Raw genomic sequence first — 576,716 nt, 5'->3', positions numbered from 1 at the left:
CATCTTTGGGTTCTGCTTTCATCTCTGTTTGGCTTCATTCTTCATTGAGCCCTTTGGACTAGCTGGCTGTTTTCTGGAGCAAGCAGAACCAAGCTCTGAAAGAACGTAGATTGAGATGTGGGAGGCCTCGATGAGAGCTCTCATCGGACAGGGCAAAATTGATTCGGGCACCAGAGTCTATGTAGGGTCATCATAGTCCATGTCCCAGCAGGTGTGATCTTCATGGCCAAAATAACAATACAAAACATTTCATCCTCACGAAAGACTCATGGAATAGACAGGTCCAAGGATATTTGACAGATACGGAAACTAAGTTTCTGTATTAGTTTCCTATTGCTGCTGTAACAAATTACCACAAAATTAGTGGCATAAAAACAACACAAATTTATGATCTTACAGTTTTGGAAATCAGAAGCTCAAAATGGTTCTCATTGGGCTAAAGTCAAGGCACCAGCGGGGTTGCATTCCTTCTGGAGTCTCCAGCGAATCTGTTTCTTGTCTTTTCCAGCTTCTAGAGGCAGCCACAGTCATTGACTTACGGCTTCCTTCCTCTATCTTCAAAGCCAGCAGCATAGCATCTTCAAATTGCTTTCAGACTCTGACCCTCCTGCCTCCCTTTTTCCCTTATAATAACCCTTGTGATTACATGGATCCACTCAGTTATTCCAGGAAAATCTCCCCCATCTCAAGATCCTTAAGTTAAACACAACTGCCAAGTTCCTCTTGCTATTTAAGCTGATGTACTCACAGATACAAGGAATTTGGACCTGGGCATCTTTAGGGGCCACTGTTCTGTCTACATCAGGCTGATAAAGGGAGAAACCCCTTGGTCATCCCTGAAGTTAATAGCAGAGCCAGGCCTAGAAATGATGCTAATTATTCCAAATTAAGACAGTTCTGAGTAAGAACCCAGCAACCTGAAGAGTAGCTGAGTGATCTCAGGCCTTCTGGGCCTCAGTTTCTTCATTTGTAAAATCAGTATATGGCACAAGGATTAAATGAGAGCCTGTTTTAAAGTGTCTGACATAAAACAGAAAATTAGTGAATGCTAGGCATTCTTGTTATTATGTACAGCCTTGAACGTGCAGGCCCTCTTGAACACTTGGCTCGGGGAAAACTGGGGAAGAGCCAGTGGCACATTGGGGTTGAAAGAGCACTGGAATTTTGGTAAGCCCTATGACTACAAACAACTTGAACTTCTCTGAATTTCAGTTTCTTTGTTCATAAATGAGGACAATAAATAGGTCCTTCCTCATAGGATTAAATGGAAAAAATGTCCACTTGGTGCTTGCAAACCTCAATAAATATAAATCCCTTCTTTCACTATCTCCCTTGTATCATCCTTCCCAATTTATTTCTTATATTTTTTCCTTTTCTCCCACTTATCCTTTTTCTCTTTCTTCCTCCCTTCTTCCCTTCCTCCCTCCTGTCCTCCTTTCCTTCCTTCCTCCCCCCTCCATTCCTTCTTCTCTCCTTTCTTTCCCTTCTTTCTTCCTTCTTCCTCCATCCCTAATTTCCTCTCTCCCTCCCCTCCATTGCCAGAATTGGAAACTCCCCCCTTTTAAGAGTAATCAGTCAATTTCAAGGCCTTCTGGTGTCTGCTCTTGATCTCACAGAAACCAGTACTTTCCACTCATCAGTTTCTTAGCTGTGCAATCTAAATGCTAATGATCCCTGCCTAACCTGCCCCCTTATCATCTTCTACTGATACAAATGAACATACCCTAGGATAACTGTACAGATGCAAGCAGAATCTACCCTCCCAATTCCTACCCCTTATCTGGGGGTGGGCTTAGACTGTGTGGTCTTTGGACACCTCTAATTGGGCCAGAAGGGAGGGGGTCCTTTGCAAAGACCCCCCTTCCCTGACAACCCCCTCCCACCCCCAGAGCTCTTTCTCCTTTGCAGGGCCCTATCTATCCAGCTGGCTGAAGCCCATGCTGATGCCCTCATTCCCTTTCATGCACTGGTGGTTTTCAGTCTGATATTGAAAGTGCAATATGCTTGCCAGTAATGATGTCTTATTGGAGTGTAAAGATTTTCCCATTTCACTCCTTTATCCTGAATTTAAAGTATTTTAAAATTTACTTACATCAGAGCAGACTGGAGACCCAATGTTCACTGTAAATAAACTGGTGCTTTCTAAGGTGGTGTCTATGAAATGGGAGATGGGATAGGCTACCTCTCTCGTGCCTCATGCACTTGCTAGGTGGAATCAGTTGCAGCGTTTTTCCATCGTGAGGACTGGGTGGACTTTTCTTTCAAGCACTAGTCCTTGGCATGAGGAATCTCTGACTTTGTCTTTTGAATCTGTTTAATTGAGGTTTGCTCAAGGTGTTGAGTTGGAAAATCATTTAGCTCTTGAGACTCTGCTTGGAAAATCTTAAAACCTAAAAGCTATTGCAGAGACTAACTATAGAGGGGAGTTGAAAAGAAGGTGGATAGTTATCATCCTCATCATCATTATTATCATTAGTATTATTACCATCATTATTAAGACCATAAATTGAGTGGCTACTATGCACTGAGTGCTCTGCTAATGCTTTGCATGAGTTATTTTAATTAAGCCTCTTAACAACCCTATGAGATTGTTAGGAGGCTGCCCAATCTCACTGTCTGGGCATATCTTATATTCCTGGGAAACTTCTTGCCATCTAGCATCAAGGCCATTCCCACAGATGTGAATAATAAACCAGGGAAATGTACCAGGTAGGTTGAATTAGATGCTTAGATTTACTGAAGTATTACAGTGGCCTATTTGTGGCCAGAGTGGCATAGAGAATGCCCGAGAATCGTCAGACCCAACAGCGGTGTTCTATATGGTACAAAGAGGTTAACATCGCTTACACGGGGGTACCCATTGCCTGGTAGTGGATCCTGCCTCAGCTGCTTTTCAGCTGTGAGACCATGGACCAGTCGTTTTATATCTCTGGGCCTTAGTTCCCTCATCTGTAAAATATGGATAATAATGCTACCCAATCTATAGGGTTGTTTTGAGGATTGAGTAAGTTACTCAATGTGAAGCACTTAGAACAGTGTCTGGCACTTGGTAAGTGCTATTTAAGTATTTATTAACTAAAACTTTTAAAAACCACTCTGGCTTCTCTTGTCCTGGTTTTCCTGGGACTTTCCAGGTATTAACACTGAAAGTCCCATGTTCTGGGGACCCCCTCAGTTCCAGGTAAACCAGGAAGTAGTAAGGTATGCTGGCATTTAGATTTTGTGATTGGAGACTATGGGTTTTAAGTCAAGGGCTTTCAGTCCATTCCTTCCTTCATCTGATAATTAAGGCAACTGAAAGTTCTCTCTGGAAGGACACGACATTGTTTCTCTGTCACTTCCCTGGTGGTGGCATTTATAGCAGTGATCTCTAATTTGAGGACATAGACAAGTACAAATTGGTGCCAGGTCAAAGTTTTATAATAAGTTCAAATTAAGTGGCTGTAGTCTTTCTAAAGCATAAAGGACACCTCCTTTCACTTCTATGCAGCTCACAACCCTACAATAGCTGCCCTCCAGAGCTGCAACCAGAGCAACTTCTCGATTCCTCAAGGCTGTGTGCCATCTAGCCTGTCAGCTCTCTGACCTGTCTCCACCCACTTGACTTGCCGCTCTTTCACTCTGCCCAGTTGAACTGTTTTTCTCTTCTCATCTTGAAAATGCTAAGCCATTTCCCTTTCAGGGAGCATCTGCATTTGTTATTCATATTGCTTAGAACCCTCTTCATTATTTGAGACTATCTAAAAGCCACCTCCTGCGGAGAGGCTTTCCCTCAATATCCTTACCGCACTTCATCTTCTAACTTTTTTAGAGTGTTGGTGACGATTAGGTGGGTCAACCTGTAGGTTAACACTTTGTTGTTGGGCTCTGGGATTTGCATTATTTCTCTGCAAATATCCTGAGTGCACCAGGCACTAGGGATTGAATGATAAATAAGAGAGATCTCTTCTTCCTGAAAGAACTTGTATTTGCAGAGGGAAGGTAGGTAACAAACGTATAAACATCTAAATAAAATATTTTTGCTCTATCAGACTGCTTTGTAGAAGTAGCCATGTAAAACTATTGGCCCTTCTGGAAAATTGCTGGACTATCCTGTATGTCCTAAAAATACATTTCTAAAATCCACTTGAGTGCATGGCTAGGATGTTTCTCCAGGGTTGGTTTTATACTGGGAGAGTTGAGCAGAACACTTTCTTTCCTTCCAGAAGTCTCAAGCTACCTTTCATTTAGAAGTGGCCTTGACCTGTCGGTTCATTTCTTTGTCTAATATTCAAGCACAGTGTTATTTGGGGTGGGGTTGGGAGTGAGAGAAGTATAGCCTATTAAGTCTCTCTCTCCTTAGTTTTCCTGGATTGAAAGATAAGAACAGATGTAGAATAGCCACCAAAAGGAGGTCTTGTCTCAGAAAAGGAAAAAGATAACAAAGGAAGAAAATATTTTGTGTGGAGAAATAGAGTGAATTCCAGGGCCCAGCAAAAGGGGAATATGTTTATATTCATGATGACTTGTATCTAACATTGGTAGCAAGCTCTCAGATTTGCATAAATTTTTTCCTGTTGTGCCTCTGACTCTGGTTCATTGCTTACGTGTTTCTTTTGAGCTTGTGTAGTTATATATTATACTGATCTTGAGAAACATGAAGGCAGAAGAGTTTGTGTGTGCATATGCATGCAAAACTAAAAGTTTTGATAAAAGTCTGCTCATCCTGACTCTAACAATGAGGATGGATCCCTCTACATATGAAGGAAATTTTGATAGCAGCTGGGAAAGTGCTCCTCTCCAAAGGACTCCTGTTTCTTAGCTGGATATAAGTTCAAGTCAGCAAACATTACTGAGCATCTTTAATACATCATGTGAAATTTGAAGCCCTGGGGACAAGAAGAAAAATAAAATTTCATCTATGCATTCTAGGAACTCATAGTTTAGTGGAAGAGATTTAAAATTACAACACAATATCACAACTACAGAAGATTCTCTCAAGTAATCTCAACTTAACCTTTTCCTAGGGATTTCTGACACTCTCTATTCCTTCTGTTAAAATGATTATCAATGTCCAATCACAATGAGCAATTTTAGTTGGTAGACCATCACCGATATGTTCCACATACTTCTCTCCACTAGTTTGGAGAAATGCTTAGTAAGAGGCATTGTGCTTGTTTCCCAAACGTAATTAAGCCAGTTGTAGTTGTTTGTTTTGAAATTAAATTGTTTCATTAAATATTATGTAAACCAACATATATAAATGCAAATAAAAGATGAGTTATTGTATCTTGGAACCAACTTGAATGCTCAGATAAAGATGAGTGACAATTTCCTTTTGGATTATGGGTAGTAAGACAAACATTAAACAGTGAAATTGAAAATATATTCCAGTTCTATAAGATTTTTTTAAGATAGTAAACTTTATATTTAGTTTTAGGTTTATAGTAATACTGTACAGAAAAAAAACAGAGTTCCTATGGTTCTATTAGATTTTGCTTTTAGATCATTCTTCCCATCTTTAGGCTCCCACTCCACTTTTTTTTTTTACATCACAACTTTTGTTTATGTGAATTTTTAGTTTAAACAAAAAATACAGAAATGCAATATATGAATACAGTTAAATGCAGATAATCATTTTTTATTTATTTATTTTTTTTTGCAAGAGACCATGAATTCCATTTCTAGTAAAATAAAGAGACTGCATATAAGAAGAAAGAGGTTGGTCGTTACTTCATAATTTTGCCTAAAAATGATCTATAAGTGCATTTCCCCCCCTGCTGCTTGCCATAAGTGTAAAAAGGGAGTTAAGGGAAAGTTTCCTTGTTGGTTCCTACAATATGAAAGACGTTATACTCTATTTTAACAGGGCCCAATATATGGAAAATATCTAAATTAAATTTTATTACAAAAATGAAGCAGTAATGAGATTCTGGCTAGAGAGAGCACTAAATGAGAATAGTATATATTTAAAGAATCAAAACAAACAAACAAAAAGATTGTTATAAAAAAGCTCTAGGTGTAGTGTAAGCATATAGATTCTTTCCATGTGTATTTTCAAACAATGGAACTGTCAAAAAATAGGGTCAACTGCTTTAGACTAAATTGCATTACTGTATATGCTGCATTGAATGGAACTTCTGTATTATAATTGTCCCAGAGAAGTATAGTTTGCATTGTTTTATGGCAATTTATCCTCAACGGAAACTTTCCGGAGTCTTTTTATTTTGGAATATCCAGAATAAACCACCAGAACATGCTTGTACAACAGTAAAATATTCTCTTGCATTAAATTGAGGATGTCTCTAAAAAAAAAAAAGAAAAAACTGTAGGAAAGGTACTTAGAGTTGTTACTTTCTAAGTACACAACAACCCTAGACAATTCAAGTCATTTTAATCTCCATCAACAGCAACAACAACAAAATAATAAATTTGTCATGCTGTTAAATCCATCATTGTGGATAAAACTGCTGCAAATTAGTCAAACGGATCCAACAAACACTGAAGTCCAAGCTGGCATAGTGGCCAGTTGCACTTAACTGGTGGTCAATAGAACTCTTGAAGAGCTTCCCAGTTTGCTTTCTCATCGTCAAACTGATGATGTTCTTCCTCTAATTCTTTTTGCTGTGCTTCCAAATTCTTATTCATTTGCTCATGGAGCTGTTGAAGCTCAGCTTCAGAATCCTTCTTTCTGAACTTTTTCTTTGACCTTCACCTCAAATACCTGCTCCATCTCCAGCTCCATCTTCTTCATCTTGGCTACATGCTCCTTTTTTTCTTCCTCCATCTGTGCCAAAGGGCTGTTAGTAAGCTGTCCTTTATTCTTGTTGCTATCAACTCCATTATAAGTCACAGGTACCAGTTTTCTGCTTGCACAGTTCTCTTAGCGTACACTATTAGTGACATCTTTCAAGTCCTGCAAGTGCGTTCTTATCAACATGTTTCTTAGAATTGTAAAATCACAATGTTCACCATTTTCAACTTCAGCAGCACCCCGAGGATACTGCCTTCCTCTGACCCTTTTGCCATTAACTTCAATGATAATATTACTACCCACCAAAGCAAGAGGTAAATGGTCCTTTATCTTTTTAACAAGCTTATTTTCTTCTTCATCATCTGTTTTTGGAAAGTCACATATTTTAATTTTATGTTCTTGGATTTCTTTCATTATCTGTTTTTTAAACTATCGGCACTCCTCTGGTGTGAGTGTATCTGTTTTGGCAAAAAGTGGGATGATATTTACTTTTTTATCTAAGTGCTTCATAAACTTAATATCCAATGGTTTAAGTCCATGTCCTGAAGGAGCAATGAAATATAAACAGCACTGCACCATGTTGTCAGGCATCCGTCTTCCATTCACTCGAGAGTCTGCATTTAGTTAGTCCAAATTTACCATCAATGTAGTCGATGACAGTCTGCCAACAATTACTATTAACCACCACATCTCCAAATCCTGGGGTGTCAACTATTGCAAGTAGCAAGTGAAGAACACCACCTTCTTTGATTAAGCCTTTGGATTGTTCCACCTGTACAGTCTTTTTTATTCTATGGGAAGGACCTGGATACTCAGAGAATACAAATCTGTGAAGAATAATGAGTTGATCAATGCTGGCTTTCCCAATCCAGACTCACCTACTACCGTAAGTGTGAATTCAAACCCTCTCTCGTGGATTTTCTGTATGCTTATTTGGGAGATTTGCAAATCCCACACAGCCTTCAAGTTTCTTCTGTTGAGCTACTTAATATGAACAGAATCCTATTTGTCCCCTTAGTAATCATGGTGCTGCTGCTGAGATGCCTCTCTTCAGCAGGAGGGGATCTCACACTGACCGACGTCCCCACCCCACTGGAGACCAGCCTAGGCCCCCTCTCCACTTTAAAGTAACCCAAACTGGAAATCATAGAAGATGCCATCAGAAGACTTATTTCAGAAGATCTACATCAGAAGATGGAAGTTCCCATCCGTGGTTCCACACACAAAGAAAAGTCCTTTGAGCCTACATCAAACTACCGGTGATCGAATATATATTTTCTGGTTAAGTTAAAATGAAATGGTAAGACAAGCATGTATGGGATTTGTCTTTTTATGATTTTTAGTTACTTTTTTCCAATTAATCTATCTACTATTGGTCCCAATTGTGTCAGATAGGAGGGTCCCTACAGTAATAATGATTATAATCTTTGTAAAAATAACAAGTAAATAATAATGAATACTTATTGTGCCAGGCATAATTCTAAGTATATTTTATGTTTTCACTCATTTAATCCTCATAGCAACCCTATGAGGTGGGTAGGATAATATCCCATGTTTTACTGTACAACAATAGGATACTAGAACAGGAGTGGACCCAACTGGGATTTGAAGAATACAGGAGGCTGTGGTACCCGGAAGCCTGCTCCCTGGGGTTTATGGGCTGAGGGGCTCCTTCATGTGACCCTGGAGCAAACCAGAGAGGGGCCTGAATGAACAGGTCCCTGTGCTCCTGACAATCTGGGGGGAAATAAAACACTTACCGATTACTGTCATTTGCAGCACTTGCTTTAGTAAAGATTAGCACAAATTCAAGGCTGAATAAAGATAAACTTGTCACCAGTTCTACCAACTCTGTTAAGAGGCCTAAATTCCATGAATCTGGTAGCAGTGTGCATGCTATTGAGCTATGAGATTCACTTGCTCAAGGCGTGGGGAGAGCATTGCTTGTAGAGCTTAGTACCTGTGTTTAAATTCTGAATTCTGGCTCCACCATTTTGTGACGTTGGTCAAATTACTGTAATTTTTTGGGCACTGCAGTTTCCTAAAATGGAGAAATTAATAGTACGTATATCCTAGGTTATTGGAAAGATTAAATGACTTTATAAATAAATAAATATATATACACACATACACACACACACACATACATATACACACATTATTAGAACAGTGCCAGGCACATAAGTGCTATGCAAGTATTAATACTCATTTATTCACATTCATTCATTCATTCTACAATGATTTACTGAACATCACTTTATGACCAGCACTGTGCATGTATCTCAACTTCAGAGACTTTATTTTAGATATCTTACTGTATATCACCTCGTAATTGAACTACATTCCAAAATCCTCCAAAGGTGCTGTAGTGAATTAAAATAAAATAAGGACTTTGCACACTGCATCTCTGATCCTGACATTAGTAATGCAATGTTGTCATAATGCCTGAGCATCTTAGTTCCCACAGTGACCACTGCTGAAACATGTAAACACAAGATAAACAGCTTCTCCTTTTCCTCCTAGCATCCTACTTGGATTTGCATGCCCACAAAAATCAAATACAAACTCCCCAATCCCCACTCTTGCTTGACCAACCACTACAGCCCCTCCCTATAAAACTATAAAGGCACAGACCCCAGGTCCACTATAACCTTTTGTCCCCTGCTTACTTGGTTGAAGCTATGCTCCTAATTTGTTTCTCCGTGCAACCCTGCAAGGCATGCCACTCCTCTCTGTTCTAGTACGTGTGAATGCTAATAAACTTTCCTTTTTTACTTCTCTGGTGTCACTCATCCTTGCCTCACTGACTATCCTATGTGCTTATTGTCTGAAGTAAATTTTTGACATTCATGATGGCCCAAGATCTCAAAAGGAATAGAAACATTAAACGTTTGTATGTGCTCTTCTTCACAATATTGAAAAAATAGAAAACTCCTGGAAAGCAGGAAAGAGAATAAAAAATCATGCATAGTTTTACCATTCATGCATAGCCACTGTTTACATTTTAATGTATTTTCTTCAGGGCTTTTTTATTGCATTGTTTTGTTTTGTTTTGTTTACAAAATTAAATCCAGTCTCTATATGCAATTTTATGTTTTTTTCCAGTTACTATTATATCATAAGCATTTTCCATATTATACACAGCCTTTGTGAACATTATATTTTATGACTCCATAATGGTCCGTGCAAGGATTATGGCATGGATTATTTAACCAAACATTCAAATTTAAAAATTTTTTATCTCACTATTACTTATACTGTTGTAATGTTGATCTTGTTGCATAAATTCATGTCCTTTCTGACCCCCAGCCCACCTCCAATGTTTTGGGTTATTTCATTGAGCTATACATTCCAATGTGAAACTAGTGGGCCAAAGGGTGTGACCACATTGAAGGCACATTTACAAATTACTCTCTTAAAAGGCCGTGCCAATTTACATTCTGCAATGTAAGAAAATACCCACTCCCCTCCACATTTGTTAATATGCTTATTACCATTTTAAAAGTCTGGCTAATTTGAAAAGCATGAAATGTTGTTTTTCTTTGCATGGGTTTGATTAGTAATGATATCGAACATTTTTTCCATGTTTATTAAACAGTAGCATTTCCTCTTTGGGGAAATATCTGTTTGTGTCATTTCTCTGCTCATCTACTGGCTTCTTTGTTTTTCTTAAGGATTTGTATTAATGCAGATATTTAAATACAACATCCTTTTTTTATATTTGCCTCAAATGTGTCCCCTTGTTTGTTGTTTTCCTTTTGAGTTTGATTATGTTTTTTATGTGCAGAAGATTTAAATTGTATGTAATCACATCTGTCCATCTTTTTCTTTGTGATATTTTAGTCTTCTCTGTATCTAAACAGTCCTCTCTCCAGAAGCTGGATAAATATTCATTCTTATTTTCTTACAGTTGTTTTTATGCTTGATTAAAAAGTCAACTCTTTGATCTATCTGGAATTTTGTTGGTGCATAGCATGAAGGATGTTTCCACAGGGCTAACCAATTATTCCCATATAATTTATTCAATAGACTTATTTTTACTTTCCTTGTCGTACATTAAAATTTCAGATGTGATGGCATATAATCTGAGCTACCTGTTGAACCAGTGTGCCACACTCTATATATCACTGTATTTTCAAAGTCTGTTTTAATATCTGTTCGTTCTGGTCCCTGGGTGGTTCAAGTTTAAGTAGAGACAAGTCTTGGGAATGAGCTACCTTTACTCTTTGTACTTGCTGCACAGTAGAAAACCAGTTCAAACCCAAGCAGTATTGACAATGAGATCAGCAAGAATGCAGTATAAACATCAATGCCAGTCAGCTTCACATCCTTCCAAACTGATCTGATTCTTGAAGATGATTTTCTCCGCAGTCTACCCCAACTTCTACTCTTATTAACCCAAGTTGGGAATGAGAGCTTAGTAAACCATGACCTTTCTAGAAGTGAGTTTCATTCTCACCCTACTATATGCAGCATTGTAGGTCCCTTGGGCAACCAAAAGTTGCCCCTTCACTAATTTTTCTTACATATACATTTACCTGAATTTCTTCCTGTTATCTCCAGCCCAACCAACACTTAACCATAGAGGGTACTCACTGATCTTTTCTTTCTAGGAATATTTCATTTCTCCCTGATGTGAGGCAGTTGCCCCCTCCCTTTCTCCTGACAAAACCTTGTAATTCAATCCTTAGAACACATTCTTATCTAATTCCTTCCATACCTGATTATTTTTGGCTTTTTTTTTTTTTACTTGTAATCGTTCTCATGCAATCTCAGGTCCTTTGCTACACACAGAGCGGGTGGGAAGAGGCTGATTTGGGGGATATAGGATCCCTGATGGAGAGTAGTACCAAGGAGCTATTACATAAGGAAAAACCTCAGGCTGGCTGGAGTGCAACTCCACGTGTCCCAGAAACTAAAGGAGCAATGTTCAATATGTGTGCTTTCCATAACATTTAGGCAGGAACTTCTGCTGACAGAGTGAATAGAGCACAGGAAATTAATACTCCATCTTCAGGCCAGTTCAGACATGTCACCCTCTCTTCTTGGTATAGAAGCTGATGTTTTCTGCTTATTGTTTTGAAAATTTGGATTTCAGATTCTAAAAGAGCATGCTTTTCAAAATTCATTAGAACAAAATTCAGGAAAAATCTGAGCAGAGCATATCACTACAGGTCAAGTGTGAATAAAGTTTCCAAGTGTAATAAAAATGTCCTGTGCAGGACTCATTCTCATACTCACTCATTCATTTTTTCATTCATTTGACAAATACTTATCAAGTTCCTACTCTATGACAGGCATCATTCTCATTCTAGGAACTTGGGATCCAGTAGTGAAACCAACACCATCTAGTGAAGGAGACATTCTAGCCAAATCAAATGGAGCAGACAGGTATTATACTACTGCATTTCTCCTTTTATCTTTTATTTTTCAACCATCTGCATTCAAGTCTATAAATGAAATGTAGAAATCAATTCCAGTTGTGGTCCATTGATAATCAGTAGAAATACCTTCCACACAGGTAACACTGCTGGAAGCAATGTGGTGAATATGTATTGTGGTTCTTTTGTAAATATGTTTCTACTCACCTATGGCTTCTTGAGAAGATATTGCTTTACACCCACTGGGAATCTATATCTGAGGTATTTTGCTAATACAGCAACCAAATGACAGGTAACTGTCAAATAGTTTTCCCCACATGGGATCAGAGAAACTGGAGACTTTCAAGAGGATAGCCCAATCTTTGCTTGTAGATCCTCCCAATATGTCAGCTTGTTTGAAAGCAAAGAAAATATCCTTTCCTTTCTCTAAGGGACCTAAAGAAAGAAAAAAGTGTTTGAGCTTTAAATAAGGTTTCAAGGTTAGTTATGATGTTTTATATAGGCTAAATAAACAGAAATTCTTAATCATAAGTTACAATCTCTTCTCTATTTCATTTGACAAATCTTTGTTTAACTCTAGTCTATTGTTGGTTTTGCACAGTGTTTGGCACATTATAGGCTGTAAAAAGAAAAGGCTTTTTTTTTTAATGAATAAATATTCCAAGCACCATGACATGTTCTAGAGAGACAAGATGCTGTCATTAGCCTTAAGGAGTTCATAATTTAGGATGGGAGACAGTTATACAAACAGTTAACTCTAAAATGCAATAATAGCTGATGTTTATTGAGCTTGTACTATATTCCACACATCTTATTTTTTGTTGTTGTTGTTTTTTAATTCAATTTTATTGAGATATATTCACAAACCATGCAGTCATACAAAGCATACATTCATTTGTTCACAGTACCATTATACAGTTGTGTGTTCATCACCAAAATTAATTTTTGAACATTTTCATTGCCACACAAAAAAAAATAATAAGAATAAAAATTAAAATGAAGAAGAACAATTAAAGTAAAAAAGAATATTGGGTGCTCTTTCTTTTTGCCCCCATTTTTCTACTCATCCATCCATACACTGGACAAAGGAGAGTGTGGTCCATAGGGCTTTCCCAAGCACATTGTCACCCCTCATAAGCTACATTTTTATACAATTGTCTTCAAGATTCAAGGGTTCTGGGTTGTAGTTTGATAGTTTCAGGTATTTACTGCTAACTATTCCAATTCATTAGAACCTAAAAATGTTTGTCCATATTGTGCATAAGAGTGCCCACCAGAGTGACCTCTCGGCTCCTTTTGGAATCTCTCTGCCACTGAAGCTTATTTCATTTCCTTTCACATCCCCCTTTTGGTCAAGAAGATGTTCTCCATCCCATGATGCTGGGTCTAGATTCTTCCCTGGGAGTCATATTTCATGTTGCCAGGGAGATTCACTCCCCTGGGTGTCAGATCCCACATAGGGGGAAGGGCAGTGATTTCACCTGCCAAGTTGGCTTAGCTAGAGAGAGAGGGTCACATCTGAGCAACAAAGAGGCATTCAGGAGGAGGCTCTTAGGCACAATTATAGGCAGGCTTAGCCTCTCCTTTGCAGCAACAGTCTTGCCAAGGGCAAGTCCGGTGGTAGAGGGCTCGGCCCATCAAACCACCAGTCACCTATGTCTGTCCACACATCTTATTAAGTGCTTTATGCATATTATCTCATTTAATTATCACAATCAATGATGTAGATGAGTGCTATTGTCTTCTCTGCTTCAAAGATGAGGACACAGGTGCTGAGAAAGTTTCACAAAGCTGCGGCAGAGCTATGATTTGAACCCAGATCTTTGTGATTCAAATGGTCACATACTTGAGTACTCAGTTGTATTTTCTCTTTTGATGTAACTGCTACCTCCCAGGTAGGAATGATATATTTAGAGAGTATGACAGAGGGAGTAGTTTGTTCTCCTGGCTGAAGGGTTTGGAAAGCTTTCATAGGGAAAATGTTATTTCACTGGGTGCCTTGAAGGTTCCAGAGTGGGCAAGCTAGGTGAGTCATCATGCTATCATTTAGATTAAAAATATGGAAAACTGGACACAATATCGAATCATATTTACTTCTAGTCTGGTTTTGACCTGGTAACTCTGTCCTGGTAACAGCAAGCCCATCCATTTTGTTGGGTTCCTTTGGTCTCTAGGGTGGAAAATAGTGCCTCCCTCTTGCCAGCTCCTCATTGGTGGCTGAGGTTGTCCGGTAACCTGGAGTTGGAGTGCTCTCTGCTACAGCCCTCCCTATCTCTGTTTCTATTGTTACATCTTGCCGGGCAATGCTGACTTTGGGTAGAACTATCACTTCTGTTACTGCCACAGATACTGGGAAAGATATCTAGCTGACTAGGCTTTCTCTCAGGATCTGAAACCAACCCTCACCTCCCAATCCCACCAGCTCAGTGGCTCCAGCAAATCCCAGCTAATGGCCCTTTCACTTCCCTCCTAACCATGGAGATTAGTCTGCTTCTGACATTAAGAAAATGCATACAGTACTGCCCCTGGTTCTGTGCATAAGGAACCCCATCTTTAAAGGGCCCCCACTCTTGTCCTCCTCTAGCTGTGTGCCACTCCTACTACCCCCAACCCCACAGGATGAACAGTTGTGATACAAAGGGACCTATATACATGGATAATGTAATCCCCTTCAAGACCATAATTTGCTCACCAATATCCCACAATTCTTTGTCCAAATCGCCCCATGCCCACTATCAGGACTCTTTCTTTCAGAGGATGGCCTATGTTGGCATGAGCTTTCTTAGACCTGAGGGTTGGTCAAGAGGCAGCTGCTGTTTGAGAGAGAGTGTGAACAAAGAATCTGCAGGCTGGAGTACCCACATGCCTCTACACATACATACACATATGGCATGGGATGGAGCTAGAAGTGGGTCAAGACTAAGAAAGTTTCCCCATGCATGGACTTCTAGTGAGTCTGAGAATTCTACAGTTAGCCTGGCCTTCTAGGTTGTTGTGAATGTATATAATCAAGAAAGGAGGCTAGAACTTATTTTATGTAACAGTTAATAAGCTTGATTTTCATTTTGTAACTGTTTAGAAGCATGGTATGTGGGCCTCCACTTTACTCTTGCCTTAGGACTTGCAAATGTTAGAGGTGGGCTCGATGACATCATCCTTATCTTTTGTGAAAGGAATTAAATCTGGTCAATTTTATTTTCTACTAGGTAAAGGTGTTTCATGGTATATATCTTGCCAACATGAGGATGCTAGGGCTGGGCATAGCCACAAAATGACAGATGGTCCTAAGGCACCAATTGCTAAATATTGGTGAATTATACCATTTAAAGACTAGAAAGTCATTGATGTTTTTGATGTGGGCTTTTGTCAGCTCATGGGACAGAGAAAATATTTACTACCTTGTTTAAACAGAAAGATCACACATAAGTGAGTAGGGAAATCTACTCTCAAACAAACCTCTTTGCTCCCATTATATCACAAATCCCTAATATATACAGAATTATACTAAGCACCTTAATACATAAATCATATGTATCATGTTTTAAGGAATATCATTCGGTAGCATGTCACTCTTTTTTCCTTATTCAACCTAGCTGACACATAGTTCAATTACTCTTACCACGTTTCTGTTGAGATGTTGTGTTAGATATATACTGCTGCTTAACAAATTGTCCCAAATCTTAATAGCTTTAAACAATAGCATTTAGTATTGAAGAAGGGGCACTTCCCAAATGTGGGTTCGTTGCTCCACACGGCTAACAGAAGTCACACAGAAACCAGCTGAAGAGGAAAAGATGGTTTAATTTACATCGGTGAAAAGCAGGGGAAGTTATCCCAAATCTGCTTCCCATCTGCGATTCTCCAATTGGGTTTTATTCCCAGGTTCAGAGACAAAGGGAAATAATAATTTAATTAATATGCAACAAGAGTGATAGACAAAGGGCCCATCTATCTGGGAGTTTTGAGGCAATCTCCCAATGATTCTTTAGCTGGCTAAACCCATTTGAGACAAAGGGAGTCAATTTAGTTATTTCCCATTTTCCTGTTTTCTTCAGAAGCCAGGAGACATCTGCGAAAGGGACAAACCTTACATTTACGTATGTTTGTAGACTTTACATTTACAAATAGCTCCTTTGTGAGAATAGGAGCTTCCACCATAACTTCCAGCTTTGAAGTTTACATTACAATTTCCTCCTTGCTCACAGTTTCAAAATTACATTTAAAAAGTCACTGTTACATTATCTAATGTTTCTGTGGGTCAGGAATCTGGGTGAAACTTAAGTAGTTCTCTGCTTATGGGTCTTTCACAAGCAGCAATTAAAGTGACAACTGGAGCTACAGCTACCTTAAGTCTCTACTGGAGAAGGATCTGCTTCCAAGCTCACTCATGTATTTGTAGGCAGAATTCAGCTCCGGGTGGGTTATTGGACTGAGAGCCTCGGCCCCTCACCGGCTGTTGGTCAGATGCCACTATTAGTTCCGTACCACATGGGTCTCTCCAAAGGACTATTCATAATATGGCAGCTTGCTTCATTAGAACAAGCAAATGAGAAGAGACAGAGAGAGAAAAAGTATGAGCAAGATGGAAGTCACAGTCTTTTATACAATAATCTCGGAAGTAACGATAGTAAGTAGAATTATATGTTCCCCTGCTGCACATGCCCTGTATAAATCTGGGTTTGTGAATATGATGGGATATCATTCCCGTGATTATATTACACTATACGTTGAAAAGGACTTTTCAAAACAACAACAAAAAACAAAGAACCCAATTTAAAAATGGACAAAAGGCTTGCATAAACATTTCGTCAAAGAAGATATACAAATGGTCAATAAGCACATCAAAAGATGCTCAACTTCATTGATTTCAATTTTGGGATACTTTGAGCAGAGGACCCAGCTACCCCTTACCCAGGCTCCTGTCCTCTGGAAACTGTGGTATAATAAATTTGTCTTATTTTAAGCTGCTACATTGTGGCAATTTGTTACGCAGCAATAGATAACTGATAGAGAGATATGCCATCACTTATGCTCTATTGTGTTTGCTAGAAGTGAATCACTAGGTCCAGCTCACACTCTACGGGAGGGATTACAGAACACTGAATTCCAGGAGATGGAGATCATTGGGGGGCATCTTAGAAGTCTGCCTGCCACAGGTACATTTAACAATAATATCATCTAGCACATATGCCAAACGTTAAGGAGGTGAATTGTTTATGGACACTGAGAATTTTGGAGATGTGAACCATATCCCTATGTGCAGTCATAGCATTCTTCTGTTCCCCAAGCAATCATGGAAAATCTTGGGGCAACTTGCTTCTTTGTTCAGCTGGGAGGCAATGTGGCACAGTGGTGCTGGGCATAGGGTTGGTTCAAATCTCAACTCTGCCTGTTATGAGATGTGTTCGCTTGAGTAAATTAATTAACTATTCTGAGTCTTTGTTTTCTCATATGTAAAATGGGCATAATAAGAATACTTTACCCACAGAGTCATTAAGAAGATTAAATGAGTTCATGCATGCAAAAATCTGAGCAGCATGCCCAGCAAAGGAAATACATGATAGTTACTATTATTACTATTAGGTCTGTCTCCTGGAATATTTAGAATGCCACAGACATCACAGCCCACCCAATGTGATAGGTATTTATTATTGCCCATTTACAAAACAAAATTAAACCCTAGGCAGGCCAAGGGATATGTAAAAGATCATATAGTGAGTGAACAACAAAGTCAGGATTCAAACCCAGGTCCCCTGACTCCAAATCCTGTTGTTTTCCACTCCACTGAACTGCCTTTTCTGATGTCATGGTTTGATGTGGCCCAGAACTTCAGCATCACCACCTGATAACCTGGTTACATAAAAGAGCTCATTTTCTTCGCTTTTGGCCCATGAAAAATTTTCCCCACATCCAGGATTCCCAGGACAACAGGACAAATGAAATAATTTACATTTGAACTATTTCTCTTTTTTCCTTTTTAAATTTTAACACTACATACTGAAAAAGCCAGACCTACCTAAGTGTCTGTGAGAGCTTGGAGGATGGGTTTGAACCCGCATTCTCTGGGTCCCATCCCGTGTTTCATCCCCTACAGCTCTGGGACTGTTTGCCTGAGCTGAATCATGGGGCTGGAGTGGGCAGGGTGCAGCTTCCCCCGGCTCCCAATAGTGACTCTGGGCCTCTGGGAGCTCTGGAGAGACGTAGTCCATTAAGAAATTATCTCTGTGCTAATACTTTCCACTGAGAAGTGCTATTCTGCTGGTGCCTCTGGAGGGTAGTGGAAAGTGTTTATTTCTATTCATTCTATTCTCTGGATTCCTCTGTTTAATGAGGTCTTTACATTTGCCTTTAAAGAGTGCTGTCACCCCTGTGGAGTCTAGCTGTTAGCTGGAATTTGAATACTGAAGGGAGCTGGGAAAGAACAGGAGAAGGGGCCCAGGAGGTCAATCCCTCACACACTTTGAGGGAGCGGGTTATCGCTGGCTTCTCATCATTAGCCAGCCTCATCTCTGCCTTTCCTAACATCCAAATTTGGTGCCTCAGTGGCTTCCCACCTGCTAGTTGAGCTTGCTCCAGTTCCAGAGCAGACTTCCACAGAGGCAGGGTTTATTAATAGTCTCCACCCCCGGGACCACTGGGGACCGGAAAGTGAATGAATTCTCTTTTTATACAAGAGAGACAACACAATGGTTGGGCCTCTGGCTGCCTCCACCATCCCTGCTACTCCCCAGGTTCTATAGCAGAGCTATAATAAGCTCCAGGCAATCCTCGGATGCTCACATACTCTCAAAGGCAGTGCCAGGGGCTCCACCCAATGTTTATTCCATTCTAGAGACCAGAACTTTAGTCTGATTGGACATTCTGCTTATTATGCTAGACCACCTTTAGCCTCAAGCTTAACCCCAGCCTAATTATCTAGAGCCCTGTTATCTCTTACTGCTCTCCAGTTGTGATGGGAAGATTTCCCCAGTCTAGAACCACAACCTAAATATTCCACTGCTGACTGAACTTCTTGCTATCATACCACTCTTTATTCTGGCTGTACATTGGAAGCACCAATTTCTTTCGAAATTTAAGATACCTGACCTCCATACCTAGAGATTACGATTTAATTGGTCTAGAGGAGGGCCTAGCATTAGCATTTTTGCAAAACACCACAGATAATTCTGATGGGACAACTACTGGGAGAACTACTGGCCTAAAAAGAACAGGATCCAGGGTTGATGGAGGCAACTAGATTGAAGGCTCTAGCTCTGGCATGGAACTAGAATCAGAGGCAGGAAAAGAAAAGACAAGGCTAATTGATCATTGAGATTATGCCAACCCATAGATAACTTTGGAGATTTCTTCCAGACAACCATTTACAGTCTATGCCAGGTCTTCCTGTCACCACAAACTGATAAGCCTGAGGTTCCTAGGGGACCTCCAGAGAGGGCCCTGATGAATTTTGGTGAAGGGACTGGACTGAAACAAGTTTAGGAGTGGAGGGTCCCATTCACCACATCTTGGAGAACCAGGGGTTCACGTTTTGGTAACATTGCTGTTCCCAATAAAATTAGGTCCTTAATATGATTCATAGACATAAAAATCCTTTCAGAAGTCTCTTTTGACTTGTTATTGTAAGAGGAGGTTATAAATCTTGGATTCAGGAAAGATAAAATGAGCCATTTAAAAAGCCTTCCTTTTTGAGTGAAATGGGCCAAATGCATTCTTTTAACAAAGTTATCCAGGAAAGAAAATCATCTGAAAATCAATCCTGTAAATGATGATGATATGCAGAGAGGGGATTGAGCCTGGAATGTGGTATAGGAGGTAAGCAATGCTAGTGGCCAAATGATGATCAATTAACTTGCAGAGTTGAGCAACTATTGAGTTTGCTACCAACCACATCCAAGTGAGAGCTCTTCAGGGACACCCAATGGCTGTCAGTCCTCAGAATAAAATTGTGTGAGGCTTTTGATGCCTTTGGCAAGTTTCAAAGAACAGATGTCCACTAACAAAGCTCACTCTCATTTCCATACAAGGAACCCATAACCTCCCCCAGGCATCCCTAGAATTCTGCTTCCCCAGAATTCACAGAGCCTTTGGTTCCAGGTAAGGGTGGTGGAGACTGCTGGGGATTTTAGGAAGGGAATAAAAGACCACCTCATCCTATACTGTCCTCTCATTTCTAGCATGCTGTGTTTTGCCCACAGCAAGTTTAAAAAATCTTATATTCATGCATATAAAATATCTTTCAAGTGTGTATTTTGGTTCAAGGACTCTTTTAGGCACTGGGGATTCAGTGGTGAGCATAACAGTTGCATTCCTTGCTTTCAGAGTGCTTATAGTCTAGTATAGAGACTATAAGCAGGTACACCATAAATAAATAGGATTTCAGTTAAGGTTAAAACTTATGGAGAAAAGCAGTACAGATGGATGTGATGCCACAAAGAAGGCACCAAAAACAACAAAAGGAAAAGCAGATAAAATGGACTTGATGAAAATAAAAGCTTTTGTGTTGCAATAATCACCATCAGGAAAGTGAAAAGACAACACACCAAATGGGGGAAAATACTTACAAATCATATAGATGATAAGAAACCTGTATCTAGAACACATAAAGAACCTTTACAACTCAATAATAAAAAGCCAAATAATACAATTCCATAAAAGGGCAAAGGGTCTGAATAGATATTTCTCCAAAGAAGATATGCAATGAATATGCACATGAAAAGCTCCTCAACCTCATTCATTAGCTACCAGGGAAATTCAATCAAAATCACAATCACATACCACTTTGCACCGACTAGGATGATTGTAATCAAAAAGACTGACAATAAAAAATGAGGGTAAGTATGTAAAGAAATTGGAACCCTCATACAGTGCTGGTGAGAATGCAAAAGGATACAAGCACCTTAGAAAACAGTTTAGTAGTTTCCAAGAAATTAGATATAGAGTTACCATGTGACCCAGCAGATGGTCACCCTGAAGAGAAATGAAAATGAAAATATAAGTTTTTGTCTACACAAAAACACATACGTGTATGTTCATAGGAACGTTTTTAATAATAGCCAAAAAGTGGAACCTATTCAAATGTCCATCAACTGATGAATGGATAAATATAACATGGTATAGCCATACAATGGAATAGTATTCAGCCATAAAAATAAATACAGTATTTTTCTGCACCTTCTCCAACACTTGCTATTTTCTGTTCTGTTAATAGCAACCATTCTAGTGGGTGTGAAGTGGTATCTCATTGTGGTTTTTTTTCAATTTATTTTAATTAGAGAAGTTGTAGGGTTACAAAAGAATCATGCATGAAATAGACTTCCCAAATACCACACTATTATTAAAACCTTGAATTAGTGTGGTACATTTGTCACAATTCATGAAAGAACATTTTTACAGTTGTACTATTTATAGTCCCTTATTTGCAATAGGGTTCACTGTGTTGTACAGTCCTGTTTTAGTTTTTTTCTTTTTTAATAAAGCAGTTTTATTGAGAGATATTCACATACCATACAATCCATTAAAAATGTACAACCAATGGCTTCTACTGTAATTCACACAGTTGTGCGTTCATCACCACAATTGATTTTAGAACATTTTCATTACTCCAAAAAGAAAAACCTCATACCCCTTAGCAGTCACCTCTTAATCCTTCTATCCTTCCCCAGCCCTACACAACCACTAATCTAATTCTCTCTATAGATTTATTTATGTTTACATTTTATATAAACGCAATCATACAATATGTAGTACTTTGTGTCTGGTTTCTTTCACTTAGAATAATGTTTTTTAAAAATTATTGTTATTTATTTTATTAGAGAAGTTGTATGTTTCCAAAATTTCAGGTAAAAAATACAATGTTCCCATATAACCCCCTATTGTTGACACTATATATTATGTGGTACCTTTGTTACAATTGATGAAAGAATATTGAAATAGTACTGCTAAGTATAGTCCATAGTTTACATTGTGTACTTTTCCCATATATCATCTTATTATTAGCTCCTTTAGTAGTGTCATACATTTGATATAATTCAGGAAAGAACATTCTTATATTTGTACTATTAACCACAGTCCATCATCCATACACAGGGTTCACTGTGTTAAAGAGTCCCATGTTTTATCTTCTAACTTTCCTTCCAGTAACATACATGCCCCAAACTTCCCCTTTCAACCACATTTACATGTAAAATCCAGCACTGTTGATTATACTCACAATAATTCATACTAATCATTACCACAATCAATTTCCAAGGATTTACAATCAACCTAATTAGAAGTTCTGCACAAATCAAGCATCAGTTCCCCATTCCTTACCATCATTCTATCCTCTGGTAACCTATATTCTAGATTATAATTCTATGAGTTTACTTATTATATTTAGCTCTTATCAGTTAGATCTTAAAATATTTGTCTTTTTGTGTCTGGCATTTTTCACTCAACATGATGTCTTCAAGTTTCATCCATGCTGCCACATCCATCAGGACTTCGTTCCTTCTTACAGCTGGATAATATTCTATTATATGTATATACCACATTTTGTTTATTCATTCATCAGTTTATGGGCACTTAGGTTGCTTCCAGTATTTTTTTTTTTTTTTGATGTCATCATTTTTTTTCTTCAGCAGTTTTATTGAGATATATTCACATATCACACAACCCATCCAAAGTGTCCAAAGTGTCCAATCAGTGGTTCACAATATCATCACATGATTGTTCATTCTTTACCAAGCTGACCTTCCTCTTGGGCATCCTGGCAGCACAGCAGGTGCTTTCCGGGTGCTGTGGGCCATGGTGCACCAAGAGCCTTCATGAAACTGGGCCACTGGCCTCCACCACTCCTTCCTCCCTTTAAAAAGTTTTAAGCTTGGAAAGCGTGAGTCCTCCAATTTCATTTATCTTTTTCAAGATGACTTTAGGTATTTGTGTACCTTACCTTTCCATACAAATTTGATGATTGGCTTTTCCATTTCTGCAAAGAAGGTTGTTGGATTTTTGATTGGGATTGCAATGAATATATAAATTGCTTTGGGTAGGATTGACATCTTAACAATATTTGGTCTTTCAATCCATGAACATGGTATGTCCTTCTATTTATTTAGGTCTTCTTTAATTTCTTTTAGCAATGTTTTGTAGATTTCTGTGTACCAATCTGTTACATCCTTGGTTAGATTTATTCCTAGATATTTGATTTTTTAATTGCTATTGTGAGTGGAATATTCTCTTAATTTCTTCTTCTGGTAGTTCATTGCTTGTGTATAGAAACACTACAGATTGTTGGGTGTTAATCTTGCACCTCGCTACATTGCTGATTACATTTATTTGTCCTAGGAGCTCTGTTGTAGATTTTTCAGGATTTTATAAATATAGGATCATACCATCTGCAAATAGGGAAAGTTTTATTTCTTCCTTTCCAATTTGGATACGTTTTATTTGTTTTTATTGCCTGATTGCTCTGGCAAGAACTTCCAGGAAAATGTTGAAGAACAGTGGTGACAGTGGGCATCCTTGTCTTGTTCCTGATCTTGGAAAAATTTCAGTCTTTCAACATTAAGTAGGATGTTTGCTATGGGCTTTTCACAGATGCCCTTTATCATGCTGAGGACATTTCCTTCTATTTCTAATGTTCGAAATGTTTTTATCAAGAAATGGTGCTACTTTTTATCAAGTGTCTTTTCTGCATCAATTGAGATAATCATGTGGGTTTTTTTTTCCTTTATTCTGTTACTGTGTTTATTACATTAATTGATTTTCTTATTTTGAACAAACTTTGCATACAAGGGATAAATCCCACTTTATCATGGTATACAATTCTTTTAATAGGCCGTTGGATTCAGTTTGCCAGTATTTTGATGAGGATTTTTACATACATATTCATAAGAGATACCTGTCTATAGTTTTCTTTTTTGTAAGGTATCTTTATCCAGCTTTGGTATAAGGGTGATATTGGCCTCATAGAATGGATCACCCATCCATTGCTGGTGAAATGAAAAATGCTGCCTCCTCTATGGAAGACAGTTTGGTGGTTATTCAGAAAGTTAAGTATAGAACTGCCATATGACCTGGCAATCTCACTACCAGATATATACCTAAAAGAATTGAAAGCAGAGACTATAACAGATTTTTGCACATCAATATTCATAGTGATATTATTCACAATTGCCAAAAGATGGAAGCAACCCAATTGTCTATCAACCAATGAATGGATGAATAAAATGCAGTATATACATACAATGGAATATTACCCAGCCATAAAAAAGAATGAAATTCTGATACATACTACTACATAGATGAACTTTGAAGACATCACGTTGAATGAAATAAGCCAGGCACAGAAGGACAAATATTATATGATCTCACTGATTTGAAACTACTAGAATAAGCAAACTCATAGAGTCAGCCTCTGAAATATAGGTTACCAGGGGACAGGATAGGATATAGAATATGAAGTTAAGGCTTAAAATGTACAAGGTTCCTATTTGGAATGATGGAAATGTTTTAGTAATGGGTGGTGGTCAGGGTAGCTTAACATTGTGAATGCAGTTAACAGCAGTGCAATATATATCTGAAGATGATGAAAGGGGGAAATGTTAGTTTGTGTATATGGTAACTGACTAAAAATTTAATAAATAAATCCATGGGGCTACACTACACAGTGAACCCTCAGTTAAGCCATGACTTTAATTAATAGTACAATTATAAAAATATGCTATCATCAATTGTAACAAATTTTCTATACCAATGAAATTTATTATTGGTGGGGTGGTGTTTGGGAATCTTGTATTTTATGCATGATTGTCCTGTAAATGCACAACTTCTCTAATAAATAGAAAGCTTTTAAAATAAATAAATGAAATATTGACACATGATACAACATGGATGAACCTTGAAAATATTATGTTATGTGGAAGAAGCCAGTCACAAATGACTACATATTGTATAATTCCACTTATGTGACAGGTGGCAAAGAGAGATACCTATTCATACAGAAAGTAGATTAGTGGTTACTGTGGACTGGAGAAGGTAGGTAAGGGAGTGCCTGCTAGTGGTTATTGGATTTTTAGGGGGTGATGAAAATGTTCAAAATTTGAATCATGGTGATGGTTGCAACTTTGGGAATATACTAAAAATCATTGAGTTTTATACTTTTAATAAGTGAAATGTGCGTTATATAAATTATTCAATACAGCTGTTATTAGAAGGAACAGAAATAGCAGCAGCAGAAAAAGAACAACAAAAATAACAAACATCTGCCACTAGCTATGGAAAAATGATGGATTTGGGGGGAAGCATTCTGAGCAAAGAGAACAGATAATCTAAATGCTCCAGCTTTTCTGTTTCATATTATATGATATAATGAAAAGAACATAAGTTTGGGAGCCAGACTCATCAGAGTTTGCATACCAGACCCACCATTTACTACTTCTAGCTATCGTCCTTTTTTTTTTTTTAATTAAAGCTTCCATTTTTCGAGAATTTACTATCTACCAGACATTGTAATAATAGATTTACATGCAATGATGTAGTTTCACCCTTCTGAGAGAGGGGACTCTGAGGGAGTTGACATTATTCTCCTTACATAGGAAGTTGAAACTCAAAGAGCCTTAATCACCATACTATACTAAAGGAATATCCTGGGATAAGCATGTCACCTCTTTGATTCTCATGTTCCCCATTTATGAAATAGAGAAAATATCTCTACCTAATATCTCCACAATATCTCCTATGGATTAATTGAGAACCCATGTGTGCTCAGCACTGTGCTTAGAAGTACTTTAAAAAGTTTTTTTTTAATTTAACAGTATGATTTTTGCATATAATGTTTTATTTCCACATTAGATCATGAGCATTTCTTAAGTGGTAATAATTTACATGTCTTTTAAAATTTTGACTCCATGGTACACAAAACTGTGTTTGGTGCTTGAAGCAGGTTGAATGGCCCCACAAAATATATGTCCATGTCCTAATATCCAGAATCCATGAATGTTAGTTACCTTATTTGAGAAAAGGGCTTTTGCAAATGTAATTAAGTTAAGGATCTTTATATGATATAATCAATCCTGGATTACCAAAGGGGTTCCAAAATCCAATGACAAGTGTCTTTATTAAATACAGAAAAGGAAAATACATAGAGACAGAGGAAAAGGCTGTGGTGAAGACTGAGGGAGAGATTGGAGTTACATAGCCACAAACAAAGGAATGCCTGGATCCACCAGAAGTTGAAAGAGGCAAAGAAGTCTTCTTCCCAAGAGCCTTTGGAGGAACACAGTCCTGCTGACACCTTGATTTTGTACTTCTGTCTTCCAGAACTGTGAGAGAATAAATTTCTGTTATTTCAAGCAACCAAGGAGTGGTAATTTGCTACAGCAGCCACAAGAAGCTAATACAGTACTTCCTATATCATGTATAACTAAATATTGACTAATTGAGGATCTTAATCAAAGGAGAAAGGGAGGGTTGTAATAATTTTTGAGCTTCTACTGTGCACAAGGCACTGTCCTAGGTACTTTCACAACAATTAACTTGTTTGCAACATGGAATAAACTAGGATGGTTACTTACATGGACTTTGAAGCTAGAGCCAGGTTCAAGGGCTGCTTCTTTTACTCATTTTATTTGTGACATCAGGCAAGAAGCATAATCTGTACTAAGTTCCTCCTTCTCTTTCATAGGGTAGTTGGGAGGAGTGCTGAGAAGTATGTTGTGGAATCTGTTATATTCCTCCAAAGAATATAGAAGTTTTTAATCTTTGATTGACAAGACTAGGTGGATGGCAACTAAAATCTCAGTTTTAATATTCTATATTTATCTGGGCTTCTTGCAGTCTGTCCCATGCATGTGAGGTTCAGCCAGAGACTTGGGGGGGGGGGTTATACACAGAATTCGGGGTTCTCCTCTGTCTGTCTCCTTTCTGAGATTTTCCCTCCTCCACCCACTCTCCAGAAGTCATGGTTTCCCCAGGTTCCATACTGTTGCTCTTAAGATCATAAAGTCAGTGAGTGTTCTATAGTAGTTCTAGCTTCCCCACATTGTGACTGCAGACCCCCATCAGGACAAAGCTTCCCAAATTGGAAATTCATCTCATGATGATTGCTTCTTCCAAATAAATTTCTACCTGTTTTCTAAATCTCTCATTATTGTTCATACTACAGAGCTCTCAGGTGGTTGGCTTGTGGGTATTTTGTACAGTTTATACCTTTTATGTGCAGGAGGGTCAGTGTGTTGGAAGTATACTCCTCCATCCTGTAAATGGAACCTTGCATTTATCTATAGGTAGAAACTATATGAAACACTTTAGCTAAATGTCTGGCTCAACGTAGTTTTCAACAATAGTCACTATTAATATCCTCATCAAAACACTGTGTAAAGTAAGTATTGTCATTCCCATTGTGAGATAAATAAAATACATGCAGAGAAGTTAAGTGACTTACCCAACATCACACAACTAGTAATTTGAGCCTTATCAAATGGAGAGATTTTCATTTGGGAGCAGAGAAAGTGGCCCAAACAATTAATGCCTAAGTGGGAATGAGAGAAGTTCCGCTACTAGGCTACCAAGAGAACAATCACCTTCTCCCTTTATTATCTATGTGGCTTGAGCAGTAATTTTCTCTCTGAGTCTCAGTTTCTTCATCTGAAAATTGGAGACAACAATTCCTAATCATAAAACTGGAAGAGAATTCAATAAGAAAGCTGACTCTCGCATGCCTGAGTGCATTTCACAAATGTCAGGAACTAGATTTTAGTTGTCAGAGTTGGAATTGGAATCAGGGTCTCCAAGGGTAATCCAAAGAAAGAGGAGACATAATTAAGTGGCACAGAGGAGACCAACAGTTTCTCTTTGTATTTTCTCAGGCTACAATTTGGTAGCTGGGAAAGAGGCTTCTACCTGCCTGGGAGACCAGTCCCTAGACAGCAAGCCATTGTGTACTTTATCCTCCTCACTGTCACACACCACTGCTCTCTCCCTAGAGCAGCCTTGGGCTTTGGCAAATGATTAGGCAGCTGACAAGGCCGCACACATTTCCTGGGGAAGTGGCTTATTCTTATATTACTTGATGCTTTGTTTTTACTTTTAATTATCTTATCCTTTTTCCTGCCCCAGGGAAGGAAGGACCCTCTACACACTCTGGTACTAAAATTCTTGCAATGGAACAAGCCATAGAAAGCAGAATTTTTAATTCCCCAGTCTCTCTAGGAATGGGCTTGAATAAACATAACAATCTGTTGATAATCCATTAGATTTACATTTGAAAATCTAAGGTTTGTCACATAGGTTTTATTATCCCCACTCAACACATAAGGAAATTGAGGGTTAGAGATGTTGTGACTTGTGCAAAGTCCTATAGCTTCTCAGTGCAGAGCTGGTATTTGACAAGCATTAAGGTCCATGGAAAGGTGAGCTGCAGGTGGATGAATATCATTTCTTTAGCTCTGCCTTTGGCCTTTTACAATTTTTTATAATTTTGATGCTGAAATCCAGGTTATGGACTGGATCTTATGTTTTCCCAGAGATTTTGCCAAGGGCTTGCTGGTATAGGAACTTGGAAAATGAAGACCAACCCATGGATTATTTACGAATATGTTAAATGTGCCTATAGGACTAAATGGCAATAGACTTACACTAAACTAAATGTTTCAGGTGTGTTTATGCTTATCATTTTATCTCTGGTACCAGCTCTCTTTCTACAATATCACAGCTGCCTCCTATCCAGCATGTTTATTTCCTGTCTTCACTGGGCCCAGGAATCATATAGACAAGTAAAGACATAGAGAAACACACCGAGTCAGTGCCTTGTGAAAGTGTAAGTGAACCCCACACTGCCCTGGTGAAGAAACACTTGTCTGGGAAGGTCTCTGAGTCCATGTCTGTTTGGTGGCAGCTGTCTAAATGCAAGAGGTGTTATACATTTGGAAAATGAAGTTATCTGGCAGAATTGATAGTGTGTGACTATGACTGGCAGATGTCTGTTTGTCTCCTGGGCACTACACACTTGCTTCTCTTGGTTCCAAAGCAGACATGTTGGAGAGAGAGGACTTGGTGTTTCGAGTGTGATAAGTGTTGCCATTTGAATCTCTCCATCACTAAAGCTACTCTCCACCTTCTGCCATTCAGAAACCTTAGTGATTTTTCTCTATTACCTCTTCATCAGTGGTAGTCCAGAGAGCTAGTGGGAAGTAGCTCCCTTTGCAAGACATATCTTCTCTGGGCCTTTTATGGTGGGTCAGTCAAAGGTGGACTTTCCTTCAGGGTTGCAGTATCTGCTCCAGCTCTGACCTGATACAGGCAGAGTTGGGCATCTAATGGGTTCCTCTGGATGGCATTGTGAACACAGGGTATAGTGGACAATGGGAAATCAAATTCCACCTCAATCTTCTTCAACAGGGGTTGTGCCATACACCCAGAACAAATCTTTCCAACAAGCTGGGCTAGAGTATACAGCCACTATTGTTACTTAAGGAATATCTCTCTATCTCTCTCTCTTTCTCTCTCTCTCTCCCCCCGCTCTCTTTCCCTCTCCCTCTCCCTCTTCCTCTTTCTCTTCTAAAAAGCAAAAACTCATGTTTTCACTTACCATTTTCTAACCAAGAGATGAAGAAGTCCAAAAACACTCATGTGAGAGGAAAGAAAATGAAGTGTATGGGAGTTGACCAGAAATATCTATAGAGACCTTGCCTCTTTAGCCTCACAGAAGCATAAAGAAGAGAGAGTGCTAACTATATGTCTGACCTTAATCATGCTACCTTATTCATTTTAAAACATGATCCAGTTATCTTTGACTTTGACTACATATGAATAGCATTTCTCCCTTCTGAGAAAGTGTGAAATTGAGGATAGGAAAAGAGAGTATCTACCATTGCTTTCCTCCCTGAACAAGGATTTAAGCTTTACACTTATCCCCCTTTTCCCAGTTTATCATTGACATAATCAAAGGAATATAAAAGTCTACATTAGCAAAAGAACTATGTAAGAGTACCATCCATGGGGAAAGCATTTGAGGAATTTCTTCTAGAACGAGTAAAAAGGGGATCAAAATAAAAGGGGATATTAAGAGCTAATCCAGATCTCCCTCCTAAAATTACAGTAGAAACTCAATAGAAGGGACCTTGCTAGAACTCATCTATCATCCACTGATTTGGAAGGGCAAGGGCTGGAAGCTGGAGGACAACTGAAAAATACTGGACTCTCAGTACGTTTGCACAGTTATTGAATTTCACAGAGCTGGGAGAATCCAGAGAAATTCAGGAAAGAAGCCAGCTATTACCATATTGTATGTATGGGATGAAGACAGGTCAAATAGAAGATGTCAAATTCTAGATGATTGCTAAATTGGAAATATTAGAGAATATCCGTATGATAGATGGGTGATTGTACTACATAGCTCTTAGTATCCCTTCCTAACTTGAGAATAGTTTATTGTATGAATTGAACCCAAGTTAAATCATTCAATATTCTGTCACTCTGTAAAATCTGATCAGCTTTCCCAAGGGAATGGCATGGAATATATACCAGAGATATGCTTTCAGAGACAGTGAGAAATTAATGTCAACTATAAGCCAACAAATCACATATAAGTTTTGAATATTCACTATATTCTAGGTAATGGGACTCCAGAGATAAAGAATACATTATTATGCATTAGAGGGGATCAGAGTTAGGTGGAGAAGAAAGACCATAATCTGGAATATAGTGTGATTAAATGCTATAATACACCACTGCTTAAAGTGCTTGGCAACAGAGATGAAGAGTGATTAATCTGCATCAGGGAAAGCTACAGAGAAGCTGTGGTTTTTGGACTGGGCATGGAGTATTAACTCTTGGCATTAATTTATCAGATATTATGATAGAAGAGCAAATAATTTAGTGTGATCAAAACGTGAATGAGTAGAGGGAATGGTTGGTCATTAAAGTGGAAAGGTTGGATGCAGTCAAGTTTTTTGCCATACTACAGAATTTTTACTTTGTTCTGCAGGAACTGGGGAGTCATTAAATCAATTTCTTAGACACATCACTCTAATATCAGAATTAAAATGGATTGAAGACTTCTGGTCAAGGGTGGAGTAACTATATGCAAAGATCTCCGTTCTTCACTCCAAACACATAGAAATAAAAAATAAAATATTTAGAAAATATAAAGTCACATAGATGTAACACAAATATGCAAAAATAAATGACAAAAAGCCCTTTCTCCCTAATCCCCCTCCAAAATATTTCCATTGCCCAAAAAATCAATAGAAGGGAACTTGCAAGAACACAACCTTCATCCACTGATTTGGAAGGGAAATAGTGGGAAGCTGTAGGATGGCTGAAAATTACTGGACTCTGAACCCCTTCAGAGGAAGCCCACAGTGTTAGGTGGAGGCCACGCCACAGGCCAATGAAAGCACAGGGTACAATTTCCTATAAGGAATGGGACTGAATATGTATCCATGTGGAGGGATGTGGGGAGCCTCTCTCCCGCATGAAGCCAGGGTCTGGGATTTTGTACCCTGACTCCTGCAAAGCCTATATAACAGATAGGTGAATGCATGAATTTTGGGGCCAGTTTTCCTGGAATTACTAATTTTGTGACTTTGAACAAGTTACTTATCCTCTCTATGCCTCAGTTTCCTGGCCCTTAAAATAGGGATACTGATAGTATCAACTTTGTAGTTCTGTTATGGAGATTAAATAAGTTAGCATATATTAGGTGCTTGGAACATGGTAAGTGCTTAGTAAGTGTTGCCTATTATTATGAAAAATATGATAAAACTCTGTCAAGCTGTTCAGCATAATGTCAACAAATTTGCTTTTGGTGGAAGGAGGAGATGGAGAACCTATGGGTACAGGGAACTGAGTCTAGATTATATGCCGTTGGTGGTGGATCCACTCTGGTTCCCAGTGATCACCATCTGAGATTTGGAAGAGCTCAAAAGCCATTCAAACCTATAGAAATACTAATTACAACAATTCTCTAGTCCATGCAAATCTAAGGAAGATTAATGAGTTCTTCAACATTTCATGCTTCAAGATTCTTATAGCAAAAATATATGATTCTAAGGCAGACATTCTTAATCTTTTTTGCACCGTGGGCCTCGGGAGTTTGGTGAAACTAGTAAACTCCTTCTCAAAATAACATTTTTAAGTGCATAAAATAAAATATAGAAAGGAAACCAATTATATTGAAATACAGTTATCAAAATATAAAAAAAGAACCCACATTTGTAATATGGTAATATATGTGCTTTTAATTAATACATTAATTACAAGATCCAGCAGTGGGTCTGGATCCAGCAGTGGGTCTCTAGCTTCAGAATAGGGATGGATGCAAATGATATTTTTATATATTTTCAAAAACTGTAAGACAATATGGAAATATTTGTGATTTCTGTTGGTGATAAAGTCATTGCTACCACTGATACTACTGTGATTTGTTGCTTATATTCACATTTGAAGATATGCTAGATTTCAGTTAGAGGCTTGTGAAAATAAAAGTGTCAAATTTTGCTATCTATATTCATTGATACCCTGAATTTCATAAACAGACTATTTGGTGGTCTGTGGTAAACTGCTTCCAAGAGAAATTCAGAGAGAAGGACGTAACATGTCAGGAGTCATGTCACAAGTCGGAGTCATATCAGAATTCAAAGTTGTCTCTTGAACTTAAGAATCAAACTTCTACATAAGGCCTCTATGAAATCATCTCTGTGTTGAACCAATAGAGCCTATGCACCTGGTTGGAAGATAAGGGGATTGTTCAATGCTTATATGAATGCCTGGCACAAAAAGGTGTTTAAAAAATATTTATCAATAAGTGAATGAGTGAATGAATGAATGGAGCTAATCAAACTGAGAAAGAAGCAAAGGAAAGTTTTATTCTCTGCTGCACATGCGTTCCCTGTCTGTCCATCTTATTCCTTTTCATCCTCAACTCATGCATGTAGGCAGGCATTCACTACACTGATATTTATCAAGCAGCTACTACATAGAAGGCAATGTACTAGAACTTGTGAGTGATACCAAAATGACTGGAAGGATATGTTGGGAACCAAGAAAAACCTCACCGGCATTCAGCATGTGACCGTTTTGTATCAATTACCTATTTTTTTCCTTAAGAGTTCCTATAAAACCTGGGAAACTATAAAGGCAAATTTCAAAGTTGGCAATAATGAAATAGCAGCCAGTTTGCAGAATCTGAAAAGGAAACCTGTCACACACAGGTTTTGTTCGAACCACAGATCTGCAGAGCTGAATTCGGAAGAAGTAGGTCAGTTTGCAGAGTTAGCTGCCATAAGATTCTGCAAACAGCTGCCTTAGCTGGGGAAAATCACAGATGGGACCTCTTTAAAATATTCCACAGAGTGGTGCTTGCTACTGAATTTTTTAGAGATTATTTTATGAGATGTTTCTATACTGATATTGAGAAATAGGTCACTTTTCTCACAAAGTTTGGTAACATCTGATTGGACATGGAAACTTGCTTGTATCGATGTTCCATTTAGACTTTTGATAAAGCCTTCTCTGCCACTGGTAGAAGACTCTTGCATATATACATGTGTGGCGCTGGTTGGGTGTAGGGGAGACTGCTCCTCCCTCCACAGTGTTCTGCTGGACTTTAAAAGAGTATCAACACTGAACAGAAAATCATGCTTTGTTTTGGTTTGCTAAAGTTGATGAAATGCAATATACCAGGAATGCATTGGCTTTTACAATGGGGATTTATTAACACAATTTACAGTTTTTAGGCCATGAAATTATCCAACTCAAGGCATCAACATGACGATAGCTTGGACTCTGAGGACAGGCTGCTAGCATCTGGGACACCTCTGTCACATAGCCAGCATCCGTTTGTCCTTCTCTCCTGGGTTTGTTGCTATCAGCTTCTGGCTTCAGTGGTTTCCTCTCAGCTTCTCTGTGGGTCCTCTCTTAGTCTCTCTGGGACTTTTTTCTGTGAGCTTCTCTCAATTTCATCTCTTAGCTTCTGTACATGTTTTGGTCTCTTATAAAGGACTCCAGTTAGAGGATCAAGACCCACCTTGAATGAAGTGAGTCACTTCTCAATCAAAATAACCTAATCGAAAGGTCCCACCTACAATAGGTCTGTACCGACAGGAATGAATTAAAAGAACACGGCCTTTTCTGGGATACATAACAGCTTCAAACCACCACATTCCTATTGCCCACTTTCCTGGTGGAGAAGTCCATGATCTAAAGTACAGATCAGCAAACTGCAGCTTGTGGGCTGCCATCTGTTTTTGTAAATAAAGCTTAATTGGAACAAAGTTACACTCATTCATTTATGTACCATTTTTGCTTTCATGCTACAATAGCAGTGGAGTAGTTGCAACAGAGCTTGTAAGGCCCATGAAGCCTAAAATATTTACTATCTGTCCTTTTATAGAAAAAGCTTGTTGTCTTAGTTTCCCTGGGTGCTCAAGCAAATACCATGCAATAGGTTGGTTTAAACAGTGAGAACTTATTAGCTCACAGTTTTGAGGCTAAGAGAAAGTTCAAATCAAGGCATCATTAAAGCAATGCTTTCTTCTTAAAGACTGGCATGCTGGGGCTGGCCGCTGGCTGTCTTGGTCCTGGACTCCTCCGTCACAAGGCAATGCACATGGTGTCCTCTCCCAGCCTCTCGGTTCTCTTCCAGGTTCCACTGAATTTCAGCTTCTTGCTTCCTCTGGCTTTCTCTTTCTCTGTCTGAGTTTCATTCTGCTTATAAAGGACCCCAGTAATAGGATTAAGACCCATCCTGGGCCACACCTTAACGGCAGTAATGGATTAACTTTAAGAACTGTTAGAAGGCTAACAGTGTAGATGTGTCCTCTTGCACATGGGATGTCTAGGGTTTATGGAACATGCTTAAGGATGGTAGAAATCAACACTATGGTCCAACCTAACTCAAACTTGTCTCTCCTTTTTCATTCTTAAGGCCTATAAAGATGCTAGAGGGTATCAAAGTCTGCTCCATCTAAAAAAGAAGTATTTTTTGTCTCGTTGCAAGGCATGGGTGAAATAAGAAGGGTCCATAAATAACTATAATACAGAGAAGAAAGTTGTAAAAGGGATACAGAGAAAAGTACTTTGGGAACTTAATGTGGGAAAAATTACTTTAGATTTAGGAGAACAGAAAAAACTTTACAGAAAAAAAATAATGGTATTTATCCAGTCTTTGAAGCATGAGTAGAATCTGAACAAGAACCTTATTAAAGGGGTCAGAAGGCACATATGATCTGTGAGGCATTAGAAAAATCACCCCAAATCTTGGGTCTTCTCCATCCATCTACCTATTTATCCAACTGACATTTATTAATTTTCTACTAAGTCAGAGGTTGGCATTAGGTCTGGAATAACAATGCAGGGATGAATATAGTAGGATTATTAGTCAAATGTTTTGGGAGATGCCAAAACAATGGTCTACCTCCTCCTCCCCTTCCTCTCAGCTTTCACTATCTTGCCTAAAATGACCCAAGGAGTATACAAAGAGAAAACAAAATACTGCATATGCATGGGAAATTAGGGAAGATGGCAAACATATGCTATAAACTTCAAGATACTTCTCCTAGAATTAGAGAAGCTAGAATCAGATTAAATGAAGACAGTAAGGGCCACAACAAGAGAAGTGGAAAATTAGAAGAGCAGCAGAACTGCACTGCTTCTTAAACTTTGAGAGGTGATGGCTAGAAGGGAGGTAAGTCACAGAACATTTGGAAAGTACTACATGAATAAAGAAATAGCTGCCTCCATGATCAATGATGGTAACATCTAACAGGAAGCTGAAATGCAACAAGTCTCCCCAATGACATGGTAGAATTTTTTCTTGATACAGTGGTAGTATCGGTAGGAGTCATGGCATTTACTTGAAGCAAAGGCTCAGTTTCATGGAATATAAAATAAGGATAAATGGTGTTCATCTTGTTAGCTTCACCAAAAATAAAGAAAAACAAGGTAGAGACCTCCATGGCCCCTTGCTTATTACCCAATCCAATCCATATGGTCTTCTAGATCCCTTAATTGATAGTTAAAAAATCATATGCCATGCTCTAGAGGACTATGAAAACATCCTGGTGCACAGCAGAGAATTTGATGAGATCCTTCACACTATCTTTCACAAATATCAGGTAGAGATAAAAATCTTCAAGCAAAGCTAAGAAATAAGGGGAAAATTTTGATTCCCATAAAAAGATTATAACATAAAAAGGGAAAGAAAATATAGGATGCAAAAGAAGATATTTTAGAAAAACATATAAGTACATTTTAGGCAACATGCATTTTCTGCTTTCTATGAAGGGAAAGTGAGAATATAGGATGATATTATAACAGTCTATGATGAAAAGTTGTGGCCTGAGATAAAGGGAAAATATAAGGAAGCCGATAATGGCAGTGCAGGGTTTTAAATAGCATTAGAAAACTAACCCAGTGGTGTATGATTCATAAACTTGGTGTTGAGGATTGAATCATGTCCCCCCAAAACACATGTTCCAATCTTAATCCATGTTCCTGTGGGGATAAACATATTAATAAATGGGACCTTTGAATAAATTATTAGTTAAGGTATGGGCTCATTTGTGAATAGGATCTCTGAGGATACTATTTATATTAGGCCGAATTGAATGAGGGTGGGCCTTAATCCATATAACTGGAGTCTTCATAAGGCAGAGGAAATGTGGACACAGTCAGAGAAAGCCACAAGAAGAGATCAAGTTGGTAGAGGCAGAAATGCAAGACAAGGACCCCCAAGGAGTATGGCCAGCACCAGAATGCTACAGACCCTGGGGGAAAGCATGGCCTGTGGAAACACTGATTTTGGACTTCTAGCCTCCAAAACTGTAAAACATTAAATTCCTCTTCTTTAAGCCAATCCAGCATGTGGTATTTTTCATAGTAGACAGTGTCTTAGCATCTTAGATGTCACTAAAACATCTGGGGAGATCTAGAATACAGAGTACAAGAAAAAGCAGTGAAAACAATGAGGTAGAATATTGCAGCTTATGTCTAGAAGACAGAGAATGGAACTTTATGATATAGACAACTGCTTTTACAAAGAAAGAGAGTAAATGGTATACGATAGCCAAAGACAAAATTGAACAGAGCATGCCTGAACTGAAGAAGGAACCTATTGATGTACAGGGCTCAGCTAGTTGTGGGCAAATTTAACAGAAAGAAAACAATTCTGATCCATCTTTGTTTATTTTTAACTTCAAGGATTGAGAAAGAAATGTATGAGCATAAAGGCTGAGTGAAAATGGCTACTATGAAGGCAGTTCATTAGGTTGGCAGTATTTTTTAAGTGTTTCTCATATTCCTTTTTCCTACCCTATTTTTGAAAAAGAAGAAAGCTGTCCAGGCTCAGGGTTCATAATATACCAGTTTAAAAACTTTTTTATGTTGAATTTTATGGTGTCTAAACCCCATCCACCCACCTCCATTCATCCATCCAACAAATATTGAGTGTCTACTTTGTGCCAAGGACTGCTCTAGGCACTGCAGGTACATCAGTAAACAAAAGACCAAGTTCCTACTCTAATGGAATTTATAATCCAGTGGGTGGAAGCAAAGAATTAACCAGTAAATAGATTCTGTATTATGTATGATAAATGCTATGGAAGAAAAACAAAGCAGTGAAGGGATTGAGTGGGGGGAGGGGGCAAAGGGCTCTTCTCCAATAGGTGACATTTGCAAAGACACCCACATGAATTGAGGGAACACTTGTGGCAGATATCTTGGGGAAGAAGGAGCTGTAAGTGCCAATGGCCTGAATCAGAAGGGCACTTGTTTGGAGTGTTTGAAGAAGAGCAAGGAGACCTGTTTGGCTGAGGCAGTGTGTGAGGGGAGAGTGATAGGGTACAGCCCAGACACAGAGGAGGTAGAGCTAAACCCTTAGAGCCTCGAGGCAATGGTAAAGACTATTAATTTTATATATGAGTGTGATGGGAACCAATAGTAGGATTTTGGCCAGACAAGTGACATGATCTTACTTCCATTTTAAGGAGTGTCTGTGGCTGCTCCCTGTAAAATACACCATGGGAGACATGCAAGGGGAGAAGCAGAGAGACAATTTAGGAACCACTGCAAAGGTATATGGGGAAGATAATGGTGGGTTGCAGCTGATAAGATTTTCCCAGACATCTAACTAAAGGGCAGGGTACACAGTTCCTGTCAAATCCTTAGTTCCAATCTAGCACCTTTCCATGCTTCTGAGGTGGCATCTTCCTCCTACACCCACTGTCAGGTTATATATATTTCTTTTTAAAAATTTTTTTGTTAGAGAAATTGTAGGTTTACAGAAAAACCATGCATATAATGCAGAGTTCCCATATTCCCTATTACTCACATCTTGCATTAGTGTGGAACATTTGCTGCAACTGATAAAAGAACATTTTTATAATTGTGCTGTTAATATAGTCCATGGTTCACTTAGGGTTCACTGTGTTGTACCATCTTAATGGATTTTTTAAAATTTTATCCTAGCAATATATATTTACAACCCCAAATTTCCCTTTTTGCCACATTCAAATACGTATTTCAGTGCAGTTATTCACATTCACAATATTGCACTACCATTACCACCGTCTACTATGTTATTAAAACCTTTCCATCTTTCCAAATAGAAACTCTGTACAATTTAAGCATGAACTCCCCCATTCTGTACCTCCTCCCCAGTTCCTGGCCAAATATACTCTAGTTTCTGACTGTATGAATTTGCTTATTCTGATTACTAAATATCATTGACATCATACAATATTGTCTGGCTTATTTCATTCAATATGATGTCTTCAAGGTTCATCCATATTTCTATATATTTCTAAACTAAAATTCTGCATATGAAACAGAAATTGCTGTCAAGTGTTGCTACCAGGTTCTTACTGTCTTTATGCCTGCTGCTTTTCACATGGGGACACGACCTCCAGAGATTCGATCCACTTCAGTTGTCTTCTCAGATTTGCCCTCTCATCTGAATGTGGAAATGTGTTGGTCAGCCTTTGAAGGATGCTTGACCAGTCCTCTGACTGTTACGGGCTCCTATGTCCCTGAGCCAGGGAAAATTCTGGATTTATGTAAAGCTGTTTTACTCTTTTCAGGTATTCTTGCTTTCATGAATCAATGTAAATAGAATCCTGAGCAGGCCTTATTTTTTATTAATCCAGATCCATATACCCTATAACTGAATTCAATTCTTCCCAGATTTAGGCATTATAAATTTTATAAATTTTATTTTATTTTTTTGCTGTAAATATTAGTCTTCAGCATCTTCATAATTTTTAGAGAGGAGATGGGAGAACCTATACCTGAAGTTGTTAGCCATTTACCACGTTAAAACATAGTATGAAGACTGTGCTTAAAGGCACAAAGTAAAATGTTAGATGCTATCACGCTGCTGTCAGGGGCAAGACAAGAATGTCAGCAATTATCACTATTGCAGGCAGTTCCACAACAGAATGCGTTTTCAAAACAAGAATCAGATATTCATGACTAATTAATTAGGAAACACAATTTGTACCATGTGGTCCACTAGGGTTATAACAAGATCTCAATTTTCTACAAACTCACAAAGAAAAAGCTGCTTTGTAGACCAGAGACACATTCTCTCTTTGTTTTAGAGACTGGCTGTACTTTACATGTCACATTATTTTATTTATCTTTGGTTGTACTGCAATCAAAACTTCAAAATCAAGGTTGTAAATGGTAGGAGAGCCTGAGAAGTAGACTGAAGAACAAATGAGGAAATGTTTAGGTTTGTTTTTGTCCATTTTGATTTGGTGTTTTAGCTTATAACAAAAATATAATCGAAGTATTATTCTTTAAATCCCTGCAGGGAAAAAAGTCATTTTAAAACTATAACTCTCTAGCTCTATAATTATAATTACCAACAGAACTTATTTTTTCAATGCATTTTTTTAAAATTTCATGAGGTGTTTAAAACACACTATTAAGTTATAGGAAAATATATACTGTACATTGTTCTAGAGTTTCTTGCCAACATAATAAAACAAGAAAAGAGAAATTGTCAGTATAGATGTTGGAAAATCTAAGACAAAGCTTTCATTATATTTAGGTGATAAGAAAGTCTACTTGAAAAACCCATGAAAATCAACTTAAAAACTATTAGGATTAATCCGAAAATTCAATAATGTGGCCAAACACAAGAGAAATACCAAATATTAACAACTTTCATATATGCCAAAAAAACCAGTGAGAAAATTAAGTGGATTAAAAAGGTATTATTTGTATAGTGATATGAAAATAAAATGTCTAAGAATAAACTTAACAAATAAGGGCAGAATCCTTATGAATAAAAATATAAACTTTACTGGAGGACATGAAGGAAGACTCAAAAAATAAACAGACTGAAATAATAAAGAGACATATCAAGCTCATGGATAGAAAGATGGAATTTCAAAAAGATTTCCTTCTAATTTCCCTAAATTAATCTTTAAGTTTGGGGCAATTTTAATAGAAATATCAAAAGAGCTTTTAAGGGCTAGGAGGATGACAAAATAATTTTATAGCTCATTTGGAAGAAGAAATAGTATTTTGGCCAAGCATATTTCAATAAAGAAATACAATGTGGTATGCTATAGATATTAAAACATAATAGGAAGTTGTAAAATCTTGAAATTATGGGGTGCAAATAGAAAACAACAGATCTTTGGAACAGAATAGATTAAACAAGTTTTTATTGCACAAGGTTATTAGAATTTTAAATAAATACAAGCATATAGATAATTCAATAAATTATTCCAGGGCTAATGGTTAACTATTTGGGGAAAAAAATCATGAAGTTAAATTCCTATTTAATACCTTGCACTAAAATGAATTCCAGATAGATTAAGGAATTAAATGGTAAAATTCAAAACACAATGCCATGAGAAGAAAACATTGGTAAATATGTAATATAAAGTTTAGTAAAGGAAGACTTTCTGAGTATAGCACCATACTAATATATTATGCCTCCATGACAGCTATTAGATATTTTGAATATAACCCCTTATGGAGATTCACATACATATGAAGTTGTTGTTTACTTGGTTAGGTTAGGTTAGGTTCCAATAAATTATTTATGACAGGCTTTCAATCTATGGAAAATTGGGTCATATATGATGAATTTGACCCAGTATCTAACCACAGTGTTTGTAGCTAAGAATTGCTTGGGGATCCAGCATAGTGGCTACTATCCAATTTGTCCTATCTAACTCTGTGGACTAATTGGGTTGCAAGATCTGTACATAGAAACTGGAAGAGCTATTTCACCAAAAACTCACAAAATGATATGGTACTAGCAGCATCATTTTATTAACATTTATAAGAAAATGGAACATAAAGTGGTTATATGGGGGAGAGGGGTTGATAGAGATATTTTCAGTCAGAATAGGCCAGAGTTTGCTGCAATAACAAATGATCCCCAAATCTCAGTGACTTAGTAACAGCAACTGTTTATTTCCCACTCACATTTTACATCATGTCATTGCTCAGCAGCAGTTCTGGAACATGTACGTCTTCATCCAGGACTCAGGCTGTAAGAGCAGCCTCGACTGGGGTCATTATAGATCTCAGGGTAAAGGGAAAAGAAACATGGCAAGCCACAGACTGTCTCTTAAGGCTTTCACTTGGAAGTGACACTTCTGCTCACATTTCATTGGTCAAAGTACATCACATAACACAGCCTGATGTCAGTGGAATGGGGAAATAGAACCCTCCCATAGGGTGGGGTCTTATGATGGAACATTTGATCAATCAGTAATGCAATCTAATACGACCATTTTACTTTGTTACTGTGGAACCTGCAAAACTCTGGACACCCCAAGTCATTTGGGAAATTGTCCTGTGGTCTGAGACTCGGCAGGACACAGGGCTTTTGTAGAAGCCATCTGCTCGCTTTTCCTTTTTTAAGGTGAATGCTTAGCAAGCAGAGCAGATGTTGGCTGCCAAGATGGTGCCAGCCCCCACTTTGATGGACAGCTTCTCTGGTTTGTTTACTCTTCCAGGCAGGGTGATAAATCCTCCTTTTTATCAGGTTCAGTGTTTCTCATTCTCAGGTGCACCAACCTGCTAATGAATGATTCACTGAAGTTAGTAGCTAAGATGCAGCATGCTGCACCCTGCTCTGCCTTTGTTATGCCAAGTCATGCCCTCACTATCTCCCAAACACAAAATAGAGTTCCTGAGTATGGCATGGATAGATGATGGAGTGTACAACAAGCTTGGGTAATTTGTTCACAGTAATTCAGACCAGTATATTCTGTCAAGTCTGCAACTGCATATATTTGGTCTAACTTTCCGAGAGACAACGGTGCTTGGAGGCAGCCCTCTGAGTCGGATCACTGCGTGGACCTGCGAGTTCTCAAGCAGAGAGTCTGGAGACTTGACAGTCCTGGCTCTCAAAGCTGTAACACAGAGTCCAGAGGAAGTTTCAGTTGTTGAGGGAGTCCCTGGAACTAAATGTAAATCCCACTCCCTGATCCTCACCTATGCCATGGATTGAGAGGAATCGAATTGAACACAGAATGTAGATTTTCTTTTTCACTCTTGGCCATTTATTAAAAAAAAAAAAAAAAAAAAACAGACAAAAACGAGCTCAAGGACTCTCAAACTCTCTCAAACTGATGCTAATACTATAGCACTTTTCAATGAACATATGCTTGAAGCTGCTTTCCAAATAGGTGGGTATCAAAAATAGGGCAGGCTTGGGGACAAGGCATCCAAAGACTTTAGTCATGGGGACAGGGAAATGCACCTGGCTATGCAGCTGGTACTCTTAGGAGCAACACGGTAATCAAATGTTTTGACTATCTAAGGGTATGACGGTATTTGGAGGGAAAGTTTATACCACAGAAGATGAGAGAGCCCATCAGCGGAAGTACAGGGAGAAGATAAAGCTCAAAGTCAGTTGGGTGGAAGGGTTGCAGCTTCATGCAGTTGATCCTTTTACAGCCCTCCCACCCCAACACCCACACTGGCAACGCTGAGAATAAACAGGGGAAAGACTGGGACTTCATGAATGAAGTTACCCAGTCTGCACAACATACAAGACCTGTCCGTGGGATTCAATTGATCAGGGTTAGACTAGATCTGGCTGACATAATACCCTCTGAAGTTAACTAACTCATAATGGCAAGGCACCTGCGTTCAAGCAATGAAAGAATCAGCCCTGGGGGACAACAAAAGAATTTTGGCAAAGGTGTGTTTGTCTCTAAATAGCTTACTTCCCACCTAGACTATCTCGGTCAGAGATCGTTTTTTTAAACAGAGATTCACTTTAGCTACTTAAGTAAAATTAATGTTTATTTTAAGTGGAATGGATAGAAATCTTAGACTAAAAACTTGAAAATGCAGGAAATACCTTTCCATGTAGCTGAGATGTCCATCATATCTGCCCCATGGCCCTTTGGATTGAGGGGCTGTCTACTACTTTGTTTTCGTGCTCACAGCATAATTGCCTCTGGCTGTACCTGCTAGTCACACCATGGAGTCATTTCCTTTTTGGCGTCTTGCTGCTTCCTGCTGGGGCTACCTGGAGGTGGGGCATAGGTGCCTTCATTTTGTGTTCCAGACAGCACACTCAGGCACTCTAAATCTCTGCTCCGTCCTTCCTACACCCAGACTAGGGTAATATCTTGGAATAAATATCTCCTCTCCTTTGCCAATACCTGTGAATACCTGAGATACTGGTTTTTGAAAAGAAACTCTAGAATAGGAAAGGAGTTTGGCTGATAACTGGTTTTCCACCCAGATTCTTCCCTCCCTGAGCGAATGTACATGGAACCATTTTCTATGAATAAAAGGGAGAGAAAGAGGAAAATGGAGAAAAATATACATTTATAATCCTAAAATAATATGGACTAGGAATATAAGGAAACAGGACATCTCAGAGACCCCAAAGAACAGATGTATAGTTGTGTCTTATGGAAGACCAGACAGCAGCAAAGAATCAAGACAGCCACTCTGTTTCTCTCTTGTTAGGGCCACATAGCTTCTAATCTTTACTCTTCTGGGTGAGTCTGATTTAATCTCCTTTCTTTAAGAGTCTGGTTTCCTATTCATACTTATACATAGTCAGCAATGGCTGCCCCAACTCGGCACCCTCAGTTCCCTGAGATTACACAGCCTTCTGGTAGAGAATCCTGGTTAAGTTCTTAGAGTCTTCTAAGAGTCCCTGGCTCCAATTCCAAATTCCTGGGAGAGAGGATCTTACTGTTTCAGCTTGTGACAGGCCCAATTCATTGTAGCTTAAGGGTGGGGATATACATGACACAAATAGGATTCTGGGGGCCTGTTTTGGTTTCCTAGTTAATAAAACAAATACCATACAATGGGTTGGCTTTACAATAGGAATTTATTGAATCATGGCTTCACAGGCTAGAAGACTTGCTTCCTCCGGGGTCAGTATCTTCTGGCTGGCCAGAAATCTTTGGGTTTCCTTGGCTTTTCCATAACATAGTAATGCACACAGCAGTGTCTTCTCCTTTCTTTTCTGCGTTCATTGACTTCCAGCTTCTGGCTGATTTCTGTGGCTTCTCCTCCCATGTCCAATTTCCATTGCTTGTAAGAACTTCAGCCATATCGGATTAGGGCCCAACCGCCTTCAGTTTGGGCACACGTTACTAAGAACCTGTTCAAAGGTAATGTTTACAGATGGGTTCACGGGCACAGGACCAGGGTTGGGGCCTGAGCATGCCTTTGGTGGAACTCATGATTCAATCACAAACAGCGTTCATGCTTTTTGGTGAGCACAATTCTTAGACAGGGAGGCATGGATTGGACAGCACTCAAAAAGGCATCTACTTCAATTTCTCACCAAATAAACTTCAAATGGATGTTATTACCACAGACGTTGCTTCCTATAATAGTAGACATCAAGGTCTATCTCACTGGTAATGTGGGGTAGTAGGAAGATTATGATCTTTGGCATTAAATGACTTCATTTTGAACCTAGCTCCTTCACACAATAACTGAGCAACATTTTCTTAACTGCAGTCTGACCATCTTATGAAAATCAGAGTGAGATTAAACACCACACAGGGCTGTTATGGGAACAAATTTATTAAACCAAAAGGCATTTTGAAAGCACACAGAATTTAGAATCAGAGGACACTGGTGGGAGCCCTGCCTGCCACTTACTAGCTCTGTGATCTTAAAGAATTTACTAAAGTCTCTGGGTCTCAAATGCAAAATAGTGAGGAAATGGTGAAAATGATAGCAATGCCATTGCACACCACCGGGGCTAAAGAACATACTGTTGCATCAGAATGACCTGGGTGCAGGCCTGCCTCTTCCATTACATCTTAAAATGAGGGCAATGGCAGTCTCTATCTCACAGCATTTAAGGGAGATTTAAATGAAGAAATTACATATTTGTATATTCAGTGTGGTATCTAGCATATCCTAAGCATTCAAGAAATATCTATAATTGTCACAAGTCCTTTGTGAGGATTATCTGAATAACAGGGGGAAAATACTTTAGAGTCACTAAGGCATTAACTATTGGTGTTATTCTTCAATATTTTCAATTATTTAACTCACTCTGAAGTTGAAGAGGATGATGATTCTTATGTAATTCACTTTTCTTTCTGATTGAAGGATTTATCTCAACCCTGCTTCACTCTATTTTTTTCTCCTTGACTTCTCTTCCTTTCCCCAGTTGTTGTCAGCAGGGGCATAAACATAAGAATACCCTAGGAACTTTTAAAATTCCAAATACCCAGGTATCACCTCACATAAATAAGAATCTTTGGAGACAGAGGCCCAGGCACTGGTAGATTTAAAGCTAATTAGGTGATCTAATGTGCAGCCAAATTTGAGAACTACTATTTTAACCTATTCACTAGCTACAGTCTTGACTTAAATGAGCTTTCCCTGTCTAAATTGAATTAGTTCCACCCACCTGAAACCTCACTTTTCTAGGAAGCTTTCTTGGATCATTGCTCTTGGATGTGTACGTCATCATCATCTTTTGTTTTAATTGTTCTAGCAGGTTTCTGATTGGTCTTTCTCTAGGCACTCGGAGAATCATCTGACCCCACATATGAGTTAAAGATCTCAGAATTTCCCTCACTTGATTAGCCTTCCTATTTTAAGGCTGAAATCCATACTGTTTTAGGACGATGAAAAAGTTTCAATAATGGGCAGTGGTAATGGTAGCACACCATTTTAAATGTAATTAATACAATGAATTGTATACTTGAAAGTGTCTAAAATGGGAAATTTTGAGTTGTGTATATGCTACCACAGTAAAAAGTTCTTTAAAAATCCAAATTTCATCACCTTCATATAAGCACCTTCAAATCTGGCCCTTCCATCTTCTCTTCTCCCCTTCTTTCCTTTCCTTCTTTATTCATTCTTCCTATCTCTCTTCCATTCTTTTTTTATAGTTGCAGAATATCTAAACATATACTTAAAATAATATCCATATGCATGTGAGTGTATGTAATGCAGATATATATAAAATACTACGTGAAAATTCATCTTCACACTCTGCTACCCCCACACCCACTATTCCCTCCCAGAGGAGCCATGGTTATCAGTTTGGTGTGTGTACCTTTGTAATTATCCCTACACACTCTGTATATCTATCTATCTATATCTATAACTATATCTACATCTTACATCTAACTATATCTATCTATCTCTCCATCTATCTATTGATCTGTCAATCTATATCATCTATCAAATGGGTGTTTGTATATAATTTTAAAAATACAATTAGGTTTTGTGTTTGTGTGAGGTTTTTTTGTTTCCTTTTCTTTTAGCAAAAAATAGCATCATTCTGTATGTATTGTTTTGCAACTTATTTTTTTACTTAGCTATATGTGTTGAAGATATTTCCAGGAAAATATGTATAGATCTACTTCATTTGTTTAACAGCTGCAAGCATTCTGTTGCAGGGCTAGTCTATCATTTATTTAACCATCCTGCCATTGCTGGGTTATTTTTGTCATTTTCAATTATTTATACCACTTTGTGCCTGTGTATTTCTCTAGGAAAACTACCTGGGTTTCTCAGTAAAGATTTAGGTGTATTTCTTAAAAAAAAAAAAAAAAAAAAAGAAAGAAAACACAAGAACTTAAGATACTGTTGAATTGCCTTCTAGAAAATCTTCTCTATTTGATCTTCTACCAAATACGGAAATGTTTGATTCCCTACAGCCTGGTCAACATGAACTTCATATTGCCTAAACTTTATCATTTTATTGGGGGGAAAACACATATTTTCTGATTAATAGTAAGGTTAAATATCTTTTCATGTTTCTTATTTTTGTGCATTCCCAGTTTATATTATTTGTCCAATTTTCTTTTAGGTGTTAGAGTTCTTTCTATTGATTTTTGAGAAATCTTGATGTGTTTTGATATCAGTCCTTTGTTTTTTTATATATGTTGTAAATACTTTCTTCCAGTCTTATTTTTAAAACTTGCTTAGTATTTTTGTATTTTGGTCAAATTTATCAGTGTTCTGCCTATAGTTTCTGAGTTTTTTGTCTTGCTTTAGAAGAGACCATGCCAAAACTATTTTTTTAAATCATATTTTTTCTCTCCTCTTTAAAAATTTCATTTGTACCTTTAGCTCTTTAATTCCTTGGGAATTTACCATTTGAGTATAATGAAAGGTCAGCATCTAATTTTTATTTTCCAAATTGGCTAAATTCTTTTCCGCCGTTTTGAAATGATACTTCTTTAACATACTATTCCACTCATTGATCGGTTGGATACTTTTACACCAGAACCACATTGTGAGAGATTGCATCTTTTCAGGAGGTTTTCCTGGAGCTTTGAAGGAAGTGGAAGGGAATCACATCACATATAACCCAGAGATGACTTATGTCTAGTACAGATCTCCGCTCAGGAACTCTAATGAGCCACTTACCTGCTTCCTAAGGCAAAGGGCAGTTGTTCTCACCACTAGAAATTCTTTAGGCTGTTTCATAACACAATATTAGCCCTAAATTTACTAATAAGTGGAAGAAGTTTTTCCCTCTCACCTCAGTCTAGGCCTGCCTCTCAAATCCTCATGTCGTATCCTGGATTCATCTTTTTCGAGGATAACTGATGACAAACAGGAGGATCTGTTCACTTCTGGTTCAGCTCCACCTTAAGTGTGCAAGTGTGTAAGCTTGTGGCCTTTTTTCATGTCCCTACAAGACATTCACACAATGGCCCAGTATCAGTTATTTTGGAGTGTCTAGGTGTCTGGTATTAAATTATATCGTGTGTGTACTGTCACAGGCTGGTTAGTTTTTGAATGTGTCAAGCCATTCTAGTTACTATTCAATTCCTGGTCAAGAGTTGAAAAAAGCTAAACATGAATTCCAGTCTCATTCAGGAGAGACTGCTGTCCATTTATCACCTGCTCTTTATAGTACGGCTTTTTGTTTCTAAGGCTCTAGCTCTAAACTGTGTTCCTTTAAGGCAGGGACAGTACGTTATACATATTTGAATCTCTCCCTCCCCCATTCCAGGGCTTAGCAAAGAATCTGGCACAGAGTAAACTACCCTATTACAGTTGCATTTGTCTAAATGGATTAAATAATTAGCATTGTTGCACATTCAACCTAATATCAATCTAATTATATAAAGCTTTTAGCCCCATCACTCATCATTCCACAATTTCCACTTGCTCTTTGCTTTCTCATGATGCCATTGTGCAATTTCTTCATCCCAATATTTGCTCAATTGTGTGACCCCCATGTCTGTCTCCATTAGTGTCTTTTGCATTAAATCAGATATCTGTACCAGCACAAGAGGTGCTTTGCAGCTTGATCAGTGAGCAATGGATCAGGCAGCTGAACCGTTGATTTAATTGGCATGAAATAACTAAGGCATCTGTTCTGTGGGGTTGATCTTTTAAGTGTTACCCTCCTGTCTGCTCTGAAATTTCTTAGCCACTTGGAAAGGCCATGTATGTCAGATGGCAGGTCACAAAAATTGGCTTGTGTAAGACAGAGAGCAAGAGTTTAAGGGAAGTTGAAGAATTTTCTGGTACTCTTTTATTCTGCTTTGTCTTTCTTCATAGCACTTATTAGTATCTGTTATACTATATATTCACTTGTCTATCTGTCTCTCTCAAGAGAAGGTAAGCACCAAGAGGGCAGACACTTTGTTCTTTATGTCCCCTGTTGGATGCCAAGATCTAGAATAAATTACCTGCTTTGATTTGGGCACCAATGTAATCTGTCCAGCCTCTCTTTGGGTTTAATTTTACTATCACCTTGTGATGCAAAGGTCCACTGGGAATGCCAAGTGAATAGAAAGAGGGTACAGAGACCAACACAGGAAGAAGTCTAAATTCAAAATTATCAAGTTCAATGCCTGCAGCAAAATTAATTTTAATATAGGATGACCTTGTTGTTCAAGGGTCCAATCTAGGGACACAGGGAAGGCCAATGCAGCACTGGCAAGTTAGGGCAAATGGTAAGGTAGACCTCGGGAGTGTTATTTAGCTTTTCTGAGCCTACACATCCTTGTCTGTAGAACAAGTACAGTAATTACTACCTCCAATTTATGAAGATTAAATGAGGCAATGTACATGAAATAGTAGCCACTGTTTATAGCACTTATTACATGCCAGATAATATTCTAAGTGCTTTGTACATACTCTCATAGTAATCCTATGAGTTTGGAACTATTATTATCCTCAGCTTATCTAAATGGGGAAACTGAAGCAAAGAAGGCTTTTAAGTAGTGGAGGTTAGATTCAAGCCAAGGCCATTTCCAGAGTCCATGAATGCACTTAATACAGACTTCAGTCCAGTGAGAAATCAGAGTGGGAATCAGGGAAGAGTTGGGTGAACCAGGTGCCAAGAACAGGGAGTGTGCAGGGAGATGGTAGTTTGGGGTTCAAAAGCCTTCTAGGCCACTGAGCTTGGAAATAAGAACAGTTGCAGTCTCCTGGCTAGGAGCGTAAGGAGCCAAGCACACACTACCTGGCCAAGGTGACTTTGGTCCAGCCTGGCAAGCTTCAGCCTATAGGCCAATGTCACTGGTGGTCAGCGAGGCTGGAGGATGCAGCACTCCACCCCTCTCCCCGCACCTTGAGGTCATCCCTCCTGCCTTGCACTCTTCTTTAGGTCAAGCCTTTAGCCTCTGTATGGTTGGCACAATGGCCAAAACCTTCCCTTTGGGACAATGGAGTACAACAGCATGATTGATCTTGAGAGAGAAGGTGTTCCTTGAAAAAACAAGGGTTTTAGCTACAGCAGAGGGCAAGATACTTGCAGGGGAATGGGAAACTGAAAAATACTTTAGTTTTGTTTAAGAGACATTTATTCAGTATTTTTATTATGTGTCAGCCACTATTTGAAGCACATGGCACATATGAAATCATTCAATTCTCTCAACAACCCTGCAAGGTAGATTCCTTTATCCCCAGTTTTACAGGTAGATTCCTTTATTCTCCATGTTGTCTCTGAGACACAGAATCCAGTATAACACAATAGGTGAGGTCATTGTGGGAACTATTCAGCACTGTTAGAGCTTTCTTTTCTGATGTCTATGAAAGCATTATAGGCTCAGCTTCAAAAAAACTGCTTAATCTTACTTCTTCTTTGTTCTCTCTTCCTCCTCCTCTTTGTTCTTCTCCTCTTTCTACTTCCTTTAATTTCTTCCCTTCAGTCTTTGTTTTTCTTTTCTGTCACTTCCATAGCTCTAAAGATTTAGTCATCTGTCCAAGTACTGATTGAACTGCTGTCATATGGCCAGGCACTGTTCTAGGCACCAATGACCTCATCCTTTGGAATTTCACATTCTTGTGGGGGTGGGAAACAATTTAAAAATAAGCACTTGTATACCTCAGCTCATTTCAAATGACGAAAAGTGCTAGAAGGTGATAAAGCAGGGTGATATGAGAAGGTAATAGGACAACCTGGGAAGGCCTCTTGGAGGAGATTATATTTGGGCTGAGATTTTAGTAATGAGAGGGTACAGGCCAATTAAAGATCCAGGGAAGGAGAGTTACAGAAAAATGGGATAGCAGCTGCAAAAATCCTGAGGTAAGAATGAGTTGGCATCCAGGCAGAGAGAACAAGGTATGATTTTGTGGGTTGTCGGTTGGTATGAAATGGGGTTGGAAAGTGTCGGTTCGTGAAAGACCTTATTGAGAACATTAAAAGGTGTGACATTAAGTTTTGTCAAGGCCTCCTTCAAGGAAGGATGTGAACAAAGCCTCCTGAATTTTGGCTAGGTGGCTGTGAGACCCAATAGGTGGGCTGACTCCCAGATGTTGTGATTGTTGCTAATACTTGATTGATATTACATCTGAGAAACTTAAAAGTGATGAACATTACCAGTCCTATAGTGGTGATTTCCAGATGCCTCCCACCATTAGAATATACCTGCCCTTTGCCATTCCCAAATCCATCCAACCCCCCCACTGAGAATCAGATTCCCATGGGAACCCAAACCAGAATATGTGTTGAAGGAGCTCCTGGATCCAATTTAACCACTCTAGTAGACATGTAGAGAGAGCATAATAAGGAGACACCGGGCCCAATTTATCATTTTGTTCATGAATATTTGGATATAACCCTTTAAGGAGATGCTGTATCCACCTCAACAATTGCAATATATGAATATATAGAAAAAAAAACACTGATGATACCAAACACGCATCTATTCTCAAAACTCTTCCAAACCATTGTCCACACAGTAGCCTTGGTGATTCTTGAAAAACACAGTGGGCTATGCTCTATTGAGCAAAGAGCTCAGGTGAACATGAGGTTACTTCATGCTAGCTGTACCTCTTGGCAGAAGGATCAGAAGGTACATTGGCCCTGTGAACATTTGGGGATCAGATCTAAGAAATATGGATTTATTTCCCAGCTTAGGGCAGTACTTGGAAAGATCTGCACCCAGCACCTGGAAATCTTGAGAATTTCTGATCAGATGAAAATTTGAGTTTAAGTGAAACTTTTCTTAATGGGAGTGGCACAGTCTGAAGACAGGGTCCATGTCCACTCATCAGCCAATTCTGCTTGCTTAAAGCCTTTAAATGGCATCCCATTACTCTTGAATAAAACTCCAAGTGCCATTGCATACTAGGCTTGGAAAGAGCTGGTTCCTTCTCCTTGTTGCCTATGCTCTAGCCATACTAGCCTCATTTCCAATTCTTGAAAGCATCATTCTCCTTCCTGTCTCTAGACTGTTGCACATTCTGTTCCCTTTTCCAGAAGCACATCCACAGGTTGGGCTCAAGTGTCTCCTTTTCTCCCTTCAGATATCAACTAAAATGTCACTTCTCCAGGTAAATTTTTCCACACCCCCAAGCTTAAGAAACATTTTCTTTTAGTGCCATATAGAATTTCTATACCAAACTTAAATAACTTTTTTTTTGTATTTTTTGTTTGTCTGTCTACTATTGCCATTCCCCACTAGCATGTAAGCACCAAGAAGGCAGTAGCTGTATAGTCTGTTTTCTTTATTATTGTACCCATAGAGCTCAACACAGTACCTGGAATATAAAAAGTACTCAACAAATATTTGCAAAATGTATGAATGAACACTTAGAACATGCTTCAAGTTAAAATTATTCATCAGTGAAATCATCCGACTTCACTGATTGATTGCCTGACCAACAAATATTTGCTAACCAACTGACAGATAGGGAAGGAGGTAATGAGGGACAGTGTCCAAGTAGCTTATTTCCCTTTCCAGCTATCAGTTCAGCATCAGGCGTCCCTTAAACCTCTGCATTCATCTGCATCCTATGGTCCTCTGGGATGCTTTCCAAATTCTGCCTCCAGAACCCACTTGCTTTGTTTTGTTTCATCTCTACTATCAGCTTTAGTTCCCATTTTTTTCTTTGTATGCTTTGTGGCCCTAATGATTCTTTTGCTCTGTTCCTTTGCTCCACACTCTGCCATTGGAAACAAGCCCCTCCTCCTCTGGAATTCCGATATTGGTTCTTTTCTCTGTTCCCTGAAGCCTTGGACCAGTCTCACCCTCCCATGCTCAATGGGTTTTTAGAGACCACAACCCAGACCAGAGTCTTTGGACATCATTCAGGAGGGAAGTCAGATAATCATTCTCCACTGTGATTACTATTGCTTTTTAGGACACTTAACTGGACACCAGTTAGGTTACAAAACCAGAAAAACAGAGAATCCTGCATTATAACTACACAATTAAGAAAGGCTCTAAAGCCAGACCTCTTTGCCTGGCCAGACGGGCATTTGTGGATCAGTTACTTTGGCCATTGGCCACTCCAGGCATTGGCTGGTTATCATCTTCCACGTGGCCAAGTATGGTGGTAGTTTCACTCCCTGCAGGGTCTTAGTTGTGGGAAGAATTTTGAAGCATTTGGGAAAGTATGGGTATTGGCTTCTTGGGACCTGACTTGGTCAAGTCTCCAACTACATATAGCCTCCTAAGCATATGAGCTGCTACACAGGTACATTGGACTTTAGGTATATGCCATTTGTATTCCTAGGCTTACCTGAAATCATCTCTTTTTTTCTTCTACTCCAAATATGTATTCCTGTTTCTTCAATTTGGACAAAACACAGATAAGAATCCAATGTGAACTTCTAGGAAAGTGGTTCTCAACCTTGGCTGCATATTAGAACCATCTGGGGAGTTTAAAAATTCCTGGTGCCCAGTTCTACCCTAGACCAATTAAAAGAATCCCTGTGCATCAGCATTTTTAAAGCTTTCCAGATGGTTTCAATCTGTGTTAAACCGGCAAACAACTGACCTAAGGCATGGGTTCTCAAACTTCCATGTACATAGGAATCACCCATAAAACATTTTAAAATGCAGAGTTCCAAGTACCAGCCCCAGAAATTGAGGTTCAGTATTTCTAGGGAAGGCTTGAGAAATTGAAGTTCTAACAAGCTCCCAAGAGATGCTGAGGCTGACTGTCCACAGACCCTACATTGGGTAGCACCATTCTAGGGCTTTGCTAATCAGAGTGTAGTCCACGAACCAGCAGCCTAGACATCATCCAGGATCTTGTTAGAAATCAAAATCTCAAGGCCCACTCCAGACCTATTGGAACAGAATCTGCATTTTAACAAGGGCTGTGGGTAACTGATATGCACACCAAGGTTTGAGAAGTACCAGTACATAGAGGGAGCAAATTTGTAAGACCTAGCCCAAAGTTAGTTGACAGATATATGTTATCTGGATTACACAGTATTTTTTGAAATATAGAATTGACAACACTTAAAAACTGGGATTTGGGGATTCTCTTGAAATATTAGATGATCCAGCAATGTCAGGCCTCTATTCTAATCTAGTTACACTGGAGATTAGGTATACCTGCTCCAATTTGCTATAGATGGCTACTTCATTCAATAGTAATATCTGCATAGACACTGTAGGCATTTAAGTTTGCAGCTTCTAGTTCATACTCACCCCTTCACATCCTCCCCATTTGAGAATAACTGCTCCAAAATATTGTATCTTGAGTCAGCCCATTTTATCTCTTTATATCTCGCTCTATTCATCTATAAAATGAATTGATAATATCACCTATTCAGGGTTCCGGTAAACAGTAAGTGGACATAGAGATCATGCTCTAAGCTGTACAGCTATATTTTACACCAAAGTCATTCCTACAAATCAGAGTTTCTCAAAATATGGTCCATGGATGAGCATCATTAACATCATCTGGGAACTTTTCAGGAATGCAAGTTTTCTGGCCCTACCCTAGACCTAAATGCTTGATGAACTCCCAGGTGTTTCAGGGGAGTGTGGAACTCTGCATGGATTTCACCAGGATCAAAAGCTCCCATTATAAGAACCATAATTTATGTGGAGAAAGTTTCACTGACAGACACAGGTGGCTAAAGGTTTACAGGTGAGCAAGACCAAGAAGAACAGTTAACGTGTCGGATGCAGCTTTCACAACTCCTTTCCACTGCAGTCCCTGAAACTTCCCTCCGTGGGCTCAGCTGTGCTCCCATCCTGAGCCAAAGCTGGGAAGGACATTGTCTCATTTGCTGCCACCCCAGTTGGGCTGAAGCGTGGTGTCTGGGCAAACCTCTTTGAGCCTGGGCATACACAGACTGCTTCCACTCTCACAACACTGGCCCAAATCAGTGAACCTTCTGCTTCAGTTTACCTATCAGGCACTTTAATCCTGAATGGACAAATCCACAGCCAATGCCACTGTCATCTGTCTCTACTGACTTTGGGTCCTGCCTGCTTCCAGGGCTCCCCTGATATTGTCATACCCACTGGACTGGGGCCCAAACTACTGCCCCATTTTAGACATCGTACATTGGGTCTGGGCCAACTTTACAGTGGGGTCAGTTTTCTTGATGCCTGCCTCTCTCCTTGTCTACACTGATTGAATTCCTGGAGTTCCAGCATGACTTGGACCAGAGACTGCCTTAGTAATGCACAATACTTTTAAGACAAGAGAAGTTGATGTTTGTACACCAATGTGCATAGCTGCATTATTCACAGTAACCAAAAGGTAGAAGCAACCCAAGTGTCCATCAACAGATGAATGGATAAACAAAATGTGGTATATACATACAAAGGAATATTATTCAGTTGTAAAAAGGAGTGAAGTTCTGATACAGGCAACAACATGAATGAAAGGTGAAGACATCATGTTGAGTGAATTAAGCCAGATATAAAAAGACGTATGGTATCATCTCTCTTACAAAAATACCTAGAGTATGCAAATTCATAGAGACAGATTGTAGATTACAGGTTACTAGGGCTGGAGGGTGGGAAGGGTAAGATAAAGAGAAAGGAATGTTATTGCTTAATGGGTACACATTTTCTGTTTGAGGTGATGAAAAATTGGTTTAATGGACATTGTGAATGCAATTAATACTATTGAATTCTGCACTTGAAAGGTGTTGAAAGGGGAAATTTTGAATTGTATATATGTTATTACAATACAAAGTTAAAAATTTTAAAAAAAGATAAGTTGCTGTACAGAAATTTCACACAAGTACTTTATCTTGATTGAAAATAGTGCATGTAGGGAAACAGCAGTGAAAGGGAAAATTAGGAGATGAATAAAATATTTTCCTAAAGATGATGATGGATATGTATTGGGATGGATTACTGAAGGGTGACTTAGGAATTCTTTCTCCAACAGTTTTTAGAGTGACTCAGCAAGAATGACTCATCTATCTGGGATAAATGAGGTTCATTACTGACAAAAACAGCATTGGACTATGTGATTTTTCAGAATTGCTTCTAAGCTGAGGAATTAGTCAATAACAATGATAATAATCATAATGATAATAGCAGTTTTCATCTCTTGAGTGCCAGGCACTATTATAGGTAAACACTACTCATTATTCCAGGGGTCAGCAAAATTTTGCTATAAAAGGCCATATAGTAAATATTTAGGCTTTGTGGGTCATACAGTCTCTGTTGCAACAACACAAGTCTGCCCTTGTAGTAATATGTAAACAAATGGGTATAGCTGTGTTTCAATGAAATTTTATTTACAAAAACAGGTGGTAGGCCAGATTTGGCATTCGGACTATAGTTTGCCAAACTCCTGCACGTTTGCTTTTGACCCTCATAGCACTGTCAAGGAGATACTTTTATTATTCCCTATTTACAGGTAAGGAAACTGAATCTGGGAAAAATTAAGCAACTTGCATGAGATCCCAGAAAAGTAGGTGGCAGATTCACGATTCCAACTCCGGATTTTCTATGCTGTCCTGTCCATTGAATCCTTCCATGCCCAGACAAGTTTCCTCATTCTGGCTCCCTGTGTTACAGATTTAAGTCCTTAATTACTTAATAGTTGTTGAGGGCATCATGGTTCTAGGTCTTTTTACAACAGTCATCTCATTTATTGATCAGGGCAGCTGCATGAGATAGATACTATTATCCTCATTTGGCAACTGAGGTTCATAGAGGATGAAGTATTATCTCAAGATCTACCCTTGGTAAGAAGTTGAACTGGGAGCCAGACTCCATACTCTCTGACCCTAAGTTCAGTGATTATTTCTCCATATGATGATACCTCCAGGTTTTAAAAAGTTTTTAAAACTTTTTTGAAATTTTTCTTTCAAAAAAATTAAAAAAAAATTTCCAAAAAAAATTTGAACAATTTTTGAAGTATCAAAGCAATACCTGTTTATTGATGAGAAAATGGAAAAATCATCAAGTTAAAGACAACAACAAAGAATCACTCATGATCCCACCAGAAATAACCTCTGTTTCCAATCTGATGCTTTTTTGCCAATCTTGATGTATGCTTATTTCTCCTATTCAATTATACACTAGATGAAAAATTTTATTTACATTTTTATAAATATATGTATTTTTGCATGTTATAAAATTTTAATAAAAGCAACTTTTTAATGATTGCACATTATTCCATCATAGGATACAACATAATTTATTTAGCAGTATGGAGGCTTTTTCTTTGTTTCAATCATAAATGCTTTGATTCCATTCTTGTAAATCAATCTTTCACTGAATCCCCAATCGTTAACATAAGATAAATTCCTAGGAGGAGAATTATTACTCCCAGGGCCTATAATTGCTCTCAAAAATAAATTTTAAAAATATATTACTCCCACATTTTCATTTGCCTTTAAAAGGAAAATAAAACCTTTATTTACTTATCTTATTCATAACAAAACATACTCATATTAAACAAATTCAGCAGCAAGAGTAACAGTAACAAGTGCTCTGTGTCCTTACTCACAATTTCTACTCCTATGAGCACAGTTCATCAGTGGCTGGAAATCGCAGGCAGTGTGCTTTAGCAGCTCCTTCCAAATCTCAGTACAAGCTGCAGTCTTAATGGGCTGTGCTTTCGTACATGTAACTCCAAGGAATAAGTCAGCCCAAACAGGAAGCTGCCAAGACAAGGTTTTGAGCCTGAGCAAAGGGCTGCCTTTGTTCTACATACTGCCACCGAATACCTTACCTTTTCAGATAAGCACAAGGAGGTGAAAAACATTATAATAAAAACTTTATTTAGAAGACTATGAAATTGGAGACTAGCAGGAACTTCATTTTCATACTTCATGGTAAATTTAGAGAAAAGAAAAATGCTTTGAGAGCTGACATTTTTTCTCTCAATCCTCCAGCATGTTTCATTGTGAGCAAAAATAATCCTTCATGTCAGGTAAATTCCTTCTTTGAGGGCAATAATGTTTCTTTCTATGTATTTATATAAGCTAGGGCAGTATTTCTCAATCTTGGCATTAATAACATAATTCTTTGTGTTGAGGGGCTAGAGAATGGATTAATGAATGATTCGATAGTTACATTTAAATACTTGAAGAAAGGTGATATGCGGAATTCATCTCTTTTTTTTTTTTTTTTAATCAGGTTGACACATGGGGTTGAATTAATTACAGGGGCAAAAATATTGGTATCAATGTAAAAATCTTCATAATGGAAACTATGCACAGATGGAATGGTCCAGAATTAATGAGCTCCTGTTCCCTTGAGGCATTCAAGGAGAGACTGGATTGTTCTCAGGCAGTTGTACCAGAGATTCATATGCAAGATGGTTGATTCAAAATGAGTAACTCCTATCCCTGAAATTCTATAAATCTGTGTTTTTTGCCATCTTTCTATTTTAAAATTTCATATTCAGGTAGTATTTCTGCTTAAGGAATTTATTTCTTTTAATACAGAAGGTAAACCTTTCTAGAGTATTCAAAAATCATCACACATATTGCAAAAACTCACTTCTTGGAGGTGCCAGAGAGAAAACATGCTTTAAAGAAGTTGAATTAGGGATTTCCTGCAAAAACTAACACTATTTCCATTAGCCCAGAGCTGGAAGATTCTCCCGGTTTCTCTCAGATACCATATGATTTGGAACAGGGAATGGAGTCAATTCAACAGGGGGCACGCAGCCAATGGGAATCAGGTTGGGGAGTATAATGCACTACTAGGCAGTTTCTAGGTCAAAAGTGCTATATATCTTTGCTGAGATTCCTGTCCTAAACTGACTTGAAATCTACTTTTCTGGAGCCCTGAATTGCCTGAGGAGCTGGATCCATCTCTTCTTCCCACTAGAAGCCATGGGTGATCATACGTCATGGTTCAGCAGAGGACATGGGTTGACAGAAGACATAAGCCAGAGGGAGCCATGGGTTAGAAAAGGCCACGGGTCAGCAGGAATCATGAGTCAGCAGAAGGTATGAGTCAGGAGGAACCATGGATCAGCAGTGATTAAGAGTAGCTGTGGGTCAGAAGCTAATGATCATCAGGACCCAAAAATTGACATTAGTGATGGATCAGAAGTAGCCATGAGACAGGAGGAATCATGGGTCAACAGGACCATGGTTTTGTAGCAGCCGCAAAACAGAAGGAACCATGGATCAGCAGGAGCAATGAAACAACAGAAGCAGTAAGTCAGGAAGAGCTTCGGATCCATAGAAACCACCAGTCAGCATGACCCATGAGTCAGCAGAGGCTGAGGGTCAACCTTGGAGACATGCTCAGTAGAAGCTTTTCATCATCAGAATCCATGACTTGGCTGGGACCATGGAATTATTGGCTGGTAGGAGCTATTGTCAGCAGGCACCATGAGTCAGCCAGAGAGGCAGCAGTAAGCGATGGGGACAGGGTGTAAAAGACACCCAGAAAGATGAGAGGCACCAAACTTTAAGATGACTGATGTCGTAAGGCAGTGGAAGCCACAATTAAACAAAAGCTACAAAGTTGTGAGAAAAAAACTTAGTAACAATACTAGCAATAAAGTGTAAAGAATAAATAAATCACCACCATAATAGCATAGGGAACCATATGTTTCTTAAAGGGTGGTAATATAGCCCAGTGTCTAGTGGTACATTGAATCCTAAGTGATCCAGTTCCTAAACATTTTTGTCTATGTGAGCACTGGCAGTTTGGCAACTGAGGCTAATTTTCCCACCTAGTTCTCAGGTATATTTATCATAAACCTCTGCTACTAGTTATTTCTATAGGCTGGAATCCTACAAGGGAAATTCTTGAGACATATGATACAAACGTAATTTTTGGATTCTTATACATATTGCTAAACTACTTTTCGAAAACCTTGCGTAAATTTTCTCTCACCCACCCACTAATTAAAATATTTATTCAAATGTATCTTCAAAGATTTCAAGGGAGCCTGAAATCTACTAATATTGCTATCTAACAAGAGTGATTTCCACTATAAAATGTTCAGATAGATGCCTGATGTGTAGAGAGGGCAGAGGAGATTAATATTTGCCATCCTGACTGTGTGTCTCTGCAAGTTAGAAATCTTTTGTGTTACAATGGAAGAAATTCAATTCAAACTGGCTTAAGTAAATAAAATAGTTTATGAGGTCATATAACTTGAAAGACTAGAAAGTAGTGTTGTAGATTTCAGGTATGGCTGGATCCAGGAGCTTGATATCAATCGGGGCATACATATGTATTCTTTACCCCAATCTCACCTCTGGTGGTTGAAAGTTCTTATGGACCAAGCCAAGCCCAAATTACATGCCCATTGTTGGAGCCAGATGCATAGAGAAATACCCCTCCATATTCCAAGCTATGTGACTTGAGAAAGTTATGGGTTTAAAATGGAGATAGAATAGGTAAACCAAAACAGTTGACCACTGTTATGGATATGGGGTCTTCAAGACACCCTTCATCTGGGTAGATGCTGCTTTTGCAAATATTCAGAGCAGGTTGGACATTCCCATTTGTTATTTACTTTTCTTATATTTCCTGGAATCTAGATCATAATTTTCAATGTTGCAAAGTGCCAGACTGGAGAAGGAATAAGTAGACTGCTCTGTTGCATCAAGGATGGAGAGTCAGCAGAGAGAATGGTGTATGCTAGGAACAGCCATAAGAACAAAGCATGAAAACTTTTTTTGAACTTAACTTTTTAATAATAGCACAATATTCTGTTACTTTTGGGGAGTGTGACGGTTAACAACATGCCTACTATAGTGCAACATCCAGAAGCTTTCTGTCGAGAGCAGCCTGGGTCCACTTTGGCAGAGCCATCACCACTCCCTCCCTCTTCCCCTGTGGCATACTGGAGGAAAGGGGGACAGTTTTAATTTAATTCAGGTCTTTCTAATATCTCACTAAGCAAAAACAACTGTCCCCATGTGCTCAGGAAATTTCAAGTCATCCTTATTCCTGATATGTTCTTCTATTGCAAGAAACATTTCCAGAATATCACATACTCCTGAAAATGTACTTTCTTGTATGTGAAACCTGCTAACAGTTCCCCTGAGAAGTGTTTGAACATGTAATGAGTGCCCAGGCTCCCGGTGTCAGAGGTATGATGGAGAGGACTCTGTCCCCAAGGCAGCATTCTCTCCAAGAACTTCCACTAGGCATCCCTGGGGAACAGTGGTGTTAACTCCAGGCTGCTACAGGTAGAGAAATCACTTTCCTTAAGAACTCAGTCTTCTTTCCTCGTGGCCTGTACTGAAAAACTGGGTCTTCCACAGGCTGCTCAGAATCTACTACCCTTCACCTCAGAGAACCTATCTCCAAAGGGACTCAAAATCTACCCTCATGGGCTGTACCATTTAATGAGGGGCGCAAACAGATAATTAAACCATGATGATGCCATTTGTAAAGCACTAATTGTAAGAATAATCAAAATGCCAGAGAAACTTAGGGGAGGGAGAAAGAAAATTTCCCCAGGGAATTTAGAAAATTTAGAAAAAAGAGGAAGCATTTGAGTTCAGTAAGAGTTTGAAAGAATAAGAGCTTGCTAAATAGAGATTAGGGTGGATTATGATGATGATAATAATAATAGTAATAAAAGTTAACATTTGTAGAGCACTTACTGTGTGCCAACCACTGTTCTAGAAGCCTTAGATGAATTACATATTTTACTCAGACAATACTGCATATAACTCATTTAATCATCACTACAACCACATGAAGTAGGTATTAGTATTTTCCTCATTTTACAGATAGAGACAGTGAGATCCAGAGAGGTTAAGTTGCCTGCCTAAGGTCAGAGAGCCAGTGTGTATAGAGCTGGAATTCCAACCTGGGCATTTTGACTCCAGAGCCAGTTTTCGTAATCTCTTGAAAGGACAATAGGACCAATATAATCAATTGGAAGGAGGTGCTGTGGTGGCTTTAAAATACGTCCACAAAGTCGTTGATACTCCCGCCTTCAATAGGTGGAGTCTAATTTCCCTCTTCTTGATCTGAGCTGGACTTAGTGATGCACTTCCAATGAATAGAATAAAGTGGAAGTGATGGTTTGCGGCTTCAAAGTTTAGGTCCTAAAAAGCACTGTGGATTCCTCCTTGCTCATTCCCTCATGGTACTTGCTGTGGGGCAAGCCAGCTGACATAGTGTGAGGACATTCAAGAAGCCCTACGGAGCAGTCTGCTTGGAGAGGATACGAACAAAGAGTCAGCAAGGAACTGAGGCCTCTTACAAACAACCGTCCTAGTCAAGCCTTCCTTCAGATGTCTGCAGCCTGAGGTGATGTCATGAACCTGTGAGAGACCTTGAGTCGGAATCATTCAACAACAGCTGCTCAGAATCCCTGATCCACAGACACTGTGAAAAAAACAAATATGGGTTGAATTAAGCAGCTAAGTTTTGGAGTAATTGGTAACACAGCAACAGATAACTACTACTGGAATGAAATGTCTTGATGCTTCAATGTACTTAGGCAGTCAGTCTTTTGGGGCTGAAGCTCAGTGTTTATAGTGGAGGAGTGATAAGGAATGAAGTTTTTAGGATAAATTATAAAACACACTGCTGTTTTCTGCAAGCTCAAGCTCAAGCTCAAGCTCACAGGCCAATTACCAAAATCAACTCTCTCCTCCAATCCCTAACCCCCCACACCCAGCCAGAAAAGCCCTCTTTCAATAACTCCTTATTCATGCCATTTATTTTCCATGACATTATTCCTGGTTTTGCAATCATTTGTAGACATACCTTTCTTACCAACTGGACAGCAAGCTCCTGCAATGCTGGGCTCACATTTTATTCATTTTCCTCTGTGCACACAATCCTTTGGTCACTACAGGAGCCCTGTACATGTTTTATGGATGAATGCTGCCCACTCTGAAATCACATAGCTGATGGATTCTAGCCAACATACTGTGTTTTTTTTTGTCTTTGATCCGGAGAATAATATTCATGAGCAGGATGGATTGAGACCCAAGACACAAATTAGTTTAAAGTAACAACAGATATTCTAGACACTTTTATTGTAGAGGTGGGAAATGATTAACATCTATGTGGACTCAAGAATGATGTATAGTAAAACTTTAATAGTGGGCCAATAGACACAGGGCTATAAGCCAGGGATATTCTTGCACGTAAGGTAGGCTGGCCACAGAGGGTGATGCACATCAATATAAACTATAGTTTCTATGTAGCATTTGCATTAATTCTCTCTTTCTGCCTTGTTATGCAGTTTCCTCAGTTCTTGCACTTATAATTGATACTTATTTGTTGAATGAAAGAACACTGATGCAGAGTATAATTAATATTCATAACACCCAAGTTCTCTAGGCTGTCCCTACAGACTGGACATCATTTAAGAGGGTGTTTATGGATTAGAGAAGGACTCTATTCAGTTACAGGAAGCTAGAGGTAGGAAATACATCCTAGCATGAGCAGACAGGCAAAAGTTATCAGAGCCCCAGGCAACTGGGCAGGTGTTCAGGGAGATAAAATACAAATAAGAGAAGAACCCCAACCATATCAGCTTGTATGAGGACATCTGCTTTTTCTCCTTCTTGTTTTAATAATTGTCCTGAGCTCCACTGTAGAACCACCCTCTTGGTTATTCTTGGTCCATATGATATGAATCGAATTCACCTGGGAAAGAAATGAAGCCCAGATCTGGTCAATGGAAGCACTGTTCTTCTAGCAATTGTGATGAGTCCAGGAATGGGCATGTGACTCAATCAAAGCCAAGGAAAATCAGTGGGACTCTTGCTATGACTGCTGGAAGAGATACTTGGCCAATGTTTTGCTGCACTTGAGCCTGGGAGTTGGCTACAGAAATGCTGGCATACATCTTGCCACAGAGAGGTAGAACTTTAGATTGATGCTGTGGTAGGTTGAATTATGTATTCCAGAAAACAAAACAAAACAGGAAAACATGTGTTTAATCTTAATCCATTCCAGCAAGTGTGAACCCATTATAAATAGGACTTTTTGAAGAAGTTGTTTTTAGTTAAGTTATGGCCCAACTGAATGAGGCTGGGCTTTAATCTTACTAATGGAGGCTTTATGAAGAGAAAGCCACATGGAGGAGAAGATGCTGGAAGTCAATGGAACCTGGAAGAGAAAGGAGAGGACATTGTCAAGAGTGGGAATGCCAAGGATTCCAAAGATCACCAGGAGCAAGAATGCTACCAACGCCAGAAGAAAGCAAGCCTTCTAACCTCTGAAGCCATGAGCCAATAAATCCCTGTGTATAGCCAACCCACTGGATGGTATTTGTCTTAGAAGCCTGGAAAACAAGACAGATGCCAACAGAATAGAAGTCAGAGAAAGAACATAGTATGAAACGGTGTTCTGATGACACAATATCAGACTCTTCATCTTTTCTATTGTGCCTTTCATTCCCATAATTTCTGCCAATTGTTTTTCCAAACTTTTGAGTTCTTCCTTATGTTCACCCAGTGACTTCTTTATATCCTTCATCTCTTTTACTGTATCGTTCCTCAACTTGTTGATTTGATTTGTGAATTGATTTAGCATGTTTGTTTGAACATCTTGAATTAGTCCTTTCAACTGTTGTATCTCTTTTGGAGTGTTAGTTTGTTCCTTTGACTGGGCCATCTTCATTTTCCCTAGTGCGAATCAAATTTTTTTTTGGTTTCTAGGGTTCTAGTTTCCTTGATTAGTTTATTCTAGAGGTCATTTTCACTCTTTTGCATAGGTTTTCTTGTTGCTTGGCTTGGTTCTCTATCTGTTCTTTGGTGTTCAGCTTAACCTATTCAAGACCTGTAGCACAGCTTTTGTTTAACTGAACAGAAATTTTCAGTTCTTGTTATCCTGGTTCTTGCCTTGCCTATATGGAGACATTTTTTTGAGGAGGATCTACCCAGATATGATTGACCCCAATCAGATTTTCCCAGAGCAGACAGATCCAGGTCTCAGGAGGAGGGTGTAATCAGTAAAAAAGTTTCCCAGAGGATGAGACCCAGCAGATTGTCAGACTTTCCTGTGAAGCTCTAGACTCTGTGTTTTCCCTATCCTGCCCAGCAGGTGGTACTTGTTAGCCTGCAGCTCCCCACTGGTATAAAGAGGTGCAGTGCCTTTAATTCTCAGCAGACCCTGCCCATGTGTGGTTGAGACAGAGGAGGAAGTAGAAGGGAAGCTTAAGTTGTTTCTGAGTTTATTTTTTTTTCCAAGCCTCTGGGGTCTGAATTCTCTGAAGGAGTGCTTGCACTTGAGCTGGGCCCACCTCCCTTTTCTTGGGGAAGTTATGTCCTTTAGGGAATTATCTCCTTCACTTGACTCCTTACTTTGTCTCTCAGTCCTATCTAAACTCGACCCTTTCCTGGGTCAAGGCTGACAATTGAAAATGCCTGAGGCTTTCTCCAATGAGCTACTTAGAATAGTTTAAAAAAAGAAAAACAAAAAAAAACCCTTTTTGGAACCAGTACCCAGCCCCCAAAGTTCACCAGTCAAGAGCCAGAGTTAGTACCTGGCTCTATGTGCCTGTTGTCTTGGGGCACAGACATTTTCCAGCATTCTGAGCTCAGCTGACTCCAAAAGCCTCTGTTTTTATTCATTTATTTTATTTTATTTTATTTTTTCCATTAGCCCCACCTCCTTTCTGCCAGAAGAGACTTCAGGGTTCCTTTCCTGCTTGCTCTGGGTTTGTCTGTGTTTGTAGCTTATATTTTATTAGTCCAAATTTGCTAATTAAAACCGCACTTGGAGTTTGGTTGAGCTGCCTTCCCTTGCTCCTAGTAGAAATTGCTTCTTTTTCCCACATGGAAGTGTTCCAACTCAGCTTGTCATGCCAGTGGGGGAGAGGCACTCACCTGCAAAGTTTGGGGGCTTTATTTACAATTCTATGCTATGATCTCAGCCCTTCCACCCATTCTAGACTTGTGTACGATGTGTGTCCAGTCATGGTTGTCCCCCAAATGGTTGCTCCAGACAGTTCCTGGCTATTTTCTAGCTGTTCTAAAGGATTAACTAAATTCCATACCTCCCTATGCTGCCATCTTGCCCTGCCCATCCACAATATCAGCTTCTATTTCAAACCATATCCTAATACAGCTTTCATTTTTTAAAATTGCATATATTGAATTTTCTTTTAGTCTTAGGCTGGCTTGAGTTTAGTTTTCTGTCACTTGCAACTTTAAATGTCCTGAGCAAAAAAGGCACTGCTTTGGATGTCATACCAGTAGCCAGGAGCCTACCCAGGTGTGCCAGTTTGAAGCTGTTATGGACCCCAGAAGAGACATGATCTTTTAATCCAATCTCGTTGGGTGGAAACTTTTGATTGAAAGTCTCCATGGGGATATGACTCACCCAACTCTGGGTGAGATCTTTGATTAAATTATTTCCATGGAGATGTGACCCTGCCCATTCTGGGTGGGTCTTAATTAGATCACTGGAGTCCTTTAAGAGAGCTCACAGAATAAGGAGCTCAGATAAGCTGAGAGAGAAATTTTAGAGACAAGCTAAGAGCCAATACAGACACAGATGCTTGGAGATGCTGGGAGATACAGACAGAAGGACATTTGGAGATGCTAGGCTAAGAGATGAAGCCCAGAGTTTGCCCTGGAGAATTTAAGAGAGGACTTCCAGATGCTTAGAAAGAAATGCCCCTTTGTGTGTTGATAGAAGGAAATTTAGAAGATAAAACATAGGACTGTATAATAGTAAACCCTGTGGTGGACAATAGACTGTGGTTAATACTATAAAGACAAGAATGTTCTTTCATCAATTTTAACAAATGAACAACACTATTACAAGGTGTTAATAAAAAAGGTGATATATAAGTAAAATACACCTAATATAAGTTGTGGACTAAAGCAACAGTAATTTTTAATATTCTTTCAGCATCCTTTGTTACAAAGGCATCACACCAATGCAAAATGTCAATAACAGGGCTATATTGGAACATTGTATGTTTTACATGACTTTTCTGTAAATCTGCAATCTAATTTATAAAAAACAATAACAAAAAACCTTATGCTAAGTGAAAGAAACCAGATATAAATGTATGATTACATTTATATAAAATGTAAATCTAAATAAATTTATAGAGACAGAATTAGACTAGTGGTTATGTAGGGTTGGGAAAGGATGCAGAGATTGAGAGGTGAATGCTAAGGGGTATGGGGTTTTTGTTTTTGGAGTAATGAAAATGTTCTAAAATTGATAGTAGTGGTGAATGCACAACTCTGATTATACTAAAAGCCATTGACTGTAAACTTTGGATAGATTGTATGGCATGTGAATATATCTCAATAAAACTGCTTTTTTTAATAAAAAGAAAGAAATACCCCAGGAGAAACAAGCAGAGAGCTGAGTGAAGCTAAGAGATTCAGAAGACCAGAGACATTTTGGAGAAAGCCATTTTGAAACACAACCCAGGAGCAAAGGACCAGCAGACACTGGCCACAAGCCATCCCAGCTGACAGAGGTATTCCAGATGCCTTTGGCCTTCCCTCAGTGAAGGTATCCTCTTGTTGATGCCTTAATTTAGACACTTTTATGGCCTTAGAACTGTAAATTTGTAATCTAATAAATCCCCTTTATAAAAGCCAATCCATTTCTGGTATTTTGCGTAATAGCAAACCAGAGCTTCAGGGCACACAAAATATCAGGCTCAAGGTGGAAGACTGAGTCAGTTTCCATTGTTTGGTAGAGATCAGGAGTCTGATACCATGTTTATGTTGGGCATTGGACTGTGCTTTCTGGCTGAAGAACTTCAGCACTTGTAGATGAGCATGGTTGAAAAGGGTGGGGACTGCATTCACCATGATTGATGGATGCCCTCTCTTCTATCAAAGATGCTATTACTTGAATTGCCTGGAGAGGTGTCTGTGAGAATGGAAAGCTGAGATCTGAGGTCAAATCAGCTCAGAGTTCCTGTGAATGCATCAGCAGACATGTTAAAATAGCCATGAGGAGTTAGGTTGGGGTTCAGGCACAAGGTCTTAGTGACAGGATCCACCAGGGAAGGTAAGTAGCTGGGACCATGCAGGGTGGGAACCAAGAACAGAATAGAACACTCCTCAGACCATGCCAACATAGTGGGGTGTGAAGTGGTATCTCATTGTGGTTTTGATCTGCATTTCACTCATGGCTAATGATGCTGAGCATCTTTTCATGTGCTTATTGACCATTTGTATATCTTTTTTGGAGAAATGTCTACTCAAATCCTACATCAATTTTTTAACTCAGTTGTTTTCCTTTTTGATGCTGCACTATAAAAGTTCTTTATATATTCTGGATCTTAAGTCCTTATCTGATGTATGGTTTAAAACCATATTATCCCATTCTGTAGGTTGTCTTTTCACTTTCTTGATAATTTGCTTTGATGCCCAAAAATTTTAAATTTGGTGAAAAGTCAAATTTATCTGTTGGTTATTTTGTTACTCATGCTTTTGGTGTCATATCTAAGAATCCATTCCCAAATCCCAGGTCATGAAGATTTGCCCCAATATTATCTTCTAAGAGTTTTATAATTTTAATCCTTATATTTAGGTCCTGGGTAAATTTTGAGTTGATTTTTTTGTATATGGTGTGAGGAAGGGTCTAACATCATTTTTCTGCATGTGATGATCCAGTTTTCCCAAAACCATTTGTTGAAGAGACTATTTTTTCCCCACTGCATGCAATTCGAAACCTTGTCAAAAATCAGTTGGCCTTTATGAACTTTTAATTCACTGAGCTATTTGTCTATCTTTGTGCTGCTACCACACTGTTTTGATTACTTCCACTTTGCAGTTCATTTTGAAAATGGGATGTGTGAATCCTCCAATCTTGTTCTTCTCTTTCAATATTGTTTTGGATATTCAGGACCCTTTGCAGTTCCACATGAATTTGAAGGTTGGTTTCTTTCCACTTCTGTTAAAAAGGATGCTGGAATTTTCATAGGGATAATGCTTTGGGTAATACTATGGGATGTCTTGCCATTTATTCAGGTCTTCTTTAATTTCTTTCAGCAGTGTTTTGTAGTTTTCAGTATGTAAGTCCTTTTTTATCCTTAGCTAAATTTATTCCTGGGTACTTTATGTTTTAGATTCTATTGTAAATGGAATTTTTTTATTTTCCTCTTCAGATTGTTCATTGCTAGTGTATAGAAATACAATTGTTTTTGCATGTTGATCTTTTATCCTGCCACTTTGCTGAACTCACTTATTAGTTCTAATATTTTTCATGTGGATTCCTTTGGATTTTCTCTTAAAAAAGATCATGTCATCTGCAAATAGAGGTAGTGTTACTTCTTCTTTCCAATTTGGATACTTTTTATTTCTTTTTATTGCCTGATTTCTCTGGCAAGTACTTCTAGTACAAAATTGAATAACAGTGGTAAAAGCAGACATTCTTGACTTGTTCCTGTTCTTAGGCAGAAAGTTTTAAGTCTTTCACCATTGACTGCAATGTTAGCTCCTGGCTTTATCATAAATGGCCTTTATCATGTTGAGAAGATTCCCTTCTATTCCTACTATCGTGAGTTTTTTTTTTTTAATCAAGAAAGGTTGTTGGATTTTATTGAATATCTTTTCTTCATCTATTGAGATAATCATGCAGGTTTTTTCCTTCATTCTATTTATGTAGTGTATTATTTGATTGAGTTTCATATATTGAAGCACCTTTTCATTCCTGGGAGACATGCTACTAGGTTACAGTTTACAAATTTTTTTATATACTATTGGATTTAGTTTGCTAGTATTTTGTTAAAATTTTTTGCATCTATATTCAAATTTGGTCTGTAATATTCTTTTCCTGTAATATTTTTACCAGGCTTTGGTATCAGAGTAATGCTGACCTCACAGAATGAGTTAGGAAGTGTTTTCTCCTTTTGAATTCTTTGGAAGAGTTTGAGAAGGATTGATATTAATTCTTTTTAAATATTTGATAGAACTCACCATCTGGTCCTCAATTTTTCTTTGGTGGAAGTTTTTTTTATTATTATTAATTCAATCTCCTTAGTCATTATAGGTTTGTTGAGGTTTTCTATTTATGCTTGTTTAATTTTAGTAATTGATGTATTTCTAGTAACTTGTACATTCCTTCTAGATTATATAGTTTTTTGGTGTGCAAATATTCAGAATGTTCTCTTATAGTCCTTTTATTTCTGTAAGGTCAGTCATGATATCAAAATTTTCCATTCTGGTTTCAATTATTTGTGTATTTTCTCTTTTATTCTTTGTCAGTCTAACTAAAGGTTTGTGGATTTTATTGATTTTTTTCAAAGAACCAATTTTAATTTTGTTTATTCTCTCAACTGTTTCTCTATTCTCTATTTCATTTATCTCCACTTTAATCTTAATTATTTCCTTTCTTCTGCTAACTTTGGGTTTACTTTCCTCTTCTTTTTCTAGTTCCTCAAGATGTAAAGTTAGGTAATTAACTTGAGATTTTTTTCTTTTTAAATATACACATTTATAGCTATAAATGTCACTCTGAACCTTGCCTTCACTGCACGCCATGGTATGGTGTATCTTTGTTTTCATTCATCTGTAAGTATTTTCTAATTTCCTTTGTAATTTCTTCTTTAACCTATTGATTGTTTAAGAGTGTGCTGTTGAATTTCCATATATTTGTAATTTTTCCAGTTTTCTTTCTGTTATTGATTTCTAGATTCATTCCATTGTGGTCAAAGAAGTTACTTTTTAAGATTTCAATATTTTCAAATTTATTGAGACTTCTTTAAAAGGGTGCTATGGGGTATAATTTGAGTTAGTCAGAAAGGCAGCACACCAGATTCAGACACTGCATCAGGGAGGAACAGCTACTGCCATCATGAAGCATCATTGCTAAGGTGACATTTATAGCAACCACAGGTAGACATGAAGGAGAAAGCACCTTCTCTCTCTTCCAGCCTTACAGTTGCCCTCTAATGCTCTCTATTGCGAGAGTCTAATAGGAAGCCAGCTGGTCATGCAGAAATGTCATTTGCAGAGTACCAACCCCAGTTCCAGGTGGGTTTGACACTGAAAGACAATAGCTTAGTAATTGGCACAAACTTGCTCTCTATCCATCTATCCCCACCTGTCTTCACTTCCCTGTCTCTTCAGCTTGGGATGAATGATCCAGCATTACAGGTGCTTTCTGGCTGATATCCTAAACTTACTTGCTTCAAACAAGCAGATTGGTACCACTGGTTACCAGCCTAGCACTGCCCATACATTCTACTCTTGTTTGGGCAGCTCATTTCCTGCTACAGTCTGCAGAGATTGTTTTGAATCTTCTCCATTCTTTTCAGATTTCTACCTTTTTTTCCTTCTTGCTGGTTTCTCCTTCATAAGTGGAAACTCCCTCTCAACCCCTTGCACCCAGCCTTCTCAATGAAAAATGTGGTGATCCTCTTGTGAAAGCCTAGCCCCTCACCTGAGCTCTGGATCCTGTCCCTCTTTTATATCTAGTGATTTACTAATTTTCCTCTCCACGCTCCATTCTGTATTTTTTTATCTCTCTCTCTCTTTACTAGGTCCTTGTTTTTGACTTTTCATAAATTTAAATTTCATTTACTAATTTCTGGGAAAGTTACATTCAGCAAAATGGTACAGCCACTTTAGAAAAGGGTTTGATGGTGTATTATTATGTTAACCATATGTACTGACCATATGACACAGCAGTTGCACTCCTGGATAATCACCCAAGACAAAGGAAAACTTATGCACACACAAAAACCTACATGTGAATGTTTATTGCAGCTCTCTTCATAATCACTCAAAATTGGAAACAATAAAAATGCCCTTTAACTGGAAATAAAGATGCTATGATCCGTCTTCATAATAGAATACTAGGCAGCAACAAAAAGACTGAACTATTGATATGTATAATAGCAAAGATGAATCTGAAAAGCATTATCCCAAGTGAAATAAGCAGACCCAAAAAATGACACCATATGATTCCACTTATATTAAATTTTGGAAGAAGTGAACTTATAGGAACAGAAAACAGATCAGTGATTGCCATCTCATAAAAACAAAAAGCCCTTTTGGATCCCACCCTTCCCTTCAAACTATTGCCAATTTGCTCTCACTTTCACAGGGATTTTTATCAAAACAATTGCCTCCACTACCTCTCCTTCCATTCACTTCTCAACTAATTTCTCCCTTGCTTCCATGATATTAACCACCAGTTACCTGTGGATGTGACCTTCTAAGGAAATAGTGTCATTGCAGGTGTATCAAGTTAAGATTAGGTCATACTGGACTAGGGTGGGCCCTAAATCCAATGGCTGGTGTCTTCATAAGGAGAGAGAAATTTGGAGACACAGAGATATACTCACAGAGAAAAGGCCCTGTGAAGACACAGACAGAAAAAGGAGTGATGGGTCTACAAGCCAAGGAATGCCACCACCGGAAACTAGGAAGAAGTGTGGAAAGATTCTTCCCGAGAGCTTTCAGAGGAAGCAGGGCCCCACCAGCACCTTGATTTCAGACTTCTAGCTTGCGGGACTGTGAGACTATACATTTCTGTTGTTTCGAGCCACCCAGTATATGGTAATTTGTTATGGCAGCCACGGGAAACTAATACAAGTGGCACTATCCCAAGTTTTCACAATTCAGTGTCTTCTCTGCTTTGCTTCCTTATGATATTTCCTCATAAAGACCTTTCTACCATTTATCCCCAACCACTGAAGAACACGGCAAAAATGAATCAGTTGCACAAAAGCTAAAGAGTCCGTCGATTTATTTAATTTTTGCCCTTCTAAATATATTTCCCAGAATGACTTCTTTTATGAACCTTGAAAGAGATGCCTTTTTCTCTCTGGAACGAGTTCAGATTCTGGATTTATTGCATGTTCTGTGTATCCTCTTTGATTGATTGGTGCTGAACAGACGAGCAGCAACATTACTAATTATCCTCAGGATGTAACGCAGTTGAAGAGTCATTAAAGACTCTCTAAATTTGGAAAGCATCCACTGCCAAACAAAGGGACTCTCTTCTCACCTCAGTCAGGAGGAGAATGCACAGTCAGGTCCCCAGGGTCCTCTTTGACTCAACTTGGGCTTCATTTATGTTCTAGCAGCAGCTAAAGCAGGGCGTATCTTTAATTTTGCCCAGTGACAAAGACGATGCAGAATCCTGCTGAAGTGCCAATACTTTATTTTTATCTTTTCTTTAGCAACAATGTGGAAGGCTTTTCTTTCCTGTAGGACACAGGGCTGCGATTGGGTGAAGAGATATCATTGGCTTAATTTTGAGGCAGAGTTCCAAATATTTAAGGGACCAAAATACTACCCCCATCATCCTTTCTGTGATGCCGGGAATTCCACTATTTATAGAGCACCTTGTGAAATCAAGGAGTTGTGACATCAGAACTCAGAGAGAGGGATACATGCATTGAACCTGATGTTCTAACTGAGATCATATACCCAAACTACTCAGTGCAGTGTCTCGAGCACAAAATGTACTCAATAAATAGTAACCGATTTTTTCAATTACTAATAATTGCTGGAACATTCATTAAGCAAATCTTTGTTGAGCATCTACTTGTGTGAGGATACTGTTCTAGATATGAGGGATAGAGAAATGAATTGCCATGATCCTTGTTCTCAGACAGTTAATCATAATCAAGGCAATACAACACTTAAATAAATAATTCGAATTCAACATATTGTGTGCTCTCTATAATAGAGGTATTAAGTGTTATGGGAGAATGAAGGGGAGTAGCTAACTGTGTTTGTGAAAAGTAGGGGACATTACAAGAGAAATGGGTAAGGAAGACTGTTTAGGGCTTTGCTGGGGAAAAAAAAAAAAAAAATGAAGGAAAAAGCATTCTGGGTAGATGGTCCAGCATGGAAATGGTGAGGTGATATATAAAAAAAATAAAAATGGAATAATGGGAGAGTGAAAATTTCTTCATGGAGGGGTGTGGAAGTAAACGGGATTGGAAAAATATCCAAATGGATTGAATGACATGCCAAGGTGAATGGACTTAATCCTATAAGAAATTAGGAAACAAGTGCAGGTTTTGAAAAAGGGACACTGTAATAGTTACTATCTAGGAAGATTCATTGATAGTGAAGGACAGGGATCAAACAATGGCTTGGGGGCCAAAGCCAACACCCTTGATTTTTTGTTGGCTCCTAGGCTAAACCTTCATTCACACAGAGCAGGGCAGAGTAAACATTTTCTGTAAAGGGTCAGATGGTAAATATTTTAGACTTTGCAGGCCAAAATTCAACCACACAACTCTGTTGTTGTAGCTCAAAAGCTACCCTAGACAATGCATGAACAAATGGGCATGGTTGTGTTCCAATGAAACTTTATCTGCAAAATCAGACAGTGGGCCAGAACTAATCTGTGGGCTGTTTACCAATGTCTTCTAAATCATGTACTTCTCCACCAGCAAAGTGGGAAATAGGCATGATTTTCTGTTCACTTGGGAAAACTTTGGCAGGTCAACAGAACAGTGTGGGAGGAGGAGGGGTGTCTTCTACAACCAACCAAAAACTTTATTTGTGAAAACAAGCAGTGGGCTGGATTTAGTCCGTGAACCACAGTTTGACAACTTTGTTTTCATGTTTTAGGGCTGCTATAACAAAATACCACAAACTGGTTGGCCTAAACAGTAGGAATTTATCAGCTCACAATTTGGAGGCCAGAAGTCCAACATAAAGGTATTGGCAGGCCATGTTTTACCCAAATTGTTCTGGTGGTGGCTTTTCGAAAATCAGTCTGCGTCCATCTGTCCTCCATGGCAATCTCTCTTTCTGTCACCTCTTGTGGCTTGTACTTCCGTGTACAAATTTTCCTTGCTTGTAAGGAGTCCTGTCCTATCAGATTAAGGCCCACCTTGTTTCAGTGCCTCATCTTAATAGGATGTCTGAAGTTCCCACTTACAAATGAGTTGACAGGCACAGGACCAGGAGTTAGGACTTGTACATGCCTTTGTGGAAGGCAAGATTCAATCTACCACAGACCCTTATATAGAATAGTCCCAGATAATGGTCCCTTTAGTTAACACCTGTGTCCAAACCAGCTCCCAGCAAGAGTGATCATATTGCCAATTCCCCTTGGCCCAAAGTGTGGTTTCCACATCTGGCCCCTCAATCTTAAGAGATTCAGAGACGCCTGAGGTCATAACCGCTCGGTTCCTGCTGGGACATCCAGAAGGGCTCAGTAATTATGGACTTTGCACATTAGCTACCAGAGCCTAAGGTAGACTAACAAAATCTGAGCACCACTGACATTATAGTTCTTTAACTCCAAATGCAATAAGAAAGGAGATTTGGGAATAGCCTTAATTTGGTACCAAGATTTTTTGCACAATGCAAGGCATTTGGATTCACCGTTTTACTTATCTTTATGAAGCCCTTCTATGTATAGAATCACATTCTACTTTTCTCTTGCAGCCTAACACACCAGATAATTAATTTTATTTTTATTATGTTTTAATTTTAGACAAAGAATATACTTTGAAAGAAAGGAAGACCAGGAGATAATATAATTTGGATAAGAAACGGTCTAATTTAGTATTGTTAAAAGGAAAGGAACTTTGCAACACATTTCTCCTACTTGCTTACTCACCTCTTTCCAAGATAGTTAATTCAGGTAAAAGGGGAATACAATAAGATTCTGTGTGTGTGTGTGTGTGTGTGTGTGTGTGTGTGTGTGTGTGTGTGTGTGTGTTTGAATGTCTTATCGTGGTGAATGGATGGGTGGCTATTTGCCAACCAGATAAGGGGAGTGAGTTCTCCAGTGGAGCTTTGGGTTATTTTTCTGGGTATTCTTGAACAAGCTATATTTGATTATTTATAACCCTACTTATATGAGACAGGCTGTATGCTAGGCACTGGTGTATCAGAAGGGGAAGGCAACAGGGACCTTACTCCCAAAGAAATGGCACTGATGTTGGCATCATCCAAACTTTTAGCTTTAATTAAGTGCCTCCTGGGCACCAAATACTTATGCCTAACATAGTTAATGCTTAACATAGTTTATAAGGTAATCCTAATGACAACCTCATTTAATAGATGCTATCATCTTCATGCATTTGACAGATAAGAGCATTGAGAATCAGATAGGTCATATAATTTTCCCAAGGACAGACAGCTATTAAGTGGCGGAAGCAGGTTTTGAACACTGTTTACCTAATGCCTGAGCTTGTGTACTGCCTTGTACATAAGAACACCTGAACAGACAATTCAACCATCTTCTATATGCTACAGTATGGTATGAGCTGTATTGGAAGTTTGGGTGCAGAGAGTTGTGACTGTGGTGGGCGAATTTTTCCCAGAGCATTATACAACAAAGTGTTTCAGGAAGGCAAGTTATGGGTGGACCACAACAAAAGTCCAGATTCTGTTGTTTATCATTCAAATCCTCCCTTTAGATTGTAAAATCCATGAGAAGAGAGATTTTTGTCTGCTTTGTTAACTAACATATCCAAAATTTCTAAAAGTGTACCTCATAGAGAGTAGATGATCAATATGATTTTAGTAGTTCATCCTGGCCCTAGCAATCTGCTTTCATGTCCAAGAAAAACATCCTTCCATTTGGGATGCAGAGGTATTAGAAAGCAAGCTGTCACCTGTCTAGATACCTGACTTATGTCTCACTGGGATTGTGCTTTTGAACCTGGATTAAGCCTACATGTTCAATAAACTTTCATCTTAAGTCTGCTGTGCTCATCTTCATTCTAGTCCTCTGCTTTCCTGACATGGGCAGTTAAAGGAGAGAATTTATGGCACAAAGCAAATATTCCCCACGTCTCAGTGGCAGGCAGAACAAACTCTGTGATTTGAGTTGGAAATATTTTTTAAAAAATTCATGGGAGTGTCTTTCAGTTTGAATTAACATAATTATAAAATTTACAGGCATCCAGTGTGCTTTTTATAAGGCTTCTATAACAGATGTGTCAAATGCCTAGTTTTGAAAGGACTTCATAATTCAGTTACAATTTCCTCTGGGTTAAATATTGGAGTCTGAGAGTTGGGGTGGGGGGGAGCAAGAGTAATACATTTGTCGAAATGCCTTCTGAATGCAGGGTGAATGCAGTCTATAATAAAAGCTTCCTGTGTTTTCTTCTCTTATTATGTTGAGTCATACCCCTTATTTGGAAGAGGAAAACCCTCCTCTTTAAAAGTTGAAACTGACTTTAAAGTCCTTTCTTTCTTTCTTCCTTCTTTCCTTCCTTCCTTCCTTCCTTCCTTTCCTTTTGCACATTTGGGTTTCTATAAAGCCTGGTTTATGTTTTAACCCCAAAGAAGGTGAAGGTGGAGGGTACCAACAACTACTCATGAGTAACCAATGGTGATCAAATCTGGGGCTCTGAATTGGAAGCTGATTTCAAAGAAACAATTTTGTGTCTCTTGTTTGTCTAGTCACTCCTTTGTTATGCATATCCCCCCAGTTTCCCAAGCCAGAAAATTAGAAGATACTTCTTGTTTACTCACCCACCCTTACTCTCCTTCTATAGCCATCATTCATTCATCAAGTGCTATCAATTTAACCCTAAGTATTTTTTGAATCCATCCACTTTTCTCTGTCCTCACTAGCCCTGTCATAATTCTGGCTACCATGTTGTTCTGCTAAGGCCCCAAATCTTGAATGAGGCCTGTGAATGGGGTGACCAACTCATTCGAGTTTTAAAACTGAAATTCCCACATTCCAAAACCATGCTTCCTTTACCCCCCATCCACACCTCAGTCCTAGATCTAGGCAAACTGGAACTGTGGGTCAGCCTATCTTACAACTCTCTGCTTCCATTTTTCAATGACCTTCTTCCAGTTGTTTGAATTTGAGCACATCCTTTCTTTCCTGAGGATCTTCACACAAGCTGGTTTTCTACCTGGATTGCTTTTCCGATCACTCTCTACCTGACTACTTGCTCTCATTCACCAGGTATTAACTTAAATGTCACATCATATAAAAAGTCTTTCATGATCCTGCAACCAGCCCCATTTTAATTTCGGACTTGCTATAACCTCTGATTGTACTCTATACTTTTCCTTCATACTACTCTTATTTTGTAGCTACGTTTTACCTGTGGAATTATGTTTAAAGTAGGGACTTCCTTCTTAGAAATTCAGATCCTTGAAAGCTAAGGCCATATTTCTTTATACAGTGGTACCTCAGTACTTGTGGTTAATTGGTTCCAGGAGGCACGCTGAATACCAAAAACAAAAAGTACCAAACAAATTTTCCCATAGGGAATAATGTAAGTAAATTTAATGCATTCCCAAACGAAAGACAATGATATTTTTAAGGCAAAATGTAAAAAGATATGGTTGCATATCATTACTTTACCTGATAAATAAATCTATAAATTAATAGAAACTGAGATTAAATAAAATAAAAACCTCACTTTACCTGTACTGAGAAGAGTCCATGACCTAATGGGATGGCAGGAGGAGAGTGGTGAGGAGGAGAAGTACCGAGAATGACGGACTGAGGGGAAGACGAGTTCCCCGCCAGGAGAACATCAGGCACTTGCACTTCAGGTGTTCTTTCTTTTTTCTGCCTTTTTTCAACTTGAACCAAGGCTCTGATACACTCTTTGTCACTTTCACTAAAAACTTATCCAATGAGGACTGCTTCTGTCTTCTTTTCAGAATTCCTCAAAAATGCAAAATTATTTGGTCATTCAATAAATTCATATTCTGCTTGTCAGAGCTTTGTCCGGACGGTACTTCTCCACAAAGTTTTGAACTTCCGCCGTTTGCACACATTTCTTTTATAAAGGGACTGGGGACATCCTCCCTTATCTCCTCTTCACCTGAAGAAATCTCTTCAGCCACCTCTTGCTGCTGCTCCTCCTGTGGTTCCTGCAGCTCCTCAGTGCTGAGCTCTTCGTGACGTTCCTCCACTAAGTCCTCAACATCAGCCTTTTATTTTTTATCACTTCTTTTTTCTTAGTGATGATGGAGACCATTATTCTAGGCATACCATATTCCCTAGCAAGATCAATAATGCTAACACTGCTTTCATATTTGCCTATTGTTTCCTTTTTTTGCTCAATGGTAGAGCGAAGTAATTTTCTTTTCTGCTTAGTGCTATCACTGCTTATTTTCTTAGGACCTATGATGAGAAAAAAGTGCAAAAAATACACAAAATGACCACAGAAACTAAGATAAGACCACAAGGGGATGTGCACAGGGCAAGAGCTACTGCGTGATTAACACAAGACCCTTTGTTTTGGCTGGAAAGTGTAGCAAGTCACCAGGCAACCAATGCTTGCACATCAAGGACCAAACAAATGATGATTTTCTGCACAAAACTTTCATGTCAAAATATGCCTAGTACCAAATTCAAGGAGTTTCAAAGCAGTCGAGTACCAAGTTACCACAGTACAGCTGTTTTGCTCCCAACCCTGAGCCCAGGACCTAGAAAAGAATTAAGGACTCTATAAATATAAATCCAATAAATGTACTTTCTGTGTGTTTTACTTTTCCCCTTGATTACATTTGTGAGATCTTTATCTATCCTTCTTTCCACTCTTCCTCTTCCTGTCTTTCCTTCCTTCTTTCCTTCCTCCTTTCCTTCCTTCCCCCTTCCTTCCTTCTTTCCTTTGTTCCTCTTCCCTCTTTCCTTCTTTCTTTTCTGTCTTTCTTTCAAAGGAAAAAAAACACTCAGAATTATTTATCAATTCCACTGGTTTTTATAATTTCTTAACCAATAATTTCTGCTTTTATCAATGTTATTTCTTTCACTTCATTTTCCTTAGGTATGGTCTTCATTTTGTGAGCTCACAGGCCTATTTGCCACCACTCTCTTCCTCCCACCTGACTTAGCTATACAGAATCTGCACTTTTCCTCAAGAATCTGAGCTGTTTGGACTTCATGACTCTTTTTGCACATCTGTTTTCTCTGTGAGATATGCCCTTCATTCACTAATTTAGCCAATATTTAATAGACACCTTTCCACCTTGTCTACTGAACTATTAATGTTTACCGCCTGGCTCAGCTATACCTTATCTGCAATTCTTTCCTGCTTCCACATACAGAGAATTAATCCTTTTCTTTGCATCATAACCATACCTCAAGTATACATCCATTATAGCATTTACAGGGCATGTGGTTATTTTACCTTCCTCACTGAACTCTGCGCTCCACAATGACAGTGTCCGGCCTCTATGTCTATCAGGAGGTTTGGATTCTGGGGGAAAGGAGTGTAGATTAGCACAGTTCTTAGGTTTCATCCCCCTAAAAACTAAAGAGATCCTCTAAAAAAATAAGTAGAATAAGTCAATAGGAAAAAGGGCAAGAAGATGAATAGACAGAAAAAATGCTATGTCATGGACAATGCACATTTTCAACCTTACCAGATAATGCTAAGACTCATTCCTTTTCTTTGGACAAGAAGAGGAAAAAAAGAGAAGTGACAAAGACAAATATAAATTTGACATGGAGAAGAGAGCTTTTGAAAAAAATCACATTGAATGGGCTTGAACTCCACAAAATATGAAATTGGCAGTAGGGATGAGATACAAATCTTGATCAGAGTGGAAGAAGTTTGAATCTCTTCAAATATATGTGTTATGTGGCTAATTAGGGATCAAAGAAAATAGAGGCATCAAAGGGCCAAGTAGATAAAGAGCAATTAACTATAGCAGTGTCAGCTAACCTTGTGATTTTACTCAGCATTTACTACAATTCCAGATACAGAAGAGGGTATTGACAGAAGGGGGTAATGGATAGTGCAGTGGGGATTGGAGAAGCAGGAGTAATGAAAGTTCATGGAGGCGACGGCACAAGGATGTCCATGAGAACCAGCAAAGCGGCTGACCAGAGAGGTGTGGGAACAGAGGGGTGTGAGAATGGAGCTCCAGGGCATGACAGACAACAGGTTCTGGGGGTAAACAAAGATGAAGATGTAGAAAAGTGATTGTGACTGGTAAAGATGATTTCAGAATCCATACTAGGTTTAAAGTCAAAGTTGCAACCTTTTGCTGATGAAGACCATTCTTTCATTCCTTTTGATGGAAATGAAATAAAAATTATGGGATACTCAAGACTAAACTGGTCATAGAGTTTAGCGATCCCATTACTGTTCAGCACATCCAATGCCGAATACCATTCAAGTATTATAACCTGCACTGTTTCCATATTCTAGCTGAGATGGGATTCTCAAATAGTCAGCAGAGTCTCGGGCCCCAGAATTGCTGTGATTCATTTGGAGATGGAACAGATTTTGGAGTGATTGCCCTAGCTTGCAGCTGAACCTTTATTCAAGAGCAACAAGGAGAGAGGGTTCCCTCCACTTCTGTTGGTGCTATCCAAACACAGTGTTCTTTTCAATATACATTTCATAGGAATATAAAAGGCAAACAAGCATAATTTCTCAACACATGGGGCTCCAAGCTGCAGATTTGCAGATATATTTTCTTCTTCCTCGTTGCAAGTCTACATTTTTTCTGGGAGGAATCACACAGATCTTGGTATCACTTTCTTTATAATGAGAGAAAAGAGTCAAAACTTTAATCTCACCTGCTGCACATGATAAGGAAAAATCAGCACAAACTGGTGGAGGGGGAGATGTTGGTATCACAGCCAAAGTAGAGGATTTTTCCAGTGGGTCCCAATAATGATACTCTTGGAGGAGGAAAGATTCAGAATAATATAACAGTCTGGGGTGTGACTGTGATAGGGTTGATCTGACTGCATCCTGCTGCCTTTCCCTGTGACCCACAAATGAACCCTGTGCTAAGTTGTAGATATGTTAGCCTGGCTCCTAGTACGGGATGATATATGTGGACTGATTCCCCTTTGGGGAGTGCCTGGAGATAAAACACATCCCCTAGTGGCCTGCAGATGCTGGCACATTCCTTCCCCTTTTACCCTGAGCATATGTAAACATTCCCTGGAGACTTCTTGGCTAAGTGTGTCTGTTTTGTGGCATGTGGCCCACCCCTCCTGCTATGTCTGTTCTCAGCAGGGAGGGAGTGGTGTCCCTTACCTGCACACCAAAAGAGATGGTTGCTTGTAGATCCAACTCCCTGCATCCATTGTGGAGTGAGAGCCACTGGATATGGGCGACCAATGCCTATTGCTGAAGCTGAACTTGCTTTGTTTCTTTTCTATGTGAGTAAACATTGTTCCATCCAGCACCTATGTAAGTTGTGTCTTTTCTTAGTGACTCTGACACCTGTATGAAGTGGGTTGACGTCTCTTTGCTGTCCTTCATGCAGCAGGGCTCCTAATCTGGACGTGTGAATGGGTGTGTCTTTTCCCTCACAGTACTATGAGTAACAGGTCACATCAGATGAGGAGGTTAAGGAATCACACCTAAATACATTAGATGCGATGAGCCTGAGGATGGTGGCAGGGAAGGATAAAGCTATTAGGGCCAAGGGCAAAGGTATAAAACTTCAATGACTAGGATGGTGTTGGTGCCACAAACAGAAAAATGACTCAGAAGGAAAAGCACATGTGAATAAGGGATTGGGGGTTTGGGTAGAACTAGCTTGACTGAGCCTGCAGTTGGGAGAAGTTGAGGAAATCAGAGGTTGATGGTCATTTCAACCACCTTCAAATTCCGATTTAATAGAAATCTCAGCCCTATCTTCTTCCCTAAGTTACCACATTAGTACCTCTATTTCCTTAGTTGTGCCTTTGGAAAATCAATTTCTGAGTCAGCTATCATGATGAATTATAGGAATCCCTTGATATTTGTGTCCAGTGTTTTCTTACACTCCTGTACTTTGATTAGCAACATTAACAGTTAGAAAGAATTTAAATCCCTTCATGTGAGTTACTGTATGCATGACGAATATAGGCTGAGGGGTCAGTCTGCTCACTTATCATATACAAATTTCAAGTGTCCCAACTTTATAATATATGTGAGTTGAGTTCATGCCTCAACAAAATTTCACAACTGTTACACCCCAAAGTTACTTTCACATACATTAATTGTGACTTTTGAAAGTATAAGTGACAAGGTCTGTTGTTTTGAAATATTTGCATATGAACTAATTTCTAAACCATCCTGTGTATCCCAGGCCATTAGGTAATGTCCTTACAGGCTCTTGAAACATACGTTCATTATGTTTTATTACTTTGTGCTATTATTGTGGTTCCCAATGGGTCATATTTGGGAGAAAACATTGAATCATGGATCATGGCTTTGAATTTTGAACGTTTTACTAAATAAACCAAAAAAAAAAAAAAAAAAAAAAAACTCCCTTAAACAAATTAGTTTCACTTTAGGGGAAAAAACTATCCTGGGATTGATTTGTTGGTTCTTGAAGATTAACACGGAGCAGTATTTATATTGAGTTTTTAGATTAAATTATTATATTAAAGCCTCTAAAATGCACTCTTTTTTTAATCAGGTCAAACAAAAGCTTTGCTTCAGAAATGCCAGCCCAGCCTCCAAGGGGTATTGCTTATGTACAGTGTCTCTTTTTCTTCTCTGACTTTCCATTCCTACAGTAGAAGCTCTTCAGGGGCCCCAGACAGAGCCAGCTCCAGGTGGCCTATTCACATCTGAGTCTGACCATCTGAATCTCCATCTCAGCTGGAGATGCAGGGATTAGAGAGAAAAGTTGTTGTCAGTTACGTGAAATGAAAATATAAAAACTTCTTAAACAAAGCTTCCTTAGTGTTTTGGATCAGGTTTCCTTGAAGCAGGGTCTGAGATGGGGAGTGCTTTGAAAATGGTTTCTTGAAAGAGTGCCTTGTGGAGAAGGGGTGTGAGGAAAGTAGGAAAAGACAGGAGGAGAAACTAAGCAAGGGTGTGGTCTCAGCTGGCAACAAACTTCAGCTTGATGCCCCAGAAAATTCTGGTCCACCTTGAGGCTGGACAGCTGACCTCTTGTAACTCAGTCACTGGCCACGGACTGCCCCTGGTGATGGGGAGTGACCTCCCAGCAAGGCAACTCCACTTTCTCAGCCAATACCCTCAGCACCTGAAGGATGACTGTACCTCCAGTGATGGGGATCTGGGCAGGACACCAACAGCATCTACCACACTTGGGAGGGAGGGATGGGAAAATTAGAAAAGCAGGGAGGACCTCTGTGAGCAAGTGGCTTATGAACTGAATGCAGAAGGGAAAGGATGGGTCAGATTAAGCAAGGAGAAGCAGAGAGATTGGTGTCTCAGGCAAAAGAAACAGCACATGCAATGGCCCTGGTTTAGGGTAGAGAAAGGTGGCTTTCTTTTCTTTTTATTCACGATGGATTGGCTTTCTGATTCTGGATTGGAGGGAAAAAGTGCAGTGGCATTCTTATAAGGCAACATTGGCGCAGGCAGCATCTTATACATTTGGAATTCTATGAAGAACCCAACAGATTAGTGGAAGAAGTTAGTGTGAGTATGGACTGGGCTCTGAAGATTGCTGTTACCATCCTTCAAGTGTTCTAACCTCTTTACAAATGTATCTGTTTTAGGGTGATGAATGAAGGTGCTTATGCATGGCAACTTTCCAAGTGTAGAACAAGGTCAAACCCATGGTCCAGAAGAATGAAAGTTCTTCTATTCTCAATAGGGCAACATCCCTCATAAGTATGTCATGCTGTGTGCTGTGTGCCATCTCCTACTTGTTTATAGCATCCAAAATTCAGTGAGGGTAGATAGATAGATAGATGGATAGATAGATATGATGATGATGATGAGATAGATACCAGGGATTTATGACATATAAAAAGCAACATCTCTCCAGCAAATAATATGCCTTACCTACCATCCAGTGAAATTAAAGGCAATGGGAAGAATTAATCTTTGTATCTTTTCAGTTTCCCAGCATGAGATTTTCAAAAGCTATATTCAACTCAGATGAAACAGAGCAAGGCAGATGGCTACAAGAGCAACTAATAGGGGGACAGGGTCTCAAATTTCTTTGATCAATGAATATTTACTGGATAGTAAATAAATATCCTATTGATACCTCACTTCTTACCAGCCACTATAAAAACAAACTGTACAAGAAAAAGAGAAATAAAGAAAAGTACAGGATACCAAAAGGAAAATAGGTTAAGATGAGATTAGAGCTAAAAACTTAAAAATGAAATAGAATTTCAATTCAAGATGATGAATTACGGACAGACTTATACCAAGGTCCTTAAAATGTTAGAGAAACTGTATTCTTAAAATAATGAATCCATAATAATCCTAGAAAACTAGAAAGGCAGGCAGCTGGAGAAGAACATTTTGAAAAAATCCTAGTAGATAGAGGCAGATAGGATCTGACTGATGAAGAAAACAGATTATGGGAAGCTATATAACCCCAAATGCTGGAGGGAACAGGCATGCTTCCCAAAGGAATCCTATAGAAGCTCCGAGCTCCTAGTCTACAAATATGAAGGACAAGGATGGGATGTGGTACAAGTATCAAGATAATTAATAAATTAATTAACTATAAATTAATATGAGTCCTTCCACATTGTCTGTTTCTCTAACACTATATCTTTCTCTTCACTGTCCTCTTTGCTCACTATATTTCATCCTCATTGATCTTCTTTACATCCCTTTAACATGTGAAGTATGTTCCCACCGCATCATCTTGGTAATTGCTGTTCACTCTGTTAGGAAAAATCTCTCTCTTCACATGGTTGGCTCTTCCTTGTCATTCTGATCTTAGCTTGAATTTCACCTACTCAAAGAAGTCTTCTCTGACCAGCATATCTAAATTAGATGCCAACCCTAGCCAGTCACTCTTTATCACATTACCTTGCTTCTTTTTCTACATAGCATGTATTATTCTCTGAAATTGTCTTATTTATTTATTGTCTACTTTGTTTATCATTATGTCTACAATGCCTGGAACATTAATACAATTTGGTGCTTGTATAAGTTAGCTTTTGCTATATAACAAACTATCCCAAAATGTAGTACCCTAAAATAAACATCTTTATTTAGTCCAGGGTTTGAGTTAGGTTGGCAGTTCTTCTCTGGGTGAGCTCAGAAAATTTCTGCTGTGCTATTTCATGCAACCACGGCCAGCTTCTGGTTTGGCTGGTGGTTGGATAATCTTGGAATGTCGTTTTCACGTGTCTAGTGGCTAGCAGGCGGTAGATCAGGGTAACAGAGGTGAACAGTCCCTATGCCCCTCATTACCCAGCTTGAGCTTCTTCATAGGGTAGCAGGGTTTCTAGAGCAGCAAGAAAGAGCAAGACCCAATGTGCAAATGATTTTCAAGTCCCTGTTTCAAGTCACTCTTCAATAGCTCCATTTACCAAAGCAAGTCACACAGCCAAGCAGAGATCCAAGGAGGTGGGAAAACTGACTCTACCCCCTGCTATGAGAAACTTCAAGGTCGCACTGCAAAGGGGCATAGTTACTGTGATGGGCAGAATTTATGGCCATTTTTGCATTCTACCGTACTACTCAATAAATATATGTTGAATATATTTAACTGAAAGAACTGTATCTGCAATGGTGGAGCCAGTTGGGCCCCATCCTCCTTTTCTTGCTACATAGATACAGCAGAGAGCAGAAGCTTTCTCTTCTCATGTAAAAATCCAAGTTGTGTATTCTAAAGAAAATTAATTACCTAAATGGAGAATCTGTATCATTTGGAACAAGATCATGAATGAGAAGCAGAACATAGTTGAGGAGACTCTGGAATCCACAACAGACACAGAGGGGTTAAAAAAAGAAAAGCAAGACAGCTTTTAGCTCAAAAGGAAAAAGTTAATGTACTGTTAAATTCCTCCCTTTTTGGCCTTAGTGTCCACACCTGCCTATTCTTTATCCAAAGCTCTTAAATGAGTATTCCAAGCATCATGCCCTATCAACTAACATGGAGCTATCCCAAGGAGAATCTCTCATTAGTTAACAGCCTAGATCTTTATTCATAAACATGAACTAACAACCAAGGATCAACAAACAAGTGGGAAAAAAATGCATATATGAGAAGTATTAAGATTAAAAAACAAAATCACTGGTTTTTAAGATATAAAGATAATTCAAGCAACAGAGTAATTTTAAAACTTTAATGAATGACTCCAGCAAGATTAAAGAGATAATACATACATAAGTAAGAACAAGCTATTACTATAAAAAAGAACAATCAAGAACCAAAAAACAATTAAGAACATGATTGACAGGAGAAAAATCAGTGGATAGGCTAAATAAGAGAATGATTATGGTTAATGACCAAGTTGGTGATCTGGTGATAAAGTCAGTGGAATCCTATGACTAGAGCAAAAGGAATAATGGAAAGTGTGAGAGAAATTTAAGCATCATGGAAGTCTCTCATTTATTTTATCAGGGTTCTAGAGGCAGAAAATATAAGCAGTGAAAGGGAGGAAAATTTTAGTCATATAATAGAAGATAATTTCCCTCAATAAAAGGCCTAAGTATCTAGATTTAAAAGAGATTCACAAGAGAAACAGAACGTATTTAAGAAAAAAAGTCACATCTAGAGAAATTCCAAAACTGTAAGAAGAAAGACTATTAAAAGTGTCCAGATGGGGAAAAGTTTGCCTGCAATGCCAGAGGAGTCAAATGGATATTATACTCTCATCAGCAACCCTGGATACCAAAAGATGGTGAAACAAAGCCCTCAAATTATAAGGGTAAATGATTTTGAATGTATAATTCAATACTCAAACTCTAAAAGTATAATTTAAAGACATTTTCAGAAATTTAAGACTCAAAGTTTACCATTTAAGGGCTTCATTAAAAAATATTCAGAGAGATAACCTAGCAAAACCAAAAAAGGAATACAGGAAACTGGTATCTGAGTGTCACCCAGAAAAAAAAAAGAAAGTTGAAAAGACTTTAAAAGAGGGAACACTCGGGCCTTAGTATTTGGGAAATTCTTCCTTTGGCATAGGATTATAATGGCATTGAATGATATCTTCTCAACAGATCTATTTACCTAACAAGATACTTAATGAAAAATATTCACACACTCACAATCCTAAAATGCTATTTTTCATTAGTTTTCAATTTTTGGTATTAAGGTGTAGGCAAAGCACAAAACCTGTAATTATATTTATGGAAAATAGTATCTTTTCCAAGTGTCTCTAAAGAATAAGTATCATCGACATGGATAATAAAAACATAGTAAAACTAATAGTAATCTTGAGGTAGAGAGGAAGATGGTAATAAAATAAAGGAGGTAAATTCTTCATGTATCATAGCAGGAGATCAATGGAGTGGTATCTAAAATTGGTAAATCAAAAAAAAATAGAAATACAGTCATATCAGTTAAAGTAATAATTGTAATTACCAAGAAAATTAAACAACAAAATATTCAAATAATTGCCTTTTGGGAAGTATGGGTCTGATATAGGTTGAAGGTGGGTAGTAATATTTTTACTTTTCATTTTAGACTTTTCTTTATTAGTGGAATTATTTACTGTTAATGGTGTTTATCATTTTAACTATCTATGATATTACTCTGATTAAAAATCATTTAATATAAGAGAAAAAACAAATTGATAAAGCTAAAGAATAATAGAATTTAATAATACCTGGCGAGAAATACAATAGTTTAAAATTTTAAAATACTATAGATTAAAAACAAATAAATAAGAAATTTAAAACTAAATTAAGAAGTGGTGTGAAAAAATTTAAATACAATTTTTTAAATTGGGGAATTTTCAAAAAGATACAAATGAATGAATGTGACATATAAGGGAGAAAAGCTAAAACTTACCACCATCTTAAAAAGAAATATCAACTTAAAATTTAAGCCCATGAGGTAAAACTTAAAGAACATAAATTAAGTCCTAGTGTGGTAAGGTGAAAAGTATGAATGATAGCCATCAAAATTGTAAGATTTTTTTTCAAAAGAAAATGCAAAGGTTAGTAGTTAGATAGTGAAGGAAGGAAGAAATCTAAAAATTGATGCTCAAAATATTATTTTGAATAAATATTCCTGATATTTGTAATTTTCCATTTATTCATTTTGTTATTTTTAAAAAGACAAAAAGCCTTTATTGAACATTTTCTGTGATAGTTCCTGTGCAAATATGAAGATGAGTAAGACCCATTATATGTGATAAAATAGGTCATAATTGAGTAGGAAGGAGAAACACAAACATAAATCAGTAAAAGGTAAATAGTAAAAGGTTTATTTAAATTTGTATAACAAATTATCCAGAGCCAGGGAAAGGTGTAATTAATTTTGCTTGGAGAATCTGGGAATACTACAAAAAAGAAATGTCATCTCTGCTTCAATTTGAAAGATGAATGGAGATTTCTCACTGGGATGAGAAGAGCAGGGCATTTCAGGCAGAGGGAACAGTGTATGAGCAGAAATGGAGAAGTATGAAATTATCTGGCAGATTTGGAGAGAGAGAGTAATAATCTAGCATGATGAGAGTTTGAGATATATGGCAGGGAGTGAATAACTATGAAGTTGGAAAGATAAGTTGGTGCCAGATTGTTAAGAGGTCACATGCTATTCTGAGAGGTTTGGACCTTACACTATATATAGCTGGAAACCCTTGAAAAATTTTATGCAGTAAAGTGATATAATCAAGACCTACTTGATTCTGAGTTATGGTGATAGAAACTGGCATTTTTGATTAGCCTTTCCCAATCCTCACACAGATATAAAATCTCAAGAGGAGATGCAGAAATTCCACAGTCCTAGGAACTAGGAATATTATACAATATCCTGCTATAAAAGACAGAGAAATTCAGTTAGTTAAACCTCCAAGCCTACAGGTATAATCGTGGAACTATTAGTTGAAAAATATTTCGTGAAATCTTGCAAGCTTGGGCTTTCCTTCATTAGAGGAAACGGACATCAAGGAGAATGGATTTGAATGTGAAAACTTAATAAAGTTATTGAAGAAAGACAGGAAAACAATCAAATGGTTGAAACGGAAGGCAAGCAAAGAAGATTCAACATAGCAAAATTGGAGCTCTTGAATAAAGAAAAACAAAACACTGGAATGGAATTTACATTTAAAATTACAATCCAAGAAAAATTTCTGGAAATAAAGGTAAACTTAAAACTACATTTTTAAAGACGTATCCTTTAATACTCACCATATTCCTGGGAAATTGATCCAGAAAATCAACTCTGAGTCATATCCTCATAAAATGGATAAAATTTAAAGACAAAGAAAAATTCTTCTGGGCTTTCAGGCAGAAAAGAAAAATCAAATATATTTATAAGAAGAACATTTGTCTGGTGTTAGACTTTTTAAGAGCAGTGAACAATATAAGGCAATGAGAAAATTCAAGCACAGGAAGTGCTGGTCAAAGATGTATCTTCAGAAAGACATCCTTCAAGTATCTATGTAATAGAACAGCGGTTCTCAACTGGGGAAACTTCTTCCTTGGGGAATTTGCCAATATCTGGATACCTTTTCTGTTTTCACTTTGCTGCTGATGTCTAGTGGGTAGAGACCAGGGAAGAAGACATTGCCTTGACGTCAATATCATAAAGTTGAGAAAACCTGCTATAGAAGAAGAATTTTGAATGTGTAAGAATTCAATAAATAGTGTATACATGTGCCTTACCTGAGGAATTTACTTGAAGACAGACTTAATCCAATCAAGAGATAATTGGAAAAACCAGCAAAGGGCCTAACAGTGAGTTTTTAAAATATTTAATTTTAGTCCTAAGATGAAAACACGGGTGGCAGCATGTATGAAAGAATAGTATATAATTGTTATAATTCTGATTAAGTAGAAAATGAAATTAAGCATAATAATGTTCTACACATTCAGAAATAGAGTTCAACCAGAAAGTGGATGCAAATCCTAAAATTGAATGTAAACTGAAACAAATGAACTGATCATTTAGTAAATTTATGATATAGTCAACTACAGGGGGAAAACAATAATGTAAACAACTTTTGAATACAGTACTTTTTTTGTATACCATCAGTCTAGGTAACAAAAGAACTGCAAATTAATCTTGAACTTTTCTTTTTAAGTATGTTTACTATGGTAGTTGGACTAGAAATTCTGAAACTCTTTTCTGTGTTATATAGGATTCTTCAAATAAGTAAATGTGCTGATGTTTTGGGGAGTCAGAGTTCTCACTGGGGAATGGGTAAAAACAAGGAAGAACCTTTTGGGGTTGGATTGGAATCTGAGGAAGTTTCAGTATAAAATTATAATTTCTAGTATGCAAAAATAAGTATTTCCTAGTTCTGTCACTGAAAGGCATTAGTAGCAATGACACCTCAGTAACAGTGTACAAACCCAGTGTTAGGTCTTCTTAGTTTCTAAGTACCAATTCACACTAAAGAGAACCAGGACTTCTTGGAGAAATGACTAATTCCAGAGCCAGACAAAAAAACTTCAAGAACTTGGCATATCTTGTGCCAAAATGTAAGAAAGTATTTTTAAAAGATAAACTAATGGGGACATGCCATAAAGACACAGGAGCCTCCTTAAAGAAACTCCCACTGGCCAGATCTGAGACAAACTGAGTATCAATAAGTAAAGACAGTAATGTATTACAACCCATTGAATAAAATATTAATCCATGAATCTTCACTGAAAGTAAATAAATAATTATATAGCTAGATGGATGAATGCATGGATGCATGGGTAGATAGATGATAGATGGATAGATAGAGACAGGCAGATAGATAGATAGATAGATACAGGCAGATAGGTAGGTAGATAGGTAGATAGATAGATAGATAGATAGATAGATAGATAGATAGATAGATAGATAGACAGATAAGGACATTGAATTGTTCTCCCTTCAGTAAACTGCCAACTGATACCTGTAGAGGGACTACTAGGGTTGGAAAATCACCATTTAGAAATCATTATAGTAAAGATTTTTTAGACAATAATGTCAATGGATTGTGTATCTAGGGGATGAAATTTTGATGAGGAGCAGGATATTTACACAATATAAAGTTGTCTCCCTTCAGATAATTTATTAGTTACAAGTGGATAATGGTCTTTACCTAGTAAAAGAAATTGGGCAACACCATTATTGAGCAAAATTAAAATCACCACTGAGGGGCAGATGAACATTGTGTGTCTTCAGATATAATTTTATGAGAAAAGCAAAACATCATTTTGTAGTATTCCAGCCAAGAATGTATAACATAAATCTAATAATGACCACTCATCATACTACTCCAAACTGAGGTACACTCTACAAAATAATCTGATATGTTTTACAAAATATATCAATTAAAGACAACAAAAGACCAAGTACTGTTTCCAGATTAAAGGAGACTAGAGAGCTAGAACAATTAAATGCTTTGCATGATTGTGGACTTGATCCCATACTGGAGGGAAAAAAGACATTATTGGGACAATTGGCAAAATTGGAATATGAACTATAGATAAATGTGTTGTGTTAACATAAATTCCCTGAAGTTGATAATTGTACTGCAGTTACTTAAGAGAATATCTTTGCTCTTAGAAAATACACACTGAAATATTAGAGAATAAATTGCTATAATATATGAAACCTACTCTGATATCAGAGGGGAGGGAATGATAAAACCAATGTGGCATGGTTTATTAATTAATTTTAATTTATTAAAATTTAGTAAGCCTTGTTGAAAGATATTTGGGAGTTCTCTGTATTTATCTTGTAAATGTTTTGTAAGTTTAATATTTCTTTCCGAATTAAAAAAAAAACTAAAAATAACTGGCTGAAAGTATAAATTGGTACAGATTTTGAGCAGTTTTTCAAATTATTAAATGAAAATTGACACAGTAGTTCAACTGAATACACATATCCATATACGCATTCATATACATATACAGATATTGTATTTATTTCTGAGTTGGAAATAATCTAAATGCCCACCAGGGGAAAAACTGAATTGTTTAATATCTTACGGTAGGTCCATTCTATGCAATACTTTGTGGTGACTAAAGGGAATGGGGTAGATTTGTGTGTATTGATATGGAAAGGTCTTCTGAATCTTTGTGACAAAATGTATTTGGTAAGTAATATTATTGGTATGTGATCCAATTTGTATTTGTAACAGAAAAACAAGTCCAGAACCCATCAAACTTTTAACGTTTGTTACTTACGGTAAGCCTAAACTTTGGAACAGATTAGGTTCTGAACAGATATTTGTAAATAATGTTTTTAAGTTCGAAGTAACTAAGGCAAATATAAACTCCCATTGCATTTCTGCCTAACAGGAATCTGAATCAGTTTCTTTGAAGCTTGAAAAGCAGGCATATTCTTCTCCTTCTTACATTTACATTTTCTGGCAGATACATTTTCCCTAAATTTTGTCATCTTTGGGTCAGTTAAAGCAGGTATTTGTCTCCTCTTGCATAATTTTTGCTAATGTCATACATATTCCTTAGCAGTCTGAAGTCCACATGTGCTAGTTTGCAATTCACATTGATGGTGTGTTGATTCAACTAGGCCTTCAACACTGTTGGGGATAATCTGTGACACGAAAGACTTATCAGCAGCCTTTTTATAACTTCTTAGTTCTTAAATCCTCCAAATGTAGTCTTATCAACGATTAACCCTACGCTGGTGGACATCTGACTTTGATGTTGATCCTATTGCTACAGACTCAAAATTTTACCCCTAACTTATTCAAATAATATTTATCATTTCTTGATGACTATCATTGATTGCATAGGCATGGTTCTCTTCTCATCTTGCACAATTCATCAAAATCATTCACACACTCAAATAATTCCTGCAATGCATATGTCCCACATTCTTTGTTCTTTTGCCTCTTTCATTTCTATAAATGTTTTTATTTCCTTTATCAACCACATGTCCTTTCTTAGTAACTTTTTCATTACTCTTATTCTTTTTTTCCCTTATCAGATATTATAGGGTTGATAATATCTGTAAACTATCTGAAAACTAAGCACAAGCATGGCAAACATAGTGTAAACTGAGCAGAGACATGAAGACAGGGTCTAACACAATCATATCTGCTAGTGGAAGATTTGATGCACTTTTGCTTTGAAAAGTAGCTTTCATTATATATGAGAATTTGTAAATTCAATATTTGTTAATAGAAGAACTTCCAATTGCATCAGTATTCTTGGGTTTATTTTTGTTCAATTTACAAGTATGTATTCATATTTTATTTTGCAATTACAAAATCAGAAAATAAAAAAAGAAAGATATTTTGTAATTGTGGTATCTACTGGCAGGCAGAATTAATTTCTGCGCAGTTTCACTCCCTCATGGAAAATGTCTGTTTGCTTGCATGCGTCGATCTAATATGTTTGGATAGTCCTTTGTGTCAATAAAAACAACCTATTCTTGCCATTATGTAAAGCCCTCTACTTAATTGGATGCTGTCAAGTTCTAGCCCTAGTTAGAAGCACTATCCTTGTGCATTGCAGAAAGGATGGAGGAACCATACCTTGCACATTGATGGTTACCATGTTCAGGAAACTAATCAAGGCAATCTAAAGCTCTTCCTACAGCATAAACATATTATTATTCATAATTATCTCTTGCCTTCTAAGAAGAACAGATGATAGAACATCTGAAGGTCATATGTCCTGCACTGCATGTCTGGAGGAGTGCAGACCAAGCTGAATTTTTCTGCTTCAGAAATGGAAAGAGATGGTGAGAGCTAGAGAGAAGAACTTAGAGGGTGAGGCAGGCATTGCTGTTGACTTGATTTTGGACTTCCAGCCTTCTAAACCATAAGCCAATAAATGCCTGCTGTTTAAGCCAACCCATTGTCGAGTATTTGTCATATTATTATTATTACATGAAATTATTTATAAATCATTCCAAGAATATACATGTTCCTGCCATCATAACACAATCTTGTATTTTTATGCATTTTAAAAATTTACATAAATGGTATCATGCTGTACATATCCTTTGATTAACTTTAATACTCAATAGTTTTTTTTTAATAAATTTTATTTTGAAATAAATTCAAACTTACAGGAACAGTTGCAAAAATAGTACAAACCCCATACATAGAACTCCATCATACTCCGACTCCCCTCCCCTGATACCCCGATCCACCACCTTTAACATCCTGTCACACCACCATTTCTTTCTTTCCCTCCCTCTCTCCCTCCCTCCCTATCATCCATCATCTATTGCTCTGTCCTCTGAACATATGAGAGCAAGCTGCACATATCTTTGAACAAATATAATTCACGTATACCTCTCCCATAGACGAGAATATTCTTTTATGCAACCCCATTAAGCGCAGCTAAGAAGTTCAAGAAATTCAACATTGATACAAAGCTTACATTCTATATTTCCTTTTTTTTTTTTTCTTATGTCCCTTCTGTGTCCCTTTGAGCCTCCTCTCCTCCATCCTCAGATCCCATCCAGGATCATCCTTGGCATTTAATTGTCATCTATTTAGACTGTCTTTTTTTTTCAATTGTGGAAACATATATACAGCCTAAATCTTCCCATTCTGCATCCCCCCAGCATTCCATTAATGGGATTAATCACATTTAGAATGTTGTAATGCTATCACCTTCCCACCATCCATTTCTAGAAGTTTCCCTTCAACCCAAACAGAAACCCTACACTCATTTCTTAACTCCCCATTGCCTCTTCCCCCACTTCTCATAACCCATACTCCACTTTTTATCTCTTTGGTCATATTCTCTGATGCTTTGTGTTTACCGTGGCTTAAATTTAACATCTTAAATCTATAACAATCTTGTTTTTCTTTGATACTAACAACTTCAACATGACACATACACTATGTTCCTATACTCCTTCATTCCCCCACCTTTACGTAGTTCTTGTCAGAAATTACATATTTTACATTGAGTCCAAAACCACTGATTTATCATTACAGTTTATGTATTTTAGATCCTGTAGGAAGTAAATAGTGAAGTTACAAATCAAAAATGCAGTAGTATTGATATTTATATTTACCATGTGATCTTTACTGGAAATCTTTATTTCTTCATGTAGTTTCAGTCAATTGTTCAGTGTCCCTTCCTTTCAGCCTGCTCAGCTCCCTTTAGCATTTCTTTTGGGACCGATCTACTGGTGCTGAAGTCTCTCAGCTTTTGATTATCCGGGAGTGTTTTCATCTCTCCCTTGTTTTTACCCTCCAGGTGTTTGTGAATTCTCCAAGTCTCTGATGGTTATTGACTTCCATTTGTATTCCATGGTGGTCAGAGAATGTGCTTTGAACAAATTCTTTTTTTTTTTTTTTTTTTAATTTATTGAGGCTTGTTTTTATGCCCCAGCATACAGTCCATTCTGGAGAAATATCCGTGATCACTAGAGAAGAATGTGTGTCCTGGTGACCTGGGATGTAATATTCTGTATATGTCTGTTAAAATTCTCTATATCTCTCTCTCCTTTCTTTGTTTCTCTGTCGGTAGGGCTCTCTTTAGTATCTGAAATAGGGCAGGTTTTTTATTAGCAAAATCTCTCAGCATTTGTTTGTCTATGAAAAATTTAAGCTCTCCCTCAAATTTGAAGGAGAGTTTTGCTGGATAAAGCATTCTTGGTTGGAAATTTTTCTCTCTCAGAATTTTAAATATGTCATGCCACTGCCTTCTCACCTCCATGGTGGCTACTGAGTAGTCACTACTTAGTCTTGTGTTGTTTCCTTTGTATGTGGTGAATTGCTTTCCTCTTGCTGCTTTCAGAACTTGCTCTTTCTCTTCAGTATTTGACAGTCTGATCAGAATATGTCTCGGAGTGGGTTTATTTGGATTTATTCTATTTGGAGTTTGCTGGGCATTTATAATTTGTGTATTTATATTGTGTAGAAGGTTTGGGAAGTTTTCCTCAACAATTTCTTTGAATACTCTTTCTAGACCTTTACCCATCTCTTCCCCTTCTGGGACACCAATGAGTCTTAAATTTGGACGTTTTATTTTATCTATCATATCCCTGAGATCCCTTTCGATTTTTTTGATTTTTTCCCCATTCTTTCTTTTGTTCTTTCATCTTCTGTTCTGTGGTCCTCGAGGAGGCTGAATTGTTGCTTAGCTTACTCTAATCTTGTATTATGAGTATCCAGAGTCTTTTTAATTTGGCCTACAGTTTCTTTAATTTCCATAAGATCTTCTATTTTTTTATTTACTCTTGCAATTTCTTCTTTATGCTCTTCTAGGGTCTTCTTTATGTCCTTTGTATCCTGTGCCATGCTCTTCTTCATGCCCTTTATATCCTGTGCCATGCTTTTGTTGTAGTTCTTTGATTAATTGTGCCAAGTACTGTGTGTCTTCTGATCTTTTGATTTGGGTATTTTGGTTTGGGTTCTCCATATTGTCTGGTTTTACCATATGCTTTTAAGATTTTCTGTTGTTTTTGGCCGCTAGGCATTTGCTTTACTTGATATGGTTTTTTCTGGATATAAAAAAAATACCGATCTCTAAACTTTCTCTAACTAGGCAGCAGATGGCGTCCGCAAGTCACCTATTTCCCTCAAGTCAGTTCTCCCCGACTTTGTCTTTGTGGTGTGTGGGGATCTGACTCTTGTGGGGTCCAGTTGGTGCACTTAATTTGGGTGTGTTGTTAGCGCTGTCCGTCCTGAATGAGGGGTGTGTGTCCGAGCGATTAGGGAGGAAGGGCACCTTTAATAATCAAACCTCCCAGGTGTTCCTGGAGATTTAAGGCTGTTCTCTGCCGCTGACCCACAAGTCCTTGGTATTGGCGTAGTTTCACTGGGATTTCCGAGCGGCTTCCCCTTCCCTGTTGTGCTCTTCCAGGATCTCTGCTGAGGGAGGGCTGCACCATGTCACAAGTGTGTGCTGGCCTCCAGGGAAACCCTGGGCTGCCAGGCCATGCAGGGGTGTTCCCAGCCTGCTTCAAGGATGGTTGAATGGGACATGTTAACTTCCCTCTTTTCTCACAGCTCCAACCTCCCAGCTCCAGGACAGTCAGAGGTGGGTGTATTAAAGGCTAGTGTCCACAGCTGATATTGTGGTATGTGCACAGTGCTGCGGGAATGACTCCCTGTCACACTGGGTTTCCTGGCACGGCTCTGGGCTGTGGGTCTAGCCCCGGGCAGAAGCATCCCACCTCCGCTTAGGAGACTGCTTCAAGTCATGTGTTTTTTTCCCCTTTTGGCTCCCCTTTGCTCCCCTGGCCCCAAGACAACCAGTAGCAGGTGTGGGAAGGGGTATCCTCCATGCCAGACACCGAGGCGTTAGCCCAGCCTGCTACCGCTGTGCTTCACTGTGCAGCTGCTCCCGGGCTTTTTTTTTTTTTTTTTTTTTTTTTAAAGAACTAGTCCGTCTCCAAAAACCAACCTTCCATCTCCCCACACTGTAGTGTGGCCAAGGGACTTTCAGCCAACTCACTCACTCATTTCAGAATGCAGACTCCTGATTTCACCAAATGCATGGTCTCTGTGGTTGTAGCAGATCTTGTCTGGCTGGTGCATCACTGAAACTGGTGCTCTGGGTCACTTTCTGGTTTTTATCTAGTATTTTTCATGGAGGTGTCTTTTTGCCCTGTCTCACCTAGCTGCCATCTTATGTTCTCCTCCCTCTCAATAGCTTTTTAAAGCTGTATCCAAGCTTCTGTATGTGGAACTAGTTTATTCTCCTTAACCACAGCATAATATTCCCATGTATGAATAAGCCACAGTAATTCACTTCCCTACTGATGGAACATTTATGTTGTTTCCTCTCTTTAACTGTATCAAACACTATACATATCTTCTGTGTGCAGCAGTGAACATTTTCTAGTGGAGACATAAGGAAATGATACAGCATCTTATGGTGGCACATCTTTACTTTTACTAGACACCGACATTTTTTTTCTCCAATGTGGTTTTACCTATTTGCACTACCATAAGCAACATACAAGAATTCCTATTCCCCTACATCCTTGCTAAAATTTAGAGCTATTAGACATTCACTTTTGCCAATATGTGTGATACATAGAATATCACTTGTGTTTTAATTTTCACTCCTCTGATTAATACTGAAATTGAGTATCAACTTTTGATCATTGGTTATTAGATTTTCTCCTTTGTGAATTGCCTATTTATATTCTTTGTCATTTTTTTCTAGTGATTTTCAAATTATTTGTGGGAGTTTCTTATATATTGTTTAAATATTGAATCATTTCTCCAGGCTACTCCAGGTTACTTTGTCTTTTCTTTCTGGCATCTTCTGGGTAAAATAAGTTTAAAATGCAGGGAAATTTATCAGTCCTTTTCTTTAAGATATGTGAGTTTTCTTTAAGATATGTGAATTTATGAAAATCTTTCCCACCAAGATGCCTTAGAGATAATCTATATTTCTAATAAATTTAAAAAGTTTTTCTTCTCATACTTTGGTCTTTATCTGTCTAGACTTTGTTTTGAGTAGGTGGCAAGAAGGATGTTTTGTGTAGGTGGCAAGAAGGATCTGGTTTTCTCTTTTTTACATATGGAGAGACAGTTGTCCCATCAGGATTTCTTTCTCCCACTGATGTGTAGTGCATTCTTTGTCAAAGTCCAAGTTTCCACACACATGTGCTTCTGTTTCTGGGCTTTTTATGCTGTTTCTTTGATTTGTTTGTCAACCCCTGGGGCAATAAAACATTTTACTGTAAATTTATACCACATTTTTCTGTCTGATAGGATGAATAGCTGCTTTTAAATTTGTGCTTTTCAAAATTATCTTGGCTCTTTTCCATTGTGTAGAAGAATAAACAGTTTTCTATCATGTTTTATATTTAGAGGCTGTCAGAAAGATTTTAATATTTATCTTTACAGAAGGGAGGGCAACAAACTAAGCTGCTACTTAAACTCTTGATATAATATTGAGGACTTTGTAAGATATGTGGAATAAAAAATTCAGCATAAAGGAGAAAAAAAACAAAAAAAGAGTTACATAAGGGAATGGGCTAACAATTCTGAAATCACTTTATGTGTATAGGAGGGCTAAACAAATAAATAAATAAATTGTGTATAATCAGAGTCAAGTTTTAAACCATCAGAGAAAGAAATGGCAAATAAGCAAGAGGAAAGGCTAGAATAAATCCTTTGGTGCTGAATTAGAGTCAGAGATATCAATATGAACTCAGGTTTACTTTAATGTACATACAGATAGATATAGAAATAAATATGCGTGTATACCTACATGTATTTCCTAGGCCTGTTCACGGATAGTGTGACAACGCAGTGAAAGCCTAGTAATAATGAGCACATCCAGTGCCCAGTTCTTGGTTTCTAAATATATTTTGCCAATGAAAAGAACTAAGACTTCCTGGAGAAATGACTGGATATAGAGCCAGGGCAAGGAAAATACCAAATGAGCCTAGAGCATCTTACATTGCCAGAAAGTATTTTTTTAAAAAAAGGAAAAAAACAAAACAAAATGAATTGAGGGCAAGCCAAAAGAGTATAGGAGTCAACCTGAAAGAGCTCCCAAAGACCAAAGCCGAAACCATTTGAGCAACAAAATTAATAATAGTATTGGATTATAACACAGAGATAAAATAAATATCCACAAGTCCATATTGATATAAATAAGCAATTGAATAAAAAGACACAAGAAGGAAATGGGATAAATGTTCCTTACATAAGAATTCCAATTTTTAATAAATGTGGAAAATATGAGAGAATAGTAAACCACTATCAGAATGCCACAGTAATAACTGCTGCAGGCAAGATCTACTGATGAATGCTAAAATTAGTGGATGGAACTTTTAAGAAAAATAGGGTACTTACAAAACCTCAAAATATATCTCTGAATATTTATTAATTATTGTACTGGTTTTAACATATATTCATAAAATCTTTGACAGTACCCCCTCCAGGAGGTGGAATGCAATTGTACTTGTTTTGAGTATGACCTGTACTTGGTTACTCACATCTAATGACTAGAGGTTGGAGAGAGAAAAAAGTAACATTTTTGGAGAAAAAAAGTGGAGGAAGAAGTGGAGAAACCTGGCAGACACCACTTTAAACTTGTGATCAAAGTTAATATAACCAATACGTCATGTGATAACATGTATCTCTGATACGACATGATGGAAAGGGTACTTTATCTCTGTATTCTTTTCCCAAACCCATAACTCCAGTCTAATCATGAGAAAAACTTCAGATAAACTCAGAATTCAGGGACATTCTACAAAATATCTAACCAGTGTTCTTCAAATGTCAAGGACATGAAAGACAAGGAAAGATGGATAAACTGTTACAGACCAAGGAGATTAAAAGGACATGATGACTAAACATAATGTGTTATTCTTGGTTGGATATTGGAACAGGAAAAAGTGAAAAAAATGGACAAAATCCAAGTAAAATCTATAGTTTACTTAACAGTATTGTAACAACGTTAATTTCTCAATTTTGATAAATATACCATGATTATATAACATGTCAACAATAGGGAGAGCTGGATGAATAATATAAACTGACTCTGTTTTATTTATAGCAAAGCATAACTCTAAAATTATTTCAAAATAAAACATTTTTTAAAAAATACCCAGTGACCTCATTTCAAATGAGTTAATTGAAATGAATAACAATAAATATACTTAATGAATGATCACTGTTTCCTACATTAGCTATATTGTATGGCTACTAATTATTATGTAAAAATGTGTTTCATACATTTTGACCTCCATACATATATGAATATTTACACTTCATATGGGTAAAATGAAGTGTTTTATTTCATATGTTATAAAAATAACTTCAGAACAAGCAACTTCTTTCTTCCTTTTACATGGTATGGAGAAAAATAAAGTGGGTGAAACTTGTCACTTATGGAGAGCGGAGTATATAGTTACATTGTTCTTACTAGAGAGCTTCATCTTATTTTACTATCAACAAACCTTAGCTCCTGAGTTTGTGAGGTTGTTAATTTATCTTTCTTATCAGAACATGGAAAGGGTTTATATCACAGCACCTGAATAAACAACAAGTACTTTTGGGCCAAGAAATTACTTTAAAGTTTCCCTTTAATTAGAATGCCTTTCCCTTTATAAAGGGAGACTCATTTTCTGATTTCATGACCTTTTCTCAAAAGGGGTTAATCATACTTTGCTTCCACACTTTCACATGAAATTTAGAATGAACTTATCAAATTACGTGCAATCCATACCTACCCACAACTCTTTTGGGATTTGATTTTAAATTACTTGGAATTTATTGAGAATTTTATCTTTACAATATTGAGTCTTTAATGCATAAAGATGGTGCATGAATAAATGTGCTGGTTTTATTTTTATTTATTAATATATTTTTATACACTCCTAAAGAGTTTTATAATTTTACCTGTATTCTATGCCTGCCTTTTATTAAGTTCATGTCTAAGTACTTAACAGTTTTTAATGTAGTTCTGAAAAGGATCTTCTTTTAAAACTACATTTTCTAGTTGCATCCAGATTTTACCATATCCATGGTATTACTTTTGCATTTTGATTGTTATGCAGCAACCTTGACAAACTCTTCCATTTGTGGATTTTCTTATTTTCCTCTACTGAAAAACATATAGTTTGCAAATAATAATAATTTGCGTCTCTCTTACCAACTCTCATGACTTTTTAATTTTTTTCTTGTCTTACTGTATTGCCTAGCAAGTCTAGTTTAAGGCTAAATGAAACTGTCACGGGAGACATGCTTATCTTGTTCCTGTCTTTAAAGGGTTTGGTTCTAATATTTTGCCATTTTTCATTAAAATGTTTGCTGCAGGTTTTTGGCAGATACCCCTTTTCTCTTAGGGAAGTTACCTTCTATCTCCAATTTGTTAAGTTTATTTAACATGAATTGGTGAGATGTTGAACACACTAAAATTAATCTTCTCTTGGCTTAATCCAATTTTTCCCTATATACAGACTTTTTCTGTGTAGGCTTATCTCACACCCTTATGTTTGGTTAACTGCTCCACTAACCATAGTACTTCATATTTTCCCTTTAGTATTTGTCTCACTTTATTAAAGTTGCTTGTTTAATTGTTTATGCAAAAGAGAACTGGCTGTCTATCTCAAAACTTTATCTTTCACATCTAATCCAGGGTCTAGAACACATTAGTCATTTAAAAATGACAGGTGAAGGAATGAATAATGAATGAACAAAAAGAGAGAAAGAAACTTTGCAAAATTCAATAAAGCAAAAGTATACATTAAAACCTCCAGACAAAGATTTGTGCAGGAAAACCCAACAAGAAATATATAAAAAAAGATTCGAGTGAATGGAGATTTACTTCCATATTTCTGGATGGGAAAATCCAACATAGAGTGTTTATTATACACGCTGAAGTTTCAAACTGCGGGAAATGGCTAGTGCTAGGAAAATGAGGAAAAAATAAAATTAGATCCTTGTGTAAAACAATACATCAAAATGAATTTCAGATGATTGAAACATTTAAATATAGAAATAAGCCAAAAATATACTAGGAGAGGCGGGGCAAGATGGCAGACTGGTGAGCTGTATGTTTTAGTTACTCCTCCAGGAAAGTAGGTAAAAAGCCAGGAACTGCGTGGACTGGACACCACAGAGCAATCTGTCTTTGGGCATACTTCATACAACACTCATGAAAACGTGGAACTGCTGAGATCAGCGAAATCTGTAAGTTTTTGCGGCCAGGGGACCCGCGCCCCTCCCTGCCAGGCTCAGTCCCGGGGGAGGAGGGGCTGTCAGCTCCAGGAAGGAGAAGGGAGAATTGCAGTGGCTGCTCTTACCGGAAACTCATTCTACTGATTCAAACTCCAACCATAGATAGACTGAGGCCAGACACCAGAGACTCTGAGAGCAGCCAGCCCAGCAGAGAGGAGACAGGCATAGAAAAAAAACAACACGAAAAACTCCAAAATAAAAGCAGAGGATTTTTGGAGTTCTGGTGAACACAGAAAGGGGAAGGGCGGAGATCAGGCCTTGAGGCGCATATGCAAATCCCGAAGCAAGGCTGATCTCTCTGCCCTGGGCACCTTTCCTTAATGGCCCTGGTTGCTTTGTCTATTAGCATTTCAATAACCCATTAGATCTCTGAGGAGGGCCGTTTTTTTTTTTTTTTTTTTTAATCCTTTTTGCTTTTTCTAAAACAATTACTCTAAGAAGCTCAATACAGAAAGCTTCAAAGAATTGAAATTTGGGCACGTCAAGTCAAGAGCAGAACTAAGAGAGCTCTGAGACAAAAGGCAATAATCCAGTGGCTGAGAAAATTCACTAAACAACACAACTTCCCAAGAAAAGGGGGGTGTCCGCTCACAGCCACCATCCTGGTGGACAGGAAACACTCCTGCCCATCGCCAGCCCCATAGCCCAGAGCTGCCCCAGACAACCCAGTGTGACGGAAGTGCTTCAAATAACAGGCACACACCACAAAACTGGGCGTGGACATTAGCCTTCCCTGCAACCTCAGCTGAATGTCCCAGAGCTGGGAAGGGGGAGCAGTGTGAATTAACAGAGCCCCATTCAGCCATCATTTGAGCAGACTGGGAGCCTCCCAACACAGCCCAGCAGCCCAGAACTGCCCTGGGGGGACGGCACTCACCTGCGACATAGCACAGTCATCCCTCAACAGAGGACCCGGGGTGCACAGCCTGGAAGAGGGGCCCACTTGCAAGTCTCAGGAGCCATACGCCAATACCAAAGACTTGTGGGTCAGTGGCAGAGACAAACTGTGGCAGGACTGAACTGAAGGATTAGACTATTGCAGTAGCTTTAAAACTCTAGGATCATCAGGGAGATTTGATTGTTAGGGCCACCCCCCCTCCCCGACTGCCCAGAAACACGCCCCACATACAGGGCAGGCAACACCAACTACACACGCAAGCTTGGGACACCAATTGGGCCCCACAAGACTCACTCCCCCACTCACCAAAAAGGCTAAACAGGGGAGATCTGGCTTGTGGAGAACAGGTGGCTCGTGGACGCCACCTGCTGGTTAGTTAGAGAAAGTGTACTCCACGAAGCTGTAGATCTGATAAATTAGAGATAAGGACTTCAACTGGTCTACAAACCCTAAAAGAACCCTATCAAGGTCAGCAAATGCCACGAGGCCAAAAACAACAGAAAATTATAAAGCATATGAAAAAACCAGACGATATGGATAACCCAAGCCCAAGCACCCAAATCAAAAGACCAGAAGAGACACACCTAGAGCAGCTACTCAAAGAACTAAAGATGAACAATGAGACCCTAGTACGGGATATGAAGGAAATCAAGAAGACCCTAGAAGAGCATAAAGAAGACATTGCAAGACTAAATAAAAAAATGGATGATCTTATGGAAATTAAAGAAACTGTTGACCAAATTAAAAAGATTCTGGACACTCATAGTACAAGACTAGAGGAAGTTGAACAACGAATCAGTGACCTGGAAGATGACAGAATGGAAAATGAAAACATAAAAGAAAGAATGGGGAAAAAAATTGAAAAACTCGAAATGGACCTCAGGGATATGATAGATAATATGAAACGTCCGAATATAAGACTCATTGGTGTCCCAGAAGGGGAAGAAAAGGGTAAAGGTCTAGGAAGAGTATTCAAAGAAATTGTTGGGGAAAACTTCCCAAATCTTCTAAACAACATAAATACACAAATCATAAATGCTCAGCGAACTCCAAATAGAATAAATCCAAAAAAACCCACTCCGAGACATATACTGATCACACTGTCAAACATAGAAGAGAAGGAGCAAGTTCTGAAAGCAGCAAGAGAAAAGCAATTCACCACATACAAAGGAAACAGCATAAGACTAAGTAGTGACTACTCAGCAGCCACCATGGAGGCGAGAAGGCAGTGGCACGATATATTTAAAATTCTGAGTGAGAGGAATTTCCAGCCAAGAATACTTTATCCAGCAAAGCTCTCCTTCAAATTTGAGGGAGAGCTTAAATTTTTCACAGACAAAGAAATGCTGAGAGAATTTGCTAACAAGAGACCTGCCCTACTGGAGATACTACAGACAGAGAAACAAAGACAGGACAGAGAGACTTGGAGAAAGGTTCAGTACTAAAGAGATTCGGTATGGGTACAATAAAGGATATTAATAGAGAGAGGGAAAAATATGGCAAACATAATCCAAAGGATAAGATGGCCGATTCAAGAAACGCCTTCACGGTTTTAACGTTGAATGTAAATGGATTAAACTCCCCAATTAAAAGATATAGATTCGCAGAATGGATCAAAAAAAATGAACCATCAATATGTTGCATACAAGAGACTCATCTTAGACACAGGGACACAAAGAAACTGAAAGTGAAAGGATGGAAAAAAATATTTCATGCAAGCTACAGCCAAAAGAAAGCAGGTGTAGCAATTTTAATCTCAGATAAAATAGACTTCAAATGCAGGGATGTTTTGAGAGACAAAGAAGGCCACTACATACTAATAAAAGGGGCAATTCAGCAAGAAGAAATAACAATCGTAAATGTCTATGCACCCAATCAAGGTGCCACAAAATACATGAGAGAAACATTGGCAAAACTAAAGGAAGCAATTGATGTTTCCACAATAATTGTGGGAGACTTCAACACATCACTCTCTCCTATAGATAGATCAACCAGACAGAAGACCAATAAGGAAATTGAAAACCTAAACAATCTGATAAATGAATTAGATTTAACAGACATCTACAGGACATTACATCCCAAATCAACAGGATACACATACTTTTCTAGTGCTCACGGAACTTTCTCCAGAATAGATCATATGCTGGGACATAAAACAAGCCTCAATAAATTTAAAAAGATTGAAATTATTCAAAGCACATTCTCTGACCACAATGGAATACAATTAGAAGTCAATAACCATCAGAGACTTAGAAAATTCACAAATACCTGGAGGTTAAACAACACACTCCTAAACAATCAGTGGGTTAAAAGAAGAAATAGCAAGAGAAATTGCTAAATATATAGAGACGAATGAAAATGAGAACACAACATACCAAAACCTATGGGATGCAGCAAAAGCAGTGCTAAGGGGGAAATTTATAGCACTAAACGCATATATTAAAAAGGAAGAAAGAGCCAAAATCAAAGAACTAATGGATCAACTGAAGAAGCTAGAAAATGAACAGCAAACCAATCCTAAACCAAGTACAAGAAAAGAAATAACAAGGATTAAAGCAGAAATAAATGACATAGAGAACAAAAAAACAATAGAAAGGATAAATATCACCAAAAGTTGGTTCTTTGAGAAGATCAACAAGATTGACAAGCCCCTAGCTAGACTGACAAAATCAAAAAGAGAGAAGACCCATATAAACAAAATAATGAATGAAAAAGGTGACATAACTGCAGATCCTGAAGAAATTAAAAAAATTATAAGAGGATATTATGAACAACTGTATGGCAACAAACTGGATAATGTAGAAGAAATGGACAATTTCCTGGAAACATATGAACAACCTAGACTGACCAGAGAAGAAATAGAAGACCTCAACCAACCCATCACAAGCAAAGAGATCCAATCAGTCATCAAAAATCTTCCCAAAAATAAATGCCCAGGGCCAGATGGCTTCACAGGGGAATTCTACCAAACTTTCCAGAAAGAACTGACACCAATCTTACTCAAACTCTTTCAAAACATTGAAAAAAATGGAACACTACCTAACTCATTTTATGAAGCTAACATCAATCTAATACCAAAACCAGGCAAAGATGCTACAAAAAAGGAAAACTACCGGCCAATCTCCCTAATGAATATAGATGCAAAAATCCTCAACAAAATACTTGCAAATCGAATCCAAAGACACATTAAAAAAATCATACACCATGACCAAGTGGGGTTCATTCCAGGCATGCAAGGATGGTTCAACATAAGAAAAACAATCAATGTATTACAACACATTAAAAACTCGAAAGGGAAAAATCAATTGATCATCTCAATAGATGCTGAAAAAGCATTTGACAAAATCCAACATCCCTTTTTGATAAAAACACTTCAAAAGGTAGGAATTGAAGGAAACTTCCTCAACATGATAAAGAGCATATATGAAAAACCCACAGCCAGCATAGTACTCAATGGTGAGAGACTGACAGCCTTCCCTCTAAGATCAGGAACAAGACAAGGATGCCCGCTGTCACCACTGTTATTCAACATTGTGCTGGAAGTGCTAGCCAGGGCAATCCGGCAAGACAAAGAAATAAAAGGCATCCAAATTGGAAAAGAAGAAGTAAAACTGTCATTGTTTGCAGATGATATGATCTTATATCTAGAAAACCCTGAGAAATCAACGATACACCTACTAGAGCTAATAAACAAATTTAGCAAAGTAGCGGGATACAAGATTAATGCACATAAGTCAGTAATGTTTCTATATGCTAGAAATGAACAAACTGAAGAGACACTCAAGAAAAAGATACCATTTTCAATAGCAACTAAAAAAATCAAGTACCTAGGAATAAACTTAACCAAAGATGTCAAAGACCTATACAAAGAAAACTACATAACTCTACTAAAAGAAATAGAAGGGGACCTTAAAAGATGGAAAAATATTCCATGTTCATGGATAGGAAGGCTAAATGTCATTAAGATGTCAATTCTACCCAAACTCATCTACAGATTCAATGCAATCCCAATCAAAATTCCAACAACCTACTTTGCAGACTTGGAAAAGCTAGTTATCAAATTTATTTGGAAAGGGAAGATGCCTCGAATTGCTAAAGACACTTTAAAAAAGAAAAACGAAGTGGGAGGACTTACACTCCCTGACTTTGAAGCTTATTATAAAGCCACAGTTGCCAAAACAGCATGGTACTGGCACAAAGATAGACATATAGATCAATGGAATCGAATTGAGAATTCAGAGATAGACCCTCAGATCTATGGCCGACTGATCTTTGATAAGGCCCCCAAAGTCACCGAACTGAGCCATAATGGTCTTTTCAACAAATGGGGCTGGGAGAGTTGGATATCCATATCCAAAAGAATGAAAGAGGACCCCTACCTCACCCCCTACACAAAAATTAACTCAAAATGGACCAAAGATCTCAATATAAAAGAAAGTACCATTAAACTCCTAGAAGATAATGTAGGAAAACATCTTCAAGACCTTGTATTAGGAGGCCACTTCCTAGACTTTACACCCAAAGCACAAGCAACAAAAGAGAAAATAGATAAATGGGAACTCCTCAAGCTTAGAAGTTTCTGCACCTCAAAGGAATTTCTCAAAAAGGTAAAGAGGCAGCCAACTCAATGGGAAAAAATTTTTGGAAACCATGTATCTGACAAAAGACTGATATCTTGCATATACAAAGAAATCCTACAACTCAATGACAATAGTACAGACAGCCCAATTATAAAATGGGCAAAAGATATGAAAAGACAGTTCTCTGAAGAGGAAATACAAATGGCCAAGAAACACATGAAAAAATGTTCAGCTTCACTAGCTATTAGAGAGATGCAAATTAAGACCACAATGAGATACCATCTAACACCGGTTAGAATGGCTGCCATTAAACAAACAGGAAACTACAAATGCTGGAGGGGATGTGGAGAAATTGGAACTCTTATTCATTGTTGGTGGGACTGTATAATGGTTCAGCCACTCTGGAAGTCAGTCTGGCAGTTCCTTAGAAAACTAGAGATAGAGCTACCATTCGATCCAGCGATTGCACTTCTCGGGATATACCCGGAAGATCGGAAAGCAGTGACACGAACAGATATCTGCACGCCAATGTTCATAGCAGCATTATTCACAATTGCCAAGAGATGGAAACAACCCAAATGTCCATCAACAGATGAGTGGATAAATAAAATGTGGTATATACACACGATGGAATACTACGCGGCAGTAAGAAGGAACGATCTGGTGAAACATATGACAACATGGATGAACCTTGAAGACATAATGCTGAGCGAAATAAGCCAGGCACAAAAAGAGAAATATTATATGCTACCACTAATGTGAACTTTGAAAAATGTAAAACAAATGGTTTATAATGTAGAATGTAGGGGAACTAGCAGTAGAGAGCAATTAAGGAAGGGGGAACAATAATCCAAGAAGAACAGATAAGCTATTTAACGTTCTGGGGATGCCCAGAAATGACTATGGTCTGTTAATTTCTGATGGATGTAGTAGGAACAAATTCACTGAAATGTTGCTATAGTATGTAACTTTCTTGGGGTAAAGTAGGAACATGTTGGAAGTTAAGCAGTTATCTTAGGTTAGTTGTCTTTTTCTTACTCCCTTGCTATGGTCTCTTTGAAATGTTCTTTTATTGTATGTTTGTTTTCTTTTTAACTTTTTTTTTCATACAGTTGATTTGAAAAAAGAAGGGAAAGTTAAAAAAAAAAAAAAAAAGAAAAAAGACAAACAAGGAAAAAAAAAAAAAAACGATGTAGTGCCCCCTTGAGGAGCCTGTGGAGAATGCAGGGGTATTCGCCTACCCCACCTCCATGGTTGCTAACATGACCACAGACATAGGGGACTGGTGGTTTGATGGGTTGAGCCCTCTACCATAAGTTTTACCCTTGGGAAGACGGTTGCTGCAAAGGAGAGGCTAGGCCTCCCTGTATTTGTGCCTAAGAGTCTCCTCCAGAATGCCTCTTTGTTGCTCAGATGTGGCCCTCTCTCTCTGGCTAAGCCAACTTGAAAGGTGAAATCACTGCCCTCCCCCCCTACGTGGGATCAGACACCCAGGGAAGTGAATCTCCCTGGCAACGTGGAATATGACTCCCGGGGAGGAATGTAGACCCGGCATCGTGGGATGGAGAACATCTTCTTGACCAAAAGGGGGATGTGAAAGGAAATGAAATAAGCTTCAGTGGCAGAGAGATTCCAAAACGAGCCGAGAGATCACTCTGGTGGGCACTCTTACGCACACTTTAGACAACCTTTTTTAGGTTCTAAAGAATTGGGGTAGCTGGTGGTGGATACCTGAAACTATTAAACTACAACCCAGAACCCATGAATCTCGAAGACAGTTGTATAAAAATGTAGCTTATGAGGGGTGACAGTGGGATTGGGAATGCCATAAGGACCAAACTCCACTTTGTCTAGTTTATGGATCGATGTGTAGAAAAGTAGGGGAAGCAAACAAACAGACAAAGGTACCTAGTGTTCTTTTTTACTTCAATTGCTCTTTTTCACTCTAATTATTATTCTTGTTATTTTTGTGTGTGTGCTAATGAAGGTGTCAGGGATTGATTTAGGTGATGAATGTACAACTATGTAATGGTACTGTAAACAATCGAAAGTACAATTTGTTTTGTATGACTGCGTGGTATGTGAATATATCTCAATAAAATGATGATTAAAAAAAAAATATATACTAGGAGAAAATGTAGATGAAATTTTATATACTTTGTTTGGGGAAGGCTTTTTATCCCCACCAAAGGTAGAAACCACAAAGGAGATGATTGAGACATTAGCTGCATAAGGATGAAAAACGTATGTAGTCAAAAAGACTAAAAACATAAAAACATAGTTTACAGGTAAAGACAAATTAGTAACTTGATATTAGAAATTATATGGTAGAGATAAATATATGATACTCTAAACATACAAGAAGTGTTTCTGAATCAGTAACAAATAGCAAATAAGCAAAAGAAAACATAATACAAAAAAATGAAAATTATGAAAAATAAATTGCAAATAAATATCATCAAATGTTCAGCTCTTCTACTATTTTCTTACTTCCTGATTTTACTCATTTGCTCTCTTTCTAGCTTCTTGACTACTTGAGTTGAACAAGTGGCTCATTTGTTTCAATTTTTCTTTTCAAGTAAATATACTTGAAGATATAATCTTTCTTATAAGTATTGCTTAACTCCACCAAAAAAAAATTTGTCTTGTAGTGCTCTCTGCTCTATTTCCCGATTTCCCAAATAAGCTCTGTTTCAATGCAAGATTATATATTAACTTCCCATGGTCTCCTAAACATTCTGCTTGGAAGGGATAAACCTGATTTCTGCTCATGCTTTGTTAGCCAAAGCAAGCCACACATTCACACCTAACTTTAAGGGGCCAAGAAAGTGCCCTACCATGTCAGGAGAACTGACAATAATTGGCGAATAGCAGTAATGACTACCATACACTGTACTGTCCTTTGTGAAGTGTATTTTTGCTTTTTGTTTGTTTGTTGTTTTAAAAACTTTTTTTATTCTAGTAACATACTTACAACTCAAATTTTTCCATTTTAACCACTTTCAAATGTACAATTCAGTAGTATTGACTACATTCACAACATTGTGCTTCTGTCACCAACTTTTTCATCAACTTAAACAGAAGCTCTGCACCCCTTAAGGAATGATTTCCCTTTCCCCTCACTGCCCCATCCCCTTTTGGCCCCTGGTAACCTATAACAAACGGTCTGTCTCTATGAAGTTTTCTTCTCATAGGCGTTTCATATAAGTGAGATAATACAATATATGTCTTTCTGTGGTTGGCTTAGTTCACTCAACTTGATGTCTTCAAGGTTCATGCATGCTGTAGCATGCATTCGAACTTCATTCTGTTTTATGGCTGAATAATATTCTGTTGTGTGTACATACCACATCTTGTTTATCCATTCATCATCTGATGGACCCTTGGGTTGCTTCCATCTTTTGGCTATTGTGAATAATGCTGCTGTGCACAATGATGTATAAATATCTGTTCAAGTTCTCTGTTTTCAATTCTTTTGGGTATATACTGAGAAGTGGGATTGCTGGGTCATATTGTAATTCTATTTTCAACTTTCTGAGGACCCACCAAACTGACTTCCGCAGGGGTGGCACCATTTTACAATGTCCCCCAACAATGCATAAGGGTTCCTACTTCTCTGCATCCTCATAAACACATACTATTTTCTGTTTTTTTTTTTTTTAATAATAACTATCCTAGTGGGTGTGAAGTAACATCTCATTGTGGCTTAGATTTGCATTTAAAATTTCTTTCAGTTATGTGAGTTACAATATATCCTTTTAAATTTTCTGAAGTTAGCCAGAGTTAGTTTTTACTGCTTAAAAAATACTATAGATGGGATTAGATTTAGCATTATAAATACTAAAACTGAGAAGCTTAGGAAAGTGAACTTAAACTTTTGGCTGGGTTCGAAGATAAGATGCACACGAATTTTTCAAAGGAAGCATTTTAATAGGAAAAGAAGCTGGACATGGCATGAGCCAATATTTAGATCCAAAAACTTATTGGTAGCTAACATATGTCAGGCATGGAGTCAGGTATTTTTGCATATGCTAATTTAATTTAATTCTTTGTATAAACAATTTGAGATGAGATATTATTCATAATTTATAGATGCAGCAACTGAGGTTTTGGGAGGTGAAATGACCTGTCCAAAAGCCACTTAGCTAGCAAATGACAGCTTTGTTTTAAACTTACCATCTGATAATACAGAGGTAGAAGGCATTAATGCAATGTCTATGTTTGGATAATATGCACTGCTTGGCTTGGAAGAACTGTGAGATACATGCAAATAGGGTGGGGACTTTGATTGCCAAGGTAATGAGGTTGAAGTAATGGGGCAGTAAGAGGAAGATTTCTGAGTCAGATGGATTAGTCCAGCTATACCTCAGAAACATTGATCTGCTATTGTTGTCTAGGATGAATAGAAATGAGGCACATTGGAGGCCAGGAAACCAGTTGGAGACATACAGTAAGCAGGAAAAATATGTGTAGTTCTCAGACCTATTAGGAATTACTGAATGAAGCCTTAGTTTCCCTAGGTAGGCAGCTCCTAGTTTTCACTGTAGGTTTCTCAAGCTTGCCCTAAAACAAGCTTGGGATCATGAAAAAAATAAGCAGCTGACTGAGAAATCTACGATGCTCCTGTCCAGAAAAGTCACCTACCCACACTCTATTGTAAAGCCTCATATTTCTCCATTGGGCTCCAAGTTCTTTCAAGAGTCTCTTTTCAAAGCATGGCAAGGGGAGATGGGATATTGGGAAGTTTCCTTACAATGAGTCTGTGGGGCACTCTAGGTGGGCACCATGCCATGGAAAACAGGGCACACAAGTTTCATTTGAAGGGACGGCAGCTTCTCAGCTCTGGATGAGGGGCCGAAAGTTGCTGATCTGCTGATTTTTCAAGAGAGATCTCAAATACAGATTTTTTTTTTTTTTTTTTTTTGAGAAAGATTCCAATTTTTCAGTACTGCAACCAACTCTAATTTTTTAATGTTACTGAGTTGGCCATATTCAGCTCTCAGTTTGTCAACTGTGGGTCAGATTTTAATCCCATTTTATCAAAAGCTTTCAGAATTTGGGAGCATACCTTTAGTAAAACTATGCAAAGCAGATTCCTTGTGATTGCTAAGTGGGTGGACAGAAAAGTTGGGGCACTAGGCAAGGACTGTAGAGAGACCCTGGGCCATATGCTGGGCCTCCTGGTTCCTGGAGGTTGGAAGGGGATGGGCCACAGCAGCAGCAGCAGCAGGGGCAATATTTGCTGCCACCCAGGCCTCCTGGTTGATCACCCAGGAGCTGGGCTTGGAGCAGAAGGGAGGGCTGGGCAAAGCTTGTTTTCCCACAGCTTCACAGCTCTGGTTGGCCCCTTCCCATTAACATGACAGTAATGCAGTTCTGTGGTGTTTGAAAAAGCATCCCTAGTTACATGGAATGATTTACAGGACACCAGACTCTGCATTTCAGTGGTCTCCAGTGTACCATAAAAAATACATTATAAAGGAATAATCTTTATCTGAACTAAAGCTGCAGTGAAGGAAACCCATGTCCAGCTGAGAGCAGCAGTGAGCTTTTGTTAACTCTGGGAAAGTCCATGTTCTTCATCTTATTTGATTAACATTTCTTTTCTCTGTTGCACTAGGTATCTAGTTAATATTTAGACATTACATATATTTTCTTTCAACTGTTGCTCCTATTATGTGATCAAACAAAATCGGAGATACCAACCACATAACCCCTTGAGGAGGAGGCAAACTGGCCAGGCACCCAGCTGTGGCTAACAGGTAAAGGGAGCTTACTGGAGCCAGTCCTGGGGCCACTGACCAAGCCCTGTCAGGGTCGGCCCCTGCCCTCAGGAAGCAGAGTTAGCTAGGCTGCCTCGGCTGCTGCTGCTGCTTTTGCCTCCTGTTTCCCCCACCTCCCTGAGCAAAAGGCAACAGGAAGCAGAGTCTAGTTTTGAAATCTTCCAAAACCTTCTGATGTTTACCATTTCCCCCAGGAGAGGGAGGTGAGGGGTGGAAATCTCACTGCAAAGAAAATACACTTCTTTAATTCAATGAGGCGATGCGCAGATACCTGCAACTCAGCTAGTCTCTGCTTATTAGGTGCTTAGAATTAGGGTGGCCTCAGTCTGAATATAGAGAAACCCGAACTCCTTTAGTGGTGATGCCCGAGGGGTACAGGTGCGGGCACCTGTGGTTAGGGGTGGAGGAGAAAACAGATTTTCTTGAGGTAGAAAGCGTAGCCACCAGGTGGCCGGACAGCGGCAAAAGCTCTGGGGCGGGGAAACCCGGGGGTTTGTGTCAAAGCTCCACCCATCAGGAGCTTTAAGATAAGATGGGGAGAATGGGAAGACGGAAGTTGGGATGGGTGGGTGGGGGATCATTCCTGGGCCCCAAAAGCGGTGCTATACATAGGATGAGGGAAGGGCGGGTCGGGGATGGGCCAGTGGCTCTGAAATCCCAGAGGAAAACGGGAGACATGAGCTCGCCACCCGCTGGCCTCGAGCTCCCCAGTGCGCTGTACGAACAGCCGGCATTGGGCTCTTCCTCCCTGAAAGTATTGGGAGACGGATGGAGCGAACGCGGCGTCCCAGGATCTCGGGAGAGAGGAAGCACGCGAGGCTGGGCAGGGAACAGCTCAAGTGTGGTGGTGGTGGGGAAGGCACGATCTCCGCTCTCCGGGATGCCCCAGCCCTAGCGCACGCCTCCGCTTCCGCGCCCCTCTTCGCAGGCGCGCGCTAGGCGCACCCCCTTCCCTCGGCGGCGCCGGGCGCGCGCCCGGCCCCCTCCTCCTCCCCTCCGCGCCTCTCCTCTCTCCCGGCAGAAAGTTAGCAGCGGGGAAGGAACTCCGGGCTGCAACAACGCGTGGCGGCGGCGGGCGGCAAAGGCTGAAGCAAGAGCCGCGGCGGAGCGGAGGAAGCAGGGGTGCTGCAGCCGGAGCAGGTGCAGCCGGCAGGTCCGCGCGCCCCCCTCGGTCCCCTTGCCAGAGGCTGAGGGGGGGTGGGGGGCCACCCGGACTCCGCGGGGAGATTGGGGCGAAAGGCCATGCGGCCGGGCTCTCCCCCGGCGCAGCGGGACAGCGGCCAGGGCCGGGGGCGCAGCGGCGTCGCTTCATGCAGCCGGGGCAGCTGGGCAGCGGCGGCGGCGGCGGCGGGGGCGGCGGCTGAAACCATGTCCGGGCAGCGCCGGGGGCTGCCGCCGCCGCCGCGAGCCGGGAGCCGCGATGGCCCCGTGGCTCGCACCTCCTCCGCCTCCGCCTCCGCCTCTTGCCGCGCTGCCACCGCCCGGAGCCTCTGCTAAGGGGCCGCCGGCGCGCAAGCTGCTTTTTATGTGCACCTTGTCCCTGTCCGTCACCTACCTGTGCTACAGCCTTCTGGGCGGCTCGGGCTCCCTGCAATTCCCACTGGCACTGCAGGAGCCACCGGGCGCCGCCGCCGAGCCCCCGCCGAGCTCGCCGCCACCCTCTCTGCTGCCTCCCCCCGTGCGCCTCGGCGCCCGCTCGCAGCCGCCTGCGCCGCCGCCGGACAACGCGAGCCGTGGGGAGCCCCCCGAGCCCCCGGAGCAGCCCGCTGCCCCCGGGGCAGACGGCTGGGGGCTGGCAAGCGGCGGCGGAGGCGCCCGGGACGCCTGGCTCCGGACCCCGCTGGCCCCCAGCGAGATGATCACGGCGCAGAGCGCGCTGCTGGAGAGGGAAGCTCAGGAGTCCAGCACCACCGACGAGGAGCTCGCAGGCCGAAGGGCGGCCAACGGGAGCAGCGAGAGGAGCGGCACCGCCAGTACCCCCGACTACGGGGAGAAGAAGCTGCCACAGGCGCTTATCATCGGGGTCAAGAAAGGGGGGACCCGTGCGCTGCTGGAGGCGATCCGAGTACACCCGGACGTGAGGGCAGTGGGTGTAGAGCCGCACTTCTTCGACAGGAACTACGAAAAGGGGCTGGAGTGGTACAGGTAGGATCCTGGGTTCGGAGGAATGGGGATAGAGGCATGGGAGACACCCTGAAGAGGAAACTGCCCACTTTCCGTACCCTTAGGAATCCAGGCACCGTCCCGAGAGCCCTTAACACCACGAGGGCCCTGCAAACCCTGGCGGGGCTGTTTAGGAGGACCGGCCGAGAGGGCTGGACACTGGCTGAGAATCACTTTATTTCAAGGCGAGGGAAAGAGGTATCACCCTGCCCTGCCTCCCACTCCTGATGTATGGAGATGGTTTCCGAATCTGCCCTGCTAGGAGCCTGGGAATCCCCAGCGCTGGTGCCCGCGGGGTGTTTCCTAACTCAGACTCTTGCTGGGCTCTGAGCATCTTTCTGTGCTGGCGACACTGAGGAATGAACCAGGGTAGCTAGATTGACTAAGGAGCTTTGAGATCCCCTGGAATCTATCAAAATCGACCCCAAACGCATTTGCGTGGCTGGAATTCAACTATAGCATTTTCAGGTTAGAGCCGAATGAATAGGGGACAGTTAAAAACATGATGCTGGTGAGTTTTGGCTTTCTAGTAAAGACTGAGTATGTTTCTCACCTCCAGAACTTTCTGTCCCTTTTGGCTGAATGAATACTAGGTTGGTTTTGCATCAGAGGTATCAATTTCTGCACGACAGTTGGTGCCCTAAAAGCTTTTTTATGCCCCCCACTCGTGCGGGTTCTAACCTGCACCTCCTTCGCAACAGATTGGAGCTTGTGTATTATGAGATGTTCATCTATTTCCTTTTCCACCGTCTACCATGGTGAAAGGAAGGGAGAAGAGAGGGGCTAGGAAGTTAAGTGCAGGTAAAATAAATTAATAATCCAGCTTTCTTGCCAACCATGACATTTAAAACAACACTCTGTTTCAGATGTCCAAAATGCAAACTTCCTGCACTTTTCACCTGTTTTATATCCCTCTAGAAAACAGAACTGGCTGGCTGGCTCCATCTCTGTTGCATTTCAGTAATTAATTGCAACTGTCAAACAGAAACAGGGACTTTGTCAGTGAAAATGATGTTATCATCTTAACAGAGCCAGTAGGTAAATAAGGATCTTTCCCTGACAGGTCACTTTCTTGTTCAAGAGACATGCTTTCTAAATTCAAGTTACAGCCTGGGAAAGTTTTAGAGTAACTTAACTTTAGAAATGTATAATAAATATGCATGTTATGATTGATTTTTTCCACTTTAAAAAATATGCTTTATGCTTTAAAAGCTTGAGAGGAGTACACTTCAGCATAAACATTCCAGCGCATTAAACTGAAATAGCAAATGTGTCTGTTAATGTCTTGTCTGTTTCAACAGAGAGAACTAATTGCAATATTTTAGGAGGCTTCAAACAGCCCCTTCCTATCAAAACATAAGACAGCAAATGCCTAATTTAACTGGAAAATCAGTATTTAGAACATCACAAGCCATGGCTTCCAGTTTGTGATTATAATTAAAAAGGTGTTAGGATGATTAATGCAACAACAGCAAAATAAAGAAGGGGTATGATGTCTGAGAAGGTTTCAGTTGTTTACTTGTTGGTTGTAGGAATGTTCTAGCTTCCTCTGTGGTGTAGCTTTGACCCTAGGAGGGTGACTGTGGCTTTTTCCAATTCTAATTTTAAAGCTGTAGCTTGTAAGAAGTGTCAGATGCCCTTTGGGGGAGAGAGAGGCATAATGATCAAATCTTAACAAACTATTTGGGCTGCTTTGCAGCTGCTGGAAAAAGAGAAGGGGGTGTTTTATTCAGATGACTTAGAGTTCATGAGGAGTATGTGGTAGGATGAATGTCAGCAAGTCCCATCGTAGGGTCTGGGGATTTTCTGAATGGAGAGAACATGGCAGGTTTTTCCATGTGCTTTGTACTGATGCTGAGAAGAGAAGGTATATAAATTGTCTCGCTGTTACGGCATGGCTCCTGAAGCTGTTATTCCAGCGTTATGGTAATCCCAGCTTCCAGCGATTGCTTGTGGTATTTGAGACTCAGTGTCAGTATTTGGTAGCCACCATTAGAAGTGTCATTCTGAAGAGGGGTGGCTAGAACTAACTTCACTTGATCCTCACTTAAGAGGGTCATGTGGTATCTCTGTATCCTTAATCCCCTACCTCAGTGTCTCTCCAATCCTTATAAATGTTTGGCAGTGCTGATTGGAAGAAGTTCTCTTAGGTTAAAAAAGCTTCCTGACAATATGTGTCTATTTAACATTAGCCACCCAAACTTGGCTGTTCTGAAGACTCCTAGAAGGTCCTTGGACTTGCAGGAACCAGGTGTGCCCAGTCTGGTCTTGGATAGCTCAACAGCCTTAATACAGACATCAGGGCTTTGAGAAGCAGTTGTGAGATTTTCATTCGCTCAGTCTCTTCAGGATCCCCCCTCTCTCTCCCTTGTTGGAAGACCAAGGATATTTTCACTATTTTGAAGAGAAGAAAACAGAAGCATTGATTCAAACCAGCAAAAGAAACCCATCCTTTTGATTCCCTGGTCCAACTTTTAGATGGTAGCATCTGTACTCAAATGGTATACTCCCTTCCTGGGTACCTCGTAGCCTATCTGGAATCTTACTCTCCTATGTACCTAATTAGGGATCCACAGATTAAAGGTTTTGAATTTTTCCACTTTTATTTGTTTTTATTGTTGTTATGTGTTTTTCCAATAGCTTACTAATTCTGCAAGTGTTTTTCTCTTGGGTTTTCAGCAAGAGGGAGAGCAAGAAGGAATTGGGGCTGCTCTCTGCAGAGCTGGTTTGTGGTTTCTTCATATTTGACTAAACAGTCCTCGCATTTTTATTTCCTTGGTGTCACTCCAGTGATCTCTAAATCCGGGTTTTGCTTTGCTCCTCTGCTGTTGGTTTAATGTGATTTAAAAACACATTTGATATTAGAACATGTGCATCAGATTATCAGGGCAAGATAGACTAATGGATTAGGATGCATGTGTGTGTAAGCTGTGGAGGAGAAAGCCTTACTTACTGGATTGACACAGACCAGTGATTAATAAATGAGGGTAGATTAACCTCCCCCCACGCACACCCATGCATAAAAGGAGCAAAGCCACAACATACCTTTCTGTATGAGCTAATATGGGCCGTCTGGGCAGAGACCTTCCAGTCTTTCAAGGGATGGGGCATCCTGGTAGACCAGCGGATGCTACTGCAGAGCTCATTAAAGTGACAGACACTATTTTAGCTGTTTCCTCCCTCACAGTTTACACACTATACAGTAACTGCGACCAGTTTACTTTGGAAACGACTCAGCTTCAGGATGATGGGAACTCATGCTCTGTGATTTCAAGTTGTCTCCACTGTCAACAGCTAATACACATATCCCATTGGCTGGTGGGAAACAACTCAGGAAAAGAGTTTCAGTAGTCATGCCCGTGCTACCCAGAAGACACTGGTCAGCAGCGTTATTTGTACCTAGTCTCTGGAGAGAGAATGAAGGGGAAGGAAAGGCACTGGCATTTATTGAGTGCCTCCCACTGTGGTGCTTGGCACTTTAGTAGTGCATTATCACATTTGAGTGCTGTGATAATCCTGTGAGCTGCATCGCAGCGTTCCCATTGTACAGCTGGCTTAGAGGTTAAACAATTTCTCAACGTCCGTCCGTTGGCTGTCAGTGGCTGAGTTGTGATTTGAACCCACATCTGTCCAAATTCAAAGTGTGTATTCCTTCTACCACATCACTTTGCTGCCCACTAAGCACAGGAAAGGTCATATCAGTCGTTCATTCTTACATTCAACAAATATTTAATAAATATTTACCATGTGCCTAACACGTTTAGGTGTTGCTGATCAAAAGGCGGAACAAGACCGATGAAGCACCAGTTGTCCTGGAGTGGACGTTTAGGAGAGGAGAAGGGGAGACAAAAACAAACAAACAAACAAACAAACAAAAACTATGCAAATAAATGTGTAGAAAATTTCTGGTTTGATAAAGGCGGTAAAGAAAAATAAAGTAATTGATGGCCCAGAGCTCCCCTGTGCAATTCAGTAGCCACTATGCACGTGTGAAATGCCCAGATTTAAATGTGCTATACATGTAAGATACCAGATTTTGAACACTTAGCATGAATCAAAGAAAGCTAAATTGCTCAATTTTGCTATTCATAGTAGGGTAAATAAAATATATTATTGAAATTAATTTCATCTGCTTTTTTCTTTTTTACTGTAGCTACTAGAAAATTTTAAATTACATCTGGGGCTCATATTATATTTTTATTGGACAGTGCTTGTTTAGGGCAATGCTTTACAAACTGTTAAGTGCATACCAATTACCTGCAATCTTGCAGGTACTGATTGAGTAGATCTGGGGTGGGTCATGAGATTCTGCATTTCCAACATGCTACCAGATGCTGCTGATGCTGCTGGTTGCTCCCCACACCTCACTTTGAATAGTATGAGCTAGAGAATAATTGGTGTGTGTATGGTGTGTGTGTGTGTGTGTGTATGTGTGTGTGTGTGTGCGTGTGTGTGTGTGTGCATACACATGCGTTATTATAAATAGGATGATTAGAGAAAACTTCTCTGTGGAGATGACCTACATGAAATGAAGAAGTAAAATACCCACATGTGGTTTCCAAATAGAGGCAGCAGCAAGTGGAAAGGCCCTGTGGTGGAAACAAGCTTCAGGGCTTTACATTTTTCATTATTCCAAATGTATGGTCTTTGTCGGTAGAAAAAACTGTTCAAATCTTGGCTTTGTTACTTCCTAGTTGAATGATCTTGCTTAGATAATTTATTTAACATCATTCAACTTCATCTTTATTTGAGAATATTTCCCTCCTTGCAGGATTGTGGGGAGAAATAAATGAAATAATATCAGCAAATGCATTTTTTAGACAAAATGAATATCCTCGAGCAGAAATCCAACTTGACCTGACCACTGGGTTTTTCTATTTCTCAAATCATTTTGGTTTCTTCTACACTTTACCTTCCATCTCAGCTGACACAATGTTGACTAAAGAGTCTCTTACTGGGAATGACTTTGGGAAAAGTCTGATAATGATTGACTTTGAAGTCTGCAGCTGCCTAACTTTTTAAACCAAGGGTCATAGGCTCACATGCTTTCAGGGCCTACCTGGGTCATATAATGAATGAAATAGATTAGGTGGGGAGAAACTGGGACAAAGATGCTCTGTCTACAGGGGGCAGCCATTGCTCTGTTCCAGCTACTCTTTTCCATGTGGAAATATGACATCAGGGTTACCAGATTTTCCACCTTGTAAGAGAAACTGGAAATCCAAATTTTGATCTGAAATCTTCTGAGTTTTAACGTTGGCAACAAATTGAAAATTTTTAAAAACACTGCGTGGGCCAACACTGTGGAACAAACAAACACATCTGTGGGCCGTATACTGCCAGCTGGCTACCAGTTTGTGACCTCTGGCTTAAAGTCATTTCGGAAAGTAATTGGCATACCCATACCATTTGTAGTTGCCAGAATTGTGGCTTACATGTGTTATTTTAGCTTTAAATTTTTCCTCTTTATGGATTGTGCAACAGCATGGGGGAAATACCTCCCAGATATATTGCAACAACAAGAAAAAGAGCTTGATATAAATAGGAACATTGAGGCAGAAAAATAAAATTCACAAATAAATTTCCTTTTGTTCCCAGTTAAATTTTTCTTGAAGGTGGCAACATTTTCAGTTGTTTGTTCATTATTCAGGAGTGCCTGTATTTATTCTGTATAGATAACTTGCACTTCTAAAACAGATTCTGGTCGGGTGTAATGAGTAAGACTGAGAGTTAGAAAGATTGGGTTCTAGGCTTTGCTTTGCCGTATATGAGTTCTCTTGGACATCACATTACATAAATTGTTTTAACCTGTTTCTTAGATGAGGAGGCAATATTATCTCCATAGGATCCATTCACCTACTCAAATACTTTGGCTCTAGTGCATTCTTCTGTATTAAAGCTTTCAGGTTGGCAAAATAAAAGCAACATACTTTAGAGCATATTTTCATATTTCTAAGTAAGAACTCACTGCAACCTCAATTGTGTGACCTTGGACAAGTCAAATATTTAATATAACTAAGCCTCAGTTTCTTCATCTGCATAATTAGCTCAATATTATCTACTTCCAGAAGATGAAATTAAATGACATTTAATGTGCCTCATGCAGAATCTGTGACATGGTAAATTCTTTTACTTCTCTCATTCTCTCCCCTTCTTCCTTTCTCTCTTGTTTTCCCTTCCATTTTCCTTCACTTCCTTCCTTTTATTCTACCCATCAGTACTGAAGGCCCTGAAGAGAAAGCTGTAATACATTTTTTCATTTGAAGATAGTCTTGTATTTCAAGATTATGTCTGAATGAGGGATTTCAAACCCTAAAGCAGCTCTTAAGTAGCTCGCCAGAATACAATCAAAACCAGATTCCAGAATTTGGTCTATTGTGACTTAAGCTGCAGAAGAGTATGATTTCATGAGGTAACTGCAGCCAGAATTCTCAACAAATGGAATGGGGTAGTGGAGTCTGCAGGCTCTTAGAGCTTACACTGATATTTTCTTGAGCTTCCAGCAGGAACTGTTGCTGTGTGCCCTGTATAAGTCCAGAAGCAGGAAGGCTCCCAAGGACATGTTTGCCTTCAGTTTTTTTTTGCAGAACTTAATGCATTTGAGAATTCAGGATTGTTCGAGATTTGGCTGCTTTCGTTGATGTTCTCCAGCTGTCATAACATGTTTTTGATATTGTATGAATCATATCAGGCATTTTTACTTTAAAGTTGAGGGTTACATGTTAGAAAGTTTTAAAGGTTTCAATTTTGCATAATGGATGATATCTCTGGAACTGATTGAACCACCTCCCTGTTAAAAGTAATCTCTTGATTCTATCGGTTTCTGTGGGTTAACAAGCTCCTCTGTAACTGTCTTGGGAATTTCAATCTGAAATTGTAATTCACTAAGGGAGCCTTTCAGCCCATCTTGCCATTAATTATAAGCAGGCAGTTGATTTTTTTTTAACATCAGCTAGTTAGGATTGCCTTTTAAAAGAATTTTTTCAAACCTTTATTTAAGAATATACAAGACATATTTACAGGGAAGCAAAGCAACATATGAATTAGCTGATATTTTTTGGTTGCAAATGGTAGAAATCAAATTTAAACTATTGTAAGCAAAGCAGAATATTTATTAGCTTTATGTGATTGGGAAGTCTAGGGTCTAGCTGGATTCAGGCAAAACTGACTCCAGGACCTTAAATGATGTCACTAGGTCTCTGTCTTTCTCCTTTCATTTACCGTGTTTGTCTTTACCTGGCTTCATTTTCAAATAGGTGGTCTTATGACATTTTAGGCAAGATGGTAGCAGAAACCCTAGACAAACATGTTTTATGTTTATCAATCCTTTTGGAAACAATTTTTCTTAAGAACTTCTGTGGGAAATTCCTGGAGATGCCTTTGGTCTAGCTTGGGTCAAGTGCCATTCCTAAAGCAATAGTTGCAAAATATTCTAATCGGGTTTGGGTGATACAGATACTACTTTGTCTTGGGGTAGTGGTGGCACTGAAGCTATAGGAAATGGTGTCCTCATGGAGAAAGAGGGGTTCATTGGTTCTGTTGTTAGAAGAAGTGGTTGCGAATTAAATTGGATGTTCATTGGACATATGAAGGTCCACTCTGGAACAGGCACGTGATCTCTTAACTCCATGTTTTAACCCTAGAAAAGATACAAAGGATTCGTTTGGGGAGGTTCAGTGCACTTATTATTTAGTTGCTCATTTATTTATTTATTCATTAAACATGTATTGATTGTCAACTCAGTGATATGTACTGCAGTCAAATATGAATCAGTCATGGCCAAGGAGCTGAAAGAGCTCATCCAGGGAAGAAATGGGCATGTAAATGACTACACTGCAAGATACTACCAGCCATGACAAAGTGGGATTTATTGCAGAAATGGAAGGATGGCTCAATCTTAGGAACTCTAATATTGATATGGGAAAATGAGAAATGTATGATTTATTTTATTGATAAATTGTAAAATTAAATTCCTATTCCTGATTTTTAGAACAACCTGCTAATAAAATAGGATCATATGAAAAGTCAGAATCATCTTTAATGGTGTAGCACTAGGAAAGACCCCCTTAAATCGAGAAAAAGAACGCAATGCCCATTATTCTCACTATTCTTTAATATTATTCAGGAATACTTAGGTAATGCAATTAGAGAAGAAAGAGAAGCAGAAAGGGGAGAGGTAGGGTGATCACCATTTCAGTAGTTTGATCTCATTTTTGGAAAACTTTAAGATAATCCCCCCATGAATCTATTAGGAACAATAGTAGAATTCATTAAGGTGGTTGGTAAGGAAATTGCTATGCAAAATCTATATGTAGTTTTCCTATATGCCTGCATCAACAATTTTGAAAATATAATGGGAGAAAATATTCAATACTAACCAGAACCAAGTACACAAGAAGAAATTTGCTAAAATTGCAAGGAACTCATGAGAACAAAATTTTAAATGCTTTGCTAGGGACATCAAAGAGAATAGGAATAAATAGAAAAACAGACCCCTTTTTTAGGATAGCATGTTTCTTTTCTTTTTCTTTTTCCCTCCCTTCTTTTTTTCTCCCTGCTTTTCTTATCTCTTTCTTTTTTTGTGTGTGTGTGGGGGGGGTGGAATTCGTTGCTGCCTAAATTGAGGTCACTTGTTTTTGAGTGGTCCGAAAATATTGTTTACATAAACATGATCAAAGTGCTAAACTTAATATATAAGGTTTTCTTAGTTTCTGTGTTTCATTTGACTGAGGAAAGGAAGGATGGTGAGACAACTGTTAACTGCTCATATTCATTTCTTTAGCCTGTGTTTTAATTCTTTGGGGGTGCTGGCTGCCCTATACCTCAAATTCAGGAAGGGGTAGGACTGCATAACGTTATGGATTGGCAGTTGAATTAGTGTAAATTAGTATATGCAGATGCATTCATGTTACAAAGCAGAAATCAAAATCAGGGACAAGTGATGATTATTTTAGAATGGGAGAAAGACATGAAAATTTGGATCTGAAAGAATAACAGTAGCAGTGGTGATAGCAGACACATACTGCATTTACATGTGCCGGGCACTGCTCCAAGCACTGAATTCATTCGGGCTTCACAAGAACCACGTGAGGTAAGTACTGTTGTTACCCACATTTGACAGGTGAGGGAACTGAGGTACAGAGAGGTTAAGTAACTGGCTCAAAGTGATAGAGGTGGGATTCAAACCCAGGTGTTTGGCCTCCAAAATACAGCATTTCCTTTTATTTGCCTTGAAGCTCTTTTCCACTGGAAATGTTGTCTTCCGGAATCATAGGAGTGAATAAAAGTTTTAGCATTTGCCCGCTGGAAGCTTCTGATTTCCCCTCTACAGTTGGGTTGGTCTATAAACAGGACAGGCAAACTGAAGTGCCTTGCCCACTTTAGCAATCTGTGTTTAAGTGGCTTCCTTTTTATTTTGGGAGCATGCCAAACTCATTACCACTTTAGGTCCTTTTAATTCTCTCTTCCCTCCTCTTGGAATGTTGTGCCTCCAGATCCTTAAGCAGCTGGGGTCTGCTTATCTGTCCCTCATGTGTTGACTCAAGTTTAAGCTCTTCAAAAGGCCTTTCCCTTTTGTGCAAATGCATTTTGTTGATCCATTCATCTGTTGATGGACGCTTGAGTTGCTTCCACCTTTTGGCTACTGTGAATAATGATGCCATGTTCAGCCATAAAAAGGAATGAAGTTCTGAAGCATGCTGCAACATGGATGAACCTTGAAGAAATCATGTTGAGTGAAGTAAGCCAGACCCAAAAGGATAGATATTGTATGATTTCACTTTTATGAATTACCTAGTATATGCAAATTCATAGAGACAGGAAATAGATTAAAGGTTACCAGGGATCGGGGGTGAGGGGAAGAGGATTTACTGTTTAGTGAGTGCAGAGTATCTGTTGGAGTTGAAAAATTGGGGTAATGGATGTTGGTGATGGCTGCACAATATTATGAATATAATTAATACAATTGAATTCTGCTCTTGAATGGTGTTAAAATGGGCAATTTTGAGTTGTATATATGCTACTACAATTAAAAGATTTTTAAATTTAAAGACCCTCCTCCATTTCTGATCGTATTATCCTGTTTTATTTTCTTCAGAACATAAATTGCTCTCCAAAGTCATTTTAATTACTTATGTCTTCTTCGCAAGAGTAGGAATCTTGTTTGTCTTGGTCTTTGCCCATGCCTAGAACAGTGCCTAGCACATAATAGACACTCAATTAATGACAGTTTATTAAAAGAATGAGTGTGTGAGGCACTGTGCTAAGTTTTCTTGTAAAACTCCAGGCTTCCGAAAAGAAATGACACTCATGTTTCTTAAGAACTCTGGCTCTTTCAAAGAACTCACGTCTCTTTCAAAAGACATGTCCAAGTCTTAATCCATGTTCCTGTGGATGTGAACCCGTTTGCAGATAGGGCCTTTGAAGATGCTATTATTAGTTAGGTGAGGACTCATTTAAGAGTAGGATCTTTGAAGATCCTATTTAGATGAGGCCAAATTGAATCACAGTGGGTCTTATTCCATGTGATTGGAGTCTTTATAAGCAAAGGAAATTTGGACGCAGTCATTCAGTAGAAGCCAAAAACCACAAGTAAGCAGAAATCAGAGGAACAGACCCAAGGAGAGAGAGAGAGCTCACCACCTGACGGAGGATTGCTGGAATGCTGTAGACTCCAGGAGAAAACAAGCCCTGCCATTACCTCGATGTTGTACTTCCAGCCTCCAAAACCGCGAGACAATAAATTCCTGTTGCTTAAGCCAACCCATGGTGTGATATTTTTCATAGCAGCCCTGGCAAACTGAGACACAATTGTTCTAAGCTTTTTCCACATGCTATTTTTGCAAGGCTATTTGGGATGCAAAAAAGAGAAACCGATTTGAACAAGCTGTGTTATCTAAGTCTCCCCAAAAGGTTTCTACAGAGCACACGTTATCTCATATATTCCTCACAGCAGCCTTGGAAAGTAGATGCTTTTTTATCCCAGTTTTACTGGTATAAAGAATGAGGCTTATAGAGGACAAGCAATAGCCCCAGGACCTCTCAGCAGGCTGTTTTAAGCCAGGTGTCTCTACTGCAACACACAGCTTTTGGTCCTTACAGAAGTTTTCGGAGAAGGGCCTGGATAATTCCTGGTAGACCACTATACTCCAAGATTAGTTTGGATTACACTTCTCTAAATGCATTATCTAAATGACATAGTTGCCGATTAATAATCAAACAATTACACAGAGACCCTGTGACTGATTTGTGTTATTCACTGTAGCATGCAGACACACATTTCCCTGTGCCTTCAGGTTAAGGCCTCTGGAGGGGGTTAGAGCTCTGAGTGTCCCTGGAGCCCAGGAAATATTTGAGTCAAACTGCCTAAACCCCTCTGTCAGAGGGCATGTGGTATTTTGAAAAGAAAGGTGCATCTGGAATGAAAAGTTAAGGATTTGAGTCTGAGTTCGGGGAATACTTTCTTTATGTGCATGGTCAGGTGGAAAGATATTTCCTTTGGGCCTTTGTTTTCTCGTCTCTAAAATGGCAACAACAACTTTCATCAACTCCACAGAGATTTTGCAAGGATAGAATAAGGATGATGTCTTGGGAACTGCTTTCTCTACTTATGTGAGTTGTTACTAATCCATGCACGTTTACATGAATTCCCCCTGGTAATTGGTTTTCTGGAATGTTGCACTCCAGGGAGCACCTGAAATACAGGACAAGCATTGTTATCATAAAGTTAGATTAAGAGGTTTAATTTACAGAAACTATTAGATAAAGCATGGACATCACACATTCTGAGGGCAGACTGCATAAAGATTCTGAGAATACCTGGACAACCTCAGTCTGCAGAACTCTTTCACCTGGATCATGACCATTGATGCTTCATTCTTTTGTACTGAAAGAACATACAAATCCACTAGGACACCCTCGTTTCTTAGGACTGCCCTGCAGTTGATGAGCTTTGGAGGTGACCAGAAGATTCTTAAATTTGCTCTCAGTTGATTTATCATCTCTTTATTCCTGTGCATCCAGTCTTGCATATTAATTTCCCACCTTCTAATTGCCTATCTTGCCTGCTTTCTAAATCCCTAATGGCCCCCCAGATGTCCATGTCCTAATCCATGGAACCTGTGATTATGTTATTTTATGTGGCAAAGGGGATTTAAGGTTACGGATGGAAGTAAGGTTGCTAAATACTGATCTCAGGGTGGGAGATGATCTTGGATTATCTGGGTGAGATTATCTGGGTGGGATTATCTGGATGGGCCCCATCCAGATAATCCAAAGGTCCTTAAATCACAAGGGTCCTTAAAAGTAGAAGCAGAGGCAGAAGAGAGAGAACCAAGGGGATGGTAGCATGAGAAGGACTCAACCTACTATTGCTGCTTTTGAGATTGGAGGAGGAGGTCCACAAACTAAGGAATGGAGTGGCAAAGGAAAAGGAAATGGATTCTGGAAAAGGAAATGGATTCTTTCCTAGAGCCTCTAAAAGTAATGCAGCCCTGCTGAAACTTTATTAGCCCACTGAGACCCGTTTTCTAATTCTGACCTCCAGAATTGTAAGGTAATAGTTTGTGTCAATTTGTTATAGCAGCAATAGGAAACTAGTATTCCTCCCTCTGATATTTCTAGTAGTCACCATCTTGTTTCCTGTCTTCCATTTATCTTTCCTATCTTTCTGGAATATATCACCTCCTGGGCTCTTGAAGTCTCCTGCTTAACAGCAACATAAATGGAGAGGAGTGCTATGTAACCATCCACTATTTACAGATGGTGACTGTAATGTAAAAGCTAAACTGCTATAGCAAAGAGACCCCAATATACAGTTGCTTAAATGAAATAGAAGTTGAATGCACTCTTGTGTAATGGACACTGATATTCTAGGTCTGTAACAATCAGTGCTTCATGACTAACAACCACTTAGAGAGAACAATAAGCTAACAAGAATGAGTTCACAAGTACAGGGTTACATGTTTGAGTATCAGCCCTGCACATACCACTAGAGCTACCCAAACTGGTGGGGCAGGTGTGCTGCAGGAGATCATTCAGGGAACCAAGTTCTTTCCATCTTTGCTCTGCTATCTCCCACAGAGCTTGTAGAAGTGAGGAATATCAGTTCCCATCTGAAACTTTCTGAATCATAGTTAGCATTTTAAGAAATTACTTGAGTAATTTATATGCAGAAATTTTGAGAAATGTTGGCTAGAGCAGAGTTTTTCAACTTTGGCCCAGAAAAGTCTTTGTTGTGGGGGGCTGGTCCGTGCCTTGTAGGATGTTTGGCACCATCCCTGGCTTCTACCCACTAGATGCTGGTAGCTTCCCATCCCCAATTGTGTCAACCAAAAATTTCTACAGGCTTGCCAAATGTTCCCTGGGGTGCAGAACTGCAGTTGAGAATCCTTGCCTTTGAGGTTTTTCTAGTCTACATACTCAGAATGGAAACTCCACTACATCTACTTTCCAGCCTGGAGGAAAAGCAAGAGGGTAGAAGTTGGGGAAGCAGTTTCCTCTTAAGCAAGTGAGACAGAAGTTACATATATAGCTTCGGCTCACATTCTATTGGTGAGAATTTAGTTGCATGGCCACATCCAGCTGTAAAGGCATCTGGTAAACATATTGTATGGCTCTATGTCCAAGAAGGAGGGGAGAACAAGTTTGGGGGACAGTCAGCTGTCTGCCACAGTAGCTAACATAAGAATATGGTTATAGTATGACTATTTATTCACTTTTATCAAGCAGTGAACCTGGTAGGAAGGATAAAAGAAATGACTAGGCATACTATTTTTTGCAACTAGAACACAATAATTTTAGGAGATCACACGGATATTTTAGAACACAGAAAATTTATGTGACTCTTTAATAGTGCATTTTGATATCAAGAGTTCAATGTCTCATAAGCTTTAGTCATGAGTTTTTTCTCTTGCAGTTTTTGCCATATAGATGTACCAACTTATATTGTTTTTTTGCATGAAAAATAACAATTTTATTAAATAATTGTAAAGACTGTGTTATTACCATAAATATTTTTGATGAGGTGGAGATATTAATACACATTAAAAATACATATCTATTTGGTCCTACCTTCATCCCTTGTCTGTCTAAGCAGTTGCAGATTTCTCCACTTGCTCCTACAAACCCTCTTGTCCCTCTGTAGTCTGCTCTTTACACAGCAATCAGAGTCAGTGATCCTTTTAGAACACAAAGCAGACCATATCACTCCCCTACTTTTAATTTTCCAGTGGTTTCCTGTCAACCTAGAAAAAAATTCTAAGTCCTGACCACAAGGCGCTATGAGATCTGACCCTTGCCTACCACTTCAACTTACATTCCTTAGACCTCTTCACTTTGCTTCTCTGCTTGAGCTGCACTGACCTTTCTGTAACCAAGAAGCTAACATGGCCCTGCCGCAGGGCCTTTGCAGTGCCACTCACTCTGCCTGTAATGGTCTTTCCTCAGATAATTGCAGGAGTTACACCCTCTCTTCATTTAGGCCTCTGCTCAACCATCTCTTCCTTAGCTTGGCCTTTTCATGTACCACCTGGACTTGTGCCACTCTTTGGAAAATGCTGATATATTCACTGTTGCCATTAATATTTGCCTATATTTTATAATTATCCCACCCCTGCTCAGAATTCTGGTATGTTAATTCCCTGGTTCTTAAATACCCATTCTGAAAGGAAGATCTAGTTTTGATCTGGTGCCATAAGATGCCCTTAATATTGCTGGGGTCAGTTTCAAAGATGTTTATGTAACTCTCAGCTATCCCTGTTATTTAAGTACATTGCCACCAGGTGGTGGTTGTGTGACATAAGCTGGGTCTGAGGTCAGACGCTTCCTGAAATTGAAGATGTGAATGGCTTTTTACTCTTTCTAATGTGGATTAACACTGTAATTTTGTCCCTATATCAGAAAATAGGAGGCTTTGTGAAAAAGAGTTCATTTTCAGTAACCATTAAACAGACACCAAACAGATGTTTAGAGCCATGTTTAAATCAAACCCAAATATAATTATGCATCTTTTTTCTCTACCCACTTTTTAGCCAATTTCGTCATTTGTGTTCAGAATCAGAATATTTCCAGGTGGCATTTTTCTTTTTTTTTCTTAGCATTCCTGTCCTCTTAATATGGACAAATAGTGGACAAACCATGTTACCGTGGGTATGTGTTGACATGTAATAATAGAAAATATTATTATAAGACATGTCAGATATTAAATGGGTACACTACCTATTTAAAATCTGAAAATTGCATGGTGATTTGAGGCTACAAATCTCAGGACCTCACCCAGAGCCGCTAAGAGTCACTATTCCCTAATTTAGAGAGACACAGTGAATTTGTTCTATCATACTGGTTCTCATTCATCTATGTATTGCGGTGCTGAAAAGCCCTTCTTTTAATTTGCCTTGCTCCTCCTAGATTTTCTTGGAATTGTGTGTCTTTTACAGTCTTTCCCCCTCTCATCCACCAGAAGAAAGAAATTGCTAGAAATCAAAATATGTTAGAATGCCTTTAAAGAAATTCTTTTCTAGTGGTTTGATAAACAGTTTCAGCTGCAGAACTCAATCAATCAGGATTATTCTGGTTATAACAGACAGAAATCCCAGTTCAAACCTGAACCAATTAATGGTTCATATACCTGAGAAGTCCAGGGGGAAATCTTTTCTCAGGTGTGACTTAATTAGGGCTTAAGGAGTGTCACCAGATCTCTACTTCTGGATTCTTCTGCATCCGAGGTGGTTGGCTGCATTCTCAAAATGCAGCCCCTTGTGTTGTATGTAAGTGGGTGTCAGTCTGGTTCTTTCCTCTCAAGTGCAGATGTGTCTCTGCTGAAGTCTCACTGAAGGTTATGGGTTCTGATGTGGTCATACTCCATCCATAAACCAGTCACTGTTGCCAGGGGGATGTGAGGCTGGAGCTCTGCCTCTCTAGATCAGAGGTGGGAGTCCATTTCCCTGGATGCACAGAGAATGAGATGTGTGGGCATTTTCCCTGAGCAAACCCAGGATATAGTTATCAAAGAAGAGAAACGGATGCTGGTGCCAAAACAACAGATGTCTATTTCAAGACTCTTCTGTTCAGTTGCAATCTTTCGTCAAAGCACAACCAATAAAACAGACACACTGAGAGTTCCACTGGCTTATGTGGAGACAGAGGGCTTGGTTTCTGCTCTGTGTCTTTCTACCTAGCTGGGCACAAACAGAGAAGCTAAAAATCTCCCTCTCTAGCTCACTACATGAAGATCCTGCATCTCTGCTTTAACCCAGAAAGGGAAAAAAGAAGGAGGGAAGAAGAGAAAAAGGGAGGTAAAGCAAGAAAGGAAACTTGTCTGTTATTGGTACCTTAAAATGTTTTAAATCCTGACAAAAGATATCTAAAGAACCTGCTCCCTCAGAAATCACTAATTATTTATTTGGAATATTTTATATTTCCATTCACTTCCTTAGCAACCCCCGTTAGCTGCCTTGGAACCTTAAAGGGGTTGTATATCTTACAAGAAAATTCTTCAAAGAGCAAGTGAGGGTGTCTTCATATTAAGTCTTCCTGCCTGGATTCCCTTTGTAGGTGGAGGGGTGGGGGGAGAGGGAAGGGGAGAGGAAGGGAAATGATTCAGCATTTGATCAGTTTTAATATAACAACCAGAGAGCCCAGGATTTCTAGAACGGTACTGGTTCTATTTCATTTAAGGTGAAGCCTACAATATAGTATTAAATTGTCACTTATATTTTTATGCTTTTATAAGACTTTTTATGACAATAAATCCACATTTTGGAAAAAATTCATTGTCAAATCCAGTGTACCAGTGTTTTGTTTAAAAATATGTACTTCTTGCACTGTCTGGGGGTTTCTCATTAGCACACAATGATATTTTCTTCCTCAGCCTGTGTGTGTGTGTGTGTGTTTGTGTGTGTGTGTGTGTGTGTGTGTGTGTGTGGGTATGTTAAAATTGTATCACAGGGGATTTTTCTGAAGGTTCCTCAGCAGGGATACCTTGGGAACCTTGTGGATTTTGGGACTCTTAAGTCCCAGGACCACTTATTGGATCCCGACCAACTTCCTGTGTGAACCTTGAACTTCCTGAAGGCTGCAGGGCTTCCCATCTCCCTCTCTGTAACTGTGCTACCATTTCCTTTTGCCTTGGGGTCCCTGCCACTGTCCAGCTGTAGAGCCAGAATCTGACTCCTTGCATCCTCATCATCCCTCCTCATTTTCCTCAAAGAGAAAGACACAGCCCCTTTCCCTTTAAGAGTTTTGCATTCTATAGGGGCAAGAAATGAGAGACATGAAGTACAAATGGAGGAGCAAGGAGCTGTCACTTGCAACTTCTTATTGTTCCCATTTATTTGTGTTAATCCCGTTTATTTGAAAGCGTGCCATCCAAAAGATGTTTTTCTCCTAGTTTTCCTGTGACTTATTTGAACATTCTGAAGACTTCTTCAAAACGCTTTTATTTCTGATTAAGACAAATTTTAAAAACAAATATATTACATAGGAAATTAACTTCTGTGATTTCGACTTTCTAGCAGTTGTACTTTTTAGTATTATACATTCTTAATATTAATAGCTAACTTCCATTGGGTGCTTATGTGATCAAAAGAAAACATTAGTATGTCCCATACTTTCTCTTACTTAATCCTTCCAGCATCCCTTATCGGGTTAGAATCCTGTTATCTTATGTGAAAGTTGAGGCACAGAGAGGTGAAGAATTATGCCCAAATATAACACAGGTCTTTAGAGATGGCACTTGGATTCAAGCCCCCACATGTTGGGTGCATTCTTATAGCCACAATACTATATTGCTTCTCTGAGAGAGAAGATGCTAAGGACATTTTCCTTCCGCGATCCCTACTTAAAAGTAGGGGTATTAGCCATAGAATCTAGCTGTCTCTTGTACCTGTCTGCTGACAAAGCTGTGATTCTCTGGGAATCACTGCCACAGCCAAATTCAACACATCTACATCCTAGAGAATAGCTCTTGTTGCTGCATTTCAGGGCTGCTGGGGAAATAAACTTCCATCTTCTAATGCTGTGAAAGACTGTTGGTAATATCTACCTACTGTAGTTTGGTTTAAAGGTCTCAGCACTTTGGATAACTTCAGAGAGAAGAGAGGTATTGATTTTCCAAGCCCTGCTGTGAGCTAGCAGTTTTAGAGACCCAGTGACTCAGCTGCCCCTTTCCAAAGCCAGGCAGCTGAGGTCTGTGAATTGCCCTGAGCTGTGTATTCTTTAAAAAGAAAGGGAGGAGAGGAGAGCCTTGAGCCTAGGTTATTTCAAGATAGTGTGAGGTTTGGAAATCCACTCTTCTTCCTCACCTTGCTTGGATAAGCTTCTGACCCCGCTGCCGTGATGGTGAGATGTCTCTGCAGGAGGGGCTGGCGGCAGAGATAGCCGATGTTTTGCTCGGTGACATCATGGCCATGTTCTTATTTAATTGACAGAGAATTTTAAACCCCCTGAGATTGACAGCTGTCTGTGGAAAGTGTTTTTATCAGCAGGTCCTTTGGCGAGCACTTTCTTAACAGTATCACTCATTTGTTACAAATTCTGTGACACGAACATTCACCAGTTCAAGTTACCTAGTGTAGAACAGAAAACCTTCCCAAGCCTGGTGCATTGCTAAGTCCCGCTTTGTTTCTTGCCATTCTCGAGTATGAGCCACACCTGTAGAATTTCTTGCTGTACCCGAAATGACTGATTCTGCCCCTTATCTGTACCCCTGCACCTGTGATTCTGGGTGCTTCCCCTGTCTTCACCTGTAAGAAAAATCATGGTGCCATTGACTGAATGTTTGTTATGCCCACCAAGAACTTTTATAAGCGTTGTTTTCCCCAAACAACAAACGTTCTCATGACAATCCCTTGAGAGAGAGACTGTTCTCATCCCCATTTTACATACGAGGAAACTAAGGTAGAAAAAGTTGAGTGACTTGCTCAAGGTTTCCCTGATCTTAATGCAAATCCCAGAGTCCATGCTATCAAACCCTGTACTTTGGTTGAAGGCGGGTCTTAATCTTCCTAAATATACTGAGCCCTCAGTAGATCACCTGGAACACAGCTGGTGTTGAACAGTTTTAGCTTACATTTTTATTATTTAGGTAAAACATTCAGTGAAGACAATTAGAAAATGCTGAAAGAATTAAAAAAGCTAAACTGCTTACAATCCCATCGCTCAAAGGTAACAATTACTAAAAAAAATACTGTCCATTTTTCCACAAACTTTAAAATATATATGTATAAATTATTTTCTTTCAAAAGTGTATAAGTTTAATAATTTGTTTTTTTACCCACCTAAAAGCATATCATAACATTTTCCTATGTAAAAAATAGACTTGTATAACAATTTTAGCATTTTAGAACTGAAAAATAATATATACATAGACTATCCTTTTGGGAAAAAAAAACCTAGATGTTAGAGCCTGACCATACACAAATTACAGAAATAAATTGCAGATACAGAATGATGCAAAAGAAGCACTGCAATACAAAACAACAAAAATGATAAAGAATACTAGAAGGCATTATAGATGCATTTTCATAATATTGCAAATGCAAAATCCCTTCTAATGAAGATTAAAAAAAAAAAAACCTTCAGAACCCATAAAGGGAGAGAGTGACAGATTTGTACATAAAAATGTGAAATTCACGCATGGCTGAAGAACCACTAAGAGCAAAAGCAGGTGACCAGAGTGGTGCCACTGCCACCACGGCTGTTTCTATTCTTCCTAAACTGCTGGGACTTGGGGACACCCCTGCCCCCAGCCCATAAGTGGTCACATTCTTTCTTTAGATGTGCTAGTATTTCCAATCAAGTTACCATCAAGTCCTGAAGGCTTAGAGGCTTTTGAGTCTCCTGTGGACTTTGCATACCCTGCTCTAATCTAATTAAGAGATGCAATTACAGTTTAATTCTCAGAGGCCAACCTTAAAAACAAAACCAAAAGCAGAAAAAAACCAAAACCTTTATTATAAAAGTAACAAGAACTCTCCACTGCTCATATCCTGCTTTGTGCACAGGCAGCCCCTTTCCCCAGAAGGGACCCTCTGTTAGAAGAAGGAAACTGTGTTTCCTTCACTTTGAGTGATAAATGATGAAGGGTGAGATGTGGTTGCAAATATAGCATGATGTCATCAATGAGGTTTTATTGATTTTACTAACACTGCCACCCTCCCAGTCTAGTAGTCAATGCTTACTTGATATCAGTGGCTTACTATCTACTCAGTCAGCTACTGTATTTAATCCTCGTAGGACCCTAGGGAGTAGGTCCTGTTATTATCCCATTTTTCAGATGAGGAAACTCCAGCTTAAAGAGGTTGAATAATTTGCCAAAAATTGCTCAGCTGGGAAGTGGAGAGTTCACACTTCAACTAGACCTGTTGATTTCAGAGCCTGCATTTGCATTGTTTACTTTTCAGTATATTCTGAACACTTTTACATGATACGGCATGGAGGTCTAGTTTGTTTTGTAATTTCTGCATTGTATTTCACTGTAGGAATATATCATGCTATACCTAATCAGCCCCTCTTAATGGAAGTCTTTGTGGCTACCGGTTTTTAGCTTTCACAAACAAGGCTGTTGAGGACATCCTTGTGCTCTTGAATGCATCTGACCATAAAGAAAATTTAAGGTGTCTGCACATTTTAAGTTTTGATATATTTTGATAAGTTGTCAGAAGGCAGTCTTTATCTGAGTTCTTGGGAGAGTCCTCAGTGTGGTCTCCAAGTAATGTTATAGATTTATAAAACTCAGACCCTTTTGTGCCACAGGTACCTACTAGCCCTGGATAAAAGGCTTTAATAAAAAAGATGGTGATTCTGCATAAGTTACCATGAGATGAAAGAAAATATTCAGTGTGAGTGTGATCATCACTCTTGGATGCTCTTATTAAGAGTGTGGTTTCTATTATCAAAATAGTATGCAACGCTCCTTTCTCTTCTGCATGAAAGGGGGAAGAAAATAAATACTTCCCTTCTTTTTTGCAATTGCTGCATAATCATTTTCCTATAAGATTTGAAAATTCACAGTGAGTCCAAAGATTCCTTTTTTTAACTTTTCCCAAGTGAATTGAAGTGGAGTGACAAGATTGCTTTAGCTCTAAAGCAAGATTAGATTTCTGAGGTGGTGGTTAAGTAATAGACGGGGAAGTCCTCAATATGTAAAGTACCGACAAAACTGGAGTCCTCTTGTCCATGGCATGCCCTATAGGGAGAGTCTGCAGGCAGGAGAAGACTTCTCTGGGGCTTTCCGAATAGTCCAGCCTGGCATGTTGTATCTGTCAGCATCTCGCATCTGTCCAGAGAGCAAATCCCAGTAGATGTGAGTGACAGTAGGAGGACCTGTTGAAGGCTTCTCTCCCACCATGCCCGAGGAAGGGCTGCTTCTTCTGGTGCTGTGACAGCTCAAGGGGAATTTGAGCAAGAACAGAGCTGAGCAACTTCACTGGAGACCTGTGGAGCATGGGCCCGTGTGATTACGAAGGTTCACATTTGGTGTGCTTATTGCTGTTTTCTCTAAATTTCTCTAAAATTTATGTGCCTATTACTGTGACAAGATGAGTTGTTGTAGATGGTGCTTCTGCAGGTGACTTTGTCCATATAATCTTTTATGGTGACACTCCTTGACATAAAATGACCAATTTCCATGTAAGGGCTATCCCTTCTCTGCCTTGTTGTGTTAGAGACTGCTGTTTGTCTCTCAGTTTTCAGTTGTGCACATGGCAATCTTAGCTAAAAACTATATTTCCCAGTCTTCCTTCTGGTTGATGTGGCTAGTGAGTCTTAAGTTTTGAGAGCAGATGGTGTGTACAACTTCTGGGAAATGTCCTGAAGAAGACATTCTTTTCTTTGCCATTGGCTCAGATATGAATGTGATGGCTGAAGCTTGATGGTCATTTGGCAATATGTGGAGAGAGCCAAAGCCAGATGTCGAGAATAATGGAGCAACAAGATAGAAAGAGGCATAACAGGAATCCTCCAGAGAAGAGAAAAATGTATTTCTATACTGCTTAAATCAAATTATTTTGGGTTTTCAGTTACTGTTAGCAAAACTTAATTCTAATGGATACATCTGCCTTCTGTGTTCCAGGCATTGTGTTTAGTGTTTTGGGAGGATCATCCTATGTTACCCTTATAAGGACTTTTATTGTTATCCTCATTTTACAACTGAGGCACCTGAGACTTGAAGAAGGGAAATCATAAGTGACTTGTCTAAGGTGATGCATCTTGTATTTGGCTGACCCAAAACTTTAACCTGTTTAATTCCATAACCTGTACTTTTAATTGCTGTACTTCCCAGAAATTATTCAGACACTTCTCAATCCATATTGAGTGCTTCCCAATATGCCAAGCTCTGGGCTTGGTGCTAAGGATACAAAGTTAAACAAAAGCAGCTAAGTCACACTTTCAGTGCACTTGCCCTTTAGTTGGGGACACAGATATTAATCAATCAAGGAAATTAAAGTTAAAATTACAAATATTGTGACACCTATGAAAGAGCAGTACCCAGTACTGTAATAGAGTGTAACAAAGGGTACAATTTATGCATGTAAGAGAGATATAAGTTAATGGAGGGTCTGGGGAGGTTTCCCTGAATAAGTAGCATTTGAGAAGAAATTTGAAAGAAGAGTAGGAGGTGAAGATATGTGTGTATGTGGGAGGACAATCCAAGTGGAGGGAATAGCACGGGCAACGACCTTGTGGCAGAAAGGTGAATAACATGTGAGAGCGTCACATGACACAGTGCTAGAGCTCAGTGAGGGAAGAAGGCACCCTTAGGATGAAGCTGCAGAGGTAAGCCACTCAGGGATTCGTAGGCTATGTTAAAGATTTGGGGCTTTATCCTAGGGCAGTGGAGGGCTATATAATGGTTTTAGCAGAAGGGTGATATGGTCAGGTTTATACTTTTAAAATGATCAGCCTGGCTACTATGTAGGGAATGGATTGGAGGGACAAGAGTCTGTACAGATCAGAGGCTCATACCAGTCCAGGAAAATGTTGATGATGGTTTAGACTGGGGAAGATGGCAGTGAAGATGGAAAGAAATGTATGACTCTGAGCGACATTTAGCAGGCACATTTAAAGGACATGGTGCTGGATTGGCTTTGGGGGATGAGAAAAAATGATGTCAGCAGACACTCCCAGGTTTCTGGCTTATGTAACTGGGTGACAGGATGACTCTACTCACCAAGACAGGGAACATATAAGGGAAAACAAGCATGGGAACAGGGAGAGGATATCTGGTTAGTTAACCAGCACACCCTGTGTGCTCTTCCTTTGAACAACTGCTGATACCATCGTATAGTTTTGGTTGGATTTCCTTTCAGAAAACCGTTTTCCTAGACATTTCACACTTTCCTTCTGCTGCAGGCCTTGGCATGGTGACCAAGGTTTGGCCAATGAGAGTCCTTTCCATGGTATCTTAAGGTTGGAAAAGCAGAAGAAGAGGCCTTGCCTTTGGAGTCTTAGAGGAGGAAATAGGAAGAACTGCAGCTGCTTCTGATCATGTCTCCTATCTGTAGGGAAAACTGATTTGCAATGGGAGAGAAAAGAGTTAAATAGAGATAAGCAGAGATGAGAGATGGAGAGGAAAGATCTTATTTTGTTTAAATTCTTGAAACCAGGCATGACCAAGACCAGCTCTGTCCACGAACTTTCTAGTTATTTCAGCAGATACATTTCCTTTACTGACTTAAGCCAGCCTGAGTTAGCTTGATCCTTCGTCTGGGTCCTGATTAGCCCAGGTGACGTAATGAGTTTAGTTTCAAAAATGTTGATTTTCGGATGGTTTTGAGACATCCATGTATATATGTCAAATAGGCAGCTGGATGTATGTATCTGAGATAAGAGGAGAGGACAAGACTAGGAGATACAAATTTGGAAGTCAACAACAAAGTCAATAATTGAAGCTATGGTCAATGATAATTTTACACAGAGAAGAAGTATACAGTGGAAAGAGAAGAGGGCTTAGGATTGGGCCTTGAAATTAGGTTGGAAATACAGAAAGTTGAACTTGTAAAGAAAGCAGAGATTTAAGAGGGAAAAAATGCAGTTTTATGGGAATCAATGGTTTTAAAAAAGATCAGCCATGTTGAATGTCACTCAAAGAGCTTATAAATTGAAGTCTGAAAAATATACACTTGATTTAGGTATAGCTTTAGAAAGAGTTGACTTTTTAGTATGAGTCTTAGTATTCTGAGAGCTGAAAGATGTCAGGTACAACGTTAAAGATCTCTCTAAAGGTTCAGAAAAATAGAGACGGGTCAGCATTTAATCTGATTTCTCAAGAGCTTGGGGAGGCAGAAGTGAGAGAAATAAGTCCATGGCATTACTTGCTCACTTATCTCGTATTTAAAACACTCCCATTCTTTCCAGGTATTGGCCTAGATGCCAGAGAGTTGGTAAATACTAAGGCACAGTTATATATGTGGAGGTGACAGTCTAGGCAGGAAGACAGACAAACGACAATCACAATTTAGGTTAATAAGTGCTGAATGTGTCAGTTTCGGTGCTTTTGACTGCAAGCAAGAGAAAAACTCATGAATAGTGGCTAGGATGTTTATAGTTCACTTAGCAAGAAAATAAAATAGGTGGTCCTGGGATGTATTTAACAACTTGTCGAAAATTATGGATCTAGGCCATTTACATTCTTCTATTCTGCCATTGTCAGCCTGTTGGATTTTGAACTGTGCTTGCTGCATCATGATCTCAAGATGGTGACTGTGGTTCCAGACATTATATCCTCCCACTAGAGTACAAAGAAGGAAGGGAGGAAAGGAGCAAAAAGGCTTTACCTAAAGGTAGGTCTTGCTTTTTATTGGGGAGAAAAATTCCTTTCAGAATATGCCGGTATCTTTCCTTTATATCTCACTGGCCACAGAGGGATCACATTCATGTCCTACATTATCACTTACTTTTTAGAAATCTATTCAGTACCTACCATGTTCTAGCACTGTTCTAGATACAGAATATGCACAGTGAATAATAAAGCAAATCTCCTTCTTAGTTAATTACATTATTAAAAGAAATGCATGGCATGGTGCCTAGAACACACATGACTGTTAGCCATGATTTCATGGAACTTCTATTCTATTGGGTGAGGAAGGACAACAAACAGATAAACAAGTAAATACATAATATGTAAGGTTATGATACATGCTATTAAGAAAAAAAAAGGGGGAAGAGAATAACAGGAAGAATGTTGTCATATTTAAGGAGGTTAAAGAAAGCTTATTGAATAGAATGTAGAAGGAAAGAAGTGGAGGAAAGAGACATAAGAAGGTTGCGATTAGAATGTTTGAGAGTTGGAAGCCAGGCCATTGTGACTGAGACAGAGTAAGGAAAGGGGAAAATATTCAGATATGAGGTCAGTGAGCTAGCTAGGAGCCAGAACATGTAGGACCTCTGAGTGAGATGACAGCCAGTGGTGGGTTTGACCAAAGAAGAGACATGCTATGATATATACATGTGCTGTGTTAGGAAACAATTACAGGGGACAAGAGAGGAAGCAGTGAAACTAATTAGGAGGTCACCAAAGTAGTCCAAGTGAGAAGTAATGCTTGTTTACACTGGGCTGGTGGGTGTAGATGTGGTAAGAATTGGTTGGGTTCTCAATATAATTTGAAGATGGGATATGGGTATGAGATAAAATGAGAAATTATGGATGAGTCCTTGATTTGTAGCTGGACAGCTGGAAGAAAGGAGTTTTCAGTTACTCAGGAGGAGCAGTTTGAGGGGGTTTGTTTTAGATGTAAGGTGCCTATTAGACTTCTAAGTGGGCAGTCTGACTTCAGAGTCTGTCTAACCTTAGATCACTCAGTCGTTTGCAAAGGAGAACAGACTGTCTTAGAACAATTATGAGTCACCTTCTAGGGCTGGCCACATAACTGCCCCCCAAAAAAAGGGTTGAGATCTCTTAGCAATAATAAAGGGGAAATGAGTATAAAGAGAATAGGGAACCAGGATGGAAGCATAAAATGTTCCTGAGTGCCATTCCTCCACAGAATCCGAACAACCGGTGAAAACTGTCAGGGCTTTCTTCCTCACAACTCTGGAAAACAGTTAAAAGGTTGCAGTAACTGGACAAATGCCACATCAAGAAAATGCAGCTTTAAAAATGGTAGGAGAAGCTTGTGGCACCTGTGCTGGCCCATTCTTCAACCTCTCCCCAGTGCAATGTGGAGCCAGTCTGTGCTTCTATTGGGAGTCCTTGGCCCTACTCCTGAGGGAGTAAAGTAACCCCTATGTCGATGCTATGGTGTTTGTATGTTGGTGGCAATCTTTCATATGGCAGCTTAAAAGACTGAGCTGGGAAACTTTACTCTGGCTCTCTCTCCTATAACTTGCCTCATTGGCCGAAGCAGCTTGCAGACAGGTAAAGCAGTATAACAAACAATTAAGTCAAAGTGGCTTGGGGCAAAGGGTTACCTGCTTTAAGAAATAGAATAGAGCTGACAGGAGGTGGAGGAGAGTTTTATTTCATAGGAATAGAGGGGACATTCAGATTCCTGTAAAATGGGAGGTTCCTAAGACCATGAGTGAGCACAAGCCCAGGACAAGACACAGGCTCAGAAAAGATACAGAGGACCCTGCAGTTCACTTTCACCTCAGAATGATTGTCTCAATAAGAGGAATATACTTGGAAGGAGAACACCTGCCAACACAGAGCCAATTTGCAAAGACTGTGAAAGGTGTTTTTTGCCTTGGTTTCTTTTTGTTAGCTTCTGGCACACAAGGAAATCTCTGTCATATCACCAGTTGGACACAAATGTAAGGAACAGACAACCGAGCAACTAAATCCCAGAATCAACACTTTAAAATACTAAAATGTACCACGTGCAACAAAAGATTACAAAACAAACAAAGAAGTGAGGAATGATGACCCACCCAAAGGAACAAGATAAAAATTAAGAAGCTGTAAATGAAGAAACCAGAATTTGGACATTCTAGACAAAGACTTAAAAAAAAGAAAATGATCCTCAGTATGCTAAGGGAGATAAAAGAAAACTTGGAGAAAGAGTGAAAGGATATAAGGAAAATGATGAATGAACAATAAGAGAATTTCAATAAAGAGATAGATATTTTAGAAAGGAACCAAACAGAAATAATTGAGTTAAAGACCACAATAACGGAAATGAAAAATCCCCAGTAGGATTTCAATAGCAGATTAGAACTCACAGAAGAAAGAATCAGTGAACTCAAAGACCAGACAATTGAAATGATTCATGTGGAGGAACAGAAAGAAAAAAAGAATGAATAAAAGTGAACAGAGCCTAAGAGACCAATGAGACACCATGGACACCATGAAATGTACCAAAATATGCATTATGGGAGTTCCAGAAGGAGAAGAAAGAGAGAAAAGGGCAGATGGAATACTAAAGAAAAACATGGCAGAAAAAAACTAGAGAACTTCCCAAATTTAACAAAACACATGAATGTACAAATTCAAGAAGCTCAATGAACCCCAAACAGGAAAACTTGAAGAGAACTCTGCTAGGCACTTAGTAGTCAGACTGTTCAATGCCAGGGACAAGGAGAGATTTCTGAACACTGCAAGAGAAAAGCAATGTGTTATGGACAAGGGAACCTAGTAAGATTCAATGCTGATTTCTCAACAGAAACCACAGAGACAAGAAGGCAATGAAATAAAATATTAAAGTGATGAAAGAAAACAATTGCCATGTAGAATTTTATGTCTAGTGAGACCATCTTTCAAAAATGAGGGTGAGATTAAGACATTCCCAAATAAACAAAAGCTAAGGTAGTTTGTTCCCACTAGATCTGCTCTATATCAAGACTAGAGGGAGTTCTTCAGAGTGAAAAGAAAGGATACCAGACAGTGGATCAAAGCAGCATAAACAAGTAAAGCTCTCCAATAAAGGTAATTATATAGGTAATTATAAATGCCAGTATGTGTATTTTTTGGTATGGAACTCCACTTAAATTCAAAGACACAAGGAGATTGAAAGTGAAAGGATGTAAATATATATATGCTGAGAATAGTAGCCAAAAGAGTGCTGGTGTAGCTATACTAATATCAGATGAAAAAGACCAATCTAAAAACTGCTATGAGGGACAAAGAAGGTCACTGTCTACTAATAAAGTGGTCAATTAAAAGAAAGACATAAGAATTATAAATATATATGCACCTAATGGCAGAACTCAAAATATATGAAGCAAATATTGACAGATTTGAAGGAAGGAATAGATTGTTTTACACTAATAGTAGGAGACTTCAGTATACCATGTTCAGTAATAGACAGAACATTCAGACAGAAGACCAGTAAGAAAATAGAAGACTTGAATGATACTATTAGCCAAGTAGACCTAACAGATGTATAAAGAAAACTTCACCCAATAGCAATAGAATAAACATTATTCTTTATTGCTCATGGATCATTCTCTAGAATAGACCATATGTTAGGTCACAAACCAAGTCTCAATAAATTTAAAAATATTGAAATGATTAATGTATCTTCACCAATCCAATGGAATGAAGCTAGAAATCAGTAATAGAGGGAGAACTGGAAAATTCACAAAAATGTTGAAATTCAACCACGCTTTTAAATGGATCAAAGAAGAAATCACAAGGGAAATTAGGAAATTATCTTGGAGTGAATAAAATGAAAACACAACATATCAAAACATATGGGGTGCAGAAAAAGCAGTGTTGAGGGAAATTTGTAGGTCTAAATGCTTATATTAAAAAAGAAGATCTCAAATAAGAGGCCTAACCTCCAACTGGAAGATCTAGAAAAAGAAGAGCAAGATAAACCCAAAGTGAGCAGAAGGAGGAAAGAACAAATATTAGAGCAATGATAAATAGAGAATTAAATAAAAAAAAAATAGAATCAACAAAACAGTTTTTTTAAGATCAAAGAAATCAACAAACTTTTAGCTAGAATGACAAAGAAACAAGAAAGAGGACTCAACTAAAATCAGAATTAAAGGGGGGGATATTAACTCTAAACTCCACAGAAACAAAAAAGCTTTTAAGAGAATACTATGAACAATTATACAATAATTAATTAGATAACATAGTTGAAAAGGAAAAAAATTTAGAGGTACACATAGTACCCATATTGACTCAGAAGAAATAGAAGACCTCAATAGACCAATATCAAGTAAAGAGACTGAATCAGTAATCAAAAAACTCCCAACAAAGAAACACCCAAGACCAGATGGTTCACAGGTGAATTTTACTAAACATTTACCAAACAAGAAAACTTAACACCAATCCTGCTTAAACTCTTCTGTAATATTTAAGAGGAGGGTGCACTTCTTAACAATTCTATGGGGCCAACATCACCCTAATACCATAGCCAGATAAAGATAACCCAAGAAAAGAAAATTATAGACCAATATCCCTTATGAATATATATATGTGTGTATATATATATATATATATATATATATATATATATATATAATATATATATGCAAAAATCCTCAAGAAAATACTAGCAAACCTAATCCAACAGTACATTAAAACAAGTATACATGATCAAGTGGGATTTATCCCTGGTATGCAAGGGTGTTTCAACATAGAAAATCAGTTAATGTGATTTACTACATTAATAGAAAAAGGTAGGAAACCACTTGACAATCTGAAATGACACAGAAACAAATCTGTTTTGGTTTGCTAAAGCTGCCAGAATGCAATTTACCAGAAATAGGTTGGCTTTTTCAATGGGGTTTATTAGTTTACAAATTTACAGTTTCTAAGGCCATGAAAATGTCCCAGTTAAGGCATCAACAGGAGGATACATTCTCTAAAAAAGGCCGGTGGCATCTGGGGTCCTCTGTCACATGGGAAGGCACATGGCCAGCATCTGCTCATCCTTCTCTTTCAGGTTTTGTTGCCTTCAGGTTCTGGCTCTTTTAGTTTCTGTGGGTCCTTGCTTGCTTCTCTCACGGCTTTTCTCTCCAAGTTCTCTTGGTGTCTCTCTGTCTCTCTCTGAGTTCTCTTGGCTTTCTCTGTTCTTATCCTCTCATAAAGGACTCCCGTAAAAAAAGGATTAAGACCTATCTTTAATTGGGTGGGTCACATCGCAATTGAAACAACCTAATCAAAAAGTCCCACCTACAACAGGTCTGCACACACAAGAATGATTAAAAGAACATGGCCTTTTCTGGGGTTCATAACATCTTCAAACCAACAAACTCCACCCTCTGGACTCCAAAAAGACATGTTCTTCTGTATGCAAAATACATTCATTCCATTACAATATCACAAGACCCTTAAAGCATTTCAGCAACAATGTTAAGTACAAAGTCTCATCAAAATCAGTTACAGGCATTGTCTGTCCTAAGGCAAAATTCTCCTCCGGCTGTGAACCTGGGAAACTTAGAACAAGTTATCTGCTTCCAATATACAAATGACGAAATCTAGCACCCCTTCTTGATAGAAGGACTTGGAAAACTAGTAACAGATAGAAACTTCTTTGGCACGATAAAGAACGTAAATGAAAAACTCATAGCTTACATCATACTCAGTGTGTAAAGACTGAAAGCTTTCCCTCTGAGTCAGGAACAAAAGGAGGATGTCCACTGTCATCATTATTCACCATTGTACTGGAAGTTATAACTAGAGCAATTAAAGAAGAAAAAGAAATAAAAGTCATACAAATTGGAAAAGAAGAAGTAAAACTTTCCCTGTTTGCAGATGACATGATCTTATATATAGAAAATCCTCCCCATCCAAAAAAATCACAACAGAACTAATTAACAAATTCAGCAAAGTGGCTCAGTACATGATCAATAGGCAAAAATCAGTAGTGTTTCTATATGCTAGTAATGAGCAATATGAAAAAGAAATCAAGGCAAAAATTCCTTGTGCAATAACAACTAAAAGAATAACAACTATGTAGGAATAAACTTAACCAAGGATGTAAAGGACTTGTACATGGAAAAGTATAAAACAGTGCTATAAGAAATCAAGGAAGACCTAGGCGGGTGTCCATGGATTGGAAAACTAAATATTAAGATGTCAATTCTACCGAAAATGATTTACAGATGCAGTGCAACCCCAATCCAAATTCCAATAGCATTCTTTGCAGAAATGGAAAAGCCAATCATCAAATTTATTTGGAAGGATAAAGGGCCCTGAATAGGCAAAATCATCCTGAAAAAGAACAGAGTTGGAGGACTTACACATCCCAATTTAAAAACTTATTACAAAGCTACAGTAATCAAATCAGCATGGTCCTGGGAGACAGATCAATGGAATCAAATTGAGAGTTCAGAAATAGAGCCTCACATTGTTGGCCAATTAACTATTTTTTTTTTTTTTTGGCTTAAACAACAGACATTTATTGGCTCACAGTTTGAAAGGCTAGAATTTCAAAAATCAAGGCTTTGGCAAGTCCATGATTTCTCCCAGAAATCTGTAGCATTTTATGCTGGCTTTCTGCAGTCCTTGGAGTTCGTTGTCTTGCACCCTGCCTCCCATCAGATGGTGATTGTCCTTGGTTTCCTTCTGTGGCTTTGTCTGATTGTGTCTGAATTTCGTCTCTCTCTTTATATATATATATATATATATATAATTTTTTTAATTGAGATTGTTTACATACCATACAACTATGCAAAGATCCGAAGTGCACAATCAGTTGCCCATGGTACAGCTGTGCATCCATCAACACAATTAATTTTTTTTTCAATTTTTAGAACATTCTCATTACTCCAGAAAAGAAATAAAGACAGAAAAAGGAAACTCAAATCCTCCCATACCCCTAACCACACTCCCCTCCATTATTGATTCATAGTTTTGGTATAATACACTTGTTACTGTTGATAAAAGAATGTTAAAATATTACTAACTGTAGTATATAGTTTGCAATAGGTATATATTTTGTTTCCTATATGCCTCTCTATTATTAACTTCTAGTTATAGTGTCATACATTTGTTCTAGTTTGTGAGAGAGATTTCTAATATTTGTATAATTAATCATGGACATTGTCCACCACAAGATTCACTGTTTTATACATTCCCATCTTTTAACCTCCAACTTTCCTTCTGGTGACATGCATGACTCTGAGTTTACCCTTCCCACCACCTTCACACACCTTTCTGCACTGTTAGTTATTCTCACAACATGTTACCAAAACCCCTGTCCATTTCCAAATGTTTAAGTTCACCCTAGTTGAACAGTCTGCTCATACTAAGCAACCACTCCCCCTTCTTTAGCCTCATTCTATATCCTGGTAACTTATATGTCATGTCTATGAGTTTACATATTACAACTAGTTCATATCAGTGAGACCCTGCAATATTTGCCTTTACGTGTCTGTCCCATTTCACCAATGTAGTGCCCTTAGGGTTTCTTCATCAACCCACTTCTTTTAAGATGGTTTTGTCCACATACCATACATCCCATCCTAAGTAAACAATTGTTGGTTCCCTGTATAGTTACGTATTTATGTATTCAGCACCATTGCCACTATCTATAAAAGGACATCTGCATTTCTTCCACAAAGAAGGAGGAAGAGTCAAAGAAGGCAGAGAGACAAAAGAAAAAGAAAAGAGAGAGAGAAACAAAACAAAACAAAACAAAAACTTGACAGCTAGACAGCCACAAAAGGAAAAATAGCATTAACCTAAAGTACAGTAAAGACTCAGCCAACATCACCAATGCCAGGAGTCCCATACCCTTCCCCTTTCCCCACCCCCCCATATGCATTTAGCTTTGGTGTATTGCCTTTGTTATATTAAATAAAGAAGCAATGTTTCCGTAAATTATAGTCTTTAGTTTGCATTGATTGTATTTACCCCCCCAATCCCACCCTATTTTTAACACCTTGCAATGTTTACATTCATTTGTTCTACCTCATGTGAAAACATATTTGTACCTTTTATTACAATCATTGATCATCCTCAGTTTCCCTGAGTTACACAGTCCCAGTTATTATCCTTTGTCTTTTGTTCTGGTGTCCCACATGGTCCCAACCTTCCTCTTTCAACCATACTCACAGTCATCTTTGTTCAGTGTACTTAAATTGCTGTGCTACTATCTCCCAAAATTGTTTTCCAAACCTCTCACTCCTGTCTTTTCCTTTTTGTCTGAAGTACTTCCTTTAGTGTTTCCTGTATAGCAGGTATCTTGTTCACAAACTCTGTCATTGTATGCTTGTCAGAGAATATTTTAAGCTCTCCCTCATATTTGAAGGATAGTTTTGCCGGATATAGGATTCTTGGTTGGTGCTTTTTCTCTTTCAGTATCTTAAATATATCACCCCACTTCCTTCTTGCCTCCATGGTTTGTATTGAGAAATCCGCACATAGTCTTATCAAGCTTCCTTTGTATTGATGGATCGCCTTTCTCTTGCTGCTTTCAGGATTCTCTCTTTATTTTTGATGTTTGATAATCTGATTATTAATTGTCTTGGCATAGGCCTATTCAGATCTATTCTGTTTGGGGTACACTGTGCTTCTTGGATCCGTAATTTTATATCTTTCATAAGAGATGGGAAATTTTCATTGATTAGTTCCTCTATTATTGCTTCTGCCCCTTTTCCCTTCTCTTCTCCTTCTGGGACACCAATGACATGTACATTCTTGCTTTTCATTTTGTCCTTAAGTTCCCAGAGACATTGCTTGAATTTTTCCGTTCTTTTCTCTATCTGTTCTTTTGTGTGTAGGCTTTCAGGTGCCTTGTCTTCCAGTTCCTGAGGGTTTTCTTGTGCATCTTGAGATCTACTGTTGTATGTTTCCATTGTCTTTCATCTCTTGTGTTGTGCCTTTCATTTCCTTAGATTCTGCCATTTGGTTTTTCGAACTTTCAATTTCTACCTTATGTACGCCCGGTGTTTACATTATATGGTTCATCTCTTTCACCATGTCTTCCCTAAACTTTTTGAATTGACTTATTATTAGTTGTTTCAATTCCTGTATCTCAATTGAAGTGTAAGTTTGTTCCTTTGACTGGGCCATAACTTCATTTTTTTTAGTGTAGGTTGTAGTTTTCTGTTGTCTAGGCATGGTTTCCTTGGTTACCCCAATCAGGTTTTCCCAGACCAGAATGGGCTAAGGCCCCAGAAGAAAGAAATATTCAGTATCCAGTTTCCCTGAGGGTGTGTCTTAGAAGATTGTTACACCCTGTGATGCCTCAGGTCACTGTGGTTTTCTGCCCAGCAGGCAGTGCCTGTCACCCTGTAGCTCTGGACTGGTGTAAGGAGGTGTGGCCCATGGCTGTTTCCCCCCAGACTCTGGGGTCTTGTTCTGAATCGAAGGTGGGTAGTAGAGCTGGGCCTCACCTCTTCCCACTTAGGGAAGATAACCCCCCTAGGGAGAGGTCATTAGTATTTGAATAGCCTCTGCCTCTGCTGTCTCCACTCTTGTCTGGGTCAGAGGGCTGGGAACTGAAAATGGCTAAGGCTTTCTCCACTGAGCTGAAACAGAGACAGAAAGCCCCCTTCAGGGATAGGCCGTGGCAACCCTCTGGCTTTCCAAGGTCAGTCATCACCCAAAGCCTCTGTCTGCTTGTTGGGGATTCATAGCTCATAGCAAGCAGTTCATGTTTGTTAATTAAAACCCCAGTTGGAGCTCAGCTGAGCTTTATTTGCTTGCTGGGAGAGAGCTTCTCTCTAGCACCATGAGGCTTTGCAGCTTGGGCTGTCGGGGGAGGGGACTCCCAGCTTGGATCTTCAGTTTTTACTTACAGATTTTATGCTGTGATCTCGGGCATTTCTCCCAATTCAGGTTGGTGTATGATGAATGGACAGTCATGTTTGTCCCCCTGCAGTTATTCCAGATTATTTACTAGTTGTTGCTTGTTGTCTATTAGTTGTTCCTGGGGGACTGACTAGCTTCCAGTCCTCTCTATGCCTCCATCTTAGATCCTCTTCTTTCCAGTTGATTTTTGACAAGGGTGCTAAGTCCACTCAATGGGGAAAGAATAGTCTCTTCAAAAAATGGTGCTGGAAAAACTGTATATCCATATGCAAAAGAATGAAGGTAGATCCCTACTTCACACCATATATATAAAAATTAAAGTGAGTCAAAAACCTAAATATAAGAACCAAAACTATAAAACCAGAAGAAAACATAAGGAAGCATCTTCAGGATCTTGTGTCAGGCAATGGGTTTTTAGGCTTTGCAGTAAAAGTGTAAGCAACAAAAGAAAAAATAGATAAATGGAACCTCATAAAAATTAAAAACTTTTGTGCATCAAAGGACTTCATCATGAAGGTATAAAGACAATCTACAGAATGGGAGAAAATATTTGGAAACCACAGATATGTTAAGAGCTTAATATCCAGAATGTATAAAGAAATCCTGTAATTCAACTGCAAAAAGTCAAACAATCCAATTGAAACACGATGAAAGACATGCATAGACATTTCTCCAAAGAAGATATACAAATGGACAATAAATACATCAAAAGATGGTCAGTATCATTAGCCATTAGGGAAAAGCAAATCAAAACCAGAAGGAGGTACCATTTTATACCCACTAGAATGGCTACTATTAAACAGATTATAACAGCCTTTGAAGAGGATATGGAGAAATAGGAACATTCATTCATTCTTAGTGGGGATGTACAATGGTGCAGCCACTCTGGAGAACAGTTTGGTGGTTTCTCAGGAAGTTAAGTATAGAATTACCATATAAACCTGCAATCTCACTTCTAGGGATAGACCCCTAGGGATCTGAAAGCAGGGACTTGAACATATATTGCAGACTGATATTCATGGTGGCATTATTAACAATTGCCAAAAGATGGAAGGAATCCAGATGTCCACCAACAGCTGAATGGCTAAACAAAATTTGGTGTATACATACAATGGAATATTATTCAGCTGTAAAAGCAATAAAGTTCTGATGCATACAAACATATGAATGAACCTTGAAGACTTCATGTTGAGTGAAATAAACCTGCCACAAAAGGAGAAATATTGTATGATCTCATTGATATGAAATAATTAGAATAAACAGATTCATAGTGTCAGACTCTGGATTACAGGGTACTTGGGACTGAGGTGGGTATACCGAATGAGGAATTAATGCTTAATTGGTACAGAGTTTCTGTTCGGGGTGATGTAAAATTTTTGGTGATGGATTTTGGGGATGGTAGCACAACACTGTGAATGTAACTAACGCCACTGAATTATATATTTGAACAGTATATTAAAATGGAAATATTAGGTTGTATATATGTTAATAGAATAAAATTTTAAGATAACAATATAGGTCTGTAAAATCCAAAGAGTGAATTCTAATGTAAACTATGGACTCTATTTAATAGTATAATTATAACAATTTTGTTTCATTATTTGTAACAAAGGTACCACACTAATGTAAATTGTTAATAATAGGGACAACTGTGTGTGAGCAAGTGTAAATGGGAACTTTGTATTTTCTGCATAACTCTTCTGTACTTACAACTTCTCAAATTAAAAAAAAAAAAACTAGTAAAAAAAGAATAAAGAGGGAATGGCTTTTGTGTAGACAAATAACAATTTCTTTCAGTGTCCCAGAGGAAATGACATCTAAATTTCTAAAAGAAAGACCTGCAGGGGTTAAATCATCTATGCAGGCTAAGAGCTGGTAGTGAGGGGTGTGTCAGGGCTTAGCAAACAGTCTTTGCAAAGACTTGGAGAAAGCACATAAATGTCCTAAGATTTCAGTGACAACGGTTCATCTCCTTAAACTTGTCTGCAGTGTGGGTTATTACTGATGGAGGTTTGAGGTCTGTAGCTCCAGCCTAATCTTGGGGATCCCTGGGGCACACTCACATACTCTGGATTGAGAGTTGCTTTGAAGAAGCAGGTTTTATGGGCTAGCCTCAGTCTTTTTTGCTTTTTATTTGTTTATTTATTTTCATACTTTCCTGATGGAACCTGCCTGTATAGGAGTGAAATACCCTTCTTTCACCCAAAGCAATATTTTTCAAAAATCCCATTCGAATACGTTAGCCCTCCCAGCTTGCCCGAGCACTTGGCAGGAACATTTTGCCCACGTTTGGGCTGGCCCAGTTGACCCCTGCACTGTAAACCAAAGCCGTTCATGCTTTGTGCTGACAATCCTTGAGAGGCTGTTGCCTGGTCTTTTTCCCTTGTTTTCACAGTGACATCTATTGAATTACTCCTGACATTCTGTGTTGTGTGTGGGGGGATCCTGTACAGTGTGAGTAGAATGGAAGAGAAGGAGAGGGCATTGTGAGGGCAAGAGAGGGGTAATGCACTTTACATTTTTTCCTAGAGATGAGTCTTGGAACCTCTCTTTCTTTGTCTTGTTTTGTGAAATAAAAGAACTTGGTTTATTTGTTTTATGATTCAAGTGCACATTTATGCTGAAAGTTTTCCTTCTCTTGATAAAAAAAAACACCTTAAGCTGAAAGGAAGGCATAGCAGACTGGGGAAGCTTTTATATACCCTCTTTTTCATTTGAGCCCAGATTTCTTTAGTACACACAATTTTATTCAGTTCTAAAAAAACATTCTCACCTGACCCTTTGTTGTCAGAATTATGTTTTGGCTGTGTGTGCCCCTTTCAGGAAACTCCAGTTTATTATATAACTGCAGGGGGAGACTATTGAGAGTGGGTTGACATAATCACTACCCACTACTCAACTAATGCCATCCTAAAATTAAGCCACTACCTTGTGCACTTTACAGTGCAAATTGTTTTCATTAAAATCTGCAGGCCTCCACCAAATCTCAGGAGATACAAAACCCAGAACTTAAGGGTCTCTCTTCATGTCTGTGAGGGTTCCTGGCCTACTAAAGGTACCAGGTAACTGATATGTTTTCACTTGCCACTCCCTTATTGAAATCATTTTATTTGTAAATATCCGGTACATAGACTGCTCAAAGAATCCTTCTTGTTCATTTTCTTTTATTTCATTTTGTTTAGCTTTTCAAGCTACTGAGGAATGTAGCTGGCTTTATAGGAAATTGCTTTGGTGTCTCAGACTGTACCGCACAAGGGCATATGGTTATAGAGTGACTTGGGGAAGTTTGCATTAGTCTAACAAGCTACCTCAAGTAGCTTTTGGGAGAAAGAATGAGGTGCCAGCTGCTGAACGTTTAGACTGCTTTGGAAATGAGTGGACCTGGGTCTTGGATGAGTTCCTGAACTGCTCTGTGACTCAGTTTCCTTGTCTGTAAATGGAGTTATTAATAGTACATACATCATAGGATAATTATAAGGATTAAATTAGCATGGAGAAGCTTTGTCAAATAAATAACATTAAAGCAAAATAAAAGATTAAAATAAAAAGAAATTAATGGAAGTTATCTATGAGTATAGACAAGGTGATTCGGGGGCCTTTGGTAATTTTTTTTAACCAATTGAGCTACTTAAACACCTGTGTTTCTTCTCTCATATTCTTATTGGATTATTGTATGGCATGAAAAAACCAAGCAACCATATTTATCTAATATTGGATGATTATTTTAGAACTGTCTGTTTTCCTTATCACTGAGCTAGGTGCTTATAACATAAATAAATCACACAACTTTAAAAAAAGTATAAATTTGAGCAACACAATCATTGAAAGTCACATTTGGCCAATGAAACTATCTTAGCTTAACCCCAAATTTTCAGTTTTGTCTAACAATTTTTACTTCTTTTTCCCAAAATATAACCAGTTAAGCTCAAATGCTTTTTTTTTTCCGGCTTAGAAGTGAGTTTACACATCTAGGGTTATTGTATTCATCTCTCCTTGTTCTTTGTATTTAGTTATTTAGGTCTTGCCTAAGTAGCAGTTGCAAGGGTGGTTTTTAACTTTCTCAGCCATAATTTCCAGCAGGAAGCATTCTCTCCCAATCAGATCATCATCCCAATTCACCTGCTAAATAGAAATCCTGGAGCTGCCATTGTCTCTCTGAACAGCACGTAAACATTGTAAGGGTAGGGACATATCTATGCTCAGGGAAGATTTGGAAAATGATGAATCGGAATTAATGCAGAATTGTTGCTATTTTCTTGTTCAACACTGAGCAATTTCAGTAGCTACCTGCTGCACTGGGGTGCCACTGGGGTGAAGCAGAAGTTTAAATAAAGTCCCTAATGATTGATTGTGCTTCCAAACTAGAACTCCTCCCACCCAACATTTTTATTTTTAATGAAAATGTGTTCTCCTAACTGTCAAGTCATCACCTGAGCCTGAAGTAGCACTTGCTCATGAAATTCCTCCAATTTAAAAAAGATCACATCATTGACCACTTCATTAACTCATTATGAATTAAAACAATACGTTTATTGAGTGCATGGGCATTTTAAAATTGAATATGCCCAGAAGAAAATGTGGCTGTCATATGAAAGTTTATTTGCTGCTGATTTTTAAAGATATTTCCTTTGTTTTCCCCCAGGATTTCAGTTATTTTTGGTTCTTTGTTTTTCTCTTCTTCCTTCTCTTTCCTTCTTTCCCTTCCTCTCCCCCTTCTATTTTTTATAGAAGCAACAGTCACTGATGTATGTTGTTGAACTGTCATGCAGAATATTTTTAATTCTGAAATATGCACCTTTTTATAGGAACTTGCTGCTTGCCTCAGTGCTCTGGTATTTGGTATTTAGGAAAGATGATTTTTCATAGGAGTGCCTCAAAAGATGAGATGGTTGATTGGTCACCTTGTTCATTTATTCTGTCACCATTGCCTTACTGTTAGGAGCCATCTGAAGATTTTAGTTTACTTACCGCAGTCACACTTAAAAATAGCCTTTATTTTTCTGGTATTAACATAATCGTTAATTATCAGAAATTTGGAGAACACCAAAGCACACAGAGAAAAATATATTCTCCCATTATCCTGCTACCCAGAAGATGTTCCTTTTGTATCCACATATAAACATATGTATTTGATTATTGAGATTATTTCAAATTTGGGATTATACTATATAAGTTTAACCTATTTTTTCCTGTTAAACATAGAACTTTGACATATTCCAAAATTTTTGAATATTCTGTTACTTCAATGGTTTTATCATAAATATACATGCACTAGAAAATAAGATAAGGTTCATGACTATTCTTTTTTTTACTATGTGTAATGTATTCTGTTATTTTCAGTCTTCTATTTAAAAAGCTGGTCATGACCCACTAAATTGGTTTCTTGGCTCATTAATTATTTGTGACACACATTTTGAAAACTCCTTTACCATGTGAATTGTTTTGGCTGTGTATGATATGGATAAGTCATAATGTATTTGATGTCATACAATTGGACACTTAAGTTGCTTTCAGTGTTTACTGAGTCCTAAGGCATTGCAATGAACAAATGGGAACAGAAAACATATAGAATAGGCATAAGTGTGTGTGTGTGTGAGTGTGTTTCTTTATGATAAATTCCTGGGCGTGCAATTTGTAGGTCAAAGTTCGAGCAGTGAGCATGATTTTAAAGTTTTTGATATGCATGCTACATTTCCCTCTAGGAAGCTTGTATAAATATTTATCCTCTCACAGGCTGTGGCTGAGGTTATTCCTCCCTGCCCTCAAAGTAAAAACCACATTCTTTAACTTAGAATCTGAATTCACAGCATCCATCATTCAGCTGTGAGGGGAGAAATGTTTTCTGAGGCAATAAGTCTGATCTGTGACTGAAGATTGCTGTTGTGTCTAAATTATATTACGTTAATGTCCCATGCAATATGCTTTGCAGGTGAGGTTTAGCATGTATGTTTCTCATGCATGCCACTAAAAAGAAATATATATTTTAAAAACTGCAAAATCCTTTATAGATCCCTTATATTTTCGATTATCAGTGGCCATTGGATCCTTCTGATTGTCTCAGAAGGGGTATGAACACAGTGATCATATATTGCATATTTTCCAGAACAGATCTCATTTCAAATGCTCATGGTCTCCATAGGTCCAGTCATAATTCTTACTTCTTGTTCCTGCTTTTGAGTTGGAAAGTACCATCTCTGTAAGTATAGGTATATACCCACATTTAGAAAAACTACTACTCTACATTCAGCATGCAGAAATCTCAGTAGTTTAGCAAAAAGGTCATAATATAAGTCCCCTTTTATTTTTAATGGCTAAAGACTGGAAACCACCTAAGGGTACTTTGGAATGGAATCGTTAAGATAAATGATGGAATAGCCACATAAGGGGTAAACACAGTTGTTAAAAAGAATGAAGCAGCACTGTATGTACAGATATGGAACAATCTCCAAGATCTATTGTTGATGAAAAATGCAAGGTACAGAGTCGAGTGTATAGTAAATCCTTTATATTATGAACTTTCATAAAAACCATATGTATGTAATGCTTCAATTAAAAATAGATAATGGGAAAAAATAAAGTTTAGCAAATATCTAAGATATTTTAGACGAATGTCCATCAGGGGAAAAAAAAACCTCAATTGTCTGCTTATTCATATTGTATTGTTCCTGGTTGAGAATTTTGAGTCGAGTTCTCCCAGGGAAGAGAAGATCCTTGGGAATCAAATAGACACTTAGAAAAAGTTAAAACCATCTCCTGAATGCCCCATCCACTTCTATCCACTTCACATTATTTTCACCCAGGGAGAACTTGCATCGTTTAATCATATATAATCCAGTTAAAGTGAGCATTTTCAATGCTGAATTATACCAGTTGGTGTACCTCATGACAAGCATATGATTGGCTTCTACGGTTGCTGATCATTCACATGTCTTATGGAAGACTGAAACCAGGGGGAAAAACTCACCTGTGCACACATGCACACACACACTTCAAAATTATTAAGTCAGTATTTATGACATCAACATAATGGACCTGGTGGAATTCCTGGGGATAATCCGAGATTTGGCTTAGTATGGAGGCCCTGGAAGTGTTTTGTGCACATCAGACAATTTGCCACCTGATTTTAACTATTCTGATTGCATTGTCAGCTGGTTTATATTCAAGTCTTGGAGTTATTCTGACCCAGGTTCAAATTTCGTATCTGCCTAGTCCTAGCTTTGTGACCTTGAGCTAATCCCTTGGCTACTCTGAGTTTTATTCTTCTATCTTGCAAAGTGGAAAGGTGAATGCCTTTGCCATAGGGCTGCTGATTGGATTTAATGAGATAAAGTGTATGAAGTGCCTGGTCCGTGGCCAGCCCCTTGGAAGGTACGGAATAATTGGTGGCTGCTTCTTGTTATGCTGTTTTGGAAAGAGAAGCTTCCTGTTGGGAGGGGGTTAGTGAGAATGGAAGGAAGTGTCCAGGCAGAGAGATCTGGGGACAGGGGCAGGGCAGAGGAAGAGCACATTTAGGAATAAACAATCAGGTACCCTGCAGGGTAGTGTGTGTAGAAACCAAGATTCCAGAAGAGTCTTTAGTGTTTGATTTCTTGTGTCTTCTGTTTTTTTTTAATTAATGAGAACTAGTAAAACCCTTTAAAAAGTTTTGACCATGTGGGCATCAAAAAAAAGTCTGGGTGATTGTATAACTATGTATCTTACACAGTGTGACTGAGTGTGAAAACCTTGTGGCTCACAAAACCTTGTGGCCAGATGAGTAGAAAAAATGGGGACAAAAATTAGTTGAAAAATAGGGTGGGATGGGATGTTTCAGGTGTTCATTTTTACTTCTATTTTCATGCTTATTATTTTTTTTTTGGAGTAATGAAAATGTTCAAAAATTGTGATGATAAAGCACAACTATATGATGGTATTATGGACAATTGATTTTACACTGTGGATGATTGTATGGTATGTGAATATATCTCAATAAACCCTAATAAGAAAAAAAGTGGGGGAAATAGGGCCCCACTCAGAAGCCATGTGGAAGAAGCAAACCAAGGAATCCAAGGGGAGAAGTAGAAGTTCCTGGGACCTTCGTGAAAAAGAAATGGGGCACAGTGCTTGGAAAAAGACCCTAGACCTCTAATGGTGTGAAAATCTTGCGGATTTTTGCATTGGCCACAACTTCTAAATATATGCATATTGAACCCGCTGAATCCCAGCCCTGACATAAACACCACCTCACACCCACATCATCCTGATATGGAAGGTGCAGAAAGCACGGAATAGATTCAGGTCTGTCCTAGTGCCTGGGTTCCCATTTGCTTTTGATGAAGTGTCCTTATGTTTAACAATACAACCTGGGCAGTCAGAAAAGCAATAGAGAGGAAGTCACTTTCCAGGATTTCAATCCCAAAGACAGATTCCCAAGCAGGCATTAGTGATACCTTGTATTATAAGAGACTTGAAACCTCTGAATTTTCACTCATTTCCTTTCCCTTCTTGTTGTCATGGGGACTTCTTTTCCCTGAGTTATTACATCTTGCACTTCAGCAAAAATTTTATTGCTTCGGGACCATCGAGTCTCGTGTGGGACATTTTTCACTGCTCGTGGTGTAATACACAGAGGTAATTTCTTTCAAATGATTTTTGCTTGAAGTGCTTTTCAATGAATTGAGAAAGGTGGGAGTATGAATGGAGGACTGAGTTTTCAGCATCAGGTCCAGATACGGAGTTAACACCTTCCGCCTATCCAGAGCATTAAATGTGGGCTGTGCAATCGCTCTGGTGGCATACTAAATAGGCAGAGATCCTTTTTATTCTCTTACTTGACCACAAAGAGAAAAAAAAAGGCATTATTTAATGCTATAATGTGTTTAAGTCTCTTCTAGATCACTTTTGAATGTTTTATTTTATTTCTAAAACTGCATGTTTTTATCAAAAGGGAATAATTATTACTTCTTAAAGGTGGAGGTTAGTTGTTGTACTGGGGGAAATGGTTAGACAAAGCAATTTCGATGACAGCATGGTGGAGCGTTAAAATATGTCCTGGGTGTTGCACAGGCAGCCTCTGATTTTTATCTATTTTCAGTATTGTTTGAGGTTCTTGTATACATGGCTCTTTTCTTTCCTGTTGTTACCTTGAGCCCCAAGAGTAGAAATTTTGGTACTAGAACAATTCTTTGTTTCATTTTGTTGTCTTCCTTCCTTCCCTTCCTCCTTTCCTCTGTCCCTTCCCTCTCTCTCCCCTTTCCTTCCTTCATTCCCTCCTTCCCTCCCTCTTGAACCTCATTCACTCCCTCCTTATTTCCTTCCTTCCCTCTTCCTTCCCTTTCCCTCCCTCCCTCCTTTTACCTGTCTCTCCTTTATCCTTCTCTCCCTCCATTCCTGTCTCTCTCCCTCCTTCCTTCTTTCCCTCCCTCCTTCCCACCTTCCCTTTCTTCTTTCTCCCCTATTCATCCTTCATTCCCTCCTCCTTTATTCCTCCTTCACTCCCTCCTTCCTTCCTTGACTTCTCTGTCCTTCATCCTTCCCCTCCCTTCTTCCTTCTTTCCCTCCCTCCCTCCTTTGTTTCTCTCCCTCCGACCTTCTCTTCCTTCTTTGTCTCCTATTCTTCCCTCCTTTCCACTTTCTCCTTCCCTCCCTCCCTCTTTCCCTCCTTTTCTCCCTCCTTCTTTTTTGCTTCCTTTCCCTCACTTGCTCCCTCCCTTTCTTCCTCCTTCCTTTTCTTCCCTCCGTCCGTGCTAGACCATTTTTTTTTTTTTTTTTTTTTTATTTGAGCACAGGCTCTAGGCCAGGAACAGAACAAGTTTCTGGGAAAATAAACATGCTTCCTTATTTTATATGCAAATCTGAAGACATGCTTGAGACTAATAGAAGATTTGCTTTCCTCTCTTTGCTGTCCCACAGTGAGCAAACAATTTTTTTCAGACTCTACCTCAGAAATATAAACCTTTTCATAATGTTTGCAAAGGAGCAGTCTAATCATATTGCTGCAATTCCAGTTGGCCTCCTCCCATTCCAAGATTGGTGTAGACTGTTGCAAAACCTGTGAGGGACCTAGAGACTGCTTGACATCTCTTAGGAGCCAGAGAACAACTGTTTCAGTCACAGCAGCTAGATCAGGCACCTAGATGTCTGCTTTTTAAAAACTGTTTTCTTTAAAACAAAATGCTTTGAATTGTAATGTTTCCCCTCCTTTTCTCCTTTTCTCACTCCCCTCCCCTGCTTCCCAAATCCTGAAGGAAAATTGCCAAGTCATCCTTTTTGGAGGCAGTTGACATCAGCTACCTATTTACTTAGTATGAGTTCTTTTAACACATGCCTGCTCGAATAAATTGATATGCTCATCATGACTGACTCATTTGGTGAGCCATGTTAATATGCCATCTCTTAGGCTGACCCCGGTAACCCTGCTACCAAACAATAGGAAATGCATGATTATCTTCATGCTAACAAGCACTGTGAAGCAACAGGCTTCTCCTTTTCTAGCTTTTCACAGTGATACCCATTGACCTTCAGCTGGCATTCTGGGTGTCATCGTGGAGGCTGGAGCCTGAGTGATCCTGGGGCCTTTTGATACCTGTATCTCATCTCATCCCTGAAGAGGCCTCAGGAAATGCCTTCTGGCAATAATCTTGGTGCACAGTCTTGCCTGATTTAACAACAACAAAAAAATTCCCTGCTCTACTTGAATGGGACCAATTAGATTTCTGGGAGGAGGCAGTATACTGAGCAGTAATTGAAAGCACAGGTTTTGCAGTCTTGATCTGGCCCCTGCTACTTACTAGCTGTGGGACCTGGGATATATTGTTGAATCCTTCAGGCTTTCAGTTTTCTCATCTGCTACATGAGGGTAATAATAGAACCTATTTCATGGAGTCGCGCTGGTTAAGTAAGATTAGTGCATGGAAAGCTTTCAGCACTGTGACTAGCCCATAGTAACAGTGACTGTTATCATCATTAGTAATAATAAAAATAATACACTCTGTTGCAGCTGAGGCCCTCTAGCACTATTCTACAGATTTATGGGTGGGAGATGCCTTCCCAATAAGATGATCTCTGAGATCCATCCTATGCAGAGGCTTTCCAGAACCTTCTGCCTAGGCTGCTTCTTCCTCTAGGATTTAGAGAGATGGGAACAGCAGAAGAGGTATTTTAGAATTATCAAGATGGAAACACATGCACCTTATTTCTGTGATATAAAATGCACTTTCTTGTCTCTGGTTATTATTTATCTGAGTAATGTTGACTCTTTCTATCCATCCCAGGCCTGGGGTTGGTTAACTGGACTTGTTAGATATTCTCCTCTTTCAAGCATCTTAGATGAGAGTGACAGAAGTCTCTGGAAATCACCTATCTGAGACCTCTGTCCACAAGCTGACACTGGACCTCCCTGTGTTTCAGATTTGCTCCCCCATGGCTGGAGCATCAGGCAAGCTCCTGTGGCATTGCATCTTACAAAGCAGGGAATGAGACTCAAAAATGACTCTCTTTCTCTTGGTTCAGAAAGAAGCTCCATGAGGATTTAAATCCAGTCTAGGCTGCTGGATAAAACAGCATGGTGCAGAGGAAAGAGCAGTGGGCAGAAGTGGGGAGAACTGGATTCTGGTCCTTACGCTGCCCCTTGCAAAACCTGTGAGGGACCTAGAGACTGCTTGACGTCTCTTAGTATCCAGAGCACATTTGTTTCAGTCACAGCAACTGGATTAGGCTCCTAGAGTTGTTTTATTTTTTTTTTTCTTTAAAACAAATACTTATTTCCCTAGGAAGCTGCCAGACAGTCTGATAATGTAGAACTGTGTGACCTACACAAAGTGAGCAAGAGACAGTGACACAGATATATCTCAACAAAGTGTTTTGAGAGAGAGAGTGCATCCAAAGGGGCATCTGATGACTAGGAATTGAGGCTTTCTTTTGGGGGTGGTAAGGGGACAATGGCTACGCTGGCCCAATGGAGTTTTCTTGTGCTTCTTGCATCGTTCTCTCCAGTGGGAAAATGAGTGGGGTCACTTTTGGCTGTTCCAATGACTAAGGAGGTGACAGGTGGGTGGGGTCAAGGGAAAATAAATGTCTTGCAATGCTCAAAGAAAAACGATCCTACTCCATGTGCTAATAGTACCCGCTATGAGAAAATCTGCACCTAGATGGACCTTTCCTTTAGATTTGTCTGGTTGTATTTCTTACCGCTCATTCATGATGTGAGTGGTGTCCTTCAAAGTTGTACCTGTGGGCTGCAGCCTTATTCCCTTCAGTTCAAGTTGCTCTTTATTATACCCGTTAGTTTATTCCCTTCATAGCACTTGCCACTGCGTGATATTACCTCGTTTGTTCATCTGCTTCATTATTTCTTGTATATCTCCTTCCATTAGTATATATAATCCATGAGAGCAAAGAGTTTGCCTTTTTGTCTGCTATATCCTCAGCTGCCAGAACTTTGCCTTGTACTTAATAAATATATGCTGAAAAAATAAATGAAGACTTAGAATTCTATGCTAATTATCTTGAGTCTCCAGCTAGACAGTGAACAACTTGTATTTGCCTACTTTCCTCTTCTTTAGTGAATGACAGGCTTAAAAAACAAACTCAAGAAACTTAGTGGGCTGTCATCATGACTGTGTGTAATTCATGTTCCTGTTTTCTAAGGAGCAGTGGCATTGTTTATCAGTGTCAATGTGGGTTGGATGGGAGATGTCTTAAGCTGATTTTTTCTTGAGCAAGACTCTCGGACATCTCTATTTGGGATGGCAACATTTGGAGGAGATTATGATGTTGGTTGGTTATTGAAAGATGCCATTTCCACTTCAGGCTTCTTTGAAATTGCAAAGTTCAGATTCACAGACCTTTTGATTACCAGGGGAAAAATGTTTTTCAGGCATTGGCATTTTACTGTGGTTGAAATTATTAAAGTAACAACATCTCTTGATGCTTTCCCCCCAAAGAGGTAGAGGCAAGATCCAGGAGAAGACTATTTAACCTGTAATTTGGGTTCTTCTAAGCCAAGGACATGCTTTTGCCTGTTCATTTAATATACATTTTTTCTTGCTCTGAGCAAGTCCAATGTGTTAGATGGAATAAACCTCACCGATCTTAGGCCCCAAGTAACTCCTTTTACAGATAGCGAATACCTGAGTCCGTGTGAGCAAGTAATTAGAAGCAGAGCCATGAATAGCAATGAGGTATTCTGATTTGTGGCTCTCATCAGATAGAGGATTTTTGTTGATTTTGTGTTTGTTAGTTTAAACCATGCCAAAGGAAAGAATAAGTAAAATAATGATCACTCTTTTATCCATGCTTTCTCTCACTCAATCCCAATAACCCAGGCACTACTTTACTTCTTATACAGATGAGGATACCTTGTTTTATTTTTTTGTTGTTGCTGTTGTGTAGTGATCTGCCTAAAGTCACACAGTGGCAGAACTAGGGACTCACATCACATCTTTCCTGCCCTAAATAACCTAGGTTCTTAATTGCTCTAGTAGATGGAGTTTTCCCTGCTTATTTACTTTTTAATCCCCCGGTTTGCTACGTCAAAGATAAACTGAAGTAATTAAAAAAATCTGTTCAAGTTTATTTGGGCAACAAATGATTTGTGAATTGGGCAGCGCCAAATCGGAAGTGGTAAGTTGCTCCTCGGAAATAGTGGAAAGGGGAAGCTTATAGAAAGCAAATGTGGAAGCAAGGGAGGAAATGTTCTGATTGGCTGACATTGAGTTGCCATTTTACTTTGAGGGGGTTACAAAGTTGGGAGCCAATATTTACTGATTAGTATGATATGTCCATTCTAGTAAGCTGTCTCTCCTGGACTGAAACTGGTTTATCACCAGGTGTTGCTTATCTGCAATTCTGCAGGGTGTATTCTATTGTTCTGTTTTTTCTTGGAAATCCCCTGCAGTCAATGTTTTTGCTTTCTGGAAAATCTTTTCTCAGGGGTCCCTCCCAGCAATAGCCAATGCAGACAACCATTTTATTTTACTTAACAGCTGAGATCCCTTGGAATAAAAAGTGTATGAGGAAGTATAGCTGAAAGCAATGCAGAGAGTTTCTCATTACTGGGCCTGACTGTCATAGATTTTTAGTTTTTGTCCAGAATCTGTCACTATTACATTTTTTACTACACATACAAAGTTTATGTGTATGTCTGTGTATATATGTGTGCATACGCACTTTACTTTTGCAAAAATTGTTTGAATTGAAAGAATTTCTATTTTGAATCATTTGTTTTCCTTCCTTCCCATGCAGGACTTTAGCAAATGTTACAAAATTCTTTATACACAGACATTTTTCTGTCCCATTTTACAGAGATGGATCATAAATTTGTTTTCTTCTATTATTTTAAATGAAATGCTTTTCATTCTTTTTGTTTTGTTTTTTTTTTTTTTAATAAAGAAAAGCATTTACCTTGCCAAGACTTGATTTTAGGTACCAGCACAGTATTTCCTTAAAGGATGCATTCAGGGAAACAAACAGCAACAACAAAATAAAACAAGGTAATGGGCCCGGATTGTAGGTCTATATGTAGCCAAACAATGTACTTTGAGGTACCTCTTCTCATTGAACTTGATTGAACTTCAGATTTTATAAAAATAGAGGGTGTCTGTTATGCCATCTAAGTGTAAAATAATAGTAAAAATATTGTGCACTTTAAAAACCCTCTTGCCTATATTATTTTATTTAATCAATTCAAACTTATTCAGTAAGTTTTTTTTTTTTTTTTTTCTACTGTGAATGTGCCTCGCCTTGTACTAGGTGCTGTGATGTGGAACTAAGGAAGCACAGTGCTTGTTCTCAAGGAATTTGTGATACAATGAGAAGCACAGATATATAATGAAATGCACATTGTGATGGGTGTTCTCTGAACCTGGATATATATGGCCATTACCTTCAGTGGCAAGTAGCAGAAACCAACTGAAAAGGAGAATTTATCTGCTTAAATAACTGAAAAACCCAGAGGATATGTGTAAATATTCAGATAACTAGATCTGAGTGTTCAGATGATTCCTACGCCCCACTCCATGTCTTGGCTCTGTTTTGCATTATGTTGGCTTCCTTTATGGAGAGTTTCTCTCCGCATAGCAGCAAAGATGGTCCTCAGCAGCAACATGCATTTGGGTTACTCTCGTTGGTACCTGGATAGGAAAGAGAAGGTCACTTTACTAATAATTCCAACAAAAGTTTCAGTGTTGATTATCATTGGACCTACTTGTGTTATATGTCCACTCTAGACTAACCACGGTGATCAGTAATATACTACACTTATTGGTCATGTCTGAAACATGGGTGACCTTGCATTCAGGGAATGGAGTCAACATGAAAACATGAAAGTCAGGAAGGCATGGTTCCTAAAGGGAAATAGAGATGGTGTTAGAAGAATAAGGAGGAATGGATGCTGGACAAACAAAAACAACACTTCTTGACCATTCAGTCTTTTGAAACTCTCATGTAGTATCTTTTATAGCACGAGGCTGTTCCCATGTTCAGCTACTGTTGGCTTCTCTTCTCACTGTTTGCATGAAGCACATGGTTTGAGCCTTGCCATCTGCCGCCCTCATTCTTTGCTTTCTACCTTCTCAAATGTGAATGTTTTGTGGTTTCAGCTTTCACACCTCCAAAGTTGCTTTCAAATTCTTTATCTCTAGCTTTGATGTTCTACAAATTTATCTCAAATTTCCAATGCTTCTCTTGAACTGCCTTCCATTTCTGTTACATTCATATCAAACGGTATATCCCAAATCCAGCATAACAACTTGACCTCATAACTAGAATTCCAGTGAGTTTCCCAGCAGCTTCAAGTCATTGAAGGTATCAGAGAGGTATACAATGCCTAATTACTACCTCAGCATTCTACCAGTTATCTATCACCGTGTGCTCCAGTAACAGGGCACTCATGAGGTGCTTTGTTATTTCAGTAAATAAGAAGCCGTGTAGTATCTTGGTGATGAAAGCTGTTTCCTCTGAAAGCCAGAACACTTGTCTTTGAACCTTGGATTTGCGTCCTCTAATGTTTGTGACCTTGGGTAAGTTATTTAGCCTTTATTTCTTAGTTTGTTTATACATAAAAACTGCGATAATAATAGTATCTACTTCACAGAGTCGTTGAATAAATTAAATGAATTATACACATAAAGCACCAAGAATTGTGCTAGCATATAAACACTTTAAAAGTGTTAGTATTTATTTTGGGAACAAGGTGAGGTGTAAATCAGTCAATCATCAGCTTATCAGGGAAGTCAACATCCTGTAAGACAGCTCATTCTTTTGTTGGGTGGGTTTTCTTTTTCTGACTCTCTCTGATGTTCACACTGTTTTCCACTTGCTCCTTCTGTAGCTATGCGATTGAGTCTTGCTGCTCTAGAACAGGAGTACTTTTCAGATACTTTGCCTCAGCTGTACCATCCTATCCAAGTGTTCCCTTCTCCAGGATAACTAGTCTAAATTCTTCAGTAGACATCTGTAGGTCCTTCACCAATCTCTTGACTCCATTTTGGATCACTTCAATTTTTGGCACATTCTTCAAATGAAGTATTCAGAAATGAATTCAATATTCCAGCTGTTGCCTAAAAAAAAAGCATGTTAGGAATCTCATATTCTCTGTCTTAATACTCTACCTCTGTTAATATAACCTGACACTGAATTAGCTTTTTTTAATAAGCCACATCACAACTTTGACTAATTATGAACCCTGTGGTCAGCTAAGCCCCTGGGAGACATATTTTTTTCATTGGTCCTCATTTTGACCAGATGTCTTTTATAGTTGCATCTTTAATGGTTATATAAATATAAAAAAAGCAGGGCTGGTATCATTTCTCCATGGTCATCAGGGACACAGATTCCTTTGAACTAGTGCTCCTCAAGCTTTTACTATATTGCCTCAGGGTTCCAAGATGGCTGCAAGGACTCCAGCCATTACACTCATATTCTAATTAGGGAGAATAAAGAAGTGACAAAGAAGGGCACATTCCTTCCTTTTAAAGGAGTTTTTTTGGCAGTCTTGAAAAATGCTTCTCTTTGGCCAGAACTTAAAGCACATGGCTGTAGTTAACCTGCAAGGAAGTTTGGGAAATATAGGCTTTTGTCTGGGAAGTGAAATATCCAGATTAAAAAAGAGAGTTCTCATCCTATGAGGCCCTCATCACCCTAATAACAAAGCTAGATAAAGATACTACAAGAAAAGGAAATTACAGACCAATAGCTTTTATGGATATAGATGCAGAAATCCTTGACAAAATACAAGAATCCAACAGCACATCAAAATAATTATATGCCATGATCAATGGGATATATCCCAGATATGCAGGGTGGTTCAACATAAGAAAAATCAATTTATGTAATAGACAACATTAACTGAATGAAGGAAGAAAACACATGACCATCTCAACTGATGCAGAAAAGGCATTTGACAACATCAAGCATCCCTGCTTATAAAACACTCAAAAAAAAAAAAAAAATAGGAATAGAAGGAATCTCCCTTAACATATAAACATCATATATGAAAAACCCACAGGAAACATCATAACCAATAGTGAAAGATTGAAAGCTTTCCCTCAAAGATCAGAAAAAAGGACAAGAATGACCTGTTATTCAACATTGCACTGGAAGTTCTAGCCAGAGCATTTAGGCAGGAAAAAGAAATAAAACACATTCAAGTTGGAAAGGAAGAAGTAAAACTCACTATTTTCAGACAACATAAAAATCCTATATAAAGTCCCAAAAAATCTATAACAAAGCAACTAGAGCTAATAAATGAATTCAGCAACATGATGGAGTACAAGAGCAACACACAAAAATCAGTAGTGTTTCTACACACTGGTAATGAACAATCTGAGGAGGAACTCAAGAAAAAATTTCATTCGAAATTACAACTAAAAGAATCAAATATCTTAGGAATAAATTTATCCGAAGATGTAAAGGACTTATTCACAGAAAACTATAAAACTTGAGAGAGATATCTTGAGAAAGAATGAAGTTGGGGGACTTAGACTTCCTGACATTAAAACTTATTACAAAGCTACTGTGGTCAAAACAGCATGGTACTGGCACCAGGATACATATATAGGACCGGTGGAATAAATTAAAAGTTCAAAAATAAACACTCACATCTATAGCCAATTTATTTTTGACAAAGGTGCCAAATCCACTCAGTTGGGAAAGAATATTCTCTTCAATAGATGGTACTGGGAGAACTGAATATCCATATGCAAAAGAATGAAGGGGGACCACTATCTCACATCATCTACAAAAATTAACTCAAAATGGATCAAAGACCTAAATATAAGAACCAGGGCTATAAAACTCCTAGAAGAAAACGTATGGAACCATCTTCAGGACCTTGTGTTAGGCAGTGTTTTTTTGGACTTTGTACCAAAAGCACAAAACAACAAAAGAAAAAACAGATGAATGGGACTTAATCAAAATTAAAAAACATTGTGCATCAAAAGGCTTTATTAATGGAAACAGACAGCCTTCTCAATGGGAGAAACCATATATCTGATAAGGGTTTAATATCCAGGATATGTAAAGAAATCCTACAACTCAACAATAAAAGGACAAGCAACCCAATTAAAAAATGGGCAAAAGACTTGAATAGATATTTATCCAAAGAAGATATATGAATGGGCATAAAAGCACATGAAAAGAAGCTCAACATCATTAGCTTTAGGGAAATCAAATCAAAGCCACAATGAGATGCCCTTTCACAACCACCAGAATCCCTACTATTAATAAAACAGAAGATTGCAAGTGTTGGAGAAGATGTGGGGAAATAGGAACACTCATTCATTGTTGGTGGGAATGTAAAATGGTGCAGCCATTGTGGAAGACAGTTTGGCTCTTCCTAAGAAAGTTAAGTATAGAATTACATATGATCCTGCAATCCCACTTCTAGGTATATTCCCAAAAGATTGAAAGCAGGGACTTGAGCTGATATTTGCACAACAACGTTCATAGCAACATTATTCAAATTGCCAAATGATGGGAGCAACTCAAGAATCTGTGAACTGATGAATGGATGAATAAAATGTGTTATATACATACAGTGTGTGCCAGTTGGAATGTATTGTGTCCCCCAAATGCCATTATCTTTGATGTAATCTTGTGTGGGCAGACATTATCATTGTTGATTAGATTTTAATTCTTTGAGTGTTTCTGTGGAGATGTGCCCCATCCAGCTGTGGGTGATGACTCTGATTGGATAATTTCCATGGAGGTGTTGCTCCGCCCATTCAGGGTGGGTCTAAGTTGATCAGTGGAGCCATATAAATGAGCTGACATAACAGAAGGAACTCAGTGCAGCTGCAGCTGTGAGTGACATTTTGGAAGAGGAGCTATAGCCAAGAGGGACACTTTGAAGAAAGCATAGGAGCTGCAGATGAGAGACAGTTTGAAGATGGCCATTGAAAGCAGACTCTTGTTGTGCAGAAGCTGAGAGAGGACAAATATCCCAAGTGCAACTAAGAGTGACATTTTTGAGGAACTGCGACCTAGAGAGGAACGTCCTAGGAGAAAGCAATTTTGAAATTGCTTTGGAGCAGACGCCAGCCACGTGCCTTCCCAGCTAACAGAGGTTTTTCATACACCATTGGCCATCCTCTAGTGAAGGTGCCCAATTGTTGATGCATTATCTTGGACACTTTATGGCCTTAAGACTGTAACTGTGTAGCCAAATAAACCTGATTTTCTAAAAGCCAATCCATCTCTAGTGTTTTGCATTCCAGCAGCATTAACAAACTAGAACACAGTGGAATATTATTCAACTAAAAAAAGGAATGAAGTTCTGATACATGTGACAACATGTATGAAACTTAAATACATCACATTAACTGAGATAAACCAGACACAAAAATACAATTATTGTATGATCTCACTGATACTAAATAATTAGAGGATGCAAACTCATAGAATCAGAATATAGAACATAGGTTACCAGGAGCTGGATTGGGTGTATGGAATGGGGTTAATGCTTGCATTGTACAGTTTCTATTTTGGTTGATTGTAAAGTTTTGGCAATGGATGGTGGTGGTGGTAGCACAACATTGTGAATGCAATTAACAGCACTGAACTATATATTTGAATGTGGTTAAAAGGGTAAAGTTTAGGTTGTATATATGTTGCTAGAATAAAAATTAAAAAAACCCATGGGACTGTATGACACAAACAGTGAACCCTAAGTTAAATCAAGGACTATAGTTAATAGTGCAATTATAAAAATGTGCTTTTATCAATTTTAATGAATGTACCAAGCTAATGCAAGGCAGTTGCAATAGAGTGGCCTATGGGAACCCTGTATTTTATGCATGATTTTCCTGGGAACTACAATTTCTCTAATAAAAAAATATATATAGAGAGAGAAACTTCTACTACAGAAGATAAAGGAGAGAATAAATAGTTTGCTGGGCAATTGGCAGTCTTGGCAAAATATGTTAATAATGATGTTTTGAATAAGATCAAGGATTAGGTCATATATCAGAGCACTAGTGACCTTCCTGAGTATGACTTTGAACCAATGATCAATCCATTTCTGAAATGGCTCTTCTCAGACCATATATATTGGATTTTCTAGGGTTGTTTATTAAAGATTCAGAATTCTGGGTCATGTCCTGTATTTTTATACACATTACATATTTTATTACTCCCTTAAAAATCATTTTATTGAAGTATAATTTATGTTCAATGAAATTCAAAAATTTTAAGTATTAAATTTGGTGGGTTTTGATGAATGTGTAGCTATGAAACTACAATAATAATATGGTATAAAACATTTCCACCAACCCAAAAAGTTCCCTTGTGTCCCTTTGCAGTCCCCTCCCCAGGAAGGTCCCTGGAAATGTGCTCTGGGTCAGTTTAGTTATACCTTGTCTAGAATTTCATATAAAATAAAGCATATAGTATGGAGTCTTACCATTAAAATCTGAGATCTACCGATCTACACGTTTTTGGTAAAAATCAGCTATGGCTTGTCCTAACTATTGTTTCATTTGGCTTTACTTTATTCTTCTGGTCTCTGTAGTATTGTGATACAATTTTGCCAGATGTTAAGTTTGGCAAATATTGAAATACAATGACCACTGCATATTTTTCTCCTGATTAAGTCATCCTTCAGATCTTAGTACAGATTGTTGCTTCTTCGGGAAAGCCTTCCTCAATCCTCCCTTTGTGTTTTAGGTACCTGTTCCATATGCTACTGCTCTTCATGGGCTTACCTATTGATTCTAAGCTTACTTTCAGTCCAGTCCATTAGACTTTGAGCTTCTTATGTTGGTCCCTGTTCTTTTGTCATCACCGAATCCCCAGTGCCTATGACAATACCTGATTGAATGGAAATACTCGACAGAATACTTCCAAGGAATTAATTGAACACAAAACATTGTTACTGGTGTTGCAATGTAATATAAAAGTGATATGGTCAGCGGTGCCAGTCATAGCAAGGGAATATGGCAAAGGATATACAGGGAATGATTAGTAGAGTTTGTCATTTGGACCTTGAGGGAGTTTTCTTGGCAAAGAATGGGATTAAAGCATCTGAATAAAGTAATAAGTGTACACAAAAGTGTGGAGGTACTAGTGTTTATGAGGTATTCAGAGTGGAGTGAAGAGTTGCAAGTTTTTAGAGCATAAGATCTGTAGCAAGCAAGGAGGGGATCAAGGTGTGAGTCAAAAGTTGATATTAACCAACATAATTAACCAGAGAGGAATGAGAGAAACTTGATGCCTGTTTGTTGTGCCTGTTTGGATGTATTATGTCCCCCCAAATACCATTATCTTTGATGCAGTTTCATGGGGGCAGATGTATTAGTGTTGATTATGTGGGAACCTATTGGTTCAGTGTTTCCATGGAGATGTGACTCAATCAGCTGTGGGTGGGATCTTGATTCGTTTATTTCCATGGAGGTGTTGCCCCACCCATTCAGGGTGGGTCTTCACTGGATCGCTGGAGTACTTTAAGAAGAGCCACATAGGCCCAGACGCAGAGCAGCTGCAGCTAAGAGAAGACAAAATGCCCCAAGAGCAACACGTTGGAGAACACCATTTTGAAACGCAACCTGTGTAAACGCATCCGCCACTTACCTTCCAAGCTAATAGAGGTTTTCCAGACACCAATGGCCATCCTTCAGTGAAGGTACCCTATTGTTGATGCCTTACCTTGGACACTTTATGGCCTTAGGACTGTAACTGTGTAACCAAATAAGCCTCCTTTATAAAAGCCAGTCCATTTCTGTATTTTGCATAACAGTAGCATTAGCAAACCAGAACACTTGGCAAGGAAAAATTCTCTCTGAATTATTCCATGATACTGATAATTACTTCCTTTTCCATAGCTTTCTGGCTGTTGGAGGCTGTGGACGAGGTAGTCAAGTAACTACGAGTGGTGTTCCATAGAGGCATTTCAGAAGGCAGAGAGATGGCTCATTTTCAGAACTGTTGGTTGTGGACAGCTCCCATGGCACTGCTGAGCTTTCTCAACCTTCTATAGGCCAACATATATGTTTTGTCTCCATTCAAGACTTGGAGGGATGGAACTTGTAGCCTGTGATGCCAGAGGGCCATTATTTTCAGAACCAAGAAGTAACAGCTACTCTACCTGGCACAGGGATGTGCATAACACATGCATTTCCTCATTAAATCCTCACAATAGCTTATCAAGTATATGTTATTATTGCTTCTTTTTTTATCAATGAGGAACTGAGGCACAGATAGAAGATATGATGGCATATCTAGGACCCAAGCCTGGGTCTTCCTAATAGCAATGTCTATGTTCTTAGCCACTGCTCTTGTCTTCCAGTGGGCACTGGCAGACTTATGTAAATCTCCAACTCCCTGAAGATCCCCAAGCTTGGATATAATCTCACTGGAGAACCGGAATTGCAGAAAATTCATGGGTGGAATCTTTTTACAGCCAGCTTAGCAATACTAGGAGTGGTGGTAGAAAGAGGTCTTTTCCCATCTTGCCCCTCCTGAGTTTGAAAGGTCGCTCTTAGCTAAATGAGTCAGCTGGCAAGCAGGCATGTGCATCTGAAATGTTCTAGCAATAGTACCTGTGAAAGGGAAGTTAGGGGAATTCAGGGATTCAAAGCGATGAGAAGCTTTGAAGCTCCAGTGGAAAAAATAGGCCACTTTCTCACTAATGTCATTGATAATTATTACTTCCCTAATGGTTGTCTGTGACCTGGTGAGGGGGAGGCCCATTTTGAAGTCTGTGGGAGAGATGTGTAGCGCTTTCCCCAGAGTTGGTGGTTCCTGGCTGTGCTTGGATGGGCAGGCTCACATATGGCATAGGCATTTCTTTCTTAATGGTTGCATGCCACTCCTCCCTCCCCTTTAAAATGAGCCCATACTGTGCCCCATTAGCTGAAATTGACATGATGGTTATTTTCAATGCTATTTCTTTAAAGAATTTGGTCTCACTGTGCATTGCTAGTTTTTCCCTCTTGCTAAGTGGAATGAAGAACCCCTGGGAAAGTGGTGGCAGCCTTTCAGAAGCTGCAGAGCCCAGCTATTGCCTTCCCACACACATACCTATAGCTCAGAATATAACAATTACACAAACATTAGGATTTCTCCCTCAATGCAAGATCCCCTGGAAATCTCAGAATCAAAAAGCTCCGTGATAAAAATGCATGAAGCAAAATGCTTATTGGTAAACTTACGTATCCAGCTGAGATACTGCACATGATAATGCAATTTTCTATGCAAAAAAGAGTTTATCTCCATCCAAATATTATTCCACATCATTATTCATTCTGGAGTAGTGATTGCTATCCTAGGTTAACTGATTGAACTTTTGGAACCAAAGCTTGAAGCTTGTCTTCCTGGCTGCTGGCTGACTTCTCACAAATTGCTGTTAGATTGGTAGGAATGCATAAACATACTCTCCATTAGGAAATATTAACGTTTTTATACTGGTTTAGAACTTATAAGAACATGGCTAAAGAGGGCATTTCTAAGATTCAGTATAGCATGAAACTGAAATATTTTTGGCATATCTAGTGTAGAATATGAATATTCTTCCCATTTTCTGATAGCCAGGGAGTTATGAAGACTGGCAAACCATTCCAAAGTTCACTTCTAGATGCTGAAACAGGAGAGGAAACCCCTTCTTTGTATTTTCCAAGTCTGGATCTATTAGTTATTGGATTCCTAAACAACAACAACAAAAATATTTCTTAAGCTTAAATAAGTGTTTTGCATACTTTCTTATATGCTTTCCCGTTTATAGGCAGCTTTCCAGAGGGCTTAAGAAACTAGAGCCAAAGGGTTTCAAATCCATATTTTGCCTCTTATTATGTGACTTTTAGAAAGCTACTAATTGTGTTGTGTCTCAGTTTTCCATTTATAAAAAATGGATAATAATAACTCTCTACCTTACGGGATTGTTAAGAGAATTAAATGACATAATATATGAAAAAGGTTCCTGCAATGGAAAGCTCTAATTACATGTGGTTGTTGGTGTTATTATTATTTTATTTTGGTAAGTCTTCAAAAAATCCTTTGAGGTAGATGTGTTATTTTTAATCCCATTTTATAGATGCTGGAACTGAGGTAATAATATGGAAATGGATATTTCCTGAAGAAGCAGAGAAAATAAACCCGTATTGTTCTGGTTTGCTATTGATTGCTATATAACAACCTCCCCCCCAAAAAAACAAACAAACAAACAAACAAACAAAAACAAACATTGTGGCATAAAACGACAACCATTTTATTATGCTCAGAGATTCTCTGGGGAGGGAACATGAACTGTAAGAGCAAGATTGGTTTGTCTCTGCTCCACAGTGGCTGGGGCCTCAGTTGAGGGAGAATTCAGTCAGTTGGGTGCTGGAATGATCTGAAGGGAGGTGTCTTCACTCACTTGCCTTGGGCCTGGGCTGGTAGGACTCAAAGGCTGGATTCAGCTGGGACTGTTGATCAGAATATCTATTTATGGCCTCTCCATGTGGCTTGGATTTCCTCACAGCAAGGTTACCTCAGGGTAGTCAGACTTCTTACAGTATAGCTCAGAACACCAAGAGGGGGTTTTCTGGTGAAAAAGGTAGAATCTACATTGCCTTTTATGAGCTAGTTTTGGAAGTCACGTAGCATCAATTCATGCTCTGTGTGTCAAAGCAATCCCAAACCCACCCAGATTCAAAGATAGGGAACATGGGCCCCATTCCTCAATGGGAAGAGTGTCATAGAATTTGCAGCTGAGTTTTGTAACCACTACACAAGCTGTTGAGACCTGACGTTACCTTTATTTCTGGACATTGACAGCTGTTACTTGCTGCATCCAGTATGTGTAGCTCTTGAAGGGCTCAGAGTATGAACTGCTTGAGGAGCTTTCTTGTGAGCCCAGAGCTTGGCAGTCTTGCCAATTTAGAAGCTATTTGCATTCACACTTACGCAGTTTCTCTCCTATGAATATTCAAGTTTCCACTCACTTGCCATGTGTGCCTTCTCTGTGTGTGTGTATGTGTGTATATACAGTGTCAGTTTCTCTTGTCTTTGTCACCCCATCATATGACTTCATCCTGGTTTTCCCCTTTCCCTTTCTATGTCTTTCTTTCCAGTGGATTCAATTAGTTCTCTTCGCTGCCTTAGCAATAAAACAGTTCCCTCCACAGCATTAGAATGAGACTCTCTCATTATTTCATTTAGATTGTTGTTATGTTTGAAAACTTGAGGGCAGGGCAGGTGGGAGGAAAGGAATGTTAATTTGCAGGGAGTCCCTGTTGTGTGGTGGGAGTGCTGCGGAAGACGAGCCAAGAAGCTGCCACTTGATGTACTCATGGATACATAAAGAATTGATGAAGGATGCTTAAAACCTCACAGCTCCAGTCTCGCTGCTCGTGCTGAGAACCACAGCCTTGGAGGAGAGAGCAGTTGTGCAGGTCCTTCCCATAGCCAGCTTTGAAATGCCTGATTGCCACAATTCCTTTTTCCATTTTGAAAGGGATAGTTCCCCTTAAAGTGTGTGTGCAGATGCAGGTGTGTGTGTGTGTGTGTGTGTGTGTGTGTGTGTGTGTGTGTGATCATGTGTATATGCATGCAGCTTCATTCAGTTTTCCTCCCTACCCTCCAGTTATGGAAAGCCTCTTCCACTGTGGCCATCACTGGGAAAATACCATAGGTGACAGAGACTGAGTTGAGGATCCTTGTAATTTGACTCACAGAATTTCAGAAAACATTACACAAACCAAGGAATTAAGTTCTGTGAGTGCCAGAGAAACACTGATTTTATGGGGATGGCATACAAATAATTACAAAGCACTTGGCGTTTCTGTTAGTAATCTGTGTTTAGAGTCCTCTTTCAAGAGTTTGAAATGTCACCAGGTAGCTGAATAGTGCTAACAGACCAGCATTTCATTCCCGCTTCACGCTGTGCTAAATGGGAATGGTATTTGTTACTACATTGACGAGCATCTTTTTTTAAAAAAATAAAAAAGGACTAGTGGAGAGTAAGCAGAGCTAGATTTAAGTCTAATTGCCTTTCATGATTTTTATTGCTGTGTGGATTACACACAGTGGTAGTATATGTGGGACATGAGGATTAGACTCTTTCCTGGAAGGTAGAGTGAGAGATGGCTGGTAGTGAGGTCGATGATAGTGTTCCCGGCCGAAGATGGATTAAAGGAGGTCCCTAAGTTGTTATGCATCAGGTTGTTTAAAAAAAAAAAAAAAGGCCTTTCCCACTGTGTTTCTGTGACTAGTAAGTTTTAAATCTGCTCCATGGCTTCCATTGTCCTTTCCTTTTCTTTTTTCCTCATAAAATTAAATCTAAGACTTTCTGAAAGCTTCCAAGCCAGGCAGTGATTCAGGTCAACTTTGGAAATACAGGTGGAGATTGGACTGGGAAGGTTATTCCCAGTTCTCTTTGAGTAGATATAGAGGAAACCCACAGGAAGAGGCATTTCATGAAAGACTCTGTGGTCACAGTCACTAATTATGCCAACTAATTGTTAAATCAATGTTTTGGGCTCTTCGCCAGCATTGCTCAGCTAGCTGTAGATGTATTTTACAATTGCAAATGGCCAGTTGAATGGGCCAATTGAAAGCAGTTACTAATAACCTGGAGATGCAAAATAAGGATGTTGAGGGGGGTGAATATCTTGGACTATAAGGCCATCTTGCACATGAAAAATGAGATCTTAGAGTTGCGCAAGAAAGAGGGAAAAGTTTCCTAATTAATCACATTGATCATAATGAGAGGAAACCAACGTGATAAAAGGATTTGTCTGAATGGATTACAGGCAAATTTAAAAGAAGGAGGAAAAAAAGCAACAAAGGGTATTGCTAGTTTGGGAATTGTGCTCTGTAAAAGTCTTCAATCATTCTCACAATCAATTCTGCATTTCCTCAATAGCCACGTGAAACACAGCTCTCTCTTCATTGTCTTAGATTAACCACTAACTGCAAACCATACATTAAATGAAGTATGGAGTATTTGTCTTCCAACAATACACTTGAATGTTGTTTATTTCCCCGATAGGTCTGCTATGATGCATTTAGGTGCCATATTGCTAAATACATACTGTACTTTAATATCTGCACCAGCTAGTCTCCAACTGCCTTACTTAGGAAGCAGCTGTGCAGGGACCCCACAATTACAGATAGAGTTTTCCTCATAAACTGTTTAATTGTTTGCTTCTGGAAACAATTAGACTGACGGTATTATAGAGTGAGTGTTGTATTGTAGCCGGTAATCCTCTTTATGAGTTTTCTTAGCAAAATACCATGTTGACATATGTTGGGCCCACAAAGAAGATTCAGTTATATGGTAGCCTGACCTCCAAGGAGATTGTGTTAGCAATATGATGGCTCAGTGGAAGGCTCCCTGGGAAAATAGCACTGCCAAGGGGAAGTCTGTCTATAAACAACTGCCATCCCGGCATGAGTTACTTCTGATGAGACTGGCACTGGGCCTGGGCACCCTTCCCCCTCTGCTACAGTGGTAGCAAACTCTTGAGTCCTTCTTCAAAGGTGACTGGGTAGCAGAGTGCATGATGCATTATTGACAGTATTTGTCCAACCCAGGAGGCTTTCACAAGGCCCAGAAGGTAAAGTGCTTTTGGTTTGCAAAGCTCTGGAAAGTAAAGTGCTTTGGGAAGAAGTTTGTGCTGTTTTCTTTGTTTCATGGATGGGTCTTATCAAGTATAGAGTGATTCCATGGCTCCCTGGTGATGGGGCATTTAAATTGAGTGGTTAGTATCTAGCAGACATTGCACTCCATGCTTTTCATTCGTGATGATCTCATTTAATCTTCACAAGCACTCTGTGAGTTTGTGTTATTACTATTATTATTTCCATCTCTTAGGTGAAGAAACTGAGGCTTAGCAAGGGTAAGTGGTTTGTCAGAACTCAAATAGTGAGGGCAGGTGACAAATCCTAGTCTCAAATCCAGTTCTGTCTGGCTCCAAACTCTAGGTTTTTAACAACTATAGCATATAGATTCTTAGAACTCTTTAATAAGAACAAGAGATTTTTCATTTCTAGTGTTGTGTTTTATTCTGCAAAGGCCAATAAAAGCAGCAAAGAAGTAGTCTCCATTCCTTCATTTAATTGATTATTTCTTCCTTCAATAATCAATTTATTTAATTTTCCCACATTTAGTTGAGCATCTAAAATGTCAGGCACAATGTTGGGCATAGCTGTATAGCAATGCCTTCATGAGGCTTTCTGGTGGAGGTAGATGGGATATATAAACAGGTAAACAGAAATACAGACAAAGCAATTTCAGGCAGTGAGAATTACTAAGAAACAAAATAATGTGATAACTGTTGACTTAGTTTTGGGCTTTATGGTTGGGATGACTGAAAAAGGCTTCTCTGAGGAAGTGTCATCTCAGTTGAAACCCAAATCATGAGAAGCAGCCAACCTTGGAAAGAGCTGGGGAAACAGAAAGTTTAAAGGCCCTGGTAAAGGAATGAGCTTGGTGTGTTAGGAACTTAAATAGATGCAGAGTGTCTGGACTAATCCTTGGAAGCTGTACTTGCATACAGTCCATTCATTTATTCATCCATTTATCCATCCACCCACCCGTGTATCCATCCATCCGTCTGTCCACCTATCTGTCCATCCGTCTATCCATCCATCATTCAACATTCTTGTAGGTCTACTCCATCCCAAGCTCCATTTCTTAGAATTGCAGAGATGAATAAGTCATAATTTTTGACTTAAATAAGCTCATACATTATAAAGAAAGAGAGAAATTAGTACAAATATTGTAAAATGTGGGCCCACAATGTAGTCTTCAGGGTACTAAAGGAGCTTGAGAGAGACAGTGATGACCTCTGCCAGGGGTTTGAGGGAAGGCTTCACTCAGGAGGTGACATCTGACATGCATTGGAGAAGGAGTTTTTCCATATAGAAAAGGAAGAAGAGAAAACAGCATGCCCAAAGGTCCAGATGTGGAAAAAACTGACATGCATGGAGGGTTTTAAGGCTAAATGGAGTGATTCAGGGCAGTGTTGGAGGGTGAGTATGGAGAACCTTGTATACTTTTGTGTTCTAGGATAGAGGTAGTAAAATGGAAGCCACAGGCTACATTTGGCTTGCATCTATGCTTTGTTCGGACAGCACTAATTTTTTTTTTAAATGGACCAGTTTTCCAACTTTTTATTCAGAAGGCATCACACATGAAAATTCAGATTTCCAGCATCTCTTGGAAAAATCAGAAAATTTGGCAACACTGGATCTACATTTCCTACAAGACAGTGATGGGATGGGTGTCAAATCAAGGCGGTCTGCCCTCTTCATTCGGTCCCCAAATTGCCAAAGTCCCTGCCCTTCTCAACTGTGCTGATTTTGAATCTCTTATGTACCCAGAAAATAATATGTTCTTTTAATCCTTTCTTGTGGGGGAAGACCTGTTGTGGGAGGGACCTTTTTGTTGGGCTATTTCAATTGAGATGTGACCCAGCCCATTCAAGATGAGTCTTAATCCATTACTGGAGTCCTTTGTAAGGAGGATAAAAGACAGTAAAAACCCAGAGAGTTTAGAGAGAAATGCCCAGACATTTGGAGAGAGCCATTGAAACTAGAACCCAGGAGTGAAAGACCAGCAGACGCCATCACGTGCCTTCCCATGTGACAGAGGAACCCCAGATGCCAGCAGCCTTTCTTCAAATGAGATACTCTCTTATTGTTGCCTTAATTTGGACATTCTGACTTGTAACTTAATAAGTCCCCATTGTGAAAAGCCACCCCATTTTATGGTACATTGCATTTTGGCAGCTTTAGCAAACTGAAACACCAACTAATCCCCAACATGGAAGCTGAGTATATCAGTTTTCTTTTGTCACACTTGCACTGTTGTTTATCCTAGAGTCAAGAAGAAAGTGAAATATTTCTTTTACTTGTATTTCCATCAAAAGGAGGAAAATGAAAGCTAGACTGAGAAGGCTGTCTGTTTCAAGAAAAGTGAGAGAGAAAACATATTTCTTTGTGAAATTGAAGAATAATTCTTCATTTTAAATATCCAAAAAATATATATATATGTCAGCATGGGAAGGATACAATTATAGTTGGCATTATAGAAACACACACATATGCACACTGGGCCTGCTTCATTCCTCTTTGCTACACTGTCTGATCCCCAAAGACATGTTGAGTCTATGACCCTTACTCTAGGAATCAGGGAATCTTGAAGAAATTTAAGCAAGGGAGTAATGTGATTATTGTTTGATCAGTGGTTTAGTACAAATCACTGGCTACAGTGGAGAGTGCTGTTGATGTTTTATTTCAGTGGGAGGTGAATGTGCTGGACAAATCTAGAAGCAGGAAGATCGAATAGAAAGAATGTTATAATTACCCAGTTTAGGAAAGACGGGAGTTGGAGTTAAGATAAGACAGTGGCAGGAGGAGTTGAGAACAAGGGCACGACTGGAGATTTCAAAGAATGACATGATGTGAAAGTGATGAATCACATGACAGCTGTTCCTACCTTCTCCCCTGCTCTTGACTCACTTCAAACATCCAGTCTTCAAATTCAGTATTGACCACAAACCTTACTGTGGAGGCTGAGGCATCTGCCGCTCCTTGAAACCTACAATATATCCTTGTGGTGAAACTGCTTTGTTGATAAAAATGATCCCTATCTGAAACAGATGTCACTGGTGCTGGTGCAGAAAGATGAGGGAAGATAAAGAATTACAATGGTGTTGAAAACACTGTTAAAAAAAAAAAAAAAGAAAGACCTTACAGCATAGCACAGCAAAGAAGTGAAACTGCTTTGAAGCCACAAATCTTTCCTGCACCTAATGGTGAAAGCCTGTGAAACTTCATATTTCATTGAAAGAACTGAAATAAAATCTGTTACAGTAGTTCCTTTCCATTCTAGTCCTGTAAGTACGTCTTATCTTTTTAATAAGACCATGAACAACTTGTGGGTACGAACCACACCACACCATTCCGAGATTATTTTAGTAACTCCCAACCTGTGTTGAGTTCTTTGTAGTTTAATGAAATACATTCAGGGCTGCCATGTAGGATTGAACATATTGTGCACTGCACAACTCTAGGAGGACACTGTTCACATAGATCCCGAATAGCACTCTCTAGATTTGTGCCTTGCTCAACCTGAACAACTTTACTTAGTGGCCCAACTTGACTAAATTAATGTTCAGGGTCACTTACTGAAGTGGTATTTTACTTTGATTTAAAATGAAGTACCTGATTCTCAATTAGTGAACTTATCCAGAGAAAAAGAATATCAAGCCCTGAGCCAGGAATTAAGGCTTTGCTTCCAACATTTTGTAGTCTTCTTTCTATTGAATTTCAGCCTCCTTTTTAGGTGACAGATTCGGATAACATTTTTAGAACCTGGGTTCAAATCTCAGCTGTAACACTTAGAGGTGATGAAATCTTGAGCAAATGATTTAACTCTTCCAAAATTTATGTTCACTGTCTTTAAATCAGGAACAGTTACAGTACTTACCTTTGGCCTAGGATCTGGAGCCAGAGTGCCTGGCTTGGAACCCCTTGTTCTGCCACCTCCTGACTGAGTGACTTTGAGCAAATAAACTTTCTGTGCCTTCATTTTATCATCTGTAAAATAGGATTCATAATAGCACATACTTTATGGAGTAGTTGTGAGCACTGAATTAGTTAATGCATGTAGAATGCTTGGAACAGAGCACTGCAATACTAGGTGTTCAATAAATGCCACTTCTTATTATGGTAAGCACTTGCTGCAGTGCATGAAATGTAATAGGAGCTCAATAAAGATTATTATTTTAACTTGGAGAGTAAAATATTGTTGCCTTGTGGGTTTCAGACATTACATCTTCCACTGAAAGTGCTCTCTGCTATGTAGAGGGGCTTGGAGGACACCCCGGGCCTGGTGCATTGTAGATGTTTGTGGTAGATTGAATTATGTACCCCAATTTAGACAAACACTTAATTTTAATCCATGTCCCTGTGGGTGTGAACCCATTATAAGTAGAACCTTGTGAAGATCTTAAGGTGTGGCAAACTGAACCAGAGTGGGCTTTTATCCAAGTTACTGGAGGCCTTATAAAGAGAATCCAGAAGTCACAGAAGCATAAAGAAGACATCACCAGGTGACCTGAGACAGAGAAAAGCCAAGGAACCCTAAGGTTTGCCAGCAACCAACCCCAGAAAGTACAGACTTTGGGAGAGAAAGCAAGTCCCTTTTGGACTTCTACCTTCCTGTTGTTTAAGCCAACCCACTGTGTGGTATTTGACATAGCAGCATGGCAAACTAAGACAATGTTCAACAAGTTGAAGAATTGCTATATGCCACATGAGCATCGCAGATTGGGTTTTGAAAAGGCTAGAAGAGGGAATGACAGCTCAAGCAAATGAAGGAGGAAATTGCAAGATTTTGCTTTGCTGGATGAGTCCTACAGACACTGCATAAAAATTGAAAATGTGTCTCCCATTGCATCCTGGTCATATGTTCTGGGATTCCTTTCCCTTTTCCTCTCTTCAGTTGTGTAAGTTGGGGGTGGGGATGGAATGTTAGACCCCCTCAGCCATTCATCCTGGACACTATAAGGTGAAAGCTGCCTGTTTGGGTGCAGCTGTGTAAGCAGGTGGGGCTGCTGGAGAACCACAACTTTGGAGGTTAAGGACTGTGCCTGCTTTGTTCATTGCTGAAACCCCAGCACAGTGCCTGGCACATGGAAGGATCACAATAAATGCTGGTTTAGTAGATATATGCTCCAGAGTAGGAACCCTGAATGGAACATAACTTTGTTTTCCAGAGGGATGTTGTCTGCTAAGGGCTTTCAGTACATGCATACTACCTGAGCCCCCTGAATAATTTTCAGTCTTTCTGCAAGGATTCTTCTGGCATCCATGATGGGATAAGTAGAAATAGATCCTCCTTGAGTATCCTCCTCAAAGGTGAGAGGGACAAGAAGTTCTGAATAGAGAATGAGCTTCCTGCTTCTTTCCTACCCATTTAGCCAATGCCTTTGCTCTAATCATTATATCATTCCAATTCAATACCAGTATTGATCATATCATTGATCCTCTTTTTAGTTATTTCTAATTGGTTATAGATGTTACTCATGGTGTCTGCCTAACAGATTGTATCTGTTATCAATATTTGTGCTCAAATTGCTGTCACCTTGTAGTTTTAACCCATTGTCAGAATCTTTTGAGGACACTTAAAGCTGCTTCCTCTTTTCTTGACATTAAACCAAACCTTCTGATTCCTTCTTTCTACATGGGTGAAACTGCTGGGGTCTTCGAGAGGGTCTAAGTCATCCATGGGCCTGACCTTTCTTACTTATTTGAACTTCCAAATGGATAATACATTTTCTGATCCTCCATCTACTACAAAAATATAAAGACCAGCCAGGCTGAGAGCACCTCAGGTATATGAGAAGATATGGCAAAGAAGCCACATGAAGGCAAGTGGAAAATTGGTTGATCTGGATGCTGACAGGTTCCAAATAGTTGGAAGCAGAAAAAAAAAAATGACCTTTAACGTAAATGCGGGTGCCTAGAGGGTCAGCATGGCTAATTGATAATCTGTTTAGAATAGGAAATGAGAAGATAAAGCCGTTCAGGTGACTAGCAAATGATCAGAACAATATTCATTAAAGCAATAAACTAAAAATGACAGTAACTGGCATTAGGAAGGTCTTATATGAACTAGGAACCATACTAAGTGCTTTATATGGATTATCTTAATTTAATCTTCCTGTTCCCTTTCATTATTCATTTTACAGCTTCTGTCAACTCACAGTGCTAGTGCCGAGGATGCTAAGATGAGCAAAAGCAAACATGATCTCTGCCCTTGTGTGGTTTATGGTCTACTGATGCAAACTGATATTAATGTAATATTACACAAGCAGATGCCATCTTACAAAGAGAACAGGTGCCAGGAAGGAGAGGGCCCTGGTTCTACCAGAGCTTATAACAGAATTTCGACTATTAGGGAGATTGGGGAAGTGACTGATAAACTGAGATCTGAAGGACAGAAAGGTTCTGATAGTTGAAGAGGAGAGAGGAAGACTTCCTTAGAAGAGGAAACAGCCATGGAGCAAGGAACAGTGTAGTCAATATGAGAGACTGAAACCCAAGGGGGAAGGAAGCAGGCATTTCCTTTGTCTTATAAGTAGGAAAACCAAGGCTGATACAGATTAAGAAATCTTCCTAAGGTGACAGAGCAAATTGCAGAGGCAGGACTTGAACTTCATTCTGGGTGACTCTTCTCTTGAGAAGGTTTTAGGATAGTCTAAGGATGCAGCAGGAGGGGGATTACAGGTTGATGCTGAGCTAGAGACAAGGCAGAGCAACTACAGAACCCCTCAATGCATCTTTCACAGCTGGAGCTGTGTAGCAAATGACACAGCCAAGCCAAACAGAGGCAGGGTAGTTGTGGCCTCTCCAGGTGAATGAATGCATGGGAACTGACATAATGAGATGCCAGAATCAGAGAGAGCTGGGTCAGAGCCAGAGTTGAGCCAGGGTCCTGGGGAAATCAGAGCCTGCTCAGGACCAGCCCAGGGGGATTTGCTTCAACTACATCTTGCTTTTAATTGCCATTCAGGCACATCATCGTGCATCACTACATAGCTTCCATCTACCTCAGATGGTTCTGGGCATGCACCATTGAATAGAACCTTCTGCAGTGATGGACATGGGCTTTATCTGCACTGTCCAAAAGGGAATTTACTCTTCTGAAAGTTTCCATTGTAGAAGATCATTTAGGGAAGGGGAGGGAAAGTGGTAGTTCATTGAAGAACAAAAGAAGAAGGAGCATATGTTGTTGTTGGCTTCTAGAGATGCTATGACTTGTGCATCCAGATGCATCTAGCAAGGGATTTAACTCAAGTAAAACTCAGGGGGGAACCCATTTCCAAAATGCCACACCAAAAGGGGTATGGATTCTGAACACTGTTGAAGAAATGAGCCAGCTCAGCCACCAGGACTGTGAAATGCATGCTTGGCAGGTGGGGAAGACACACTGTGATGCCTTGAGGCAGGGTGATGTGTAGAAGCCAATGAACTGGTCTGTTATTTGCTTTTGGTCACTTTCCATGTCCCCCGATCCTCTGGCAGCTTGCACCTGTATCCTTAGCAAAACCGTTTGATAGCAGGCTTCCTGAGAAGGCTGCTCCCATTTCAGGAAAGGTCATTTGAAGCCCAGGAGTTATGGTAGAAAACTTCAGGTTAATAGATGAAACTTGCCTTTGGGTAAGTTGCAACTTTTGATTTCAAAGATTGTTTTGCTTTCTGCTCAGCTGCTTCTCTAGGATGGAAGACAGCCTGGAAAATAGGAAATGCCACCTGATGGCTATCCTCTAAGACTCATAGCAGAGTTCAAGCAGATTGTGAGAACCAGATTATGAGAATGGGGTTTGTAAAAGTAAACACAGTCAAGGCCTGCAGGGGGTTCAAGAATATATTTTTCTTCCACCTTCAGTCAAGTCCTTGAGTATCTAATTATGTATTCATTTGACAAATATATAGAGAGTGCCAGGCACTGTGGTGGGTGCTGGGGAGAGAAGCATGGGCAGGACAGACACTGTTCTGACTTCTCATTGCTTTGAAGCTAGTGTGGGACAAGATAGGGAACAAAGACACCATGAAGTACTAACTGCTTTTTGTGAGGTGGGGTTGGGGATGGCAATGGCAAGACAGATGAGTACTTGCATGGGGTAACTAACTAAACTTGTGTTGTTATGGAAAGTTCTGGGAGGAGGTAATAACTAAGGATGAGCTGAAGGATGAGAAGTTAGCCAGATGAAGAAGAGTGGTTAGGGGGACACAGAGTACTTAGAAGTCCTGCACATATTCAAGAGACGGAAAAGAAATTCAAGAGACAGAAAGAAATTCATTGTGCCTCAATCTTAAGAGCAGTGGGGAAGTGGCAAGAACTGTGGGGAGAGGGATGAAGAATATCATGCAATGAAGGGCTTCATACACTGTGGCATGTAAACAGATTTTATTTAATGTTGAGAGCAGTGGTGAGCCACTGAAGATTTTTAAGCAAGGGAGTGACTTGTTCAGATTTGAAGTTCTAGAAAAATAGCTCTAGTTGGGGGGTGGGAGAATGGATTGGATAAGGGTCAGGAATGGACACAGAGAGAACGTCTACCAAAAACAATTGTAGGTAGCAGCCTGGTCTGAATTAGGAATGCACAGGAAGGATGAAGAGAAATGTCCGAATTCAAGAACTGAGAAGGTTATTCTAAAGGACTTGGTGAAGGACAGTGCAGGATCCAAGCTGACTTCTGGCTTAGCAACTGGGTAGAAGATGGTCCCAGTCAGTGATTCAGGGTACACAGAAGGATGAGCAGGTGTGTGGGGGAAGATGATGAATTCTCTCTGGGACGTGTTGGGACATTGAAGGGAAGTGCCCACAGGCAATCAGAATCGGAGGTCTGGAGCTCAGCAGTTGATCTGGACTGGAGATGTTTGCAGAGCTGCAGGAGGAAGGGAGGGTGAGAAGAGCCACTCAGTACCTACTATTGGGTAGGCACTTTCGTCAGTGCCTTTCATTTAATATTCACACTATAACTCCATTTTATAGATGAGGAAGCAGAGGCACCAAAAAGAGAAGGATCACACACAGTTATGAAGTATCCAGGCTGAGATTTAAGCCTGTATCCTTTGTGTGTGTGTGTGTGTGTGTGTGTGTGTGTGTGTGTGTGTGTGTGTGTGTGTGGCAGGGCGTGTTTTCCCCAATAGCAGTCCTGTCATCACTCTTCCCTGTGCCAGCCAGTGTTTGAAAACATCATAATGCCTTTGCCAAGTTGGCATATCTCATTGGCTTAATTCTCCAGGGCATCTAGCTTTGACTGCTGCCTGTAGAGTAGGGATGGCAAATTGATATTGGAGTTTGGGACTGAAATTAGTGTTATCTTGATGGATAGGAAAACCAAGAAAGAATAATGTAGCCAGCGGTAGTGAATACTAGATTTAGAAGGTTCTTTTTTGCACCCTGCCATATGGACAGCTACCGTGGCTGTGCACACAGATCTTGGTAAAATAAGTTTCCTACTAAAGAACAAGAGATCAGAAAATAATTCCACTCAATGCTGTATGTGCATGAACTTGCTGCAGTATTGTCTGAGGTAAGAGCTTAGTCATAAATGAAGAAAAATAGCTTAAGGGGAAGAAATGGAGGAGAAGGGGAGAAAGAAATAGCTGAGTCTGGTAGCACAGCCATGCTTTTGGGTATTCTTGGCCATTGGAGCAGTGCAGAGAATGGTGTTTGTGTGAAATATTTTGTGAAATAAAAGAGCAAGGACACAGCCATTGGGCTTCCAGTGGCTGTATCCTTATTCGATCCCTAGAAGCAGACACCTGCCCGTCCCCATTTTTTTGTGAAAAGGAAACAAATCTTGGCGTGAAATTCTGTTCCACTGAATTTACTCTGAAAGGCACTACAGTTCAGTGGGCTAAGGCATTATGAAAAAATCCAGACACACTGATGAAAAGCCAATTCTAAGGGATTCGGATTGTCAAGACTCAATCATGAGTTGCTGCTTGCCATTGTCAGAGCAGAGCCAGGACTGAAATTACCAATTCTCTGAAGGCTCCTGAAACAAGGGCCATCTCAGACTCTGCTTAGAGCTGGGATTAGAGCACAGGAGTCCAGATTCTAGACTGGATCCAAAGACAAGAGGAGGTGTCATTGCTTTGACCAGAGAGATTCAGTGGGTGTTGATTCTAGCCTTTCATATGTAGGACTCAAGAAGTGAATGGCATCCTGAGCTAAGAGTGTGTGCTGGTTTGAATGTATTATGTCCCCCAGAAAAAGCCATGTTCTTTGATGCAATCTTGTGGGGCAGACATATTAGTGGGGATTAAGTTGGAACATTTGGATTAGGTTGTTTGCATGGAAATGTGCCCCACCCAACTGTGGGTGATAACTCCGATGAGATATTTCCATGGAGGCGTGGCCCCACCCATTCAGGGTGGGCCTTGATCAGTGGAGCCATATAAATGAGCTGACAAACAGAATGAAGTCAGTGAAGCTGTGAGTGACATTTTGAAGAGGAGCTACAGCCAAGAGGGACACTTTGAAGAAAGCACAGGAGCTGCAGATGAGAGACAATTTGAAGATGGCTGTTGAAAGCAGACTCTTGCTCCAGAGAAGCTAAGAGAGGACAAATATCCCAAGTGCAACTAAGAGTCACATTTTTGAGGAACTGTAGCCTAGAGAGGAACATCCTGGGAGAAAGCCATTTTGAAACCAGAACTTTGGAGCAGACACCAGCCACATGCCTTCCCAGCTAACAGAGGTTTCCTGGACACCATTGACCATCCTACAGTGAAGGTACCCGATTGCTGATGTGTTACCTTGGATACTTTATGGCCTTAAGACTGTAACTGTGTAACCAAATAAACCCCCTTTTATACAAGCCAATCCATCTCTGGTGTTTTGCATTCCGGGCAGCATTAGCAAACTGGAACAGAGTGTGACCAGTCTCTTGTGGTGTACTGGGATAGCAACAATGCCCAGCTCCCAGGGTTGTGAGGAAGAACTGAGATGAAGTTGCCTGCCCCAGGTCCTGGCACCCAGGAGGCATGTAATGATTTTGGTCTTATGGTGGAATCTAAGCACCCATTCAGGATGGAATGAATTGCAGAAGGAGTATGCCCACTGAAGGGCTTGTGAGTGGATATGATTTGCATAAAGATTTTTAGTTATTGCAGTCAAAAGAGCTGGGCACACTGTATCAGGCTCAGTAAACAGAAGGAAGACATGTCGATGGTATTGGGTGGTGATAATTCTGTCTTCTGTCTTTCCTATCCCTCCCCATTCAACGTATCTCTCAATCTTTATTTGAGCTATTTATATATCAAACTGTCTGTTGTTCTATCAGTCATTCATGTACACACACGTATAATTTTTAATTAGTCAATAATATTTATTGAGTACCTACTATGTGCCAGTTACTATTCTGAACATTGTAATATAGTGGTGAAGAAACAAATACCCTGACTTCACAGAGCTTACATTTGGGGGTGGGAGTGGGGCACAAAACACAATGAATAAAAACAAACTCATTGCAGGTGGTGACAGGATAATGATCTGCCACATGCATTGTCTCATTTTATCCTCACAGCCTCTGCATTTTAAAGATAAGGGTATTAAGACTCTGAGAGGTGCCTCCATTTCACCTGGTGCACACAGCCAGACTGTCCCTGAGCCTCCGAACTCCAATCCCTGCATTCTTTTGACTTCATTATAAAGTAACTTCCTGGGGAAAGGAAGAAATCTGAACTGACAGAAAACAAGAAAGGTTTTCAAAATAAGAGTTTGTAAATCAACCGTAAGCAGTCCCGTGGATTGCAGGGGGAAAAATAACTCACTCCGTTACTTTTATTTTCATTTCTGGTTTTAAATTCCCACAGCACGCTTTCTCTGAGCGGTTCAGGGTACTTTAGCTTCTTGTATTGCAAGACGAATATTTTTTCTTATGGGTAAGGATATGCCATAGTCATCTCTGTGGTCTTATTCCAAAAAGCCTGCATTCCCTCTGGAGTTTTACACTAGCTCAGTGTTCTTGAGGACCTTCTCTTCTCTTCCAAGATCAGTCCAGGGGCATCAATGCAGATGTGTAGAGAGGCAGGTAGGCGACATGAATGAGTGAAGGAGCCTGGTAGGAATTTTGGTCTACCAGTGAGTGACTCTGGCTCCTGGCAGGGCAGCCACTACTCAGCTCCATCTGATTCCTGTGTGGAGTGGAGGATGCTGAATATTGTCAGAGATTCCCATTTTTAAGGAGAAATATAAAACAATTTTTCTGTGAAGTATATTGATTTTAAAATTTTAGTTCAGATTCAAGAAACAGAACAGCACTCACAGTATGGACCAAATAAAACCCAGCTTCAGACCATTTTGGACAATGGCTGAGAGTTTTCAATCTCTGGATTAAGGTAATTACTGTTTATGGGACAATAATAACTACCTTTTCCTAAGAAGCTACTGTGTGCCTCAGCTCTTAGCAATGCCTTGCACATAGTAGTTGCTCAATAAATATTTCTCATTGGAAACCAAAACTCAGAGAGTTTAAGTCACATGCCCAGAGTTACACAGCTAGTAAGTGATGGAACTCTCATTCAGACTCCTGTTGACTGGTTCTTTGCAACATTTTATGGTGCCCCAACAAATTAGTGCATTCAGAATGTGCTATGTGCTGGCACTATATCTAGCAGTGGTTACACGGACAAATAGAGCTGAATCTGTTATGGAGATCACAGTGGAGATTAGAAATTCAAAACTCAAGGCCCAATCTTCATATTTTACCAGACAGGAAGCAGAAGCCCATGGAGGTGAAAGGACTTGTCCAATGTCACCTATCACAGGTGGAGCAGGATTCAGAACTAAGTTTTCTCGTTTTGAGGCCAGTACTCTTTCTAATATCCTAAAAATTTGTGCTTTTCCATTCTGTCTTTTCCCCCCATGCATGTCTAAGTTAACATAGTAGAAATCAAAGCACACACACACAGACACACATATTTCATGGTTGCATACCCTTCCAGTATCATTTATTTTCCTTTTAAAATTGTCAAAGGCCACACCTTGGATGGGTTATATGATATGTGAATAAATCTCAATAAAACTGCTCTAAAAAAATTTTCACAGGCCCTGCTTTATGCTCGGGTCCCTTGGAGAAATCAGACTTATGGGGGGAAGGGGAACTAGGAGGTCAGCTATGTTAGATCTCTCCTCTCCTCTCTTTCTCTACCACTCCTCCTCTCAGATCCCACCCTCTTTCCCTACATCTCTCCCTCCCTTTCTCCCTTATCTACTACTTCTCCCTCTCCCTCTTCCACTCCCCTTCTCCCTCTGTCTTTCTCAATTCCCTCCTTTTCCTCTCTCCCTCTCTTTCCATTATGTACTTCTTCTCCCTCTCCTTCTTCCACTCCCCTTTCCCCCTCTTTCTCACCTTTCCCTCCTTTTCTCTCTCCCTCTCTCTCTCTCCTCCAGTCTCCCTCCCTGCTTCCCTCCCCAATTTCCTCCTTGACTCACCACCACCCTCCTCTCTTTCTCTCATTTCTTGAACATACATAGTGACCAGAAGTCCAGCTCCTGGGTGACAGGAATTCAGGGCAGGAGATCTCATCATATGTGAGCAGACCAGGAGTTGAGAAGACAGAATGTTACTCAGGGCTGCAGATTAGAAATTTCGTTGCCCAGAATGGAGTGAAGCAGGGGCAGCCAGTCCTGTGAGACAGCTGACAGTGGTAGCTTTGGATCCAGAGCTACATAACCTGAATGGTTGCTCTGCTCCTTGTACTGTAAAAATTGTCTTGGAAGGGCCATTCTGGTCCTGCTATTTTCAGTAGAGTGAGGAGTTGGGCTTATTTCAGAGATCAGATTTGATTGTTTGGCCCAGAGAATTTTAAAACCGTTTTGAAACAGTGGCTAACACTTTAAAACTGGGAGACTCGACTTACAAATTCAGCTTTTAAAAAAATATCAAAGGATGGAACAACACTGGGTCCACATTCTCATCCAGTCACAATCTGCTGGCGCTGAGCAGTGGCCGTTCCCATCAGACAGTTAGGGGCTCTGTGGTTTGCCACAGCCCCCGCCACTCCCTGATGTGACCTCCAATTCAAATCTATGTTGAATCCAACCATGAAAGGGGCATTCACATGTATTCCTTTGGAGTCAGTATAGATTGACAGCAGGAATCACAGAAGTAGCCACCCCACCCCAGGGGAGGTCACTCCCAGGAGCAAAGGCAGTTGGGCTGGGACCCTTTTAACCTGTACACAGTAGAATGTGTGTGTGTGTGTGTGTGTGTGTGTGTGTACCTGCATCCACCCTGTGCACACGTGTATGTGTGTCATGGAGGTTTGATCTTTCTTAAATCTCCATGCACCTTTCAAGCCTACTGAGCAGTTCTCTCTGCAGTTTTTGGCCCTGGCTCTCAGGTTTAGTGAAGCAATCCCTTGCTAATTGATGCAGGGAGGACCAGGCAGGTGCTTCCACTGTCATGGTGGGGCTCTCTGAGCGGCTGGCGATCTTGGTATTTTACTCATTGTTCACCTCTCATAATCATTTTCCATTTGCGAAGCTCTGAAATCTGTAGCAGGCTCCTTGAGATATGTGTGTTCAGCAGGTGGCACCACTCAAAGCTTTATCCCTTCGTTCCGTGCCACCACTGCCCCTCCTAAGGAACGCGTTTGAAAAGGAAACCTTGACTTTTAGATTGATTTTTAAATAAGCACATATCTAGCTGTTGGTGCTTGAAGTGCAGGCTACATTATATTCTTCCAGTAAGCAAACAGCACTCTAATTGATTCCACTCCTCGATAATGAAAGCAGGCCTTCGGCAGGTAATTTCACACTGGCCTCGCTCTGTGTAAGTCCTGGGGACAAACCCAGTGTTTACTAGGCTGTTGCCAACACAGGGGAGTGGGGGAGATGACAGCCAATGCAAGCGCAGTTAAGAATCTTTCTCCTCTCTCTGATCCTTCCTGTTGGACTTCAGCCTTGTCCCTATCCCTCCCTTCTAGTTCCATGGCCATAGTTTTGGTGGTCAGTCTAAGAATTTTTGGCCTCATATGTAAGTGCAAAATGTAGACTGGGAATTATTCTTTGTTTGCTAATCTAGTGGAATTTCTAGTAAAGATGATGAGACAGAATGTTTAAAATTGGAACATCACTTAGAAACTTCTGGATACATAGTTGCCTCCTGTGGTTGATTGAATTATGTACCCTGACATAGATACGCTCTTAATCTGCATTTAGGTGGGTGTGAACTCATTGTAATTGGATCTCCTGAAGATGCTATTTTTAATTAAAGTGTCGCTCAAATGAATGAGGGTGTCTTAATTGCTAATACTGGAGACCTTAAAAAGAGAAGAAACAGGTAAGAAATCAGAAAAGGCCACACAGGGAGACCCCAGAAGTCACAGAAATAGGAAAGAAGAGGATGGCACCATGTGATGGGAGGCAGAGATAGAAGCCATGGAGCCCTGGGGTTCTGGTGAAAGGATGTCTTGCTGGTATCTTGAGTTTGGACTTCCTCTAGCTTGAAAACCATGAGCCAATGTATTTCTGCGGCTTAAATCATCCCATTGTGTTGTATTTGTCATAGCAGCCTGACAAACTAAGATACCTCCCATCCAGCAGATATTTTTCTCTACTTTTGCAAGGATGTCTAGAATCTAAGGTACTTTGAGGAACAGATGAATAAAATCCCTTCTCCTTCACGGAGAGTGTGCCAGTTTAAATGTATTATGTCCCCCAAACACCATTATATTTGATGTAATCTTGTATGGGCAGATGTTATCAGGGCTGATCAGATTGTGATTGTTTGAGTGTTTCTTTGGAATGCGCCCTGCCCAGCTGTGGGTGATGACTCTGATTGGATAGTTTCCATGGAGGTGTTGCTCCACCCATCCAGGGTGGGTTTAAGTTCATCAGTGGAGCCATATAAATGAGCTGACATAACAGAAGGAACTCAGTGCAGCTGTGAGTGACATTTTGAAGAGGAGCAAGCTTGCTAGAGAGGAGCATCCTAGGAGAAAGCTATTTTGAAACCAGAACTTTGGAGCAGATGCCAGCCACGTGCCTTCCCAGCCAACAGAGGTTTTCCGGACGCCATTGGCCATCCTCCAGTGAAGGTACCCGATTACTGACGTGTTACTTGGACACTTTATGGCCTTAAGACTGTAACTGTGTGGCCAAATAAACCCCCTTTTTATAAAAGCCAATCCATGTCTGGTATTTTGCATTCCACAGCATTAGCAAACTAGAACAGAGAGTGAGAAGAACATATTCTCGTTTCACTCAATATAAATAGCCAACAGTTATTGACCACTTCCTGTATGGTGGGAATCATGACCTGTGCTTTACATGATCATTTCATTTAGCCCTCACAAACACCTTATGAGTTTGGATTTATTATCCTATCAAGAGACTGAGTCATAGAGAGGTTAAGTGACTTCTCTCAGGCCACAAAGCTAGGATGGTGTGATGCTTCGATTTGAACTCAGCTTGCTCCCTTAAGTGTAAGAGTCTACACTTCAGCCTATGTTGATGCATTTCATGTGGTCTACATTCCTGATACTTCTTTCTCAACCAGTTGAAGCATCAGTGGAGGGTGAGTGTTGCAATTTGTGAAAGGCAGTTTGTCTGACATTTCTGGTCATCCTCAGAGGACATAGTCATATTGACAATAAAAGTTAATTATTTATTCAGTGCTCATGATGTGTCAACAATGATGCTATAGCTGCATTTTCATGTTGGGTTCTCACGGTGGCCCCGGGAGGTGGGTAAGGAAGTAATCTTCCATGATCCTGCAGCTGGTATTTGAACTTGGATTTGTTGCAGCCATTATATCTACTTGTGGAGTCTGCCCCCAGAATCTACCACCTAGACCACTGTCTTGGTTTTGCTAGGCTGCTATGACAAATATCACACAGCGGGTTGGCTTGAACAGTGGGATTTTATTGGCTTATGGTTTCAGAGACTAGAAGGCTTGCTTCCTCCCAGAATTCTGGCCAGCGGACAACCTTTGAGTTCCTTGGCTTTCCCATCACATGGTGATATCTTCTCCTTTCTCTTCTCCATTAATTTCTAGCTTCTGGCTCCTCTTCATGGCTTAGTCTCCTTAAGGCCTCCAGTAATAGGTTTAAAAACCATCCTGATTGAGTAAGCCACACCTTAACGAAAAATAGCGTCTTCAAAAGGTCCTGTTTACAATGGGCTCACACCCACAGGAATGGGATTAAGATTAAGAACATGTTTTTTTCTGGGGCACTTAACTCAATCTACCATAACCACCGCATCCCATTCTCATCCTCTGCTGTTCCTTCATCTGATGCTCTGTCTGTTCAGCTACAGGAAGGCTCTGCGCTGCTGTTTTAACATGCTAAGTGAGTTCCTACCGCAGCTCCATCACACGTGTGCTCCCCCTGCTCGGCGTGTCTTCCCTCCTCTTCTCTTGGCAAACCATGCTCCAAGATCCAGTTCAGGTATCATCCCTGGGAAGACTTTCTCATCTTCTGTGGAAAGAACTAATTGCTTCCACTTGTGAAGATTCTCTTTTTTGCCCTGCTTGTACTGTGTTGTTCTAATTTGTATACCTTGTAGTTGTAAATTCTTTGAAATGGAGATTATGGAGTATTTATCTCACTAGAATGTGTGGTTTATGTTTATCACTGTCTCCTCAGTACCTGTGCAATACCTGGCACAGTAGGTACTCAGGTGCTCAATAAATATTTGAGTAACTCTGTATCTTGCTAGTGCATAGACAATAGTAGTTATATTATGCACAGACAGTAGGCACACAATAAATTTGAACTGATGGTTTTTCATCATTGTTCCTTCCCCCACCTGTTTGTTTTCTTCTGGCTTCTAACTGCGTTAAGTGGAGGATGGAAAAATGATCCTTGCCCAGGGGTTGCTAAACTTTTTCTGTAAAAGTACAGATAGTATGTTTTTAGACTTTGTGGGTCATGTGATCTCTGTTACAACTGTTCAACTCCACTGTTGTAGCATGAAATCAGACAAAAAAACACGCAATATATGACCGAGACTGTGTTCTAATAAAACCTTGTGTACGAAACAAGGCAATGTACTGGATTCGGCCTACGGGCTGTAGTTTGCTGACCCCTGTTCTTCAAGAGTATTCTTGTCATGACAAACACTGGAAGATGATATTTGGGTTTCTCTCATCACAGTCAATAATAGTTTAGTTGCCTAAATCACAAGCTTAAACTGACTACTGACAAAAATATTACATATTTGATTTCACATAGAGCACTAACCCATATGCATTTAGTTACCATAGGGCTATACTGGAAAGGACCCACGCTTTGAAAATGAAATACATTGGATTTGAATTCTGCATTTGAGCTGAATGATCCTCAGAGAATTACTGACGTCCTCTGATCTTCAGTTTTGTCATCTGTGATACTTAGATTACCATACTTAACTTGCAGGATTTTGATGGGCTGATCCATGTGAAAATATACAGTATGTTTCAGGCATATTATAAAGACTGAACAAATGTTAGTTACTTTACCTTCTTGTAGACTTTTACTCAAAACCATAACCTTTCCATTGAAACATGTAAATGTAAACTGTAAAAGCCAGTGGAGTCTAGGGAGGCCCAGTGTCTTTAGAATTCTAGAAAGAGTCTTTGAAAAGTGAGAGACATTTAAGTTTGAGGAATTCATCATTTCTATCTGTCTCACCATTCTCTCTGAAAGAGAGTGAGAAAAATTTGACATTTCATTTTCACACCTGTAATGTTACAAGTCTAATGTAAGCCTGGGAATCAGAGGAGGCTATGACGTAACGGGACAGAGAAACAACGGTTGCAGGGTAAAGGTCCAGCCGACCAAAGGCAGAGATGCCATGTTCAGCTCTGCAAGGCAGGAAGAATTGAAGCCCACAAGATATCAAAGGCATTCATGAAAATTCTAAGGCCAGAGGAAGTGAGTATTGCAAGTCTTCGTTGGGAAAAAGAGAAAATTGGACCAGATCACCATGCACATCTATACACACCACTTAGTACAGGTATATTCCCTCTGCCACTACATGTGTGTGATGTAGGACAACTAAATGTCACACAAAACTGCTGTCATCTCATTCCTCTTCTGCCTACATTCCCCCAATTCTGTTCCCAGATAGGATCTTCGCAGAATGTTCCAAAACATCTCTTTTCAAACCAGGCTGACTTCCATCCTCCTCAGCTCAGATACCTCCAAGTTTTTAACACTGACCTTTGGCGACCTTTTTTATCTCATTATCTGGGAGTGGGGTCTACTATGACCTGCCCTCCCCAAGCAAATAAATGCTCCTTCGAGTATAGCTGACAGCACTTTGTTCCTAACACCACAGGATACTTAACACACAGAATTTGTATTAGTTGTGAATTCATTTCCCTAATAGATTAAGAGCTCCTTGAAGGCAGGGACTGTATTTATTAATCATTTTAACTCTCGGACCTAGCATGGTGCCAGGTACTTAATAGAGTCTTGATAAATGTTGGTGAATTTACAAATAGGAAATTATTTATAAATTTGGAGATATTTGCAGGTTGGCAAGCTGAAAAGGTCTTGAAATTCTGAAACGCTGAAATGCTGGCTCTTTAGGGGAAAAAAAAAGGTTTTGTGCTGACTTCATAGTTGAGTGGCCCATCTTTTTAAACCAGCCTTGCTAACCCTTGGTGAGTCTCAGAGTATCTTGGTCACCAAAGCAACATAACCCAAAAGTCCTGCTGTGATATCTTTATTGCAGGGTACACAGTAATTTCAAATGTCAGTCTTGCAGGACTTTAATGTGAGAGTCGCAGGGAAGGGAACAGCCCTTCAAGAAATACCCCACGATCTGAAAGGTTTGAGACTGAGAACCAGGCCGTGGTGATGCAGTTCAATAAGTAGGAAGTTTGATCCATTTATAGTTTGATTGGAGGGCAGGATGAATGGATTCAATGAGGCAATTTTTGTAAAGTGATTAATGTTTTATAAAGGTGAGCTATTAAATAAGGGTAGGCACCCACAGGGAGAGCCCTTTGGATGGCTTCTCATTTTGGCATTTAGCAAACATCTACTGCCTGCCTACTATGCACCATGCACTCGTTTAATTGGTTCAAGATCCTCTGAGATTCACACTACTTTTATTTCCATTTTACAGATGTGAAAACTGAGATTCAAAAGATTAAACTATCTCAAAGACTTAAAACTAGAAAACTTGAGCAACTATGATTCAAACCCAAGACTTTTGCTTTCTAGACATAGTCTCTTTCTCCTCTATGGTGGTGGAGGTTTAGATTATGAATGCTGAAGCCAGACTGCCCGTTTCAATCCCAGCTCTTCAGCTTATGAGTTTTGTGAGTTGCACAAGGTACTTAATTGCTCTGTGCCTCAGTTTCCTCATCTGTAAAGTGAAGGTGATCACAGCTCCCACCTCATTGTGAAGATTAAGTGATGTAATGCATATAAAGTGCTAAGAACAGTGTCTGACACGCAGCAAGCACTACACAAGTATTTATTAATATCACATCAGACTTCCTCTTCTACACACACTACCCACTTCATATAGTATTTTTATAGCTTTGAATTAGTCTTCTTGATGGGACAGTTGGCTGACAGCACACTCAGTTTGCATATTGTAATGTACTTTTCTTCCCCTGCCCCTTTCTCAGACAGCACTGAATTTCAAGGAACACGGAGACATTTGCTGCATAATGCCACTTTTTTTAGTGGCATTTATTACTTTTTTCTGCAAGATTATGCATCCCAGGGATTTCTCTCTTAACATTGACTAAATAGGGCATTATTTATGCAGGAGCCTTGGTGACTGAGCCTCTGTCTCACCCACCACGTTTATGTATAGTTTGTGAACTGGCAGATTGAGCCGTCAAGAGTTCCAGGAGGAGAAGCACATTTCATTCTGTTATTCTATGAGGACCTTGGCTGTGCTGTCTACTAGATGTGCTGGAGGATGGTTTGTTAGGTCCTCCAACTTGCAGGACATCAATACTGAGGATTCATGAGAACGGATCTGGACAATGAATGTTATTGGCGTGTGCCTGCAGGATGAGCAGCTGTTGCCTGCCTCTTGCCCTCCCATAAATGAAGGCAGCGCTTGACTGCAGAATGTTCTGTGGCTGAAGAGACACTGATTCTGTCATTTTAAAATGCCAAGGCTTGTTACATGGTTTTGTGCAAAAAGCCCTTCCTACACCAATCCAAAAGTCTCACCTGCCTACTTGCAGAACTACACTGGGGTCCTTATATGTACAAAATCAATTCTGAACCTCTTATTATGGCATATAAGGCCTTAACCATCTTTACAGCCCTATCTCCATCTGTGTCCTGGGGATACCCCCCCCCAAATACACACATACATATATATATGTATATATATATATATATATATATGTACCTTGTGATATCTCCTTAACAAATTTCTTAACTGGTCCTCATTTCTTAACTGGCCCTTCTTCCTTTCCTCCAAAAGCAAGCTCCTACTCATCCTTCAAAACCCAGCTCAGATAACATTTCTTTTTGAGAAGCCTTCTGCAATAACCCTAAACGGAATTATTTGCCCTCTTATCTGTCTTCCTCTACTGTTCTCTTCTCTGATATGATAATGAGTCTCTTACTTTTTGTTATGTCTCTCCACTACACTATATTCCTTAATGAGGGAGTCCATTTATCTTTGAACTCCTGACTCTGTCCTTGCCCCATGTTTATTATAGGAATGAAAAATGAGTCAGAGTCTTAGCTTGAAGCTTGGTTTTTGCAGGGTCATGCCTAGTTGGTGAGTCTCATCCTTGTATCCGGCAATAATATCCTATCAGAGAAGTTAGTCCCCTCCTCTTAGCCCTGAGATCTGGCCTTTGGTTGAATTACAACCCTTGTACTAATGGCAGTTCCTCCTATTGACTTGTCTATCCTGCTCCCGCTTGGGCTGCTTCTACACAATGTTGCAAGGATTTGGGGCAAGAGTTGGAACATGAATCCTCCATTGGGGACTTCTATGGGCTATAATCATAATTACAGAAGAAAAATGGTCAGGTGTTATATTCAATATAGTCTCAGACTCACACACTGAATATAATTCCTTTTATCCACAGCTTAAGCCCTTGCCTACATGATCTCAATCATTGTCTTCAGCTCTTTCCTTGTTCCACATTTTCTCTCAAAGTTAACAATAATATACCAACTCTACAATCTCTTCCTTTCCATCATTCCTAATTATCCAAATGTCTTGGTCACTGAAACATGTTCTTGCTGACTAAATCATGTTTGTCTAATTCTGCTGATTCAGTCTGTTTTTACTGACAAAGTATAACAATCAATAATTCCCAAATATGTGTCTTCATTACAAGGTAATTTGTCAATGGGTTTGGCTTAGCCAATGATTTCTCCTTATTTTAATTCCTTCCTTCCTTATCAGTGCCACCCCACATCCCTTCCTGCGGTGGCTTCCTTCCCTGAAAGCATCAGGTGCCTCTGATGCTCCCCTGAAATGTGGGTAAGGATGCTCTAGTGACTCAGATACATTCGTGTCCCCACATAGGTGAGTGAACTCATGTTGCAATAGACAGAGCCTTAAAATTAACATTTCCTGTCCCTGCTTTATCTTTTTGTTTGTTTACCTCATCTTCTGATTTTCTCTATATCTGCCAATATCCTTCACACCACCATAGTTTTGCCAGGATTCTGTAATTTACTCATTTATTCAGCAAATATTTGTTGTGTGCCTTCTGTGTCAAGCACAGCTGTAGGCATTTTGGATCCAGCAAAAACACCACAAAATGTAAGTCCTTATGGAGATTAAATTGAATGCATAACTAAATTAAATAATATGAAGGAAGATGTGAGTACAATGGAGAAAAATGAGAAGAAATAACCTTGTAGATATTTGGGGGATGAGCATTCTAGAAAGAAGAAACAGCAAGTGCAAAGGCCCTGAGGTGGAAGAGTTCCTAATAAATTTGAGGAACTTCAAGGTGGTAGATCATGTAGGGAATGGAAGACCATTGTAAGATCTTGGAATTTTATTCTGATTGAGGTGAGAAGACATTGTAGGGTTCTGAGTGAAGGACCATGCGCATTTTATGGTTTAGCAGCCTCTGGCTGTGTGTTAAGGATTGAATCTAGGACTGAGCATAGAAGCAGAGAAACCAGTTAGGAGGCTGCTACAGTAATCCATGAGTGAGTATGGAAGCTTGGACAGTGGTCTTCCAAAGTTCTTGAAGACATCCTTATTCTCTTCTGTCACCAATTTGCTGTACTCTTTCTCCTATAAAATCCAGGCCAGGAGCCTCCTCCTTTTGTAACTGTCACAGACTATGTTCGGTGATTGGATGGCTTTCCTTCTCTCTGCTCTTATCACACTTTGAGTAAACTCCTATAGCAGCAATTATCACTTGTTATAATGATCAGTGGTTTTCTTCTTGTACTTATCTTACCAACTTAGAAATCTTTGGGGAAGTATTCATTGTAAGTTCCCTGGACCAGTACAGTTTTTGGGACATAGCACACAAGACTGGAGGGCAAGACACATGTTGCAAAGCTACCTAATGGAAACATAAACATCTATACTCACCATTTCTCAACATTGCAGAAAAAGTGAATAAAAATCTATTCCTGACTTTGCCACCTTTCATTCAGCCACGCTAGCTAAACAAATGTGCATTTCTAAAAGAAGAGCCCTTGAGGGTGATGTAAAGGATTTTAGGAAGGGACAGATCTTGAATTGATGACATTGGGTTAAATACTTTATGTTTCTACAGTTCATCCTCGCACAACCTTGAGAGATATAGATCATCTCCATTTTACACAAGAGATAACTGAGATTTTAGGTGGTTAAGGCACAGCCAGTAAATGGCAGAACAAAGACTACAACCCAGGTCTCTGGGATATAAAGGCCAAGTGCTTTTCCCCAAAATACAATATATTCCACGGACCTATCAGGAAACAATCAATCATTCCTGATCGTCTTAATTTAGTAAAATGTAGCAAAAGTGCTGCACCCTTTATTACTGATTCTTTTTAAACTATCAAGTGATGGTTGAGTTTCCTATGCAGTTTCACTTCTTTAGAAAATAATTAGCTTTTCTCCACTTTTAAGGTACTAGTCTCTAATAATTTTATATCTATATCAATAAATCAGTAAATTATATATCAATATTATATACAATTATATACATATATGCATACACACACACACACACACACACACACACACACACACACACACATGACCCAGAATTACCTGACACAGTCACTTTCTCCATCGAATATAACACACTGGTTGGCTAGACCATGGTTATATGTTCACTCCTGGAGCAATGGGAGGGATTAGATCCGCCCCAAATCCCTGTGGGTCTGAGTACGAGAGAGGGGTAGATCGCAACAACAAAAATCAGATTGTTACAGAAAGAAAATAAATGGATGCTGGAATGGAACAGAACAAAACAAAACAAACCAGCAAACAGAAGTCTATTATGGTGGCTATTATTATCCCCTTTTATAAATGATTTAATAGGCTCAGAAAGGTTAAGTGGCCTGGCCAAAGTCACACACGAGTTGGTGACGGAGCAGGATCCAATCTTAAGGGTGCCTGATCTCAAAGTCTGTATTCTTTCCTCTGTACCAAATATTTCATTCATTCATTCATTCATACATTTTTCATCAGCCAACCAATCAACATAAACTAACATTTTACTACTTGCCCACTATTGATGGGCATGGACTATGCTAGGCCCTGAGGAATCTAAACCATGTGACCTTAAAAACATCCCTTACAAGAGAAAATATTTCCTGTGCTGCAGATCACTTTTCAGATATTCTGAATAAAATCCACTTTCCTTGAGCTTCTCAGAACAGGTACATTCAAATCCTGATTGGTCTTCAGAGATGAATACAGATTGTTTTTCCACAAAGCTAACTTGTTTTCAATTCATTACATGAAGCCAGGCAGAGAGACAGGAGAGTAAAAACAATAACACCAATAACAACAGCCACCCCTGTTTACAAGAGGGAGGCAGTCCTGATGGGTCAGAGGAAGACGTATGGCACCTGAATGCCAGGGCTGGCTTGGCATCCTGGCGAGCTATGGATTTATGGCTCCAGCATCGCCAAAGGAGGAGTCAGTTTCCACTGATTACATTCTGAGGTCCCTCGGTTGGTTATTGCTCCATTTCTTCTTAACGTGAGTGATGAGAGTGTCCTAGGAGGCAAGCGGGTGAGCAAGTGCGAACAGTTGTTTCATGGATTTATTGTTTATTCTCTACTTGATTCACTTTCCTGGCTGCCCCAGTGAATGAGTTCCTCCGTGAGAGCAATTCCTGGGCTTGCTCCTCCTAGAGCAAGCCTGTTCAGTCCTGATCTGCTTTTTTCCTGGCATGCCCTTCTTATTATTTTAGTTCAGTCCAAGCCCTGCCCTTTTCACGTGGCTAAGCCATAATAATAATAGCAGTCACGTTTGATATTTGTGTAGCCCTTTACAGTTTACAAAGTACTTTCTGATGGGTGGTAGCTCATCCTGGCTAAGAGTGTAGTCTTTGGAGCTATGGTAGGTTGAGTTATGTACCCTCAATCTTAATCCACTCCTGTGGATGTGAACCGAACTCATTGTAAATAGGACATTTTGAAGGTACTGTGTTTTGTTAATGTATGGCTAACTGTCAGATGGTCTTAATTCTATTACTGGAAGCCTTATAAAGAGACAACCAGTGGCAAGAGCCAGAAGCTGGAAGTAGCTAACACCATGAAAAAAAAGGAGAGCCCGCCAGAATACTACTGACCCCAGGAGGAAACAAGCCTTCCAGCCTCTGAAACTATGAGACAAGAAATTCCAATTGTTCAATACAACCTGTTGTGTGGTATTTGTCATGGCAGCTGGGAAACCAGAGAGGAGTAAACTACCTGGGTTCAAATCCCAGGTTAGACTCTATGGGATGTGTAGTCCTGGGTAAGCTACTCTCCCTCCATCAGTTTCTTTATCAGTAAAGTGTGGGTGATGACAGGGGGCTCTTATGAAGAGTAATTTGAGATAATCCATGTAAAGCACGAGGTAAGCCCTAAATAGATGAGAATTATGACATTTTTTGCTATTATTTAAACCATCCCTAAGAAGGAGGGGAGCAAAGAATTGTCACAGTGGTTTGAAATTCCAGCTCTTTCACTACCAGCATGGTCTTGGGCAAGTTATTAGTTTTTTTGTTTTGTTTTCTTTTGTTTTGTTTTGTCATCTGTGTAATGGAGAGGATACCAGTGCCTGCCTTATCAGGTTATTATAAAGGTTAAATGAGATATGGCATGGAAAGCATTGAGCCTAGCATCTGGCACACAGTACTGCCCAGTGGACATAATCATTTTTAACTATTGCTATGAACATTAAAACATTTAACCACTATATTAATTAAACGAGCATGATTTGTGTGATGTAATTCTAAAGTCATTTTATATTTTTTCTCCATTGTCCCTTTAAATTTACTCGGTGAGTCTCTTTCTGTTGGTGCTTCTGGATGAAACCCCAGAAGGCCCTTCTGACTTTCTGGTACTTATTCAGTAATAAAAGTCTTAAGATCCTTTGGGGCAAAACTCAGTTGCACCTCAGCAATTAAAATATCTGGTCCAGTGTAATCACCAAAACTTTGAACTGGCTTTAATGTTAAGACGTTTCCAGATCCTCTCAGCTGGGGCTTGCAACAAACAGAGTAGCTTGCAGTCAGGAAAGGGAGGTGACCAATGTTTCTCTAGTTCCTCCTTCATCTTACTGACTATAGTTTCTGCCCTCTCCAGGGTTGGAGAGGGGTCAGGGAAGAGAGGATAGGAGGGTATGATAGCCTTTACCTGATTGGAATTGTCATAAGCTGGTATCAGTGCTCTCTGGAATTGGCAGATATTTAAAGCAGGCTCTTTACTTCGTGGCTGCTTTGGGGGTTTTCTTGGAGATTCTGCCACATATCCACATCCCCAGTTGCTGGAGATCTCTCACTCTCAATTCTCTTGATGGTGGTTATCCCATCTCTCTTTCTGATTGTCACTTATAGCTTCTTCCTCTGCTCTTAGGAAAGCAGGACTCCACCTCCATCCTCTTTCTGTTGAGCTTCAATTTTCCTTCCTTTTCTCTTGGTCAGAACCTTCTCTCACACACATGGCTCATATCTGGTCCATGGAAACATGAGGTTCCCCATGAACTCGTTTAGTCTGCATGTGCTCTTCTGTGATGAAGGCATTATTACCTACATTTTACAGATGCAGAAACTATGACCCCAAGGGTATACATAACTTACCCAAGATCACACAGCTGGGTGAGTATACTTCTCAACTCAAAATATAGCATTATTGTTTTCCTTTACTACCTTAGAAAAGGTGTTTAATGACTGTGGACAATTTTCTTTCTTTCAGTGTTTGTATGGGACAGAAAACTTTCTAGTCATCTTTACCTAATGTTGTCTCCCTTCCTGCTTCTCCTTTCAAAACATAAAACCATACAGAACAGCAGAAACAAGCTCAGCCACTGAACAGAAATGCTTCCTGACTTTTGCCCATTTGCTAAGCTTTGTGAAACTTGACCCTGTGGACTCAAGGTGTTCAATTCCCTTCCCAAGATTTGCCTTCTTTGCGTCCTGGCTTTTCTGTGTTTTTCATACCAGTTCTCTCTAGCTCACAGCTAGATTTTCTCCCCACTTCCAGAATTAACCATTTAATTCTGAATTCATTTATAGGAAAAATATAATATACTTTATCAAGTTACACTGTACAGTATACACCCTCTGCATCTGTTTACTGATGTCCCTAGTGTTGTAAGATTTCATAGCAGACTTGATTAAGGCAGTGCTAGATAAGTTAAAGTAGGATGTACCTTGCAGCTATCGAATATCCATTTTTCTTTAATCCAATGCAAACAACTCAAATACAAGCTCGTTTTTTGTTAATTTCTCTGACATCTAAAATCAAAGAAATTTTATTAAATTAAAATCCAAATATATTAAAATGAAATTGATTTATATATTTTTGTAAACATGGGCATAAGAAATCAAACTACCAGTTTTATTGGCTTAACGGTTTAAAAATACATTTCATAGGTTTTAGTTCTGAACTCTTGTGGTAATAGCTTGTCTCTTTCAATGGAATTGAGTCTGTTGTCACATGCTTTCATTGTAATCAGCATTTGCTTTTCCCACTTAACACAAAGAAAATCTAATCCACCCTTCATTTTGCTCCTTTCTTTGAAAAAAGAAGAGGATTGGGAGCTATTTAGTCAATCTGCTGTGCTCCAATTTGTCATATCAGAGGAATCTCAATCTTCTTTTTTCCCTTTATATTCTGTAGGCTGCAAATATGTTTGAAGATGTCATTGTAGGTGAAAGTTTTCTTTTCAATTTTCCACTGTTTCTTTTCACCAATCTAATTATCCCTTTAATTCACAGATGCTTTTATTTATAGATTGCAGTTCCTCCTCCACCCGTCTAATAATTTCCAGAATAGTTCGGTTTTTGAATCTACTGCTGATTTCTCATATCTCTAGATTTTGCAGTTAGAGCCATGGAGGTTTGGCTTCCCTGCCCTGTCAATTGTCACTGAAAATCACATTTTGCTTTCCATAAGACCTTTGGTAATGAAACCAAGTCAAGCCATTTCTAGTTTCTTGCTGCCTGTGGTGTAAGGACAATTTCCTGCTTTCTAGACAATTGAGCCATTTTGAAATTCCAACTACTCTTGAAGAGAAATGTGTTGTGTAGAAGGATAGGGCACAGTGACTGTAAAAAAATGGGATTAATTCAGAATCTGTGGTAATTCACACATGAGGTTACCTACTTTTTTTGTACTCAAAGACATTTATGGAGATTTTTGATATAGATTTTAGAGTCAAGGTTTTGAATTACTTGGATTCCAAATTTGTTAAATGCTTTTAAAGCACCTTAGTTCTAATTTACATATTTCTTATCTGCTCTTTATGCTACATCTCTCATTTGTTCATTTATTCATTTAATGAATATTAATGATTGTTTATGCTAATCAAGATATAGTTCTGGGTACTGTAGACTGTTGTGATAACCAGAAAGACATGAAACTTACAGCCTAGTGGGTTGGCTGAAGTGATCTACACATCTTATAAAACTTTTCAGCCTTTCTTAATCACACAAAGATTATACGAAGTCATTCTTTTTAGAGAAATGTAATATACTACATATAAGGTCAAGATCTACTTACCTCTATCTCTATTGGTGATTGCCATTCCCAAAGCCCTGTGTAGAGTATATCCTTCCACTCCTTTTTCTTAATATATTTGTATTCATTGATACTGTCTCATGGATGTTTAAACATAGATGATATCATACTGTATGTATCACTAAATAATTTGTTTTTTCACTCAACAATATTTCCTGGAAATTGGCTTAGTTTGCCTGAGCTGCTATGATAAATAATACAACATGGGTAGGCTTTTTGTAAACATTGTAAGCAATAGGGATTTATTGGCTCATGGTTTTGGAGGCTAGTAGACTTGTGTCCTGGGTTGCTAGCAGTAATCCTTGGGGCTCCATGGCTTTCCTGTCACATGGTTTATGTCTTCTCCTTTCTTTTCCAGGTTTGCTGTGGTTTCCCGCTTGTGACTCCTCCCTGTAGTTTTCTCTTCATAAGACCTCCAGTAATCTGGATTAAGGGCCACCCTTGTTCAGTTTCCCACCGTAACTAAAAATGACATAATCAAAAGGTCCTATTTACAGTGGGTTCACACTCACAGGAATGCAGATTACGGTTAAGAACAAGTCTAAATTGGGGTACATAATTTAATCTAGGACAGGAATCTATCCATAGTGTTATATATTATTGTTCAATAGATGCTTGCTTTTTTCTGGTATTATGAGCTTTCTTTTTTAACCTCTTCTGCCTCATTTAAACTTAACAACAACCTGGGAAGAAAGGGGTATTGGTTCCAGTTTGCTAATGCTGCTGGAATGCAAAACACCAGAAATGGACTGACTTTTATAAAAGGGGGTTTATTTGGTTACACAGTTGCAGTCTTAAGTGTCCAAGGTAACGCATCAGCAATTGGGTTCCTTCGCTGGAGGATGGCCAGTGGCGCCCGGAAAACCTCTGTTAGCTGGGAAGGCACGTGGCTGGTGTCTGCTCCAGAGTTCTAGTTTCAAAATGACTTCCTCCCAGGACGTTCCTCTCTAGGCCTCAGCTCCTCTTCAAAATGTCACTCTCAGTTGCTCTTGGTGCGTTTGTCCTCTCTTAGCTTCTCCAGAGCAAAAGTCTGCTTTTAGTGGCTGTCTTCCAACTGTCTCTCATCTGCAGCTCCTCTCTCAGCTCTTGTGCGTTCTTTAAAGTGTCCTTCTTGGCTGTAGCAAGCTTTCTCCTTCTATCTGAGCTTTTATAGGGCTCCAGTGAACTAATCAAGGCCCATGCTGAATGGCCAGGGCCACACCTCAATGGAAATTATCCAATGAAAGATCTTACCACCATGATCACATCTCCATGGAAAAATCCAATCAGAAGTCTCCAACCCAATCAACACCAATATGTTTCCTGCCCACAGAGACTGCATCAAAGATAATGGCATTTTTGGGGACATAATACATCCAAACAAGCACAAAAGGGGTATTGGCACCATCCTCATTTTATATATGAGAAAACTGAAGAGCAGAGCAAGTAAGTGTTTTGTCCAAGCTCACACAGCTGGTAAGTAGGGTCAGGATTCAAATCAGGTCCCTGACCTTGAAGCATGTGCTATGGCCATTTCACCATACTGTCTCTGGCTACTATTTAATTCAGGAATTTCAATAATTCAGAAAGGGTTGGCTTCTCTATTTAAATCAAATAAATGGCCCATTAATCATGCAGTTACACACATAAATATAAAATTTCAATTGTGGTGCTTCAAAGAAGGTGTAATTAATTCTATGATAGGGATTTGGCATGGTCTGAATTTCCCTCCTCTCTGTTTCCCTGAGGAAATGAGCTAAAATTTGAAGGCTGCTTAAGAGTTAACCAAGTGACAATGAAAGGAAGAGAATTCTGGGCAGAGAGAACAGCATGTGCAAAAGTTGTGATCAAAGTGTATACAGAGCTTCCAAGAACCTTAAAAGTCCAGTGTAGCTGAAGCACAGAGAGGAAGATGGGAAGTGAGTGTGATAAGTAGGGAGAGGTGGGGTCCAGGGCGGGTAAGACACGAGGCCTATTTTGCAATATTATGGGTGCTTGTCTTTATTCTATGCATGTAGGAAACCATAACATTATTTTGAGCAGTGGCAGTGATGTTTACAATTTGGAAAGATCACTCAGATGTACCAAGAACAGACTGGATATGGACCAGAGTAAAAGGTTAGAGGCTGTTGCAGTATTTGAAGAAATGATGGTGACTTGTACAAGGCTAGTGGTGATGGAAATGTAGAGAAGTTAATTAATTCAATTACTGTTTAAGAGGTAGAAGCAAGAGGTCTTGAATTTGGAAGGGTTGGGAAGGGGGGATATGAATCAATAATTCCTCCTGTCTATTTGTCTTGAGCAGCCAAATGGAAGGTGGCGACATTGTGACATTCACTGAGTTAGGAGATGAGAAAATGACCAGGTTTGGGGGCAAGATCAGGAATTTGGCAGTTACTGTACTGAGTAGAAGGTTGGAGTAGCTGATTTCTGAAGGGCTTCCAACTTTATAGGCAGTTAATGGTTGAGTGTTTCAGAACATAATCTCTGGCTTCAGACTTTGGCTGGAGTTCATGCTCCGAAATATATAGCAGCTGAAGTCACTTCTCTGAACCTCCACTTCCTGTTCTGTGAAGGAGATACTACTAGCACCTGCCTGATAGAATTGAAAGATTTAAATAAAAAATGACCCTGAAGTAGTCCAATGTTTTGCAGACAGTGAATACTCAGTTAGATTAGCTAGATCATTATCGCTATTGTTATTATTCTAAGATGATATGCAAATAAAATACTAAAGGACTTCTGGACAAAGAGTGGATAACACTTTGCTTCAAGTAGACCTTCTTGTCTGTACAGTGGAATCCCTTGAACAATGTGATCTTGTTTTCTGTAAAGGACATTTTATTACATGTAAACTGGGAGAACAGTAGCTCACAACATATAGCTGTAAAGGTTACTGGTGTCAGTTTTCAAATTAATTCTTTCCCTGTATTTAATAGTTCAGATCAAATTCTTGATTTTATTGTTATAAAAAACAGAAAAACTGTCCTTTAACTTCAGAGGATGGTTACTGCCTCAAGAGTGATTGTGCTACGTGATGGGGGTATGTGGCTCTCAGCAGCATGAATGGAAAAAATTACTTATTTTAAAAAATTGCTCCCATGAGCACCAGATTCTCATGAGAGGATCCCTGCCTCTGAAGTAACTGCCAAATTATTCTCTTTTCCATGCTTTCTAAATTAAAAGTATTTCAAACAGTGCTGTTGAGGTTAAAACTTCTAGGCTGTTAAAAATGTCACATAAAATGTGAGTATACATATTGGAAAAGGGTAATTTTCCTTCTAGAGATTGCATAGGTAAAGCTATCTGACTTTTCAAAAAGTATAATGTAGTTTCACTAAATAAATATATGCCAGAGCTTCTATGCCTTATCTCTATTTGAAAGAAATATCTTTTATAAGAAGGAAAATACTGGATATTTGGAGAATGGATGTTGGCAACAGTGTAAATATTGCCTGAGTCGTAGATGGAAAATAGAAGAATGCATATGCAAAATCAGACATTGGGGAGTGGTTGTGCTCAGACTTTATTCAGTCTGCAGATATGCTTGGTGTGTGTGTGTGGGGGGGGGTTAAAAATATTCCCATGCGGCTACAATTGAGTAGAGCTGAATAGCAGTTGCCACCTTTTACTGGGCTTGTGCACACTGCCTTCTTTACCCTGTGGTGTCACCACTGGACTACTTCACTTATCTGCTTGATCCCTGTAGGAACTTGAGATTGTAACTTCTTCCCTAAGTCTGTTATTTTAAAACATAGGAGTACCTGATAGTGTGCAGAAGGCATGAGTAACTTCAGAATAATGTAGCATCTCTCCTTGGAGTGTCAATTTTATGTGACAATTTGGAGGAAATATTTTCATATTAAGACAAACAAAATATTATGGAGCAGGTTAAAAATTCATACTGTATTTTTTATGATAAGATATGAGACTTAAAGAAACATCAAGCTTGCTGATAGAGTGGCTGCATTCCTGAATGTATTGTTCATGCTCCTTAGCTATTAGGGGTGATTAGTTGGAAAAGTTTGAAATTCATTGCCCAAGTAATAGAATGTTAATGATGGAAGGATCCTTGGAAATTGTAACCATCAGGGCTTTTGGTCCCAGGTGAAAGATAATCCAACTGTCTTAAGCAAAGGAGGGAATTGATTGACTTGCAAAGTTGAGAAGTCCCAAGATTAGATGAAATTATATTGAGGTTCCCAAAAGATGTCATAACAATTCAGATATTCTCTCTATGTATTACCTATCTATCTATCTATCTATCTATCTATCTATCTATCTATCTATCCATCTATCTAATCTATAATGCTGGATATATCTATATATAGATTTATCAATATATCATTTATCTATTGTCTGCCTATCAATATAGTGTATGTCATTTGCCTGTCAGGCTATCTGTCTGTGTATTTATCTTCATATCTATCTGTTTGGCTATGTACCTACCTACCTATACCTACCTGTTTGCCTATTTATCATTTGTTGTCATCATCATCATCACAGTCATCATCGTATCATCTGCTTTCCTCTAATTTGGCCTCCTTTGCAGGCAGCATCTCTCAGTGTTATAGCAATGCAAGGATTATGTTCAGTTAGTTGTCAGTCTCAATGGCAAAGTTTGCTGTTCTTGGCAGATAATTTCATCAAAAATCTGTCCCCAAATCAAGTTACATCAAGCTTCTTTGGGTTATATGCTCATTTCTTAATGTTATAGCCAGGAGATGCAATACCTTGGCCAGGTCTGGGTCAGGTGGGGTGGGGGGTAAATTCTACCTGAACTAAATGGTCTGAGAGTAGGGGAAGGGTGTTTCCTACCAGAAGGTAGAATTACAGGTACAAAAGATCTTAATGACTCTCAATTTCTCTTTTACAAGTAATACAACCAAGATCCAAAGACATGTTTTTCTCTCACGAAACGATAATAACTAACAGAACTGGATATTTTAGAAGTAATTTTTAATTAAAATATAACACCTACAGAAGTGTGCACAGATCCTAAATATACCACATGGTAGATTGTCATAAGGTAATATACCCATATACCCATATAACCACTACCCAGATCAAGAACTAAACATCCAGAATGCCCCCCCTTGTGCCCCTCCCATTCACTATCCTCTGATCACTACGACTATCTTGACTTCTATAACCACAGATTAGTTTTAATGGTTTGAACTTTATATATGTAGAATCATAGAGTCCATAGTTTTTGTGTCTGGTTTCATTAGCTCCACACTGGTGTGCAATCCATCCATGTGTAATTGCTGCACAGCATTCCTTGTACACTCAAAATCATTTATCCATTCTATTATCGATGAACATTTAGAATGTTCCTGGGGTTTGATTATAATAACCAGTGCTGCTATTAATATTCTTGAACATTTCTTTGGGGGCATATATACATATTCCTGTTGGGTATATTCCAAATAGTGGAATTGCTTGGTCATAAAGTATATTTATTTTCAAATTTAGTTGTTACTACAGTTATCTAAAATTTGTTTCTAACAAATTGTGTAAGTGTTCTAGATGCTCCACTTCTTTACCAGTCATTGTATTTTCAATTGTTTTAATATTTAGCTTTTCTGGTGGGTGTAGTGTATCTCATTGTGGTTGTAATTTGTATTTCCCTACTGCACTAATGAGATTGAGTACTTTTTCACATGCTTATTTGAAAATTTGAAAAGTCTTTTGTGAGGTGTGTCTTCAAATCTTTTGTGAATTTTTTTTTATTGCTTTGTCTTTTTTTTTTCTGTACTGATTTAAAGGTGTTCTTTACATATTCTGGAGGAAAATCCTTTCTTGGATGTATGTATTGAAAATATCTTCAACCAGTCTATGACATGTCTTTGTAGTCTCTTCATGTTGTCTTTGTGAACAATCCTTAATTTTTATATAACTGAATTTATCAATATCTTTCTTTATAGTTATTGCTTTTTATATTCTTTTATAGAAAACTTTATTTCTCTAAAGACATTCTCCTATGTCTTCTTCTTATTTAGTGTTGTACTTTTCAGACCTACATATAATATCTGTATGATACTGTTCTTTTTTGTAACATGTGTAATAGAGGTAAGATTTTTTTCCCGCTCCCAATATGGGTATTCAGATGACCCAGGACCATTTATTGAAAAGGCCACTTTTCTCCCACTGCAATGTAATGTCACTTGCACCATAAAGCAAGTGATCTTATATTTGTGAGTCTCTTTTGTAATATCCATTTTGTTTTGCTGGTCTGTATGTCTCTACTTCACCGAATTTCACAGCATTTTAGTCCTTTAACTTTATAAAGTAAGTGTTGATGTCTGAAAGTCTCAGACCTCTGGGCATATTCTTTTTATTCAAGAAGAAATCTTGTCTTGTGTATTCTTGGCCCTCTGTGTTTCTATATTCATTTTAGAATCATCCTGTCAATTTCCACAAAAATAACTTACTGAATTTTGATTGGAATTACATTGAATCTATACCTTTACTTGGGAAAGAGTTGGCATTCTTAATTGCTTTTTTAGCCCATGGACATGGTATATCTTTCCACTTATTAAGGTGTATTTATTTTAAATTATCTCAATAACATTAGTTTTCTGCTCAGAGGTCTTTCACATCTTTTGTTAGCTTCAGTCTTCAGCATTTGATGGTATTTAAAATGGTATGTTTTAAAATTTTCATTTTCTATTAATAGTATATAGAAATACAATAGATTTGTTTGATGGTATCCAAATTCATTTCAATTCTAATGATTTTCTGTCTATATAAGCAGGTGATTTGTGGAAAATGACAGTTTTGTTTCTTCTTTTCTTCTCTTCATATTTCTTTTGCTTGGCTTATGGTACTGTATCTCCAATATATTGTTAGATAGCAGTAGGGATACCAAGCATCCCTGTCTTGTTCTTGATTTTTAGTGGGGAAACTTTCAGTATTTCCACTTTATTTATAATTGTTCTAGGGCCTTATCAGATTAAGTAAATCCCATTTTATCAGTATTTGGTTTGAATGTTATCATGAATGGATATTGCATTTTGTCAAATGATTTTTCAGGATCTATTGTTACAACTATTTTCTTTTTTCTGTTAATACGGTGAGTTGCACAGACTAATTTTTTGAATGATTAACATGTATTAACTTCATTTGCTAATCTCTAGAATTTTCACATGTGTTTATGAAAGGGGTTGGTTTGTAATTTTCCTATCTTGCAGTAATATTGTCAGGTTTTGGTTTTACAGTAATGTTGGCCTTGCCAAACAAGTTGGGAAATACTCTCAGGAAGGTTTTGGGTAATCCTGGTGTTAATTATAATTTAAATATTTGGAAGAATTCAGCTTTCATTTACGTGTTTAATTTCCTTCACATATAGAATTACTCAGATTTACCATTTCTTCTTGCATTAGATTTAGTTAGTCATGTTGGCATAAAGTTGTTCTTAACTTTCTTACATTATCTTTAAAATATCTGTAATATTTGTAATGATATTGCTCTCTTCTGGTATTTTTATTTTTGCCTTTTCTATTTTCTTGACCAACCTTACTTGACATTTATCAATTTTGTTTGTCTTTTCAAAGAACCAACTTTTACTTCTTTGTTTTTATCTGTTTTCTTACTAAATTCTGCCATTATTTTTATTCTTTCTTTCTTTTTCATTTTGTTGTTGTTATTGTTGTTTATTTGGATATTTTTCTAATTTCTTTAGCTAGATTAATAGATAATTGTTTCTAATTTATCTTCTTTTCTAATAGGTGCATTTAAGGTGACACATTTCCCTCTATCTGCAATTTTAGCTACATACCACAAATTATATTGTCCCTAATATTCAGCTGAAAACTTTTGCTAATTTCCATGGTGGGGTTTATTTTTTCACCCATGGTAATTTTGAATTGTATTGCCATTTCTAAATATTTTGGATTTCTAGTTTTTCCTAGATTTTCTTTTGTGTTTTTTAGCTTAATTCCAAACATAGTCAAATAATATACTCTGAATTACTTCAGTCCTTGGTTGTTAGAACTTGGTTTATGATCCAAAATATTTTAGTAAACATTCAGGTGCTCTTGAAAATTTTGGGCTATGTTATTATTAAGTGTAGCATTTTTATGTGTCAGGACAATTTTGTTAATCAAATTTTTTTAACATTTTAAAATCATTTCTGATTATTTGATCTACCAGTTACTTTGAGAGTTTGTTAAAGTCTTCTATTATGTTTGTGCATTTATTTTTTCTTTTACATGTGTTGATTTTTGCTTTATATATTTAATGTTATTTTATCAGGTGCAGATATATTTAGAACTTTTGTATCTTCCAGGGTGATTTACCATTTTATTACTATGAAATGTTCTTCTCTATATTTAATTATGTTTCCTGCCTTAAAGTCCACCCTTACTTATAAGTGTATAGCTATATCAACTTTCTTTTGTTTGATGCTTACAAGGTACAGCTTTATCTACCCCTTTACTTTCAACCTTTATGTGTTCTTGTATTTTAGGTGTGTCTTTTATAAGATCAACATATAGTTGGTTTTTGAACTGTCTGATACTTTTAATTGGTGTATTGAGACTATTTATATTTAATGCAATTATTGATATATTGGACCTTTTATATAATTTTATCATGATTCATTTTTAATTTTCCTTCTGTTTTATATTCCTCTCTCTACATCCTCCTCCATCTCTCCTTTTCTCCTGTTTTTGCTTTCTTTGGGGTTAATCAAACATTTTCATTATTCTATTTTTTTCTCCTCTATTCATTTGTAAATATTCTTTTAGGGTTACCCTAGTGATTAAAACATGAATCTTTAACTTAGTACAGCCTTATGTTTACCACTTCCCAGGTATTGCTAGGAAGTTAGAATATTTTAACTACTTTTATACCTTTTAGCAATTTGTGTTCTTGTTATCATGCATTTTATTCTACATATACTTTATATACAATATACAAAAGATTATACTTTTTGTTGTGTTCAGTTAATAATCCATTAACTTTTCTATAACTCATTTTCTTTTCTACTTTTCCTTTATTCTCTCTGGAATCATTTTTTCCTTCCTAACCAATATCCCTGTAGTATTTCCTTAGCACGGACTTGCTGGCAATGAGTTCTCTCAAGTTTTGTCTGTTTGGGAATGTATTTACTTCACCTTCACCAAGAAAGAACGTCTTCTCTGAGTTTAGAATTCTAGGCTGGCAGTTATTTTCTTTCTTCGCTTTAGAGATGTCATTCTACAGCGCTCTGGTTTCCATTATTTTACTGAAAAGTCAGCTGTCTAATTTTTGATTCTTTGATGGTATATGTCTTTTATTTCCCTGGACACATTGAAAATGTTCTCAGTCCTTTCTTTTTCATTAGTTTGACTGTGAGGTAATTAAGTGTATTTATCCTTGTTGGGGTTTGTATCATTTCTTGAATCCATACCTTGATGTTTTTCCTCAGTTTTAGAAAATTCTGAACAATCATCTATTCAGTTATTAATCAGGACCTATTCTCTCCTTTCTTCCCTTCTAGAACTCAAATTCCCTGTAGGTTAAACTTTTCCAAGGGTTATATATATATATATCTTTCATGCTCTTTTCTGCACATTTCATCTGTTTGACTTTCTGGCTTTCAATATGGGTACTTCTACCCGTGCATTTTCCAAGTCTTTTCAGCATGCTCAATTTGCTATTTAATCTTTCTAAGGCATCCTTAATTTCAATTATTGTAACTTTCAGTTATAGAATTTGTATTTTATTCTTTCTTTTATATTCCAGTTATCTGGTGCAATTCTCTAACTTATAATCTATTTTATTGAATATTTTAATCAAAGTTTAAAATTGAAGTCTCATAACTCTAATAACTGAGTCACTTGTGGATCTCGATTATTTTTTCTTTGTTTCTTAATCCACTTTTTGATATGCCTAATAATTTTCAGTCAATTGTTTGATATTATATATATCAAATGGTAGATGGTCTGAATGATGATTGCCCTTCAGTAAGTATTCATCCTTACCCCCCCCCCCCCGCCACTTTCTTTGGCTTCCAAAATCATTGCATTATATTTTATTCAAGTGTTAAAAAGATTTGATAAATGAATCAAGCTAAATATGTGGACAGCATTTATCCAGTTCCTGTTTGTTTGCAAAGTACCAGATCCTTGGGAATCTTGAGAATAAGTTGTTATATGTGCAACATATGATTAGAGGAAAGGTATAGACTGAACCACCATATATTGTGCATATTCCAAAATCATGATATCTCATTTAATAGACACACAAAAGCTCCGAGTAACAGACACTCTTGATTGCACATCCAACTCAATTTTCTTTTGACATGGTGTGGTTATTCACATTACCTTCATAATATACGAATACATTCTGATAAGTGTAACCCAATTACGGTAATCCCATACATAGTGCTGGTAGTTGGTTTAGGAATACCTATGTGTTTTGATCCAGGTTAATGAGACTTGAGGGGAATTCTATGGGGTGGAGACTCTTGTAAAAGTTTCTTCAAAGGGAAAAAAAGACAAACAGGAAGTGATGTGTCTCTCTTCTTCCCTTGGAAGTGGTCATTTCTTCAAGAGACTGGTGGAAATGTGGCAATCATCATATAAACATGATGGGGAGCTAAGACTTGACTGTGAATCTGTATTTCTTCATGCTGCTTTGAGTCACTGTCTAGTGCACTTTCCTTTCAGTTTGAAGAGCTCCCTTTAGCATTGCTTTGTAGGGCCACTTGAGTGGTGATGAACTCCTTCAGCTTTTGTTTATCTGAGAATGTGTTAATCTCTCCCTTATTTTTGAAAGAGAGTCTCACTGGATATAAAATTTTGGGCTGGCAGTTGTTTTCCTTCAGCACTTCATGTATTTCAGCACACTGCCTTGTCTCCATGGTTTCTGATGAGAAACTGCCACTTGATCTAGTTGGGACTCCCTTTAACAAAACACATTGATTTTTTTTTCTTGCAGATTTCAGAATTCTTTCCTTGACCTTTGTATTTGTTGTGTTACCAATATATAATGGGGTATATTTTTCTTCACATTTATCCTGCTTGTTCTCTGAGTTTCTTGGGTGTGCATATTCACATCTTTTGCTAAGTTTGGGAAGTTCTGTGTTATTATTTCTTTGACTATTCCTTCTAACTTTTTTCTTTCTTTTCATTCTAGGACTTCAACAATGTATATATTGGTGTCCTACAGCTGTCTTAAGTTGTTTTCTCTTTTAATAATACATTTTACTTTCTGCTTCTCAGCCTGACACATTTCAAGTGTCTTGTCTTCAAGTTCACTGATTCTTTCTTCTGCCAGCTCGTATCTGCTCTTGAAACCCCCCAGGGCCTTTTTCATTTCAATTATTGTGGACTTCAACTCCAGTAGTTCTGTTTGGTTCCTTTGTAAAATTTCTTTCTCTTTATTTAGATTCTCATATTGGTCAATCATTATTTTCCTGATATCCTTTAGCTCTCTCTCTCTTTTCCTTCATCTCCTTAAGCAGTTTTAAGATCATTTTTTAAATGCCTTGTTCGGTATGTCTACATTCTTATCTTCTTCATTGGTGTTTTCTGTATGTTTATTTTCTTCCTTTGTATGGGCCATCATTTCCTGTTTCTTTGTTTGTCATGTACTCTTTCATTGTACACTGTACATTTTAATATTTAAAATTGTTAACTCTGGGATTTATCCCCTTGGAAGTCTGTGTCTTGGTTTCATAACCAGCTGGTAAAAACACAGAGGGTTTTCTTGAGCTTCAACCCTCCTATCAGGAACGTCAGTTTAAGGTGAATGCAGTGGGCAAGGACTTCCCTGTCTTTCTGGGCCAGTGTTCGTCCCGGGCTTTTTCTTGTTAGTTGTTTTAGAGCCCCCCCTTGTTTACATCAGTTTGTTTCTGAGAAGACAGACTTCCCTTTTCCGGGACTTGACACCAGCAGGCCTTTGTCCCAGACCCTCTGCCTCTATAGTTTTTTATACTTCTTTCATTGTCTCATGATGCTTTTGCCTGAAGGGCAAATTCTAGGAGGAGAGTCACCCCAGAGAGGACTTTCCCATATCAGTCTTTCCCAGCCAAAACAGGTCCACAGACCCATGAAGGGGGTGCGACCAGTCCATAGTGCCCTAGGGAAGGGATGAGGAAGGACTCCAACAACTTCTCTGATGATTCTCTGAAGCTGAGATTATCTGGCCTGCCCAGCAAATGCAGGCTTTCAGCTTAATGTCCCCGCAGATCTGAGAAAGCGCTGCATTTTAATTCTCCACTGCCTCTGCTCCTGTCTGGGAAGAGTTGAAAAAACAGCTGCTGCCCTTTGTCTGGGGTCGGTTGAAGAAATAGCTGCCCTCAGAGCCAGGACCCGGCAATCCAAGTTTGCTAATCAGAAGCCATGATCAACAATTGGCCTTGTCTACCCCTGTTTTTGGGGAAGAGGATTTTTATGCTCTTTTCTGTCACCAGCAGCTAGCCATGGACTGGACCTTGTGGCAACCTGCCACGAGAGTGGGGTATGGGTGCTGGTATGTTTTTTACCATAATTTATCAGCTTCTTTCTCCTGCTCTTCCCTGGGTGCTGTACAGTGTTCCTCTGGCCTCTGGAGTTTCAAAATAGTTGTTTCAGATAGTTTCTGCTTGTTCAGTTGTTGTTTTGGTTGGAGGAATGAGTCCTGGAGCTCCCTATTCCCCCATCTTCCCCAGAAGTTTCCATCCTTACCCTTTTTTTTTTTTAATGGTAGGCAGCAGGGGGACAGATCACCTCAATACTATCACATATAGAGTTGACTTGAGAGTGGATTGCATTATACATAAGGCTCAGTCTATTCTTTCAAGAGTGTTAAGTGGGTTCCTTAAGATCACATTGTCAAAAAAACGCCATTGTTTGGCCTCAACACAAACCATCTAGAAAGAAAATCTTTGTACTTCATCCATATTACTTTTCTTGAAAGAAGATTCTAGCTATGGAAGAATTCCTGAATATTTTTATTATTTGCATACTCACTGTCAGTATAATATGGTGATCAGTTGCTTGGGCTCTGAAGTTCAAAAACCTGAGTTCACATACGAAGTCTTCCACTTAACTATGATAGGACCCTTTGTGGGTTACCTTTAAAATCTTCTATTTTCTTATTGTAAAGTTTATATAATAATTGTACCTTATTCTCAGGTTAAATAAGGATGACAAAAAGATTATTGACTGTCAGGTTTCTAGAACACTGCTGTCATCTGACAAAGACTCATTTTAGCTATTTTATTTATTATATGTTAATATATTTATATTATTTAGTATATTTATTAGTACTACTAATAATAAGATCATAATTTTATTGTTACTGATGCCCCCTGACCATTTCCAGTCTTCCCTGTCTTTTCATTCCCTTCCTAGTCTTCCCAGTTATGATTAAGTGATTGCTTTGTAGGTACTGTTCATAAACTACTCAGAAAGCAAGAGCTTGCATTTTATTGCTACTGACAACTGTGCTTTCTTTGTCAATGGCTAGAGTGATGAATAAGAGCCAGAATCCTGGATTCTTGGAAGACAGTGCTACTCAAACTGTAACTCTATGCGAGTCTTGAGAAACCAAAATCCCTGTAAGCTTTTGGCTGCTTTTTGAAGGCCTGCTTCATTCTCTAGTAGTGAAACTTCTCATGCCCTGTCATCACAGGAGTGGCTGAAACGATGTGGCATGCTGGAAGAAAGGGGATTTTTGATATAAATATATGGTAAGCTTGGGATGGAGGGAAGGGGCAAAGGAACCAGTCTGTAGCTCCACTCCAGTGACTCAAGCCATCAAAACCAAATGGGAGTCAAAAAAAATCCCTTAATTCCAAAGGGAAGGTAGATTCAGACCAGCTTTTCTATCTATGAGAATGCAGAGTAGTCACAGAGCTGTCAGGAAGCAGTGATTCTGGGTATAAGTATGCAAACAGGTATTCAGTAGTGTATCAGTTAGTTTATGCTAAGTTATACTTCAGTAAAAAGTCACTCCAAAATCGCTGGCTTTCAGCCGTAAAGGTTTATTTCTCATTCACATTATATACCATTTTGGTACCGCTGTTATTATGCTACATCTTCTTTACTCTGAAACCCAGGCTATCAAAGTGCCTCTGTTTGATATGTTAATGATTTTATGGCAGAGAGAAAAGGGATCATAGCAGAATACTAAAACCAAATAATTGGTCTCAAAGCTTCTGCTTAGAAGTGTTTTCATGTAACTTTCACTTGCATTTTATTGGCCTAAGCAAGTCACATGGACAATCCTGATGTCAATGGAATGGAGGAAAATAATCCTTCTCTAGGGAGAGGCAGTGAACATTTTGAACAATACTACAATCTATCACAAAGACAAACAAGTTCATCCCCAAAGAAAGGGACTGGATGCCCGAGTATGGGCAGTATTAGAGAAAACAGTAAATTTGCAGATTGTTGTAAGTTGAGAAGGACCAATCTGTATAAGACTTTACAGTAAAATGATTCTACAGATGCTTATCTCCTGTCTTAAATCTTGCAATGCCATTATGACATATTCTCCTCATGATGAATGCCCACCTGCCTACTCTAGCCATGCTGTTGTTCTTCTAGCACTTTCCTGGGCATTGTGATGGGTTTGTTGATAGGATATCACAAGTATTCCTTATGCAATTTCTCTAATGAGCATATAAAGGCTTCCTCAAAGAAGCCGAGTACATCCTGCTGTAGGTGTATATGAAACAAGAAGGACTCTTGGTATTTGAATATCCCAATTGTAGGAGTCTCTTCAGTAGGAAAAGATGTACTCTGATTTTCGCGGAGCAGACTGGCACTATGATCTAAAATTTCCCTGAGCTTTATATTTTTTCGGTAACTGCAACCTTGAAGTGGATTGATGGGTGTTACGAGTGGTTTCTGTGCCGCCCACACTCAAATTCTCATTGTTACGCTGAAGTACCATTTCTTTTCAAAACTCCATGACTCTCACAAGGTTCTTTGTCTGCTGATTGGATTCCGCAGAGCTTCTCTTCCCAGTGAGTTTTTACTCATTCACTTTTGTTAATATAACTAAAAATACATCCCCTATTGAATATGTATTACTTACATAGCATAAGCAATATGTAATCTTAAGAGACAAAATGAAATTACAAAGATAAACTAAGAGAAAAAAAAATTCAAATTATTTTCAATTCCATGACCCAGAAATAATGTTTTAGTGTCTAACCTTGCAGACCGTTTTCTGTGAACCATCACCAACAATTTAAATAATACTGTATTGTGCTTGTCATTTGTAGCATAGTGATTACAAATGCGGGTTCTGGAGACAGATTGCCTGAAGTCACAACCTCACTAACTTGGAGATCTTGGGCAAGTCTGTAATATGGTAATTTTACTTTTCTCATATGGTTTTTAGAATTAAGTGAATTGTTTTTAATAAAGTTCTTGGAATTCTGCCTAATACATATAAAGCGCTTAATATCAACAGCTGTATTTTCCTTTATAATATATTAGATATTATTCTATATTAATAAATCTATATTCATGCCATCATTTTTAATGAAAGAATTATATAACATTAACATTTTATAACATAATTCTGTATTTAGGATGTTTTCAATTTTTTTATTATTATTGGAAAAAAATTCCAGGAGAAATATTTAGAATTTGGATTAATGGATAAATATATGCTCAGTTTTACAACTTTCGCTGTACATTTCCAGTGTTCTCTCTGCAATGTTTGCCAAGTCTCTGAGGGTCTCCCACACCTTTGACTCCACTTGGTATTCTTAATATTTTAAATGCTATTTATTTGATAAGTAGAAAAATTTACTATAGATTATTTTAATTCTAGTCAAATTGAACGTTTAAAACTTGCTTTTACTAGGCATTTGCAGCCTTTTCTGTGGGGGTGCCATCAACTACTTAACTCTCTTGTCCATTTTTCTATTGGCTATTCATACCCTCTTTCACTCTTTCTCTCTCTCTCTCTTCCTCTTTCCGTCTCTGATAGAAAAATAGTTACTTTTTTTTTTCTAATTTCAAATGCAATCCATGGTATTTGGGAAATAATACAGAATTATGTAAAGTAGAAAATAAAATCCCCCCTGAGGCTATATACCCTGAGACAACTATTAGCCGTTTAGCATCTTTCTTTCAAGACTGTCAATAGTTCTCAAACTTTAATGTGTATTAGACTCTTGGAGGGTTTCTTTTTTTTTTTTTTAATTCAGTTTTATTGAAATATATTCACATAGCATACAATCATCCATGGTATATAATCAGCTATTCACAGTATGATCATATAGTTATGCATTCATCACCACAATCTATTTCTGAACATTTTCCTTACATCAGAAAGAATCAGAATAAGAATAAAAAATAAAAGTAAAGAAAGAACACCCAGACCATCCCCCCATCCACCCTATTTGTCATTTAGTTTTTGTCCCCGTTTTTCTACTCATCCATCCATACACTAGATAAAGGAAGTGTGATCCATAAGGTTTTCACAATCACACTGTCTCCCCTTGTAATCTACATTATTATACAATTGTCTTCAGGAGGCCAGACTACTGGGTTGGAGTTTAGTACTTTCAGGTATTTACTTCTAGCTATTTCTTGGAGGGTTTCTTAAAGCACACATTGCTGGATCCTGTACCTAGAATTTGTGTTTCAGCAGGTCTGGATCAGGTCTGAAAATTTGCATTTCTGACAAGTTCCTAAGTAATGCTGATGCTACTGATTGGGGACCACGTTTTGAAAACCTCCATTATATGCACACACAGACAAGATAACCTTACTAGTCTGTAACTAGCTGTCCTTTGCTTACTTAGTCATTGTTAATATTACATGGAGTTCTGACCCATCCTAGTGGGCAACATAGTGCATATTATTTCATTGTGTTAAAACACCCTAACTTACTTGATCTCATAGAAGCCTCAAGTTGTTTGCAGTTTTCCGTTATTATAATAGCAAAGCATCAGAAATAATTATTTGTATCTGTCGGTGTACAAACTTGTGAAGGTCTTTCCTCTGAAGGGCAATTTCGTAGAAGGGGAATTGGTGGTAAATGGGCATGCACATATAAAATTTTGATGCTTTCCAGAAAGATTGAACTGAAATTTACTTCTGCTTACTCGGTGTAAGAATCCCTATTTCCTCACCCTCTTGCTAAAGACACACTTTGCCAGTCATTAGGGAGAGAATTATATTCCCCTCTTGCTTTAATTTCTTTCTGTGATGTTACAAATTTTAAACATTTATTGAACATCAGATTTTTTCTTTTGGGCATCACCTTTACCCATTTTCCATTCTTTTTGTTTTATAAAGGCTAATTATTTAATCAGATATTTAGACTTTATAATATAGGTTACAAATACTTTTCTAATCTAACATACCATTTTGATTGCCTTTTTAATGTAGAGTAAATTTCAAATCACCTTATATATTATCTATATATCTTTTCTTTCATGTTATTTTCCCCTTTGATTTCATGCTTCGACAAACTTTTTTCAATCTGATGCCATTGTTCATCTGTTTATTCAACAAATATTGCTCAGCTACTATGTACTAGAAGCTTTCCAAGGCACTGGGGATAAACATTTCAAAATCCTGCCCTTATCGAGTTAACATTTTGTTATTAACAAAACAATAAACAGAAAATAAAGAATTGATATAGCATTTTAGAAGTTGATGAGTGCTTCAGAGAAAATGAAGCAGGGACGGGTGATATGAATGCATACAATGATTTTCCTTTTATGATTTCATTTTTTTTAATTTTAATTTCTAATTCATTTATAAATTATCTTGGTATAATTAATCAAAATTTAGTTATTGAGTATGTTGTTCTTTTCCTACATATCTGAAATATGAACTGTAGAATTCACTAAATATTTATATATTTGGGTCTGTTTTCTAACTATTTTACTGTATTCCATTGGCCTCCCTCTGTTATGGATGCAGAATGCTTTTTTATTGTTCCTATAGATTATATTTTTTTCTCTAATATTGTAATTTTCCTGTCATCATTCTTCTTTAATATTTTGGGGCTATTCTGATCTGCTTATACTTGCAGATGAATTTTAGAATCATGTTGTCATCCATGTTGCCATTCAGTCACTTTGGAATTTTATTTAATAATATTAAATTTGTAAATTAACATTTAAGGATTTAAAATTGATACAGTATTGAGTTGTCACACCTAAGGACATGGCTTGTATAACCATATATTCTGCTATCTTTATATTCCCTTCAAAGTGTTGTAAATATTTTTTATTTGGGTTGGGTACGTTGCTTGCCTAAAGTTATTTCAAGATGTTTTACATTTTTGTTGCTATTGGGAATCTGATAATCTTTGCATTATGTTTTATAACTGTATATTACTGCCATATAGGGACATTATTGACTAATACATGTATTTATACCCGTTTTATATACTTTATTTATTTGTTTGCTTATTTATTTATTTATTTAGTGCCTAGATTCCTTATGAACAATTGTAATAAATTTGCAGGGAATCTCTTAGATTTCTAAGTAATATAATATGATCCACAAATAATGTTACAAATGTCTTTTCCTTTCAAATACTTATACAAATATTGCTTCATTTTCTATTTCATATTGCCTACAATTTCCAGAATGATATTAAATAAAAACTGAAACAATTTCCTTTTCTTGTCCTTGACTTTAATGGAAATTCTTCCATTGTATCCTTATTAAAAATGATAGAGCAAACATTTCTTGAACACAGTAGTTTCTCGGCTGTGCATTTTGCTAGGTGCTGGAGGTCAGGAGAATTATTATGTTTACATATTTTCGGCACTTTCTGCTAGTCCTTTGGTGCTTTTACAATGTGACATGAATTTTTTTAATTATTCATGTTTTATTTTACTGAGTTGTATAGACATGTTTACATGAAGGGTAAATGTGAACTTCATTTCTTTGGTTCTGTTCTACTCCAAAATTTCTTTTTTGTTGCTTTCACTAAGGAGTTTCAGCATGGCCAAGTATAAAATTTCTGGGTTACCACTTGTTCATCAAAACTGCCTACTTTGTTTCATTGTTTTTGGCATCTAATGCTGAGCTGGAGGAGACTGAATCTAGCATAATTTCCCTATTTTGCAAGTGTCCAGGATCCCTGCCCCTCAGGTGGAAGTAAAAATATCAAAGGTTTATCTCGATTTTGCTTTATTTTCAAATGAGCCCTTCCATTTTGTATTTTTAGATTCTCTTTTTCTTGTGTCTGTCTGTCTGTTCAGCCTTTTCTCTTTCTTTCTCTCTCTTCTCTAAAGAAACAGAGTAGCTTCTGGGTGTGATTCTGGCCTCTTGTGGGTATGATAACATTGGGCAAGTTACCGACTTCTCTGGACCTCAGTTTTGTCATCTGTAGAATGAGTATAAAATTGTATCTGCCTTGTTATGTTTGAAGTGAGGATTAGATGTGAGGAAACGTGTGCAGTCTTAGCATTGACCAGAAAGTAATTGTGTTCAGTAAATATTATTTGTGGTCATAGAATATTAACATATTTTCTATTCCATTGGTTTTGTGTTCTTCATGGTCTGCAGTTTGTATTTCCCATCGCCCTCACTATAAAAGTAACTTCTAATTAGATTTATCTTTTTTCCTTTCTCTTTTTCATTCCAGGAGAGTTCCTAAATTTGTGTTGCTCAACAAGGTGAAAAAATTTCCTGTATAGCCAATTTAATTTTTTACCATTATTCATGTTTTATTTCTGTAAATCATTATTTTTTCCCCTGAATTAATTCCTTAACTCTATCAGCTTTCTTTTTTTCTCAGTAAATTGCCTTATTCTTCAGAGTCTGTTTTCTAGGATTTCTTAGAGAGTGAAAAGCAGATGGTATCTAAAATTTCCTGAGCCATTTTTCTTGAAAATATGATCGTCCTCTGCTCTAGATGTTATGTTTACATCCTCTTTCAAAGCTCCAAGTTTTTTTTTTTTTCATAAGCCTCTTGTGATGTTGGAGGTGGTGTTTGTTCTCTTTTAAATTTAGTAGTGAATGTGGATAGCCATATTCCAGCTTGTTATTTGCCCCAAAATTGCCCGACAGTTTTGTTCTGTTCACCCTAATGCCGCCGGAATCCTCCTCTTCAATATGTAAGATTGTTTTATGATGAAGGGAGGCGAAGTGTTTAATGAGCTTAACTCATTGACTAACACTTAATGATAGCACTTAATAATTGTTAGCTACTGTTATTATTGTTTACAATATTATCTCAAGCAGGAGAGAAAGAAGATCTAGGTTGGCATCAACATCAAGTACCCCACAGTGTAGGGTGGGGTGCAAAAGGGTTCCAGAGCAAGATATCCTCTTAACTCCTTCTCCATGTTTGTTGAAATTCCTATGCCTGTAAATGCATGGCTCCTTGGTGGTGTAGGTGGTCTGACTGATCAGGAGTTTTTCTTTATGTTACTGAATTGGGGCTGTGCACTATTGCAGCTTCTTATCCTTGTTAATCTAAGAGGCTTCTTAGGGGGTTCTATTTGATTTCCCTCAAATTACTTCTTGTTACCAACACTTTCCAGAAAGGAAGTTGTTTGTAGTCATTTATTTCAGTGTACTTGTGTATTCAGTGTACACAGTTTATATTCCTCAAATTGTTGACAAATAAACAGCACCGTTTTCTACTTTCAACATTAGAACAAAGTTCTCCCCATTTGGTTTTTCTCTTGTCGTTTCATTTGTGTATGTGAATGTGTGTGTATGTGTATGTCCAGGTGGGAGACCGCACATTGATTTAATCCCCAGGCCTCCATTTATTCCCAGGAGATCCCTACTCATATTAAAATGACAGCTCACTCACCATTCCCTCTGTAAATGCTTTGCCAGTTACTCCAGGGAAGGTTAGGAGTTACATTCTCTAAATCCCTGAGTGAACTCTACATGCTTCTACTATGATAGTATCACACTCAACTTTAATTCCTTAAATGCTTGTCTTCTCCAGCAGACAGTGAGCTTCTGAAGGATGGAGACAACTCTTACATATTTCTTAAAATTAAATTTTTTATTTTGAGGTAGTTGTAGATTCACATACAGTAGCAAGAAGTAATGCAGAGAAATCTCATGTTTCCTCTAGTGACAACATCTTGCAAAACTATAATATAGTAGCACGACCATGATATTGACATTGATAAGATCCAGTGATCTTACTCAGATTTCCCCAGTTTTGCTTGTACTCATCCATGTGTGTGTGCATTTATTTAGTTCTGTGCAATTTTAGAGCATGCATAAGTTCATGAATTCATTGCCAGAATACAGAACAGTTCCATCACCACGAGGATCTGTCACTTCCCTCCTCTATCCACACCCACTTCCTCCCCCGCCCCATCCCTAATCCCTGGCAGCCACTAACCTGTTCTCCATTTTTATATCTTTGCCACTTGAAGAATGTTGCATAAATAGAATCATTCAATATATAAACTTTTGAGATTGCCTTTTTTTTTTTTCACTCAGCGTAATTCCCTGGAGATTCATTTAAATTTTTGCATGAATCAGTAATTCATTTCTTCTGATTTCTGAGGAGTATTCCACAGCATGAGTGTACCACAATTTGTTTAACCATTCATCTGATGGAGGACATCTGGATTGTTTACAGTTTTTGGCTATTACAAATAAAACTGCTATGTACTTTCACATACAGGTCTTGTATGAACTTAGGTTTCTGTCCCTCTGGGATACATGCCTAGGAGTGCAATTGCTGAGTCATGTTTAGTTTTATAAGAAAATGTCAACCTTTTTTCCAGAGTGACAGTGCCACTTTATATTCCCATCAACAATGTTTGAGTGATCAAATCTCTCTGCATCCTCACCAGCATTGGTGTTGTCACTATTTTTAATTTTAGCTGTTCTTATAGGTGTGTAGTGATACCTCATTGTGGCTTTAATTTGCATTTCCCTAATGGCTAATGAAGTTGAATATCTTTTCATGTGCTTTTTTGCCATCTGGAGATCTACTCGGGTGAAATGTCTAATACTGTTTACTAATTGTATTGTTTGTATTTTCTCCTTTGAGTTTTGAGATATGTTCTCTTTCTGTATTCTAGATACTAATACTTTGTTGGATATGTGATGAGTAAATAGTTTCTCCCAGTCTGTAGGTGGTTTTTTTTTAATCCTCTTAACAAGGTCTTTAACAGAGAAAAAATTTTAATTTTGATGAGGTCCAGTTTATAAAATTTTGCTTTTATTGGTTGTGCTTTTGATGTCAAGTGTAAGACGTCTTTGCCTAGCCTGGAACCTGAGGGTGTTCTCCTGTGTTTTCTAAGAGTTTTATACTTTCATGTTTTACATTTAAGTGTTGATCCATTTTGAGCTAATTTTACTATGAGATGTGTGTGAGGTTTAGGTCAAAGTTCACTTTTTGGTCTGTGGATGTCCAGTTGCTCCAACGCCATTTATTGAAGAGGCTATCCTTCACCTATGACTTCCTTTTGCACCATTGTTAAAAAATAAGTTGGGCACACTTGAGTGAGTCTATTTCTGTATTCTCTATGCCTTCCATTGATCTATATGTATATCCCTTCATCAACTCCACACTGTCTTTATTACTGTATCTATATAGTAAGCCTTCACTTCAGGGAGAGTGATTCTACTCATATTTCTTTCTTTTTTTTTTTTTTTTAGATACTTTTGACTATTCTAGGCCCTGTACCTTTCCACATAAAGTTTAAATAAGCTTGTCTCTGTGGGGATTTTCATAAGAATTTGTTAAACTTACAGATAAGTTTGGAAAGAGTTATCATCTTTACTAATGTTGAGTCTGCCAGTTAATGAATGTCTCACCATGAAATACCATAACTAGGTATTTCAGTTTTGGGAATCAGTCATCACTGATATTGAGTTTTTAAGTTTAGTTTCTATATTGGTCATTGTTAGTATATAGAAATGTGGTTGATTTTTGTGTGATGATCTCATGTCCTAAGACCTTGCTGAAGGTACTTATTAGTCCTAGAAGTTTTTTGTTTGTTTGTTTGCTTTGTTTTCTTTGTAAATCCTTTGGGATTTTCTCTTTTGACAGTCATGTCATCTGCAAATAACAGATAGTTTCTATTTTCCTGTTCAGATTTTGTCTTTGCTTTTATCTCTTTCTCTTGCCTTATTACAATGGCTAGACCTTCCATTAATATGTTGAGTGAGTGATGAGTGTGGATATCCTTGCCTTTTTTCTGATAATAGTGAGAAAGCATGTACTCTTTCACTATTTATTTTGACATTAACTGTAATTTTTTTGTAATGATGTTTACAAGTTAGTGTCATCTCCCCATTCTTAACTTCCTGAAAGCTATGAAAAAATTATCATAATCAATGGTGTTAGACTTTGCCACATGGTTATTCTGCATCAATTTCTTCTTCTTTAGCTTGCCAATAGGTGTATTACATTGATCAATTTTCAAGTGTTGAATCAGCCTTGAATACCTGGAGTACATCTCCTTGGTCATGATGTATAATTCCTTTCATATGTTTGTGAATTTGCTAATATTTGGTTGAGGATTTTTTCCATCTAAGTTCATGAGAGATATTGGTTTGTATTTTTCTTTTGTTGTACTCTGTTTATCTGGTTTTGACCAAACACAGATAATTTAGACTCTCTAATTTTCAGCTTCTTAGTTTGGAAAATGAGAATGATGACACTCTATCAATTAGGAAGCTGTTTGTAGCAAGTGACAGAATTGCTGGTTTAAATAACAACAACGAAAAAAAATGGTTTATTGAACAGAAAGCTTTAGAAGTAACTCATTTTAGGTATGACTTGATCCAGTGTAGAGATTTGTTTTATCATCAGGGAATCTAGCTCCATTTCTTTGTGATTCTTTAATTTTTAGGTTCTCCCCTCAATGCCAGTTTTACCTTCAAAGTGGCTTCTTTTTTAATAGCAAAAATGGTTTTTATTGTTCCAGACCTTATATCTTTTCACCTTCCCACCACAGTTTGCAGTTTATAGAAAGGGTGAACATCTCTTTGAGTAGTTCTTACAGGAGCTTCATCCCATAATTCCAAACATTTCCTTGCTTCTCTTTGGCTTTCATTTAATCACATGACTTTCTCTGGACCAATCACCTGGCTAGTAAGATGGCCCACAGGGTGGCGTCATTCCCATTCAAATCACTTGCTTGAGAATAGGACCATTGTAGGTGTAAGTGAGAAATGGATGCAGAGGCAGAAAACCCATGTCTACTATACTTGTCTATCTTTCAAGGCAGTTAGGGAGATTAGAAATAATATGCAGAGGGAATTCTTTGCAGTGCCTGGCATTGTTACATGTCAAATAACTCTTCTTTAATGCAATTTTATTGAGATATATTCACACACCATTTAATTCAGCCAAAGTATACAATCACTGGCTCATAGTATCATCATATAGGTGTGCACTCATCCCCACAATGAATTTTTGAACATTTTCATTACTCCAAAATAAAGAAAAAAAAAAAGTAAAAATATAAAAGAACACCCAAAACATCCCAGACCCCTTATCCCCTCACGAGCTACTTAAATATTTCTTGTCTTTATTTTATTAACCGTCTGCCCATACACTGGGTAAAGGAAGTGTCAGTCACATGGTTTTCAAAATCATACAGTCACATGATAAAAGCTATACAGTTATACAATCATCATCAAGAATAGAGCCTACTGGATTACAGTTCAACAGATTCAGGTATTTCCTTCTAGCTATTCTAATAAACTAGGAAGTAAAAAGGAGTATCTATATAATGCACAAGAAAAACCTCCAGAATGACCTTACGACTCTATTTGAAATCACTTAGCCACTGAAACTTTATTTTGTTTCATTTCTTTTTCCCCCTTTTGGTCAAGAAGACATTCTCAATTCCACAATGCCAGGGCCAGGCTCATCCTTAGGAGTCATGTCCCACATTGCCAGGGAAAATTACATGCCTTGGAGTTATGTTCTGTGTAGTGGGGAGGGCAGTCAGTTTACCTGCCAAGTGGGCTTAGAGAGAGAGGCCACATCTAAGCAACAAAAGAGGTTTTCTGGGGGTGACTCTTAGGCATAATTATAAGTAGGCTTAGCTTCTCCTTTGCTGAAATAAGTTTCATAAGGGTAAGCCCCATGATCGAAGGCTTGACTTATTAAATTGGGAGTTCCTAATGCTTGTGAAAATATCAGGAATTCCCCAGGTCAGGAAGTTTATTATTTCCACATTTTTCCCAGTCCCTCAAGGAGATTTTGCAAATACTTTTTTTAATTTTCTGCCCAAAATACTATGGGATATATTGGGGTAGTACATTAATCTGTTTAGAATAACAAGATCTCATTCCCTATTCTAGGTTCCATGTTATTATGTTGCTTAAATAAACTGACCATATAGGTTAAATTAGATAGTGTGCTACAGAGAATATAAATTTTGTACCAAATAAACATCTCTTAAATGACAGTTAAAACTCAGGAATAGAAGTGACTGCTGTAAGAACTTACCATCTACAAACCTTTACAATAAGCCTACCTGAACATTCTGTACTCCTTCATCATCGATTGCCCAAGCTCTGCCCATATTCTATCCCCTGATTTCCTATGTTTCGAATTCAATTCTCAGCATTTGCTCCTTATAGTTAGTTTATATTAGTGAGGGCTTACAAAATTCATCCCTTCATTTCTGGCTTATTTCACTCAACATAATGTGCTCAAGGTTCATTCACCTAGTAGCATGTCTCACAACTTCATTCCTTCTTGCAGCTGTTCAATATTGCATTGTATGCATACACCACAGTTCGCCCTTCCATTCACCTGATGTACCCTTAGCCTACCTTCATCCATTGTAAATTGTGAATACTGCTGTCATAAGCATTAGTGTGCAAATGTTTATTCATGTCCCTGCTTTCAGTTCTTCCAAGTATATACCAAATAACAAGGTTGCAGGATCATATGGCAACTCTATACTTAGTCTCCTGTGGAACCACCATACTGCTCTCCAGAGGGGCTGCACCTTCTACTTCCCTACCAACAGTGAATAGGTAAATCTCTCTCTCCACATCTTCTCCAGCACTTGTATCTTTTTGTTTATTTTTAAACAGTTTTATTCATACAGCATACAATCCATCCTAAGTGAAAAATCAGTAGCCCTGTTATAATCACATAGTTATGCTTTCAACACCACAATCTTTATGAGAACATGTCCATTGCTTCCACAAATAAAGGAGAGGGAAAAAAATAAAAGATTAAAGGTTTAAAAATTAAATTAAATTAAAAAGGAGAAACAACAAGACTCCCATACTCCTCCCTTATATCCCCCTCTGTTGACATTTAGCTTTGGCATATTGCCTTTGTTACCATTAATGAAAGAATATTACAATGTCACTGTTAAATATAGACCCTAGTCTGCATTGATTGTATTTTTTCCCACACCATCCCATTTTGTGATGCTGACATTCACTTGTTCTCCCTCAGGTAAAAAACTTTCTTATATTAATTTAATCACCATCATTTAATAACCATTTAGTCACCAGCATTGTCCACTGTAGTTTTTGCTAAGTTATATAATCCCAGTTTTTCTCCTCTGTCTTTCCTTCTGGTGACATACATGCCTCTAGCCTTTGCCTTTCAACCATATTCACACTGAGCTTTGTTCCTTATACTTACAATATTGTGCTACCATCAGATAGCATTGTGCTATCCATTTCTGGATCTTTACAGTCAATCCTGTTGAACATTCTTCCTCCTTCAGCATCAAATACCCAATCTTTACCATCTTTCTACCTCCTGAAAACCTGTGTTCTTAACGTGAACTCTCAGAGTTTGCTTATTATAATTAGTTCATATTAGTGAGACCATACAGTATTGTCCTTTTGTTTCTGGCTAATTTTGCTCAACATGTCTGCTCAAACATGTTTGCTCAACATGTTTCTGGCTAATTTTGCTCAGGGTTCAACCACATTGTTGCATCCTTCATGACTTTATTCTCTCTTACAACTGTGTAATATTCCATCCTATGTATATACCACAGTTTTATCAACTCATGTGTTGATGGATATTTGGGCTGTTTCCATCTCTTGGCAATAGTGAATAATGCTGCTATAAACATCAGTTTACAAAGGTCCTTTCGTGTCCTAGCCTTCAATTCCTTGAAAATATACCTACTAATGGGATTGCTGGATCAAATGGCAATTCTATACATAGCTTCCTGAGGACCACCAAACTGCCTTCCAGAGCAGTTGCACCATTCTACATTCCCAACAGTGAATAAGTGTACCTTTTTCTCCACATTCTCTCCAATGCTTGTAGTGTTCTGTTTTTTTTTTTTTGTTTTTTTTTTTTTTTTGATAATGGCCATTCTGGTAGGTGTGAGGTGAAAGCTCATTGTGGTTATGATTTGCATTTCCTAATAGCTAGCAAAGTTGCGTATCTTTTCATATGTTTTTGAACCATTTTTATTTCCTCTTCGGAAAAGTGTCTGTCCATGTCTTTTTACCATTTTTTAATTGGGTTGTTTGTTTTTTTGTTGTTGAGTTGTAGGATCTCTATATATTCTGGATATTAAACTCTAATCTGATATCTGGTTCCCAAATATTGTTTCCCATTGAGTAGGCTGCCTTTTTACTTTGCTGATAAAGTCCTTTGATGTGCAAAAGTATTCAATTCTGTGGACATCCCATCTGTCTTTTTCTCCTTTCACTGTTCATGTTTTGGGGGTAAGGTCTAGGAAACCACCTCCTATCACAAGATGTTTGAGCTATTTCCCTACATTTTCTTATAAAAGTTTTATGGTCTTAGCTCTAATGTTTAGGTCTTTGATCCATTTTGAATTAATTTTTGTATAAGGTTGAGATAGGGGTCCTCTTTCATTCTTCTGATATGGATATCTAGTTCTCCAAGCTCCATTTTTTGAAGAGGCTGCTCTGTCCCAATTGAGTTGACTTGACCGCCGTATCAAAGATCAATTGTCTGTAGTTGGGAGGGTCTATCTCTGAACATTAATTCAATTCCATTGGTCAGTATCCCAGTAACATGCTGTTTTGACCACTGTAGCTTTGTAATATGCTTTAAAGTCAGGTAGTGTGTGGCCTCCCACTTCATTTTTCTTTCACAAGATAATTTTAGCTAGTCAGGACACCCTGCCCTTCAAAGTAAATTTGAATATTGTTTTTTTCTGTTTCTGCAATGTAAGTTGTTGGGATTTTTATTTATTGCATTAAACCTATAAATCAATTTGGGTAGAATTGACCTCTTAACTATATTTAGTCTTCCAGTCCATGAACATGGTATTCCTTCCATTTACATAGGTCTCCCTTGATTTCTTTTAGCAAATTTTTATAATTTTCCATATGTGGGTCTTTTATGTCCTTGGTTAAATTTATTCCTCAATATTTGATTCTCTTGGTTGCTATTGTAAATGGATTTTTTTTCTTCATATCCTCCTTTGATTTCTCCTTACTAGTATATATAAACACTACTGATTTTTGCATATTGATCTTGTGTCCTGTTACTTTGCTATACCCATTTATTAGCTCTGGTAGCTTTACTGTAGATTTTTCAGGATTTTCTACATATGGGATCATGTCATCTGCAAACAGTGAAAGTTTTACTTTTTCCTTTCGAATTTGGATGATTTTTATTTCTTTTTCTTGCCTAATTGCTCTAGCTAGAACTTCCAGCACAATTTTGAATAACAGTGATGACAGTGGGCTTTCTTGTCTTGTTCCTGATCTTAAACAAAAAGTTTTCAGTCTTTCTCTATTGAATATGATGTCAGCTGTGAGTTTTTTATATATTCCCTTTATCATGATGAGGAAATTTCCTTCTATTCCTATCTTTTGAAGTATTTTCATCAAGAAAGTATGGTGAATTTGTCAAATACCTTTTCTGTATCAATCAAGATGATCATGTGGTTTTTCCTCTTTAATTTATTGATGTGGTGTATTATGTTAATTGATTTTCTTGTGTTGAACCACCCTTGCATACCTGGAATAAATCCCATGGTGTATAATTCTTTTAGTGTTCTGCTGGATTAGATTTGCAGGTATTTTGTTGATGATTTTTGCATCTATATTCATTAAAGAGATTGGTCTGTAATTTTCTTTTCTCATAGTATCTTTGTCTGGCTTTGGTATGTGGCGCAGATCCCAAGAGTCTGACCTCACCCATATCCCTAGCCATATCTCCTATCATGTTCCTGCCTACTTCACACTCTACAGCCATGCCTAAATGCCACAGGCATATGAATGCCATTGAATCTTTTACACTTTCTAGAAATTTATATCCCGTCTGCCATCTTCTTTTCCATGTTTTACTACTGCCTAGTAATCTTCCAGTCTTTTTGTTGGAAACTTTATCTGACATGTCATTACAGGTTCAATTCAGTACAAGCTCTTCCTTCAAATTTCCATAGCACTGGGGTTCTTTTAGCCTCTCCCGCCTAAAGAGAGATTATTTTTCTTGAAGAGCAAGGGCTCCTTTTTGTTTCTTGTTTTCATAATAATAACAACAGCAGAAACAGCTTATTAAGTGCTAGAGACTGTTAAAAGAGTACCCATGCATCATCTCATGCAATCTCACTTAATCTTCACATCTATCTTGTGAGGTAGATATTTCTTAATGTATTAATCAGTAGTCTCAGTGAGGTCAGTGGTTAGAGGCTCAATTAGTTGATATATTTTTAAAAAGGAATTCATTGGTCTATGGAACTGAAATTCCTAGGATATAGGTGTGGTTATATATAATTCAACTCACAGAGTGGAAAAACAATAATCACAGTACATCTATCTGATGAAGTACTCGTGCTCAGAAAATATAAGGAATTCCTACAAATCTATAATACAAATACACAAGTCTATTAACAAATGGGCAAAACACTTGAACAGACACTCCATAAAAGAAGATATACAAACAGCTAATAAGTGCATGAAAATCTGATCAACATTGTTAGTCATCAAGGAAATGCAAACCAAAACCACAGTGAGATAGCTTTACATATCCACTAAAATGGCCAACAAAACAAAATAAAACACCTGGCGAAACAAGTGTGTTAGGATGTGGAGCAACTGGCAACTGATTGGACTCCTCTTACATTGCTGGTGGGAGTGTCAAATGGTGCACCAACTTTGGAGAACAGTTTGTTAATTTCTTCTAAAGTTAAACATCTCTTTATCCAATGACCCAGAAATTCAACTCCTAGCTTTTTACCCCAAACAAATAGAAACATGTGTCCATAAAAAGACTTGTATACAAATGCTCATAGCACCTTTATTCAAAATAGCCAACACATGGAAACAACACAAGTTTCTATCATTGGGTGAGTGGATAAATAAATTGTGGTATATAGTCATACAATGGAGTTTTGCTCAACTATAAAACGGACAGGCAATCCATCTACACACATGGATGAAGCTCAAAAACATTATTTTGGGCAAATGAACCCAGAAAAAAAATGCTTATGTATGATAGCATTTATCTATGGTGATAGAAGTCAGTAGAAGTTTTTCTGGGAGTGGGGGACAGCAAATTGATGTGAAAAGGGATATAGAGAAACTATCTGGGGTGATGTAAGTATTCTACATCTTGTTTTCAGTAGAGGTTACATGGATGCACACAACTGTCAAAACTCACTAAACAAAACACTTAAGAAATGTGATTTTGTTGTATGAAAACTCTCCCTCAATAAAAAAGTAACTATGGAATACACTGGAAAATAAAACAAGAAAGAGAAAGCCTGACTGGACAGGCAGAAATAGAATATGCCCACTGCTGTCATTTTGCCCATTTTATGGTAGAGATAAATTTGGACTCAGAGAGGTCAAATGGCTTGCACAACTTCACACAGCCTGTAAGTGTTAGAGCAAGACCCCAGCTGCTGTGCATTGACCACTGTTACCGTATCTTTCTGGCATCTACCACAAGGTGTAGCATATATTATGTGTATATTAAATGGTTGTTAAATGAATGAAAGCATTTCAGATGAGTACTGATACAATTGTGCCTTAACCAGGTAATGAACCACAAATTCAGGAAGATGAGAGAAACTTAGAGGTGTGTCCTCATGCTAGAGTTGAATCAAGGAATAGTCCTGCCACCTCTACTCCAGGAATAGTTCATTTGTTCTGGAAGTGAAATGGGCCTGAAGCAATTCGATTTCAGGGATTTGCTCAGTTGAACCCCATGGCAGATGGGCCACAGAACCCATTCAGTGATATATCTGGGTCCATATGTGAACTGTGCAGAAATCAAGCCTGAACTCTTTGTGTGTTTCACTGTCATGGAAAGAGAAATGAGAAACCAGAAAGGGTTTCACCTTGAGGGAAGAGTGCTCAGTGATTTTTCTGCACAAGGGGTTATGTCACTTCTTTGCTTAAATGCACTCATTGCAATTCACTGTGTCCAAGCATGAATTCTACCCAATTAAAACAAGGATCCAGATTTTGTGAAGCCCTCTATATACAATTGGGGATGGGGCTCTTTAAGCAAAATAGAAATACGAATGTCAGATTTTTCAAATAAAACACACACACACACACACACACACACACACACACACACACACACACACACATTTGGCCATGTGAACATGCTCTCAGACCCCTCCTAGGGATTTGGAGGGGCTGCAAGCCAAGTGAGGGGCTAACTAAAGCTTCAGCTTCATTAGCTTTATGGTAAAGTTGCCTTGTGCCCAAGGATTTTCACATAATCTGCTTCCTTCCCATCTTGTTCAATTCATCCCCCACCCCGCCCCCCACTCATATCCTCAACCATCTGCCCAGCTGCAGACTCTTGGAACTTCCCACTGCTCCCTGAATTTACTAGGCTAATGGTTCTCAACATTTACTTGACCCAGTGTTCCCTTTTCATAAAAACAAATATTTTGTAGACCCACCTGAAATGAAATTCATGGATAATATAACCAATCTATGTGCATAATTGAAAAAAATCAATACAGTGACCCAACTGTAATATAAAGAAGAGATAAAATGAAAGTAATTTATTATAAAATAAAATGAATACCATAATGTAAATGTTGGTCACAACTACATCAAAGGCCGAGCATGCCTCCATAATTTACAAAACCCCCAAGATGAGCTGCCTTCAGTGTTAGGAAGCTTTACCTCAGACTGTTTTGTATGCTGGTCTTGGTTTACCCTATACCCTCTCTCCGGACTGCCTTTTCCCCACTGACCTATCCTTGACAGGATTGGCAAGCTTTCTCTATAAAGGGCCAAATTTTAGGCTTTGTGTTTATATGGTCTCTGTCGCAAGTACTCTGTTGTTGAAGTGTGAACGCAGACATAGACAGTATGTAAATGAATGGGCATGGCTGTGTTCCAATAAAACTTCATTTACCAAAGCAGGCAGTGGGCCGGATTTGGCCTGTGGCCTGTAGTTTGCCCAGCCCACACTGAAAGATGTGATAACAAGATGGTCTGTCCCCAGAAGAGAGGCAGTGTAACCCAGCAGTTAACAGCCTGGGGTATGTACATGCATCTTTTATTTTTCTTTTAATAAAAATAGGATTATATTTTACAATCTGTTTTAACTTTTCTTTTTATTTATCATATAGAGAACATATTTTAGGTAAATAAATGTATTTATACAGCCTCATTTTTATTGCCTACACTTGTAATTCATTTTATGTGGAAGAACCATCATTTATTTATCCATTCATTTGTTGTTGGAGATATAGATACAGTTTTGCTTATTGTGGTTTACAATTATATATTTGTGATGTTATTTACTTAATGCTTTTTTCCCTGCCAGACTGTATGGTCTATGAAAGCAAGCATTAGTGTGATTTGCTCAGCACAAGGCTGCAACTTGTGTCATAAAACACAAAATCAAAATCCTCGCCTTGACGCTCACTCGCATTTGGGGAAGGCGGTCAACTTCTCCCACCAACAGTTTCCTTGCCAGTAAAATATGGATCCAGAGTGGTGTGAAGGTTGCATGACCTAATGTTTATTATTATTTGGAAACCACAAAGTAAATTATCTACAAATCTAAAGTATCATTAAGGTGGTGAGACAACATCTTTGGCTTCATAGGTCATTTATTCTCTTGCTGGCAAAGGAGAGAATGTTCCCATTTCCCATGAGACATGTCAGTTCTATATCAAGAGACAGGAATACATGGTACTGCTATGAAAATCTTAAAGAATTAGGAATGTTAGAAAATGAAAGTAAAAAATGAGAGAAACTATCTGGATATCTGCACTCAGCCACGCTGTGACAATGTAAAAGCTAATATCACATCTGGTTGTTCAACTAAATCTTAATCTCTTCCTATTGTTATTTCCACTTTGTTCTTTTCCATAAATAGACATTCTCATTAGTCATGAAACCTGAACACAGGCTTGTGCTGGCATCTGGGGGTGTGTGATCAGGGGATAGATTTAAAGAAAGGAACGGAGAGAACAGAGTACAAACTCCCCGTGAGAAAGGAACTTCAAAAAAGCTGTGAAGAGTATGAATTTTCCAGGCATGTAGACTGGGGTTCCATACACTCCACACTCTCCAGGGCCAGGCATGGGAAGCAGGGAAACTGAGGCAGAAGAAAGGAACTCAGGGAGGATCTGCCCAAGATCACCCAATTCTCAGATGCATGGCAGCAAAAATAATTCTCAGCTTTTTGGAACTGGACCATTCTCCTCCTCCCAGGAGAATTTGGTTTGAAAAATTTGGTGAGGGCCTCTGAATCTGCAATCCTACAAGGCTGAAAAGAGCCAACAGAAACAAACACAAACACCTGCAATAGGTGAACACCCCAAGATTGCTCTTTCCTGAACTCACTGCAATCTGAGCCTTCTCTCTCATCCTTTAAGGCAAGTTTCCCCCAAGAGACGTCTCCAACCATAAAGGGTCACAGTTTCACCAAACCACTATACTGTTTATGTGGATGCATGTATGGTCTGCAGAGGGACTTATTTCTGAAGATGAAATGCCTAGAGATGACAGATTTCCCCCTGTAAGTCTCGTGCATTCCTTCTTAGCTCCAGTGGGATGGTCGGACTTGCTTCTCCCTGCAAAAATCCATCAGTTTTGTGCCATCACTCATGAGCTGAGGTCCCAGGTGAAATTTTAACTCCTCTAGGCATGTGCTTCATAGGCTGTTCTTGAAGGAAGTGATTTGTCATTTGTGAGACAAAGACTCTTACTAATGGGAGAGACACCTTTCACTTACCCCATGGGTTGATTGTTTGCAGAAGAACAAACAGACCAAGGGATTCCACATCTATCGCAGTGTTTGATACTGATCTTGGAGTCCTGAGGACTGAGAGAGAAGGATTTGGAGTATCTTCCTCCTAGACCTGAATGTTCAGATTCCTATGCATGCACCATTACCTCAATAAGTCAGTTTGTAATGACTCTTGTGCCACGTACAGAGGAAGGGGTGGTCAAGGCTCTGTGTCTGATGAGTTGACAGACTGCTTACTGAATTCCTGTATTGTCTGTTTTTGTTTTTGATGTGCCTGAATTGGGGCTCTGGAAAAAAGCAGATCTGAATTCAAATACCTACTCTGCTACTTTTACCCTCAGTTTCTTGTTTGTGTGACATGGGGATAACACTGGAATCAGAGCATTATTTTGGAATATTAAGTGGAATGACTACAGAACACTTAGTACAATAGCTGGCACTTAGTTATTTAGCCATTATTGTCTGAGTTATTATAATTACTATTATTATTATTACCATTATTAAAAGCAATGCACGTACACTTGGAAAATGTGACTATAATGAAGAAACATGTTTAATTTTCTACTAGTCTATTATTTTAAACAAAGTAAATATTATAATGACCAGGCAATTTTGCATGCCTTCTTATGGTGATCATTTTCCCATGTCATTAAATATTTTTCTAAAACATATTTTTGATATCTTCAGACAGTGTCATTTATATACGGTATAAACCATAATGAACTCAAAACTCTGACATTGGATGCTTAGGTTTTCTTTTGTGATGTGGTGGTTTATAATAACCACATTGATATCATTGCCTAACACTTTTCTTTTCTTCTAGACTTTGCTCCATGAACGCAGAGATTACTGAGTGTATTCTTATTAGATGATACTGTGATTAAAAATTCTTATACTTATTTTGTGCCTGTTAATTTCCTCAAGATCAATTCAAATGAGGAGAATTGCTGAAAGAATAGCTTACTCATTTTAGGATTTTGCTACATACCATTTTTTAGCCCTTCAGAAAGTTCCTATCAATATATAGACCTACCAGCAGAGTTGGAAAGAAGTTCTAATTTCTTTTTCCTTGATAAAACTAGGGATTGTAATTCTTTTCGTACTCTGCAAAAATGATAGGTAAAAAGTATTTTCTTGTAATTAAAATTTGCACTTTTTGACTTTTGTAGTGATACCATATCTGTTATTACGTATCTGATTATGACATTTGTGTTTGGGGAGGGTGGGTGACAGCTCCACTCAATGTCTTCTGCCCATTTTTCTGATGTATTTTCTTCTTATTGATTTATAAGAGTATTTTCAGAGTAATGCTCTTAGCTCTGGATCCTGTCTCTTCCTCGGATCTTCTGCAGACTACAAACAGACTGTCCTAGTGAAATTCATCTATTTCTAGACTTTCTTTTCCAGGATGACCTTCTGGTCTCTGAGCAAAGAGCTTCCAACACTGACTGAATGTCCTCAAGAGCAGGGCTGGCTTCATGGGTGTGTGGCCTGTATAGTTTCGTAGAGGGATCCTGTGCTTGCTTTAATGTTCTCCTGTTGCCATTTTGAAATTCTCAATCATTTTTGAACATGTGGACTCTTGTTTTCATTTTGCACTGAGCACTGCAAACTATAGAGCTGGTCCTGCCCAACAGTTGCGTTCCTAAAATTTGGAGCCAGATAATTCTTGGTTGTGGGGGTTGTTCTGTGTATTGCAGAATGTTTAGCAGCATCCCTGGGGTCTACCCACAAGATGCCAGTGGGAAACCACCCCCTTCTTAGCTATAGCAACCAAAATGTCTGCAAACATTGCCATATGTCCCCTGGGGTCAAAATGGCTCCCAGCAGAGAACTACTGATTTAGAGAGATCCCTTCCATCCCTCCACAGTATATCTTTATCTCCAGCACTTGTTCCTCTATATGGACATTGGGGGTGGTGGGATGGAGCTGGGGGTGTTCCCCAAGGATTCTCACTTTCTTCTCTTAGTAACAACATCCTGCTTTCTGATCAAGGGTCATGCCATTCAGGCCCTGGTTTCTTTATTAAATTGAGCCTTATTGCTGCTATGTTTAGGAAGAATTCCTAGAAATTTGTGCCAAATGGCCATATTTGCATCATTCCAGGGAATGGATTTCCTTATTCTAGGGGTTTCTTTCTATTTAGGGGTTGCTCTTACACTGTGTGTTTTCTGCTTCCTGATTTCCCTCATGGCTTAAATTTATGACATTCAAAGGTCTAAACTTTTGGAGGACAAAGCCAGATAAAAACTCCTTGTTTCTATCTTTCTGTTTATGCCACCCCTTTCCTAAGACAATGATTGCTTATATGACCAAAAGAAGGAAGGGCCACAGATGAAAGGAAATACAGGGTCCAGGTATTGTTAAAGAAAAGACTGCACTGTATAGTGTGGAGCAGGCAAGAATTCCTTTCTTTTTAGCTACACTTGTAGGTGGTACATGAGTTTGGGACTTTGATGGTTTGAGTCAAAGGATTCACTGTAGAGCAGGCCACTCATGGAGTACATGTAGAGGTAACAGATGGGGCCTTGGTACTACACCAAGGATCCTTTGAAATTTAAGATCTGCTAGGCTCATAGGCTCTAGGATCCCATTTATAGGCAGATATTGATATGAAACAGTTTATCATTCATCCTGGACATGTCCCACCAGAACTCTTTGAGATCCTTGCTGAACTGGATTGGGATCTCAATCAAGATGACAAACTTGAGGTTGAATCTCTTCTCCAGATGTAGTATCTTCTCCAAGAGCTTGCCCAGCGTGAAGCTCAGGAAGGTGATCTCCTGTTCTGTCTGAGCCTGGGCCATGTGCAATTTGTAGAAATGGCCTTTTGCCTGTTACAGAATATCCTTCAGTACCTCAAAAATTCCTTAAGGCCTCAAAGTGACATATCTCCAGATATGTGTCCAGGTGGCTCTTATAGGTGTCCTGATGCCTCATGAACCTGCAGCCATAATTTTGGAGTGGGAAAACTTCATCAAATTTCCTTCAAAATATTGAACAGGCAAGGATTCCTTTCTTCAAAGCTACAACTGTAGGTGTTACATGAGTACCTCAAATACATCTTGAGGAGAGGTGGGCAGTTGATGTCATTGGGACAGAGCATGGCATGGACCTTTGTCACAGATGCTCATGTGGTCCTTCCAGGCAGTTACCCTGATGGTAAAGGATCATTTGCATGAGCTGACCTCCCGCAGTCCAGCAGTCAGACCTATAATAGATGATGAGTTCCTCAAACTTCTCCGCCACTATGATGATCTTCACCACTATCTTCAGCCTGGGGTTTTCCCAGCACACATCTCTAACTTCAAAGAGCTTCTTCTGCAGCACATATGTCCCCAATAGTGATGGGTCCTTGAACACTCTGCCACACAGTTGGCTGCATGACTTCACCAATGGCTACTCAGCAAGTCCCAGAGATGCCTCCTTGGACGTCGGGGCATGCAGGGAGTGTACTAAGATGGCTGCATAGATGGAAAATAGAGGGCCAGTGGCGAGTAGCTGGGAGAGAAGGACATTCTGCAGCAACATTCGTATGTGCTGGTGCCCTTGGTTTTCATGATGATGATGGCTGGATAGTCAAAGATTATTTCCATGGTTATGCTGTATGGGTTGGAGGAACAGTTTTCCCCTCACAGAAAATTAGTTGCAATAGGAGTTCTTGTTTATGCTCAAGCTCTGGAGAGAAGCCTCCTCCCAGCACAACTGCCCCAGAGCAGCAGCTCCCATCTCCCTCCTCCTTGTGGTCCTTCTACTTTGTCTGGAAAGGAATCTCTGTTTTAATAGAGGTAGCATTTCCTTTATAGTGTCAACCTCTGTATGTGAATCCCTAGAAGTAATACCAGCAACCTCAACAATCTTGTACTAAATAACTCATTCTGGCCTTGTCATGTGACACTTTATTCTCAGGGGTTTGGGGAGGGTGCTGTCATCAAGTACAGCCTGCATCAGAGTGTCAGAGTTTAGGTAATTATGATTGTGTCCATTTTACCGTAAAGAAAACTGAGATTTACTGGGAAAGACTTGAGCACTTTTTAAATACTGATGAGAATGAGCTGACTGAGAGGGAGTAGAGGAGAGAAAATTCTGAGAATGGTGGTGGTGGAGGGATGGGAGCCTGAGGATGAGTATGAAGGAGAGAGTAATGGAGATAAACACTTGCAGGTAAGATTGTAGGTATAAGGGTAGGAAGTTGGAGTTTGCTTCTGATGGCCTTGGTTTGAGGGTGAAGTAGGAGGTAAGATCTTCACTGAAGGCATGGGATGTAAAATGGGGAATACTTGGGGATTCAAAGGGACTAGAAAAGATTAGAAGTAGTCATCAAGAAGAGTGGAGAAGCAAGTTGCCCAGAGAATTGTAGCAGGATTCCTAAGCAGTGCCAGGTGTCCTACTGGGGTTGATTATCAATTTCAATAAATTTATATTGAAACTGTTCTTCTTGGTTGTGCATTTCTTTCCAGATTCAGAGGTGGGGGAAGTCTAACTAACAGAAAGTAGCTCAAAGTCCCAACTACTAATCACATGGTTAGTCTTCCCAGTGGAGCCAGCCCCTACCCTAGGGTGATAGGTGTGGCTGGACCCATCCTGTCATCTTGTTAGCATATGATCTCTAGGTGGTGGGGTTCTGGATGATGAATAACAAAAAAGCACTCCTATCATGGAAAATTCCAAAGTTGTAGAGGTTGCCTCCCCCTGGAGCCTGGACAAAGACTAGCCAAGTTCTTATCATGCTACAGGAGTCAATGACAGAATGTCTTGGTGAGGTCAAAGAAGGGTCATGGAGGGAGTAATTGGATGGGAAGTTGTAGGGTTAAGAGGCTATGGGGGAAGAGTGGAGTGATTACAATGGTAATTTCAGAAGTGAATTTTAGTAACTTCCATAGTATATAATTTTCATGAGTGGATTTATCTCTTTTTAAAACACAAACATGCTTGCCCTTTTCAAGCCTTCCAGAATGTGTGATCTTCAAGACATTAATGATTCACAATATCACCTCCAGACTTACTGAAAAACTGTCTTCGTTGAGGTGCCTTTATTTGCAAGTAACAGAAGATTGTTCAAACTGTGTTAAGAAAAAATCAAAGGGAAATTTATTATAAGGATTTAGAGTTTTAAAATGGAACCTAAGAACAAGAAATAGAGCCAGACCCTTGAAAAGGCTGGAACCAGGGATTGAAAACTCATCAGGAACCAGAATCAAGAATCTGAAAGCCACTAGGACCCAAGGTCTTTTCTCAGCCTTTCTTAGAACCTATTGGTCTTTCCCTACTTTGCTTCTTTCTGAGTGTCAGCCACATCTACTCTTCCTAGAGACTGGCTTTCTCCTTGTCCATGCAAGTGCAGGGTCAGCCCTGCAGTAGTTTTAGAGCTTGCATTCCCTCTATTCTAGGAATAAGCAGAGTCACTGTCATCTGTGCCCTGATTCCACACCTATAGGTGTCTGCTAAAAATGCAGACTTCATCCAGGTGGAGCAGGGTGGGCATCAGCATTTACTGAGAGGTTGGAATAAATCACAGTTCTCAAAAGCCCTTTGAAAACTTTTCTTTCTGTTTCTTACAAAAATGTGTTTCTTACAAAAAGCAGGCTTTTTATTTCTATCTTGGTGGAACGCATTTAAAAAAGGAATTGGTTGAAAGTAAACTTCCAAAAAGGAGTTCTTAGAATAAAAATCAGTGAGGATATTATATTTAGCCTATTCTGGTTTCTCTCTTACATTAGAAAATTTTAAAGTTTTAACATTAATTGGTTGCACTCTCTCAAAAGGAAACAAGTTCCTACTATGTGTTAAATTGTATTTTTGGTACATTATCTCATTTAATCTTCACAATATTAAAATTATTACCTTCCGTTTAGCAGATGAGGAAACTTTTTGCAAGGTACAGAGCTAGCAATCAGCAGAGCTGGCAGTTAAATTAATTTTTGGATTCAGAAGATAAGGATTTAGAAGCCTTGCCACTAGTTATCTTTGTGAACATGGATTTTCTCATCTTTAAGGTGGATCATATAACTAATAATATAAGGTTGAGGTGAGAATTTAATGCATTTGAAAATATCTGTTAGGGTCTTCAAGGAGGGCGGGGTATATATAGCATTCCTTTTTTTTTTTTTTTTGCCTAAGTTCTTACCAAAGAGCAAGGGTAGAGAGATGAAAACATGGAGAGGAAAACATGGCACCTTTATTACTGATAAAGGGGTATGTGGGGGAGCAGAATTTAGTGTGAAACAAGTGGATCTGTTGGCTGAACCCCAGAATTAGACTGAGCTACCCATCCAGACAGAGAAAACACTGGATTGTGACAAGCTTCCTTTTCTGGGGTCCTGGCTAAGACTTTCCTGCATAAAGGAGCAGGGAGAATTCTTGCATCCTGTGGGCAGCTTGCTTCCCAGGAGAGAAAGGGCAGAGCAGAGCTGAGCCTGCTCAGTTGATTTTCCCTAAATGTAATGGCAGGAAAGTCCCTCCATTTCCCTTAGGGCAGGGTGAGCAAATGGGTGGGGTTTGTCAGGAGTGTTACATTAAATGAGCCTCCTCCAGGGAGGGACACATAATTCAGTGAGGGGTTGGTGTGGGGAATGAAGTGTTACCTGTTATAGTACCTAACAGAGTTAGTAGACACTCAATAAATGTTAGCTAGAAACACGACCAAAATAGTTATAAATCTGAGATGAGTTTACATTTAACTAAACTACAATTATATCCCTTTTGTGTTCTCACTTCATTCTCTTCCATGATCTTGGCTTGTGCAAATTTTTTCACCTCAGTGAAGATTCCTTGTTTGTAGTACAAAGTATAAATATCATAAGCTTCTGTCCTGCCCATGTTTTCTGTTAACAGCTTCCCTCCTTCTCAGGCAGGGGAATCATTTGTTCTCCTTTCTAATACCCAAGTTTTAGGTCTCTGGTCCTTTCTGATCACTGAGTTCATACTTGAACACCCAACTACTAACTTGACCTTTATACTCAGAGACCTCATTAACTTCTCAAACTGGACATCTTGATTTTCCTAGACATGTTTCTCCCTCAGTAAATGAGCCATCCCATTCTCTGACCTGCTCACTTAAAGAAAACAAGTTAGTCTGGATTCCTTCTTTCCCTCCTCCCTCCATCTTCAATCCATCATCGAGTTCTGCCTTTTCTTGCTCTCAAATATATCCCAAATTGGTCCACATCAGTGCAGACTATGGCAGATTTAATTATGATCCCCAAGTTAGATATGCTCTTAATGTTACTCTGCATCCCTGTGGGTGGGAACCCATTGTGAATGGGGCATTTTGAAGATGTTATTTTTAGTAAAGGTGTGGCCAACCGTAGCAGGTAGGTTTTACTCCCTACCTGGAGTAATTACTACTTGGAGTATTACTGGAGACTTCATAAGAAGTCTTTTCTTCATAAGAAAAGGCCACAGGAAGAAGCCAGAAACCAGTGGGAACTCATGAGCAGAAGGAGAGGACTCCACCATGTGACAGGAAAGCCAAGGATCACCAGCAGCCAGCACCAGAATGTTATAGACTTTCGCCTTGCTGACACCTCGATTTTAGATTTATCCAAGCCTCAAAACCATAGGCCAATAAGTTCCTGTTGTGCAAGCCAACCCATTGCATGTTATTTGCCATAGCAGCCTGGAAAACTAAGACATGGTCCACCACCATAATCCTAGTGCAATCCGCTGCCATTTCTCATCCTGAGTGCTGCAATGACTTTCCCGCTGGGCTCCCCATTTTCACTTTTCAATCCATTTGCCTCAGTGTCCTGTGTAAGCACTCGATGGCTTTCCACTGCACTTAGGATAAACTCTAAATTCCACTCAACCTGGTCTCTGCTAACTTCTCCAACTCTACATTCTGCCCCTCTTCTCTTGTTCACTTTGCTTCAGGCACTCTGACCTTTCTGATTCTTATCCCTGCTCCAGGCCATTGCTTCTGTTGTTCCTTGAGCATGTTCACTCTGATCTTCACGTTTGGCTCCATCTGTTCATTTAAGTTTTGTCACCCCATTAAGGGTATCTCCCCTTGCAAGCATGCCCTATTAATTTATCCGCGATATACACATCACTCAACACTATCTGAAATAATCAGATTTATTTGCTTGCTTATTTAAGATCTATATTCTCCTCTAGAATATTAATTCCATGCAGGCATGAGCCTCATTTGTCATGCTCATTGCTCTATCTCTGATGATAGAATCATGTCTTGGACATAGTAGGTGCTCAGTAAATATTCATTGAATGTGTGGGTAGAGGTGTGACTACATGATTAGAGATATGTTTAGAGTATATAGTAGTCACCCTCAGTATGTCCACTTACATCTTCTCTTTCTCTTAGGTCTTGCATATTGATCCCTTTAAGAAAAGCCTCCACCAGGGGCCTGTTTCTTAGTAATCAGGGTTGGCTTTCACATCTTCAAAAATCATGTTGGCTGGAAGTCCTCATTATTAATCTATAATACAGAAAGTTTATTCTCAGATGTGACAGACAACAAAGACAAGGCCTAATTCCATAAACACAGAGAATACCTGGGCTGAATGAGAAGCTGGGAGCCCTAGTGGCTGAAAGCATCCAAGTGAATGCCACCCAGGGAGGGTGTCAACTCATTTTGAAGTAATTGAAAAGCACACAATTGCTGGGACTTTATATTTCCCTGTAATTTTGCTGACTTTGCCATTTTAGCAAAAAATAATTTATTCTAGTGTGATTTGCATTGCATAAAATTATAATAAATGTTTTTAAGAACAAGGTGCTGTATATTTATGAAATCATTATGTTTATATGAGGGAGAGGTTTAAAATGTATTGGCATGTATTTTCCACAAACACTTATATGCAAAGCTATATACTATGCAGCCTCGACATTAACATATATTATTTGCATAGACCATAAACAGTGGGCAATTTCTTTGTCAAACAAAAAGTACTGATTACCTTAGAAAGGATATTAATATCTTTCCTTTATCCATATTTTTAAATTTTGCTGACTGTATTTTGATGATCATTCATCTTGTCTGGTAGCACAATTTGCAGCCACGATGCTCTCAATATTTCCCAAAAACAAAAAGATACAGGAAAGTCAACTGCTTCTGAATGTGAATGGTTTGCAATATAATAATCCTGACTAGTATTATAAAGCCTCTCTTCAGCTGAAGTTCACAGCTATTAAACCTGGTCATATGCCAAATGGACAGCTGATTGACAGAGGGATGTCGGTAAATATATTTTCAAATTAAATTTCATGTTTATTTTCAGTCCTTCTTAACAGCTTTCCAGTTAGAGTTTTGGTCCACTGAACCTAGCTGGTTTCCTCTGTGGAAAAAAAAAATAGGCTGTTCAAATAATTCTCTGTGTGTTTCCCCTTAAATGGCCTGGGATCGGGATCCTTGGGATTAATTTCAGCTGAATTGATGGAAACAACAGTAAGGTTGCACCCCCCAAAGCTGGGTCTCCATTTTATACATGAAGAAGTGAAGTGACAGAAACTGACCTATAGCAGAAAGAAAAGAATGTAGACCTTAGAATCGAACAGATCTGGGTTTCATTTGCTGGTGATGTGACTGAGTCCAAATTATCTGTCTAAATCATTACTTCATCCTTTAAACGCTGAGAATTATAATATGTATACAATAGATTATTGTGAGGTTTAAATGAATCGATCCATATAAGGAGATTAGAACAGTGCCTGGTATACAGCTAGCACTCATTAACTTTACGTGTTGTCATTATTGTTTATATGAATTGGAGATAATGATACCTACAACATAGAATTCTGTGACAATTAAACACAATCAGGTGCTTGGCAATAGAAGAAATTCAGTGCATATGATTTTTCTATCTCTTTCCATGATGAAAGACCCCTGAATACTCATGTCATATGAACACCTAGGGACAGGTGGGTGGGATTGACCAACATGAGCTCCATTTTTGTTACACACAGAGGCTTATTAAAAGAAAAGGCAGAATCCCATAAATTTCCTTCTCATGGAAGGAATTTTAGTTCTTGCCTCACAGAATGAGCCTTCTTCATCCCCCGGGTAAGTATGCTATAGGGAGTTGGCCACCATTAGAGAGTTGGCCACCATTAGCCATTCATAAAATACTTTGCACAGCATGTGTGCTGCCTGCTGGGCCTGATGCAACTAATAAGATATGAAAAGCTTACTGCTTGGTGACCTTAAAAAAAAAATGTAAGCACTTTTTGCCTAAATTTCCAGCAACTGCTTTAGAAAGTGATTTGGCAAATCTCACAAAGCTGGAAGTGTTTATACTCCATGACCCAGCACCCCCTCTCTTAAATATAGCCTAGAGCCATGGTTCTCAAAGTGTGGTCTCTGGCCAATCAATGTCAGCATCACTTGGGAACTTGTTAAAATGCAGATTTTTGGGTTTCACCTGAGAGTACTAAGGTGAGGTTGAGCCAAGCTCTCTAGGAGATTCTAATGGATGCTCAAGTTTGAGTACTGCGGGCCTAGAGAAACAGCTGTATTGAGACACAAAGGAGATGGGTCAAAGGATTGGGATTGTGGGAATTGGAAGTGATCTAATAAATCATTACCAGAAGGGTATGTGAATAGTTATGATGTATTTCTACAATGTCAAACCGTTTAGCCCCGAACACAGCTACACATCACCATGGTTGTATCTCAAAAACATAATGTTGAGGGAACACGTTGCATAATAATACATGCAGTGTACTACCATTTTAAAGAGACATTTAATAGAGGCAAAATAATATATATGTATGTTATATATTGTTTAGGGACATATGTAGATAAATTTGAGGAGAGGGACAGGAATATGATAGAAGGAGCTACACAAGGGGTTTCATCTCTATGGGTAATGTTTAATTTCTTAAACTGAGTAATGGGTATGTTGGTCTGCATTGTATTATTCTTTATACTTGTTTGAATGTCTAAAATATATCACCATCATAAAGTTCTAAAAAGAGAGTCTTTCCTAAAATATGCCTCTTAGTCGCTGGGGCAGCTTCCCCCACACCCATCTTTGATTGAATACCTAATGCCCCAACTACTTGCTAAAAACATCCTGTACCAGAGAAATCACTGGGCAAACATTGCCTTCCCATATGAACCAATTCAATTCTGTGCATGAGCCAGAAGATAGCTTATCTATTTTTTTCTAGTTTCATATCTGTAGATTCTATATATTTCAAAGTATTGTCTCACACATTTCATGCTGAAAATAACTTGGTGAGTGAGTGTGGATATTATTATTCCTAAGTTGACAGATGATGAAAAAAATAACACTGGCTAACATTTATTGAACACAGTACCATGTTTATATGCATTTTCTCACATAGTCATCAGTGACCACATTAGAGAGATGAGGAGACTGAGACCTGGGAGAGGTTTAGGGATCTGCTTAAGTCTAATATGTGTCAGAGTCAGAAGTCAAAATCATGTCTGCACAGAGGCTGAGACATTGGTTTAATTACTATTCTGTGCTATCTCTTTTTACTAGTATATGGTTCCATAACTTGCCTAAAGGTGATGGCAGTTGGAAATAGATCTATATGTTCTCTCTTATCTCCAAGGGTGATCCACACTGCTTTTTGTTTTTATTTTAGGCCTCTATATAAGTCAGGCTTCTTGATTGCCAGCAATAGAAATTGATGCTGGCTCATTTAAGCAAAGGAGAACTCAGAGAGAACATATCAAGGGAAAGGAAGACTGGAGGACCACACTTGGAATTGGGATAGAAGCCAAGGGAATTCTGGAGGGCTGAGCAGTAAAATTCATAGTCATGTCCAACAAGAAGCAGCTAGCTTCTTTCTCTCCTATGATAGGAGAGAGTCGTCATGAAATACTCTCTTACCAAGCCTACAAAATGGAGTGGAATAATCTGTCTCATCCTCTTCCCCCTACCTCCTCCCCACCCAAAAAATAGGATACTTATTGGGAAGGGGGAAATGGATGCTGGAGAGCCAAAAATATAATAAAATAAATGTTCACTATGCCTTCTGTCTTCCTTTGGACCTCAGTCGAGATGTAGGGGTCCAAACTGATGCCCGGATCACTCAAAGGTGAATCAGATGGCCAAGTAGTCAGATGTGCAGACAGGAAGTTCATATGCCTAAGCAAGGAGTTACATTAAACAAGGAAGAAATGAATAAATACATCTTTGCTGGCTGGCATCCCCCAATGGGTAATTAAAATGATGCCACTGCTGTTTTTACTACATTCAAAAGTGTTTTAATTTGTATTTAGCCAGAGGCTTTCTAGCAACAGGAACATTTTTACAAATCTAACAAATAATTATAAATAAATAAAGTCTCCACTTTTGCTATTTGGAGGAATGTTTCCTTCAGGTAACACATTTATAAATCCACCTGTTTGACAATATGGAACTGAAATAACAGTAGAGCTTGAACTGCTGCTCAAGTGACAGTTGAAATGGTGTGTTTGTCAGCATAGAAATGAAAAACAATATCATGCAGGGAGGTAATCTAGTCCCAAAGGCACCATGGACTATAAATGCTAAACTACAGTAGACCCAGAATATAACCTCGCATAATTCTTGAGTAAAGGATATGGGGAACAGAAAACCCAAGGTAGCAAGAATTCAGATTAAAGGAAACCTACACAATTTATAGTAAAGGTGACTTCAAGACTATTGATCTGGTCTCTAGGTGCTTCCCAAATGTATTCAAGTAAAAGTGGATATAACAGTAAATGAGAAAGAACATTTATGTGGTTATGTGCTTAACCTCCCCTCTTGGGGCTCCCCTTGCCCCCAAAGTGTCTCACATCATTATGGGTTGATGCTAATCACAGTTGATTTTGAAATCTGCAGTTCATGGATGATTTCAAATGGAGCTTTGATGATATCCAGATTATCTTCTTCAGTAAAATAGCTGATGTGATTTTGGGGGCTAGGGCCAGCTAAGATGTTTCCAATGCAGAATATTGTTGGTCAACTAACTCATCATTGGATGCCACCCAGCACTTCCATGTTCAGATGGCCCCTGAAGATGAACATTATGCCATATCCTGCTTTCCTCTTATTCTGAGTGACCAAGATCCTAGGAAGGCAAACCAGGTTTGTGGAAGTAACCAGAAAGAAATATGCTGAATAAGGAATGTGTGAAATAAATTATTCTAGACATTTTCTAGGAACTCTGAAGAAATGACAGCATCTTGCTCTTAAAAAGACTGGGGGTGGGTGGGTGGGGAGGTGAGCAGAGGAAGGGAGAGCCTATCTCATGTGAAATCTGTCTAGCTTATAAACAACAAATGTCTGGAGGGTAGGAGAGGCTCATGTCTGTCTCCATCTATCTGAAAGGATACGTGAATATTCTGCACGACAGCCCATTGAAGACTGCATGGAAGGGTAGGTCTCCTTCTTTGTAATTAAAGAAATATGTGTAAATCATATTTTCTATGCACTAATAGATTCCTCTTTAAGGAAATTCTGTTGTAAGTTAAATTCTATTTTTTTTTTTTTTTGAACTTAACCGCATTTATTGAAGAGAAGCACACACAGTAGTTAAAAGTAGCTAAAAGCAGGGACTCCAGAGCCAGGTTGCCTGGGTTTGAATCCTAGCTCTGTAGCCCTCTAGCTGTATAAGTGAGCTTTAGTTTCCTAGATGCCAAATGGAAATATTAATAGAGGGATACGTTTAAATAGTGTATTGTAAGTACTTGGTGGATATGAACTATTACTTTTATTGGACTACATCAAGATTGCTAAAAGCTGTCTTAGCTTTAGTGGAAGCAGGTTTCAGGCTTCTTATGCAGTCTTCCCAGAAGTACTTATCTGGCCTGATTCACTCCGTTTTTCTCTTCCTCTTTCATTCAACATTTACTGTGTACCTGTCATTTGTCAGACATGTAGCTTGTTCTACAAAAGGAAAAGGAAATAGTTTCAGCCCTTGAGGAACTCACAGTCTAATGGCAGCAAACCAAAGAGTTTCTGATGATGATTCATATTTGCAATTAATTCTTCATCTCTCCATTTACTGGTGAAATTTCCTCAGCAAGCAGTTTACTCCAGAGTCTTTGGATAATCTTCCAGTGTCCTCAGTTAGCTATATAAGAACAGACAGGAGCTGTGGTGCCCTTTTGCTCATACTTTTTCTTTAGAACGTACCTTCTACGTGTTTTCACAGACCCTCCCACTCTTGAGCTCTATACTTTGCACCTTTTCTGTTTCACTCAGAGAAACTAGAGGGACCAGTTCACCAAAATGGCCCTTGATCATGAACCACTGGATCTCTTCAAAGAAGGCCCATGCTCAGCCAACAAAAAGAATTAAGCCCTTTTTGGGTCACTCTTTTCACCAATTTCAATGATAAATTAAGGATCCCTTTTGGGAATGGTAGGTGCCACCAGAGAATTCTCTTGTGATTTGCCTTTCCACCACTAGGTGTCACTGTTCTACATAAATAAAATGGGACCAAATTGGCTTTGGGACTGTGAAATTTGGCCTTTGGTTAAGGGGATCTGGCAGGTTTAGTCGTCTCCTCATTTAGAACTTGTCAAGTAGCCGTCACTGCCACCTAAAGACTGGTTACATACAAAAAAACCGACCTTGCATAAAAACTTTTTGAAATTAAAGTATCTGACATACATAAATCCAATACTCTGTATATATCTTCTTTGGTATTGATCCTTTTAAAACAGATCTTTAAAGATTAACTTCTTGGAACAAAGATAATGTATTTATAGAAGGTAGGGAGTGTATTGCTTTATTATTCATGTAGCTGTTTGGGAAGAAATACTTGGTTGCATCAAGATATCATTTAGAAAACAAAGGGAACTTAGAAGAGAAGACTGTTTACCTTCTACCAGTGACCTTCTCTCTGTGAGACAAAGGGAACCCTAAAGTTACACTCAGTGATAAAATGTGAGATTGATGTTTTCACTTACTCACTTGATCCTCCCTTCCTCCATTTCTCAGAATTTTTCCATATTTTTCTATCTTTAGGAAATTAGTAGTGATTTCTTAGTGATTATGAAGTGTTATCAGGAAAATAAAAACATATGATATGCACACACAGCATTATCATTGAATAGTTATCTCTGACATGGGAGACTCATGATCTTTTTTTATGGCAAAGGGTTATTGTGTTATATTCTTGTGTTTATAAAATATAGGTATTTCTTTACCATCTGCAGTGATTAGTGAACTATCACTCCTCACATTTTGTCTGTGAGAAGTCAGCAGTGTGAGGGATGACAAAGTTAAGCATAAGACAGGATTTGCTGCCCTTGTCATGGCTGTCTTGGAAGAACATTGAACTTGATGGGTAGAGTAATGATCACAAAGCCAGTCGGCACTTGGACTTGATGTGACATTGGGATTATGGGCTCACTAGTAAGGCAGGTCTGGTCCCTTGGTGAGAAAAAGAGTAATAGTGGTTTAAAGGAAGAAAGTATGGGCAGGGAAGAAATCATACCTGGGATGTTTTCATTATGAATTATCTGTCTTTTAAGAAATTAAGTTGAGAATGTCATGGTCGAGTTGTACCCAAACAACCATGGCTTACTAAGCAGTGGAAACCACAATGTTCTTTTAGGTTGATTATCTTCATACAGACAATAAAATGCATCCTTGATCATCTGCACATCTCTTTTGCTCTGATACCTTACTGGAGCTTGATGGAATGTGGAGACAGCTCAGGTAAGATTCCTGTCCAAAATCCCTTGAATCTTTGATATAAGTGTCCCAAAAATGTTTCTACAAAGCCCGTTTTTGCAAATAGCTGACAAAGTCACTTGATTGTTGCAGTGGAGATTTGAGATGGGTTTAGGATTCCTTTGTCCCATTTTGAGAAGCAGCTCACAACAATCCAGAAGTTTCTTCACATGGTATGGATCTATGAAGTCAGTATGGTGCAAAATGCATTAGAGAAAATTTTGGTAAATTGTATTAAATAACTTTCATATTTTTTTTTACTTCCAATAGCAAATACATATTGTTGGTCATTATATAACTTCTGTGCTTCCAGGTAAATAGTTCTTAGATGCTATGACATTATAATGGTAAAGATAATGTAATGTCAACTTCCTGGAACAGAAAAGTGATTTTTTTCCCATAAGAGTATTTTTAAATGGGTTATTAACTCGTTTTATGAGTACTTTAATGCATTGAGCACTGAGGACATAACATATCCACCTACTGGGGTAAAAATTGATTTGTAAAAGAATTTCATTACCTTTGGAATATCCTCCTTTAAGGTATTACACACCCTTAAGGCCTCGATCACATAAACAGTGCAGAGATTCTACTGGTGTAGGGAGCTCCCATGTAAATATTACACAAGGGTGGGCCTGTGATGCTAAACCCAATCCATAGGTCATTCATGGTCAATTAGGCTTTTTGTCTAAGACAGAAGACTCTCATAATTATCCAAACAGAATCCAATATTAAATTCTTCTAATGTTTTATTCCTTCACGTTTAATTCAAAACCAGCTCATGTAACTCCTTGTGTAATTAGATTAGTTTAAGAAGTAGGCCTGAATTGTTTTCTAGTCTATGACTTCCCAGTGAAGTTGGCATAGTGAAAATAAAGACCTATATCAGTGGGTGGTGCTAGGAATATTCATTCAGTATGTTTCTCCCATTCTTAGAGCCAAAAATATATTCCTAGGCCCAGAGCTGTAATGAAGAGGGTAAGATTATCCATAGTTAAAGTCCTAAAGACATTCTGATAGAGGCTTATAATCAGTACAAATTGTAACGGCTGTAGAAGGACTTGTTCTGCAGATGGCTTTATTCTTGAGAACTCAGTACCATCTGGCACTTTGGGGCTGAGCCCAGCCCCACCACTACAGGAAACCATATTTGCAGTGCATTGGCACAAACACTGAAGTCAATGGCTCCTTGACATTTTGGACTCTTCATCATATGGCAAGTCCAGCTGTAAAGCATGCCCTTTTCCAGTGAGCAGGAAAGTGGCTCCAATGAGGTTGCCTTTTGTTAAAGAAAAGGTCACCTTAAGGCGTCTTGAAGCTTTGACTTAAGTTTTGGAATTACATATGGTGTTATGAGCGACTTCTTTTAAGCTGAGTGAAATACTTGCATTACAGATATCGAAATCTAAGAATTTCACATGGAGAGATCTGAATTCATGTTTAAAAAATTCAGATTATTTATATTTGAAAACAATATAGGATTTCTTCAGTCTGCTCTCAAAACACCTCATACAGACTTCCATTATTGTATGTATCACAGTGTACTGTGATTTTTCTATTTCCTACCTGTCTCCACCCATGAATTGTGAGGTTTTGAAAGCAGAAATTGTCTTTTTCATTTTTTTTTATTGCCAGATTCCAGCATCTGGACATGCTAGATATCAGTAAATTAACTGAATTAAGCCTGAAACCTTTCATTGAGTTTGTACTTAATCTCATTATTAGGAAGTCATTGAAATATGATTCTACCATCAGAATCCTAGAAATCAGAAACCAAAAGACATTTTGAAGTCAAGGAGCTTAATACCCTTTAAATGGATGCAGGGGCTCTATCAATATTTTCTGAAAGAATAAGTGTGTAAATGTGCAGGGTCCATTGCTACTTATCATGTGATCTTCAGCAAGTTACTTTGACTCTCTAAAGCCGCAGTTTCTTCAGTTATAAAATGGGAATAATAATAGCATCTACCTCTGAGGTAGTGGATTTCATGAGATAAAGCATATAAAAATATGGGCAATATAAGCAAAAAATGTGAGCTATTTACTAAGTCTTGACAAGAGTGGACACTTCTCTGTACTTTCATATCTTTCATTAATTTCTCCTATAGAAGCATTGTTTCTTGGAAAATGAATAATTATTCTGGCTATGTACTGCCACACATAAACTGCCCCAAAATGTAGTAGATTCTAACAATAATTTATCATTATTTCTTGAAGTCCTGTGGACGAAGTTGGCTCAGGAGGGCTGTTCTCATTTGTGATCTCTAGAGCAGTTACAGTAAGATGGTAGCTCTTTCTGCAGTCTTCTGAAGGCCTGCCTGGGCTCACTGACAGTGCCGGCTGTGGATTCTGGCTGTGTTGCTGAAGTGGGGCTGTTGACCAGAGCTGCTACATGAGTCCTCTCCAGGCTAGGGATTTTCACAGCAGCATGGTTTCAGGGAAGTTGCCCTTTTCACAGGACAGCCCATTTCCAAGAGGGAGTATCCTGAAAGCAAGCATCCCAAAAGGCCCAGTGGAAGCTGCAAGGTTTCTCTGACCTAACCTTAGAAGTTATGTAGCGTCACTTCCAGAGTATCCTGTTAACCAATAGAAATTCCCAGAGTCAGCCAGTATTTGAGAGGAGGGAACTATAGGTATGGATATTGGGAGACATGGAGCTATCTTCAGAGACCAGCTACCAAAGTGAGCTCAGCTCCTTTGGCAGAGTCTTTGGAAATAAACGTGGTGGGCATGTGTCTAATGATTATCTACATTTAACAACTGTAATCAGCTTTAAATTATGATTAATAATCTGTCCTGTTACAAACATGGCAGCAGCCTGTGGCATCCCATGCAAGATTCTCTGATTATCATGCAACTCTTGGGCTTCATTATCGTTTGAAGGATCAGGATTGTTTATTAGCTGTTATGACACTGCTTGAGCTTCATTTTAATGGATTTTGAATGGCATCTCTCTTCACGGTGCCCCAGCCTCCTTAAGTTTGTATCCTATATTCTTGAAACAGTAGACAGTGTTTTGCGCCAGTGTAAGCTTTACAGTGGTATTCTTAAACTCATCTGCACAAAAGGTAAAGTAATAACTCTTAACTAGTGAACAGGCAAGGCAGATTTTTTTCGCTTTTATGTTCTTAAATCTAAAAATTAATATGTGCTTATGTAAAAAATAAAACAAATAGATGTGTAAAAACAGAAAGTCATTTCTTATCCCCAACCTGGTCCATCATTATTCTCCCTAGATGTATCCATTTCTAATACCCTGGTTATCTTCCAAGACTGTTTTCTGTGCATTTGCAAAAATATATTTACAGTGTTATTGCCTATTAAACAAAATTGGTATCATTCATTCATTCAACTAGAAATTCATTTTTATTCATTCAGAAAGTATTTGCTCAGTACCAGTATGTCTTAAATTTTATTTTATTTTTAAATGACATACCTTGGCCACTCTTATGTATCAGTATATACAGTTGACTTATTTTTAAAATTGCTTTATGGATATTACATTGTTGAGATGTATGATTATTCATTTAGCTATTCCTTTAATGATGCTTACATAAATTGCTTTCACTTTTTTGATATTGCAAACAATCCAACAGGAATTCTCCTTGAATAGATATCTTTGGGCACCTAAACAGCTTTTTTTGTTTTTTTTTTTTTGGTAAGATAGTGTCTAAGAATTGGACATGCTGGGTCAAAGGGAAGGACATTTAAATTTTCAACTAACTGGAGGTGAAAAATTGACTTTCCAAATGGCTGTGTCAGAGAACTGCATGTGATAAAGATAGTGATTCTCTACCCTGTGGTCAATACTGGATATTGTATTTTTCTCTTTCTCTTATCTATCTATCTATCTATCTATCTATCTATCTATCTTTCTCTCTCTCTTTATCCCCCTCCATTTATTTCTATGTTTTGCCAATCAGAAATCTGAAAAATGCTCTCTCATTTTTCATTTGCCCTTTCTTATGATTTTAATACATATTTGTCTCTCTTTTCCTCAAAATTAGCTGCCCATTTTTCTGTTAGGTTTGTTTTTCTTTATCTTAGTAATTTCTATTGTGCCACTTTTACATTATTGATGGTATTTGGAAGTTGTACCAGTTTGATGTATTATGTCCCCCAAAATACCATTATCTTTGATGTAATCTTGTGTGGCAGATGTATCAGTGTTAATTAGATTGTAATTCTTTGAGTGTTTCTGTGGAGATGCACCCCACCCAACTATGGGTGATGACTCTGATTGGATAATTTCCATAGAGGTGTTACCCCACCCATTCAGGGTGGGTCTAAATTAAATCACTGGCCATATAAATGAGCTGACAAAGAGAAGGAACTCAGTGCAGCTGTGAGTGACATTTTGAAGAGCAACTGAGAGTGACATTTTGGAGAGGAGCTACAGCCAAGAGGGACACTCTGAAGAACGTACTAGAACTGAGAAAGGAGCTTCAGCTTACAGAGACATTTTGAAGATGGCCTTTGAAAGCAGACTTTTGTTCCAGAGAAGCTAAGAGAGGACAAATGCCCCAAGAGCAACTGAGAGTGACAGTTTTGAGGAGCTGAAGCCTAAAGAGGAACGTCCTGGGAGAAAGCCATTTTGAAACCAGAACTTGGGGCAGATGCCAGCCAAGTACCTTCCCATCTAACAGAGGATTTCTGGATGTCATTGGCCATCCTCCAGTGAAGGTACCCTATTGTTGATGCCTTACCCTGGACACTTTATGGCCTTAAGACTGTAACTGTGTAACTAAATAAGCCCCCTTTTATAAAAGCTGATGCATTTTTGGTGTTTTGCATTCCAGCAGCATTAGCAAACTAGAACAGCCCTGCAAAATATAGGAAACAACAAAGGCTATTTTTCTTAACACAAGAATAAGGCTATTGACATTGGTTCTGTGGCTCGGTCATTTCAGCACTGGGGTCACCGTAAGCCCCTTTGGCTTTTTCATCTTGGTCACAAAAGAGCAGTGCCAGTGGCATCTGCCCCTTTTATCAGAAAGCTAAACTTTTCCCAGAATCTGCAAGGAGGTTTATAGTATCTGGAGTGAAGGCACAAAGAGTCAAAAGAAGTTGGTAAGGAGTTTTGGGTTAACTAACCAACAGTGCCAGCCACTTTGGTATTGACAACTTCTTTGTCATTTAGGTTCTTAGTTTTTTTTTTGTTTGCCACCACTATGTTAACTTTATAGTATCTTTCATCTCACAGGCATTTACATTTGAAGGTGGTAAATTCTGTTATTACATTTGTTTATGACTTTGGTTTTCATTAGGAAAATGAAACTAGTTTCATTATGAAAATGGTTTTTCTGTTTTTAAACATATTCGTAGTTGTGATTTTACATTTCTTTATTTAGTCAATCTGAAGGTTAATTTTATTCATGTTCAAATTTGAAAAATTATTTTCATTTTACCCTCAATGGATAGTGAGTTTTCTCAATATTATGTATTAAATTTTCTGCATTGTTTTGAAATGCCCCTTTTGTCATAATCAAATTTTCCGTATGTGCAAATCTGTTTCAGTATTGTCTGTTTTGTTCAGCTCATCCGTCTCTGCACTAGAACCATATTCATATAATTACTGTAGCTTATTGTATAGGCTAATATCTGGGATGGCAAATACTCTTGCCTCTTCCTCCTCCCCCAGCTCCACCTGCAGGGTTTTTGTTTGTTTGTTTGTTTGTTTTAGTATTATCTCACATGTGCTTCACCAGATAAATTTTATATGCAATTTATTAAGTTTCATTAAAACATTTTATTGGGAATTTTAATGAGATTGCATTGAAATAATAGATTAACGTATGACCTTCTGTTCTGGTTTTCTAAAGCTGCCAGAATGCAAAATACCAGAAATGGATTGGCTTTTATAAATGAGGTTTATTAGGTTACAAATTTACAGTTATAAGGCCATAAAAGTGTCCATACTAAGGCAGCAACAAGAGGATACCTTCACTGAAGGAAGGCCAATGGTATCTGGAACACCTCTGACAGCAGGGGAAGCACGTGGCTGACGTCTGCTGGTCCTTTGCTCCCGGGCTGCATTTCAAAATGACTTTCTCCAAAATGTCTCTTGGCTTCTGTCTCTCTTAGCTTCTCTCAGCTCTGTTTGGTTCTCCAGGGGCATTTCTCTCTCAGCATCTGGGTGTCCTCTCTTAGCTTCTCCAGGGCAAACTCTAGGCTTATCTCTTAACTTAGCATCTCTAAATGTCCTTCTGTCAGCATCTCCCAGCATCTCCAAGCATCTGGGTCTGTGTTGGCTCTTAGCTTCTCCCGGGGGCAAACTCTAGATTACATATCTTAGCTTCTCTCCAAAATGTCTCTCTTACCTTCTCTGAGCTCCTTCTCTCCCTGAGCTTTCTTATGGGACTATAGTGATCAAATTAAGACCCATCCAGAATGGGTGAGGTCACACCTCCATGGAAATGATCTAATCAAAAGGTGTCACCTACAGTTGGGTGGATCACATCTCCGTGGAAGCAACCTAATCAAAAGATCCTACCCTAATCAAAAGACTAATAAGTTCATCCCCACAAGATTGCATTAAAGAACATGGCTTTTGTGGGGGCATAATATGTTCAAACCAGCGTATCTTCTAATCAAGGAACATGGTATATATTTTAATTCAAGATTAAAATCTTTAATACTGAAGTGTACATCAGTAAACTTGTATAGCTTTTCTTTCATCTGGTACATTTTTGATATGTTTATAACTAGGTATTTTATATTAACTAGCTTGGTTATTAATTGAGACCTCTTCCAATTGTAAATTCTTATTGTTGTTTAGGGAGAGCTACTGATTTTGTTTGTAATTGGCTATCTTAATGAACTTTCTTATAATTCAAAAAATAAAATTGACTTTAGCAGTTTTTTTTAGATAAAAGAATATAATACATGCAAATAAATGTCAATTTTTGGCTTTCTTTATAGTTTAACTTGTGTCAGTTTATCTTCTTTACTTGATGCATTGTCTAGAATAACCAGAACAATGTTGAATAGCAATAATGATAATCAATGTGTTTTTCCTAATCCTTTATTTTAATTGAAATGACTATAATGTTTCACTGCTAAGGGTGATCTTTGTCTTATGTTTCTGCTAAATGTCATCAGATGAAGTGAAATCTCCTATTTCTAGTTTGCTGTGAAGTTTTCTTGGGAATTTATGTAGATTGCTATCAATTTTTTTAGCATCTATTGAGGTGATCACATAAAGTTTCTCTTTTATTTCATGAAGGCAGTTGCTTTCAGAAATCCTAATGATGAATCATAATAGCATTCCTGAGAAAACCTTATTGTTCCTATTATATTATTGGGTTACGACATTACTAGACTAACATGACTGATCTATTCATTACAATTTTGGCATCCTTATTTACATATTAAATTTGTCTGTTGCTTTGAGGTTCTTTATTTCTTTCTTTTTTATTTCTATTTGTTTTTCTAAACTCTATTACATTTACTTTGGTGACTTAAATATCCTTAATAATAACCCATTTAATCTAGATTTTCAGATTAAATGTCATTGATAAAAATTTATTTGTAGTATAAAGCACTCACACATTTATAGTTATGCCCCTTTTATCATTCTTAAGAATCGTTATTTGTGCTGTCTTTATTCCTTGATTGGTCTTGCCAGAAGTTTGTTTATTTTATTGGTCTTGTTACAGAACTAGCTTTTAGTTTTATTGCTGCAGTCTCCTATTTTTCTTTTGTTTTTCACTTCATTTGTTTCTTTTTTCATCTTTATTCATTCCTTCCTTTTATTTTCTTTCTTTTTTATTATTTTCTTGTTCTTTTTCAGTTTCTTGAGTTGAATGTACAGTCCATTTATCTTCAGTCTTTCTCATTTTCTCACACAAGCATATAAAGTTATAAATTTTCTTCAGAGTACTGCTACATTCCATAATTTAGATATGTAGTGTTTTCATTGTTGTTCATTTCTATATGGGTTGCGATTTCAGTTTTGAATTTCTCTTTAACCCAAGAGTTATTTAGAAAACTGTTTTAAGTCTCTAAATGGATAGTTTTGTGGTTTTGTTATTTAATTTTTTTGGCCATCTATTTGTTAATAATTTCTAAACTTGCCACATTAATGCCTCTATGGACCCTTTAAATTTAGACTTTTAAAACTGTATTGAGTTTTTTTGTGGCCTAATAAAAACATGGAAATTTTTAGTAGCATATCAATATGGGTACAAAATTTATATGTTTGTTGGTTTGTGAGTAAGTGTAACCTATATATGCATAAACACAAACATTTACATAACGTATAAACGTATATATAAACATAATTGAGTTTGATGAGAGTTGTTAATTGTCACCATTCAAATCCTTTCTATATTTCTCTTGATCTTTGAATCTCTAAGAAGGAAATATGTCATTTTATCTTTGAAATTCTGAATTTTTTGGTGTATTTGTTTTGAAGTTCTTTTGTTGGATGCATAACTTTTCATGACTTTTATAGCTTCTTAATGGATCACACCTTTTATCAATAAATATCATCCTTTGTCCATTATGACTTCACTCACCTTTCATTTTTTTTCTGATATTTACCTTACTAATTCCATTTTCTGTTTTTCACATTTGACTGGCATTTTGCCCTTTTCTTTTACTTTCAATCATTTTGGATTACTTTTCTTTAGATGTATGCCTTGTAATTAGCATATAGGTGCATTTCTTAGCACCCATTTGTGACATCAGAAATTTGAAAATTCTGCACGGGCTGAAAAAAAAAAAAACACATCTGGACTGCTTTCACAAACTCTATTCAGTTTTCAGGGTGAAGTTCATATATCATCTCCTATTGAAAACTTTCCAGAAAGTCTCGGCACCAAAAATAAGTGGATCTGTCTTCTCTATTTCTGAGTTACTTTATTACATCTAAATTATAGCTCTTAACACATTGTATTGTCAGTAACTGCTCACATAACTTTCTCCTGGATTCATGAAAAAGGAAATAATTGGTATTTCTCTGTTTCTTTAGTGTCTGTGCTCCTGCTCCCCTTTCCCCCATCCCCCATAAAAAAACAATTATAACTTCTATACTTGGTTCTGTAACCCCCTACAGGGTCCCGAGGGCTCCTGAGTATTAAGAAGAATCCTTCTGGAAGGATTTCAAAGTGAAGTCAGAGAAGTATATTTCCTACAGAGACACAGAGGCCGGAAGTGCTGGTCCTGTTAGGCGCTTCACTAGAAGGTAGATGTGGCTGGAATCTATTTTGCATTAAGAAGGGCGCAGGAAGTGGTGGTAGGTAGGGATGAAAAAGGAACAGATTTCCATGTGGAAACATTCTTTTCCCATAAACGGAGATGGTGTGTGTATTGGCCCATCACAAAGTCTTTGGGGAACAACCTAGACCCTTCAACTAATAATTTCCCACTTTATTCCTAGAGTTTAGCTGGTGATCCTAAATGAAGAAGTCAGCAAGGCCATGCTTTCTCCTGGAGTTGGTAGCATTTTGTTGATGGCAGTCCTCTGAAACATAGTGATATCTCTCCCTCTCTCTCCCTGCTCCTTCCCCCCCAACCCGGCACTAGCTCTCAGTTCCATATGTTTGCTTTTCCATGTGGCTGCCTGGCAGGCTATTTTATTCTGTGTTTATTTTTTACTCAGTGTCCCTAATTCCGTGGAGGAGAGCATGCTGCAAATCGTGGTTTTCCATCATTCCCATCTCTATAGGCTTTAAAGCTTAAGTGATATTACAGAGTGGGCTATTTGAGTAAAGAGCCTCCCATTTGCCCCCTGCCACAGAGAACCAGCTACTGCTGTCCACTTCATGTGCTCACTCTGCCTCTATGTGACCTTCTGTTTCTTCCTGATTCCCCTCACATTCTCTTTAGTGGTTACTTGGAGACTGTTTTGACCCTGCACATTCTAGTGGCTAGAGGTATCTGAAAAACCCATTCCTCTGAAAGATAACCCTGGTATAGCTGGTGGGACACAAGTAGAAGACTTGAACAGATAGCTCTGTCATCCAAAATAGAGGGGAGTAGGATCAGGTAGAACTGTGGGGTATGAACAGTCGTATCAGGAGCTAGTGCATTTGAAATACTTGCATTAGACCAGCAAACAACCAAGAAATTATCACACTTTGACATTGCCTCCAAGAGTTATCATTTGGTTGTTCGGTTTTGACAATGATGCATGATCTTTTAATGAGAAATGCCTGTCAACACTTTAGACAAGTTGTTAATGAGTCTAACCATGATACATTAACAATGGCAGATCATTAAGAACCATGCAACACATGTCCTACTCTGTGCACTTTATACATTCACTTATTCAGTCATCGAGGGCAGTAGCATCAGGTGGATTCTATGTTATCTGATTTTATAAATGAAGAAGTTGGCATTTAGGGAAGATAAGGGTCTCATCCAAGGTCAGGTGAGTAGGTGGTGGAGCTGGAATTTGAATCAGATCTGTCCAACTCCAATGTGCTCTCCCTTAGTGTTACTTTTTTTCTCTGAATACTCTTTCTCCACCTCCTCTTTGACTTCTTTTTCTTTGGAAGTCCTTAAGTATAGGTGCACCTATAACCCTGGCCTTCACTTCTTTTTCTACTGACCCTTTCTGGAGGACTACTTCTCTGCTCACCTTTATTTATTGACTGTCTCCACACAGATATCTGCCATTTAGACTTCTCCCTAAACATATTGCCAGATATATGCTGGCTACTCCTCTTTGGATGACACACGGACCATCAATTCAACATTTACATGGCTATCTTGATTAATGGAGTCAAGTTAGAAACTTAAAATTTCTTACTCCTTCACCACCCAAATATAAACACACACATTACAAATGATAACAAATTCAGTCTCTACCTGATATTCACTGTGCCCCTTCCAACCCATTTTCCAAAGCAAACCTAGCATGAGTTTTTATTTTTATTTTTATTTTTTTTACAATTAAAGCAGATGATGTCACTCTCTATTTAAAACTCTTAAATGCCTGTCCCCCCCATCACTTTTAAGATAGTAACAAACAATTATATGGAACGTATTAATTCTCTGAACCTGAATTGATTGGATCTTTACAACTCTAGGATTTATTATTATTATCCACATTAAACAGATGAGGAAATGGAGACAGAGAGAGGTTAAATTATTTTCTCAGGTCGTATTGCTAATAAGTGGTGGAGCAGAGATGCAAACCCAGAGAGTGTAAGTCCAGAGGCCACTCTTAGCCATTAGCCTTTGCAGGCAATCTCCAGACGTCACATTCCACATCACCTCACTTGAGGTGTTTGAGCTTCTTCTCTTTGTCTCTGTCAAGGTAATTGGCAGACTGGGACCAGGAGAGAGGAGATATGGGACAGAGCCTCCAGCCAGTCCATAGTGGATCAAGTGTGCAAGAAATAAGCACCATTATTTGAAGTATTTGTTATTATTATGTTTGTGCTAATATAGTGGCACATTGTTGGTGCTCAATGAATTTTGGTGAATGAAGGACTGAGATTGTTCAGATCCTACAATGTGAAAACCAAGAACAGGCCTGCATATCATCCATAAAAATTATACCTTGCTTTTAATAGAAATCTCTATCCATCATCATGCACTGAATCAGCAAAAAATACACATTATCTCTTATGTGCTGGACATTTTACAATGTGAGATGTACATCAGGTCAACACTAAAGACTGTAATTCTTAGAGGAATGGAAGGGCCAGATCATTACAAATTTATCTCTAGCCACCTAATCTACGCCTGGGCTGTGTTAATTACATCAAAATAGCTCAGACCCACTGTTATTTTTTAGAATATGTTCTATAGTTTTGTAGGATTGACTCATAATCATCCATTTATGGGTATATGATGGGTAAATAACATTGTGTTACAGTTCACTATAGAGGAAACATTATCAAATCAAGGGCTATACATGGAAAGCTGGGAATATGTCAGAATCATTTATTTACACTTGGGGCTGATTTTATTAGGCAGAAGCAATAATTTTAATCTAAGTATTTGGATCAGCCTCAGAGTATCAGCCTTTGCCCTGTGAGAACATTTTCAAGGTCCAAGAGCTCTCTGATTTGTAGCTTTTAAAAAAATTTGTTTCTTAAATTATCATACAGTAAAAATTACCATACAGAAAAAAAACAGCTTTTTATTTCTTTTGGCGTACAGTTCTATGAATTTTAACACTTGTGTTGATTCATGTCACCACCACCACAATCAAGATACATAACCATTCCAAAAACTCCCCTAAGAAAACTCCCTGAACTGTGCAATTGTTGTCACCCCCTCCCCCACTCCAACTCCCTGGCAGCTATATCTGTCTTTCCTCCATCACTGCAGTTCAGTCTTTTTGAGATGTCATATAAATGGAATCATACAGTACGTAACCTTTTGAGAATAGCTTCTTTTGCTCAGCATAATGTCTTTGAGATTCATCCAAGTTGTTTTGTGTATTGATAGTTTGTTCCTTTTTATTGTTGAGTGGTAAATATATAGCTCTTTGAACTGCTAAATATTGCTCAAAATTTCTATCAACTACGGTTGTAAGTAACAGAAAAATTTGCCTCGGAAACATAAGGACAAATTTATGGGGTAGCTCATAGAATTAAAGATAACACTGAATTAAAAGGTAGCAGAACAAGTGGGAATCTGGCCAGTTGTGAGGCCTGAGTACAGAAAATCACTGCCAGTGTCTTCTGAGTACTCTTGAAGTGACTCAGCTCTATGGCTTTTCCCTTGTGGAGATTCAAATCCATTTCTCTGATTACTGATAAACTTCAATATCTCTTCCGGTATGTATCAGCAATTTTTGTTTCTTCTTTTCTGAATTTCCTGTTTATATTTTTCCCCATTAAAAAGTGAGTCATTTTTTTTTCTTTTGAAAACCTATTGTAGGAGCTCTTAAAATAGTCTGGATTTCAATTCCTGTCATATATGATGCGAATAATTTCTCCAAAATGTCACGTCTTAACAACTATCTTTATACAATCTTTGTCAAACAGAGGTTTTCAGTTAATTAGAAGGTCCAATCAATCAGTTTTTTTTATTGATGCATTTTGTTTCTTGATTAATATTTCCCCGTCCAAAGATTATAAAATAAGTATCATGTATTGTCCTCTAATTGCTTTGAATTTTTAATGTTCATGCCTTCAATTCATCCACAATTTAATTGTGTGTGTGTGCAATAAAAAATATGGATCTTATATTATTTAAAATTTTCCAAATGTGTGGTAGGTTGTGGAAACCCCAGTTTTGGAAGTGAGTTCTGTTAGCCTTCTCTGATTTTCAGTTCCACCTGTATGGTATACAGAATTTCCCTTACTGTTCATGATTTTATTTCTGGACTGTATTCTGTCCTGCTGATTGATTTATCTGTTTTTGAATCATCAAAACACTTAAGAAACTACTTTAGCTTTGTAACATTTTTGATAACAAATAGAGCACATGTCTCCATGATTCTTTTTAGAGAATATTTATGACTCTTCTTGCATATTTACTTTAAAAGCTTGTCAATTTTGACAAAAATTCTGTTGAGAATTTAATTTATAGAGTACTAAATTTATAGGTATTGTTACGGTGAGATTGTAAATATTTGTATTTTTGAATTTTCTTAATAAATAACATGGATAAGTTAATTTATTCAGATTTCTTTTAGAAACTTGCCTAATTTTTCTCTGTGTATCTCATTTGTCTGAAGGAGATTCATCTTTTCATTAATCCTTTTAATTTGCTGTTGCTCATATATAGAAAGGAAAAATTTTGTTTGTTTATAAAGTATCTGGCCATATAACTGTATTGTACTTTTGGTTACCATGGTTTTTCAGTTGATTTTCTTCATTTCTCTAGGTAGTCAATCATATCCTCAACAAATAAAGATGGTTTACCTTTTCTTTTCCAATATTTCATCTCCTCCTCATGTCTTTTTGCATTGACTTGAATTCCAGAATAATGTTATATAGTAAATGCCCTATCAGGAATTTTGTCTTTTTCTGACTTCATTGAGAATATTTATTACACTGATATTTATTTTAGGTTCTTGCTTGATAACGTTTTTTAGTTCAGAAGTAGTTTTCCTTCAGTTTTCATAAAATATAGGGGCTGAAATTTATGACATAACTTTTTCATTGTCTATTTGGATATTCAAATAAGTTTGTTCTTAATCTGTTATGCAGTGAATGATACCACTAGAATCTCTAAAGTTGAATAAATTTAAGAAATTTAACATTGATACAAAGCTTACAGTCTGTATTCCATTTTTTTCGTATTGTTTTGCCCTTAACAAGCCTTTTGATTATTTTGTTGGAAGTCAGACTTGATATATCAGGTAATAGGTACTGAGGTAAATAGGCCTATACTGTGAACTTTTATATTACTTTGGCTAGGATTTAGGGCTGTATTTAGTGTTTGTTGTAGCCTGTAGGTGTTAGGTTCGGAGCCGTTCAAGAATTCATACAATGCAGCGAGTCAAAGTTTAAGTATAAAGTTTAAGATTTATTAGAGGAAGAAAGCAGGTGGGAGCCAGTAGAAAAGAAGAAAAAGATAATGGCTCCCACTCTCTATCTGAGAGCAGCATTCTTTAATGAAAAAAGGAACCCACGTTGGGTAGGGTGTCTTCTGTGATGTTCTGTGCCTCGACTGGGTGAGTGCCTATCTAGTTTTGGACTGATTGGTCAGTAGAATTCTGAGACAATATTCTTCTTAGGAAAGCAGCTGCGTTATGTAGCTAGGGAGAGCAGGCCTTTTTGGTTGTTTATTTTATGGGCACATCTGTCCTTACCTTACCCGCCTTTGAGGGGCCACTGGGACAGCCTTGAACAGCTTTGAACAGCCTTCATTCTTTAGTCTATGGGGCACCTGTTTCCTTGTGAGATAAGCTGCGGGGCCCCTGACTTAGGAACTCCTTCTACATGTTAGTTTCTTCTTCTGGGATCTAACAGTAGGTACCCAAGGCTTCAGATTCTTCTCATGTCCTTGATATTTTCTTGTCTGTTTACCCTGGGCTTTCCTCAGTACTCCTCCTCAGAGAGAGACTCTGTGTCTTACAGCTCTTTCAACTTTTTTTTTTTTAAACTTTTTATTCTGAAATACTTTTAAACTTACAGGACAGTTGCAAAAATAATATAAATTCCATACAGAGAACTCCAAATACCCATACCACCCCAGATACCCAGATCCACTAATTTTAACATTTTGCCACATTTGTCCTATCATTTTATCTGTCTGTCTAAATATCTATCTATCTATCTACCTGTCTGTCCATATCTATTATCTGTTTTCTGAACACTTGAGTGTAGTTGTATATATCATGCTCCATGTACATTTCCTAAGAACAAGGATAGTCGATTATGTAACCACCTTAGGTGCAGTTATCAAATTTAAGAAATTTAATGTTGATACAAAGCTTACAGTCTGTATTCCATTTTTTTCATATGTCACAACAATATCCATTTGAACTTTTTCTCCTCCTTTGCTAGATCCCATCCAAGGATTATATATTGAATTTAATTGTCATTGCCTCTTTAGTTGCTCTTTATTCTTTTTTCAGTTGTGGAAACATATACACAACATGAACTTTGTCATCTCAACCACTCTCAAGCATACCATTCAGTGGAATTAATCATATTCACAATGTTGTGGTACCCTCATTGCCTTCCATTACTAAAATATTCCCATATCCCAAAACAGAAGCCCTACACCTATTATGCATTAACTCCCTTACCCTCTGCTCCCCACACTTGGCAACTTGTACTCTAATACCTGTCTCTGTGAGCTTGCATATGTTCTGATACTTTCTTTGCTGTTATCTTGGAGCTAATTTAACAGCCTAAATCCAAAGCAATCTCTTAACTTTGCTATGACATCAACTTACCTGAATAGTACATACAAGCTCTTTCAGTTATATCCACTGTTACTATGCCGGAGACCTGCTGGTGTGGTATAAAGGGTGGGGGGTGGGGAGTAGAGAAGAATTCTGTAAATTTATGACTAAATCCCAGGCTTTTAGTGGCCCTGTTTCCCTGGGCTGTGATCACTAGAGTTCTTTGCTGTCTCATCCTCTATCCCCCTTCTCCATACCCTCCACTCTTAGTCTACAAATCCAGCAGCTTCTGCTCCAGGTGATCAGATCTAGGCTGTGACTCCTTGGATTCACTTGGCTCTCCTGATTTCAGGTGGCTTTGTGACCTCAGTTCTCTGACTGGTCTAAGAAAAGTCATTGATTTTCAGTTTGTTCAACTTTTTCTTTGAGTAAGGATGAGAGTGGTGACTTTCAAGCCCTTTACATGTCGAAACTGAAACTGGAAGTCTCATTACGTTGTTTGAATGGGCCCAATTTGTCCCTAATATCTTATTTTTTCAAATACTGCCAGATAGGATTGGCTCATATTTTCTTCTGTGTCCACAAGTGGGACTAGGTTATAGTTTTTCATTGGTGTGTTTATCGTGTCTGTATGGCTTTGCCCTTAGGATTCACAGAATAAGTTGAGAAGCTTTTCACCTTTTATTTTTTGTGCTTTTCATTAGGTCTTAAGGTTTTTGTATGACTATCTGTGAAAAGTCTAGGTCTCGTGTCTCTTTCATTTTACTTATTTATTTATTGCTTTTACTTTTTGCACTCATGAATACACATAAAAACACACCCAAATACATATATACACTCAGGCATACACATATACAATTCTACATAAAAAGGATAATAGCATAAAAGCATTATGCATTGCAATCCTTCATTTGCATGTGATATTTTATTTTTCCTTGTTTTGCTTAATCCCTTCCTTCACTTTCCCTCTGTTGCAGCCCAAGAGGGCCATGCCAGTCCAGAGACCAAAGAAGACCACGAGCATTTTCTGATGAACTTTTACTCAGGGCTTACTTATAGGGTGAGAAGTCATGGAGAGATCACGGCGGCTCTCTCAGGCCAGGAAAGCATTGCATTCACAGGGAATAGGACTGAAGGATGCAAAAAGGGCAGAAAGCCTTTTATAAGGGTTTAAGACAAAGGCCTTCCAAGGGTAGGGGGAGCATAAATGCAGGAACAGGTCATTCTGACCTGGGGGGTGGTGTAGGAAGGACTAGAATAACACTTGAACAATTACATTTTGCTCTTTTTGTGAGACTAAGAGCCTCTCACTTCCTGCCTGCTTGCATAAAGTTCCATTTTAAGGTCAATTTACCCTTTTTCTCTTTACTGGCTTAGAAAGACAATAGGTTAAACATTTAGCTGCCTAGGTCATGCAGACTGCTGTGCACCAAAGATCTGCAGGCCTGTTTTGCTCAGGCCAGAGGTTGCCACACCCTCCCACCCAATTTTTCAACTCTTACTCTGTAACCAGTGCTTACAGGCGGGAATGTTGCTTGTATTGACTTCTCCATGCTCATATAAATGCACACACACATGAAAGGGATTATTTTGGCTTTTGTATTAAAAAATTGGAATATGAGTGCATATACCACACTGTATCTTCCTTTACTCATTATCAATACATTTTGGAAATTATTCCACATCATCTGATAAAAGATCTAATTCATTTTTTAAATGAGTACATGATCTTCTATGGTAGGGTGATAGATTTGTTTCCTGCATTTTTGCTTTTACAAGTGATTCTTCATCAACAATCTTAACACATATCCTGTATACTGGCACTTTTATTTCTATGTGATAGACTCCCAAGAGTGGAATTTCTGAGCTGAAAGGTATATGTGTTTTTAATTGTAATAGCTATTTCCAAATTGCTTTCACTGGTGCTTGTTTTTGAGTAATTTTTTTGACAGCATTTCCAATTTCTTCAGTGGTTATTGGTCTACTTGAATTTTCTACCTCTTCTTGAGTCAATTTCAGTAATTATGTTTTCTAAAGAATTCTGTCATTTTGCATGGATTTGCAAAATTGGTGGCATAAATTTTTCATATTGTTCTCTTATAATTTAAAAAGTTCTCTTCCGTGTGTGTACTTCTTTTTTTTTTTTTTTAAAGTGTGCATGTGTCTTCTCTGTATTTGTCTATCTTCTTTGAATGTAACTCCATTATTTATAAACTTGAGAATGCTCCAGGACCCATGATCTTTTTGTATTTGTTTATTACTGGTTTGGAACTCATCAACCACTCTGCTCTGCAGCAATCATTTCCTGAACAGGACATTGCTCCAACATTTTTTCCTCCATAGACCTGGCATATTTTCTTGGGCTTTTATGAATTTATTGTTTAAAAATTGTTTTTTATCATTTCTTGGAACTTTGGAAGGAGAAAGCAGACAATTGTTCTAAGTTCACATCTTAATCCAATCTCTCTAATGCATGTTTCTAACGGACCAGTAACTGAAACAAAAGTACGTTTGGCAAGACAGAAAGGACAGGTGCAACAGACTTCTTGAAAACTCTCTAAAGAAAAGAAGGGAAAACAAAACTTACATGAGGTCATACTATACCAAACTAGTTCACATGTTTACCTTATTTAATTCCCAAAGCTGTGCGGTATGGTGAGGTAACTATATAATCATGTCTATTTTATAGTTGAGAAAACCAAAGCCCAGCAAAGTAAGAAATTCACCAAGTAAGTGCAGAGTCAGGAGTCAAAATCGGTTTCAAAATTATTTTTTCTGATGTGCTGGAGTACTTTCTTCTAAACCAGCTAAATTATTTTTATTTATCTGAAAATGTTTCATCAATTTGCAAAATAGCAAGAATGACCTACATGATCCTGTTGTGCAAATCTGCCCTTATGTCTGTTCATAATTTTTCTGTAGTAACATACATACAACTCAAAATTACCATTTCCAACACCTGTTACTCCAGCTTTCTCATCACCTCGAACACAAACTGCACCCTTTAAACAATAACTCCCTCTTTCCCCTACCTGTCCCCTGGCCCTCGATAACACCTTCTTCTAGGTGTTTCACGAAAGTGATATTACACAATATTTGTCCTTTTGTGTCAGCCTATTTCACTCAATGTGGTATCTCAGAACATTATTCCTTTTTACAGCTGAATAATGTTCCATCTTGTGCATATACCACATTTTGTTTAACAGTTTATCTGTTGATGGACACTTAGATGTTCATAATTTTTTGCATACCACATTTTGATAGTATTCCATGGTATAAATTTTGCCTTATCCAAGTAGAATAATAAAACAAAACCAAACAAAATCTCCATTAGGTGCTGATGTGATCTCTATGTTGCCAATCAGATGCAGCTGTGGGAGGCATCATTTGACCCAAATGGGGAACATCCATTTTTCCACTGTAGCTCAGAGCAGAAACTGTAAAGTTCTGGAGTCTTCAGTGCAATGGTGTCTTTTGTCTGAGGATTTCCCTCAGGGCAGCAGGTCTATTGGGTGTCAGTTTTGTTGTGTTGTTCAGGAGCTCAGCTTAGATTCTCTTTCTTCAGTGGTCCCAATGAATCTGTGAGCTGTGCACCACAGTAAAGTCCATTCTGCTTTCTAAGAACCGAAATTCTCGCTAAAAGATAAGGCCTATTCCTGCTTAATGTTTTATGACAAAAAGTGTTGGCATGTATGAAACCTTTTGGTTTGTTTGTTCTTAACATTTTTATTGTAACAATAACACATATGGAAGACTGCACCAAATAATACATTGAACAATAACAGAGCAACAGGCAAGTTCCCTTACTCAGGTCAGAAAGATAACATAGCTAGAACCCTCTATGCCTCCTCAAGATCACACTTTTCTCCCTCTCCCTCAGGAAAACAAACAAACAAACAAACAAATGAAATTACCTGAACTTATAGCAATAAATTCCTTGCTTTCCTTTATAATTTTACCACCTATACTCTCTACTCAGTGCAAGTTAGTTTTGCCCGTTTTTGAAATTTACATGAATGAATTGTACTATATGAATCATTTTATGTCTTGCTTATTTCACTCAGCATTATGCTATTGACTCACTAATTTTTGTGAATAGCTGCAGGTTGGTCATTTTCAGTGTTGTATAGTGCTCCTCTGTATAACTATACCATTTACTGATAGACATTTGTGTTGTTTAAAGTTTGTGACAATGATAAGTGATGTTGTTACAGATATTCTTGTGTAGTGCACATGGGCTTGCGTTTCTCTTGTGTACTTACTTAGGAGTAGAAATGCTGGATCATAAGGTATCTTCAACTTCATTGAACAATGCCAAAATGCTTTATAAAGTGCTTCTTCCAATTTACAGTCCCACCAGCAGGATATGAGAGTTCTTATAGCTCCATGTTCTTGCTTATTCGTCATATTGCTAGAGTTTTCAATCTTTGACTAAGATGGGTAGTGGTAGTTTGTTGCAGTTTTGATTTGCATGGCTCTAATTATTAATGGAATTGGGCACCTTTTGGTACTTATTGGCCATTTGGATCTTTTTCTTTTGTGTTGTGGGTGATCTAATATTTTACTCATTTTCATATTTGTAGATTTTTTTCTTATTGATATGTATAGCATGGATGTGAATCTGTTGTTAGTTTTATGTATTTGAAGTATCCTTTTCTACTCTGTGATTTGACTTTTCTCTCTCTTGATGTTTTATGATAAATAACGCTTCTTAATTTTAATATAATTATACTTATTACTCTTTGCCTTTATAGATAGAACATTTTGGGTCTTGTTTAAGATTTCTTTCTCTATTGTAAAGTTTTGAAGATATTCTCTTATATTATCCTTTAAAACCTTATAGTTATGAACAATTGAAATTTAAAAAATACTAAATTTTGTTTTAAAAGATTACTTCATTCATTGAAATTAAGCATAATTTTGATTTTATAGAGAGGTGTCTTATGGTGTATTTTTCTGTAAAGAAAGATTTAATGTGGATAGTTGGAAACTTAAAATATTTGTCCTTTAAAGTCACCTGAATATGGAAATTTTGGGTATATAATTCTCCTGTGATCCAACCACATTTTATCTCAGATGCCCAATCTTTGGATTGCTAATGACCCAATACTTTATACGTATATTTTGTGGTGTGAATTCACTGTATTTCTAAGAAAAACATGGATCTAACTGAAGGATTAGAGACACAATTTATACTTGGAGGGCTTATTCTTCTGTGTTAAAAAAGAGCGTTGATTGCCAAGGAAGCAAGGTTTATTCTTTCATATACTGGGATCTTGCAGAGGAATTTAATAGTCAGAATCTCTATTCTGTTGCTTTTCTTAGTTTTGTATCAATCTGTTTATGTTAAAGGGAGACATTGTCTCCTGGAAGGCTAATCCGTGCATTAATGTAGGAGGGTGGGAGTGAAACTTTCCAGACCAAGAGTCACAGAAAACATATCCAGCCCTGCTATCTTTTCTTTGATGGAGTTAAACCAAATGGTAAACAAAATCCTGCCGTCCACTGAAATGAAGGCAGAACTGTCCAACCCTAAATCTTATGTCCACCCTGAATCCTAAGGCCTGATGTACAGAGCAGCGACACTCTTCTTAGGAAATTCCCCAAATTAAGGAGGATTCACAGAGGATAATGGGAAGAAAGGGGCTGGGAAAAGGAGGGTAATGGGGAAATTAACAAGGCCGCTGAAAAGAGAAGCAAATGCAGCAATTTCTCTTGTGTTGTTGATTTCATGGAGCTGGAAGGGGAGAAATTAGATCAACCCTTAAATTTAAAACTCTTTTTAAGAGGAAAGTGTCCCCATAGCACCCATACATAGCTTCAGTATCCAGTGCTAGTACGACTGCTTTCCCTTAATGTAGGCAAACACATCCTGCCTGCAATGCAATCACTCTGCTTTAGATTTGCACATCCTCCATCTTTATCTTCAATAAACAGTGCATCTTCACTTTCAATAAACAACGCACACACACATGGTTGATCAGTGCATACTGGGTCTCTAAGTGATTTCTGTGGAGGTCTCAATCCCTGGGACTTGGCCAATGTCTCTTTCACTGGCCCCAGTGACTGGCACATATTACATGCTCAATAAATATAGGTTGAGTTTGCTAAAATCTTTTACAATGAAGACCAAGAAATCACTAAATCAGTGGTCTTGATTAAGAACAGTGGAAATGAAATGAGAAAAGCTGAGTTACTCTCCACCAAGCAAGTTGTTGAACCTCACTGAACCTGACATGTAGCTCAGGAACTTAGTATTTTCTCAGCTTCAGTTTTACCCAACTGTAAAATACACATTAGAGATAGATAGATAGATAGATGATAGATAGATAAACAGTTCAAAAGGTAGATAAAGGTATATATGTATCTTCCTTGGAGTGTTCTTTTAAGACCTTAGCAAATAAAGCAAATTAAATAAAGACCCTAGGATCATACATATTAGATGCACAGGTATCTACTAAGTAAGAATCAATACCCACCTTGCTGTCTTACTTCTCCTGCTTCTTCTACTTCTGCCAGCCTCTCACCTGAAGGAAGGTGAGTGCAGCTGAGATGGAAAAAGCCAGGACCGAATCATTTTCTTTGGAATTCTGTGAAGGGAGCGGAACCAACTTGGAACTTCGATGGCTGTGATGACATGCATGCCAAAAAGCTGATTTTTAAAAAATTGAAGATTTATTGTAAGATACTAAATCCGGATGGAACAGCAGGCAGCACAACCTGCTTCTCTCTCCTTCCCCCATCCCTCCGTAGGAGTCCAAGGCCCTGACGGCAGATGTCCTTTCCACCAGCCCACAGCAGATGCCCAAGAGCACCTTGACATAGAGCAACAGCCTGCTAGATTTCAGGGTCGCTTTAAAAGAAAAAGAAATGCAACCACTGTTTAAGTTGGAGAAGAAAATGTTTCATAAACAGAGACCATTTGGCAAGCCCTTGCTTTGAAAAGGTTTACAATTCAAACAAACAGAAGACAAACCCAGTGTTTCACTCGGAGGCTAAACTCCTCGTGAGTCATTTCCTCAAGGAACAAATGTTGTAATTCAGATTATCAACTTTAAAAACTGGTTAGGAATCAAGAAGAACAGAGACTGTCCTTGTAATCTGTAGTCACTGCCTACCCCCAGCCATGCTCCTTGCAGGAAAAGTGGGGGTGAGGTGGTTAATAAATAGTAGATTTGCCTGGAAGAGAAAAACAGATGAAAAGATTTCTGTGCAGGCAGGTTCACTGGTGGGGAGGATATTCTGAGAGTCTCTTTGTGCCATAGCCTCTAAAAATCCTTGTGGCATCTAAGTCTGTGTGCCTGTGTGTGTGTGCATGGGTGTATGCATGTGTGCATTCATGTGTGTGCATTTGTGTGTACCTTTGTATTCCTGATTTTGTTAAATCTTAGTGTGAGAATGATAGCAGTGATTACTGACGGTTCCCGGGGTACCAGGAAGTTGCTGAATGAAGGATGGCCTCACAGGTAACCATCTGCTACTGGATGACAGAAGGGGCTTACATCAGAGTCACCACCCAGGTGACCAGGCTTGTGATTTGCTCGAGAAGCAGCGATCGTTGCACGGGTTCATAGCTTTCCCTTGAGCAATAATGTCACTCTCTTAACAAGCGATGATGGCAGGTTGTGGCAACTTTCCCCTTGCACATGGGGATGGTTACAGTGGTTTGGGAGGGAGACGCATGTCCCAGGTGGACTGACCTGGGTTCAAATACCAGTTTTGCCACATGTAAACTGTGGGGCTTTGTGCACGTTTTTTAACCTCTTTAATTTTTTCCCTCAAATTTAAAATTGGTGACTGTACATAGCTTTTCTTAATTTCCAGACTCTGTGCTAGATCTAACATATATTATCTTATTTAATTCTCAGGACACCTCTGTTGATATCTTAAGATAAGCATATTGTTATTTTAGTTTAAGATGAAGAGAAAAAAGCTCAGAGAGATTAAGTGACTTATCCAAGGCTATACAGGGCCAGGATTCACATTTCAGTCTGTCTCACTGTAAAGGTTGAGGTCTTCCTAGAACATTCATCACCGTCTTTGGGATATTCACAGGAGAAAGTCTCAGCCCACTCAGCCTTGTTTTCTTATTCAGCTCAGGTTCTGGAAGGATGAATTAAGTTAAATTAGAACTGGGCATTTTCAGGGAAAATCCATGGGTTCAGTCCCCATGGGTGTGAGTTACGTTCTTGCTGACATCAGTTTTCTTCTCCTTGGTGTGCCTCTTGGCCCTCCCATCACCTGGCTTGGTCCATGCTTGTTCATCTCTCCCTCCCTCCTTTCTTCCTTCCTTTTATGCATCCCTCACTCCATCCATCCCATTACCCATCTATTCCTCCATCCATCCAGTACCTTTGTGTGAGATACCATTCTAGGTACTGTGGATACACACTGAAGAAAACAGACAAAATTACCTGCTGACATGGAGCCCACATTTTATGAGGGAGAGATAGACAATAATCAGATAAAATAAGTAAAATATAAATCAAGTTGTATAGTGATGAGAGAAGAGGGTTGGTAGGGGAAGCGTGAAATTTCAGATACAGTGGCCAGAGAGGGCACCACGAAGAAGGTGGCATGTGAGCAAAGACTTAAGTGAGGAGCAAATCAAATTGTTGTCTTCAGGAAGAGCTTTACAGACAGAGGGAAGAGCCAGTGCAAAGGCCCCAGGGCAGAAGCTTCAGAAGAGAATGTAAGCCAATGAAAACATTGTGAAATGTTTTCATGAAATATTCCTTGCTTGAAAGACAGGGGAATCCTCTGTAATACATTAAGCAGAAGTGCAGCATAATCTGATTTAGTTTTAACAGGATCACTTAGTTTTAACAGAAGAGACTGAAGAGGGGCTAGTACAGAAACAAGGAGACCAGCTAGGAGCCTATTGCAATAGACCAAGCAAGGGAGGACAGGGAGCCTGGACCAAGGTGATGGCAGGAGAGGTGGTGTTCCGGTTTGCTAATGCTGCCGTAATGCAAAATACCAGAAATGGATTGGCTTTTATAAAGAGGGTTTATTTGATTACATAGTTCTGGTCTTATGGCCATGCAAATGTCCAAACAAAGGCATCAACAGTAAGGTGCTTTCATTGAAGAACACCGATGGCATCTGGAAAACCTCTATTAGCAGAGAAGGCATGTGGCTGGCATCTGCTTGCTCCTAGGTTGCATTTCAAAATGGCATTCTCCAAAATTTCCATTTAGGCTGCAGCTGCTATGAGGTCCTTCTCTTTGTGAGCTCTTTTATAGGACTCAAGTTATTAAAGCAAGCCTTATCCTGAATGGGCGGGGTCCGCATCTCCATGGAAATAATACAATCAAATGTGTCACTCACAACTGATTGAGTCAGATCTCCATGGAAACACTCAATCAAAGGATTCCAACCTAATCAACAGTAATACTTCTGCCTCCACAAATTGCATTAAAAAAAACATGGCTTTTTGGGGGACATAATACATCCAAACTGGCACAGGTGGGGAGAGGTGGTCAGAGTCGCAGATGTATTTTAAGGTAGAGGCAACAGGATTTGCTGATGGACCAAATGTAGGTTGTGAGAAAGAGATGATGCCTTTCCCTATTGCAATCTGTCCTGTATCATAGAGAAGAGAGACAGATGCTCTAGATCTGTAGTCATATGGGGAGATAGTGCATGGGGTAGCAAGAAATAGAGGAAGAATATAGGTAGAATACAGTGCTTAAGAATGCGTTAGTTTGGGATCTCTGAGAAGCCAGCAGATGCTAAGACAGAATGAGATACATAGGAGATTTTGGAGGGAATGCCTGTGAAGGAAAAAAAAGAGGGGTGAGGTGGAGAGGCTTCAGATTGCAATGCATGTCTGACACCTGCAAAGGAGAGTGTAAAGGAACTAGAGAGGGTAGGAAGAGTTACAGACTTCAGCACAATGCTAAAAAAATTTTAGCCAGGCAGGTGGGAAGTCCTCTAGCTAGAGCTGCCCATCAATTATGCACCCCACTGCAGAGGATCTTAGAGGCATATTTTTGTGGCTGCCACAAAAGCGGTGTCCAGAGTCTATAAACTGGGGAAAGCAAATCCACGTTGCATCTACCTTGTTACAAAAAGTCGGGGCTGCATATCAACACTAGAGGAAGAAAGATAATAAAATAATAACTTATATGGTGCTAATTATAGTCAGCCAAGTACTTATATGTATGTGTATTATCTTATTTGATCCTTAAACATCCTCTGAAGAAGCATTTTTAAGTAAGAAAATTGAAGCATAGAGAGATGGAGTATTTGACTGAAGGTCACACAAATAGTCTCAGATTCAAGCTCAGTGCAGCTCCAGAGTCTGTCCTCTTAACTACTATGTTAACTGCTCAGACAAAGTTATTTTTCCTTATTGGGTGCTGATCAAGCATTGGATTAGTGGATTTTTCTTTTTTTTTTTTTTGGCTAAGGGCATATGATCAAACCAGACAATTGTCATGATGCCACCTCCTGTTCAAAACTCTCCAGTGACAAAGTTTATAAAACATTATTATTCACCTTACTATGTGTTGGGAATGGGGATATAAGGTCAGGGTCCCTATCTTTGAGAGACTTGAAGTGTAATGGCGATGGTGTGTGGTGGCTGGCTGTAGGTCCAGCCCAACCTAACCCCATGCCAGCCCCATATATGATCATTTCGCCTTGTAGGAGCAGGACCCGTATCTATCTTTCTTTCTACTCTATTTGCAATACCTGGACCAGGGCTTAACCCACACTGGTGCTCAACGAATAATTGTTGAATAAATTATTTAGAAAGTGATTGAACAAATAAATACATGCACGCATGCAAGCTGTCTCTCAAATTCCAAGGAGTGGTCAGCTTATGTGTTAGTACTGAGAAGAAGTTTTTTTTGTTGAAATTTTCCCTCTGTCTCCAGGACTGGAAAATAGAAGGGAGTAGCTTCGTCCACTCCTGAAAGTTCACTGAATCTGCTGGAGTGTTCTTGACTGCCCATGATTCCCTCTTTTTCATTTGGCTTTCAGAGCATTACACAAAACTAACCCCAAATTTTTATTATTTCTCATGGTTCTGTGGATGATTGGTTGGGTGGTTCTTCTGGTTATGGGATGGCTCAACTAATCTCTGCAGTCAGCTGGCAACTTGGCAGAGGCTGCCTCTTCTAGGATGGTCCCACTTGAGTATGGCAGTTGGCTCAGTGTCAAGTGGGGCAATAGGTATGACTCAGCCATGTGTCTCTCATCATGCAGTTGGCTTAGCCTGGGTTGTTTCACAGGATGGTTGTCCCAGGGTTCCCAAAGCAGTGACAGAACAAACCCCAATGTTCAAGTACTTTTCAGCATCTACCTCCATCATATTTGCCAATGAACCATTAGCCACTTAACCATAGCAAGTCACCTGGGCAAGGCCAGAAGAAAAGAGTAGCTAAATAAATCCCACCCCTTGATGGAAGGAGCAACAAAGCCATATTATAAAGAGGTTCATGAATAGGGGTGGGAGACATTTGTAGCCATTTTTGCAATATACCACAGCTATCCTCTGTATCCAGCCAGCCGACAAGGTCTGTTTGTCAGCAGCATCTCTTCTTCCTTATGTCTTCTCAGCTGGCGTTTCTAGCTGTGTCTCAGTTCTGCCCCTGATGTTCCTGTGTCATCCAGCCCTCAAATCTGTGGGCATAAGCTCATAATGGACTGAACTTTTCCCCTATAGTTGGCTATTGTGGAGTTCTGATTGTTCCCACACAGACAATTGTTTCATCTTCCTTCCAACTGCCTAGCCATTCTTATATACATCTTTATATCCATTTTGTGCAACTGGAGCCTCTTTAAGGTTGTGTGGCTCCCTTTCTAAGAGCCATGCTTGACTGGGAGATAAATTCATACAATAGCAGCTAACCCAAGTAAAGCAGAATGGGAACGCAAGGAGGAGAAACTAATTCTACCCTTGCCAAATACTCCCATGGAATCCATATTTCCCTCTTGTCATCATTCATTTTATGTTTGCTTTTTCTTTTTCTTGTCTTCTTTGCCAAACTAAAATTTCTTTGAGTGCACAGACCATATTTGTCTTACTTACTGTCATATCTCCACCCTTAGCAAAGTGCCTGCATATAGAACACATTTCATAAACATTTGTTGAAATGAATTGAATTGAAAGTTACAAAAAAGAGATGCCATTTGAACTAGGCTCCAAACAATAACAAGTAACATTTAATCCACAGCAACTGTGTGAGTAGCTGTGGTTATTCTCATTTTGTAAGTGAGGAAAGAGGTTCAGGGAGGTTAAGTGATTTGCTCCAGATCACACAGATGGTAAAGGGATGGAGCCAGGTGTCTGGCCCTGGAGTGTTTATGTGTTCTACTGACAAATTGCCATCAAATGCAGGGGGGAAGCCCCGAGGAATAGAGCTCTATGGTCTCATGCATAGATGGGCTCAGCAGGTCTTTTTCCCATTTGTGAGTATCATCTTCCTACTTCCCAAAGCCAAAGGCTGTGCCATTCACCCATCCATCAATTCATCCATCCACCGGTTTATACATTATCAATTCCTCCATCCATCCAAACTTCCAGCCGTACATTCTTACATCCACCTATACATACATCAATCTTGCCTGATACATTCATTCCACAAGTACTTACTGAGTATCTACTATTTAGATGCTGGGTATTTAGCTGTGAACAAAATAGGTAGTGATAATAAGAGCACTGACTCTGGAGCCAGTTGATTTGGGTTTAAATCATGACTCTAACATATACTAGCTGTGGGACCTTGTACAAATTATTCATTCTCTGCCTCAGCTTACTTTTCTGGAAGATGGGTGTGATAGTTAAGTTCGTGTGTCAACTTGGCTAGGTTATGGTGTCCAATTGTTTGGTCAAGCAAACACTGGTCTGATTGTTCCTATGAGGATATATCATGGTTTTAAATAATCAGTAAGTTGATTGCACCTATGGCTGATTACGTATACAGTCAAGTAAGGAGATTGCCTTCAACAATGAGAGACGTTTTATCCAGTCAGTAGAAGGCCTTAAAAGGAGAAGTGATGACTTCAGCAGTCAGAAAGAATTTCCATCTCTACTTCAGCCAGCAGTTTCTCCTGGGGAATTCATCGAAAACCTTCATTGGATTTCCCACTTGCTTCCTGCCTTAAGGAATTTAGACTCGCCCATCCTCACAGTTGCGTTAGATAATTCCTATAGTAACTCTCATAATATTTACATTAGATAGATAGATAGATAGATAGATAGATAGATAGATAGATAGATAGATAAAGTATAGGTAATCTCCTGTCAGTTTCATTTCCCTGAAGAACCCCTGACTAATACAATAGGGTTCATGATAACACCTACCTCATGGGGTTATTGAGAGGATCAAACACTGTATATATAAATATATATAAATCATTTAGAATGCTTCCTGGCTCATTGCAGTGTAACCGATTTATTATTATCAGATAATTGTGATACAATGTGGATCAAAAAAGATGTGGTCACTGCTCTTACAGATTCTACATTTTAGACAAGTGGACAGATTAGTAACAGAAGAGTAACAGGCAAACAATCAAATAATTAAAGACAAGTACAGACCAGAAAGCTTTCTATAGCTTCAGCTTTATTTGACACTGTTGCCCTGTCTCTGTGATTGCCTCATGGATATCTGCATGTGAGCTTGGTGGCTTGGAAGTCTTGAATCTCTTACTTGGTTCAATTTGAGGAAGGAAAACACACTGTCCCCTCTGTGTGGCATTAGCCATCCATTGCATTGATGAGAATGCCAAGCAATCTGTTGGTGCCCATGTTCCCACTCCAGAGTGCATGTCCATGCTGACTCTGCAGACTTCATATCCTTCCCTGCTTTCCCACAGCAGCTGAGCTTAATATGAGGCTTGAGGGTTATGGACACATTAAGATGTGACTCGGGCTTCATCTCTGTAAGATAATGGATTATCTAGAAACCAGAAATAGAAATTTCTGGCAACCCTGAGTTTTACTGAATTGCATGTGCCAGATTATGGGGGGACTAGGTAATAGGATATAGTTCATGAAAGTCTGGAGGGTTATTGCCAGGTGGATGATCAGCACTCCCAGGGATCATGGGTTTCAGGAGCCCAGGGCAGTAATTCTTACCCAACTCACTGCTTCTCTGCAGATTTATGGGTACAGATAAAATGTCCAACAGCATGCACATTCAGATCTAAGGATATAACTCATGCAAGGTGTTTACTCTTGGGCTGATGTTCCATTACTTCACAAAGATTTCTGGGAAACCAAAGAGTTGAAAGGTATATATAACCTCCACAATGAAACTCAAGCCCCTTAACGTGACCTAAAATCCTGCTGAGACCTCCATCAGTCTCTTCAGTCAGTCCTCACTCACCAACCACACTGAATTCTTAACCATTCCCATCTCTGCCCTTTTTACCTCTGTAACTTCTCATATGCCATTTTTTGCAACCTGCACTGCTGTATCAGTCATTTGGTTGTAGGTGCCAGGAAATCCAGTTCACACTCACATAAACAAAATAAAATGTATTGTTTACTCACATAATGAGGGGTCTGTGGGTAAGTCTCGCTTCAGGTATGGCTTGATTCAGGACATAAGTGTGTCAACAGGATCCAGCCTTTGGCTGTGCTTCTTCTGAATGGCTACCTTCCCAGGATCTGCATAATGTTCTTGGCAGCTTCCCGGCTCTCCCCTTAGGATTGCAAGATGGTTCCAGCAACTGCAAGTCTCACATTCTTAAAGTGTCAAATGCCCCCGAATCCAAATTTCTCTTTTCTATAGCCTCGGCTATTGTCCCTTTGTCTCTTGTTGGCTCTAATCAGACAGGGAAATTTAATATATTGACTGGACTACAATCCCTGGAGTTAAGGGTAAGGACATCCCACTCAGTCTAAAGGGCTGAAGAAAGAAAAGGGTCTGAAGGCTGAAGAAAGAAAAGGGTCTGCCAAGGGAAATTTTCATGTTTTTACTAGAAGGAGGAAGAGTAGAACCTGGGCTGTAGGTAACAGATTTTTGCCTTAGTTTTTCTGCCTAGAGAACTTTGGCACATTAGTTATCCTGCCCTCTCTCCTCTCCAGGCCGAGTTAATTACTTTAACACTCTATGCTGTCTTAACTCTTCATGGTAAACTTCCTTATGTCATACTTTGGGTTCTTTTTTGCTGTATCTCCCTCAACAGACTTTGAGACCACAAGGGAAACAACCACACCTTACTCATGTTGAAAACTCCCAACCATATACAGTAGACCTTAGTAGATGTTTATTCAATGAAAGGCTAATTTTCTAGATTGATCTTTCTTTGTATGGACTGAATCCTCACAACTGAATTCTGAAAACTGCCTGATCATGTTCAGGGTTGAGCTGTGCCCTTCCTCCTCTAACACAGCTCATCCTATTCAGAGATGTGGGGCTCTTACTCGTGCAGCCCTGCAGTTTGTCCATATTCTTTATTTCACTCATTCTTTCAGCAAATGTTTATTAGATATTCACTGCGCTATGATCGAGACAATGCCTCTACCTGCCAGAAACTTCCAGTCCAGTGGAAAAGCGACAGGTAAAAAGGTATTCCATTCATTTGCCTTATTGAGTGATGTATCTCCCTAAAATGGGTTTTCCTTCCATATAGTAGATAGTATTGTAGTTAAAGGTGCTGAATTTGGAGTCAGACAGATCTAAACTCAAGCCCTAGATCCATCCCTCACCAGCTGTGATCTTTGGCAAGTCATTTAACCTCCGTCAGCCTCAATTTCCTCACCATAAACTGGGGGTAACAATGGAGTTGTGGTGAGTACTGAATGAGTTAATGTATGCAAAGCGTTCAGCCCATTACCTTGCCCATTATAAACTGCATTTTTACAGCTTCTTAAGAACTAGGAAATAGTGATCAGGTTACTCTAAGTCTTCTCCTGTCTATGTTAATCATTCATGATTTTTTCAGCCGCAAAAGATACTATTTTAAGTCCCCATGATTTCTCTGGTTAGATTTATTCAGTGATGCTCAAGGATGATTATATCTATCAGAACTGTACCCAAACATGTAAGAGTGAAAGGCAGAGCAGAACAAAATGTCACCTCCTTTGTTCTAGAACTATACTTTGAGTAATGCAACCAAAAATGGTCTTGTAATTTTTGAAAGCCATGTGACACTGTTTAGTGGTATTGAGCTTGTAGGTAATGAAAACCCACCAGGTACATTCACACCTGCTTCCCCATTGAGGACTTGTTCAGGTGGTCATTGGGTCCCCACGGGCAGGACCTTCTGTTTATTTCTGTTAAATTTCTTGTTGTGTAATTCAGGCTTCCACGCCAGCTGGAGAAGGCCTTCTGGGATCCTGATTCCATTATGTAGCATATTGCCTTCAAAATAAAGTCCCAACTTTGTATTGTCTGCAGATGTTTATCAGCATTTTATTAAGTCCTGGATGAAAATGCTGAATACCAGGCCAGGTGCTCAGACCACTCTTCCTCCAGGCTAAAGTGTTGATCAGAAGATATTACTCTGGCAGTATCTCAGGGCTCCCCCTTGACCCCTTGACAGGTTCTGAAAAGGGCTATGAGAATCGCTGTCTTTTGGTTCCAAATGCCTCTCTCTCCCAGCTGATACCCTCAGGAAAACCCCCAGGCCACCCAAGAAGGAATCGAGGGTGACACTGACCCAAGTATCTAGACTGAATTCCCAGGGGTTATCTTTAGATACAACCACACTTAGCAGATCTTTAGAGGCTCATTTGATTCTGAGAAATTCCAGAATGTCTTACAGTTTTAACTGATGCATCTTTGGATGAGCAGTGAATCAATCAAAAATATAGGAGATTATTGGAGAATAATAGCCATAGTTTTAATTGCTCACCTTTATTAAGCACTTGCTTTGAGGTCAGCACAATTAAGTCTCACTTAATCTTTTCAACCAAATTTTGATGTGGACATTATTTGGCAGATGAGGAAACTGAAGCTAAGAAGGTTGTCCAAGGGAAGGTAGCTAATAATTTGCAATACAATTACTGAAACCCACATCTGTTTTTCCAGAGATTCTGCATGTCTTAATTTGCCAGGCTGATATCACAAATATCACACAATTGGTTGGCTTAAACAACAGGGATTTATTGGCTTACAGTTTTGAGGCCAGAAGAAGTCCAAAATCAAGATATCGGCAAGACTTGCTTTCTTCTGGAGTTATGTATTTTGGTACTGGCTGCTTGCAATTCTTGGTTGGTATATTTGCCTCCTTGTCACATGATAGTGTCCTCTCCTTTCTAGCTTCAGCGACTTCGATTAAGATCTACTCTCATTTAGTTGGGCCACACCTTAACTACAAATAGCATCTTCAAGAGATCCTATTTAGAATGGGTTCACATCCACAGGAAAGACAGATTAAGATTAAGAATACGTCTGTGTCGGGGAACGTAATTCAGTCTGCAACACTGCATTAGACTAAATCCTTCTCTTAGTATGAAGCAGCGTTACTTTATAGAACTCAGTGGATTTATACGATCATTTGATTAATGGAATATGTCTGATAAATGGCTGCTTAATCCATGAAGACATTGTCAAGGACCATGTCCATTTGGCTCACCTTTGTTCCCCTAGAGCCTTGCACAGTGTCCAGAATGTAGTAAACATTCAATAAATATTTGTTAAATGAATTGATGGTTCCAAATGCAAGCGTGCTTACAACAACCTCTTCCATATAACATAAGGCAAACTTGATTTGGGTATTTTTATTTTGACATGCAGCCCTCCCTCTGCATCAGTGCTCGGAGTCCCAAATGGGAGTAAATACTTTCCTCCCAGAGCGCTGAGAATTAATTAAGGTTTGTGACACCCTTTAAAATTCCTTACAATATATGGCTGCTTTCATCTGGCTAAGTGCAAAGCAGCATTAGGGGGCCATTACTGAGCCTGGTACTAATGGGCATTTGTCACAACCTGTCCCTCACCTCCACCAGAGTATATTAGACCTGTGCGTTCCCCAGTAATTGCTAAATAACTCATGGAGTGCTTGGGTTGCTAAATTAAGGAATGAAATGATAGAATGAAAATAGGAACAGACATGTGGAATGAATAAAGACATCCCAACACAGAGGTTTGCTTGCTTGTATGTCTTTTAAATAAGGATTATGACTCCAGTTAGGATTGTAAGAATGGATTTTTATGGACTTTGAAATAGTTCAGTGGTCTTCTGGGAGGCTGTAGTGGCTGTGCTTGATGGGTGGTCTCCTGTAGCTCTGGCTGGAGTCCTGTGGGATGAGGGAGGTTAGGTTTCTTATATTCTCTGTTAAGAGTAAAGATGGTTCACCCATCAAGGAGGTGAGTGAGAAGATCCAGCTGGCTTCTTGAGCAGGAGTGAAACAGAGGCTGGTAATTCCTTTTTGACAATGATTTACAAACAGCTGGGAATTCATGTTAGGTCTGGTCTAGTGGAAAAGAAAACAGAAAGTGTTGAAGCCGAGGGTACAAGACAGAGGACAAACTCATCTGAAATAAGCCCCTTCCTGGAAAATTTGTCTAAACCATTTCAATTAATGAGCAAGAAATGCAACTCCATTTTGAGAGTTCTTGCATCTTTTTGTGTGTTCACACAAATTGAAATACATTTTAAATAAAGTGACTTAACCAAAATGTGACTGTAGAGTTTTAAAGTAGAAAAAAAGGGGTGGAGGGGCAGGGCAAATGACGAAAGAAATCCCTAAGGATATAGAACATTCCCAAAAGTTACTTGAAATTTGTTCAATGTTTATTAGACATGTAAAATTAAGATGAAATTGTCCTTAGACCAATTGGTATTATTTTGTTTAATCCTTAAAATGTCAGAGATTGAATTTTGAAGGGTGAACTGGGTCCAGGTGAAGTGTTTTTGGAGTGAAATTGACAGAAAGTTGCTCCTTGAGGGGACTGTGAGAGGCTTATCAGAAAAGTTTGTTATGGGTGATGGCGGCTTCTTCCTTGACTTTCTAGGTGTTCATCTGGGTTCATAAAAGACTGGTGGGGAAGGGGATGGAAGCAGAAAGCACAGAATGATGATCCCCAAGGGAGAAGATGACAGCATAGCAGAGAAGTCAGGAGAACTTTGAGTGAGATGGATTTCAGTGATATTTTGTATAATGAGCATAACTTTTCTGTTTCTCAATTTTCTCATCTATAAAATGGGGGTAAAATAGCATCAATTCAGAGGTTATTTTTTTAATTAAAATTACTTTTGATTGTATATGTTAGAAGTGTAGCCCAGTACCTGGAACACTGCCACTTATCAATAAATGATAGCAATGATTACTGTAATTACAATTGACATTATTAAAATCGAAATATAATAAGAATAATAATAAGAGTAACAAAATGGAAACAGGCTAAGACCCCCATTGAGGACTCAAAGTGCAGCCCAAAAGGAAGACAGAAGCCCATTTAGACATCGTCCAGGGCTGAGGCAGCTCTTAGGCTTTCCAGGGTGTTCAGAGTCAGACGCAGACAACAAATACCCTGTTTACCCAGTGCAAGAATGCTGCTTAATATTATTGTTTTGAGTAAATTTTATTGCTTATTACAGGAAACTACAGAAGAGTTTAAGGAAAAATTTAAACTCACTGATAATTTGGAGTTACTGTTTTTTTCTGTTTTTTTTTTCGTGAACCTCATTTTACACGTGAATATTTAAAAATCTTGTGATCCATACTGTGTACACTGATGTTTAAGATAATTAAAATTTGAAACACCCTAAGCATTCTCCCACATTATTAAATATTCTTCAGACCAGAACATTTAAGAACAATGTAATATCCCATGGATCTCCCATAATTGAGTTAATCATTTCCCAGTTGTCAGGTATTTAAGTTATTTACAGTTTTCATTATTATAATTAATTCCAGGATGAACATCTTTGTAGTTTAACCTCCATATATATGCATGATTATTTCCTTAGGACACATTCCTAGAGTGGATTTATCGAGCTTCAGAAATTCTGGCAAGCTTTTCTAGAATGGGCGAGGCTGCCCTAAGGAGCTAGTCTTCAGGCCTGCGTTTGGACTGGAGTGGCACATGCTCCTGCACATTAGAACCCTGGAAGGAAAACTGAGAACTCAAACCTAAGAAAACCAGGGACCCGATCCAGTACAAGTCACAATGACTATGCATTTTTTTTGTTTTTATTTTTTAGTTGTTTTTTTAATTGCAGTTTTTTCTTTATTAGAGAAATTATGGATTTACAGAACAATCATGCATAAAATACAGGATTCCCATGTATCATCCCACCATCAATCCACCAACATCTTTCATTGGTGCAGAACATTTGTTTCAATTCTGATAGCCCATTTTTATAATTATGTTATTAAATAAATTCTATGGTTTAACATAGAGTTCACTATTTGTGTAGTGTAGTTCCATGGATTGTTTTTTAAAGTTTTATTTTGTTATCTTATATACAATCTAACATTTCCCCTTTTAATCTTATGCAAGTTCACAATGTTGTGCTACCATCACCACCATCCATTACCAAAACATTTCCATCATTCTGAATAGAAACCCTGTACACTTTAAACCTTAACTTCCCATTCCCTACCCCCATCCTGTCCCCTGGTAATTTATATTCTAGATTCTGATTCTATGAGTTTGGCATTCTAATTGTTTGAAATCAGTGAGATCAGACAATATTTGTCCTTTTGGGTCTGGCTTATTTCATTCAACGTGATGTCTTCAAAGATCATCCATATTGTTGCATGTAACAGAACTTCATTCCTTTTTACAGCTGAATAATATCACATTGTATGTATGTACCACATTTTATTTATCACTTGTTGGTTGTTGGACACTTGGGCTGATTCCTTCTTTTGGCAATTGTGAATCATGCTGCTATGAACATTGGTGTTCGAGTTATCTGTGCAAGTCCCTGCTTTAAATTCCTTCGGGTATATACCTAGTAGGGGTTTGCTGGGTTATATTTACCTTCCTGAAAAACCACCAGACTGTCTTCCAGAGTGGCTGTACCATGTTACATCATCACTGCAATGAATAATTGTTCCTTTTCTTCACACCCTCTCCAACACTTGTTATTCTCTGTTTTTTAAATAGCAACCAATCTAATGGGTGTAAAATGGTACCTCATTCTGGTTTTGATTTGAATTTTCCTGATAGCTGATGATTTTAAGCATCTTTTCATGTGTTCTCTGGCCATTTGTATATCTTCTTTGGAGAGATGCCTGTTCCAGTATTTTGCCTGTTTTTTAATTGGGTTGTTTGTCTTTTGTTGTTAAGTTAAAGGATTTCTTTATATATTCTGTGTGTTAATCCTTTATTGGGATATGTGGTCTCCAACCTTTATTGTATATGCAGCTTCCAAATATTTTTTCCCGTTGTGTAGGTTGTCATTTTACTTTCATGATAAAGTCCTCTGAGAAATAAACTTTTTAAGTTTTGATGAGGTCCCATTTATCTATTTCTTTCTGTTGTTGCTTGTGGTTTGGGTATAAGCTCTAAGAAACCATTGCCTAACATAAGGTCCTGAAGATGCTTCCCTATGTTTTCTTCTAGCAGTTTGATAGTTCTAGCTCTTATATTAAAGTCTTTGATCCACTTTGAGATGATTTTCATAAATGGTGTGAGGTAAGGTCCTCTTTTTTTTTTTGCAAATGGAGAGCCAGTTTTCTCAGCACTGTCTTTTGAAGAGACTATTCTTTCCCAATTGAGTGGTGTTTGCCACCTTGTCAAAATCAGTTGGCCATAAATGTAAGGATTGATTTCTGAGCTCTCAATTCTATTCCTTTGGTCTATATGTCTGTCCTTCTGCCAGTAACATGCTGTTTTGATTACTCTGGCTTTGTAATAAGTTTTAAGATTGGAAAGTGGAGTCCTCTAACTTCATTATTCTTTTTCAAGATGGCTTTAGCTATTTGGGACCCCTTACCCTTCAATATAAATTTAATAATTGGCTTTTCCATTTCTGCAAAGAAGGTTGTTGGAATTTTGATTGGGATTACATTGAATCTGTAAATTGCTTTGGGTAGAATTGAGGTCTTAATGATATTGAGTCTTCCAGTTCATGACAACAGAATCTCCTTCCATTTATTTAGTCTTCTTTGATTTCATTTAGCAATGTTTTGTAGTTTTCTGTGCAAGTCCTTTACATTCTTGGTTAGATTTATTCCCAGATGTTTGATTATTTTAGTTGCTTTTATGAATAGAATTTTTTCTTGATTTCTTCTTCTAATTGTTCATTGCTTGTGTACAGAAACACTATTGATTTGAGGGTGTTGATTTTATATCCCACCCTTTGCTGAATTCATTTATTTGTTCTAGGATTTTCCAGGATTTTCTGAATATAGTCTCATATAATCTGCAAATAGGGAATGTTTTACTTCTTTTCTAATTTGGATGCCTTTTATTTCTTTTCTTACCTAATTGCTTTGGCTAGAACTTCCAGTATGATGTTTAATAACAGCAGTGACATTGGCATCCTTGTCCTTGTCCTGTTCCTGATCTTAAGGGAAATCTTTCAGTCTTTTGCTATTAATTATGATGTCAGCTGTGGGCTTTTCATAAATGCCTTTATTGTGTTGAGGAAATTTCCTTCTATTCCTAGTGGTCTAAGTGTTTTATCAAGAAAGTTTTTATCAAAAAAGTTTTATACAGAAAGCTGTATTTTCTCAGATGCCTTTACTGCATGAATTAGATGATCATGTGTTTTTTTTCCCTGTGTTCTGTTAATGTGGTATATTAGATTAACTGATTTTCTTATGTTGAACCAACCTTGCTTACCAATGATAAATTCCACTTGTTTGTGGTGTTTAATTCTTTTAATATGCTGTTGGATTTGGCTTGCTAGTATTTTGTTGAGTTTTGCATCTATATTCATGAGAGATGTTGGCCTCTAGTTTCTTTTCTTGTGATATCTTTATCTGGGTCTGGTATGAGGGTGTTGTTGGCTTTGTAGAATGAGTTAAGGAGTGTTGCTTCCTCTTACATTTTTTTGAAGAGTTTGAGAAGAATTGGAGTTAAGTCTTATTGGAATGTTTGGTAGGATTCCTCTTTGAATCTGTCAGGTCCTAGACTTTTCTTTCTTGTGAAGTTTTTGATTACTGACTCACTCTCTTCACTAGTAATTGGTTTATTGACATCTTTTATTTCTTCTTGAGTCAATGTAGGTAGCTTGTGTGTTTCTAAGAATTTGTCCATTCATCTAGGTTATCTAATTTATTGACTTGTAGTTGTTCTTAGTATCCTCTTATTTTTATTTCATAAGGGTAGGAAGTAATGTCTCCCTTTTCATTTCTGATTTTTGTTATTTATATCTTCTCTGTTTTTGCCTAAAGGTTTGTCGATTTTGATGATCTTTTCAAAGAACCAACTTTTGATTTTGTTGATTCTATTTTTTTTTATATTTCATTTATATGTGCAGTAATCTTTGTTATTTCCTTCCTTCTGCTTGCTTTGGGCTTAGTTTCCCCTTCTTTTCCTAGTTTTTTCCAGTTTCAACGTTAGGTCTCTGATTTGAACTCTTTCTTCTTTTTTAATGTAAGCATTTAGAACTATAAATTTCCTTCTCATCACTGCCTTTGCTGCATCCTATAAGCTTTGGTATGATATATTTTCATTTTCATTTGCCTCAAGATTCTTCCCAATTCTGCTTCTGATTTCTCCTTCAGAGTATGTTGTTTCATTTCCACATATTTGTGAATTCTCCTTTCCTCCCTCTGTTATTGATTTCTAGCTTCATTCCATTGTGGTAGGAGAATAACATAGTATGATTTCAATATTTTTTAATTTATTGAGATGTGTTTTGTGATCCAGCATATCCTGGAGAATGATCCATGTGCACTCAAGGAGAATATGTATTCTGTTTCATTGATACCTTTTTTGTCCCTCATTTCTTTTAATGAATACCTTTATATTTATTTGCTTTTTTGTATTTTACCATATTGAGTGCCTTCTCATTTCTATCTGATGTACTTTTCATCTGTTTTTCTTGTGGTTACCACTGGGTTAAAATTTAACATCCTAAATATATAACAATCATATTTGGTTTGATACCAACTTAACTTCAATAGCATGCATATATACTTTTCCTATAACCCTTTTCCCCCCACCATTTTTTTGTACTCATTGCCACTTATATCTCTATACATTGTATATCCCAAACCATAGATTTATCATTGCTTTTTATGCGTTTGCGTTTTAGCACCTGTTGGAAGTAAGAAGTAGAATTACATATCAAACAATACTGTATGAAAATACTGGTGTTTATATTTATCCAAATGTACCTTTACCATAGGTGTTTACTTCTTTTTGCTGCTTGAACCACTGTCTAGTGTCCTTTCCCTTCAGTCTGAAGAATTTCCTTTAGCTTTGCTTGTAAAGGGCAGGTCTAGTGGTGATGAACTCCTGTAGCTGTTGTTTTTCTGGGAATATCTCAATCTCTCCCTCAATTTTGAAAGAGAGTCTTGCTGGGTATAAAATTTTTGGATGGAAGTTGTTTTCCTTCAGCACTTTAAGTATTTCACCCCACTGCCTTCTTGCTTCCATGGTTCCTGATGAGAAATCAACACTCAATCTGATTGTGACTCCCTCCTACAAAATACATTGCCTTCCTCTTGAGGTTTTCAGAACTCTCTCCTTGTCCTTTGCATTTAGTAGTGTTATCAGTATATGACAGCATGTATTCTTCTTCCATGTTTTTCCTGCTGGTGTTCCCTGATCTTCTTGCATGTGCATATTCATATCTTTTGCTACATTTAGGAAGTTCTGTGACATTATTTCTTAGGCTATTCCTCTGTCCCTTTCTCTCTTTCTTCTCCTTCTGGGACTTCAGTAATAACATATATTGGTGTGCTTAATGGAGTCCCATAGCTTTCTTAGGCTATTTTCACTTTTACTATTTCTTTTTTCTTTCTATTCCTCAGTCTGACTCATTTCAAATGTCTTGTCTTCAAGTTCACTGATTTTTTCTTCTGCCAACTCCAATCTGTTCTTGAAACCCTCCTATGCATTTTTAGTTTCAGTTATTGTGGTCTTCAATTCCAGTAGTTCTGCTTGGTTCCTTTTTAAAATTTATCTTTCTTTACTTATACTCTCATATTGTTCATTCATTTGTTTTCCTGAAATCCTTTAGTTCTTTCTCTGTATTTTTCTTCATCTCATTGTGCATTTTTAAGATTATTTTTTAAAAGGCTTTGTTTTGTATGTCCACAATCTTGTCTTCTTCATTGGTGTTTTCTGTATTTTTATCCTCTTCCTTTGGATGGATCATCATTTCCTTTTTTTTCTTTGTGTTGTACTCCTATATTGCACACTGTACATTTCAGTATTTTAAAAGGTTAACTCTGGGATTTATTCCCTTAATATCTGTTTCTTGGTTTTGTAACCAGCTAGTGTTAAGACAGAGATTTTCTTGAGCTTCAGCCTTCCTATCTGGAAGGTCTACCCAAAGTGAATGCAGCATGCAGGGTTTTCCCTGTCTTTCTGGGCCTGTTCTTGGCCTAGGCTTTTGCTTTCTAGTTATTTTGGAGTTCTCCTGTTTACAGGAGTTTGGTTGTCCTCCCGATTTCTCAGGAGACAGATATCCCATTTCTGGGTATTTCAAGCTGGCAAGCTGTTCTCCTAAACTGCCTCTATAGTTTTTTTGCACTCCATTCATTGTCTCACTGCTTTTACCAGGAGGGAAAATTCTGGGAAGAGGATTCTCCCAGAGAGGACTTTCCCAAGTCAGTCCTTCCCAGCCAAAACAGGGACAGAGACCCATGAAGAGGGTGCAGGCAGGTTCCAAAGTGCCCTGGGGAAGGGGTCAGCAAGGACGCTAAGAGTTTCTTCAACAGCTCCCCAAAGCTGAGCTTTTCTGGCCTCTCCAGGAAATGTATCCCTTCAGCTTACTGTACACTGCAGCTGTGAAGAAACGCTGCATCTTTAAAACTCTACCACCTCTGCTCCTGTCTGGGGAGGGTTGAAACAATGACTGCTGCTGCCTTTGTTGAAACAAGAGCTTCCCTTAGATCTTGGACCGAGCGATGCAAATTTGCTAATCAAAAGCCGTGATCACTGATTGGCCATACCCATCCCCTATGTTGCGGAAGAGGATTTCTATGTCCCTTTCTGTCATCAGCAGCTAGGCAGGGGCTGGACCCCATGGCAGCCTGCTGCAAGACTAGGGGTTGAGTTCCAGTAGCTGCTGCATGAAGTTAGCCATTTACTGTTCTTTAACGTAATTTATCTGCTTCTTTCTCCCACTCTTCCCTCGATGCTGTACAGTGTTTTTCTGGCTTCTGGAGTTTCAAAATAGTTGTTTCAGACATTTCCTATCTGTTTAATCATTGTTTGGTGTAAGGGCTGAGTCCTGGAGCTCCCTACTCCACCATCTTCCCTGGAAGTCCTCTATGCACTTGATTTTATATATTTAAAAATCCTTTTGATTTATAGACTGGGCTCTAATAGTTCTTTTTTAGGTTTAGTCTTGATGGAAAGTTCTTTTTTCCTAGCAGAGGCTGCCTGTTAACCTTTAACTTCTTATCATTTTGCTTTGGGTATCTTCAAATTGTTTTGCTTTTGGAGACCCAAGGACTGAGCCACCTTGGGGAAACTGAGGCAATTATCTTCTGTTTCTCTCTCTTGTGGAACTAAATGTAAGCCCAGTTATTATAAATTCAGGCAGACCAGTTGCTAGTGGCCTGTGTTCCATCTTTTGCAGAGCTCAGACAGCAACCTGTGACTAAAACAGAGTTCTCAAACTGAATATACCCTTGAGAAGTTTCCTCATTTTCTTCTCCCTTCCTTCCTTGTCAAGTTAGTTGTTAGAGCTCCTGGGAAAGATTTCTGGAATGTGTCTTCTGGAAAGTGAAGGGAATGAGCTTGGAAGATCCTGGGGAATAGTGCCCCCAGTTTAGCTCTACTTTGCAGAAGTTTATGGTCCCGAAATTTCATTTCAGTCCTGAGAGAGAACGTGAATTTGAGAGAGAGGGATGAGGCAGAGGGCTATGCCAACTTGTCAGGCAGTTTTTAGCTGCTTTGTTTTTCTGGACCATTAGTTTATTGATGGTGGGTTGTCTTTCCAGAAAATCTCTTTTGATTGCAAGTGTATAATGAAGGCATATTTTAGTACCCTTCCGGCTCCAGGCAGGACTCAAACTGGCTCTTTTCAATTCTCCCAAAGTATCAATACTGAGGCATATTCATCTAGCTTCTCAGAAGCACCATTCCATCTTGAATCCTCTGAGTCATCGTAAAGGGGTTTTGTCCATGTAGGGTAATTCAGGCGATGCTAAGTGTTGGGGTGCAGGCAGGTTTCTCTTTGTTGAACTGTGCCGGAGACATGCTGGTTGCCGTCCTTACCAGATGCCCATGAGGAGAGAACTTAACATGGTGTTGTTCAGTGTTCACGTGAACGGTGGGAGACGAACGCCGACTTCTGTCTTTATCCACACAGTGTCTCCAGATCCACGGACTGCAGCATCTTTCCGTCACCATAACAGGCTGTTAGTTTTACTCTGCTGGTCTGATTCCCAGTGGGGTGCTGGAGAACGTTCAGACCTTGCTTATTTTTCTAGTTCCCACTTGGGAATAAGAATAAGGTCTCCCCTCTATCCTCGTATCTGTAGTTTCATTCTAAACCCCTATTTACAACTGGACTTGTCTTCACCACGTACCCTCATCAGATTGAAGCCCTCATATTTTTCCTCTGCTGTGTCTCCCCAGCCTGTGGGATTGTTTTTGTGGCAGACAAAAACCTCATTCTCACAGATCAGTGAGCGTATTCTCCTATGCTAGTTGTTTAGCCCAGAATTTTGTTCTTTTGAAATTCAGACGATACTGGCTTGTGAAACTCAAAAGGCCTTTTTGCTCCAGACTGTAGTCTGTGCCTTGAGTTTCAAAGGACTGTTTTGAACCTCAGAGGCCAAGCACTGACTCTCTCTCTTTGGATCCCTGCTGGAAAAAAAAGACCCTACCCTGGAGACACTGGGCACAGAATGGTCTAGCTGTTGAATAGGGTAGTAGGAAATGCCTGGAACCCCTACATACACACACACACACACACACACACACACACACATGTGCACGCACCTATGTATGTACATATGTATATATACATGTGTGTGTTCATATGGATATATGCATATATATGTATATATGCATATATATGTCGGCTTCTGTTTCACAATAATGCATCACAAAATCCTTCAAACAAAAAACAAAAAGGAACTCAGAATTCAAATTCAGGTGGGCTTTTGCACATGGCTAGGCATTCTTTAGCCCATATGAACCTAAGTGTGTTCTAGAGTTTGTCCAAGGAAAGCAATTAAGTTAGAGTGATGAGTAACTGTTCTAGAGTGTTTACTGAGGAAGTACACTCAGCATTTTGCATATATCGTCTTATTTTCACAGCATCCTATGAAATAGGTGTTATTCTTCTTCTAACCATTTTACAGATGGGAAAACTGAGACTCAACGAGATGAAGTCATTCACCCTAATGGTTAGTGAGTGATGAAATTAGGAATCAAACGCAGTTCAGAGCCACAAGTCTAAGCCATGTACAAAGAAGTGGAGGGAAAATAGGGAAGGCTCAGGATTCGAGGAAGGTAAATATAAAGGACTTAAATTGAAGGAATCCTATCACATTCCTACTGCACATGGTGTTCCTTTTACCAGGAGTGCCCCTCTTTCAGGTCTCATAAAGCCGGCTTTTTTCACGATTCAAGTCTCAGATCAAAGTGCTAAAGTAGTCATTAGTGATCACCTGGCCAGCCACCCACATGTGCACAAGCAGACACACACACACACACACACACACATACATACATACATATACACATATTTTGACAAATTTTGTTTATTTCTAAGCAGCATTACCTCCTCTGGAAATGTCTTTTCATTTATGTATGTGCTTAAGTATTTGCTGTTTATCTTCCTTTCCTAGAACATCTAGAATATCAACTTTTGAAGGCAGGTACTTTGTTGGTCTGTTCTCTTCTTTGTCTCCAGTGTTTATCCGCAGAACAGTGTCTAGCCCATACAGGTTGCATGACAAATATTTGAATGAATTTGGGTGAATGAGAGGGAGCAGTCAGAAAAGTTAGGAGAAGAAAAGTCCCACCTTGCATATTTCTAAACCACATTTGAAACTAAAAGTGATATGCTTAACCACTCATTGCTTTTCAACTTTGATGTCAAAAGCTGGTTAGATAGGTCTGGTGGGTTTGCTTTGGGGTTGCCTCCTTAAATGAGGATCAGAAAGCATCTTTTATCTTTATCCTATACTGCAGCTTGTCTTCAGCAGGATGGGGACATCTTTAGCTTGGACTTCAGAGGAGCCAGATGTAACTAAAACAATGGGTTTTTGACTCTTAAGTAATCTAGGAATGTGAACATTTAGCATAGACACATAAGAGGTAGGGAGAAAAGTTCAAATTACTACCTGATTGCTAAAGCCCTTTATGAAGCTCGAAAGAACAGCTTGAGCCAGCTTCTCTAGTTCTGCATCATCAGAGCATTTGGGCATTGTCCACCAAAGACTTCATGATGTCTTTGAATATCAGGGAAGGTGGGAATATTAAAGGCTAACTACTCCAACCCTTTATTCTAGTTTTTTTCCCCCAAACTTGACTCACTTAGAGTACCATCTTCACAGATTTTTTTCATATCCAATCCAAGCATCGCCTGTGTTTAATATATACAATATAATATAATATATACAATATATACCTATATAATATATATTACATATATATTATATATGTATGTATAAACATTTACTTAATATCTTTCTTTAGACTGCACTTAAATTAACTATTAAAAGCAAACTTTACTTCAGTAATAAAAATGGCAGAGAAACAAAATGTGTCATTTACCATAAATAGAAGGGCATTGTAGAAATAATATGAGAAGAAAACCATGATCAACCTTATTTCCTTTGCCTGTTAAAAATGACAGCCTCGCAAATGTAAGAAAGGTGTTAAAGGCATAGAAATAAAAAAAAATTGAGACTTGCTATTTTTATGTAATCAGAAAGAATGAAGAAAAATTAGAAAGTGATTTTCTCACTTTGTATTTTAATAGTACCTACTTCTGTGTTTGTGTACCATGTAAAATTACCTACAAAACACCCAAAATAATGGTTGTGCTGATTCTGAACTTGGTAACTGCATCATTCTCCAGATCTATAATCCCATCACCAACATCTGAGTAAGTTATCAGCAGGCCCAGCTCCATCATCTGCTCTGATGGAAGCTCAGAGTTTTCTGCAACGATCTGCTCCAAGTTCTCCCTCTTGAGGATAAGGAAGTCCTGGAACACATGAGTTTTGTTGGGTGAGAAGGAAACAAGTTCCTTTAAGAACCTCTGAGCAGACAGGATATTTCCAGCAGATGGAACATCATGTTAAAAGGAAGAAGGAAAAAGACAGCATGGTCTATTTTAGGACAACTGCATGTGGTTATTTCAGTGTGACTGGAGTTACAGGAAATGCCAAAGAGGAGGCAGAAAGGAGTGAACCCTGAGACTGGAGATGTGCACACGAGCCAGATCCTGGAGCCGTGATCCCACTTCTCAACTTCAGCTTTGACATCAGCACAGTGCTTGCTGCTTGCTGATGGTAGTCTGCACTTACATTTATAGTTATATCATATTTGGGTGGCAACAGCATTCTTATCTGGAAGAAATCTATTTTTGTTGCATAAGTATATTGATAAGCTTTTGGGGGTGGGTGGAAGGGGTATGAGAGCTTCTAGGATTTTGTTTTGCTTCATGGGATATACAGGCTGAGGAGGGAAATGAATTTCCAAGGATCCTAAAAAGAGAATTGCAAAAGGTTGGATGGTGTAAGAAAAAAGGAGCAATGAGGCGGCTTCTAGGGGAGGAACTTTCAGTAGTGGAACAACAGAGATGTTTGATGGGAAATTTGATGACGTATCTGTTCTCTATCCAGAAGCAGACAATGACATAATGATTGAGCATATGTAGATTATTCAGGAGATGCAGAGGCACTACCAAGGAAGTGGGGAGGTGATACAGGGATGGAAGGCAGCTGATAAAGGGGTATATTATCCAGGTAGCTGTCACAGTGGGTGCCCAAAGCTTAATTCTGCGGGGAAACTTTGGGAAGTGGGGTAAAAAAATATGACTCAAAATAATCCTAGCCAAAGGGCCAGGGAGGTGCTGTGTTTAACCCTAACCTCCAATCCTGATGAAGGGCTATCTCAGGGAGAGATTAATTCCCAGGCACTACTGACCTCTCACGAGCACAAGCAAAGGGTTCTGCAACCTGAGGACAGCCTTTCCATGTATTGGAGACTCTGACATTGGAAGTCAGAATGGTGTGCATGGAAATGGTAAGGGATCTGAGGGGTATAGAAAGATCATCACCAGTATCTGCTGTGTGTTGTTTGAGATGACTGTCAGTCACATGAAATCTTCAATGACATGCCCATTTGTTGTTACTGCATTGACAAGTTGGATCTGATTGGAAGATGTGACTAATTGCTGAGTATGGAGTTAAAATTGGGCTCCACAGAGCGCAGATGCTATCCAAGCAGACCTGTTTCATTTGGGTTATATAGCTACACTGGAGTAGTCAGATCTTTCTCAGTTGCAATGACAAAATCCCAACTCAAATCGGCTTAAAACAAATAAAAAGAAAACTTACTGGATCTTGGAACAGAGGAGCCTAGGGAACGATCTTAGGGCACATCTTGATCTAGCAGCACAAATAATCAACCATATTTTGGATAATCTCTCTCCACCTCTTACCTCTGTTTTTCTTGGAGCTGATTTCTTTCTTCCCTCATGGTGATAAGATGGCTGCCAGGACGATCAGTCTTGCATCCTGTCTTCTCCACCTCCCCAGTGGAGAGATGACTTATTTTAATAAACAATTACAGTAGATTCCAAGATTTAGTCTTATTGGCTCTGATTGGATGGCCTTCCTTGGTTCACATGAGCACCCCTGAAGCTCTCACTGAGGCCAGGGTGCTGTTTTATCATAATTGGGCAGACTGGGGTCACATGTCTACCTACACTTTAAGTTACCCTTAGGCTCAAATACTACCACAGTCTGAGAAGTAGAGGAGGAGCTATTCCCTGAGGTAAAGTGGATGCTATTGGTAGAAAAATAAGGGTGAGTGGATTCTGGGCAAAGAAAACCAAGAGATAACTGTTGCAACCAAAAACAAAACAACACAATGCAAAACAAAACAAAACCCAATAAGATACTTAGGGGACCTGGAAACTCAGGGGGATTTCAAGGTCCTGATGCAAAAGCACCATCTCAGGCTACCTTGGCTCCAAATACCCAATTTTGATAACCACCCCTCTTTTTGAGCCAGACCTACTGCTTCATTTTAGAGCTGCTGACACTAGCTGATGGATGAAGGTATCAGGGTTTCCAAGGCACTGGATTTCCATTGACTGCTGTAACCTTGAGCTTCAGGCCTTATTGGCAGTATTTAACACAAATCTGTTTTCCATCCTTGTCGGATCCCACTTCAATAGGCGCCACAGGAGGAGAAGTTGAATGCTAAATTGATTTCTTTAATGGGGAGTGTTCTGCAGCAGATAGCAACCCTTCTGGAGATGCATTAGTAGGATTACAATTTAATCTTTTCTCGCTCGCTTTTATGGACTCTCCTCTTTGCCAGAAGGATGGGCTTCTGCTCTCATCATTGGTCTAATTTCTTTGGGCTGGAGATGAAGAAACTTGGGGCATCCTCTCTAGCTCCTGGGTCAGAAGCACTGTCCTCCAGCCACCACATTTTCCAGAGAAGATTGAAATTTAGGAATCAGCATTTTATGGTTGCTGGGAACGATTAGTGTCAAAATGTTTCTTAGCGACTTGGAGCAACAAGAGGTGGGAATCATGTGAATGAACACTTACTTGAGAATTGGGGGCAGACATTCTTACCACTTAGTGGGATTTTAGGGATTGTTTATACCACAGGCTGAGATAATTTGGTGGTTTTCCTAGAAGAGCTGTGAGATTCTGTTTATTTCTGCTTAGTAAGCATCTATTCTATTCCTCTGTAGTATAACAATAATAAGGATCACATTTTAGTTTTTATTATGTTCCAAGCTCTGTGCATCATTTTGCTTAGTCCTCACACAATACTACGAGATGAGTCATTGCTAGCCCCTCAGTGCTGAGTAGTGCAAAGAGGGTCAGGGAGGTTGAATAACCTGCCCAAAGCCACAGAAAGTAGACGGTGAGTAGAAGGGACTGTATTTACACCTTCATCAGAATCCAAGGATTGTTCTTTTAAACACTACATTATATTTCCTTCCATGAGAAGGCATTGCACACTCATCCAAGTGTCATTTTTTAATTGCTCCTAAGGTAAGGATCCAGAAGACCTGATAGTGTGAAATTCTCTGGAGTGTGGAAAGACAAAAATCTGTGACACAGAGAGAGAAATAAAAATCGGATGGATTTGACCAAAATAAATCTTCTTAGCCACATGCACTGTACAAATCATTGGAAATGACCATCTCTGTTTCTTTGCTGTGTTGATGATAAGGGATGCATTTTCAAGGAAGAGGAAATCTGAGCAAGGACTGTTGGCTGGTTGGGACATCGGGTAGATTCTGCTTGGAGAAAAACCCAATGGTTTTTCCATCTTGGGAATCCATAGATATGTTTTCTTCAAACTTCCAAAATCTAACATTTCTGGGGAAACTTAGGCAACTTAACACAATTGCATGACCTTCCAAAAGTGACTTTCTCTTTCTGAGCCTCAGATTCTTTGTCTATATAATGGAGCCAGAATATGAGTAATCATATGAAATAACTGGTGAGAGTTAAATGTAGTAATGTACAGTAAGGAATCAATAGATGTCAGCAGCTGCTATTTAATTTATTAATTAATTTATTTTTTGTTTGGCATCTCTCAAATTAAGAAGGTAGATCGGGTCCATTCTGAACCATGCCTGTGTCTTCTGAACGTGGATGGGGATGACTGGGAGAGGCTCAGCCTGGAATGAGACAGAAAACTGAGATCTGTAGGCAAGCTTCAGAAAGTGAGAGCAACTTCAGTCTAGCTGAAGTGTCCTGAGGATCTGGCTACAAGGTTGGCTCATGGCACTCAGGGAGTCCAACAAGGAATGATAGGGTGACATATCAGACTGGCAGAAAATGATGAGCCAGTCACTGGGTGTTAGGGACTCAAAAGGCAGAGCTCTTTAGACTGGGTATATACAAGCTTGTGGGTGGGGGGATGGTGCTCCAGTTGCTATTACTGTGCCACAAACCACTACAGGACATAGTGGCATAAAATGACTATTTTATTATGCTCACTCCTACTATGTACCAGCAAGTTTGCCTCTGCTCCATGATGTCTTGGGCCTGAGATGGGAAGACGCAGAGGGTTGGGGTCACTCAATGACTAGATGCTAGAATCATCGGGAAGCATCTTCAACATGAGTCTAATTGTAATGCTGGCTATCAGCAGGGACCTCAGCTGGGCTGTTGGGCAGAACATCTGCATGTGACTTCTCCATGTGGTCTCTCCATTTGTGCTTCCCTACACTATAGCTCTAGGTATCAAGACTAAGTGCCCCTTGAGTGCAGGGATGGAAGCACATGGCATTTTTAACATCTAGCCTCAGAAGTCACATAGCACCACATACTCTAGTTTCAAGGGGAGGGGATGGAGGCCTCACACCTCAGTGAGAGGAATGTCAAAATCACATTGTAAGAAGCATATGTGGGATGGGGGATGTTGTTGCAGCCATATTTGGCAAATACAGCCTGCCACAGGTGTCTACGGTCTTATTAAATTTTCATCATGCGATTGTAAATAGCACAGGCTCTGTAGACAAAAGACTACAGGGTATCTCTGTGGACTACCTGGGTTTATATCCTGACTCCATTGCCTACTAGTTAGGCAAGTCATTTAAACTCTCAGTGCCCCAGCTTCCTCATCCATGAAATGGGAGTAATAATTGTACCTACTTATTGGGTTGTTGTGAAGGTTAAATGAACTAACAACATTAAAAGTGCTTAGAACTGAGCCTGGCAGATATTAAATGCCCAATGAAAGCAAATGTTTACTGTTATTCTCATTACCAGGAAGGTTACCAAAACTCAGGCTTAGGAATCAAGTCATAAATCCAGTGATCGAAACCAACGGAGAAGGCTTAGGTTAACCTACTCGAAAATGTGACCTGGTGTGACGACTTAGAATGTGAGATTAGAGCCAATTAATTGCTTCTCTTTTGGGTCAGTTGATTCCATAGGTGGAGCTTGTGGATTATGGGAAGACACGGGACAGGGTCAGGTGGCCTCTGCAGGGATGAGTGAGGGCCCCAGACAAAGGAAGAATGTGGGGCCTGATTCTTCCTCATCTAAAACGTTCTGATCCCCGCAGACCCTCCTTTTACCCCCTCTGTGTCTCAGTTTAGCTCATTTTACCTGTCAGGTGAAAGTCCCTAAACTAATCCATGTTAAGTCAACAGTGAGTGATAGAGGGAAAGAGGCCTAATTCTTTGTGACAAAGGCTTGTTTAAATCTGTTTAGGAAGCATATGAGCTGCAACGGAGGAGAGCAATCCCAGGGTCAGACCCCATCACTGGATAGACAAACCCCTTGGTATGAGTCAGAGCTCTTTGGTGACAGTTAACAAAAACTCAGTTCAACTTAAACTAAATTTTATTTGTTCAATTAAGTGAAAAGTGCAGTGAGACAGGCTTGGCTGGGTCCATGTGCCCAAATGATATAGTTGGGAATTCTTTATCTTTCAGAGCCACTTTCCTATACATATATATATATATATATTATTTTATTATTATTATTTTTTTTTTTTGCTCCATTCTGATTAAAGAAAAACTTTTCATGCAATTTAGGATCTCACAACTTTATTGAGCATTTCACGAATCGGGTAGCATTCCATTCAGAAAGTAGAAGGGAGCTCCACCGAGGGAGTGACATTAAGTTTCCATTTTACATAGTAGATGGGTCTTACAAAATGGGGAGCAGGTATACATTGATTAGTTTCATATGCTTGTAAATTCTGATAAGCCCTCTCTTCCAGACCTAAACAAGTTTTATTACCAGGTGTTGTTATTGGCAACCCTGTAGGTTGTGTTCCATTTTCTTGGAAAATCCCTGTAGGTCAATTGTGTTTGAACTCTGGAAAAGTCCTTCTCAGAAAGGGGTCTACTCCTGACAATGCCCAAGGCAGGCAGCCATTTTTGTTTTTTTGTTTTTTTTTTTTCCTTAACAGTCCCCTCTTTGGTTATTTTTCCAATAACTTCATTGGAAACTTGACCAAAGCACTCCAGTCAACATGACTGATTTCTTGTCAGGCAGTTGAGTAGGTGACAGTCATTTTGTTCCATTTTTCCTTTTTATTTTTCTTATTTGTTGCCTTCCTTGATTGCAGTGAGGTGGTTCAACTACATTTAAGATCCTTGGAGTGGAGTTACTTACTCAGTTGAGTGGATTACAGGGGCAGTTCTCTTTCTGAGTCAGGGTGTCTATAATTTTTATTTTTTGTCTAGGTCCACTAGACCTTAGGAGCAACCATCTGTCTTGAGGATGACAAGGAGTGTGAACAGAACCATGTGAAATGCAATACAAACTATATAGACTGATAATCAAAATTAAAATCTATAACACAGTATAACTATATGGACTAATAATCACAATTAAAAGCACTAATCCAAAGCCTACTAGTTTGTCTCCATATTTCATTAAACCAAGAACCTAGGTCAGGAAATAGGTTTGCCCATTAAAATATTTGAGCTTAACTGATATCAAGACTCTTCTTAGCTTGGTCCTTTAAAATATTCAGGTTATTTATCACTATGCCAGAACTATTGACATAAATGCAGTATTGTTCATGGGAAGTCAGGGTATCTAGAGCCCGTCTGTTTTGCAAGAACACTAATGCTCAGCTGTCAACTTCAGTCTTGAGGGCCTGAAGAACATTTAAGGTGGTATTAAAGCTCTGTTTCATAACCTCAGATATGTTTATAACTGCTTGCTCCAGGTCATATGTTCATAGGGAAGGTATGATGGTGTGTACAAAAGAGTAGAACCCTGTATTATGGTAGGTTAAGGGATTGGGGGATCCTCTTTTGTCAGTTTCAGGCCTGGTGTACAAAAGATACTAAGTTAATATTCTGACAGGTATTTAGGGTAGACTATATATGCAAGATCACAGGTTCTACTCCAATTTATAGGTAGGAAACAAAACAAAACCAGTTATCTGCAGTTTGCAAAGGGGATGCAAAATAGCTCAGATAATGCACAGGAGCAGAATCTGAAAACACACAGGAGTGCTATAGTTTTCATTGAAACATAAAATTCCTGTATAGTTACTCTCCTTTTGATCAAAGATAACCTAACAAGATGATTCTTAATCCTAAAATAACTCTGTTTTCATTAGATTTGAACTGATTTGCAATAAGAATGACAATTTACAAAGTAGGCCTTTGCTGGTAGTTTTCATACAGAAACTTGTTGGATTTTTAAAAGCCTCTTGAGGCTAGGAAGCCAACCCAAGAACTCAACACCAGATTTCACCTGCAGTACACATAGATTTGGGTGAATTTCTCTTTCTCCATGCCCCCAAAGTATCATATAGTTCCTTTGTTTGCAGAAAGTAACCTTCTTTACTGACCTGTAAGGCTGTGAACCCTGAAACCAGGTATCAGACTGGTTTTTCCAAGAGGGTTTTGTAACCACTGACTCCATAAGGAACACTTAGTTCCTTAAAAGTGTCTGGTTGAATGAGCATCATTCTCAAACATGACATTCCAGTTGAAGACTTGGTTATTTAATCTGTCTCTCCAATTATGTCCTGTTAACAAGGAGGACAGATTCTGAATGTGAATCATTATTTTGCCATAAAAATAAGAATATTCAATAAGAGTTTTCAAAATCTTGAGGACCCAGGCAGGGAGAAAAAGATGGATGTTTTATAAATTATAGATAGCTTCAGGACAAAAAGATTCCTTGTATCTAGGAACTAGAACATTAAAACTGCAATAATCCAAACAAAACCATAATCATTCTTTTCAGATCATTCAGTCCTAGGTAATTAGTCGTTGTTCTGCTTGATCTTGTGTTAACAATCTCATGAACCTATTGGTTTCTTCACTAGAAATCTGGAATCTTCACTCAGTCAAGTAGAATAGTCTCAAATTTATTTAAGCGATGTCATTAGAAGCCTGTGCCCCAATGTACCTGGCACAGTCCTTTCTATGGGTCTCTGGGACAGTCCTTTTTGTTGAAGACAAAGCTCTCTGGCCTGTAGCTGATTGCAAATGTTTTCAAGGAAGCATCAGAATAAAAATTGTCTGTAGATGGCAAAAGACCTAACATGGCCATGGTTTACTTATTTTACAAAAGAACTTATTTTACAAAAGTGAAATTTCATGACAAAAATAATGCAATGGAGAAGGACATTTGGTTATTTCTGGGACATGTAATTTTTTTAAGAAAACTGAAATTATGACCAATACCACTGTATTATTGTCTAATATCAGGAGATCAGTACTAGGACAACCCATGCACAGTGAGGATATTGACAAATCTCTAGGAACTTTATACAGTTTCTGAAATGCTTACATTAATAGCATTTTATCCATACAAATTTAACCAACAGAAGGTTAGAAAATCCTGTTTAATTTGACAGTATTTCCCATGCAACTAATAACATATCAAATGAACATAACTATTTGTAGCACCTCTCTTTTAACAAAATGAAAGAATAAATCCCTTGTGATTTTCCAGGGGTCTTCTGGAGAAATCCCAAAGATAATTTGAGATCGGTAAATTGTCATTTAAGGTCTGATTTTGAGAGGGTAAAATGTCAAAATTTGTCTAGTTTGCACATTTTGTTAAAGGAAAATGGGTCACTAAGAAACAATATTTGGTTCTCTATTTAACTAAAGTGACCATAAAAGATTTTAAAAGTAAATAAGAGTTAACATGATTGTAAAAAACAAACAAAAAAAACATAGTTCTTTTAAATGTGAGAAGACTTGTTCTTTAAAACAATAAAGTATGATAAGGTCAATATAAATATCAAAAGGATATTATTCTGGTAAGTTATAGACTCTGCCTTCTGGGCAGATTACTCAGATGGTTAAGAAAAATCTTTTATAACCTTTCACTATGAGCAGAATCCAAAAACACTTTGTCATTTTAACTGAGAGAAAATGAAATCCTAATTTTGCATGATGATACTGTCTGAGAAGAAAACTCCTAAAAATCTTATAATCATATCAAATCTTAGCCAGCCCTGACCATGACAAATAAAAGATCTTTTCCGCAAACCTTCTACAACTTTCTGTATCCATTCAGCTTTTGTCTTACACATTCCTGTTTCTCATTCTGCAACAAGCAGTTATTTTACATGAGGACAAAATTACTCTCATTTTGCTTAACAAAATTATACCTTGCATACCTTACATACCTAAGTTACCAAAAAGATCTTGAAACTGTCTTCAAGCCAACATCCTACAAGACACAATTATTCTTAATAACTGTCTGAATAATAACTCAATTTGGTTAAGCACAAATTTACATTTTTCTTTATCTTAAAGATTTAGTAGATATAATGCAAGCTTACTTTATCAGTAAAGCTGTATAAATTTAGAGAGAACATACCTAAATAGAATAAAATTGTGCTTATATTTAATTTAACATGGATACTGCAGAAGGCAGAACTGTTTTTATTTAACTAACAGTATTAACCTAGTCCTGTTTATTAAAGGTTTATCTGAAGTATGTGAAATTTAATTTTTTTGAACATTTGGTTTTAGTTCTATGAATATTCTTTTTTTTAAAAGTTTGTTTTCCTTCATTTCTAGGAATTTCAGAGTATTGGTTTACATAGAAGCACTTATTTATCTTTAAGCCAATTTGAGTAGAGCTTTTTTAAGTAGTTTCGGAAGTTAATTTGGTAATACCATCTGGTAACAGGAAAATGTCATACATCAAACATATAGACAGACACAAATAGGTTATAGCTTCAATTTAAAATTTTTCAGCTTTGAGTCAGGCATACAAACACAGAAACAAGAAAACAAAGTCACTAGTTTATATAAGGTATTTTAGAGTCTTAAAATTTCTTAGTAGACTCTGTACACCAATTAAATAGGCATCCTGTTGGCCTAATTCAAGAAAAGCCTATTTTCTTGAATGCAGCTCTGAGATGAGTACATTTATTTAATGGAACATTCCCCATAATGGCCATTGCAACTCTATGTTGTCTTTGGTGTTTGCTCTTTGGTTAGATAGGCACAGTTTCCAACTCCATAATTTTTGAAAATATAACATTCCTGGGTAAAGAGAGTGGAGACTCAGAATTTTTAGCGTTTGAGCATCCCGGCCTTATCATTTCACTTTTACTTTGTGTACAAGACAAAGAAACCAGCAGCAGCAAAAATGAAACTGTGGACTAAACCAAAGGCTAAGGACTCGTACTCAAAATAGCGTCCTTCCGGTCAGTGAGATCGACCCTGTAACTTGTGGACTAAAAGCTAGTGAGACCAGAGAGCTTGAACACAAAGAGAGTGGAGCTGGGAGCTGAGAAGCACTTACTCACGATCCTTGGAGATGGCAAGGAGGACAGAAAACACAAAGGGTTCGATGGCACCTTTGCCTGTCTTTCTCGTTGTCTCCAGAGATGTCAGCAGTCGTCTTTGGATCCCATCCTCATCTCCAAAACTGATAAAAGAAAAACTTTTCATGCGGTTTAGGATCTCACAGCTTTATTGAACAATTCGTGAATCTGAAAGCATTCTGTTCAGAAAGTAAAAGGTAGCTCCTCCGAGGGATTAGAAAGGGACTCATGTAATGCAAATGCGGTAGCAAGTGAGGAAATGGTCTGACAGGCTGCCATTAAGTCTCCATTTTCCATAGTGGGGTCCTACAAAGTGGGGAACAGATATACATTGATTAGTATGGTATACTTGTCCATTCTAATCAGCTTTCTCTACTGGACCTAAACTAGTTTTATCATCAGGTATTGCTTATTATTGACCCTGTAGGATGGGTTTGGTTTTCTTGGAAGAATCCTGCAGGTCAGTTGTATTCGTCCTCTGGGAAATTCCTTCTTGGAAAGGGGTTTTCTCCCAGCAATGCCCAATGCAGGTGGCCTTTTTATTTCACTTACCAATTTTAAGAATAAATCCACTTACCCATCCATCCATTCATCCATCAGATACTTCTGAAAGCCAGCTTTGTGCAATACGTATTTTAGGCACTTGGGGATATAGCAACTAACAAGATAGCAGGTCCCTTATCTCATGGAACTTATTTCCAATGGGGGGATGTAGAATCAATAAGTAGAAAAATGAAAAATATATATCATTTCAATTTTTAGATAGTATTATGGGGACAATAAAGAGGATGTAGGGATATAGAATGAGAGTAGAGGGAATAATCACAGAAAATCTCTCCAAGTTGGTGACGTCTGAGAAGACAGATGTATGGTGTGAGGGAGCCTGCCATGTGCTAAAGCAGGGAAGGGTATTCCAGCAGCAGGAATAACACATGAAAACACTTTGTGGCAGGTTTAAGTTTGATGTGCTTCAATAGCTAATTGGAGGCCAGAATGGCTGGAGCCTAGTGACCAAAGAGGAAATTACAGGAGAACAAATTGGCAAGGCAGATAAAGGATGGTGCAGGGATTGCGGGCCATGATAAGGAGTTTTGATTTTTTTTCAAGTGCAGTGGGAAGCCATTGATGATTTTTAAGTAAGGGGACAATATGACATTATTTGTTATCATTTGTTATTTATCATTATGAAGATCTCTTTTACAGCTCTGTGGGAAAGTAGTGGCAAAGGTGAACACTCTTGGCTTTGGACTGACATTCTTCCAGATTAGCAACTCCTCCAGGAAAAGTCCTGGGGAGTGAACTCCTCAGTCAGACTTGAGTCATAAGCAAAGTAATGAATGAATCACTGTGGCCAGGATGTGGTGGTGTTTGAGGGACCCAGCCAAGGTCACATGTCCACCCCTGGAGTCTGGTGATGGTGTTAGTCCCCCACAATCACTCGTCCAATGAAAATTGTGGTTACACCTATGAAATGAGGTCATGGACATAGAGCTGGCAAAAATGATATCCTCTGTGCTCCTCAATGATATCCTTGAAGTGTGAACAGCCCATCTCCGTGTGAGCACAATCACTGATTTCTAGGGAGTTCCTTCCTCTACCTGCCTCCCCTCGCCACCCCTCAGAGGGTAGCTGCTATGAACAGCTTCCAGGTTTTAAACTCTGGTAACTTCTACCTATTCGGTCCTTGTTTTACCTTCTGAGGCCTGCCAGATGGGTCCAAATATTATTCCATATAGCTCTTTTGAAAAGAAAAGCAGATCTCCCACAACTAGTTATTTTTCTACCCTAAAGAACCTCAGTTCATTCCTTTCTCTACCATTCTAGACACTTTCCTTGGAGTGCTCTGGAGTTCACCAGATTTTAAATACTCTATTCTGTGAAGGGAAAGCAATTCCTAGTTTAACTGGAGCAATTTCTTAATTTAAACCTGATTTGGGTAGAAATAACAGCATAGTATGCAAATGAAGTTGTTCTCAGCTCTAGGCAAAGAAGTCAATAGTCAATAAATCATTGATGTGGGGAGGCAAGGCAAGCAAAGAACAGCTCAAAAAGCAGAATGGGAAGTTACCAGGAGGGAACTAGTCCTGGGGCCCTTTGGCTTTTCTGTAACATTGTGACATCCGGTAGTTCCTAGGTCTCTTTTTTTATTGACAGGTGAAAAGTTGGTAAGAATATTCCTCCTCATATCGTTTCAGATTTGCCTCCAATATGAAACCCATCATGTTTGTCAGTCATGCATTCATTCATCAAACATTTATTGATCATCTTTTGCGTACCAGTCACTGGACAGTCAGGATGTAAAGATGAGCAAATAAATCTCCTGGACCCAGTCTGGTGTGGGAGACAGATCAGAAAAGCAATAATGACAAGGAAGAGGGATCAGGGTTATAATAAGGATATATGCTAGTGGGGATCCTTCCAGGAGGTACATACAATCAGGGAAGGAAACATGGACGAGGCATGCTCTGTGTGTGTGTGTGTGTGTGTGTGTGTGTATGTGTGTGTGTGTGTGTATGATGTGTGCATGTGCATGTGCTTGTGAGTTCTGGGCATTGGGAACAAGGCATACAAAGGAGCAGAGGCTTGAGAGGAAGAGGTGATATGAGTTAACACATGACTGAGAGGAAGGATCCGGGGGATACAGCCGGAAATTAAACTTGGGTGGTAGACAAGCATCAGACAATGTAGGTCTGGGCATGGCACGTGAGGGCAGTCGGGAATGACTGAAGGTGTCAATCACAGGTTGTGACATGATTATGGTTGTGTTTTAGAATGATCACTCTGATAAATCCCCAGAAGGTAAATGGCTGGGTGGTCAAAGGATCAATGAGAGGAGCTTGTAAGGAGGCAGGGGACCAAGGAAGGAATGGTGGAAACCAGAACTGATACAGTGACCAAGGGGAAGGAGAAAGAGGGAGGGAGTGATGAGAGATGGGCAGGGCTCATGTTAATAGCTGTGATGAGTGATGATAGGCTAGGCTGTGCACCCCACATGCCTTCTAGGCCCTACCTCAGACAAATGGAATCTGAATCTCTTCTGGGATTTAACACAGTGTAATTTGACTCCAACACCTTGCTGCTTATCTAATCTCCCATACACCTAACTATGAAAATACTAAAGGATATTGTAATTATATAACAGGAAAGTGAAGTGATATGTCTTGAGTGAATTTAATATTGTAAAAAAAAAAATAATAATGCTACAGGGTTCCAATAGTTTTTGAGACCTCATTACCTCCAATCCTTAGGTATTGGCCCAGTGATGAACTTTGGACAGAAAGTGGGCTGATCAGACGTGGTTCAAATCCCAGAATGGCCCTTTGGTAACTGTGTGGCATAGCATTACCTAATTCTTCTAGCCTGTCTTCTTTATAGGTCTGTGATGTGAATCAGGTCAGATAATACATGGAGAGTAGGGGAGAGGGGCAGGCCTTAGCTTTGTGCCTTCTTCCCTTTTCCTCCTTCTCTTTCCTTCTTCTGCCTTAGTGAAATGTTTGATTATTTTCCTGGGGAGGCTGCCTCATTGAAGGGGCTCTACAGCTGACGATGTGTTCTTCGAACCAGGGTTTTGATCTTTTTTAGTTTATATTCAGGTCCTTTTCCTTTTCTTCTTTTTTTGTTCCTTTCTCATTTTAGCAGATGAGGACTCTTGCCATGTTTGACAGCTGATATTCTGAAAATGACAAGGCACCTCATTTGGGACAGAATGTGCTTGGGGATTTTTATCTGTGTGTGCACAGCGTTTGTCTGAGTAAGTCTGTACAGGGGAGACCTGGCAGTATGTCACAGTGAGCTGCCTGGAACCCAGACAACTTCAAGCCCCAACACAGAGAGAGGAAGTGTGCACCCAGGCCTCCGTATCAGGGCAACCTGCAGATTCTCCTTCCTAAATGTCTCTCATTCTTTCTCGCCATCCTCACTACCACAGTTGGGTCCCTAGATTTTGCTTTCCCCTAACAGCCTCTTAAATCAGCTGAGCCCAGTCTCCCACCCTCAAACTCACTTTGCCACTGAAATGACGATGATGGTAATGGTACAAACAGCACTCTGAAAGTTAACATTTATTTGCCAAGCATGATTCTAAGCTCTTGGGATGCATTAACTCACTTTTCACAGCAAGTCTTTGTAAAACAGATCTGATGTTTTCCCTCCCTTACTGCAAAAACATGAGTGGCTCCCTAGATACTGAAGCAAGAGTTCCCAAACTTCTCTCGTTTGCATATCACCTGCATGGCTTTTCACAGGGGATGGATCATCACTGTGCATGATCATCGTGAATTCTTCATATTGCCAACCACTTATGCCATTATTTACTCAAGCTTTTTTCTACAAATTAACGCACTTGAAAACATTTACATAAATTGCAATAAAGGAAATTATATCTCTCAAATGCACAAACAATGTCATTTATCATTGATAGGAGTTAACCCTAAGCTTACATGAAATGAAAACAAAACAAAATAGTGTTAAGTCCTAGCTGGGTCTCTGCCTAAGGCTTGCTCTGTTTGTGCTAAAAAGGAGGATGAATACCAGTTAGAGAGATGTTAAAGATATAATAAGACCAAATCAAGATTTTCTCTTTGATACAAAAACAAGACTTAATCATTTACACGGGAATGATTGTCTTTCTCACATGATTCAGTGCTCTTTAATACTATGTTCCTCTGCCTCCTACAATCATCTCATATTCATTGAAAAGCATTTCCTTATTTTGGAAAATACTGTTTGACAGGATGAATTACAGTTGGACCCTGACCTGTTCGTCTAGATCTCTTTCCACCCTCTTTAGCACTGCTCCACTTCCGACTGCAATCTCACCACTTCTCTTGTGTCTTATTCTTTCCCATCTCTCTGCCTTCGCATATGTTTCTCTTTGTGGCTGGAAGGCCTTATTCTTCCTACACAACTGATGTACTCTAGTACATTTCTTTTACATGCTGCTCCAATGTTACCTTCTCTGAAACATCTTTTGCAATCCCCAAAGTAGAATAAGTCTATCCCTCCCCTGTTCCTAATTTAAATGTGCCTTTTCTATTAGGGATTGAATCATGTCCTCCATAAAGACATGTTCAGGTCCTAATCAGCATTCCTGTGGGTGTGAACCCATTTGTAAATAGGATCTTTGAAGACATTATTATTAGTTAAGGTGTGGACTTATTTGTGAGTGGGACCTTTGAAGATCCTAAATAGAATCGGAGTGTGCCTTCATCCATATGTCTGAAGTCCTTATAAGCAAAGGAAATTTAACATGGAAGTAGAAGACAGAGGAAGCCAGATGTTGACAGTAACCAGAGGGCAGACACAAGGAAAGAGATCTATCAACATGTGATGGAGGATTGGAGGAACACCACAGGCTCTGGGGAAAGCAAGCCCCACCAGTACATGGATGTTGTACTTCTAGCATCCAAAACTGTGAGACAATAATCCCTGTGTTTAAGCCAGCTCATCATGTAGGTTTTGTCATAGCAGCCCTGGCAAACTAAGAAGACTTCCATGTCAATTGTCACCCTATGCTGAACATTTCTGAGGAAGACACTGTTAGTTGGCTAGGCCAATGGCCATTCCCAGCCACCTTCTCTCTTGCTGCCTCCTTCTGAAGAAGCTTAAATGCCTGTGATGCAGTTTCCAGTCTTCTTTGTACCTGTGGGGAAGTGGGGTGTGATTGATGATCCAGTTCTGTCCAATGAGATTTCAGGGCAAATATATTGGATGACTTCTAGAAAGGTGTTTTGCTTCTTGATGATAAGAACAAGCATGAGAACAGTTCCTTCTAGAACTATACCTTTCTCTTTTTTCCTGTCTTAAAAGTATCTGCCACAGAGGCAGCCATATTGTGGTCAAAAAGCAACAAACATAAGAGTAATGAATCAACCTACAAAGAAAGGAGGCGTAGAAAGATATACATACCTCGTTAGCAGATCATAGAGCTGCCATACCAACCCTGTAACTACTCACTTCCAAACTTCTTATTAAGTAAGTTATAAATGTCCTCATGGTTTTGACCACTCTTAACCAGAATTTCTGTTACATGTAGTTGAAAGCATTCCTAAGAGATAATTTTTTTACTGGTTGGTGTCCATCTCTTACTGGATTGTTAGTGATTTTTAAGATAGGGGTGGTGTGTTTATCTGTTTGTCTTTGTGACTGTATCACCTCACAGAGGGCTTGGCACATTGTGTCATTTATCAATATTAACATTATTACTAACAGAAAAGCAGGTATTTATTAAAACTCCAGGTTTGTCTGGCTCCAGATTCTGGACCTTGACCCCTAGGATGTAATTCTGGTCATTGACCAAAGTGGAATGAATGAATAAATGAATGAGTAACTTATCACCACAAAGACTCACAGAAATTGATTTCTATGCCAATTGTACTTAATAACTTTTTAGAATGTATATTAGGATAAAAAATGAGGTTCTTCTATTTGCTCTGTATTTTTTTTCCTTTTTTTGCTTCCTTTATCCTAACTCATGAAAATGTGCATTCTTGAGCTTTCAAGGGGTCATTAAAAAGTGAGACAGTGTGGTGTATTCAAGTCTTCTCATGTGTCAGTTGCATTTGGCATGTTAATTAATGCAATGCAACATGGTGTGTAACTCTTATGTAGCTGTTATTATTACATTTTTACCAGAGAGATATTGAATGTTAGAATGCAGTCCTGTGAGACTCTGGGTCCCATATTTTTCCTACTCTGTCATCCTACTGTGTTGAGTAACATCTGCTTCAGAAGTTAAGAGACACACCATTGAAATTAGATCTGTTGTTCTGGGAAGTCAGGACAAGGGATCCCTTTAGTACATCCTTGGAGGGAGTTGGTTGAATATGTGCCCATGTGGTATTGGGGGCAGGATCTCTGGTTTCTCAAGGTTATATGCACTGAATCCTCCTTAGCTAGAAGTTACTTTCCCTCTTATCATGCAGATCCTTGGTGAATATGTGGGGGACAAAATTCACACCTGACTGTGGACACATTTTTCTGTTTTTACTCCAGAACTTCACTTAGTATATGTGGTCCCATAGGGAACTAGTTGCCATGTAAAAAATGTCTGAGAGCAGCATTCAGCAGCTTCAGAAGCTTAATCAATCCCATGGGAGCTGGCTGAGCCATGTCCCGAGCTCCAGGGAGTAATATAAAATATTCAACAACAATTCTTAAAATGCCCTTTCAAGGAATTTGGATATGGGGAGCATCATGGGTTGAATGAGGTATCTTCCATACAACCCTAGAAGCAGATTCACTCCCTTCAACCTATCCAGTTGGAGTATAAATGAAGAGAGGTACCCATATCTCTGGGTACAAGAGAGGAATGATCTAGTTTCCTGATAGAATGCAAGGGAGACCACAAGACTGCAGAGAGAAAGTGTCTGTGGTGCTTCTAGCCAAATGAGGAGACCTCAGGAAGAAGTAGGGATTTTCCCCCACTATACTTTGCATAAAAGAAGCTGAAGTTGTTTTACAGAAAGATGAAGACAGTATATATATTTGTACCTCCATGTTTCAGTGCTGCAATTCATACTCAAATCCACATTACAGATGAGTATTTTCAGGGTCCTTTCTCAGGGCATCCTTTTCAGATACACATGGCTGCTGATATCCCTTAATTATTAGAATAGTTGAAGCAGAGGGGAGGACTGAGCATACCTGTCTCTATCCACATGCTCACTTCATCTTTCTCCCTTACCCTCATTGCTCTATGCTCTAATCTGTGCTCAGCCATCCTGAGCTTCCTTCAGTACCTCAAGAATGCTAGGCTATTTCTCACCCACATAAGTGATGTTACTCATGTCTAAAACTACCTGCATCCCACCATCCATTGCACAACACAAACACACATTAATGCACATACTTTTTTAGCTGTATAATTTTTATATATCCCCCAGGTGTCAGTTGAGAGGTAATTTTCTTTTGGAAATTTCTTCTGACCACTCCCTTCCAAATGTATAGTATGTCCAGGACTCGAAATAGTTCCTAAAACATACAAAGGCTCAATAAATATTTGGTGGATGAAAGAATGAATATCAGAATGAATCAGTGAATGGATAAATGAATAAACAAATGAAGAAACGAATGGATACATGAGCGAGTGGATGGATGAATAATGAAACAATGAATGAATGATTGGCATTTCTGGCCATTCATGCCTTAGTGACATCTGTAGGTAAAAAATATTCACTATTCTTTGGCTTCCTGGAGCCCAACCTGCCAGTCAAGCATCTTCACGTCCTTCATCTCAGTGTCAAGGAGCTGAAATAACAGGAGAGGCATTTGCTTTTTCAAATCAAATCTTATTTTGAGCTTCCAGAGGTCAGAGCCATAAGCTAGAGGCATAAATCATCCCTTTTGTTTTTATATATTAACTCTCGGAAATCTGAATGGAGTGCTTCCATTGAATTGTGGGAGAGGTTGCCTGGCTTCACAGGTCTCCGAGGGCAACAGAAGTCATTCATTTGTTCATTCCTGTCCTCATTCATCATTCCAGTCAGCCTTTCAGTTCAGCTTGATAATTAAGAGAGAGAACCTTGGAGTTTTAATAAAATTGAGTTCTCATTGATTCTGCCGCTTACTAGATGTGCATCCTCAGAAGAGTTATGTAACTTTTCTGGGTCTCAACTTGCATGCGTGTAAGTTGGGCTCAACATATTTAACTCCCGGGGCTGTTCTGAGCACAAAATGAGTTAATAAATATAAAACACATTTCACAGAGCCTGGTACAGAGCCAATACACCACGAATGTTAGCTCTTATTAAAAGTCCCTAATTTATGAATTCTTCCTGTCACCAAAAGTTTATTGAATGCCTATTGAGTAGCAGACTCTGAGCTGAGTAAAATATGCTTCCTATCTTTTAAGACCTCATAGTCAGTTAAGGTTGACAGATATATAGGTCGATAATTAGAAAACTGTGCCAGATTTAATGGTGGATTTTAGAAAGTGGCAGGTCAGAGTGTGTTTGGGGTGGGGAAGTCTCTCCATTTCCATGGGAAGACGAGTGGCATGGCTTGAGATAGGTAAAGAATTGTGTAAGGAAGTTAATGTTGAGATTATCAAAATGTTTTAAGCTAGGAAGTTATAGGATTGGACTTTTCCCCAAATCCTCCTTGGCAGCATAACGTAAGAGGAGATAAAAGCAGGTGGGATTATAGAAAAGTAGATCAGCTATCCAGGTGTTGTATCAGGCCAGGTGTAGAATAAGAAGGGCCTGCATTAAGGAAAAGGCAAGATGTAGAGGAGGGGACATAATAAGCATTCTCTAATACCTTGTGTACCAGTTTGAATGTATTATGTCCCCCAGAAAAAGACACATTCTTTGATGCAATCTTGTGGGGGCAGCTGTATTAGTATTGATTAGATTGTAATTCTTTGATTGTGTGTTTCCATGGAGATGCAACCCACCTGACTGTGGGTGATAACTCGGACTGGATTACTTCCAGGGAGGTGTGGTCCTGTCCATCCAGTGTGGGCCTTGATTAGTTTACTAGAGTACTATATAAGCTCAGACAGAAGGAACGAGCTTGCTGCAGCCAAGAGGGACACTTTGAAGAATGCTCAGGAGCTGAGAGAGGAGCTTCAACTTACAGAGACATTTTGGAGAAAGCCTTTGAAAGCAGACTTTTGCTCCGGAGAAGCTAAGAGAGGACAAACGCCCAAGAGCAACTGAGAGTGACATTTTTGAGGAGCTGCAGCCTGGAGAGGAACACAACTTGGGAGAAAGCCATTTTGAAACCAGAACTCTGGAGCAGATGCCAGCCACTTGCCTTCCCAGCTAACAGAGGTTTTCCAGACATCACTGGCCATCCTCCAGTGAAGGTCCCCGATTGTTGATGTGTTACCTTGGACACTTTATGGCCTTAAGACTGTAACTGTGTAACCAAGTATACTCCCTTTATGAAAGCCAATCCACTTCTGGTATTTTGCATCCTGGCAGCATTAGGAAACCGGAACACCTTGTTTCACAAAGAGTGGTCCACTGACAGCAGGATCAGCATCACCTGGGAGCTTGTTAGAAATGCATATTCTCAGGCTCCGGCCCAGACTGCCTGGATCAGAATCTACATGTCAATAGGATCCCCAGGTGATTTATAGGTACATTAAAGCTTGCAAAGGACTGAAGGTAAACACAGTAGGATTTACTGGCCAGTTGGATGTGGGGTGAAAGGAAGTATAACTAATTAGGAAATAGAGAGTCCACAAAATCATGTACATACACTGGCTTTTGCTTCTTAAGAAATGGGAGAAGTTTATATTACTCGTTAATGATTTAGCTCCTTAATGTTAATGTAGAACTAGAGTTATAAAAAAGAGACCTGTGGTTTGTCCTTGAGCCCATTGGAGTGACAGCCCCAGAGGGTTCAAGATACATCTTTGCACACCAGGGTAGGTTTCATTTCTTTATCACCAGAGCCATAGCTAAGAGTTTATGGCTGAGTTATAAATCCCCAGAACATGGATTTCTTACTGGAAGTGCTGACTCAACCTTAACTTTAGCAGTGCAAATGGTGCCACAATAAAATGAATATATCAAAGTTGTGGTGACTATAAAGGTCTTTTAAAATCTAGTTGACATTGCAGTATGTTTCCATGAGATGAGGTGAGGATTTATGTTCATAAATAGAATTGTGATGCCTGAGAGGCATAATTGGCAATTTGGGGTGTTGAGATTTGGGGATCTTTTGTCCTTGATCCTCACTGAAGACTTCCTTCTCTTTTTGCGGGAGGCAGTCTCACTTTTTAGCTTTTTATCTGGCTTTGTACATAGAGACAAAGATGCAATTCTGAGTGCCCCCTTGGCAAGCTCCCCCTGCAAAGTGATTTTCAAGTCAATTCAGTTCAATAGAACACTCTTTTGTCTCCTACTCTGTACCAGGCACTTAACTATGTACCCGGAATACAAAATGAGCAAGAAATTCTGACTTCAGGGAACTCACAATCTGGTCTGGGAGGTAGATTTTAATTTATTTATACATTCAACAAATACATTTTAATTAGTTATTATGGGTCAGGTACAGTTGTAGGGTGCTGGGGTTAGAGCAGTAAACTAGATAGGCAGAGGCCTTGCCCTCATAGAGTGTATATTCCAGTGAAGGATGACAGGCAATAAAACAAGTAAATATATAAATATATAGTCTAATCTAATATGATATAATAAATTCTGAAATATAGCTATTTCCTAAGGTATTACAAAAAGGAGACATTTATATCTGCCTAAGAAAATTGAGAAATGAGGACAAGGAGAATTGGGTATGGATAACTAGTTGTTTACTAAGCAAATGCCTATAAGTGTTAAAATAAGAGACTAGCTAAAAGCCAATGTGACTGGAATCTTGGAGGTTGCTTCCAAAGAAGGGACAGTCAAGTGGAACCCTAATAAACTGTCAACAATTTTGAGATTTCAAGCAAGAGAGATGACATAATAAAAGTTTACACTGGCAGTTATATGGAAGATGGAGAAGTGGGCATAATAGTGGAGGGTATGGAGAAACTGAGACTGAAAGACTGATTCCAGGAGGGGCTTTAGGAGGGAAACATGATGCGTAAATAGTGATGGGGACAAGGGGAGGGGTGGGGTGAGGTCTAAATGTCTCGGTGTGGGTGTGTTTCCTATTTTCCTACATTGGAGGTAAAGCTGATCTCGACACCCCAGCCATTTCCTTTGGAACTTAAAGTTCTCTCTCTGACTTCTTTCTGAAAGTTTTCATCAAATGCAGAGGGTGAAAAAAAAAAAACCTGAAGGTTCATCAGTGACCCAAAGCCTTAGTCGTCTGCCACTTCTGGGCAGCACAAAGCACACAGAGAGAAGTCAAAGGGGAAGTACCTAGAAGGATCTGGCAATACACTCATCCCAACTGTCAATATTTATGCTCGTCAAAGTGCTCGATTAGGATTGTTCCATCGGCATGCAAGCCCCTCGAAGCATGCACACAGTGCACATGTTATGCATTGCAAAGTGCGTATTTTTAATATTGATCTCTCAAAATCCAACAAGCCTCATTGATTTTCACAGGACCTGGAAGAAAGGCTGTGATAAACCAACGACACTTACAGCTTCATCAGCCTAAAGGACATGACTTATTTTCCTCTTCCATGAGCTTTCCTTGGCTTCCTGAGAAGATAACTTATTTTTATGTCCCTCTATTTTTTTTTTTATTTTGTATCCGCCTGTATTCTAGTCCTATAAATAACCTTGGAGACACACGAAACAGATTCGTTTAATTTTCCCTTAGTTATCCTAAGTCGGAACAGATGTGTGTTTGTGATAGAAAAGGGGAGGGGGAGAATGAATCATAGGTGTGGAGAGAGATATGAGGTACCTCCTGGCATTTGCTGTGGAGCGTCTGACTGATTTTAGGAGTTTGGCAAACGCTACAAGTTCAGCCAGCCTGTATCCGCTTGGATCTCATGGCACTGCCACAAACCGAGTCCTGAGAAAGTCAAGACACCAAATTAAAGGTCAAGAAGGTGGTCAAATTCATGAAATGATGTGAAGTTTTCTGGCATCATCTGACTCTGATGCTGTCCAATTGCTTAGGTCATTAACTGAGGCTCTTATTTCTTACATTCTTGAGAGATATGGAGTGAAGATGGATGGGAGATCTGTGATCAGGTTATAGCTTTGGGATTCCTAGAGTGTGGAGATCAGTTGATTAATGAAGTCATGATTGAAAATTGATTGTGTGCCCAGCCCTCTGCTGGAAGCTGGGACTGACGAAGGCATGTTCCAGATGAACAAGGCATCTCACCATAAGGTGAAGGCAGGTGCCCTTTCCGTAGCACAGTAAGGAGCTAATCAGTGTCACATCCCAGGAATAAAGCTATCTGGGGCCAGGGTAAGGGCAAGCCCTCAGGATCAAGTGTGGGACAGGAGGAGCTTACCTCTCTGAGTGTCTACCGGCATTTTTTCCCTGGCATTCTACTGTGAGATTCATTCCAAGAGTGGTTTGTCATTACAGTGTCAGGAATCACAGTGCCGAAGGGGCGGGGGTACCCTGAAAGGTGAGAGGAGGCCCACACGACCCTGGAAAGGCATCAGAATTCAATCCCATGGTTTTGGGAGATAGAATGGGGTGCCTTTTATGAACGGGTTAAGGAGAGGAAGCCAGGACAGCAGTCCATTTGGTCAGTGTGGACAGTTTGTACAGATGCAGCTCTGTGATGTCCAGGGCTGTCCTGGGGCATCAAGCCTAACATTCAGCATAAACCCCATTCCACCAACTCTGGGGTGAGGCTGATGGCATTGCCCTGCCCTGGTCAGGATTTCATCAGGGTAGGGATTACAGCGGAGTATCTTCAAATTTTATGTACAGGCAAGTCACTTGGGGATGTTAAAATTCAGATTCTGAGTCTGGGGTCTGGCATGGCCTATTTTTAGCAAGCTCCCAGGCTGTCTGCAGACCATACTTTGAGAAGCGGAGAGGTAGAGGAGACTTATCAGAGTAGATACAGCTGTGAAGGGCTAGAGGTCATAGCCCACATCTTCGCTTTGACTTCTATTTCTTGGAAAGCAATTATCAGAAAATGTTTAACCCAGCCTGAGCATGCTTTTACCCACCATACCTCATTTAACTCAACTAATAACACTGCCAAGTAAGTTTTATCATGAACCCCTTTGAACAAATACTCAACCTGAGGCAAAGTGATCTGACTTGTTTAATATGGTCTTATAGCTAGTCAATGTGAGCTCAGATCCCAAGATTTCAGGTAAAGTGGAATGAGAAGCCATCGATCAGACATAGGCAATACAATAGGTTTGAACCCTGATTCTGCTATTTATCTGCGATGGGAATCTGGACCGTCATTTAAATACTCTGAGCTTTGCTTGTCTCATCTGTAAAATAGGGATTTTATGTGGATTAAAGGACACAAACGAACCATGTAAAGTATTTTGCACAGGACCTATACTCTAGATACATTAGCTATTGTGCAGGGGTGGCAAATGTTCTCTGTAAAGGACTAGGCTGTAAATATTTCAGTCTTTGCAGGCCGTACAGTCCCTGTTGCAACTCTTCAATGCCACTGTTGTAGTGAGAAAGCGGCCATAGACAATAAGTAAATGAATTACTGTGGCTGTGTTACAGCAAAATTCTATTTACAAAAGCAAGTGATGGGCTTGATTTGACATATGGGCCATAGTTTGCTGATCTCTGTTATAAGAGTATTATCAAGATAGTACTTTTAGTAAGAATGCACAGGGAAAGGATGGATGAGACAGCTCAGAAGGGTTATGTGTAACTCTTCATGCTTTAGATGGAGCTTTCTTTAACTCAATACAAAAAGCAAATGATGTTCAGGCTCTGCCCTGTCTGAATGGCTTATCGCACCAAAATGGAGAATAAAACAAAGTAATTGTAGGTAACTTAATGCCTGGTAATATCGGACTCTTTGGAAATGGAGCTGTTAGGACCAATGAATAGTGACATTGTTGCAGTTTATTGTATTGAGAAAGATGAAGACATGCCCTCAGAGGCCCCAGAAATTACTGAATGAATCTCTCTGAGGCAGAGTAGACCAGCTAACTGTTATCTGTCAAGCAAGTCTGCTCCATCCTGGATGATTCCCATGACTGATAGTACCTTAAAGAATTATGAAAGCAGACCCCCTTGAGAATGCCCACGCCACCCCCCATTTATTAAAGGGGGCAGGTAGAATTGGGGATTTCTACAGTGCAGACTGGAGAGGGGGATGGGAAGGGTCCAGCCCCCTAACCACTAGGCTGCTCAGTGTTCAGGAGGTGGGGAATTTTGGAGGCAGAGTCCAAGCCAGGTGGCCAGGCTACCCTGGGGGTTCATCCTTCCCTTGCCCCATTCCCCTTTCCCCAGTCATTGGCAGAATCCACAAGGAGCACGTAATTGGTTTTGTTTTGTTTTCCTCAGGTCTGTTGTGTTCACCTCTATGACTCAAGGGCTTACATTTATAAAGACTCAATAAATATGTCGAATGAATGAATAAGTGAGAGAGAGAAAGAGAATGAGTGAATGATGTGAGATGACTGTCTAGAAGCAGCAAGAAACAAGAAAAAGGTGAGGCTTAGAAAAAGCAAGATCCAGCCTTATGGAAAGCCTAGAAAGGGTTTTAAGACCTTGGCTAAGAAAGCTGTTGATTCAGAGGGTCTCAAGTGCAGCTAGGAAAGAAAGCACTAGTAGAGCATAGGAGATATAGCCCATCTTCATTCTTACTCACTGGATCAGAAGTGGGCAGAAGTGGGGATAGAGAGATTGTGCACGTGTCCATGGTTAAGTACCGCTGGGTCTGGCCTGTATCAACAGCCTCATATCTTGCTTTTGTCGCCTGCCCACACTTCTTTAAATTCTGTGAATTTATCTCATACTCTCTCTTATCTTTAGGTCTTTAAATACTATGTCCCCTTATACTAAAATACTTATTTTCTTTAACTTTTTAGTTTCAAATTCTTTCAAACTTAAAGGATAGTTACAAAAACAATATAAGCCCCATACAGAGAACTCAAAAATATCCCTGTACCCCCAGATACATAGATACCCACCAACATTGATGTTTTGCCATATTTGTTGTATCATTTTAGCTATCATCTATCTATCTATCTATCTATCTATCTAGTTTCTGAACAGTTGAGTGTAGGTTGTATCATGCCCCTTCAATACTTAATATTGCCATGTACATTTCCTTAGAACAGGTATTCACTTATGGTATTCACTTATGTAACATTAAGTACATTACCAAGTTTAAGACGTTTATCATTGATACGAAAATTAAAGTCTATAAAAAGTTGGTTTGTGCCAATAATGCCTTTTTTGGGGCTTTCTCTCCACCCTTATTAGATTCTGTCCAGGATCACCTGTTGGATTTAATTGTCACTATCTTTTTTGTTGCTTGCTCTTTCTCTCTTTTTGAATTATGGAAACATATATGAAACATATATTTTGCATCTCAGCCACTCTCAAGTGTACTATTTAGTGGTATTAATCATATTCACAATGCTATGACATCCTCACTACATATCATTACTAAACTTTCCATTTCCCCAAACAGAAACACTACACCCATTATGCATTAACTCCCCATTCCCACTGCCTCCTGTCCCTGGCAAATGATACTGCACTTTCTTTATGGCTTATTTCACTCAACATGAAGGCTTCAAGGTTCATCCATGTTGTCACATGTATCAGAACTTTATCCCTTTTTACAGCTGAATAAAATTCCATTGTATGGGTATACCACATTTTGTTTATCCATTCATCTGTTGGTGAATATTTGGGATGCTTCTATCTTTTGGCAATTGTGAATAATGCCACTATGAATTACATGCCCTGCTTTCAATTCTTTTGGGTATATGCCTAAAAGTTGGATTGCTGATATGATAATTCTATCCTTAAGTTCCTGAGGAACCCCCAAACTGATGTCCAAAGTGGTTGCATCATTTTACATTCCCACCAGCAATGAATGAGTGTTCTTATTTCTCCACGTCTTCAACTCTTGGTATTTTCTAGTTTTGTTTTTTTTCTAATAGTAGCCATTCTAGGGGGTATGAAATGCCCTCTCATTGTGCTTTTGATTTGCATTTCCCTAATAACTAATGATGTTGAGCATCATGTGCTTATTGGCCATTTCTTTGGAGAAATATCTAGTCAAATTTTTTGCCCAATTTTAAATTGGGCTGATTGTCTTTTAGTTGTTGAGCTGTAGGATTTCTTTTTATATTATGGATATTAAACCATTATCAAATATGTGGTTTCCAAAAATATCCTCCCATTATATAAGTTGTCTTTTTACTTTTGTGATAAAGTCCTTTGATGCACAAAAGTTTTCAATTTTGGTGAAGTTCCATTTATCAATTTTTTCTTTGGTGATTTGTGCTTTTGTTGTGAAGTCTAGGAAACCATTGCCTAACACAAGATCCTGAAGATGTTTCCCTATGCTTTCTTCCAGGAGTATTATAATTTTCGTTTTTCTATTTAGGTCTGGCTTTTCTATTTAGGTTTGGTTCTATTAGGGTGATGTTCATCTCATAGAATGAGTTGAGGAGTGATTCCTCCTTTACATTTTTTGGAAGACTTTGAGGAAGATATATATTAATTTTCTTGGAATGTTTGGTAAAATTTGTTTGGGCTTTTCTTTGTTGGAATATTTGATTACTAAGTCAACCTCTTTACTTACTATTGGCCTGTTGAGATCTTCTGTTTCTTCTTCAGTCAGTGTGGCTAGTGTGTGTGTTTCTAGGGATTTGTCCATTTCATCTAGGTTATCTAATTTGTTGCCATATAGTTGTTCATAGTATCCTCTTATAATCCTTATTATTTCTGTGCGGTCAGTAGTAAAGTCAGCCCTTTCATTTCTGATTGTAGTTGTTTGCATCCTTTCTCTCTTTTCTTTTTTCAATCTAGCTAAAAGTTTGCTTTTATTGATCTTTTCAAAGAACCAACTTTTGGTGTTGCTGATTCTCTCTATTGTTTTTTTTGTTTTTGTTTTTTTTTAATATATATTTTATATCATTTATCTCCAGTCTAAATCTTTGTAATGTCCTTTGTTCTGCTTGCTTTGGGTTTAGTGTGCTCTTCTTTTTCTGGGGTCCTCCATTTGGGAGGTTAGGTCTGTGAATTGAGATCCTTCTTATTTTTTAATGTAAGCGTTTAGAGCTATAAATTTCCCTCTTACCACTGCCTTCGTTTTGGTATGTTGTGTTTTCATTTGCCGCAAAATATTTCCCACTTTCCCTTGTGATTTCTCCTTTAACACATTGGTTGTTTAAGAGTGTGTTATTTCCAAGTATTTGTGAATTTTCCAGTTCTACCTGTTATTGATTTCTAGTTTCATTCAGTTGTGGTCAGAAAAGATATATTGATTATTTCAATATTTTTTAATTTATTGAGGCGGGTTTTGTGATCTAATATATGGTCTATCCTTGAGAGTGATCCATGGGTAATAGAGAGTAATGTGTATTCTCCTGCTGTTGGCTGAAGTGTGGAAGTCTTATGAGGTGGAGCCCTGAAGTCTCTCACTCCACCATTTTGATCAGAGAAGGCCCTGGAGGACTTTTTGCCCCATTTCTCCTGGCTGTCTCTTATTTGTCCTTTATCCCTATCTTATTTTGCCAGAGCTTCTATTACAAATACCACAATCTGGTTTTGGTTTAAATGCCAGGAGTTTATTGGCTCGCAGCTTTAAGGCTAAAAGAAGTCCAAAATCAAGATATCAGCAAGACTTGCTTTCTCCCTGAAGATAGTGACTTTCTGGTACTAGCTGCTTGTGACCCTTGGGGTTTCTTGGATTTTATCATTTTCTCCCGTCATGTGGTGATGTCCTCTCCCTTCTGTCTTCTGTGACTTCTGAGTCCTCTCTACAAGACCTCTAGCAATCTGGATTAAGACTCACCCACATTTAGTTGGGCCATACCTTAACTAACAACATCATCTTCAGGAGGTCCTATTTACAATTGGTTCACACCCACAGGGACACAGATTAAGATTAAGAGCATGTCTGCTTTGGGTTCGTAATTCAATCTACCACAATCCCTTAGTGAAAATGTCGCTTCCTCAAGGAACAAGACTAAATTAGCAGGAGGGCTGTCACCATCCCACATTTCTTATCTGCTCCCATAGCATCCCAAGTGTTCCCAAGCCAGAATATCAGTCCCAGAAAATGTAGCAACCAGGCCTGTTTTATTCATCACTGTGTCTCGACTGCCAAGCACAGGAAGGGCTTGAGGAAGCATGGGTTGATATTCATTGTTATTTATTTATTTAGTCTAATGTATTGGATGTCTGGTGTATGTCAGTTCTATTTTGATGCCAGTGATATAAAGATGAATAAAATATCATCCTCCCCCTGATCAAGATCACAGAGTGGAGATAAAGACACAGACACAGACAATTGTTTTATGAGTATATTAGAAGTGAGTCAGGGGTCCATTTAGGATGTTCTGGAAATGTAGAGGATGCAGCAGGAAACACAGCAGGAACACACAAGTGCTTCTTGAGCTTTAATGTGCAAACAGATCACCTGGGGATCTTGTTGAAAGGCAGATTCTGATTCAGTAGATCTGTGGTGGGGCGTGAAATTCTGTTTTTTAATAAGCTCTCAGGTGATGCTGATGCTATTGGACAAAAAACACTACTTTGAGTAGTAAGGATTTTCAGAAAGATTTAGGACAAGTGCTGAAGCCTTAAAGGATGAATAGAGTTTTGCTAGATGGAGAAGAAAGGAAAGGTTTACCAGATTGAAATAAAATGGTGTGGAAAGGCACAGGGAGGGGTGTAAAGATTCCAGGCTTGTTTGGGTTAATTATAGGAAGTCTTGGATGGGAGACAGAAATAGAATGTAAGCAGAAGCCAACTCATGGAGAGTCCTGCATGCTTTTCTGAGGGATTCAGACCACCATTAAGGAAATAATCTAATGGAGTAAGTTTTAGAAAGATCATTTTATTGACAGGGTGACAGTAATTTGCTTTTCAAAAGATAAAATTAAAAAAGAATTCAAAAGCAGAGATATTTCCTCTATATCAAGATTTCTCAAATTTGACACTGTTGACATTTTAGGTGGGTACTTCTTTACTGTGGAGGGCTGTCCTGTGCATTGTAGGATGTTTTGTAGCATCTACCCACTAAGCTGCCAGTAGCATCATCCCCCACCCAACTGTGACAAACAAAAATGAATCCAGACATTGCCAGATGTCCCCTGGAGTGCAAAATAGCCCCAGGTTGAGAACACCACTGCTCTAAAGCATGAAATGCTTCATTCTTCTTTGTATTCGCTTCATGGAAGCCCAGACCCTTCGTATATTCTGTAGCCCCAAGGACTTCTGGGATAGGTTCACCTGAAGAGTACTATCTCCAAGCCAGATCAGTCGGTTTGCTGGTTCTCTGAAGCAGCAGCTAGGAAAGAAGCCTGGCCTGGAGTGTGAAACACAAACATACCTGCATAAAAATTCTGTTTTAAAAATAATAAAATTGTTTGCCTCTTCCCTCGCTTTCTTGGCCTTTTCCTCTTGTTAATGTACAAGTAGTGTTAGAGGAATATACCATCACATAATGAATATTCCAAGTACTTAATATCTGTAGGTCCTTTTGGATTTGTAAGACTACTTTTAAATTAAAATAATACCAAAAGTAGATATCCACCAGTGATATTGACTTCTCATAATTTCCTGTCCATCATAATATCTGATCAGGCCAGCTAATTTTTTTCACAGCCTGAGTTGATGTCATCTGACATTTCAACCTCTAAATTTTTCTGGTGCTTGTGCATAAATCTAGAATGCCATAGGTATAGGACAGGTAATATTACTGTGAAAAACAAACCTGAATGAACAAAAAAGTATCTTGGAGTGTAGTGAGAGAGGCAATATAGCATAGTGGTTAAATAGGTTGGGGTTTAGCATAAAATAGACTCGAGTTCAAGTCCTGACTCTGTCATCAAGGTTGGGCAAGCTATTTAAACTCTCCGATACTCAGTGTGGAAGAAAAAAAGGTAGTGGTGAGTATTGAATGAAATACTCCATGTAAAGGGCTTAACTGGGTTCCTGACAAATAGCAAACACTCAGTAAAATGCTTATTATCACTGTCAGTTTTTAGAATAAGTATCATCTTGTTTGAGATGAGGAGGAGGAAAAGGGAAGTTATCATTTATTATGTGTCTATTGTAGGCCGGGCAACCATTGTATAGCAGGACCATCTGACTAGAGGTACAGAGGAATTAAACAAAATCCCTTGGCATTATATAGCTCATCAGCCAAGGAGGAAGAATTTAAATCTAGATCTGTTTGACTCCAAAATTCATGTCTTTCAGCACATCAGCCGTGTGCTGGGGATGTGTGGATGGAGACTTGAGTAACGAGGGATTGACTATTTGCCTCTCTGGGCTTCTGCATAAACTCCATTGAAACTTATGTGTACTTAGTCCACTAATTTCTGTTTTTAAATGTGTTGTCCTTTGAATACATTCTTAAATAAAGATACCACTGCCTTTTACTGTTAGCCAGTTTTATGACCTGGGGCAAGTTATTCAGCCTACTTGAACCTCACTTTCTGCCTCTAAAAAGGGATAACTATTCCTCCTAAGGAGGATGAAATAAGTTGTGGTAAGAGGGGATGCGTAACCTAGTTCTGGCACATAGCAGAGGCCCGTTAAACTTTCATTCTATTCATACTCTTCCCAACCAGACCAGGATGTGAATTGGACGGTGGAGTCATAGATAAAGCCGTATAGAGGGAAGCCAGGTGGTTTACTGAGCACGTATTTACTGGAGACTTGCAGAGGTTGATGCTTGGAGCCTTTCAGACAAATGTGCGTATTCTTCTGCTGACCATACAGACAGAGTTTCATGCCTCCCTCCCCCATCATCATAGCTTTAACCTTTGCTGTGTGTGTGAAGTACATATCCAAAATTATTATGTTTCTGTGGTTGAAGACAGACTTTCTATAATCTGTCCAAACCTTCAAGCAATAAGTGTCACCATTATTGACAAACTTCAGGTGCTTTTCAGCCTGTAAAACAAACAGATGAGATAAAAAAAAAAACTTGTGCAGGGCAAAAAAGCTTTGCCCCAGGCCATAAATTTATTGATTCACCCCAAACATACTTACTTTAAGATCTCCAAACCTTATGATCAGGTCAAAACATCTTTTTTAAGTAGAATGTGTAGGAGCATGGACTGTGGACTAAGAAATGACATTAACTTTTGTTTTTGTCTTTCCATAGACATATAATAATAGCAATTCAATTCAACACACATTTCTTGGACATACCAGGTACTGGTGATATAAACATGAATAGAATAGTCTTTCTTTTCTGAAGAATAAAAACTTAATAAAATTGCATGCTACCTCATGGTTTATTTGACCCACCAAGTAATGCATGCACAAAGAAGGGCAAATATCATTGTTACTATGTTACAGATGAGAAAATTGACCCTCGGCATATTATAAAGCAGATGCAGATGATAGTCATTTATTCACTAATTTAACCAATATTTATTGGGTATTTATTATATGCCAAGAACTACATACCCGGTGATGAACACCATAGATAATGAAATTATGGAATGTATAGTCTGTGTGAGGGGAAAAAGCACTAAACCATTAAGTACACATGTGCACAGAATTTCAAATTATAGAAAGTGCTGTTGAAGGAGTGTGCCAGTTTGAATGTATTATGTCCCCCAAAACCCCCTCATCTTTGATGTAATCTTGTGTGGGCAGATATATCAGTGTTGATTAGATTGTAATTCTTCGAGTGTTTCCATGGAGATGTGCCCCACCCAACTGTGGGTGATGACTTTGGATAATTTCAATGGAGGTGCTACCCCACCCATTCAGGGTGGGTCTAAACTAAATCACTGGAGCCATATAAATGAGCTGACAAACAGACGGAACTCAGTGCAGCTGAGAGTGACATTTTGAAGAGGAGCTACAGCCAAGAGGGACACTTTGAAGAAAGCACAGGAGCTGAGAGAGGAATTGCAGTTCACAGAGACATTTTGGAGACGGCCTTTGAAAGCAGACTTTTGCTCCGGAGAAGCTGAGAGAGGACAAACACTCCAAGAGCAGCTGAGAGTAACATTTTGGAGAGAAGCTGAAGCCTAGAGAGGAACATCCTGGGAGAAAGCCGTCTTGAAACCAGAACTCTGGAGCAGACACCAGCCATGTGCCTTCCCAGCTAACAGAGGTTTTCTGGACACCATTGGCCATCCTCCATGAAGGTACCTGATTGTTGATGACTTACCTTGGACACTTCATGGCTTTAAGACTGTAACTTTGTAACCAAATAAACCCCCTTTATAAAAGCCGATGCATTTCTGGTGTTTTGCATTCCAGCAGCATTAGCGAACTACAACAAGGAGCATGTGACAAGAACGATTTAGATGGGGGCTGGTGATGGTGATAATGGAAGTGATATTTGACTGAAATCTAAAGGCTGAGTAGGGGCAGCTTGGTAGAGAATTAGGGGGAGTTTTCCAGGCAGAGGAAAGGTACTGAGGCAGAAAAGAATCTGGCTCATTTAAGGAACTAAAAGAAAGCCAGTGTGGATGGATGATAGGGTGCTCAAGGAGGGGAGGATGGAATAGGGGTTGCAATCCCAAATGCCTGCAGGGCAGGTAGGTGATAAATTTGTGTGAAGTGGAGGCGGGGCAAGATGGCAGACTGGTGAGCTGTATGTTTTAGTTACTCCTCCAGGAAAGTAGGTAGAAAGCCAGGAACTGCGTGGACTGGACACCACAGAGAAATCTGACTTTGGGCATACTTCATACAACACTCATGAAAACGTGGAACTGCTGAGATCAGCGAAATCTGTAAGTTTTTGCGGCCAGGGGACCCGCACCCCTCCCTGCCAGGCTCAGTCCCGTGGGAGGAGGGGCTGTCAGCTCCGGGAAGAAGGGAGAACTGCAGTGGCAGAACTTATCGGAAACTCATTCTGCTGATCCAAACTCCAACCATAGATAGACGGAGACCAGACACCAGAGAATCTGAGAGAAGCCAGCCCAGCAGAGAGGAGACAGGCATAGAAAAAAAACAACATGAAAAACTCCAAAATAAAAGCGGAGGATTTTTGGAGTTCTGGTGAACATAGAAAGGGGAAGGGCAGAGCTCAGGCCGGAGGGAGCTCAGGCCCTGAGGCGCATATGCAAATCCTGAAGAAAAGCTGATCTCTCTGCCCTGTGGACCTTTCCTTAATGGTCCTGGTTGCTTTGTCTCTTAGCATTTCAATAACCCATTAGATCTCTGAGGAGGGCCCTTTTTTTTTTTTTTTTAATCCTTTTTTCTTTTTCTAAAACAATTACTCTAAGAAGCCCAATACAGAAAGCTTCAAAGACCTGCAATTTGGGCAGGTCAAGTCAAGAGCACAACTAGGAGAGCTCTGAGACAAAACGCAATAATCCAGTGGCTGAGAAAATTCACTAAACACCACAACTTCCCAAGAAAAGGGGGGTGTCCACTCACAGCCATCATCCTGGTGGACAGGAAACACTCCTGCCCATCGCCAGCCCCATAGCCCAGAACTGCCCCAGACAACCCAGTGTGACGGAAGTGCTTCAAATAACAGGCACACACCACAAAACTGGGCGTGGACATTAGCCTTCCCTGCAACCTCAGCTGATTGTCCCAGAGTTGGAAAGGTAGAGCAGTGTGAATTAACAAAGCCCCATTCAGCCATCATTTCAGCAGACTGGGAGCCTCCCTACACAGCCCAGCAGCCCAGAACTGCCCTGGGGGGATGGCACTCACCTGTGACATAGCACAGTCATCCCTCAACAGAGGACCAGGGGGTGCACGGCCTGGAAGAGGGGCCCACTTGCAAGTCTCAGGAGCCATACGCCAATACCAAGGACTTGTGGGTCAGTGGCAGAGACAAACTGTGGCAGGACTGAACTGAAGGATTAGACTATTGCAGCAGCCTTAAAACTCTAGGATCACCATGGAGATTTGATTGTTAGAGCCACCCCCCCCCCCGACTGCCCAGAAACACGCCCCATATACAGGGCAGGCAACACCAACTACACACGCAAGCTTGGTACACCAATTGGACCCCACAAGACTCACTCCCCCACTCACCAAAAAGGCTAAGCAGGGGAGAACTGGCTTGTGGAGAACAGGTGGCTCGTGGACGCCACCTGCTGGTTAGTTAGAGAAAGTGTACTCCACGAAGCTGTAGATCTGATAAATTAGAGATAAGAACTTCAATTGGTCTACAAATCCTAAAAGAACCCTATCAAGTTCAGCAAATGCCACGAGGCCAAAAACAACAGAAAATTATAAAGCCTATGAAAAAACCAGACGATATGGATAACCCAAGCCCAAGCACCCAAATCAAAAGGTCAGAAGAGGCACAGCACCTAGAGCAGCTACTCAAAGAACTAAAGATGAACAATGAGACCATAGTACGGGAGACAAAGGAAATCAAGAAGACCCTAGAAGAGCATAAAGAAGACATTGCAAGACTAAATAAAAAAATGGATGATCTTACTGGAAATTAAAGAAACTGTTGACCAAATTAAAAAGATTCTGGACACTCATAGTACAAGACTAGAGGAAGTTGAACAATGAATCAGTGACCTCGAAGATGACAGAATGGAAAATGAAAGCATAAAAGAAAGAATGGGGAAAAAAATTGAAAAAATTGAAATGGACCTCAGGGATATGATAGATAATATGAAACGTCCAAATATAAGACTCATTGGTGTCCCAGAAGGGGAAGAAAAGGGTAAAGGTCTAGGAAGAGTATTCAAAGAAATTGTTGGGGAAAACTTCCCAAATCTTCTAAACAACATAAATACACAAATCATAAATGCTCAGCGAACCCCAAATAGAATAAATCCAAATAAACCCACTCCGAGACATATACTGATCACACTGTCAAACACAGAAGAGAAGGAGCAAGTTCTGAAAGCAGCAAGAGAAAAGCAATTCACCACATACAAAGGAAACAGCATAAGACTAAGTAGTGACTACTCAGCAGCCACCATGGAGGTGAGAAGGCAGTGGCACGATATATTTACAATTCTGAGTGAGAAAAATTTCCAGCCAAGAATACTTTATCCAGCAAAGCTCTCCTTCAAATTTGAGGGAGAGCTTAAATTTTTCACAGACAAACAAATGCTGAGAGAATTTGCTAACAAGAGTCCTGCCCTACTGGAGATACTCAAGGGAGCCCTATAGACAGAGAAACAAAGAAAGGACAGAGAGACTTGGAGAAAGGTTCAGTACTAAAGAGATTCGGTATGGGTACAATAAAGGATATTAATAGACAGAGGGGAAAAATATGACAAACATAAACCAAAGGATAAGATGGCTGATTCAAGAAATGCCTTCACGGTTATAACGTTGAATGTAAATGGATTAAACTCCCCAATTAAAAGATATAGATTCGCAGAATGGATCAAAAAAAATGAACCATCAATATGTTGCATACAAGAGACTCATCTTAGACACAGGGACACAAAGAAACTGAAAGTGAAAGGATGGAAAAAAATATTTCATGCAAGCTACAGCCAAAAGAAAGCAGGTGTAGCAATATTAATCTCAGATAAAATAGACTTCAAATGCAGGGATGTTTTGAGAGACAAAGAAGGCCACTACATACTAATAAAAGGGGCAATTCAGCAAGAAGAAATAACAATCGTAAATGTCTATGCACCCAATCAAGGTGCCACAAAATACATGAGAGAAACACTGGCAAAACTAAAGGAAGCAATTGATGTTTCCACAATAATTGTGGGAGACTTCAACACATCACTCTCTCCTATAGATAGATCAACCAGACAGAAGACCAATAAGGAAATTGAAAACCTAAACAATCTAATAAATGAATTAGATTTAACAGACATATACAGAACATTACATCCCAAATCACCAGGATACACATACTTTTCTAGTGCTCACGGAACTTTCTCCAGAATAGATCATATGCTGGGACATAAAACAAGCCTCAATAAATTTAAAAAGATTGAAATTATTCAAAGCACATTCTCTGACCACAATGGAATACAATTAGAAGTCAATAACCATCAGAGACTTAGAAAATTCACAAATACCTGGAGGTTAAACAACACACTCCTAAACAATCAGTGGGTTAAAGAAGAAATAGCAAGAGAAATTGCTAAATATATAGAGACGAATGAAAATGAGAACACAACATACCAAAACCTATGGGATGCAGCAAAAGCAGTGCTAAGGGGGAAATTTATAGCACTAAACGCATATATTAAAAAGGAAGAAAGAGCCAAAATCAAAGAACTAATGGAGCAACTGAAGAAGCTAGAAAATGAACAGCAAACCAATCCTAAACCAAGTAGAAGAAAAGAAATAACAAGGATTAAAGCAGAAATAAATGACATAGAGAACAAAAAAACAATAGAGAGGATAAATATCACCAAAAGTTGGTTCTTTGAGAAGATCAACAAGATTGACAAGCCCCTAGCTAGACTGACAAAATCAAAAAGAGAGAAGACCCATATAAACAAAATAATGAATGAAAAAGGTGACATAACTGCAGATCCTGAAGAAATTAAAAAAAATTATAAGAGGATACTATGAACAACTGTATGGCAACAAACTGGATAATGTAGAGGAAATGGACAATTTCCTGGAAACATATGAACAACCTAGACTGACCAGAGAAGAAATAGAAGACCTCAACCAACCCATCACAAGCAAAGAGATCCAATCAGTCATCAAAAATCTTCCCACAAATAAATGCCCAGGGCCAGATGGCTTCACAGGGGAATTCTACCAAACTTTCCAGAAAGAACTGACACCAATCTTACTCAAACTCTTTCAAAACATTGAAGAAAATGGAACACTACCTAACTCATTTTATGAAGCTAACATCAATCTAATACCAAAACCAGGCAAAGATGCTACAAAAAAGGAAAACTACCGGCCAATCTCCCTAATGAATATAGATGCAAATATCCTCAACAAAATACTTGCAAATCGAATCCAAAGACACATTAAAAAAATCATACACCATGACCAAGTGGGGTTCATTCCAGGCATGCAAGGATGGTTCAACATAAGAAAAACAATCAATGTATTACAACACATTAAAACTCGAAAGGGAAAAATCAATTGATCATCTCAATAGATGCTGAAAAAGCATTTGACAAAATCCAACATCCCTTTTTGATAAAAACACTTCAAAAGGTAGGAATTGAAGGAAACTTCCTCAACATGATAAAGAGCATATATGAAAAACCCACAGCCAGCATAGTACTCAATGGTGAGAGACTGAAAGCCTTCCCTCTAAGATCAGGAACAAGACAAGGATGCCCGCTGTCACCACTGTTATTCAACATTGTGCTGGAAGTGCTAGCCAGGGCAATCCGGCAAGACAAAGAAATAAAAGGCATCCAAATTGGAAAAGAAGAAGTAAAACTGTCATTGTTTGCAGATGATATGATCTTATATCTAGAAAACCCTGAGAAATCAACGATACACCTACTAGAGCTAATAAACAAATTTAGCAAAGTAGCGGGATACAAGATTAATGCACATAAGTCAGTAATGTTTCTATATGCTAGAAATGAACAAACTGAAGAGACACTCAAGAAAAAGATACCATTTTCAATAGCAACTAAAAAAATCAAGTACCTAGGAATAAACTTAACCAAAGATGTCAAAGACCTATACAAAGAAAACTATATAACTCTACTAAAAGGAATAGAAGGGGACCTTAAAAGATGGAAAAATATTCCATGTTCATGGATAGGAAGGTTAAATGTCATTAAGATGTCAATTCTACCCAAACTCATCTACAGATTCAATGCAATCCCAATCAAAATTCCAACAACCTACTTTGCAGACTTGGAAAAGCTAGTTATCAAATTTATTTGGAAAGGGAAGATGCCTCGAATTGCTAAAGACACTCTAAAAAAGAAAAACGAAGTGGGAGGACTTACACTCCCTGACTTTGAAGCTTATTATAAAGCCACAGTTGCCAAAACAGCATGGTACTGGCACAAAGATAGACATATAGATCAATGGAATCGAATTGAGAATTCGGAGATAGATCCTCAGATCTATGGCCGACTGATCTTTGATAAGGCCCCCAAAGTCACTGAACTGAGTCATAATGGTCTTTTCAACAAATGGGGCTGGGAGAGTTGGATATCCATATCCAAAAGAATGAAAGAGGACCCCTACCTCACCCCCTACACAAAAATTAACTCAAAATGGACCAAAGATCTCAATATAAAAGAAAGTACCATAAAACTCCTAGAAGATAATGTAGGAAAACATCTTCAAGACCTTGTAATAGGCGGCCACTTCCTAGACTTTACACCCAAAGCACAAGCAACAAAAGAGAAAATAGATAAATGGGAACTCCTCAAGCTTAGAAGTTTCTGCACCTGAAAGGAATTTCTCAAAAAGGTAAAGAGGCAGCCAACTCAATGGGAAAAAATTTTTGGAATCCATGTATCTGACAAAAGACTGATATCTTGCATATATAAAGAAATCCTACAACTCAATGACAATAGTACAGTCGGCCCAATTATAAAATGGGCAAAAGATATGAAAAGACAGTTCTCTGAAGAGGAAATACAAATGGCCAAGAAACACATGAAAAAATGTTCAGCTTCACTAGCTATTAGAGAAATGCAAATTAAGACCACAATGAGATACCATCTAACACCGGTTAGAATGGCTGCCATTAAACAAACAGGAAACTACAAATGCTGGAGGGGATGTGGAGAAATTGGAACTCTTATTCATTGTTGGTGGGACTGTATAATGGTTCAGCCACTCTGGAAGTCAGTCTGGCAGTTCCTTAGAAAACTAGATATAGAGTTACCGTTCGATCCAGCAATTGCACTTCTCGGTATATACCCGGAAGATCGGAAAGCAGTGACACGAACAGATATCTGCACGCCAATGTTCATAGCAGCATTATTCACAATTGCCAAGAGATGGAAACAACCCAAATGTCCTTCAACAGATGAGTGGATAAATAAAATGTGGTATATACACACGATGGAATACTACGCGGCAGTAAGAAGGAACGATCTCGTGAAACATATGACAACATGGATGAACCTTGAAGACATAATGCTGAGTGAAATAAGCCAGGCACAAAAAGAGAAATATTATATGCTACCACTAATGTGAACTTTGAAAAATGTAAAACAAATGGTTTATAATGTAGAATGTAGGGGAACTAGCAATAGAGAGCAATTAAGGAAGGGGGAACAATAATCCAAGAAGAACAGGTAAGCTATTTAACGTTCTGGGGATGCCCAGGAATGACTATGGTCTGTTAATTTCTGATGGATATAGTAGGAGCAAGTTCACAGAAATGTTGCTATATTAGGTAACTTTCTTGGGGTAAAGTAGGAACATGTTGGAAGTTAAGCAGTTATCTTAGGTTAGTTGTCTTTTTCTTACTCCCTTGTTATGGTCTCTTTGAAATGTTCTTTTATTGTATGTTTGTTTTCTTTTTAACTTTTTTTTCATACAGTTGATTTAAAAAAGAAGGGAAAGTTAAAAAAAAAAAAAAAAAGAAAAACAAGGAAAAAAAAAAGATGTAGTGCCCCCTTGAGGAGCTTGTGGAGAATGCAGGGGTATTCGCCTACCCCACCTCCATGGTTGCTAACATGACCACAGACATAGGGGACTGGTGGTTTGATGGGTTGAGCCCTCTACCACAGGTTTTACCCTTGGGAAGATGGTTGCTGCAAAGGAGAGGCTAGGCCTCCCTACGGTTGTGCCTAAGAGCCTCCTCCCGAATGCCTCTTTGTTGCTCATATGTGGCCCTGTCTCTCTAGCTAAGCCAACTTGAAAGGTGAAATCACTGCCCTCCCCCCTACGTGAGATCAGACACCCAGGGGAGTGAATCTCCCTGGCAACGTGGAATATGACTCCCGGGGAGGAATGTAGACCTGGCATCGTGGGACGGAGAACATCTTGTTGACCAAAAGGGGGATGTGAAAGGAAATGAAATAAGCTTCAGTGGCAGAGAGATTGCAAAAGGAGCCGAGAGGTCACTCTGGTGGGCACTCTTACGCACACTTTAGACAACCCTTTTTAGGTTCTAAAGAATTGGGGTAGCTGGTGGTGGATACCTGAAACTATCAAACTACAACCCAGAACCCATGAATCTCGAAGACAGTTGTATAAAATTGTAGCTTATGAGGGGTGACAGTGGGATTGGGAAAGCCATAAGGATCACACTCCACTTTGTCTAGTTTATGGATGGATGAGTAGAAAAATAGGGGAAGGAAACAAACAGACAAAGGTACCCAGTGTTCTTTTTTACTTTAATTGCTCTTTTTCACTCTAATTATTATTCTTGTTATTTTTGTGTGTGTGCTAATGAAGGTGTCAGGGATTGATTTGGGTGATGAATGTACCACTATGTAATGGTACTGTAAACAATCGAAAGTATGATTTGTTTTGTATGACTGCATGGTATGTGAATATATCTCAATAAAATGAAGATTAAAAAAAAAAAAATATTTGTGTGAAGTGAGCGAGCTAGGAACTTGAAAACTGGAGCACACATGGGCTGCCTATGGTAGGCTATCAGCCTGTAGGAATAAGGGTTCCGTGTTAACAGATCTTTGCGTTTTTTTCCCAAGAACCTTCAAGATTGTTAAAAGTTGGCAACACAGTTTAAGAAGTTATCATTATAGGAATACTATAGAAGATGGGACACATGTGGAGATGGGGGAAGAAATCAAGAATCCTGTCTGGATGTGTGAAGTTTGAGATGCCTGTTAGACAGACAAATAGAGAGGTTGAGAAAGCAGTTGTATGTATCATTCTGAGGTCAGGACAAAGTGTGATTTGGGGAGTGACTGGCAATGGATGATATTGCAAGCCGTGGGACTTGATATCATTACCTAGGGAGATAAAGCGGAGTGAGAAAGGGGAGGTCCAGGCCTGAGATGTGGTAAATTCTAACATGATAGGAAGAGTATGAGGTTCCAGGTTAGACTGAGAAAGGGTAGCCAGATGATCTGGAAGGAAATTAGGAGAGCTGGTGCTACCAAAGCCAATTGTACCTGCACGCTGCTCGGAGGTATTTAAGATGGGGACTTAAATGTTTCCTAAGGATTTGGCAATAGTTTTAAAGGAACGAATCCAGATTTGAAAGGGTTAAAGAATGAAAAGGAGGAAAGGAATTAAATTCCGTATGTAAAGAAGAAGCTGGAATATACAAGGTACCAAAGAAGACCCAATTCCTCTTCAATAAACTATCAGTGAAGCTGAGCTAAGAGAAGGTGTGGAAATATTGCTTTGTGTATTACTTGGGGTCTGTACCTCTTTCCCGTCTGTTGACTTTGATTTCCACAATGTCCTGTGTGTCAGTGTTGGTGATAGGATTCTTTTCCTCTCCATTGATCCACCTGAGTCTAAGCCCACATTGTATCTTGTCTGAATTATTGCAAAATGTAAACTGAGCTCCCGGCTTCCACTTATGAAGTGATTTCAATAGAGCAGACAGATTGATCCCTTATAGATAAGTTATATTATACCACATTTGTCTTCAAAACTAAACTATGCTTCTTATTTGCTTCAGTAAAAGCCAGACTCCTTATAAAGACCTGTGAGGCCCTTCGTGATCTTCAGTCTCTCTTTGAAGACAACTCCTCTTTGACTTCATCTCCTGGCTTCATGACTTCATTCTTCCTCAGACACATGGGTCTCCTTACTGTTCCTCGAAACTCCAGGCACTATCCACAAAATTTTTCCCTCATTTTCTTCAGGTCTTTACTCATGCAGTTATGCCTTTCTGGGCTGCCAAATCTAAAATTGTAACCTGAACCATCTTGACGCACTGTCCAATAATACTATATTTTTTGCCTATTTTTCATTTTCATGGCTTCTCACTTCCACTTTAATGCTTTAACTCCATGAGAGCAAAGGGATTTCTCTCTCTTGTTCTCTACCATATCCCTAGTACCTAGTAAAATGCCTGGGGCTTAGCTGGTGCTTAAAAATCTATTGTAGAATGAATGAATGTGTTAATTACGATACACTCTCAAATTTGCGCAAACATTTCAGATTCATAATCCATACACATTTATTGAATTCTTACCATGTGCCAGTCATTGTATTTGAAGTTTTATGCCCATTATTCTTGGGAAGTTGCAATGCTATCTCCATTTCACAGATGAACAAACTTAAATTTGGAGGATTTAAATGATTTTTTTCCTGGCAGGCCAACAATTGTGTCATAAATTCAGGTTTTGAATCCAGGTCTCCTGGACTAAGGTGGTTGTTATTAGGTTCTTTCTAGTTGTGGGGAACCATTTCCTTATTAATGGGGAAGAGAGGATGGTGAGGATATATGGAAAAAGAAGGAAGGCAGGAATTGGTTGTTACCATATTTTATGGAGATTGAAAGATTTTTCAAGAACTAGAACTCTGCAATCTGGTGTGTTGTCACCTCATCAGCAGGAGATTTTTCTAGCCCTCTGGGAATATACAACTCAATTAATTTTAGTCATTGCTTCCACTACCCTGGATACTACTAATTAATTTTCCTCTATTCCTCTTTTCTGTAGGTTTTGGCTCATGCATAGCTCCTGCAGACTAAAGCCTTTGGTTTGTCTCATGACTTCTTTTGCCTAATGGCTCCTAACTACTGCCTTCTCTAGTTGTGTCTTTTGACTTTCTATTCTCTACCAACTGACTGTTGTTAAATATTGAAACTCCAAAAAAGAGGATTATTTATTCAACGGATATTTACTTAGTGATTACTATAGCCTGACACCTACTATGCACCAGGCACATTGGGCACATGAGTGCCAAGTACCCCTGCCCTTACAGAGATAATGGCTGTTAAGCAAAATCCTTGCATTGGTCATTAGGACCAACAACAGCCATCACCTGGGAGCTTACTGGAAATGCAAGTTCACCATGACCTACTGTATTCCAATCTCTGTGCATAAGTCATAGGAAACTGTTTTAACTAGCTTTCCAGGTGATTCTTTTGCACATTAAAATTTAAGAAGCAGCGCTATATAAAATGCCTCCCCTTGGTCTGTGTGCCCCATACTGATCCAGGCTGCTATGTTTGAAGAGCAAGCCAGTTGGTCAGTTTTCTTCTGAAGGGTCTGTTTGAGTGGCAGGCATCTAAACATAATATAAACTTCTCCAATAAAAACACAGTTACTTGACGACCACAGCAGCCACTCTTAAAAATTAAGTTGTCTGACTCCATTGCATAAAGTTCACTAACCTTGTTTTTACTACTCTTGCTTCTTCTATTTGTTAACCGCAGTTGTACAAATCCATGTGCTGAGAGAATTTCCAACAAGACATTCTAGGATGACTCTCTCCAAATTTGGTGGGAAATGAGGTCACCAATATATTTTATGTATCTGCAACTTTTGGCTCTGTGTCTATTCTCAAAAATTAAAAAAAAAAAATTATTTGGGAAGTAGTTAAAGGGAGTCTAAGATTCAGGAAATAAAAGTTGGTTCCAGGCCATAATTCCCTCCCACTGCCTCCACAGAAGGATCTGTTGGACAACTCTAATTTTCAACTCTGCTCATGAATTGATTGATTGATTTGTTTATTCGAAATGTAAATATTTATTAAACCAGGGCTTGAGGCACTGGGGGAGTTGGGGCTCTCTAGGGCGGCTACGACATCTGTCATGCTTAAGTAGATCCCATTATTTTTCTCTGAGAATGTGACTCTGGGCACTCCCTTTGGAACATCCCATGCATACCCATGTCTTCAACTTTGGAACAATGATGACACAAAATTTTCCCTTTGAGGATTCTTCTCTGAGTTTGGAAATCAGTATCCAAAGGCTTATCGTCTTCACTTGGTTGTTTCAAATTCACCTCTCATTCAACATTCCCAAAAGACTAAACTCATAGCTTTCCCCGCATGACCTAGTTTTATTCCTGTGTTCATAGACTCAGTTAAATGACACTATCATACATCTAATTTATCAATCTAAATCTGAAAGTCATCGTTGAGCCTGCTCACTTCTTCATTCCATATAGCCAGTCTATGACAAAGTCCTATCAATTTTACCCCTTAAATAGGTCTCTGACTCTTTAGTTATCTCTTTATCTGCTGATACAACTCTAGTTAAATACACAGTCTTCTCTCATTCTGGCTGTTTCTGGTACTCTCTGTGGCTCTTCACCAATCCATTCTCCACTCCACATCCAGGGAGTACTTTCAAAATCCAAAACTGATGTCATACCTCTGATAAAAATTCATCAAATGTTTCCCATTGTCCTGAGGACAATAATAATATTACTTACAAATAGTGACTGGCACTTATTTTGTATCAGGCACTGTTCTAAGTGTTTTATATATTGTAATCTGTTTTCCCATATTAATGCATTTAAGCAAATCTGAAAGCCTTGCCACGGCCATAAAGCCCTGCAGATGTTGGTGTCTCTGGCTTGTCTCACACAGTTAGACATTTGTGTTATGATTTCTACACTAGAACCTTTCCCTCTATTATAAAATGCACCCTCTTCTCACGTTGGACTTGAAATGGACTTGCTTCTGAAAACAATTGTGTAAGCACCCTGTCTGAAGAACTGCTGATCTCTGCCATCATGGGTAATGGATCTCGAGATCTCTGGTCTGGCAGGAAAGCAGGGATCTGATGTTGTTTGTGCATTGTGCATTGGGCAAGCCACTCTCTGACTCGATTAGGACACTTTGATCATAAGTAACAGGAACCCGTTTCCAACTTGCTTAATCAAAATTTGGGAATTTATTGGAAGTGTATATGGCATCAGTAAATCCCCAGGGTACAAAGTCAGCCCAGCCTTGTGGAGGCCAAGACCCAGAAATGAGACAGCACTCAGGATGGAGGGTAGTAAGTGCAGATCACCTGCCTCTCTTTCTCCAGACCACAAGTCAATGCTTCAGAATGTTTCTCCATGGGTGTAGGTCCAGTGATCAGCCTAGAGTAACTAACATTTCTCAGCTCATTTCCAAACACTCTGGAGAGATCATCTCGTTGGTCCAGCCGGGGCCAGTGGTTTAATGATCTGAGGCCAGAAGGGTGGCGTCACAGTTAAAACCCTGTTCACTGAGGTGGAAGATAGGGCAGTTAGGGAAACTGTGGTCTGGGAAGAAACCCTAAAGGTTCTGTACTTGGCCTCAGCTTTCTCATCTTTAAAAGCCTGTGAGTGCCTTGATTTCTGCCGGTTTGTTCCTTGCCCAGAGAGCTTGAAACTCGCTGTCACAGATTACACCGCAACGCTCTTGAAACACAAACCGAATGCAGCCACAACTCCAAAGATCTGGGGATTAGGCTGAGAAACCTCTTGTGCCGTTTCAGCAAAGAAGCTACAAATCCTCTAAGTGCCAGTGAAGGGGAAGCTTCGCTTGGGAAACATCCGAGAAATCAAACACTTCGCTCTGCTCTCATGTTCGATGAGAGGATTTCTGGTTTGGAGCAGTGGGCTCAGATGAGTTCCTTGCAAAGCCAAAGCCCACCATTAGGGCAGAGGATAGAATGTAAAATGAAACAGGCCAGGCGTTGCTGAGGGTGGGGCAATATAACTGTGTCCCATATGCTGGAAGTCCCACTCCCTGAGGTTTAATGCTTAGGAGGAATGCCTCAGCCAGCCTTTTTACACCCAACTTCCACCTCTCCTTCTACCTGCAGTGTTGCTACTTCTGGATCAGGTAAGTTCTCCAGCTCTCTGCCTTTGCTGTAGTGTGGATCTTACCTACCCTGAAGGTTTGGCCCAAATGGCAACTACTTTGTGAACTCTTTTTTTTTTTTAATTCTTTAATTAACTGTTTTATTGAGGTATGATTTGTTGAGATATGATTTATTGAGATACTCATTTTCTCAGAGTTCTGGAAACATCACCACAATCCAATTTGGAATGTACCCTTCTCCCAAAATGAATCTTTTTTAGCTTTTTATTCTGAAATAACTCCAAACTTACAGGAAAGTTGCAAAAATAATTCAAAAACAATACATAGAACTTGAGTATATACCCCTCACCCAGATACCCAGATTTACCAACTCTTCGCATTTTATTACATTTATTATATCTATCTATATGTATCTATCATCTATCTATCTATCTATCTATCTATCTATCTATCTATCTATAATCTATCTGTCTGTCTGCCTGTCTGTCAAATCTCTCTATTGTCTAAACATTTGAGTAGGTTGCATACATCATGCTTCTCTAACACTTAACATTTCCATATATATTTAAGTGGTGTTAATTACATTAACAATGTTGTGCTACCATTACCATCATTCATTACCAAAACATTTCTGTTACCCCAATATGTATATTATAAAAAGAAGGTACCAATTAACCTTTTCTTGAAGATAGAATATGTTTAAATGTTATAATGCTATACATATATTCTCTTATACATTCCCCAAATAATCTTTAATGCCCTTTTGCAGTCAGCCCCCATCCCACTCCCAGCTCCAGGTAGCCACTTCTCTACTTTCTGTCTCTATAGATTTGGTTCTTCGTCAACTCTTGGCTCCGACTGGCAGAGTAATTCTGACCTCTAGGCTACTTTTTTACCTACTTGTAAAATGACATGGTAATCATTGTCTATGAGTGTATTACTCCAGCTGGAGTTTCAGTGCCAAGAGGTCTGGGGCAGTGTGTGACCGTTTTTTTTGCCTGGGGACTTAAGCAGAACCCCTGCATATGGTGGAGTTTCTATGTTTGACTGAACACAGACAAGATTTAAGTTTATCACTTGACCAGGGGCACACTTCTCTTTTACAGCCAACATTTACTAAGCATTTACTATGTACCAGATGCTCTGCTAAGTGTTTCTATTAGTATTGAAACCACACAATCCTTATTTAAATTAACCTTCAATCCGAGAGAAGAAGAAGTTACTATTATTATTGGCATTTACAGATGAGGAGACTGGACTAAGACAGGCTAAGAACTCATGACGAGGCCAGACCTAAAACATGGTTCTTTTAAACCTAGAAATGTATTCCTTTTACCATAAAACTGCAGGGCCTCCCAGCTGTTTGATCTTGTGTCCAAAAGAAGCTTTCCTAATGGTTAGAATATCAATAGGTTTGTGCCCCTTAGGTTTTAATTTGCAGTTTGGTCCGCGAGTACCTCTGGCTGCCCCCCCACCCCCATCCAATTGCATTCATTTGGGTCCCTCTTAAAGGGCAGGGACTGTTAAAGTCTTTGACTAATTTAGTGTGAAGCCATTTGGTTTTCCTGATCAGCTAAATCAATTGCCTGCTTTCCTTCCCCATCGATTCGTGGCAGGCAATGGCCCAGTGGAATATGAAGTAATAATAACAAAGTTAGCATTTGTAAAACAGTTTGATGGTTAATAAAACTAACTGAGAGCTTACTAAAAAAGCAAACTGGATTCTTTTGAATTTTGAAGGATTTAAGTTCAACAATTTGGGAATATCAGAGGCAAAAGAATTATCAGTAAGAGCAAGGCAGGCACAGATGTGCTTTGTGACATTTTGACCACTCAGGAGACCCATTGCTGTGCCCCCTTAGCCCTTGGACACCTGCAGAAATGAAGCCCCAGCTCTCTTGGGACGGAAGCTTGCAGGGACTTGAAATGTGAGTGATGACGACCACTGCTCTGGCTGTACCCTCTTCAGGGACTAAAGTAGACTTAGCATGCATAATTCCTACAATGGCTTAGGTCACGTGAACAAACTTAAATGCCTCCATATTGGCAGGTGATACATGTAAATGAAGTGAACCCAGTATAAGATGATAGGGAGTGGTGAGAACTGTGCCGAAATGGAGAAAACAGAGGCTGTCTTCAGTGGGCAGCAGCTGCTACTCAGCCCCAGATCACTGCTTCCCTAATGATTCAGTCTTGTTGGATCTTCTGACTTCTCAGGAGAAGCTGGAAATCTGGATGTTGATCAGGAATCTCCCAATTCCTTTATCTACCCATGCATCAATTCAGTAAATAGTTATTGAACACCTACCGTGTGTTCATGTCATCCATGAGAAAAAGGGCCTTGTAAAATGCAAAGAGGGAGCTAGCGTAAGTGATTTTCCCTTCTTCTTCTTGACTCCCATCCCTGCTGTACTTTATTCCTCCAGCAGTTGAAGCCTTGCTCCTTCAGCAACCCCACCTTACAGAAAACAGTTAACAGCTCTTCCTTCCCTTCCCCCCAGGCTTGTAGCTTTTATGCACTCAGGTAATACATTTTTATTCCCTTGCAGGAATAAGGCCTAAAAATAGATAAAGTGCAGGGTACAAATGATAACCATTCAATGTATTGACCCAGCTACGAGTTTATCTCGGTGAAATTCGGATTCGCTCTTTATTCCTGAAAGCAAAAGCACCTTCAGTGGGCAGTTACAGAGGCATTACCAGGACCATTTGGCAATAAAATGTGACTGACTTCATTACGTAGGATGGAGACAAGAAATAGCTGATCTTAAATCACAGGGCAGCTGACCAGGATGCACTGGGCATGGGCATATGCAGACAGAGTCTATTTGGTGGGAAACGATGCTATAGAAAGGGCTCTGTTAGTAAAATGCAAAATTATTTTAAGTCATTTTGTTTAGCTCCATGCCAAAAGGTAATTTATGTGTAATGTATAACAAACCATGTGGTTCTGTCTGGGGGCTGCCAGCACCCCTGGCTGCTATCACTCTGTCTTCAAGGCTTTCCAGCTCTGAGAGGTAGCGTGGCGCGGGGCCAGCTCACTGCTTCCAACAGGTGGAATAAGGGAAAATAATTCTACTGGAAGGGACTTGAACTGTGTTTCCCTATAGTGAAGGTTTGTGAAAGGAAAGAAGCAAAACACTGTATTCAAAGTTCATCTTACTGCTTTCTATTCCTCAGCCCTCCACCCCCACATATTGCAAAGTGAGGGTTCTATAAACAGTTTTCTTGCTATTAATTCTTTGTTGGTGTCCTATCTACAGCATTTTTAGCCCAGGGAAGGAATAGGAGCTGCCGTGTTTTAGCGCCTGCTTCATACTGAGCATAGTTGAGAGCGTCATATTCTGCATCTCATATCAACCTAACAACGTCCTCATGTGAGATATTATTACCCCATTATCTGGATGTAGAATCTGAGACTCTGAGGGGTATTAGTAGCTGAGGACAATACCTGATGTATGAAATGATTGCTGGGAGTTGGTTTCTGCGCAGCACTTTAAATGCATAATCCCACTTACCCCTCATGAAGTTCTTAAGAGGCATTACCATTATCCCATTTTATAGATGAGGCAATTGAGGCTTAGGAAAGCGAGGGAAGTTAGTTGTTCAAGTAAGAGCCACTCTAAGGGGCAGAACTGGCCTTTAAACTTAGCGCAGTCTGGTTTCTAAACCCAGGCTGTTTCCACCTTTACAGGGAAAGAGGGTAGGATTTGAGAGCTGTGTTTTCTCCCAAGTTGGGAACAGGAGGCAGATCTTAGACACCATTGATCCTTTTTGATTTCTCCTCCCCTTGGCTGTTTAATGTCGCACTGATCATAGCCTTTTTGTTTATTCAGGCACCTATTTCCAGAACTCCACATACCACGTTTGCCAGAGAGGCTCAAGGTGATTCACACCAAACAGTTCTAATTCATCACTCCTGCTTCTGCCTGAAAGTCTGGTCTCACTCATTGCTGCTCTCTTTCTCTGCATTCAAACTCCAAGCTCTCGGGCAATCTTATTAAACCGGCTTTAATTACTTTTGGGGAGGCCGGGAGAGAGACTTCTCATGTGCCTCTCCACCACAGCCATTACTGATTGACTGCCAAGAGATTTCTGTTAGACAGTGGATTAGAAAAGGTTAGTTTCCCTAATTCTCTAACACTCTTCCTGATGGTAATTGGTTCCCAGGTGAAACAACATCCCAGACAGAGGCGTTTTGCAGAGTTTTTCCGCCTCCAGTTGCATTTGACATGAAGTTTATAACAGTTGCAAATTTTGTACTTTAACTATTTCTGGGGACAGAAAATAAAATTTAGATGTCCTGGTCTAAACATCTAAAGCAGGTTTACCCTGCTTTATGAACTCCGATAATGGCCACAAGAGCGTTTGTTGCCAAATTCCGTCTGCTGTTTCCTTTGCCCACCTCAAGGAAGATAAACCACACCTGATTTTCCCAGTACCCATGAATCTCTTAGCGTTTGTCTTAGAAAGGGCCAGGTGCTTCTTGAGATTCCTTCCATCCCTGAGGCTGCTTGATAATTCCTTTGAGGAGGTTCTTGTTTCTCAGGTAGGAATTTTTTGACTTGTCTCAAAGTTTCTGCTCCCCGTTCAGCTCTTCATGCCTTTCTGCCCTCTGAATCCTGTCAGATATTCATGGGTTAAAGAAGTAAGTGACGAGGATGGCATGTGGAGTCTCTACTCATTGGAAAATGATCAGAAAAGAACTAAAGTTGTTTACATAGGAAAAGACAAGACTCACTGTCACCTGGGAGGAAAGGGAAGGCAAAACCTTCATAAATAGATAAACATGTGGAAGAAGTGCTAATTATTTCCAACATGGATCCAGAGGGCAGAATCAAGTCTAATGGGTAAAGAAGGGGGATTAATTAGACAATTTTAACTCTGAGAAAGAACATTAATGTTCAGCTCTGTTCGAAAAATACAGCGTCTGCTCTGTGGCATCTTGTGTTCCTGGGCACTGGGAATGTGCAGACTGAGGCTGTTTGATTTCCTGCTGGACCCTTGCTGAGGTCCAGGCATGGAACATGATAATCTCCCAAATCCTTGACAGTCAACTTGGAATCTTAGGGAAATGTTAGAGAACAGAGTTTGTGATTTCCTTTGCTGACACAGGCCAGACAGGTAAATGAATGAGACTTTATGTGAAATCTCCCACTTAAAAAATGTTAACCTAATTGAGTTAAAAAAAAAAAAAATGTGAAAAAAAAATAAAACACATCAGGACACAGTATCTCTTGACTTTTGCTGGATAACTGAGGTAGGATCTCCTTGATGTCCTTGTTGATAAAACAGTGATGTATTTAGTTGATGATGATGCCATTCAGTGGATTTCCAGCTTGTTGAACACTGGAATGTGGTGGATAGTTATTTTTGCACCTGGAGAGAGACTTCCATTAATGATCCCTGGGGCTCTGAGTTCAGGTCTATCCTACTGAATATTTTAATTTGTGATTTGGTGAAGACCTGGAAGTGCTGCTAATCAGATGTTCATATTGATACAAAGCTGGGTGTGATAGACTCTAAACTATCTGTTCAGGTTGGATATCTAGAGACACCAGGGAGTTAAAATCTATTGGTTGCTAAAGCAAAGCCTTATGTTTAGATTTAAAATATGAATTGCATTCTTACCAGATGAGAAATACAACCATCTTGGAAGATATCCATGTAAAAAGGAAAAAAAATTAAATCTGGGTAGTTTTGTTTGACCACAAACTGAATATATCCAGCAGTTTGATAAAAGATAATTAAAAAAAAAAAAAAAAAAGCTGAGGCCAAAATGTATAAATTGTCATCTATTCATCAACTCTTACTTCGCATTTTCTCCATTCTATGAAACATGCTATATGCAGGGAATAAAGAGGTGAATAAGCCTGGGTCCCTGCCTGGCAGCAGAGTTGAATACCTTGGGATAGATGTTGCAGAAGGGGTTTCTACAGAATGATTTGGGAGCCCAGAATATACAGAACCTGATTTTGTAGGGTTGTAAAATTTCATGTAGGAGGCAAAATAGAGGTTTCAAAGAAAGAGTAAGAGTTTTTCAAGTGGTTGCGAAAGTAGTGGTATCTGTTGCTTTTGCCCCAGATTTGGCATTTCGCTTTGGGACACCAGGGGCCTCTCTGGGACCTTGTGCTTTGGGTGAAGTTGACTCAGCTCCTGGACCTCGGAGAGGAACATACGACTAGACTCAGATAGTCAAGGCGTTTGATCTTCTTGGCCACCATTCTTGGTTCATAAATGGGCACAAGTTGGACCAGTCAGGGACAAGGAACTTCCTTTCTGGAACCACTATTTTTTGGAAAAGATGAAGATATATCCAACTCCTTGCCAACAAGAAAGGAAGTGTAGAACCTACTGCAACCATCTGGTGACTTTTCTGGGGCTGGTTAAGAATGAAATCAGAATCAAGGAAATAGAGGCAAGGAACCAAGAGAGAGAAACCCTGCCCTGCTAATACCATTTGAACCCTAAACTAAGCTGTGCTTCAAATATTGCCCATGGACTGTTCAATTACCCCAGCCTGCCCATATGTTTTTTTATTCTTATATCACTGTGAGTTGATTTTTCTCTCATTTTCAAACAGTGGGAATCCTATATGATATTATTTACCAGTGGTGGACACAGGAGAGAAAGAACCTTCTAGGCATAGGAACAGCATAGGAAATGGGCATAGGAAAGCACCATGCATTCATGAAAACCCAAACAATTGCATGTGGCTGGGTGTGCAGAGCATGTAGGTGTCAGATGCAGTTAGAGAAATGGGTTGAAGCGAGACTATGATAGGCCTTGAGGACCTCTTGGCTACTTTGACACACATTGTCCAATTGGCAGTGAGACGCTAATCACAGCTTTCAGTTGCGCAGAGCTCTGTTCTGTTGTGCAGTGCTAATGTGGACATTGTTCAGAATGAGGAGAATTCTTCTGCATTCACGTACTCATTTTATCTTCCCAATGACACAAGGAAATCAGTGAGTTTATCTGTTTTGCAAGTACAGACACAGGCACCAAGTAATTTAGCTCAAGGTTATCTAGTGAAGATCCCCAGTTCTGGGGTGTGGAGGATTCCATTGGTGGGAGCGAGCAGCCTACTGGAAGTGAATGGGCAGGGATGGGAGGCATCATGTCAGCATGGGCTGGTGGACTTTCTGGGGCAGCCAGTATCTGGGAGCAGTGGTAGCAAAGATTTCCAGCTTCAGGTGCACTTCTAGTTCAGACCTCACTGGCAACTGTTAAAGCCCACCAGAACTGTTCCTTTGGACTCAGGCAGTGGTATCCTCTTCCCAAAACCAAGTACAGTATTAGCAATAGTCACCAACAAGGACAGCTGGGCCCAGCAAGCCAAAAAGCTCAAAGCAAAAAGAAACTTAAGATAATCATTTTGGACACACAGGAGGCCCAGGGAAACTCTCAGAAACAGCTGGGAGACAGTTGGAGGGCCTCAGGCCATAATAATTTGTGTATGAAAGTGAAGTGTAATCTCATTTTGTAGTCACAGGCTGATGAGGTTGGGGACTTCTGAGTTACCTATATTTCACTGTCTTTTTAGAAACGAAAAAAGTGTGTGCATCTTCTTCCAGGGATTTATGCATATGTGAGTGAAAACACGGGCAGAAGCACGCACACCTATCTCTCGCCCAACAATACTCAGTATATTGGAAAGATTGCTGTTGTGATAGGGAGCTGGTACCTGCTTTTAAGAAAGAAACAGTAATAAAATTCTTCCAAGGTTTTATCTACAGTGTTAAAAAAAAAGAAAAGAAAAAAGAAAAAAAGAGAGGCCATCTTTGAATTCCTAAGACGTACAAACCTCCACCCTGCCTCACGGGTTGTGTGCCTGGTATTTCTTGGTCTTAAAATTTTTCCTCCTCCCTTTTCCACTTCTGTCCACTTCTTCTTATGCTTCAGGTCTCAGCATAAAATGTCACCGTACCAAAGAAGGCTTCCCTGATCTCCCGGACAGGGCAGGTTTCTCTGTTATTTGTTTTAACAGTGCTCTCTCGTTTTCCTTGGATGCACATCTCACCTTTGCAATTAGTAAATAAACCAAGCAAATGTTTGTTTATGCTCTTTCTTCCCTACTGACCTATAAGCTTTGCCAGGGCAGCGGCTGTGTTTTGTTGTTCATGACTGTATCCTTAGAATCCACTGTGATGTTCCACATCTTGTAAGTGATAACTAATGATTTTTTTTGGCCAAATGAATTGAGTTGGCCATTCTGACTCCAGATCCAGTATTCCTGCCACCATTTTCTGTTTGGCTTGTGATGTCTCAATGCATTGATCATTCATCAGGCCAGACAGAGGTATGAAGAGGTGTGCGTATCCTTACAGAAGGGCATTGATGCTACAGTGTGTTAACTGTTTGTTTCCTTACAAGCTCAGGGGGCCCAGTGTTGCCAGGTCTTGCGATTTTGTTAAGAAAAGTTTGAAATTTTGATTATCTGGACAATTTTCAAATTTTTAATGTTGACAGTAATATATCTTAAAAGTAAACAGTGTGTTGGTCAAAGCAATCCCGTTTGGAAACTGGATTTGACCTGTGGGCCAGTGGCTTACCCTTTCTGGAGAAAAGCTTGCTATGCATGACTGTTTAAACTGCTCAGATTGTACTGGGAGGTATGAATTCAGTCCTCAGTACCATTGCTAAAAATGCTTGTTGGAGACCAGAGGCTCAAATAGGGCAGCCAGAATGATGAAAGGCCCGGAAATCATGCCATGAAAGGAGCTGTTACTCAAAATGCACATATTTAGCGTCACTTATCAGCTTTGCTGCCCTGACTCTCCCAGTATGGTGCCTAATTTACCAGATGAGAATCTGAAACTCAAAATGCTGCAAGACTTATGACCACAAACACATGGGGTGGTAGGTAGATAATGAGGCTGATTATTAACAAATAACATTGGTTCTTATTCATCCACATGGATATGGTCCCTCTTCCAAGTAGACCCCTGAGGAGGTCATGGGCTTATTCCAATTACATGGCAATTGCCCAGCTATTCTGGGAACTGCTCTTTGGAAATTACCATCAAAGACTGGAGCATAATTTTTAAATGTCCTCAATTGTGACAACTCTCCAGATTTGATTTTTTGAAACAGCCAAGAGTTATTTGGAGCTAAGTCCAATGCGTTAGTCTGATGCTTAAGCTTAACAGTACTGTTTTGGGGCAAATGTACTGTGTGATTAAGCCTTAACAAGAACAGGGTCAGGATGAGGCATGCTAGGATCAAGCATGGGGCCAGTGGCATGGAAGGAAACAGGGCCTGGGGGAATCCTGCTTAGAAGGGATTGTAAATGGACTCAGGTATACTCACTTGGTTCCAAAGTGTCCAATGTGCTGCATCCAAAAGGCAAAGCAGAACTGAACGTAGATCAGAAGGGATTCACAGAATGAACCAGAATATTGGAGTCAAGTCATATTGTGCAAAGGCTGAGAGACCTCTCCTTTTGAGGCCAGTCTGGAAGCTTACCCAGGCTCATGGAGAGTAGAGGTGAGCCCCTAGGGAAGACAGTTGGTAAGAGCTGTACATAAACCATATGAACAGGGGTTCAGGAGAAAACTCCAGATATGATGGGAGACTAGAGCATGACCAGATAGGTGGATTAACGTATCTGTCTAGGGATATACTTTGTATTTGGAGTAAACACTAAACTCCTTATCAAGTCCTTCCAAACCTAATTGATCTACTTCCTGCCCTCCTCTCCTTCCTCATCTCCCACCATTTTCCCTCTTGCTCTTTGAAGTTCAACCACAATGGCCTTTTTCCTGCTCCTTAAACACAGCAAGCTCATTCCTATCCTGGGATCTTGGCTCTTGCTTTCCCTTTGGCCCAGGATACTCTTCCTTCAGATTTTTCACTTGCCTCATTCTGCATGAGTCCTCTCATGTAGGACTCAAGCCTAGATGTTATCTTCCCAGAGAGGCCTTCCCTGACCACCTACCCCAAAGCGGTTCCTCCTACCCCCAATATTCTGTTTTGTCTTCCATGGAATACTCAAAATTGCATTGTTTATTTGTTTGCTTCTTTATATCATCTCCCAGCATTAGAATAGCATTCTTTGAGGGCATTATCTTTGTCTATTTTTTTCTCTCTTTTATTCTCCAAGCTATAACTATGCATGGCACACCAAAAGTGCTCAATCAATATTCGTTGAATGCATCCCCAAATGAACAAAAGCCAGGTCCATAGGGTTTTCACTCATTTGGTGTAAGGGTTGAAAGAATTCAGGGTTGAATAGAATCCCCCTAAGACACTTGGTCCCAGGAGTGTTTGGCAGCCAGACTTAGGTGTTATGGGCTATACGAGTTTATGTGACCCAGAACTCAATAGTTGTTATAGGTCCTTGGTCCCCAGATTGGGGGACTGGGGGAAAAGAAACAGGAGCCACTAGAATATCAACGGCACAATGGACAAAATAGACTAGATCCTGAAAAACTTGCCCAATTCCAGAATGCATGGAAGTGAGTTATCAACAAATGAACAAGTTCTGAATGTTTGTTGGGAAATTAGTCTCACAGGGTTATAATCAAAGTATTATTGTATCTGCCTCCTCTTTGACAGCCCCAGGGAGAAGAGTCATCCGCAAGTATAGAGGGCCCCTCCACCATTTCATATCCTTTCTCAAAGACAACTAAAAAACAGAGCTTTTCATCACCCCAGGCTGACTTATTCTTTGAAACAGTCTGTCTCTCCATAGAATTCTTTCTTTGGAGCCTGTATTTTATATTAAAATTTGCTGTACTATGTGATCAATGCCCTGTCTCATTTTTTTTTTTTATAAACTCTAGAGTAACTAAAGTGTTTTCTTTCTTTATCTTAGAAATTAAGTAAAGAAAACCAAGCATTTCAGCAAACAAGCCATTCCTTAAAGCAAAATGATAACAGTAACCATAACCATAACATTAACAGTAATAATGAAATCTGCAAAATGGACCCCCTGCCAACTCCTAACTATCAACCATATTTTATGCATTGGGACCTTCTTAGGCAACAGGAGCCAGCCAAAGCTTGGGAAATTTAGTATACAAAGATACCCACTTGAAAAGCAGATGGAGGATTCAAGAATGGATTCAGTACATTATAGTACATCAGCTCCATGAAATACTGTACAGTTAAGAAGGCTATGAAGTAACTATTAATGATGTTAGTGAAAAGAGCAGGTTACAAATTGTATAGTTACCCTGTGTACTCACCATCATGCAAAACAAGCAAACAAGAAAAGCCTGAAAGGGTAGGCAGCAAAATGGTAGAAGTGAATTCATTCTTTCATTCATTCAATCATTCCTAGAACAAATATTATGACATTTTGGGGCTATTGAAAATATGGGTAGCTTTATTTCTATTATTTTCCCCAACTTTTAAAATTTAGATCTAGTCTTCTATTAAAAAAAAAATCTGAAGCTGATTCCTTATGAAAGCAAAATCATTCCTGTGAAGTGCTCACAGTCAGGGTGCATGGCTGAATAGAATATCAGACTTTATTATGGGTTCCATTTTTAGCTCTGTTATCAAATTCTGATGTAAAACCAACTATGACCTAATCACAGTAATAAACAACATTTTTATACCATTTAAAAATTTTCCAGGGGCATTCTCAAGCAACCTGATTTAAATCCTCACAACAACCTGGTAAGATGTAAGAATTATTAGGCCAGGTTGGACCTATGGCTAGTTCTGCTCCATGATTTGTTTATCTTTATCTGCTTGGCATTTTCCTACACTAGAACTTAAATGTACTTTGTACATGTAGATATTTAACTATGAATCCCTTTCAGGTGGTTTATAAAAACTTTAAATAATCCCAGTGTCAGACTTTCCTTTAACTGAGATATGGAAATTTTCCACTCCTGTTGCTTCCTCCTACCCAACCACCCCCCAAGTAGGTGACCCATAAGGAAACAGCCTACTTTTCTACATTTGTCAGATGTTCTTGATATATGGAGATAGCACAGGGTCAGAAATATCTACAGGTTGACCAGCCATCATGAAGGCCCTCATTGCCACGTCTAGTCATGGGGCAAGACTGGACAACACTCCATTTTTCCTGGCTGTAGTTTCTAGTGTTCCTTGATTTTTACTCAGCTCAATTTCCTTGTTATTGGTTTGTACTGGTTGGAGCAACTTGATTTTTAAAATTTTATTTTCAGTTTCACAAGTAAAGTATGACTCTACTATCCTTTTGAAAAAATATATATAGTATAATAAGCAGTGCTAAAATTTTCACTGGCCCTTACAACCAATTCCAGTTCTCACCACATCCCCAATGGTGAACTACTGTTAACAATTTGGATATAACATATTGGACCCTTTGCTGCACATTTACACTCAAATATGTGGCCAGATAAAAGACACTATACACAAGATTGTTATTTTGAGGATGTTTATTTAAGAAAATTATTAGCTATGTCATTTGACAACTTGCTTATTTTTCTCTCAACAATTTTTGGAAATATTTACATGGCAATGAATTTTTCATTGTTACATAGTATCTCATAGATGACCACATCACTTTGCTTAGTCATCTAATAAGGATACCTAGTTTTATTCCATATTTGGCTATGGCAAATAATACCACAGTGAAGTTCTCACTATGTGCCTTTTTTTGCACCTGGGTATTTCTCTAGGTTTATTCTGAGAAGCAAAGTTGCAGTGTCACAGTGTGTGTATGTTTTAAGTTTTAAAAGATAATGCCAAAGTACCTTCCAAAGTGGGCCAGTTACTTCTCCCACCATGTCGTCACCAACTTTTGACTTCCCCAACTTGATTTTTCCACTCTCCAAAGCTTATTCTCCCTTTGGTACCATTGCAATTGATTTTGGGATCATAATGGGTTAGATCACAGTTCCCAGAACTCTACTTGCCTAGTGCCCATTTTTAAGTCCCCGGTTTCTCCATGCTGCCCTCATGCCCATCCTCAACCACCCCTGATCTCTCCTTTATTCAGATACTTGCTTCTACCTTATGACCAAAATGATCCTAGGGTATTTTTCATTTATTACCAACTCACTTGTTCATTTCACAAACATTAGATGAGTGATGAGACAGCCTTTTGCCCTAGTATAAACACATTCAAAATGAAGCCGTCATTCTGTGGTACCCACAGCTTCTTTTATGGCCAGATCCCAGATTCCCAATCATTCCCAAAGAAAATCTAGACAGTCCATGCTTAATACCATGAAGGAACTTAAACAGTGAGTTCTGCCGCCAGCCACTATTTCTGCTGCTCAAGAAACTCTCATTTCTTGGGGATTGATTTTGAGGGTGATGGTATAGACAACCTGTCGAGTGTTTGCAACATCCAGATGTTTCATCCTCTTCCAATTATGGGAAGCTTTTGAATTGTAAAATTACAGTGCGGATGTTGAGGGTTACAGAATGAACACCTGCCGTGTAGATTGACCATATTGCACTGCTCTGAGGTCGTATTTCCCGGTTGGTAATAACAGATTGATAATTCATTCCTGCCACACCATTGCTTTGTGAGAGATCTGTCTTGGCAAAGTCTCCAAGAAAGCAAATGGGAATTGAAAGGGCTGATGTGAGGAAGAAGGATTAGTTCTGTTCTGGTATGTTAGACAACCAAAATAATCCATTGTCCTCACAGCTATCTAAGTTATCATTCTACAGCATTATTTTATTCAACAAATTTTGTTGAGCATCAATAATGCATCAGGGGCTGTGTTAATGCTGGGGATACAAACATAAAGTAAAAAAGACAGTGTCTCTGCTCTCAGGAATTAGACAGTTTAGTGACCGAGATTGACACTAATTAAATTTTGTAAACATATGTAAAACTATAACTGTTGTAAGTTAAATGAAAGGGAAATGAATTTGGTGCTAAGGTAGCATGTAATAGGGCAATTAATTTACCAAAGAGGTCAGGGAAGTTTCTAGAAGGAAGTGGTAGCTGGGAGGTGAGTGAAATAGGCAACGAGTTGATGGGAAAACATTCCTAGTAGTAAGAAAAGCATGTGCAAAGATCCTGTGGCAAGAGAGAGCAGTGAAAATTCAAGGAAATGAAAGAAGCCCAGTGTGGTTGGAAGCACAGTTCGAGGGGAAACATGGTACAAGATGAGGCTGGGGATCTGAGCAGAATCCAGCCCATTAGGGCCTAAGGATTCACGGTTTTATTCTAAGAGTAATGGGAAGCCATTGGCAGGTGTTAAGCAAGTGTATGTGTGTTGATGGGGATAGGGGTAGTGATTCAATTTGTCTTTTGAAAAGATGACTGACTGCAATACAAAAAAAATAGAAGTCATATCATTTTATCCCTTTGCATAGACACCTCTGAAGGTTCTCCATTGCTATCAGGATGAAATCCAAAATCTAATCTTACATTGTTTTTAGGCCACTTCTCAAAATGGCCAATGCCAACTTTATATCCTCATCTAAGAACATTTACATCATAAATGGACAGGAGCTTGTTCTTATTTCTCTTTGTACTTTCCCTCCTTAGGACCTAGCACAGATCCTAGTGGATAGGGGACATGCAGACAATATTGGTTATATATTTAAATTAATAATTTTGCAGATGGATGGATGGATGGATGGATGGATGAAAGGATGGTTGAGTGGATGGATGGATGAACATATAAATAAATGAATGAATGAATCAGTTATGGTTGTCAAACTTTTTGTTTGCTGTCCTGTAGGTCTAACTCTTCTTTTCCTGAAACATTTAATATTTAAGCAGCTCTGTTGGGTTATTTCAAATATATCTGAGTCGTTGCCTTTTGAGCTATTGCAAACAGAAAGAGGGTAAACTCCAGATTTGACACCTTGGGTATGCATTGCTGAACATGCAGTACAATTAGATGAGCATGGACTTTGGAATCAGACAGACTTGTTTTGCATGTCACATTGATCAACTGAGCATCAGTTCCTTCATCTGCAAAGTAAGTGCGATGAGCCCCATGTTGTAGAGTTGTCCTGAGGATTAAGTAAGATAACATGTGATGCACCTTTACTGAAGCCCAGCATGCGATAGGCACTCCATGATGCAAGCTTTGATCACTGTTCCCATTATTATTGATGACACAGACTATAGATCAACTCCTCTGCCTCCACCCCACTGACACTCCTTGTCCTGAGCAGCAGGTGAACTGTAAGCATATACTGTTCTCTAGGAATCAGGGTGGTTTCCAGGGGCATCCCCCTGGGTCTTCTAATTAATACCTTCTTATGTAAATGCTGACCCCGCACCTGGTGCTATGGCACAGGCCTCCTAGCATCACTTAGTCCTGGGTTGCACTGGAAGCTGAGAAGGGATTTAGATCAGAGGCTATAGTCAGCAGTGGGTGTTCCTAGATCATGCCTAAAGCAATTAATGTGCAACTGACCCTCTTGGAGTCACTGTCAATCTTGCCAGGGGGAAGCAAACAGCGATTTGGCGCCTCTGCCCATCCAAGGCAGGGAACACGGTGCACAGAAACTGGAGTCAGGCAATCCTGGGTGTGAATTCTTGCTACAAGCTGTATGATATTGGACAAGTCACTTAACCATGACCTAACTGAGTCATGATGAGGATACAGGGCTCATCAAATGCTAACATAATAATCACAATAACTGTCATGGTCCTAGGTACCCAAACGGCAACTTAATGAAACTTCTTCAACTTTGTTAGCAAGGCATAAGCAGACCCCATTTTCCATTCTAGCCTGCAGGTTGTGGACATCAGTACTTCAGTCAAGTGGGATTGGAGGGGGCTAGGCCAAAACTACAGTCTAATTCCCTAAACCTTTTGCCATTACATTAAAAGAGCAATGCTCTTCCCCACACTTTTCTAGATCCTAGAGCAGAGTTTGAGAAACTACAGTCCATAGGTCAAATGCACCTGTTTTTGTATAGCCCACAAGCTAAAAATGTGTTTTTACTTTTATAAATGGTTGAAAAAAAGAATTCAAAAGTAGAATAATATTTTGTGATACCTGAAAATCGTATGAAAAATTCAGTTTTCAGTGTCCATAAATATTTTATTGGAATACAATCGTGCCCGTTTGTTTATGAATTGTCTGTGACTGCTTTTGTACTGCAACAGTATGGCTGGCAAAGCTGAAAATATTTACCTATTTTGTCTTTTATAGAAAAAGTTTGCTGAGCTCTGTTGTTTGGGATTGAATCAAGGCCCCCACAAAAGACATCAGCAAATCTTAACATGCTCTTATAATGTAATGGCAAAAGCTTTAGGGAATTAGAGTATAGTTTTGGCCTAGGACCCTCCAATCCCACTTGACTGAACATTCACTGGTCCTCTGGGTGTGAACCCATTTGTAAATAGGATCTTCAAATATATTATTAGATAATGTGAGTCAGGAGGGGATGTGAACATATTTGTATATAGGACCTTTGAAGATCTTATCAGTTAAGGTGTGGCCAAACTGAATTAGAATGGACCTTAATCCAATATGGTTAAAGCCCTTTTATAAGCAGAGGAAATTCAGGTGCTTGTCAGTTAGGAGAAGCTGGAGAAGGAGAGAGAGACATTATCATGTGAGGAGGGCAGATTTGCTTCTATAAGCCAAGAAGAGCTGGCAAGCCATCACCAGAATTCCAGAATGCTGCAGACTCCATGAGGAAGCACAGCCTGGCAATACATTGATTTTGGACTTCTAGCTTCTCACGCTGTGAGACAATGAATTCCTGTTATTTAAGCCAGCCAGTTTGTGGTCTTTGTCATAGCCGAACTGGCAAACTAAGACACCTGTCCCAAGGCAAATTTTTTGCATGGGATATTCTGGATAAGAAAAGGTCCTTACATGGTGAATTCACAGCCCAGTGCCTCAAAACCAGTGAATGTCTAGTTGTTTTCCTCCAGGAAGGGAATGGACAGGACTTAGAGGTGGTACATTTTCTGACATTAGGCATTTGTAGGTGATGGCCATGTGGCCACAGGTACAGATCCATGGAGCGAATTCAAGCATGAAATTGGTGTCTTAAATCCTGGTGTTACTGCTTACTAGCTTTCTAAATCTCAGTTTCTTCATTTGTAACATGGGGAATAATGATCATATATTCCTCAAGGTCTACTGTGATGTTTAAATTTCATCAGCATGACAGGCACTCAGCACAGTGCTTGGCACATAGAAAAGAGTTAAATAATATATGCTTCATTATTATAAATACTTTTGTAAGTATTATTCTCAGTCTGTCTCTTAGCAGCTGTGTGATGACTGTTTACCAAGTAATTATAGCTCTTGAAATCTTAGTTTCTTCATTATTAAAATGGTTCCAGTGATGATACCTACTTTATAGAGCTGTTGGGAAGTTTAAATGTCTTCATACTACTACTGAAATAACTACTGTGTGCAGTAAGTTAAACATTCAATGGATGTTTTCTTTAATCTCCCCACATTTCCCTGCAGCACTGAGATCCTAAGAGTTTACAATCTCATTAGAGCTTCCCAATGGAACTTCACCTCTGGACCACCTGTTTGTCAAGAGCCATGTGCTCTCCTACTTCATTTTAAATGTATCTGTCATGCCTCCCTATGAATCATCCAAGCCCTTTGAGGGCTGGGATACAGTGCAGTGCTTCTTATTTATCTAAAATTAAGGTGAAATAAAAGCCAGCTTGAATGATTTTAATATACAAATTGTGTCTTGGCATGGTTTGATATAGCTAAGTCCTGGCTTTGCTCCCAGGATTGGAGAGACTGTTATGCATAGACTGTGTTGGGAAGCAGGAAGGTGCAGACACCAAGGTGTGACGGCTGGAAGGGCTATCAGGCAGGATCTTTGTGAAGTGATATTTATGGTGCATCAGGAACCCAAATAGCTGTTCATGGTCCCTCAGCCTACTCCACAAGGTTCTGTCTTTCCCTTCCCCTGGACACTGAAAAACTGGCTTCTTATAGCCATTATCCCCCTTTTAAGGAAAAGGAGTAATAGAATGTCTGATTTCTAGCAGGGCACATGACCACCCAGAATATAAACTACATTTCCCGGCATCCTTGAGGCCACATAAATTCTGATCAGTGGGATATCAGCAGAGATGTCCTGTGAAACTCCCAAGAAACATTCTTTAAAGGGAGGGACCCACTATATTTCCCCTTCCCTCCTTATTCCCTAACAGTTGGGGGCTATCAGGCCAGGCTTGGACTGCTTATTTCTGGACTTTTGTGCCAAAGTGGAAAAAAAATCTGAAAAGTAAAAAAAAAAAATATATCTTGTTTAAGTCATTGTTGGAATTTCTGTCACTCACAGCCAAGCTAATCCCAAACTATGGATTAAAGAATAATTCATAGTAATGGCAATAAGATAATTAGCACATATTGAACATTTGCTATTTGAATCAGTATGCTTATTTATTATCTGCCCCCTCCCCTCGCACACATACACAAATGTAAGTTTTATGACAGAAGGGACCTTTTCTGGCTTGTTTACTGCCTGGTGCCTAGTAAAACGTCTGATACATGGCAAGCTTTCAGGAAATATTTGTTTAATGAATGACTAAATGAATGAAAAAAAAGGTAAGCCAAGATTTGAAGTCTTATCTGTCTGATTCCAGCTTCCTAGCCCTTAACTACTATGTTATGGTGAACCGTTTAGAAAGTGTACCATAATAAAAACGATTGAAGGAACCCAGTATAATGTCAGAGAGACTGAGTCTCGGCAAAGATAGAAACCTGGGATGGAGTGAAGCAATGAATTTGCGTATGAAACAGAGAGTTTTCATCAAAACTCAACATGAGGAGCTGAGTCAGAGGTTTGTAGCTCTTTACGGAGAAGCTTTGTAAGGTTTGACACTAAGCCAGGGAACAGGGGTTGCAGTTCAGGGTAATCGTATCTAGCTTAGGGCTCCAGCTGAAGTCATTTCTGCAAACCCTGTTACATCCCTCCCTTGTCATTCAAAGCTTTCCTCTTGTTGAGCTGCTGAACCTAGGGCAGAGAATCTCAAAGGCACATCTTGGCCTCCATAACAGCATTATTTACCCTCCAGTTGCACAAACAGAGTTGAGTTGGGCAAATGATCAGGGGTGCTGTACAGGGTGATGGCAGTGGGCTAAGAAACTAGATAAGACGGACTCCACACAATGACCTAAAGGTGCAGTAAAACGCATCTGTAACTTTATGGCCTTCAGAATGAGCTTCTGGTCTACAATTGGCAAGCCTCCTTTTTTCCTTAGTTTAAGTTTTCATTCCCTCATAGTTTGTCTCCAGAGAGCCCATACAAGTCTAGAGTTTTAACCAGTCACCTTTACTCTTACCATTTACAATGCATTTCCCACTGGGAATCTTTAAGAAGATTCTGTAAATAGGTGGCTGTGCAAATTACATTTGTCTGCTGTGTGGGCACCCCTCTAGCCCCTATGCTCTAACAGTTGACCACAGCTATATGCCCAGGGCATTTCTAATAGTGTTTTTGAGCATTCTTAGATAATGCCATCCATATATTTATTCAGCAAGCATTTGTGGAGTGGTTATAATGGATAGAGGAAGGTGACAGCAACATGACTAAACCATGGTATTGGAGCTCACAACGTTTATGGGGTAATGTTAAGGTTCAAAAATGAGTCCTCGCCTGATGCACACAAAATTAATCAGTAGACACCAGGATTTTGAGACAAGAAAAAGTTTATATAGCAAAGGCTTGCAGTTCCTCAGATCTGTCTCCCTGAGCTGGTGAAGTGAGGAATATTTACTGGATGACACAAACAGGCTGGGGCTGTTAGGGCTATTGGGACATAGGGATTGACTAGTAAACGTTCACATTTAGGATTGCAAGTTGGCTGTTATCAACAGCTGTGTCTACATTTAAATTAAGTGTTGCAAGTTGGTTATTATTACTGGCTCATGGATTCTGTTATCTTGAGGAGTGGTCAGGAGACGTCGAAATTTGTAATTTGCTTTCTTTCAGGTCAGGTATTCCTCTCTCCTGTTGTCTCTGCCCATTTTTATTTCATTTGCTGGTATTTTATGCCCTGGGGTCATTTTAAGTTCAGGTCTCAGTTAAAGGTAATTAAGCCTGGCCTGGCTAGAGCTGTTAAACAAGAATTTATCTATGGGGTATATAAGGGAGAATTTCGGGGAAAAGAGGAATGGAAACTTTTGTCACCTAGTTAAGGAGGGGGCTGTTATGAAAAATGAGTCAGGGTCTGCTACAGTAATAGACTCCATTATATTACAATGTGATATGTACCTTTATGAGGGGTTGTACAGAGGAAGAAGTGAATAAAACTCACCTGGAGAAGTTGGAGAAAGAGAATTAATAACATAAGTAGTATGTTATTATTTATATGTATTGGTTAGTAGAGGTGTGCTTTAATGCGAAAAGACGTTATCACTGGGGGCTCGGGCACCAAGGACATTGAATTATCTTACATAAGGCAAAATCCGGAAGTAGAAATTTCTAGAATCAGTGCGTTGACTGAGGAATGCCATCATGCACCAGAGTTGTTTCTGTGTTTTCATGGTCTCTTCCCCAAGAATGCTGGCTTGTCACCTCATGGCCACATGATAGCTGCTTCAAGTCTGAGCATTGCTTTCACACAACTGTGCTCATGGCAGGAAGAAGAGACAGATATCCTCCCTGTCCCTTCTTATCATGGAGGAAAACCCTAGAAGCTAACAGTTCAGTTGCATTGGCCAAAATTTGGTCGATTACCCACCTCCTAGTCAAAAGGAATCAGATACTATGTTTTGCTTAGATCAGCCAAGCTTCATCACTAGGGTCTGATCTCCCTGAAATGTTGTGAATTCATCCCAAAGTTCTGTAAACACAGAGGAAGGGCGAACACCTTTTGAGTAGGCTACGACTGCCATAGCCTTGAAATATGAATAAAAATAAATTGAGTAGAGAAAAGGTGTCAAGGCAAAGGGACTGAAATGCTGAAATGCATAGAGGTGTTTAAAAAATGGTGAAAAGGTTGGTGTTGTTGAAGCATAGGGTTGGTTGCTGCTAGGGGAGATATTGTAAAATTACAAAGGCCATGCAATCACTCATTGATTCAACAAATAATTATTGAATTCCTTCCGTGTACTTCAGCACTATCCCAGGTTCTAGATGTACAGTGGTGAACTTGGGCAAATTCGCTGTCCTTGGTGCTTTTCAACCTTCTCTGTGAATTGGAATCCCATTGGGGAGATTAAAAACAATAACATCAAAAGGAAAAAAAAAAAAATACAAAAAGCAGATGTTTGGGATTTCTCATAAAGATTCTTATTCGGCAGGTCTGGGGTGTAATCCTGGCCACCAGGATTTACTGAAAATTCCCCAGGTGAATTTTAAGGTGTAGCCAAGGTTGCAGACCACTTGCCGGAGTGCAGAAGAGGCTATCAAAGATTGGTGGTCAGAAAAGTCATCTCTGAAGAGGAGCAGTCTGATCAGAGACCTGGGTGAGGGGAGGGGGCACTTGGCAGGTAGAGGGGACGGTTAATTCAAGGGGCCTGAGATAGGGACATGCTTGACAATTTTGCAGACTAGTAAAAAGGCTAGTGTAGCTGGAGTAGAGTGAAAAGTGGGAGACTGATAGGATATGAGGACCCAAAATGGACAGGGGGAAGAGAATACATTATATATGACTTTGGGGGCAATAGTAAGGCAAGAATATCATTTCCGGCAGATTCCTTCCAGAAGCAAGATGATGGCATGATAGATTTGAGTCTTTTAGAAAGGAAAATCTTCCTTAAGCATGGGTTCAGTGTTGGATCAGCATGAAACTGGAGACCAGGAGACTATTTGGTGTTTCATTTGAGAGTGATGAGGGCCCAGGTATGAACGGTAACACAGAGCACATAAGAATGCTAGAGAATGAAGAATTTCTGGATTTCACTGTGGCTGGATTGGCCAGGGCTCCCCACTATTGACCCTTCTGAAAGTCCTCTCATTTCTCCTTTGGAGGGCAACCCTCCCACATCTCAGCCAGCTCGAGCCTCTTCCCTGTGTATCTTCCAGTGAAGGCCAGTGGAGGAAAATAATTATACTCGATTCAGAGCACTAGGTCCATCGCTGCAGGAATCTGTTTAATTAAATTTTATCTCCAGTTCTGTAGCCTATGAAAAATCAGTGAACCTTCCACAGCCCTAAGCCCTACATGGTCTAAATCAAAAAGCAATCACATGAAGAAAAGAAGCTCATCGTTTGTCTAAGTTCGATGTTTTCTGGGGGCTGGCTGTGAATTCTGAGATATAGGGAGATGTGGAGACAGTTGGGTGGTGATTGGTTGATGTGGGGATCAAGTACTTGTTCTTCCTTAGACTCTTTTATCAGGAAGTCTCAAACCATGGTGCAGCCTTGTTTGGAGCCAGGCAACATGATTGCAGGCGCATGGAAGCTTGCTCAAATTCACAGTACACTTGTTTCTGCAGAAATTCTTTGTGTGCAGGTACTGTCCTAGACACTGAATACTGTGAGGATTAGAGACTCTGAATAAGCCCCCTGGAAGTCAAATTAGGGAGAGAGACAAGTAATTCACAATAATAAATGTTGACAGTAGTAACTGATCTGATGTGGCAAATGCCATGGAAACTTTCATTTATCTGTTGCCCGAAAACAAACTACCTTAAATTTAGCAACTTGAATAACAACAATTATTTATTTGTTTATGATTCTGCATTATGTGTCAAGCTCGATGGGGAACAGTTTTCTTTTGTCCATGAGGTGGCATTGGCTGGGGTCTCAATTGGGGCTGGAGGGTCTCCTGAGATGGTCTTACTCACAGGGCTGGAAAGTTAATGTTGGCTGTGGGCTGGGAACTTGGCTGTCAGCAGGGGCCTCTCCTCCTAGGAGCTAGTTGGGGTCCTCATGGCTAATTGGGCTTCCCATAGGATGGTGGTCCGAAGGTAGTTCAGATTTCCTGCTCAGCACTTAACTGGCCCCAGACCTTCCATCTTCTGCATGGTTGGGAGAAAGGAGCAAGCAAAATCAATTCTTGTGAGCTAACCTGTTAGTAGACATACAGTGACCACACATCCTATCAAAAGTGTCCCAATAGGACACTGTATTATGAAAAAACAAACCTCAGCCAGTTATTTGGTACAGCTGGACGTCAAACGTGCCCTTCTGACTTCCAGCGCAGAGCTGTTTTTACTAACCTTACTGGCTGATGAATTTCCCATTCCTAGATAGACCAAGTATCTTCAATGATTTTGACACAATACTCCCATAGGGATTTCAGCAGCATTTCATTCTCAAAATCAGTAAAGAATTTAGTGCTGTAATGCTGGAGGCAAATGTCCTTCTGTTTTAGCTCTGCAGCCTTGTCCTTTGCAGACCTGTAGGTGTTTTAGCTGAGTCAGGATAGCCTTGCTGTGGGGGAAAGAGGAGTTGGTGAGGTGACACAGTGCTCTTAGTGGGCAGGATTTAATGAGTCTTTTGAAAATGGACCGTTCAATATAACAAAATTAAAGAATGTTAAAAATACGTATGTATCCCAAATCCTTTCATCATAAAAATGCATGTGGCATTGGGTACTTGCTACGTGAGGAATACTGTTTAAGTGCTTGGCCAGTTTCAACTTATTTAATTCTTAGGGCAACCCTTTAATGTAGGTAATATTGTTCCCATTTTACAGTGGAGGAAATGGAAATGTACTTAATATTCACCCCAAGTACCATAGTGTACACACCACATAAGAATCAATTAGGCGTGTAAACTGCAGAGTAGCACCACAAACCTAAATAAGTGTTAGCATGATATACTTAGAAGGTATGACACTGGTGCAGAGGGTTAACAACAGAGTGGTATACGGAAAAACTACCCATTACATGTTATAGACTATATTTAATAGGAATATCTTACCAACACTACACTAATACTAGGGATGAATAATTAGCTGCTGATAAGAGCTTTGGGATGTATTATGTTATGATAATTGTTTAAAATTGAGAGTGATGATGATTGTACAATTAAGTAAATATAATATAAGAAACTGACCATTTATCTTGGGATAGAATATATATTAAGTGAAATTAGGAACCCACTACTTAAATCAAGCCCTCAACTTGAGGCTTGCTCTTGTGAAACTTAGGGTTGTAAATGGGAGGCTGAGCCCTCCTATAATTATGCCTAAGGGGCACCTCCATGGAGCCTCTTTTGTTGCTCATATGTGGCCTTTCTCTATCTAAGCCCAACTCAGCAAATAAATTCATTAACCTCCCCACCATGAGGGACATGACTCTCAGGGGAAGGGATCTCCCTGGCAACGTGGGACATACAGAATTCTTTCCAAGGTAGATCCCTTATACGTATTATGTAATTTAACATTGTCTCCCCATTTTTAAAATAGCAGCTAACATTTGTTGAGTGCTTTCTATGTGCAAGGCACTATTCTAAATGTATTATATGGAGTAACTCATTCAATCTTCATGATAATCCATTAAGATGGTAGGATTATTATACTTATTTTACAGATGCAGCAACTGCAGCCTGGAGATATTAAGGGATATGCCCAAGGTCACATGGCTAGAAAATAATAGAGCTGGGATTTGAACTCAGGCAGTTCTGACTTCTGTACCTGCTTGCTTAACCACTATGCTGTATCTGTCTCTCAGTTTTCAGTAATGTTATAAATCTTCCCTATTAGAAGTTTAGTGGGTACCATTATATATCCCAGGAATAATCTTAGGAGGCTGTCCTCTGACTCCTGGCAGGGCCAGTAGAAGTGGTTGTACCATGTCAAGCCTCACACCTACTCTTCCACTGGAGGACTTTGCCTGTCTTTCTCCACCCTCTCTCATGACCTGAAGTACTCTTTGGCCTATCGTTGGATTCTTTGGGTCTTCCCAGGTAGCATGAGCTCCTACAGGTATCAGCCAGCATCTGGGACAGGTTGACTTTTGACTTTGGAATGAACAAGATTAGCATCTGAAAATTACAGTGAAATTGCATTGGGCAGAGGGGTGAATGCATCACTGTCCTCCAGTTCTGCTCTGGAGAGGTGGGTGGTACCTTTTCTGGTGGCAGGGAGATAGTCTTGCAACATATACTTGCCCAATTCTACCTGAATATGAGATGGTAGTGGTGAGTAGTGGAAAGGTGGGGCATACCTGGACTAGGTTGCATAGAGTTCCATGGAAAAAGTTCAATAGAAGCTCCAGCTCTGACACAAAGTGGCTATGCAGATACTGGAGGGAGAATGTGCCCTACATAACTATGATGGATATATTCCAAATCCTCCAGAGCTATGATTCCCAAAGCATGGTAACTGGACCTGCAGCATCAGCATCTCCAGGGAACTTGTTAGAACTAGATGCCACTTCTCGGCCCCACCTCAGACCTATAGGTTCAGAAAGTCTCAAGGTGGGGCCCAGCAGTCTGAGTTACAAGAAACCTCCAGATCATTCTGATGTACCCTCAAATTTGAGAATCACTGGTCCAGAGCAAGAAATAAAAAGCTGATAGTTCTTATTTTAAATTCAGAAATTGGAAAGGTTTCAGTTTTTATTATATAAATAATATATATCTATAATATATGATATAAATATTATATAAATAAGAAGAATTTTTCTTTAAGAAAAATTAGGAATTGCAAAAAGAAATGTTAACAAAATTGCTCACAGATCTCCCATGGGGAGACAAGCATTGCTTGCATTTTGGTGTCCTTCTCTTTAGATTTTTTTCATAGGCAAATCAGAATAAGGTTACCACTAGTTTGCCATAATTTCAGTGATTCAATCTGAAAATTGTTGTAACTCCCCAGCAGAGTGTTGGGGTGTTTGTGGCTTAGAATACCTGGCCAGCCCTGGGGGAACCTGGGGCCAGGGGGCACTTATGGAGCACTGACCCTTAGCAACTCCAATCTGCCTGTGAACATGTTGCCCTCTTTATCATACTCATTAGTTGGGATAAGATTTACGTCAGTTTAAAAAATCATCCTGATGATAAAAACATGTGCAGGGTTGTCATGGAGAAGGACTAATCTCTTGGTATGATTACTGGAGAAGTGGGAAACTCTTCCAGTGGAGGGAAGGAAGAGGAATCGATGCTGGGTGGGGCAGACTTTAACTGGGGTCAGGAACAGCCCTTGCAGTCAGATTAGCCAGCGATGGAATGACCTTCTGATGGCCTGAGGGCTCATGCCCAGAGATAGTTCCAGCAGAGGCTCCATTAACTGGCACCTGTTGTTTCTGGGGACACTTTGCAAACCGGCAGCATGCAAGCTCCACATGGACTGCAGTTATGTTCTGTATGCCCAGCGTAGTGCCAACAATTAAAATCCGAAAATTTCACCTACAAGTTTGGATTTCTGGTGTCTCTTGAAAATCAGAACCTCTGGAAATACAACAGCTGTTTTCCTACATGGCAACAAGAGGGGAGATGAACAGTGACTGTACCTTTAGATGGGGCATGGGTGGCCCTGTTGGCCCCAGTTCCCCTTATTTCCCTGACACTGTGGTTGAGTGACAGGTGCCAATTACAGTTTCATTTGTGGTGGGGTTTTATCCCTCTCTAAGCCCCCTTCCTGCATTAATATTAATGATAAGTAGCAAAATGTAAGAGTGTGGTTTGCCTATATTCACATCCTACCTCTGTCCCTTACTGGCTGTGTGAACTTGGGATGGTTATTTAACTTCTCTGTGCCTTGAATTTCAACTTTAAATTTACTAACAGTGTTGCTATGAGGAATAAATCTGTTAATACAGGTAAGGTACATAGAACAGTGTCTCTTAGTCACTATCGAATGAAGGTTATAATTATTACTATTAATGATTATTACTAGAACTATTGATTATTTCTTTATATACCTGCCACATCAACATTTGAGTCATTGGCCATTGATATAGTGTTCTCTAGTGCTCTCTGCGTGCTCCCATATTATGGGCCCAAGTCTTTGAAGCACAAGGCCTGGGGCAGTTTCCTGTCTGGAATAGACATTGTTTTGCTTGAGATAGGGAGTTTACTGAGATCCAGCTGCATTCATTTAAGAATAGTTCCATCCTGTGGGGCTGGTGGGAACTTTGGTGGGACCCTGACAATCAACTTGTATGGAACTGATGGTAGGCAATGCAAGGTCTGCAGTATGTGTGTGGGTGTGTGTGCGTGTGTGTGGGTGTGTAAAAGTTCTTTGCAAAGCTATCAGTGGACACTATACATTGTGGTGGAGATCTGGACTCTGGAACTGGATCACCTTTACTTTATTCTAGCTCCTTATCTTCCTAGCTATGGCCTTGGGCATGTCCCTTAGCATCTATGAATGTCAGTTTTCTTCTCTATCAAATGATGGCAATGATAATTTGCTGTCTCATGCCACTGTAGAATGAGACAGTGTGTGTGTAGGAGGCTGGCATGCCTCAGATGCAGTGGTTCGTTCCCTTTTCCCTCCTTTCTCAGGAAATGAAGGGCTTCAATAGCCTGTGCTTGAACTTGAGCTCATCATGTACTGATAAGGAGCAGATGGTCCCCACTGCAGAGCATCTTGGAGCTTGGGCAGCAGAGCTAAACATTCACAGTGTGGGCTCCACCATGATCACAGGCTCTGAGTTCAGGTACCCAAGTTCAACTTCCCCAGCAAGAAAGCTCCATTCCAAATCCTGATGCCAAGCAAGCACTATCCCACATCTTCCCCCACCAGTGCCTAAAGCAGTGTCAGGCACCATCGATGCTTGTGGACTGAAGGGATCAATGAGCAAATAAATGGCCAAAACCTTTCCTGTTGACACTGGACCAGGATGTAATGCCTTCCTTTAAAGCATGTGCACAGACTCGTGTCCTCAGCCATTTGTTCAGCAGAGCTCTTGTAGTATGACAGGTGAAGAAGGAGCCTTTGGAGTCTGAAGCAGTAGGTTGAGAAGTCTAGCACTCTGTGTGACTCTGGACAGGCCACTTGACCCATCTGAGCCTCAGTTTCCTCTTTGTAACATGAAAATGAAACAGTATTAAGTATGATTCCAAGACAAGGCCTGGAACCTAGCAGTCGCTCAATAAATGTTGGTTTCTTGTACCCCTTCCCCTACTTATGTTAAAGTGAAGGGAGAATTTTGGCACCTGAATTATCATTTAATACATGAATTGGATTAGATAGTAAAGAAGCTCATGATTAAATGCATTCATGTGCTAATCATCACAAACTCAATCAGTTAACTATTAACTAATTTCCTTTTATTTAGTCATTCATTCCTTTGACATTCCTTTATATAATTTTGTATTTTGCTTTTCTCACTTCATATTGTATTACAAACATATTCCCATATCATTACATGTTCTTCGAAACATGATTTTTAATGGCTACAATGACTAAATATTATGGATATGTTATAATCTATTTTTTAATTCACCTATTGTTTGACATTTATTTTTTTCCATTTACTGATAGTATGCCATGATACACATCCTTGAACATAAACACTGGTCTTTTTCTACTCAAATGGTTTATCTCAAATGGATTCTTAGAAGTGAAATTATTAAATAAAAGGACATTAACTTTATTGGGGAAGGAGACTTGTTGATTAATGTCAGTTTAATTTCTGGTAAGGCTGCCCCAGTTCATATTTCCACCAATATTGTTTCAGAGTGTCTGCAAAACTGTATCCTGACCAGCAATAAACTTTATAAGTTTTTCTTGTATCCCAATTTTATATTTTAAAAGTCATACCTAATTTTTTTTTTAAATTGCATTTATCTTATCAGCTGAGGCTCACCACAATTTTTTAAAACCCTCGTTGATCATTTGCGAATTGCCTATAGATGTGCTTATCCATGTTTCTCTGGGAGTGTCAGTTTGTTTCTTGACTGTGTTCTCAACACTGAATCTCCAGAAGAGTTTCTGGTGCTTCATGCAAAGACATACTTGCAGAAGGAGCGGTGACCAAGGAAGACGGGGTGGGGTTTTATTTAAGCATGCAGTGTCTGGAATCAGAGTACAGTTCTCAAACCACAGCACTACTGCACACTGGCTGTGCCAACTTGGCCAGAAAGTTCTGTTTCCATACCAGTAAAACATGTCTAGGAGCAATGCCCTGTACCTCCTAGATCCAGAATAAACAGACATTTCTATAAAGGATCAGAGAGTAAATATTTTCATCTCTTCAGGCCAAGCAGTCTCTATCATAACGTGAAAGCAGCCAGAGACAACACATTAAGAATGAGGTTGACTACGTTCCAAAAAAGTTTTATTAAATTTGAATTTCATATAATTGTCACATGTCAAAATATGCTTCTCATTTTGGTTCTTTTTGACTCCTTAAAAATGTAAAGACCATTCTTACCTTGTGGGCGGGAGTTTACAGATCCCTCTCATAGGGTCTTGTGCAGATTGAATGAGAAGACTTCTGTAAGGAATTTTGCACATTGCTTAGCACAGACTAAATGCTTAGCATGTATCATTATTATTATTATATTAATACATTTTTGTAATGTATTATCAGAGTTGTCATTTTTCAAATGAGAGCTAATTCTCGCCTTACATACTTGCTGGAGCATGACCAGAATGATCTAATTTGTTTGGACAGCCCTGGTACTATCATAGTCATCTAATATTTTTCTTTCTCTCTTTGTAAATGCTGATAATATGACCCCAGCCTCATTCTTTGCTGCTCCGTACCTGCATTCTGATTGCACTGAAATCCTTTTTAGTTCTCTGAATACACTGTGTCGTCTTTCACCTTTAAATTCTCATCACATTCTGTTTTTTAATTCTTTATGCCCAACCAGTTTCCTCTCCACGCTGAGACAATGTATAATACTGATGGGCCTAGGACGTAGAAGGTCTTTACACACCCATCCTTGTATTATTGCATTATCCAATCTAAAGTTAGTTTTTTTCCTTGTCTTTTCTTTCTTCTTGAATGTTTTTTTTTCCCCCCAGAGAAGGAAAGATTTAAGTCTGGATAAAGAAAGGAATCAGGCAAAGAATTACGCCCATATTTTCTGAAGCTGCCCTTGAATGATTTTGAAAACCGCATCCCCAGATGTGACAATGTGACACTGTGGCAAGTTGTTGGCTTCTTTGGAATTCAAATCCCCAGTCCCATGATACTTGGCCTAAAAAATGAAACTGGAAGGACAGTGTTTATTCTTTAATTATAGCAATAGCAGTCTCAGCTGCTGGCAGTTTGGTTTAAACTCCTCCGCAAGAAGGAAGTGGAGCACCAAGCACTTCTGGGTGGGGACCCTGCTGTGTCCAGCAGTGTCACACACAGATTGCTGCCCCCAGCTGGGAACTCTCAGCCAGAGAGCTTTCTAGAAGCTCAGCAGGTTGTAATGGAAAAAGCAGTGCTTTTGGAGAGAGGCTGACACAGGTGTGCAATTGGCCTCACCACTTACTAGCTGTGTAACCTCTAGTAGGTACTTTAAAATTTGGGAACCTCCATTTATTCATCTGCAAAAGGGTAATAAGAATGTCTACCATACAAGAATGTGTTGGAGGAGAGTAAGAATGCCTTAAGTGTGGTTGACACAAAGCAGATACTTGGGCCTGGTAACTACTGGCTATTACTAATTCTACCATTGTAATGAGAAAGTAGTCATAGACAATGCCAAATAGGCATGGCTATGTTCCAGGAAAACTTTATTTATAAAAACAGCTGGCAACTGGATTTGTACTGGGGCTGTAGTTCACTGACCTGTGGTATAGAGAACATGGGGTGTGGTGTAGTGAGGAAAGCACATTCTCACATCCCATGTCTGTTGTTGTTCAAGGTCGTTGATGATCTTCAATTTCCTCATCTAAAATGAGCATAATAATCCCTGTCCTCCTTATGCATGTTGTGCTCAAATTCTTAATGACGCAGCCACCAGTTCTCAGCACATTATATCTAGTGTGGCTGATTTCCTAAGGATCAGGAGCAGAGAGTGCAGAGAAAAGGCAGAGAAAACACAGTGGGGCTCAGGCAAGGAGAGGGGACGTCTCAATCAAGGAGGGCTGGGACCTGGAGACATAATTTAGCCACATGATAGTGACCAAGAGGGTGCTACAACTCTGCCTAAGTGAGGTCTCTACTTGCTCTCCCTTTTAAGCTCTGGACCCCTGCTTCCAGCTTTTTTGGACATCTCCTCTCTGACATCCTGTAAGCCTCTCAAACTGAACACAGTTGCTCTCCCCTAACCTGCAGCGGCTTTCTTTCTTCCCTTGGATAGTTTCTCAGTGAATGGTAGTGCCACCCACCCAGATGTGCAAGGCATAAACACGATGCCTTCATTGACCCCCCGCCGTCCCTCCGTGCTTCTCTTGAATCTGTCCCTTCCATTCCATGCCATGGCTACCAGATCAGACCTCATCACCTCCCTGTGGGATCATCTCAGCTGCCTCCTACCAGGTCCTCCTGCCCCTAGTTTTGCCCTCCTCTAACCCATTCTCCGACAGCAAGAATGATGGTGTTTCTAAAACAAAAATTTGATCTGCAACTCTTTGCTTAAGACTCTAAGGTGGTTCCAGATTGTGCCCAGATGAAGTCTAAACTCTTAGGTGTGACTTTCCAGGCACTGTTTCCTCTCGAGCTTCATCCATGTCATTCCCACTGTGCTCAATGCCCAGTGGTTTCCAATCCCCATTCTACCCTCAGCTCACTCCCAGGGACACATACTTTCCCTGCCTTTTCCTACTTCTCCAGGTTTATTCCTCTTTACCCTTGGGAACACAATGTGGTTGTCATTTCCTCTGGGAAGCTTTCTCTGATAGTCATTTTCCCTCTAAGGCTGGATCATCTTCCCCTCTTTTTGCTCTCTTAACATCCTGTAGTTCCTAATCACAGCCTTTATCACAGTATATTATATGATGAGCTTCATGCAAGCATGTTCACTGCAGTATTTTCCAGCATTGTGACCAACTCCTGTGGTTACCAGGAGCAGAAGTTCAGGAGAATGGACAGAACCACCATCAAGTTTCAGGCAAAGGCTTCTTGCTCTCTGCCCTCCTGTACTATTTCCCCACTTCTGCACATCTCATTCTGGCTGAATATTACCTGTGCTTCACACTTCATTTGGTATCTCCTCTTCAGGCTGGATTTCTACCCATGCATAGCACTCTATACAACTGATGTAATTATGTGGTTTTTAGTATCCCCCTTTGGCCTATAAGCTCAGGAGGGAAGAGACACTGGGCATATTTCTCTGCCTAGAACATAGTAGTCTCTCAGTAAATATTTGTTAAAAAAGAATAAATGAGGTCACCAGCATTATCATTCTTCCATTTTCTAGTTTATTAAATTTTTAATAATCCCTTTCTTCTGCTTTTATTTTGCCTATTTATTTCTATATTAATATATGTGGAAAGTACTCTGCGATATATTGTTAAACAAAAAGCAGATTACAAAAGAATATGTGTAACATCTATCTATAATAACACACAAATATACATATGCCTATGTGCATTAGGAATGATGTTCACAAACATTTTAACAGTATTTATCTCTGGGTGGGAAAAATTCAGATAAGTAATTATATATATATATATACACACACACACACACACACACACTCACACATATATCACATATAATCTCATTTTTTAGTCTATCTTCAACATTGTACAGGTGGCCATTTTATCTGAATAGAAATGCTACTTTCACTTTTGTGTAAAACTCCTCTTAGGAGTTTTTAAAAGCCTAGAAAATTGTAGGTGCTCAAAAATATTGATTTCTATTCTTCTCTTCATCCAGCTTTGGGAAGTATCTAAGAGAGCAGGGGTTGGCAAAAATAAAGACCCAAATATTTTAGTAATTGTCTAACTCTGCTGTTGAAAAATGAAGGTGGCCACAGATGGCACATCCGTGAATGGGTGTGATTATATTCCAGTGAAACTTTATTTACCAAAAGAGGTGTGGGCAGAATTTGGCCAAGGGGTAGGCTGGTGACTCTTGCAATGGAGAGTCAGGATGACACTCTTGTGGCGACTGCTCAAGGATTACAGGTCAGAGAAGGTGTGTTCCATGACCCAGGCCCCAGGACAAAATGAGCACAGTAAATGCCAAAGCAGGTCCTTATGCAACAAAAGACTTTGAGATGGATCTCAGGGTGTCATCTGTGATCAGCCACTGTTGCTGTGTAGACAGTATGAGGCCTACACCCTTCCTCTGCGACATTAATTTCCAGGTCACAGTGGGGCTTTCACTGAAGAAAATCTATAATGAAGGAAGGCAGTATGCACCATTTTTATGGGTTTGGGCTCTGGAGAAAGACAGATCCTGCTTCTCTACTTCAGAACTGCATGATCTAGGAGCCTCAATCCCTTATCAACATAATGGGGATAAAATAATAGCAATACCTATACCTTGGGTAATAAACGGAAAAGACTCATAATGACCGTGCCATGTAGTTTGCATTCAACAAATGGCCTCAGGTACACGACAACTTAACATCAGCTGCAGTCACATTCAGTGGGGATTTTAGGAGAGTGTGCATGAGTGTGTACTGTCATGTGTGTGTATAAGCATATATGTACACACATGCACACATATGCACAGGATTTCCCTCCATGTGCCCAATGGTCCTTACTTGTAGTCTTTACACATCCAAACTTCAGAAGAAGAAAGAGCATCCAGCTTGGCCAAGGAGCCACCTGAGCCTGCCAGAGGATATTAGGGAGAGAGGAAGTGATGATTCTATCTTCACTCTGTTCCATGCTTTTCACTCACCCAGCTGGGTTCTGAATTTCTTTATGTTCTAGTAGTTACTCTTTGACAAATGGCCATCGCTGTGCCTTCCGAAAGCCCCAGGAAGGAAGTGGGACCATGTGTGCTAAAAGGCCTTGAGACAGAGCACCATCTGGCCACCTGCGTAGGGTCATCCTGACATTCTGCTGCCTCGGTCTCTCTTGCCTTGTCACAAGCAGGTGCCTGGCTTGGACCAAATGCCTCCCCAGCCACAGTTCTCTTATTAAAATAAAACCAAGCATAGCAATTCTCTGTTTAAAGACCTTGTATCCTTGTTTAAAAACCTATGTCTACAGGCTAACATACCAATTCTTCATCTGACACGGTCATTTACTTATTCAGCCAATATTTATTGAGCGAGCACCGGCTGTGGGCACTGAAATCACAGGAATGCAACAAACAGGCAGGCCCTGCCCCCATGGGACCTGCATTCCAGCAGAGCGAGATCCACAGTATCAAATAAATAAATATACACTATCTTGGAGGGGAAGGTTGGGTGCAATGGAGAAAAAAAATGAATAGGGAGCAAGGGAGGGTGGCAAGATAATGGGGTTGCTGTTCAGATAGCTCCGCTCTCTGAGCCCAGCTTCCCACCACTTTCCAGACGGCCTTTTATGCTCCAGCCTAACCAACTGCTTCATCCTTCCTCAAGCATCTCCAGTGTTCAGAGTGAGCATAATGAACTATATTGACAAATGGGATGAAGCATTTGTCAAACCTGTAGGGCAAAGCAGGGCCAGTGGGCTGTACTCAGTAGATATGTTCTCATATTGTGCATCCGTCTGCCTGGAATCCTCTCCCCTCCACTTCTACCTCATCAAGCAGCACCCCTCATCTTCCTCAGGTTGTCACTCCCTCCTATGAGCTCTCAAAGCAAACTTTTACTATTTTTCCCTGTCTCAGTCACCTCCAGGTGCTATAATTCATGGTGGATGCCTGAGTCCCTGGAGTGCAGAAACTGTCTCAAGCAGCTCTGGTTGCCTTTCCTTAGCAGTGTCACATTACCCAGCCTCTATCAAGGTATGCTGAATGAATGAATGAATGAATGAATGAAAGTGTGACGTGTGTGCTGTGGAATGCTCATGAGTCAGGTTCCTGAAATCCCCGAGAAATAGACTCACACAGAGCTCTCAGGGATGCAGTTTACGAAAGGGCAGTGTGGGGACGTCTGGGTTACATGGCTTCTTTGATTTTCAGTCTGCAGTGATTCAGGATTCCAGTGGGACATGCAGCATGTTTCATAGAAAACCAAAACAGAAGCTCAGCATCCTTCCAAGATCACAAAGTATACCAGGCAAACTCCCTAAGCTACCTCCCAGCCCAGTTAGTTGAGAGGGAGGCTTAATCTCAGAGCTGACAGTTTCAGCACTGGGTACGCATCCTAATGTAGAGGTACGCTATGGTGGTTAAGAGTGTGGGCTCTGAAATTAGACTACTGAGGTCCAATTACCAGTCCTACAATATTGGGCAGGTTACTTAAATGTTCTCAGCCTAACTTTCCTCATTTATAAAATGGGTGTTTCATTCCTACATGGAAGCAGAATGAAAATAGCTAGTTAAGTGCCTGGCATTTAAGATTTGCTCAATAGAGTTGAATTGAGACAACATAATGGAAGAGTTTCAAGGAAGCTAGGAGTTGTCAGTACTTGTGGGAGAAACAGAATTCAAGGAGAATGAAAAATGTTCCAAGATTTTTGGCTTGGAGTTTAGATGGTCACTGGGGTTCTGTAGAGTGATTTCAGTGAAGTGGTGGGTTGTAAAAAATATTCCAGAGAAACAAAGAAGTTTGCTTGAAACCACCAAATTGGTAATGGCAGAGGGTGGAGCTTGGACTGGAAGCAAGTCTTCTTACTAGTAGTTCATTTTCTCTGTTAGCTTCCATCATACAACATGACTCCCTCCTGTTTCTCTTCATAATCTCTGGCTCTTCTTTCTGTGTCCATGTAAGGCTGATGCTACTGGCCGGAGGATCACATTTTGAGAGCCACTGTCCCAGAGTAAGACCACTGGAAAACAGAAAAAGAGAAAGCTCTATTTCCACCATAGCAGGTGAGAAAGTCTAAAATCCATGAAGCAATAGAATCCTGGCAGTTATCAGAAATGCTACGTATTAATCAGGAGAGGGAGGAAATGACAAACGCCATATAGTTCCACTAAGCTTAGTTGCTATTGTCAGTTCTGGAAAAGATAGTCTAAATCTAGAGAAGAACGTCAAGAGGTTAGTGAACCATTGATCATTCAGGAAAAGGATAACCCAAGGGTAAGTCAGTCCAGAGTAAGTACATTCTGAATCTTGTGGTTTTTGGATTTCTCAAGAAAACAGGTGGTTAAGACAAATATAGGAAAAGTATTTTCAGTGTCTCAGGTTTTTCATTTTCTTGACAGTTTAGGCCTGAGGCATGTGATGCTTTTTTTATGCAAGAGTTGCAGAAAGATCCTAACCCTTCCCGGATCCAAAGTCTGGTTTTGCCTTTTACCAGCTGTGTGATCTGGGGTAAGATGCTTAACCTCTCTGAGATTCTTTATTTTTCAAATATAGACAGTAAACTGCCTCATTCAGTACACATCAAGTGCCTACTTTGTGCAGGCCTATGCATCAGAGAGTTGGAGTGAAAACGGCAAAGCAAAGAAGGCAGCTAAAGTGCAGAATAGAGAGCCTGAGCAGAGCTCAGAAATAGAATTCATCAAATAAAGGGCACAAGGGAGGGACAGAGTGTTGCATGCAGAGGGAGCAGCAGGTACATGCACCTTGAGGCAGGAGGACGCAAGGGGCTTTTGAGGAACTTGAAGGTGCAGAGAACGTGAAAGAAAGTCCAGCCCAAGGCAGGGATTTCGATCGTCATAAAACAACTGAGAAACCAATAAAATGTTTCAGCCAGTGATAGGGGAGTAAGGGTGGGAGATCAGATTTGCATTCTGAAAAAAACTAGTTGTGAGGCTTAAATATGATAATGTGGGTAAAAGGTTTGTAACCCTAGCAATTGTTGAATCATCAGAATAGTAATACCAATAATGATGATACTTATAATTATTACAGCATTTATCCAACATTTTTTTTGAGCACTTACTCTGTACCAGGCATTGTTGTATTAGTGGATGTAGTAGAAGTAGAACTAGTAGAAGTAGAACTAGTAGTACTAGTTATAGTAGGCTACCCTACTCGAATTAGGTGGGACAACACTGAAGATTATGAGAGGCAGTTATCTATTGCTGTATAATAAATTACCCTAAAACTTAGTGGCCTCAAACAACATATATTGATCATCTCACAGTTTCCTGGGGTCAGGAATCCAAGCATGGACATATCTAAATCTCTGTCTCAGAGACTCTGCAATCAAGGTGACAGACAGCTGGGGTTGCCCCATCTTATCTCAAGGGGGAAGGAGGCACTTCCAAAATCACTCATGTGATTATTGCAGGATTAGGTTCTTCTCTGGCTCTTGGCCAGAGGTTGTCCACTCCTTTGCCATAGGGCAGCTCAAAACTTGACTTTTCTCAAAGTGAGCAAATGAAAGAGCCAGAGAAAGTGCGTGAGGAAGACAAAAAGTCAGTCTTACACCCTATTGTCAGAAGTGACATCCCATCACTTCTGCCATATTCTGTTTGTTAGAAGTGAGTCCGTGGGTCCAGTCCAGACACGAGGGGAGGGGATTACACAAGGGCAGGGCACCAGGAGGCAGGGACCCTTGGGGGCCATCCTAGAAGCTGCTGACCACAGCAGCAACATGAATTGCCAGACTCCCTATTGGTGGAAATGAGGCTGCTCAAGAATGACCCAGAGACCAGGTGAGACTGGGACTGTAGAGAGAGAATAATGGTGGCAATGCATCCTAGGAGAGCTTGGATAGACAGCCTCTGCATTCTTGCCCTTTTGCTTTTTAAACCCACTTCTCATCATCATTTGAGTTGCTTCCTAAGAACTATGGGATCTGGTAATAAGTATCTGCCTTCATTTCCACAACCAAACGTCTCGGGTAATGATCAGGGTCATTGTCCTGAGTCAATATTTATTGCTTGCTGTGGTTCAGGGCTTGGCACTCAGGCCTTCAGTACATATTAATGAAGATGAACAAAGTGAATCATTCACCACTTAGTGCTATCTAGTGTTTTGTCTGTGGGAGAGAAATGAGCAGAGCTTGCCAACTTTGAAGCTAATGGTAGAGGATTCCAGGAAGATGCTCCCCTCTGGAGCTGGAGTTACCCTGTGGTTTGCTGAGTGTGCAAACAATTGCAAAACCTGGTTGTGAACCCCAGTATCCAAGTGGCAGGGGATGGGGAAGCAGCTGGTCACCTTGAGCCCTTAGTTCTCTCATCTATAGAGTGGAGACAATGATTCTTACCCTATAGGGTGTCTTAATTTGGGTTGCCCAGAAGCAGACCCAGAGACAACAACTCAAGAGCAATTGATATATTTGGAAAGTTATTCTAGAGAACGTCAGTAAGGTAGGGGAGGAGGGAGAGAATAAAGGGAAAGCATCCAGTAACGGGTGAGTTACTGAGCAATCACCACTGTGGGTTCTTAATCCCTCTGGGGAGTTCTGGGAGCCAATTTAGAATTGGTGCCCCGAGGTCACCCCTCCAAGAGGTGAAGAAGCTGATAGAAACACACCAACTCCCATTAGCCGCTTGCTCTAGCTGGTGTGTCCCAGGGATAAGGGCAGGCCTTGACCCGTTCTGCTCCATAGAGGCCTCAGTCAGAACCTTGCACAGACCTCTCTCCATGCCTTCTCCTTCTCTCCTGCTCTAGTCTGTGAGCTTCTTGGGGCCACATCCCCTCAGTAAGGAGCATGTACTCAGCCTTCAGCACGCGTATTTTGAATGAATATATTGTGGTTATTAGAGATATGGATTAGATGTTTAGCATGATGTTCAGCATGCTCTGTGGATTTTTTTTTTTGCTGGGGAGCAAGGGATTTTTTGCAGTTTATTGAGCCAGTGAGGGAAAGAATGTACTCAGGGATTTGTTTTACTTTTGAGAAGGATTCATAGCACCTTGCTTACTTACAGAAAGCTTATACCCATTAGTTACTTGATTTTCCTAATGCACATGTGTGTGCTGATTTTCAGTTTGCAAATGATTTTCTTAAGCATAGTTTCATTTAAACTATGGGAGGTGTGGCTTGTGCTTTATCTGTTGCACGGTTCAAACCAGTCCTGTAGGTCTCCACTGTGTTTCTAAGCAGAGTTGATATATCTGTCTGGATAAATTTGTATTCCTTTCCTTGCCTGGGACAATAGGTTCATTTGCCAGTATGGATAGAGAAAGAGGAAGGAGCAAGGAGATGGGGAAGGAATGGAAGAAGTGGCTCATTTTTCTCAAGAAGGGAGTCCTATCACTTCACTTTTCACACTGAAAGTCCTAGATATTATTTTTATAACTTATATGAGGACAATAAGGCTTAAAGAGGTGGAAGGATTTATAGAGGTCACCAAGTTAGTAAAGGGCAGAACCAGAACTTCAACCTGACCCTATATCCCCTTCTCTGTCCATAATGCCATAGATACTGTAAGCATCAAGACCCAGGGCTGCTCAACAGGTTATTCCAATAACTTGATCAGGTCCTAAGTACTTTGGAATCCCTGGTAAGTTCTCAGTGCTTTGGGAAAGGAATATACTGCCTGTTGTCCTTAGGAGTGTATTATAAGATCTTTGTGGTAATAGTCTGCATACTTCATAATGGAAAATTACAAAAGGATTAGACTGCAGAGCTTGTGCATGCATCAAAGTTCTTTTAGCTTAAGGTGACAGAAACTCAACTCAGAATCATTTCAGGAGAAAAAATAGATGTATTGGATCATTAAACTGGGAAGTTAAAGTTTGTGGATTCAGGTATGGCTGGCTCAAGTAGTTCAAATATTGCCATCAGGTATCTGTCTCCTTCTGTTTTACTCTTGATTTTCAGGCAGGCTCTCCTTAGTAAGGGAAAATATGGGCACAGATAGCTTCAGAATTTATACCCTACCAGCTTGTCTACCCCTGCAGAAAAATTGTGTCTGTTTTCCAATACTGTTTTAGCAAACATCTTAAGGTACACCAGCTTGGGTGGTGTCTCATTTGCAGAGCCCGGTGTTGGAGTTTAACTTCAGATACACCACATGGACTGATAATTTAAATGATGATTCCTTCAAAAGAAAATTGGAGGCTGTTTCCAGAAAAGGTAAAGGATATAGGCAGGCCATAAAACAACAAACCAGCAAACGATAAAACATACTTCCACTACAGGTAGAATATTTGGGGTTTAAGATTAACCCAGTTGCAAATTTTAGGTTGCATACATGTTACCAGAATTAATATCATAATTAAAAAAAAAAACCATAGACTTGTACAACACAGAGTGAAGCCTAATGTAAACTGTGGACTATAATTAATATAATTATAGTGTTTCATCAATTTTAACAAGGGTAAACTATGGGGGTGTGGTATAGAGAACTCTGTACTTTCTGCATGATTTTTCTGTAAATTTATAACTGCTCTAATTAAAATAAAATTTAAAAAAAAGATTAACCCAGATGTCCCTTTACAATCTCAGTTGGCTTCATGAAGAGAGTAGATCTTCCCTTGAGCCTTGATAAACAAGGATATTGTGTTGAAGAGAGAAATAGGCAAGGCATTTGGGGGCAGAAAGAACTGCATAAGCAAAGGTCTAGAAGTGGAAACAGGGGCGGTGTTTACAGGCACTAAGGAAAGGGTTTGGTCTTACAGAAAGGTTAGGCCTCGTGTTTTTTGATTAAGCACCCACTGTGTGCCCAACAGTGAGCTAGCTCTTTTAAGGGCTATGTGTAGTAGAAGTTCTGAACACAGTCTCTGGAGTCAAACTGCTTGGGTTTAATTCTGATTTTCTAGCTCCATGACATTGGGCAAATCCTTAACTTTCCAGGGTTCAGTCTCCTTTTCTGTAAAATTGGAATAATGATCCTACCTTGCTGTGAGATGAAAGCCAGTAATGCCTGAAAAGTGCTTAGCTTTGTGGCTGTGTCTTATTCATACTCAATAAACGTTAGATGTTATTTTTAATCCCCTCAATGACATGAAGTCAGGTTGATTCCTTCTTCTACAGATAAGGATAAGTAACTTGAACAATATTGCTTTCCCTGAATTCAGCGTCCGTGGTCTTTCTACTATCAGAAAGATTTTTGGTGTTGGAAAATACAAGTAGGTAGGTAGGTTGGGTCAAATCGTGAGGAGTCCATGTTTTTTCATTTGTCCTCATGCTTCTAAAAGAGCTGTGCCCTCACCATCCTAAATTCATATGAGCATGGAATTTTGAGTCAGAAAGACCTGAATGTAGGTCCCATTTTTACCCCTTTACTGGTTTCGTAACTCTTAAATTACTCTTACAATACACATTTTAGGGTAAATGACATTTTCCAATATCATATAGTTGGGAAGTGTCAAAGCCCAGATTTGAAGTTTGGATTTCTGGTTCCAGAAGGGGAAAACCACATCTAGGATTTTTAACTCATTAGGGAATTCTAGAAATTCAAGGGCTAAAATGACATGGTAGCATGCTTCCCCACCCCTCAATACCCTCAAAGATTCAAGTAGCTATTGGAAAATCTGAGCATCTCCTCGCCTCCCCATATCTCCTGACCTTTTTGTGAGTCATTGGGCAAACATCTGAGTGCCCACCACATAATGGACACTCTGTTAGGTAGAGGGGATCCAGAATTCCACAAACAAGTAAGGACACCCTGACCTTCCTGGGGTCAAATGCAGCATTTTCTGCCAACTGCACCTGTCTTGGGCTAACTGTTAATTGCAGGATGGGGTGTCAAAAATTCTCAGACATTTGAGTATGCGAACCCATTGAGCTGGGTTGCATAGTTCCTTGTGCTTTTTTTTTTTTAATTAAATTCAGTTTTATTGAAATATATTCACACACCATACAATCATCCATGATATACAATCCACTGTCCACAGTATAACATAGTTATGCATTCATCACCACAATCTATCTCTGAACATTTTCCTTACATCAGAAAGAACCAGAACAAGAATAAAAAATAAAAGTGAAAAAAGATCACCCAAATCATCCCCCCATCCCACACCATTTGTCCTTTAGTTTTTATCCCTATTCCTCTACTCATCCATACACTAGATAAAGGGGGTGTGATCCACAAGGTCTTCACAATCACACTGTCACCCCTTGTAATCTACATTATTATATAATTGTCTTCAGGAGTCCAGACTGCTGGGTTGGAGTTTGGTAGTTTCAGGTATTTACTTCTAGCTGTTCCAATACATTAAAGCCTAAGAGCTGTTATCTATATAGTGCATAAGAATGTCCACCAGAGTGACCTCTCGACTCCATTTGGAATCTCTCGGCCACTGAAACTATTTCGTCTCATTTTGCATCCCCCTTTTGGTCAAGAAGATACTCTCAGTCCCATGATGCCGGGTCCACATTCATCCCCGGGAGTCATACTCTGCGTTGCCAGGGAGATTTACACCCCGGGGAGTCGGGTCCCACGTAGGGGGGAGGGCAGCGAGTTCACCTGTCGAGATGGCTCAGTTAGAGAGAGAGAGGGCCACATCTGAGCAACAAAGAGGTACTCAGGGGGAGACTCTTAGGTGCCATTATATACAACTTTAGAGTCTCCTTTGTGGTAATGAGCTTCATAAGGGCAAGTCCCATGCTCGAGGGCTCAGCACATCAAACCACCAGTCCCAATGTTTGTGACAACATCAACACCGGTCCAGGTGAGGATGTCCAACACATCCGCACCTTCCCCCAGATCCTCGGGGCTGGGGAGGGGGAGGCTGTAAATATATTTTTTATTATCTGCCAAAATTACTCTGGGATGCATCACTTATTTCACTCCAGCCTATACTAACCTACCGTATCTCACTTCCTATTCAAAGTTCCATGCAATTGTGGTGTTTGAACAAATCAACTGTAGAGTTGTACCGTTTAGAAAATTTAGATCCTGTACCAAATAGATATCTATTCCCTTGGTCTCATATGAAAGTTGAAGCTTTAAAACACAATCAGTTTCAACCTTTATCCTTTGGCCTGGCTTGCCCTGGTCTTAACCAGACCTGCTTCATTCCTATCACTAATTGAAGTCTGGGCTCTTTTTCAGCTTTTTTTTTTTTTTTTGACAGTGGCTGTATGCACTAATACTGGCATTCATATCTGCCGAGCTCTATCTCTGAGTTTCAGGTGTCTCAGAGATATGCATTGTTCCAGAGACCAATCAGGTTATACGCTAGGGAATCAGCATCTCAAAGTTTAGAGATAGGCCTTACAATTCAGGGATAGAGTTAACTGCTGTAAGAGCTTACAATCTAGGGACTATTGTAATTATTGTGTCCACATTAGGCTATGTTCTAAGATTCAATGTTTTCTCCAACACTTTTACTCCTATATATATATTTTCCTACAATTTTATACAGTTATATTCACATACCATACATTTATCCACAGTGTACAATCATTTGTTCATGGTATCATCATAAAGTTGTACATTTATCACCACAATCAGCACTTGAACATACTGATTACTACAAGAAAAATTGTTTTTTTTTTTAGCAATAAGAAAAAATGATAAAAAGAAAAATAACATGTCATACAATACAATATACTACTAAGGACAGCAAATAACACTGCTACCAAGAATCCCATATTACTCCCCTATATCCCCCTCTCATATACATTTAGCATTGGCATATTGCCTTTGTTACATTTAATGGAGGTATATTACAATGTTACTGTTGACCATAGACTCCAGTTTGCTTTGATTTTTTTTTTTCCTGAATACCATCCCTTTTTCAAATTTCTACATGGTTGACGTTCATTTGCTTTCCCACATGCAAAAACATTTTTATATTTGTATATTTAGTAACAGTCATTGGCCACTCCAGTTTTTGCCACGTTATACAGTCCCAGTCTTTATCATCTATCTTTACCTCTGGTGTCATACATTCTCCTATCCCACCTCTTTCAGCTTTACTCACAGACATCTTTGTTCAGTGTACTTACAATACCGTGCTACCATCACACAGTATTATGCTATCTATTTCTGGATCTATGCAATCAATCCTAAACATTCTGTAGTCCTTCAGCATCAAATGGCTGATCTCTGCCCTCTTTCTATCTCCTGGTCGCCTGTTTTGTCAGCTTTTAACTCCCGAAGTTTGTTCATTAATGTCTGTTCATATTAGTGACACCATACAGAATCTGTCCTTTTGTTTCTGGCTAACTTCACTCAACATAATGTCCTCAAGGTTCATCCACATTATTACATGATCCATGTCTTTGTTCTGTCTTACAGCTGCATGATATTCCATCATGTGTATATACCACAGTTTGTTTATCCACTCGTCCTTTGATGGACATTTGGGCTGTTTCCATCTCTTGGCAATTGTGAATAATGCTGCAATAAACATTGGTTTACAAATATCTGTTTGTGTCTTAAGTTTCAGTTCCTCTGAGTATATACCCAGCAATGGAATAGCTGGGTCATATGGCAAATCTATATTTAGCTTCCTGAGGAACCTCCATACTGTCTTCCAGAGTGGTTGCACCATTCTACATTCCCACCAACAATGAATAAGTGTGCCTCTTTCTCCACATCCTCTCCAGCACTTGTCATTTTCTGTTTTTTGGATAATGGCCATTCTGGTAGGTGTGAGATGATATCTCATTGTGGTTTTGATTTGCATTTCCTTAATAGGCAGTGAAGTTGAGCATTTTTCATATGCTTTTGAGCCATTTGTATTTCCTCTTCAGAAAAATGTCTGTTCATGTCTTTTGCCCATTTTTTAATTGGATTGTTTGTCTTTCTGTTATTGAGATGCAGGATTCCTTTATATATTCGGGATATTAAACCCTTATCTGATATGTGGTTTCCAAATATCATCTCCCATTGTGTAGGTTGCCTTTTTACTTTTCTGACAAAGTCCTTTGATGTACAAAAGTGTTTAATTTTGAGGAGATCCCATTTGTCTATTTGTTCTTTGGTTTCTCGTGCCTTGGGTGTGAGGTCTAAGAAACCACCTCCTTTCACAAGATCTTTAAGATATTGCCCTACATTTTCTTCTAAGAGTTTTATGGTCTTGGTGCTAGTGTTTAGGTCTTTGATCCACTTTGAGTTAATTTTGGTATAAGGTGTGAGATGGACATCCTCTTTCATTCTTTTGGAAATGGATATCCAGTTCTCCAAACACCATTTATTGAACAGGCTTCTCTTTCCCAGTTGCTTCGGCTTCACTGCCTTATCAAAGATCAGTTGTCCATAGATGTGAGGGTCTACTTCTGAACACTCAATTCGATTTCATTGATCAGTATATCTGTCCTTATGCCAGTACCATGCTGTTTTGAGCACTGTAGCTTTGTAATATGCTTCAAAGTCAGGTAGTGTGAGACCTCCCACTTCACTCCTCTTTCTCAAGACATTTTTGGCTATTAAGGGCACCTTACCCTTCCAAATAAATTTAGTTATTGGTTTTTCTATTTCTGTAAAGTAAGTTGTTGGGATTTGAATTGGTATTGCATTGAATCTGTAAATCAGTTTAGGTAAAATTGCCATCTTAACTATATTTAGTCTTCCAATCCATGAACATGGTATGTTCTTCCATTTTTTCAGGTCTTGTTCAATTTCTTTTAGCAGTTTCTTATAGTTTTCTATGTAAAGGTCTTTTGTGTCCTTGGTTAAGTTTATTCCTAAATACTTGATTCTTTTGGTTGCTATTGTAAATGGGATTTTTTTCTTGATTTCCTCCTCTTGTTGCACATTACTTGTGTATAGGAACACTACAGATTTTTGCGTGTTGATCTTGTAGCCTGCTACTTTGCTGTATTCATTGACTAGTTCTAGTAGCTTTGCTGTAGATTTTCCTGGATTTCCTACATATAGAATCATGTCATCTGCAAATAGTGAAAGTTTTACTTCTTCCTCTCCAATTTGGATGCCTTTTATTTCTTTTCTTGCCTAATTGCTCTAGCCAGAACTTGCAGCACAATGTTGAATAACAGTGGTGATAGTGGGCATCCCTGTCTTGTTCCTGATCTTAGAGGAAAAGCTTTCAGTCTCTCCCCATTGAGTGTGATGTTAGCTGTGGGTTTTTCATATATTGCCTTTATCATATTGAAAAAGTTCCCTTCTATTCCTATCCTTTGAAGTGTTTTCATCAGGAAAGGATGTTGAATTTTGTCAAATGCCTTTTCTGCATCAATCGAGATGATCATGTGGTTCTTCTGCTTTGATTTATTGATGTGGTGCATTACATTAATTGATTTTCTTGTGTTGAACCAGCCTTGCATACCTGGAATAAATCCCACCTGGTTGTGGTGTATAATTCTTTTAATGTGCTGTTGGATTCGATTTACGAGTATTTTGTTGAGGATTTTTGCATCTATATTCATTAAAGAAATTGGTCTATAATTTTCTTTTTTTGTAGTATCTTTGCCTGATTTTGGTATTAGGGTGATGATGGCTTCATAGAAAGAGTTAGGTAGCTTTCCCTCTTCTTCAATTTTTTTGAAGAGATTGAGCAGGATTGGTACTAATTCGTTCTTGAATGCTTGGTAGAATTCACATGTGAAACCTTCTGGTCCTGGGCTTTTCCTTTTTGGGAGCTTTTTGATGACTGACTCAATCTCTTTACTTGTGATTGGTTTGTTGAGGTCATCTATTTCTTCTTGAGTTAATGTTGGTTGTTTATGCTTTTCTAGGAAGTTGTCCATTTCATCTAAGTTGTGTAGTTTATTAGCATATAGTTGCTCATAGTATCTTCTCATTATCTCCTTAATTTCTGCAGGGTCAGTAGTTGTATTTCCTTTCCCATTTCTGATTGCATTTATTTGCATCTGCTCTCTCTCTTTTTTTTTTTTTTGTTAGCCTAGCCAGTGGTCCATCGATTTTATTGATTTTCTGAAAGAACCATCTTCTGGTTTTGTTGATTCTCTCTATTGTTTTCCTGTTCTCAATTGCATTTATTTCTGCTCTAATCTTTGTTATTTCTTCCCTTCTGCTGGCTTTGGGGTTAGTTTGCTGTTCTTTCTCTAATTCCTCCAGGTGAGCAGTTAACTCTTCAATTTTTGCTCTCTCTTCTCTTTTAATATAGGCATTTAGGGCAATAAATTTCCCTCTCAGCACCGCCTTTGCTACATCCCATAAGTTTTGCTAAGTTGTGTTTTCATTGTCATTTGCCTGGAGGTATATATTAATTTCTCTTGTAATTTCTTCCTTTACCCACTGGTTTTCTAAGAGGGTGTTGTTTAGCCTCCATATGTTTGTGAATTTTATGACCTTCTGCCTTTTATTTATTTCCAACTTCATTCCATTGTGGTCTGAGAAAGTGTTTTGTATAATATCAATATTTTTAAATTTGTTGAGACTTGCTTTGTGACCCAACAAGTGGTCTATCCTAGAGAATGTTCCATGAGCACTTGAGAAAAAAGTGTATCCTGCTGTTGTTGGATGTAGTGTTCTATAAATGTCTGTCCAGTCTAGTTCATTTATCATACAATTCAACATCTCTGTTTCTTTAGTGATCCTCTGTCTAGATGTTCTATCCATTGATGAGAGCGGTGTATTGAAGTCTCCAACTATTATTGTAGAGGTATGTATTTCTCCTTTCAGTGATTGCAGTGTTTGCCTCATGAATTTTGGGGCATTCTGGTTTGGTGCATAAATATTTATGACTGTTATGTTTTCTTGATGAATTGACCCTTTTATTAATATATAGTGTCCTTCTTTGTCTCTTTTAATTGTTTCGCTTTTGAAGTCTAACTTGTCTGATATTAATATAGCTACTCCCGCTTTTTTCTGGTTGCTGTTTGCATGAAATATCTTTTTCCAACCTTTCACTTTCAGTCTATGTTTGTCCTTGTGTCTAAAGTGAGTTTGTTGTAGACAGCATATAGATGAGTCCTCTTTTTTAATCCATTCTGCCAGTCTGTGTCTTTTTATTGGGGAGTTTAATCCATTTACATTTAGTGTTATTACTGTAAGGGCAGTACTTTCTACTACAATTTTGTTTTTTGGAATTTATATGTCATATCTTATTTTTTCCTCTCCTTTTGCCTTTCCTGATAATCTTCATTTCTGCACTCTTCTCCAACTCTCTCTCTCCTGTCTTTTCCTATCAGCCTGTAGCAATCCCTTTAGTAATTCTTGTAGTGCCGGTCTCTTAGTCACAAACTCTCTCAGTGTCTGTTTGTCTGAAAATGTTTTAATCTCTCCCTCATTTTTGAAGGAATGTTTTGCTGGATATAGAATTCTTGGTTGGCAGTTTTTCTCTTTCAGTATCTTAAATATATCATGCCACTGTCTTCTTGCCTCCATGGTTTCTGCAGACAAATCTGTACATAGTCTTATTGACCTTCCCCTTGTATGTGATGGATTGCTTTTCTCTTGCTGCTTTCAGAATCCTCTCTTTGTCTTTGACATTGGACAATCTGACCAGTAAGTGTCTTGGAGTAGGTCTATTGGGATCTATTCTATTTGGGGTACGTTGTACTTCTTGAATCTCTAATTTTCTGTCTTTTATAAGAGTTGGGAAATTTTCAGTGAATATGTCTTCTATTACTCTTTCTGCCCCTTTTCCCCTCTCTTCTCCTTCTGGGATACCCATAACACGTATATTTGTGTGTTTCATGTTGTCACTCAGCTCCCTAAGACCCTGCTCATATTTTTCCATTTTTTTCACCATCTGTTCTTTTGTGTGTATGAATTAGAATGACCTGTCTTCCAGTTCACTGATCCTTTCTTCTGCCTGTTCAGATCTACTGTTGTGTCCCTCCATTGTGTTTTTCATCTCCTCCATTGTGGCCTTCATTCCCATGAGTTCTGCCATTTGTTTTTTTAAGTTTATGAATTCTTCTTTATGGTCAGCCAGTGTCTTCTTTATATCCTTCAGCTCTTTTGCTATATCTTCCTTCATTTCATCAAATTTATTTAGCATTAGTTGCCTCCACTCCTGTGTCTCAGCTGAGCTATTAGTTTGTTCCTTTGGCTTGTCCATGTTTTCGTGTTTCCTGGTATGGCTTGTTATCTTAAGTTGTCTAGGCATCTGATTTTCTTGATTAGTTTATTTTGGAGCTTGTTTTCTGTCTTTCACCTAGTGGTTTTCTTTTTGGTTGGCTTTGTTCTCTGGCCTCTGTTATTCAGTTCAACTTATTCTAGACCTCTAACTTAGGTTGTATTTAGTTGATCAGAATTTTTCCCCTCTTGTTCTTTCTGTTTCTTGCTCTGCCTCTATGTAACCTTTTTGTGAGTGGGTCTCCTCAGATATGGTCAACCCTACTCAGATTTTCTCAGTCTAGTGAGGCCCAGGTCTCATTGGGAGGGTATGGAGTTTTCCTGAGAATGAGACCCTCCTATGAGGCCTTTAGAATTGGTGCTTTTCCTCTCCTGTCCAGCAGGTGGCGCTGGCCAGCCCGCAGGTCCCCCACCAGTGTAAGAAGGTATGGAGCCTTTAGTTCTCCTGGTGACTCTGATCCTGTCAGGGGCATGGCTGACTGAAGCCGGAATCTGAATTCCAGCCCCTGGGGTCTGAATTCCCAGAAGGAGGACTGCCAGTTGAGCTGGACCTCCCTCCACTCTCCCAATCCTCAGAACTCCAGTTGTCTCTCAGGGGCACTATTCCTTCTCCTCTCTCCTCTTTGGGGCCTCTCCAGGTAGATTCCTTGGTCAGCCTGAGTTGCCAATTAAAGACGGGGGGTGGAGACCTTCAGTAGTGAATAGGGAATTCAAAGACACTGTGGGTACTCTGTCTCCCCCCAAGCCCAGCCTAGTCCCTCAACCTGGGCTTTCCAATAGAAAATAACCACATATATTACTTTTAGATTTAAAAAAAAAAAAAGTAGAAAAGAAATCAAGAAAAAGAAAAAAGGAAAAAAAAAAAAAAAAGAGTCTCTTTTAAAAGTCTTTCCCCAGCCTGGACGTTTTGTCAGTGTCAGAATAGAGCATTTAAAGATATGCTTTGGGCTATTGTCTGATAATTACTCTCCAACCGCTTCAGTTCCACCCCTGCTGGGGGCTATTGAAATGCAAAAAGATAAGGGATCAGTGAGAAGCCAGAAGGGACAAAATGTAGGGGAAAAAAATGGCTTTTTTGGAGTCTGGGAATGGGTGCCCGCTTTTACGTTCCCCCAATTCTTGGAGCCCAGCCCTTCTTTAGCACCCCAGCTCCCAAAGTTAGTTAATTAACTTGTTAATTAATTCTGCAGTTGAGGCTGGGTTGAGCCTCCCTTCTTGCCCTCAGCAGATTGCTGTTTTTTGGTTTTTTTTCCTCCCCTTTCAGGGAGCCAGCAGCAAGACAGTCTGTGAGGTCTGGGTGGGGAGGGGCGCCAGACCCCTGGTCCAGGGAACTTACAATGTTCGCTGCGATCTCAGCTTTTCCTCCAATTCCAAACTTGTGTCCAATATGTGGCTGGTTACTGGGGACCCCGAAAACTCTGTTTCATATAGTTCTTGGGTAATTGCCAGCTGCTCTAAGGGAGAGACGAAATTCTGTTCCTCACCACTCCGCCATCTTGTCCCGCCTCCTCCTTGTACTTTTGAAAGCCCTTTTATGTACATATTATCATGTCATTCTCCTGGTAACAACAGTAATGGCAACTCAATAATAGCAATAAATTTGATTATTAGGTGTTTACTGTGTGTGCCTAGCTCTCTGCTCAAGTCGTGATCTATATAGTCTCAGCATCTCCAGGGTTGCTTAAATACCACCTTCTCGTTAAGGCCCTCCCTGGCCACTCTATTTAAAATTGTCTGCCATCCCCAAACCCCATCACCACTCCCAATCTCATTTTTTCTGACTTATTTTTCTCCATAACAATGATCTCTACCTAACATAGCATATATTGTACTTATTTTTCTATTGCTTATCTTCTGCCACTAGATACAAGTTCCATGAGAGCAGGCTGTTTCTGTTTTGATCACTGCTATATTCCCAGAACCAAGAATGGAAACTGGCATTATGGATGAGTGAATAAATGAGTTTAATATCCACAACATATTGATGAGATTGGTTTTATATTATCACTACTTTGCAGATGATGAGACGGAAGATCAGGGAGGTGCTTTTGTGTTTAGTTAATTTGCCTCCAATATCTCAAAGTCGGAAGAGACCAGAGGCCTGCCCCAAATCCAAGCTCTCCTGTCTCCAGTCCCCTGGTGTCTCCAAGCAGCCACAGCCAGGAGAAGCAAGTCAATTCAGCGGCATCCCTGGTTGAGTCAGCACTGCTGTTTATGCTCAGAGTGTCCATAAAAATGTTATTTTAGTCCTGACACTGAAGCTTATGAATAAAATTTAGTCCTCATTCAAAAGGCCATTAGCTGAAGCCATTTGGCGTCCCGTTACAGTGTTAATTTTTATGGAGAAGAATACACTGGCAAGGAGTGCATTTTCCACCTTCAAACAGAACAAGCTCCTCAAAGGCGAATGACAGGTGGCGCTTGCCTCTGATAATAAGACATTCCAGCATGTTGCTGGAGCTTTGCTTAAGGGACCAAGGATGTAATTTTCAGATGGTGGTTTGTTTTGCCACCGTGTTACATATCGGGCTTGGCAATTACATTTCATTAACAGGGAAACATAAGCCATAAATCATTGATCAGAAACAGGTTGTTAATCGGTCTGGTTAAAGTCGCTGCTGGCTGGCAGGGCACAGACTGCAAATTGATGGATGCCTGGGCTCAGAACTTGCCCCGTAATCCATTAAAGCAATACCGCCAATCATTTCCACTAATATTTATTGAGCTGGTTTCCTATGCACCTGTAAGCACTTTGTCCTCACAGCAACCCTAAAAAGACCATTCCCATATTACAGATGAAGAAATTGAATTAACATGGTCAAATGGTTTGCTGACATTCACACATCTTGTACAAGGGACAGAGATGGGATCTGAACCCAACTTCTTAGACCCCAAAGCTTGGGCTCTTAACTGCCACATGTATTACTCTTTCTGAAACATCAGTACCAGGGGAAAGGGGACAGCCTTTGAAGCCATTGGCCAAATGCCCGATGGCCACTGCCTCCTCGTGGCGGCCTTTCTGCAGAGTCCTTGAGGAACCTTGAGGGGGTTGTGGGAGAACTTTATAATCTGGAAGATTGAATTTTACCTTGACTCTCCAAACAGCTGAAGTTGACCAGCCCAGCCAGGCTGCTGGCTAATTCATCTGACTTTGCCTTCACGCCTGTCCTCCGTGAATGGAGTGGCGGCAGCTGGGCCTGCTCACATCCTATTAACCTTGTCTATTGGAATGACACCTGGCTGTGCTGACGCCTTGGTTCCTGTAATTAGGGATCTAAACAACACCAGCTTCCTCCCGTCAGGGCTGGCTCTGTGCCTGCCTCCAGCTCCCCCCACCCCAGACCGTTCCTCTTGAAACAGATCCCTTCTCTCAAGCAGAGCCAGTGGGACTGTGGATGCCTTTTAGTCCCCTGGGTTTAACAGTGACTTGTTGATTGCCTTCCATGAGCCGGGAGCTTTCCCATGCATGACTCATGTAACCTCATGGTGACCTCATATGCGTTGTTTATTCCCGTTTTATGGATGGGAACACCGACCTTTGGAGAGATTGAATACATGGTCTAAAGTGACACAGCTGCTGAATCTCTGGGACAGCTTTTCAACACAGATGTTTCAGCTTGAAATCAGTGAGCCTTCTAATAGGATAATAATCCATATCCAACAGGATTGATGTGAAGATTAAATGACATCATACACATATTATGATAATAAAGTCACACGTTTCATGATTGTTAATAGTATCTAACATTTGCCATGTGCTAGGTAGATGTAATCCTCACAATAACCCCGTGCCTCGGGGGCTATTAATCTCCATCTTGCAGATAAAGAAACATCAGGGCAGAGAGATTAAATGCTATTCCCAAGGAAATGAGGGGAGAAGCAGTGCTGGATTAAAACCCAAACTTGCTTATTCCAGGGCCATTGAGCTATTCCTTGTCACATACGTAATAGACGCTCAATGAAAAGTTTGTTCTGCCCCAGGCATATAGAAGGGACAATTTCCATCCATTTCAGCAGAAGTGTCCACCGGGATGCCAGGGTCTCCCTAAAATGTTTGGCTCTTGTCTGTCCCCACGTGGCCTTTTGTGGTCCTCCTTGTAGCTGTTATTATTCTCAAAACCCTGCAGACATCTCACCCAAACCTGCCAGCAGAGCTGGGTCCCCAAGCCTGCTGGAGAATCCCAAGACCCAGAGCATTGCCAGCCTCATCACGACCTCAGCATGCTCTCCATGTCCTCTTCTCATCAATAACATTGATACCGACTAATTTAAACCCACTGAGCCAGTGAACTCAGGCTGTGGATGTGTTTATGAGCAGGATACTAAGTAGATATTTTAACTAAGTGGAACATTCCTTGCTTCAATTAATGCAAAAGGTAGCAACTCAAAGGAAATATTAGGGGCATTAAGTTTTATATTGGTGCCATTTATTATATATGATATTTAACACTTTTAATCACTTTATTTCTGTGTCGACAGCTACTGCAAGAAAAGGAGCTTCCCGTGGTGACTGTGACCCAGGAATTACTGTCAGCTGAGACAGAATATCATTAACCCCTGGTTGTCATGGTCTGAGGAAATAGCGAGGGTTTTATTAGCTTTATTAATGACAAATGGGGAAACAAAGTCAGTGATTAGGAAGGATTGGTCCCATAAGAAGCAAATTTCTTGGAAAGTGTAAATGAAATAAATGGGAACTAACTTTTATTGAGCACCTACTATGTGCTGAGAATGTGCCGAGTAAACCACATACTGAATTAAATCTCCTGCAATCCTACAAGGTTGGCAGTAATTATGTCTGTTACACTGATGAGAAAATTGAAAGGCTGAGATAATTCTTCAGTCACAGATATTTTTTGTAAAGTGCCTACTATCTGTACTCTGCTAAGTGCTGGGAAATCCCATGGTGAATAATGTGGCATAACTTCTGCCCTTGCAGGGTTTCTATTCTGATGGGGTAACCTGGTATTTATGGTCATGACAGTGCTGGGAAAAGGGAGAAATAAAGGTGGTTTGGGAATTCAGAAAAGATGAACTTGATTTAGACCTAAGGGTGAGGAACCAAGGAGGGCTTCCTGGAAGAAGTGATGTCTAAGGTGAGACATGGATGATGACCAGTGCTTAGCAAAGTAAATGGGGGAGGTGGAAGAGGGGTGGTAGAGTATTTCAGATATGGGAAAAATGTAAGAGAGAGGCAAGAAAAAGACACTAACTTCCCAAGGATTGCCCTTCTATTATATGGCAAAGTTAATATTTGGAGCCAGATCTACCTGACTCTTTCTACTGAAACCCAAAAACAAAAGAGCATCTGTGATCTTCTGACACATAATCAGACTACCCAATCTTCAAAAGAGACAGCCGAGTAGTTTGAGTCATACTGAGAACTCCCTTGTAGGACCATCGTGATCTGCTAGGGACACCCATGGCCCCAGGTTAGAGTCAGCATCTTGGAGGGGCTTTGAGGCTGGGGGTGAGAAGCGTTCTTGGGGAGCATGGCTTACCACAAAAGGGACATAAGGTACAGGGGTAATTTTGCTCAGCTGTGGTGGAAGCTACTGGCACTGTGACTTCTTTAGAGGCCGTGCATGGGGTTTGGGGTGGGGAAAGCAGGTGTGTTTTGGAAACCAAGGTCCTGGATTTCAACGTAAGCTCCACTTTTGCCTACCGTGTGTCCTTGGGCAAGTTATTTAACCACTCTGAGCCTTGCTTCCTCATTTGTAAAATGCAAATGTTAATACCAAGCTCACAAAGCTATTAGGATTAAATGAGATGCTGCATATGAAACACCTAGTGTCTGGCACATTGTTTACACTCAATAAATGTCACATAACTACCACAGATCCAGGATGCCTGGCTTTAGAATCTCTCCATTCCTCTTAGTACAGTATTTTGTTTAACGCTTTTAGCTTTACAGCTCTTTTAGCTTTTCCCCTATTATAAATTTAGCCCATTTTTATTTATAATTCCATGTAGTCTTGTTTGATATTTTTAATCCTTGAGATTTAATTTTCAACTAATTATATCATTCTTTTTATTTTCCCATTTTATCCTATTTACATTATCTAAATATCTTACAGTGTGATACAATATTAGTAAAAGTAATATATGTATTTATGTTACCATTTTTAACTTTCCAACACTTTCTTTTAGCTAAATTCCTCTATTGGTTAATGCAATTAACCTGGCCCTACTTATTAATTTGTTAACCAATATACATTTTTTTATATATGTTATCTGCTGTTAGTATTGAGTCTAAATATTTGCCATTATATGTTGTAACAGTGTTACTGGAAATCAAAATGTACCCATATACTCAATCAACATTTAATAATATTACAGTGTAGCGTTTTGCAATTTAAAAAATAAAAGCACTTTCACAACGAGGATCTCATTTTCATCCCAAAATAGTTCTCCAAAGAGGAAGAGCAGTATGATGCCCATTTTAAAGATGAAAGGTTCAAGGCTCAGAGAACTACATCCTTGTTTTTGGAGCCACACAGATGTTGAGCAGTGGAATCAGAATTATGTTTCTGCTGTTCTTTCATCTGCATACCAGGTGCCTATTGAATAAAGTCAACTTTGGTTACTGGATTTCTTTTTTTTTCCCAAAACAATTTAAATCTCCTTGCTACCCACTTTCTTGAAATATTCTTCCCTAATCCCATTCATCAAAGACAGAATAGAGTTCACAGCAGGCAAAAGACGTGGCAGGTGTCACAGCACATTCCTTTGTGAATTGTGCTATTCCTCCAACTAATAAATGCTGCTTTTCTTGAAAGCCTGGCATCATGGAAAAATCATAGTCTTTGTAGTCTGAAAGAACGACTTACATCTTGGCTCTATTACTTCTTAGCTCTGTGACTCAGCTAATGGAGAGTCAAGTACAAAGGGGAATTTATTGGTCCATGTATATGAAAAGTCCAAAGGTAGCATTTGTCTCGGTTATGGCTGGATCCAGGGGCAGCAATTATATAATCAGGATTTTGTCTCTAGCCCCACCCTGTCTGTAGGGTGGCTGCTAGCAGCTCTAGGTTTACCAGCTCAACTACCCAGGTGAAAAGAACTTTTCTTTTCTGACAGTTCCAACAAAAATCTCAAAATTGGCTGTACTGGGACTGACCAGGATGCCATGCCTATCCCTAAACCAATCACTGTGGCCAGGGAATGAAGCACAGTGTGCCAGTATGAATGTATTATGTCCCCCAAAACACCATTATCTTTGATGCAATCGTGTGTGGACAGATGTATTGGTGTTGATTAGATTGTAATTCTTTGAGTGTTTTCATAGAGATGCGACCCACTCAACTGTGGGTGATAACTCTGATTGGATAATTTCCATGGAGGTGTGGCCCTGCCCATTTAGCATTGGCCTTGATTAGTTTACTGGAGCACTATATAAGATCAGACAGAAGGAGCGAGCTTGCTACAGCCGAGAGGGACACTTTGAAGAATGCTCAGGAACTGAGAGAGGAGCTGCAACTTACAGAGACATTTTGAAGATGGCTGTTGAAAGCAGAGTTTTGCTGATGTTTTGGAGGTACTAGCCCAGAATCTGCCCTGAGAAGCTGACACAGAGACATTCTGGAGAATGCCATTTTGAAACATAACCTGGGAGCAAGCAGACGCCAGCCACATGCCTTCCCAGCTAACAGATTTTCTGGATGCCAATGGCCTTTTTCCAGTGAAGTTACCCTACTGTTGATGGACACTTTATGGCCTTAAGAGTGTAACCGTGTAACCAAATAAACCCCCTTTACAAAAGCCGATCCATCTCTGGTGTTTTGCAGTCCGGCAGCATTAGCAAACTGGAACCCATAGTGATTGGCTATGCCTCAGCCATGTGCTCAGCCCTAGAGACACAAAGACTGAGAATGGGAGTGGAATGGTTTCCTAAAGTGGAACTGAAGTGCTGAAGGGAGAGAAGAGGTAAGCAAAACAACAGGATACTAGCATTATGACCTTGAGCAAGTTATTTAACCTTGTTGGATCTCAGTCTCCTCATTTGTAAGACAGGCATAATACACTCATACCCTGTTTGTTTGCACATAGTATATGAACAGTACCTTTAAGTTCTCTCCCCTCTCTTCCTCTGATGCTTCTACTTCCCTTTTCTCCAGACTCTACCGGAGCATCTCTCTCTTCACAAAACTACGTATGGAAACAATGACTGCGTGTCATCTTGCTAAGAGGCACATTGCTTCAGTTGATTTGTTCTTTCTCCCTGTAAAAAATGGTAGTGTTTGCGGATAAGATGGATCAAGAGATAATTGGTATAAATACAGGAAATTCTTTCCTTGGCTGAGAAATAACAAAGAACTGTGATCAGAGATCAGATAAGATTTGGGATCAAAATGACTTCCAGTTGGTGGTGGTAAGCAATTCTCTGCAGATATTGGGTAAGGAACACTATAACCTTATACCTTCCTAGATTCTAAGAAGAGTCTTCAATTTATTGTGTGGTTGTCCTATACCCACCGCCACCACAAGAGGGCTAGGGTAAGACTGAGGACAAAATAGAGAGCTAGGGTAAATGCATATTGTTTTAAGTTATAATCTGTGATTTTCAGTAACTCATATTTTTGCATTAGGTTTTTAAACCACCTAGAATTAAATATATATTATGAGGTAATGGGTTACATTTTATTTTTTTCCAGATGATATGCAGTTGTATCAGCTTTATTTATTAAATAAAGCTATGCTATAGTTAGTGACATTTATATTATAAACAATTGCCATGCACACACACACACACACACACACATACCAGGATCCATTTCTCCCCACTGAATTATTTGTATATTTGTATCAATATCACAACATTTTGTTTTTAATTTTTTTTTATTAGAGAAGTTGTAGGTTTACAGAACATTCATGTATAAAATACAGGATTCCCATATATCACCCTATTGTTAGCACTTTGTATAGGTGTGGTGTACTTGTTACAATGATGAAAACACATTTGTACAATAGTACAATTGTACTATTAACTATAGTCCATGGTTTATTTAGGGTTCACTAGTTGTATAGTGCAATTCCATGGATTTTTTAAAAAAAATTTATTCTATTACCATATATATATATATATATATATATATATATATCCTAACATTTCCCCTTTTAGCCACATTCATATTGTGAAGGTAATTTTATACACACATACACACACACACATATATATACGGTTAATTACCTTCACAATATGTACTGCCATCACCACCATCCATTGCCAAAATACTTACATTGTTCCAAATAGGTAATCTGTACATTGTAAGCATTAACTCCCTATTTCCTATCCCTACTCCATCCCATGGTAACCTATATTCTAGATTCTCACTCTATGAGTTTGCTTATCCTGATTATTTCATATCAGTGAGATCATACAATATCTGTCCTTTTGTGTCTGACTTATTTCACTCAACATGATGTCTTTAAGGTCCATAAATGCTGTCACATGTATCAGAACTTCATTCCCTTTTACAAACTGAACAATATTCTATTGTATGTAAAAACACATTTTGTTTATCCATTCTTCAGTTGATGGACACTTGAGTTGCTTCCATCTTTTGGCAATTGTAAATAATGCTGCTAAGATCATCGGTGCAGATATCTGTTTGAATCCCTGATTTTAATTCTTTGGGTATGTACCTAGCAGTGGAATTGTCAGATCGTATGGTAACTCGATATTTAATTTTCTGAGGAACCACCAAACTGACTTCCACAGTGACTGTACCATTTGACATTCCCACCAACAAGGAATGAGTGCTACTATGTTTCTGCATTCTCTCCGACTTTTGTAATTTTCTGCTTTTTAATAATAGCCATTCCAGTGGGTGTGAAAAGGTATCTCATTGTGGTTTTGATGTGCATTTCCCTTATGGCTAATGATGATGAGCATCTTGTCATGTACATTTTGGCCATTTGTATACCTTCTTTGGAAAGATGTCTATTTAAGCCTCTTGCCATATTTTAAATTAAGTTGGTTGTCTTTTTGTTGTTGTTTAGCTGTAGGATTTCCTTATATAATCTGGATATTAAACCCTTATCGCAAATGTGGTTTCCAAATACTTTCTCCTGTTGTGTAGATTGTTGTTTTACTTTAATGATAAAGTCCTTTGTTATGCAAAAGTTTTAATTTTAATGAGGTCCCATTTATTTATTTTTTTTCTTTTGTTGCTCATAATTTGGGTGTAAAGTCTAAGAAACCATTACCAAACAAAATGTCCTGAAGATGCTTCCCTGCATTTTCTTCTAGGAGTTTAAGAATTCTCACTCTTAAGTCTACAATCCATTTTTAGTCGATTTCTGTGTATAGTGTGAGGTAGGGGTCCACCTTCATTCTTTTGTATGAGGAGATCCAGTTTACCCAGCACCATTTGCTGAAGAAATTATCCTTTCCCAATTGAGTGGCTACTCGATTGGCTTCCCAATTGAGTGGCTACTTGTCTAAAACCAGTTGGCCATAAATGTGAGCATTGATTTCAGAACTCTCAATTCTATTCCATTGTTCTATATGTCTGTCTTTGTGCCAGTATCATTCTGTTTTGATTACTGTGGCTTTATAATAAGTTTTCAGGTTTGGAAGTGTGAGTCTTCCAGCTTCTTTTTCAAAATAGCTTTTGCTTTTGTGGGTCCCTTACCCTTCCATATACATTTGATGATTGGCTCTTCTGGTTTGCTAATGCTGCCATCACACAAAATACCAGAGATGGATTGGATTTTATAAAGGGGGTTTATTTGGTTACAAAGTTACAGTCTTACGGCCATAAAGTGTCCAAGTAAGGCATCAACAGTTGGGTACCTTCACTGGAGTATGGTCAATGGCATCCGGAAGAACTCTGTTAGCTTAGAAGGCATGTGGCTGGCATCTGCTAGCTCCCAGGTTGCATTTCAAAATGGTGTTCTCCAAAATATTACTCTTGGGGCATTTTGTCCTTTCTTAGCTACAGCTTCTCTTTGAAATGTCACTCTCAGTTGCTCTAGCAAAATGTCACTTTTAGCTGCTGTGTTCCTTTTGTCTGTGAACTCCTTTGTATGATTCCTGTGATCCAATTAACACCCACCCTGAATGGGCAGGGTAACACCTCCATGGAAATTATCCAATCAAGTGTTTCACTCACAGTTGATTGAGTCACATCATGGGAACACTCAATCAAAGGATTCCAATCTAATCAAGACTAATACATCTGCCCCCACAAAATTGCATCAAAGATAATGGCATTTTGGGGGACATAATACATCCAAACTGGCACATTGGCTTTCCCATTTCTGCAAAGATGTATGTTGGAATTTTGATTGGGATTTCACTGAATCTATAAATTGCTTTGGTTTGAATTAACATCTTGACAATATTTAGTCTTCTAATCCATGAGCGTGGAATGTCCTTCATTTAGTTAGTCTTTGATTTCTTTTAGCAATGTGTTGTAGTTTTCTGTATATGTGTTAGATTTATTCCTTGGTTAGATTTATTCCTAGATATTTGATTATTTTAGTTGCTATTGTAAGTGGAATTTTTTTCTTGATTTAAGTCTTCTGATTGGTCATTACTAGTGTTTAGAAACCCTAGTGATTTTTGAGTGTTGACCTTGTACCACCACCCCTTGCTGAATTCATTTCTTAGCTCTAGTAGCTTTGTTGTGGATTCTTCAGGATTTTCTGTATTTAGATCATGTCATCTACAAATAGGGAAAGTTTTATTTCTTCCTTTCCAATTTGGATGCTTTTTGTTACTTTCTCTTATTTAATTGCTCTGGCTAGAACTTCCAGTACAATGTTGAATAACAGTGGTGACAGTGGGCACGCTTGTCCTGTTCCTGATCTTAGGGGGAAAGCTTTTGGTCTTTCACCATTAAGAAGAATGTTAGATGTGCATTTTTCTATAGGCCCTTTTTCATGTTGAGGAAGTTTCCTTCTATTGCTAGTTTTCTAAGTGTTTTTATCAAGAAGGGGCACTGGATTTTGTCAGATGCCTTTTCTGAATCAAGAGAGATGGCCTTTTTCCTTCATTCTGATAATGTGGTGCATTACATTTATTGAATTCCTTATGGTGAACCACCCTTGCATACCTGGGATCAATTGCACTTGGTCATGGTGTATAATTCTTTTAATGTGCTCATGGATTAGGTTTACTAGTATTTTGTTAAAGATTTTGCATATATATTCATAACATCTATTGATCTGTAATTTTCTTTTCTTGTGGTATCTTTATCTGGCTTTGGTATGAAGGCAATGTTGGCTTTGTAGAATGAATTAGGGAGTATCTTCTCCTCTTCAATGGTTTTGGAAGAGTTTGAACAAGATTGTTGTTCACTCTTCTTGGAGTGTTTGGTAAAATTTCCCTATGAGCCCATCTTTTCCGGGGATTTTCTTTGTTGGGAGATTTTTTCATTTCTGATTCAATCTCTTTGTTAGTGATTGATTTTTTGAGACCTTCTATTTCTTCCTGAATCAATGCAGGTAATTTGTGTGTTTCTAGAAATTTGTCAGTTTCATCTAGGTTATATAATTTATCGTATAAAGTTGTTCATAGTATTCATTATTGAAAGTTGTGTATTAAATTCTTCTAATATTAATGTAGAGCAGTCTGTTTTTCCCTTCAAATCTGTCAGTATTTTCTTCATATATTTTGGGATTCTGTTGTTAGGTGCATATATATTTATAATTGTTATGTCTTCTTGTTGAGTTGACCCCTTTATCCCTATATAATGACCTTCCCTGTACTTTGTAATAGTTTTTTTTAAGTCTATTTTATCTGATATCAATACAGTTACCCCACTATCCCTGCATGGGGTATTTTTTTTTCCATTCTTTCACTTTCAACCTACTTATGTCTTTGAATTTAGGATGAGACTCTTGTAAACAGGTTATAGTTGGGTTATGCTCCTTCATTCATTCTACTAATCTCTGCCTTTTGACTTGATTGTTAAATCACTGACATTTGAAGTAATTGTTAATGCAGGACTTTTTTCTGCCATTTTGCTCTTTAGTCTTTGTAAGTCTTACACCATTTTTGTTCCTCAATTCTTCTGTTAATGCCTACTTTCATAGTTATTTTATTTTTTGTGTGTTGTACCATATCGAGTGCCTTCTCATCTCTTTCTGGATCTGTTTTTAATATGTTTTATTTATGATTGCCATGGGATTAAAATTTAACATCCTAAGTATATAACAATCATTTATTATTAGATAGATACCAACTTGACTTCAATAGCATATATATATACTGTTCCTCTACTCCTCTGTCCCCCTTTTTTGTACTTGTTATAAATTATATCTTGTACATTTTATGCCTAAAACCATATATTTATCATTTCTTTTTATGCATGTGCATTTTAGCACCTGTAAGAAGTGGATATACATACCAAAAAATACAACAGTACTGAGATTTATTATTAGTTACCCATATGGTTACCTTACCAGAATTCCCTTTAGCCTTGCTTGTAGGTCAGGTCCAATGGTAATGAACTCTCTCAGCTTTTGTTTATCTGGGAATGTCTTATTCTCTCCCCCATTTTTGAAAGAAAGTTTAATAATAAAAAAAGATATAAAATTCTTGATTGGCAATTGCTTTCTCTTAGTATTTCAACCCACTGCCTTTTTGCCTTCATGGTTTCTGGTGAGAGTTCGATACATAATCTAATTGGTACTCCCCTGTACATGGTGTGTTGCTTTTCTCATGCAGCTTTCAGAACTCTTACTTTGTCATTTGCACTTGACAGTTTGATTCTATGTCAGAGCACATTTATCTTCAATGTAGCCCATTTAGTGTTCTCTGGGCTTCTTATTCATGTCTTTTGCTACATTAGGAAGTTTGCTGGCATTATTTCTTCAGATATTCCTTCTGCCTCCTTCTCTCTTTCTTCTTCTGGGATGCCCATAATTTGTATATTGGTATGCTTGATGGTGTCCCACATGTATCTTAGACTATGACTCTTTTTCCTCTCTGCCTTTCCACCTGACTCATTTCAGGTGAAATTGTCTTGTCTTCAAGTTCACTGAAGTTTTTCTTCTGCCAGCTCCAATCTGATGTTGAAACTCTCCTGGAAATTTTTCATTTCTGTTATTGTGGTCTTTAGCTCCAATAGTTCTATTTGTTTCCATTTTAAAATGTTTATTGCTTTCTTAAGTTTTTCATATTATTCATTTTTTATTTTCCTGATATCCTTTAGTTCTTTCTCTGTGTTTTCCTTCATCTCCTTGAGCATATTGATTGTTTTCATGATATCATTCTTTCCTTTTTTTTTTTTAAATTTTACTTTGAAATAAATTCAAACTTACAGGAACAGTTGCAAAAACAATACAAACCCCATACACAGAACTCCAGCATACCCCAACCCCCATCCTCTGCTACCCCGATTCACCAACTTTAGCATCCTGTCACACCACCATTTCTTTCTTTCCCTCCCTCCCTCCCTCCCTATCTATCATCCGTCATCTATTGCTCTGTCTTCTGAACATATGTGAGCAAGCTGCACACATCCTTGAACAAACAACATAATTCACATATACATTTCCCGTGAACAAGAACATTCTTTTATGCAATTCCATTAAGTGTAGCTAAGAAGTTCAAGAAATTCAACATTGATATAAAGCTTACATTCTATATTTCCTTTTCTTTTTTTCTTTTTTTTTTTTTTTTTTTCTTGTGTCCCATCTGTGTCCCTTTGAGCCTCCTCTCCTCCATTCTCAGATCCCATCCAGGATCATCCTTGGCATTTAATTGTCATTATCTATTTAGACTGTCTTTTTTTTTTTTTTCAATTGTGGAAACATATATACAGCCTAAATCTTCCCATTCCACCCCTCCCTAGCATTCCATTAGTGAGATTAATCACATTTAGAATGTTGTAATACCATCACCTTCCCACCATCCATTACTAGAAATTTCCCTTCACCCCAAACAGAAACCCTACACTCATTTCTTAACTTCCCATTGCCCCGTCCCCTACTTCTCATAACCCACACTCTACTTTTCATCTCTATGGTCATATTCTCTGATATTTTCTTTGTGTTTACTGTGGGGCTTAAATTTAAAAATCTTGTTTAACTCTATCAGTCTTGTTTTTCTTTGATACCAACTTAACTTCAATAGGACACATAAACTATGCTCCTATACTCCTCCATTCCCCCACCTTTATGAATAGTTCTTGTCAAAAATTACATATGTTACATTGAGTCCAAAACCACTGATTTATCATTATAGTTTATGTATTTTAGATCCTGTAGGAAGTAAATAGCAGAGTTATAAATCAAAAATACAGTAGTATTGGTATTTATATTTACCATGTGATCTTTACTGGAAATCTTTATTTCTTCATGTGGTTTCAGTCAATTGTTTAGTGCCCCTTCCTTTTAGCCTGCTCAATTCCCTTTAGCATTTCTTATAGGACTGATCTACTGGTGATGAAGTCTCTCAGCTTTTGATTATCTGAGAATGTTTTCATCTCCCCCTCATTTTCAACCTCCAGGTGTTTGTGGATTTTCTAAGTTTCTGATGGTTATTGACTTCTATTTGTATTCCATTGTGGTCAGAGCATATGCTTTGAATAAATTCAATTTTTTTTAAATTTATTGAGGCTTGTTTTATGTCCCAACATATAGTCTATTCTGGAGAAAGATCCATGATCACTAGAGAAGAATGTGTGTCCTAGTGATTTGGGATGTAATGTTCTATATATGTCTGTTAAATTTCTCTATATCTCTCTCTCCTTTCCTTGTTTTTCTGTCAGTAGGGCTCCCTTTAGTATCTGAAGTAGGGCAGGTCTTTTATTGGCAAAATCTCTCAGCATTTGTTTGTCTGTGAAAAATTTAAGCTCTCCCTCAAATTTGAAGGAGAGTTTTGCTAGATAAAGTATTCTTGGCTGGAAATTTTTCTCTGTCAGAATTTTAAATACATCATGCCACTGCCTTCTCGCCTCCATTGTGGCCGCTGAGTAGTCACTGCTTAGTCTTATGTTGTTTCCTTTGTATGTGGTGAATTGCTTTTCTCTTGCTGCTTTCAGAACTTGCTCCTTCTCTTCAGTATTTGACAGTCTGATCAGAATGTGTCTTGGAGTGGGTTTATTTGGATTTATTCTATTTTGAGTTTGCTGGGCATTTATGCTCTGTGTATTTATATTGTGTAGAAGGTTTGGGAAGTTTTCCCCAACAATTTCTTTGAATACTCTTTCTAGACCTTTACTCTTCTCTTCCCCTTCTGGGACACCAATGAGTCTTAAATTTGAACGTTTTATTTTATCTATCATATCCTTGAGATCCACTTCAATTTTTTTGATTTTTTTCCCCTTTCTTTCTTTTGTTCTTTCATTTTCTGTTCTGTGGTCCTCGAGGATGCTGAGTTGTTGTTCCGCTTCCTCTAGTCTTGTACTATGAGTATCCAGAATCTTTTTAATTTGGTCAACAGTTTATTTTATTTCCATAAGATCATCTTTTTTTTTTTATTTACTCTTGCAAGTTCTTCTTTATGCTCTTCTAGGGTCTTCTTCATGACCTTCATATCCTGTGCCATGCTCTTGTTGTTTGTCTTTAGTTCTTTGATTAATTGCTCCAAGTACTGTGTCTCCTCTGATCTTTTGATTGGGGTGTTTGGGTTTGGGTTCTCCATATCATCTGGTTTTATCATATGCATTAAAATTTTCTGTTGTTTTGGCCTCTTGGCATTTGCTTTACTTGATAGGGTTCTTTCAGAATATGAAAAACACCAATCCCTAATTTGTCAGATGTACAGCTTGGTGGCGTACACTTTCTCTAACTAACCAGCAAATGGCATCTGTGAGTCACCTATTCCCCTCAAGTCAGTTCTCCCCAACTTTGTCTTTGTGGTATGTGGGGGTCTGATTCTTGTGGGGTTCAATTGGTGCCCCGAGTTTGGGTGTGTTGTTGGTGATGTCCGCCCTGAATGAGGGGCATGTGTCTGAGTGGTTAGGGAGGCAGAGCAGCTTTAATAATCAAACCTCCCAGGTGTTCCCGAAGATTTAAGGCTGTTGCAAGAGTCTAAGCCTTCATTTCAGTCTTGCCACAGATTGTCTCTGCCACTGACCCACAAGTCGTTGGTATTGGTGTAGGGTCCCTGGGATTTCTGAGTGGGTCCCCCTTCTCAGCTGTGCTCTTCCAGGACCTCTGCTGAGGAAGGGCTGCACCACGTCACAAGTGCACGCCAGCCACCAGGGAAGCCTGGGGCTGCCAGCCCTTGCAGGGGCATTCCCAGCCTGCTGTAAGGATGGCTGAATGGGGCGTGTTAATTTTCTCCTTTTCACACAGCTCTGCCTTCCCAGCTCCAGGACAATTAGCTGTGGGTGTACTAAAGGCCACTGTCCACAGCCGATATTGTGTCATGTGCGTGGTGCTGCGGGAAACACTCCCCTTTACACTGGTACCCTTGGCACAGCTCTGGGCAGGAGCGTCCCCAGCCCACCGGGAAGATGGCTGCAAGGGGCACGGTTTCTTTCTCCCCTCTGCCCTCCTTACTCTGAGACAATTAGCAGCGGGTGTGGGAAGGGCTATCTTCCATGCCAGATATTGAGGCATTGGCACAGCCCGTTCCTGCCGCGCTTCACCGCACGGTTATCGCTGCCGTATCCGCAGCCGTTCCTGGGTTGTTTTTTTTTTAAAAAAGAACTAGTCCATCTCCAAACACCAATCCACGGTTTTCACACACCGCAGCGTGGCCACCGGACTTTCAGCCAGCTCACTCACTCATTTCAGAATGCAGACTCCCAGTTTCACCAAATGCACAGTCCCTGTGTATTTAGCAGACCTTGTCCAGCTGGTGCATCACTGGAACTGGTGTTCTAAGTCACTTTCTGGCTTTTATCTAGTATTTTTCATGAAGGTGTTTTTTTGCCCTGTCTCACCTAGCCGCCATCTTAGGTTCTCCTTGATACCATTATATCTTTTTCTGTTTTTCCTTCATATCCTTGAACATACTGAAGATAATTTTTTTAAAGTCTTTGTCCAATATGTTCACAGTCAGATCTTCTTCAATGTTTTCCAGATTTTTATCCTCTTCCTTTAGATGGGCCATCATTTCCTGTTTCTTTGTCTCTCTTGTAATCTTTTGTTGTACATTGTACATTTTAGTATTTTAATATGTTAACTCTGGGCTTAATTCCATGAGTTGTTTGTTTCTTGAGTTTGTATCCAAATAGTGATATGAAAGAGATATTCTTGATTGTCAGGAGCTAATGAAACAAAGCAAACCTAAGCAAAAAGCTCCTTTCACAGTCTTTGCCAATTGACTTTGTGTTACTTCATGCTCTCTTCAGAGTTCAGCCCTCCTGTCAAGAAGGTCAGTGAAGGACGAAGGGTACTCCCTGTGTCTTACCCTGGATGCTAGTGGCCTTAGGAGTTCCCCTGTTTATGTGAATTTGAATACCCCCTCTACTTCCTGGGAAACTGACCTTCTCCCTCTCCTGGGAGGTTCCTCTGCAGAAATTAAAGCTGGTAAGTCTGTGTCCCGGGCCTCCAGACTCAATTGTTTCTTACTCTGCTTTAGCTGTCTCAAGCTGCTTTTGCCTGAAGAACAGACTCTGGGAGGTGGGGCACACAGGAGAGGAGTTTCCCAAGTCAGTCTTTCCCAGATAGAACAAAGCCAGGGACACACAAAGGGAGCACAGGCAGCTCCAAATGACCCTGGAGAGGAGTTGAGGGAGAGTTCAGGAAGTAGAGTAGAAATTCTCCCCATGGCTCCCCAAAGCTGTGCTTTCTTGTCTTAGCACCTGCCCAGCAAATGCAGCCTTTCAGCTGTCCCCTGAAGCTCTGTGAAGCCAGCCATCTTCAATCATCTTCCACTGCCTTTGTCCAGAGTGGGCTGGAAAAATGGCTAATCAAAGCATTGATCAGTGCTCCAATCCTATACCCCCAGATCTTGGGGAACTGGGTTCCTGTGTTCCACACTGGCCTCAAAAAGCTGTACCCACTGCTCCCCCTGTGAAGCTGGGGGAGGGGCTATGGTTGCCGTGGCATGCAGAGTACAATTCACTGGTATTTCCCACAGTTTACCAGCCTCTTTTTCCCACTCCTCCCTGGATGCTGCACAGTGTTTGCTCAACTCTAGAGTTTTAAAATAGTTGATTCAGACAGCTCCTGCCTGTTTAATAATTGTTCTGGTGGAGGGACTGATTCCTGGAGCTTCCTACTTAGCCATCTTCCAACAATCCTCTACTCTAAGGTTTTAAATATTTCAAATACAAATTCAGCAGTTTCTTTAGTTTTTTCTCATATGTCATGTTTTAGGGCTGACAGCTAGAAAGTGTTTGGTGAAAATTGGGAGAAGCTGAACTCAACCTAGTTAAGAAGCATTTGTAGATTCACATAACTAAAAATGTAGGAGCTAATTGCATTTAGCAAAGTTCCTCACTCAATGGCATCAGGAAAACTGTCTGTCTCCATCTCGTCTCTTACGTTTTCTTCCCAGTCTTCACAGTCATGGTGTCTCCTAAGTAGCCCCAGATGTACATCCTCTCAACTCAGCAACCTCAGTAGAAAACAAACTTTTTTTTTCCTACTGGTTGCAACTGGATGCCCTGATTTGATTTAGTGGTCATGAGCCTAAAAATGAATCAATCACTTTTGCCAGGGGCTTAAAAGACTGTGATTGAATAATGCCTGGGTCATGTACCCATCTCTCGGGCTTATTTTGAGACCCAACATGGGCTAAGAGTTGGGAAAAGTGCTTCCCTAAGGAGATTTGAAATGTTATTCACCAAAGAATGAGAATCATCAAAACAACAGATGCCTCCAAAGTAATTCCTCATTATCCTAGTTTTCATCTGAATACACTCTCTATTTAAAAAAGTAAATATTCCTCTAGAAACTGATCAAGGTGTGGCCTGTCCAGAGCAGTATAGAGGGGACTGTCATCTTATTTCTAAGTATTATACCTCTGTTCATGTAACCTAAAATCCCTTCACATTTTTGCTGATCACATCATATATCTGAGTCATATTGAACTATCACAAGTGTAGCTGCTTCCCTGCCCTTACCTACCAAAATTTCATACAATATTCAGGTATTTTTAGAATCAGTCATCACTCTAGATTAACAGAGAAATATTTTCAATTCCTGGTCCTGACATTTAATCACGTTTTCTTTCTTCCCAAGCTTGTGCCATTTGATGACTGTTTCCTCGGTATAGTCATTCATCCAAACTTTTCAAGAAAAATTCATACTGCCTGGATGAACTCCCCTTGCTTATTCATTTGATGAATCCCATAGTCAAACTTCAAGAATGTTAAAATGCAACTGCTAGAATGCCTTGATAAGTTTTTAAGGTTTCTCTCTCTGCACTTATCACCTTATGCTTTAACAGAATGTTCTACAACAATTTGTTACATCATAATTTTCTGTTCTTTGAAGATTTGATAGAATTCACTTCTGAAGCTTTCTGGCCATATATTTTTCTTAGAATTCTTTGAAATTTTTCTAGTTTTTTTAATGATAGTATGTTTAGACTTTAAAATATCCTCTGCTGTCATTTTTGGTATTTATGTTTTTTCCCTAGAAGATCATCTGTTTCATCCATGTTTTCCCATTCATTCACACAGAATGTATCAGTGTGCTTAGAAATAGCCTTTTGTGTAGTTTCACCTTGTACTGTTAGGTAAGTTGTTTACTATGCTATTCTAGAGGGAGCCATTCATGTTTGTAGTGATTTTTACATTATAGTAGTAATTTTGTGATTGTAGTACATTTTTCAGCAGGTGACAGTAAATGCCTTAAGGAAGGGGTTGATATATCTTAGTTGCACGAAGGTACTGTTTGGGTTGACTGTGAGATTGCCTCATCTGAGATTATTTCTCTTGTCTTATTTCAGTATTGCATATTTGAATTTTGCTTTTCTTCTCTGGATTAGGTGAGCAAATGATTTTTTCAATGTACCATATTTTAGATTGTACTGTTCATTTAAACTACTGTTTTTCTATTCTTTACTCTAGTAATTTCTGCTTTTATTCTTATAAACTGCTTCCATCTCTGTTCCTTGCATCTGTCTTGCTTGTCTTTTTCCAGATCCTTAAGTTAAGCATAATTTATTTATTTTCATTTACATAATTTAGAATATAATTAAAATATATTTAAAACTATGAATTTTCCTCTAAGAACTACTTTAGACACATCCTAGAAGTTCTCAAAAAATTCATATTGTACTTTATCTTTAAAATTAATTTTAGATAGGTATCTTCATAGCTGTCTTTTCTACTAATCATGACAAGGTTGAACAGTCTGTACAGCAATATATGAACAAAGAATATAATAAACATGGATCTGTTTGTAGATGTATGTGCGCAATGTGTAAATGTAGGTGTCTGTATCATTCTTCAGTCTTCAAGCTGGTACTTCAGCAGCACAGACCAGGGTGAAAAAAGATGAAAGTTAAACTCTTGCAATTTACAAGACATGGATGCCCAATTTTAGTTTAAATAACGCAGGCATTTACCAGCTCATGTAACTGAAGAGTCCTGGTATAGAAGACTTCAGGTTTGGCAGGCATCCAGTGCGTAGATGATGTCATCTGTTATCTCTTCTTCTGTCTCTCTCTCACACATTAACTTACAGCTATGCTTTGCTCTGTGTTGTCTTATTCTCAAGAGGGAACTTTCCACATTGTGGTAAGATGCCCTCCACCTCACAGATCCAAATTTATGTGCTTATAATTCGCAAAGCTCAAAGAAAAAGAAGTAAGTCCTCAGAGATCTAGCGGAAGTCCAGAGTAGACTAACTTGGGAATGTGCCCATCCTTGATAGCATTTCTATGGCTAAGGAGATGAAGAACTTGGAGTGGCCATCCCTGGTCCCCGAGGATATCCCTGGAATCAGAGAAGTGGGATCTGCCCCACACAAATGAGAAGGATGTAGCAGCATTAGTAAGGAATGGGGAGGGGATTCGCAAAGGAGTGGATGTTGGGCAAGGAAGGAGTTCTACAATGGCCTGTCCCAGGGAGGACAGCCAGACAGGCTTCAATAGATAAGGAGGCACATGTGGACTATTGAAAGGGTCAAAATTTAAAGGCCTTTGAATGCTACATTTAAATATCAGGCTTCATAGATGTGATACCCTGAAAAAGACACAATATTATTTTCCATTCCGGAATGATCAAATTGAACCTAATCATATGGAAATATCAGTCAAACCCCAAATGAGGAACATTCTATTATAAAGAAAAAAAAAAAAAGGACTGTATTCATCAAAAATGTCAGTGTCTTAAAAGATAAAGGAAGGTTGTAGAAATGTTCCAGATTAAAGGAGACTAAAGAGACATGGCAAATAAAAGCAATCTCTGATTCCTGGCTGGATCCTGTTCTGGAGAGGAAATAAAGCAATAAAGGACACTGTTGGGTCATTGACAATATTGGAATTCAAGTGGTAGAATAGCTAAACTTATTGAACCAGTGTTAAATTAGTGAAGAGGATAACTGTACTGTGGTTATATAAAAGCATTTCTTACAAAAAAGTTGTCATATTTAGGATAAAAGACCATGCTATATGTAACATTCTCTAAAATGGTTTCAGAAAAGAAATTGTGTGTATATGTGTATGTGCGTGTGAATATTTATTTAAAGCAAGTGATAACACAAAAGAGATAAAATGTTAAAAATAGGTGAATCTGGGTAAAGAAAATACAGGCATCTTTGTACTGTCTTTATTCTTGCAATTTTTTCTGTAAGTTTGAAATTATTTCTAAATAAAATGTTAAAAAGAAAACATTTGGGCTCCTCTTTCTTCGGGCAATAACAAAGTAAGTGAGGTTTTTCAACAAGCTTGTGAAACAAAATGGTATGTTTTTAAATCTATTTTGGAAGACCCTGTGATTAATAAAAACTCACACCTGATTCTAGAATGAGATTGATTTTATCCTGTTAGGAAAGATATTGCACTATTGTGTTTGTTTCCTAACTGATTGATAGAGGGCATTGTAAAGGGAATTTTGAGACAGGGTTTCCTCTTTGCTTTACTTACTGTGCCATTTTCTCCATGACTCCAAAATGTCTTTTGAAGAAGGATCATGCTGGTTTCACTGTAGAGGACAGATTGGGAGGAAGACATCCTAGACTTGGGAAGGATATTTAGGGGGGTATTGCAATAGTTCAGCCCAGAAATAATGAGGGAAAGAGAAGAAAGAATGTATTTGAGAAATACTTCAAAGGAAAGTTCTCAGGACTTGTTAGCTAATTGAGTATGGGGAACAAGTTTCCCTGGGAACTTTTGGAAAGGAAGTTGAACAAGCCAAGTTTTCCACTTTAGAATCCTGAGTGAATGATAATGTTGTCAAATGAAATATTCAGAGAGAAGAGAGCGGACAGGGGTTCTGGAGCAGCAGGAAAGAGAATGAGATTTTTCTGGTGGTGTTTGCTCTGTGGGATTTCCAATTGCAAATATTTGATCGGAAATTGGAATGATAGGTGTGGCATTCAGAAGAAGAGTTAAAGCTCTCTAGGAAGTTTGGGATCGTTAGGTTATAGGTGGTCATTAAAGCCTTGGGAATGGCTGGAATTACACAGGAAAAGCAGGGGAATAAAAGGAGAGGAGTGCCAATTTAGGACCCAGGAAATATTTATTTACTGATTACCCCAGAGATATCGGCAACTATAAATATTCACGATTGAAATATATCTTATGAGGCCAAACTGGAGAAAGCTGGACAAAGTCATAGTTTACTTATTATAGAGGGAATAAACCAGAAATAGTGTAAAGTTTCAGAAATCTGATTAGTTAACAAATCCAGATGGATGGTGGATGGTTGGGCCTAAATGTTAGGGGAAATCCAGAAATAAGAGATATTGGATGTTTGGACTTTAGAAAGAACACAAGATGTAGGTTATTCAGTAATTGATGTTTATCTTCCTCTCCAGAAATTTCCAGGAAAAGGTCTTTGGCTTCCCAGATGCATCCCTAGAATTCCTTACTTGAAAATGATTTACAGGGCAAGGGTTTTAAAAGCAATGGTTTCTGCCTTTCAGACAAATAGCATTTACATGCTTGACAGATTTCCATCAGTAAGGATTTCTGGTGGGCAAAAAAGTCTCTCTTAGATGGAAAGGACCGAAATCCAACTTAAACTGGCTTAAATTACAAAAGGAATTTATTGGCTCACAGAACTAACAACCAGTGATTATATAACATAAAATTTAAACTTGCAGGCCCTGAAGGCAGGCTTCCTGGATTAGAATCCTGGCTCCGCTGATTAATTAACTTACCCAGTTTTCTCATTGGTAAAGCAGAAATAATTACAGTACCTCCATCATAGGGCTGCAGTGAGAGTTGATTGATTTAATGTAAGTAAATCTCTTAGAACAGGGTCTGACATATATTAACTGCTCAGTGAGTTACTAACTTTATCTAGGGAGAACTGGTTTCAGGCATTGGTGGATCCTGGTGCTCAAACAATGTCCATCAGGAATCTGCCTCACTCCATTTTTTTTGACCTGATTTCCTGTTGACTGTACTGTTAGGCAAACTCTCCTAGAGGAAAGATGGCCACCAGAAACTGTAGGTTTTCATGCTGCCATTTTAGCAATGCCAACATAAGATGGGGTCTTTTGCCTAGTATTTCCCCAAAAGTTCCAAGACTGGCTTTCATTGGAATGACTGGGCAATATGGCAATTCCTGAACTAGAAATTATGGGCAGTAAGATGAACTGGACTGATTGTGTCCCCCTTGTGAAGCCATGTATTTCAGTCTCCTTCACATTGTCATCGTTTTCAATGTGGCATTTGATAGCATGGGGTGAGGTTGGGGGAAGGAGTTGCCTGGCAGTGCAGGGTGAGGAAAGTAGACTTTCAACTAAGACCACTCATCTAGCTCCATGTCATGTGCCCATCCCTTTCGTGGAGCTTGGTGCCTCGATGTCCTATACCTTTCATGTTTCATGGAACAAATTTTCTTACTTCTCCTTCAGATCTACCACTTCAGGTGCTGAGTCACAGCTTTTCCACCCTGCCAAATCTGTTTTCCTCCTTTACTCAACTCCTCTCTAGTTCTCCTTTCCCATGTATATTTGTGCCTTTTCAAATGTATTTCCCATCATTTCTGTGGTCTCTCTGAGGAGCAAGGAAATACATGCACATGTTCACTCTACTTTGTAAGTCCCTACAGAAGGTTTTCTTAAGGCAGTGGTTCTTGCCATCCTCATAAATAATGTTCTTAAGTATAAGGTAAGAGGAGATACTACAGATTGTGTGCACTTTTCTGAGCGTTAACAGCACCTCTTCTGCTTCCACTGATCTGTAGCACATGAGAAGCAAAGTTTAATAGCAGCTGACAAAGAAACTGTTTATTAAGTCCTTTATAAAGAGCCCATAATAAGGACAGCATTTGCTAGCAACATCTACAAGGGGTAAGATCATGTGTTCATGAAAGAACAATCCCATAAATCAGAAAGAAAGGTAAAAGAGCCCACAGATGATGGAAAAACTGAACACAGAAGCAGACACTTAAATTCTGTGGTCATGTCTAGAAGCACTCATTTTGTGAGACATTTCATGGCCCAGGTTTCAGCATTACACATATGCTATAATATTATCTGCATGCGGATACAGCAGGGTGGGAGGACTTTTAAACAAATAATTTTGTTAAAATGCAATGACTGCCATAGTGGTAGGATGTGCAATGTGTGATACAGTACCTAGCGCCTTATGCAGAATAAAGAAAAATACCCATTTGAAATGGTTTAATGATTACATTTTTTCAGACTCCTCAGTCAGCTGTTTGCACCTGATCTAGACAGATATTCCTGTTTCTTGTTTTTTTTTTTGTTTTCTTCCCCATAAGCATCATTTGCATTTGTTGTTTAATATCACCGTTCATCTTCCCTTTTAATATCCTTTCTTCCAAGCATAAAGTTTTCTCTTCTATGCTGAAATAACTTCTTAAAGAAAAAGGATTCCCACATAAATGCGTATGTTTAGGACTAAAAGCAAAGATTCCGTTAAGGTGAATGCAAAGCTCTGCTTTCTAGGTTGATTCTGCGGTAGGAGGTGGTGCTCAGGCCAGTTTGGAAAATCAATAAAAAAGCGTAAAAAGTGAAATTTCTTAATAATACAGCCCATCCTGAAAACTAAGGTGACTTTGTTTTTACTCAATAATATAATGAGTTTCATTTTGAGTGATACTGGATTTAATGGCTAAATCAATACTCGTATTTAGCGTTGGGCTTTATTTTCGCATTAAGTGACAGAAGATAAGCAGCCTTAGAGTGTGTTAATTGGTTTGTGTTTAGCATTTACGCTAATCAGCAATAGCAGAGGTGCCCTGGGCCACTTCAGGCCTCTTAATGGGGTTTATCTAAACCAGGCTTTGTTTACATTATTGACTGGAGTTGAATTGCACCTGTTCCTTATACACTTGAACATCAGGCCGGATTTGCAAGTTTAACTCAAGACCTTCAGCATTAGTAAGAATTAGCCCATGTCTGCAACAGAGTAGGCAAATCAAATGAAAAGCAAGTAAATATCATGCCGTCCCTGGCGTAAAATAGCTATTAGGGGGTAATGAAGCCTAGAGGAGACTTAATGGTAAAAGAAACAAACAAACAAACAAAAAAACTGATCAACCAGAGATCAGGGCTCAAGGGACCACGGGTTAAACCAGGGTTTCTCAGTCATTTGGGGCTGGACAGTTATTTCTTGGGGGGCGAGGTGGCTGTCCTTTAGGAATGCCTGTGCTTCTGTTTCCTTATCAGTTGTGTAGCCTCTGTGAGCATCTGCAAAATGGGAATGTTAACATCGACATTTTAGGTGATTTAGGGCATTTAAAGGGACAATATCTGGAAACGCCCTGGCACTCTTAAAAATCATCGCCGCCAGGTCCCATTTTTTTTCTACCCCCCCCCCCCCGGGTTCTGTTCAGATATCTGCTCACAAGATGTGCACACGCAAAAGACTAGGCCATTTCCTCTTTTTTCTAATTTGCAGTTTCAGGCAATGAAGGCAGGCGCCTCTGTTCATCAGATGACAATGTCCTTCAGGGATGGCAGGCAATGTCAAAAGAGGTTGCTTCACCACACTCCTTTTCATTCTTTCCCCCCAGGGACATAAAGTTCTGGGGCCCAATGCAGTTAGATACATGGCCACTGTTGCAAAAAAAAACAAAACAAAAACAAAAACAGTACATGTAGCCACAGATTCAGGTTCAATTGGCATCCGTTAAGTGTCTGCTAGGTTTTAGTCACTGTCAGGGTCCTAAGTAATTTTGCAGGTAGGTTTCAGTAACATTCTATAAATGTTAGTTAAATGGATGAATGAATGAACAAGTGATACTCTGGGATCCCAAAAAACACAAGTAGCTGCACCCCTGAATGGAATATCAGTGGTTCTAACCTAGGGTTGGCCAGAGAAATTGGTAAAGTTCCAAGCTAGTCTTGCTGTAGTTACAGTTACCTTCATTCAATCCCTTGAATCCATGGGGTCTTGTCATGGGGTCTTTGCACATGCTGTGACCACTGCCTCAAATGTTCCTCTCCACTTTCTCAAACGCTTTACCTTGTTAATCTTTTTCTTCCTTCTGCTCTCTGCTCAATCATGCATTCCAGAGTTGTCTCCTCTGCTTACATTATTACATTAGCTTGTTTTATGACATTGTGCTCCATTCCTTAAGTCACTTGTCACTGTTATAATTTAAATGGATGCCTTTCTTTGATAAACATTTGTCTTCCCCAATAGATTATGTCTTCTATGTGGTCAAGGACCACATCTGATTTTGATCATTGTATCATCTGCTCCTAGCATAGCTCCTGGACTCTATTAGGTGTTCAAGAAATAGTTATTAGGTGAATTAGTACACGAATGCATGTAAGTTTTTGTATCAGTCAGGATGGGCTAGGTTTTGCTGCAATGACAACCTCCAAATACCAGTGGCTTAACACACCAAAGGGGCATTTCTCATTCATGCCACATGTCCATAGCAGTAGGCTGGAGCCTGTGCCCCATATCATCCTTACTTAGATATGTAGGCTGATGCAGCCTCTGCCATCTGGAATGGTCAAGGTGGCCAAGAGAAGGAAAATGACAAGCTCTAAAAGCTTTCCACCCAGAAGTGATGTATTTCATTTCCACTCACATTTCATTGGTTAAGGCAAGTCACACGTTCTCGCCTAAACTCAGTGGAACAAGGAAGTGCAATTCTACTATATTGCAAGAAAACATGTGACTAAAATTTAGCTCAGCTGTCTCAAGAAATATATGAACTGTAACCACTCCCCTTGGGGAATCAGCTCTGCAAAATTAGTCTTTCATTTTAGCCTAACAAACTTGCAACATGGACCACATTTACTTGTGTTCTTTGGGAGCCCAGATTATCAATCATTCATTTATTCATTCACTCATTTAACTAATATTTGCAGAGGTTGCATTCCGTGTCAATTCTTGTGTTAATTAGTGAGGATACAAATATAAGTAGAGCATGGTCCCTCCCTTGAGTTCTATAGACTAGGATGGTTGGGAGTTTCCAATTCTTCTGTAGTAAGTGGATTTATAGTTTGAAAAATGTAATTTTTAAATATGTTTGTGTTTGTTAGAGTCGGATTTTTAAAGTGAGGCCTAAGGAAACCTGGGAATCTATGGTAGTGTTCTTGTGCATCTATAATATTTGAGTTTGAGAAATACTGGTCTCGTGGGATATTTACATGGAATCAAATAAATGCAATAAAGCTTGATATCTTCCCAAAGAGATATTATGTATAATGCTAAGGGACTACACAAGAGGAAATAGCTAGTTCTGCTTGTGGGAACTCAAAGAAGCCTTCTCAGAGGAGGAATTTTTTGAATTGACAATTGGAGAATAAGGCAGAGTTGCTGAGATGACTTGTTGGAAAAGAGTGTTATCTTTTAGAGCTGATGGCCTGACTTTAGAGTTGGGATTTCCCACTTAGTAGCTATATGATACTGAGAGAGTCTCTTAATTTCCCTAAGCCTCAGTTTTCTCTGCTATAAAATGTGGATGGCAATAATCCTTCTCCCATAGGGTTGTTGTGAGATTACAGGAGCTAATGCATGAAAGTGCTTAGCATAATGCCCTGCCCATAACACATCTATTATTACCAGCCTAGGAAGGGAGAACAGATTGCATGGGTAGCAACATGTACAGCGGCATAAAGGTTAGGCACATCTTGGCATGGCTAGGAAATTAGAAGTAGCTCTGTGTTAGTTTCCTGTGGCTTGTATAACAAATTTACTTCTTGTTTGAGGTGGCCACATGGCATTCAGTAGCCTTCCTTGGTTCATGGCCACATCAATCCAATCTGCCTTCTTCTCTGTATGTTTCTGTGTCTTTTCCTGAACTGCCTTTGCCTCTCTCACGTAAGGACACATGTCATTGCATTTAGGGCCCACCCAGAAAAGCCAGGATAATTCCCACTTTCAAGGTCCTTAACTTAATCACACCTTTGCCATATATGACAGTATTCACTCTTCAGTCTCATAAAATATGATTCACAGGTTCTGGGGAGTTGGTCGTGGACATATTTTAGGGGCCACCCATTCAGCTCACTACATGTTCTGTGTGACTAGAGATTGCAAACTTGAATTCCTCCAGGAACCAGACAGGTAAGATAATAAATGATACCAGAGAATAAGAGTGGGGGGGACTATAGCAAACTGAAGATCCCAGGTTCTCAAGGTGTTCAATTCAACTGTTTAAAACACATGGGCAGGTGCAATCAAACATGACTTCGGGTTTTGGGTTAAGCCAGTGGGCTGCCGGGTACAACCACTGGTGAGTCACAGGTGTGCGTGTGTGTGTGTGTCTGTGTGATTGTGTGTGTATGCACATGCACAAGGCAGGAAATCAGATTGGAATGAAGCCACTGTGGGAACTACAGTAGAAGGGAAGCCAAATGCATGTTTTACTAATCTATAAAAAAATATTATGAGGGAACAAAGGTTGAGATCTCTGTTATAGAAATGAGGATACGAATTCTACAGATTCTAGACTTCCCTTCCCTGTATTACTCAGGCCAAGATTAATGAAAACCAGGCCAAAGCCAAATAGCCCTTGCAGATTCTGGAAGAGATTGAGAGGGCTTTAAAGTTGGAGAACAGAATGGATTCCCTACCTGAATAATCAATTAATGCCTCTTTAATGATTGTGAAGGAGATATGTACAAATTCCAAATCAATTTCAAGAATTAATCAACCGAGGCAACAGGGCCTTGCTACTCACAGATAAACCAGCAGGATGTGGTTTGCGGAAAATCCTCTTTTATCATACAATTTGAAGACCGAGATCTCTCCTCTCCTCTCATGGAATATGACAAAATGACTCAGCACCTTCCTGTCAGACTATATATGCTTGAGGATTAGGGAAAGAAGACATTATATGCAACAATACCAAAAAGGAAGGGAAGGTTTATTCCTCATCTAATCAACCAAATCCTCTAACAAAGAGGAAAGATCAGGGAGAAAAATCTGGATTTGAGCAGCAGACGATACCCGGTTAGCAGAGTTTGTTCAAAGCTCTACTAAAGATTTCCTGGTATTTGTAATTCTACTACTGTAGCTTTTTGTTACTCAGAAACCACTAATATTTTTTCCATTGTTTATGAAAATGTCCAGATACACTAGCAATAGTTTTTATACATCACAACCTCTGCTGACATATCCCTGTTGGAGAAACAAGCTGAAGACACATGAGACAGTTAAATGGCATTTCAAGGCTTGAAATAATGCATTATAATTTTGCACTTGCCTCTCCCCCTACACTGTCATATGTAGAGAGTCTGGGTCCCATTCTTTATGTTCTCGGTGCTTGTTCAAGGGGCAGGAACTTGGCAGGTGTTTGATAAATGCTTGTTGAATAAATAAATTTATTAAATAAGGAATTCTCAGTAAAGTGTGCTTTGAGAATTCAGATAAAGGAGGCCAGATCGTGAGTTGAGCCTCAGTTGTTAGAAATGCAATGTGGTGGAGTAGTTAGGCGCAAAGTGCTTGAGAGCTGGGCAGCTGGCTACTAGTCCTAGTCTTTCCACTTACATGAGCTGTGTGAATTTGAGCAATTGACTGTATACTCTGTGCCTCAATTTCTTCATCTATGAAAATGGGAAGACAACATGATCTACCTCAGGAGGTTGTTCTGAGGATCAGATAAGTTAGTTAATGTAAGCTATATGGTAAGCACACAATAGAGTTCAACCATTACTATTCCTGGGGATGTCTTTCAGTACCATTTAGCACACGTTTATGCAAATTCACCTAACAGTTGCTTAAATTTGCACGTAAATGCCAGGTGCTAACCTTATGGATTTCCCAGGCTTCATTTAATTGAATCTTCCATGACCACGTTTTTCTAAATTTTAAATATACTAAACTTGTTTCCACCTCAGGGCCTTTGCACAAATGCTCCTTCCTCAGAGAGGCATCTCTCACGGCCCTATCTGAAAAGAGCATGTATGTAGAACAGAGCCTTTTCTCAACCACCCTGGACAGGTAGCTTGAGCAAGAAATAAACCTTATTTGCATCAAGCTACTGATATTTCAGGACTAATTTATCATTGCATCACCTAGCCTTCTTTTTTTCGTAGGAATCAGTACCAGGAGTGGAGTAATGTCATAACGACAACTTAAAATATATGGCATTAGCTTAGCGGTTGAAGGTGGAGATAAAGGATCCGCTATTGTAGCATGGCAATCCATGTTGTGCAATGACAACCATTTAGTTAAACTGTCCTGAATGATAACTTGGTAAGCAAACTATGTGACTAATTAACTTGTGGCTCTAGGGAAAGAGTTTGGAAAATAGGACATTAGTAGTTTGTGTTGGTTGACATTGGCTTCATGTGGCAATGTATTACATGAGAGCAATGAGCTAGGAAAAAAAAATGGCTAGCCTGAAGTCAGAAATGAAAGAAAACAGAGAGAAAAGTGTTTGCGTAGTAATAAAACAGGGACTATATAGATCTGGCAAAACTTGAAAAGCTTTTATGGCAATGCTCTAACCAGGCAACACTTTCTGTCTAGGAGTTGCTGCTAAATGAAAACCTCCCTATATCGGAAAGACTCTTCTCCAGTGTCATTTTGTTAACACCTTCATGGAGTTTATCTGGAATCAGAATTAGGGAATCTTCAAGTTGGAAAGAGTCTTCAGTGATTAAGGCTAGGAAATAGGTCTAGGGGGGTTAGGCATGAAGAGCTGAAGGATGCGAGAGCCTCGGAAAAAAAAGCTATTTGGAAGGAAAGGTAGATCCCACAGATGGTACCAGTGGAAGATTTGGGACAGCCAGGTTTATGATAAGAAGGACTGAAAGGGCAGAGAGGAAGTTCTGGCATAAACTTTCAGGAGTCAGGTAGCAGTGATGGGATTCTAGAATCTGTTTTCAAGGGTAAGATTATAGGTGAGTTAGATATCCAGGTCAAAGAGGTAAGCCCATATGGCCCTTTGCACACATCTCCATTAGAGAGCTTATGCCATTGAATTCCATTTTTATGTTCACTTGTTATTCAACCTAATTTGGATGCTGCTTAGGAGCAGGGCTAATGTCTTTTTTTATCTCTGTCACACAAGACCTAACCCAGCACAATTGGACTACGTTAAGATTGCATAGATGAATCACTAAATGAATGAAGTGGGTAAAATAAAGTATGAATTGAGCAAGCCGTAGATCCAGGGACCAGGGTTTCTATTTTTCATCAACAAGACAGGGATTTGGGGGAGAGAGAATGAATGGTAAGTTAGTTAGTCAGAACTAACTAAACCAGGAGATTGGCTATTGGAATTCAGAGGATTGGTCATTCCTTGTTGACTCTCGTTTATTCAGTCATCAAGCATAGTAGGTGATCAATACTTTTTAAGCGCCTACTATTTTCCAGCCATGCTGCCCTCCCCTCTGGGGATATTCTCAATATTGGTTGTTCTCAAACTGCTGACAGCCTCGAATACTTTATTTTATGCACGAGGAACCTAAGTGCCAGAAAGGCTACATGATTTATCTGGGGTCATACAGCCAGATATTGACAAAGTCAGTGAAGTGCACAATATCCTGACCTCTTACCCTACTTTTAAGTATTCAGTGCTACACCATAGACCAAAAACTAGTGGCCCAGGAGCCACATTTGGTTCTCACAGACATTGAGTTCAGCTCATGGAGTGTTTAAAAGTTATAAAACTTCAGACAAACATCAACTTTACCTCCCTGTCTTAATCAGACACTGGCCCATGCTTCCCCGTGGCAAAAACTGGCTGAAGCTAAGGAGCAAGCAGTTGTTTCCTTTCACCACAATTCACACCACTCTCCAAACCTTGCACCTGGTGCTTTTGTTACCTGCCTGGCTTCTGTAGAGTCAGGCGATTTTACAACCCCTGCCCTAGACTATTACCTTTAATTTTCTCTTCTTGGTGCTAAAGAGTCTTCCAACTATCTAACAATAAGGTGGAAAACACCACTTCCCATCCTGCAAGTGGATGCTGCCAGCTATTCCAATTTTCTTTCCTATCTGCCTCCCTACCTCCAACTGGCCCCTCAAACCCTATTTCCAACCAGTGACACACAAATATCCAGGCAGATCCTGTGGTGTTCACATAATCCTCCACCCCCAGACTCCAAGAAGCAGCATTAGCTTAAGAGAAAGGGCACCATCATTTAGTATTTTTATATCCTAATCATTCTGGACTCTCGGTTCATTTATTATGTATGCAAAAATGGTAATACGCTGGTATTTTAATGCTCTTAAGCATACAATATTCTTATTAATCCAAGTGCCTTTTTTTCCATCTGTAATTGAATGCTTTACTTTATTATTGCTTTATGGTAACGACTCTGCATTTCCATTTTCCTATAGGGTGCCTAATTTTAACAGGAGGGCAATCAGAATCAGGAGGGCTGGCTGTACTAATTGCCTTCATTATAAGAGCTGCTCGCATTCTTGCAACAGTGATACATATTCACTGGGACTAGAGCAAAAACACATGGTGGGGTTGACGGGACCCTCATGCTCCCAGGGCTCCAGAATGCCACTTCATATCGAAACAGATCCCAGCTTTGCAAACTGTCACCTTTCTCCCTCCGTGGTGACAGTTTGAACATTAACATGAATCGAAAGCTATTTATATCAGTTTGTATGTTTAATCAGTTTTTTTGCAGTTTTCAGCGAGATGTGAACTCTCTCCCCGTCCAAGGCGTTTGGTTCAAATCAGCTGAGACAGAGAATAATCAAGATTTATGATCCTCATTCTGACTCCCATCACACAGTCACTGCAATTGCTACTCACCAGCTGCCTTCCCCACCGCACCCCAGCCTGACTGACACCCACTTCACTTTCTCTCCAGCGAGTGATTTAATGTCCATCTTGAAAACTGTCAAAACACTTCTGGTGCTCCAGATAACAGCTGTGTGGTTTCTATGCACACACACCTCCTCCAACCCCCCCCCCACACACACACCTTATTCCTGCCTAACATCTGGCTCTCACCAATCTTGTCTTCCAAAGGCTATGAGTACCTAAGACCCAAGATGTGGGGCACCTCTGAGAAAGGGTGTCAAGCCCAGAAAACACAGTGGAAGTCACCTTTGATAGTTGGTGATGGAAACAAAGAGTTGACTTGATTCAGATGGGGAAAACATTATCTCATTTTCCTCAACTTGTGTGGAGAATAAATGTGCAGACAGGAAAGGGTCTAGGGACAGAAACCTTGCTTCTGTTTAAAGAATGTTGTTCTTTATGGGGCACCAGGAATTATAGATACACTAGGAGTCTTTTGTACCCTCTGTTGGGTCTCCCCTATACAAGTAAGATAATATCCTAAGACAGAGGGAAAGCTCACTCTGACTATTCCAACAGCCCCACCAAGGATGGTTAGAAAGGCAAGGCTGTGGAAACCCCAGGTCTGAAGCTTTGCATTTCGAAGGAACTTAATCCTGCATCAAAAATCCCCCAGAGTGCTAGGTAAAGAGACTGTTGGCTCTCAACCCCAGAGCTTCTCTTTTGCAGTAGGTTTGGGTAGGTTTCTATGCTCCCTTCCCTACCTTATTCCTGAGTTGTATTTCTAACAAACTCCCAGGATGCAGATACTGATGCTGTAGGGATCAACTTTGAGAAGCACTGGTAGAGGGGCTAAGCACTTTGTTTCTCAAAGTGTGTTCCATGCACATCAGCAGCTTTGGCATCACCGGCATCCCTGGGAAGTCAGAAATGAAGACTCAAGTCCCACCCTGGACATTCTGAACCAGAATATGCATTGCACTAGATCTTCAGGTGATTTGTGTGTACATTAAAGTATGAGAAGCTCTGGCTAAGAATTCAACTTGGGAGCCATACTGCCTAGGTCCAAATCCAAAGGCCACACTTACTAGTTCCATAACCTTTCGCCAATTAATTAACCTCAGTTTTCACTGCTGTAAAATGGGGATGATGATGGTGGTCCTTACCTCATAAAGGTATAAACATGGTAATATATGTAAAGCATTTGCAACAGTGCCTGGCAGATTGTAAGCACTCATTAAATGTGATTGTTAGTATTTATCCGAATGCTTGGAACTTTAAAATACCATCCTTTTAATACATTACAAAAAATTTTTAATGCATTTCTTGCATAAAGACTTTGTCTATATTTGTGAAGTGTGCAGATCCTGAAATCATTGTAAACTGACACATTTGTGATTTTAATTTCAGCAGAGTTGGACAACTGGCAGCCTAGGGACAAAATTTGTCTGGAAAATGTCTTTTATTAAAAAAAAAAAAGAATTGGAATTAACCACCAACTTTTAAATATGCAAATATTTTACATACACATCTGGATTTTCAGCTCCGTTAGAAAAGTTAGAAGATCCAGACACACCTGTCCTGCATTCCTGACGAGCAGTACCAGTTGAAAATGAGTAGCAGCCTCCATTGTTAGATGGAATAGTGTCTTAGTTTGCCAAGTCTTCTGTAATTAATACCACAGACTGGTTGGCTTAAACCACGGGAATTTATTGTCTACCACAGTTTTGGAGACTAGAAGTCCAAAATCTAGGTATCGGCGGGGCCGTGCTTCCTCTGAATGGTGACTTGTTGGCAATCCCTAACTCAATCACTTTTTTCTGTCACAGGACCATCTGTTTCCTTCTGTGTCCTCCTACTACTCCTCTGCTTATAAGGATTAAGGCCCAGACTGATTCAGTTTGGCCTCATGTTAAAAGTATCTTTGAAGATCCTATTTATAAATGGAGATTGCATGCACAGGACTGGGGGTTAGAATTTAAACATGTCTTGGTGGCGGTTGGGGGGGAGATGACTAAATCTGTAACAGATGGGAGAGCATTCTTTCCAGTTCACCTCTACCCACCCCTCCCTATTGTCTAACATTCAGCTCCTTTCACTCATTCACATTACTTGTCCAGCCCCTATTGACATGTGACTCAGCAATTCCTGTACTATATTGTTTCACCCAGAATGATATAAAGGGGCCTTTATAAGAGTTCTGGTGTCTGTGACAGAGAACCAAAGAACTGTGAGGCTATATCTCAAGGGTCCTCAGTGCACCAGGCTCACTCATTAACCGTGTAGCACCCTCTCCCTGAAAAGATGACTTCTAAACACATCCAGTCTAACTTCTCTTCTCAGGAAAATCATGAATACTCCCTCATGGGCAAATCTTGTCTGAAACCAAGGAAGCGATACCTAAAATGTTAGTGGTGGCTACTGTCTTACTCTTTGCTTGCTGTTACTATAACACTAACACTGAAATTTGGGGTAGGGGACATGTTCGTAATCCCACCCCTCTAAGTCAGAGGTTGACAAACATTTTCTGAAAAAGAGAAATAATAAATATTTTAGGCTTTGCAGGCCAAGAGGATACCTCCTCTACCAGTGTAGCACGGAAGCAGCCACAGGCTGTACATACACAAGTGGACATGGCTGTATTTGGGGGCTGCACAACGCAGACATCAGGTCAGATCTGGCCCATGGGTCATTGTTTGCCAACTCTACTCTAAGTCAATAAGAAGGTCCATTTTTGCATGAATTCTATGCAAACATAAGTGTAGTAATTTCAGTACAAAAACCATTTGGTATTTTTTACTTTTCTTTACTTCAGGTTATTTCTGAAGCACCTTCCCATATTTTAAAAACATCTTAATGATTTTCATTGTTAATGGCTGCAGATTATGTCATTTTTGCCACTTACTTCCCCTTAAAGACTATTTATTTCCATGGGTCAGAGGTATGGTGGCTACACAAATAAACACACACAGACACACACGTACATGCACTTACAAATATACATTTTTTTCTGCCCTAAATATTGCCATTGGCACAGTTAGTCTGGAGAGTATTTAAAGAGACAGAAGGACAGAAGGAAAAAATATTTGAATGCCTTGAAAACCCAATATGCATAAAGGAGCTCTCGTAGACAGTTCTTTACACCTGACATTCTAGTTGACGTGGCACAGTGATGTAGAATGAGCATGAGGTTTGCAGCTGGGCATGCATGAGTTTCCCATTTAGCCTTGTCACTTATCTCAGTGTCTTCATCTGAAAATGCCTTCCCTGCAAAGGTATATATAAAACACAGAGCTCAGTGCTTGGTGTATAGGAAGTGCCCATAAATGAGAGTTTTGATGATTATAATAGGCCATTAGTTGGTGTTATATCATGGCCCAGTTTAATAATCCATGGAAGTCATATCTAGGTAGAGCACCTTAGAACTATTTTATCTGTGTGTTTGTTTTTTAACGTCTTGCTTCACATAATGCTTCATGGTTTACTAAGCACATTCACTATCTCTTTAATTAAGCTTCGCGTAGTTCCCAGTTTTAGCAAAGTTGACAAACATGATCCAGCACAGCCATGAGGCAAGTTCAGCATCCCAAAAGCCAGATTATCTAAGCGATCTGCTTATGGGAACATGATGGCCTAGGAGCTTGTTCATGGGAATGTGTCTTTCTTCTGTGGGTCTCCCTGTCCCATTCCATTTATATTGAAGCTACTACTGGATGATGTTCCAATTTTATTTTTTTACTTAATTCCGTCCTATGTGGGTAATTCCATCCAGACCATGTGGGTAAATGTTTCCTGTTTTGTAGATCTGCAAGAAAGAAAAATGTATACGCATAAGTCAACTCTGACTTAAGAGAAGATGTGTTAGTTTCTAATGAAAAGATCAAAATTTTCCAAAAGGAAAGTACTATAAAGTCACATGATCACATGATGTTAAGATAGACTCCAGCTGCAGGTTTGGTTGCCTGGTTTCCCTGAGCATGCCTCTATCGGTTATCACTTTCTTCTTACCCTGGGCACACATCTGATCTCCAAAATGCTTCCCAGAGCAATGTGCTCTTCTTTTGAAGGGGTATATTGGGGCAGTATTCAGATCTACAGGCCACAAACCTAGCAATCCCCAAAACTCCAGCCTCTTTGTCTATTTGGATCAGAGTTATGGTCCTGGCAGAGCTGGGAAGATGCCACACAAGGCCATCTTTGATTAGCTGGTGATGTGCCATTGCTCCTTGAATTGCTAGTAAGCAAAGGGGAGTTGGGGTCAGGGAAGTCAACTATTTGATAAGAGCTAAAGCCTAGGAATGGCTACTGCCTCTGCAACATGATGTCATATGGAGCATGGACAATAACAAGGAGTTAAATTTACCAAGGGGCAGAAGGCTTAGAAACAGTATCTTTTGCTAAGATACCACTCTGGTTTCTCCTTTAGTTGAGAGTGAAGACCAATTCTCTGCTTTTAAAGGCTAATGTAGTAGGTCTTAATTATAAAGAATGTTTTTGGCTGCAAGTAACAGAAAGCTATGATTCCACTTGCTTAGACAACAAGAACAACTTATAATTTCACATTATTATGAGAAATTTGAATGTAAGGTTGCTCCAAGTTTGGATACACCAGCAGCTAAATGATGTCACCAATAATCTGGTTACTCCTGTTTTTCTTCTCTGCCATTGTGATATGTCAGTTTTCTACCCAGGCTAGCTTTCCTCATAGTCACAAAGTGGTTGCAGCAGTATTAGACAACATATATCACATCTAGAATCAACTCTGCCCAGAAGAACTAGAACATGAAATACAAGAACAGAAGAACAAGGAATGAACCAGCTCTTTCTGGTTCCCCTTTTTCATTAGATAGGAAACCTTTCTCATGCACTCCCCAGCTGATTTCTGCTTGTGCCTATTCATCAGAATTGGGTTAACTATCCAGCCCTGCACCAATCACTGACAAGAGAAATGCGATCATCATCACTGGCTCATTAGGTGTATCCTCTAAATCAGATATGGGAAATGGGCACTGGTGCTCAAGCCATTAAGGAAGGAGGGTATGGCTTACTAGGAGCCACCAGAACCTTCCACTGTGGAGAAAAAGGGGAGAGCTGCACATTTTAAAGCTAAACTGTTGTATGTGAATGCATCTGTTGGCTAAGTATTTGGAAAACATTGTGTGGTAAAGGAAAGAAGTCTGAGCCTGTGAATCCTTAGTCATAAGTCAATGGGTCCCTCCTCCTTCAAAATTTCCCCTTCTTACAAACATCTGCTGCCAAGGTCCAACTGAAGATCTTAGTAATACAAAGAAAATCTCTTTTGTTTTCAAAAGTAAAGCCTAAAGAGGCAGGCATTCAGATCACTCAGAACTGGGCAATAATCTGGACTGTAACCATGCTGGCTGCAAACTCTAGAGATCCATTCTTAAGAAATTTCTGTGGTTCCCATTGGCCAGTAGGTGAAACACTTCCAGTGAACTACTTGCCATTCAGTTTAAAGGCCCAGCTTGATGCTCCTTCTTCTAAGAAGCCTTCCTTCATTCATCCAGCCTGAGTTCCTTTCTCCACGTACTTGTATCATTCTGTGAACATTGCCTACTTTCCAGTATAATTATTTAGGTCCACGTTTACCACCTTTTTGCTGACTAGACAGTGAGCACCTCTAGATCTGTGCCTCTATCTCATTCTGTTTCTCCAGATTATGGTTCAGGTTTGGCACATAGCAAGTGTGCAGCAATATTTCTGTATGTTGCATAAGGGAATGAACAAGTGAATGGGCCAACAGAGGAATTATATGGGAACAACTTACTAACACAACTGCCAATTATACTACTACTAATTGTTAACATTTATTAAGCACATTATGACTATGCCAGGTGCTTAATATTCATGAAAACACTATAATGTAAAAATTTTTTATTAACCTGATTTAAGAGATGAAGAAACTGAGGCTCAAGAGAAATTTGAAATTGACATATCTAGTAACATGAACAGCTGGCCCTTAAACTCAATAACAACTGATTCCATGGTCTTTAGCACTTTGCAGAACTAATGATATGGCTGGATTCCATCAAACAGGAAAGAAAACAATCTGGATAACAAAGAAGCATCTTAACTTTGGGTAAAGACCAAATAGGGTAAGTGAGTAAGTAAATGTGAGGTAGGAACTATTTTTTAAAAACCCATGAACAAATCATGATAATAAAATTAAAAGCTCTCCTCCCTTGGACGGGCATGTGTCAGCTATTGAATAAGTAGGTTTGGTTACCAAGGAGAGAGGCTTTTCCATCTGCCTGTTGAGTGCAGTGTGACGGCTGAGCCTATGTTCCAGTCTGGGGATGAGGTTGACTTGGCAGCAGCAACAGTTTGTTAAGAAGCCCAAGCCACCCAGTGTCTCCATTTGGCTTTGGAGAAGATATTCATGGTGCTCGTCAGTTGTTGATTTTTGTGTTGATTCCACCTCTGCAGAATCACTGGCCCAGGCCACTTTTTATAATCCAGGCAAGAAACCATCTAAACTCTGCATTAGACCCAGAAGTCTTGCCCTACAGGCTGCAGGCAGAGTGGCAAAGTATGTAAGAACATGGGTTATAACATCAGAGAATTTTAGGTCTGAGTCTTGGCTCTCCGTGAATGTTAACTGTCACTTGATTTATATTCTGTTCCTGACACAGTTACTCGCTGATTGTGAGTACTTAATCAACTCATTCTTTGCTAAGTCTCCAGTTTCTCAACTAGAACTTCAGCACAATGATACTCAGCTCCTGGGGAGAGCTTGGAGTAGGGCTGGCTTCATGGTGTGTGAGTCCTGTACTTAGAAGAGCCTGCACTTAGTTCAGTGACCTGCTGTTGCTGTCTTGGCCATCTTAATAATTTTTTAACAAGGGGCCCCACATTTTCCTGGGTCCCACAAAATATGGGGCTGCTCCTGCCTGGGAGAGTGGCTGGGCATCTTGTAGCTTTTGTCATAGGAGGAGAAGGATGCTGACCTGAAGGAACTCTCCAGAGAAGGGCTGCTTCTTGACCAGTTGACCATGATGTCTAGTGTCCAAAGGTGTGAGTGATCCTCTGGCCTGATTTTTTGAAATCCAGAGCATGTTCTTTCTTACCTCACTCCTTTACACACAGTGTCATCTTTAATGACAACTCCTTCCCCCTGAGCACCTCAAGATCAAATTCCCAAGTATCAACCCCCTTTGCTCTTTATGAGAGCAAGACCTGTCAACCTTGTGAGCAGGCAATATGGTAGCATGACCCTAGTAGAGAACCAGTGTTTCCTTCCATGTGTGAATTATTCTTATCTCAGCTTTATCCAGTCAGAGGCGTATGATGGTGAAGCACTAGATTCCAGAACCAGCCACCTGGTTTCATACCCCAGCTCTGCCACTTCCTAGCTCTGTGACTTTGGGAGAGTTCTTAAAACTCCCTTAGTCCCTTGGGCTCCTCACATGTGAAATGGAAATAATATTAAGAGCACCTACACTCAAAGGGTAGTTATGAGGATCAAATAAATCAACACAAAACAGCTGGAGCAGTGCCTAGCATGGAATAGGCACAATGATGTATAAGCTTTAATGATTGTGCTTTCCCCTTCTGTAAAATGCAAGACCTTTAGAGTCGGTCAGAACCAGTTTGCATCTGTCCCTTGTAACTTGCTAGCTCTGTAAACCTAAGCACAACTGGGTTATGTCTTAAGTCTCACACCCTCATCCTAGGAATTTCAGAAGTAAGACCTGTCATCAGCTGAAAGTGGTAAAGTACAGTAGAACAAACATGGGTTTTGACCTTAAAACCAATATTTGAATGTCATCTTTTCTACTTATCAGTCATGTGAGATTCCAAGTTATGAAAAATCTCTTAAACTTATTTTTATCTTTAAGACTGGGGATAATAATTTACATTGAAACACATGCCCCCTCCACTAAAGAATGTCCTTTCCATAAGGGAAGTTAAGTTCCTTAAGTTTGTTGTCTGCTTTGTTCATTGCTGCATCCCTTGGACAGTGAGCATAGGAAATGCAAACTAAGTGTTTGTGAAGGAAAGAGTTGTTGAGAGAATTAAATAATGTGACTTCTGCGAAGTACCTAGCTTGGTGATGGGCAGTCACATAGCAGATGCTGGGGAAAGTGGGGGCTGTGGATTTTGTTAAGTGAGGTGGGTGGCAACCCTGTGGATCCATCGAACAGGACTGTCTGTGCCTGCTGCCCACCTGGGCTTGCTGCTGGGATTGAGAAGGGGGATCTGAAACAACGATGATGAGCAGAGAAGCTGAAGCAGAAACCCAGGTTCATGGGCCAACCAGTAGAACTGGAGGAAGGAACTGGCTTCAGATCATTTGGCAGTTCCTGCTATGCAGCAGCAGGGACGATTCCGGACCCTACTCCCTCTGACAGAGAGAAAGCTCTAGACTCACTCATTTTTAACAGAACATATTCAGAATCATGGTAGGACTTGGCTTGCCCAAGGAGGACTTTTGCATTCTAGCCAGGGAGTGAAAAACACTCCACAAAGGCAAGCTCTGATTATCATTGCATTTATTTTGACTAGGCAAGTGTTAGATCCTAATCAAGTAGAGAGGAGCAAATTGGTCCCAAATTAAAAAAGCAAAAGGGAGGAATGATCATTTAGAAGACATGCCAATAAAGAGCCTCTGGCTTCATTCACCAGCCAGCACAGCACAGCCAAAAGAGTGATTCTGGCTCAAAGCATCCTCGTAATAAATTAGAAACAAGTGGCCCTAGTTCAGACACTCTCTCTACAATCACTGGCGGGAGTATATGCAGTGAGACCCACTCATCCAGGCCTTGAAGAGATGCTCTGAGATCGAATGGAAAGAACACAGGCTGTGGAATTGGGTTTTGATTCATGCTCCACTACTTGCAAGCTGGACAAGTTCCAGCTTCTCTGCACCTCGATTTCCTCACCTCTAAACAAAGGTAACAAGAGTGCTGATGTGCAGTGAGAATTACACAGAGTGAAAGGGGTAATAAGCTAATACACTGCTTATTAAATGTACTCCCAGTCCATGCCCCTACAGCCTAGAATCCCAGATTGCATATGAGATTTCAGGTCCTGGGTGATCCCAGCGAAGTCACTGAGTGCTGCAAAAAATGATTCAGAGTCTCTCACCCCCAGTTGCCTCTTTGCCAGGTTCTTCTGGGATTTCCTGCTGTCTGATTCTGACTTTCACAGATTCCTGGAAAGAGGGCAGAGAAAGGGAGGGACTGCCTGGGGACAGACTATGAACATCATGGGCAAGACAAGTGCAGGTTCTAAACACAGGCACCTGGCCACTGAACTGCACTTGAGGAAGATGTACATAGCTGATGCCAAATGGCATTCTCAACTAATGCCCCATCGCTCTGCCCCCTACATTCATGTGGTGATCTTAGAGTCATCCAATACACATTTTTTTGTAGCCTGCTTTGGGTAAGGCCTGCAGTGGCTGGAGAACACAATTATTGATCATGGATCCTGCTCTTGTGGAGGCAATGCTTATGCTGCGTATTGGAGGATAAGTAGAAGTTCACAACTGATGGTGAGCTCACTCTCTCACAGCTTCATCCAAATAGCATTTATTTTCCTTCATGTTGCTTCATTAGAAATGGCACCTGTTTAAACTGCTTCTACATACTAGGAACCACACAGAATAAGTCTGCTTTCTCTTCTCTATGCAAGGCCTCTTGGTAATTGAAGGGAGTGATAATATCCTCAAGTCCCCATGCTCCCCATTGAACATGGCTTCCAGGATGTGCTCTGTCCAGGCCCTTCTTGTCCAGAAGACATAAGATCTAGATTTCTAACAACAACCATTTCTACCCTAATATGCGTAACCACAGAACTGAAGATGCACCATGGAATGGAGGTTCTCTCCAGTACAGGGTTCAGAGTCTCTGTCTGACATTCATTGGGAGAACCCATACAAAAACAAAAATGAAAACGAAAACAAAACAAAACAAAAAAACAGAATTGATCTTATCATTGTTCAAATCTCCTTGACCATCTTAATACAAGGAATTGATATAATTGTGCTGTATGAAGTATTAACAAACCTAAAATATCATCCATAGAAATAAGCAGTGGTAAAAATTGGGTTTAAACAGGAACAAGTGATGAGTGGGTACGTTAAGAAATGGAGAAAACCCAATTGTATAAATATGAGATGGAAAGAAAGCTGTCAGTGTGAACATAGAGGAGGCAGTTATTGGCTTGGTGTCTGGCTTTCTCTTCTCTCACTGATATTATGCACATCCTTGGCTTCAGTTACCGGCTTTGTGTGAACTGGAAAATTATTATCTCCAGCCTAGACACATCCCCAGTGTTCTGTATTTATATTTCCAAGTGCTGCTTAACATTCCCTTAGATGTTTCAAAATATCCAAAACTAAAGCTGTGATCTTTCACTAACCCCCTCTGCAAGCATGGTTCTCTTTCAGAGTTGCCTCTTTTGGTGAAATCACCATTATCCATTCACTGGCACAAAACACAAACTTAGAATCCTTGGTGATGCCTCCTTCTCCCTCAATCCCCCATATCCAATTCTTCACCAGCCTGTTGATTTTAATTCCCAAGTGCCGCTTGAGTCTGTCTACTCCTCTTCCACCTCCTGCCAACATCCTAGTCCAAACTGCCTAGTTCTTTCACTAAATCTCTCAATAGTTTCCCAGTTGGTCTTCTTGCATTCAATATCTTCTTTACAGTGCAGCCAGAGTGGTTTCTCAAGAGTACAAAACTGATTCCATCATCCTACCAGTGACACTATCCCCATAGATACATCCTTAAAACTCTTTAGTGGCATCTCTTGCTCATAGGATGAAGTTAAAGCCCTGTAGCTAGAGGTAAAGTCAACTCCCTCCAACCGGACTCTGAGTGGAGGAAGTGTCCTTTCTCAAGGCCAAGAATGGAGCTATTATCAGAACAAGGGAAAATGGAGGCTGGGCAGGTAAACACAACAGAGGATCACCCTAAAGACATTTTCTCAAGGCAGAGAGTTTCTCAAGGGAGAAGCTTTTTAGGAATTAACAGGAGTTCTAGGCCCTATTTAATTGGCAGACTAAGACAAGAGACTCCGAGCCTTGGTAGGAGTGAGGGAAAAGGTGCAGTAAGTGGAGTCCAGGAATGTATATGAAGTTTATGGCAACCCCATTAAGCCTAGATTATACTAGCTGGTGAGGCCAAGGCACCCAATATGCACCCAGCTGCTAAAGCATTCTGATTCATGTAGCTAAGGAGGACTGGGGAAGACGGGAGCTGACAGGAGTTTGGCATGACTTGGTCATATTGAACCTATGTTGGCTTCGCGCTACTCAAAAACCATCTGTTCTGTGATGTCTTCTTGAATCGAACTGGGATTTGATGTTACACTGCCCAATTCCTAATTCTTGGAATGTGGTCTTGAATTTTTCGTCTTGCCTGAAAATGAGCTGATATGTCCATCTACTATATCCTGGTGACTTTCTCACCCACCAGCTCTGAATTTTTCTTCTTTCTTTTTTTAAATTCAACTTATACTTAATAATGGATACCTCTGTTTAAGCCAGTCTTTGAAGTGCTGGGGAGAAAAGAAGGTATACACACATTCTTCCCCTCCAGTTCATCTTCCATGTCTGTGAAGAGATTAAAAAAAAAAAAAAAAAATCAAACATAGCAGCCACATCCTATTTAAAAGCCTCCAATTTTCAACAGATTAAAGTTCAGATGCTCTAATGTGGCATATAAAATTCTTTAAAATATGGTCTGTATCTTGTAAGATTTCCTGGTTGTAGTCCAGAGAAACTGTCTGAACAAAGCAAGTCTGGAAAAGAATGCATTGGGGAAAGCTCACTGAATGGAAGGAAATTCAGTTTAATAAAGAGGTCTGAGAAGCAATCGGAAACAGAGGAGCTCCAAGAATCCAGGGAATGGGAATTAAGAAACAATCTCTTGTGTCTAGCATGAACCAGCTGCAAGCACTTTTCCTGAGCCACTCCATTCATGATTCAAATTCCTAGGGAACTCTTTTCTACACAGTGCAGTTTCTTGGCAAGAAAGCCAATCAAGGTGCCCCATTTCCCTTGGCTAAAGAGCTGTGACCTAAGCTTGGCTAATTTGATTAAGAAGGGTGGTGCCTTTCTTGAGCCCAGGCCAGACACATCCCAGCCCTGGGCCTCACAGCATTTTAGCACTTGTTCTGCTGAATCTCTTCCCCTGAGATAAAGATACCACAGGCCAAGGGCACATACCCACCAGACCACAGATCCACCAAAACCTGCACCCTCTATTCTGGAATGTTCTCTCAGTAGCAGAAACCCTGGATATTTCTGTGCTAGTGGCTTCTTCTCTGAATCTACCTTCCTGAAAGCAGATTTCATGAAGGACAGAGGCTGTTGTGGGCCATCTTAAATGTGCTGGTTGTGATGTGGTCTTCCATGTGCAAAAAAGCCATTCACAGTGAGAAGCAGAGCTGGGGGTAGGAAGAGAAATAGGGGGCAGGCTGAGCTCAGGGAGCAGGGAGTCATAAGCCAGGAATCAGCTCTCCCCATGCTGCCGTATTTTGGTATAAGGAAATCTGAGCAGTCAGAAGATGCTAAATTTGAACTTAAGGCCAGGTCATTATGAAAGTAGGAAGATTGGATTGATTTATAACTTTCAAATACCTGGGCATGTGGTATATGAATCTTCATTGGACTCTTACCCCAGGCCCTGCAAATTTTATCAGTAGACCTATCAAAGAAAATTAAGGTGCTGCTACCTAAAGAACGGTCATCAGAAACATGCTTAGATTCTGTTTTCCAAGACCTGTATCTAATGACCCAGTCCCCATGATCTTAGTCTCCGAGGCACTGGGTTTGTCTAGGAAATGCAGTAGCATCCCACCTGGTCTCTCTTATTCCACTTTTGCCCCCTGAAGCCTTTTGCTAGCACAGTAGCCAAAGTGATCTTTTAAAAAATATAGCAGATGAAGCCTCTTCTCAGTTTAAAAGCCTCCAGTGACTCCTCATTTATTTCCACAGAGAAGCCAAATCCCTTTTCATATTTTACACTGCCTTACATGGTGTGTTCCAGCCATCACCAGCTCTTGGATTCCTTCTCCTGCCATTTTCTTCTGCTTACTCCACTCCAGTCACACTGTCCTCCTGGTTGTTCCTCAGCACGTCAAGCACAGTGCTACCCCAGGGCCTTTGCACGTGCTGTTCCCTGTGTTTGGAATGTTCTTCTCCTGATTATCTCCACAGCTAGCTCTCTCAACTCCTTCAGTTTTCTGCCTGTGATACCTCATAGTGAGGGCCTCTCTGATGACCCTAACTAAAATGGGGGACTGCAATCCCACCCCAGCATTTCCCATCACCCTTCCCCGCATTGCTCTCCTCAATAGCACCCATCATCACATTTTACATTTTACTTGTTTATTTATATACTGACTGTCTGGACAGACTAGAATGGAAGCATCATGAGTGCAGGGACCTTTATCTGTCTGTTTCTTGCTGTATCCCTAGTCCTGGGCTTAGTGTCGGCACTCCATCAACGTTCTTCGAATGAATGAATGAATGAATGAATGAGTGAATGAATGAATGAAAGTGTACATGTCCATGCCCCTGAGCTCCTGATCATGGTCCTCTCTTTATCTGGAATGGCATCACCATCTCCTCCAATGCCTCATCTTTCAAGGCCTAGCACCTCTTTATTTCCATCCCATTCCAGTAGAATTCTTCACTTTCTTTTTGGTCCTGCTATAATACTGTAAACACAATTCTATCATAATTCTCATCATATTAAATGAGTACATTGCTTTATTCTTTTTTAAAAATATACATAAGAAGTACATGAATACAGTCGCATTATTAAATATTCAGGTGATATTGGTATAAACTGTCCTACTCTAAATCTACCTTTCCTTCCCAGAGGTAATCTTGTCTAGGAATTTGCATACATATATGGGCATAACAATGTAAAGTTTTGTTTTGAGTGTGTGTGTAGGCTTTATTATACATGCGTTCTTACATTTACTGTTATTTGCAATTTCTCCACAAAATGCTTTGCATAACTGCATTTTATGCCTATAGATAATGGTCATTTTTTAAAAGTTCAGCATTTAATTACAAAAAATGGAGACGTGATGGGCCATTCCCCATCTTATGTGTATTTAAATGATTTCCATTGTTATCACAATACCACAGAGAACATTCTTACACAGGTCTCTCAGTGCATATACATTTCTGTAGACTAGATACTTAGATGGGGAATAGAGGATTTGAAGTGTACAGATTTTAACTTGCCCGTATGCCCTCTAAAAAGCCTGTAAAAATTACATTTCCATGAAAGCAGAATACTTTCAATATTTGTAATATTTGCATTTTTCCTGCGAGAAAATATTTTGAAGTTTTATTTTTATTTCTCAGATTATTAATGAAGTTGAACATGTTTTGTATATTTATTGGAAATTAGTTTCTCTTCTTCTTACTCTTGTCTATCCATATTCTTTGCCTATTTTTTTGTTTTCTATTCTTGTCAATATCGTTTTATGTGCCTGGTTGTCCTACCAGACTGTGAGCCCATTCAGGGTGGGCATCATATCTTATTTATCTCAGTTTCCCCTTTCTGAGTACACACCTGGTGCTTAATAAGTGCATATCCAACTACTGAAGTGTCAGATATTGCCCTCCGTCATAGTTGTCAATGCTGTCTCCTCCTCACCACCACCTCTTTGCTAAGCCATATATTGAGAGATATGCATATATTGCAATCTTTGCAATATCTCACCCAACAAAGTGACTATTGGTATCTCTATTTTACAGACAAGGCAAAAGAGAGTCACACAAGTTAAATAGGATGCTGAAGATCACACAGCTGTGGGGGGTAGGATTATGAAGCAAGTTCTTTTCGGCCCAGTTCCAAAGTGGTATGTGCAATCTCCTTGTAAGCTGTGGTTCGCAACCCTGGCTGCACATTAGAAAACCTGCACAGTTTTTCAAAAGATACCTATCTCCCAGCTCTATCCCAGTCCTACCCTAGGCCAGTTGATTCAGAATCTCTGAGAACAAGGCTGGAGAAGTAGCTTTTTTTCTTCTTTTAAAGTTCCCTAGGTGATTCTAATACAACCAATGGTTGAAAACCATTGGTCTTACATCAAGCTTGGGTCAGCAAACTTTTTCTGCAGAGGGACAGAGAGTGACTATTTTTACTTTGCGGGTAATACAGTCTCTGTGGTATCTACTCGAATTTGCCATTGTAGGGTTATAGGGTAGAAGCATCCATAGACAAAATGAATGAGTGTAACTACATTCCAATAAAACCTGACTTACAAAAAACAAGTGGTAGCCGAATTTGGCCCATGGGATATATATATATGTGGTTTGCTGACAGTTGGTCTATATCATAATACTTCAAAAAGCCTGCCTTTTAGGATCATCCCAGTCAAACCATGAGATCTCATCACATTTATTACCACAGTCATTCTCAAGACGCAATGGCATAAGAATCCTTGCCCATCTCAAGAGATTTTGATTCCTTAACTCTGGACCTGGGCCTGGGAGTCTGCATTTTGATAAGCAGTGCAGGTGATTCTGCTGTAGGCAGATTTTGTGGGCCACAGTGGAAGAATCAGTGGCTTACTGAAGCATAGTTATTTCTGGCAACTGGCAAAAGCTTGGTGGGAGAAGCAGAATTAGCTCTTATTCAAAGTCTTTAAAGTCACAGATAGACTTTTCGTGTGTCCCTGCCTTAGGTTTCAGCACATTGCCTCTAAGGTTCTGGGATTTTTGATGCCCAGCATCGAATGCCCTCAGACTGAGTGTTGGGAGAGAAGGAAGACATCCTTCCACTCTTACGCTGAAATTAGTAAGAAGCCAAGGTCCTCATATATTTCAAAACATTGAAGAAGAAAGTGACTGTTTAACCACCTACATAATAAAACTGATGCTGGCATTTATCAGTCTGTGTGTGTGTATGTGTGTCTGTGTGTGTGTGTTACCAGTTCAGTGGTTATAAAATGGAGCCTCCATTCTCCCATCATCAGCTTCAAAGCTCTGTGGTGGGAGAATGCAATCATTTCTGTTTCCTGACCTCTTTAACATCCATTATTTCTCTGTTGTCCGCGTCTGATAGTCTCAATCCTTTCAGTTGTTGATGGCTAGGCGATTACTCAGGCTACTGCTTTAGGCTTCCATCCAAATGCATCTGAACAGTTGAATTTACTTACTGCTTCCCTCCTAAAAGCTTTTCAGCATGATCCAGCTGGGGTAGTTTCATTGGGAGAGCCGTTATTTGTAGCTTTCTTTTCTGGGGGTTGAGGGTAGGGGTGGAAATAAATTTCCCCAAAAATGAAAGTGAACTCTATTCAAGGTAGATCTGCACTATTACTTTTTCTTCTCCCTCTTTTTTACATTCCATTTTCACAATTTTCCTCAGGAATGACTCTTCTCCAGGGAAATAGGAATGTTCTAAATTGCACAATTGAGTCAAATCAATATTTAGAGTGGTTTGGACTTTAAGCCTTTTGCTAGATTTTGGCGGTATCATCTCACACCATAAAACCTCCTTTTCCCAGGTAATGTATAATATTAATATTGAATATTATTCACAGTTTTCTGACTCCCCCAATTTCACTTAGCTATCAGCAAAGCAAATATTGCCCAAGAGTTAAAAATATGACATTCTTCTTGTAAAGCACATACCCTTTTATGTTAAAACGGTATTGCCTTGTGTTCCTAATCTCTATGTACATATCTGTCTGTGCATGTAGTGGCTTTCAACACTGTAATTAGACAAAGAAACCACATCGTGCAGACAATGCACACACACAGATTTATAGAGCAGCTGTGTCAAATGTGTAATACGGTAAAACACCTTTGTACTAGCTAGGACAAATTCTAAAGTACACAAAGATGGTTTCAATAAAAATTATGTATCAGAATCTGAATTCTTTCATGTAGGCAGATTGTACTAATAATAATCTCTGGAACACCTCTCGGGTAGAATGGAAGGAAGGAGGTACTGAGCATCAAATCGTCATTGATGTGGGTTTAAATCCCAGCCTAGACACTGTGTGATCTTGGACAAGTCACTTTACCTCTCTGAGGCTCTGTTACTCTGTTACATTATGGAGATAATAGAACATTTACATCATGGGGCTACTGTGAGGATTAGTAAGGTTCCAAGCACCAATCAGTTCCCTCATCTGATGAATGTGGCCGCTGTGTGGCTGAGACACTGAGATGCTGTTACATTAGACTACCTATGAAATTCACAGGTCCCTGCTCCCCACCCCACCCCCACACAGCAAATATGATTCCTCTTTATGAACTGTCTTCATTAATAGTGCCACATTTATTCAGCTATCCTAGCCAAAATTTAGGAGCTGTGTTTAAATTGTTTCCCTCTCATCTGACCCCTGCACTCCCCTCTATAGTCAATTGGTCACCAAATTCTGCCATTCAGCTCCCAGATCCCTCAGATTCTGCCCACTCATTGCCATCTCCCTTCCACTCCCTCAGTCAAGGCCCTTGTTAGCTTTTGTCTGATTACTCTTTACCAATTTCACTTGCCTTCAGCTTTGTTCCTCTAGGATCCATTCTTAGCCCTATTTTACAGATTAGGAAATTGAGGCACAGAGAGGTTTAATAAATGGTCCAAAGTCGCACTGCTAGTAAGTGGCATTACTGGGATTCCAGTCCCAGCACCCTGACCCCAGGATCTCTGCTCTTCACCACCGTAGAATGCTGGGTGCAGTGTGTTATTTGAATTAGGAAACCCAGTATCTTTTGTGACTGATATCTGCACCCCAGCGAGTCCCATCTCTCCCTCATGAGGTGTCCCATCAGAGACACTCTATTGTAACAGTGACTCTGTAGAAATTCCAAGGAGCAACCAAGCGGCTATTCTACAGGACAATGGCAGGAGGAGGAGGAACAACCAAAGGGCTCTGGTGTTGCACTGGTTGCATACTATCTAGAGGCAGACCTGGGCCAGGTCTGAAAACAAGGAAGCTGAACAGGGACAGACAAAGTAGGGACTCAGATCAATTTCAACATGCCAGGGGGCTAACCCAGTGGGTGGGAGCTGGCATGGAAGTTTCTGGGTTGGGGTGATGCTCAGATTTTGGTGGGTAGCAGAAGCGGCTTGTTCAGAGCAAGATCCCAGGTGGACAAGATTGTGTAGTACCACAGGGACAATTTATCCTTGTCCCATGAGGGCCACCACTCCATGGAAGCAGGAGCGTAGGTTTTCCCATGCCCAGTGCCACCAGCACTAGAGTGGCAGGAAAAGTAAACGGAGGCACTTAAGGTCCAGGATAGGACTGGATGTTAACCAGTCTGCAGTTCTCAGTGCTCTCCTGTAAGGCTGACAGTGATCTCTTCAACCATGATTTTGCAAAACACACTTAGAGCCCAAGCAAAATGTGTAATTTGTGTATCAACCTGCTCTAAAGGCTGTTGCTGTAGTACTGAGAGCACATCTGTGAGAGCCTTGACATATTCTGATCTTGGCATTTGCTTGCTCAGGGTCTGCCTTGGCATTTCTCAACCGTGTCTGAGAGATGTCAGTAGCTGTTACATGAGATGAGAAAGAAAGGAGGTGGCGGTGGGGGGGGTGTCATCATGGTCCAAAGTATCAGAAAAAATGACCTCTACCCTTTCTGAATTTGAAAACACAGGATAATATATCACTCTCTTCAAAATTCCTAATGCATCTTAGCATTAGCCTTTTATAGTAAAGAATTCTTTTCACTTTTGTTTATTCTTGCCCAAACTTGTTTGACCAGAGGATTTTTTTTTACCCAGTAATATATTGCAGACATTGTCCTTCTGGATTTGGGTGGGAAACAGGGCAACACCCATCTCACTTAACACAGCACTAGGGAGATGAAAAGTTAGCAGGCTCACCAGTGTAGACTGTCTCCAGTATAGATGTAATTCCCCGGATTCTCCCACATGAGACTGAGCTCTGTCAATGCAAGCACCATGTCCAACTTGTGCACCATTAAATCTTCCTAAGCCTTTGTCAATTTCTTGTTTTCTGGCTTCTTCTTTAGGAACAACTCTTATTATTTGTGAGTTTTCTCTTTACTTTTTTTTTTTTTTTTTTTTTTTTGCTGTTTCTCTGCATTTTTATAAGATCCCAGTTTCTCACTCACATTAATGATTGTATTTTTGTGCATTGAAGATTACCTGCTCTTTACCACTTCCAAAGCATATTTTAATTGTCTAATTTTATTTTTGATCTCCATACAATGTAACTTATTTCAAACAATTGTCTTTCATTTCAGTTGGTTGTTTGATCATTTCAACTTTATTTATTACTTCATCAAGTCCATGTTTTTGAAACTTTGTAAAGACTATGAAACATATGTGTTCCAGTTTGCTAATGCTGCTTGAATGCAAAACACCAGAGACGGATTGGCTTTTATAAAAAGGGGGTTTATTTGGCTACACAGTTACAGTCTTAAGGCCATAAAGTGTCCAAGGTAACACATCAGTAATCAGGTACCTTCACTGGAGGATGGCCAGTGGTGTCTAGAAAATCTCTGTTAGCTGGGAAGGCACGTGGCTGGCATCTGCTCCAAAGTTCTGGTTTCAAAATGGTTTTCTCCCAGGATGTTCCTCTCTAGCAAGCTTGCTCCTCTTCAAAATGTCACTCACAGCTGCACTGAGTTCCTTCTCTTTGAGTCAGCTCATCTATATGGCTCCACTGATCAAGGCCCACCCTGAATGAGCGGGGCCATGCCTCCATGGGATCATCCCATCAGAGTCATCACCCACAGCTGGATGGGGTACATTCCAAGCAAATCTAATCAGCACCAAAACGTCTGCCCCACAAGACTACATCAAAGATAATGGCGTTTGGGGGACACAATACATTCAAACTGGCACAATATGTATTCAAAATTTACTTTTGTTTTCTATAGTATGTCTTCTTCATAGGCACATTCTACCCATACTTTAAGAGTGCCATATCCTTCTTTATCACTGCAAAATTTTGGCTCTACTTATAAGCTAGTCCATTGCATAAAAACCAGAAGAGTTCTTATTTAAGCCTGCTGTTTGCCCATGTTAGACTGTGGATTCGTCTTTATTTCCCACATGGTGCTTAGAACCCTTATATCAGTTATATTCACAACTCTGAACCAAATTTCTGGCACTTCGGGAATATTTTAGCCAATGTGGTTCTTTAAGACATGGGAGGAAGTCTCCACCTCTACTTCACACAGAGAAATGTCTATGTTTATGTGTATGTGTATGTGTATATATGTCTGTACGTGTGTGTGTATATATATGTGTATGTGGTTTATATATGTGTGTGCATGTTCATATATGTATATGTATATACATGTGTGTGTATGTGTATCTATAACTATAGATGCTTTGGTGTATTTAACAAACATTACTCAATGCTTACTGGGATGCCAGGCACTATTCCAAAGCCCTTTGCATTCATTTAATCTGCACAATAACTCTATGAGGTTGGAGCCTCAGAATCTCTATTTGACAGATGAGGAAACTGAGCCCCTATAATTTGCCCTACATCATACAGCTAGTATGTGACAAAGCCAGGATTCAAACCTAAGCAAACTGGCCCAGGAGTCTGTGCCCTTAACTTCTGTGATATGCTGTCAGTTACTTTCTTGCCCCACCCACGCCCCCCAAAATAAAAGTGTGGAAAGCCAACTGCCTTGTCTTTCCTGAAGTTGTCCTTTTCTACTTAAGAGAAGTCACATCATAAATGTGTTCCACAACTGGGCATCATAGTCCCGAGTGAATATAGAAAGTGATGCACTCATTAGTGGAACTCAGGGATAAAATAGTTCTGAGCACCTCCTGAAAGTTGCCACAAGGTGCAGGGAGTTTCCCCTGGTTCTGGTTGGTAAGGGCATCTGATTCTAAACCCCTGTGGCTGAGGGGTTTTAGAGGAAGTGCCTGGCTTTGATTTTTTTTTTGCATCACAGACCCATCCCCTCTTTGATTAGTGAAAATTCCTCAGGGTTCTGGAGAATGGAGGATTTTGATCAATATTTTTTATTCCCAGGGCTGCAGCACCTTTGCATTCTTGGTATGTGTGTTTTCATGAATATATCAGTGGTAAGTTGGTGGAAAGTGAATCCAGTCATCTGCCAGCTGATACCTTGCCCTGGAAGGCCCCATTATCTAGTGTAATCCTTAAAATAGCCTTGCAGGGTGCTGGCATTAACCCTGCTTTACAGGTGAGAAAACAAAAGCTCGGAGGGCTCCAGAAGTCACTGAGGGTCAGGCAGCTAGCAAGTGACAGAGGTAAAAACTAAGCCTGGGTCTTACCTTTAAAGCCCTTGTTTTCTCAGTTACCACTCACTTCCTTCAATGTCCAGCCCATTCATTTTATTTAATTTTACTTAATTCAATCTTTTCAAAGAAGCATTTGCTGAGCACCTCTTATATGAGCCAGACCTAGGCTTTGCCCTCAACAAGTTCATAATATGAAGAGAAAGTGATCAGGTCCATGATGGGGGTAGGCTGTGGGCAGTGTGAACAGCATGCTGCTGGGGGTTGGCAAAACTGGAAATTTCATTTATGAAGAGGGTTAGGAAATATTGCACGAAGAAGAAGACAATCAAAGAGGTGCTTGATGAGGGTCCTCTGATTCAATCAGTAGCAAGAGGATCACCTGGGAAGACACAGGCTGGTGGGGGGCCACGGGCTGTCTGGAAAGTGCTGCACAGTGAATTTTGCTGAAACTGTGGTATGTTCAGGTGGGCAACAAGACAAAGGCCAGGATGGCGGCTGGGCCATATGCAACACTTGGATTGCCACTTAGAAACTGAGACTTAACCTTTCCTCTAGGCCACTGTTTCTCTGTATGGGTTTTAAGTGAGAGCGTTTTAAATGATACTTGGATACACCATTAAATAACATTAAATTCCACCACAGGAAAGTCAATTTTCCATTTTCTTTCTATTCTTCTGATAACATTAAGAAAATCTCAACTGGTGCTAAGATATCGTTAACACCTCTGTAGTATTTGCTAATGACGCCCACTGAGCAAAAAGAAAAACCAACAGCCTTGGAAGATAATGGTGTCTGGCTAGGACTTGAAACTACTCTTTTGTTTTTCTCTTATTTCATGGTTGAGGTGCCCTTTTATTTATGGCAAGTAATTCTGGGCTTCCATTTGCAATAATGTTAGAAAACTAACCTTCTTTACCTAAATGTAGCTTTTTATTAAAAAGTGAGTTAATTTAAAGAGCATACTGTGAAAAATAGAACAAGTATTTTATGAGCCATGGCAAAACTTGAGGAAAAACAATAGTATTTTCTGAAGCCTGGGAAATACTATTGTGGACTAAGGCAAGGTAAGGGAAAGAAGAAAATAGTACAATGGTAGCAGACGAGTTTTGGGAAAATCATCTGGCAAATGGTGTAGTTGTGAATAAACGTGGAAATGTTTGTGCTTCTGTGTGTGAAGATGAATTAGGAAGGTTCACTATGCCTTTTTTGTCACATAAGCAGAAGCAAATATATCCACACACACTGAAATATATAATGCTATGAATTCTGCTTGTTTTCCCAGAGGCAAATAACTATCAACAAATAGTTATTGAGCACCATGTGCTGCATACACAACAGTGATTAAGGTAGATGGGGTCTGGGCTAAGAGCTTCAAGACTCAAGCACGACTCCCAGCAGCACTAACGGGGTCCCCTTGGGCAAGAGAATTGAACTCTTTGAGCCTCAGCTTCCTCACACGTCAAGTGGGCAGTAGCACACCTGTCTTAGATTGCCAAGCTACTATGACAAACTACCACACAATAGGTTGGCTTAAACAAAAGTATTTATTAGCTCATAGTTTTGAGGGTAGAAGAAAATCAAGATTTTCTTGCTTTCCCTTGGAATCTGTACATTCTGGTGCTGGCTGTTGACAATCCTTGAGATTCCTTGGTTTGTATTTCTGCTTCCCATCACATGGTGATGTCCTCTCCTTTCTCACTTCTGTGATTTCTCGATTCTCTTTAAAAGGCCTCAGTAATCTGGATTAAGCCCACCCTGGCTCACTTCACCACACCTTAACTAAAACTAACGCCTTCAAGAGGTCCTGTTTACAATGGGTTCACACCCACAGGACTGCAGATTAAGATTAAGAACATGTTCATTGGGTACATAACTCAACCTACCACAATACCCCATGAAGATTGCCGTGAAGATGAGTGAATTAAAGTACATGAATGCACCCTGAAAATTGTACGAAAAAGTGGGGTCAGTGATATTATCCTGACTGAGCCTTACATTCAGTGTTTTTAAACATGATCCAGAGAATCCTTGCTTTTACGGTCCTCGGGAGCATGCAAAATATAGGGCTTCTACTTGGAAAACCTATACTTGCATAACTTGTGCAATTTAGCTGGAAATGTCAAAAAAAAAAAAAAAAAAAAGGCCCTCTCTGGAGCTGGGTTGAAGGGGAGGAACCACGAAGGCTGAAGTCAGGAACTGTGGCCTTTTGTGAGCAGCGAGTGGCCTTTTGTGCTGAGTTCTTCTAGAGGGATATTGTGGATGAATACAGTGCAGCCCCTGCGTTTTAATAATGAGCCCCACAAATATACAGGACTTCAGGAGAGTAATTCAAAGGAAACCATCTAAGTCAGACCTGTTTCACTGGAACCCATTTGCAAGCTCTCTCTTCCAGGGAGGTGGGTGTAGGGGATGAGAAAACTTCGGGTTAACAAGTTAATGACACCTGCCTACTGTACCTTTAATTATCCTGCAAATTGCAGGCAAAGACTGACAACTGTAGGAGCCATATGCGGATTTCCTGGGCTCTCTCCACAGGGATAACACAACTGCCTTCCCACAAGCTTTGCTGACAAGAATGAGCATTATTTTAGGAAGCTCATCCTCACAGGGTAAATGAAACGAATAATATTCTCCTCATAGGGTGTCTATTTTAATTTTCACAACAAATCCTATGAGGTCAGTATTATTGTGTTTAATGACTCAGGAGGAAACTGAAGGTTAGAAATATTAAATAATATGCCCCATATCACACAGATTGGAAGTGGAACATATGAGAGTAGAACACATGTCTGACCACAGAACTATCTTATTTCTAGGATTCCATGTTGCTGGAGTGTGTCCAGCCCAATCTCCCCTTTCTTCCCTCTTTCCTTCTCTTTATTTTCTTCTTTCTCTAGTCTGTTTTATCTCTCTTCTGTTTCTCTTTCTCTCATTCTGTTTTTCTATTTCCTTCCATCCTTTCTTCCTTCTTACTCCCCCTCCCTTCCTTCCACTATCCTTTCTTCTGTTTCTTCTCTTTCTTTCTTTCAACAGATATTAACCAGGTGCCTACCTGTGCTAGTCTTGGAACTAAAGACGCAGATATGGAGAAGATGTGCCAAGTCTCTGCTTGTAATTGGGGGAGACAGATGAGAAGTTAGCAAAAATAATATCAAGTAAATAAACATATAAAATAAATTCAGGGAAGGTCAGGGTGACAGAGTGCTGATGAGCAAGCTGTTTTAAAGTGGAGGGCCGTAGATGGTCTGACTGCAAAGGTGACATTTGATCAGAGATCTGGTTGGGCTAAAGGAATAAGCTAGTGAAGGCTGCACTGTGAGAGCTGCAGGTGGAGGAAGCGAAGGCACTGATGTGAGAATGGGCTTCCTGTGTTGGAGGAAAATTAAGAAGGTCCATGTGCCTGGGCCAGACTGAGCAATGGGGAAACTGGGAGGAAATGAGCTCAGAGAGGAAAGGCTGGGAGGCAGATCATTTATAGCTGTGTAGTCTAAGGCAGAAGGGACTTGCATGTACTGGCCAGGATCTGATAGCTGACAGGACAGGACACCATGGATACCCTGCCCATCTGCTCCTCCTTATTCCCTTTGCCATCAACTGGTCCACAACAATTTCTCCATTCCAGAGGTTGCAAATATTTTTGAAAAGTCAGAACACTGCATATTTTTTAAAAACATAAAATCCAGATTTCTTCTTTCTTTTGAAAAACCTCAAAAGATCTGGCAATGCTGGGCCTGTATTCCTCCATGACAACAGGAGTGAGTAGCAACAGGCCATTTTAAGTGAGATGTGCTTTGCCATAGTCCCCACTATTCCCTAATGTTTCTCAGATCTTGAGGCTTCTATGGACTTCTTCACTTTTTGTGCTGTTTTGCCTCCATGTGGGGGCCTTTATTTCTGCAGACCATTTCTGGTTTGAGGCATGGACCTTCTGATTTACTAAAAATATGCTTTGTCTAGCTCCTTTAACTCTTTATCTAGGTTTTAATGTAGGTTGTTAGCCGCTTTCAGATGGTTTCATGAAGCTTGGCAAAGAAAGCAAAGTTGACTACAAGACAGGACATCTGGGCTAAAGTCCTAGGCCACTGGTTTGCTGTGTACCTTGGGCAAGCCCCATACTGTCTCTGGGCCTCATTTTCCCCAACTGTAAAAGAAGAAGATGCTCTCTGGAACCCTTTCAGCTCTGCCATCTACATGTCTTTCCAGGCAACATAAGGTATTCTCCTCCAAAATCCACATTCCCACATGAACGGATGACCATATTTTGCCTTTCTATACTGGTCTGTGAGACTGGGTTGAGGTATGAGGTTTTTTCTTTTCCAAAGATTAAATGAGATAAGTCACTTTAAATGCTTATCACAGCACTTAGAACAGCTGATGAATTTAGTACTTGGTGCTCTTATTATCCATCATGAATCTCCAATATCATAGAAATATCATATAAAGAAAAATATTTCTGGTTCAAGAAGATTGAAACAATAGGATCTGAGGAAAGGAGCAGATCGTACAATGATATAGGTACTACTCTGAAAGGAAACATGGATCATTCTTTTCCAAGAAGACCAAAATTGGGACTTTAAGAAGCATATTTCTAATTAACCTAAGGCAAGGAGATCTTAATTCTAGGTTTGGAGCTACCTTCCATGGACGTAACTGTGTGTTATCCTGGTTAAGTAATTTACCACTCTGGGCCCAATTTATTTGCTGGAGATCACAGAACAGAATCTAACATGTACATGCAATTTCTTTTTGACCAATATAGTGTTTTTAATTTTGTTTATTACTCACTTACATATTTACTTATTCATTTCACTACCATCATTGACTATGGTTGCTTAGGCAAGTGTAACATTCAGTATAGGTTAGGTCAAGTTGCAGTAACAACCACCACAAAATGTCATTGATTTAAAATAATGATTATTTCTCACTTGTGTGTCTCTCATGTGTCAGCGGGGTGCTCAGCATAGGCATTCAGGGGTCTAGGTTGACAGAGGCTTCCTTATAACTGAGGCTTCCACTACTATTAAAGCAAGCAATGCACAGGCTCATATAGTGATGCAAATCACTTGTTCCTGCATTTCACTTGTCAAACAAGTCATGTAGTCATGCTTAAGTTTAAGCAGGTAGCGACATGTGATCCTATCAGCTGTGCCCAGAACAAAAGAACTAAAATTTTTGGAGGGCTTTAACCTTGACCACAGCCAGGTGAATGTTCTCCCATTCAGTAAAGAATCTTGACTTCCCATTATCTCATAGCTGACCCCAAAAGTCAGTTCATTTTCAACCCCTGGACTAGATGTTCTCTGAAGACCTGATGAAGATTCGATCTCAATGTTCTATTTTTTTTTTTCCTGGGAGATTGAAAGTAGAGCTATTCACCCTTTTCAGATCACCATTATCATTTCTTAAGTTTGATGACTCGGTCTTTTTTTGGCCATCCAAAATTGCTCTTTAATGTGAATTATTAATGAGAGGGGCAGAGCTTCCAGAAAGGAAGCAGCCTGCTAATGTTGATGAGGAAGGTGCAGGATCTGAATTCATGCTGATCCAGCCAAAAATCTTGGCTCTGGCATTTAGAAGATGTGTGGTTTTGCCTAAGGGATTTAGCCTCTCTGAAGCTAAAAGAGATGATATTTATAAAGCACTGTACTTTGCCTGGCTCATAACAGCCACTCAAGCAATGATGATGATAATTAGGAAGCTTGGGCATAGTAGGGAAAACTGAAAATTGGGGTAGAAGCTCAGTTGCATTGTTTCAGTCATCATGGGAGTCAGGGAATATGGAGATTTGGTGGGCAAAAGTGGGAAGACCTCAGATACAGTTGCTACTGGAACAATAGCAGCAGCCTAGTTCTAGATGTTACCCACTGTCTTAGTTTGCCTGAGTTGCTATGACAAATACCATATAATGGGTTGGCTTACACAAGTATTTATTGGCTAAGCATTAGGTGTGAGGCTAGAAGAAATCCAAAATCACAATATCAGCAAGACTTACTTTCTCCCAGTGTCTGTAACTTTCTGAGGGTGGCTTGCCGGCAGTCCTTGGAGTTCCTTGGCTTGTATCTTTGCCTCCTGCCGCATGGCACTGTCCTCTCCTTACGTCTGCTCTTCTAGTTTACAGCTATCTTCTGGCTTTTGACTTCTCTCATATTCCTCTCACTTCTGGCTTCTAGTTTCTTCTCATTATAGGGCCTCAAGTGATATTGATTAAGACCCACCCTTATTCAGTTGTCTATACCTTACCTAAAAATAGCATCTTCAAAAAGGTCTATTTACAATGGGCTCACACCCACAGGAATACAAATTAACGTTAAGAACATGTTTGTTGGGCAGCGTGCTTCAACCTACCACAATCCAACAGTGGAGCTAAGACTGCTAGTACATGCCGATGCCTATGATTTTGAAGAAAATGTTCCCACTTCTTGAATCCCCAAATTGTTTACTTTAAAATCATCAAATCCTCTGAAGCTAGTCACTATCCCTTTACTAAATGTCTTCTATTCTGTAGAGCCATTGCCTGAGAAAGCCTATGGAAGCTCTGTTTCTTTCTTTTCTTTTTACATGTTCTTAGGATGAATGATATACTAATCTATTATAATTCACAGTGGCTGCATATCATTGACCAGAAAGAAGTGGCACGCTAACCATCCAATTGATTCGATCTACATGGACAGTGAAGCGTTACAGTTTGGGCCAAGAGTTCTAAATGTCTGTCTCCATGGTTCAGGCTCACTGGACATTTTATAAAGATCTCCTCAGAGTACAAACACAACATCATACCTAACAGGCTGGATTTTGCATCTTAATGTATCCTCACTTCCAGCAGAGAAAGAGGAGAGGGGGGAATGCATTGAGATTCCTTGTTTTACAGATGGTTGGTAACTATTGTCCACTGAAATCAACGTTTCCTAGCAATTGACTCAATTTACCTACCAGTGCAAGGGCTAAACTCCCACGTCCCATAAACCCTTGTCAATTTCTATCAAGGGACCAGGAAAGCTGATAGCTGACCATCAGAGCCGGTGGCTAGTGGGCCAGGGTGGAACTTTCTGAGAGCTAGTGGTCAGGCAAGAAGAATGACTATCCTCAACAAAATGAAATGGGATGGTGAGAACTGGAAACCAGTGTGTGGGCACCAGGTCATTATTTTAGTGTTTAAAACTATCAAAGTCCAAAGGCTCAGGAGAGTCCCTGAGCTGAAGTCTGGGGTACAGTCATGGGTTCCCTAAATGCATAGTTAGGAACAGAGGCATGGAGATGCTGTGAGAGCCATCGCAGTGGGGAGCAGTGCAGGGGTGCTCAGGCAGAGGAGGGGTGCTCTAGGACCCCACGGCAGATGTTTATGGCTGCTCTTTATACATTAGTCAGCCTCTCCTCCTCTCAGTCACTAGATGGAGGAGCTTCTGCTACCTTGCCCTGCCTGACACACAGGCATTTGTTTAATTTTCATGGTAACATGTATCAACCTATACTTGGCATTCTTTATCATGTAAGTAATCCTCAAGATATTTAGAAAATACAAATTCAGCATATGTATCATTATTAGCATTATGAAATGTATTGATATTTATAATTAGCACTAGGTATACTGGCAGTTCACACTGTATCATCATAGTTAATCTTACAACTACTTTTTGAAGTTGGTATTGTCTCCATTTTGCATCTGTCTATGTGAAGAGGAGAGATGCAGAGGCCTGAAACAAAGTGAGGTCTCCATGTCATTGTGAAGTGTATCAGAGAGGTTATAGAGGGGGCACCTCACCAGGGTTCCAGGGTAGAAGTTCATAATCCTGCCCAGAAAGTATGAGAATTTTAAGATAGCTTGATGGCAATCTGGGAGGTCCTCCCTGAGGAAGGGACATTTAAGCAGGCCGTGGTGGATGAATAGGAGTTGAACCATGCAAAGTGGGAGGCAACACAAGTTGTTGCAAGGAAAATGTTCCCATTAGAGCTTTTAATTATAAATGCTCCCTAAGCTATGTAGTTGTGGCTGTGTGATTTCTAGCAAGTCACAAAACCTTTCTGAAGCCCGATTTCCCCATCTCTCAGAGAAAGGGTATGAGCTAGGGACTATATAAAAAGGCTTGTTATTTGAGCACTATCTGGGTATTGGCTCAGAGCAACCCCTGGAGATTTTCCATTTGTCAAAAAATGAAAAAGAAATCAGGTCTCAAGTGATGGTAATATTTTTAGATTGCATTGCTTCATGCAGGCCTTTTGGTCTGCTTAAATATGGGCTTTGGACAAGGCAGTGACATGAGTGAACTAAAGGGCCAGGATGAGAGGACTCCTTGGCCCTGGAAACTGGGAAGTGACATGGCTCACAGGCACAGCAGGAGGTGGACGGCTCTGTGGTGGCTTTGACTAAAAGGTCTTAATGGATTGTGCTCTCTCCTGCTTCGTGATTATAGGAATCTTTCCTGTCCATCACGTGTTGGCCTCACAGCAACACTGACAAATCACTGAATTTCTGCTTCTCCCTCTCACTCCTTAAGGCAGAGTTGAGTCTATTTTAAGGCGGGGGAGAGGGGGGTCTGGGTTGGATGGGGAGGACACAGACTAGAAATCTTTTCTCTTGTATTGTTTATCTCTGCTTTATTCCCCATCAAAGCATATAATTCTGGAATCTTGGCTTTGAGAGGCTGCAGAGAACATCTCACTCCACCCCTTACTATTAATGATGAGGCCCAGAGAGGGAAGGGAAATGGGTGAATCAGAACTGCAGAGCTGAACCCTGATGTCCTGACGATCAGTTCAAATGAACAAGTGTCAAGGGACCACCATTTGCCTGCCCCCATTCATTGCCCTGTTCAAAGCTAGGGTAGAAGGACTTTGGTTGTGAAGACTTGGGCTGAGGTGGGAGGCTCTGTAGGCCAGAACTTTCTGAGGGAGGCGGAAAGAGTGTGATCAAAAAGATGAGCGCATTCTTAGGAAATGTACGTGGAAGTATTAAGTGCTCAAGGAGCATGGTTTATACAACTCTTCTCAAATTTTTAGAAAATAGATAAATGTATAGATAGAAGACAGATGGAAGGAAGGAAGGAAGGAAGGAAAGAAGGAAGGTAGGTAGGTTATGGAAAATCTAGCAAAATGTTAGAAGTTGGTGGATCTGGGTATCTAGGGGTGGGGGTATTTTAGAATTCTCTGTATGGGTTTTATATTATTTTTACAACTATCCTGTATGTTTGAAAGTATTTCAAAGTAAAAAGTTAAAAAAATAAGATAAGTACAAGTCAGAAACAAGCAAGAAGACATGTCAGAGACTGAGAAGCAATCCTAAGCCTCAGGTTTAAAGAAGGAGGCTTATCCAGAAACTGGGAACATATGGGAAGGACAGTGGAGGCAGGGAGGGGTGAGTGTGTGCCTGGTCAACATGACCAGTTCAGGGTTCAGGATGAAGACAGTGGACAAAGCAAGGGAATGTTCAATGTTTGGGTGCTCCCTCCCTCTCTCTCTCATTCTCTCTCTCTCTCTCTCTCTCTCTCTCTCTCTCTCTCTCTCTCTTTCCCTCTCATCCCTACCCCTTCCACCCTCTCTCACTGACCATACGATGTCAGATCTGATTTACTTATAGGAAAGTATCTGACCAGATGAGGCAGAAGTGTTTTCACAAAAGCATTGCCTTTATTCCTAACAATGAACTAACATAGGATGGAGAAGCTACTTCACATACCAGTATTTGAAAAAATAGGCAGAGTACTAAAACTTGGGTCAGAAAAACTGAACCAATTAACCAATTCATTCATTGGTTCATTGACTCAACAGCATGGCTAATATTTGCCAGGTTCCCAGCTCCATTCTTCACTGGCTATATGGTGAGGCAGAACATGTAAACACTCTTAGCCCTATCTGAAGATGTTGAGAATGAGAACACTTGATTGGTTTTAAATAGTATCAAATGAGTTACTATGAGAAGGTGAAAGCATTCTGAAGTCTGTAAAGCTCTCTCTCTCTCTTAATATTATTATTATTGTTGTTATTTTAATTATGTTTGTGTTGATTGTTGTCAGAGTCCTGAATCTGTGCATTAGGGGTTTTCCTTATGTCGAATACAGAGAAATCCACTGCTCCCCTCCCTGCCCCCTGAAAGAAATATTGGAGACTACTTGAGTTTCCAAAGAGGTGAAAAGAAGCAGTAGCTCAGAGAAGTGGTATAAACTCAAATTGATCTTGACCTATGTTTTCCTTTTATCAGAGTCCTTCCGCTGTCAGTGGCTGGTAACCTGGGGTGAACACCAGAGACACATTAGTTGGAACCTTTCCCAGCTACATTAGACTTCAGCTCTGCAATAGCTGTTGTCTTCCTCTCTGCCTCTGGGGTTTCCTGCTGATCTTTGAGCTGCTGAAGTATACTCTCCCTTGGGAACCTTGCTCCTTGCTCTCAAATAGCTCAAAGTTCCATATAGAGTCTTCTGACAGCACATTTGCTCCTCTCTCTGCTTTTATGTTTTCATAGCAGACATTGCTAATCAACCATAACACTGGTATGTCCCCAGGATGGTGACTGGGGTGCTTTCTTTCTCAATATAATTTTCCAATCAGCCACTCCAGGTGGAAGTTAGCTAAGAAAAGTCATATTTGCCTTCTGAAATCTGCTGTCTCAATTAACACACACTGACTGAGCATCTAGTATATTGTTCTGGGTTTGAATTGTGTTTCCCAAAAGGGCATGTGACATTCTAACCCCCAGTACCTGTGAATTTGACCTTATTTGGAAATAGGGTCTTTGTAGATGTAATCAAGTTAAGATGACATCATACTGAGGTAAGGTGGGCCCTAACCTAATATGACTGTTGTCCTTATAAGGAGAGGACAAGAGATACAGAGGGGAGGGCACCCCATGACAATGGGGCCGAGGGTGAAGGGCTGCGACTTCAACTCAAGGAACGCCAAGGACGGCTGGCAAACCACTAGGAGCTAGAAAGACACAAGGAAGGAGTCTCCCCTGCACTTTTCAGAGGAACATGCCCTCGCTGACACCTTAATTTCAGACTTCTATCTGCCAGAACCGTAAGGCAATAAAAGTCCGTTGTTTTAAGCCACTCAGTTTGTACTTTATTATGGCAGCGCTGAGAAACTAAGTCATATGTGTCCAACATTCTACCAGACACTGTGTTGAGGAACGAGGGAGCAGCTCCCAATTCTCTTTGGTCTAGAAATGACCCCAGGAGCAGAGTAGTTTCAAACACCACCCTGCAATTTATCAGGTTGGATTTTGTAATTAACTGATCGATCATTAATTATTGATTAGTTGGGGATTCCGATCAGATGTCTCTCCCTTCCTTTTGGCTTCTCACTAACTGGAAGGATATGGCATTTATCTGTGTGTTGGAGTTTTCTGCTATGCAATGAGTCCTCATTCTTTTATAAAGATGTTCAGTAAGACCAGAGCTGTTTTTAATCCTTGAGGAAAATTGCTTATTGGATGTCCCCATCCTCTAAAGTGCCCATCTGCTTCTCCTCTGTTCCTGGTTTCTGAGTAAATTCTCTATTCATGGCAAAATGCACACACACCCCAATCTCATGGTGATGCAGTGTTTTGAACAGCTTTATAATTTTTTTTTTTTTATTTTTACAAACAAACACTCCCCCTTGGACAGCTTTTGATGTGGAAAATTATCAAAGGTTTCCCTGTTTTTCTTTCTTTTTCTTCTTTTTGTTTAGTCTGATTAAATTATTTTCACCAGACTCCTTTAACAGATGCCTATTTACCGTCTCAGAGAAAGCTAATAAATTAGTTGAGTATACTGTGGAAACCATGTTGTCTCTTCTTTAACAGGAGATTGTTAATCACACAGCATGTACTTATTGTTGAACTGTGTGGTACTGCCTTAAAGTGCAGTGTTAGGTCACGATAGAGAATATTCAGTCTTATGTATTTCCAAGTCTCCACATCTCTCCTCTTTCTTAAAGCTCCTCTTGACCTCTACCCACCATGTTGGCTACACACCAGCATCTGGGAACAATTCTGACCAGAATAAGAGTAGATTTAAGAAATCCTGGTCAGAGACTTTGGAACTTGGCAACTTTTAGCTTTAGCTTATCTAGAATTCGGATGGGACTCATTCATTATAAGTGACAGAAAACCTGACCAAACTGGCCTAAGCAAGCTAGGAGTCTATGGGCTCAGGAACACAGAAGAGTATAAGATTCATTCTACCTTCAAGTGCAGCTCAACTCAGGGGCTCAAATGATGTTATTGGGACCCTGTTTTTCAGTTTCTCTCTTCTCAGGGCTGAGATCTCTGTGCTGACTTCATTCTCTGACCAACTGTGTTCTCTTGGTGGCAGGATGGAACCAGCAGTCTCAAATTCTCCCAGGTTCAGTTTCCAGGTGGAAGAACAGCTACTTTTATTTTTGCTCCCAGAATCCAATTAGATTCACCCTAATTGGATTGACTCAGATCACATGCTCATCCGTGAACAAATCATTGTGTAGCCCGGGAGTGAAATATTCTGATTGGCTGGGCTGGGTCTTGTGGACTCTTACTTGAAGTATGTAGGCTAAAATAGGTGAAAGATGTCATTGAAAAATTGAGTAACTGAAACAACCTGAGCCCACTATTAAACCATTAAATTTATGTCTCAGAGTCAGGTTCCCCAATTCCAAATCCAACCAGATCACTCATATCCAACTCAGATACAGGAACATCGGTCTCAGATAGAACTGGTTCCAATTGTAATTTGCTGTTTAATGCTTCTAAGACTCAGTCTCCTCATTCATAAAATAGGAATAATAATGGCTTTCTCGCAGTGCTTGGTGCAGTGACTGGTGCACAGAAAACATTAATAAAAGGAAGCCTGAATTGTTATTCCCATCTATATTTCTGCCATGATAACGTCCTTAATTCTGTCAGTCAAATATGAAAAACAGCTTTCTGCTTTGTTCTTGCTTTTTTTTTTTTTTTTTTTTTTTTTGCCCCCAGGGATGAAATTCATTATACCTGAACTTTGTCCAGGTTGCTGGAGTCCTGCTGGCTGACTTCACTAATACATATGTGCCCACATGCCACAATCTCTGAGTAGTTTCCATTGCTATTCATCGTATATCTCTTGAGACACTCCTGTACACTATGCTAAATCCACCCCATGACTAAATAGCTCCATACTTTACAAAGTTCCTTGTTAGCCTGATTTTCTCATGTAGTTGAGAGCTGGATCTAACCATCTCCATCATCCTCAAAATCTGTCCCAATTCTTTGGTTTGGTCAAATTGTAGCCCCTGGCTATCCACTGTTTGTCCCATCCATTTACAATTAATAAGACCATGCTTAACCTTGTCATGAGATGTGAAAGGGAGAAACTGGGTGGTTTCAGCATCATATTAAGTTGAGTTGGAAAAAATGTTAGAGGTCATCCAATACAACTTCTAGCCCATGGGAAAAGTCCTAGCTGTTCAAATGGGTCTGGGGATAGAGAGGGTTATATAAAAGCCAGTTGTGAACCCCCAGAATTCCAATAAAACTCTGTATAACTGGTAAACCCAAGTAGAGCATTCTTGCTGACAATTGACATCCATACCCCTTAGAGAAACAACTAAAACACCACTAGGAGGCACCTTCTGAAGAAAATGGGCTTAATTTAGGTATTCAACCAAGATTCACCATAGAATATATGAGAAGCTAGGTAGGTAATATAAATGGGTGAATCAGCTGATGTTTACACGTGTTGTCTGAGTGATGGGGATGGTGGAGAACCAGATAGCACAGGCCACTTCTAAAGAAATCAGTCATTAGTCAGTTTCAATAGTTATCATGTAAGAAGGAAAGTCCTGTTTAGCCAAATCTCCCATCATTTCAAGTGATGATAGACTTTTAAAACAAACTTAATTTTTAAACTTGGTCTGTTTCAAATTACTAGCCCCCCCCAAAAGTAGTTTCTGATGTATGCTTTAAGATTTAGGAAGGTCTTGAGGGTATGGAGGAGAGAACAGGAGGCATCCCAGTGGGGGTAGACTTTGAGCAAAAGCCCAGAAGCAAGACTGAGCTTGTGCTGGAGCCATAGTGTGGAGTGTGAATGGCCTGAAGGAGTTTGGGGGCTGGTAGGAAAAACAAAGCTTACATAGCATCAGAGTAAGAAAAGACTTGCAATCAGACAGAGTAGTGCAGATATGATGTAGGCTCTTAAGCATAAAGGTTTCTAGAGAGTAAATCAGATGGGGGGTGGGGAGTGCTATAGGCAGGGAGAGAGCAGGGAAAGCCTAAGGTCAGAGATGGCAACTAGGAATATACTCTCCCTTATATGGCTATTTATACCATCCCCGCTGGTAAAGCCAATTTGAGGTAGAATAAAACATGCATCCCACCATGAACTACTCACATGCTAGGATGAAGACGTCCAGATAAAGGAAAATTAGAAACCAATTAACAAAACTTGGTGTTAGCTTCTTCCTTGTGATTGAAAAGAGCAAAACAAGACAGTTGTCTATGTCTTATCTATATTAATAAAACAAATAAATTTCAGCCCATTTTTATGTTCAAATATCATTCAAAAGAGATGTATGGATTTTCACCAAGTTCAGAGGGTAGGTTTGAGATGATTGTCCTAAACTTTATGTGACAGATGAAACTGAGTTACAATGTGAGGCCCATATGACTGCGCATTGGGTATGACATGCCATATTAGTAGGATCTCATCAAGAAGACAGAGTGCTTCCTAAAATGAACCCTAAGTGCAAGTCACAAGGAAGTCCCACTCAACAGGAGATACTTTGCAATTGAGCTGTTTATGACATGGGCATCTGCATGTGGGGTAATAGCAGAGATGGCTGGGGTTCTCTCAAGCAATGCAAGGGAAGCAAACTTAGGATTAGATAAAAGAAATCATGCATGACCATAATATAAGACTTATTTTTTCTCTGTCCTGAACTCCATAAAGAATGTGGCAAGGGAGGTGGGGGTAAAAGGCATTTGTGGAGGCTTGGAGTTACATGCCCGAGAAAAATATGTCCTTAATCCATTCCAGTGGGTATGAACCCCTTGAAACAGAACCTTTTGATGATATTATTTTAGATAAGGTGTAGACAACTGAAACAGGATGGGTCTTAGTCCTATTATTGGAGGACTTATAGAGAAGGCCACAGGGAAAGAAGCTGGAAGTCAATGAAACTGGAAGAGAAAGGAGAAGACACTGCCTTGTACATTGGCCATGTGGCAGAAAAGCCAAGGGCCAAGGATCCCTGGCAGCCAGCCCCAGAATGCCACAGTCTTCAGGGAGAAAGTATAGACTTGCTGATGCCTGGATTTTGGACTTCTCCTAGCCTCAAAACCATGAGCCAATAAATTCTCATTGTTTAAGCTAACCCATTGTATGGGATTTGTTTTTAGGAAACTAAAACAGTATTCTCTCTGCAGTAGACATTGAACAATATAGTGAGTGATTTCCCTGAAAGCAAGAAAATTATTACTGCATTATATTGCATTATCTGTGTTGTTTGAAGAAAGGGAGCTTTCCGCATCAGAAATGAACAAAATTGGAAAGTTTTGATCTCTCCTTTCCTCCCTCTTCTGTTCTCTTCCTCACTCCTTCCCTTCCCTCTTCCTTCCTTGACTCATTCACTGAGCATCTGCAAGAAACCTGGATGACTACCAACAGATATCTGACCCTCAGGTATATGGAAATCTAATTGATAGGAAACACCACCAGCAGCTGCAATGTAGAGACACGTGAAAGGTTAATTACAGAAAGACAGCATGCACCTGCAGAAGTGCAGTTGGAGTAAAGCACTGAATTCTTCTTGCCTAATTGGCAGTGAAACATTCCAAATAATTTCTTGTTTCTTGCCTTGGAATGAGGGTCTCACACTATAATATTTCTATGACCAAAGGAAGAGGATTCCTTTGCAGTGTAGGAAGTTTAGGGACATCTGTTTCTTAGACATCAAGTCTATATATGGAATGAATTTGAGTGGGATTGTTTAGGCATCAGCACATTTTAAACAGTAAATAATCAGCTGCAGGGTTTGTGCCAAGGACCAGGGATGCAGACACAAATGAATACATGTGGGAGACTCCAAGGAGTTTGATCAGGTTGCAAGGTCCTTGTAAGCACATGAATCTGAGGGGGAGAGGGAATTAAGCAGCATTTTACAGGCTGCTATGGTTGCTCTGAGGGGCAGCTTGCCTCTCCTAATCTATATTAACAACATTTCCAAGCCACCGTCAAACAAACATGCAACCTAAATAAGAACAATGTGCTTCCCCTGCAAACACAGTTTCCAAAGTCCCAGCCCCATTTCAACCAAGTAGTTACCTCTGATCACTTCCTAGAGAGAATTTCTGAATCAGCATTGACAGCCCCACCTCCCACCCAATCCCACCGTTTAACACAATCATTCTGAGGACTAAAGCATCAGAGTTCTTCATTGCTGCCCCTCTTGGCGTGTTCATGTCCCAAGGAAGTTAAATGAACACAGTTTGGAGTGAGAATTACCTGGGTTCAAATTCCCTCTGCTGCTAATTGACTTTGTGACCCTAAACATTTTTTTTTTCCACCTCAATGATTCTCATTTTACTCTACAGTGAAATGTGGAGATGGGCCCATTTTGATAATGTCCTTCCAGGGTGAAGGTGACAGTTAAAAACAATGAAACACCATTTCTGCTGGCACCAACCTGTAGCAGGAAAGTTCAGTTCTCCTTGCTTCTCCTGGAAAGACATCTACCAGGAGGAAAAAGACTGTTCTTCACTTTCAAATATTCGAATGTACCACTTGAACATACATACACTGTATATCTACTTTCTTAAACCTCCTATGTGTCTGCCACATATTAGCTTCCCTTCTTCTCCTCATTATAGCTCACATTTATTGGGCACGTACTGGGGATGGACAACATAGATCAACTCAAACCTCTGAAGAAGGTGCTGCCATATTCATTGAGTCTGAGATGCTGTCAATTGTGGGACAAAACTGTTTTTGTATGATTGTAACATGGCATCAATTAGGTGGTGCACTCCCATTTCAGAGATATCAAAAAGTGAAAAGTATATATTAGGATCAATAAAATACAGTAATATTTTACCCTCATTTTACAGATTAGGGTTCTGGGAGGACACTTGTCTTATTTAAGTTCATGTAACTCGTCAGAGTTTGAGAGGAAATTTGAACCCAGGCAATCTGACTCCAAGACCACACTTTTAATCACTTCACTAAACGCTTCTCTCCATCAGCTGATGAATGATCATTGCAGGCAATCTCTGCTCCAGCCTCAATTATATGCCCTCTGGGGCTCAAGTGGTCACTTGACTCTGTTCAATTTTGAAGGAAGGGAAGAAAATTAACGAAGAAGTACAAAATCCTGAAAATACATCGTCAAAGAGTGTGTCTAACAAATGAGCTGTGATTTGGCATTTTATGATATTGTCTTGCCCCCCTGGAAGCCAAAGCCCCTTTAATATGTAGGTGGATTGTTTGACCTTCTGCATATTCAATTTTTGTGTGTGATTTTCAAAAGTATATCATATACCAAAGTTGGCATCTTGGTATATTGTCTTCAAAGATGACCCCAATTCACCTCTCCTCCCTGTATCTTCAGCCTTTGCAATGGGACATTGCAGCCTCTCCCATTAAAAAAAAAAAAAAATAGAATCTATTTCCCTACCTTTTGAATGCCAAGAGAATGTGGTGGAAGTGTAGTCTGCCAGTTCTGAGTCTAGGCCTTAAGAGGTCATCTGAGATTTGCCTCTTTCTTTTGGAACCCTGCTCCACCCTAAGAGCAAATCCAGGTTAGCCTACTGGAGATGGAATACTAGAAGAAACAAAGCCATGCCATTCCAGCTGCAGCCTTTCTAAACCAGCCAGCTCCCAGCAAATCTGCTAGCTGACTGCAGACCCCTGATAACCCGATCCCAGATCAAATCAGCAGAACTCTCCAGCTAGCCTCTAGATTCATGAGAAATAGACTTAAAGAATCACTAAGTTTTCAGACAATTTGATAAGCAGCAATAGCTAACTGATAACAGCTTCTGTCTTAGAGTTTTGGCCACCAAACAAAGTGATGGGATAACTCTTGGCTAATGTGAAGATTTCCTGATCATTCACCCTGGAAGGATTCTTTAGGTTTACTTTTGCAATGAAAACTTGCCCACCGAAACAGCTCCAGTTTCTGTATATCCAGTTGCTATAGCAACCTGATGCTTTTGTTCTCTATTCTGATCTTCCCGATCATATCACTTTGCAGTTAGTCAACATGATGTTGGAACCTTGGTTGTTATGGTAACCTGGGACCATTTTTTAAAAAATATATTCCATTGACATTGTTTTTGAGGAGACCTGTGATTTAGTCTTGTTCTCATCTGGAGAAACTTGTGGTAGAGAGCAGAAAGCATTTCAGGAACAGCTCCTCTGGAGAGAAATTCTTCATTAAAGCCTCCTTCCCAAAACTTCAGACTTTCTGTGCTTTTATGGATTTTTCTTATGTAAATGCCTCTCAGAATTTTAGTGAATTGCAAAGTGTGTTTTAAAAAGTCCTAAAACAGTCTGAATTGCTAATAGAAAATATGTGTAGCTGAATTGTCATTAATTATGCATGAAGCCCCATAGGCATCCCGACAGAGAACTCCACAAACCCTGGAGATGAAATTCTTTGTGTTCTGAGGAGGGGACACATGAAACGGAGCCCGCGATGAAAACATCAGTTGGAGTAGGTGCAGAGAGAGGGGGAAAGCGGGACAGGCTCAGAAGGCCACAGGGAAAGGACGTTGAGAGAAAGAAGTCTGGGGCTTGGGGCCAAATGTGTTGCTTTAAGAGTGGAGAGAGGGGGAGGAGAGCAAAGGGTTGAGGAATCGAAGTCCAGAGAAGACCCCAGAGTGAGAAGAAAGTATTTCTATGATTAGAGACATCTCAATTTCAGAGAAACCCAGGGCACTTACATTTTTTTGAGGCTTTTGCTGCACTAAAAAATGAACAGAGTTATAAAATGTTACATTTCATGCTTTTACTAATAAAAATACAATGCAATATAATCACACTCTTTACAAGAAAATTAGAGGATTCTTTTAAAAGTATATCCATTAGTAGTACACCAGTGACTGGTAACAAGACTCAGGTTTAAGCAACTAGGATGCACCAGGGTTGGGATGAGAGAGATGCAAGTAGGGTGTCGCAGGTACAAAATTCAACGAGGTGCTCATTTCCAGGATCCACCCTCCTTCCATTTTGGCCCTGCGTACTTCACTTGCCTCAACCGACTTCCTGCCCGGGAGTGCACCTTCTTTTACCTTTCATGTTAACTCCTCACTAATACTGACCACATAAGCTCATTTGGAACATTCATCAGAAGTCTAAAATTGAGGCAAATTGGAAATGTGTGACTTTGGCCAAATGGTTCTCCTACCTTCCCCTCCAGTGTGCCCCACCTTTGCTATCTCTGGGTGTTGATGTCACTGCAGGCTTGAATTTGGCATCTGCCAATTATTAGCACTGTCATTCTGGGTGGATACTTCTGTTTATTTGCTTTCTCTACCTCTGGGGTTGTCATAGGACTGTGAACAAGACAAAACATAACTATTTTGTGAACTCTAAAGTACTACATGGATATTATTAGGAAAATTACAGAAATTGGTAGAGAATACCTTGTTTGTCCCATCAATACCTTGCATTATTTTTCCAATTTTGATTATTTTTACCGAATATTTTAGTACTCCTTTCTTCATCTTCCAGTTTCCAAGGTAAAAAGTTCTTCACTTTCATGAAGCAGCACTTCCTTACTGCTCTCTCCACTCCCACATCATTTCTCAGGACCCTCTCAGGGCAGGAAACTTTCAGCTTCCCCACTGCTTCCTAAAATGCCTTTTTTTTTTCTTTCAAAATGGAATTTCTGCTTAAAGTCTTGTATCAGCACAGTTGTTTGACTAAACTATTCCCAAGAATTTTCCTTCTACTTTTGCAGCTGCAGCTAGGTAGGTGCAATGAGATGTAAGCAGATATCTGTCTGTAGAGGGTAGCTCTGGGAGTGCCACTGCCACCTCCTCTCTCCCTTCCTCCTACTTTGAGTGCTGATGTGATCGCTGGAGCCAGGGGAGACATTTTGCAATGATAGGCAACAAAGACAAAAGTTAACATGTTAAGAATGGTGTAGGGGAGAAAACAGAAAGAAAATAGGTCCCTAAAATATATTGTTTAGCAAATGAACACATCTTTAATATACAAATTTTTGATCTTTGACATCAAAATATAGCCAAAATTCATATGCTTGACACTCAAAGCACTTCATAATCTTGCCATCCTTCCTTTCAAATTCTATCCCCTGCCCACAATCACCATAAGTCTTAGGCTACTGTCCTCACCCTGAGCCTTCAAGCAGGCTGTTCACTTTTGGGTAATACCTATCCTGTTCTATTTGCCAGACTAACTGCTACTTTAAGACCCAAATCAAGTGTCATTGAGTCCAGGAAACTTTTTCAAACCATCATTTTCCCCACTCTGTCCCTTACAATATGGGCTAATGTCACTCCTGGATGTTTGAATAGCACCTGTTCTTATCTGCCACAGTACTTAGAACACTCTATTAGGATCATTATTATGCTTTTCTCTGCATTATCAGATAGTGATAACTGAGGTCAGGGCAATGCTTCATTTCTATCACTCAGCACAGAGCCTGATCGATAATAGATGCTCCAGAGAATAAAAAAGTATTTGCAAAGCCCCCTTGAGGGATTGGGGAAAAATGTGGAAATAGTAAACTTCCCCACGTGGGGAATTCCTATTTTTGTAAGCATTGGGGACTACCCATTTAATAGACCAAGCCCTCGATCTTGGGGCTTGCCCTTATGAAACTTATCCCTGCGAAGGAGAGGCTAAACCTACTTAAAATTGTGCCTAAGAGTCACCCCCAGAGAACTTCTTTTGTTGCTCAGATGTGGCCTCTCTCTCTAAACCCACTCGGCAGGTAAACTCACTGCCCTCCCCCCTACATGGGACATGACACACAGGTGTGTAACTCTCCCTGGCAACATGGGACATGACTCCTGGTGATGAGTCTGGACCCAGCATCATGGAAATGAGAAAATCTTATTGACCAAAAGGGGGAAGAGAAATGAAACAAAGTAAAATTTCAGTCGCTGAGAGATTTCAAATGGAGTCAAGAGGTCATTCTGGCAGTTATTCTTATGCATTAAATATCCCTTTTTAGTTTTAGTGTGTTAGAATAGCTAGAAGGAAATACCTGAAACTGTTGAACTGTAATCCAGTAGACTTGATTCTTGATGATTGTATAACTGTATAGCTTTTACAGTGTGACTTTGTGAAAACTTTGAACTGATTCTCTCTTTATCCAGTGTATGGACAGATGAGTAAGAAAATGTAGATAAAAAAATAATAGTGGAGAATAAGGGGTATGGGATGTTTTGGGTGTTCTTTTTTATTTTTATTTTTATTCTCATTTGTATTTTTTTTTTTTAAGTAACGAAAATGTTCCAAAATTGATTGTGGTAATGAATGCACAAATATATGAAGATACCATGAACCATTGATTGTATACTTTGGGTGATTATCTGGTATGTGAACATATCTCAATAAAATTGCATTTAAAAAGTAATAATATATACTGAACAAATGTTTTCTGCAAGAAGGAATTAATAGATGAATAGATGGATGTTATTCATTGGAATTTATTTCCACTTATGTATCCGACTGGAGACCAGCACACATTACCCCAGGTTGTGGTCACATGCAGATTTTTGGCAGTATTCTGTAAGCCTTTGGAGATGTGACAGTATACTGGACAGAGGTGCCCAGGAAACAATATACAATAAGCCTTAGATCCTTTTCTTGACTGGTTGGAATATAACTATGGCTGAAACTATTTTTCCTTAAGTGCATTGTCTAATGCATTCCCAAAGGACATCCCGTGCTATCTTACATGCCCCAATTATTTTTCCATGTCAGCTTGGTTTATCACTACTAAAAAGAATACATTATCTTCTGCAACATTGGACATTTCCATTTTTTTGAAATAAATTTCAGGATCTTACACTTCTTCTCAGGAGGTATATGCTGCTTAAATATTGTCATCTAGAAATTTAATTGTTTATCTCTAGCCTCTGTTTCCTGAGTGTAATCCATTTCTCCATCAAGGACAAACAGCAACGAAAATAGCAAAACCATTCCTTCAACCTTCACCTCTAGTCAGTCTCAGGCTGATTTTTATGGATATACTTTAAATTATAATGCCTTCTTACCCATGTTGCTTGTAGCTCTGTGGATTTTGGTGAGGAGGTAAATAGGCATCCCAGTTATTCAATAGGAACAAAATATTTGGGTTTACATTGTTAAATCAGTGACTCTGAGTGATCCAAACCATCCAACTGGTGGAGCTGAGCTTGTTATACCTGGAAGTTTATATTTGGATAATCTTGGCACCTGCAAGGAGCATCTTCTACTCCTCAGGATTGTGGAAATCCCTGCAGCAAAGGCAATGGGGTAGAAGAAACTCCTGTGTTTGAGTACTGGAGGGAATTAAGGATTGGGAGCCAGGGAAGCTTAGTGATTCTAACATGAGCTTTGGATTTAGAACAACCTTCATTTTTGGTTCTACTACTAGGTGAGTGATCTTGGGTACAAAACTTCTCCTCCCCAAGCAAAGTTTCCTCATTTTAATTGGGAAATAATATATTCCACATAGGACTGAGTGAGGGTTAAATGAGGTGACCAAGAAAGTGCCTCCATCAATAGCAACTACTGTTAATGGAGTACGAGGATGTTAGAAGACAGGAGTAGCCGCTGCTTTTAGCTTTTATAGGTTCATAGAGTGGAAACTCTGAATTCCTTAAAAAAATATTCAGAGTGGTTGAGAATTCTTGCACACTCCATTCTGGCCATGCTAGCCATTTTGTGGTTCTCTAAACCCAGGCCCCTCTCCCCGTCCATTACAGTTTGCTTCAGGGCCTTTCAATACTGTTCTCTTTTGGGAATGCTGTCCATGGTGTTGCAGATAGTTGCTGCTGCATAATAAGTCACCCCAAAGCAGAGTTCCTTACAACAGCACCGATTTATTATTGCTCACATTTTCCTGTGGGGTGGCCCCTGAGCATTTCTTCTGCTTCTCTCACCTGGGATCATTCGTGCAGCTACAGTCCTCTGATGGCTCAACTGTGGCTGGAGGCCCTTAATGGTCTCCCTCACTTGCTAGGGGATAGTCTAGGCTTCTTCACATAACGGTGGTTTCAGGGTTCCAAGAGGGTGAAGACAGGAGCTGCAATGTTCTATCGGTGAAAGCCAATCACAAGGTCAGCCCTGATTCAAAGGGATGGGGAACCATTTCATTCAGCTCCTAGAGGAGGTCTTCGCTAACCACCCTTTGTAAAATAGGTTGATTGCCGCCCTCCCCACCTGCCACTGTCACTCTTACTCTTACTCCACCGTTCTTATTTCCAGAGCGCTTACTGCCACCTGGCATGTTATAACTTTATTTGTGTCTGTTTGCTTGTCTGCCTCCCCCATTGGATTGCCAACTCCAGGAGAGCAGGGGCTTTCTTGCTTTTGTTTACTGCTGCATGCCCAGCCCCAAACAGTGCCTAGCACATACCAGGGACGGAACGAATGTTGGTTGCATGCATGAATTCATACAGGTGACATTTGTGTATATGTGATTCAAGCCATGTGTTGTCCCAAGCACTTCCAACAACTGAACTGCATTTGCATCATTTGTGGGGCAGGAGAGGGTACAGGAATAACAAATGATCAAATCACTTCCCTTGCAAAAGTTGTTTGTGCTCTAATTTTCTTTTTTAAATCAGACCCATGCACATGGCCTAAATCCTAGAAATGTGTATTTATTAGTGGGAAACAGCAGGTTTTGTGTTTCTTATTAGGAAGGATTGGCTGCTCTGGTTTAGTAATATGTAAAAGGATTGGACTTGAGAGGGATTTAAATTATTTTTAGCATTAAACACGATATCTCTGAGCTGATGCATCTAGTCGTGAATATAGATTCCTAGACCAGAAAGATTAGAAGACATAAAATCTATGTAAATTCAACTATTAATAAATGTTTGAACAAATTCAACATGAGATTTGACTTGGGGGCTTACAGACAAATAGATTTGGTTGGAAAAAATGCATATTGCAGTCTTTAACCACGATGCTGTATTCCTCTTGAAAATTCCACAGCTGAGTGAATCTCTAACAGGTCACAGTTGAGCGCCCAAGCAATTATGCCAGAATGTGTTAATAATAAAACAGGGAAACGACTGTGTTTATCTTGTATAAGGGTAAAAACAGCTGTTGGTACAATTCAGAAAAATGATAGCGAATCAGCCTCTTTGTCTTTGGTGCCCTGCAGGATGCAGAGATGGGGCTATTCCCAGAGACTTCCCAGACCTGACATTTTCTCAGGCCCCTCTGCTGGATATCCAGGACTCTGGAAGCCACTAATATTTCACTCCTTGGGTAGAGGCAGGCAGAAGGAGTTCACAAAGGCTGCCCTGAGCAGGCGCCTGCGAAGAAGCCAGAGACATCATAAAGGATCCACCTCCACATGATGACTGACAGCTGTGACCAAAGGAATAAACAGAATAATCTGGATTTACAGAAGCCACAGGGGGCTTTGGGCAACAAGCAAATTCACAACCTTATCAAATGTATCCTTTGAAAGCGAAGAGCTCTTTTGAAGCTGGCAGTCAAGGAAAACTATTCAAGCTGGTTTACCTGGATACATTTAGGAGCAAATGCTGGCGGTACTAGAAGCTCAGTAACTTCCATAGGACTAGTAATAGTAACAGTCATGTTAATAATAACAGCAAATGTTATTTGAGCTCTTACTATTTATCAGGCAAATTATAGGCGTTATGTCACAATAAATGTTGCAATGACATTGCTATGAGGTGAATACTATTATTATCCCCATTATATAGATGGGGAAACTGAGGCTCAGAGAGGTTAAGTAATTGACCTGGCACCAGAGGCAGAGCTGGGATTTGAACCCACAACTGCAGTACAGAGTGATTTATATTCCTCTTGGGACCTAGGCATCTGGCTCTGCTGCCCATCTTTGTTCTGGAATCTATTTCAGAGAAGTCATAAAGGCTTAGCACAGGAGTTTGTTTATTGGAGGCAGCCAATGATAAAGGTAGTAATACAGTCTACTTCTATCTGCGTACCATGTGTCAGAAATGTTTTGGGAAGTTGACATACCCTATCTTGTTTAATCTTCACAATAATCATACTAAAAGTAGGCCTGAATGATCTCTGCATTTTAAAGATGAGGACACTCAGGCAGAGAGAATTCAAGTACCTTCTGAGTAACTGGCAGAAAGGAAATTTAAACTTCTCTGCGGGACTGCTTAGCCACGATGCTACTCTTGCCCCTCCAGAAATGCTCCTCATCTAGGCTCCATCCACAACTTGGAGTGCTACAACCACATAGCCAAGGCTGGATTCAAGAAGGCAGGGCGTCCCACCCTTGGCAATTGTGAATAATGATGGTATGGATATTGGTGTGCAAATATCTGTTCGTGTTCCTGCTTTCAATTATTTGGGGTATACACCCAGATGCAACCCGAGTGTCCATCAACATATGAATGATTAAACAAAATGTAGTATATACATAGAATGGAATATTATTTGACCATAAAAAGAATGAAATTCTGATGAATGCTACAACATGGATAGAACTTGCAAGACCTCATGTTGAGTGAAATAAGCCAGACACAAAAGGACAAATATCATATGATCTCACATATGTGAAATAACTAGAATATGCAAACTCATAGTGAGAGACTAGAACACAGGTTACCAGGGGCCAGGTAGGGGGTGGGGAATGGGGGGTTAATGCTTAAAAAGTACAGAGTTTCTGCTTGGGGTGATAGAAAAGTTTTGGAAATGGATGGCAGTGAGGGTGGCATTAATGCCACTGAAGTATATATTTGAAAGTGGAAAAAATGGGAAATTTTAGGTTGTATGTATGTTTCCAGAATAAAAATTAAAAATATATATATACATATATATATATATTGAACAAACAAACAAACAAAAAACACCTCTTGCTGTCACAGCCTCTTGGCTTCAGCCACACATTTGTGTGCCTTCAGGTCTGCAGCTCCTCCACAGAGTCAGCCCTGACAGGCCTTGGGCTCCCACAGCACTGCCGTTCCCCAAGTGTTTTCAGTTACTAATAGATTCAGCCTCAACCTTAAAGACTCCCTCCCTCCCCCTTCCACCCAAGAGAGGAACCGCCAGGGGAGGAATAAATGATGCAATAAATAAAGCTCATTCACCATTGGCCCATCATAAAAAAGCAAGTTTAGAATAGCAAATAGCTCCTTCTGTCTGCCCCTCCCTCCTTCCCTCCCTTCCTTTCTTCCTTCCTTTCTTCCCTCACTAGCCAACATTTTCTAGAGACATGTTTCTATCTCCTTTTTTACTGGAAGTTTGGGGGCTCAGAAAGGAATAAAATTAGGCTCTACCCTCAAATATTGATTGATTTTTCACCACCTGTTCACTTGTGGAATGAATGAGTAAATGAATGAATGAATGAATACCCAGTAGAAGCCCATGTACAGACTGGATAGCTCAAGTTCTAGGGGCCTGATTTGAGATCCTGAGACAGTGATGGGATTGTAAGTGGTTTGTTTAGGTATTGATCCCAAGAAACAACAATGGAAGTGAGTGGAAATGAGAGGAGAAGAGAAGAAAGCAAATAGCAAATGTCCTGTCAAGCAGGTTACCTATGTGGGCAGTGGAAGCTTCCCAGTTCCCTGGGAAACTCTGGGAGACACTGTAGAACATGACTCAGAGTTTCTCCAAGTAGGGGTGAGGGAGCTGGAGTATTTATTTATTTATTCACCAACACCTGTCAGTTATTGGTTAAGTCTTCTCCTGGGGGTTGTTAACTCTAAGGCGCTTCCAATCTGCTGCATGAGTGGGCCAAGGGGACTTCAGCATTCACAGAAAAACCTTGAGCAAAGAGACACATGCTGGCAGCTGGAAGCTGCAAGGTGACGTTCATGGGGACAGTGAGTAGAAAGGATATGAGTGAGGCATCAAGAGCATCTCTACAGCCTCGATAATCAAAGTATGGTCCACAGACCAGCAGCTGTTAGCATCACCTAAGAGTATTGGAAATACACCATCTCAGCCTCCACCCCAGTCCTACTAAATACAAATCCGATTTTAAATATTCCTAGCTAATACACATATACATCAAAGTTTGAGAATCACTGGGCTACCAGATTTTTTTCCAGATACGGTCATTTACTCCACAGATAATTTGTTTGAGAATCTCAAAGATTCTGGGCACTCTGCTGGGTGCTGAGGAGTCAGTGACACAGAAGTCCAGGCCTGTGGGGTTACCCCAGTGGAGGCATTTCCAACACTGTACATGAGTGTCTCTTTTGATAGAGAAAGTAGGCAGTGTCCCGGGGGTTCACTGTGGTGCATTAAGCTCTGATAGAGCTTACGAGAGAAAAGTTGTCTAAGCTGAGTCCTTAAGGACCAGGAGGACTCATCCAGGCGAAGACATCAGAAGAGTGTCTGACGTAGAGGAAATATCATGTATCAAGACTTATAGGTCCGGAAGTGAACTCCAGGACAATGAAGAACAGCCATTGCAAGCAGATTCCATTTAATGCAATGGATGTATTCTTTAAAATGGTAGGGGAGGGGGAATGATTGAATCGGTATTCCATAAGGTCTTTATAGCATAGCTTTTATGGAGATTGTTCTGGGCATCTTATTCCATCAATTACTTTAACATTCCTTTTAAATCCTCTAAACCATGACATGACTACAACTGTTCATATAGTCATACTTTGCACGCTGCAGTGAGGGCTCTGTGGGCTTCATAATGTCCATGGTCTCCCATCAATTCTTAATGGCTTACTGATCTTTACCCTTTGTTTCCTCCACCATTTACATGAAGGTGGCTTAATATTCCCTTCTATCCTTGAGACACTCTTGTCCACCCTGTAGGATAAACAAATGGTTAAGGGAACAAGGGGTAGGATCAGACAGACTGAGTTTTAAATCCAGACTCCACTCTTAACTAGTGATGTGAACTTGTGCACATTACCTAACGTTCCGGTAAAGTCGTTTCCTCATTTGTAAATTAAACTATGGTAGGTATTACTAGCACTCACCATGATTTCCTGTTCTCTCTTTCTGACACAAGCCCCCTCCTTGACGTTAGGCATGGCTTGTTTTAACTAATGAAAAATGACACATGCCACTTCTCAACAGAAGATTTTAAGAGCTGGTGCATGATTCTCCATCCTCGCTTCCCGTGCTGCTGCAAACCTGGAGCTTCATGTTAAAATGGTAATTTCATTAGATGGCAGAAGCATCTACCACTCTGGGGTCCTATGCAATGCCTTCATGAAGCAACCCCTTGTAGTCCCCTCACTTGTTACCAATTACATTGCACATGTTATATGAACAATAAATAAACCTTTCTTAAGATTTGGGGCTCTTTTTTGCTGCAGCAGAACCTAACCTATTCTGGCAAATACAAGCATCTACCATCAAGGTTTAATGTAAAGACTAAATGCAGTAAGTATTTATTCATTGCCTGATACAAAGTAAATGATCAATTATTGGAAGCCACCATTAGTGTAAACCACTATTTAAGAGGAAGATGAAATATCATAGATTGGGTGATATTCTCCTTTGCCTGCTTCTCTTCCCTTATCTGACGTAACTAGCTGCTCCCTCTGTCCCCAGCAACACATTCTGCAGACCTCTGCAGTGCAGAGTTCCAGGAGTTCTAGCTGACCCCAGATCTAAACAGACAGGAGCTTACATTCTAAATATTAGCGCTGGGAAGATTAAACAAACAAGAGTTACATAAATGCAATAATTTCACAAGTGACAAGTGCCCCAAATAAGACAAAAAAGGAGATTATAGGGCTAATTTACTTAGACCATGAAGTGGATAATGGCCTCTCTGAGGGAGATGACATTTGGTATAATCCTGAATACCAAACCTCAGCCAGCCTTGTGGAATGTGGGGTGAAGAGAATTACAGGCAGAGGAGTGACAAGTGCAAATGTCCTGAGGCGGGAATGAGCATCTATCCTGAGGATAGAAAGAGGACCAGTAGCTCCCAGTGAGATAGTTTTCCTGGCAAAATTGGAATTTACCCTGACAGCGTGACTTCCCCTGTCTTAGCTTTATTCCTTTGTTGCTGATCAGATCCTCATGGGATAGACTCTAAAATGCCAGTCCCACACACGCATTTCCTTCCTTCTCTTGTCGGTGACTGGTTATTATACCTCCCTTTGGGCTCTGCTTACCCAAGCTAAACAGAGTTTGTTTAATGCCTTACTGGTGTTTTAGTTCTTCCAGTCATGGACTTTCTACGAAGATTTCAGGAGATTTCTCTTTCTGAAGGCCATCAGGGAACTTCAGAATTAGCCTGCCCACTGGAACTCATTCTCCCTAACCCTCTTTCCTCCTGTTTTTCTCTTTGAAGCCAAATCTCAAAGCTCACACCCTAGCTAATCTCCCGTTTCTTTTTCCCTGCAAGATTGTAGGGATTTATGTATTCAATGCTTCCCTGTCTAAACAGACATCGTGCTTGCATCACTGCCTTTGTCCCCTAAGACCTTTATTCTGCCGTCTAAAGGGTTGAAGTTTGTTAAAATTTCCTTTGTTCTGTGTAAACCCCTTGAGTTCCTGGTTGCTAATGGCTTGGCAATTCTCCCTGCAGGCCCTGCCTCTAAAGGTTCCTCTCATCCACTCAGGAGCTCACGCATGGTCCTCCCAGATAGGACTCTGATGGAAAGTCCTGTCTCTGCTCAACTTTCTCTCATCCAGAGTTCTGGCACCTTTCTGGAGAGAGCTCACTGTAGTGATATGGGGCTGAGATTTGAATCCAAAAACATGAGATTCAAATCTGGCTCTGCTCTAGCAACTCTGTGGTTTGGGGCAAATTATTTCACCCCTTTCTGAAAACCTCAGCTATCTCAACTCTAACACAGGGAACCATATCCCAGGATTGTGTGGAGACTAATTAAGAAAGCTCAAGTGAAAACAAATGCATTCATGTATTCATTCAACAAATATGTATTGAGTATCGGTTATATGCCAGGCCCTGTGTTGGGATCCAGGAGTATCACAGATTGTCATTGAACAGTTCAGGCACTGCTGTCGCTGCCTTTATGTGGCTTACACTCTGGGAAGAAGGAATAATAATATCCTGCCACTTCTTGAAGTTATTTGAAGCCAATGTCCTTAACCAGTAAATTAGGCTGCTTAATTAGAATTGAAAGTGTAATAGAACTCCTAGTTACTGTAACGCATGGCTTTGAACAGATTAGCAAAATAGAAGAGAGTTTATTCCAATTAAAACTTTGGAAAATATCTACTTTGAGTATCCAGCACTGGCTTTTGTTTCATTTGGTCTTGCTTTTCTGGGGTGGGACAGAATCTTCTTGAATGATTCTTATGACTGTTTTGAGTCTTTATCTCCTGTCCCACATACTTCTTTTTTTTCGAAACTCATATATATTATATATTAAAGGGTTCTTATGACATCTTAGTTTGTATATCATCTATTAGCTATAAAGACATTAAAATTCCACAAGGTATCACAAAAGACTCTAGGGCTATGTGGAAATCCTTGGTCTCACCCTCTGAAAAGAGTGGCTCTATAGATCTATTGAAAGACAAATTTTTTAATAGTGATTTGTAAAACAGAAAGAAGAATTCTGCTTGGAGAAATCCAGAAAAATCTCATAAAGGGGCCCACAGTTGGCGAGGGTCTCAAAGAACAAGTTGAAGTTTCCTAGTTATAGTAATAGCTATTCATTAAGGGCATTGAATTTATAGCTATGCTTTCCTTGATGTTCTTCCCAACCTAGGAGGTAGGTTCTTATTCTAGCAGAAAGAACTGAATCTCATACGGGTTTACATAGGAATGAAGTTGGGAATCAGGGCCCATCGCTCTTCCCCCGTGGCCTGTGTCTTATCCATATCTGTTCTCCCTATTTTCCCCCAGTTGACACACAATGCTTTAAGCAATTACTGAAAGACTGATCTGTCCATGTTTAGTTATTTTCAGAACTAAACTCCTGCTTTGATTGATATAAACCTAAATGAAACTTAACAGCAGACAAGTAGTTTAATGACATTGAAGGAGGCAGCTGATTTAAAGTCAGGCCAGCCAAGGTGAACTCACTGCCTTCCCCACTACGTGGGACTTGATTCCCAGGGATGTAAAACTCCCTGGCAATGTGGGACATGATTCCGGGCATCATGGGATTGAGAAAGCCTTCTTGACCAAAAGGGGGAAGAGAAATGAGACAAAATAAAGTTTCAGTGGCCAAGAGATTTCAAATAGAGCTAAGAGGTCATTCTGGAGGTTATTCTTATCCATTATATATATATGTGTGTGTGTGTATATATATATATATATATATATATATATATATCCATTATTTTATATATATATATCCCTTTTTAGTTTTTAGTGTATTAAAATAGTTAGAAGGAAATACCTGAAACTGTTGAACTGCAATTCCAGTAGCCTTGATTCTTGAAGATGAGTTTATAACTATATAGCTTATGCCATGTGATTATGAAAACCTTGTGGCTCACACTCCCTTAATCCAGTATACGGACAGATAAGTAGAAAAATGGGGACAAAAAGTAAATGAATAATAGTGGGTGATGAAGGGGATGGGATGTTTTAGGTGTTCTTTCTTACTTTTATTTTTATTCTTATTTTTATTTTTATTGCTTTGTTGGAGTAATGAAAATGTTCAAAAATTGATTGTGGTGATGAATGCACAACTATATCATAAAACTGTGAACAACTAACTGTACACTTTGAATGATTGTGTGGTATGTGACTAAAGCTCAATAAAATTACAGAGGGGTAAAAAAAAGTCAGGCCAGCCAAAGTTCTAACCTCAGCTTTACCAGTTACAAATAGACTTATCAACTCATCTCTGACTCTCAATGTTCTCATCTGTAAAGCCAGGTTAGTAGAACCTAGAATTTGTTAGCATTAAATGGAATTTATCTGGGACATGCTTGGAATACTATGCCCAGTTACTCCCAAGGCCCCTTCCCTCACTTCCCTCGGGGTATCCCCATTGCTCTCTTTAAGATAGCACGCTCAGTCTCTATCCCCTGACTGTAATAATCTGATAGTATATCATGTATTTATTTGTTTATCAGTCTACGGTGTGATTAACCCACTAGAATGTCAACACTAGAAGGGGAGGGATTGTGTCTGTTTTCCAAACACCTTGCACAATGAATGCCTGGCTGTTAGTAGGTAGACAAGAAATATTTATAAGTGAATGAATTGCAGAAAGCCATTTCACCCTTACTAAATACTAATTTCTTCTTTTACTTTTCTATCTTCTCCAATTAATCTCCAATTATATCTTTCATAACTGCACTTCTGTCTTCTCCGTATTTCCTGATAATCTGACCCTGATTCAGTTGCATCTTGAGCCTCCACGTTTATTAACGCAGATGGGAAGTAGGCACTGCCTGGGCTCTTTCCTAATTTCCTCCTTCTCCACTTCCCTGCTGTCATTATGTGAAAAATTTCTTCCTTCCAGACCGCCTCGATTGTGCAGGGATTTTTTTTTTTTGTAAGCCTTTTATGTGGAACATGCTGATTAATTGTTCATTAAACAGTTTTGGGGTTCCAGTTTCCACATCTGTTTGTTAATGTGACACCTGGAAGAATGTCTGTAATTAAGTCTTTGCTGGCGTTTCTCTTGCAAGCCTCTCATGGGTTTCAGGTTTATGTAATTTGACCATTAATGTAATCTGCAGGCACGTTGGCTGGCCACAGAGAATGGGCACCTCTGAGCGGCTCAGTTGTATTTACTCACAATGAATAGGATTTCAATAACCTTGACTCAGTTAGAGCAGGCCCCGAGCAGCTCTGGAAGGAAAATAGTAAACACCTGCTCATGGGGGACCTTTCCTTTCCATTAAGGGACAAGCTGGCTGGCACTGGGATTGGAATTCAACCAATCCAAGGCTTCCTAACAGGAACACCTGTTATTCTCTTGAGCAAATCCAACACCAAGGACCCACCTTCACCCCTCTGGCTCTCTCAGTCCCCCATATCCAAAATATTAGCAGTCCTTTTATTTAAACCCTTAAATATCTCTCAATAGATCTCACTATCTCCGCCATCCTAAACCAAGCTAATGAATGACATCTCTCACTTGGATTAGAGCTTTGACTTTTTCCATCCCACTTTAATCCATTCCACTCTGGTCCTGTCACCACCCAATCCATGATTCCCATAACAGACAGAGTAATGATTTTAAAACACAAAATAATTTTGATTATATTCCTCATCCCCTGTTGCTTAAAACACTGCAATGTCTTCCTATCTCTCTGCAGGTAAAGTACCATTCCTTAATGAGCATGGCCTCCTCCAAGGACCTACAGGCTTAGGTCCTGCCTCTGTATTGCTCTCTTTGTTCCAGCCACACTGGCCTTCTCTAACCATTCACTCCTGCCCTGCCTCATAAAGCTACACTATCTCTGTTCACATATTCCTTCTCTTTTTCAGATCTCAACTCACCTGAACCTGTCCTCCCTGGCTAGGTCAAATCCCTAAATTATAGGCTTTTATAGCTCACCACACTTAGTTATTGTAGCACTAGCAAATATTATAATCTTACATTTATTTACTTATTGGATTGAATGTCTGTCTTCCTCTCTAGACTTAAAGATCCATGAGGCCATATTTTTCTAAGATATTGTCTATAATGCTCAATGTCAAGGAAGAACCACAACATTATAGAGGAAGGGAAGAAGTAAACGTAACACGTTTCCGTAAGTGCTGAGACTAAACAATGAGATTTAATAGAATAGAGCTGGACAGTACATTACTCACAGCAAACAGCAGTAGCATCGGCATAGTTGCAACAGTTCCCTGTGCTCCCAAGTCCTATGGGCATTGTGATGGGTCCTGATAGATGCAGCCCATGGTGTGCCACCACAAAGGACCTCAGGGCCAAACAACCCAGCACTCTTAGAAGGAAGCATTCAACAAGCCTGCCCTTGCTCCCTGGGGAATGAGCAGGTATATGGTATTTGCACTTTGGTTACCTTGACCTATCTAGTTGCCTGTTTGACTAGCTGTCTTAGTTTTCCAGGGCTGCTATGACAAATACACACAATGGGTTGGCATAACAACAGGAATTTATTGGCTCATGGTTGGATAAGTCCAAATCGAGGTGTTGGCAAGACCATGCTCTATATGGCCTTCTGGTGTTGACTTGCTGCAATCCTTAGGGTCTTTGGCTTGTATATCTGCCTTCTACTGTCACATGTTGGTGACCTACCCTTTCTCACTTTTCTGACTTCCTGGTTATCTTTATAAGGCCTCCAGCAATCTAGATTAAGGCCCACTTTTATTTAGTCAGGCCACACCTTCACTAAAAATAACATCTTCAAGAGGTCCTCTTTATAATGGGTTTGCACCCACAGGAATCCTCAGGTGGCAGTGCCCCAAGTCAGCTTCGAGCCCCTGAGACAAAGTGGCAAAATACATAGCACCTGGAACTCTGGAGATAGGGTTCTTGATTCATGGGCTCACAGGCTGTTAAACCTCGAACAAGTCACTTGAACTTTCTAACCATAGTTATGGATATATTTCTGTATTGAGAAAATTGTGATGTGAATACCTGCTTCATCATTAGTACAAAATAAATCCTAACACAAATGTTTGTTGACTGACTAAATGGCTGAAAGCCACTGTTCCAGGCATGTTTTCCTAGGATGTCCAAGACTCATGATCTTCAGGAAGCATGACAAAGCCCCTAGCTGTTAGGAAGTCAATCTTGTGGGGCAGATGTCATGAGATATACTTCATGTATGAGAAGACTGTCTCAGACACATCAGGGAAGCTAGAGATGAACAGAACCAGGATCCAGAATTCAAATCCCAGCCTGACTTTGATGCTTTTAGCCATCAAGGCACTTCTGTGTCTACCTACCTCTGGATCCTCAGGTGCTAAGTTTCCAGAGCTATGTCAGAGGCTGATGTTCCACCTGGGACTTTGGGCCTTTCAACTCCCCTTCCGGAACCAGAACAAGTTTTCCAGCTACAATCCCACATCTTGAGCTGTTTGCCCTTCCTCTACATCTCTGCTGCACTAGGCTAAGGTAAAAGGACCATCGTGCTTTGGGCCAAATCCTAGGCTTTAGTATTTGCCATGATTTGGTACAGCTCCTGTTGCTCTTTTAAACAGATCATTCTGCATGGCCTTCAGTGAGTATCTTTAACTCTGGAATTCCCAGTTTCTTCCCTTTAAAAAATTAAACCATACTATTTTACTTTTAGTGTTGGTAAAGAATTAAGCAAGGTAATGCAAAGAAAATGCTTAGCATGACACTTTCAATGAGTAGGTGCTCAGTAAATGGTACTTCTCATTCAGAATTGTTTTCTTTAATGGATAAGTGTTTGGGCCCAAGATATACTGCTATGTTCAATTTCCAAATCTACCAATGTGCGAGTTTGAAGCTGTTATGGAGCCCAGAAGAGCCATGATCTTTTAACTCAATCTTGTTGGGTGGAAACTTTTGATTGTTTCCATGGAGATGTGACTCACCCAACTGTAGGTGAGATCTTTGATTAAATAATTTGCATGGACGTGTGATCCCACCCATCCAGTGATTAGTTCACTGGAGTTCTTTAAGAGAGCTCACAGAGAGGAGAAGCTCAGAGAAGATGAGAGAGACATTTCAGAGAGAAGCGAAGATATGTAATCCAGAGTTTGCCCTTGGGAGAAGCTAAGAGTGAACACAGCATGTGGAGATGCTGGGAGATGCAGACAGAAGGACATTTGGAGATGCTAAGTTAAGAGATGAAGCCCAGAGTTTGCACTAGGGAATCTAAGAGAGGTATCCCAGATGCTTAGAGAGAAATGCACCTGGAGAACCAAGCAGAGAGCTGAGAGAAGCTAAAAGAAACAGAGAGACAGAAGCCCATAGACATTTTGGAGAAAGCCATTTTGAAATGCAGCCCAAGAGTAAAGGACCAGCAGATGCCAGCCACATGCCTTCCCAGCTGACAGAGGTGTTCCAGGTGCCATCGGGCCTTTCTTCAGTGAAGGCATCCTCTTGTTGATGTAGTTTGGACACTTTTATGGCCTTAGAAATGTAAATTTGTAACCTAATAAATCCCCTTTATAAACAGCAAATCCATTTCTGGTATTTTGCATAATGGCAGCTCTAGCAAACCAGAACAACCATTTACTGGCTGTGTGACCTTCGATGAATTCCTTTACCTCTCTATATCACAACTTCTGCATCAGTAAAATGGATAGAATGGAATAGAATTCAATAGAATAAAATAGAGTACAATAGAATACAATAAAATACAGTAGATTTGGAGGAGGAGGTAAGCACTAATAATGGTTATCTCACTTCGTGAGTAGGTAATGAATTAATCCATGGAAAGTACTTATCAATCCCTGTCATGTGGTAAATGCAAAAGTAAAAGTTAGCTGATAGTGTAGGTGTTGTGAATCTTGGTTGGCTCTAATGGTAGTTTGTTGTGGTGGCAGCTGGTTGAATATAGTGGTCAGTTATTAGTTTCGCTGGTAGCTGGTTGTGTTAGTGTTGGTTGTGATGTTTGGTTGGCTATAATAGTGATTGGCTACCTTTGGTAGTGGTTGGTTGGTTGTGGTTGTTTGTGGTATTCTCTTTTTGGTTGTGGTGGCTGGTTGATAGTACCTAGTTGTGTGGTGGTGTTTGGTTGGTTGATTGGCTGTAATGCTGAGTGGTTAGATGTGTTGGCGGTTCATTATCACATTGGTTTTTTGCCTATAGTGGTGGTTGGTTGTGATGGTTGGTTGATTGTGGTAGTGGCTGATTAGGTGTGGTGGTTGGTTGGTTGGTGGTGTTAGTGGCTGGTTGGTTGTAATGACTGAATGTAATGATGAAACAAGGGAGGAACTGGCAATGTGTAGTTGTGCATGTGAGAAGCTCCTCATTGCAAATCAACACCTATAATTTGGAGCTTCTGCTCTTATGTAAATCTGTTTGTCCTTGGCATTTTAGCATGTTAATATCTCCTCCAATTAGCAAACACACCGGTCTCTCATTGTTTCTCAGTTTCAGCTGCTTCAGAGAAAGATTGCCTTTCTATTTGGGGTCTCTAATAGGCTCCCTAAAAATTTTTCCATGGGCTATGTAGAATATATTTTGTCAGACCTTCCAAAATATATATCCTAAAAATTCCACAAAATCCATTTAGTCATTTTCTTCTGGTGTGGTACAGTTGGAAAATTGCAGAAGTGTAATTGTCTCTGAAAAACAGTCTGCCCAGAGGACACGTGTCCTCTTGCTTGTTGCCTGACTCCACAGAATTGCTTCAGGTTTCCTTCAGGGGAACTCTTCATGTATGTGTGTGTATGTGTGTGTGTGTGTGTGTGTGTGTGTGCACATGCCTAGAAGCAGTTTATTCAGTATATCCAGACTGATTGCTGCAGTCTGTTATCAAGCCTTGTGGAGGAGGATGCTTTGGTGTAGGAGGCAGAGAGGTTATTGGGTTTGTGAAAAAAAAAAAAGGCACAATGCAGTGTGTCACTGCAGAGATGTTCTGAAAAGCAGACAGAAAGGCAAGGATGCTTGAAGAAAAGAGCAAAGGAGCCTAACGTGTTGAGAGCTTCCTTCATGACAGGTTTTGGTCTTCTGGCATTCACATACTTGGTCTTATTTAATCCCAGGGGGAATATGCTTTGGGATCAGGTAGAGTTGTGTTTAGACCCTGGATCTTCCATTTGCAAGCAGTGTCACTTGAGGTCAGTTGCTTTGTCTCCTTTAATTTAATTTCCAAATCCACAAAATTTGAACAATGGTATTCCGAGATGGGATAGTACACATGGGCTCTAGGGCCAGTGGATTGTGAGTTTGAGTCCTTGCTCCCCTATGTTTGGCCTGTGCAACCTTTGGCAAGTTCCTTATCCTCTTTGTGTTTTCTCTGTAAAAGGGGAATAACAGTGCTACCTACATTGTTGGGCCCTGTGAACTATATGAGAAAATGCATAAAACAGCCTGGTTCTGGGTTCATAGTAAATCAACTTTTTTCTCTCATCACTGTTCTTACTAATTCTTACTTAATATTTTTCTCAACAGAGCTCACCTGAAATTATGTTAAGCTGGGACACTGAGTAGGCACTTGATAAATGCCATGTCCTTCTTTTCCTGTACCCTAATTTTCACAACTATCCTGTAGGCATTTTTGCAGAAACTGGAACTGAAAGTCAGAGTAGTTGAACACTTGCGCAATATCACAGAGCTGGGAAATAGTAGAACTGAAATTGGAATCCATATCCATCAGCAGCAGTATCAGTATTCTCTTTGAAAGGGAGGAATTGAATAAGTCACATGAAATCTACCAGTATTTGAATGTTTGTGGTTTTTTCTAACATCCTCTGGAAATCCTTAATCAGTGAGCTATGTCCATATTGGCCGGGATTCCCCAAGATACAGACATTGGAGATTATTGTGTATAAAGAATTCAGGGCCCTTCCTTACAAAATTGTCCATTCTTTTTATCCTGCAGAGGAATATGGAAAGGGTGCACCAAATTTCCCCCAGGAATAGGATCGTCCTCGAGAACTGATGAGAGCCAAAGAGCTGAGCCCATCAAAGCAACTACATTCATAAAGGTGACCTGCAAATCTTCCACTGCTGCATAGCAGCTCTCCCCATGGAGACGCTGGGGGGCCATGTGGAAGATTTGTACCACCATCCAAAGGGCATGCAATCATAAATAGTCTTAAGAGATTTTAATTTGGAGATGCTGAGCCTCCAAAGCAACAACAAAGAAAATCAGTAAAATTGAGTTATAGGAAAGGATGGCACAATGCCAGTGAGAGCGGGAAAATTCTCCCCCACCCTGGTCTCCCCTTGCCCTGGCCCGGAAAGCACAAAAGCACATGGAAAACCTTGATAGGAACCTAAAATGGAATGATGAGGTTCATGCCTGTCCCCTTGGAAACAGAACAGAATCTCAGTTTACTAGGCTAGGGTCTGAAGTCAGCACATGAGCTTAACTCAGCATATAGAGTCAACGTTACCTTGGAGAATTCCTTAAATTGCCCATAAAGTACAGTCTATATGGTTTTATTTATACAACCTACAACCCCGTAAAGTTTTTCTTAGGCACACTAAAGTTTGAGAACCACTAAACTAGGCTAAAGAAAGAAGCAAGAGGTATGCCTACATGTGGACATCTAGACATTTAAACCATTCTGCCTTCAAGATAATTCACAAATTTTGCAATGATTACCCTGTTCTATGATAATATTAAGCCTCTATAACTTTAATATCTGTATAGATGAGTTGTTGGGTAGATTAATCTACAAATATATTAAAATCTCAGCACAGGGCCTGGAACATAATAGATGAATATTTACTGGATACAAATCTTGCTTGATCAGATTTACATACATGCTGTTTTTTTACAGTAGTGGAGAATTTGGCCACTTGCTCCCTCCATCATGTACTTGGACATTGGTTTCATGACCGCTTAGAGACACCATGATGTCAGCCCTCCTTCCACTTCTGCTGCTGAGAACACCTGTGCAAGGGGGCATATTGAAGAAGGGTGCTACTAAGCTACAGGCATAGACTCAGAGGGAAGATACTATATCCTGGAGAGATGCCAAAATGAAGTCAACAATGGTACATTCAAACAAGTTCACCATTCCAGAAGCTAAGGATCCCAGACAAGCCCCCGTCATTATGAAGAACTCTCAGGGAGGAAGATGAAAAGAAATTGACATTTATCAAGTCCCATTTATCATGTGACAAGAACTTTACCCACAAAGAATTCAAACCCAGGGCTCCAAATATAAGCAGAGTCCAGGAATCAAACATTTCAAGAAGGCACCTTTTCAAAAAGTGTTTATTGAGTGCCTGCTATGTCCAAGATACTGCTCTGGGCTGGGCACCTCAGCCTTGAAAAAAAAGAGATGAAACCCCTGTTCTCCTGGGACTTCAGTTCTCCTGGTGGTTCACATTCTAGAATTAGGATTGCTAAAGCAGGAGGCTGGTGAGGATTTTGGATGAAATCTGGAAATGTTGAGCTGAGGTCCTTGGCAATTATTTATATGCTCCTTGCACCAGGGTGGGGGGCAAGCAAGACCCTCTCAAAGAGGCCAGAATGGGATGGGTACAGGAAATGATATTCTGGAACTTCTAGAAACTCCTCCTGAGGAATTGTTCAAGAGGCTGACTTTGGCCTGGCCCTCCCCCTATTCATGGCTGCATTTCCCTCAGCAGAAAGAAAACATGAAAGATATTTGCCCACAACAAGCTTGTCCAAAAGAAAATCCCCATCTCCACTTGGCTGCAGAGAGAGGTGATGTGAATTTGATCAGCCAGGAATCATGAGAAGGTCATTAAGAGACCTGACCCAGGTAAGCAGTGTGGTTCCACTGCTCAATGTCTAGTCACTCTGCCCCAAAGTTTCATGCCTGGTGATTCATCAGACCTACCAGGGTAGGATCACTAGTCCTTAGCTATAAATCCTGTGGGCAAGAATATTGTCTCATGTAATTCTGGATCTCAAGGATATGACTCAGGATATGGCACACAGTAGATACACAGTAAATGTTTATTGAATGAATGAATGAATGATCAGGACAGACACATGGAAGTTTGGATGTGTGGATGATGGGTGAATGGATATACAGAGGAACAGATGGGTAGAGGAAGGGAGAGGATGGATAAAACTAGCTATTGAGAATTAGCAAGTGGGTCAACCTGTCCAAGGCAACCCACAGATATGTTTCAGGCTAATAGGTGATATAGGCTTCCAAAAATAAAGGACATGGGGTACTGAGTAGGAGGTGAAGTGTGAGGAATATGCCAAAATCAGCATCAAGGAAACCCTGTCTGTGACTGCAGAATATCCAGACTCTCAGCTAGCCTATTAGGCAGGTGCTATCATTACCCCTATTTTACAGATAAGGAAACAGATTCAGAGGTGAACTAATTTGTCCCAAGTCAAACATCTAGTAAGTGGCAAAGCTAGCATTTGAACGTAAGCAGTCAGACTCCATTTTTGCATTCAAACCTTTAAATTAAGGACAGATCTAGGATGGACTGGAATAAACATAGCTCTGACAGTAAATAAAAGCATAAAAATAAAAGCTGTAAAAAGGAAAACCAGTATGCACTGAACACTTGTCATCTTCAGACTCTTTGAGAAGTGTATTCTCATTCATTTTTGCATCCATTCAACAAATATTTATTGAGGGCCAACAATGTGCCAGATACTGGGAACAGAGCAGTATGCAGGGCAAACAAAAATCTGTGCCCATATGGTGCTTATATTCTAGTGGGAGAGGCAGACAATGGATAAATAAACTCATCTATAATAGCCAGTGTTGATAAGTTTAGGAAGAAAAGTAGTGTGAAGGATGGAGGGGTTAAGCCAAGTAGAGAGAAGAGAAGGCTCTGAGAGGGAGAAACTGCAGAAGCTGTGGAGGGGGCATATGGTTACACAGAAGGGTCTTAATTCCCACAATAGCAATGGCATTCTTATTCCTGGAGTTATACATGAAACAGTGTGATTATTAAATGTTAGCTTTGTGACCTTGACTTCCTAAAAGGTCACAAAGCATTGACATATTTGGACAAGTCTGTATGCCCTTTTCCACAAATGCTATGTGCGACCCTCTAAGACCCTCCGAATTAGTGCTCCTGAGCAGATGCCTTCTCAGTTCCCTTTATTAATCTTCTAAGGATGATTTAGTTAGTTGCCCTAGATTTTTAGGACTGTAGAGCTCATTATAGTGTGTTTGAGTCAGTCTCTTGCACCCTCCCTTACACCTGCTCAGAATGCATGGTACAACTGTAAAATGAGAAAACTTTTCCACTCTGATTTATGAAAATTAGCCCCATTGTATTATTTTCATGCCTCATAAATCTCCCTCAACCTAACTGGGAGTCATTAGTACAGGCCTAAAGAAATGTACTTGAACCACCACCTGGCATTCATAGAGAGCATTGTTCTTCCCAGAACTCCTTCATTAGTGTTTTCATTATTATCACACTATCTCATGCAATCCTCTTAATGGTTTTGTGAGGTAGACAAGGAAGCTATTATTCCCATTTTACAGGTGGGGCAACAGCAACTCACTGACTCAGCCAAGGCTCCAAGGCAGGAGATGAGAGAGCTGGGCCCAGTAGTCTGCCCCAGCTCTGCAAATGGCACCACCACCTGCCCAGTTGCTAAAGCCTGGAGCCTGGAAGTCATCCTTGCCATCACCGTGTCCCTCACTGCTCGTCTCCAACCTGTCAGCAGACCCTGTTTACTTCAGTATGTTCCTTCAACTCACTGACTCCTCATCTCCTCTACCACCACTTCATTCAAAGCTGCCATTATCTCTCACTTAAGTGGTCCCCTGGATCTCAGTCTTGCTCTCTGTCTCCAATCCATTCCCTCCACTTTGAGTTTACTCTCCATTAATAGCCAAACTTGTATACCCTATTTGGTTCCTGCTCTTCTCTCCAGCCTCATGCCATAGCCCTCCTCTTGCTAGTTGTCCTGTAGCCAGTTGGCTACTTTTTATTTCCTTGACACAAGGGCTGAACACACACCATTCCTTGTGCTTGCAACACTTTTGCCTCTGGCTTTTGTGATTAGCTTTCCCTTAGTTCAGCTCTCAGATTAAATGTCACCTCTGCAGTCAGTTTTTCCTGATCACCCTAGTCTCCACGTTATCACCGTGATAAAATCCAAAACTTATCAGTCCTCTCTTTTGTAATGTGTTTGCTTGTTCATGGTTTGTTCCACCAGTGGACCTTATCTACTGGCTTCATGCGGAGGACCGGGAGGTTCTCAGTCAACATTTGTGGAAGAAATGAATGAATTTAAACAATTGGGTGAAATGAAACATGATGGAGTTGGCTGTATGAATTAATAACCAGAATGCCCCTTTCTATTCTTTTCCATAAGATTCCTGATGAATGTTCCTGATACTTCTTGCACTTACATGCATAATACCTATGACACTGAAGGTCAGTGGCTATTGAATGAATGAACGGATGGATGAGAATGAATGGATGGATGGATGAATATGTTTCTTAATTTTCCTTTTACAGATTTTTTCTTTTCTTTCATTTTTAAATAATATTTTTGTGATCACTCTCCTTCCCTTTTGCAATATACCCTCCACCTCCTTTAACTGTCTGTTTCATGGTTGTATTATCATTATACCTGAGACGCTCATATGTGACTCCAACAGATAAGGCTCTACTACAATAATGAGCTGTTTTCCAAAGGTATTCTATTTCTTTTGCAAATAGTTCCCTTCTTCTAAGCATATAAGAAAAAAAACTCTGCATGCTACGAAAGCATATCCCACATGCAAGCACTCTTAGTTTACAGATGTAGGAAATAATTTGAAATGGGGGGAAGATATATAACAAACCTTAATTCTAAAACTGGTATTTGGAACTTGAAAGTCTAAAAGTATGCAAAAATTCAGTCCTTATAGGGTCCCGTGGTCCAGTTGCAACAAGGAATTTTCTTATCAAGAAGGCCTTCAAGGCATTTGATATCATCAGTACCCAGGATTCCTATATCTGATATTTCTTCCTGTGTAGGGCATCTGTCATTAATCCCCCAAGCTTTCAAGAGGTGGTGCTTTGAATTCTCCAATTTGCTGTGGGGAAAACCTCCTGGATTTCTTGTCAGTACCACCACCACTTTTCTTTCTTTCTCCCCGCATGTTGCCATTTCCTTCTCATCCACTCTCTCACACAGTAACAAATCAAACAAAACACCATTCCTCGAAACAGCTGCCCCTTGGGCAGCATGAGGCCCATTATCCCATTCAAAATCTGGTATGTACAAAACAAATACATTCCACCTCCATCCAACAATCACGATGCATTAAGTCTGCCTGCCACGTCTCTTGTACAGTTAGATGATTTACTCTCTCTGGGTTTTAGTTCCTTTACCTGTGTTCTTTCCTGAATATGAGGGTGGAAGAAAATATTTTATTTAGCACTTACTAGGTATCATATTCTGCCTATATTTGTTGGGATAGGCTAATACAATAGGAGTTTATTTTTACTTGCATAAATTCAAGGGGCTGTAGGTTACTGGGCAATGGTAGAAGAGAGTTGCCCGCACACAGTGATACAGCAGCCCAGGCTGAGAGCAGCTCTGACATCTTAAACATCTAACTTCCATGATATTTGAGGTATAAGCAAGCATGCACCATAAGAAGGGGAAAGAACATGGAAGATTACGAGGCCTGGGAATGAACACACCTGACTTTGGCTCATATTTCATTGGCTAGACCTCATTCATGGCCACATTCCCAACTGCAAGAGAGGCTGGGAATGTGCCTGGGAGAAGGAGGAACTGGATTTTGGAGAGTAGCTAAGCCCAACTTAGCCACCTAGAATTGGGTGGGTTTATATAGTTACCTCAATTAATCCTCACTAAAATGGAAATGAAAAAGATATTAATGGCACCATTATCAATGAGGAAACTGAGGCCCAAGACAAAGTAAATCCGAGGAGAACACATCACTACTAGAGATATTATTTAGCGGGGTTAGATGCAGATCTAGGTTTATGTAACTCTAACTAGCCAGAGAAAGTGTTGATGGACATCAAACTTATGTGGCATAAACTCACCACTCACCTTTTAGAATAGTCAGGAGTTACTCTGGTGACCTTGGTTAAGAAGCACTTACCTCCAACTCCTCCTTCTCCATCACCAGGTATCTTCTCTATAAGAACATTGACTTTTTTCCTTCAAAGGAATCTATCTAGTCACTTTATTTGATTCCAATAAATGAGAGTTTTAGTATGTGGTTAATGAAAACCTCTCCAGCTTAATTAATCTAACAGCAATGATAACTTCACTTAATGACCATATCCTTTAAAATTCAGTACTTTTGAGTAGTTTACATCCATGTGTATTCTATTTTTTATATCTCTAGAAACTAAATTGTAAAGATAGGGTTTTTATTAGTGTCACTAAAATCTAGTTAACATGTTCAAAAGTAGATAAAATATAAGACAACGCCCACACAGCAATACAGAGCAAGCCCATCTTTCATAAAATGTGAAAATTTGATAAATATACACCCAAACATATTAGAAATACAAAGTTAAATTGGAATGCTCTTAAACACATTGTTTAGATTCTGGAAATGCCATTAAGATGTTTAAAAAACAAAACAAAACACATTAGACTAAATTTAGAATTCCTCAAAGGAGAGTTTCGTCATTACTCAATTTTCCAAATTCCTCACTGAAATAATGTGAGTTGCTCCTTAAGAGAAGTGAGTTTAGATAAACTAGATTCAGGTAAATTCATTTGTAGGCCTCAGCCTTATTGTGTCTGTTCACCCAATACTAATAACCAATCACCCTATCTAAGTCTGTCAGGGACCAGATTTCCTTAACGGAAGCTTGGGAATCCATGCTCCTTTCCCTCCAACCCATCCCAATATCTACTGTGTTTCCATTTTTGATGCTGCAGCCTGTGGTACTCTGCGTACTGTTTGGTGGTTGACATGGTTCACAAAGGAGTGATTAGAGTCACTGCTGACATATTAGACTCACCCTTCTGGTTCTAATAAGTGACAAGAAAATGACCATTTTGTGCTGGTTCTACTTGTCAAAGTATCACCAGATCTCTCTTTTGGAAGTGCTATCAGACTAGGAACACAAAGAGAATCCCAGGACTCAGTCCTCAGACATTTTTGCTGTTTTCTTCCACTCCCTTTATTAGTTCAGCAAGTTTCTTGGCTTTAAATACCTTATTTAGGTTGATTTCCAATTCATCCCTCTCAGTCCAGATCTATTCCCTGAACTCTAGATTTGTAAATCCAACTGCCTCGTCAACTTGCCACTTGGATGTCTGATAAACACCTCAAACTTAATATGTTCGAAAGCAAACTCCTCATCGCTCAACTCTCCAAACTCCACGCCTCTGTGCATCTTCTTGTAGAAAATGGCAGTTCTATTTTACCTTTCATTTAGGACAAGAACTCTCTCACATCTCAAATCCAATCGACTGGCAGATTTTGCTGGGGCTGTTACCACATCTCACCATATCTCCATCACATTTACCTTTAGGCAAGTTGTCATCACCCCTCACTTTGATTATTTCCATAGTCCCCCAATTTATCTTCCCACTTCAGTTCTTACCTCCTACAGCCTATTCTCCATAGAGGAGTGGGAATGATCTTTTAAATGTGTAAGTCTGACCCTTCCCCTGCTCACAACCATCAAATGGTTCCCATCTCACTCAGAATAAAATCTAAAGTTCTTACAATGAGTTACAGGCTCTACATTGTCTAGTCTACACAACTCTTCTGCTCTCATCTCCTGCCACTCCCCCAATCTCACATTTCTTTCTAGTCACACTGACCCCTTCCTGATCCTTGGACATGCCAGGTACACTTTCACCCCTGAATTTTGTGCCTGGTATTTCCTCACAAATCTCCCATATGGCCATATGCTTGTTTTCATACTCCTTTTGTATCTCTGTTCAGATGTTACCTCTGAAAAAAAGACCTTCATCTTTACTCTCAGTCCTTTACCTTGCATTAATTTTCTTCTTAACATGTATTACCAATCTAACATGCTGTAGTTTAAAAAAATTGATTGCTTTGTTTTCTGTTTTCTACAGCTATAATTGAAGTTCTGTGAGGGCAGAAGCACTGTCTGTTTTGTCTCTTCTAATTCCCCAAGGCCTGTAACAGCTTGGCACATATTAGGTGCTCATTAATCTTGATTGATTTTTGGAAGAATGAGGAATAGATGGAGGTAGCGTGACCAGCAGTCCAGGTTTGCCCGGGACTCATGGGTTTCCTGGGACGTGGACTTTCAGTGATACGACTGGGAAAGTCCCAGAAAACAAAGACAAATTGGTTACTCTAGGTGGAGAGGACTGATGGGCTAGTTGGTCTTGCGAATAAGGAGCATCATAGCTTTTGGTCCGTCACTTAGAACACTGGTTTTCAATAAGCAACAAGAATTGTCTCTGGATAATTTTTGCAAAGGGGGAAGCTTAAAAGGAAATTCACTGGAGGGGTATAGGAGGTGACTCATAAAATTCAAGGAATAGCCACATAGTCTCGAAAGAGATAGGAACTGAGGAAACTCTGGGGACAGAAGCTGCAGAAATTAACCAACAATCTTGTAGGGCACCATAGGAATGAGTCAGATTCAACTATCTCCTTTCTCCATCATTTTATCTTTATTTCTTTATCTCTTTTTCATTTTCTTATACCTCTTCCTTTACTTCCTTTGTTCTATGTGACTCTGCATAAGGTTCAAAATTCTGGTAGAAAACATCTGATTGTCCCAGTTTAGGTCCCAACTGAGTGACAATCCCACCAGACAATTCTCCATGTGCAATCCAGGTTGCTTTTAACTAGAAGACAAGGGAACATGGACAACCAAAATTCTACTACAGGTGCATTTTGATTAGCTGTGAAATGCTTTACCAGTGATTTAATAATAATAACAATTATATGATGATGATGATGATGATGGTTATGATTGTGATTATTAGAGACATGTCATCATAGCTGGGCTTTGGTGGATAGCTTTTCCAAAACAGAGGAAAAGACTTTCCAGGCAGATGGCACAGCATGTGCAATAACATGAAAATATGAAACAGAAGAGGACATAAAATAAAGAGATTTGGTGAAATAATCCCTAAGATCCCTTCCTACTTCTGCCATTTAAAAATTTTTATGGCTTTAAGTAAAACTCTTAACCAAGCCACTCTGCCAGATTCTAATTAGAAAAAAAGTTTATCTTTTCAGATTCTGTGAATTAGATGGAATAAAAACGACTGCTATTGAATGCCCTAGACATGCCCCTCTTCTTCGTTCCCCTCACTCACGCTCATCTGTCACCACTATCCTGCTTTGGCACTGACCTCCGAATGCTGGCAAGGAGAGGGGCAGAGGTACCAAGACAGGAGAACAGGGTGGAGGGGTGATGGTGGTGAAGAGGATGACAGAGTCATAGATCATGGAGCTAGAAGGAGCATATGCAATAGCAGCATGCCCGGCCTGATAAAAGAAAAACTTTTCATGCAGTTTAGTAGTTCACAGCTTTATTGAGCAATGCATGAATCAGGCAGCATCCCATTCAGAAAGCAGAAGGGAGCTCTACTGTGAGAGTGAAAAGGGGAATCACATAGGGTGAAGATGGAAGCAAGTGAGGAAATGTTCTGATTGGCTGTTGTTAAGTTTCCATTTCACATAGTGGGGATCTTACCAAGTTGGGAGCAGATACATCTTGATTAATATGGTATGCTTGCCCATTCTGATAAGCTATATGTACTGGACCTAAACTAGTTTATCACCAGGTATTGCTTATCTGTAGTTCTGTAGGGTGTGTTCCATTTTCTCTGAAATCTCCTGCAGGTCAATTGTTTTTTGTGCTTCTGGAAAAGCCCTTGCTGGAAAGGGGCCCCTCCTGACAACATCCAATAGAGGTGGCCATTTATTTTTCTTAATAAGCCCCATGCCTTTGGTCAGCTTTGGGAATATTTGACAATAAAGACCCAGATGAGTTCAGTGAACTCAGAAACTCACTGGAAAATAGTTGTGGGGAGGAAAGTAGAACCAGATACCATTTCTTCATGTGCTGGCAGGAAAGGTCTCAGAGGAACTATTTCTAAGTCCTCTCCCCTGAGCCTTTATGGGGTCACCTTCCTCCTTAATCTCTCTTCCTCCTATGAGTGTGGAATGACTTGTCATGTCCTGTGGATAAGAATTTAAGCAAAGCAAAAACGACAACTACTGATATTGCACACCAGCATGCTGTTGTACTAGCCACTCTTTTGCCTCTTTTGCTTTAGAGTCTTTGTTCTTCTGGAATGTGCTTCCTTGCCTTCGCAACTTAGACTAGCTGCTCTTCTTCACCTTCTGGTCTCATAGGGTCTTGAACAGGTCTTTGTCTACACCAACTCTCATCACACTATAGCATAGAAAGAGCTGGGTGCTTGGAAGTCTGATAATCCTGGATTCAAATCTCAGCCTGGTGGCCTATCATTTGGGTTGGTCGCTTTGTGAGCCTAAAATTTCTTAGTAAAATGGGAAACCCAAAGACTACTTTGCAGAATTAGGAATCAAAGGATTTATTGCCCATATAAATCACTTAACTCAAAACTACGTTATAAAACCCAACTAATAGAAGCTTAACAGTAATTAACCCCCTTCCTCTTGTGTGTTTGCATATCAGAAGCTAGCATGGTGTAGTGGTGAAGGCAGTAGATTTACTTGAATCCTGTTAGTGTTGGGACTTTGGGCAAGTCACTGAACTGTCACATGCATCAATTTCCTTGTCTGTAAAATAGGGATAAAAATAATTTTCATCCCAGAGGACTGTTGTAAGGATTAAATGAATTTATTCCTGTAAAGCCATTGTAATGTGCCCAACATATAGTAAGATCTTAATAAATATTAATATCTGGCATTTATTGGTTTAAGTTTTAGGTGTTATCAGGGCTCTCCCAAATAGGCATTATTCATCAATGAATAATTGATGACAGTGACTGTGTAATTTTGATCTTTATATCCTAGGACTTAGCAGAGTATATGTATACAGTGATCAGTCAGAAGTTGTTCAGTAAATGGATGGATGTTCTGGGGAATGAGCTAAATCTTCTGATGCCAAATGGGCCCTGTTCTCAGAGTAGTAGGAAGAATCTGTCTCCGCTCCCTCAGCAGCCCATCCCAGAGGCACAGAATAACCTAGATCACAAAGAAATAAACCTGTTGAGGACTAAATTCAGTGTGGGATGAAACCAGGAAGATGACATCACAAATAACCTCTAGAAGAAAAAGAAACTCATGCTTATTCCGTGCACTCTGGCAAAACGAACTGTGATTTACTCCAGCAAATTACCAACTGTAAAATATTTACAGCTAATTCCCTCTACCTTCCAGGGTGGCACTGGTAAAGGGAGGCAGTTGTTTAGGTTGTAAACACAGGATGCAATTTCCATTTCAGTGGTTCCGTTTTCTCCAGCCACCTCGGGCGACAGCATCATTTATATCTTCCATATACACCATCTTTTCTGCATGTGCTTGAGTCTCGATTACAGGCAGTTGAGGTTTGTGTGGCAGGCATTATGCATTTATGAGCCAGAGAAAACAATTACTAGTGCTCGTCATTCATCTAGGGGTGAAGGAGGGGAAGGGCAGGAGAAACCAGGACAAAGAAACCAGGCATGGCCCTGGGTCCCTGACCGTGTCACAGACCTGACCTGGAGAATTGATACACAGCTTGAGAAGAAATGCCCTGTCCATTTGGAGACACCTGTTCTCCCAGGCTCATCCCTTGGCATGTCCATCTCTCCACACCTCCAACCCAGGAGATTAACACAGAGGTGCCCTCAGGACTCAGTCCTTGAGCCTTTTCCCTTCTGTATATACACTCCAGTTTCATAACATCTGTATATGTTGGCAACACCCAAATGTTTCTTCCACCCAAATCTCTTCCAGACTCGTATACTCAATGTGTCCCTAACATTTCCATCTGGATATCTAAGAGGCATCTCAGATAAAACATGCCTGAAGCAGAGTACCTGGTCTTGTCCCCACTCTGCTCCCAAGTCTTCTCTCAAGGTCTCCCCCAGCTCAGTAAATAGCTAGTTTGTTCTTCCAGTTGCTCAAGTTTAATACCTTGAAGTCACCCTGATGCCTCTCTTCCTCTGGCACTCTACATATAATCTATCATTAAATTCTATTGGCTCTTTCTTCCAAATATGTCTGGAATCTGCCCACTTCACTACCCCTACCAGCACCTCTTACCTGGATGGCCTCAGCTCTTTCTCATAGGTTTCCCAGCTTCAGTGTCACTATACAGTTAGTTCTCAATATATTTCAATACATCAGATAAAGTGTTCTGGTAAAATCATACTGAGTTCTCTGTTCAAAAAGTTCCAAAGATGTCCCATCTTACTCAGGATAAAATTTCATCACCTGGCCTTCCACTACCTCTCTAAACTCATCTCCTGCCACTTTTTCCCTTTCTCATTCTTTCCAACCATACATAGCTCATTTCTTGTCTGCAAACATGCTACATACAAAAAGGTGCTACCTCAGGACCTTTCTAGTAACACGTTCCCTGCTTAGAATAGGCTTTCTCCAAGAGCCACATGACTTACTCCTTCATTTCCTTCAGTCTGTTCAAATGCTCCCTTTCAGAGTCTTTCCCTGGTTGCTGTGTATAAAATAGTGCCTGTACCACTACTCCCTGCTCCATTTTCTTCCTAATAATCCTCACTACTTGATATACTTCATGCTTGCTTATTAATTCTGTTCCTGTCACTAGACTAGAAGCTCTATGAGGACAGAAAGATGACTGTTGTTTTAATCACTCTTTTCCCATCAGCTTGAAGAATGCCTGGAACTTCGATTGTGTTCAGTAAATGGCAAATGGTTGAAGGAATGAATGTATCTCTGTGACTCCCAGGACCTTAACCGTTGTTAACCACAGAATTGACACTTGGGAGGCAGCATGACACAGGGAATGAGGAATTTGGCACCAGGTCTTCAGAAGGCATAATTCAGTTTTGACTTTTCATTCATTCATTCATCATACCTCTAAGAAACAGCTACTCCAGGCCAGCCATTAAGCCAGTTACTGGTCATAAAATAGTGACTAAGACAGATTTGGTGCCTATACTCCAGAAAGTTCTTGTCTGGCTGTGTGACTTTGGAGATGTTATTGGCGCTATCTAACCATCTTTATCTTCAGATGTAAATATATATATATTTGGAAGAGGTAATAATACAAATGCATGAAAATGAAGGAAAAGGAATACCAACAAACAAATCAAAAGCAAGCCTAAACCAGTGAGTGGTTGTTGTAAATAATTTTGAAAGGTAGGGTTCCCTTGAGATTGCATACTAATATCAACCCTAGATCCGATCTTGGGCCCCCTTTTTTTTTCCTTTGAATTGGAAAAAAAGAAAAATTAAATTGGATTCTTATCTCCAACTAAAAATTAAAATGAATTCCTGACAGATTAAGGACTCAAATATAAAAGTAGTTTTAAACTTTTCAAAAAAAGGTTAAAACTTGTCAAATATATATATGTATTTTCAGGGTGAGGAAGAATTTCTTGAACAATAAACAAAGTGCTAACCACAAAAAGAGACTGATAAATTAAACTACTTTAAAATTAAAACTTCTAATCATCAAAAGACAACATAAAGAGAGTGATAAGTTAAACCAAAAACTGGGAGAAGATTTTTGCAATCTACATAACAGAGAAGGGTATAATACGCCGAATATGTAAAACCACCTATAAATGAAAAAGGAAAAAGACCAACAATCCAATAGAAAAATGGGAAAAATATATAAATAGATGTTTTACCCAAGAGGAAATATAAATCACTAATGTAAAGAAAAGATCCTTCAAACTCAGGGAAATTCAAATTAAGGCGACAGCACAAATTAAATCACAAGGAGGCAGATGAAAGTGAACTCTTATACAGCAAATATAAACTGTTACGACCACTTTGGAAAATCATGTGGCATTGTCTTATAAAGATGAGCATCACAGAGCACATGACTCAACATTTCCATTTTTTGGAAAACACCTTAGAGAGACTCTTGCCATTGTGCACCATAGCAGCATTGTTTCTGAAATAAACATCTGAAACAACCCCAATATCCATTATCAGAAAAATGGATAAATAAAGTATGCTATATTCATACAGTGGAATAATATACAGCAGTGTAAGTGAAATAATTAAAACCAAATGCAACAACATGAATGAAATTTAAAAAGATATAGCTCCATTTTAAAAAACTAATGGAAGACGAAATAGAGTTTTATGCCATATTTTGAAATTTCTAAACCAACAAAACTAAATTATATATTATCTAGGAATGTAATATGTGATCTAGTCACACACAAGAAAATGATAAACACAAAATTAAGGAGAGTACTGTTTTAGTCTTTAGGCCTATACTCCAATGTTCTCTGCTTTCTTGGTCCCTTGTAGGTGGATGGGATCATATTACTAATTTTGATCAATTAGCAGAAATTACAAAAATCATTTCCAGGCTAAGCATTTAATTACAAATGTGAGATTCTCCAGAGTGCTCACACACTTTCTTTATCGTTCCCTTCCCTGCCTCACTCTTCCCTTCCGTTCTCCCCTCCCCATCCATCCACCCCTCTGACACAACATCTGGCAGTGTTTGAGATGGCAGAGAGCTTCACAAAGATAAATACAACAGTATTGGTAATTCGTAATTTTTAGTTTAGGTCATGAGTTCACATGCATTTATTTTATTTTTTTCATTTTATATGTGTGTCTCTGTGTGTACTTTTTGGATTAAATTCTCACATAGAAAATTAAAAATGGCAAAGCCCTGTATTGACTAATATTCTAAAGGTATTATCCTTTCAACTGAGTCATAGTAGAGGTCTGTGCCAAGAGCAGTGGGTACGACTAAGATGGGCCAGTCACCATCCTAGGGATCTGCAAAGAGGAGGAGGCCTTTGCATTGGGCATGCAATGATCAGGAGTTGGCCCAATCCCTGGTCAAGAAGGGAAGGACCTTTCATGTAAATGGAGCATCACATAGAATATCTGAGCTATGATCAAGTCTGGTGTAATCGGAAAATGGAAAGAAGTTCCACGAGACTCAAATGCAGACTGTGTGGGTCAAGAGATGGGACTGTTGGCCAGTACACAGGGCTTCCCACTGAAGAACTGAAACCCAAGGGTCGACAGAGTCTGGTTGATATTTATTCCTTTGCCAGCAGACCCTTCCTCTGAGACTTGCCACTCTACTGTTTCTGCTCAGATGCACCAGGCCATGTTAATTTCCACATGTAATTATTCTTGCATCTATATTTCTCAAATTCAAAAGGCTCACACAAAACTCTGCCTCTCTTTGGTACTTCCAGGGGCACAAGAATTTCCAATGAGCATATGTTATAGCATCTGGAGAAAGCAGGAGGTTAATCTGGTCCAACCATGCTAGCCTTTCCTGGGAGTCTATTTTGGCCACTTTCCCAATGAGCTAACAGTCTAGTAGAGAAAAAAAGAAATACATATGTGCCATATGATTTGATGGGGCTATGACAGAAATAGAATGTTAGCCACAACAGCAGGAACTGACAAGGAGGAGTCCTGTCAACCAGGGAACACTGGACACTTGAGCTGAGTCCTGAACAACAACTCACCAGAAATAAAGAGTTCAGTACTAGTAAGTGTTGGTGAGAAGACATGGGTACACCCATACATTCTAAGAGAATATAATCTGGTATAAACATCATGGAAGGTGATTTGCTAGTATTTATTAAAACTCTTAATACACAAACCCCATGACCCAGGAATTCAGCTTCTCTATAGCTGTATTAGGGAAATTCTCCAACAAGTGCATAAAGAGGCATGCACAAGGGTGTTCACTTCAACTTTATTTGTTATAAAGGAAAATTGGTTAAAACTAAGGGACCCTCTCTCTATTGGGGGATGTCTAAATAAATGGTGGTTTGCATATACCATACAAGGCAACATTCATTAAAAAAGGAGATGGTTACTGATATGGGAAGATCTTAAGAGATATTACTGAGTAGAAAACCCATCTTTTAGAATGCTAACAAGAATAGGACGCTATTTGTGTCAACACACTCGTACACACATACACACACATACACACTCAAAACAATACTATACTATGTATTCTGTATAACTTCTATGGTCATGTGTACTTGTATGTAAAAATATAACAAGAAGTTCTAGAACAATACTAACCAAGATGATGGCAGTGAGTTCCTCTGGGGAGGGATGGAGGGTTGGTTTTCAAAGAAGAATTTATCTCACACACAGAGCTCAGAGGAGGAGTGGTAAACTGTGAGGCTCGTGATGAAGGAGGAGCAGGGCAGAGGTTTGTCTGAAGGCCGATGAGAAATACTTGGAAGGTGGAAAACACCTATGAAGATAGAAGTGGATAGGTATTTATGTAATATTATGTGAAATAATCCAGCCATTTGGACCTGGGAAGGGCAACATTTTATTCACCTGGAATCAGAATAGTGTTTTTATTCTAACTCAGGTGTTCCGGTGTGCTAATGCTGCCATTAGGCAAAAACACCAGAAATGGATTGGCTTTTATAAAGGGGTTTATTTGGTTACAAAGTTACAGTGTTAAGGCCATAGAAGTGTCCAAGCTAAGGCATCAACAATAGGGTACCTTCACTACAGGGTGGCCGATAGTGTCTGGGAAAACCTCTGTTAGCTGGGAAGGCAAGTAGCTGGTGTCTGCTTGCTCCCAGATTGCATTTCAAATGGCATTCTCCCAGGACGTTTCTCTCTAGGCATCTGGGGGTACTCTCTTAGTTTCTCCCAGGAGCAAAAGTCTGCTTTCAATGGCTGTCTCCAAAATGTCTCTCTCAGTTGCTCTCCCAAATGTCAATCACAGCTGCTCTCAGTTCCTTCTGTTTGTCAGCTTTTTACATGGTTCCAGTGATTTAATTCAGCTCCACCCTCAATGAGTGGGGTAACACCTCCGTGGAAATTATCCAATCAAAGTTCTCACCTACAGTTGATTGAGTCACATCTCCATGGAAACACTCATGATCAGTAGGTTCCAAACTCATCAACACTAATACGTCTGCCCCCACAAGATTTCATCAAAGAACATGGCATTTTGGGGGACATAATATATCCAAACTAGCACATCAGGTTACAGATGTTTGAGGCTTTTTGGGAATATATATATAGGGGATGGGAAGGACAGGATGTCCCCCAAGGCAGCATATCAAAAGTTTGTTGAACTCTGGAATAAGACAAAAAATTCTGTAGACCAAGGGGAGTGAGTCCAGGCAGAAGACAGGGCCCAAGGACACCTGGGGGCAGTGACATGCTCCCCTGTGATCTTTCAGCAAAAGCAGAATCTTAGGTTGCCAGGGCTACTGTGAGAGGAGCACTTTGGGGGAGAGTTGGGAAAAGGAGATAATTACCAGAGAACGTCCTCCAAAACTGGAGCATTCTTAGCATGTTGAGTGATATGGTGATTGTAGGATTAATGTAATAGGGGTTCAAGGAAGAAATGTGTAGGCAGTATGGTCAGAAATGCAGAAAGGGCTGTGAATTGTTACTTGCCCCTCCCCCATCAGCTGGAAGTATATATCCACCCCTTGAGCCTGGTTCTTCCTGAAGCTCCTCTTCTGGGTGCTAGAACCTGGCTAGGGCTCTGAATTAAAACCCTGAAAAGAGTCTGGAAAAACATGCAGAGTCCTGCTTCTGGCCTCTGGGTATATGAAAGAACAATATGTATAAGTGTGAAGATGTGAATGTGCATATCTAGAGCAGGTCATTCATGTGTTGAGCAGGTTCATTTACTAAGCCCCTTTTATGTAACATGCTTTATTCTAGGTATTAGAGATACAATAGTGAACAAGACAAACTTCTGCCTTATGTAGCTTAATACCAGATGAGGAATCATAGCAAAAAGGTAAACTAAAAGTCAATTAAATAGTTCCAGATACTGACAAATGCCACAAAGTGAAATAAAGAAAATAAAGCAGAACAATGGGATACAGCATGACTTGGGAAGGTGGCATTTAGTGTAATGATCAGGGAAGGCTTCTTTGAGAGATATCTTTTTTTAAATTCAGTTTTATTGAGATATATTCACATACCATATACTCATCCATGGTGTATAATCAACTGTTCACAGTACCCATCATATGGTTGTGCATTCATCAACCCAATCTATTTTTGAACATTTTCTTTACACCAGGAAGAATAAAAATAAGAATAAAAAATAAAGGTAAAAAAGAACATCCAAATCATCCCCCCATCCCACCCCATTCTTCATTAGTCTCTGTCCCCATTTTTCTACTCGTTCATCCATACACTGAGTAAAGGGAGTGTGATCCACAAGGTTTTCACAATCATGTCACCCCTTGTAAACTACACAGTTGTACAATCATCTTCAAAAGTCAAGGCTACTGGGTTGCAGTTTGGTAGTTTCAGGTATTTACTTCTAGCTAAAACCTAAAATGGGATATGTGTATAGTGCATAAGAATGCTCACCAGAATGACCTCTCGACTCCATTTGGAATCTCTCATCCACTGAAACTTTATTTTGTTTCATTTTGCATCTCCCTTTTTGTTCAAGAAGTTGTTCTCAATCCCATGATGCCAGGTCCAAGTTCATCCCTAGGGGTCATATCCTGTGTTGCCAGGGAGATTTACACCCCTGGGTGTCAGATCCCATGTAGGGAGGAGGGCAGTGAGTTCACCTGCTGAGTTGGCTTAGCTAGAGAGAGAGGGCCACATATGAGCAACAAAGAGGTACTTAGGAGGAGACTCTTAGGTGCAAATATAAACAAGTTTAGCCTCTCCTTTGCAGTAACGAGCTTCATAAGGGCAAGCCCCAAGATAGAGGGCTCTGCATACCAAACCATCAATCCTCAATGTTTGTGAGAATATCAGCAACAATCCAAGTGAGGAAGCCCAACACCTCTGCATTTTCCCCCGGCTCCTCAAGGGGGCTGTTTTAGTTTGCTAATGCTGCCAGAATGCAAAACACCAGAGATGGATTGGCTTTTATAAAAGGGGTTTATTTGGTTACATAGTTACAGTCTTAAGGCCATGAAGTGTCCAAGGTAATGCATCAACAATCAGATGGCCAATGGTGTCCAGAAAACCTCTGTTAGCTGGGAAGGCACATGGCTGGTGTCTGCTCCAAAGTACTGGTTTCAAAATGACTTTCTCCCAGGACGTTCCTCTCTAGGCTGCAGTTCCTCAAAAATGTCACTCATAGTTGCACTTGGGATATTTGTCCTCTCTCAGCTTCTCCGGAGCAAGAGTGCTTTCAGCGGCCATCTTCAAACTGTCTCTCATCTGCAGCTCCTGTGCTTTCTTCAAAGTGTCCCTCTTGTCTGTATCTCCTCTTCAAATGTCACTCACAGCTGCACTGCTTTCCCTCTGCCTGTCAGCTTATTTATATGGCTCCACTGATCAAGGCCCACCCTGAATGGGTGGGGCCATGCCTCCATGGAAATATCTCATCAGAGTTATCACCTACAGTTGGGTGGGGCACATTTCCAGGCAAACAACCTAATCCAAACATTCCAAGTGAATCCCCACTAATATGTCTGCCCCACAAGACTGCGTCAAAGAATATGGCTTTTTCTGGGGGACATAATACATTCAAACCAGCACAGGGGCCCTACATATATATTATTATTCTCTGCCCAGTTTACTTTGGGATGTGTCACTATTTCAACTAACCTGTGCAAACCTACCAGATCTCACTTCCTATTCAAAGTTCCATGTAATTATGGTGTTTGAACAAGCTGACTGTACAAATTAAATTGTTTAGTCTACTACAGAAAATATAGATCCTGCTCCAGATAATTATCTCTTCCCTTGGTCTCACATGGAAGTTGAAGTTTTAAAACACAGTCAGTATCATCCTTTAACCTGTGGCCCAATTTGCCCTAGTCCTAACCAGATCTGCTTCATTCATATCTCTAACTGAAGTGTAGACTCTTTTTCAGCTTTTTATACAGTTGCTGTATGCACTAATATTGATGTTCATATCTGCCAAGCTCTAGCTCTGAGTTTCAGGTGTCGCACAGATACCCAGAGACCGATCAGGTTATACGCAAAGGGATCAGCATCTCAGAGTTTGGAGATAGCCATTATGAGAGATATATTTTAAGTGCTGTATAGATGTCACAAAAATCATTTTTTTTTTTGATGATTCAAACCAGCATTCTCAAAAATAGAACTTTCTGTCATAAAAGGAAAGGTTTTATCTGTACCTTCAACATGGTAGCCACTAGATCTTGTGACTATGGAGAACTTGAAATGTGGCTAGTGTGAACGAAGAATTGAATCTTTAATTTTTTAATTAATTTAAATTTAAATAGCCACATTTGGCTAGTGGCTACCATGCTAAACAGCACAGGCCCATACATTTAATATAAGACTTGAATGATGAGATGAAACCAGCTTTGCAAAGTTCTGGGGAAAGACCATTCCAAGATGAGAAAAAAAACAAAAGCAAGATCCCTGGAAAAGAAGGAATTTTAAGTGTTGGGGCACTTTGATGAAATGGGATTTGACATTGTAGAACATTTCATATAGGCCTTGGGTCTTGTAGATGATGAGAAAGGTGTTAGATTTTTTTTTAATATAGTGAGAGATTATTGAAAGCATTTAAGCAGAGTCACGAGTTAATAACAACAATAACAGCTGACAGTTTATTGTGAGGATTTTATATATAGTGGCTCAATCAATCTTTACAACAATAGTACTGATGAAGGAGTATTATTATCACTATAATATCTATTTTTTGATGGGGAAGCTGAGGCACAGAGAGGTAAAAAAATATGCATTGCACATCCCACAAGTGACAGAGTTAGCCTCTGAACTCAGGCAATTGGCTTCAGATTTCATGCTCTTAACCACTATGTTACACTGCCTCCCTCTCAGCTGATGTAGCTTTTTTTTTAATCTGCAGATTTTAATGAGATACATTCACATACCATTTATTCCATCCAAAGCATAGTGTCTCACAGTATCATCACTTAGCTGTGCAATAATCATCACACACAATTTTAGACAATTTTCATTGCTCCAAAAAGAAAAATATCAGATAGCCACAAAAAAAGAAAAAGCCAAACACCCCATATCCCTTATCACCTCGCCCCCCCCAATTATTATCCCCATAGTATTGGTGTGGTATACCTGTTACTGTTGATGAAAGAATATTAAGGTATTACTGTTAACAATAGTCCATAGCTTGCAATGGGTATTTTTTCCCTATATACCACTCTATTATTAACTCTTTGTACACTTGCTCAGTGTGAATAATGGCCTATAGGGGAACGAAATTAAGAGAAGTAATCTGTTGAAGCAGTACAGACTAGAGATTACAGGGCTGTGGACCAAGGTAGAGGAATGATGGAGCAATGGAAAAATGGATACGTTTAATGTGTTTTAGAAAAAGAAGTTACAAACATGATTTGTGATTAATTGTATGTACTACAGAGGCAGATAGGAAGACTTGGGGTGAGTAAAGCCTGGGTTGGAGGTGATGAGTAGTGTGGTATGTTGAGAAATTTATTCAGTATAATTTTGTGCCTTAATTTGGGCACATTTCCCTCATTCTCTCCCTCCTTCCTTCCTTCCTTCCTTTCCACATTCTTCCCTACTACTCTCCCTCTTTTCCTTCTTTATTTTATTTCTCCCATTATTCTGGACATATTAATTGAGACCTATGTGGTACCAGGCAGGGTACAGCAATATGTGAAAGAGCTAAATTACCTTCCTTTTTTTGAAAAATAGGCAATCCACAAGAAAATGAATATAAAATTAACATGTAACATAATTTCAGATAACAATAAGCCCTATGAGGTCAATGAAATGGGCAGATGTGGAGAGTGACCTTCAGATGAGGTGCTCCAAGTGGGGGTATATCTGAGGAGGTGACATTTGAGCTGAGACCTGAGGAATGAGAAGCCAATCATAGGACAAGCAGAGGGAAGTGTGTATGTTTGGGTGTGTGTGTGTGCACGTGCAGGTGAATGAACCAATTTCCAGAGAGAGATAAGAGGAATAGAGAGACTTGGAAAGAGAGAGACAGAGACAGAGACACAGAGAGGCAGAGAAGAGACAGACTCTGTAGGGGCTTGACATATAAGGGTCCTCATAGGGTAGTGTGTGTGCATGCTTGTGTATATATCTCTCTAGGTGTGTGCTGATCCTCTTTCCCATCTGTCATTTCTCCATCTGTTATGTGATCAGATTGATTGGTTTGAAAATCTATTTAGTATTTCATGTACCCCCAGCTGTGAAAGTGAGGTCTAAATACAGGCACAGTAGGGTGCACTAATGAATTTGTGATTGTATTTTACATCATTGAAACTAGAGCTCTTGATTTGGGGATGCAAGTTTCTGAAGGAAATAGCTCAAGGACAACAACATGGATGGCTCTTGCTTGGCAGCTTTGTAGCAGAGGCTGCTCTGCCATGCTGGCCACATGTAGGGAAAGGGGCTTCGGGACTGCAATGACTCAGCACAGAGCACAAGTTCCCTTCAACACGGTATCTCGGTTGCCACCAGACACGCCCGTGTGTCAAAGCATACTTGTTCTTCACAGCACCATTCCCCCCGTGCATGCATGTGGATGAATGCTGCTATCTTGACTGACCTGCTTTTACAACTTTCCATAGCCCGGCGTGAGCTGACCCAAAGAATCCTTTCACCGATAAAACATCGATGCTTTCGCCGAGAATTATTTGACCAGCTGACCAGTTTCCTTGGGAAACACATACACATTATGTACAAAAAGCTAAGCTCGTTTTAAGGATGCACAAGAGATAAAAAGAAAATGACCCCGCCATCAGCAGTGGCCCTAAGGGGGGATTCTCTGAGAATGAAGAATGAAGAAAAGGACTTCCTATATAATAGCAACAATAATTAGCACTTGTATTGAGCCGTTAATGCCTTTCAGGCAAAGTGCTAAGTGCCAGATAAGGACCTTTCAGTCCTTGTGAAACACACTTTGAGACTGATCTTACTTGTTATCCCCATTTTATATGATGAGGAAACTGAGGTTTGAGATCACCAGGTTGAGATAAGCAGGTTTCCCAAAGTCATTTAGAGAGATGGCAGAACCAGGAGCCCAGTGACAGACACAAGTACAGTCAGCTGCACAGCTAGAGGGAAATTCACCCAAGTAGGTAGAATGCAGTTGCTCAGGAGGCATGACTGCAAATGGTCAGAAAGTGAAGCTCTAGGCAAGCAGCTGGTGATGGGGATCAAGAAGATATGGGAGTGTCTTGAAAGACAGATGGAGCAAAGCAAAGGGTAATGCAAGAATAGGCAAGACTTGAATGACAACCTGGCAGATTGGTAGTCACCTTCAGAAAGAGCAGCATCTTCACCACTCTAAAGCTAAGAGGTGTGATGGTTCACACAGTTAGGGACTTCAGGGGCTTAACATGCATGAGGGTGGCGGAAGCAGACTCAGCAAGAGCAAGCAGGGCTTGGATCAGCTGCAGGTTGCAGACGAGAAGGAAGGAAAGGAGGGCTGGCAGTATCCCTGAGACAGGAATGAGCTGACACACAGCTGGGAGCGAAGTGGAAGGTGGGGAGACCTGATGTGCAGACTTCCCAAGAGAAACCCCTCTCGTGTCACTGTCTGTTAAATCATGAGCATGAGGTGCCTTGTGCAGGCATGGTGACACCTCTGTAATCATCAATTAATTGTTGCACCTGCCCTTTGAAACACTGAGCCCGAGGAAAGAAAATACAATAAAATAGCTAATAGAAGTTGATACATGAGGTTCTGCAATTCCCTTAAATTCCAGGGAATTACTAAACATCTTTCCTTGCCACCTCAGGGTGCCCAAGCATGTATGAATCCTCGTGAATCCTCTGTGAATCATATGGGCTTTTCATTTTCATGCACTCAACAGATAGATTTGTTTACACCTATTGTGTGCTATGTTACACTAGTGGTGATAACAAGAGGGAACATTCAATCCTTGGTCTGTGCCAAGTTGCTTGATATCCTGTCTTGTGAATGCGTAGAAGTAATTACCCCTTTTGATATACAATGGAACTGAAGATCAAAGACATGAAATGAGTTCCTCAAGCCAGTATGGTTTAGAGATGGGACCCCAGAGTCCAACACTTAGCCTTTTGTCAATATGAGAATGAACTCTGAAGGAGGCGATTGTGAACCTTGGAATCAAATTGTCCCTTTATCAATGATCCCCAAATCTTGGACCTCTATGAGTCCTAAAAGATAAGGATAGATCTCTCAAACTATTTTTAAACCATTTCAGAAAATGCAAACCTCATGAGGATAAGAAATTGCTCTTCTTTTTATCTCCTAATATTAGCACAGTGCCAAGCACACACTAGTTGCCAATCTAATGAATAAATGATTTTCTTTTTTTGTGGCTAAAATTTTCCCCAATATTGTGGCCTTGGTATTTTTCTCCTAAAGAACACTAATAATCAATTGTAGATATTTCTGATATATAAAATATGAAACATAAATACATAATTACTTGGATAAGTTAAATTGGTTCCAGAACTTAGATCCTGTGAAAGGAAATGTATGTAGTTCAAAAGATTGGTAGGGAAATTTGGTAAAAGCATGGGGATAAAGCATTCAACTCTTTGTGATGAATTGGCATTTCCGACAACACCAGGGGTCACTGAACATACCCATGACACCTAAGCCCTCTTCTGATATCCAGAGAAGGTGCTGCATGCTCTGAATCATATCAGGCCATTTTCTCTTTGGGGTCTTATCCAATGACATTGATGTGGGAACTTTAATATTATGTATGACAAGTTCTGACTATTCAGGAAACAAAAACACCATTAAAATTGATGAAAACGTATGAAGTCCTCATTTTTCTTGTTTGGAAGAGCAGAGATACTTTATAAAGCAAGATCCAACCTGATACGACCTGAAAAAGTTTTTTGTCTTTTTTCAGTTTTGTTTTTTTTTGTTTGTGTCTCTGGCTACAAACAAAGAAGAAGATGCCATATGAGATAGGCCATGTTCTTAATGTGTGATCCTTTGAGATAAGTTCTATCCAAAAGTGGTACATAACACTAAGGGGTTGTTCTAGTTTGCTAATGCTGCTGGAATGCAAAACACCAGAAATGGACTGGCTTTTATAAAGGGGGTTTATTTGGTTACACAGTTACAGTTTAAGGCCATAAAGTGTCCAAGGTAACACATCAGCAATCAGATACCTTCACTGGAGGATGGCCAATGGTGTCTGGAAAACCTCTGTTAGCTGGGAAGGCACATGGCTGGCACCTGCTCCAAAGTTCTGGTTTCAAAATGGCTTTCTCCCAGGACGTTCCTCTCTAGGCTGCAGTTCCTCCAAGATGTCTCTCTTAGTTGCTCTTGGGGTGTTTTTCCTCTCACAGCTTTTCTGGAGCAAGAGTCTGCTTTCAACAGCCGTCTTCAAACTGTCTCTCATCTGCAGCTCCTGTGCTTTCTTCAAAGTGTCCCTCTTGGCTGTAGCTCCTCTTCAAAACATCACTCACAGCTGCACTGAGTTCCTTCTGTTGTGTCAGCTCATTTATATGGCTCTACTGGTCAACTTAGAGCCACCCCGAATGGGTGGGGTAATACCTCCATGGAAATTATCCAATCAGAGTCATCACCCACAGCTGGGTGGGGCACATTCCAAAGAAACACTCAAAGAATTACAATCTAATCAACACTGATAACATCTGCCCACACAAGATTACATCAAAGATAATGGCGTTTGGGGGACACAATATATTCAAACTGGCACAGGGGTCCTCAGAAGTGATAATGAACAGTTTTTCCAAGTAGTCTTCCCCTTAGAGGGGAGTATATTCCCATATTCTCTGTCTCATATACCTAGGTCTCTTCAAGAGAAGTTTAAGAGTCAGTTTTCGTTATGCCTCACTACCTTCTCAGAAGTTTTCCCACCAGTCATGGAGGTATAACATGCATAGCATTTACCATCCTCCTGTGTTCCTTTTCCTTTTGCTGCACCTCCTGAAATTCTGGGCACGCACCTTATTCATTTTGATGATACCTTGAGAAATTCATGTTAGTATTGTTTTTGTTTCAGTAGAATCATCAGGGGAAAATGCATAGAATTTACTTCTCTCTTCACATTGCATACAAGAAGGTGGTCAACACTTCATTTCCAAAGTCTACATCCAGACCTCTAGTCCCTTCTGTTCCCCATTGTCCACCTGTCCATCATCTCCCTCCTGAACTCCTTCACTTATCACTCATCTGGGGTCTAAATTTGGTGCAAGTCTCAAGCACTCACAAGCATCCTCATTTTTCTTGTCTCTGGTCATTCTTCCCAACTGCCTGGTGCAATGTTGGTCCCAAGGCACTGAGTAGATTATTGTTCATTCAAATTATGGTTTTCAATTTCAGTTAGATCCTCAATGTCTGTTGATCGTTCTCTCGCATAAAACAGTTAAGAATTACTCCTTGGCCCTTGAATTTCAAGAAAGGGCATTCATTTTTCTGATCCAAATTATACCTATCATAAAACCATGTCACTAGTTTGAATAGAAGTCCTTTATCAGTCATTATTCAGAGCCACCTCTGATGCTTCATGGGGAGCAGGGAGCCCAGGGATGTAGGGGATGGCCCTGATCTTCATTTGGTCCTGTGGGGTTTGGCTCTGTTGGTGGCCTCACTCCCCACCTGCCAAATATGACCACAAGGTCCTCGAAGACTGGGCACTTACTGCCAATGGACACAAATATCCATATGATTAGATTTTCCATATGCAGGGCATTGTGTTGAGCAATCGCAGGTTTTTACTATCCTAAGAATTGGATCACAGCCTTCAAACTGCTGCAGATTACCTGTCTCAGTAGTATAACAATGCCACAACAAAGAACAAATGCTAATATAGCATTTATGTGTTAGGCCATAAAGGCAGCTTATATATTAACTCATTTCATTTTAAAAACAAACTTCAGAGATGTGTATTATTACTATCATTATTATTATCGTTATCATTATGGTCTTCCCTATTTGATGTAAAGGGAAATCAAGGAACAGAGAGGTTAAGTAACTTGGCCCAAATCCAACAGTTAGTTAGCAGCAGAGCCCAGATTCAAACCCAGGCAGTTTGGATAGACCAGTTGTTCTCAAATGGGGGTGTTTTTTGACTCCTAAGGGACATTTGGCAATGTCTAGGGATATTTTTTATTGTCACAATTTGGGGAAGATCCACTGGAATCTAGTGGGTGGATGCCAGGTATTCTGGAACAACCTACAATGCACAGGACAACTCCCACAATGAAGAATTATCCATCCAAAAATGTCAGTAGTGCTGAAGTTGAGAAATTCTGACTTAGATGTAGATCCTTGAAACATAAAGGCTTCTCAATGAGTTTGTCCAAGGTTCTCTAACATGTCAATTAGCTTATTCTTTCAGTGCATAATTCAGGAAAGCTGCCCACCTCCCCTGGGGAATAAAAATTAGGCTGACTTTAGGAATAAAGGACTGGCTAACTTCTTTGCAGAGGAAGATGCATGGTGGTGGTGGTGGCGTGAGTGAGGAATTCCTTGCCACCTTTTCCAGATGAGTCTCCAGAGGCAAAAATAAACACAGGATGATTTCTCAATAAGTCACCATCATCCATAAATTATTACTATTTCATCTAGTTAAGTTTGTTCTCTTTGAGTCCTCTACCCCACTCCCTGGGCCCTTGGGCTTCGCAATTGACTCTTGAATTCTATCATTGGGAATATCAAAGCTATCAGGCAGGAAATTCCCAACTGCCAAACCCCAAGGGTTTATCAGCATTGATTCTGTTGTTACTAGGGCTTCTTTCTCAAAGGAAGAATACCTCCCCACCCTCATTTCTCCACTTCACTATCCTGCCCCATCCTCCATGATCTTCCACTTAGGACTTTCTCACTTTTATCATATTGAATAGTGATGAGGAGTACAGGCTCTGCTGGATTTCAAATCCCAACTCTGCCACATATGGACTGTGTGATCTTAGATAAGGCACTTAACTTCTCTGAGCTTCAGTTTATTTATTGATAACATGGGGAATAATGATTACCTACATTCTCAGCCTACCTCACTCAGGCTAATACCTCTTAGTGAAATATCTCTAATAAAGATCATCCTAAACCTTTTTTTAAAAATACAGTTTTATTGAGATATATTCACATACCCTACAATCATCCACAGTGTACAATTAATTGTTCACAGTGCCATCATATGGTTGTGCATTCATCACACAGTCAATTTTTGAACATTTTCATCCTAAACCTTTTAATCCTAAGCTTATATGTGCCTGTCTGGCACAAACTTGAAAACAAAGGAAGCACCAAGACCTGGGTTTACTGTTTCCAATTCACAGTTTGGTCAAGTGCTCTTTTAAAATTGGAATGCTTTTCTCCTTTTTTCCAGTTATTGAAACTCTTTGCACATCTTCAAAGCCCAGCTCCTCCTTCTACCTCTTCACTCTTTTCCTACCTACTGTCTTCATTGCTCCTGCTTCTCCCTTCTGATCTCCTTTATCCTTCACTTCTCACCCTGTTCCTCCTTTTGCTCTCCTCTGTCCCACTTTTAGGCATCTGGGAATGGAGCGGAGACTCAGAAGATATCACTCTTTGAAAAGAGACCTCTGTCCACAACAGAGATGTATGTTCCATCTGAACTACAGACTATGTTACAACACAGGACATTAAAGCTGCAACAGCCATTTAATAAACAAACCCATTCCTGTCCAGTCTTTGTGCTAGTGGAACAAGGTCAGGCCTTTCCCTCCCTTACAGTCCATTGAAGGGCAGGGTCCATGCTAGCTTTACTAGCAACATATACCTGACATCTGGTAATATGATAAGCGCCAATAAATATTTGTTGGAATTAATGGATCAATATTGATACAACCATCCAATGCACAAGAATCTGATGACCAGAAAGGGAAGATCCCTTTCCTAAAGTCATCCAGTAAGTTAGTTGTTAAGTCAGAATGACGCAGGACTCCTCATTTCTCAGTTTCATTTTGGTCAAGAGCCATATGACCCCATGGCAGGCTGCTTTTTCTCGGGTACCAGTATAAGCTATAGGTTCCCAAATGGTTTTGCTTTTCAGTTTCATGGACTCAAGGATTCATGAATTTGCATTTGAAAAGCACAATGAAATTTCCAAAATAACTGGACAGGGCAAGGGCTGACTGGTGACTTTGGACTGGGCTCATTGTCTCTCTGATCCTCACTTTCCACATCTATAAAGTGCTCAATGGATCAAATGGCACTTGTGACGTTAACCAGGATAACACGTGCAATTGCCTTGCTCAGTGCTTGGCAGTAGCAGGGACTCAGCTGAGTTTCTAAGTGAGTTTCTTTCCTCAATACAGAGGAAATGGCCCCATCTCATGCCCTTTCTCTAACCAACATTCTCTTGGGTTACAGATTATCAGGAGGGCTTAGAAAATACTGCTAATTTATGCACCATTTGTTCTGCTGGATAATGCATTTGGGAAAATGTAAGGTGCCCATATACCTCTAATGCAGGCAAGCCAAAGCCAAGATCTTCCACTGACCCTTCCAGATTGAATGGGCCCTTCATATCTAACACGGGTGATTGCTTTCTCCCTGGGCGTTCATGATGGCATCCATTCACTTCAATTGAAGAGGCCCCAGAGAGAGATATCACAAATTGAATGATGTAGCTTGATCTGGCAAGAATTTCTAGGGATTCTGGCCTCTGTTTCTGTAACTCCCAATGCTAAGTCTCTGACAGTCTACTGTTGCAGCACACATAACGAGTTTCATTTTAAAATTCCATGTTGCCACCTATTAGTAGAGTGACCTTGGCCAAGTCACATAACATTGTGAGCCTCTGTTTCAGCCTGGTTAATCATCGCCAAGCAGTAATTAAGAGCTTGAGCTATGCCATCAGACACACCTGCTATCGTATCCCATAGCTACCACTTGTGGCTTTGAACAAATGAATCAATCTCATTTTAGCCTCAGTTTCCTGATTTCTAAAGTGGGGATAAAAATAGTGGCTTGTTAAGAGAGTTGTTTTGAAAATTCTAATGTATGGAGGACATACATTAAGCATACATAAGGCCCTCTCTTAGTTATTAACTCATTTCATCCTCACAATATCCCTAAGAGGAAGATACAATGATGATGATGTCTGTTTTCCAGATAATGAAACTGAGACATGAATTACTTGGGTTAAGTTGCGCAGGGTTACATAGGTAATAAGTGCATTCAATCTCAGTAAGTCTGGCTCCAGAGTCTGTGTTCTTAACCACTAGGCTATAGAGTCTAATGTCTAAAAGTGCTTACAGAAGTGGGTCTGGCCTCAGAACTTGAACCTTAAACTACGAAGCATAGCATATAATGAGCACTCAGTAAATTCCGGCACTCCCTGTGTGCTGTATGATAATTACTATTATCATTGCTTCCTGTGAGGCCCCCAGATGCTAAAATGCATTCAGATGGAGTTGTGCTTAACAAAGCACCACTGCCAGTGGGGTTGGGGGCGGAGGGAATGGTCTAGTTCCTCACAAACATTTGGGGCTATGAGAGCAGCTGTGTGATCTTGCGGAGTAATTCTAGCTTCGGGACTGTGTGTCGACACTGATGTTGCAGCTGCTCTGAGCACCCAAGATGCTGTTAACGAGCTGTTCCAAGCCCAGATGGAGTGTTTTCTTGCCATCTGGTCTACCTAGAAGTACCTGGTCTTTCAGATAGGGATGGCATGGAGCTCAGTCATCCCCAAGTTGAACCCTATGCATGGAAAACCAACCTGGAGGACCCATGTCCTCCCAACTGCCCCAATTCTCCTGCCTTCCAGGGGACATTTATTTATCTGCTTGCCATTCATTTATTCATCCAATAACCACAAAAAATTATTGGACATCTACCATGTGGCAGGCACAGTGTATGTCGGGGATACAAAGATTAATAAACTATTGCCCCTGGCTTTAAGGAACTGAGTCTAGCCATGAAGGACATGGAAAACAAATCATACTGTGACATTATGCTGAATTCTGTAACACAGATCATTATCAAGGGCTCTGGGAATGAAAAGGAGTTAGTGACAATCTTTGTAATGGATACTTAAATGATTTTGCATGCACACCTAACCTCTAGAAATATGTCCTATTCAAAAGTACTCCCAAAATAGCCAAAGGCAGATCCCATCTTCCACTACAAAGATAAAGAGGAGGAAGATATCCTTTCTTCCTACTCCCTGGCAGAGGGCATGTAAGCACATGACATAAATTTGCACCTTCAATCTAGGTCTCCCTTGAATTACAGACTCCCAAATCAAGATCTCAGGAACATCTCCAATTGGTTACATAATGGGTATCAGATTATCATGTCCAAAAATTAGACTTAGTATCTTTCCCCTCAAATTTGCTTCTTTCCCAGCTTTCTCTCTATCAGTGAGCTATATTACTATTCAATCAGGAGCTCAGGTCAATGATCTCAGAGTTATCTATGACCCTCTTTCTCTCTTGCACCTGTTAAGGACTGTTGGCCCAACTTTCAAAATACATCCAGATAATCTGAGAAGAACAGATAAGTTATGGAGAGTAAACTTAATGTTCTGGGAATACTCAGGAATGACTATGGTTTGTTAATTTCTGGGGGGTATGGTAGGAACAAGTTTGCAGAAATGTAGTTATTTTAGGTTATTTGCTTTTCTTATTCCTTTGTTGGGTTATAGTCTGTCTGTTTACTTGGGGTAGGGTTATTTGTTTTTTTCTTATTCCTTTGTTTTTATTTTGTTTGAAATGTTTTTTTATTGTTTGTTTTTTTAAATATTTTGATAAAGTTAAAAAAAATTACATCCAGAATCCAAGCACTTCTTAGCATGTTGCTGTCTCCCCCTGTATCCATGTCACCCTCGTCTCTAACCTGGTGTCCCAAAATGGCCTCTTAGCAGGTTGCTGCTCTTCTACTCTTGCCACACCCTCTCTGTTCTCAGTGAAACAGCCAGAATAAATCTTTTAAAATGTAAAAGATATCATATTCTCCTGATCACTATTCTTCATTGGTTTCTCATACATTTAGAATAAAATCCAGTGTCTTTCCCAGGGCCTATAAAACCCTCCATGGTCTGTTCCTTCCCTACATCCCTAAACTTATTTTTCACATTCTTAACTTTGCTCACTTCCATCTGACAACACTGGTCTTCTTTCTGTTCCTCTAGTACAGTAAAGTGTGGGAACAAGAACATCTTGACATGTCATGAGCATCTTGACATGTTAGATCCAGTTGAGAAAAACTTCTAGAGCACCTGACATAAGAGAAGGGAATTGGGTGTGAAAAATCCTGAAGAGGGGAATGAGGATAAGCTCTAAAGCCCAAGTGGAGGGATTGGTCTTAGACAGTAAAAAAGAAGCCTCCTCTAGATTTACAGGAACAAGGAAACTAGGATGGGAATGGAAATACTTTCTGGAATGGGGGCCCAGGTGAGAGCCCTGGTGAGGAGAAAGGGCCTGAGGAAAGGCTGATGAGGGCTACAAAATCAATCACAGCAACAGCCTAGCTTTAGGGCAGAAGGGAAGGAAGGAGGTTAATGGCTTGTCATTCATCTATGCATTCATCAGATATTTCCCGAAGTACCAACTATTTGTCAGGAACTGGCTTTATGTACTGACACTGGTGTGGAGTCACATTTGTTTGGCCCCTGGACTTAGAAACAAAAGACACGCTCACTTAGTGAGACATTGAAAACTGTCTTTAGTTTCCGAGCCTACTTTTTTCTTTGCAAAACTGGAATAATAATGATACCTGTCCTGTTGATTAAAATAATTAATTATGTGAACTTGTGAAAGCTTTACATACATCAGATGTGGTAACCCGACTGGAAGCTCTGTTGAGGAAGGGTCCATGTCTGCTTTGTGCCTTATTATATTACCAGTAAGTAACCACTATGCATTACAGAATGAATGAATGAATGAATGAATATAACTGCTTTGGAATCAAAATCTACTTCATAGATTTTGAGCAGCTACTGGATATCTTCTTTTTGGCAGTGAGAGTTCGCTCTTAGCTCAAAAAGATGTTCTCACCATTTGTGCCCCAAAAATAGGAGCAGTCCTAAATTAAATGGTTTAACATTTATCTGTAACACGATCAAAACCATTTAGACTCCTCTGCTCTCCTCTACCTTCTCCAGTGTCTTCTTCAGTGCCTTCTCTAATGACCCCCTCCCCTCATTCCCTTGTGTACCCAGCACTGAGCTAGACACACACTTACTGACTACACCCACTGGCTTAAAAATTAGGACCATTTCAAGATCCACAAAGATCCACAGGCTGTCATAGTTAGCTGAAGTGAACAAGATAAATTTTAGCTGAATATAAAGGAAATCACTGAGGTCTAAAAGTGAACGGCAAAGAATGAAGAAGAAATGCCTAGTAGCTGCTCTCATGCTAAAGAAAAAGGAAACAAAATAAACAAGCAAATACATCCAAGGGACAAAATCTGGAAAGGGTCATATAAAAATAGCTCTTGTCTTCAGGTGGTTATTTTTTTGGAATCAACATTTATTTAATATTTTTACAATATCATATGAATTCCACAATAATTGAAATGAAGGTAGAACATATCAGTATGCTCCCCAAACTCAGGATGAACTAATGGTAGCTCCCTTGTTGGTTACTAGTCTCCAGATCAGGAAGCGTGTGGTTGATGATCTTGGCTTGAGTCAGAATATACTTTGGTCTGAATCAGTCCCTTAGTTCCCATGTGGCTAAGCTTTACTGTTTGGTCAAATGTAAGTATTTCTCATGGTCCTTCCCTAAGAATTGCTGTGAGAATGCAGCTGGCTTAAGTTAAAAAAAAAAAAAAAAATCTGGCATTAATTGGGTACTCTGCTAAGTGATTTACATGCATTATCACATTTAATCTTCATTGGGATATGAAGAAGGAACTCTTATTAACCCCATTTTTTGGATGAGAAAATTGAGTCTCCAAATGAGTAAAGTAATGTCATCAAAGTTAATAGGGTGGTCAGGACTCCTAAAGCAGGCACATCTGGCTTCCAACAACTGTGTCCCTTAGCCTTGCTCCTCCAAATGAGACAGATCTGGTAAGGGTCGAACAGGCACATAAACATGAAGACACTCAAAATACTTTGGAGAATATGTCAGTCCAGGACGGGCATGATTATTTATGGCCGGGGCTATTGCCCTGATCAGAAAACTCCATGCTGCCCAGTCATTATGCTCTAATAACATCTAGCTCTATGTTAATTTCGCCACCAGGCAAAATCCTCTTGCCTAATAAAAGTGCTTGCTGAGAAAGCTCAAAACCCAGTAGCAATTAATTATTGACAGAGCATGTGAATTAGAGATAAAAGAAAAGTCATTCTTTCTCCTCACACACAATAGTAAATAAATTTAATTATGGTAGGGGAAGCTAAGGGATCTTCGTCTGTATTAAGTTTTATTAGCTGAGACATTTAAAAGCATGTCATCATAACAAAGAGGTCTTGTATAATCCTAAATGTACCACTTTGGTGCAAGGCTTGGAACTTAATGAAGGACATGGTGGCAGATGGCGTGCTGTACCGACAGGTATTGAACAGGTTTATCGTCAATTAACTTTGGTCTACATATGCCTATAGCAAATTGACTGTATAATAGGATCTTTGCCACATTGGGACTGGGGGACAAATGGTTATAAATGGTTTAATATCTTGAAGCTCCCAAATGAGACAATGCCACTCTGCAGGTGAACACAGATACAAGGTTGGCAAAGGAATCAGGAGACATGGATGGGCCTAAGGGTGTAATCTACCACTGGTTCACTGGGTATACTTGGGAGAAAAGAAAGAAAAAGACTCCCATATATTGAACGCAACCTGTGCGAGATGCTCTCACCCCATAGATTCTCAACAGAATCTTGAGGTTAGTTTTACTCTTTTACAAATGAGGATACTAAGGCCTGGGGATGTGACTCAACTTGCTGAGGTCACAAAGCCTGTCTGATTCCCATGTCCATTCTCTATCCCTAAGCTCCAGAGTTCTCATTTGTACAAAATTGCCTTTGGACTAGATTGGGGGTCAGCAAACTTTTTCTTAATGGGCCAGATTGTAAATAGTCTAGGCTTTGTCAGCCATGTGGTCTCTGTTGCAACTTCTCAACTCTGATGCTATAATGCAAAAGCAACCATAGACAATACATAAATTAATAAATTTGACTATGTTCTGATAAAACTTTATTTATGGACACTGAAATCTCATTTTTTTTGCATCACAAAATGTACTTATTATTTTTATTTTTTTCAGTCATTTAAAAATGTAAAAATCATTCTCGGTAGGCAGATGGTAGTTTGCCTACTCGTGGACTAGCTAGAAAGTCTCTGAAGTCTTGTTGAACTCAGATATTTTCTGAAAGCCACTAAAACAACAACAATATCCTTACTTTATTGAGTTCTTATGCTTGCCAATTCTATGGTAAATACTTTAATCCTTAAACTACAGTGTGAAGTAAGTGCTATCACTATCTCCATTTCAGAGATTATAAAACTAATACACAGAGAAATTAAGTACTTGTCTGGGTTAAACAAAACTGAAAAGAAGTAGAGCAATGATTTAAATCTGGATGTATATGGTTCCCAAGAATCAATATCTAACTCTTACAGTTAGGACTATAGTCAGGGCACATAGTTAAAAAAGAACTCCCAGGTGTTGATCAATTAATTTTAATTGGTGGCTTCTCACAAAGTTAGTTATTTCACACATTTTTGTGCCAGGAAATAAAGTTATATTTCTACAGAGAAATAACCACTCTCTTCCCCTTTCCTCCCTCTTCCAGAAATGTGATGCCTAAGACTTTGGACGGGCAGATAACTATGGAGAAGACACCCAGTTACTTTGTGACAAATGAGGCTCCCAAGCGCATCCACTCTATGGCCAAGGACATCAAACTGATTGTGGTGGTGCGAAACCCCGTGACCAGGGCCATCTCTGACTACACTCAGACACTGTCGAAGAAACCTGAGATCCCCACCTTCGAGGTGTTGGCCTTCAAAAACCGGACCCTGGGGCTGATCGATGCATCCTGGAGTGCCATTCGAATAGGGATCTACGCCCTGCACCTGGAAAACTGGCTCCAGTACTTCCCCCTCTCTCAGATCCTCTTTGTCAGCGGTGAGCGACTCATAGTGGACCCTGCCGGGGAAATGGCTAAAGTACAGGATTTTCTAGGCCTCAAGCGTATTGTGACTGAGAAGCATTTCTATTTCAATAAAACCAAGGGGTTCCCTTGCCTAAAGAAGCCGGAAGACAGCAGTACCCCAAGGTGTTTAGGCAAGAGTAAGGGTCGGACTCATCCCCGCATTGACCCAGATGTGATCCACAGACTGCGGAAATTCTATAAACCCTTCAACATGATGTTTTACCAAATGACTGGTGAAGATTTCCAGTGGGAACAGGAAGAGAGTGACAAATGAGACTAGAGATATGGAGGGAAGTCTAGTGAATAGCTAAGGAGGCTCCTTACCTGAGTCTTGTAGCCCCCTCTGCATCCTGAGGCTTGTTGGAGTGCTGAGTAGATCTCATTCTCCCCAGCAGGATTGTCTGCAACTCATTGGCTTAAGCAAAGGGGTGGATCCCAGGCATCCCCATGGAGAAACCAGGCCTGGCTAGACAGCAGCATCTGGTTGACCAGATGACCGCTAGAACCCACTGCTTATCCTTGCCTTCTGCTAGTTAATAGAGTCTGAGGATAGAGGATAAATAGCTGTTGAGTCAGAGACAGTACCAGGAATGTTTACTTGAATGATAGAAAGAAAGGAAGGTCTGCTTTGTGGGGTCTCTCACTTTAGTTTGGGGAGCCTGGATTCTAATCCTTGGCATAGACACCTGCTGTATAAATGTCTGCTTTGGCATCTCTCCAGAATATTATTTGTGGCTCAGTGCTCCAGGACTCCTAGGAGCAAGGTTCTCCCTTGAAGGTGTCTCTAGCCTTCTCCTTAAAGGCTTCATACCACAACCCCTTGACTTCCTTCCATCCCATAATATGAAGACAGAGGCATGCACATTCCTCACCAAAGTAAATGTTCTTTCTAAGAGCCCTCCAAGGAGGGTTGAGTCTCCCTCCTCATGAGTATCCTGGGTTGTGGAGAAGCTTGGAATATGCCCCTGTGATAGAATTAGGCCCACAGGGCTGCTCCCAGAGTGGTGGGATTGCAGTTGAGTTCGGAGCCCCAAGGTTGGTAAAGATCAGTGGCCACATCTGGGGGTGAAAGAAGAAAGCCAGTCCTCTTGGTGGGAGGTATCCTTACCTCAAGGCCCTCTCCCCTTGCACCATAGTTCTCAGGCATGCTGTTGGGATGGGCTCCATCCCTTAGGGTCCCCAGAAGGGCAAAGACTTGGGTGGCATGTCTCTTGTCCTGAATAATCCTTAGCAACACAATGGGGAGGGGAGCAGTCACCATTCTGCAAACCTTTCTATTTGCCCCACCATGACCCCCTCCAGGTCATCTCATGCTTCACTTGAACTATTCAGAGATGGCACATACTGGGACAGTGACAAGAGGGCTCACTCCATTTGTCAGATCTAGTTTAAGGGTGGGTGGGGGGAGCAAGGGCTGTCTTCCAATGCCCCCATCAAGAACTGCTGAATAAAGTGTCCCTTCCCATTAGTTTGATTCTATTAAAAAGCAGCATTTGACATAAAGCACTTGTTTGCAGATCGCCTAAACCAGAAACTGTTCTAGGAAAATTGGAAATATGTATGAGGGGGGAGTTAAATTTGTTCAGCTGTTATTAAACTGTCATTTCTCCCGCTAAATGAAAACTGTGTTGTTATAAAGCTTAATGCAACCTGATTAATGGGTTCCTATGGCGTATTTGTGTTGGTCACATCCACACCCCAACCCCCACCCCCACCACCCCACCCCTGGCCTGCTGGGAATACATCTTTTCTGGGATGGCCATGGGGCCCAGAGGATTCTGTCTGTAGGACATGATGGATCTTGAAACAGCACAGAGATCATCACTCCCAAAAGAGGTATGGCTTTCCCTATCTTAACTAAGCCTGGCAATTAATGGGCTGATATGCCAGATTAAGAAATAGCCTTATAAATAAAAACTTTTTTTCAGATAAGAAAGTTGATATTGAACTGAAGGCAACAGATACACCTTCACTACCAATATCAAATAAAGTATAGATGAAAACATATACATAATGCATACACATATATGTTTATATATACATATATAGGCACAAATATATAAGTGTGTATGTGTATAAGTGTGTATACACACAGACACATGCATATACACATGTATTTGAAGGAAAAAAGTGCATGGTTGTCTGGAAGGGTATATTGTGGGGCTGTCTGATTTGGGGCCTTGTTTTATAAGCAGAGCAAGCAGTGGGTGTCAGCCCTAGCTTTACATCAGAATCAGTTGTGGGGTTTTTCCAAAGCACAGATTTCTGGGCTCCATTTCAGTCCTGTTGATGGATCAGAATCTCTAGGGTGAAGCTTGAGCATCTCTCCTTTCAAAAATATTCTTAAGGAAGCTGGGATTGAGGACAGTTTGGAGAAAATCTCGCCTGTATCTTTGTTTGCTCTCTTTTCCTCTCACCCACTCTCCTTATGTTTTTGTAGGAATTACTTCCAAGGGAAGGGGCCTCCAGAATTTATAGCTTTGCTGAAGGAATGTGGTCACTTTTGGAGTTCAATGGCAAATAAATAAAGGACGACCTTATAATTTAGGCTTTAAAGAAAATTCTCTACTGGCAAAGAATGATCATTGCTCTAGCTGACACTCATCTCTTCCATCCTGGGTGGATACACAGTGAACCAGCGCTTCAATCACACTTCCCATTTTCCATCTTCCTGGCTAACTACCTGTCCCCTCAAGCCCAGAACGTCAAGACATTAAGTGCTATTTCCAAAGAAGCGTAGTACGTATGTGTCCTCAAAGAAGGAGGCCAGGTCCTTATGAAAAAGACATAAATATGATAAGCAAATCCATTTTTGAATACAGTTAGCCAATATTTAACCACTCTCAGCTGGGAAATAAAAGTGGCAGCCACCCCCCACCCCACCCGCAAAGTATCTGTATACTCTTGCATACACGGTAGACTGAAATTCTCTAGAGAAAGAGGGCAGAAGACTAGGCTGCGGTTCTTGAGGATATTTTTTTAAAGGGTTTGTTGGTGATATGGTTGAAAGCTCTTGGTTCTGAAAAGAAATGCAAACTTGACATGTTTAAATTCTATTTTCTGCAGTGTCTACTCTAGCTTGATCCTTATGACTCTGGGAGTGAACCACTAAGCCATGTCCCCTTCTTCAGTGGGGAACTTGCAGAATAATTATTTTCAATCTGGAAAAGCTAAGTCAACCTGCTAAAATAGAGTCAGGTTAATAATATTTCAACCCTATTTAAACGTGAGCATTGCAACTCACGGGAGTTTGAATTTTGTTATTTGATTTCAATTAGCAAAGCATAAATTATATTTAGTTTTCTATCCCCCCTCCCTTCCCTCAAATGGATTATTCACAGCTCTGGGAAGGCTGCTGCATGTGGTGCAGAAATGAAGAAAGGAGAATCCTTCTTTCTGAATAGTGCAGCTGTCATTGCTCCCATATTCATCTCTTTTTTGCTCCATAGTCATCTCTGTGCCTGGAAGATAAAAAAAAAGATTTGACCTTGCAATTTAAACTTACTGGCTCAAAACAACAACAATAATAACAAAAACATTTAGAAGCCCCATTTCTGTGCATCATTTGTCTTTGGAGTAGTACAGATGTGGCCATTCACAGGCAATTTCCCGCACACTGCAGGAGTCCCTCAGATAACATTTAAAGTCTAGGAGAGTGTGGCCTGCACAGCCCCTTGGAACTAGGAGTTCCAATCTGAGCCCCACTTCTTTAAAAACCTCAACTCTTTGATTCTTCCAGTTTCCAGTCTTTCCTGCTTCCTCCCTTCTACTCACCCCCAAAGAAAACCTCTATACTGCCTCATCACTGTCAGGAGACACATAGCTGGGCTTTTTCCCTTGTCTCTGTCTGGGTCTTAGGCAAGTAGCATTACTATTCTGAATCTCAGCTTTCACATCTCTAAATTGAGTTCATTTAATCCTTACTCTGCCCACTACCCAGGGTTGTAGAAATGATCAAAATGAATTAATAGATGGGAAGGCATTTGAAAGCAATACAACGTTTCAATGACAAAAAGGATGATGATGATAATTATGACATGATGATGATGATCACAGTGGTGGTGATGCTGATCCTGCAGAGCTGATTATGATGAAGATGATGATGGTGATCTTGATGGTGAGCATGATGAAAACTACAAAGCAGAGGTTCCTGACACCCCTTCCAGGACAATATGCCTTTATAGTTTTCCAAGGTGTTCTTCAGGTGAGACTTCTGTTTTACTAACACTGAACACTATGAAGAGGGATAAGGAAAAGTGAAGCACTATTTTCAGAGCCAATCCCAGAAGAAAAGCTATCTACAAATAGCATTGAGTTGGCCGAATTTCAGACATTCAGATGTAAAACCTCCCTATCCAACATCGGAGCCCTTCCCTTACCCTATACACAGACAAGTTCTCCTCCTTTTGGTCTTTCTCTCACTCCATGCTCAAGGTTCTTTTAGATAGAACAAAGTCCCAAGGCTGAGTCACACAGGGCCAAACAGAGATCATCTTGTTCCGAAAGTGGGGATGAAGTTTACAAACTTCCAGATTACGGATTATGTCCTTAGAGCTCTGTCTCTTGATGTTTACATGGGATGCAAAGATGGTTGAGCTTGGGGGAGCACTCACATGTTTCTGGAAATAAACTAGGCTTGAAGGAAATCTCAGGTTCTTTGAGTATCAAATTGGAATGCAGAGAGAGGAATTCAAATGATTTCTAGCTTCTTGAAGGTGTGAGGATGTGTCATTTTTAGACGTGAGAGATCCATGAAACCACTATTTAGAAATGTGAAATATCTTAGATAGCAGGTAATACTAATACATGATCTGTCATCAAGACAAGAATAAAGGCCAAGAATGGGTATGAAGTGTATGTTCACTGACAGAAGGTGAGCAAGACTCTCTAGTGTTCCAGGATCTGGAAAAACAACCCTGCTCTAGAGCCAGCAAGGTTCATTCAGTCTTTTATTCTGAAAAATACACATAGAGTGAGCAAGTGGCAGTTGAAAGGGATATGGGGGAGAGCAAAGCAGATTTGCTTTGAAGGAAGCTCCAGCCTAGTGAGGGAGACAGGATTTACACTGCTACAAGAGTGGATACAGAGGGTGCTCTGGAACCATGCATAAAACATGATGGGGGGAGCAATAACCAACTAAGGAAGAGGATGACCACCAAGTACTTATGACATTCAAGACTATACTCAGCAGCATTTTGCTCTATCTCAAATCATAAGACTCTTCCTATGCTTCAGGGCTAGTCTATAGCACAAAGTGATAGACATTAACAAAATATAAGATACAAAAATATAAGACTGAAGACTATCAGGCAGAAATTTAGGAAATAGAAATATGTATGAGGTACATTGCTATGATGATAGTCTTTTCCCAGAAGGGAAGTAGATGACTCTTTAAGTGACCCTAGCAAAGTCATTAATAGGGAATATAAATCCTTCCAGAGACTACTATCACCTATAGCTTCCTTGGAATTGTCCAGAACCAAGCTAAGGAATGACCCTCTTTTTTTAACTGTCAGCTACTTGTTGACTCATATAACAAGAAGGAAACATCAAACCAATAGAAGTTCATCTAAATGAAACTCTGAACCCTGGCAAGAGTGTGTGGAGCAGGTGCCAGGTCTTTCTGGTTGGAGGCAAGGAAGGGAACCCAAGTGATCAGGAAAGTGATGGGTTCATCACATAGTGACTTCATAAATCTGCAGACAGATCTCCATGCCCCATGCCCACCTCCACATTGGCAATGTGGCTCTGACCCAAGGCAGCAGCACGTAATTAAAATAGTTAAAATTAAAATACACTTACACATTCCCACAATTTAAATTATATTAGAAGATCATGTAAAAGACTTGTCTTCCAACTCAGAGATGCTCAACAAGTCTTATTCCCATGCTTTAGAGATGAGGAATCTGAAGGCATGGGAATTTAAGTGACTTTTTCAAAGTTCTAGAGCAATAAAATGACTGAAGTAAAACCTGCACACAGGTTGCTGAACTGGGGATGGTGGGAGAGAAAGGGCCAGTATGCCCTGCCCTCAATAATAGCAGTAAATGTGGTTTAAAAGGGTATTTTTATAACCACTTCTATAATCATTTCTCTAAGCCCAGGAAAGGTCAGTTTGAACAGCTTTGATCCCATTTAATCATTCTGGGCCACTTAGAAAGAATGATTTTGAAAAAGCAGGATGAGCATTGGCTTTTAGTTGCAGAGAATAATAACCAGTGGGGAAATCATCCATGAGACCATGGGAAAACTAGAGCTAAAACAGCCTGTCATGTTTGGGGATCAGAAAGATCATCACAGCTACTTTCTGACTCTGAGTGGCCCCATAACACCCTATTGTTGTGAACTTGTGGGGCATAATTAGAACTAAATGTGAGACATGGAGCTCATTGAGGTTGACACTTCTCACTCTGGCTGGTTTCAAACATCACAAATCCATTCCCTGACCCCTCAACCAAATGAAAATGAAGATCTACATTCAATCTGAGACCTTTGACCCTGGAAAGGTAGATACTTCTTTCATTAGTCATGTGGCCAAAGAAAATGCTTCTTAGCAGATCTTCTTGATGGGTCCCTTCTCAACAGCTCATTTGCTCTTAGTTTTCTTGCTCTTTACTCTTGTGTTTCAGCACCCATATATTCCATCATCTCTACTGAGAGAAGCCTCGTCTTAGAGAGACTTCAGCTATCCATCCCACATGCATCAGGAACCTGGGTCCAGTGGCATTTCCCCAGGGGAGGCTGTTCTGAGAAAGAGGCAGTGGAAAGCCAGGGAGACTCTTCAGGCTTGCTCTGAAGAGAGAATAAGAAAGTCGATTCAGGAATCTAAGTGCAGGTCAATAGAGTGGAGTGAGAAATCTGGAGTGAAGAAATCTCAGAGTGTACATCTTACATCTTCATTTTATAGATGCAAAATGAGACAACATCTGGTTTTGCTTAAAGTACCATAAAGAGCCAGGCTTCCAACCTGGAACTACTGACTCTTAGTTCAGTGCACTTTCCACTATGTCTTGTGACATTTACTCAGGAGAAAAAAAAATGATAAATTTACTTAAAAATAGCTTTGCCTAACAGATTGTTCTCAGAAATGGGATACTAAGAGGGAAGCTTTCCCAGCATGCAAGGGTTGTGTGTGCTTCATTCTGAATGCGCCCAAGACTTGCCTTATCTGAGTGCAATCCAACCTTTTCCAATGGCATGTCCAAAGATGGAGATTCCTCCTCAGGAGATACTAACCATGCCGGGCTGAAAGGGTTCCACAGTTCTGCAAAAAGCACACCTTGGGATGAACCTAGACCATTCTGTGCCTGGCTAGTGCACATATCTTTCCATTGGTCTTAAGCAACTTTATATCCAATCTGTCAATCAGGACTTGGGGAAGCAGCTATGTCTAAGGAGACAGATGGGGTCTGGGGAAGGCCATTGGGAATCATCTCTATTCAGAATCAACTAAGACACAAGAAAGAAGTTCTAAGTAGTGTCAATTGTTAAAACAAACCATTTATTCCGTTTCTTCACTTGTTTGGAAAACATATTAAACATATATTGAGGAATTATGTACTTATGAGCAAGAAGCCACATTACCTGCCCTCATGAAGATCTAATAAGGAGAAAGATGCCCTTCTGTCTGGAAAGGGGCAAGAGCAGCCGGCCAGTGAGGGAGAATGGATAGTAGTTTCCCAGGGGACATTAAGTTCTGGAATTTGATTAATAAAGGGATCTTGGTTTGCAGAAGATAATGAATTTCTCCTTCCTTTAACTCACAACTTCACATCGCTCCAAGAAGAGTTGATATTAAACTTCTTGAAACTTTCTAATTTTTTTTTTTTTTTTTTTTACCTCTTCCCTGCCTGGTAGAAACACAAAATGTCCTGGGGAAAAAGAGAGTGAGAGAAAGAAATGAGATTAGCTGGAATTACAGGATTAGTCTGGAACCAGGTTGGGAAAATGATATATTATGGTTCTTGACAAGTGGAGAAGCCATCACTTTCTGGCCTTCTTGCCTCTACAGAGGTCCACAGAGGCAAAGAGAGCTAAATACAAAACAGCCTAAGGCTATTCTGTGCTGGGTGGAAGGACATGGTCTCCTGCCACTAAAATATTTAAAGGATCTCCAATCCCCTTGGTAGATGTACCTCTGCCACTTCTTTGTTTGCAACTCACTTTGTGCCTTTGTAACAAAGGATAATTCCCCTCAAATGTGCATGCCTTTAGGGGGTGAGGTTTGTCACCAGTTTGTTTCTAAGATCATGTGAACAGCCTTGGGACCATTACAAATATAAAATAAATGGTAAAAAGAAAAAAAAAAAAAAAGCTGTGTGTGTTCTTTCTGATAACTCATGGAAAAAGAGATATTTAGCAACCACTTTAGTTTCCTTCTATCCCCAGAGGGAAAAAAGCAGATAGTATTCGAGATGATGGCTTCAGATTCTACTGTGGCTTTGACGATCAAATGCAAGGCTTTAGGATGAAGCAGAGGATAGCTTCTTTTCTGTCTGAAAAATGTCTTAGATTTTATCCCAGTGGAGCTACCTATAAAGGGTACCAGGGGAGAGGACCCAGTTCTGGGAATGCTGGGGGAAAGGGCTCTCGAAGTAAGGGCTTTCATTACCCCGGGCATTTGTGGGGGCTCTGCTGAGAGGAGAGAAAAAGCAAGAAATAAAATGGAAACTGTTTATGCCACAGGCAGCAGGCTGAGGACTGAGTCTAAATCATAGACTCACAGACGAATCCCCAAGCCAGGAGGAAGGCCATCATCCATTTATTCTGCTCTGGTGTTCAAGGTAGAGAATGCAGATTGGGGTCTCTGTAAATTTCTGGTTTCTAACCTCAGCTGGGCCCTTGGTTCTGCTATTCATTTCTTTTATTTGTCCCTGGACAGCTTTTTTTCTCAACCCTCTTGGATTTGTTTCAGAGATAGTTCCCTTTTCTCAAGCTTTCTATCCTGCCCTATCTGCTTTGTTGTTTTAGCCAAGAGAGCTGCCTTCATGAAGAAATTTGAGCTTGTCCCCATCTCCTTTCATTGGACTTGCATCCCCTGGTCAATCAAATGGAGACTGATAGTGCCAGTCTCCCAGGATAGTGTGAGAATTAAGGGAGACGATATGCAAAAGGGGCTTAATAGAGAGACTGGCCAAAGAAAGAGCTCAATAAATGCTTGCTATTACCGTAATTATTATAAAATTTAAAAATTACTGGCTATGGAATATATCCTTAATTCCTCCACTCATGTCTCATCATTTCCTACTTTTGCATTGCATCCCTGCTTCTTAACCTCCAAGATTGTATGTTTTATATTTCTCCTGCTCTTCACTCAATATGTATATTTATCAGTAGTCCAAAAAAGACTGTCCTGTCTTTAACTTATGGGAAAAAGAAAAACAAAAACTTTCCTGTAGCACTTTTCAAAAATACCACACAGCACCCCTCCTTCATGGCTAAAGTTTGTATAAGTAGATTCTACAGTCTCTCAATTAATTTCCTCTTTATGCCCCTGCATCCTGGTGTCTGCTCCCATCCCCGTAATGAAACTCTTGATAAGGTCATCAGTGATGTGCCAATTACCAAATGTACAGGCATTTTCAACCCTCGTCTATGTGTTGGACACTGAGGCTAACTTCTGGCTCTGTGAAGCACTCCTGCTTATAACATTCCTCTCTCTGATACTTTCCCACTTCTGTTCCTTTCAAATCTCTCCTTTACAGACCACTCTCCCTTTTTTTCTTGTTTTAATTAATGGTCTGTTGCTGTCCTATGTCCATTTCTCATTTTACATGGATGTTCTAGATGGTCTCTTTAACTCCCGTGGTTCCAAAAATCATTCATAAGCTAACTCCAAAATCTGTATTGTTAATGGCTTTAACTCCTACGACAGATGTCCTTGATAATCAGTTCCTAACTAACAGAAATTTGGCTTTGCTCTGGTATGGGATGGCAATGTGGAAAAGTGAATGCCATTCCCAAACCCAAGGAATGAATTGTAAATTCCCTATTGCCCATAGGCTTGTGATCCACGTTATGGCCAGTAGAGTCTGAGTAGTGAGCAGCTCTGGGCTTTTGAGAAATATAATCATCATATACCCCAAAAAAAGAAAAAAGATAGGGATTCATTTTTCTTACTTCTGAATGTTGCTGTGAGAGGATGACAGATTTAGAACTGTGGCAGTCAGCTCATGACCATGAGGGCAAACATGGCTGACACTGGGGATATCAGAGCAGGGCTGATGAAGAGAGTCTGCCTCTTTGTTAGTATTGTTGATCTCTGTATCATTCAACCCTGCAAACACCTACCTCCAAGCTTCCTATCAAATAAGAGAATAAACATCTCCATTGCTTGAGACACTTTTAATTGCGTATTATATTTTAGCATATGCAAAAATCTTAAATCATAAATCTCATAGTATTCAGGAAAAGAAAGAGAATGCATGGACCAGTAGAGTTCACAACTGGGAAATCTTTATGACCTCATAGTGCTAACTGGCATCCAGAATCAGGCCAGGGTATCTCAAACCTATTTTAATGGAGCAGATTTGGTGTCAGACATACATGGGCCATGCCCTGTTTTTCACAGCACAATCCTTCTTCCCTTCCTTTACCAATAATATCCCTTTGTCACCATAAAAGCCACATCTCATAGTACATCTTCAGATCCGGTATATTTTGAGCACCTCCAAGGTTATATAATTAGAGATTCCCCCAGGCCATTCTGGAATTTTGAAAAGAGCTAACAAATCTCTTTAAACCCGTGGATGACCTTCCACCACAGTGCAGGATCAACACATCTGACATCCCAAGTTACACAAATACTATTAAATACTAATCAGTCTATAAATAACCCTTTCAAGGTAAAGTATCCAAAGGCTCCAACTTGAGTCGGTGATAAATATTCAGGATAGTAATAATTAATATTTCTTGACCAGCATTAATGTAATTAATCACTCATTTGTCCCTGCAATACCTTTGTATTAGTGAGGGTTTTCCAAAGAAATGGAACTGACAGGATATTCATATATATAAGAGATTATAGGAATTGCCTCACATGATAGCGGGGTTTGTAAGTCAGAATTTTGAAGGCAGAGTGCAAGTTGGAAACCCCAAAGAAGGAGAAGTTAAGTTCTCCAGGAGAAGTTGGCTGGCTGACATAGAGGCAGAAATTCTTCATTTTGACTTCTGAAATCCTCAGTTTGGTTCTTAATCTTAATCTATTCCTGTGAGTGTGAATCCATTGTAAATGGAGCTTTTCAAAACATTATTTTTAGTTGAGGTGTGGGCAACTGAATCAGGATGGGTCTTAAGAGGACAGAGAAGGAAGCCATAGGGAGCACCCAGAAGCTGGAAGTCAATGGAACCCCAGAAGAGAAAGGAGAACATGCTGCCATGTGCATTGTCATGTGATGGAAAAGCCAAAGACCAAGGATCACCAACAGCCAAACCAGAACACCACAGTCTTCAGGGAGAAAGCATTCCTTTGCTAATGCCTCAACTTTGCACTTTGGACTTTGTTTGGCTCCAAAACTGTGAACTCCATTGAACTCCAGATTCTTATATCAAACTGCCCTTGACATGTCCATTTGGAGTATAATGGGCATCTCAAACTTATATACATACAGTTTATATGCATTCCAGTTTGTCTAACCCATCCATACTTGTTCCTCCCAATGTTTCTCCATCTAAGTAAATGCCTACTCTGTCTTTCCTAACCAAAAACCTTGTGTTCATCCTTGATCCTCTCTTTCTCTTATACTTTGCATATAATTTAAAAGTAAATATGTCCAGAATTCATCTACTTCTCATCACCTCCACTTAGGGCTGTCAGATTTAGCAAATAATTGCATAAGACATACTTATACTCAACATTTATTCATTGCTTATCTGAAATTCAAATTTAACTTAGTGTCCTGCATTTTATCTGGCAATCTTATTTTTGCTGTCACTACTCTCAACCAAGCCACCATTATTTTTCCCCTGGATTATTACAATGACCTTCAAACTTGACTTTCCGCTTCTTACTTTATCTACCTCCAGACTATTCGCAACAAAGAAGCCTGTTTTGAAACCCAAGGCAGAGCATGTCATTCCTCTGTTCAAAATCCCTCCAAATGCATCCCATGTCACTCACAGTAAAACCCAACATATTTACAATTATCAATAAGGTCCTAAATAATCCATTGTCCCACTAACTGTCTGGCCCAATCTCTTCCCACCCTCTCCCTCCATGCAGTGCTCTTGGCTCATTGACCTCCCTGCTGTTCCTGAACCAGGCCAAGCCCACTCCAGCCTCAGGGCCTTGGCCCTTGCCTAGATGTCATATAGCTAGCATGCTCCATTCCTTCAGGAATCTACTGAAGGGTACTTTCTCATTGAGAGCTGCCCTTACTATTCAATCTAATATTGCATTCCCCACCTGTATTAGTTTCCTATTGACACTGTAACAAATTACCACAAACTTACTGGGTTAAAACCACACAAACTTATCATCTTACAGTCCCAGGGGTCAGAAGTCTGAAATGAATCTCAATAGGCTATAAATCAAGTCAAGGCTGCATTCTTTCTGGAGGCTCTAGGAGAGAATTTACTTGCTTGCCTTTTCCAGCTTCTTAAGGCCACCACATTTCTTAGCTTTTGACCCCCTTTCAGCAATGGCATGACTACAACCCCTGCTTTATTATTATGTCCATTTCTCAGGGTTTGGCCCTCCTGCAACCTTTGGTAATGACATTTGTGATTATATTGTGTCCCCCTGATCACCAGGATAATCTCCCTCTCTAAAGACCCTTAACTTAATCACCTCTGCAGTCACTTTTGCCTTGTAAGGCAAAATATAAACTGTTCTGGGAATTAGGATATAGATATTTTGGGGGGTCATTATTCTTCCTACCACATCACCCCAGTTTCCAAATATCCCTTCCCAGCTTTCATTTTTCTCATACTACTTATCACATTCTAACATATAAAGTTGTATATAAAATTGCTAATTTATTCTTTCTCTGTGTCTCCCTATTCAAATATAAGCTCTCAAAGGGCAGAGATTTTTTTTTTTTTTTTTTGTCTCTCGAACATAATAGTCTTAAGCATAGATTCTGGAGCCAAACTACTCCCAAATCTGCCATTTCCTAAATGTGTAACTTTGGATAAATTATCTAAGATCTATGTGTCTCCGTTTCCACATTTATAAAATACGAATAATTATTTTACTTTATACATTTGTGAAGATTAAACCAATTCACATACATAAAGATCTTGGAACAGGATCAAGCCTTATATGTTATTGTTATTCTGTACTTAAAACAGTCTCAGCATATAGGTACTCAAATAATATGAGCTAAAGAATTCTGTGTCATTCGGATAAGATACTTATGTACAGTAACTCATTTGAACTCACAAAAACTCTATGAATCTTAGTGTATTAGTTAGGGTTCTCTAAGGAAACAAAACCAACAAGAGATATCTGTAAATATAAGATTCTATAAAAATGTCTCACACAACTGTGGGGTTGCAAGAGTCCAAATTCTATAGGGCAGGATGCACGAATCCAAATTCCATAGGGCAGGCAGTGAAGTGGCAACTCCAATGAAGATGTTTGATGAACACCTCAGAAAACGTTTCACTGGCTATCCAAAGAAGAAATGGAGGTCCTCTCTCTTTCTCCCTTAAAAAGTCTTCAACTGATTGAATTCTCTCATTGTGGAGAACACACCCTTTGTTGATGTAATCAGTCACAGGTACAGCCAATTGAGTGATGATTTAATAAACCAGCTTTCTGGTTTATTAACCAGCCACAAATGTTCTTGCTGTAATGGTTAGGCCAGTGCTTGCTTGACCAGACACCTGGAAACCATCACCTGGCCAAGTTGACACATGAACCTAACCATCACACTTAGTATCCCATTTTTTTAATAAAGGAAATGAGCCAGAAAGAAGTTAACTATCTTTCCCAAGGTACCAGAGTAAGTGTAGAGTAGGAATCTGAACCCAAATCTGTGTGACCTGTATCTAAGCTCCTGTCTCCGACTCTGTATACTGGTAAGTTATTTTCAGTGTTGAAAGCTTTTTATAGGGTAAAAATGACACTGGGGAGGGCTCTTGGGCCTTATGAAAAATAACGATTTATCATGGTAGCCTTCAGCTCAGTGCAGTGTATCTCAACCTCAGCACTACTAACATTTGAGGCTGGATCACTCTTTTGTTGTAGGGGCTGCCCTGAGCATTGTAGGATGTTAAGCAGCATCCACAGCCTCTCCCCATTAGATGTCGATAGCACCCCATCTCCCCAGTTGTGACAAGGCAAAAATGCAGATGTTGCCAAATATCCCCTGTGGGGCAAAAGTGGCCTTGGTTGCAAACTCTTGCACTAGGACAAAAAAGGAGGTTTGTGGATTTATTCAGCACATTCCCCCAATGCAGTGTGACCCCAAGGCCTATGGAAAGCCTCTCCCTGCCACACAGTTTACCACATTTCTGTTGGAGTATTCCCCTGTGAATCCCCCCAGCTTCTGTCTGCACACACATTTAGTCTCAACTTTTCTTGTCACTCATTTTCTTCCTGCCTATGGATATTTCCACATGCATCATCTTTTGGGCCCTCAAACGTAACAAGTTCAAAGTATCCTGATGACTTTGACTCCAACTAACCAAACCCACCTGTGTTAGTTTACCAGGCTACTATGACAAATACCACAACAATCGGTTTAACAATCAGTTGGATTAGTTCATGGTTTCAGATGCTAGAATTCCAAAATGGTGTCAGCATGCTTTCTCCCCCAAATCTGTAGCATTTTGTTGCTGGCATGCTTGCATGCTGCAATCCTTGGCTTGCATCTCTGCCTCCCATCTCATGGCAGTGTCTTCTCCTTTCATCTGCTCATGGTTTCCACTGACTTCAGGATTCTTCCTGTGGCCTTCTCCAACTTCTGGCTTCTAGTTTCTTCTCTTTGTAAGGGGTGATTTGCAATGGGTTCACACCTACAGAGATGCAGATTAAGATCATGTATTTGTCAGGGACCATAACCCAATCTACCAACCCCATCTTACCTTCTCTCTTACTGCTCTTAGTAAATGGTGAAATGGCATCACCATTTATACTGTCTCCTAAGGGGAAAAAAAACAACCTTGTGACAATCTTGACTCCGTCCCTTTTCTCAGCCTTATATCCATCAAGATCTGTTGACTCTGCCTCAGAAATGTATCTCATTGGCATGCCCTTCTCTCCATCTCCCCTGTCCCTGTTTTTGAAGGCCTCTCCATTAATGGTCTTCCTGCCACTAGTTTAGTCCTTTTCATTCATTTAAAATCTGTCCTGCATCAGGGGACCTGCTAACTGACAAGGGAAACCGATTATATAATCCCCTTACTAATAAACTACATGTGCTTCCCATATTAGTCAGACACTTCTTTAACAGAAACTGACAACACAAATCAAACAAAATCAAGGACTGAAGGGAGTCTATTGTCTTGTGTAACTGAGATTTTCAAAAGGTGATGGTTTCAGTTATAGCTGGATCCAGGAGCTAAATAATATCAGTAAGTTTGATCTCTTTCAGTCCCCTCCCCTTCAACCCTTTCATCTTCCAATAATTTGACTTCACTGATCTCTTTTTGGTTTCATTCTCAGAATTGTTTCACATGACATCATTATGGCAGTTTGCAGCCAGCCTACACCACCACCCTTAATGGTTCCACAGGAAAAGTATTTTCCTAAGAGTTTCATCAAAAATAGGTCCCGCGGCCACCTAGGAAGTAATCACTGTGGCCAGGGACCTGGAACATAGTTAGGTCTAAGTCGCCCTTGGGAAATTAGCAGAGCCAGCCCCTACCCCTATGGCTTGGGAAACATAATTACTGAATGAGAAAGAAAGGTTCTAAAAAGGAGATGTTGGAAAGACCAATAAAATTTCTTTCATGATTCCCAATGGCCTACATGATAGATTCTAAATTCCTCTGCTGAGCATAAAGGATATTACAGTTGGGTCCCAAACCACCTCTCAGCCTTCTCTCTGAAAACTGCGCCCTACTTAATGCTTCTGTCACACTGATTTGATTTTGCTTCACCTTGTACCTGAAATACCTTCCCTGTACCAACCCTTTCATTTCCTGCAAACATTTCTCGTGCTTAAGGACCTGATCACATGTTCCTTCCACGATTGCCTGGCTGAATTGGTTGTCTCATCCTCAGTGATTTTGCATATTTTTAAACACTCTGCATTGCCACATAAGACCCTGTAATGTCACTTCTCTGTGCTATTGTTTCCCACACTAGACTGAGTTCTAAGAGGGCAGAAATGAGAAATGTCCTGTCTGTCCCCCTGAGGCCTAGCCCTGGGCTTGATACAATTAATGCTAAGCAAAGGCATGAATGAAGAAGGGTTTATTAAACAACTAAATGTGTTTTTAATGAAGAGAGTACCAGGCAAAGAGTCTGCAATCTTCCTTTGAGCCCTTTCTCTGACCTACTCTAGAACCTCCCTTACTTCTTTTAATCTCATTCTCCTGATTTTTGCCTTTTTAACCCTTGAACTTCTTTGAGAACTAATATGATGAATAAATGAAACAGTGGCTCACATTTCAGAAAGATGAGGGACTTTTCCGCCATATAGTCATCAGACAGTGATGGGTGTCTGACTTCTCATCAGAAAACCTCATTAAGGGCCTCAGGAGACAAGGTAAACAGTCCAGCACAGTCTTTGTCTTTGCCTCTTCCTAAAACTGGAGACTCCACCACCTCCATCAAATATTCTTTTAGAATTTTGTCATTATGGATGAGAATTCCACTTTTATGTCTCCCTATACATCATCAATTTGTAGAGCTTTTCCTTTATTTTAAGCTGGTGTTTACTGAGAATTCCTAGATGTCAGGGGCTATGTCCTCTTCCTGGAATGCTGTTGCGCTAGATATCTGCGTGGCTCATTGTCTTATTCACCAGGTCTCTGCTCAAATGCCCCTGTCTCAGGAAGGTTTCCCCCAGTCACCCATTGAAAAGTGCATCTCCTCCAGCCTGGAACTCTATTTCTTTAACCTAAAGTAATTTTTGTTTTCCTAGCACTTCTCAGAATCTGTTGTTATGATAAAGCATATATGTAGTCTTAATATTTGTGTTCTTAGTATATGTGTTCATAATAAAGCTTTATGTGTTCTATCACTCATGGTCTCCTCCAGTAGAATGTAAGCTCCCGAGGTCAGGGACCATCTGACTCTCATTTAGCATTCTGTCCTGAGCTCCTACAGCCATGCATCACAAATGATAAGCACTCAATAAATATTTACCAAGTGAATAAATGAATAAATACCAAGAATTTTAAATAGATTATCTTAGTTTTCCTCAAGAATCCTATGGAGTAAGTACTAATTATCTTTCCCATTTTACAAATGAGGACACTGAGACTCTTTAAAACAGTCATTATGTCATTTGTTACATTCAAACAGAAAGTCTACACCTCATGAACGGCATGTGTTGCTAAGGAAGACTTTGGGGAAAGTCCCTCAGAGAGCATTATTCTAACTAACCTGCTGGGTTTTTTGATCTTACAATGTGCCTTGTGGCCATGGAGAGGCAAAATAGCCTTCTTAACCAAAGGGAAATGGCTACATCTTACCACGGGGGAGTGGCTGAAATAATCTGTCACTCAGGAAAATTATTTGTCTCCACCAGACTGTGAAAAAAATAATTCCTATAATATCAAAAATTAAAGTAAAATAGTACAAGGGATACTGGGGACATAATTTTTATTTGGTAGTCCAAAAATGTACAGGGTGCGTATTATTAGTTCTCAGATCAAGTTTAGCTTGCAGAGTTATTTTATTTGGCCTTCATAGTCTGTGGTTTTTAAATAAAATTTGAATGCAGAGTGTAGATAATAACTTCACCCCTATCCTTACCATTCCTTAGTGCCTGCCTTATGATATGTGTCTGTCCCTACAGGGTTCAAGATTTAACAACACAGGGAGTTTTCCTGAAACTACAGGATGAGTTTTCTAGACCTGTAATTCACAATATTGTTGAGACATTCACACTTAATAAATATGAAGGCAAATAATTGTACCCAGAATCTCAATCACATCTTCCATTCTTTTTTCCACAGCATACCCTCATTTGTTACCTCGTTTGCTATTCCTGCAAGACATTGATTCTCAAACTCTAGCATACAAAGCAATCACCCAAAAACTTGTAAAAACACAAATTTCTGGTCCCCACCTCTAGAGTCTCTTTCAGTAGTTTTCAGGCAGGGCCTGAGATACTGCATTTCTAACAAGCTTCCAAGGCTGCTGATGCTCTCAGTCCATGGACCACACTTTTATTAGCAAGCAGGGGCAGGATTATCTCACCCATTTCACAGATTCAGAAATTGATTATCATTTACAGAAGTCTCCATTTGTAGTGAAACCAATAGCAAACCACTTCCCTATTGGTTATGAGTAGAAGGCTCCAGAAAGAGACATCTAAGAAAATTGTCTTTAGTAAGCTCATTTCCATTGCTCCACTTCTCCTAGTAGCTCTGGGCTGGCTGGGTGGAGAGAAGGAGAGGTGAGCTAATATGTGATAATGAATATTTCTACAAGCTCATTAAGGAAAGATATATCCAGCTTAATGAGAAAACAATTTTCTTCTCTACTCCCACTGCTAAGGTTAAGAGCACCCAAGGTCAATCCTAAGCCATCCCCAAGCTGCCGTTCTGCAACTTTCCCTTGATGTTGATTAAGGATAATTTATTACAAATTCAAATGCAAGATTGGGAGGGTGGGGGATTGTGGTGGAGGGAAAAAGAGGACTACATTCCAACTGATGAAACCGGATAATCAAACAATAAAAGCCTTATTTATTTATCTCCTTATAGGACCCATGTTTACCTTCATCTTGGGGCAAGTGATTTCACAGCACACTGTACTGTGGTGCCTGATAAAACCATTGAAAAAAATTTTATCCACAAAATTAGGAAGTAGTGAACTATAAAATTGCTAATTATTTTCTAGTAAATTTACTTTTAAATAACTTTAGACTCAATTACAGGCACCATTAGGCACCACTAAACACTGGGTATGTTTAGTAAACAAGGACAGTGCATTGCGGATTCTTGTCCCATCTGTGTGGCCTTATCATTCAAGTTCAACAACCCCCCCAAGTTTCCTTCCCACATTCCTCATCAGAGATATGGCATTAGTATCAAGAGCTGAAATTAACTCCATAAATAATGGCAGATTGTTTCCATTTCAAGTGTCATTGCTCAGTCAAACCCCAGGTGTCTTAGATGAAGTTTAGTTTAGGGGAAGATTTAATTCTAATTGTTAGTTGGGGTGGGGATGCATTTCCCAGCCCAATGTTTCCCTACCACTCAGGAACTTTTTAAAAAATATTTTTATGCCAAGACCCCAGTTTACACCAATTACATTGGAATTTAACAAAAAAAAATTTAAATTTATACCAAGTGATTCTAATGTGCAGACAAGGATGACAACCACAGCCTCAGCTATCCCCAGCTGCAGGCTCAGCCCTTCCAAGACCAGAGAGGGGAAGTAGCAGATTAACCTCTGCTTCCCTCCTGTCTTGTGTACCTCTCTCTAGTCAGCTGACGTTTAGGATTAAGTAGCAATGAGAGCCATGACCTGTTGGCTAGGCTATAATTGTGGGACCTCCTCAGGTGAGTCTCTGCCTGCTCCTCAGACTTTTGGGGACCTTTAATAACTGCATATTTGTCGTATTCCTTTCAAAGTGCAATTGAACACGCTGTGGGTTCAGGCAGGCCTGGATTCTAAACCCAGCTTTCTTTGTAACTGAGGACAAGTCTCAAGTTCCTTGCCTGTCCAACAGCAATAAAGGGGTTGCAAGCATCAGCTATAGTGCAGAGGATCAGAACACACCAGGCATAATGCCTCTGAGGTCTCAGCCTGATTCTGCCACTTCAGAGCTGTATTTATTTGGCCTTGCTGTGCCTCAGTTTCTCATCTCATTTTAGTTACCTCATAAGATGGTTGGGAAGATTAAATGAGTGAATGTATGAAAAGATGCCTAGAGCACTGGAAAAAGCTTAATCAATGCTAGGTATCACATAAAGCACAGAACACAGTATGTGGTCCAAAGTAGGTATTTCCCTTCTCTATTTTGCACTTCTGTAGAAAACAAAAATTTTGTCAGTTTATTTCTAACCTTTCAAGAAAGGGTAGATGGGGAACTTCCACTGAACTTTCTTATATTCTTCCACAAGAGAATTAGAGTAGTCAATATAACTGATAAGAAAATGACACCTAACTGGCAACATTTGCTCCTAGGTGTGCTCACTGCTCGTGTGTGCTGTATCTCTTGCTCTCTTAGACTTGCCTGTGCAGAGAGAAGTAGAGGAGGGAATAAACACTCTTCTCCTGCTTCTTTGCACTAAATTGTGGTCAATACTAGGTCTGCTAGTATTGACCACTGTTCACTTTTCAGTGGAACTGGTCTCTTGTGGCTAGGGACATTAGAACTCCCCCATTTTCACCAAACAAAAAGTAAAAATTTTCAAGTTTCATTTGTTTCAGTAAAGGGAGCAATGACTGTTTTCTCCAGACACCCCTCCCCCACAATCATTGGTTAAAATACAGTAGCCTGGGTTGACAAGATTGACCTAGAAGCATGAGGAGCATAATCAGAAGCCTCCACTTTGAGATCAAGTCCAAACCAATCATCTCTAGATGACCTTTCTCTTTGGGGGTAAGGGATCAAGGAGGGGTTTGGGTATTAATAAAGATGATGGTTGAGTTCTCACTTGGCTATCAGTTACTTTCTTTTCTCTTTTGGTCAAACCCTGGAGAAGTGTTGAGGTGAGTTATAAATACCAGAATCCATCATAGCAACTTGGTTCCACTTTCTTTTCCACTCTGTTGACTCAATCCACAGGATAGAGATTCTGTATAGGTGTTCTAGTTTGCTAATGCTGCCGGGATGCAAAACACCAGAAATGGATCAGCTTTTATAAAGGGGGTTTATTTGGTTACACAGTTACAGTCTTAAGTCCATAAACTGTCCAAGGTAACACATCAACAATCGGGTACCTTCACTGGAGGATGGCCAATGGTGTCCAGAAAACCTCTGTTAGCTGGGAAGGCACATAGCTGGCATCTGCTCCAAAGTTGTGGTTTCAAAATGGCTTTCTCCCAGGACATTCCTCTCTAGGCTGCAGTTCCTTAAAAATGTCACTCTCCATTGCTCTTGGGGTTTTTGTCCTCTCTTAGCTTCTCTGGAGCAAGAGTCTGCTTTCAACGGCCATCTTCAAACTGTCTCTCATCTGCAGCTACTCTCTCAGCTTCTGTGCATTCTTCAAAGTGTCCCTCTTGGCTGTAGCAAGCTTGCTCTTTCTGTCTGAGCTTATATAGTGCTCCAGTAATTTAATTCAAACCCATCCTGAATGGGCGGGGCAACATCTCCATGGAAATTATCCAGCCAAAGGTCTTATCCACAGTTGATTGAATCACATCTCCATGGAAGCATCCAAAGGATTCCAAAATCTAATCAACATTAATATGTCTGCCTACACAAAAATGCATCAAAGATAATGGTATTTGAGGGGACATGATGCATTCAAACTGGCATAATAGGTGTTCCAAGTTAGGACCAATTTCCCTGCCTTGTACACCAGACATCAGAACCCATGTGGATTCCATATATAGGGTATTTACCTACCCTGCCAGCGTAACAAATACCCAACTTGCATCGCTTTCCCAGTGGATGTGAGTGGATGGGATAGGGATTATAGACTGGGGAAGGAGTGGATGGATGACCACTATGCATCCATCCCCCAGGTGTTGGATCACCTCTTGGCTTCCATTCTGCTATGCCTTCCCACACCACTGTGGAATTAGGACTTGAATTTCCCTCTTAGACATGGTAACTAGACAACCCACTGTGATCTCTGAATCCAACCTGTCAACAATTTTGTCCCTTACTATAAGAGTCCCACCATTCCTTAAGCACATAACCTTTTGCAGGCAGAACTTGATATTTTCAATGGCGCTATCTGGTCTAGGCTGGGCTGGACTGGCTCGTAGGTACTAGTGAAGGTATCAGGTTTTAATAATGCATATATACCAGTAAGAGCATGTGAATTCCCAAATGTAACTGTAATATCAAATTATAAATGCCTTGGTTGTGAGCTCAGTGATAAGAGTAGGTGCTTGGAGACAGTGGCTGGGATATTATTGTAGTGAATTCTGTCCGGCAGGGCTTGTATCCCAGACAGACAGCTATGAAAAGAAAGGTTTATCAGGTTAATTGATTACTTTGCTGTTGTAACATTTTCTCCCATTAAAAATTATAAAATCAGTATAATAACAGTATGGGATGTTTCAAAAACAGAGGAAAATAATTTCCTTTGATACCAATCTCCAACAAAACCCCAATTTTGTGTGTTTTTTCTTTCCCTTCTATTCCCAATACATATGCAGAGTATTTTTTCCAGCATCATCATCATCACTTTATTCAATAAACAATCAGTGGACTCTATTATACATGTAGCTTTCTGCCAGGGGGTCAAAGCTGAAGAGGACTTGGTCCCTGGCCTTGGATAGCTCACAATTTAGTAGGAAAAATAGACATAGACACAGATCATGGCAGTACAAAGAGGCAACTGCACTAATAGAGGTTAAATCTCATGTCTGAATACAAGCAATGAAGATGATGGTCTGATTCCTCCTAATTCCTCAAAACCTTTCAGACAGACCTGGAGATTTTAGGAATGCATGGCAACATGGTATAATGCAAAGGCTTTCAACTGGGCCAATTTGTCATAATTCTAAAATCAGAGGGTTTTTTTTTGGGGGGGTGGGGTGGGGAGGTGCATAGTTTTTTGGTTTCTTGGTTTTTGTTTTTTTGTTTTTTTTTTTTTTGCATTCCAGCAGCTTTTATTGAGATAAACCAACAAAAATCAAGACCTTACCAACCATCTTTACTAAACCTTATACACTTAGCATAGATTCAGGCCCATATATGTGTACACACAATATAACACATCCCAACAAAAACAGAGCCCCACTGGAACATTTGCCAATTAACAGAAAGCCAAATTTCCCCTTTCCCAAATGTTTTCTAAATTTTGAGTTCCCACTGCTCATTTTTCAGTGGAACTGGTCTCTTGTGGCTAGGGACATTATAACTCCCCCATTTTCCCCAAACAAAAAGTAAAATTTTTCAAGTTTCATTTGTTTCAGTAAAGGGAACAGTGACTGTTTTCTCCAGACACCCCTCCCCCACAACCATTGGTTAAAATACAGTAGCATGTATTGCATAGTGTTTTGACAAAACAGAATCTGTAACTATTTAAAAAAAAAATAAATGTCAGGAGTCTTCATGAAAAAGTCCAGACGTGTAACTTCTCTTGGAAGGAGAAAACAGACCAGGGCCCCTTTCTTCCTTGCTGACAGCAAAGTTGAGCAGCGGCTGCCCCATTCAGATGAGACAGGCACATCTGTTTGTCACAATGCCACCTAAGCACATTGTTTATCACCTTACCCGCATGGCCCAGATGGGAAAGTGAGTCTGTGGCTATCAGTTTTCCTATTTTTCTCATATTAAGAAGCTAATGTTCTTGCAGTGGGTTACATGACTCTAAATGATCTGTCTCTCAACTTCCTTTCTGACACCATCTCCTACTACTCTTTGTTTTCTTTGCTTTGGCCGTGCTGACCGCTTGGCTGCACCACCAGCATGTTAGTGTGCTCTGGTGGCACTGAGGGTGAGGACTTCTCTTCCTTGGGTGGGAGGAGTCTTAATGTGCTTGTCCATATCCAGGAATGTGAGTTAACAGAGAGTAGAGTGATTGGTAGCATGGGAGTTCAGCTGGTTTCTTGTGAGGGGCAGGGGTGAGGGAGAAGAGGGCAGTAGCAGAGGTTGGCAGGTAGTTCTATTTAGATAAGCCCATTCAAGTGAGCTAATAACCTCTGGATTTTTTTAAGTTCCATCTGGTCCTCCCACAAGTTTAGGAAAAGCAAGAGCACATAGCTCAACATTGAAGAAAATCATGATGTTGCTTCCCAGGACTGCTGACATACATGCATATGTCTCCAATACAGTGTTCTGGAGTCAGCCTAGGTACCTGGAATCCAATGGTAAAGTAACCAATTTGATAGACTCTTTTTCTTGCACTTAAGGTTTTCAAGACTTAAAAATAATCATCATAATCATGATGAGAGAGCCCATCACTGCTTAGAGCTTTTGTGAGGTGCAGGGCACTTTTCTAAGTGTGTTGGATAGTTATCTTATGCCACAACAAACCTAAGAGCTTGGTTCCATTAGTATCACAACTTTGATGGGCCAATTCTGCTAAAATGGATTTGGGTCAGGACTGTAAATGACTGGAAAAGAAGCTCATTAGGTCACCCAGGATGAAATTTGAAGACCTTCCTATTCCGCATGTCTTTCCCATCCACATCTGGGAGGGATGGCTAGATGCTTAATCTCCAGGCCTCAGTTTTCTCACTTGTAAAATGGAGACCCTGTGGTTTACCTTCCGGCATTTTTATAAGGGTTGCATATGTCCAAAATTGTGTGGTTAACCCAAAGTAGATTCATCAGAGAAGTCAGTGCTCTTCCCTCTCTCTCCTTATATTTCTTGAGGCCTCTGAGCAAATAAAGGCCTGGCTGGACTCAGAAACAAGAAAAGCTTAGTAAAGACAACTGACCATTTAATGATCATCCCTTCAGGACAAAATTCCCAAGTACCCCTTAACAAACCCTACCTATAGATTCACTAACCAAGTCTAGAATTTCATCTTCTCTCTTTTGAAGGTCCAAAGGACACAGGTGAGCCTCAGTCACTCTGTAATGAAGGCTGGAGGATGAAGGCAAGCCTGGGCAGTTCATTCCCTGGATCATCAGCTCTGGGACCAGAGCCCAGCTGTATAATCACTTGAACTGTGACATAATCTGTTTAGGCAAACGGAAGATTTGACCATAGAGAGACTTCTTGAAAATTTCCTGTAATGCTTATTAAGAATATAAATTTCCAGTTCCAGTCTCCAATTTTCATTCTCTGGGTTGGAGGGGAGATTTGAGAATCTTCTTATTTTTCTTCTTTAACAAATAATTCTGCTATGCAGCCTAGGTTTGGGAGCACCTCATATGGCTATGCAGGTTGTGTGCACTGAAGAATACAGTGTACACAGGGAGCCAGAGTAGAAGCCCTAAATAGTCCATGTCATCCACTGGCTCACCCTCCTGTATTCATGACATTACAGTTTGCATTGCAACCTCACCTATATTACTTCACAGCACAGGAACATAGCATGGGTCAGGAAGACGCAAGGCAAGAGCTGGGTGGGAGGCATCTGTGTTCAGATCTCAATTCTAACATTTGCTAACTACATGATCTTAAACTGCTCTGAGCCTCTGTTTCTCATAGTCATCCCTACCACATACATTAGTGGAGAGGATTAAATAAGATTATGCCTGCAATGCTTTTAGTACTGGGCTGGTCTAGAGCAAGCACTCATTTAATTATTTAAATGTCAGCTATTTAAACAACAGTTGCTATCAAGCAGCCTGAGATTCAGAGAAGAGCTTTGTCCTTTGGTCTAATCAAGCACAAGAGAGAATGAAGTAGAAGTTCAGTTACACAGAGCAACCAATATCCACCACAGAGCTTCGTGGCAGGCTAAGTGGGTTGAATCATACAATACCTGGTGCAGGAAAAATGGGTGTGGAGACCCTGTGCCTTGAAGGTTATGCCCACGCTTCAGTCCATAATGATAACTCAGGTCCCAGTTGCCAGTGATAAAACTCCCCATACTGCACAAGGTTGCCTGAGATGACCCTGGGCCTCTAATGGGAGAAATAGAGATTAGATCTAGTTGGGAGTGGCTTAGGAAGTCTGGATCTCAGAAATTGTCCATTTCTCAGAGGCTCCAAGAAAGAAGTAGATTGAGCCTTTGAATCCTGTCAGTATGACTTGTGCTTTTGAAATCTATATACTACTGCAGTAAAGACAAGTTTGGTTTTTAGGGGTATTTCAGTTTTCTAAAGCTGACAAATTTCAATATATCAGAAATGGATTGGCTTTTAAAATGGGGATTTACTAACTTACAATTTACAGTTCTTAGGCTATGAAAATGTCCAACTCGAGGCATCAGTAGGACAATACCTGGATTCTGAAGAAAGGCTGTCAGAATCTGGGACACCTCTGTCACATGAGAAGGCACATGGCTGGCACCTGCTTGTCATTCTGTCCCGGGTTTTGTTGCTTTCAGCTTCTGGCTTCAATAGCTTCTTTTCAGCTTCTCTGGGGCTTTTCCATGAGTGTCTCTTAGTTTCATCCCTCAGCTTCTCTAGGGCTTCTATGAGCTATCTGGGCTTTTTGTGTGTGTCCTCTATCCTCTTATAAAGGACTCCAGTAAGGGGATTAAGGCCCACCTTGAATGGGGTGGGTCACATCTCAATTGAAATAACCCAATCAAAAGGTCCTACCCATAATAGGTCTGCATCCACAAGAATGGATTAAAAGAACATGGCCTTTCTGGGGTATATAATAGCTTCAAACTAGCACAAGGGCCATGTTTCTACCACAGGCCCTTTGCTGTTCTCTCTGCTTGGAAATCACCTCCCCCAAATATTTGGTGGCTCATTCCTACTTCATTAAAGTCTCTGAATAAATGTCATATTCTCAGGATCTCCCAAGGCCCTTATATAAAACAGTACTCAGCCTCTTTATTTTATATTCTCTGACTATGTTTTATTTCTCTTCATAGACTTATCACTTCCTGACTACCTGACTTTATGTTATAGATTGTTTTATGTTATTATGTGTCATGATTGATTGACTCTTCCATTGGAATGTATGATTTATTCAGGGACTTTGTTTTCTTCACTGCTTTACCCACAGTGACTTGTCAAATAAACAAATGGAGGAATGAATTTGAGCTCTGCTGTTAAAAAGTATTGGGTCTAACTATCTCCAGCAAACCTCTGATTCATAAAAGTCACCACAAAAGTGATATAGAAGGAAGTTTTGTGCATTCTTCCAGTAGGTTTTCATTCATACAGATTTATCTAATTCATAAAAATAGTGTTATTTTATATATACTATTTAGTAGCCTTCTCTTCCACTTCCCATATGTCATAAACTTTTTACTATATGTAGCAATAAAATATATTTAAATCGATATTTTAATATAGTCATAGTATACAATTATCTGAATACTGCATGGCTTATTGAGTCTCTTAATAATGAACAGTTTTTGTTGCTTCCAATTAATCATTACTGTAGGTAAGGCTGTGTATTTATCTATTGCCGTGTAGCAAATTACCCCAAAACTTAATGGTCTAAGTGACGTTTATCATCTCACAGTTTCCATGGGTCAGGAATCTGGGCATGACTTAGATGGATCCTTGACTCTGCTTCTGAGTCTCTCCCAAGCTGTGATCCAGGTGTTGGCTGAGGTTGTAGGCATCTCAAGGACTGGGGAGGATCCACTTCTAAATCACTCTCAACAACTGTTGGCAAGATTCCATTACTCATGGGCTGTTGGATTGTGGGCCTCAGTTCCTTGCTGACTGTTGGCCAACGAGGCCTCCCTCAGTTCCTTGCCATTGGTCCTCTCCATAGGACAGCACTCAACATGGCAGAACGAGCAATCGAGAATGCAAGAGAGGGTGCCAGCAAGACAGAAGTCACAGTCTTCTGTAACTTAAGCACAGAAGTTTCACCCATCCTTGTGCTGGATCCTGTTTTTTTAGAAGCAAGTCCTTAAGTCCAGCCCATACTCAATTGACTTACACGAGGGCATGAATTGGTGTAATCATTGTAGCCATGTCAGAAGATGCTCAACAAAGGCTGATAGGAATATCTGACTATATTTTAGCCTGAGCTATGTATATCCACATTCATATTTGAGGACATCACTGATTGCTTATTTGGAATAGTTTTCTTGAAGGAGAATCATTGGGTTAAATTATGCATGTTTTAAGACTGTAGAAATTGCTAGGTCAAGTGTTAGACATATTTTCTAAGGCTCTTGCTACATGAAGTTACATAATGGTTTTGAATATGGTGTAGCAGTTTATCCACCTGCCCTTCTGTACTGCATAGACAAGACCTTTCTCCCACACACTCATCAACAATGATTCTTTTAATCATTTCTGGTTTAATGAGTCAAGACATATTTCAAGATAGCTTTAATTTTTTAATTGCTAGCGATACAGCATTTCATATGCTTATTGACTATTTGGATTTTTTTTCTGCGACAACTAGTTCATGCTTGGGCAGGAATGGGTTAACTCAACAGGACTACAGCTTTCAAAGAAGAGCCTGTCTTCAGGGCTGGCCCTGTGGCTGACTCCAGGGAGAAAAGCTCTCAGTCCTTGGAATATACTCCTGATAAGAGTGTTTATAATATGCCTGAGGCCTTGACCAGAAGGTAGGGATACAGATATGCTGACCAGGTGATTAATGGTGATGCATAGTTTTTGCTCTGAGAGGGCGGGTATAGGGACTACATGAGAAGGGCACACCCTGTTTCTCCTGGGATTTGTCCCATGTGCCTTTTCCCTTTGCTGATTTTAATCTGTATCTTTTCACTGTAATACAAAACATAATCTTAAGTAAAGCAGCTTTTCTGAGTCCTAGTGAATCATCAAGCCTGAGTGGCGGTCCAGGGACCTCTAACACAATAAATAGCTTTTGCCCAATTTTCTGTTAGGGTATATAATGTTTGTTCATTTGTAAGAGCTCTAAATATTTTAAGTATTCAATTTCGGTTACATAATTAGAATAAATATAAACATTAAAAAAATCTAAATATTTAATTTCTTTTACATAGTTTACAGGTGCTTTTTCACCTCTAAATTATAATTGGGCTTTCAGTTTAATTTATGGTGTTTTTTGGTATAAATACTTCATATAAAAATATTTAAGGTAATCAAATGTATTAATATACTTTTTTTTTTTCCTTTTGAGTTTGCTAAGAAAGCCTGTCCTTAACTAAACCAAATTTGTTTACCTGAAGTATCTACGAATATTTTTTGGTTTTCTTTTTTTTTTTTTCCCTCTTGTTTTACCATTACAGTGCTTTAGTCCACCTCGTTTATTTTGTTTTATGCAGTTAAATCATCATTTAATGTCTTCTTTTTCCTTTTTCTTTACTATTGTCATTTTATAAATGGAGAGTGGGTTTCCCCAATATATTGAATGACTTCTTTTTACTACTGACATGAAATACCGTATTTATCATATTGTACATTGTATATATGTTTTGATCTCTTCCAGAGCAATCCATACTTATTTGATCACATGATCTATTCTTAAACAAGTTCATACACTGGTTTTAATGAATATATTAATTTTGTTAATATTATAATTTATCAATATATTATTTATTACCATATTATTACATTACTATATTAGTCAATTAATATATTAGTGTACATTCTTCTCACTACTTATTCATATTTTTCTAGCTATTCTTGGATTTTTTTTTAAATTTAAGTATCATTTTTCAAGATATAAAAATTATTAAGGTTTTGATTGAAATTGCTTACACCTACAAAAATAAGAATATTTTAAAAATATTCTTCCAACCATAAAACCATAATAAGTCTCTGTTTTTTTCAAGTCCAAATTTATGAACATTCAGTAAATATTTGCAGCATTTTTTATAGGACTTGAACATTTGTTTCCTCCTTTATAATATTATAACCACTACTTTTATTCTATAACTTTATGATCTTGGGGAGATGACTTCACTCTTCTGAACTTCCTTTGCTCATCTTTAAACTGAGTATCTTACACTTCCTCCTTCTCATCTGATCTCATCGCATGGATGATGCGATGGTTAAATGAGGTGGTGAATTTAAAGATCTCAGAGTAATGTACAGCACAACAGGTGTTCAACATGTGGTAGTAAGAGCTGTGGTTAAGTTAAAAGAAATTGTAGAACTGCATCAGCTATTCATGATCACACTGGACCATGAAGAAAATTCCTCTTCCACCTAACAAGTCTCTATGCATCTCATATAATTAGCCTACAAGTCTTTTTTAAATGTAATTTATTGAGATATATTCACATACCATACAATCTTTCCAAAGTCTACAATCAATGATTCACAGTATCATCACATAGTTGTGTATTCATCATCATGATCATTTTTAGAACATTTGCATTACTCCAAAAAAAGAAATAAAAAGAAACAAGAAACACCCACACATCTTATACCCCTTACTGCTCCCCTCTTATTGACCACTACTATTGCTCTTTACCCAGCTTTAAGATTTACAATAGAGATAGGTTAACTAAGATAGTGTAGTATTGTCATAGATAAATATATAAATCAGTGGAACAGAACAACATATTCAGAAGTAGATCCATATATATAATTATATATGGGTGTGCTGGTTTGAGTGTATTATGTCCCCCAAAATGCCATGTTCTTTGATGCAGTCTTGTGGGGGCAGACATATTAGTGTTGATTAGGCTGGAATCTTTTGATTGAGTGTTTCCATGGAGATGTGACTCAATCAACTGTGAGTGAAATGCTTGATTGGATAATTTCCATGGAGATGTGGACCCCACCCTTTCAGCATTGGTCTTGATTTAATCACTGGAGTCATACAAAAGAGTTCACAGACAGAAGGTGCAGAGTAGCAGCTAAGAGTGTCATTTCAAAGAGCAACTGAGAGTGACATTTTGGAGCTGCAGCCAAGAGAGACACTTTGAGAAATGCACAGTAGCTGAGAGTGGAGCTGGAACACAACCTGGGAGCAGCAGACACTAGCCATGTGCCTTCCCAGCTAAAAGAGGTCTTGCAGATGCCACTGGCCTTCCTTCAATGAAGGTATACTTGTGTTGATGCCTTCACTTGGACATTTTCATGACCTTCAGACAGTAACTCTGTAATCAAATAAACCCCCTTTATAAAAGCAAATCCATTTCTGGTATTTTGCATAATGGCAGCACTAGCAAACCAGAACAATGGGCAACTGATTTTTTTTTTTCCTATATAGTTATACAATCATTATGAAATCATATCAGGGCTACTGGTTTACAGTTCAACAGCTTCAGCTATTTCCTTCTGTCTATTTTAAAACACTAGACACTAAAAAGAAATATCTATATAATGAGTCAGTACTTACAGTCATTTGTTAAATTCTAATTTCTTAGTTACACTTCCTCCTTCTCATTTGATCATTCAGGGATAGCTGGGCAATGACCGTTTTAATTTCTTCATGCTGGAAAGTGGTGTTGACCTTATGGGGTAGAGGAATGAAACTGGTTGATGCTCTTGGAGAGACTGTTATCTCTGGGTTTCAGGACTTATTTGGCATGGGATCAATCTGTAGGCCTTAAGTTTCTGAAAAAATAAACTTTCTAAGAAAAACTTTTTATAGAGACTTGGATATAGCCCCAGGCACTCCCCAGGGTTTTCAGGAATACTGTTATTTGGGGCTTGACATACTGTGATGGTTTTGCAATATCTGGCTAAAGCTTGTGTAAGAGTAATCTCCAAAATGACCCCTTGACTCTATTTGAATTCTCTTAGCCACTGAAACTTTATTTTGTTTCATTTCTTTTCCCCTTTTTGTTCAATAAGGCTTTCTCGATCCCATGATGCCAGGGCTAGGCTTATCCCTGGGAGTCATGTCCCACATTGCCAGGGAGACATACATCCCTGGGAGTCATGTCCCATACTGGAGAGAGGGTAGTGAGGTTATTTGCAGAGTTGCCTTAAAAGAGAGGCCACATCTTAGCAACAAAATATACTCTCTGGAGGTTACACTTAGGCATAATTACAAGCAGGCCTAGCTTCACCATTGCAGAAATAAATTTCATAAAGGCAAGCCTCAAGATCAAGGGCTTGGCTTATTAAATTGGGAGTTCCTAATGCTTGAGAGAATATCAGGAATTCCCCAGGTGAGGAAGTTTAATAGTTCCACATTTCCCCCAGTCCCTCAAAGGGGCTTTGCAAATACTTTTTATTTTCTGCCCAAAATACTCTGAAACATATCTGGATATTACATTAACCTGTATAGAATAATAAGATCTTATTCTCTATTCTGGTTTTCATGTAATTAGTTTGTTTAAATAAACTGGCCAAACAAGTTAGATTAGATAGTGTGCTAAGGAAATTTAAATTTGGACCAAATAACATTTCTTTTGGTCTCACACAGAAGTTGAAGTTTTAAAATACAGATAATATCATCCTTTACCCTGTATTCTGACTTACCTTAGTCCTAAATAGGTCCATTTCATTCATGTCTCTAAATGGAGTCTGAGCTCTTTTTCAGCATATTTAACAGTTGCTGTATGGAGAAATGCTAATTTTCAGAGCTGCAGAACTCAAACTCTGAGTCTCAGGGTCACACAAATACCCAATGTTTCAGGGAACTACCAGGTGATACACAAAAAGCACAGCATCTCAGAATTTAGAAATAACAATTAAAACTCAGGAATAGATGTGACTGCTGTAAGAGCTTACAATCTAGGAGCCTTATTTGAACATTGATTGCCAGTCTCTACCTACTTTCTATCTCCTGATAACCTGTGCTCTGGAATTAAATTCTCAGAGTTTATTCATTATAGTTAGTTTATGTCAGTGAGACCATATAATATTTGTCCTTTTGTTTCTGGCTTATTTCATTCATCATAATGTCCTCAAGGTTCATTCACCTAGTTGCATGACACACAACTTCATTCCTTCCTGCAGCTGCTCAATATTTGTTGTAGGAATACACTACAGTTCACCCTTCTGTTCATCAGTTGATGTAAACTTAGGCCTCTATTCACTGCAAATTGTGAATAATGCTGCCATAAACACCAGTGTGCAAATGCCTATTTGTGTCCCTGTTTTCAGTCCTTCCAAGTCTTTGCCTATAAAGGGGTTGCAGGATCATGTGACAATCCTAAACCCTGCCTCCTGTGGAACCACCACACTGCCCTCAAGAAAGGCTGCACGATTCTACTTCCCTACCAACAGTGAATAGGTCTGTCTCTCTCTCCACATCTTCTCCAGCACTTGTATTCTTCTGTTTATTTTTTAAATGTTTTTTTTCACACACCATACAATCCATCCTAGTGCACAATCAATGGTTCCCAGTATAATCACATAGTTATGCATTTACCACCACGATCTCTATGAGAACATTTCCATTTATTCTGCAAAAAAGAGGTGGAGGAAAGAAGAAAAAAAGAAGAAAGATAAGGAAAAGCAACAAGAATCCCATTCTCCTCCCTTGTATCCCCTCTTATTGACCTTTAGCTTTGGTATATTGCCTTTGTTACAATTAATGAAAGAACACTACAATGTTACTCTTAATGATAGACCCTACTTTGCATTAATTCTGTTTTTTCCATATACCATCCCATTTTTAACACCTGTAATGGTGACATTCAATTGTTCTCCCTCAAGTAAAAACTTTCTTATATTTGTACATTCAATCACTATCACTGTCTATGCTAGGCTTCACTACATTATACAGTCCCAGTTTTTATCCTCTATGTTTCCTACTGGTGTTATACCTACAAGTCTTTTGAAGTAGTGCAATGAGAAGATGGGATAGCAAACAGTAATCCTGGTTGGGATCTCATGGTCTTAACTCTTTTTGCTCTCCTGTTTCACACTCTCTATCAAATGCATCTGGCTACTATCAGATGAAAGCACTTTTATTTCTTATTCAAGGGGAAATGTCTATCATGTTTTGCTATTAATTATAACTTAACCCTTAAGTGTTATTCATTCATATTTAAATACAGGGTTAAACATGCTGTTTACCTGCTCACCATCTTTATACTAGTCATTCTAACTCTGGGATTCTACATGATACTTTCATTTGGTGGTTCTTTATATGATGATTCCAAATGAGTACGCTTTCTATGATATCATTTTAAGATCAGTATGGAATTTCCACTGGAAGCTCCTCCAGCCTGTTGTAGAAGATGGATAGTTGGTATAGAGAGAAGAAATGGAGGTTTGACAGAGGTTTGAGTGAAGAGAAAGGAGAATAAGAGTGGCCTAAGAGTGGACAGTAGAAGGAACTGAGAGTGGCAGAAAGAAATGGGGATTGGCAGAGGTTGGAGAAAGAACTGAAGGGTCAGGAGAAGAGAAAGGAGGGAGTTAGAGAGAAAAGGAATAGAACTAGAAGTCTGAATATTCAATTTCTGCAAATATTATAGTGGAAATGTCCCAAAATGTTGCCAACAATACATTCTGTGACTAAGTCATCACGCAGAGAGATGAGCTGGGGGCTGAAGGACAGAATTAATATAGTAAGTAATTCTATCCCTTTAGCAATCTCTTTCTGCATGAAATAATGATTTTATGTCTCACTTCTCTCCAGCCCGCACATTCCTCATAACAAACAGTTCCACAGTGGGTGACTATTTATGTTTCAAGGCAACAGCATCGGCTTAATGGGCTATCCTCTGAATCTTTTTCTGCAAAGGGATACCAGAGCTGCCTGGGAAAGCTGGGAGAACTTTCCATTTGGGAGTAATATTGCATTGCTGGCTGTAGGAGATGGAATTTGGAATTTGAATTCAGACACATCTTGGCCCAAACCCTTCCAGTGCTACTTACTGACTTGCTTTCTCTGCATCTCAGTTTTCTGGTTCGACAAATGGGGATGTTCACATCTAGCTCAAAGGTGAAAGCATATAGCACAGTGCCTGTAATATAACAGGGTTTAATAATGATTTACTAGGAAAAGGCCACATCTTCCAATCCCTGTGCTTGTGGGAACAGACGATGCGATAGTGAATTTCTGGTCTGTGTGTACCAATAAAGAAATAAGGAACATCTCCTAGTTCCTGCACTTCCCTACATAAGTTTACTTCATTGATTTTCCATTTTTTTTTTTAATATTTATTTAATGGCTTCTTTGTTCCAGGCACTGTATTATACAGATGAGAATATGAAGGGACATGAAACGTGTCTTTGATCATCATTTTCACCTGATTACCTTTGCACATTTACACTATATCAAACACTGGCATTGCTAAGCATTCTACACTTAATCCTCAAAGGAAGAATGCAAGTTCATTGCTGTTGTACCCATTTTACAGATTATAAAAATTTAAGTAAATTCCCAGGGTCATACGCTGACAGAGTTTGGATTTAAACCTAGAACCGTCTGATGTCATATCCTGAATTTGCAACCTCTGGGCTATATCGCCCTGAGACTCCCTTAAGTTTCCCACAGTCCAGTGTGGAGTGACAGATGTGTAGATAAATGCCACAGAATGTGTAAAAAACTCTAAGACAGTTGCATAAAGTGCAGTGGGATCATAGATGAGAAGATCCCTTTATTATTTTAGGGATTTGGAGACGACTTGGCAAAGGAGATAGCATTAGATTCCTGAAAAATTAGCCAGACTTTGTGACACAGAACTTACTTTCTAACTGGAGAAAATGCACTTGCCAAAGCACAGCAACTTGAATCTTCATAGTGAGTGCAATCAGGGGATAGCGAATACTTTGTGGCTAGAGCATAACAGCTTCTTTAGAAAATGGCAAGATATGAGGTTGGAAGATTTCAAAGGAACTAGAGTGTGGGGGGGACTTTATTGCCTGTCTAGAGAGTTTGCACTCTGTCCTAAGGGCAATGGAGAGCTGCTGAAGCATTTTATGAGAGGAGTGACATGGTCAAATTGGTTTTTTAGAAAGATCACTCCTACTCGCCTGATGGTAGGTTGAGTCAAAAAAACTAGGTGAGAAATAATGAGATCTTGAACTAAGGCAATGGGACTGGAGAGGAGAGGATAAATTTTTAAGAAATTTACAAGGGAAAATCCATAACTGTGAACATGTGCTTATACGTAAGGGAGGCAGAGGAGGGAGAGAGGAAATTCTTGGATGACTAGGTGTTAACTCAGAAGTCCTGGTAATGGTGCTTCACCCAAATAGAGACAAGCAAGCCTGATTGGACAACTGTGTATAGCCTGCCAAATGTGTGGAAAATCCTTCAGTTCAAAATGCACAGCAGACATCTCTGATTATTCCATTTCAGTGTTCTTTTGATCTGAGTGTAAATGTCATTAGCCAAGAGTACACAGCAGGGGGCTGAAAGAATTCCCTCTAGGGCCTGGCCATTTGGACTCTTTGATTCATTACGACAGATCTCTGGACTAAAAGTGCCTCAGCCATCCTTCCCCCTTTTGTTTGCTTCCCAAGGAACGTGCATTCTGCTGATCCCAGAATTTGGGAGTATTCTTGATGAGGGTAAAAGTTATAAGGGAGCTACAATCCAATCCCTGAAATCCTGGTGAGATATTCCTACAACTTGCAGCAATTCTTTCATTCTTTCAACAATTTTTTTGAGCACTAATATGTTTCCAAGCACTGTACTGTATTATATGCTCGGGATAACAGCAGTGAACAAGGGATGAATATATGGTTCCTGATTTCATATCTAATCTTTAAATATGTGTGTGGGGGTGTAGATGTCACTCACAACAATATAAAATGAAAACTGTAAGTGATGAAAAGAAGTGAAACACAGAGCTATGAGACTTCATATTAATAAATGGATTTCCCCTACTTAGTGAGGTCAGAGGAGATGCTCCTGAGAAAATGATGGTGAAGACCATGAGATCCCAACCAGTACTGTTGTTTGCTATCCCATCACCACATTGCATAACTTCAAAAGATTTGTAGGTATAACACCAGTAGGAAAGATAGAGGGTAAAAACTGGGACTGTAAAATGGAGTGAAATCTAGAGTGGACAATGATGGTGATTAAATGTACAAATAAAAGAAAGTTTTTACTTAAGGGAGAACAATTGAATGCCACCATTACAAGGTGTTAAAAATGGGATGGTATATGGAAATAACACTACTGATGTATAAAATAGTATATTGAATAAAGGTGAAGAGAGGAAAGAAGAGCTCCTCAGTATAAACTCACCTTTCCCAGAATCATCTGAGAAGTTTTGAAATATTGCTTTTGTAAGATCAAACTCTCACTCAGAGATTGAAAGTAGCTCTTCACTTCTTACAGCTCACGTTGACATTTTGGGTTGGCACACTAACTTTCCCTCCTGTGCACTGGAGCCTCGCAGAGGCACAGTAGTTGAGTCCTGGATTTGGTGCAGTTAGACCCAAGTTGAATCCAGATTCCATGGCTTGCTAGCTATATGACTTCGGACAGGGTACGTAGCCTTCCTGTGCCTTAGTTTCCTCACTGGTAAATTGAGACTGAAAATGCCCTCCATTCTTGAGTTTTGTGAAGGGTTAATGAGATAACAAACACAGAGTACCCAGCAGGATGCATGACACATATTAACTACTCAACAGTTGATGGCACTTACAGACATGGAGTTTTGAAATTGGCTCTAAGTCAATTCACCGATCATCTGTTTCCCTAAAGCCAATTCATTGAAAACTAAACTGCAAGGCAACAACAATTCACTGAATGACTGATTTGTCACTGTTACTTGATAGGAAACGGAAATGTAAAACAAAAAGTGTTCAGAACCTCACCTCCCTCTCTAGCAACTGACTTCTTGCCCCCTTTTCACAGCCAAACAACTCAAAAGAAGGGTCTTAGTAAATTCACTATCTCTATTACCCACCCCTTCCAATCTGGTTTCTGCCTTCAGGAATCCAACAGAAGGTTTCTTTCTGAAGGCAACATTTACCCCATTTGGCTAGGGAAACGAGATCTTTCCATTTCTGATTTCACTTAGCCCTTAGCTGATTTGTAATAAATAACCAGTTTCTCTTTCTGGAAATATTTTCTTCTCTTGGCTTATTTGTCACCACACTCCCCAGCACACTACTATTTTTCTCTCCTTCTTAGGTCTTTAATGGTAATTACATAGCACTTGATCTCAGACCTCTTTTCTTCACACTTAGGTGCTATCATTCACATCCATACTTTTAGTTGTCATCTATTAGCTGATAACTCCAAAATTTATAATGCCACCCCAGACCTTTATTCTGAGGTCCATTCCCATATATCTGACCATTCAAGATCCCCACTTGGGTGTCTCACAGTCCCCCCAGCTCAGCCAATATTGAACTTATGATTCCAGTCCTCCTAAACCTCTTTTTCTCAAACTTTTCCAGTCTGATCTTCCTCCAACGTTCTGAGTCTCAGCACACAGCTTCATAACCATCAAGATGTTAATGTCAGAAATGTACAACTAATCTTTGACCTCTCCCTCTTGCTCACCTCCTATGTCCAAAGAATCAACATGTCTTACGAATTCTCCTTCCAAACTTTGTCTCAGGCACTTCCCTCCTCTACACTGTAAGAGAAACACTTTTTAAAAGTGCAAATCTGATGATTCAACTCCCCTGCTTTGAATCCTTATTTCTCTTAGGATAGAGATACAAATCCTTAACATGGCTTGTGAGGTCCTATGTAAGCACACCATGGCTTTTTATCTCCAGCCTCATTTCACTTCTTTTCCTCTTGATTGCTGACCTCTAGCCACTCTGCCTTTATTTTCTATCATTGTCAGGAACAATGTCTTTTTTAGACTCATTGCCTTGGCATAAGGTTCTTCCTTAGCCATGGTCCTCTTCATTATCTCCCACCCAATATCACTGGTTAATTCCTTTTCATCCTTCAGTGAGGTTAAATGTCACTTTCTCAGACTATATGAGCTTCCCAATTACAAGCTTACATTGCACTTTCCTAACAGCAATTAAATGAAGAGATGAACAAATATTTGGTTAAAATCTATACATTCCTTGAGGGCCAGGACCATTATTTGTCTTGTTCACTCCTGCATCTTCAGTATGTTGGGTAGTACCTGGCAAAGTGTAGGCGCCCAAAAGATGGTTTCTGAATAAATAAATAAGTGAATAAGTAAATAAACCCATATTTCTTACAATGTTTCTGAAAATGAGATAAAATGTGGAAGTGGAAATGCTATGGAAACTGTAAATCGTTTCATAAACCCCACTCATTTTCATTATTAAAATCTTGAGCAGACAGCTGTAATGCCAGAGCAACCAGCTATGAAGTCTGAGTCGACAGGAACAGGGCTCTCGTTGTGATCAAAGATGATAAAGTGAATCTGACACCTATTTAACAATGTGCAGAACCTGGACTGCACTGTGTAGGAATGAAGTCCCACTGCCTAATTTCATAAGGTTGCTCCATGATAGCCCAGCTTCTCTGATCCCTCCTTTCCAGCTTCAATACTTCTACTCCTCTGGGTTCTAAAGGAATGGTAAAAGATTTCCCTGACCATCCCCTTCCAATCTGGAAGTTAGGGCAGATGTCTTTCTTTTTGCTGCATCCCTCTCTTAGGGCATATATCAAATGGTATCTCCATTAGGTATTTACATTTCAGCTTGTTTTCACTAATAATAATATAGCTCCCCTTATGCGGCCATAAATAAGTGCCATATACTGTGCTGAATGCTTTACTTCTTTATCAGTTAATCCTCACAACAGTCCTGTAGGGGTAGGTGTTATTATCCCTATCTGCAGATGGGGAAACTGGGGCTTAATGAAGTTAAGAGCCTTGCTCAAGTGTTCACAGAAAACCAGGATTTGAGCACAGAAGGATGTATCTGATTCAGTGATGTACTGGTAAATTTTAACAACATGCTCTTTAGGAAAAAAAAAGCCCTCATTTTTAGAGTTTGTTCATTTCTGTGGTGTACATGTTCTCATCATAGGTGATTTCAAGCAATCGATGTGATGCTACTGAATACAGAGCTTGGAAGAGATGTATGCAATAGGTTCTTGCAAACTTGTAGGTGCTGGCTCTGGTATAACATTGGTGTGACAGGAAATCATATGCTGTTAATCCCTACCTTAAAGCTGTGGTTCTCTAAGTGCAGTCCCCAGACCAGGCAGCAGCACCTAAGAGTGGGTTAGAATTGCAAATTCCTGGGTCCCACCTCAGTTTCCTGAATCAGAAAGCTTAAGGATAGGATTCAGCAATCTGTGATTTAACAAGTCCTCCTTGTGATTCTGATGCTTGTTCACCTTTGAGCAAGCAATATTCTCAGTGACTGGCAAAGAACCAGCAAAATACTGGCATCATTTAATATTTGTTAAACTGAACTGAACTGAATGGAAAATTATTGAGAACATTAACTCCGATGTCAAATTTAACCCCAGGGAGTCAACAGTCCTACATTCAGAGAACAAGATGAAGGTGAGCTGGACCACTGACAGGCGCTGAAGTTTTCTTTGAAGTCCTAGGTTTGTATTTCAGGCTTCCCTGCTATCTCAGCTTTCTGGGAACTCCAGTCGGAAAATGCACTATTTGAGTAATTGAGACTTGAGAGTTACTTCAGATTACTGCTGCTAGAGATGAGATTTTGAATTTCTATGTCCTAAGACATCTTCGTCTAACCCAAAGTCACAAAAATTTTCTCCTATGTTTTGTTTCAGAAGTTCTATTATTTTAGCTTTTACATTTGGGTCTATTTCAAGTTATTTTGTTCATGGTATGAGATAAGGACTGATGGTCATTTTGCTCCGTACAGCTATCTGGTTATATTATCACCAATTCTTGAAATGACAATCATTTCTTGATTGAATTGCATTGGTACCTTTTTAAAAATTTGGTTGATCATATATATGTGGATCTGTTTCTGGATTCTCTATCCAGTTTCATTGATCTATTTGTCTATCATTTTGCCAATACTACAGTATCTTGATTACTTTAGCTTTGTAGTAAATCTTGAAATCAGGTAGTATAATTCTTCCAATTTGTGTTTTTTATTCTCACAAGACTGATTTGGCTATTTTAGTTCTTTTACTTTTCCATACAAATTTTAGAATCAGCAAATGACTACTGTAATTTTGATTTGCATATCATTAACTCCATAGATACATTTGGGGAGAACTGACATTTTAGCAATATTGAGTCCTTATAACCATGAATGTGGTATATTTCTTGTTTTATTTAGGTTGTCTTTAATTTCTTTTAGCAACGTTCTATAGATTTCAGAGAAAAGTCTTGTATGTCTTTTGTTAAATTTATTTCTGAGTATTTCAAGTTTTTTTGCACTAATATAAATGGGATTGTTGTTCTAATTTTTATTGTCTCATTATTTTCTGCTAGAACCTAAAATTACAATATTTACATATTGACTTTTATCTTGCAACATTGCTAAATTTAAGTTTTAGTAATTTTTTTGTAGATTCCTGAAGATTTTCTACATTTGGCAAATGAAACAGTTTTACCTCTTCTTTTCCAACCTGGATGCCTTTTGTGTACTTTTCTGGCCTTATTTCACTGGCTAGAACCGTTAACACAATCTTAAATAGAAGTGGTGAGGGCAGATATTCTTGTGTTCCTTAACTTAGGAGATATCTTAGTTTTCTAGGTCTGCTATGACAATTATCACAAACTGTTAGGCTTAAATAAAAGGAATTTATTGACTCACAGTTTGGGGAATAGAAGTACAACATCAAGATACTGGTAGACCATGTTTCCTCCTAAAGTCTGTAGCACTGCGGTGATGGCTCAATCTCTGCCTCCATCGCATGGCAGTCTGTTTCTGTCTCCTCTTCTGGTTTATCTTGACTGACTGCATCTAAATTTCCTCTGCATTTAAGGACTTCAGCCGTACTGGATTAGGGCTAACCCTGATTCAATTTGGTCTCATCCAAATAGAAATTTTGAAGGTCTTACAAATGAGTTTGAACCCATAGGGCTGGTGTTTAGGACTTGTCTGTGGAGGCTCTGATTCAATCCACAATGAAAGGAAAGCATTTAGTATTTCAAAATTGCTTTCAATGCTGTTGTCTGTAGGTTTTTCATAGGGGCCTGCTATTGGTTGAGACCGTTCCATTCTATTCCTAGCTTGCAGAGAATTAAAACAAATGTTGGATTTTATCAAATTATTTTTTCTGTATCTATTAAAATGGTCATATGTTTTTCCTCCTTCATTCAGTTAATAGGGTGAATTGAACTGATTGATTTTAGAATGTTAAACCAACCTTGCATTCCAGGAATAAACTTAGTTATGAAGTATTATCCTTTATATATATTGTTGAATTTGATAAACCAATATTTTGTTGTGGATTTCTGTTATGGGTATTTGTTGGTGAGGAATTTCAGGCTGTAATTTTGTTTATTGTAATGTCATTGCCAGGTTTTGGCAACAGAGTAACACTAGATTCATATAATGAAATGGGAAGTATTTCCTTCTCCATTTCCTGAAAGAATTTGTGTATAATTATTCTTTTAACTTATATTTCAAGATAATGACTCTGGCCTCTGTGTCCAGAATAGATTCTAGAGATCAATGGGTAGAAGCAGGAACTGTTAGGAGCCAGTTATAATAATATAGAAATGAGGCGATGGTTGCTTACTTATTTGAATGGTAGTCAAATTCTGGGTATCCATGTATTTCCTGACAGATATTATGGGTGAGTAATTTAAAAGGATGACTTAAAGACCTTTAGCCTTTGGAACTGGAAGGGTGGAGATGCCTTTGAGATTGGGAAAGTTGTGGTTTGAGCAGGATTTGTGTGAGTCTGAAATTTAAATTTGGACATAGTAAGTTTGAGATGTCTATTAGACACCTTCCAGAAATGCTGAGTAAGCAGCCTGACTTATGACTCAGAGTTGAAGATCTAAAATTGAGATTCACTAGTTACTGTCGTGAGACTAAATAAAACACCAAGTGTGTATAAATATGGAAGAAAGGAGGTTCAGGGATGGAGCCCTTGGCACAAAAATATTAAGAGATCAGGGAAAGAAGAGGAACTTTTTAAAAATAAACTGAGGAAGAGTGACCAGTGAGGAAGGAGAAGAAACAGAGAAGTCAAGTGAAGAAAGCACATCAAGGGGGAGGAATGTTGTGAAGTGCTACTGGTAGGTCAAGTATGATGGGGACAAGAAGTAATCATAGGATTTGGTAACTTGGAGGTAACTGGTGATCTGAAAATGAGCAGTTTTTGTGAAGTGAGTTTAAGAGAGAAGGGAAAGAAAAGAATTGAATTGCAGACAGAAAATGTAGAAAACTGCATTTCACAGCAAAAGCAACTGAAGAAATGGAACAGGTACTAGCAGAAGAAATGGGATCAAAACAAGCTTTTCTTTAAAAAGAAGAACTGGGAGAAATAGCATCATACTCAGCAGTAAACACCATTCCTCTACCTCCTTCCTTTGAATGGCATTCATGACATGTTTCATACCATTTTCTAAGGCAACCCCTTCCTCTGCAGATTCTTGACTGTTGGAGGTTCTTCCCTGTTTTGAAAATATCTGTTTCATACATTTTCTATAGCATACATTTCCTATTCTAACTCTTTAAAGTCACACAGTCTTCTCCAGGGTCCATATGACACTCTTACTAATACTTTTCAAAAGTACTCAAAACACCCTAAATCTTCTCTTCTGCAAATGAAATTCAAAAGTAACTGACATTGAGGATCCAAGATGGCGGCATAAAGAGGAGTGGAAGCTAAGTAGTCCTCCTGGAACAACAACAACAAAAAAAAACAGAAACAACTAGTACATAATCCAGAATAACTGTGGGGGGACAAACATGACTGTCCACTCATACACCAACCTGAATTGGGAGGAATGCCCGAGATCACAGCATAAAATCTGTAAGTAAAAACTGTGGATCCAAATTGGGAGCCCCCTCCCCCACAGCCCGAGCTACAAAGCCTTGTGGTGCCAGAGAGAAGCTTTCTCCCAGCAAGCGAATATAGCTCAGCTGAGCTCCAACTGGGGTTTCAATTAGTGAGTGTGAACTGCTCACTATGAGGTAAGAATCCCCAACAAGCAGACAGAGGCTTTGGGTGACAACTGACCTTGGAGAGCTGGAGGGTCGCCTCGGACTAGCTCTGAAGGGGACTCTCTGTTCCTTTTCGGCTCAGTGGAGAAAGCCTCAGCCATTTTCAGTTCCCAGTGCTGTGACTCAGAGAAGGGTTGAGATAGCAGAGGCAGAGAGAGACCATTGAAATGCTAATGACCTCTGCATAGGGGGTCTGTCTTCTCTAAGAGGAAAGGGGTGGGGCCCAGCTCTACTACCTGCCTTTCATTCAGAACTTGGGGAGAAACAGCCACACCTCCTTACACCAGTCAAGAATTACAGGCTAACAGGTGCCACCTGTTGAGCAGAAAAGCATAGTGATCAGAGGTATCAGACGGTGTACCAATTTTCTAAGACACACCCTCAAGGAAACCGGATACTGAATATTTCTTCCTTCTGGGACCTTAGCCCATTCTGATTGGGGTAATGAAGGACGATGCCTAGACAACAGAAAACTACAACCTACACCAAGAAAAATGAGGTTATGGCTTGGTCAGGGGAACAAACTTGCACTTCAACTGTGATGCAAGAATTGAAACAACTAATAAAAAGTCAGTTCAAAAAGTTTAGGGAAGATATGGCAAAAGAGCTGAACCATATAATGAAAACACAGGACATACATAACATAGAAATTGAAAGTTCAAAAAACCAACTGGCAGAATCTATGAAAATGAAAGGCACAACACAAGAGATGAAAGACATGCTGGAAACATACAACAGCAGATCTCAAGAGGCAGAAGAAAACACTCAGGAACTGGAGAACAAGGCACCTGAAAGCATACACACAAAACAGATAGAGAAAAGAATGGAAAAATATGAGCAATGTCTCTGGGAACTTAAAGACAAAATAAAAAGCAAGAATTTACACGTCACTGGTGTCCCAGAAGGAGAAGAGAAGGGAAAAGGGGCAGAAGCAATAATAGAGGAAATAATCAATGAAAATTTCCCATCTCTTGTGAAAGATAAAATTATAGATCCAAGAAGCGCAGTGTACCCCAAACAGAATAGATATGAATAGGCCTAAGCCAAGGCATTTAATAATCAGATTATCAAACATCAAAGATAAAGAGAGAAAGCAGCAAGAGAGACGCGATCTATCACATACAAAGGAAGTTTGATAAGATTATGTGTGGATTTCTCAATAGAAACCATGGAGGCAAGAAGGAAGTGGGTGATGTATTTAAGATACTGAAAGAGAAAAACCACCAACCAAGAATCCTATATCTGGCAAAACTATCCTTCAGATATGAGGGAAAGCTTAAAATATTCTCTGACAGACAATGATGGAGTTTGTGAACAAGATACCTGCTCTACAGTAAAGACTAAAGGAAGCACTGTAAACAGAAAGGAAAAGACAGGAGTGAGAGGTTTGGAAAACAATTTTGGGAGATAGTAGCACAGCAATGTAAGTACACTGAACAAAGATGACTGTGAATATGGTTGAAAGAGGAAGGCTGGGATCATGTGGGACACCAGAACAAAAGAAAAACGATAAAGACTGGGACTGTGTAACTCAGGGAAATCTAGGGTGCTCAATGATTGTAATAAAAGGTACAAATATGTTTTACATGGGGTAGAACAAATGAACGTCAACATTGCAAGGTGTTAAAAGTAGGGTGGGATTGGGGGGGAAATACAATCAATGCAAGCTAGAGGTTAGAATTAAAAGAAACATCGTATTATGCTTCCTTTAATGTAACAAAAGCAGTATACCAAAGCTAAATGCATATGGGGGGGATGGGGAATAGGGGAAGGGTATGGGACTCTAGGCATTGGTGATGATGTCTGACCCTTTATTCTACTTTAGGTTACTGCTATCTTTCCTTTTGTCACCTTCTAGCTATCAAGTTTTTTTTTGTTTGTTTGTTTGTTTTTCTCTCTCTTGCCTTTATCTTTTGCCTCTCTGCCTTCTTTGACTCTTCCTCCATCTTTGTGGAAGAAATATCCTTATAGAGAGAGTGGCGATGGTGCTCAATACATAAATACGTGACTATATGGGGAACCAACAATTGTTTACTTAGGACAGAATGTATAGTGTTTGAACAAAACCATCTTAAAAGAAATGGGTTGATGAAGACACCTTGAGGGCACTATATTGAGTTAAATAAGACAGACACATAAAGGCAAATATTGCAGGGTCTCACTGATATGAACTAATTATAACATATAAACTCATACGCATGAAATATAAGTTACCAGGATATAGAATGAGGCTAAAGAATGGGGAGTGGTTGCTTATTATGAGCAGAATGTTCAACTAGGGTGAACTTAAATGTTTGGAAATGGACAGGGGTGATGGTAGCATGTAACGAGAATAACTAACAGTGCTAAAAGGTGTATGAAGGTGGTGGAAAGGGGAAGCTCAGAGTCACGCTTGTCACCAGAACGAAAGTTGGAGGTTAAAAGATGGGAGTGTATAAAACAGTGAATCTTGTGGTGGACAATGTCCCTGATTATACAAATATTAGAAATCTCTCTCATGAACTAGAACAAATGTATGACGTTATAACTAGAAGTTAATAACAGAGAGGTATATAGGAAAAAATATATACCTATTGCAAACTATATACTACAGTTAGTAGTATTTTAACATTCTTTAATCAACAGTAACAAATGTACTATACTAGAACTATGAATCAATAATGGGGGGGGGCGTGGTTAGGGGTATGGGAGAATCTGAGTTTCCTTTTTTTTTGGTCTTTATTTCTTTTCTGGAGTAGTGAAAATGTTCTAAAAATTGAAAAATAAAATAATTGTGTTGACGGATGGACAGCTGTATGGTGGTGCCGTGGGCAATTGATTGTACACTTTGGGTCTTTGGATAGTTGTATGGTATCTGAACAATCTCAATAAAATATATATATATATATATATACACACACATAAATAATTGACATCACAGGCAATCCTATTTTGAATGCTCTTACTCCTCTTTGACCACACTCTGGAAGTACTTGAATTTGTCTATATATTTTTATTAAACCAAACAGCACTCTAAGGAATTCTGATTAGCACAGAGCATGACAGTTGCCTTAATTCTTGACACCATACTTTCCATCAGAAATTGTTGACCAGCTCTCCTCCTCCTCCTCCATATTCCCCCTAATGAACCCACTTAACTGTTTCATTTCAGGGATTTCCAGGCAATCCCTGGGGATATGGAGAGAAAATAACAAACATTTTTATGCACATGATATTTTTGGAATGGGCTATTTTTCATATTCACTCTTCATGGTGTATGGCTCTTGAGTCTTCCTCTAGGTAAAACTCAGCAAACTGGCAGAAATCTACTTTTCTCTGTCCTTAAGTTACAATGAGAGAAGAATATTAAGTCTAAACTAGTGTTCATTCCTTTGCTCCCTTCTCTTAAGTGAATACATTCTATTCGTTTTGGTTCATTAACACCTGCCATATTTCAACTCAGTCACTTTTTCCTCAAGAAAGATCTCTCTGGCCTTCCTCACCATCCCTACTGTTCACACTAGCCTAACTAGCATCCTTTGTTCTACTGTTTCCCAGAACTGTGTACCTATCCTTCAGAGCATTTATGTCAGGTCATTGTTACATATTCACTCATATGATTATTTAATTAACATCTTAAATGTAAGCTTCATGTCAGTGTTTCTTCCTTTCCACAACCCCAGTACCCTGGAATTCATTCAACAAACTTTTTTTGTCTACTTACTATCTGCTGGATTTACACATTAGGGCTACTGACATAACCAAGGTATAGTTTCTGTCCATGAGGTACTCATGGTTTAATGAAATAAATAAACATATAAAAACATAATTACAAGCAATGTGTTATAGGATCTGGG

At 39.5% G+C, this 576,716-nt stretch overlaps 1 protein-coding gene and 1 pseudogene across 1 annotated transcript; one reads left to right on the top strand and one right to left on the bottom strand.

Annotated features, from left to right (window-relative positions):
• Window positions 1–6,525: 6,525 nt before the first annotated feature.
• LOC119517293 lies at window positions 6,526–18,323 on the bottom strand (annotated as a pseudogene).
• A 97,441-nt stretch (window positions 18,324–115,764) lies between these two features.
• On the top strand, window positions 115,765–529,829 carry HS3ST4 (heparan sulfate-glucosamine 3-sulfotransferase 4). Its single transcript, XM_037814495.1, has 2 exons — window positions 115,765–116,890; window positions 528,851–529,829. The coding sequence occupies exons 1-2, from the start codon at window positions 116,166–116,168 to the stop codon at window positions 529,485–529,487; spliced, it is 1,362 nt and encodes a 453-aa protein (XP_037670423.1). The 5' UTR covers window positions 115,765–116,165; the 3' UTR covers window positions 529,488–529,829.
• Window positions 529,830–576,716: the final 46,887 nt, after the last annotated feature.

The sequence above is a fragment of the Choloepus didactylus genome, chromosome 21, assembly GCF_015220235.1.
Source record: "Choloepus didactylus isolate mChoDid1 chromosome 21, mChoDid1.pri, whole genome shotgun sequence".
NCBI lineage: Eukaryota > Metazoa > Chordata > Mammalia > Pilosa > Megalonychidae > Choloepus > Choloepus didactylus.
The sequence above is the reverse complement of the archived record's forward strand: the minus strand, read 5'-3'. Positions and strand labels throughout refer to the sequence as shown.

Bases quoted from the DNA above. Each gene is read 5' to 3' on its own strand.
- HS3ST4 (XM_037814495.1), top strand. From the start codon at position 116,166: ATGGCCCCGTGGCTCGCACCTCCTCCGCCTCCGCCTCCGCCTCTTGCC. The intron at 116,891-528,850 runs GTAGGATCCTGG...TCCCTCTTCCAG, and splicing joins AAGGGGCTGGAGTGGTACAG to AAATGTGATGCCTAAGACTT.